At 38.7% G+C, this 576,716-nt stretch overlaps 10 protein-coding genes across 35 annotated transcripts; 4 read left to right on the top strand and 6 right to left on the bottom strand.

The window, feature by feature from the left end:
- The first annotated feature begins 120,873 nt into the window (after window positions 1-120,873).
- Window positions 120,874-226,549, top strand: AKAP9 (A-kinase anchoring protein 9). 8 transcript variants are annotated; one of them, XM_048305861.1, is made up of 52 exons: window positions 120,874-121,118; window positions 146,008-146,262; window positions 154,312-154,356; window positions 160,511-160,564; window positions 160,972-161,142; window positions 163,536-163,691; window positions 164,608-164,805; window positions 165,494-167,938; window positions 169,503-169,716; window positions 170,478-170,557; window positions 172,178-172,313; window positions 172,747-172,868; window positions 173,383-173,488; window positions 173,969-174,167; window positions 174,701-174,797; window positions 175,526-175,618; window positions 176,976-177,347; window positions 177,945-178,169; window positions 179,751-179,891; window positions 180,438-180,541; window positions 181,272-181,477; window positions 188,015-188,226; window positions 192,534-192,696; window positions 195,479-195,691; window positions 196,897-196,935; window positions 198,126-198,358; window positions 198,988-199,107; window positions 202,158-202,334; window positions 202,444-202,548; window positions 202,980-203,132; window positions 203,394-203,573; window positions 205,971-207,059; window positions 208,076-208,216; window positions 208,598-208,760; window positions 208,845-209,083; window positions 209,515-209,578; window positions 210,294-210,412; window positions 211,192-211,383; window positions 212,237-212,425; window positions 213,061-213,205; window positions 213,962-214,181; window positions 215,162-215,312; window positions 216,203-216,871; window positions 218,603-218,802; window positions 219,610-219,718; window positions 220,582-220,767; window positions 221,324-221,524; window positions 221,924-222,156; window positions 223,132-223,217; window positions 223,902-224,022; window positions 225,157-225,296; window positions 225,948-226,549. In XM_048305861.1, the coding sequence occupies exons 1-52, from the start codon at window positions 121,071-121,073 to the stop codon at window positions 225,989-225,991; spliced, it is 11,763 nt and encodes a 3,920-aa protein (XP_048161818.1). In that variant the 5' UTR covers window positions 120,874-121,070; the 3' UTR covers window positions 225,992-226,549. The 8 variants fall into 8 exon arrangements, with proteins under 8 accessions (XP_048161818.1, XP_048161802.1, XP_048161811.1 ...); XM_048305826.1 differs by having other exon boundaries at window positions 120,875-120,989; window positions 121,066-121,118; window positions 208,598-209,083; XM_048305845.1 differs by having other exon boundaries at window positions 208,598-209,083; window positions 223,902-223,977.
- A 392-nt stretch (window positions 226,550-226,941) lies between these two features.
- LOC125327031 (lanosterol 14-alpha demethylase) lies at window positions 226,942-238,654 on the bottom strand. The gene is made up of 10 exons (XM_048305902.1): window positions 238,418-238,654; window positions 237,400-237,498; window positions 236,218-236,394; window positions 232,647-232,773; window positions 231,404-231,578; window positions 231,105-231,224; window positions 230,445-230,640; window positions 229,756-229,851; window positions 228,690-228,858; window positions 226,942-228,021 (listed from the first exon to the last, which is right to left on the bottom strand). The coding sequence occupies exons 1-10, from the start codon at window positions 238,589-238,591 to the stop codon at window positions 227,843-227,845; spliced, it is 1,512 nt and encodes a 503-aa protein (XP_048161859.1). The 5' UTR covers window positions 238,592-238,654; the 3' UTR covers window positions 226,942-227,842.
- Window positions 238,655-241,035: 2,381 nt separating this feature from the next.
- On the bottom strand, window positions 241,036-263,892 carry KRIT1 (KRIT1 ankyrin repeat containing). 4 transcript variants are annotated; one of them, XM_048305766.1, is made up of 18 exons: window positions 263,610-263,892; window positions 263,180-263,252; window positions 262,134-262,255; window positions 261,694-261,853; window positions 260,536-260,628; window positions 259,468-259,597; window positions 257,157-257,400; window positions 256,755-256,870; window positions 256,180-256,323; window positions 254,956-255,112; window positions 254,563-254,670; window positions 252,762-252,918; window positions 250,505-250,656; window positions 249,733-249,899; window positions 246,468-246,555; window positions 243,659-243,865; window positions 243,236-243,352; window positions 241,036-242,782 (listed from the first exon to the last, which is right to left on the bottom strand). In XM_048305766.1, exons 3-18 carry the CDS (start codon window positions 262,233-262,235, stop codon window positions 242,714-242,716), a joined length of 2,211 nt encoding a protein of 736 aa, XP_048161723.1. In that variant the 5' UTR covers window positions 262,236-262,255; window positions 263,180-263,252; window positions 263,610-263,892; the 3' UTR covers window positions 241,036-242,713. The 4 variants fall into 4 exon arrangements, with proteins under 4 accessions (XP_048161723.1, XP_048161707.1, XP_048161699.1 ...); XM_048305750.1 differs by having other exon boundaries at window positions 263,006-263,892; XM_048305742.1 differs by having other exon boundaries at window positions 263,044-263,892.
- Window positions 263,893-264,825: 933 nt separating this feature from the next.
- On the top strand, window positions 264,826-356,415 carry ANKIB1 (ankyrin repeat and IBR domain containing 1). 6 transcript variants are annotated; one of them, XM_048305713.1, is made up of 20 exons: window positions 264,826-264,906; window positions 298,179-298,447; window positions 312,316-312,616; window positions 318,711-318,893; window positions 326,633-326,750; window positions 330,025-330,233; window positions 332,403-332,491; window positions 334,220-334,364; window positions 335,672-335,838; window positions 339,982-340,070; window positions 341,094-341,224; window positions 345,278-345,412; window positions 345,937-346,023; window positions 346,117-346,183; window positions 346,546-346,691; window positions 347,289-347,467; window positions 348,021-348,072; window positions 351,069-351,162; window positions 352,760-352,893; window positions 353,242-356,415. In XM_048305713.1, the coding sequence occupies exons 2-20, from the start codon at window positions 298,260-298,262 to the stop codon at window positions 353,992-353,994; spliced, it is 3,267 nt and encodes a 1,088-aa protein (XP_048161670.1). In that variant the 5' UTR covers window positions 264,826-264,906; window positions 298,179-298,259; the 3' UTR covers window positions 353,995-356,415. The 6 variants fall into 6 exon arrangements, with proteins under 6 accessions (XP_048161670.1, XP_048161678.1, XP_048161643.1 ...); XM_048305721.1 differs by having other exon boundaries at window positions 351,051-351,162; window positions 352,760-352,803; XM_048305686.1 differs by having other exon boundaries at window positions 351,051-351,162.
- Window positions 356,416-360,713: 4,298 nt separating this feature from the next.
- On the top strand, window positions 360,714-365,534 carry GATAD1 (GATA zinc finger domain containing 1). Its single transcript, XM_048305778.1, has 5 exons — window positions 360,714-360,994; window positions 361,179-361,304; window positions 361,618-361,677; window positions 362,779-362,962; window positions 363,700-365,534. The coding sequence occupies exons 1-5, from the start codon at window positions 360,794-360,796 to the stop codon at window positions 363,888-363,890; spliced, it is 762 nt and encodes a 253-aa protein (XP_048161735.1). The 5' UTR covers window positions 360,714-360,793; the 3' UTR covers window positions 363,891-365,534.
- An 11,560-nt stretch (window positions 365,535-377,094) lies between these two features.
- On the bottom strand, window positions 377,095-403,469 carry PEX1 (peroxisomal biogenesis factor 1). 3 transcript variants are annotated; one of them, XM_048305595.1, is made up of 24 exons: window positions 403,297-403,469; window positions 401,227-401,370; window positions 399,261-399,344; window positions 398,908-399,022; window positions 398,049-398,818; window positions 396,178-396,297; window positions 393,916-394,039; window positions 393,553-393,662; window positions 392,155-392,258; window positions 391,209-391,341; window positions 390,441-390,537; window positions 389,183-389,353; window positions 387,746-387,798; window positions 386,243-386,432; window positions 385,800-385,966; window positions 384,865-384,999; window positions 384,201-384,265; window positions 383,239-383,381; window positions 383,058-383,161; window positions 381,965-382,141; window positions 380,188-380,418; window positions 378,550-378,747; window positions 378,062-378,192; window positions 377,095-377,379 (listed from the first exon to the last, which is right to left on the bottom strand). In XM_048305595.1, exons 1-24 carry the CDS (start codon window positions 403,411-403,413, stop codon window positions 377,295-377,297), a joined length of 3,768 nt encoding a protein of 1,255 aa, XP_048161552.1. In that variant the 5' UTR covers window positions 403,414-403,469; the 3' UTR covers window positions 377,095-377,294. The 3 variants fall into 3 exon arrangements, with proteins under 3 accessions (XP_048161552.1, XP_048161532.1, XP_048161542.1); XM_048305575.1 differs by having other exon boundaries at window positions 387,746-387,900; window positions 403,297-403,468; XM_048305585.1 differs by lacking the exon at window positions 403,297-403,469 and adding an exon at window positions 402,925-403,235 and having other exon boundaries at window positions 387,746-387,900.
- Window positions 403,470-403,635: 166 nt separating this feature from the next.
- Window positions 403,636-409,624, top strand: RBM48 (RNA binding motif protein 48). Its single transcript, XM_048305610.1, has 5 exons — window positions 403,636-403,783; window positions 405,579-405,769; window positions 405,879-406,024; window positions 407,909-408,444; window positions 409,441-409,624. The coding sequence occupies exons 1-5, from the start codon at window positions 403,670-403,672 to the stop codon at window positions 409,525-409,527; spliced, it is 1,074 nt and encodes a 357-aa protein (XP_048161567.1). The 5' UTR covers window positions 403,636-403,669; the 3' UTR covers window positions 409,528-409,624.
- Window positions 409,625-409,763: 139 nt separating this feature from the next.
- CLXN (calaxin) lies at window positions 409,764-414,810 on the bottom strand. 2 transcript variants are annotated; one of them, XM_048305672.1, is made up of 6 exons: window positions 414,556-414,810; window positions 414,160-414,315; window positions 412,565-412,669; window positions 411,427-411,578; window positions 410,545-410,649; window positions 409,764-409,979 (listed from the first exon to the last, which is right to left on the bottom strand). In XM_048305672.1, the coding sequence occupies exons 1-6, from the start codon at window positions 414,611-414,613 to the stop codon at window positions 409,935-409,937; spliced, it is 621 nt and encodes a 206-aa protein (XP_048161629.1). In that variant the 5' UTR covers window positions 414,614-414,810; the 3' UTR covers window positions 409,764-409,934. The 2 variants fall into 2 exon arrangements, with proteins under 2 accessions (XP_048161629.1, XP_048161619.1); XM_048305662.1 differs by lacking the exon at window positions 409,764-409,979 and having other exon boundaries at window positions 410,545-410,615; window positions 414,556-414,681.
- A 436-nt stretch (window positions 414,811-415,246) lies between these two features.
- FAM133B (family with sequence similarity 133 member B) lies at window positions 415,247-433,424 on the bottom strand. 4 transcript variants are annotated; one of them, XM_048305623.1, is made up of 11 exons: window positions 433,207-433,424; window positions 426,690-426,787; window positions 425,896-425,974; window positions 423,613-423,687; window positions 423,407-423,439; window positions 422,936-423,004; window positions 422,125-422,232; window positions 420,908-420,955; window positions 419,171-419,266; window positions 418,850-418,894; window positions 415,247-417,320 (listed from the first exon to the last, which is right to left on the bottom strand). In XM_048305623.1, exons 1-11 carry the CDS (start codon window positions 433,258-433,260, stop codon window positions 417,234-417,236), a joined length of 792 nt encoding a protein of 263 aa, XP_048161580.1. In that variant the 5' UTR covers window positions 433,261-433,424; the 3' UTR covers window positions 415,247-417,233. The 4 variants fall into 4 exon arrangements, with proteins under 4 accessions (XP_048161580.1, XP_048161587.1, XP_048161596.1 ...); XM_048305630.1 differs by having other exon boundaries at window positions 422,137-422,232; window positions 433,207-433,419; XM_048305639.1 differs by lacking the exon at window positions 433,207-433,424 and adding an exon at window positions 430,405-430,562.
- A 1,284-nt stretch (window positions 433,425-434,708) lies between these two features.
- On the bottom strand, window positions 434,709-576,247 carry CDK6 (cyclin dependent kinase 6). 5 transcript variants are annotated; one of them, XM_048305533.1, is made up of 8 exons: window positions 575,969-576,206; window positions 573,392-573,879; window positions 544,390-544,525; window positions 518,250-518,417; window positions 477,718-477,827; window positions 453,925-453,975; window positions 449,879-450,014; window positions 434,709-448,233 (listed from the first exon to the last, which is right to left on the bottom strand). In XM_048305533.1, the coding sequence occupies exons 2-8, from the start codon at window positions 573,622-573,624 to the stop codon at window positions 448,087-448,089; spliced, it is 981 nt and encodes a 326-aa protein (XP_048161490.1). In that variant the 5' UTR covers window positions 573,625-573,879; window positions 575,969-576,206; the 3' UTR covers window positions 434,709-448,086. The 5 variants fall into 5 exon arrangements, with proteins under 5 accessions (XP_048161490.1, XP_048161502.1, XP_048161494.1 ...); XM_048305545.1 differs by lacking the exon at window positions 575,969-576,206 and adding an exon at window positions 575,852-575,910; XM_048305537.1 differs by lacking the exon at window positions 575,969-576,206 and adding an exon at window positions 575,384-575,462.
- Window positions 576,248-576,716: the final 469 nt, after the last annotated feature.

Here is a 576,716-nt window from a genome sequence, read left to right as displayed (position 1 = left end):
CGAGGGGTAAAACCCCCTTCTGCCAGCTCCCAGTGGCTGAAAACCCCTCCACTCAACTACTTATAAGCAGAGGAATCATTTCTATTTAGCACAGCTTCTCTTTCAAACCTCATATATTAGTAAAGTTGACATAGCTCACTCCGTACTGCTGTTTGCACAGCTGGATATGTCAGATAAAATAAGTTCATCTTTTCTAAGATGAGCTGAAGTCCACAGCCTACTAGTGTCTTTCTTATTTACAGCAACAACAGTATCACATTGTTCCCATAAAGAAGGTTAGTTTTAGTGAAGTCATGTTCTTAGTGCATCCCTACAGGTCCATAAATTTTGATAAATTGCCTCAGCACGCACTCAGATCTGAGCGTTCGCCTTAAAGCCACAGGATTTGTCTAAGTAAAAAGCCATTGACATTTGACTTATGATACCTACAGCTAATGACTCATTACTGGAACGTTATGCTCCTCTGGTCAAAAGGAATCCCCCTTTCCATTACAAAAGAAACTAGTTTACAAGGGTCATAGATGTGTGGAATTAGGAACATGGGCTTTGCTTACACGGAGAGACAAAGTCACCTCCAGAGACTTTCTAAAGGTTTGTTCTTTGCAACAAAAATTAAAATCTAGGAAAGTCACTTTCACTGTCATGAGGATGCCCACCCAATCATTCTCCGTAGGCCATGGTGAGATGGAATGGATGCTAAAGGAGAGAATGTTCGTTTGCTTTAATGGAGCACCATGCAGATACTAATGGTGGGACTTAGATCACAGCTTAGGACAAAAAATAGCAGGTGTGTGCTACGTGTCATCTAGAGTACAAGCTCTCACTGTGCTGGACGGAGATCTGGTCAGGACAGTCAACAGCCTCCCAGGAGTGGCTCAGCTGATGAGCCACTGCTGCAGGGATCTGTACCAAAACCTACGTGCCTGGTACCAAGTGGGATGCTCAGAGTTAGCCAGGACACCTGTGTGGGGATAGCAGACATTACACACCATATCATGCTGCTGCATCAGAGGCTGTGGCCCAGCCATCTTTACTTTGGAGGACCTTTTACAACACTAAACACCTCTAAGTAAGTGCCTTCCTCATAATTTGAGTGCTGTCTATTTTAAAATGGACTGAATCATTCTTTAGGCTGCACTGACTGTTTTGGGTTGATCTCTATCAGCTCTCATGAGAGTTTAGTGCACATATCAAATATCATCTACAGACGTCAAATGTCAATGCCATAGTCAGCAAGCTGAATCCTGTCCTAAGGCACTGTGTGCTGCAGACGTGACATAACCATGTACTTCTAACTTTCCATGACTCACGGGCAGATTGCCTGGTTCACAAAATTCACCTGCTTTACAGGTAAAGACATACCCAAGCAGCCTCCATTTGGAGAAAACTGTGGTCCATCAGAGCATATTATGTTGCTTTCAGCCCCATAGGAGGTGAGACTCTACTGCTCTAGAACCTGAGCTACCTGTTTGTTCGCTGCTGTACCCCAGGAAATAAAGACCCTACAGAATCCACAAAGATGGATAACATGGTTCAGAGCCAGCAAAGGTGGGTCTTATCTCACTTAGTCTGGTTGTTGGAGAGAAACAGGACCCTACATGTACCGCCATGGTCATGGTTGCACTGACTCATCACTCCATTAGCATTTAGTCATTATGCAATGATGTACCATTTAGACATTACGCAAGTCATTACGCCCTAAAAAGTCATTCAAAATCGGGATTCTCTTCCTAGCTCGTGCAAAAGGCCTGTTTACTTAGACTGGCTTGACCTTTAATTCTACAGCTTCCTCTGCTTTCTTCTGTGATCCTCACAGTAGTCCTCTCAGCTGTTCTACTACTATATGCATTTCTTTTCTGTTTTGATGACATTTTACTTAGGCCTTTTCTTTCTGAGGTCCCAAAATGGCCACACAAGCTTCCAAGAGGACTCTGTCTACACTGCATGACATTGTGCTGCATGATATCAGGTCATTAATGTTGATTCCTAGCACTATCTTGATAGAATTTTTTTACTTAAGTTGATTTGACATAGATTTTTACCTCAGTGATTGTCCATAAGTATTTCAAAATTAGTTTCCTGCAGGGAATATATTTTAATTAGCTAAGTCTTCCAATTTAAAAGTTAATCTTACAAAGCTGATCTTGAACACAAAAGTTCCCTAGGACAAAAGAAAAATAAGTGGTAGAAACATAGAATCATGGAATAATTTTGGTTGGATCCTTTCCGGCTCCATAGCCCTGTGTGTGTCTAAGTGGTGTAGCAAGTCTTTGACCATTTGCCCTTGGATTGTCAAGGGCTTCATTCTGCTTCTTGTCCCTCCAGCTCAGGGGACTGGGTGTTGGGGTTCCTCCCCCCTGCCATGTGGTCCTGGGAGAGGGGCCCTGGGGACAGACACGGGGTTTCCCTGTCCCTGGTCAGCCTCGTTCCCCACTGGTTGGTTTGTGTTCCCCTGTGTGGGCAAGGACCCTCGGGTCCCGTGATTGAGCAGTTCCTCGGCAGAGCCCCGGCCATGCGGCTGGAGAAATAAACATCTCTGAAACATCTATCAAGAGTTGGTCCTTATGTTTCTTTTCCACGAGCCTCGTTGTCTGATACACCTGTTGCAGTATGCCCACTGTAACATATGGTGGAGAAATGCTGGCAAGACACCGATCCCTAAGGACAGAAAATTTGTGAGTAAAAACCACTCTAGATCTCTCTCTTCTCGCCTTGGTTTGGATATTCTCTCTGGACTATGGAAGAATCGTGGGAAATGCGGCTCTCTGAACCGCAGAAAGAAATGTATCTAGAAGTTAAAGGAATCCTTGAACAACAAAACAGGAAAGTACTTGTTCCGGGAGATCTAGAACATTATTTTAGCTGGCTTTTCAAAAATTTCTTTTATATTTCTCGAGACTTACTTATTGATATTGATCCTCCTGGAACTAGTCACAGGTGTTTTTGGTACGAGATCAGGGATGAGATAAAGGATCAAACAGAGCATGCACTAGTGATGGAACCTCTCCGTGCATCCCTTGTAATCAGCGAAGCTCTTGAGGAGCATTTGTACGGTCCCATTACCTCTCTAGCAGAGGATGGCCGTAATCCCGTGGCCAAGACCATGCGGCCGCCATCCCAGGAGCGCGTGACTGCAGCCGTGCTGGTGGAGGTGCCTGCGCTGGATGCGCCTGGCCCCCTCAGGAGTGTGCGCCTTATCACGGACCCCATCCCTGTCTCGGGGTCCCCGGCTGCTCGGCCGCGAGTGAGGGAGCGATGCCGCAGGCGCTGTAGGTTCCATGGGCCACGTGCAGCAGAGAGGCGGCCCCCACGAGCAGTCAGGAACCGGGGGTCGGCGTGGAAGCCCGCTCTGAGCATATGGCTCGGAGAGCCCTGTAGAGTGAGAAGTGGCGGTTTCCACAGCGACACGAGACGCCGTGCACGGCAGCGCCGAGCCGAAACGAGGCCACTCTCAAAGCAGCGTGGAGTTTGCGGAGCGGAACCGCTCACAGGGCACGGAGCCAGCGGCGATGGCAACGCGGGGCCGCGCAGAGCCCGGACACGCGCCAGAGCAGCGCCACTGGGAGAGCGCGGAGCAGCCACAACGCGGGCGCCCGGCCGAGACGTCGGAGTCGGCGAGGCAGCGGCCACGCGGGACCAGCAGCCACGACAAACACGCAAGCATGTGATAGGAGTTGTAGCAACAAAAATCACAGGAGCTGTGAAATGGTACAATGTAAAAAACAACTATGGATTTATAACACGAGATGATACAGGGGAAGATTTATTCATCCATAGAACTCCCATTAAAAGGAATAACCCTAAAAATTACCTGCAAAGTGTAGGAGATGGGGAAGTTGTACAATTTGATATAGTGCAAGGAAAGCAGGGTTTACAAGCAGCGAATGTTACTGGGCCTGGAGGTATTCCAGTCAAAGGCAGCCGTTATGCACAAAATTATAAACAATATCCATCCCAGCAATTTCCCTACCCACAGCCCACTTCCCCCTTTTACCCTATACCCAATATGAACCCTTTCCTAAGTTTACCCCATCTCCAATTTATCCCTAATCTGTTTTTCACAGGAAGCCCCATGACTTCCCTATAAAATTCCCTTTCCCTACAACTCCTCTCCGATGCCAAGGTGGGGATGAAAAGGGGGAGGGAAGAAATTAACTATTTTTGTTTAGCGTTCCAACAGGTACAAATAGAAGAAAGCCTCTCCTGCCTCAGTTTCCCCACAAAGCATGCTCGGAGAGTCCTGTCTCCCTTCTGTCAGCCTTAAGATGTTCCAGAGAATCTGTTTGGACATTAAAGACTCAAGAGGGTGGCTTGTTCTGTTTTGAAACTGTCCTTGTTATCTTATGTTTATCCAGTTGTTTCAATGTTAAGTTTTAAATCTCTTTTTGTTAAAAACAAATGGGTGAAATGTTGGGGTCTCCCCCTGCCATGTGGTCCTGGGAGAGGGGCCCTGGGGACAGACACGGTGTTTCCCTGTCCCTGGTCAGCCTCGTTCCCCATTGGTTGTTTTGTGTTCCCCTGCGCGGGCAAGGACCCTCGGGTCCCGTGATTGAGCAGTTCCTCAGCAGAGCCCCGGCCATGCGGCTGGAGAAATAAACATCTCTGAAACATCTAGCAAGAATCAGTCCATAGATATTTCTTTTCCACAAGCCTCGTTGATTGATCTGCGTGTTGCAGTATGCCCACTGGAACAACTGGGTACCCAGGGAAGAACTGTTCTTACCATTAATGACTAAGGCAAAGAAGGCATTAAGTACCTCAGCCTCTTCCTCATCCTTTGTCACTATGTTTCCCCCCACATCCAGTAAAGGATGGGGATTCTCCTTGGCCCACCTTTTGTTCCTGTTATATTGGTAGAAACATTGTTACTGACTTTTATAGCAGTACCAAATATAATTTGCTAATATAGCAAAATATAATTTTTATAGCAAAAATGAAATCCTAGTTGGGCTTTGGTCCCTCAAATTTTCTCCCTACATAACCTCATGACATCCTTGTAGTCCCTCTGAGTTTTCTGCTCCTTCTTCTAGAGGCCACAGACTGTCCTCCTGATTTCCAGACAAAGCTCTCTGTTCAGTCAGGTTGGTCTTCTTTCCTGACAGCTTGTCTTTAGGCACATGAGGACAACCTGCTCCTGCACCTTAAGGATTTCCTTCTTGAAGAAAGTCCAGTCTTCCTGGACTCCTTTGCCCTTCAGGACTGACTCCCAAGAGACTCTGTCAACCAGTCTCTTACACAGGCCAAAGTCTGCCCTCCAGAAGTCGAAGGCAGCAGTTCTCTGGCCCTCTCCTTACTTCTCCAAGAATCAAAACCTCTATCATTTCATTATCATGCGCAAAATGGCCTCCAAACACCACATAACCCACCAGTCTTTTTCTGTTCCCAAAAAACAGGTCAAAAAGAGCAGAATTTGATGGCAGAGTTTAGTGGCAGTGTCTGTATGCCAAGGATGTATGAGGTTTTTCATAGTTAATTTAGAAACAGGCCTTCTTTTAACTTCAGTTTAAAGTATTTGCACAGCCAGGATGAATACAGCAGATAGGTGGATAAGTAGATATTTTTAGAGTGGAAGAAAGAAAATTTCTTGGAGTGACCTTTTGAAGCATTTCATGTTCAGATTTGATTCGTAATCAGGAATAATCATGAACTATTCTCATATTCTCATCATTTAAAGGGAAACATATCACATGCCAAGTAATTGCATCTGTGCCAAAAGGTAATTTTATATTCCTTGTTAAGTGAGAAAAATAATAATTTCTCTGTTCTTTCCAAATGAAATTTGATGATAGAGCATGAATCAATGACCAAATCAATATATGACCATCTTCACTAACAGTTTAAGAGGAACTTCTGGCAGTCCTTACACAAACAACAGTACACTCTACCTGGCAAAAAGTTAAAAAGCAAACTTACTGTGCTTGTGAACCATTGATTTGAAAAAGTCTCTGGGTGTCTCAAAGGAAACTTGAGCAAGTCTAATAGTGTATGATCAGCAGAGATGGGTAACTGAGAGGGGACAGAAAACGGAGCTTCCAGCACAATGGAAATAAAAATTGTTAGCCACCTACTGAGGCCTGTGAAGCTGGAAAGAGCTAGGAGAGATGAAAAACACGCAATGAAGCGAGGTGCTTCTGTGCTTGAATACATAAAGTGATGACTAATGAAATACCACTGTATGGTTTTAAGAAAAGAGAGAGGATAGGCAAAATGTATCAGATACTGAGTACTTGACTGTATTTTAGCATATTTCTCAGAGCCTTACCTAAAACATGAAATCAAATTGGTTAGTGAAGCAGGATTGGTGAGTGCAGGTGAAGTGTCTGAATGCTGAATAATGACTGCAAGTGACATTACAGCTCAGTACTTATTGGGGCAATGGCCCAAGAAGTGTAGTATCAATAAACACAGTCAGCAGTGAAGCAGGAGGATGAGGACAAAAAATAATACAGTTTCAGAGATTTAAACGAGGGCAGAAAATAATAAATTAATTCAACAGAAACCATTTACAAAAGAATGAGGGCCCTGAAAGGTCACTTTAACTGATAATCTCCCCAGTACAAGAGACCTCCTTTCCTTAGGTGGTTATTTCAAGAGGAGAAAAATGCAGTCTTAATCCTGAACTGAAGTTAACTGGGCAGTAAAAATACTATTAGTGACACCAACCTTGATTCAGGAGGAGAGATAAAGTTGAGGGATAATGAAAATGCCAGACTGCTCATGTCACGAGTAGTAAATCCATAAATGTGTGATCTGAATAGTGTTCATCTGAAGGAAGAAACTGGGGCAAACTTGGGCAAACATAATTAGGGAGTAATTAAACCCTACCTATAAGATAAATAGATAAAAATGTTGTCATAAAAAACCTCACTGCTTTACATTTCCTCTTTTAGAAGAAATATGACAATATATTTTATCAATTTTAATGCTTTTACTTCACTGGTTGTTAAAAAGTTCTCAAGCAGCCAGGTGAAAATTACCACCAGGTGAAAGACAGGGGAGCTGGCAGAGAGCTGCCCAAGCCCTGGGGCTCATTGCCGGGGGAGGCAGGAGGGAGCAGTGTGGAGGAGAGGTATCACCAGCCTCTTCTTTGCTGGGAGCCATTCAGGAGGGTGCAGGTTGGAGCAGGTCTTGCTTTCTGGCTTGCACACCTCAGGTCCTGCACATCGGGAATCTCAGTCAGGCAAGAGAGCATAAGTCAGGGGCTGAGTGCCAGGGCAGATTGCTCATGATAGAGCCATCTACTTAATGATTTTGGAATTATTTTAAAGACAGCTGGCAAGGGAATGCTCCTAAATCCTCATCGTGTTAATTGGCTTTTTCTAACAGGGCAATCCCCACTTATAAAATGTGGTTTCCCTAATAACCCACTGAGTAATCTGTGGAAAAAAAAGCACATCCCTCTCATGCTTGAGATTCATGCATCAAAGCAAAAGGTGAGGTTTGATGAAGTCAACCTGCACAGAATAATGAGTATAACACTGCATCAGCAAGGTTTCCTCCAGGAGATAACTATGGTCAGAAAATCATTATAGCAGTTGCTGTTAATAAGAGGGAGGAAGAATGATTCACAAACAAGTCCTGTAAGTTGCCTTCAGGAGCACCACAGGGAGGAGTCCTGTTACTCATTATGCTGTGTGTCAGCTCCAACGAGGCCAGAAATCCAGCAGAACAATGGTTGTGACATCTTGGGTGGCCAAAGGTTTCTTACGCCGTTTTCACATTCATTGTGCACTTGAAATTTTCTCAGAAAAAAAAGGGAAGCTTTTGGGCCTGCCTGTAAGAGGCTTATTCCCCATATAAATGATATGACTTGCACTTCAATTACAAATAAATGTATATATATATCTTCACCACCCCTTAGAACACAGGAGAAAGTATCCATTTTCAGCACTTTTCAAGCTAATCATTCAGGAGAGCAGTGGGAAGAATGCATAGGCTTATACCATGGTTGTCCCCTATTCTTTTTATTTGCATTTAATTTTGCAGGGACAAGGTTCATTTTGTAGACAGTTCCAAGAAGGAAAATTCTTTTATTCCATATTGTTATTATAAACGCATGTGGAGTATGTTGTATGGTTTTTCAGGCTGTATGGAATGAAGCAAAAAGGAGTTTCCAATCTTTTAATGCTCCATGCTTGGGAAAGAGGCATAAGAAAATGGTCCATGGAGAGCCTATATTATTATTTGAAAGATTTTTATTTTTCAGGCCTGGTCAGATTTTCTGACTGGCACGTTTCCGAGAATGCACCTCTCAAGCACTGAGGTTTATAATGATTTCTCCTTACACTATTTATCTCACTCTTCCAGTTGCAGTGCATTTATCCTCACACAGAGAGAAGCATGACAGGAGAGGAGAGGAGACATCAAAGAGATTCTGCCAAACATAGGAATATGGATTTCCCACTCCCCTCCCTGAAGGATATTTTCAAGAAGATGCAAGTTTTTGCGATGCACAAATATATTAGCAGTGCAAAGCAAACACGAAAGGCTGTAACATTTGCTGAGGTTCTACTGAACTAGCTTGGACTGTGTGTAGAGGGGGAGAAGGATCTGGGGCCTGGCAGTTTGCAGGTTACAGGGTGTCCTCTGTGCTTCCCCAGTAACTTTCTTCCTACTGCAGCCTACCTACTGCAACCCAGAAAATAATTTGCTCTCAATCCAAAAGGAAAAATGCAAAACAGCCAATTCCTATCTGATTTTTGCAGTATCTAGACTTGCTGGATGACTTGTTCCCTCCATTTCTTTTTAGCTATGTAGCACAGCAGTTAGTTTCAGCATCTCTCTGCTGAAGCACTGGCAGGGTAAATAATAGACATATTTCTCAGCAATCCCAACTCCTTTCTTGAAATACTTACACCACAGATTTTTCAACACAACATTTGGGGAGGTGACACTGTTATTTATATAAGAACGTATTCATTCTGTGATGGGATACGGGACTTAACGAAAGTTATTGCACAATGTGGTGGCAGTGAAAGACAGCTGAACACAGCCTACTAAACAGTAACATGTTGGAACTTACAAGGTTTTTTCCAAGTCAGAAAAAACCAGAAATTTTTAAACTTTAAATCCACCTTTAATAATCTTAAATGGGAAATAGAGAAGACAGTCTTTTATACCAAAAAAAGGATGAGAAAGTATTTTCAAATGGATTTTCAAAGGTACTAAAGGAGTTAGGTGCTCAAATCTCATGGGATGGCATAAGTAGATTCTGTAAGCTTCATTGCAAATCACAGCTGTAATGTCCATAAAAGAAGGCCTATTTTGCAGCCAAGGCACTTAACTAGGACTCGGTAGATGTGGGAGTCATGCCTGGCTGTGTCTAAATCTGCAAGCCATTTGCCCTCTCTCTGCCTCAGTTTCTCTTTCTGTATAGCAGCACTGAGGCTGCACAGGGAAGTTCTCAGGATGCAGTCGCTGTAATGTGGGGGAAACACATGCTTATTTAATTTATAGTAGTAATTTTTGACAACTAGAAGTAAGAAGTGGAATTGAACATAAGACATACTATATATGCATAGAAGAATAGTCATAATGCTAATTACTCAGAAGAACTAGAAATAAAGCAGTACTTGCTGCTTCCCTGGTAAAAATATGTCATAGAAGAGATTTCCTCAGAACTTTAAATAAGGCAAGTCTTTCCCCCTAAACAGGAAAATCTTAGTCATTACTGTGGTGAAATAGTTTCACTCTATGAAGTAATGTCTAACCTCATTTTAAAAAGTCAGGAACACAGAGAAAATGGGAATGTGCATGATGTCAAACATTATGACCACAGTGTGAGAGTGGTCACAGAAGCAATGCCCGGCTGCTTGGTATCACCGTCAGCAGGGCCGGGCAAGCTCGGCAGAACAATAAGGTAACTGAAATTGGAGTTGTACTCATCCGTAGAGTAAGCTGAACATGAACTGGGACTTCAGGTCTCTTAGTTTTGCTGTGATGTCAAGCTTTGGGCTTCGAAACCATAAAAGATGCAGATTTGCCTGATAGTGGGTGCGTCAGGTGGGAATGGGGATGACTCAGCCCAGCTGCTTCCTGGGTCTCCCAGTGAACACATGCTGAGGAACCAGCTTTTGGGCCCTCCAGACAAGACAGCACCATCACTCACCCTCCAACTTGCTAACCCAAATCTAATCACTGAGAGAAGGTCTTGTCTGTCCTCCTCCCTGCAGCCCTCCAGGGAGGCTAGCCCTGGTGTAGACATGCATTGAGGGACACTTTTGAAACCTAGGTGCTATTCATGAAGGAGAGGTAAAAGGTTTCCTTTCATCCTTGTTAGTCCTGGCTGCTGATGTACTTTGGTGCTCTGGTTTTATTGAGGCAGATCTCAGGCTCTGCCCTCAGGGCTGCTTGGCAGCAGGACTGAGAGAAGGCACTGCGGCAGTGCATCTGTGATTTGGGGGTCATCACTTGACACAATGCCACTGAGGATCCTGCTCTCTTGGTACCTTCAGTAGATCCATCCATGGATTCTTCAGAGGAAAATACGTAGAAATCTGTTCAAGAGAAATGCTAAAGAAAAGTAGCCCACAGGAGCAACCCCTTAACAAAGCCAAACCAAAACCAGTGCAGAAAGATTTTGCAACCATTCAAGATATGCTAGTTTCCCTGCTCCATTAGTCCCCTTTACTTGGGTCAGCTACATCCCAACACAATGATAATTTCTCCTTAAATTTCTCCTGATATATTCAACACACAGCTCATATATGCTTTTAATTTTTTTTACAGTGTTCTGGATTACATTAAAATAATTTTGTCCTCACTGGGGACATCTCTGATTACTCACTTCTAGTTTAGTTCCTCATTTGTGTTCAGAGAGGAAAGGGGTTCGAACTAGAAACCTGAGTCTTCAGGAAGAATGCAGATTTGGGACTTGAATTGCCTTCTTAAGTAAATGATCCTGCAACCTCAAACCTTCCTCCAGAGGAGACATGGGGATCACCACAGTCGTGGCTTACTGTCAGCTACCTGCCCTGGTGTTTTTCGTTGCCTCAACACCATGGTCCCGAACTTACAGCTTAGCTGAAACATAAGCAAAAGGGAAATCATGCCAGTTTTCTCTGTGTCCCTATTAACCAGGATTTTAAATACCTTTGTTTCTGCAAGGGATTTAAGCCATTTCTCCAGATCCCTCTTGAAGTGCAGTGTGTTAAATTTCAAAGGCACATTAGGTTTTCTTCCTGTCTCTGCTGTCCGAACAGGATGAATCTGCATAAAAGGATGTCCACAAATGAGAAAATAGGACCAGGTCCACTGATACCATTAGCTTATGCATGAGAGAGCTGAGCGGGCAGTTCATCTGCTGTTTCCTTGTATTTAGGCCAGCTCTAACTTTTGGCACTTGTCCCAGTACAGATGAAAACATTTTGGGTATTAACAAGGTATAGCTGGAGTTGAAAGCACAAGAACTGCAAGAGACACCCTATATTCCCTGGATGTTTTTCCATCTCAGTTGGAGAAAGCAGATCTAATTCTCACCCCTTTACTCCACTAAAGTGGTTCAAATTGGAATGGAGAAGGGGGGAAAAAAAGGCAAACCAAAACAAAATACTATAAAGCTGTAGCCTGTAGATAAACACTTATTAGGATTACCAAAACAAAGGATTTGAAGGTAGTGTGTAGCTTTGGAGGCAATCAGTTCCCTGGAAGATCCAGATGTTTCTTAGAACTTGCTTAGAAATAGGTACAAGTGGTCTTGAGTGTCCTGACAAACCAGTATAACCATTATGCATTTCGTCAAGTGGGCTGCACTTCTTTCATCTCTGCTGCCAGGACCAGAACCATTCGTTCATCCAGCCAGAGTTTTCAGATCTTCAGCAGGAGACACCTCTCTGTTGCTCCTGTGAACGTCTAGTTGCATACCCTCCTCATTTCTGAGCACACTTCTGACTGTGTGTGGACCTCTGCGGTGTTCAGAGCATGAAGCAGATGAACTCCAGCTGGTCATCCACACCTCCACCTCACACACACACATGGAGACAGGATTTTGTCTGACATATCGAATCATAACTCTGCCTTTGATACTCAGACCTCCATTTGGAAACCCTGTTCCCAAATAATTTATAAGTAACTGGCAGAAGTAGATTGATACAAAACATGAGAGCAAAATGAATTATAATGTCAAGTTAATAAAAATGCAGAGGTCCTCATGCCTGGCAGGAAAGCATCGAGGGGTGAGCCCAGAAGATGGGGGGTTACTTTGTGTGTACGTTTGGAGGTCTTAAGCACCTCAGGGCATCCTGGCAGACTCCATTGAGGAACTCCAGCAGTGAGAACACCTTTTTACCTCTCCTGCCCCCTTTATAAAAAGACACATTAATCTCCTCTGTGTATTTATGGCAGCCTTTACTAGCTGAATTGAAACAGTTCACCTTGAGATTTGGTTCAATCACAGCAAGTCCCCTGAGTTTTTTCCCCAGCTGTTAAGAAAGAAAAAAATTATGTGAACACTCACTTCAGGAAAGCTGCAGACAAAGGCATTACCTCTTCCCAGATGTGGATTCTGCCTGACTTTGAAGTGAATCTATTGAGCCATCCTTGAGACCGTTCATGTTCTGTCATTATGTTAAACTGTTAATTGTCCTACTTTCCAACATAATGTGCATTAGAGTCAATAAGATACACACCTGTGGCAAGTTTTTCTCTATAGTTATCCAGTCTACTTTAAAAAGACATGTATTATCTGAGTCTCTGAGGTCTTGAGTATTTTCACCTGTCCTGTGAAAACTTGCCATTTATTCTATTGGAGGCAGAAATCAGGCTCAAGATGTTCCCTGGCATGAAGACAGATTCACAGGTGAAAAGCCTAAAATAATAAAGGATACACAAATATTTTAGCGCCTTAAATTTTAAGGGAACATAGTCACTTTTCTGGGAAGTTGCAGGTGCACTTCAAAATGTTATAGTGTGCTTTAGCTGACCAACTCGTTACTGACAGGCTCATTGATGTTTGGAATAAACAGGAGCATTCTTTCAATGGTTAAAATCTGTAGATAAGTGTTGAGGTTAGTTTGTTTTCTCTGGAATAGTAGCACTTTTCCAAAATACTCTGTCTGTTCCAGTCCTGTCCATGCCCTCCCAGTTTTAATACAGCACAGTCCACTAACAGGGATACTGAATACCACTAATACAGATTTAAGGGATACTGAAATACATCTCCTGCACCTTCCTCAACTGAGATTAGAATCTAGCCCTAAATTTATAGTTCAACATTAGCTCAGTATTAAAATTTTGTTCTCATTTTTTAACTAGAAGGTCTGTTATGTCCCCACAATTCTCCTGGCTGATTCACAACTAGAGAAATACATAAGAGGTCAGAAAATTTATTTCACCGCTTCAACAAAAAATTAATATAATTGATTAGCCACAGTATCTCAAGGCTTAGATCCATGCTTTGCAGAAGAAATTCATAATATCCTGAAAGTTGAAATCCTGAAATATCATTTCACTGCTGTGAATAAGACCAAATCAGCTATTCACTGCACTCAGTAAAGATACAGTACAGTGAACAGAATGATAAGCCTGGCTCGCTGTTAGCACTGTAACGAAAGCACCAAACCATGACAAGGTTAATCCCTGCCATTAAGAGTGACTATAACACACCTTGTTGATATTAATAAGGTCTTTGAGTTTTATTTTATAAAAGGCTTAATAAGTCATAGTGGGAAGTTGACCCAAATACGCTGCTGATGCTTTTCTGTCATCGTATGATATGCCTACTTTGCAACTGGTAGAGTAGGATGCTCTGTAGATCCTGTTCCTTAATCAGAGATTAAAGCAGCTATCATGGTTGTAGATATGGAAAACTCTAAGAAATAGTGTGCGTCTTACAGAGTTTTATAGTGTCATTGAAGACCTATGCTGAGACCCACAGCACAGCCTCTGGAACTCACAATCAGGATCATAGCCTCTGCCCCCCTTCTTTCCTGCATTTCATTTCTCTGCTATAAAAATGAAATAGTGTCAGCATTACACTTTACTTAATCCATTCCTTTATTGCTAATAAGATGGCAGGCTCTTTAATGGCTACTCCATTGACATCTAACAAGACTAAAACCCCTAACAGAGCAAAGCATGTACTTGAGCAGTCACCCAAGAAGAACAAACTATCAAAGCTCTTACCAAACTGCAACTGAGGAGTGGTTTTATGTGCAGAATTTAAAAAAAATGCAAATGTTTCCTAAGAAATGGTATATTCAGTGCTCTTAGGGTTTGAGGTCTTGTTGATTTTTCCCTGAAGTCTTATTGGGTGTTCTCTCTTTTCAAAACTGTTCCACAAGCAATTCATGCAAGTAGTCCGTAGGCTGTTCACAAGCAATTTAAAGGATGTGTCAACAAACTGGCAGCTAAGAGCTGTTAACTGGTTTTAACTGAATGTATCAGACACATTATATTCTAATGGCTTTTTTCCCTTGTAGTTAAATTACTGGTATATATTCACATCAGTTTTAAGGTGCAAGAGCAAAGTTATTCCTGACTTGTGCACCAGCCATTTAAAAGAGAGCTTCCCATAAAGAACTGCGAAGCCAAGTTGCCATCATTAATCAAACTTCCCCAAAAAGTCATCACTTCAGTACTGTAAAGTAGTAAATTAAAACCCTGTTATGGGTAGGTACTAAGAAGAACAGCAGCAGCAAAGTGGTTATATGCTACCACAGCTCCTTGCTGCAGTCTTGTCCTAGCTCACTTGTATGTCATTCACTTTCCTTCTCTATTTAATTGTGAGAGCTCTACAGACACGTATCACATAATGCTTAATGCAACAGGGTGCAACTTGTGGCCATGAAAATATTAAATCTACTGCCCAGTGAAATACCTACCAACAATCATGAGTATTTTGCTCTGAAGATGAACAAAAAAATGAAGATTACTAGACCTGAGAAGAAATCTTGGGTTGTGGTTTTTTCTCTGTTTGTTTGGGTTTTTGTTTGTTTTTAGGCAAGCAACTTTCTTGGTAAGCTTAACCCAGCAGGTAGTTAAAGGCCAGACAGCCACTTGCTCACTTTCCCCTGTTCCCAGTGGGTTGGGGTAAAGAATTAGGGCAAAAAAAGTAAAATTTGTGTGTTGAGATAAAGACAGTTAAATGAGACAGAAAAGGATGGAATAATAACAATAATAGAATTAGAATGTAGAAAACAAGTGATTGCTCACCACCCACCAGCTGATACCCAGCAGTTCCTGAGCTGCAGCCTCTGACCACTTGCCCCCTAGTTTACATGTTTAGCGTGATGCCATATAACATGGAAAATCCCATTGGCCAGTTTGGATCAGCTGACCTGGTTGTGTCTCCTCACAGTTTCTTGTGCTCCCCAGTATATTAGCTGGTGTGATAGTGAGAGAAGCTGTCCATGACTAAGTGTAAAAATTAGCAACAGCTGAATCATCAATGTGTTATCAACATTATTCTTATACTAAATTTAAACCATAGCATTATACCAGCAACTAGGAAGAAAATTAACTTTATCCCAGACAAAACTAGGACAGTAGTTGAAAGTAGAAAAGCTTCAGCTTCTTGGTTGACAAAGCAGAAGTAAAGCTAGCACACAAAGGTGACTAGATGACCTTAGCCAAGGTAACATTTTCTCACATCCTATTCTTGAACACTTGCATGATCTTGCTCTTGGTGTGTTGTTCCTGATTTCTCCCCTCCCCAGCAGAAAGTCAAAAGCTCTTTTCTGATGTCTTTTTGGCTTCTCATCAATCCTGCTCAAAGGTACACAGTTCATAATTATGGCCGCCTTATGAGAGAAAGGCTTATGAAGTGTATTTTTAAGTGGTTTCTGAAGGCTGTGTGGTAGGTCTTTGTCTCCAGGGGATCCCATTTCAGCCCCATCTCACAGTGCCATTAACATAGAAGCCATAACAGCCCATTTCTTGGGATACTCCGAGAGCATAAAATCAAGGAATACATATACCAGATGGGGAATGGCAGCTGCAATGCCCTTTTCTTCGTTGGTTTGTTACTAGCAATCTTTGATTCTGAGTGTGTGAAAAATTGAGTGCAAAATGCCACAAATCATTGCTAAAATATTTATGAACACAAAGATGTAACAATAAGGTTTCTGATGCTGTTATCATGATGAGTAACACTATGTATGCGACCTCAGCACAGTTCGCTCAGTGCCACTGTAATTTTTGTTCAAAAATTATTCATCCCAGCAGAAGGTCATGCCATCTCAGTGGGTTGTCATGAATTTCCCAGGCAGTGTGTGAGCACATGTTTGGATTTAATGAAAAAAGCCCACTCCCAGAAGTTAATGATAGAGGTTTTTACAAGGTCTAAGCAAAGCAATTATTTTAAAATATAAGCCAACAAAACATTTTCTTTGTTTGTTTTTCTCAGAGTTATCCTTGACTTTCAGAGCTGGAAGACAGCTACAGGCAGGAGGGCAGCCAGACTAGTCAAGGAGGAGCTGCAATTAGTTTCCAAAGCCCCTCTGAGTAGTATAGGGAGTGCATGAACACCCCCCCTGAGGCTTTGGTGAGAAATAAGGTACCCCTCTATACATTTTAAACAGGATCTGCCCCCAAGTTCACCTGCTAAATCAAAGGCAAATCCTGGTGGGAAACAAGCAGGAAATGAGACAATGCCAAAGATAAGGTTATAAAGGAAACTTTGGGGGGAACAACATGAGCAGCCAATAACTGGAGACCACATCTGCCTGATGGAAATCCAGTGAGTAAGATTTATCTTTCCCAGACAGTGCTGAAGAACAAAGAAAAAACTGAAATTCTTAGAGATATGCAGGAACTGGGAACATGGGTTTTCAGCACGCACACAGAGGAACCTAGCAAAAAAGAGAAGGCTTTTTGCTGTACCCAGATGTGGGAGCAAGCAGGGGGAGAGAAATATGCAATTGTGTTATCCTTTTGCTGTGCACAGACGTAAAGTTTTGTTGAAAAAAATCCTTTTTTTTCAGAGATGCTTTATGCAGGTATCAAACATTGGGGCTATTGTGGGGCTAACCCAGACAACAGAAATGACCCCCAAATCGCATACTAAGAAGGTTCAAACTAAGTAGAGTCACTCTGGCTTAAATGCAGGCTGCTTCATCACCCTGATGGATTCATCATGCCTTGCTTCTGCTCCTGCTCCAGCCTTCACATCAGGTGAAATGGGTACAGAGGTGTCCAACAGCAGCTTGAGATCTCTGTGTCCTCCCCATGGGTTCTGATTGTTTCTCAAAGGAATCACTAGCTCAGCTAATGAAATGGATTCATTTGGTTGGTTGGTTCTCCTGCTGCTCCTGGTACTGCATTTCCTGACACTGCCAGCCCTGCAAGAGTGATGAGGCTGGTCCCCTGAGGCAGCTTCCACAGCTGTTGATGGCAGCCTTCCTCAGAAGTCCAGTGTCAGGCTTCCAAGGGTGAGAAGACAAGGTGGAAAAGAAAACTCAGGAAGAAAATTTAAAAAAAAAAAATTTTAAAAAGTGGGGAAAAAAAGAGTAAAGGGGAGAGCAGAGAGAGCTGTGTGAAAGGAGACTGAGAAAAAAAGATAGCATTCCATTTTACATTTTAGTCTTCTTCTTTATGTTTCACCTGTTTCTTTTTAAACATTGCAGAGTTTTTGTGACACAGAATAGCCATCATAATACCCTTGTGCCTTTGCACCTTCAGACCTGTATTTTTTTGTCATCTAAAACCAACTGAAAACAAGAACAGTATGACAAAAGAAGTAGGATAGGGTTTGTGTTTTAAGGCAATAGTCTTGGAGAACGCCTAAGGCTTCCAGACTGTCTTACAGAAACCTGGAGTGTCACATTTGCTCTTCAGTCATGTCTTACAAATTTTATACAATATGGCCTTTCTCTTGTCCAGAAAACTGGTTGTAATAACTCTTCCTTTTTTTTCCCCCAAAGTTTCTGTGTGGTGTGACATGGAAGGAATAAACTTATGCCTGCATTGGGGACACATGGGTACCATACCAGGTGAAGCATATGCATACATGCAGACTGCAATGCTGGTCCTGGATCACTCTGCCTGAACATCACCATCGAATGCTTCTTAGTGCCCCATTTCAATTTAGATTGACTAAGTAGTCAAAAGTCTGATTTTAGTTATTTTGATGTAAATCTGGCTAATTTTATTGTGGCACATATAGTTACTCCAAAAATGAGGGTAGAAGAATTTCCTCCAAATTTCACCCAGAAATATTTCCAGCTGAGAGGAACATAATATAGTTTAAAAAGTTGACTGTAATGTTAGGTTGTGATGCCCATAAAAATGACTTTTAATTACTTTCTTTGATCTTCAAAGTCAGTTTGTCATTGATGTATCTCAGGTTTTATGTTGTCTTCCCAGTATTGATTACATACTTAATTTCCAGTAGATTAAAAGGTTTATTCTTGTTAATCTATTTTCTACTGGTTTAATGGATTTGGGCATAACAAATTCAAAGATGGTCAGACCCCAAAATACATGCTTAAAAGTATATAAAACATTCTAATCACGCTGCTCCATAATTCCTAATTAAAAGTCTATTTTTCCTTGATGTAAAAAGGGAACAGTTAAATATCAGCATTCATATCAAATGAATCTTACTCCAGCGAATTTAGCACAGATTTAAGTAATGAGATATGTTACACTTCGGTGTAAAATGATCAGAAAACTGATGAAAATTGCAAAGCTGGGCAGTTTATTCTAATTTGGCAATACTGGTCACTCAAATCCCAGTCATTTGGCAAAGATGATGTCAGAGAAAAGCTCCTGATAGAAACTGCTGCTGTTCAAGCTGATACAAAGCAAACATTGTAAATACAGTGCCGTGTATTGCTTAAGCAAAGCAGGTCATATCTCAGAATTTTCTACACATCTCAGGTCATATCTCAGGAGATTTACTACAAACTTACTGAAAGGTTTGTAGCTGTAACCTGATAGGATGCGCAGCCTTCCATTCTCTAAGCATTGTATGCCTGAGGGAGGTTTTGTTTACTTGATTTTCTCCCAACTGGTACCAGCCTAAGTGAAAGAATCAAGCTCTGCATGTAGACATTCTGCTGGTTAACTAAAAACCTGAGGGAAAATTGGATGATGGCATTCATTATACTTTCTCCACCCCTAAGATATTTTAAGATATGATGAAATGCAGTGCAGGATGCTTAATCTTATTTGCATATTTTCCCATCATTTTATTCAAGACGCTGGAAAAAAAAGTTGCATGAAGCAAGTATCTCTTTTCATGGGTAACAAATGGAAACTATTTTAAGGTGTGTTCAAGGACAGTTCTGCTCATTTCAGACTTCCTTTGGTGGTTCAGGCTTTGCAGTTTTTTCAGCCTCAGCTGTTATGCAGGACATGGAAAGCTACTGAAAATTTCATAACATTTGTACTTGAGAGACATGTGAGTGTAATAGTACAAGTCTGATTACTTTGGTTTAAAATATATTAATGCTACAGATTATTTTTTTAAATGTAATTCATTTCTGGCTTATTTGTGATGACTTGCAGAGTGGTTAATTACTGCTTTGAGGCAAAAATTGTGGCACAGAGGTCTTTTTAAAAAAGAAATATTTAGGGAGTGCAAAAAAGAGGCAGGGTTGGGGGTTTTTTTAGATTTGGTTACTTTGTCCAGAAGGGGATACATTTTTATAGCATGCATAAAGCAGAAATATTTATCTTGAAGCACAACCACACTGTTTTCCTTTCCATTTTTAGAACCAGCTGTTTGATTGCTCTATAATAATGTTAGACAGATCTTTCATTGTTAGTATTTTCTATTTCAATACTTTCCCTGCCATTGAACTGGAAATTTTAAGGTTATTTGTCTTAATATTATAGGTAATTCTCAGCTCTCCCTCAAATTCTTTTGATGATACACGAAGAAAACTTCCTGAAGAAAATGTGGTGAAGCTATAAGAAAAATTGAAAAAAATCTAATTTTTTAAATGTTTTAATTGCATTAACTTCATATTCCCTCAAAATAGTCTTGAATTTGACACCTGCTATGTTAATCCAGCACATTTCCTCTCATCAGCATCATGCCCAAACTTGGCTGCCTCCTGTTTCCCAGGAAACCTGTAAGAAACTGGTTGAAACAAAAGCACCTTGCAAATTCTGATCCAACAGAGTCAGGTTTTTAGGTGAGCACCTCAGCCTAACAATTAGCCAAGCAAACAAATTTGCCATCTCAGAGACCTGATTAGAAATGGGATTTGCCACTGCCTGCCTGAAAGCTGGTAAAACACAGAGGCAGAGAACAGGACTCTTACATCAACTTTGTTAATGGAAACCAAGGGAAAACCATTTTCTCAAACATATGGGAGCCCAAACAGCTTATTTTTTAATGGGAGACATAAATACTCATGTTTCTTGGAGTAAAATAGAGGTGTTGAAGTTTGAGAATTTAACAAGAAAAAATGTGTGTTTCTGGTTTAGGTGCTCAGACTCCTACCCAGAAAAAAACCCCTTGTAGTAGATATTTATTGCTCCATCTGGATTGCATGCAATTAATAGTCTGCTTTTTTTTTTTTAATTTGCTTCACACAAAAAGGCATTTTTCTCCATCTTTTTCTATTTAATCCAAAGTTTAAATCAAGGTGTCTGACAACGGCAGAGAGCCCTGCCTTCATCCCAGAGCACCTGTTTGTTTCCCAGGTTCTATCCACCAAGAAGTCACTTTCCACCATGCCAAGCCATGGTCCATCCTCAGTAAACTGAAGCAAAAATTAAGCCATTGGAGATTTACCTGACTTCTTGATATCTCAGAGTAGTCACTTTTTATTAATTTGATTAACTTAAGGCTAAAGCCTTTATGAAAAACTGGGTTCTAACAGGCTCTGAAATAGATTTTGCTCTAATTAGGTGCTTGCCTCTCCCATGAGAACAGATATGCATTCACAGATACACACTTTCTACATTGCTAGGATCTTTCTCTCTGCTGGCACAGGCTCCTCAGTTACAGGATTGTTTTATGTGTGTGTGGGATGAGCTACATAGATTATGATTTCTTATTTTACTTTTTCCCCACATATTTTATGTGTACCTTACTATCATCCAGGAATAGCAATACCAGGTCATATCAAAAGCCCAATAGCTCATTCTCCTCTGTGATTGGAGCTAAAAATAGATGCTTAATATAAAATTTAAGATTTAAGGACAGCATGGAGCATTATGTCCCCATTATACACTCTCAGTTTCCAATTTTGTGTTACTCAGAGAGGTCAGCATGACTTAGAAAAAAGAGATAAATTCCAGTCATTAAATTTGTTTTAATCTCTGAATATTCCAGACTTGCATGACTTGCAAAGATAAGAAGAACAGCTCTCTGCTGCCACTATGGGAGAAAGGGGAAGAGCTATTTTGGGCATACTTTATTTATGTAAACTAAATTCAGACAAATATATGTATGCTTCCTGTTGTATTTTTCAAAGGGATATTAAATGGCACATGAAAATGTATTTCTTAAAGGGGGATTGAAATGCACCCTGTAACCACATAGCACCCCAAAGCTGCACTCCCATGCACCTAAGAAGTTGTAGGCAAGTGTGGAAGAAATACCACCAGTATGTTACATCAGATTTTCACTGTTAAAGTTTCTAATGCCTTGAAGTTGAAAAGATCAGGAAGAAAAACTTATTTCCACAATCACTATCACTAGGTTACTTGACAGATTAAAATTAATTTCCTTGAATTGAGTTATGTGGTCTGACCTGGTTCATAGGCTGACTGCATTATATTCTGATTTCTACCTGCAGAGCTCACCTTCCAAACATGTAATTTTAATAAAATTATTTTTCTCTTTTTACTGTCAATACCTCCCACTGAATGTCAGAACCGTTCCTTACCAATTATAGTTCATATTCTCAGAGGTGCATGAGTTGTCATGTTACATACACACAAGTCTTTATCCCCCTTTCCCATTTTTACACATACCTTTTATTTCCCTCCTCCTCTCTTTCTCTTCCATTCAGCTTTGAGAAGACAAATTCCATCATTAAGACCCCAGTGATGTTGCACATGGAGGGGACAGAGTGCCAGAGCACAAACCTAATGTGTGATGTATACACACGTGTGCAGCCTCAGGAAGCCCATGCTCAGCTGAGCAAATGGCTTCGCAGCAGGGCTGTCAGCCAGGAACTAAAGATTCATGTTTGGCCAGAAACAAAAAAAGGTAAAAGATATGGAACTATGCTTTCTGCATGTAATTCAGTATATTTGGATTAAGCCAAGAGCTTTAAACAGCTCTTAAGTCCAGATGGTGAGAACATTAATGTATGTGTTGATGTAGATTTTTGAACAACAAACCCAACAACAAACAACTGTTTCAGTTCAGGAGATGTGCTGGAATCCCTCAAGTTTTCATTTTCATCTTCTTGACTTGGCCCAGGAAGCACAGGACTTGAACTCAGAAGGCCAAGCTTATTTTGTTTCCTTGGCATGGAATTTACATCTATGTCCAAATGATAATTTTTGTAATCAAATATGGAAAGAACAGAGATGCTCTAAAGCAGAATATATATGCCTGTAAATTCTTCAGGGATTACACAGGGGGTCTGCCAGAAGCCTTTAAACTCTGTTATTATTAGAATAATTTCATAGGCCCATGTATCCAGCTGCCCACTCTCATGATTTTATCAAGAATCTCCCGGTAGCAGACACAACATTCTCTTCTGGCATCTGGAGATTACATGACAATTTCCACTTTCATTTATAATGAAAAAAGCTCCCAAGTTCACAGAGAAGATCTTGAAACCAGGAAAAAAATATAAGCAGCAAATAAAAAGACCTCATTTTTAAAAATGGATTTTGAAGTCTGTCTCACCAGAGTCTGAAGGCGTCCCTTATGATTTCAGGCTGGTGATTACCGCAAGCAGTTAAGGCTTAGCTCTGAGGCTGGCTCTGACCCCTGCAAAATTGTACAGAGCTGGGATTTAGGATCTTGGCTCTTGGTCTGACTAATCTAGGAAATAAAAGACATGTAATAAGGAAGAAAGTACAGCTAGGGAAACAAGTCATCTAGTACTCAGTGAGGGACAAAGCCAAAATGAGGGATGAGCCCTCAGCAGAGACAGAAATGGTAGCAGTATCTTGGTCACAGTACACCTGGTGGTCCTCACCAGCCATTAATCACTTAGGGATTCTTCAAGATAAAGAGACTTCCTTGAGTACCAGTTATCATTACTGAACCATGCAGATCTGTTTTCACAGCTGGATGCCCTGATGCCCACAGCTAGTGCTGCTTGAAGCAGTGCTCATTCAAGCCACCTGCCAATGCAACTCCACAGATCAGCTAAATGCCAGGATTGAAAGCATGTCTATGCCTTAAAATTAGTTTCTTTGCAATTTAAATTAGATACATCAACCTAATGCTTGATGTCCTTAGTGACAGTTTGAAGGACATCCCAAAAAAAGAAAAGCCTGTCCAGACAATGCTAGCACTTTGTAAGTTGACAATAAATCTCCCCATATCTTAATTTGCAGTATGAGGAAAAATAGCAAAACTTTAAGAAAGGTATTTAATTTCTACACTGATAAAAATCTCCTTTGTAAAACAGAAAAACATTTCACTCTTTTCAGACTAGAACCATTCTGAAAGAGCTTATCTCAAAACACCTTTCCCCATTTCATTAAGTGCCAAGATTTTATCAGGCTGAGTCAGGTGAAGACCAAGGGGCAGGAGAGCCCTTCACAGAGGAGGTAGGTAAAAATGCATACCTCCTATTACCCAGTTTGAAGTAAAAGGGAGTTGGCCTGCTATTAGCATTTTAGTTTTAGCATTTGCATGTCTAGGAGTGACCTCCTTCCTCCTTCACAGAGAGTGCTGACTGAAGGAGGTTGCTTTGGAGGATCAGGAAGGCGTTCTACCAGCTAGGCCTACAGACCCTCAGCTCATCCCATCTTCTTCCTAGCACCACAAAGGCACAGTTAGGGTGTTAAATTTCAAAGTGTAACACTCCCATTAAAGCACTTCACAGAGCCATTTGGCTCAACACACTTGCAGTTGCTGCCCAAACTGGAGTTCAGTGCACCACAGTAAGATCTGGAGATGGAGAGAGGCTGTGCGTGTAGGTCTGTTTATGATACCACCCTGGTGGGAACTCAGTGAACTCATGCTCTAGAGCAACTTGGAAAACAGCTGGTGCATCAGTTTAATAAACTTGCAGTTTATGTTGCCTTCAGTTGCATGTGTTTGAATCAATGTGTTACTGTTCAACCCATTTCTGTGTTACTGGAAACTGCACTTATATTTTACTTGGTTTGAAAACACAGCTATGCACTATATTTACTGCCACTCAGCACTTTTTCTCTGAATCCTCATCCATTTCCAGGCACTGCAATACCCTCTTTGCCCTTGTCGAGTTTGAAAGTTAACAGAGCTTTTCTTCAGTGAGTGGCAGGCTCATTGGCTGTCAGTCACCAAATGGATGTGATAAACTTTTTTTTAACAAAAAATTTCTGAAAAGATAAATTAAATTAATGCTTTATCTTAGCTTTGGATTGTTCACTGAAATTCAGCTAGGACTGAACCTGTAGGTGAATTTGTATACAGTGACACGGCACATTCAGAGGAGAATCCCATTTCCAGGGATTATGGTAGGAATGAGACACCATCTGTCCATGGTGTCTGGGCAATATGGGGGAAGCTGGTCCTGCTAGCACAAGGCTGATCCTGTCCGGCCAGGGCACACATGCCTCCAAGAAGGCATGTGCTTTTTTTACCATAGGCTGTCTGAGAAGAGGAGGTTACTTTCCAGGTCAGTCTCTACAGGTCTGCCTTCACTGTCTGACTTCTGTGGCCAGGTTAACTTTGTCGCGATCCATTACCTTTACATACTTAGGGAAAAAGTCTCCCTTATACTTCATGTTCCAGGGAATGAGTGTGTGCAACGGCAGAATCCTGCCCCTCCCCATCACAGAGCCTAACCAGAGATGGCAGGCACGGCACAAGTTCTGACCAAGAGCTGCTAATTATCTTGTAGTCATTCATAAGCAGCATTAAAGTCAAACTTAAGAACTTCTGCACCCACAGATTCTTTGCCCAGTCTTATAAAGGACTTGATTTCATTCCCAAAGGCTTCCAGGACTCAGCTTCTCAGCCTGCCTATCCCCTGCTATGCTGACAACTATTTTTCCCTCATCCATATATTCAAAGCAGAAGCTAAGAATGCAAAGGTTATTCACTTCCAAAAGCCTCTCTCCATGGACAGGTCTGTGATGTCTCTCATGATGAATAGCACCATGCTGGCATGCAAATTTGCTAAATGTAACCAAGGAAACAGAGTCCTAACTTAATGCCATATGCTTCTCAGAGCATTTGCTGGAGGCAGAATAGCATCTCTGGTATCCGTATGCTGTCACTCACCTCTGGGAATGCAATGTAAAAATGATTATATATGTATAATGAAGAGTAGGAAAGAAATGTGGTGTTGTATGTAAATACACCCAGACAGTCCTCTCAATGAATGGACTGATTTCATCAGGAAAGCTGATGGAGCAGAATAACAGTACTGATTTGGTTTTGATTCCCAGTGGAAAGCAGAGTAGATTCATAGGAAATATGCCACTGCTTAGGCCATCTAGGTAAAAATTTTTTGTTAACATGGGTCTGGCCACATGGAAAGGTTTAACACATTGGGAGGGGAGCAAGATTATGGCATGCATGGATGTCAGTGCTATTTTAAACGAACAAACAAACAACTTGAAGTTTTGAGACCTCATGAATAGTAGGGGTCTGATGAGAGGAATTATGAGTTAATGAATAAAAGCTTGATGCTGCCCTGATGTGGCACTCATCCATAATATACCCAGACTAGAGCCTGCAGAAAGGGATTATCTGGGACATGAACCAGGGAATATGAACTGTGAAGGAACTTGAAAAGGGGTGAAACTTATGCCTGGGTTTGGGTGATGCTCATGGTCTCTGTGGATGCAGCATACATTTCATAGGTTTTTGTTCCTCATGTTTTCTACCATGCCAGCACTAGGCCATGCTTAACAGTCCACTTCCAGCCTAACCACCTCTAGCAAAGCCATACCAGGACAGGACAACAAAAGGACTACACTCACCTGTGAGAAGAGCAAAGTTCATTCCGTTTGAGAAATCTGTGCTGTAGACATGATGTCAGTGTGGGTCAAGCTAACAATGAACCTTTGAGAGCAGTCAGAGTGGCACAGCGCAGAGACAGGAGGCCACTGGAGAGCTGCGAAGATACATGCAGTTCTACGTGCAGTCAACATGCAGTTCTAGGGTGGCAGTGGGACAGGGGAGGGGACCATGCTGGAGTCAGCAAACATAGAGGAAAGAGACAAGGGGTGATTGTGTGTTGCAAACTCTTTCCATGAATTAGGTCTTTCAGAATGAGCACATTTTTGACTATAAAAATTAATAAGTTAAAATAAAAAGCAGGTAGGCAGGATCCTCTTGTCTTCTCTCAATCCCTGACATTCGTCTCCTGCCTCTCTGGGTTCCTCATTAGGTTCTTTAGGTTTAGAGGTCAGGGCTCCATTCTGCTAATCCTAAACCCAAATGTTAAAAATCTTTTAGACAGAAGTAATAATCTACCCCTTACTCAATGGACTGTAATATAAAGCATCTCAATCTATATCTGTGAACAGGACAAGAATAAATGAAGAAACACACATAGTATCATTGATGATGAATGGAAAAGTTTTAGCTGTTTCAAGTGAATTCAGGTGAAGGTTCGACCATTCAATACATTTTGAAGGAGAACTGCAAAACCCGAATATCTTCCCAAAGCTTCTGGAAATTTATCTAAAGTGTTCCAGAATGCTGATGGTAGGAAGTGTCAGGCAAAAATGCCTTTCTGTGTTTTTCAGTATTTCCTGACTTCCTTTAATCCAGAAGTACCAAAAAAATACCTGTGGTGTTTCCATAATTCCACTTTTTCTCCAAAAAGTGCCAACATGTGAGAAAACATATAATTTAACCCTATTCCTAACCTCAAAAAATGTCATATCTGAAAAGGTCAAGTTAAATGTTACTTTCTGTTACATGTGTTGTTTGTGTCTCCTTATGGCTCATCCATGACTTTTGTGACAATCCCAATGCACTTTATACCAGCTGGACTTCCGGAATTTGTTTTTTGCACATTATGTTTTCTCAACTCATTCTCTAAAAATAGGATGTTACACAGAACAGAGATACCTTTCTTATGTGGGTGGTGACCTACTTTATGATGGCCTTCAGGTCCCAATCTATGTCTCAAGCCTGAACAATGGCACAGCTCTTTATGACTCAAAAGTCAAGCAATATATACTAATTTTGAATGTATCAGTACTCAGTATCACACTGAGTGAAATCCAGCAGAGCCCAAAACCTAATGTGTAAGTGCCAAAAACTTTTTGGGAGGTTTATGAAATCAAACTGAGCTCCAAGTTCTGCACGTTCGTGACAAAAGAGCCTCATGTGGCATTATGATGTCATTGAGTGCCACCAAGACTGGGTGCAGACTGACTGAATGTGGAGCAACCGGTAAACCTCTTCCATGAGATAGCATTGATGCCAGGATAAAATACAAGGAAGGTGGCATGTTAGCTAGAGAAAACATAATAGCTATTAGTGATCTATGGGCTTAGGTTATTCTGTGACAGTACAAAAAATACAGCAGGGAACGATTGGACATTGACAGAAGAAAATGCAATAATTTTATAAAAAATAGCAATCCCAGCATCATTGTCACTAAGAAAATCTTTGAAATACTAGACAGATAGACACTTCAGAAGATTAAAGAGACAAGGAGTATTTATTTAAGAAAAATAAGACAGACATATACAACATAATGAATAGTACCAGCAATGCCAAATGGGTTCTCTTATTTACTCTACTTCTTAATTTACCTTGTGCCACATTAGAACAGAAAAGTAATGAAGGAAATGTTAGAAGTTAAAACAATGAACACAGATTAAAGCAAATACTTTTTATAAAAATATTTGTGAAATAGCACTTTCCCTTGAATGATTTCAAACCATTTTAATAAAGTTAGGCCTCAGACTAACATTTGAGAGGACTACACAAGAAGGTGATTTGCAAAGACCATACAGAAAGTTTCTATGGTAGTTGAGAGAAGAACCTATTTTCTTTTTTTCTCACTGTCTCCAGACAATTTAGAATTGAACTGTAGAGTTGCTACAGGACATTGTTGAAAGAAGTGACATGGAACTTTTCTACGTCTATTAAGAACTTTATATAAATAGTAAATCAGAAGATAAGACTCTGTATATCTCCTTGTGCAAGCATGTACATGAGTTTAATCGCATGTATACCATAGAAAAAGAGGTAGGAAATCCCCTAAGGAAAGAAATTCAAAGGAACCAATCTTATGGGATTAAGTACTTTACAGTAGTGGCCATAAATAAAAGCTGTTTAATTCATTAAAAACAAAACAAAACAAAAACCAAAACAAACATGCAATAAGTATTTCTGCAACTATTGATAAATATGGCACGTACAGACTACAACACTGTGGAAGAGTGAGACGGAAAATGATCCACTGTGAATACTCTGAGTAAAAGCTAGAAGAACTCAGTTGCTTCCTCTTGCCCAAATGCTAACAATAATAGTAGGGGAAAAAAGAGATTGTTATCTTGTGCAAGCAAAAAAGCAATCGAGTGTGGAAATTATTTAAGCTTTGGTGATACACCATATGTTTCAACCCCAATTTAGAGCCAGTACTGTTCTTACTGGTAAAGAAGCTACTAAGGAAGAAATTAAAGTGTGTAATTAATGTTACAACATTATATTAACACATAAATAATTTCTCTGGCAGGTCATACAATTCACATGCATATTTTATTAAACTGTAAGAAATAATTTTCTGAGTGACCCTGATCTTCCTTCATGCTTTGAAGTTTGAAAGCCAGCAGTATAGCCTATAAGTTTAAAGAAATTTAGAAAGAATTGCGAAGTTAAAAGGTACTTTTGATGTTTGTTCTTTCGCTTCTATCACAAGGGCATTCAATACAGAAGGAGTAGAAAACGTTAATGCCTATGAAATTTCCATAGCAATCAAGCTCATTTAACTCTTTCTAATCACTTAATATAAAAGGCTGGGAAGTGCTATTCATTTAGAAGGAGTGTGAAGACGGTGCTAGGAATTTCCCGTCTTGTTGCCCGCAAATTCTTCTCTTACTGTCCTTGCACCCATTGATAGGAGTTACTGCTTGCAGTGAGAGTAAGCACATTCAGCTCTCAAAGTACACAGCAGTTCTTCATGTCTCTCGAGGTCAGATTCAGAGAACGCCCCTTTGTCCCAGAAGCATCTCCAGTATCTTTGGTCACACAAAAAAGGATCAGATTGCCAGATAACCTCCATTCCTTTGTCCAAACAGTCTTATCCTCACCACCCAGACAACCGCATCCACAAACATGCTGGGTTGCAATGGGACACATCTGTAGGGCGTAACTGTGGTATGCGGTGGTCAGTCAATTTTTAGTTTCTCTCTTTTAAAGAAAGTTGAAATCTGGCTGATAAATGGGGCCAGGCTGGCTGTGCTGTGAATACCTTCCCTTTGTCTCACCCACAATTCTTCAAGTCTAATAGGAGTTGAGCCCATATTCTGGCATGTAACTGAGGAGAAAGTGCAATTTGAGCAGTAAATGAACACCAGCACTGCTGAAGTTCATGTGAATTTCCCTAAGGACAGATACTCATTTTACAACTGATAAATCTGTATCCATTCAGAACATTTCTGACCAGTAGCACCAGCAGGTGGAAATGTACCATAGAGCAAATGCCTTGGTGGAAATATTTCATCTTTAGGTGTGGCAATGCCAAAGCTTTGTAGCAAACCATACACTTGACTTTTTGGAGGTTATTCTTGGAAGCATTCTAAGTTTTGAGCTGAGAAAGCAAATACAGCCAGTGAAAGAAAATATCTCACAGGGAGATTTCAGAGAGCAATAAGTTTGGAAAAGGAATCAAAAATGCCTCAGCAAAGGTTATAAACCCAGCTCTACCCTGTCTCCTGAGCACAATGTTTCAAGTAGTCCCACCCATCTTGTATACTTAAGTGCAATTTCCCATTAAAATTGAAGAGTCAGAGATTAAAGGGGTCGTGGGTTATTAATCTCCACACTGAACTCTATCTAGTACTTAAAGACAGCAAGGAACACACCCACAGGCGCTTGAAATAATCCCTACATGTATGTCATGTGAAATATCATGAGATTTTAAAAAGCACATTTAAATCAATTAATCATAATCATAATTTTATAAAGGAGATTTCTCAGAAGTATTGATTTAAATTCCTGCTAAACTGTTAAATAAAATTACCTGGCCACCAAAGATGAGGTTTTAAGTCTCTCAGTTGGTGTAACAGTCTCTGTTTGCCAGCTGTATTGTAATAACCGAAAAGTTAACATCTCTGACTTTATAATTATTTGAATTTTAATGAACAAGATGAATTAAATCTTTCAGCTTAGCTGCTTACGCTGTGAACTAGCCTGAGTTCCTGAAAGATAAGAAATATATTGTGCTTATTCAACAGCTTTTCTGCGTGGAGACAGAGGGAGGAAAAGAAGCCAGGTTTCTGTGGAATTTAAACTCATTATTAAAAAAACTTGATAAGAGTAATTATGAATATGAGAAGTAGAATTAATTATTGAGTCTGAGAAGAGCTCCAAAATGAGAACATGGTTCTTTTACCATGTCCAGTGACAGTGTGCTTTTTTAAAGGGGGGGTGTCTGGATGCCACAAATTACATATATATATATATATATCCATCACAGTATTATTTCCTTGTAGTCACAGCAGTCTAAAAATACAGCTGAAAGAGTATCAAAGCACACATAATTTCTGCCAGTTTTAATTCTTTTTTCCTTGTTGCTGAAGCTTTTATCACCCTCACTGGTATCTACATTTCACACAAAAAATATTGAACGTCTTTTAAGTTTTTCCATTTCCGTCAGAATGAAAGGGATGCTGGTACATTGGTGCAATTTGCCAATAACACGAGCAAACTAAATGGGAGATAAGTAGATGGTGAAGCTGGCTCATTTCCAGCCTGTAAATTCATTACTAGCATGGCAGATCTTGCAGCCAAAAGTATCAGCTCTTCTATGCACAGCAAAATAGAGAAGGCTATGACTATTAATATGAATCCATTTTCCTTTTTGAATTCTGCATTCTGCAAGTAAAACAGACACAGTTGTATCACATACATACATATATACATACATACATGCAGACACATGCAAAGACTGTCTCTCTTCAGCTACATGGATACTGTTCAGCATGGAAATTTACAGCTCTAAGTGGGGGATTAGCAACTGCTTAGGGATTTAACCTCATTTCTATGCAAAAATTCCAATCAGAGCTTGAATAAGGAGGTATTGATGAGCTACATATATCTGCAGGTGTTTCTAGCCAGTACTGCTTTTCTCTTCCTGCCTCGTGCTTTTCCATGTTAAACACTGGGAGCAATGTTTTAAACAATGGGAAATGTAAGTTTGTACAATCATGTGTCTTTAAACTGTACACACTGCAATTCTTTGAGTGAGGATTAGTATATTTTTATATTGGTATTTTTTTCCTATCATGTAATTTTTTTCCCTGTGAGATTTTTAACGTGCTAAACACTGGAAAATGCCTTCATTCCCCAGAATTATAAAATAGTCTTGGAAGAGTAAAAGAGCCTCTGTTGCATACCTTTAAGTTTGAATATTTTGATTTCCTGTGTAATTTCAATTTCGTTGTGAATCAGAACTATCTACAGTAAACAGAAAGCGGAATTGGAGCTTGCTGATATTATGGTCTGCCAGGAACAAGAGCTGTTATTGCAAGTCTGAAGAATTTTATACCTCTCTGATAGCTTGTATACCATCTGAATCTTATTAAACTGCTTGTGCCTGACCTGAAGGCTGGTTCCTTACTGAGGAATCTTAATGCTAATAACAAAATAGATTTTAATGAACCACAGCTTCAAAGAGAAATAACAGCAAATTTGAATCACTACTTGGAAAAGATTTTACTATCAGCAGTGATTAACAAAATAAATAATGTGCCAGGAAACCAACTGTGGACTGGTACATTTGTTTGTTTATGCCTCTGTTTTGACTGCCTGACTGGTCTTTGAGCTTCTTTATCCCAAAATGTGTGCCTCAGCCTGATGCCAAGAGTAACATCCTTGTTCCGTTCACAGTATGAAATACAGTAGGAGGTCAGCATTAGAGGTACTTGGCAGAACTGACATTGCATATATAGTAAAATTATCAAAAATGCAGCAGATCAATGTGCAAGAGAAAGCAGAGCTGTGAAACGTTACCCAGCAGAACTATAGATACAGAATTGTTCCTTCCCCCGCTGTAGAAAATGGTCAGCCACTCATTAGCTAAGGTGGCACTAAAACTGTTATTTGCACTCTGGTAAATGTAGTTGTAGTATTCTGATCTGGCCCAAAAGACACAGAATTGTACAAACACAAAAGAAAATACTCAGGAGATTTCCTAGTCCATACCTCTTTATCAAAACTGGATCTGCAATCCTTAACCTATTTCAGATAGAATGTTCTTCTAGTATTTAAATGACTTAATGCAAGAAGGAATGTATTTGTAAAGCTAAAGAAGACCAATCAAACAGCTTCTGACTGATCATTAAATTATCAACTTGATTTAAAGTCCTGACATAGGTTTGCCTCCTTTCATTCATGAAATTTTTGCTATTTATTCCCTGGAGGTTTCCAAAATTCATACTCCAGGTGTACTTAAAGATGACAGGTCACAATTTTACTGAGTCATTTCTAATGATGATAGAGAACACAGTTGTTCTGATTTTTTTAAGCTGCTTGGAGATCTAGACATTGAAATCAATAAAATCATAAACCAGGTTGGATGAGCTTTCAGTGAGATCAAGATAAATGGTCACTGAAGCTGTCAGAGGAAACGTGTGTGTGTGTGTGTGTACACTGTGCATGCAGGCAACACATACCTGACTTACTGAGGGCAGGAGCTGGACCGTAGGAGCATCATTTTGGGGCTATGCAGTTCCACACACCATGGTGCCCCAGTTTTCAGACACTGTGGGACCTGCCAGCAGCAGGAATGACTTCAGGCAGCATCTGTGTGATGTGCCATCATATCTTCAGATAGTCTCTGTTTGCCCTACGTATAGAAAGAGCAAGGAGAAAAGTCTAGCATAAAAGCCATCAGGGCTGAAATAATTTTGACCCTGGAGCAGCAGGTTCCTAGCATGGCATTGTTATATATGACCAGCTACAATGTTGTTAGACTTTCAAATGGGAAAAAAAATTATCTTTTTGGACTGAAAATTTTCATACCCTTGAGCACTTTATTTTTTTAATGACTGTAAGTGTTTGAAAATACTTCCAGTGTGTTCTCACCTATAGTTTGTGCATCTGCTATTATGATGTAGCATCAAAATAGTAACAGACTTGAATTTTAACCATTGCTCAGTTTTGCCTTTGTGTGAAATGCAGGTATAAATTATTTTGCAGCCTGACATTTTGTGGGGTTACAATATATCCCTTCCACACCTTCTAAATATAATCAGTTCCGTTTACAAGCCCAAATATTACTGTTATGGATTCCCCTGCTACAACGTCCCCCTTGCATCGAAGAGCAAGCTGTGGCTGTGCCTCCTGCCTGCCCAGCATCCACAGGAGCGGATTAAGGCACCTCCCGGGGCGCGGATCTGTGGTCAGCAGCAGCCGGGGCTGGGCACGGCGGTGGCACAGGCACAGGGAGGGGAGCAGCCGCCCTCCCGGGGGGCTCAGCTGCCTCCCCTGGCCCGGACATCAAGGGCTCAGGAGCAGAGGAAGGCGAGCTGGCATCCTGCTGCGAGAAGGAGGAAGGAGGGAGCCGCTGGGCAGACTGCGTGGGGAGAGGCTGCAAAGGAGCATTTTAGAACACCCGGTAATTTTGGTAAATCTGGGCATCATTTTGAGCCTTAATCCATTCCTGATCATAAACAGTGAAAGCACAGACGTGCCGATGACAGGGGTGAGAGGGAAACAAAACCCTAACACAGGCAAGTATTCCTTTTGGTATTAAACATCCCATAGTCACAACTGAATTGACAGCCAGACTGGCAACCCTGGAGAGTCAGAACTCAAATAGAGTGTTGCAACTTTGGAGCTCTTGCTTTGCTTTCCAGACCAAACCCATCTTTTTGTCAGTAAAACAGGGAGATTGGACTCAGATGTATAACAGCATTATATGATTGAGGCAGAGGTACAATTTTTACATTTTTTAGTTACTTGCAGCCACAGTTCATTTTCTCTATGCGTTGCTGCAACTTGATTATCTAAATGTCTCAAAAAACAACATATAAGCCATTGGATAATAAAAGTTTTAAATAAACAATGTTCCATTTTCAGTGTGAATTTTTAAGATAAAGGAATAAATTTTGTGTTGCAGAAAACGGGCAGCAGCGACTCAATGAATCCTGACAGGCAGATTCACTCACATTTTCAAAGTGGGTAATGGGAAACTTCTGAATATTCCTTTTCAGACTAATAATATATTACAAAAAATCATAAACCATTCTCTCCTATTAGTGGCTTTCATGACTTTCTAATTTTGCACTTCATTGAGGAAGTGAGTATTAAATATCCCCCCTGGTAAGAGCAGTATAATCCAGATTTATGTGCTATTTGTACTCTTTCATATTTATTTTTCCAAACATGATATTTTCTGAAATGTTATTTTGAGTGCCAGTTTTACCTCCTGGCAAAGTCAGGGTGCCCTGGAGTGTTTAGGTGAGGTGTGCCCCAGCACTGCACAGTGGTGCTGGGCTGACAGAACTGCCTGACACAACCTTCTGCCATTTGTGGGTGTTTGCTGAATTATGCGACCACCCACAGAATGGTGAGATGCTTTTGAACAAGAAAGAGCACCTCTCCCTGCTCTACAGCTTTACATTTGGATTTCCTGTGTAATTACAATTTAGCTGGGAATCAAAACCATCGTCAGAAAACAGAAAGGGATTTCTCATCTGTTATGTTGTGCCAGGAATGAGAGCTCTTCTTAGAAGTCTGAAGAGAGCTGTGCTCCTGCAACTTCAGAGATGAATCTTGCTAAATTGCTTGCGACCAAGTGGGGAACCAAAGCTGATTTCTGTGCAAAGCCTCCAGTATGATCCCTAAGAAAGTCTTCTGAGCGGCAAGCAGAGCGGCTCTCTTGTAGGACCCAGTGGTGAGGCTGTCACTAAGGCCCTCAAAATGCCTTCTTTACATTATGCAGTAACTAAACAGTTCCCGTGAAAGTTCACCTTAGCTACAGCTCAGCAGGGAAGCATTTATCTCAGGAGCCTTAGTTTTTTACAGTTAGCCAAAAAGTATGCAGTGACTCCCATCATTTAGTGTTTTATCACATTGTAGATGAGACACCCTGCTCTCGTTTCAGATCTCCATTGTTTGTTAAGCCAGGAGAGGAACAAAGCTCCCCCTGGCTTGCTTCCCTGCTTCCCACCTTAGCTGGGAGCAACTTACCTTCCTGCTCCTACTGCTCCACAAACATGGTTAAAACATCCCTTAGACCTTAGAGCTCAGATCTGATTCATTCCTGTAACAATTCCCCCTAGGGGAGCAAGCTATCTGCTATCTCTCCCTTTTGCAGAAGCATCGTGATCTCCCAGTGCCGCTGACCCCAACAATCTGTGTGAGAAAGGTAGGAAAATACATATACTTATTACTTTCTTCTTCTGCAATGCATGCTGCTTTTCAGATTCCTCTTTTCCTACAGAAGTACAATGCAGCTAGAACCCAGTTTCCTACAACACTCCCCAGTGCCAGGGGACTGATGCCAATTCACCAGTTCCTAGTAAATAATTTCCTCCTGAGAGTTTGCCAGACATGTTTCCCTCTAAAAACCTCCAGCCACCCAGATGTACCCAAATTATACGTGGGGAGATCTTGATGGGCTCAGAAGAAAAAGATAAAGATGAAAGGTTCCCTATTCTGCACGTATCTGGCCCTCTCATGAAAAGATGTGTCTGCAGGGAATCCAGCAGCAGACCTTACATCCAAAACATGTCATCACCTTTTCCCCATTCTATTCTGGGCAAGTCACTCCATATCTCTACCTTAAGAAGATTATTACCTTTTCTTACCCCAGCTTCACAGTAGTGTTGCATTACAGCTCTGATGCTGCAATATTGGAGCAGCCTTTCAGTGAATCTCCACCACATTAAAAGGCAAACAAGCATGAAAATATTAATCAGGGAATCTTTTACATAGAAATAATAAAAGACTTACTAAACAACATATTAAGCTGCATATATAGGTCTTTTTCTCTAATGTTCTGGAATGTATCTAAGATTTATATGAAATCCAGAGGAGTCAGTTTTTCTTCTTGCTTCAAGGTGGATGGATGTTGATGAAAAACTAACCTGGGCACCTTTGCAAAAACGTGTGCCAACAAATCATGATGAACGAAACAAAATTAATTATTTTTTTCTAAATCCATCTGGCCTCAATGAAGTACCATGAAGGAAATTAATAATAAAGAAATTTCTTTTTTTTAAAATTGTTTCTGAATTAATCTAAGTAGATTATAACATCTGAAAAACCGTTAGTAGCGTAACATGCATTCTCATAGCAACATCTCTTTGTTGTGTGTTACCCGGCTGAAAATGAATCACAAGAGCCTTATACAGATTAACAAAAGCAACTATTTCAACATCTTCACAGATGTTATAACACACAAGATGCACTTAGCACCACAGCAGAATGCCACCATATAAATGTTTTTCCCTTAAAAATGTATGTTGAGCCCTTTGTGTCTTTGGGGCATATCAAGGATGTCTCACTTCCCCCCAGTTTGATTAGAATCAGTAACACTGTATGACATCCAAGTAGGAAGGTGCAGAGACTGATGCTGCCCAGCACACAATCTCTGCAAGATGTGTTTGAGGAGTCCCTCTTGCTTTTCAAGAGAGATGGTTATATCCAACGTGTACAGGTAACATCTGTTCCTAATTAATGGACTGACACTTTGGTGAGAGTCACGACATATGTGAAATATAATTTAGGCAAACCAAAATGGTCTAGCTGTCCAATTATCACAGAATTATTAGCTTAAGAAGTTGTACTTTGTACAACTTTGATAAATGTACTACTTTGCACATTTGATAAAGACTATACACTTGGAAGCACACCCTAAATCTTTGCAATACCAGCAAAAGTATTATATAGAACAGTACAATTTGTAAGTTTTCTCTGCTGCTGAAAACTGTTTCACCTCTAGATCTGGGTGAACCTGTGATGATGAAAAAATAGAAACACTTTTTCTTTGGCATGAAGAAAAAAACATTATCCTCCAAACTGGATTAAAATGGAAAATTTGGCCTTGAAATGAAATACAAACTTGGGAATGGGTGTGGCTTTAGCCCAAGGCTTCTTTTCAGATACAGGTCACATCATTTCGATAACAGAAGTCTGTAAAGAAATGTAATGTCCAAAATTAATTTTCCCTACCAATGATTCACCTGAAATCCTGACAACTGTGTTTTATTAAATCATGTCCCTTAGTGTGGTGATTTTTATACAGAATTGCAAGGGTTTGAAACACTTTTAAACAATTTTTATTGTATTTATTTGTATATGTGCCTGTGTTTCAAAAAATACACATTTCTTGAAAAAAAAGATGTGTCATTATCGGTGTCCCACAAATGACATCCACCAGAATTGCTGCATATCAAGTGACACCTCTGCTTTTCTGCACTATATCATAATTCTCACTCCCAACAGCTCTTGCTGGAAAGGAAATACCACGTTTTACAAATGTTGCCTAGTAGTTCCTGTTAACTGATTAAACTACTGTTGTTAATTTTAGGGTTGCATATTAAATCATAATGAGTCTTGTAAAAGGTAATAGGTACCTCTTAAAACATGCAAGTTGTGTAGATGGTGGATTGCCTCTGATAAACTGTATTTTAACCTGCTCCAAAAGTGAAGTAAATTTCAAATGCTTTTATGTGCAAAAGGTTTCTACTTTTTATTTGATGTTTCATTTTTTTTGTTATTTGAAGAAATCTGTAGGGGATGGAGTCATAAAAATGCATTTAAAAAATGTGTGAGTCTAAACAGAATCTAGAGTGAGAGCTGACACCATGTGCTTAGATCAGCCTGTGGTGCCTTTGCACAGCAAAAGTCTCTCAGTAGAAAAATTCTGCAGCAATGCCATGACACAGAAGGAGAGTTACAAGTGACATTTCGGCTTTCTCCTTGAACTGACTTCTGTCATCATCAAAATCGAAAGGAAAAGGATCTGTTTGGTTAATTTGCCTATCCTCCCTCTGCAGTACCATCACCCAGTTCTTTTTTTTGCCCTTTACACTTGGGCAAGGTGATTCAAAGGATCCCAGTTTACAATTTCATAAACTGTGTTTTGCAGGTGCTGGAGACATTTGTGTCTGGTGTTTGTATAAACTCATCATTATCAGGCTTTATCCCACCTTGCGGAGATATTCCTAGCCTTAAATTAACACACCTCCATTTAGATGCTGTCTCAAGGGCCTAGCAGTCTCTGTGTCAGTTTCTACATCAGGTTTTCAATCTCCTCTCTTGGCAGCTGCAAAAGAGGAACATAAATGCTACTGGATCAGACCTAGACTTACCTAACCCACACTCACTATTTTGATTCTGTCAGGACCAAAAGCTTCAAATAAAGATTCAAAAGTGGGAGACTTACAAAGCAGCTTATCTCTCATTTAAAGTCCCGAGAAAACAGCTGCTCAAAATCTTTGAACACAGGACATATGACTTCCCAGGCTCAACTGAGTTCAATGGCTGATGAACACATCTAAATGCGACGTTCAAAAGATTCATAGTTTCTATCCTCTACACTTACCATTTTTCTTCTTATTCCTGTAAATATTTTCTTTTTTAGTGTTTTCCAGCAACACCCAGCAGAACATATTTCCATAGGTCATTTGCTTGTTAATGCAATGTATTTTCTTTAAAGCTTTTGTGTTTCCTATATTTGTCCTTTATCCAGCAGCTCTGCTCTTGTACTTTTAGCACTCAATACAAATTCTGCTTGCCAATTGTTTTAGACTATCCTTATACATAATTACTCTATTTGCTACACTTAGTTGAATTGGTTTTTACTGAATAATTTTCTTTTTTTTTTCATTAGTCATTTTTACAGGACTGCTATTTTTTGTTTCTGTGGGGCCTTCTGTCTTTTTAATAACCTTTTTTTCCCTACATATAAAACCCTTCCATCTTCAATCTACTTATGACTCTTTTGATTTTTTTTAAATCAGAAATTAATACAATTTACCACAGGAAGGCCTTTTTCAAAATACAAAAACTCTTAATGATGTCTTAGCACACACTCCAAATGCTCTTTTGAGATATGAAGCCACAATGAATTAGAGCCCAACCTTATGCACAAAATATAAAAAAAAGTCTTTTCAGTCTGTGCAATCTTGCTGTTGGCTTTATGGAACTGTCTGCCCGGATACTGCCAATTTAGTTATGTTGTGAGTTTTCCAGAGTCGTCCATAATCCTGCCAAATTAAGCAATTTTGTGCCATATGAAAATTGTCTCAGGTTTCCATTCTCCTTACCAAATGATTGTAAAAGGGTTTTAACCAACAGAATCTCATCAGAGGCAAAATGCTCAGGTCAATAACTGTACATATTGCTATCCACCTTCTAAGAACACACCTATTCTTCTCATTTTATGATTAATTTTATTTTCCTAGCAAGCTATGAGTGATCTCATCAAAAGGCTGTAAGAGTCCACAGAGAAGTTTTCTTTAATCCGACTCAAGGTGCCGTAGAACATAATTGCACACAGAAAACACAACTGACCTTGCCACACTTATGCTGAAAATTTATATATTTATGTATTTTCAGTGATTTATAACTATGTCCTTCTATTTTTTTTTTGCCATTGTATGAGCCTCTTGAAATAAATTTGATGAGTTCACAAACCAGTTTATGGTTGGTGAAACCAACACAAGTGAAAACTCCTGCATGCACCTGGAGAAGGACAATCCCATGTGCCAATACAGACTGGGGCTCTGGAGAACAGCTTTGCAGAAAAGGACTTAGATGCCCTGTTTAATTTTAATGAAGTTTTAATTTCAGTGCTATAGCAGCTATAATAGTTCCTTTTCTACTCATTCTGATTCACAAAATCAACATGTCAATGTGCCTAAGAAGATGGTGGTTCCCACTTTTTTTTGCTGATGAAGAAGGCAGCAAGAAGGATTTGTCTGCTTTGATAAAAGTTCACAGTCTTCCTGTCTTCCTGTCTTTGATAAAGAATTATTTCTTGTTGCTTTTTTTTCTCCTGACAAACTTGTTCCCATCTTTCTTGTTTTCCAGAATATAACATTGTTTCTCACCACTTAGGCCTCTTTCTGTGGACAGATGTTCCATTTTCTGAAGCTGAATAACCAGCACTGCAGTTTTATCATGGAAGAACTTAGGGGTTTATATATTGCTTTCTTTTTTGTTTAGGGATGTGTATGTTTTCTACTACTTTGACATATTTTGCTTAGAGCCCTTAAAGCCTGTTCTGGAAACTTCCATTCTCCAACTTTTCATTATAGAATATTTTTAATTTAATATTTTTAATGGTTTATTCTTTTTCCCTTATTCCCTCAGGCTACTTTTCAAAGTCAATCTAATGCAAGCGTAGCACATGTTTGTATTCCTTTAATTTGGTTTTGTATAGGAATATGCATATCCTACAGTGAGTCCCTATTCTCAGTACAATGCTGCAAAATGTCATAAAATTCCATTCTAATTCAGGTGGTTTTCTTTTTTTTTTTTTTTTTTTTTTTTTGCTTTGACATTAATGATCCTTCTATACCTGGGACTGAGCTTTTAAAAATATGTCCACTTCCCTTGAAAAACTGACCCTTAAATATTTTTCTTTCCTCTCTCTGTCTCTTGTACTGCATTGATTCTTCAGTGTGATCCACAACATTCATTCCTGCCAGTCATAATCATTTGCTATCCAAAGTCAGAGGTAAGTGTGTCACCTTGACCCCAGTGCAATCATTCCCCTCACCAGTCTAGCCCAAAATGGTTCCTCACATTGCACTTTTTTGCCACATCTCTGACTGCAAAGGGAAACAAAACCTTGTCCCAGGAAAGGGATGACTCTCTACCAATTGCCAAGGGAACACTGGAAAGATACAAGCAAGAGCACAAAGTTGCATCACCTCCTTGCATTAGATAATGTCTGTCATTCAATCACTTCTCCCTCCATATTTCTTCATTCTGGAAGTTGAATTGTTATCATGATCTTCTCAGAGTTCCCAGAAGATCAAGGCTGTGGAGTTTGCCAGGGTACGTGATGTTGGGGGTACGTGACGTGTGAGTTATTATACCATGTTCACTGTGGACTGAACCTTCAAATGACAGGAAGTCAATCTCCATGCAGCAGAAAGAGCTAGTGCTTTTGGTCTCAGGTAAGCTAGAGAACATTTATAGATAAATCCATTTATTCTTAAACGTCCTGTGAATATTGTGCTTTTATCATTTGCCTTTTACTTTCCTCTTATTATATGTAAATATAATCTGATCCATTTGAAGATTTCTTCTTTTTTCTTGTCTAAATAGCTGTATCATTTGGTCTAGTGAAAGACATTGGATCTCTCTATGAAACACAGGGATAACAACAGAGCTGTATTCATGTAGCTGGAAAACATAGCATTTATAAATAGCAGGAGACAGTCCAAGATTACAAAATTCACATCCAGAATGGAATTTGTCCTAAATTTGAGTGGTTTCAAACAGGATTGATGATCTGATGTGTTTAAGGGAAAGGGTTTCCATACAGAGGGCTTATCAAATTCAGTGGTTGCATCTGATTCTTTTTTCTCTTCAGAGTAATGTCTGTCAGCAAACAATCACAACAAATTTGTTTGGAAAAATTACCCTTTCATTTTCCTCCACAGACAGTTTATTTAGATTCTCCAGAGAAAATATGTTTGCTAACTGCAGCTATGCAACAACTAGGATTGCAACCATCTTAACAGAAGATCTAACTTAACATAAAAATGTGTCTAACTCTTCTTCAGGTAACTTTGTTTCACCCCAAACTAGTAGCATTCTGTTAATAGATTTCAATTATGAACCTCAAGTTGAATTCCAGAACCACTTTTTTTCCATTCTCTTTATATGTAATCCTTGGCTCCAAGAAAATTTGCATCACTTTAGAAACAAAGTCTTTTTAAAATATATTAAATGGTCAAAAATTAATGTTCACTTCATTCATGTAGTTTTACTGCTTAACAGAGGAGTTTTGCAACAAGACAAATAATTTCATTTCTTCTTTAGACTTCATCTCATATTTGGCATCACATCAGTGCTTTTTAAAAGAATGAATATTACTGTCAAAGTATCTTCTCACTGGAGAAAAATGTTGCCTCAGAAAAAACTCAGGATAAAGAAGGTAATTTACTGGGTGTAAATATCTATAAGAGGTTTTTTTTTCTTTTAGTTTGAATATTAATAGTAGTTTTTAGAAATGAAACATGCATTTTCTGTGAAACGTGCTTTGGTTCACTGAGTGCCGTGTAATGCTGGAACCCCATGTTAGTCCTGACTGACGATGTTTGAACAGAGGAAAAGACATCATCTGTCAAAGTTTAATCTATCATGCCTTTTACTATATTTTATATCTGGCTTGTGTTCAACAAATATTCCAAAACGTGCACAAAAAAAATGCTGGGAGCCAGCATCTTGAAATATGACCTATTTGCAAGAAATGTTTTAGAATATCATTTTCAGTTGTCTCATGCCAATTATTGATTGCTTGTTATTGCCTGTGTGACTAGTGATAAGCACGATGAGTTGACACAAAATTTCGCACTACTTACAGCTTGTATTGCTTGTTTTGTCACTCAGAAATAACACTGCTTATTGTCTCACTCACACAAGAATTTATTTGCAGCACATAATAGTAGAGTTAAAAGCAGACATTCCTGATAATTATTCTTTTTAGTGATAAGTCAAGGTTATTTTACTTGATCCAAAATAAAGAATTTCAGTGCTCTGAAATTATATAGATGTGACCTGACCTAGAGCATACCAAGCCAGACAGCTGAATGATGCAAAGCAGACAATGAAGCCTACACATGCTTTTGTAAAGAAAAAGCTACACTAAGACAGAAATAATGAAAGACAAAATTGTTTAAGATCTCGGTTCCCATTCCTTAATTTGGTGCACTGTTCTCCTCAATTAATGTGACAGAAAGTGTCCTTCACTGTGTTTTTCAAGGGAGCAAATGGCATAAAATGGACTTGACTCCAGAGCAGAGCTATCTATGTGGTTATTACATTCATATCTTACCTCAGGAGCCCTCATATTTAAGGCAATTGCTACTTAAATTCTGTTTAAGTATTAATAGAAGTGTCATATGCAAGGTCTAAGTGCTAATTATTTTAGCTGGAGCCGGTAAAATCACAGTTATGATATATAGGAACCTGTTGGGGCACTGCATTTTAGCCAAAAAATAAAAAAGACGGGAAGAAAAAAGAATAAGATACTTAAAAAGTATCATTTTTCTGGGATGATTAAAAGAATTTTGCCTTATTAGTCTAAGATATGGAGAACTGTGAGAGGCACGAAAACAGTCTTTCAAAAAGACAACTGCTCTTCAAGTACAGAAGGGGCAGGAACAGAACAAATCCATTTATTTTGCTGTAAAAAAGATAAAAGTCAGAGCCAATGAAAACTTTCTAAATGGCAAAAGCAGGCAATCATTGCAAAAGAAAAAAACAGGACGTGATGGTATCTGCTTTCTGGAGGCTCCTTAAGGGAAAATTTAAAAATCCACAAGTTATTCAGAAGTAAACCATCAGTATCTTGCCTGTGTGCAGCTGGCTGGAGTAGGCCACCTCAGTAAAGGCTGTTAAAGCTAACATTGTGTATGGCCAGTGAGGAGAGCAACAGCGAGAACACTGAGGCTGCCAGTGCACTCAGTGAAGGTGTCCAGAAGGAGCGTTGGTACCAGTTCAGGTAAACAAGGCAAGACTGGCTGTGTCTGGCCGGAGCTGAAGCCCACCCTCCACCATGTCCTATCTCCAGACCCAGCCAGAGACATGTAAGAGCTGGACAAACTCTTTCCTCAGGGCACCAGCAGGCCTGACTTACCCACTCCTGCACCCAGGGGCCCTCTCCTCCCCCAGCCCAGGACCCCATTTAACCCCCCCAGGACCACCAGTCACTGCCCCAGTGAAGCCACAGCAGGGCTGATCTTCAGCTCCCCACACCCTGCCCTGCCCAGCCACGAGCCCCCATCCATGGAAAGCCTTGGTCTACACATGCACGAGCATGCAATTGTGGCACTCCCCCAGACCACTTCTTCAGGCTTTTCCTGAGCAGTCAGAGTCATAGAGCTAGGAACAGAGAACAGAGGTTGTACTTGGAGAGGATGAGACCTTGGGGAGGCAGTGGCTACGTATTTGTAAGTTATGATTGATTACAGGGTAAACATCAGGAGTCTGTACAATGCGGCATCCAAAGGGCTGTTTGAGCCCTGGATAAAGAAAAAAGAAGAGCTGAGAGCAGAAAAACATTCCGCCTTTATGGGCAGTTCTGGCAAGATCAGTTCTGGACTATCAAGTTCATTTCTGGTATCTACATTAGAAAAAGGATGTTGAAATTTGGAGTTGTTACAAAGAGAAGCCATAAAAATAACTTCAGACTTTAAATTAATACCTCGTTGAGATTGTTTTAAAGAAGTTCATCTCTTTGGCTTGTCAAAAGAAAGATGCAGGAGTTACCCGACACTATCCTCTAAGTACTTACCAGATGTTAATAATGTGCTCCTTAGCCTACCAAAAAAAGTGGATCAAAGACCAATGCTTGAAACAGAACTAGGAAGAGGAAACATATCTTAAGAGCTATGGGTGATTACTCCTTAGAAAAACCTGCCAAGAAAAATGAAGGATTCTCCATTTCTTGGTGTCTGGAAATCAAAACAGAATGCCCTTCTATAAAATAAACCCAGGCAGACGAAGAAAAATACTGAAGTTCTAAATGAGTGAAATTCTGCATTTAAATTATATAGAACTTCAAAATATGATTTATTGGACCTTGATTTGTCCATTTCTCAATAGGCAAAAATCCACAAATAATATTTTCCAATTCTTTCATTTGCACTTCAACTGCAAAACAATCTGGATCAGATTTAAAGTCATGATAGAAAGAGCTAGTAAAGGAACAAAGCAATATGTTAAATCTACCTGTTAAACATGTTCCTATACCAGGACGGCAACTAGTTATCAAAAGAAAATTTTCTATATCTTTGACTCACATTAAATGACCGACTTTTTAGCTTAGGGAAAAAGCAATAAGTTGACCCATATACAATTTGTAAATCTGAACATCCTTAATTGACATCTGTATAGAAAAGAAATTTCTGCAGATATATCAGGCAGCCCTATCTCTGATAATCTCTTCCACTCTGGCTGTGTTTCCCCTAGTGCAGCTAAAACCAGTCCAGATGGAGGGCTGGAGGCTCTTCCCGTTTTTGATTGAGCAACCTTTCCCACTCTGATACAGCTTGTCATCTTGTGATGAATGTGATGGCAGCCTTCTCTGAAATAAGTCACTGGGAGACATCCAGGGTCAACAGAAAAAGCTCAGCCACACATTTTGCTCACTAGATATAAGAATTACACTATTTCTACAGGCGGCTGGGAAAACCTGTTAGTTTCTGAATTTAGTTTGCTTTCTAATGGTCTTTTGACTACCAAATGTACAGGATGGTGTAGGTTTTTAGCAAATTGAGTAGTGTAAGGATACTGGGCCCATATCGGACCCCACCACAGCATGAGCAGTGTTACCCTCCCTCAGATTTTGACCCAGAGAATGTGGGCAGACACTTCTGTGCCCTCACTGGAACTCTGTGCCGAAAAAGAGCTCCTTTATGTGGAGCAAGTTTTCCTCCTCTTCTCTGCCTGCTTTTTCCAAACATCCTGCACTCATCTCTGAGAGTGGCACCTTACTACCCACACCCGAGCCATAGGATTCCAAACTTTCCAAAATGTCCAATGGAACCAAGGTATGATAATAAACATTAGCGTCATTTGCAGGTAATTTTTTTCCTGAGAAGAAGAGAGGATACCCTTCAGAACCATAAAGGCTTTTTTGCTATCTTGAAAATACTGCAAACTGCAGTGCAAACTGTGTAACAATCTTTCTGCAGGCTCCTCATGAACTGGACATAAAATAACAGTGATCCCAAGCAGCAAAGGGTATCATTTAGTGCTCATGAAACTTTGTCATATGAGTGATAAGGCTGAGAAAATAATGCAGTGTTCTTATTAATTTATAAAATATTTATCTTATATTCACTTCTGAGGAAAATGTCAATGTTAATTTACATCAAAGTTGTTTCATTTTAATATAACCCCCTTTATGCAACAAGTTAATTCAATTTTTGGCTCTGCTATGTGTAGGTATGAAAGTATAAATACCTTATGCAGTAGAGAAGCAGCAATATATAAACTGTCTACATTTCCAAGATGTTTTTTTGATAAAGTCCACATACACACACTGCTAATCTCAAATGCTTTCCATTTCAGGAGAAATGGACTCATCAGTGAAGTATTTCCACAAACATTGCTGAAAACTTTATCAAGATAATTTATTGTCTTTTTTCCCCCATATTAATCTCATCCTGAATATTAATTGTTCATTGAATAAGAAACATTTTTAATGTAAAAGTTAATGTTTTAATTATGGCAGGCATTCATCCATAATTTTAAAATTTAGAAATACATGAGAACCTTGGGAAGTCTGGTGATGTTAGTACTCCTTCAAAAATGTTCAGAACAGTGGTGCAATCCTAAACAAAATGTGTGTGTTTGGTGTAGGAGTGAACTCCAACTCTGAGGATCCCAATATAGCTATTATATTCTGGGGTTTTTCCATCACTGTTTCAATCCTGAGGAGTCCCTCACAATCTTGCTCCTGTTATGTTTAAGCTTTAGTAAGTGCTCATCATGCAGTTATTTTTACTCCCTGTTGAGTTTATTCTTACCAGCATTTTTAGTAACATTTTGTAGTCCAACACGCCTTTTTTTCCTAAGGAGATTTCTGAAGAAGAGCATAAAGCAGCAGAACTGTAGCTTTGCACACCACAGATCACCTTTCAGCCACCCCCTCCCTCCCATCCACAAAGAGGAGTATACACAGATACTGGAATTACCCAAACAAACCTAGTGGATTCCTGGGTTATGACCATTCTTAAAAAGAGTGCTTGACCCTCTAGTGTGGGAAGCCCATGACCGTGCTTGAGACATGTGGGTCATCATGTCTTAAAATTAAAAGATCACCCATGAAGTGAATGGCAATGGGAATAAACAAAGCAGTCCTGATTTCTAGCCAAGGGTTAAATTCTTTACTGGTGTAACTCCGTGAGCTGTTCCTTCACAAAAATCAAGACAGCTAAATTAATTGCAGTAGAAATTATGTCCATTGTGAGCTGATATGTAAGTTACCGAACAAAATTTTAATTACCAAATTGTTTGCTGCAAACTTTGTTCTTGCAAAACAGCACAATACCCAGCCAGTACTTCACATGTGTATTAAAATCCTTAGCAATTTTAGAATTCGAAATGATTTATGTCAATTTTGTTTTGGGTGGCAGCAAATTATGACTTCACTCAGTGAGAAAACATTTCCTGCTGTTATCTCTTAAAGACTGCCTGCAGTGTTTAACTATCAACTGCTGCATCACACAGACTGGAAGGTGACCAATGGAATGTGCAAGAAGATTAGAATGAATTTTTGACGTGTGTTTTCATTTCATAAACTCTAGTCTCTGCAGCCGCAAGTTTGTCATTTGTTACGTGTTTCTTTTTCAACAACAGTTTTGTCTTATCTGATGTTGAAACTCTTCCATGAATCTTTGAATGCTGAGGCATAAGAAAGAGAAATCAGTTGGAAATTTGTTCATGTCTATCTCTGTGCTTGACATTTCTCCACTGATAAGGTACAGCTAAATATTGACTTTTTAGTTAAGTTCAGATTAGCTGTCTGGTCCATGGGCATTGATTGCAAACCATTATCTTTTCCTCATTTATGGGTGCCAGTGCTTTAACACAAAAAAAAAAAAAAAAAAAAAAGAAAGATATAAGACAAAATGGAATGGAAAAATGTGTAATTGGCTATAAAGGTGTCATTAAATTCTGCTAGGAAGAAATAAAAATGTTCTTGATGTTTACTTTTAAAAAGCTATCCTTTTTTCATTCTAGCAGTCACCCCGTTCAAGTAATTTTTGACCCATTTAAGGAAAATGTCAAACCAAGATTGCTACCAGGACACAAAACTGGGAAAGATATAAAAAATTATTTTATCATTAATTAACTAAATGCAAAACCTGGCATTAAATAAGTATTACTAAAGCTATTGCTTTATAGGGGCTCAGTGGTACTGCCAATTCCATTTTATTACCCCAGCTCCTTGTCCCAACACAGTAGACTACTTGGGATATGTTCAAATAAGAGCCAATAAGAGAGCAGGACCTTATAATTTTTTAAATTTTTTAATAGCCTTTGACCAAGTCCCTCCCAAGAGGCTCTAGAGGAAGTGAAGAGATCATGCAGTATGAGGCAAAGTATGCTTATAGATAAGAAATTGGCTAGGAGAAAAAAAACCAAATAGGATGAACAAGCAGAAAGTCTTCAGCTGGCAAAAGCTGATCAGTGTGCACCCTTGCGATTCTGCTCCAGAGAGGTGGCGCAGAGGGGACATGGCAAGAGAGCTCACTACTTCAGCTGCCATGGGGACAGATTAGGATTATGCACACATGGATTTATTCTGAAGCAACTATTGCACACTCACTTCACACCACTCAGTTAATCCCATCTCATTTCCAAGTGCAAACAAGTATTTAACTTCACTGGGATGAAGCTGGAACAACACAAGTACCCTGGCTGCCCTCAGCAGGTAGATGCCTGCTAGCCTCAGGTGTCAGAAGGAGGAGAGGGAAAGGGTAACAGAGAGAGGTCTGGATCAGGGAGCAAGCAGCATTAATGTTGGCAAAATTTGTGTCTTTTCCTCCAAATTATAAACAGACCTGACCTGACCTAAGAGTATCACCTAATTAGTGCATGCATACTGGCTTTTATAACTTGAACCCTGCTGGGTAACACAGATATAGAGTTATGTTTGAAATTTTTTGGCAGCACACTGTATCTCCATGTGACCCTGAATGAATAAAGGAGAGTCTCACAGTAGGGAGAAAGAAGCTGTCCTCAGTGGGGCAGCCATCGGCTGGATCAAATGTAAAGGGAAAAGAGCTCTTCTGACACTCAGCAGTCACCAAGGATTTAAAAGTACATTTAGAGATCCTTTCTGCTGTGAAATATACCAGCACTGCCTAGTCTTGAATCAGAAACTCCATGTGTTATCCTGTGCTCCCCTTCTTCACTGTTCCTGGGTACACAGTCCACATTTCAAATCCTATGTGTGAGTACATTGCAACGACAGCTTAGTTGTAGGAATTCAATTAAGTTAAATACTTTATGTGGTTTATTTGCAATTTCAAATGGAAGCTCCCGCTAAAAGAGGACTCATCTAGACACCTGATTTTCTCTTCTCAGTTTCAATTTGGAGCAGAAAAGGGAGGCAACCTCAGCATTACAGCATTATAGGCCTCATTGCATCATTTAGTAGAGCAGAGCATAGTGGAGCCCCTCATACTTCCACCTTAAGCATAAGGAAAATCTATCATGGGAGTATATACCCTGGATATGGTACAACAAGTGTTGTTATAAATACCTCATGTGGCATAACATGCAAGCATAATGAAAATACAAAAACCAGGCAAGTGCCTTTGCATTTTATTTAAGGACTCTCTTCTTTAGATTTTCTTGATTTCTAGCACACCACATCTTCCACAGAAAGAGCTTTTAGTGCTTCAGTTTTAATGACTGTCTTTTCTATTACTAAAACATTAATTTCAACAAAAATTCCCAAAACTTGAAAAATAACTGATTACCTGAAGACCTTTCTTCCCTTTAAAACCAAATGTTGCACCTATGCCAAGTTTCAGATTGACACATATTTAAAATCTAAATTATGACTCCTCAGAAATGTATTCACAACTGCAATGCTGAAACACTCCTAACTGGCACCTACAGTCCAAGAAATGAATGCTGTGACCTCATGACATACCACAGGTCCAGCTGGGTTTGGGCTAAGTCAGCCTGTGGGTGGGAAACCTCAGTGGAGTTTTAGGAAGTAGTATTAATAATTTAGAGTGCTTTTACCCTGCAAATTTTGCTAAGGTTGCAGTACAGTTCGTTACTTTCAGAAAGCAGGAATAGCATTTTAACATTGCTCGTAAAAAAGGACACAGAACTGTCAGCCTCTAACTACAATCATTCTGTGCACCTAGAAATATGCAGCATAATTAGAACAAGCTGGGGACCTTCTATGGCAATAAGACCCTATAAAAAGATGCGTTGATGCTGAGAAAATCTTTGTTTTTCTCTGAGTACCAACATTTTGCAAAGCCTTTTGTAAGCAGTTGGTCCTGACTGGTACTGTGTTCCAGATATGGCTGGGAATTCAGGGGCCATGGCAAGTGACTTAACTCTCCAGAAAGCCTCTACAGATCTCCCCAAATGATGAACTGTGGTGGAATTTGTCAGGTCTTCTGAGCATAAAAAGGAAGATTTGTGGTAAAGGATGGCAGAATTATTAGTATGCAAGTAAATTAGTCAGCATCCTTCTTGGAAGACAATGAACTAAATGAATGTGGCATCCTCTTATCACTGTTCCTGTCTGGGTCAATAATCCTGAAATTACAGCATCACCAAAGTCAGGTGAGCAAAAGCTGTGTGTAGATAAGATATAAATCAAAGTGGAGTTCAAATTAATTCCACAGTGAAGATCTGTGGAAGTCAAAAAGCAGATTCTTCTATGCATGAGAAGAAGTAAGTGTGAAGGGAACATACATGCACATAGACACACACAAAAAATCTGCAAAATTGACTTCCTCTTTAATAAAGTTGGTTTCTAATATTTTTACAGATCTAGTTAAAAAAAAAAAAAAAAAGAGGATTGTTTTCTCATTAGAATCTGAGAAACTGTGCATACCACAAGGTAATCCATAGTCCTTCTTGAATAACTGTTGAACTTTCTTTAGAGGGAAATTAATGAGTCTTTGTGTATCTCAGGTGGAAGTGCAGATGCCCATATTCAGCATGGGCTGGCATGTTCTTGACTGCTTGGCCATCTTCTTGATTGCTCTAGGTCTCTCCTTCCTTCCCTTATTTTCCTTTTTTCCTATAGAGAAAAGGTCAGAAAATGTGGCCTGAACATTGAATGAAACAAAATTATATTTTTTAATCTCATCTATATTTTAAATGGCTGTATTTTGCACAAATCTGAATGCAGTAAAATTTTAGCTGTATTTTTTTAAATCCATGAAAAAATAACCATTTTTCAAGCACCCTATTAGCTGACTGATTTTTTCAATTACCTTTCCTCTATGGCCACTGAAAGTTCAGTCAAGGGCTTGCTGATTCTAACAGACATCTTTCAAGTTGTCACAAAAATATTTCTCAATCAAACCCTAAAGGCACTATTTTTATCATTATTTGTCAAGTTCAGCTCAAAATAATAAAATTAAATTAGAGAAATCCAGGTCTTCAAGGCACTAACTTGAATAAAAACCAGAAAATTAAACCAAATTTAGTCATGTCTCCAGCAATTCCACTCAAGCCAGTGGCATTTCAAAGGTTTCAGATAACAAGGGAATTTGTCCCAGTCACTGTTTTGCAGTCAATTTACACTCCGAGTTCATTGACTTCAGTGGAAATTCCACCATGATAACCATGACAGAGCTGGGAATTATTATATGCAGTTAAGATATAAAGAGCTAATGAAGCATGCACAAATCAGTTCAGTATGTTGAATATTCTCTCAGGACTGCTAGCTAGATAATGACTTTAGTAGATTAAGAGTTATAAACAGGATTCTTCTTTGTCTTTATCTTCTAATTAAATGACTAACCTACACTAAAAGTAGTGATCTACAAAGTTATTCAAAAGACAATTTAAAGGGCAAATAAAATTCTAGAGATGCTTTCCCACCAAAAGTGCTTACCCTTTTGTCCTAAATGTTTCCAGTCTTAACTATAGCAATATTGTTCAGAAATGTGTGGAGCAGCCAACAATATATCCACTCTCACTTCTCATTTGTTGATGGTTAATATACTGATGTAGGCATTCCCTATTTGTCTGCAATTATTAGAGATAATTCACATTACACATATACACACAAAATTAGTACCGCATTGAGCAAACCTTTAATTTCTTTTCCATTTCTTTGAAGGTAAAAAAAAACCCCACTGTCTGATTTTTGGAGCATGAGAAACAGCATGGAAAATGCTGCAAGTGACTGTTACACAGTTTCCCAGCATTGGTTCCAGACAATTCTTTGGCAGCTAGGAAATTATTCTTAATTATGTCTTGGATGCTTTGTCCCTTCTGCCCTGTAATACCCTTGAAATAAGAACCTGGGCCATCATATATAACTGGATCACCATCAGTATAGAAATGGAAATGAGTCACCTCTGGTAGAGCTGCACTGGTGCAAACTGACATGGAATGTTACTCAGGGTTTAACACATTGTCTTCTACCTCCGAAAGGACAAGGTGCTAGGCAATGTTCAGGAGATGGATGGTAGATGTTTTTCTGTTTCCTGGCAGCTCTTTCATGCGCTAGTCCTGCAGGCAGACCTGACTCAGAATTTCCAGAGACTTGCTGTCACAGTGAGCTGTGGAATGATTATGCAGTTATCTAAATAGTGTGCCATCAAATCTAGGGACATTCAGAGAGTTGGAAAACAGACTCTGTAAGGTGCAAAACAAAATTATAGGAACAGAAAAAGCCACTGAATGCAGAAATAACTCAAATGTGATTATACATTATCTAAAAATATTGTGGCTGACAGTAATAAGTGCAGTCATACGAACTGGGATAACATTCAATCCTTCACAGGATTTAAAAAAATACAATCAGGAAGAAGCAATCATCATGACAGATAAGGAACAGAACAAACAGAACAAAGTACTGTTAATCCTTGTTAGGGTAAAAGAAGCCCAGCTTTTTGTGATCTCACTGCCAGACACTGCTTTCAAGGAAAATTACATGGTTCATACCTGACTTTTTCCATATTTTATATGACCAGCTCTAATGAACCTTCCAATCTCTGCCTTCTCCACTACCTGCCTTCTGTTTATGTGATGATTAAGGACAGTCTAAGGTGCAGAGATTTCCAGTGTGGCAGCCCCAGAGCAGAAACTGGAGGACTGTAACACAACTTGTCCAAAAAATAACATTGCTCTCACAATTACTCAGTATGCCACAGGCTATAGACAGCCCATGGCAGGACTGCATGCATAGCCTGTGTTGAGAAGAGAGTGTAAACTGGAATCAGAACTTATACTTACCTGGAAATTTTAACCAAGTTTCATACAGTCAAAAGAAATAGGAATCATGTATGGCATCACCAGCAAAACCTTCTGTGTTTGTGGCCCTTTACCATATGATCACCCTTACCCATTCCCACATCATTTCATGTAATTGTTCAAAACTGTGTTTATAATCACAAAGACTATATTTCACCCTTGCTTCAGGACAGATGGGCTTCTGACTACTGCAGCACTCCAGCAACTGCTGTAATCCAGAGACCTACATTGTGTTGGCAGACAAAAAATGAGCTGCAGGCAGAAAGCTCAGCATCACTGTGAGCCATTTGAAAAGCCATTTGAAGGACTACATAGATCTAGAGGGTTTACCTCTGCTGGTAGGCTCTGAAGGTGCCCTAATCTACTTTCAGCTCTAATGCTCCAAAGAATGGCAATGACAGATTGAATAACAAGAGAAGAGGCGGGCTGGTAGGGATGACTGAAATCTCTCATCCATAATGTTAGCTTTTATCAGATATAAAAAAGAGAAAAATTTTAAAGAAAGCAAGTTGCACTTTGCAACAATCCCATGAACTCTCAGAAAGCAATCAGCCAGTAAATTTCTTGCCAAGCCAGCCTGCTTTTGACAGGTAAAAGAAAAGATGCATGTTCATGAGAGTACCAGCTTTGTGAATACCTTGCTTTTGTACTTGCTTGACATTATCTTCTTCCTGTCTTTCCAAAGACTTTGCAATGTGTACAAAACCCAATTTGTGTATAAGCATTTGCTGTTTCAAAAATTTCTAGTTAAAATGAAAATAATTTTGTGTTACCAAGTAGGGACTTCTGGTTATTACTTCTCATTTTGTACCAATGGCTGCCTTGAAGAAAACCTGGCATGCTTCTGAGCTTAAAAATCCTTGGTTTTTTCCTGGAATGAAACCAAAATAAAGCTCTAATCCTTGTTACTTAAATGACAGATGACCACAGCTTTAACAAATACAAAAAAAACTCCTCTGAAAATCAGATATCTACATAGTTATGCAGGGTCCCTTGATCTTCAGTGCTTTGTGTCTGATAGCAGCTCCCCACCTTTCAAAACCAAGAACATGTCAGTCAAAACTTCCAAGGCTGAAAATTTTCCTTTCTTTTTTCACTTGCAATTAACAGGCTAAGTTGTTTTGTAATTGTAACATGAAAGTAAAGCAGTTGTAGTACAACCTTTTCATTACTAATTAAGATTTAAAATGTATTAATAAGTTTTTAGAAATAAATCTGATGGGAAACTTGTGAGACAATCATGGACATCTGCTGGTCTTTATCTGAGACAAATTCATTATCATATAAGTTCCCAGAACAGTCACAGTGGCACTGCACCCAGTGACACACATCATCCTTTAAGTTCAGTTACTTGTTCTTCATGTACTTCTTTAGAAGTTTGCCCTTTCAAATTAAAACAAACAAAAAGAACCACCAAAAAAAGAGAATTTTCATTGCAAAACTTTGTTGAAAGAATTAGTTAAACATTGGGCAACTGAGTATTAGCAATAAATGCTAACTAAAAGAACCATTTTTTTCCAGTTGTATGGTGCCATGGAACAGTTACAACAGGAAATTTGTGCCTTGGTCTCTCTTCCTCCCAAATGACTTCAGAGTTTATTTTTCCATGGCTATTCTTTTTCTATTCTTCAATATTATTTTTTAAGTATGGGTCTTACCCCTTTCTCTGTTTTATGAATGCATGAGGGAAAAATATGTCTTTTCCTTTAAAAAAGTTTGTCTGCTTTTTAATGAAAATTACAGCAAAAGGACCTTTATTAACACTCCATTATCTGAACTGAAAGAGGTCCAGGATACCACAGGTAATGGAAAAAGTAGGAAACATAAGTGCTAGTAGTCAGCCACAGATCCAGTATAAATGTAACTTGGCCAGTGCTGACACAGAGCTCATAAGCTTATGCTGAGCAAGTTGAGAGCTCATACAATCCATATCTAAAATGCCCCTGCATCGTGCGTGGCTGGGACCCGGTCCTTAAGGTACCTGTTGGTTTGGATGGAAAAATAGTTGTCAGAAAACATCAGCCCAATAGGAAAAGCGTGTGCTGAGAAGATAAAGCATGGAAATCTCCCAAGGACTGGAAGTCAGACTCCTGCTGAATGTGCAATGTAGTTCTTGCTCCAAAAGGGGCTGGGGAACACCACTTGATCTGTGCTGGCTCTGTGTCTTCACTGCACTTCCGGACTGCATAGGAAGCCACAATTCCCTCTCACGGTGGGGAGAGATGTAGAAGCAGGTCAGTAGTAGCCAGTATGAGGCTCAGAAGTTCTGACATTGAAGGGGAAAGCACCAAATGGATGTGTCTCTGCTCAGTGTTTCCAGATCTTTGACTGTTCACAGAGGTACCCCAGATCTACCAGGATAAAACGTCTCATCTGTGCTGGGTGCAGAAGCAACAGTACTGTCCCAGGACCTAATCTGGGCATGAGAGAGGCACATCCTCCTCTATGTAGCTCTGTGCCTGAGCTAAGTACGGAACAAGACACTTTTCAAAAGCCGAGGCTGTTGACAAAAGAAATGTGTTGTATAAACCAGTAGGCTTTTCAAGGATGTGTCAGTGGTAGATGCTTTGCTAAGTGCATCAAGATTTGCCATGCATTTTTATTAATTCTATATGGTGGATCTAGTTATATAAACAGGAAATGGCAACAGATTAGCTCCTGGAGAGTGTTTCATATGGGATTACATTTAATGCTGAAATTCCTGTCAAACTCTTAACTTTTAAAATACTGATAACACAGTACATACTGTGCACTTTTTTGAACACTTGAGCAATGCATTCCCCACAACACACTCAGAGACCTAATAATCAAGATTGCGTTTAGAGAAGCTTAATTTTCATTCTATTAATCTCTCCAGTGGTAAGAGTAATTATTCAGTGTTCACTAAGAAGCAATCCCATAACATGCACAGGGTGCCAGTATGTTAGCATGGTTTGAATGACCTCATAGTGAGAAGAAACATTTCTCTCTCACCATCAATTTATTATGGAGGTTCTTAAAAAGACTATTAATTGTATTTGCCAGATATAAAATTCCCTCTGCTACTCCAAATTACCTCCAAAGTGTCCTATCTTCTTTAGTATCATCTTTAAAGTCCCCTTTCCAAGACTACGTTTCATTTTATGACTCTTTTTTCTTTTTCCACCACACACCTTTGTCCATCCCTACATTCTGCTAAGGACTTCTACCATTATTCCTATTTCTTATTCCTCTTGTCTCATCTGAAGCCTTTTTAAACAACTCCTTCTGTGTATTGCGTAGCTTCTTCAGGTGAGTAAGGCAGAAAGGGAGTATTTGAACAAGGTAGGGATCACTGAACACTAACTAATGACTTGTCTTTGTGTTGAAGCCATTTCAGTTTTCAGAAAGGAAAAATACCATTTTTACTGTGACTTTTCTTTGAAGATGTATCTTCCAACCAATTAATACCTTCCATTGTAAAAGATGCAGAACAGGGAAAGACGAAAATGGTGTCTTAGATGATGTGTCCCATATCTGTAAGTAACTAAACCTACAACGTAAATGTTGTACATGTCTACGTTATTTGTCTCTCACTGTCTCTTGTGTTTATTTCCTTCTGCAGATTCCTGTCATATATTTTGACCATCCTGAAGACAAAACCTATCTGGTTTTAATGTACCTAACACATCCTGAGTCATGAATCAGGCTTGTGGAAATCTCTGTAATACATTTCATGAAATAATAATAAAATTAGTACAGGAAAATATTGCAACATGAGGACAGTCTACATTGTTTTTAAGACTTTGCCCTGTGCACCTGATAGGCAAACTCCTGGATATTCTGACTTGCATGTTTGTTCAGCCACTGTAAATTCAAGAATTCAGCTAGCATGTGAGGCTTAGAAATCGTAACTGTGGCCACCCAGCGCTAAGTGCCACAGAGAATCTTTCTCTCCTGCCATTTAACTTCAGTAGGCAGCCATGGTGCCTGTCCCTATCTGCAGAAACTATCTGATTGCTGTTCCTTTTTCACTTGCTTAATTCTTCTAAATCTTCTTATTTCTAATTATTATTCCATCATTTTTCTCAGTCTCTCATCATTTATTTCAGTCTAACCTCAGCTGGTGCACTTCAGCCCACATAAACCTTGACACCTCCTAATTCTTCTTCCCCATCTGCACTTTCAACTGCTTCCTCACCAGTTCCTTCAATTACAAGTTTATCAGAGATGTCAAGTCCTCCAGGTCAGGCAAACATATGTCCTCATCAAACAGGAATAAACTCCTGCGTGCAGTTTGTGCCTGGACTCTCTTCTTGATATTTTAAGGGGCAAAATGTAATGAATAAGCTTATTAATCACATTTGGAAGAAACCAAATTCCTGCTGTATAAGCATTCTTGAGGGCCTGAGGGTACTATAATATTTGCTTCAGGGTTTATGAAGATGGTGAGGAGCCAGATTTTGAGAGAGGAATAATTAATTGCAACAAGCCTGTCACCTCTAAGATGAATGTGAGTGCTCCTGTAGGAGTCTGCACCACACACACATCTTCTGGCTTCCTGGCATCTCCAAAGGGAGCCAGACGCAATGTCTCCCTTCCAGAACAATGCAGTCTAGGATAATCTAGCGTGAAAGGAAGGCTCATGGCATGCTCTGTGGAACCAAACCACCACAGCTGTGAATATTAGTTTTGAGTCATACAAGCACACATCGTACTCAGCGTAGGTGTGTTCTCTGGCTCTGAGGATGCACTGTCCTTGGAGAGTGCTCAGAGTTATGTTAATTCGTTCTTCTACTGCAACTATTACAAAGAAATATTTGTCTGTTTTAAGAGCTATTGTATGAACTGGAATTATTTATTTTGATCTCCAGGAAAGAAGATTGTTGCCATTGTTGAATCTTTGTGCTGAGAATTACTCTCCCATGCTGACGGGAAACACAATTCTCCTTGGGCGGAGACTGCCCAGGGCTATGTGCTGACCAGAGGGGCTGCCAGAGACTGACTGTTGTCAGTAGCTCTCTCCATGCTTCACACCAATTTACCCTATAAGGAGAGTGTCTCCTGGTAATCTGCATCTCAGTGAAGTTACAAAAACCCTCGACACAGTTTACATTTGCAGCAGACAACTGCCTCCTCTGTCCTTCAAGCTGGCTTGGCTACCATCCTGCTTCCTCCTGAATTTCCCTGAGGTTAACTCTTCCTTGTCCAGCACTCCATTATTTATCTCACTTCATCCCCCATCAGCCTGCCTCTCTCAGCTCTCTCCACATAAATTTTGACTCTTCCTTAGACCTCAGAATCATTTAGGCTTTTCCAGGGTGTATGCAGCTGTGTTCATGGTCAGATCCAAGGTCTGCCTGACAGCCAGTAAAGGCCAGGGTGAACGTTAATGTGTAAGCAATGAGGAAACCTTTGAGTGTGACCTTGAATCCTAAGCTAACATGACAGTATAAACACAGTCCCAGTTATAGCTAATATGCTCTCTGCCTGTCTGAACAATCTCTCTCTTTTTCTCTCAGGCTCCCCCATTCCACCTCACCAAACTTTCATTGCTTCCTCCACCATTCCTCACTCTCAATGTGAGATTGGAGACCTTTTAAGCAAGTTGAATAGAGGTATTCAAAAAGTACAGAAAGGCCACTAAAAATCACCTGGTCCTGAATGGCTTCACATAAGTCCATGCCATGATGAAGTTCAGAGTCTATATTTGGATACCCACAGGCCTCTGTAATTTTTAAATTAATCAGTCAGTGATTCCTCAAAATTGTTTCAGTACAGTCCTCAGAACTCACCTATGTAAGAGAATTGTGAATTCCTGTCCACAGTGTCATGATCTTACCCACTAGTCCTCCTATCTGATTAATCAGCACTGGTTCACAAAAATATTGACAAAAGTGGCCATCACATGTTCATCCATGGCAGAGACCGAGTTAGAACACAGAAGATACCTCAAATACTGCTTCATTTACTTATGGAGAGTAGAAGAAGGTACTGTTACACTAAATAATTTTTTATTAAATAGTAAGATTTTTGTATCTTGCTCTGCCTTCACAAAGGGTTACCAAAGTTCAGCATATTCCCTAGCCACTGCCATCACTCTTCATTCTGATAATTGTTTTACAGGCAGAAAATCCCATGATTTATCAAATTACTTTTTAATGAACATATAATAGCAACTAACAATAAATGAAACGAGAGAAGGCAAGAAGGACCCATAATCACAACCATCAACTCAGTCTAGAAGCGCCAATCCTGATGCTAATTTAATTTAAGATTTAAGAAGATTACAGAAACTATTATAATAATTTCAATTTCCACTGCCTCAGCAGTCAGCTAGCATTGGACAGATGGCATCATAACCAAAACATTTTTCTTGCCCCTTATAAATACTTCCTCCAGTTATTTCCTTTATCACAATATAGCACATCTGAAGAAAACAAAAGTTACAATGTCTGTTAGGATGTAGAAGACTGGTCTCAATTAGGGCTTATGTATAAATTTCTTTTCCTATGGTTTTTCAAAGAAATTATTTTTCAATATCTAGTTCTCCATGAAAACTTAAAGCTTTTCATCATTTTCCCCCAAAGATCCTCATAAGCTTGATTTTCATGATAGAATACACAATAGATCAGTAAGGCATGGCATATCATAGAACAAATAAACTGAGCAATAGAGAATGACAGACCAACAAGAAAACCAAATAGAAGTTGTAGCAAGTCCCTAACTGCATGTTTTGAGTTTTGATTTCTAGAAAATTTTTGTGCTTAAGGTAAAAATTTCTGGGTTCTCCCTTTATCTAAGTGTTGGTATTTTCCAGTCAGCCCTAGTTTCATCCTGATACTTGTTAGAAACACCTCATCTGGACTGCATGACTTCTTTCTATTTTCAATTTTCATTAATTATATAAGATTTTTGCTCTATGTTCTCTATGCTCCAGTGTTTCTAGACACTCAACCATTCTGTGACAGGCAGATGGGGATTATATTAGCTGTTCTTTTCACAGTTCAGAAATTTTAGTATGCATACAATTCTTTTTCTTCTCCTCTTACAAACCTGGCCACCTGTGACAGAGAGGAAGTGTAACAAGCCATTCAAAACATAGTAAGCTGTAGCATTTAGGTTAGGGCAATATGCTTCTCTGATTACAGAAAAAAAGCATGTTCTAGCTGTGCTGTGTTTAGTGGGTACACAAGGAAACAAAACAAGTCCTGGTTCTGGTGAAGAACACCATGGCCAACAATCTAATATCTTATTTGCCAAGGTAGGTGGCCTGCTGGAATTAAGTGATACAAGTGAATTCCTCATTGAAATGGAAACAGAGAGGCAAAAATCGTTAACAACATTCAGTAATGAATCTAGAAAAGGAGCAGGACACCTGGCATTTTAGAGGATGCAATGGCAGGAATACAAAGGAAGGTGGGAAAGTAGACTTGCATGTGGAGATAGGCAGGGATTTATAAAATGGGGGATCTATAAAGCTTATGTGAGAGAGTCTCAGGTTTCAGTTGCTAGAAAACCATGTCTGCAGCAAGCAGGCAACATCAAGCAGTTGGTATGGAAACTGAGATGCATAAAAATATAACTCCAGAACACCGCTGTCAGAGCAAAGACTCTGTCAGCACAGTATCCTGCATCTGACAGTGATTAATACCAGTTCCTTAGAGAACAAGCAGAAGAAAGACAACAGGTACCTTTGCCTACTATGTATTTTCAGCAGAGTTTCCTGAGAGGTAAACTTTCTTGAGACAGAGAAAGTTAGCAGTCATGAACAGAACTGCATCTGATTCCCTTGTTGAATATACTGTGTTTGGCTATCTATAAAACTATTTCGTCTTTTCATTCTGAATTGCAGAGAAATATATATGGCGATGAGATGTTTTTATTGTGTTTTTATAGGTTCTTCGTATATTCTTTGTACCCCAATGGTTCATCCCTACCTTCCCTACTTCCATTCCCAGTTGGTTTGTCCCAGATCCAAGCCACTCCCCTGGTGTTCCCTATATGGTTGTTCCCCTCCCCTTGTTCTAGTTGGTTCCCCATCAATCACCCAAACCCCTCCCGTTATTCCCGAAGGTTCAGTGTCTATCACCTAAGCCCTCCCTGTTTATCCTTATATGGTCCTTGTCAATCCCCTGGGATCCTGCCCCTTCTGATACCGCCCCTCTGGAAATCCTCTGAACCTCGATGCCCCATTGGGGCATGTGACCCCTCTCCCTCCACCCACCAAGACCATTGGACCAGATGTGAGTCCATCCCTCCAGCGTCCCTCCCTCCTAATCTGCTTATTGGTCCCTAGTTAGGTTACTCCCCTTGTTCAACCCCCCTTTATAAGGCATGGTCACATTGCAGTTGTTGCTTGTCCTGTGAGGATACCGTTCGGTACGGTGGGGTTTCCTCCCGTGGCAAGCCTCCTCGCTATGTTTTCTCTCTCCCTTCGTTGAGGGCTGCTGGCTGCTACAGTGTCTGGAGCCGGTGCTCCACAGGGTAGAGCTGAGGCCTCAGAGGAGCAGCTTTAAAGCTCCGTGCCTCCGGCTGCTCCCCACTCCTGCTGCACACCGCTGGAGCTAGCCTGGGCCGTGGGCAGCAGCGGTCACTGCGACAAATATACACCAGTTTAAATTTTCTAGCCTTACGTCTGAAAACATCAGAGGTGGGGGAGAGCCTCTTTGCTTCATGAGTATCCACTTTTTAGTTCATCTTACCATAGGGATCAGACATCCAAAAATCACAGCTCCAATGGAGACTTACAGAGCACTCCCACCCAAAGAGGGGTCCAGCCGTATTATGTCCTCCTCCTCTGGACTTATGTCTGGCTCACTTCTCCACCTAAGAGAGTTCAAAATCTTCTGTACCATAGTCACATTAGCCAATTCCCTCTGCTGTCCTTATGTGACAGATAAAATGGCCAAGTGACAGTATCTCGTGCTGAGCAATGAAAAGTCAAGTGCTGCATCAAGAAGGATATGAACACATAGTTTTATCTCTTTAACAAGTCACCTCTGCTATAGAAAGAGCTGAAGTGAGTCCAAATGGAAGCATGCAGAGAGATAACAACCTGTTATGATGATACATTTCCTGGGGAAACTGTCAATTTCACTAGTGAATCTATATATACACACACTACACTGCACATGGTATACCTGGAATAAGATCGTCCCAAACCCTTTGCTCTTCAGCACCACCATCACAAAGCACTTGGAGAGACATGGCACCTGGATGAGTTCAGCCTCCCTCCACTGCTGCCAGCAGTGTTACAGTCAGTACAACTCTGAAAAGAGTCAGCTTCAACTCTCAACCACTTCTCTGGGCAAAAAGCAAGTTGAAGAGTCACATAGAATGGAATCACGGTTTTCTGCTAAGTTGCCTCCACTGCTCATCTTTGCATATCAGCTGGCCATCCAAAGTCAGTGATGATAATATAAAAATAATGTAAATAATTCTCAACCAGTATCTTTTCTCCCAAATCAAATATTTTTTTTCTGTATTTTCAGCCAGTGATTTTAAAATGCCAGCAAGCTTGAGTCTATGTGAGCGAGCTTCATCATCTCCTTCAATCAGTACTTTTGAAACATCATAGCTCACCCCAGATTGTCTAGTGCAATTTCTAGATAAGCTGATTTCCAATAGCATCAAAAAGGCAGTCTGAGCAGCATGTTCCTCTCTTTACTTTTTTATGATTCCAGTGAAAAATTTGTCTTTTTTTTCCCTGCACTGAGCTTGAGGCTGTTAGACCACTGAGTGCTACACCAACCAGCATGACTTCCAACACCTCACAGTGAGTCATTTATGTCTGAGTGATTGTTTCAAAGCAAACAGTGCTGTACACTTCTGAGGCCCACAGCCTCTCCCGCTCCCCAGTCATGAGACTCAGCTCACAGCTGTAAACTGTGTGTTGTACACACTTTGCCTTAACTACAATAGGTAACTCCTCTGTCACCATCATGAGAATTGGGACTTACTGAAAGAAAAAAAAAAGTTATGGAGTCATAGAATGGTTTGGGTTGGAAGGGACTTCAGAGATCATCAAATTCCAAACCCCAGCCATAGGCAGGGACACCTCCCACTAGACCTTGTTGCTCCAAGTACCAGTCCAACCTGGCCTTGAACACTTCAAGGGCTGGAGCATTCACAGCTTCTCTGGGCAAACTGTTCCAGTGAGCTAGGGCATGCACAACATTTCTGGACAACCTGTTCTGGTGCCTCACCACCTTGTAAAGAATTTGTTCCTAATATCTAATCTAAACCTACTCTCTTTGAGCCTGAATCCATTCCCCCTTGTCCTGTCACTACAGTTCCTGAGGAAGGACCTATTTCTGGCTTCCCTGTAGGGCCCCTTCAGACACTGGAAAGTTGCCATGAGGTCTTCACTCAACGTTCTCTTCTCCAAGCTGAACAGCCCCAACTTTCTCAGCCTATCTTCATAGGGAGGTGTTCCAGTTCTCTTATCAACTCTGTGGCCTCCTCTGGACTTGCTCCAACAGCTCCATGTCCTTCTTACACTGGGGGCACCAGAACTGTGCAGAGTGTTCCAGGTGGGGTCTCACGAGAGCAGAAGAGAGGGGCAGAATCCCCTCCCTCGACCTGCTGGCCACACTTCTTTGGATGCAGCCCAGGATTCCTTTGGCTTTCTAGGCTGTGAGTGCACACTGCTGGCTCATGTTGAGTTTTTTCATCAACCATCACCCCCAAGTCTTTCTCTGCAGAGCTGCTCTCAGTCACTTCTCCACCTACGGTTCTAGTATGAGATCATGTTGTTGTAGAATTAGGTTTTTGAGTATGGGTGTATTCCCGTTTCACTGATATCCATCGTATTCCACCTAGCAGAAGGTCTGCAAATCTGAATGTTGTCTTCCTGTCATGAGCAAGGAATTCCATGGGATACACAAGTGATCAATACCAACAGCAGTCAGAGCAGACAGAGGTCTTACAGCTTGATCCTAAGCATCTGCAAGCCCCACAGACTGCAAGTCTCACTTCTCCTTCGAAGTTTGACTTCAACACATGTTGTCGATAATTGAACACTTCTGATTTCAAATACCACAGCATAATAATCATTAGTCCATGTTAGATTCCCTTTATAGTAACCACCCTCAGATTTGGACAGCATTCTGAAAAGTGGTAAGCTAAACATTTTCAGCTATCTTTACAAATATAGTGAGAGGAATAATAAAATTACATTTACAAGCAAGAGAGAATTTCCTTCTCAATAATTCCAGGAAAGGCTATTCTTATAGAAGGGATTATACTACAAATAAGAAATGGTATAGACTTATACATTTTCTTTACAGTCTTAAGACTGCAGTTTGTGGTTGTAATCTAATGTCATGCCTTTGCTATTAGTAGATTTTCTCCAGAGTCCAGACATGTTCAGAAAGACCTCAGGAATATCCTGTTTTTCTGGCACCAATTTAAAATATAATTCTCATTAGATTGCTGCCTCTTTTTTATTTGTGGAATTTTTTTTCTAGAATTAAATATATTTTGCCTTCAAAAGAAATCCTGTTGCTTTTGTTTTAAGTGACAGAGAAGTGCTCCTCAGATCCTATTGCCAGAACCAAGATTCTGTCATTTCTATCTCAGTTTATTTTGTGATATGTTGATCATCTAACTAGAAGTCTGATATTCAAATTCAGCAGAGAGTAAAGCAGTGTACCCTCATGCCTTCCCTGTTCTTCATATCCAAAGTCAGCAGCAAGAATCCCCATTTCAATGAGAAAAAGACTGAATTATCAGAACAGTTTTTGGGCACAGGGATCAAGTCTCCCCCTGTAGTAACAAAGGTGCCAAACACAAAGTCTGTGCCAAGTAAGCAAGAAATACTAGTAACAATGAGGAAACCACATACAAGCGTTGTGGGGTTTATCTGGTATATTTAATAAAACAATGTATTTCCACAGATTTAAGGTTGTCTCCAAAACAGCCCAAAACAGGGAGGCACAATGTCAGAGGGAGACTGGAAGGTTATCCTGTTTTATGAAAGCATGAAGAATCCTAGACAGCCCCCATATAGGAAGGAGTACACTGGCTTCTCCTGATCATTTCAGAGGGCAACCACTTTCCCTCCTGACCCATTCCCCTGCTGCATGGAACCAAAAGGATGTCCTCTTCTCTTCCCCTCTCCGCCCCCTCTCTTTGTCCTCACTGGGACAATGGAAAAGGAGCTAAACTGTAACAAAACCTTCACCTCATAGATACGCATCTCAACTTTCCCCAAACTCCCAAGCAGATTTTCAAATCAGGTAGGAGAGCAGTGTGTCTTTTCAGTGCCAGGCAGAATTCTGCTCCTTGCTGATGCATTTCTGGGTAGGATGTTTTGTTGGGTTTGGTTTTTTACTTTTCAAGCCAGTAGCAGATGGCTCACCAGTTCTCATTTCATCTGGCAATTCCCCTGCTCCTGTATTGCCTTCATGAGCCACTCCACAGCCACAGTATGGGGCAGTTTCAGAGCTTTTTGGTGCAAAATTGTCACATCTATTCAGAATGATAAAGTAAGATACTGACAACAGCAAGTTATTTTAAATTTTGGGCTTATTTCTATCCAAGGTTTCCTTCTACATTCAATTCCTTCCTAAGCTGTGAACCATTCAAACTACACTTTTCATATAGCTGAAAGCAGATTTGATTAATATGATTTCTTTGTGAAAACCTGAGAAGATTAAGAAGCAGTGATGTAGAGAACATATGCCCTTTCTCAACATGACGTTCTCTAACATTTTACGGGGGTCTGCAGATCCTTACAGTCATTATATTTTTCCCACTACTGGTATCTAAATAGAGAAAAACCTATCATCAGGGAAGAATTTCACTTTTTCTCATATTATAGTTTCAATCTCATGTGCAGGTCAACAAATCTGCAGCTGTGTATCGATTTCATTCTGTAACTAGGCAGGAAAGGCCACATTTCAAGGGAGCATTTGCAGATTGTTTTTTTCCTTTGTATTACAGGTCTTTTTGTGATGGTCCCTTAGAAAAAAATTAAGATTGGCCAGATGACTTCTATGCTCAGTGAAGCAAAATGCCGAATAAATATGTTTACAGGCACACCAGTTTACTGTTCTTTCTCTATGTATCCCAGAGTGTTACTAACCGTGGAAATACTTTCCAAAATCAGTGGGGGGAAAAAATCTGTCTGGTATTGATTGAATATGGTTTCTCATCTGTCTCATGACCTTTTCCATCATACATTATTAGAAATGGAAAGGTCTTAGCTGCATGCTTGCAGTACTCTCCTGAATACAGATAGAAGGTTTGGTTCAGTACGGAGATACAATGAAAGCATGCACTCCATAGACTCTAGGATTTGGCAATACCTGTAGTTATTCCTCAAAATAATAAGTACAGACCATGCCAGCATTTTCAAGCTGATGCAGTATAGTATCAGCAGGTGTCTTAACTGTATTAGTGTAATATCTGTGATTGCATTACAGATTGTAGAGAATAAATATAGTTTGCAACCATTTACAGCGCAGGAAAACATCAAACCTGTTGATTGTGTGATATGATCTTTGTTACTTGCTGCTGCAGAGATATTTCTGTGTCAAAGAGTCAACACGATTTGCCAGTCAGTGGTTAAGGAGATTATTATAATGGCTGTTTCTAAAAGCGTTTATGAGTCCCTTGTGTTAAGTTGCCATTTCTGAAAGTCAGAAATCTTAATCAGCCATATTGTCCACAGACTCTTTGCAAGGTTAGGGCAATAGCATTTCTTATTTTGACACCTACACTTTTCTTGCTTTTGCCTGGATTTGAAAGGTTTGTATGAATGCCATTATGTACTGCCCCTGACCTCATATGTACATAAGGAATTAAACCACAGAATCATATGCCTTTCCCAATGTGAAAAGCAGAGATGCTGATGATGGGACCAAAAAGTTAAATACATTTCACTTTCAGATACAGCTCTATTTCCATTTTTATATGAAAATATTCTAGCAAAGTACAAGACAAGTTGTTATTGAAAATCAGTACTTTGAGACAGATGCCTTCTTCCTGTATGGGGTAGGCCTGCAGCTCAGCAGAATGTGTTTGGTGGCCCACTATTTGCAAGTCCTGTAAAAAATTGATTAAAAGGCTGACTGATAATGGATAAACTAGCTCGTCAGCATGGAGGAGGCTGGATCAGTTCAGATGATAAGCAACTGTCACCCTCTTAAGATTGATTCCTGCGTGACTTCTAATGAACTGTTTCTCATATTGCACAGGACACAACTAAAATTATCACAGCCATTGCACATGATGGGTGGCTGAAGAGACTGAGCCAATTTTTGAGACTGTCATCCCCTTTAGAAATCTTTTCCCACAGTTTACATGAGTCCAGGGACTACATGGAGCATGACATCTGATTGACAGTAGCTGCCAATCCTGTGCTTTTTAAAAATCATACAAACACACAAACACATGTTTTAAAACAACTGACCTTCCTGCATGACTTCAGATACCTCTCAAACCTCTGAGGACTCTGATTAAGGAGTTTGTAAAATGTGAGTCTCTCCCACTCATTCAGACCATTTCAATGCCTGTTTTGGTTTCTGACTTTTACACAGGCACTGTATCTGTTAGATATAGTATCTGTTCTAGCAGAACAGATTCACTGAGCCACCATATAGAAGAGATTTGTACTTCAGTGGTATGCAATTGTCCTGGCTGTGAATTAACGCAATTTCTACTGACATCGCTATAAATTATTTCAAACATAGCTGTGAACTGAAACAACATTTCACAACAGAGTATATACAGGCTTTTTTCTGTATAAAGATAAAGTTCTTCAATTTGTTTTGACCAGAAATGTATCTGGATAATAAAGCAATAACATGAGTATCAGACTGTCAGCAAAGAACACATTTTCAGTGAGGATGAAACATGCATGAGTGACAATTCATCACATCTGTAAAAATAAATAAATCCCCCCAAAACAACAAAGGAGAAAAACATGAGTTAGTGTTGTTTCTGAAGTCCAAGTCTCATAAAGGAAAAATAAAACAAAGATGGTTTATTCGCAAAAGATGTAACACAATGCCACCTTCTGGTTAAAATGTGTAGAAAAATAGACGAGCTTCGTATTGAACACTTACCTATTTACACATGATCCAGTGACCAGTTTGTGCATGAATTCACTAGAGTCACACAGTCGATTGTTTGGATCAGCAGATCCCAGTATATCCACTATTGAATTTTCTGGAGTAGTCCAGCCCAGACTAAAGGCAGAATCTTGCTATTCAACAGTTAAAGTTCAGTGCAGGTTTGCATCTGTAGACAAGAATCTCTCTTTTTCATGTTCTAGCCTCCAATTTTAAAATACTTGTTTTTCATAGAGTATCGGATTTTTTAATAATGTTTCTTTGTTCAAAGATTTAGCAATTTTGGCAGGAAAAATGTTTTAAAATTAGGCTTTTGTGAATTTCCTCTTGAGAGCCTCATGTGTTATTAGAATCATATAGCTAAAAACTCTTAACTGTGCAACATGCAGAGACATTTTCATAACAGCTTGGAGATAAGAAGAATTTAAATATTTTCCAGTTTAACCAAAATAAGAATCATTTTCCACTAGGGAAGCCAGCAGCTCTTTTAAGATACATTCAATACCTCTCTCACCTCCTCTGGTCCTTTTGAACTGCCAAGCACTTTAAAATAGTGACAGGATCAAGGTAAAGATATACTACGACTTATTAAATTTAATAGCTGGAAGAGTTAATAGTGGACACACACATACATCAAATTTCTCCAATACCCTTCATCCAGGAGCAGGGTGTGGCCATTCCTTTTTCACTTTTGAAGAAACTCTAGGACTTACTTCAAGATACTGAAGTTTTCCCTAAAATCTTCACCTATTCCAGGATCATTTATAAGGAGGGCACACCCACTGTGTATTAGTTCAGTAACCCGTCCCTTCACTTCCAGGCTGCATGGTCCAACAGCACACTGTGGTCTACAGAAATCTGCTCTCTACAGAGGAGACAAGCAAAGGCAGAAATTCAAAGAAGACTTGAGTATGATGAATAAAATTGGTGGTGTTTCCCACTTCTGATTCATCACCCTATTTCAGAACCTCACTTTCCCTGTCCACATTCTCTGTATGCACCATGTGAAGGGGAAGGTGGGAAAGGTGTGCAGGGAGAGGCAGCAGCCACTGCTTCAGAGGAGTAGCACAGGGAAGCTCCATAAATGCACTGGTATGACCACAGTTATTGCAGCATATTTATACAGCTTTAGAGTTAGAAAGATCAGAATTGTCCCTGGTGGGTACTAAATTCCTGAACAAGAATTCGAGCTCTCTGTATGATATGAGAATAAAGCTGATCAATGCAGAGAATTATTGTATAGTAAAACTACAGCAATGAGGGCACCACGACAGTTACTGGATATTTATTCAACTGATTTTCCTTGAAGAATTTTAATGAGGATTTCACACTCCATAACCACATGCTTTAGATTCTGTCAGTAAAAACGTTAAATGCTTCTGTTAAAGTAATGTGACACTGCTTTTACTGCACTACTCTTTGTAGGGGGATGATGTTTTAGCAAGACGAGAGCATGTCTACTTTTTTTTCAGATGTACTGGGAATGTTTTCAATTATTTATGTTGTGGCTGAATCCCTCAGTATGCCACTGGACCCAGACAAAAATGACAATTCCAGCCCCATAGTAGAACAGTTGTGGAAATTCCTTCAGCTTTCCATGAGTAACTTTCCCTGTTCTCTCCATGTAGCTGGCAGCAACATTGTGCATAATGCACAAGAAATGCATATGGTGGGATTAGAAGTGGTAAAATCCATCAGTTTTTATACAGAAAGTTCCAAAGTTGAACTAATTTATTTGTAATTACGGCCATTCCATGCTATTGATTGCTATGAGTAGAGAAAAATTAGCTTTTGGTTCCCAATGCTTAGATTTAATCTCATTAATACGGCACTGGGATCTGAATAAAGAAAAGGATCAGTTAAGAGTTTGAAAACTCAGTTTATATTCTTGACTCAGACACTGATGTGCACCATGATATTCACAGGCTTCATTTTTTTGTGCTTCTCTTTCAGTCTTGTCTTGCAGACTGTAAAGGCCATTAAAGTATTTCCATGTAAAAGGCATGGTCTGCTGTTCCTGCTTGGATATTTAAGGTAAACAATGACAAAAAAGTACGTAGAGCTGTGTGACCTCCTCGTACACAACAACATACATTTGGTTTCAAGAAATTAGTGTTTCTACTGATGCTTATACCAGACAACTGTAATTTATAGTGCTTATACCAGACAACTGTAATTTATAGCGCTGTGAAGCAAAACTGAAATTTCAAGTTGGGGGTCTAAATTCCTTCTTGGTGTAATACTACAACATTTTATGAGATTACACCATAAACTAATGCAGCCCAGCAACAGAAAATTACTATCTGCCACTTTGGGGTTGGAGATGTGTTGTGAAAGGAAAATGTCTTTCTTGTTGTAGACTTTAATATCTTTCAGTGATGGTAACTAAAGACTTGATTGCACCGACATTTCATGTGAATGGCTCATTCAGTCATGTCAGTGATACCAACCAGCTATAGATATACAATAGATATGTTTAGGTAAAAACCACTCAAGGCAATAAAATCTGCAATATTTTTCCACACCAACAATAGGTTATACTTTTTTTTTAATTGTATCAGGAAATCATCACAAACTAAAATGTGTGCACATTTGGTTGAAGACAACCATCACCACTGAAAAAAAGAGGAAAAGAGAAGTGAAAATTCTGAACTTTGATAGGGGCTGAAAGGGAAATCCCAATGACCAACACTGTATTTGCAAATAAAAATGCAAAGACTATAGAGAGCAAAAAGTATTAAAGTAGATGAAGATTAAATATGACAATACATACATTGGAACAGTTATGAATGAGTCTAAAACTAAGAGTAAACTTTATGGTGTAAACTATAATGGTGATTCAGGAGCTTTACATGAGTCCATGCTCTGCAAATGTCTCTCTAGAAGCTGCCCTGACTTTAAAGAAACTCTCAGCACCCTGACAAAGGTTGATAAACTCTGAAGGTAAGTCTGGGTAAAGACCTAATGCAAGTACATACGCATCACAGAAGGTAGCATAGGATCAGGGCCTTTAAAATATAAATTGCTTAGGACAAACACAGACCATGTCTGGTTTCCTTTGGGACGTAGCTCTTAGCTGACACAATAAAATGGCGATTAGCAAGGGTGTCAGGTATTGGTCATCTGTGAAAATACCTCCAGCTTTTACAAAAGGAAGGTGCATTCTTGTACATCCCTATGCATGGCATAGCAGAGGCCGCAAGACCAGCTCTCCCTGGAGCTCTAATCACAATGACCACATCCATGAATGTAAAGGAACAGGCTATGGGATGAAGTACTGGCCTGCCCACAGAGAGGGTGCAGAACATTCTCCTAGGCTGGGCATCGTTCACAGGGTAAGGAACTGAAGACAGGATGGTAGGAGTGAAGCCACCCTGTTTTGAGCGGGAAGAGAACAGTTGCAATGAGTCCCATACCATTTGGTTGTGGGGTGAAAGGATGAGGTTTGGCCTATGTTATGTACTTGCCAAAGGGTTTTCTGTGAGAGAAAACCATCTCTCATTAGTGACATACCAGCAATAAACCAGTGCAATATCCTATAGCAGTGCCAGACATCTGCTGCTCCAAGGGAAGGTGGAAAAAGGGACTTGGCTCAGCCAGAAGTACCATGCACTGCATGGGGGAGAGAAAGTCTTTGCTAATAACATCTGTGGGGACCAACATGTTCTCTGGGCTTATGTCAACTCATGTCCTCACAGATATCTAGCTAGGAGAAGAGCAATAGCAGCTCTGGCTCATGGGGTTTCACAGTCTCACAGGGAAGCTTCCCTCACCCGCAGCTCTCCCTCAAATCAACTTGCAAATAAGCATGTGGGGAGCTCACTCCTCTGCATGGCCAAGAGAGATTAGAGACAGCATTTCATTTTTGCAGGCCTTTTGGCAAGCACTCACTGAAGTGAATGACTACACAAAAAGTCAGTTATTCTTCTGTTAAAATAAGCTCCCTTTTTTAAAAGGAATCAACAAAGCAAATTTTCCGTGAAGTCATTAAACAAATTTTAGTTTAAAAGAATTTATTAGCACTGAAGGATTCAAAGAAAGAGAAGAATTAGGGAAGCCATAGCCAGTTAAAAAAGAAGAAAAGAGAAGAGAGGAGGGAGAAAAGGGAAACTGATTTCTTCTGAATGCTTTCCTTAAGCTGAGGAAGTCAAAACAATCATGAAGAAGAAAGGGAAAATGTGGCATCTGCATTAATTGGCATTAAGTACTTAAAACAAGAAGCTTCAATAACTGTGCAAATTTAAATTTTTGAACTTCTTCTTTCTATCCTTTCTCACTGATATTCGTAGGGCCATAACCATTATTTGCAAACAAAGATAAAAAACAGTATTTACTCTTGCTGGAAAATGCAGCTGTAATTTATTTCGAATGCATTCAATTTAGTGTGAATCACTGTGTAAAAATTTCATAGTATAACCCAAAATGAGAGCTAGACAAATAATTATGGGTTTTTTGGTTCAGTCACTAAAGAAGAAGGAAAACAAAATATTATCAGTTGAGTTTGAGTCAAAACAGACATTTTATAGTTTTTCGAAAAATAGGGATTTTTTTTAGAATCAAGCTAATCTGACTTTTGCTTTCATTTTAAAACCTTTCTTTTTCAGTGAGCCATTATTAAATACAAAAAATAAGTTTATTTTACAAATGTCAAGAGTAAACATTCTGACATTTCTAAAATGAAAGGTTTTTTTGCTTCAGAAAATTGAGGAATTAAATCACTCTTTTTTAAAATATAATATCTGTTTTACTCTTTATTCATCTGAATTTAACTGCTGGTGATTCATATTTGCAAGCAATTTCAGTCCCCTGAAAAATTTTGGTTTATACTATTACTCCAAAATTCACACCATCTCAGTAAAAAACAGGAGCTACTTCCTATTTGTCTGGAGTTCAAGTCTGCACCTGAAGACTCAGGATATATTTTGAAAATGAGTGTTTATTTGCTTGGCTTGGCCTGACTTTTCTTGGTTGAATAAAACCAGGCCAAGTTCCAGTAGATCCTGGAGTGACTTACGTGTTTGACTGGAAACTCCTGAATGTCTTTCGGAAGGGTTTCATGCTGAGTGCTAAAATCTCTCAGCAAGTGAGAACGACTGTACCAGTCAGGTCTACTGGCTCTGAAAAGTCCCAAGCACAGGACAAGTTCACACAGAGCTTCTTGTAATACAGACAAAATGGAAAATTACCACCTCAAATATCAGGATTCAGAGCTGGGCTATACATACCAGAGGTGGCCTGATAAGAAGTCAGCCCTTAAGGCTGCTATTAGAGTGGGAAAAACAAGCAACAGCATGCTGCTGGGAATGTATATCCCCCCTCTGTCCCCAGCACCTGCAACTGCTCCAGCACCTCAGCAGAAGCAGAGTTTCCAGGCTATGGCAGACGGAAAGCAGGTATAGGCATATAACGGTGATGGTAGGTCCCACCCAAGAACTGTTTGGTTCCACATCCTACCTCTAGCCGTGGCCAAGAGAGGCTGGGGAAGCATGTAAATGAGGACAAGCATGCAGTAATGTCCCCCTGTCTTCGAGCACTCTATGAGCTGCAATATTTTCTGAGCCAACAACGGCATCTTTGCGTCCTACATCCCTCAGTGGATTCTTCTTCTGTGGATTTTTCTAATTCCTCTTGAAGCCATGTAAACTTCAGATGCTTGTGCTAGTGTCATCAACAATATAACCACGTGTTCTGTGAAAAAGCCCTTCTTTTTTTTGCCAAACCTGCTATTCCACGCTATTTGTGCTACCTCCCTCACACTACTCACCATTCATACATTTATATTCCCTCCTTCTTCAGGCAAATCTTTTCCTACTCAGTATATCAAGTTTATGTAGTCAGTCTTTATCTGGAAACTATTTCATGGCTTTGAGCATCCTACCAACCTTTTCTAGCTCTGTTCAACCCTTTTTGAGATGCAGGGGATGAGAACACATGCAGTCTTCAAGATATGTCTAACTCACAGACTTACAAAGTGCTTTCTGTCCTTCTCTTAATAATGCTAAGTGTCAATTCCAGAGTCAACCCCAGGTGCATCAGTTTACATCTTCCTACATGGAATTGTATCTGCTATTTTGTCATTCAGCCAGAACCTTGAGATCCCTTCAAAATTACCCTGAATTGCTAGTTCTGTTTAATAAGGCTGTGTCACCTAATTTTGTTGACTCCCTTAACCAGACCTGTATGTACTTGAAAGCACAGAGTTCAACAACGATCTCTGTGGGTTTCCACTGGTGTATCAATCAGGAAAGCTGACAAATTAACCTTTTGTTTTATTTTCTACCTGCAAACTTTCTATTTAAACCTGCTAGGACCCTACATTTTGTGCCACAGCACTTTATTTCTTTAGAAGAACTTGATGAGGACTTCCTCAAAATATTTCTGGAAAACCCAATAGAACATATCAACAGGATTTTCCTGTCCAATGTTGAGTGATTGTTGGCTGATTCCTTCAAAGAAATCTACAATTTTTAAGAATAATTCCCTATGTAAACACAAGGATTGTGTCCTCCTTAGTAAATCATATGTAAGTATGTTCACTGGTTCTGTTCTCTATGATAACAATCATATTTATATACGTTCATTGTTTCTATTTTTTATTATAACTATCACAAATTTGCTAAATGCACTTGTCAGATTTGCTAAGATTTATATATCCTCAACTCCTGCATCAAGTCTTTTTTTTTTCAAATTGCATCATTTTCTTTTCATAAGCAAGGGGGAAATTTTAGAAGACTGAATGCCAAAATAAATAGGTAACTCCTTTCCTAGGTAACTTCCTACATAATTCTTAAGTGAGCACCACATGATCTGGCTGATTTCTAGTTAAAAAAAAAAAGAACTTAAACTATTTCTAACTGTTGTTACCCATTTTCTTCAAAGACCTCTTTTTTGCCAACATTTAAGTTTATAAAAGATCTTCTGAGATGTCCCATTTAAAAATATTTTGGAGCAAGGATCCACCTAGACTCCCACAGTGCACATAGCTTTAAACAGTTCATTTATTTTTTTTCTGCTGTTATAGTTGGATCACAATGTTTGGAAAAGCATTTTAAACCCTTCAGCATGAAGTGCTGGGTCACTCCATTAACCAAGTCAGCCTGGCATTGTGTTACTGTCATAATCTGTATTACCCTCATGAGTTAACACAAAAAGGGGAAAAAAGGGATATATAAGTTACAGCTATATAGGTTATTCCTCAAAAATAATTATTTATTTCTTAATGTCTTATGATGAGTTGGATGATGGTAATACTGTTTTCACAGTATTTTTTTACATCACATCAGAGCTATTTACATACAGCCACCACAGAGAGCATGAGGACAGGCCAGCCTGCAGTGAAACATCCAGGGAGGATTTGTGGAGCACAGTGCACTCTGCTCAATAAACTTCCCCTCTTCCTTCTTTGGAGGGAGTACTGACAATGGCTTTTTGCTAGTCAAGCAAAACTGCTGTTTTATCTTCTTTACCTTCCCCAAAGCATTTGTGAACTCTGAACCACAATCTGGCCCCTTTCATTTCATTTGCATAATACGACAATTCAGTATAAACGTTCTCTGTTTCTAGTAAGCTCAGGTTAAGATGTAAAATGAGGTAAAAGTATAGATTAGATACTGCTGAACCTAACTTTGAAGTTGTCGTATTTAAGTTAAACATTAGTGAAATCAGAATCCTTTATTTGGAGCAGGAGTTGATAAGTAAAGAAGAAAGGAATAACAAAAAGTATGTTCAAATAAGTGATGTCTACACATATTTGCTTAGGCAAGTGTGCTTCCCACTCAGAGCCAAAGGCATTTCCCTCCTCATCAAGGTTGCCGCAGGAAAGAAACCTGGCAATGAGCTAGAATGATGCAGTGCCCAATCTGAACTTTTTGGGGAGTGATTCTAGGGTGGGGAGAGTCTACTTGTCATAGAGAGGCCAGACAGTGACATGTATTGGTGTTATGTCTGACAGCCACAGCTTCTGTGTAGCTTAGTCACAGAAATGACTCACCATAGCTTCCATCAAAAGCAGGATTTCCATACACTGCTGTAGGAAAAAGGTAATTGTCAGCACGTGGCACATGTGCCTGTGCAACTTACCTCCCACTCACACAGAAATGGACAGCTCTTCTGTAAGAGGACAACAGCTTGACAGTGGAGGAAGGTGTTTTCTATTGTGGGTCTAAGGCAATCCCAAATTCAGTCATTTATATTAAGGTCTGAGTTTTGGCTAAAAGTCAAGATCAGGTGAAAATGTTTTTAGCCTAAGACCTTTCAAGAGAAAATGCTGATCTATCTATAGAATAGAAAGTCTCATTAATTTTTCTTTTTAAAGAAAACCTTAGAAGAAGATTTTGAAACTGTCAAAACTCTTTTTTTTTTTCCCCAGAATTTTTTAAAATTCCTAATTTGGAGTTAATTTATACTTGAAGTACTAAAAACAAAAAAAATCTAAAACCTATAAGGTCAGAATTGGAAGCAAGCATGGTGAACGTATTGCAGTATTTCAGCCAGTGCACTCTGATTACCCATTGAGTTATTATTCCTGTTTATAAATGCATTTTGATTTTTCAAACTGTTTTCAGACAACAAGAATGTTTGAAATAGTGGAAATTCATATAGAGTGGGCAAATTGATTCTCCTCCCAATTCCAGCTAAAACCTAAGTTCAGAACTGTCCATCATCCTGTGCTATTTTTTGCCACAGATTAACAAGTCATTAGAGCAGAGGACAGTTTTGTACTTGGGGCATTTTGACAGGTAGAAAACACACAAACCCTTATGAAAGAATCCTGAAGCTAAACCTTGAAGTGACGCACACTGAAGAGTGTACTGTTGTGTGTTCACAGCACTCTGGTATGTAATTTATTAAAATTCAGGAGCCAAAATGTGACCTTGGTGAACTGGGTGGAAATTTTGCTGGAAGGTTTGGTGGGACCTGGACCTGGCCTCAAACTTCTGCATAGAAGTGGCATTGATTTGAGGGTTTGCGTCAGCAACACATGTTTTATCAAAGCATCCTATCTCACTTTCATCCCACTACTGCTGCCCCTGCTGTTACCATGCTGACCCCTTGTTCACACCACAATATTGGTTCCCTCTGAAATTGAGATTTGAGTTCAGGATTTTACCGATAACTTTCAAGGTTCTTCAAGCCTTGACCCCTCTGTTCTTGCATAACCTGGTCCACATTTCTGCTTCCTTTCGTAACCTACTTTCTGTTTCTCATTTATCTCTGCGCTCCCATCACTTCTTAAGTTGACTGTGTCAAAATACAGTGCTTTTGCACAGTTGACCCCAGTGTGGTGGAACTCCATTCCTCTTGATATCTACATATTTGGGAGATAAATTCCCTCCCTCTACCTCTCCAAGATTTCAACGACCTATCTTATAGGGTACAAAGTGTGGTCAGACCATATGATACAGCTTTCATTTCCCCCAGACCTCCTCCCTCTTCAATTTTTTAAAGTTAAGGTCAGGCTGTGTAAAAGAATCAGAGCTCACAGCAGAATAATTGGAGTCATCTGAGACTCACACAAAGGTCATGTAGGTTAGTGCTTTTGAGGAATCTGTGATAAGGCAGTGCCTGAGGGGGATTTGTTATCCAAGCCAATATTTCTGCTTTGTGTAATTTGTGGGAGAATTTTAAACAAATTGTAACAGGGACAAGCCCCCTTTTGCTGTGCTTCTTATAGTAAAACTTACAAGTGTTGTGTGCAACACTGGACCTGCAAAGTTCATGCCTGCTTGTTTTCCTGAAAACTATTAGTTGTAGTTGTTGTTACTCCCTAACTCTGCTATTGAAAGCTTTCTTTCCACATAAATAACTTGAAGACACTTCAAGTATCTTTAAGAATTCATTCCTCCTTGAACACATTAACATTCCTCCTTTAACTGCCTGTTAGAAGAGTATGCTTTGATTTTGAGAGACATATGAATTAACTGGGAAAATGAAAATTTCAGCAGTGTATTGATTTAGCTTAGAAAAATCCTTTGGCTTTTACTCATATAATTTTGTATTTCAGAAAACCCTGGAAACAGTGCACTACTCACAGGTTTCTTAAACTAAAAAAGGAAAAAATGTCCTTTCATATTTTTCCTATATAACAACAATTTTTTCATTACTGTTCCAGCTTAGTTTTGTCTTGGTTATGAATTTTATTATAAGAATTAATCACACCAGTCAAGCTTGTTTCTTTACGAAGGTGTTTCTTCCTGTCAAGCATTATTCACATCACAGTGGATTCTTGTACAAGGGCTCCAGTATGGTTAGCACTGAAGGGGGCTGAAGAAGATTCTTCACTGGGATTCTTTTGTAAATAGCTAAATTATTTATTTTTGTTAAGCAAGACTTAAAAATTCATAAGAACAAATTCTAAGACTATCTAGCGTGTTCTGCTGCTGCCCTTACCAAAATGTGCAGTTTTCTGTATTTTTGACCAAACTCCATAGAGAGATTTTAATATAGGTCAGGAATGAAGCATATACCTTGTGGGGCTAAATTTCTGTGGACAGGAAGTGGAGACCCTGGGGTGGATGAAGAATTTGACCAGATTAGCTTGCGGGTCTATAAAAACATACGAACAAAAAAAGAATATATTTGTGCTCTAACCTTCTCTTAGAAATAACAGTGTGTTTTTCTTTCTGTCAGGGAACACTTCTCACCCAATGCCAACTTGTCATCATATAAATCAACTTGAGACGACACACAGCAGACAGAAAAAACTTTATCTGTTGCATTTGGGCTTTTTGGAACTCTGACAGTAATGAAAAGCAACAAATAGTAATCTCTATTTTGCAAAAACAGAATTCAAACCTCTGTTTCAGCGTTTTTTAGAACTCAAGCAAAATAGCACTTCCAAGTGTATATTTGGAAAATTAGCACTCTTTCATCCTGTTTACAGTTCACCTTTCCAGCTGTGCAGTGCCCTGACTTGTGTGTGCCATTTCAGGGCAGAAAAATGTCCACAGTGATACAACAAAGCCCAAACTTGCATTGAACTTTATCAATTTGTGAAGTCTCTCAGGCTTAGGTGATTTGGACCTTTCGAAGAACCATTCAGTTAAGCCCTGCCTTGGCAAGAACAAATACTTGATAAATGTTTATCTCTTCATACCACACTTCTCTCCTAAACCGACCGCCCTGTTATCAAAAATTCATCAAAAATTCATCAAAAATTCCACCCAAAAATGGATGGAATTCAGAAAAGTGACTATATCAAAAACATGTGGTGTTTTGCTAAAGAGAATGATTCTTCACCAGTCCCTCACAGTAGGCCTTTATTTTACAAGCAGAACTAAGCACTGCTTCCAAAATCTGTTTTCTGTGTAGTTTACAGACCTTTCCAGTGATGCAGGATTGTTGGGTTTGCTAACCAGCAAATATATGAGTTGTAAACATTCCTCATGAGTGCAGTGTCCCACAGCATAAAAAAAAGGAATTCTTTTCCCTCACTCTTTTCCAGATCTTCTGAAGTGTAACAGATGGTTGTTATTATTTCTCCTTTTGGTTTCTATTCCTTTTATCTTTACCCAAAGTATTTCACCACTGCATACTTGTACTGTCAAATTGCACCATGGTGGAATTATGCACACTTCTGGAATGTGGGATGATATCTTCTGTTCTTCATGTCTTCTACCACTTTCCGATAAATCCTCACTTTTGCTGACATTCTGCTTCTGAGAATCATCTTACAAATTACATTCTTTCTCATTCACCCTAAATCACAATCTCTGCATTTTAGAGCAATTTTCATTACTTTTCATTTCAAAACATTTTAATATTAAAATATTTATAATACTCAGTGTCATTTACCAAAAATTTGGTCTCAATCTGGACAAAAGGCATGATCCCACAGTACTTCCAGTGCTGTGTCACCATCAGGTTTGTCATTGCTTTGGTACCTTGTTTTCTTCCTTCAGACATAATCCTGCAGAGCTGAATATTTTTCAGATGTATCATTCAGACTTTCATTTCCCTCTTTCCTTTTTCTCATGAGATCATGACTTTCTCCTAAGGGAAATATCTCATCCTTCATTTTCATATGGGCTCTTCAAACATTAAAAGATACCTTTCAGTTGTTATCATATTGTGTGATATATATTTTTTAATTAACATTACTATGGAAAAAAAATATAATTAAATCTGTGGTCTTTTCCTAACTCCTGTAGCAAAAACATCAGCTGGTACTAAATTAGTTAAAGAGTTGGTCTCCATTTATACTACTCTACTATAATGATGTACAATTTATTGTTGGACTCATTTGTTCAGTCTGTCTATGATTAATTTCACAAATTTCATCATTATTCAAACAGATCTTCCATTGTACACATGCTTAATATTGTACCCTTATCATACCTGTTAAATAAGCTAATGTTCTTCAGCACAAATATTCTCTATCATTTGTGTTTACACTACAAGACCATTAATTGTGAGTAATAAAGCAAGATACATTTTATTCACATCTTACACTCTTCTGAAGATAAACATGTTTATCAAAATTTTTGTTATGGTTTGTGTTTGTGGGATGGGGTTAAAGAAATTACAAATTCACTTTGGAAAAAATATTTCTTCTGAATGCTTTACCCTACTTGTGCTCCCAAGAGCTGTGCCTTCACTGTGCTTGAAAAGATTTCTATACGAGCAGCAGAAGCATGAGTTTTAATTTGAACAAAGCAGGTATTATAGGGGAAGCTGCATATGAAAGCAGCAAGAAGCCTTTGAGGTTCAAGAGGCCTTTATTATCTTCCTAAGGGGCCTGTTTAGCTCTGGCACGAAAAGTAATTTATATACATTTAGACTCCTTTATTTTCGTAGGAATAATTATTTCTTCCTGTTGCAGTTTTCCTTCTGTTGCTGCTTTCTCCCTAGTGCAGTTTAACCTCTTTGTAACATATAGTTACAAAACATTGCTTGCAACATTAATTTCAAAGAGGTATCTCAACCTCCTTTGAAAGTGGCTTTAGTTCAGTATATGCTGCATTTCTCTTACATTAAGGTTTTTTTTTCCCAAATTTAGTTAGCTATTTTTATCAAAGATGAGTGGGACTGCTGACAGTGCAGAAAGCAGAAAAGGCAGGGTCTCACAAATGTGAAAAGGAACAGATAAGCGATGATAACCTGAGTTGTGGGTTATTGTAAATTGTATACACTTCAGCTGGAAATTATCTCTCTATCTAATATGCATCAGGACATCCTTGCTACTCTGTCTTTACTTACACTGTTCAAATGTTAATCTGGCTAGCTCAATAAAGGGCCAAGGTGGCAGGTAAAAAAAGGCATCTAGGAATGGTCTCATATCAAGGAATTTATATGAAACTTACTTTTAAAAATTAGATAATCCAGAGATGGCTGGATTATTTGTGTGATTAATCTCTCAGCTGAAACTGGGAAGCTGAAAGTAGAATGTAGTGAGTGGCAATTCCTACATGGAATGACCTCCTAAGCAATTCATAGAGGACCATATAATTGTAGGGAAGGAAAATATTTTTTCCCAAAGTTGTCAGCCTTCTGTGCTCAGCTCAGGTTTGCAAAAAGAACCTAGGCATTTTCTCTTTCTTACACTTCCTTCAATAACACACAATGCTTCTCTAATTCAAAATTCCCTCTTGATTGAAGCAGAATATGATCTACTTTCCTTTTCCTCTAGAAAGCTGGTTTAGATCTGCTGCACAGAAAACAAACCATAAAAATGCGGTTTTGTCAGTTTTATGCAAGTAGACGGGACTGAAAGGCATATGGGGTTAAAGGTTGAAACACTTTCAATTCATCATCCAGTCCTAGTTCTCGAGTATTTGGCTGTTCAATTTTGCAAGCACAAGACAGCAATTATATGTGGAAATTGAGAAATTAGAGCTCTTATCAAGCTCAAGTATTTGTATAGAGGCACAATTTCAGGGGGAAAAAAAAAGTGTGTGTAAGGGCATATACAAGGATTGCAATGTGGTTTGAAAGTATACCTGAAAAAGATAGAATCTGTTAAATGTGTGCTGAGCAGAACCCCTATCTATACCTGTATGTGGGAGGCAGTGGTTCTAAAAAATGCCCTTGAAAGAGGTAAGCATTTCTCCATATCTTTATGGATAGTAAACTTTGGTATTTTGAATATGTGCTGTCTCTGAGTATTTCCAAGAATTATTACTATCCAGCTCCATAGGGCTTAGCAAGTGAAAAGCACTGAGTTGAACATTCCACAAACATATATAATGAGTATTTAAGCTCTGAAAATTGTGTTCACTACAAACAACTACTAGGTTTTGCTACATTTAAAATCATAACCTTGACATGGGACTTGATTTTCAGAACAGTCTCATTTTGTACTCATAAGAAACTGCTGCAATTTTCCAAGCAAAAAATTGCACAAGTGTGTTACTCCATGACTGATCCTCTGTCCAAAAATTAAAAGCAAAAGGGCTTACCTGTTGATAAAGAAATTGAAACTATTCTTTTTTATTTCCATTTCTTCTTCTTTCAGTGCCAGACTTGTGAAGTTTTCCCTCTACTCAGGTATGAGTGACCATCCCCACAAACAAATAATCTACAGGAAACAGCTCCTACAGATTGAAAGCCAGATTGTTAACCAGGGATTCTCTGCATCCCCAGTTCATCAAAGCCTCAATTCTGCTCAGAAAAAATGCAGTAAATTTCGGACAAGACCTTGCAAGTTCATTTAGCAACGATTGCTGAAAGCTGATGAGTTCTTTCCAAAGACAAAAAGACAGGTAGATATTTATAAGCTAATTGTTTCTCTACTAATCTTCAGAACACATCATGGCCATGTGGAACACAGGACTATGGCAATCCTTTCAATAGGAGCTGTAAAACCCCAAACCTTTTAATTCTTTACCCAACCTAAAAGACTTTGTTTTGGATCAGAGAATTTTCTGTGGGGTGGGAATTTTAAGAGCTGACTCTCACTTTCTGGAAAGTTAAATTATGCATGAAACTTGCAAGGTTTGCTTGTAGTGATTAGAAGCCAGTTCCATATTCTGTCCCATATACTGTCTGTGCAAACCAAGAACCTCAGTGTTGCTGCTGGATTTCTTTTTCGTTGTCAATATCACACTCTTGAAAAGGTAGGATGCTAAAAAAACCCTGTTGCTACAGTGATTTGGGGATAGATGGTGAATTAAGTAGAAATAGTTACAATTAGTCTATTTACAAAGTGACTGTGCACAACTGACTAGGAAGAGCTGTCACTGCCCTCAGAAAGAGCTGAAAGTCAGTTCCAAAAAGAAAACTTGAGAAAGCTTTGAGGTTTACCAAAAGCACATCATTTTAAAGTATGTTTATACATTAGAAACAATGTTCACTTAGGAGTAGGATGATGCCCTACTTTTGTATCAGCAGAAAGTCCCAACACAGAAGTAGTTCGACAATCAAAATCCCCTCTGCCAGTGTGTAGCGGGTTTGGTTTGTAACCGGGCAGAAACACCAATTTAGTGTAGTGGTTTGGTCCAAAATACTCATTACTGTTTACCTTCTGTGAGATATGAATTAGGAGAAACACAAAGCAGGCACCAAACTTGAAAGAATATAAAGAAATTTATTAACAGACCTAAAAGAGGGAAAAAGAAAAAAATAAGATCATACCACACCTTCAGAACACTTCTCCTCCCCCCCACCTTTCTCCCTTCTCCCACTGACAATGTAGAAAGACAACCCTTGAGATGTTCAGTCTGTTTACCACTTCTGTAATAGCCTTGTTCAGTTCATTTAGGAAGAGGAGTCTCTCTTGCCCATGCTATGAAAACATTATCACAACCAGACAGCCGCCCGGGTTGGTTCTCTGCTCGCATCATATGAGAGTCCCTTCCCCGACTTGCAGCTTTTCCCACAACTGCTTTCGAGGGTCCACTCTTGAATTACTGGGGTACAATTTTAAGGTTGAGCCGTTCAGAAATAAAAGTTCTCTTCACCCATCTCTGGGAGCATTTCATCTCTAGGAACAGAGGCCCTCCTCCTTCCCTGGGAGCAAAGGGTCCTCCTCATCTTCATCTCTAGGACTATCTCTGGGAGCATCTCTAGGAATTGAGGTCTTCTCCTTTTCCATTTGGAGCAAAAAGTCCTCATCGCTTCCATCTCTCCCTATTCAAACTTCTCATGAAATTACAGCTGATTCAGCATCTGCCTATCTCAGCACAGGTGCTTTTTCTCACAAGTACAAGTTGAACGCTCCACTCCCCCATGCCTTCCTGAAATTACAATGAGTACTCTGATACATCATAGCTTTACAACAGAATTTCAGCTTTAAGCATCTCCTCTTTCTCCTCCCTCAGGTTTTCAGCTCTTCACGGCACTAAAAGGGTTAATCTCACCTAGGCCTTGCAGCTGGCATTTCGCTTATCACTGTTGGTTACATGATCTCTGCTGGACAGCGGTGCAGCTTCAGCTGAATCTTGGCCGCACTGGAGGGGGGGGGGGGGAGCCGAGCCGCTCCGGCTGCCCACAGCAGGACCGTGGGGGGGTTCCGTGGGTGGAACAGGGCCCATCGGCTCCAGGATGGCTGTGTCCCAGCCCCCGTATGGGGCCCCGCAGCCACCTATCCCAGCACCAGAAATGAGACAGAGCTCTGCCCGGGGTTTGTCTATTCTTAAGTGTGGATCACAGAGATGGTCAGAATTTAAGTGGCTTAGAGAATTGTCCATATTCAAACTGGCCAGCTGATAGGTTCTGTCAGATCACAGAGGAAGCTGTAAGCACCCCTTTGCAAGAACATCACTTCCGGGACTATGCTTTGCTAACCCATGACACAGTGCTACTTCATTCAGGGCTCCTGTCTAAGGAAAACCATCAGGAGAAGCCATCTGGCAATATTAACTGTGTCTGCCTTATATGAATCATGCCAACAAAACCTTTTGCATTTCCTTGACTCCTGAAGAATGGCAGAAGAAGGATTCCTCTAGAAAGGAAAATGAGCCAAGTATTTGTCTAGCATCCAACCATGCTGCAATGAGGAGATGGACATTTTGTCTTCAGAGAAGGCACAGATCAGGCTGGTTTTAGTCTCTTATCAAAGTGTCTACTGACTGCTCTGCTGCAGAGCATGTCCCCAGCCACTTGTACCCCAAAATATAAATTCAGGGGCAGAAAAAGTATTTTACAAAAGGAAGCAAAGTTCCACTTCAATTTTGAATAATGTAAATTGAAGTAGCAACACTACTCAATTAGAATAGTAGTAACTGGAACATAAGTGAAAACTTAAGACCAGTTTGGATACTCATCCTCCTAGACTCTTTCAAAGTAACTTGCTGAGGTGGTAGCATGATGCTCTAAAGGTAATTATGCTAGTAAAAAAAGGTGAAAAAGTTTCAGCTGCTTGCCGTGTTTTTTCAGCTTCATATTTCATTTTGAATATCTGAGGTACAGTGAAAGCAAAGACAAAGAGAAGATGAAAAAACTTTCATTACTAAAAGAATATTTATTTTAGTCATCTTAATTTGCCTTAGTTATTATGTCAAACAATTTTTATTCTGTTTGTGGAATATAACACCTTTATAGGCCAGATGTTCAAAATGTGCCTCAACTCAGTGTCTAGTTATTTGAAGCAAAATCTCCTGCATGAACCCTTTTTCCTGTTAGCAGTTGAGAGCAGAAGTTATTGAAATGGCCTTTACATCAATCAGGCTATTAAAAAAAAAAACCCAAGAAGCAGACACAAATGGTGCACAGGAGTTCTGGGTTTAAAAGCTGTTATTTGTTAACACAAACAGTAGCTGACAGAAGAGCACATGCAAGTGACTTAGGCGTATATGAATAGAGATCACAATAAGTCTCTGAAAATTCGACTGCCACTAAATTTGCAATACTCCTTTCTTATGCTACCTGAACAGTGTTGTACTTGTTCCATAGTAACAAGCCAGATTTAATGTTAACTGTGCCTGGTAGCTTAGGTATTTTTATCTTTCAGAGCTCTAGATTTAGGACCAAGTCAATGCTGTGGATCCTTCAGCTGTACTGGAAACCTCCAGTGAATATTCTCCCCTCATTCAGTGAATATTCTCCCCTCATTACACGCAGTGAAATTCCATTAATATCAATACTGGTTTGGTGTGTAGAATGCACAATACAGATCTATACTGAAGTTCAAGAACCACAATTTTGCTTTCTGTATTAAACTTCAGCTCTTTTATTGATTCTTTTTGTGCCCACTCTCCTCAAGGATAAAACAAAATTGCTTGCAGACCTCATTATAAAATTATAAATTGAGGGCAAAAGAAAAAAAATCAATGATGAAACCTTTAGTGATTAATATGTCAAACAAACAAATATTCCCAATTTCCCCATGTTGTATTGCTCATTTTGTAAGAGACAAAGAAAAATAGCCTTAAAAATGTAAAAGTGAAATATTGTCTTCTTTCATAAGAAGAATAGAATAGAATAGAATAGAATCCACAAGTTTAAATCATTAAACTATAATTATACTCTGAACATTGGAAGGATTTACAGTCTAAATATCAAGTTAAGATTAAGTCAATAAAATTAATCACTCATAACCCTGAAGGAGTAAAAGGGTTGAAAAATGCTACAAAATTGAAAGCTACCATGAGCAAAGGGACTCAGGGAATTCATTTTAATTCACCACAGCCAAGTTCAAATACAAGCCGTTCTTTGTTATTCAACCTGAGGTATTATTTTTCATACAGACACTCACATCTGACCAAGCCATAATCACATACTGTAGAGCTTTCTTTATCTGATTGTAGAAGTTTCCTGTTTTAGCTATATATTAACAATGAACTGCATATGGATGGGGTGGTGTCACAGAGTGGTTTCTATTCTGCTCACCTAACCACATCTATCAGTGTATTAAGTGCCTTAAAGCTGGGACTTGAGCAATGGGTAGTAAAGTTGGCCTTCGGTCACTACTCTCTCTCTCTCTTTTACATGGGCCTAACAGACATTTTATATTGTGAATTCTTTGCTTTTCTAGCAGCACAGACAGCTCTCCTGCAGGGGTCTAAGAGAAGGTTATGTATTGCAATAACCTCTTCTCTTTCATCTGGGTTTAATGATTGACTGTGCTGTTAAAACAGTACCTCTCCACCCCAAAAGGTATGTTCTACCCATGAGAAACTGCAAACAGCAAATGTAGCCATCTCTTTCAAGGATCCACATGCTCTGATGATGAGCAGAGACTTCTTAGTAGAAATTATCTAAGAAATGAGCTGTGAATATAAAAGTTTGAGAAGGACATAGGAAAGGTTGTGTTAAGGACATGTGATCCATCCCCTAAGAAGTAATTTGTAATTCAAATAGAACATGCCTGTGCTTTTGGATCTGAGGTGACCTGGTACATCTACTCTGAAAATCACGATGTGTCTTGTCAACTGTGGGACTGTGCACTATGGTTGAATTTTAATTTGGCTGCAGAGATTTAGGTTCTTCCTCTAGCATCGAGAAAACTAAAACCAATAAATGAGATCTCTTTTGCTGCAGTGTAGCTATCTCGATTCGCTTTAGATATTAGCCATCAGATTTTATTGCTACAAAAGTGGGGACAGCTGTGTTTGGAGACTTGGAAGTAATGGAGAGAACTGCTAATACATGATGTAAAGTAACACTTCCAAGTGAAATCAACCAAAGTTCAAAGATTTTTTTTCAATGAGTGCTTTGAAAAACTACCAACTCAGGAACTATTTATGTTGCCAGAAATAGTGAATTAGGGGTTGCATGAAAAAGTATATATGCCTTTGCCCATTCATAAGCAAAATCAAACATCATAGCCAGTATTTGCAGTGAAACAGTTCCAGTGAGAATATAACCTATGATAGTGCAGCTCCACATGATCAGCCTGACATGGCTTTCTTTCCAGAATATGTGCAAGAATTCACTGAAACCCATATTTATTTACAAGATTTCCACCAAAGCTAGTTTAAATAGACTTTTTTTTTTTTTTAATAATATTTCTAGAAACATAGAGCAGCCATCTGCAGGCAAGTTTGTTTCTAAAAAGACATTTATGAATTTACATCCAACATAAATAAAGAGCTGTTAGGCAATTAAGCTGGAAAATGTGCATTTCTCAGACAGAAAATAAACATTTGTTTCCAGCCAGCTGATGTACAAGTACCACAATTTAAAATGTGAAAACATAACTTTCTGCACCCAATGTTGAGACTGAATTTCTACTTTAAAAACAGAATGTCTAAGGGTTCTTGATTATGTGGATTTTTTAAATTCTTCTCCATGTGGAAGATGCTAATCTTCCACATGATTTAAAAAGAAATCTTCACTCACAGCTTTATTCTTACCATATATGCAAGACCTTCTTAATGAGCTGTGCCCTGCCACACTTTTTCAGGCAAATGGCTGTTTCAAGTCGAAGGGAATTTTGCTAGACTGTCCTTGAAAAAGGACTCTAGGACTAGATGTAATTCCCAGAATTATTTACCTATCAGGTAGGGATATAGGTGAAAATTAAACTTTATTTTAGGCTGCAAATTCTTAGGTGGAAAGCACCAAAGAGTACTATAGTTTTGTGTCAGTCTCTCTACTGTAAAGTTAGTTTTTCTTGCAAGCCCCAGTTTTCATAACTTTCTTCAGCTAGTACCTTTGGCCTGAAACATTTTTCCCTTGTTTCTATCCCCACTGATGTTCCCTGTGTTTTATACTCTACATATTTGAAGAACATCCAGCTGTTCCTTCAGATATACAAGACTTAAAGTAATGTAACAATATTTATTAAGCCAAAGACCTGATAAGATACCTTTGGAATAGGTTAGGCAGAAACTATTTGGCTTTAAAATATCACACGTAGCATCTGTGCATGTGAGGAAACAGTCCTTGTGAGGAAACTGATACATTTTCGTGATAGAAGAGTTGTGAAAGGAAAGAATGAGATAGTTACTAGCCATACTATTTTCTAAGGTATATAGGGTCCTGGTCCAGCAGCAGATCAGAAGATGACTTTCCATATCTATGTGAAATCCCACTAGCATTATTAATAGGAAATTGGTGCATTTGATGCATTGATGCATTTCTTACAATTAGTCTTAGAGTTACACAGGCTTGGGTATTCTTCTGGGATTATAAAATGAGTGACTAATGAGGAATGTGACACAAGGTTGTTAATTCTTTCATTCACCTGAACTAAAACTGCATTTCTTATGCACAGGGAAAATGAGCTGGGACAGGTATGCTAGTCTTGCTAAAGAAAAAAAGATAACATAGGTCTTTGGAAAATTATTTTCTTGTAAATAATACCTACAGATTGCTGTTATGCTCTAAGCCATTAAAGCTGAAAAGAATAAAAACATTACCATTTTTTTAACAGTACAATTTAGGTGTGGTTCCCCAACCTGCTCATGGAATAAAAATGTGTTTGGAAGGAGTGAGCTAATGAATTCTGAGCTGTGCTGCACCACTCCCTAAAATCTTTAACAGCATTAGCAGCTCATCGACATTATTTAATCTCCATAGTATTAACTTTCATTCATACTAACATAATCTTTAGTATTTACCTAGTTTTACTTTACATTTTGTTTTAGAGAAAGGAATGGATTTTGACGGCAGGTCCATTCGTGTCTGTGGTACAGGATGATCTAGATGCATGCTCTGGCTACACAAGCTGCTGAGTGCCAAGAATAGTCAAAATTGTCCACCACCAGAAGGAGTCTGTGCTAGCTGGGTTTGGGCTTATGTGGCACATTTTTTTATTCTTAATGTTTGCATTTTCACAGGACTCATCACAGCCTCAGCTAAGGGTCAGGACCCCCTTTGCTACATACTGTACAAACACAGAACATTCCTGTCCAAAACAACTTAGTAAGGCAAAACGTGGAACAGATACACTTTGTCAGAGAGGAGCACAGAAACACCAAAACAAGTAAGAAGGTATCTGCTCACTACACAGAGAAAAAAACCAGCAAATCTATTTCAAGTGTTGTCTAACTTCTGCTCTCCATTCCCTCTACATACCAAGAGGGATGCAAAGTAACCCTGATGTTGCAAGTGATATGCACTGTAGACTGAATTTTTACCCCTTGCCTCTGGTGGACAAGAGACAGTTCTCTGCACCGTGGAAACCATAAGCTGTGTATGTTTGGAGAGAATGGCAATGATGCAGTAATAGGTGGAATCCAAGCCCCTGTTCTAAACTCCACACACTGCAACACAAAGGCTTCCTGTGACAGAAACACGTGTAGAGACAGCTGTGTGTTCAGGTAGTAAGACACGCAGCCCTACCACCTGAGAGATCTGCAAATAAAGAAGATGGAGGCATCACTCCAACCCAGAAACTGAGACCACTGTGTCCTACCTGTGAATTATGGCAGTACATCACAACCTTTGGTCTCCATTATCTTCAAAGAAGAGTTTACTCCATGTCTGTGCAAGCATTAAATTCACACATACACACACACGTAGCTTTTCTTTCCCTTTAAATTATGTTCTTTATGGCAGGCAAGGTGAATTGTAACCTGTATGGGGGCTCAGAAACACAACAATGTGCAGAAAAGTTGGTTCCTAGATGCACAACAACTATGTAAGATCTTGAATATCTAGCTCTCAAATATCTAAATCCTCACTGTAAACCATAGTAAAGTCAAGCTAAGAATAGTCTCCTGATGTTCCAATATTCCTCATGACTGATTTTCTATCTAGATTGCAGTAAGAGGTTTTCTATAGTCACCTAGTCCTAGAGTCCTCAGTAAAAAGGACTAGAGACTCCATGGATTACTTCCTTGTTAAATGAGATTTAAAGTACTACCGCCTCATGAATATATGCAAAGTGAGAAAAAACCTTCCATATTTTAAAGAGAGATTTTTTAAAAAATCTGGAATGTTGTCTGGGCACAAAGAAAAAAATAAAAGATACAAAAAAGAAAAACTAAAAGAAGAAGTAGCAAAAGTAGAAAAAAGTTTAAAAAGTGGAAGTAGTAGAAGAGAGGGAAAGGGAAGGGAAAAAAAAGAAAAAGGAAAGGAGAAAAAAAAGAAATAGAAAAAAGTAAACAAATGAACCCATATTTAAGCTTTACATTTTGCATTCCTTAAGAGTCCTGCTTATTTAAACCAGACTTTGGAAACCCTGCTGTAGTTTCAGACTAGAGCAACAATTTGCAATGCCAAAGGTATTTCCTTTTGGAGTACTAATCCAGAATCTCCCTTTTTTTCCTTGATTTAAGAATATTTTAATTGGAAAGATTATATTTTTTTTAGTTCACTTAAGCAAGCACTTTTCTTCTAAAATATCTAGATTTCTGTTAGCACTGTTAACGACTTCATCTTCCTTCCTATGCACATACACGTCATGTCTGGAGCAAAGCAAAATAAGAACCACATGTTTCATATAAACATTTAGATGCTTTGCATATAGATGGTGCTTAGCTGGAACAACTATAAAGGAATAACCCAAAAGGAAACAGTAGGTGAAAGACTCAGCGTTTTAGTAAGAGAGCAGGAACATAAGCAATTAATCATTAATATGGAAAAAAAGCGGAAGGCAACAGGAGGAGGAAAGTAGTTACTACAAGAGAGGAAAAGGTTTGGTTGAGCTTACATTTGAGGTAAGCCTCACCCAACCACAGTTTGAGTCTTGTCTAAAATACACATCCAGCGCTACACTCTGCCTTGACGGAACTGTTGTCAAATTCTAAACATTCATTTTCCATAGATATGAGTAAGAAGAGAATTTGTCCTTTCATCACTCCATAAATGTGCTGAATGTATTGTTTACATTTCAACTGTTCAGAATCAAAGACAACCAAATAACTCAGACAGGATTAATTGCATCTGGTAAAACGCAGAGTAACTCTACTAAAATAAACTCTGGTACTTAATTTTGTTGAGTAAACTTCAATAGAGTTACATAGATTTATCATTGTGTAACTCAGATCAAAAGCTGATTCAGTCAAAAGCAGTATCAGAGTGAGTAGTGCCAGACCTGTCAAGTCTCATACTTCACACGAGACATTCCTCTGGCTCCATCTTGCTCTCTTCAGTGTGGTGTTTCTGTCTCAGGCGACCACACAACAGCTCCTCAGCTTCCCTCCAGCTCTTGGATCCATCATCAGATACATGTGTTTAGATTGCTGACAAATCATGTTTGGCAGACGGGGTCCTGGGTGGGCAGGGAGGCATGTTGGAGCACACTTCACAGCCAGGAGTGGTTGTTCTTGAGGGAGATCCCACCCTCCAAGCCCTGCAGGTAGGCAGCAGTTCCCCAGCTGCAGCCTCACTCCACTGTCTCTTCCCCACGTGGCCCAAGCCCCACATTCCCTCAAAAAGCAGAGCATTCCCGTAAAAGCAAAACTGAGATGTTAACCTCAATGACAAAAGTACGTAAAGGAAATTACTTCAATGATTGTCATTGTAATGAAAAGTTTTCTAAACAGAATCATAGGCTGACAGGTAAGGTGCCACCACTGTAATAAATTTTGCATTTTCTTAACATTTTGTGGAACATGATCGTTCATAACTATTGCATTTTCCATGGTGATCGCCATAGTGATGCACTATAAATTCAGTGGATAGTCTGCGTGAAATATATTTTCCTCCTAAAAAGAAAAGAAAACTAAGTACTGTACACTGCTAACGAATACTAAGTGCATACTCTTTCTATTTTCTAGGCTTGAAGCCACATCCGGGCTGAAAAATGAGAGGCAAATGAGAACCAAAAAGTTCTGAGAAGGGCAATCCCAGTACATTACATGAACATATATAGCAACTTCTTCAGTTCTTATGATGATATAAAAAAAAAGATTGCAGCTTTCTGAAAATTTTTTTGCAATCTCTACCTGATTAGTGGGTATTCCATTGTTCATTAAATTACTAACCAAAATACTCCTTTATAGCTATACCAAATTTTCTAATAATAGTAGCCTAGGGTGACAGTCCTATTTTTGAATTTGATTTGCAGAGATAGTCCTGCTACTTTGAGATTATTTCCTACAAATGGGAAAAAAAAAAAAAAAAAAAGACAATGAGTTTCAGGATTTGACTTGCTCCTGGCTACAAAAAGGTTAAGAGCCAGATTCTGTCTCCATTTTGCCAGGCCTGGGAAGAATGGGGGCTGGGAGACAGGGTAGGGGGTCAAAACACAGTGAACTTCAGTGACTCTTTTATCTCCATCTTTCATCCATTATCTTCATCATCCAAGTGAAATTGTCTTTTAAGGATAATTAGGAAGCAGTTTAGTTTAGAACAGCCCTGTGGCTGTCCTAAAACAAATGGTTAGAAAAAGAATGATTGAAATAGCCTCATTTTTTTCTGATGTGGAAGCACATGGGACTTAATGAAAAATATACAGAACTAAAAGCAGTGAAAGCTGAAGATTTCCTGGCTCTTAGTCCTGTCAGAAATCCCTTATTTCTCATTCAGACACTGAGGTACTTCAGAGCTTCATTCAAACTAAAATCTCTAATGGGATTCTCTACCAGATAAGAGTATAGGTCCTTGGACTACAAATTAGGAGGTAAAAGTCACAGAAATTCAGCAATGATCAACTTTTCAGGTCACTGTCAATAATATAAAGTAGATTTTAAAAATTGTTTGAATCTCAGTCATAATGAGCCTTTCTTGAATCCTCCTAAAACAAACGAATGAAAAAACAAACATAACGTTTGAGGAAAAAATACTTTGTTCAACTTTTTTCATTTCAAGGTTCTTCCCACTCTTGAAAAAAAGAAAAAGGCTTCAAGATGATGAAAAGATACATGTCAGGCAGTCTGCATCTCACTGATGCTAACCTAATCTATCAACAGCCTGGGAAATATGTGGCTTGACAAAAGGAAGCAGATGTGCTCTTAATCCTCCTAAAGTGATCTATGGGATGGGTATCCTCAGTCATCCAGAATGGTTTTTCTGGTGCCCTTATGTCTCTTGGTAAAGGCTGAATAGTTATTTGTCATGGAATCAGACCTTCCCTTGGGATTTGTGTACTTTTTAGTCCTTTGATCACATGTCTCATATTTTACCTTAACTGAACCTTCATGGACTTTTGAAGATAATAATTGCTTTCCGTTTTTCATCAGAGAGAGCTACTGGCATGAGCAATCATCCCTCTCTGTAAGCACTTCTCTTAAAATTAAGAAGCCACTTGCCCAGCCTACTGACAGGCAAATAGGATACAGTAGGTGCCAGATTCAGGCTTTTTTTCAAAGAACAGTTGTTAAACCTTTGCTACTTGGTGTTGATTGGAAGCTTGATTAATCTTTCACTGATGAGATCCAAGAGAGGTGAGAAAACACCTTCAATGCCAAAATGGAAGTAGTATTTATTACACCTTGTTCGTGACCAAGATACCATGGCTTGTGTAACACAGTGTGCAGAGAGCAGTCACTGAGCTCTGTCTGGCACTCTCTCCAGCACCATGTATATGACAGGCTAAGGCAATAGCAGCCCATTTTTGAAACAGGAAAGCTGCCTCTACCAGTTTTCAGTGAAACTAGTTTCTTGCTTCATCAGCACATAAAGGAGAGAAAGAGCCATCCTTTGTTAATGAAGCCAGATGTCCAACTCAAAAGTCTGAAAACACCAAAACAGAATACACCCTGTATTTAAACACAGTATGCACAATGAGCTCAATTCCTTTGGCTTTTGTAGGAAAGAGTGGAGAGCAGGTCAATGCAGTCATCAGTGAACAGCATTATAGTGAAGAGAGTATGAGCTGGGGTCAAATCAACGGTCCTAACCTATCAGCAATTTTCTCTGAGACTGGAGTGCCGTTTGTCATTGTCTATTCCACAGATTCATCAGAACAAGAAGAGAAATACACAGGATATTCTTCACTGGAGCAAACCCAGACTGACTTTTAGCTACAGCTCTAAACACCACCAAAGCCAGGACAGAGTCATTCAGGATTTTGGAAGTCAGTAAACGGTTCATTTCCTCTGTACACATAGTGCCCTTGGCAAAACAGTATGTGCAGTGCAGTATAGCAACCCTCTTACCTTGGCTGAGAATGTAGGGCAGCCTTTGTTTGAACATAACCTCCTTTACAAGATACTTAAAAGTGTGGTGTATTGGATTGATCACAGGACAAGGTATTGTGCACCATCACACAAAAGACCGTAAGTCTTTTGCTTGTAGGAATAACAAAGCAAAGGGCAAGTGATTACTTATTAATATCACATAATGAGGCAGACAGAGCTCTGGCTGAAATACAGGTCTCTTGCCACCCAGATCCATGTGAAAATTGCTAGGCCACAGTTTCTACAATCACATTACTTAACCTTTTCATGTCTCATTCTCCCGCAAAGTAAAACAATATGCTATAATACTTTTTCATCTTCTATCTTTCATTGGCATAACTGGTGTGCCTAACATTCATAGCACACTTTGAAAATGTATGATACTCTGTTAGAAAGCGGAAAAAATGTTAATAGTTAACTGCTTGGTTATATACAAAAAGAACTAAAATGTAGAGTTAAACTGCTACAGGCATCTTCCACAGAGGCAGTACCACAGGAGTCTTCCAAAGCCCAGACTAGCTCAGGATAGACAACACAAATGAACTTGTTCTGTGGCACTTTGCAACTCTGGAACTGGACCCTAGTGAGCTAGTACATATGTTTACCGTGATTTGACAATCTTCTTCATGGAGCTAAATTGTTCATTGACAAAAGGCAGTGCTTTATTGTGCTAACTAGAGAAAATGCGTTGTTTTGTAAAAAATTGACCTATGATACAGGAGTTCTGGATTCAGCTACCATCTCTACCACATATTCCTGTAGGATCTTGAGCTAGTCAATTGCTCTTTCCATTCCTCAGCTCACCCTACATAGCAATTTCGCCAGCAAAGCTTCTGGGATTGACAAAGGAATTGCTGGAAGAAGTTCTACAGTAAGTACTGTAGATTTTATATTACTATCAGGACATAAGTGATACAAAATTGTGGCTCTGTATCTTCTAGACAGAAAGTGTATGCAAGTGTTCAATTTTGCAAAGTTAAAAATTTCATCTGGTTCTATTTAACATTTTCTTAAGCATCCAATTTTTTCTTTCCCTTAGCTGCCAATGTTTTGTGATTAGAAAACATTTTGTTCTCAAAGTCTCACCATGCTTTCATTGCCATGTTTTTATGAACTAAGAGACAGAGGAGATAAATGAAGGCTTAGCTGTCCATGGTTTTAAAAAAAAGAAAAAGGCAGTTAAAAACTTCTTAACAATGGGGTATGAAAAACAGCAAGACAGATGATTATCTAGTGGTTACTTCTATGAAGTGGTCTTGAAGGATAAACATTTAAGGAAAAATTTTAAAATATTATATTTTCCCTGAATTGTTTGATTTGTTTTATGAAATAAAAACACTCCCTTTTCCCTGTCACCTTTAAATTCCATATATTACCCTCTAAATCAATTACATAGGCACAGACAATGCCAAGGAATATAACCTGATACTGTAGGTATAAGCCATGATGAATATGAAGACTGCAGTGAAGGTTCAAAATCATTTAGTGGTCATAAAACCAAAGTCTAAGTTTCAGTACCTTGTTTACCGAATTGCCAGAAATCAAAACATAGCTTGATTTTAGCTAAACAAGATTTCTGTGTAGCCATATATTAAATATACTCTCAGACTTTCGAATCAGCTACTCACTGTATTTCACAATTCAGTGCTGGTGTTTGGACTGAATTTTAGTGTTGCACTCACCCCATCTAGCTGCAAGCTGCAGGAAGGCCAGCTAGACAAAGACAAAACTAGCCTTATGGGAAGGAGTGTAAATGTAATTTAACTAAAAGATAGAATGTTATTTTTTACAGAAAAAAACTCAAGACATTTTGAGTTGTGCTCTCTCAGTACTGGTTAATAACCCACTGAGAGTATATTCTATTGTGTGTTACTAACACAGTTGCAGCACTTCTGCACTTTAAAGAAAATCTATGTCACAAAAGCATTCTTAAAGGTGCTCAGTGGCACACTGAGGAGTTTAGAAATGCAGAAACTAAAATTCTTTAGGGAACTGAAGTCATTCCTTTAGTTTGCATGCATTATGTTTCAAACTTTTATCAGTTTGAAACACTACCTTCCCCTACAGAAAAACAAACCAAAACCAGATCAACAGCTTGATGATCTCAATTCTCATCTGCTTGCACAGCAGCACTCCCTGTCCTCTGTCTGTCTCAGTCTCCTCGAGAACCACATAGTCCTTGCCCCTGGGCACATGGAGCAAGGTTCCTCTGCCCATTTTACAGAATCACAGATCACAGAATATTCTGAGTTGGAAGGGACCCACTAGGACCATCAAAGTCCAACTCCCAGGTGAGTAAGTGTTAGTAAAACTTTTATTTCCAGACAATACTTCTTGCTAAGAAAGAATTCAACAGAGCTGCCCTTTCCTTTCCCTTTTCCCATTTGTTCTCACTGCCACACAAAGGGAATTAATTAATACAGAGCAGGGGAGAAGGGAACAGAGAGCACAGCAGAAGACTTGAGAATGAGCATGGTTAGAACATCTGCAGGAAGAGGACTTCACAGGTAAAAGGGGCTCAGGAGTAATGGGCACCCTGGCAGTAAGCCAGGGTACAAAACAACTGTGTTTGTACAAACTAGTTACAAAACAACTGTGTTTGTACAAACTAGTTATGTATTTACTTCTGCTGAGTAAAAGGCTGTAAGAGTTACCTGTGCTTTCGTAGCACATTATTGGTCATTTGTAGATGGCATAAAGAAGAAATCATTCGCAAAATACTGTGGGGGAGGGAGGAGGTAAGTGGAGAGGGATGGAATTTCAGTTAATAAACTGTAAATACATAGTTTCAAATAAAAATTTATTAAATAACAGTTGATACTAAAAGCATTCTTTTTTGTACCTAAAAGGTTCCCTTTGTGAAAGAAGAGGTAACTTAACGAGTTGCTGTGGTTAGAAATCACTGAAATTTCTTTGAAACTTTTTCTTGTAAATTAAAGAGAGGCCTAAATTTAAGATGGACCCCACAGTTAAACAGGTCCTATTTCCCACTGTGTTTTCAAGAAAACAACTGATAAAGAGGAAAGCTTAGTTTAGGGGATCCATTCATAAGCTCCATACCTGAAAAAGAGCTTGCTGACAGTGAGAAAAAGCAGAAACTAACTGTAGAAATCACATCTCCAGAAATTCCCTTAAATGTGATAATGGGTGTAGCCTGGTGGTCTGCACAAGTGAGAGAGAGCAGAGAAGCAGGAAATCAGGGACAAAGATAAGACTATAAACCAGCAAACTGCAGTGAGTTCCACATAGAGCCTAGAGAATAAGTAAAATGGCTATGGCTGTTCTCATACTTTTGGGAAATTTTCACCTATAAGGAGACTAAAGAACTGATAGTTTTATCACTCATTATGTTTTTTTCTAAAATCTGCTAGCAGTTTCTTTGTTATTAATGGTAGTTGCAATACTAGAGCCACATTGGCTTACTTACACATGCTGCACCATGAAAGTCAGCTGAGTCCCTCCAGCCTGTATCAGGAGTGAATTTGTACTGTTGTTAACGAGCCGGGGTCTGTAACTGCCTCATTTCCCCTCATGTATGAAGATCTCATAAGAGCCTACTCTCTCAACACTGGTGATTTCTGCTTCAAACCAGCCCTGAAAATTCCTTCTCCTACAAGCCCTGTGCTAAACAAATCAATAGGGCACTCTTTACTTTCTTGTTTAAATGTGGATTTCAGAAGCTTAGCAGAAAAATAGAACTCAACAAGAACTACATCTTTTATCATTAATAACTATATTAGTTCCTCATCCTATTCTCTCCCTATTTCTTGTTTCCATAATGTAAGGAATCATATAGAGTCAACTCTGATTGCAAATTCTTTAGTATTGTGTTCTCATTTCTGTTAAATAACTGCCCTGTTTTAGGAAGAGATATTAAAAATTAGAATCAGCAGGAGTCTATCTAACAAAGTACACATTCAATTCCCTTAGTCAAAGGTGCTGTCCTTCCCTGGAATGTCATGCAGATTCACACAAGTTGATCAAATTTGTCAGCAGTGTGCTCTGATAAGGTAAAATAATAGCTTGTAGTTTCTTGTACAGGTATAATAGAATTCCAGCTGGTGGCAATTCTCCTCCTGTTCCAGCTTTCCTCCAAGTGAAACAACATTTTTAAAACAAATAATTTTAAGGGAGCATATGGCATATAAAAAAAAAATGAATGTCTATGGCATCAAAAGCCCAAAGCAATTTCTATTTTGACTGCCAAAGAAAGTTTTAAAATTTCTTTTTGGCTTTGTGTACAAAGGAACCATTGTGAAGCCTTCAGCGGCACTTTTTCTGTCTCCCCTTCATCTTTAGAAAAGCAGCATTAATCATTAAAAGTCTTTTAAAAATACCATAAACATAGAATTTGTGTGCCAGTGTTTCAGCTCTATTAACACGAAACATTTGGAATTCCTTTTGCCCTCAGACTTTAAGCCATCTGTGACAGGAGCCACTGAACAGAGCCTTTTGCTTGTTTTGCCCTGGCTCCCAGTACCTCAGCTAATCTAGAACCTTTTTAACCCATTTTTTGGACAGAAAGTTGCAGGCAGGCTTATTAAGGGAAGTGAGATCTGGATTTCTGCTGCTGTTGCAACTGCTTTTTCAAGGGCCCATCTCATATAGGAAAGTTCTATCTTACCTTAAACTAGTCATTCTCTTCTAAGACTGATTTACAAGTAATAAATTTCCAGTTGCCATGCTATATTTGTGTCTCTTCTTATATTTTCTGATTTCAGACTGTGTCAGGGAGAAGCTGATTGTACATTTATTTGACTGGAAATTCAGGATACTGCTTTTTACCAAGATTCTACTCTCAACATCTTGCAGCAAAGGCTGTGTGCCATTCATGTGTATCATTCCCAACAATAGCAAATCTATTGTTTGGCAAAATTGAGACGTTATTTTTTCACAAACTGCCACACTGTTTTTTATTCATCTTATTATTACTTTTTCTAATGTGGAGAAAGGAAAGAAAAATAAAATTAAATTATCATTTCCCTCCTGAGGGAATATTTTAAGCACCACTTATGCCTCTCTCTACAGTAAATTGGCTGTTCCTGAATAGCTAAACTTATATCTAAGATCATCTGGTAGCAGAGAGGATTTGCACTCCTCTAGCTCATGTCTGCACATTTCCTATATGTGAATACATGACCTCCTGCTATGCAGCGTAATGAAGTCAAGCCACTGACATTGTCATAAGATAGACTGTGTTCTTAATTACCTCTGTTATGGGGCTCCCAGAGCATCAGGAATGTAAGAAGCTTAACAAACACTGAAACATCTACAAATAGGAGTAAGTCCCAAGATAAGTCGAGGTCAATGTCTAAAGTGTACTGAAAGCTAGGACACCTACTTAAGTGAAGCAGCAAAACTAAAACAAGTACCTCTGTCATCAGCAGCCTCCCACAAAATGCATAAAACTGGTGGGATATTGAGGTCAGCCTCACCTCTAAATTTATCACCATGTTTATAAATTCTCTATTCTACCACAGAGGACAGAGCAGTATTCTCATTTCTGTTGAGAAAAATTTCTTTGGAAGGAAACTTCTAAAAGTTCATACAAACTACAGATTCTAATGTAATTACCACTTTGGGAGCTCTGTGCTTACTCATCTTTCTCTCAATTCCAACTCCAAAAGTATTTTCAGTGAAAGACACAATGGTTGATCTAGACCAAATGGACCTTATACATTAGGTTGTTTCCCAGAAACTATGTGGTTCTTCATATTTGTTTCGGGGTTGAGTTAATTTTCTTCTTTGTTGCTGGTACAATGCTGTGTTTTGGATTTAGTCTGAGAATAATGTTGGTAACACACTAATATTTTTATTGTTGCTAAGTAGTGAAAACAGTGTGTCACCAACTTAACCCCTAAGTCAAGGACTTTTCAGTTTCCTGTGCCCTGTCAGACAGCAGCTGGACAAGAAGGTGGGAAGGGCATCCTACATCCAGGACAGCTGACCTGAACTGACTAAAGGTATGTTCCATACCATAGAACATCATGCCCAGCACATTAACTGCAGGGAGTCAGCAAGGAGCTGCAGGTGACTGCTCAGGGATGGGCTGAGCATCAGTAAGGAGGTGGTGAGCAATTGCATTGTGTATCACTTGTTTTTCCTGGGGTTTATTCCAGCTTTTCAAGCTGTTTTCTATGAGAAAGGAATTGTTTTTAAAAGTATATACTGCATAGATGAAACATAGCACTTTCTCACACACAGTACATGTGCAGGCTTTTGCTCTGAATTATCTCAGAGCACAGATGTTTTCTTCAAATCTCTTTACTTCAGAAACCACAATAGAAAATTATTTCCCTCCTGAAATTTATTCTCAGTGAAAAACCCTACCATTTACCAGCTCTGGCTGGCTGGTTTTGGCTTTCTTGGCTTGTAATATAGGTAAATTATTCTGCGATAAAAGAAGAGGATTTTTATTGGATTTTAATCCTTCTTCCTGATGCTGAGACAAAGCGGGTTTAACAATCTAGGCCTGTATAGACCTTCCTCATGATTTACATTGTGGCTTCTTTAACAGCCATACAATCCCTACTCTGCCATCATTTCTCCCCTAACACAGCATTTTTCCTCAGGTCTGCCAGTAACATATTGCCTTTTTTTGTTCCAGTCTTTAAAATAGCTATCATCCTCGTAATATTGAAGAGTCTATAGTCACACTGAGTAGAGAGGAGAGTAAGGAAAGATGTTTGCTTTTCAGAATAATTTTTATTCTTCAGAGGAGGTGGTTTTTTTCACTGAGAAAATTCTGCAATGATAAAATATATGAAGAGAAACCATCTGGGAGCTAGCAAGCACCATTTACAATCTCTGATAGGAGCTAAGAAAACTTTACTAGAAAGAAGAATGAAAAAGCATTAGCAGTAAGATTCCAATTTTTCAGATAAGTATTAGAATCAAGAATGGAAACACCGAACACATAATTCTGCTTTTCTGAAGATTGCAAGTTAATAACATATCCAGAAAGTATCTTTTTTTAAGGCTGCACAATGACAAAACAGCCAATCTTTCTTATGTAGTTTTCATATACAATTGCAAAGTTTTTTACATTCCCTATTAAGCTAACATCAATGATCACACTGACAAGAGACACATTTTTCTGTGTCTTACAAAGTTCAAGTAAAATACACTAGAGTCAAAGAATAATTTTTTGGAGGAATCTTTAGAAATCAACTTATTCTCTCTCCATCTTACAGCATACTACTTGTGAAATTAGATCAGGTCACACAGGCAACAGTCAGATACTGAAAATTTGCAAGGGTGATTATACCACAGATTTTCTGTGCACTCTGTTGCAGCACATGGCCATTCTCATTCCTCATATCTAATCAGAAATCCTCTTGTTGGCTTCTGTCCTTTCACTGTGTACCTCAGAGAAAGAGTCTGGCTCCATCTTTTCTGTGATTCTGTTTAGGGAGCAGAAGCCTGCTGCTTAGTTGAGTCCCCACTGTTTTGCCTTTCATTGTCCAGGCTGGACAAATGCAGTTCAGTTAGTATCTCCTCATTTGCCAGGTGCTCCAGCTCCCTGAATATGTCTCAGCAGTCCTACAATGAAGTCTCCAGTTTATCAAAGTCTCAGCTTCATTCAGAGATAGTCTCAAAGCACAGACCTATTATCAAGATAGCTTGAACAGCATTCAGAGGAAAAATCAGGCAGTATATATGAGCATCTACAGAGATGTGTATTCTGACTTTAAAAACAAAAGCATCAAATGGGTGATCTTTTCTTACAAAGAAAGGTTATGTCTGCTTTGAAACATAATGTGAACTTTATATCTCACATGTACAGTAATTAGTCGGAATATAATATCACATGAATTACTTCCCAAAGGATTCCATACTCTGATTTACTGCTGCCAAATGAGCCTTACCCTTTCTAGTAACCAATAGTCACTCATTTTTTCCATTTAAAAGCTACTATTGCTGTATTTTGCCTTTGTAAAATTTCTGCTTTCATATACACACTAATAAAAAAGAAGTTAGGATCTTTTGTTTCATCCTCTGCATTCCTTAAATAGAAAGAAAATACATATTCCTTAACAAAAACTTTGGGTCGGGGTAAATGATATACAAATTTGTCATTATTTGTAATTTATCATGCAGTTAAATTATAACTTCTAATGATGAAGTAATTTTTCAAATATATCTCCAATTATTGTACTAATGATTTATTATATTAATCCTCTTCCAGTAGTAACAAGGAAGCAATTGCTGCTCTAGTCTGGCATGTTTCATTCCAGTTTTTACTCCCTATAAATGTGTTACAGTTCTTCCGCTGGCAGTCACAGAAACTCTCTATAAAAGCAGCATTTACTGCAGTTTCTCTCAGAGCCAAGGAATACATATGAAGCTTGACATTCTGGAGTATCTGTTTTCAAGCATTGATCTACAGTAGTTATTAGATTTATTGCTCTTTCTATTTTACACTGTCTTAAAAGTGCAGCTTATGGCATTTTTTATGTGTTCACTATAAAGAAAAAAATGGCATTGCATAAAAATGAATGTTGAAATGGACAAAAAGTCTTTACACAGTCACTGTAAGTCTCTAGGGTCTCTACTTTTTTGGTTGCTGGTAAACAGCATTAAGAGAAATAAAACCAGCCTCAGAACTCCTGAAGGCCCTTCTCATCTTAATTATGCTCCAACTGCAGATAAAAAAACCTGATTTTTTAAAAACAAGTACTGCCATTAACTCCTGAGGGATGTGCATCGTTTTTCTCTTATATCACTTTTTCTTTAAACAGTAACATCTAGACAATAAAAAATCCTATTTTTGCACTGATTTTCTGCTGCAAAGAAGGACCAACCTTCTAATCACAACACTTTTTGAATCACAATTAAGACAAAAATAAAACTCAAGTTCTTACTAAAACACAAAAACAACTTGTCTCAACATTTCTCTTTTACAGGAGTCGGGATCAAGCCTTTGTGGCAGCCATGCCCTTCCCAGACAATCCTGACAAGTGGAAATTATAAAAAACACAACTGTGGAAGAAAACTAACAAAGAACAACAGCTTTCTTGTTAACTAAAAATTAAAAGTACATGTAGAAAAACTAAATATTCAGTAACAAAAGTAAATTGAAAAACCTGCATATGAATAAATTCCTGAATGAGATTTCTCCTTAATTTCTGACCAAAGATAAATGGCTTAAGACTATAGACAGTAGCCTAAAAAGGAGGAGGAAACAAAGCAACTGAAACTTGCTTTTCACAAGACTAAGCAAAAAGATCCGTTGTGTGATCAGAAGAAAAGTGCATGTATGTATGTATTTGGAGGTCTTGTAATTTACAACAGCAGGAAAAAATGCATCTGAAAAACAAAATCAGCCTTTTTTTATATTTTAGGGGCATTGTGTTATTTATTTTTTCAGGACAAGAACCCTCTGTAGCCTTTGGTGAAATTGCTCCCAAGACACTGTAGGTAACAGACCCACTTTTCTTACACCTCCTTCAGTCATTCATTACAGTCTGTGCCATCACTGATTCCATTGAAATCCTCAGCAGAAGCACAGCAACACATCTCTAGAGGTCAGCTACATTCACATTTGACAAGGTCAAGCATCAAAACTTTCTCACAGACATTGCGAGTATTCCAGTTCTAATATCAAAACATTTTCTTACAGCTGTTTATTTAGGGGAAAAATATTTTTAAACTTTTTCAAAACAATATAGTTTTTTTAAAATTACAAATCTGGCCAAGAAGAATTTTCACACAGTATGTTCTCTACTCATGAATAATAGCTGTATCAAATTAAGCTACAGGACATATTTTCATTTTAGCTTCAAGTCTCCTTTTAATTAGGACAAGATTGCCATTTCTATAAATTTCACTTATAATCAAGCTTTTCCAGTTCTTTGATCCAGCTGCTTAATGTACTTGTATAGAGAATAGAAGGGTTTATTGTTATATGTTTAGTGTGGATTTCTAGCACTATGAGATGAACTGTTTTATCACTGAAACTTCTGGATGAAGGAAAAAGAACTTGCAGCTAGTCAAGAACAAGTCTGTCCACAATCCTTTCAAGATAATCAATGGAAGGGAATGTTTCCTTGATACCTGTAAGATTTCTTTCTATGTGTTCATTAGGTAAGGTATTTCAGTTGTTCTCTTTGAAAAATGTCTAGAGAAATTCCATGCATTTACTTACTTTCTGCTCCATAGGACCAAAACATTTCTAGAAATGGTCTTTAAAAAGCCACTTGGTTTTCACCATGCAGCAAGTATGTCACCTACAAGTTCTAGTCTGCTCAAAAATATTTGTGGTGCTCTGTTCAATTCACAAAGGTTTTTAGATAACAACCCAAGAAAGTGAAAATCAGTATTGTTTTGCTCCACATCACTGTTACTACAAGAATAAAGAAAGTACTCTAGGCAATTTTCCAGAATATTTTTAATTTTCACATCACCCGTGGTAATGTTTTTCCCAATGTTTTTCAAGAAACTCATAGGATGACCCATGGCTAACGCTAGATGATGCTGCTAGCTTCTTCGCTCTTCAGGAATTGCTTCAGGCCCTGCCTCTGATCAATCTCCTAAGAACACACAATGGCTGTTATCTAACTATTTTGACATCTACTCTGGCACATATCAAATTGCTTTTCACGCAATTCTGCACCACTGCTACTCTATTATTTTTTTTCTGGAGCCAAAGTAGGCACCAGTCTGAATACAGCCCACACAGAAAATCTAACAGCTAGAAATCATTAGAGATCTAATAGCTAGAAATCACTTATGTTAGAGAAGCAAAGTGTTCTTCATGAGTATTGATCAGCTGACTGCTATGGGGATCAGAAATGGCATATACTCTCATATGACTCTTCTTGAATGGTTCTTCATGTGGAGGTAAGAAAAAGAAAAACCATACAATGCAACCAAGTTGAATGGAAAAGATATACTGAGGCTTACTTTTTTTCACATTGGCTGCACATTAAAAAAAGAAAAAGCTCTAACCAAAATAAGACAAGGCAAACAATTATTTTTTTAAACAGCTAAAAATTATCCTACAAGTTAGTGGTAGCCTCAACTGTTAAAAAGTTAATTTGTACTTCAAACTTGAAAGTGCAATACATGAATGTTTGATCTTATCATGGAGCCATACTAAGTTACATTAAAGTTTCAATGCATCATTTTTAAGAAATGTAAAACAAAATCTCCCACCCTCAGAGAAGGAATAGCTAATATGAATTGAATTTCCTGCCAAGCTTCCCTAGTTCTGCATGACCTCAGTCTCAGAATATTCAGCTTCATGCACTCCATCCTGAGAACCAGTGCAAATTATGGCCCCTAAAATGCCATCCAGAATTTTCCGTTAATGTTTTCCCCAAACACTCCCCAGTTATGCCTTTTAAATAAGTATCCTAAATAAGAGTTCAAGTAGAAGTCCTGTAAGGACAGTATCTAGGTTTTTTTCCACAGCTATACCATTTCAAAGGAGATTTTGTCAATAAAAATGAGATATCACAACAGCTGATTCTGGTTCACTTTGTTTCATGGTTACAAAGAAATCATGCATTTTATTTTGTAAAGATTAACTATTTTACAAAATCTTACTAGGGCAATAAGTTCAAAAATTCCATAATTGTGAAAAGCACTTTTCAGAGTTCCTTTTTACTGTTGTGAAGTAATTTTCAATGTATTTCAATTGAGTTTCACCATAATGTGTCATTTCTTGGGCTTTTAAATAAAGTTGGTTGTACAAAAAGCCCATGTTTTGTAGTTTTCCATCATGGTCACACAGCTCAGGAAATGACATCACTCTCCTAGTGCCAAAAATCAGATTGGAAGTCCTAAATCTCAGCACACTTTCTCAGCCAGTGACACAAGCAGCCTGCTGAAGTGAATGAAACCTTTGTCCTATTCAGTGAAACTTGGATTTTTTTCATGCCTTTTTTAAGAACTCTACAAAATCTAACTGTTGACTATGTCCACAAAGTAAGTTTCAAAAGGTAAAAATCTCAAAAGTGACAAAATAGGTTTCGGAATGGGATTCAGGCCTTTCAAGTTTAACTTCTGGCAATGTTGCTGAGTTTTAAATAGCAACTGATTTTTACTTTAAAAAAAACCGCCACTATTCAAAATATGATCCCTTACTTTGTAATAATTGCCAACACACATGCAGATTCAGAACAGAAAATAGGCACTGCAGTAACATCAAAAGGAACACTGAGAAACCACTTCTTCCCCATCAGATCAACAATTTAGGAAGCACCTTAGCTGAAGATCAACACACCCCATTTCAGTAATCTAAATGTAGCTATCTATATATAAATACAGTTAATGGAGATCAAAATTATGGTCCAATCCAGATGACTATCCAGTATGTGTTTACTTTAGGGTAAGCTGATTCACTCTCCAGTCTCTCTTCACTCTTTTGCAACTCATGCATCACATGAACAGAGGCCTTAAACTACGGTCCCACCAAAGCAATAACTGATACCGTCTGTTTCTTCCATTTCTTTCATTTCTTCCACAAGTCTTTTTCTTTTTTTTCTTTTTGCTTTTTTTCTTTTTTTCCCCAAAATGCCATGAAGCCAAGTTATAAATCATACTCATGACACTGAATTTTCCCACTGCTAAGCCAGGTCAGTGAATTCAGACTAAAAAGCATAAAAAGCCCAGTGATAACCCCTCAAGAGCATGGAAACAACCTTAATTTTCTTGAAGTAGCAGATGCATACATCCATTAATCCTTGTCTTTCCCCTACTGGGGGATAAAAAACTTAATTCACAACACCAGGAGCACATCAAATGGATCACTGATGAAAATCACCACCATTTTTTAATCAACTGTGAGTGCCGTGAGGTCTCCTCATGTTTGTAAATGCTCAGCATGTTTCAGCAATATAATGTCAGTCTTTACAGAGCTAAACTTGTGGCATTACAGGAATGTGAAGTACCATGCATCACTTACAGCTCCACAGCAGTTGAGGAGCTTGTGGAGAACCGCTTCAGACCTTAGATACTGCCATTTCTTGAAACATACAGTGAACATGAGGTCATGCAGTATTCTGGAACAGTATGATTGAGGCTTCTCCTTCAGCAAATAAAAATCAAGTTCTGGCACTGTTTTGCTCTCTCCCTGCAGCTCTAAAGTCCTGCACCAAAACTTACTAGTTAAGCAGTATTGCTCTACATCAGGAACGCTTTTTTTCTATCTTGGCATCAGAGGTGCAACCTGTGTTCATGACAACCCAGCTACAAAGCAGCCACACTTCTACAGGACTGCTGCAACTGAAACACCTCCAAAGGATGAGTAAAGTGAGTGGAAAATTATCCAAGGTCCTTTCACTGGGGCCAGTGAAAGAAGCAGTTTCCCAAATGACAAGCTGGTTTTTTCCTCCCCTAAAGCAAACCTCCCAGACTTTAACTTTACCTGTGAAAATGGTCCAGTAAGTGCTTAATTTTGTTTACACTGAGCTATAACCCCAACACAGGGATAAGCAATACAGGTTGACCCTGGATAATCATGGATCTGCCATTTCCAGTGCTGCTCAGACATATGGGGGTTGCAGCAGCTGTGTCACAATTCTCCTCACCTCTGCCATAAAAATACACAAGTGGCCCATGTCATCAAAGGTGAGAAGTTAGGACACAAAGTATAGAATTGCAAGGGTAAATATTTATTCACGAACATGAGGTGTACCAGCCAAAATGGGGCACCATGAATGTGGCTTTACACAGGTTCTTTCAGCCTTCATACATTCAGGTACAACACAATTTGACTAATCACAGACACCCACACTGATGATTAGCAATCATAATAAAACTTTGCAAAGCAGCTATATTTTTGCAGGATCCTTGCTGCTTGTCTACTGATCCAGATGACCCTGGAGCAAGTCTTGCCAGTTATCTGTGATATGAGATGACACTGAGAGGGTTTCAAAGACATGTCAGAGAGGCTGGGACGCTGGTGGTTATCTTGGTTGTCCAGGCACATCCTTTATTCTTCATAGACAGCTCTAAGCTTCCAAGAAACAAAGGCATTTACTTCTAGGGCCAGGTAGTGTTTTTGTTTGTTTTACTGAAGCATGAACAATACTACAGCATCCACTAAAATACCACTATTCTATTACATTACAGTATATAGTGTATACATGCACTAACATATATATTAACTAAATTTCACACTAGAAAGACTGACATACAATTGTTAGGGAAGGGAATTTTTGTTACAATTCCCCGATGTGCTGCAGCTGTAGGCAGGCAGTGGAAAGGCATTTGGGCTCGCCACTGTCCCTCTTGCAGAGGGATTCTCTGGTTCGTCTTCTTCCCTTGTGCCAGCACAGAAGACGGGCCCCGTGTGTCACCCCTTTGCCCGGTTAGGCTGTCCTGCGGAAGCAGCCCTCACCTTTCCACGAGCCCATCAAACCCCATCGAGGATCTGTTTTCATCTCACGGACTACGAGCCACGTGCACTGACCACAAATCGTGGGGCTCTTTAGGGCCTCTGAATTTAAAAGCAGCCGCGGGTGTCCGACAGTCGCGGTGCCGGGGGCGGCGGCAGAACAGGCCCTGTCCTTGCCCTCGGGCCGCCTCACGCGGGACCCGCCGAGAGGCGCAGCCGCCTTTGTTCCCGGCGCGGCCGCCTTTCCACAGCCCTTTTATTCACCGCTCCTTTTGTGCTGAGCCAGTTGCCAGAAGATGGCAGCAGATGATAAAATATCCCTCAATTTTGGTCCCAGCTATTGCCCACAAAGTCCCCTTGAAAGACTTTTACAGCAAGGCTTCGAGTCACTACAGCAAGCGGTGGGCTACAAACCGCTTGTGCTCAACTCTCGTAGTTTTTTAAATCGTCGGGTTTATAGCAGCAGGTGGAAAACAATTTTCTCTTTAAAGAATGCTCAAGTTTGGTGACAACAAAAGCTGGAGTCATGCCAAGGGAGCAAGAGCCAGGAACACAGGCTGGCCAGCACCAGGGCTTAGGGCTTTGAAATCACCAAATGGTTCGGGTTGGAAGAGACCTTTTAAATGTCATCCAGTTCCAACCCCTCCACCATGGGCAGGGACACCTTCCACTAGATCAAAGTCCCATCCATCCTGGCCTTGAACTTCTGCTGGCATGAGACCAGGCAGCAGTCAGCCCTGTCTTCACAAAAGGACTAACAAGAAAAGCAGTAAATCTCTCTCAACAGGTAAACGATTGGATCTGCTGTAAAGTCTTCACGGTTACATCTGCAGCACCCAACCAGACACTGATGCACAACATTTTGTGGGTAAAGCAGGAGGAGCATGTGGCTCCATAGGAAAGCGACCATAAAACATTCCCACCTGCTAATGCACACCCCGTGGGTTAGGTCTGGCTGAATTTGCAGTGTACACAGCATATTTTCACAGCAGTTCAGTAATCACAGAATCATAGAACCACAGAATCATACAATGACCTGAGTTGGAAGAGACCTCAGAGATCACCTAGTTCCGACCCCACTCCCATGGGCAGGGACACCTTTTACTAGACCAGGTTGTTCAGAGCCCCATCCAACCCAGCCTTCAACACTTCCAGAGATGGGGCATCCACAACTTCTGTGGGCAACCTGTTCCAGTGCCTCACCACCCTCACAGTAAAGAATTTTTTCCTAATATCTAATCTAACACTGCTGTCTTTCAGTTTGAAGGCATGCCTCCTTGTATTGTCACTATATGCTCTTGTAAAAAGTCCCTTTCCATCTCTCTTGTAGGCTCCCTTCAGGTACTACAAAGCTGCAATAAGGTCATCCCAAAGTCTTTTCTTCTCCAGGCTGAAATAAATCCTTTTGCCAGGGTGTTAGTGAGGTCTTTGGAAGTCCTCAGCACTTTCTCCCAGCTCTGCTGTGTCTGCAGAACTCTGTATTTGAGATGGCAGAAGATTTTCCTATGAATACTAAAGTTAAGTCTAGGAAATTCTTTGTTCTTACCAGCACTTATGGGATTACCTGACATGCCAGCTCTTTTTCTCTCCATAAATAATACTCAAAAAGGCATAAGTCCCAGTGTGGCACAACAACTTAGAAGTAATTTGTATTAAATTATTACATTTTTAATGTATTTTGAGACTTGCTGAAATATGAAAAAAACAAGTATTCTCCATTTTAGCACCAAAATATATTAAAATGGGTAAAGTTTTAGGAAGCTATAGCATCTTCAGATTTTGTAATTGTTGCCTGGAGCACTTCATCTCAGATATTGTCAGAAATTCTGTAATTCCTAAAAAAACACTGGGAATGCTGATCTGTCAGGTGAACAGTCTGGACAAATTTGAAGAGAAACTGGTATTCTCACTGGGAATTGGTACTGTGCTGAAATGTGGACATTCTATTAAATTATTAATTTCTTCCATATTCTATATGAAGTTTCATTAATAACCCTTGACTTATAAAATAGCAGAATAGTAGGAAAATAACTAGCTTTTTTACCTTCATATGCAATAGGCTGAAGAGATTCCTATTCAGAACCTTCATGTAAACTTGGACAGTTGTGACCAATTATAAAGAAATATGTGCTATAATAGTTCTACATATATCAGATACAAATAAATGATCTTCGCTAGAAATTAATCTTTGTTGGTACCTCAAATATCAAGTGCCAATTTGAAGCTTCTGGGTTGCTTAACTAATTAGCTGTATTAGTTGCAATCTTACTTAAATTACCTTCCTTGATATATTATGCCTGCAAAATAAATTATTCATCTCACAAAACTTAGCTAAAGAGTCTTGCCTCTTCCTAGCTGCAGTATTTTCATCAAAGCAACAAACACATACCAGGGTATTTGTCTTAATTTATTCCATTATAAGGAATAGGCTCAAACATGCCTCCAAAAAGATATGTGGAGCTTACAATTAGTCAAACTACAAGCTGTACTATTCCAGCATTCAGAAACCAAAGACACACGTCTCTAGAAGGTCTGTGTTACTGCAGTAGCACAAGAGGTCTGTGCTTTAACACATTTGTATGAGTTATTTTACTGTCTTTTCAGCAAGATGACAAATGTTTGATTTTGAAAACAAGAAAGCACTTTTGCCTGTTTGACTTGACTGTGTCTGACTGAAGCATGCTAGCAAACCCACAATTATTCATGTATTAAGTGAATACCTGGATCATATGCATGGAAGGCTTTAGTGTCTGATTTCTTCCGTCACCTCTTACAACAAAACTCAACAAAATTTACTTTCATTTAGAAAAAGATGCTTGCTGTACAGACATTTGGTGGGACACTGGTTGCAATGGTTAATACAGATTTACCTAACTTCACAGCTGCAGATAGGGGTTAAAAATTACATTTTCTTCTAATTGTTTCTTCTTACATGGGAACATTTCATTTTCATCCTCAGAGTCTGTTTTGTCATAGGCTTTGATACTTTCTTTCATTAAGAGAATAGATAATATTCTATATTCTATAAGAGAATAGAAATTTTAGCTGTTACATAGGAACTCAATTCTAAAATACTCATCAGTTGCCTCATTTAATAATTTTTCATACTGCTATGCTTCACCAGTGATTTCCAAAGGAAAACAGAAAAAAAAACCCAACAAAACCACCCATGCTTCTAAAAGCATGTTTTCCTTACATCTTGTCTTGGGGTGACCTTATGATGTGTATCCCATATCGCTGCCTATGCCCAGAAATTAATTATTGGCCTTTCTATGCCTCTGAACTGAGCCTGAGAGGGGGAAGAAAAACTGAGCAAAACTTTCTCAAAGCAGTTTGAAACTTGTTCAAGGTCACATAAAGATAGCAGGGGTTTTTTTCCAGCTGGGGCAGGGGGGAGCGAGGAAGCACCCGGCTGGCAGCTTTTCCAGTCAGTTTTTGGCCAGTTTTTTTCCAGTTCCTTGTTCTCTGGAGAGAGGCTGAGAGCTGAACTTTTCCTTCTCTGGAATTTCGGATTTTCTCCCTTTTCTACTGGACTGCCTGATTGCTGTAACATCAGAGCACATCGGGAGGACTTTCCACCGGGCACAGAGGGCCTGGCCCTGGGCCAAGCCCCAGCTCCGAGGAGACCAAAGGGAGGACTCGAACACTTTCCCAGGTTTTTCCTCTACAGCGAAAGATTTTACCATTTAACATTATTTTCCTTTCCCGTGTGCTTGTTAAATAAATAGTTTTATCTTCTTCACTTTCCTTCGAGGAAAATTTATTTTTTTTTTTCCCGAACCTGGTGGGGGGAGGGGTGGTTGTGCCTTCTCTCAGAATATATATATATTTCTAAATTTGGCCAAACCGGAACAAATTTAGTGGCGCCCAACGTGGGGCTCGAAGGAAAGTGAAAAAACTTGTGCTAATTACATTTTGGGTTGAATTTACTTATTCTGTGTTGGAGTAAAGTAGTCACCATGCTGGTTGAGTTCATAATGTCTCTCTGGCTCGATGTACTCATGTCTTTCTGGTCCTTAGGCTTCATTGAGGTACTAGTGCTTTTTTGGTCCCTAGGGTTGTTTGCCTATCCACAACTTGCTCCAATCTTGTCCCTGGTATGTAAATTTTACAGAGAAGGGAGACGAATCAGGATTTCTATTTTGCTGTGCTCAGTGATAATGATTTATAAGAAGTTGATAGAGGTACAGGCAGCTGTTCGAGGTGTGTATGATAAGTGGTTTCTCCGTCCTAACCCCAGTCCTAGCTTCAGTAGCCTGTTTTGGGAATTTATTAGTAATTGCACCCAGATTGTTAGAGGAGGAGGAGATGGGGTTTCCCTTGCCTTTAAATTTGACAGGTTATCTTTTGAGAATGTTCAGTATCCCCTGGATGTTAAAGAGACCACCCTCCTGGTATTTAATCTGGTAATCTTCCTCTATATGATTCACAGCTTGTCTAGAATAAGAGCTCAGATTTCCAGGGTGACTGCTGAGACACCTGACCCAGAGGTGGAAAATCCTGAGTGGTGTGGGGAATGGGAGGACATCGGCCAAACCCTAAAGAAATTCTCTGACCCGATAGTTTGGGATTTCCCATCTGAACAAATTCAGAAACCAGCTGAGGTGGGAAAATATCTGAAAGGGAGAAGTGGCCAAAGCTCTACCTCTACACTGATTCATGGATGGTAGCCAATGCTCTGTGGGGATGGTTAGAAAAGTGGGAAAAAGCTAATTGGCAGCGTAGGGGAAAACCAATCTGAGCTGCTGCAGAGTGGAAAAACATCGCTGCCCGAGTAAGAAAGCTGGCTGTGAGAGTCCGCCATGTGGATGCTCACGTCCCCAAGAGTAGGGCTAATGAGGAACACCAAAACAACAAGCAGGTAGATCAGGCTGCAAAGATAGAAGTGTCACAGGTAGACTTGGACTGGAAACACAAGGGAGAGTTGTTCCTAGCTCGATGGGCCCATGATGCCTCAGGCCATCAGGGCAGAGATGCCACCTATAAGTGGGCACGAGACCGAGGGGTGGATCTAACCATGGACAGTATCTCCCAGGTTATCCATGACTGTGAGACATGCGCTGCGATCAAGCAGGCCAAGCGGGTGAAGCCCCTGTGGTACGGTGGGCGATGGTCCAAATACAAGTATGGGGAAGCCTGGCAGATTGATTACATCACACTGCCTCAAACCCGCCAAGGCAAGCGCTATGTGCTCACAATGGTAGAAGCCACCACTGGATGGCTGGAGACCTACCCTGTGCCTCACGCTACTGCCCGAAACACCATCCTGGGCCTTGAAAAGCAAGTCCTTTGGAGGCATGGCACCCCTGAGAGAATCGAGTCTGACAATGGGACTCATTTTAAGAATAGCCTTATTAATACCTGGGCTAGAGAACATGGCATTGAGTGGGTGTACCACATCCCTTACCATGCACCAGCTGCAGGCAAAGTGGAACGGTGCAATGGATTGTTGAAAACCACTTTGAAGGCACTGGGTGGGGGAACTTTCAAAAATTGGGAACAGAATCTAGCAAAGGCCACCTGGTTAGTTAACACCCGAGGTTCCACCAATAGAGCTGGTCCAGCCCAATCTGAATCCCTGCATACAACAGATGGAGATAAGGTCCCAGTAGTGCATGTCAGAGGTCTGTTAGGAAAGACTGTGTGGATAAATTCTGCCTCGAGTACAGACAAACCCATCCGTGGGGTTGTCTTTGCTCAGGGACCTGGTTGCACATGGTGGGTAATGCAGAAAGATGGCACAACACGTTGTGTACCACAGGGAGATCTGATTGTTGTGTGAAAACCACCTGTAGTGTGAAATGCCAGTATACCCTTGCTTGCTGAGTGTCACTGTCACTGTTCGTACATAGCTGTGTATATATATAAGTTTATGTATTAATGTGTGTGTGGAGAATTAGAATATCTTAGTTTGGACATTGAGCCAACAATATGGGATAAGGGGTGGAATGTCTTGGGGTGACCTTATGATGTGTATCCCATATCGCTGCCTATGCCCAGAAATTAATTATTGGCCTTTCTATGCCTCTGAACTGAGCCTGAGAGGGGGAAGAAAAACTGAGCAAAACTTTCTCAAAGCAGTTTGAAACTTGTTCAAGGTCACATAAAGATAGCAGGGGTTTTTTTCCAGCTGGGGCAGGGGGGAGCGAGGAAGCACCCGGCTGGCAGCTTTTCCAGTCAGTTTTTGGCCAGTTTTTTTCCAGTTCCTTGTTCTCTGGAGAGAGGCTGAGAGCTGAACTTTTCCTTCTCTGGAATTTCGGATTTTCTCCCTTTTCTACTGGACTGCCTGATTGCTGTAACATCAGAGCACATCGGGAGGACTTTCCACCGGGCACAGAGGGCCTGGCCCTGGGCCAAGCCCCAGCTCCGAGGAGACCAAAGGGAGGACTCGAACACTTTCCCAGGTTTTTCCTCTACAGCGAAAGATTTTACCATTTAACATTATTTTCCTTTCCCGTGTGCTTGTTAAATAAATAGTTTTATCTTCTTCACTTTCCTTCGAGGAAAATTTATTTTTTTTTTTCCCGAACCTGGTGGGGGGAGGGGTGGTTGTGCCTTCTCTCAGAATATATATATATTTCTAAATTTGGCCAAACCGGAACACATCTCTAGCTCACCTACTTTTTAACCACCAAGCCTCACCGTTTGTGCTGTAATAGCATCTGTTGTGCTCTGCTTTGAAGGAGACAATGTTTGTCTCTTTCTAAAACACAAGCTGGTCCTAACATAAATAACACACCTAAGTATCCCTGCGGTGAAAGTTTTTATAACATGCAGTCAGACTACCTGAATACAATAGACCAAGTTCTACCTGAAATTTGAGTTGACTTCCACTTGCTAACAGCCAATTAACATAATTAGGTAATCCTCCCTCAGCAGTACCTACAATGGGTCTGTGAAATCGGGAACTTTACATATTTTACCTGAATCACCTGCCTGCTGTAAGCAAGCCAACCAAGCTGCACTCTGGGAAACTGCAGTGCCAAGGCTCAGTGCAGATGAAGAGCAGATGGTAGGGGATAGAGCTGACACAACAGACTGTGACAAAGGCACAACTAAGCTAGGCATTAAGTGAACTTCATATTCTTTGTGCAAGCTCACACTGAGGTGGAGGTAAATCTGTTTGGTTACCATGCACTATGACACGTATATACTGAGGCATTTCTGTACTGACAACACCATCTGCCACAGAACTCCCACTCAGTTCAGTGAAAGCAGGTGCATGTCCTGGTCAAATAAAACTTTCACTATGGTCATCTCTCAGATAGAGGTGTCTCTTATTTTCACACTTGATCCCTTTAATGTTCACTATAATAGAAACTGTTATCCTGCTAGGTAGGTTTTGTACAGCAGGTCATGAGCCACGGAAGAACTGTTGGACATACTGTGATGGTGATGAAAAATAGTCAGGTCTTAGTAAACACCCCCTCTCCCTTGCCATTGTCTCTGATGGGCAATATGATTTGTCTTAAGGTCAGAACACTAGGTGGGAATTGCAGGAGGAATGCTTTGAATGCTCACATAATGAATGTATTCCAGAGATGGGAGAGTTGTGGTGATTGCTATTGACTTTGGTAAACATCAGCCTGCAAAAGTCTATAAAATGCTGTTGAAGACTGGGCCAGCTGAGCAAACTGGTATCCCGAGGTTGCAGCTTCCTGGTGAATCCCCAGCTCCACAGGGAAACCTGCAGGGTATGTCCAGCCCTAAGATAGGGAACATTTGCTGTTGAGTGGGTGAGTAAAGGTGCTAAGATCTGGTAAAACACAAAGATAAAACCCTAAAGGTTTTAGGTGCTTTGTAATTCTGAATTCTGCAATGCTAAAGACTGCAAACCTGTTCATTTGTAGCAAAACCTGCTTATATTATCACCTTTTATACCTGCTTATAGTATATATTGCATTGACAACATTTAGATGCTGTGTTAGCAACCAATCTAATAATAATAATCCACATAATCAGTGTCGTATTTCTAATGCCTGACCAAGAGTCTTCTATCACCCTGCTACACATACATAACAGAAGGTACATATCCATTAACAGGAGGACTACTCCTTTACAAATTATGTTGACCAAATGCAGACATTTAAAACTAAAAAAAAACCCAAAACAACAACAAAAAACCCCCCAGAAAGTGGCATGGTCATTGTATTGGTGCTAGGAAAACATCTGACTGCTGTCAGATACTTTTTTCTTAGAAGATGGATCCGGGAATCTTATGTGATCCGTATGGGAGTCTTTCATTCTAATACATATTTTTGTTGAATAAAATAAACTAGAGTTGCATAGTATTGTTATTAAGAAGTATTACTGAAGGTATGACACCTGAGAATACACAACATCTGTGCTCCTTACCTGTTGGAAGAGGTTGTATCATCATCTTATGCCTGTGATAGTTTTTTAATTTTTGCATACTATTTGTGTATGTGATTTACCAGCAGCACGTTGTGATCTGACAGCCCTCCAATTCTGGCTTCAGTGGACTGTGACAGAATTTGAATTTCTTAACTAGAACTTTGTGATTATCATACATGGTCTTTAGGCTTCATCTTTTGGCTTCACAGTCCACTAAAGCACTACAATGACAGTCACCAGGCATACATTCTCTGAACCGTGAATAAAGGAAACAGAAGAGGTAGGAAGAATGTGGAATTTCAGTGTTAGAGAAAATGCTGTAGATGAAGAAGCCTTTGTCCTTGTCCACAGACAAACACAACTGAAAATTAGGTCTGATATTCGAAGCTGGTTCAGTGCCGTTTTGTATGAACATTTTCAATAATAAATTTAATTCTAAATAAAAGTAAGACTAGGCCAAAACACCAGTTCTTCCTGTCCTGGAGAATGTCCGATCTGTATTTTTTACTTTGTTCACTTTGCACATGTTGTCAAAAGCAGTTTACATGTTTGACTTATGTGAAATCAGTGCATGTTAAAGAGTTATTCAGCACTTTCTTACATTCTTGGGCCAGTGAATGTTATTAGTCAATTCTGAGAATTAAGCATACAAGATGAATGCCTTTCTGTAACTGAAAGTTTAATTGGCTAACCAACTTGTGAATTCCAGTCAGCTTGCCCTGCATGAATGATAAAACAGGAATTAAAATAGTTGAAGTAGGAAATTATACTGTATGGGTTTGGGTTTCTTCCCCTGTTCTTCAGAGAAGAGTCCTGTTCTTCCAATGTTGAGAGGATATGGAAATACTATTTCCTGGGATATTCTATCGAGTAGTAATTTCCACAGTATTCTATTATAGTTTGTCAGTATGGTTTTCAGGACTTCCATAGTCATTAATTAGATGTTAAGATAAAATCCACTAGAATTAGACAGATAAAAGTCTGTAAGTAAAAGGAAAATTAGGCCCATCAATTCTTAGCATTAACTCAAGAACCCATTTAATTATAGGATTTGGGAAGTTTGCAATTATCTTCTAAATTGGATATTTACTGATAAATTATTATCAAAGTGTCACGTGTGTGTGAAATTTTACTGACATCTGATAGCTAGTTCTACAACAGTGGCCTCTAACAGTCAAGAGGAATGTCACTGACACAGAAAATGCGATTTCTTTTTCCTTCAGGGGTCCTGGGCCTTTGTAGTTGATAGGAAAAACTTCTATTTGTACAGGCTTTGAGGAGGTACTTTATTTTACTGACTTAGGAACATGTTTTTAAGAAATGAACTCAAACTTTTATTCCTATAAAAATCTTTCCTCTTTAAATAATCCTTCTCATTTTCGTTTGCTGCTTTCCTCTAGAACATGATTTTCCCGTAGTGAAATGGCAAAGTCTGAGAACTTAAACATATGGCTTGCTTCAAATATGAAACAACAGATAATGCAGACATTTTTCATTCCCTATGGTGGATGGTGTTTTCTTTTGACATAAATGGTATGTATTCCTTTTTGACTAAAGGTTAAGAACATTGTTTTGTAAAGACAGGAATGCACATTACCTGTACCAATTAACAAACTGTTTCAGACTTTTCCATGAAGTGTAATGTGGAGGAGGAATGGAAAATCCTTTAAAATGTCAGACTGTACGTTTAGTTTACTTTGGTAGTAATATGGATGTGGCATTTTGTTGCTAGGACACCTCATTTTTTTTAAACTTGTTCCTCGTCAGTAATACTGTGCAAATAATGTTTTCTTTTGTATTTTTTTGTTTGTTTGGGTGTATCCAGTCTTTGCTGGAAAATTCAAGCAAGGAAAGAACGTATACTAAAGGAACCATGTTCAAAAGATCAGCAAAGCTGAGATCTAAGTTAATTCAGAAAGATTTTGAATTTTGCATTTAGTAAAGGAGCATGATTCCAAATGAAGAATAAGGAATCCGTTCACATTGCAGCTGGTACACGTTCCTGGGAAGCCTTTTTTCTTCCTTTGTGTGTAAGCCTGTGCCATCCATCGCACCATCATAAACGGAACCCACCTTAGAGGGAACTGAAAGAAAAAGCACAATAGGACCACGTGATACAAATTGCTATTAGCCTTTCAAGGCACACACTAAGTAGAATATTAAATTATCTCAGAATATTTCTTTGTATTTGCTGAGGTATAGAAATTGTATGAGCATTTAATTGCCACGTGCCATATTCCCCATTGTGCTTTTAACACACTTCTTCCAGCCTGTCTGGCACGACGAGTGCATGGTAAGTAATTTTAACAAGGGGGGCTACAGATCCTTTGTTGTCATCCTTACACAGTCTGCGGCACACGCTCGGGAAACTCGTTCTATTGTACAGCTTTAGATCGAGCTGTAGGATCCCTGCAACTGAGTGAGCCGCACGCAGGAGCAGGATACCACCTGGAAAATCGGAACTGCCAGAATTAGCCTTCTAGCCAGAGACACGGGATTGGTGGGGCAGCAGAGCTCGGGTGCTGGCCGTTCAGAGCCCCGTGTCGCAGCCCAGCGAGCGCCGGGAGCCTCGGCAGTGCTGCTCTTTTTTGGGCAGCGGGAGCCCCCCGCCTCTGCCCGCAGGGCACGGGGGTGTGGAGGGGGGTGTGCCCGCCGGCCCTGTCCGCGCCCGCTGCCCCCGGCGCCGCCGCTGCCCTGCAGGGACCAAACCCGCTCCTCCGGGGGCGGCTCCGGCGGGACTTGGCGGCAGCCAGGCGGGCGGGGGTCGCCGGCAGGCAGAGGCGCCGGGAGCGGCCGGGGCTCGGGGAGGAGGGGCTGGCGGCGGCGGGAGGAGGAGCGGGCGGCCAGACGTCACTTTCCCCGGCCGCGTGTTTACGTGGAGCTGAAGATGGCGGCGCCGGTGGCACCGCCACGGCAGCTGTCGTCGCTGTGAGGCGGGACGGGACCGGACCGGACCGGACCGGACCGGACCGGACAGCGAGCGTGTACGCTCCGGCTGAGGGGAGGGCACGGGGCAAGCCTTTCCTCCTGCTGCCGGTAACACCCTGCTCTCCCGCACAGACACCATGGAGGACGAGGAACGGCTGAAAAAGCTGGAGGCTGGGAAAGCCAAGGTAGGAGGAGGAGGCGGTGGCGTGGCCGGGAGACAGCGGGGTGAGGGCGGGGGAGGGTTGTCAGTGGGGCCAGGCCGAGCCGCGCGGTGCGGCGGCGAAGCGGGGCTGCGGCAGGGGCTTGGCGCGGGGCCCCGCCGCGAACAAAGCCGCGGGCGGAGGAGGCGCTTTGTGCCGCCCGCCCCGCGCTCCCCCGCCCGCCGCGGGGCCGGGCTGCGCTGCCGGCCGGGCGGTGGGTGCCAGTGCCCGGCGACACCGGCCCCGACAAATGGCACGCCACAGGTGCCCGTCACGGGGCCGGACGGTGACAACCCGGACAGCACCCGCTGCGGCGCCGGGCGGAGGAAGAGCCGAGGAGGAAGAGGAGAAGGAGCGTTAACCTCCTTACCCTTTGCAGCCGAGGCGCGAATCCCGTTCACCTCATAAGCCTGGGAAACCCCGTGAACCTTTAAGGAAGTTTATAAAACCGACAGCTGTTCCTCAGTGTGGAACTAATGCCGTGAGAGAGCCTTAGGAGGCAGCGGATTAGCGATGCCTCCAGTGGTGCGGGCTGGGAATGCCGTGAGTCACCCGCGGGACCCCGCCGTGTGCGCCGGCATCCCGGTGCCCGCAGAGCCGCGCTGAGCCGTCACCGCCTCGGGGCTGTCAGGCGGCTCAGACGCTGCTCTGCGGGCTTACCCAAGGGTTAATCGGGGAGCTTATCATTTTACCCTAAGCGTGGCTCAGTAACACACCGGCTGCACAGCATTTCGCCTTCTGGGCACCAGACCAGACTACACTTTAGGAGGACCTTTTTTTTACTTCAAAGAAAGCTTTGGTGTGGTCAGTGAGATAAGCTAATTAATGGCATTTTAGATAAAATTAGTGTTTTGGCCTTAGGTATAATCTATTTCCTTCCTGTAGTCATAGTTAAATGATAAGGCTTCAGAAGTTGGTCAGTCATTCATGCTAAAGATACGCATGTAACTTGGCAGAATCTAATAGTACAGGCAAAATGAAGACAAGCTAAAGATGAAACTATGAAATATCATTGTCTTATTTATGTGGACTATGGAAAAGATATAGTTCATCTGCGAAGTATTGAATAGGTATTTTGCTGTATTAGTAAAAAACTTCTTAACTTAATGTGTTTCTGTTTGGGTTCAAAATGTCCATTGGGAAGCTCTCCTAGATGGAGTTGTATGCTTATATAGGAAAACCTGTTCCTTAAATGCTTAGTGCAAGAGTGGTGTTTGCACCTCATTATGTAGTACTGGTAAAATACACTGGGACAAATTAGATCCTGGTGGCAGTACATTCTGTCACAGATTGGCTAAGTGTTTTGATAAATTAGAAAGTAGTTCACAAAGAAAATGTTTGGAGTAGACTTGCCAGTATTATAAATCACAATGAAGAGTTTATCAAGAGAATTTAGATTTTTCTGCCCTTATTGGCCTGGGATTAACACAGAAAATTAATGACAGTTACTGAAAATCGAACCAAAGAGCCAGGACTCTAGCAGGAGTTCAGTGGCTTCCTTCAAACTTTGAGAGAAGACATGTACACTTTACTAATTTATTTGTATTTTAAGAGTACTGTCATAACTTTCACTATTGTTCTAGTCTTTTCTGTCTAAAACCTAATGATCTTGTATTTGCCTGAAGACTTTAGTATTCTATGATTTCAAACGTCCCCTGTGATTTAAGTCTTTATCACTCTTTATACATGGTTTATGTGAAAAGGGACTATATAAGCAGTGAGTTTTTTCAGATTTTTTGTTGGTGTTCTGTGTAACATTTGCCCCTTTTTTACATGTGAATAATATAGTTAAATGTGCTGCACATTTAATTTAACATTTAATGAGATTAGGTCACAGTCTTTCAGTGACAAATGTCACTGATAAAAGCAGAAAAGAAGAAATTGTGTTAGCAGAGAATGGAAGCAGGGGTTGCTCCTGCAGCTGTTTTTCTCTTTTTCAGACGCATTCACGGTAGTGTAATCAGTGCATCTCCTAAAATTGCTTGGATCTAATGGATATTTTCTGCAAACCACAGCAACAAGTATCCAGAAAACTTTTGAGCTTTATCACTTGAGAGTCATTTAAATTCTGAGAAAATATGTTTAAGTATGTGTTGTTACCATGGCAAAAAGTGCAGGTATTGCTACACTGCAGATACCTTAAACCATCCACCTGAAATTACAAATTTTAAATAAGATGTTTCATAAGCTGCAAGATGAATGTAGGAATTTGGGAGTCTGGTAAAAGATGCCATGAAAGTGGCTGGTACATTGCTAACAGTGGACAGTATTCACAGTTGAGACCTGGATTCTTGCTTTGTTTGGGTTGGTTTTTTTCTTGTAAAGTAGGTACTGCTAAATCTCAGTGTGTGCATATTAAACCGTATGAACTTTCTTGTAAAGCAACCATTTGGTTGTTTTCTGAGCATAATATCAAGTAGGCAAATGTGGAGTTTGGTTTTGTGCGAATTTATCTGCAATGGAACTTTTTCTTGATGTCTTCTAAGACACTGTCCCCCCACGTACATCTCTTACAGAGAAGTGTATTAAAAGCGGATTTTCTGAAATGAATTTTCTTCTGAGTCCTCCTTTATTGTTACTGGAAATGAAGAGCTGCATTATGAATCTTACCTTGATTGAATGGTGCTAAGTGTACTCAAGCCTGGCAGAATGGGTCTCAGTGTGAGCACACAGCCTTTGTCAGTACATTATATGGAAAATGGAATAAAAAGGTCTTGATGGAGGCTCACCAATATTCATGTGTACCTGTTGATTTTCGGAAACTACACCAAGTCTGCATTATGAAGCAGTTTGCACCATATGTTGTTGTTCTGTCTGTTACAAGCCCGAAAAGGCAAGGGAGGCACAAAGTTAAACACAGTAAATTACATGCTCCTTTTTCCAGACCTGTAGTCATTCATTTTCTTTTGCCACAAGGTAAATCTGCTGAATATTATCCCAGCTTCTATAAATGTCTGTCTCCCTTCCATTGAAATGATCTCTCTGTTCCTCCATAGAACGCTCTTCTCCCACAAACAGACCGGTTCTCTTATCTCATGATGTCATTATTGTGGAGCAAGAAGAGTGTTAGAAAGGCCAGTTAAGGCAAACAGTGTTGACTGTGGGGGGAAGTGGAAGGGAGATGTGTGCCAGCAGCAGAAATACAGATGCATGCTATTAGGTTGATCAGTGCCCTAAAACACAGTGACATTAGAAATCCATCAGATATGTTTTGTGCCTTGCTGAGGAGATTCTAGAATAGTATTGATGGCCTGAGACAGTGAATATGTATCTGGTCTTAAAAAAGACTACAGGGGATGGTGTTTGAAGATCTTGATATGACATACTATATATGGATTCCTATGTGCATCAGTCTGCTTGGAAATCTCATCTAACATTAAAGGGGGTACTATTTATTGTAGTTGGGTTGGGTATTTTAATTTCATGTATTTATTTAGCAGCTTAGTAGCAGGCTTTTCTTACCAGAATATGGCACTATTTTGATCAACTTTCAAAAACTACAGAGAGTAGTTTGCTAGCTTCAGAATAAAAATGCCAGCAATTGGATTCCCTTGTCAGAAAGGGGCTTGAGGGTATTTTGGTGTAAAGCTTTTGAAATTTACAAAAATATTTTAATTTCTATGTGCACAGACATATGTGAAAGGCACAGCTATTATAACTGGCAAGATTGAGATGAAGATATCAATACCAAGTTTTATGGAATGATCCATTTTACAGTACTGAAATTTAGTTAGCAGAGTATTTAAATATGTGTTTAAATTTCTAGTGAGCAAAAGGCACTCCTTAGCTGTATGCTTGGGTTTTTTGCTGTGGGAGGGGTAAGCAAAGAGACAAATATATTTCTTAAATTCTCTTGGGTTGGTCTAGGATTTCAGGTCTAATGTTAGAAATACACAATTTACTGCCTTGTTTTTCAAAGCTTTTATGTATGTTTGCAGTGTTCTAAGAAACTATGTAGTTGTTGGAGAACCTGAAGAAATTAGTGAGTTCGTTTAGTTCAAACACTTGAGAGCAGAGAGAGAGAGGCTGTTACTGCTTTTGATCTACACCAGAAGATGACTGAGCAGATGGAACAGTGATGTCGGTTGGGGAGGCTCTAATGGCTCTCAGTGGACAAGTATTACAGGTTGTATAACTAATTTGGCAAGTTAATCTTCACAAATTGAATAGTCAAAAGAAATAATTACATATTTTGTCATCTGGTCATGCATGTAAATATTTCAGATGGCTGAAGATGAAAAGTATATGTATTATTAAAATAGCATTGTCTAAGAGTCTGGGAATGTTTGCTGTTTGCATTGTTATGTCTTTCTTACTCGTTTGAGGGGAGAAAAAGATTTTACTCACTTATCTCTGGCCTCTTTGGCCTGAGTTGTTCTGGCATTCTTAAGGAAAGGTTGATATGTTGAGGTTTTTTTATATAAAACACTCAAGCAAGCATGGAATAATTCTGTGACTCAGTGATTAAAGCTCTAATTTAAATCCCCCAGAAGAGCTCAAAGTATAGATTGTGTGTAAAACAAGTACTTTTAAACTCCCTGTAATTTACCTGAAGAGGAAAAAAAGCAGTATCTCAGTGGTTATTAAAGAGATTTTGTCACTAAAGTCACAGATCACAGAATATTTTGAGTTGAAAGGGGACTACAAGGATCATCAAGTTCACCTCTTAAGTGACTTAAGACATTTACATATGGGGATTGAACCCACAACCTTGGTGTTATCAGCACCATGCTCTAACCAACTGAGCTAATTTCAGGGTCAGTCAAATTAAATAGATTTAAAACTAACATGTCATTAAACAGCTAGGCTACTCACACATCATCTTTTGCTTTCAAGTGTAGACTTGTTCATTTTGTTTATCCTGTCTGCCTCAAGTAACTTGAGCAAAAATAAACAGAGTTATGGAAGGACGAATTTACTTTTCAGTCTGTGTTTTCCTACTCTGCTTTTCTCTTGAAAGAACTCATATTTTCCGTATCACAAAGTGCTGATTTCATCATAAAGCCCTAATCATCATGGTCACTGTTCATAAATTGTGGACAGAAGAAGCTTTTTGAGTTAAAAGTTCACGGAATGGCTGTAGTGCTTTGTCTATATCTGAAGATGCTGGTGTGCATTAATGGACAAGAGAGGAAGCAACTGGATCTCAAGAGTTTCCTGGAAAGGTGTGGGAAAGCTTTGGCTCGAGAGTACAGTGACTCTGTGAAAAAGTACTGTAATGAAGAACAGTTTATTTGAAGGAGCCCTTTTTCTTGCACATGAAGAGCCTCAGAAATTGTATCTAGTTCTTAGGCATTCCTTTATTGCATTGGTAAGCTATTTGTTTTTCTAGGTCCTTCTCAACTTGTGAGGTTTGTCTTCTTTTTGTTTACAGGCTTCAATCTGCTCACTCCTTTGCATCTCTGTCAATTTTAAATGCCAATAATAGGAGGTATGTGGAACTGCATGTGTATATTTTGGTTATTAACATGAGTAAGCTTAAAAGCTTACTTTGTCTTGCAGAGAAAATCACATACATAAGGACTGAACATTGCCCTGGAGAGAAAACACGTGGTTTTAAAACTTTTTGAGTAAAAGAAGATAGGACAGAAATTGAGTAGAGGTGAGAAAGGAGCAAAGTGTGAGGTGTTCAGCTTGTTGTGCATGCATTTATTTTTGTTCAAGACAGTGGAAATCTATATAATTGATTGCTAATAGGGTGGTACATAAGCTTGGATGAGATCAAATGGAAATCTTTGAGGCCATTTTCAAGACATATTGTATGAGTAATAGCAGAAAAATTGGTATGACTAGTTTAATTTTTCTTTTGAGGATAATAGGACTATCAGCTCGTTCCAGTTTACTTGGTGTTCTTTTTGCTTTGAAAAAATAAAAAGAAAGTTTAATTTTTTTTTCTCATGTGTTCAGATTTTTTGTGGATTCTATTGGGTTTTTGTTAAAAAAAGAAAAAAGGTACTTGCGTTGAAATCTGGGATTCCAACACTCTTTTAAATTGAAACTACTAGAAGTCTTCCTATTTTCAAGTGTGGGTTTTTTGAATCACTGATCTCCATTTCCCTCATTCCAGAGATCTGTTCTTGCTTTTGATACAGGGCTTGATTATTGGTTTTAGATGTTATTATCAATATACCCTTTTGTTCAAATCCTTAAAATAGCTCTCTACTTTCCAATAGTGTTGCAAGGTAGAATGAGCTTTAATTTATACTTGCTTTCTTCTGGGAATGCAGAGAAATACCACTTCAAAATAATCTTTGTTTTTTTGCCAGTTTAGAGAGAATTGTTCTTTAATTCAAAATGCTAGCAAATTTCGCAAAAATAGAGAAGTAAGTCAACACCGTATTGTTAGTAGCACTGTGCAAGCAAGAAATGGCGTTGTAAAAATGCGTTTTAAAATGTTTTCTCGTTCCTTGTGTAAGGAGAAGGAATTACAGAAAAGAAAGCACAAAGTTGCTCTTTGCCTACCTTCAGGACTTTCTTCATTTTAGCACTAGCCTCTCCCTCATTTCTGTGGTCTTCTTTCGAACTACTTATTTTCTTAGTATGCGTGTTGCAATAGCAAAACAGAGATGACTGCAAAATTTGTTTCCCTGTTATAACAGAATCTAGACAAGTCTGTTTGTTGGTACTTATTTGGAAATAAGCTTGATCACCACCACAGATTCATTTTAAAGAGCTTTCAGTAAATTGTGTTGATACTTCAAGGGAATTAGACTTTTTGGCATATGTAGGTGTTGCCAGAAAATCCTGTATTTTTTTCCTGATAGGAAATAACCAATCAACTAGGTGCTTTTAAATATTGAAAAAGGTGTTAACTGCAGAATAATACATGGTTACTCTAGCATCTTAGAGTTTGGAATAGTGAAAAATCTGATGAAAATAAGGACAAAAGAAAAAAGTGCTGCTTAAGTAGGTCCAACTTTGTTGAGCTACTTTATATTACAACGTAAGATTATATACTAGTAACCCAGTTGTTGGGAATCCTAATTTAGGGTCTGAAAGCTCTGTCTTAAATATCTGCCCCATAGGACAGATTTCAAGGTATTTCTATGTATTTGTTTCAAAATAATTTTGTTACTGATACAAGCTAACATGTTACTTTGAATTTGGAATGATAAATGTACCACAGTTCAACAAAACACAATTGATAATTACAGTCTTTTTACTGCTATGCTGAAACATAAATACATCTTGAAATTTATGTTGATGAGATGCTTGTCTGTTGACTGCAAAGAGTGGACACACCCTATTGTGTTGATGTTTCTGGTGTTCATGTTTGTGGAAGAAAACCTTAATCTTCATTTTCCCATGATTTCTTGAGAAGCCAACATTTTATAACTATCTTTCCTACAACCAGTGGAGAAAAGACTGAAGAATTAATACAAATGTTCAGATTTCTTAGAATTCTTACTTTCTTGGAAGTGTGGAATGAGTTCTCCTGCTTCCCTCCTCTTCTAAAAAGGAGCCCCAGTAAGCTTCCAGATGGAACAAATTCAACAGTTGTCAGCTGGGCAAAAGAATGGGGGACTCTAGATACCAAACAAAAAGTTTAGGGTAGTGAGGGAGTGATGAAATCCTGGTTGTAAGAACACTGAGTTGTAGCATCATGGCAAAACAAAGAAGAGGTGGTCTCTTGGACTATGCTTCTAAATCTCAAAATATGAAGAAATTTAAAAATTCTTCACAATGGGAGATAATAATGGTAAGGAGAATATATACCTTTTTTGTGATATTTTCAGAGGAAGGCTTAGATTTGATGAAAACTGTACTGCCATGGCAAAATTACAGCATATCTCTGGAACCTGGAACTGTGGTAGCAAGAAAGACCTGAGAAGCTTGGTGGAGTTGAGGAGATGGAGTAGATGGGATTCTGGGACTGAAAATGTTTCTGTGCAAATATTAATAAAATAGGTGTTCCAGAGAATAAGCAGAGTAAATTGCACAACAGTTTATTCAAATTTGACTTCAGTGTTAGGCTGTGATTTGCTAGAAGAGGTTATCCCTTGATCCAGGTTTTGTTTGCTGACTTTTTTACTTGTCATTAAACTCTTCTCTGTGAAGAAACCCCCAGTATCCAACCACAAAACAAGGGGAAAATATTTAAGTGTTCCTAAATCCATTTAGATTGTCTAAGGGAGGTAGGTGATTTAACATAAAACCATATGTTTGCATATACATATACTCAAATAAATATTGAGAATATGTATTTTCAGTTAAAAGGTATATAGGAGAAATGTCTTACTATACCAGGTAATGCTTCATAACAGTGATAAGAAAACGCTGTCGTGGTCTGTTCAGTTGTATGCTGTGCTAGCTAGCCTAGTTTGCTGTGTTAAAAGAAATAAGGGACATCCTGATACAAGACTTCTTAAAGATCGATGTGTTAGATTTTCTTCGTTATTTAGAATGTATGCCAGGAATTCAATTTAGCTTTCTTAAAAAGAAAAAATAAAAGAACAAAAATCCACAGACAAGTCTGCAGTTTTGTGAGCAATATCAGTGTCTTTGTGAGCTTGCTTTTCTCATGATTCAGCACCATGTAAAAAGTAATAAAAGCCTGTCAAAACAGTACAAGCCTGTCAAGCCTTGCACACTAAGCATGAAATTCATGCAGTTGGTTCTTCCCTTATGTCTGCTCTGCTCCTCACAGAACTGTTTCTCACAAGCTGCAGTTTGTGGGCTTTGTTCTCACTTTGTCCATTCAGTGCCAGACATGCCACATGGTGGGAATTAATGTAAAAGTGATATAAACAAGGTGGGAAAATGATGAAGCACAAGTGAGTTTGACTTGTTCTAAAGTATTTGCAATTTACTAAAAAAATAATCAAAATCATGAACATTTCTTAAAATGAAAATTTAAGTTTTACTCAGTTTCTATAGGGAGTTGAAGCACAGAGGTGGCCAGAATGTCTATGAATAATTGCTTAAAAATGTATCGAAATTCTCCAGACTGCTTTTGAAAACTCAACACAATGTTCCTGAAAAGATGGCATTGACAACTGGATGGAAGTCACCGCATCACTTGTGTTTATTAACAAGGAATGGCTATCAGTTCCTGCTTAGCTTGAACTGAATTTAAACTATTGATCTGTATCTGAAAAGCTGATTGTCTTTTTGCCAAAGATGTAGCATCTCAGATTCTGTGCCAGTTGGTGCTTGTCAACTTGAAAAGAACTATCATCTTGTCTTGGTTATTAATAAAGTATTATTTAGACATAGTCTGTTCATTCTAAAGGTGGCTCTTTCAGGCTTCTTGGTTAATGAGATATTAGATACAGACACAACTCTTGAGGTCTTGCTGTGCCTTTATATATTCTCTCTACCTGTTGGTTTTATTTTTTTCAATTTTTGATCTTTAAATATCTCTGTCATAACTACATTTTTACTAAAGAGGAAAACTGTAGATGTATTTTACGTAAATGCAACTAAATCGGTTTCCTCATAGGAGGAAAAAGTTAAATTTACATGAATCAGGTTAATGTAAACAGTACACAGAGACTTAAAGTAAATCAGTAGTTTATGCTTTTTCTAACATCCAAAAATACTTTCTTCAGCCCTTCTCAGCCAATATCTAATAAACTCTTCTTCTTTATTTAGTATAATGAGTAAATGTTACAATGCAGGAGGAAGGAAAAATATGCGTTGTTGGGCAGTGCAGGAGTTCTGCCGATCAGGAAAATCATGCAGTGGGCTGCAGCCCCCTTCTTGAAGCATCAACACAAATGACAAATGCTTTTGTGATTTAAGTTTTCTTGCATTAGCTACACAGAGAAATCTGGACAAAGCCTCTTCAGATACAGATTCTCTCCACGCAGTTCTTTATGTGTTGCAGTATTGTTGCATCTTTAAAGCCCTGTGCTCTAGAAATGGTAGTTTTTTTTAAAGTTAACTGATTAGGATTTGCAGTTGATTATTTGCAGTGTGTTGTGGAAGAATGAACTATGGGAGATGGAATGAAGTATTGATTAGGATCCCACAGGAAGCAGCAGTTGCCTGACTACAATTTTCTGTAGGAGTCTAATCAGTGTTCATGATTTTTGAGAAGCAGTTGATTATCCTCAACCTTGGCCCCCTGGAAGCTACATTGATGCTTGATAATACACTGTAACCAGGGCTGCAGTTATCCTGCAGTTGTCAGTAAGACTCTGCCTATACTCACTAGGGAGTCTCAAAAGACTGGCAAAGATTGCTCTTTAAATGAAACAGACTTCTCTGAATGAATTGTCAATATTAAGATCCTTGGGGATCTGCACAGCTGTTAATAGGAGACTTCGTTTAGGTAATAAAGCTGATCCAACAGAACTTGCTGAAAGTGTTAAAGATTTTTGACACTGTTTGACATCATCTTATAAGCAAACTAAAGACTTGTTGTGTACAATCATCATTTCATGGTTACAAATGAATAGAAAATTGGACTTAGCGTTATTTGTTCTAATGGCTGATTCTCAAAGTAGGTGATCATTCAGTCTTTCACAAAGCCTGTGTCACTCAGTATTTACATTATTAGCAGTGGAAAGAATCTGTGGTTATATGTACACAGTGCTAAACTGAAGTGAAGGCAAACATGGTGAAGAGGCTTAGAATTCAAAATAATGTGGTACAAAAGGACATGGAAGCAACACTCAAGGCTTTTTTTGCCTCTTTCTGGTAAGGACTGTCCTTGGGCTTCCCAGGTCCCCGAGTATAATGGCAGAATTGGAGCAGTGAAGTATTATCCACTGTACAAAAGGTCAAACTGGGGGCCACTTAAGCAATTCTGATGTATACACATTTATGGCACTGAGTAGGCTGTATCCCAACATCCTGCAGGAGCTGGGTGCTATTGTTACAAGGCTATTTCCTTGCTCATCTTTGAAAGGTCATTGCCATTAGAGATTTAAAGTGAAGCGGTGGAAAAAAAACAACCACCAGCTTCATCTTCAGGAAGGGTGAGAAGGAGTATCAGGATCTATAGGCAGGTCAGCCTGGCTGTGGACCCTAGGAAGATGATGGAGCAGGTCTTCCTGGAACCTGTGTTCAGGCACAGGAAGGCCAAGAGCGTGATCAGAATTTATCAAGGGCAAATCAATTGTCCTCTGTGATAAACGTAGTGTCTCAGTAGATGGGGAGAGAATGGTGGATGTTGTTTACCTTGACTTTAGGAAGGCATTTGATGTGATCTCTTACAAGCTATGTGTACGAACTGGAGATAGGTAGCTTGGATAGGTGGTCTGCAAGGTTGGCAGAAAATTAGCTGGACTGCTCTGCTCAGATTGCTGAAGCAAAGTCCAGCTGGTGGTAAGTAGTGTTCTTCAGGTGTACAGTTGAATGTTTTGTAAACAACCTGCAGAATTGGAGGGAGTGTGCCTTCTGCATGCTCATGGGTAATACTGCCTTAGGGAGAGGTTAATTAATTGAGGCATAGGGCTTCTTGTCAGAGACATTTTGACAGTCTGAAAGAACAGGCCGGCAGAAAACTCATGAAGTCATAGCAGCATGAAAGATGGTAGAAGAAAGTTCACACACTTGCCCATTGGCAGAAAGGAGGAATTTTAAATTCCCATTTCATTAGTGGGCTCTAAAAGAAGCCTACAGAATCTTCTGGTGCCTGAAAGAAAGAGGTGAGGAAGGGATCCTGCATTTCACAGTAGTGGCCAACACTGTTGTTTTCGTACTGTGAAACAGAGGAGGACTCCCAAAATTGATTTCTGCCTACAATCCCAATTATGGATTTTTTTTGTTCTCATGACTTCTTTAAGCCAAATATTGCTTTTCTAATGTGGTCAACTTGGGTAGGTAATATTCTTGGGTTTTACCTGAAACAAGGTAAGAATAACTTGAGAAACAGAATTATGTTATTTGGTAGAATCATAGCTGTTATCTTGGGTGATAATGGGTTGATGTGATCAAATACTGATTGAGAAATTAAGGGGAGATAGAAGCCAACGGAGCTCTCTCTTACCTCTCTCCTGCTCCTCCCCATGTAATTGTTTCATTGCAGTATATATTGTGGTGGTGAGAGAATGGAGGAAATAGTTAGATACAAGTTTATTCTTCCCAAGCAACTGCAGTAAGATTCTCCCTTTTTGTTGGGAGAGTCACATTCAAATACTTGATTTTACAGTGCCAGATTGGATACAATATAAACTTAATTTTAAAAAATACAAATAAATAGGCATATATTCAGTAGTTCAGTACTGTACTACATCCTAAGGAGCTGGGTTAATCCGTGCAACAAAAGGATTATATGAAAACTGCATTTTTGTGATGTAATGCAGCAAGATGACTAGCAATTAAAATAATTTATGATAGTGTTTCACTCTTCCCGTGCTCCCTAAAATAAGTGTGTATTTTTAGGTGTTGTCTTCATCTACTTAGTTTGGGGAAGAACACCTCTTTAATTTGGACCATTATGTCCATATAACTAGTTGTGTGGGGAAAATGGACTTCAAGTGTTTTACTAGGAACCCACTTGAAGTGGGTTCCATTGTACAGAATTCTATAAAACAGGTGAAAGTAAATTTATTCTGGGGATTTTTCTTCAGTTGAAAACACAGATTTTGCTTATAGTTATTTCTTACATAAATGCATGTAAGCAAAAACATAAATGAGTCTGGTAATACTCTGGTAAAATCAAATATATGTAAGTAATTTGTATTTAGGGTACCATTATTAGAAACATTAGAATAATTACTTTTTGAAGCTTTGTATTTTCTCATTTCATAGTTTAATGTTAATAGTTCAATCTTTATAAAAATGAAAAATGTCAACCTTAACGTTTAAACACATAAGACAATTAATAAGCAGAATTAAGTGTCTGTGTTACATATAAACTTGCAGGTTGCCAGTAACTTGATTGACAAGGACTGTGTGGAGTTACTGGCAGCTGTTGCTTCTGCATACTTTTGTATTTTTAGAGTTGGCTTCTAACTGGCAGGCACAGATGGCCATAGGTTATGATTTTTGTGTGTTTCTGAATTAAAGAAAACATTTATATGGTATGTTAAATTTTGTTGTCTAAATATCCTGTGTTAATTACTCCGTATGGGTTTTGATATTGATTGGTAAGTTAGAGTGTGGGATTTTTACAACCAACTATTTTTTGCTATTATGAAAGCAGTCTGTGCCAAGCTAATAAGAAGAACATTTGTTCTCATTAAGGAATCAATGTTATTTTGTGGTAGTAGTAGTTGTTTAAAGCTTTCTTGAAAAAAATTAATCAGATTTGACACCTTTACCTTGCTGATAATAAAGAATGTTCTGCCACAAAGTCACAATAGGTTGTTTCAGTGGTATTAAAGTCAAAAGGTCATAAAGTATTAAGGACTGCTCTTACCTAGAGTTTAAAGTGCTTTTAGAGAAACCCTGTGAACTTCTTTTTGAAATACCAGGCTTGTTCTGCCCGGTCTATGAAGTTCAGTGTGGTATGTAACTTTTTTCCCCTCTCAGATTCCTGTTAAAAGTGAGGACTAAAGTCTGTATTCTAGGATGTGATAAATTACAGTTATGGTTACGGTTTATGGTTAATACAAAGAAAGTGATAATTGAGGAGAAACATTACCACATAGGAGATATGACAATAATTTCTCTTTTACCAGAAGCAGACTTGGCTCTTTCCATCTATTATTACCAAAATTTAGATTGAGATTTAGCCTTGTTTTGGGCTCAAGGAAAAGATAGACTCACTTTTCACTGCCTTATGGTCTCAGGAATGTTTTCCTAAGGTTATTTTTTGGGGAAGAGGGGCAGCATGTGAAAAAAATTAAGGAACAAGGCAGAAATTTACTACACCACCTGCCTGGTTCTAGTATTTAATGACATAGTTGCATTGCTTTTTAGGCTGTACCTGTTCTGGAAGACATTTCTTTTGAGTTGAGTATTTTTTAAGACCTAAATATAGTGGAATTAACATGCTTAATGCTTAACCGTGTTACTGTATTGCAGTTGTTTTCTTAAAATAGTTACCCTGTAAGAACTCCAAGGGATTAATTAAAGGCGTCTCCAGCTGTTGATTTAACTATATTTAGTCAAACAGCTGATACAACTATGTACTTGTTAAAGAACAGGTGTTAAACCAGTTGCTTTAAGAAGAAATAAATCAAAGTTACTACGTAATCAATGCTCAGATTGTTAGTAAGTTTGTTTTGGTGATACAGAAGGCAACATACTGACATATGTCTGATGACACTGCTGCTTTCCAAAAATTGAAATTCTGAATAGATTAATGTTTTAATGCTTATACTTAACCTCTAAGTTGCTACTATGCTGTAAAATAAATGTTTGGGGTATATTTTTTTATAAGCCTGAGTGAAGCTTGCTATCTGTGAAAGTCCATTACTTCCTTCTGTATTTCTTGTGGTCTGTGGCATATTCATCTTTATGGTTTATTTAAATATTTAGTTGTGAACAGTTCATGAAGTGTGGTTCTGCAGATAAGAATGAGAAAAATTGATCCTTTTTGTAACTCACTTGACTTCACTGGGTCTGTAGAAATCAACAGCAGTAAATATAAAGCCTAGCCCTACAATTTTGTTGAATCAAACACAATATTGAAAGAAAAAGCAGATATAAAGTTGCAACCTAGTACATAGTTTTAATGCTTAAGTGCTTTTTGCCTTCTGTTCAGGAGGGCAGTATCTGCCTTTTACTTTCAGAAGATAACTTGTTTTATAAGGCTGAATTCATTGTGAAATGAGTGGGGGAAAAGTACTTAAAATCCTAACCATATTTGTAATTGTACAACCTTACAAAAAATGTCAGTGCAGAAACTTGCTAAAGAGTTCACCTTTATGAAATATTGTACTAATTATGGCTTCTGTCTAATGATTTTTTTGTCAAGTGTGTTTTGTAGCAATTATTTAATCTGTCCCAAAGACTTAAATATGTGATACCTTTTGCAAGTTCCAGGCATTTTTGATTGTTTGTTAGTTGTTTGCTTTTTTTTTTTTTACCTGTATCTTCATCTGATCTGATTTATTGAGTACAAGCTTTGTCTTGATTATTGTGTATGCCTTAGGTCAGTAGCGATACACAGCAATCTACCTTCCATTTGGTTGCTGTCGTGTATCTTGTGTACCCTACCTAATTTCATCTACTACATGCCACCTGTGGCTTAGTTTTATTAGTTATTCTTAATTTCTAACACAGTATCTGACAACTTTGAATTTTGGCAACTTTCATTAAGATGAAAGGGTATCAAGTTGTTATACATCAATACTGTGATAGGTAAGGTTGTGTCTCCTTTTGGAGCTCAAAAATTTTATTTATTATCCTGTCTGTCATAGCTTCTACCACTTACTGTTCAGCTGTTTAGTGTTACTAAGATATGATCATTTGATAGCTTGACTTAAATTACCAGAGATCAAATTGTCTGTTCACTTCCTAAAATCTATCTTTTGTTTGTGTCAGCAAAACATATCACATCCTGTGTTTTCATTTATGGGAAACTGATACTAAAATCATTGTGTAGACTCTTACACACACCTTTAAAACAGCAGCTGTTTCAGTTAATAGAACCTCATCTATATTTACGTCTTGTTTAGGATTTTGCACTTCTGTGAGCTTACTATTCTTAAATGGATGCCACAGCTGAAGTTGCCCACAGCCTTATGTGGACATCAAAACACCCCAGAAAAGTGCCAGAAGATAAATATTGATAGTCTAAAGGACAGTGGGATAACATGTTCATACAGTCCAATGAACAGTACTGTAACTGTATGAAAAGCAACTAATGCTTTCAGAGTATCTATATCTAATATTAAGATGAGTTTTTAAGAATGAATTAATGTACAAACCCATCTTCTGGCTGCAAATTTTCAAAATACTTTTATGAGATATGAAGAATGACACAGCAAAGCAGTGAAGTTTTCTAGTTCAAGAATTAGTGGAGAACATTATATGACTTACTAAAAGCTGGCAGTTTAGCAAAGTAAGTAGTAAAACCTTTCTTCCCTCATTCCTTTAGAAAGTTAAAATTAACTGAAACATCTGTATCTCCATTATTAAAATTTATTTGACAAAATTTTAGCTCTGGCCTGGAATTTACTTGCTTTGGCAAGTTGGATTATTTTAGAAAGGCTTAGGGAGTAGAGGAAGAAATATTTTTCTTAAGCAGATTTGTGAATCCATTTGTTAGCATTGTGATAAATCCTCCTCCTTTCCCACCTCTCCCCCAAAAATTGTTTCAAAAGGTTTTAGGACATTTAAGACTTGACTTTGTCTCTGCGCCATTTGGGGTTTTTTTCAGCCTAGCTGAAGAATATTTCAGGATCCAGTTTTTAATTAAAGTTGGCGTTACACATAAAACTGGTGGAACAGGAGTGCATTTCTGTCAGTGCCTAACTCTTGCCTTCCTGTTGTTACCGACCCTTTGAAACTGGGCAAAAGCGACGGATAGATGGTGCCTTTTGAGACAGCACCCGACTGGTGATCCTCATCACTTAATGCAGAGTAAAAGAGGCTTGGTTTTATGTCAGTGCCTTTAGCTTGGATGGCCAAAGACTTCCTAATGTTTTAGGCTTCAAGTATGGATGATCTGTGGTTTTTTAGAAAGCAGAATGAAACAAGCTTCTGTTGCCCTCTCATTTTTGTTGCTAATAGCTTGTCCCAATCCACTTATTTGCTCTTGCTTTGGGGGCATTCAGTACCAACGTGGGTCAGATGATTTTTTCACCTTCTGTATTAGCAGAGAGGCAGCATTCAATATGAGAAGAGTGAAATTAAAAAGTTGATAGGATCAGTATATAAATCATTTACATAGAAGCAGTTTAGTTAAAGACCAGTTGAGCAATTTTTTTAGAAGTTAGTTTGAGGCACTGCTTTTCTTGAAGCAGTCCAGCATTGAAATGTGCTCGGTATACTTGTGTCAGTCACTGTAACGTGACTTAGAGTGAATTTTCATACACTTAACTTCCATTCCTTGTCTAGAAAATAACCCAGCTGTAATGAACTTAGCTCTTCCTAGATCTGTTCCTATTTAAACTCTTGGGACGGGGAAGAGCAGACCAGATCAGAACCACACTAATTCTGAGGCTTTCCAGCTCACAGTGCCATCTGGAGGGGTTCATTCCAGTTCAGCGCCTTCGGTAATTAGCACTGCCAAAAGTACTCTTAACTTGATAAAGACTGCTAAAAAGAATTGCCTGAGGTGCTGTTGCTCTCATTATCCTGTGTTGTCCTTCATGATACCATAGCTATAATTGTAAATTGTGGTGACCCTATTGGTTTTCTTCAGAAGACTGCAAAGGAATGGCTGTCTCTGAAGCTGAAAGACTCTCAAGCTTTTATTTAGGAAGAGACTACAGGATTTCTTCTTTGGAAATTTTCATACTGTTATTGTCATCAACTAATACTCATGAGCCACTTAAGTTTCCATAAAGGGAGACATTGTCCAAGATATTTGGGAAAATCTGGCTGTGAGTGCAACATAAAAATCAGTAGATTGGAAATACCTCATTCCTGGGTGATGATTTCTTGTTCATTCAGCCCAGTGTTTCCCGTTTAGTAAATTCAGCATCTGTTGAATAGAACAAATAACGTAAAGCTCTGTTTGGCTCAACAGATAAGCAGATTGAAACGTGCAAAGAACATTAATTCTTTACTTACAGTTTGAATTTTCAGCTATGTGACATAATATGTTTAAAGTATTTGCAGGTTGCTTGCTCAGTTATCTTCTTTTTGTTGGTTTTTATCTCAGGATTTGAAAAGAGTTGTGGTACTCTCTTACTTTTTGATTAGCAGAATAGAATCAGTAGACTTCACTAAGAAGATGTCTGTTTATTCTCTGTATTTGATGATTTTTCATTCATCTTACTTTCAGTTATCCTTTCCTTATTATCGACATCAGGAACCTAGAAGAAGCAGGCACTATAAACTTGCCTACACTTCGGGAGTTAGTGCTTTGCCAAGACAACCCTCAGTGCTTAGACCTTCTGAGAATATGACAAAAGTGACAAAGTGGCACTTCCTTCTCTAATACCTGTTAACTGTTCAACATCTCTTTAGGGTACGGACTGTCAATCTTTTACAAAATGTGGTGGTCTAACAGCAAATGAGTTTTAAACAGCCCAGGTGAGATTTACAGCGTAAATCTCAGTGTTGCCATCTCCTAGACTCTCTTCCTTACCCTTTTGAGGGCCTTTTTTCTGCTGCTGTGAAACATAAAAATGTTCCTGTGTATTGGAACCATAAAACCAGGTCATGGGTGAGAAAGAGATTATGGCAGGTATTTTTTCAATTATCCAGGGTAAGGTGGGATGGATAAGGTTAAACCACAGCAAATGTCCAACTTCTGAATGACATCAAAATTTCAGATTCAGGTTGGCTTTTTTAATTTGTCACTATTGGCTTGCAGAACACCTTGTCAAAACTTCTTGGGATGTTTATGTGCTTAATAAACGATCAAAACAAATCCTACCTCAGGGCTCTGCTTTTTGTTCTTTTTGTGTTACTGAAAGCTTCTGTAGGAATAATTGCTTACCTATGCTTAAGGGGAGTAGGAACTTGACCTATCATTACTAGGGCAGGTGATTCTTAAATTAACCCTTCATCTTTTAAGAAAAGGTGGCTGTCTGTCTCAGTCTACATATTTTGGTTTCACTTTCACTCTCAGTAATCTTTCAGAATTTATACCTTATTATCTTTCAGTGATGGGGATTAGGAGCAATATAATTAGAAAAGCCTGAGCCTTTCTATCACAGGACTGTTTATGATCTACCGTGAGTTTCATTACATGTCCAAGTGTTATTACATTCTTGCAGCCAGAGTCTGTCTGGGTCTGGGATATATCACAGACATACCATATTGCCACTTACAAAATACAGTTTGCCACAAAGCATGTTATACATTCAGGTGCAGCTTAAAGCAGACTTTTTAGCATTCACTCTATATGCAGAATAAATATACCTTTCTAAGGCAAGTTTGTGCCTTTTGTTTGGTGAAAAGGTTCAAGCAACACCTGACAAAAAATTCTGTTTCACTTTTCCTTACCCTCAGTATGCTCAGCAGATACTGCTCCTGTGGAGACTTTCATTCTGCTAGATTGAAAGTTGAAAATATGCTTTCTACACTTAAATAAAACATTTGCATTGAAGCACTGAAGCCAGGGGTTTTTTATTAGGCTCGTTGGGCTTTTTCCACTGTATTGTAAGGCAGTCTCAAATAACAAATGGTATTATTGTTATCAAACTCTGTTCTACAAAACAGGATTGCATGGGGGCTTTTCAGTCATACCATAAGTATTTAATCACAAAATTAAATATTGAGAGTTATTTCGAAGTTTAATGGTTTCTCTTCATTGCTGCCAGGGCATGCTGCTCACTCTGGGGTAGCTTGCCAGGTTGCATCTCTGGTCCTCTTCAGCAGAGCTACACACCACCCCATTCAGTCCCAGCTGTTACTGCGATGTGGGGTAATTCTATCCCAGGTGCAGGATGTGATGTTTGGTTTTGTTAGTTCACATGCGGTTCTTGTTGGCTTAGTCTTCCAGGATATTGGGGTCTCTCTGTATGGTGGTTCTTCCTTGTGCTGTATCTGGCTTTCCTCCAGTTTGTTGTGATCCACGAACTTGCTTACAGTGTATTCAATTTTATCATCCAGGTTATCTATAACCAATATTATAGGGCTGTCAATTTGTCTTTCAGCCACTAACTACTGTTTTTAGCTAAAGACCAGAAGATTCAGAAGTCCTTGTTTTCTTACATTGGATGAGTGATCTAGATATGACCTGGTCCGGCACAGACCATTTCTCACTGGACACCAGACTGTTTGAGAACTTCTGACAAAGAATAAGTCCCTGTCTGTGAGAAAGACACATTAATCTGATGCTTAAGCAGTGTCTGGAACATCTTTTAAAGTTATAGTAGTTGAGAAATGCAAGATCATGATGTGGATCTCCATTCATGCTTTTTTTGTACTGTGTAAAAATAAAAAAGTGGAATTGCTTTTAGCAGCTTATCTGAGGTTCCTTTTTGTTGTCAGTCTGTAAGTTTGTGACTCGTCCTTTTATACTTTTTCCTTAAATTAGTATAAAAAAAGAAATAGGGGTTTTGTACTCAAGAAGAATTGTGAGAGATGAACAGACCCTGCTCTTTTCTGTAAGAAATGCCTGCGTAGCAATGAATTTGACATGTGTTTGGTTTTAGAAAGTTGAAGTTTGAATCTGATGATGTTTGTGTACAGGTACATGAGGTGTAGCTGTGCAGCTGTACTTGTACAGGATGTGTTATACCTATGAATTGTTTAACAAGTAGAAGTTGTTTTTTAAAATGGTAACTACAGCAAATATTTTTTATCTTATTTCCTAACATCCTTCTTTGGAAGCACTGAGAAATTTCAATTTCTGTTAACTGTAATACCTCTGAAAATGAGGCTGTCCAGATCTATTACATTATCTGAGAATGTTAAGGAATAACGCGTTCATGAAGCGGCATCCAGTTTTAAATGGCACTTAATGTGTTTCTGTTCTAAAAAGTCTTTTAAGCATGTGAACTACAAGTATAGCTATGGATGCTTTACAAATGTAGCTTCATTGATTTTCATGGATTTTTTCAGTGTTGTCTTCTACTGGTATATAGGCAGTGATTAAATGTTGCAGCTTTTGTTCAGACTTTTTTTAAAGTGCTTAAGAGATTAAGTTTTGCATTCTGTTGGAGCCAAATTTTGTTTTATGATGGACTTTTACTCTAGAGATAGTTCAGTCAGACTGTATTTGAAACTAATCAATGTACAGTGTAACCCAACAATCCAGATTGCTGTCACAAGTGCCAAAGGTCAGAATCTGCTGAAGGGAGCTGAATAAATACATAATGCTGCTGTTTTAATTATAGCAATACATTAACTATGATAATTGACACAGTTTACACAAGTAATCCCCTCCACTCTGCAAGTTAGTTCCCTTCTGTCTCAAGAGTATTTAGTTCCTAATAGCGATTGATTATTCTCTGCATTTCTCACTTTCTGCCAGTTGGAGGATACCGACATTTAAAAGTGAAGATAGTGTTGTACCAGGGGGTTGGTCATTTTAGTGCAGTCTGTGATGTGGAAATTGGAGCCAGTATGTTGTTTTGGGATTCATAAGTAGGAGGTCATAATTAGAACTAGATAAATGCATATATCATCTAAATACCTAAGTTCTTCTATTCAATTGTTCTTTACTGTGTGAAATGATATTGAAAAGTATACCCATTATCAGTTTGCATGCTGCTCTGTTGTAGTCTGGTGATTCTCAGTGAGTGTTTTTCTATTTATAAGAGACAACATGTCTTGTGACACGATTTGGTGCTAATATCCATTTCCCATTTTTCAAACTGATGGAAAGCTGAGTAGCTGTTGTAAATGGCACTTCTGAAAATCTGGAAATAAACAAGTAATTCTTCCTGCACAATTTTATTGTCTCTTTCTATGCATTAAAAGGAAAGAAACGTTTTCATTCTCATTTCATTGTACATTGGATATTTGATAGAAATATTTCAGACAATACATTATTTTTTCTAAATGCTATGAAGTGAACATGCCTGTTTCCAAGAGGATTGCTTTTTTGCCCAGAAGCAGGACTTGAAAAAACCTGTGAGCTGAGAATTGCAAGTTGTTAGTTAATTTAGTTGCAAAAGCTGAGAGTCAAGGAGCGAAATTGGTTGTTCTTCACTACTGAAAAACACAGATGAAATTTTTAACAGGATTCAGTACTGCTTGCAGGATCCAAGCAAGGTCTTATCAGTGTAATGGGAGAAGCTGAAGGCAACATCTTGACAGATAGGTGAATAGTGATAAAAAATATTCTGGATTGGTTTTTGTGTGTGCTAAAAACATGTTCTTAAGTTGAATCATGTCTGACTGTGTTCCCGATGCTTTCACAGGGTAAGGTGCTTGTTCTCTGCTGGTTCTCAGAGGTGTATCAATGCAGAGAGCCTGTTCTGAGTGTCCTTCAGTTTCTGTTTCTTTGCATCCTTCCTCCTTCATAAGTACCTTCTGTGTTTACATACTTGGCCCTTGCTTGCAATTTTTGTAACTCAGCAGAGACTTGAAATTGAATTGTTTCAAAACTGCAGATTCAGAACTGATGGAAGCAGCATTAAGTTCTCCACAGGCTTAGTTCTGGCATAATTAAGCAGGTGTGCCTGGAAGACAGGATAAGACATTGTATCAGTGTGTATTTGTTTCACGTTTTGTTCACACCAGAAAAATCTATTTTTCTAGAAATACAAAATCTGGAAGTACTTTTCTTTTTAATTGAGAGTTTTAATTCTAAAGAATATGTTTTTCTTAGCTCCCATGACTGCTGGTGGACTTTTCCCTGCTTGACGGTGGAACAAAGATAGATCCTGGACTCTAGTACATGAGAAGGAATTCGGTATCTGAGATTCCCCTGTTTTGATGTGAGCATCACAGAATATGTTTGGTCAGCAGTAGCTTTTTGCTGTGCTGCTTCTCTCATTTCTAGCTTTTAAAATTTGATTAAAAATAAGAATTTAAAGTTAAGTTGCATTAGTAGCTGGACAGTTCTGTGTGCACTTGAATGTGTGGGGTTAAAAGTGCTATGATTTGTGCATCTGTCACTGCTAGTGCAGTTGTTTCCAAAGCCCTAGATGCTCATACAGAATTTGTCAGTTGAGAACTTGTGTAACACAAAAACGTAACATTTTCATTTTCGCATTCATTTAGCTTTCATATGTGCTCATCTTCATCAGTGTTTGAACTGAAAAAAGAAAATTGGATCTGCTTATAACTGCCATGGTAGATTTTAATCTGTTAATTCTGAAGAAGTGAAAATTGGCAACCTAATTTTGAACGGAGAGAAATCTGGCATGCCCAGATGCTTCAGTTAAAATATGCAAAATACTTGTGGAGAGACAAGGAGTAATTCATTTGTCCTTGAGCTACATGTCTAATTTTGTAGACAAATAAAGGCTGTGAAGCTGCTTTAAAGAAGCCAACTTAACTTTCCATTACAGAAGGTTTCAATCAGGTTGGGGAAGAGAGTTCTTGACCAGTGGCACTGCATGTCATTTATTACTTAAAACACAAAGAAAGCAAAATCTCTCGGTAGTTACACTTGAAGTCAGGTTGTTTGTTTTCTGTCGTTGGGACATTAGAACAAATTTTTTTTTCTTTTGGATAAACTGAAAATATTTTATTGAGATAAACTTACAGTTTTAAGAGAATGTAGTAATATCCTAAGGGGACAACTGGAACCTTTACCCTTCCCATTTCTGAGAAACTAAATCTCTGTTTAGTTGGGTTTGGGGAGTTGGGTTGGTTGGTTGGTTGGTTGGCTGTTTGGGGGTTTTTTTCTCTTAAACTTTGAAGTAGAAGGAGACTATCCTTTCTTTTCATGTTTTGAATTTTTGGATTTAATAGATTTTTGGTGAAATAACAAAAGGTGCATATTTTAAAAATAGAAAAAAATCATGAAGTTGAAGTAATTAGAAAAGTAGTGGGGAGGAGGTAAGTATTAAGTACTTAGGTGAGCATATTTGGCTCAGCAAATCTTCAGGTCCTCCTCCCATAAACAGAGCAGGAGCCATATGCCAAGCTGTCCGTCGTTTTAAGAAAGGAGAGGAGACTGAAGAAACCCGCAAAGAAATACAAATAAAGGGACAAAAGTAAAACCAGCCACAAGTCAGAGCTGATCTCTCAGTGTTGCATTTATTTAGACTGGGGTTTCTCAGCTCTCTTGGGGCCAGATGAGAACTAGAAAGCACTTCAGGTGATACCTTGCACTGTAACCAAACGGTGACTCAGAAAGGGGATCTGTGTGTCCTGTTTGGTGTGGGTGTTCCTGAAGAAGTTGGATGGAAGCCTGGCTTTCTCGACTGGTGAATATCATGAGCAAATATGCTATCTTTTCTATATTTTTTTCTTAAAATTGCAGCATATTTATTTAAAAAAACATGATATTTGAGTATTAGTTGATGTTGAAAGTTTAAAGCTTTAGGGTCTTTATTTGTATGCTTTATGTTGGAGCTACGTTTATGAAAACTATTGTAGCACTTAGTGTTGGATGTTTCAATTGGAAAGTAATGATTCTTGTTTTCGGATTTTATTGATAGGATCTTTTTAGTTTTGAATTTTAATTGGTAAACCCTGATGTGCTTGTTTTTCTTATTTGAACAAAAATTCTGTTCATGTTAAGAAAAAAATATTTTAAATGGATTTTCTTGTGTAAACCACTGTAAAGTGATTAAAAGTGATAAGCTCTTCAAAAGGCAGTGTCTTACAGTATTTGAATAGCTTACATACTAATTGGTTTTTAAACTGTGTGCCTGGCTCACCTGTGACTTTTTGTTCATCAGCATGTTTTGCTACAAGGTAGTGTGTCTTGTAATCTGCTCACTTTTTGGTTTTGGACTATTCCCTTAATATATATTTTGCTACTTTGCTGTTTCTTTATGATGTTTTCAGTAATTTGATCAGCTTTTATGAGTTATAACAAACTTTTAAAAAAACTTCATATGATACTTGCTGGAAGAGAAGTTTGCTTTTATCTGTCTCTAAAATAAAAATTAAAAGAAATTTTTGTAAATTATTTTTAGGTTACTATAAAATTGAAAAATGAGATCAGGTTATTTCATTTCATTTGTCCTTTATAATAACATTTGTACCTTTGCCTTTGAATGTTTTGATTTCTAGGTATCAGTCTGTGGAACAGTAACTTGTGAATCTGAAACTGAAAAGGAATTAATCAAGTGTTGGTTTAGATTTAAGATTTTGTTAAAGCAAACTATGTAAATGGAAAAATAACCTGGGTCTGTCTCACATATGCAACATTACCTTCCAGCTTGTTTTCAGTAGTGATTGGTTTGAAGTTTTATGTAGAATAGTGGGTAAACCTTTATAGAGGATGTCATTAGTAATAAAGAGGAAAACTTTCACCTTTAACAAGATTTTGTCTTCTATACAGCTTGCCCAATTTAGGCAGCGGAAGGCACAAACTGATGGTCAAAATGGATCAAAGAAGCAGAAAAAGAAGAAGAAAACAGCAAACATCAAAGATGAAGAATCAATACAAGATGGGATTGAAACTGATCGATCTCGAAGTGATGAAATATCCACATGCAGCAGTCGAAGGGGAGCAGCTGCTACTGCTGACTTTGCGATTATCAGGACTTTGCATAGTGGAGAAATTATCAAACACACCCAGGCTTACACCATTGAGGTAAGTTTGTCTCAGGCTATAACAGTCACTTTTGGGGGTGAGTGAGCATAAAATAATCCATTCATTTTGAAAGTGGGAATAAAGGAATAGGATGAGATTTTGGACACTCTTTCCTTGCTGCTTCTGTCTGACTTAGTATGTCCAGAGAAGGTACTTTCTACCTGCCTGCTGGTGTCATGTTTTTTACTGTAGTCAGTCCCCTGTAGATTATGGAAAGTGTGTTTGTACTGATGTACTCTTTAAATGTGCATAAATTAATTTTGTTTTATTAGAAGTTGCAAATTGCAGTGGATTTTTGATCTCTGCACTTATGGCTACACCAAAATGCAAAACTAAACATCTTTCTTGTATTCATAATGTAATTTGAGTCGCTCTGGTTAATGAGGAGAAGGAATGAATTTAGGAGATCATTGCTGAGAAACTGGGTGGCTTAAGAGATTGATAAACAGTTACTCTACTTTCACAGCTTAATGAAATATAGTCCTGAGTGCTATTGGCTGAAAGTACCTGCTCTAGGAAGTTTGTAAGATGCTGTATGACATACACTGGCAGTCCAGTTCAGTTCTGAGTGAACATGAATTCATGTAATGTCATTACAGATAGAAGGGACAAGAGAGGCTGATACTATTTACAGAATAACTTACTCCATTCGTGAAACCAGTGCTTCTAAAATGATGAGTGGCATTCTGAACAAGTATCTCAATGCAGATTCCCAGCTCTGTGCAGATGAATGCAGTCGTTCCTGAGAGATGTGGTACAAATGAATGCTCTGCATTTTGGCTTATCTGTCCTGTGCTAGGATAGACCATTTGTAATCATTTTGGCTCCATTAGTGAATTTCCAGCAATTGAGAACTAACTTGAGAAATTACACTTTTTGAAATTTTTTTGAATTTTTGTTAAAAAAAACCCCAAACTTACTGTGGTGGAGGGGCAGACAGACTAAATCATACATGCAAATGAAAACTTGCAAAGTAATTGATCCATTTATTTTACAGTTTAAAGCCTACAATATAAGAATACACTAGATATTTTGAACCTTGTAAGTACATGCCTTTAATATGTAGCCTTTAATTCTTAGAAAGCTCATGTTAGGGCTTCAAAACTGTTCGTAGTAACTCAATAAAAGTGTCTGTTCAACTCAGATATTCCTGGAGCAGGTAAGAAATTTGATAACAGAATAAATATTTTCATAGATGAAGATATGACTTTTTTACCTCCTAGGAAAAGAGAAAGATGTACTTTATGAAATGCATCAGATTATCTACACTAACAAGAGAGGACTGCTAGGGAAGAGAGGTGTTTCGAGAGAGTCACTTAAACTCTTGTTTTAATAATGCAATTGTCTACATAAATATGACAACTGTATGAAGTAATTTCCTTGATCAAATGTATTTTGAAGTTGCAGATGGACTCTGCTGATGTATTTCCTTTGTTAGGGTAAATATCTCTACTACAGTTGGAGAAACAGGGTGAAGTACAGAGTCACAGAGTAACTTTGGTTAGAAGGGACCTTTGAGGTCACCTAGTCTGATCCTGGTCTCAAAGCGGGTCTAATTAGATCAGGTTGGTCCTAGTGGCCTGTGCTGGCCTCTAAATGCATACAGTACAAGACATAGATGATTTTAGAAATGGAAAAAATATCTGCACTGCAGTTGCTAAAGATTGCACGCATAGATGCATTCTTAAGATGGGGTATGATTTTTCTGAGGTCTGTCTTACTCCCAAAGCAACTTATCTTATGTTTAAATAAATAAATACGGAGATGCACTGGCATTTCTGGTTTGTTGAGGGGAAGGGGGTTTGTTTCATTCTTTCTTTTTTAAATTGTAGCTTTAGAAGAATAAGCATGGTAATCATGTAAATTTGTAATTTGACTCTGTTGAGTTATGTAGTGACTTTTAAATCAGTATTCACTTCCACAGAAAAAACCCCACTCCCAATTGGGAGAGCATTTTTCTTTGTTAAATGTGGTCTGTAGCCTCCTTACTCATACTACTTAAATAAATAATCAGCATTTTGTAGTTGGAAGGTGATTGCTAAAGTCTTTGCAGTATTAATAGAAGAGGGAAAACTCTGAAAGTGTTTCAGTGAATCTCATAATTTACTGGTTTTAGTCTTACAAGTGCAATGATTTGGACAGAGAGCCTGTATTACAGTAATTGGATTGGAGCTTGCTTAGTTGAAATGGCAGCCAATGTAATAGGCAGTTTCAGGCTAATCTCTGCAATGGAGAATTAAAGCTTTGAGCTGTTTGCTTTTTCACCCAACATTAAATCGTTGTAGGTTGCTGTGTCAGAAGAGTGAGACAGGATTACTGGAAGCATTATGCAGGATCATTTTCTAGCTAAACTTTGATTCAACTTACTTATTTCATCTTTTACTGGAAGTGGTATTTAGAATTGTTCTTTCTGTACCACAAAATACAGACTCAAAACATCTGACTATACTGCCTGTCTATCTAAAAATCTTTAATGGGCTATTCTGTGGTAGTTTTGTGGGTAGAAGTTTATCTCCCTGCAGTTCTTCTAGTATAATTTTTTTAGTCCCCAGTGGAATTAGCATGTCCAAATACAAAGTAAAAAAGGGTTCTCTTACTCAATATGCATATCAGAAAGTGAAATAGAGATACTCCTGTGGGAACTTATGTCCCTTGTGAAGGTTGAAGAGTTTCTTTTCAGAGAGGACAAAAGTGTTTAGAGTACAAAGGGATTTTTTGCAGTCATCCATTTCCCTTTTTTTTTCCCCTTTGTGTTCCTAAAGGTGGGTTCCTCTATCCCACTGTGTTCCCTCCAGCAGAAACTAATTGGAAGAACTCTGGAAGAACTACCAATGTTTAGCCATTACATTTTACCTTCCATCTGAGCATATTTGTAATCTCAAAGGTTTTCCATCCACTGTTGGAGGAACAGTTTATTTACAAGATTTCTTCCTGAAGTGACAGTTGGTATTTTTTAGTGAAAGTCTCTTGTTTCATATTGAATGCTTTTTGTCTTGTTCTCACAAAGAGAATATATTTTGTCTTTATTTGTTGCACCCTCATATCTTTAGGTATTGACATCCATAGTGTCCTTTTCCATATCGAAGTACGAATAACCTAGAACATACAATAAAATAAACTGGAATAAATGAAAATTTTGGGTTTCGGATTGCTTCTTTTTGTGACTTCTGCAATTTAAAATGGAAGAAAGCAAAACCACTTCTAGGGTAAATAATTGCTGAGATCACCTTTCCTGGGAGGTCTTGAAATGGTGCACTGGAGCACACTGCTTTGCAAGAATGTCCTAATGCCAGGAAAGCAAAAGAAATTAACCTGTGTCACAGTAAAATTGTCCTTGAGTCACCTGGGTAGTAAAAGCTATTATACAAAGCTTCTTAGAAAAGAAAAGTTCAAAGTTCTGTGATGAAGAATACCTCTAATTGACTGAGGTTGGATTAGTAACTCGTCTTTTGTTTTTCAAAGGACAAATCCTTTTGGTAATAGTTTTAGAATAGCTTTACTGTTAACTGAAGTAGGTGATAAAGTTTATAGCTCCATGTTCATTTTTTCATTTCTATAAGGTATTCCAGTTGTTAGTGTCTGAGATTTTGACAGAGGAGGATCAGCAAGTGATTAAGAAGGAAGCACTGGGTAGGATTCTTGAGAACTGATGAAGAAAAGTGAGAGAAATACGAAAGTATGTAAGCAGTATGGAGAAACAGAGAGGATGCCTCAGTGAGAAAGGGTGTAAGTGATGAATGTGGTAAGACATTCCTATGATGGAAGCATGAAAACAAAGAGCAACCAAATAAATGCTTTGACTAGAAAAGAGATATTGTGAGATGGACAATAAGATGGAGGATTTGAAAAAAAAAAAAGATAAGTAAAATGTAGTCAATATTGGCCCAGTCACTTCAGATAATATAGCATCCATTGAAACATGTTTTGTAATTAAGAATGAAGAAAAGCAAATGTTTGGAAATAGTCTGTTCAATAGTAAAGTCAGTGTCACAAGAGAAGGTAATAGATTCTCAGCAGCATATGGTTCTGATTGAAGCCAGTCATGTTTCCATTCACCATCTGGCCAGAAGATTGCCAGGATAACTTGCCAATTTTCTTTGATTCATAAGACAACCTCTGGTATTATGCCTTCCTTTATCTCTGTAAATACTGATATATAATAGATTTACTGACACTGAAGTTACCTGTGTTGGAGAATGGTCTTTTTGCAGAGTTACAGGGTTTTTCACTTTAGATTAAACATTTATAAGTCCAGGTTACCAAAGAATAGAAACCTAATTGAATGCTTAGGTTACCACTACTGATGGTGTTTTCTGATTCCATGAGAAGTTTACACACTGCAGATTCCAGTACCTTGCTGCAGGTTATATTCAGATTTGGCAGTGGTTTATCTCCACTAAAATGCACTCAATTTAAATTTGATCATAGTAAATTGGTTTGGGTCATAAATTACCTGGGAATTTGAATTGAATGGTTTTGATATTGGGAACTAAGGAAGACATGATAAGGCAATATAAAAAATAGCCCTTCATATTCAGAATGTTCTACAAGTATTAAAGGCCCATAAGGTTCAGGATGACCTAAAGAGAGGATTTTATGTCTGGGATGTTCTGGCTAAATTCTCTTTGCCTCACTTCTAGTCACAGTCACAGTCTCCTTAATTAGACTTACTTGTGATCCTCTGTGAATTGATAGAGGAAATGGCCAAGTCAAAATAACTTGGTCAAGAATTAATCCAGCCTTTTGTAGTTACATTTTCTGAGAGTTTTCACTGAGGTCATAAGAAAGTCAGTAATTTCCTTCAGGTAGAATTCTGTTCCATGAATACTCAGTCTATACCTTCATCCACTGCAATTGGAGTAGTTTAGTGCAGATGTCGGTTCTTGCAAAATGTTTTATTGTCTACTTATGGAAGTTTTCTAGAAATATGAAAATCACTTTTCAGTTCTTATAGCCAATTTTATATATGAGTTCTTTTGTGAATCCTGGGATATTTTTGGGCATCCAGTGTCCAAGAACATGACTTTTGAGCAGTGCTTCACTGCATACAGAAACAAGTTACTCTGAAATCGGCCTGCTGTATTCCACAAGCTGATACTCCTTTTTTTGGTATCAGCTTGCAGTAGTTCCTCTGAAGTACATACAGACAGAACTTTTAAAAAATTTTCTGAATACTGTTGTCATTAAAGGTACCATCTGAAGATTGGATGAAGATAGCTGCTTATAAAGAGTCTTTGAAATGTCTCTTCAATATATTTTAAAAATCAACTACATTGTCAGTGAAGAAAATACTAAATAAGGTGTTGAAGTATTTTGCCAGAAGAGAGAAACTGTTTGCAGCAAGAAAATGCTGTGGGACATAGTTAATAGAATACATGCAAAACAACTGTGAAGGTGTTACAAATACCTATTTCAAATTCCAGAAAGCATTGAGAGAGCTGATAAATAGCCTTCTTGGCATTATCCTGTCAAAAGATTTTGTGTTGCTAAGAGTGTGTAGTAAGAATTTTTTGAAATTATTTCCTTTCAAACTGGACCCTTGGGGCTCAAATGAGCTGTGTAAAACCTAGTTACTTCTGTTGACCAAAGAAGAATTGAAGCATTCAGATCAGGTGGCTTGATAATGGAAGAAGCTGGATTTTGAAATAAAGTTGGTCAGGTCTTAGGAAGTAACATAGCTGCTCGGAGGGCAAGATGACTGCCTGTAAAATGTTGACTACTTGTATGTTACAGATTCTGACAGCAAAAGAATAACATGAAGTCTTACAGTCTGGGGTCTAATGTGTGAGCTCATAGGATTTAATTCTCTTTAACTGGTTTTTAGCAGGGTTTGGATGATCCCCTTAGCACAGGAGACTGTGCATTTAACTGGAGTTCATTTGGCCATATTTCTGTCCTTAAAATCATAGAATCCCTTGGCAAAAATACTTGGTCTTAACAGGCAAAAAACTTATCTAGACCCAGGACTGAAGTTGACATTATGCTGCTAACAGATATTGTACACCTAAACTGATGGAGCACTTTGTGGTTTTGACAATTTTTAAAAAAATATTTTAGACTCTTTTTAATTTTTTTTTTTTTTGTAGATTGGTATTCAGAAAGCATCAGCAATAGATTAACTTCTTAAAAAATACCATATCTGGCCAAATTACCATAACAAAATTAGAGAATTATTTTCAATAATCAACTTCATTTGAGAATTCATATTTTCTCACTCCAGCCGAAGCTTCAACCTACAAATTCTTCGCCTTTTTCTATAATTATTTACTAGGTTTGTGTTTGTCTGAGGATGTATAAATTTATTTCATCATCCTTATAAACAAGAGATGTTTTATAATTGAAAAGCATTACAAGGAAGAGCTATTGAAGAAGTTGGACTACTTGTTCCTGTTTTTTGCACGTTGGAGAAGTGCCTATATTTCATGCTATGTATAAAGATTTGAAGAGTTCTTAGATCTAGCTATATATATACACCTTTATAGTAATACTTCTGAGCTTCTGTAGGAATGCTTCTAATCATTCTTTGTGAAGACTCCTGAATTGCAATAAACCATGAAAAATTGTAAGAAGATAGTGACCATTTATTTGTTATCTGTATTATGAAAAAAAATAGTGTGGTTTTCTCTGATTTTATTTCTTCCAGAGGATTTTGTCCTAGACCAAGGACATAGACTACAAACAAGATGTAATTTTTTGGTATACATTTATATATACACAAATATTAATATAAATATAAATAATATGAATAAAATATATTTGTGTGAAGATTAAATATTTTAAAATACTAAATTTGTATTCCATAGCAGAAACACTTTTGTCACCCTAGAGTTTTAAAATATAATTTTGATTTCTGTTTCAGTTAGTGTCTTATTTTTGGGGTGGACCTGTTTTTATTTTTTAAATTGTATGCATTATATGAATTTTAACTTCCAAATAAATATTTTAAGGTAATGTTGTGCACTCTGTACGTAAAACAGTGTAACCTTTGTAAAACCCTTTGTTTAGGTTATTTACATTCTGGAGCTGCATGTTGGATTCAAAATATGTAGTATCAACGTTGTTAGGATTGTAAAAACTGCAGAACTTCAGGAGGTCTGGGTGGTAGATTACTTTGAAAAAAACAAAACAGAACACAGTTAACATTCCAAATTTCACGTATGTCTACTGATGCAAAACGTACCATGTCCCTTTGAAAATAAGCCTCACAGAATTCTATATAAAATTGAGACTAATTTAACATGAGGCTGACTAACACATTAAGTGAATTTGGGACAAGCTCTATTATGTGTACATCATTTTTGCCAAAGTAGTTCTAACTCGGTTACACTTCTCAGGTTTTTCTTTCAAGTACACTTACTCCATGATAGTGCACCTTATATAGATAGTTTGTGGTTTTTTCCTATGAACATTTTGATTCTCAAACTTGATACAGCTTATGTAGTTCCTCAAGATACACTTTGTTTCATTCAGGTGTCTGCCATGGCACGTTTATGCTCAGTTTTTTAAGGCTTTGTTCCTTTAATTCCTCTACTTCATTAGATCACAAGATTTGAGTCTTTGTCTTTTTATCTTCCCTTGGTTTCCATGGAAGCTGAAGGATGAGTGTTTGTTTTAAAATTCTAGTCAACATCAAGTCTTGCAGGTATGAAAATGATGTTCTGCATAAGATTGTGTTCTTAAGCCAGCAAAGTTCCTAATTAGTTAAAACTCATATAGCAGAGACAAATCCTTTTCATGGTACTTAGTACTTTTTAAAAAAACAAAAATAAATCCCAGAAAATTAAGTTAAATTTCCAAAGTATTGTTTTGCACCTGTAGGTTGTTTGAAGATTTTGTCTTGTAATTATAGTGTTACTGTGATCATAGTTCAACAGCAAAATGACCTTACTAAAGCTGTTAATTCAAGCAAATGAAGGTGATTGTTACTGTACATATACTCTTATCAAATTCATGTACACCTCGGTGTTTTCAAATACTGTAAAATGGAAAATATCTTGTTTAGTATTTTTAGAGTGCCATCATTGTAAATATTTTAATATTTTATTTTAGCCGGAAAGTGAAATTTCCACCACAGTAGAAGATTACAGTTCTGAGGTAAGACTGAAGTAATGCTTTTCCTAGCTTTTCTTTCAACCTTTTCTGTTACATGTCTGCTGCAATGCTGTGCATAGTTTTTCAAAAGGAGAAGGAAGGAAAGAGCAGATGTGATATTATGGACAAAGCTGTTGCATGTTATTACTGGTATGATCAATGTACCATTAAAGCAAGCATTATGTCAACTCCATAATGGGATGGCTACTATAATAAATAATGCAATATATACATAAACTATTGTAGCAATGTCATCCTTAAGGTCGTATTAATGCTTTGTATTGCCATGGGAGTAGTGGCTGTGCATAATCTCAACTAATTTTCTGTGAGAGACTATTTAACAAGTCAATTACATTTTAATAAGTTTCAAAGCAGCCTCAGTGACTGGCTGAGTGTCAGTCTGCTGGTGGGAGATGGTGAGTGAGTGCCTGAGCATCGCTTGTTGTTTGGCTGGTTTGTTTTCTTTCACTTACTAAGCTGACTGTATCTTAGCCCATGAAGGTGAGTTACTTTTGCCCTTCCAATTCTCTCCTCCACCCTGCTGGTGGGGGAGTGAGTGACTGGAGCGGGGCCTTATCTGCTAGCCAGAGTCAGCCCACATTTTGGTGCCTACAGCTCATCTCTGTCACATTGAAGGGTAGTTGTGTGTATGGAACTTGGGTCCTGTCAGATAAAACAGTTATGTTTGTAAGGAGTAAACTACCTCATGCATAAATGTTGGTCAAGAACGAGCCAGCAAGAAATAGTCATGGAACATCTGAATACAGTAAGAATTGTTTTTAGTTTAAAAATCTAATTTTTCATGTCTCAATCACTTTGTGAAGAGACAGTCAGGGTTTTATTTTGCAGTTCTCTGTGCTAAACACTTTAGAACAAACACACCCAGAATCTTAAGCTGAGCAACAAGTAAGAGGGGATGAAGTAGTCAAATGAATCTCATTGCTGTTTGCCATTGAGAGTATAGCAGACATACTTTTGAAGAACTGCCACGACCACAGTGCACCTTTTTAGAATATGCATCACCATGGTATGTGATTACTTTTAAATGGAATTTGTGGTATGTGAAGAATGCACCCTTGAAAACAGTTGACAATGTCATTGATATCCATGTATTTTTACAAGTGAGACATATTATGTATATGATGAAATATGGCTGAAATTTTGATCACTTCTGAGGTGGTAGGAAGCAGTGCTGGAGACTGAATTGCAAATGCTGAAGGAAGCAGGGCACAGGGCAGCAGGATGCAAAAAACATCTGGTAAATGTCTCATGGTAACTGTGGATGTGTTCTGATTTTAATGTTTTGGGGCTTCAGTTTCAGTTAAATTTAAAGCTCTCATTTTAACATGAAGTTTCACATCTAAACACTTAATTTTTACCTCCTTCATTCTTGAAATATTTCCATAGATACCTGCAGAGGATATTAGGGAGCAATTTTTCAGATACTGAAGACAACAGAACTGCAGTCTTAATATCCCTTAAAAAAATTACAGATTTCCTAAAAAATGCAATGATAGATGCATTACTAGGCAGTTCTTATTCCTGCAGAAAGACTTTTTACCTTGCTGAGAGTTATTTTCTAAGACATAAGTAGACAACACAAAACTAGTGAATAGTAGCATGATATTGGCTCTGGTGAAGACCAAGCTCAAGTCGTCAGAATTGCCATCTTTCCTAATAAACTTTTTTTAATTCCTGTTCATTACAATTGGTTGGTATCTGAAATGAGGAGACATCACATTTAGGAATGCAGATATTTTAGGAGCTGATGTTTCAATATGTTTCATATCAGCTGTGATGTTACTTTTATTATTAAAAGCTCTGCTTCTGTTCATGGACGTACTGTAAATAAAATTACCTGAAACCTTTTCAGTTGAAGAAGATGAGAATAAATTAAATTTTCCTTGTATCAGCATTATTATGCAGATATGTAAAATATTGAGCTTAGGTTTTTTTCAAATACATTATTTCCTTTTCAGAACTCTAAGAAACCCCATATTTGAAGAGGCATAGGCCTGTTGATCCATCTTTTTCCTTATCGATTAGAACATCTGTATTATTTTTAGTGGTTTTGACAGAAATTAAGTTGAATTGTGGTTGTCATGCTTCAAATTCAAATAGGTCATAAATAATTTGTTTTGTTGCAGTTGATGAATTAAATCAGATGGTTTTAATTCTTCAGCCCTTTCTCTTGAGGAATTGGATAAAATTCAGTGATAAGTATTTCCCTCTTTAGGAGACTTACCATACACAAAATTATAAGGCAGTACAGTTGTCTAAGCAAAACTGAAGGTATGTTAGAATTTTTGTCTTGAAGGAAATTTATTAAAAATACAGTCTTTTGTTCGGTTTTGCTCAGCCACCTTTCTAATACCTATACTGTCAAGGTTGTAGCCAACTGAAGACTGATAAAGCCTTCATATGACAAGCTTGTCTTTTGGGACAAATTCCTGAATTTCAGCAACAATGACACTTACCTGCCTAGTCTTAAATTATAATGGTGGTTAGCTATTTAAGATTGTGGTTTGAACTCAGAACTGAGGCAAATTAGGCTTTTTCCAACAGTTAGAATTTTGGGGGATTTTGTAATTGTGTAAGGTAAAGTTGCCCCCATACATTTTCCATATGCCTCAATTTTATGGTATAACTGAAAAACTGTTTCACCTGATTTTTTTTTTGTCTCTTCTTGACTCTCCAATTTGCAAAGTATATCTCTGAAAAGAGGGTCAATATGAATTCTAGAAAGTTGTTTGTTTTTTTAAATTTTAATTAAATTCTATACCTCAACCTTAACTACTGCATAAAGAAACCTGTTGCTGTTCTTCTAATATATGGAAATATTTATTAAGCCATGGTATTTGAAAAAGTCATCAATTGTTCTCCTTTGGAAGTTACTAACCTTAGTTATATTACAGGATTGTAACTATTTTCATCACGAACTGAAAATGGCTTTTGTTCATGGCGTATAAACCCTCCCCCACCAAGCCCCCAAAATACACTGAAATGCATTTGCCCAAGTTGACCTAATTCCTAATTTTAGCTAAGTTTCATGTACTCAGTTGTGACATAACTAGAAAATTGAGGAGAGGCTAAGAACATTGAAAAGCAGTGTTCAAGGTCTAAATATTATTTTTTATGAAGGATTCAGATGTCCAAAATGTACAAGAAAGGGTGGAGAGGGAAAGAAAAGATGAGGTAAAATTGTTAATCTGTTCCAGATACTTCTATATGTTTCTACTACCAAATCAAACAAGTCTTTTAAGCAAAACAGTATGTATTGATTTATGCTGAGCATGAATTTATTATTTATAAGGGGAAATCTCTGTAGTAATGGTAATAATGTTGTAAGTAGTTACACATTATATATTACTACTGCTGTTTTTGAGATACAATTTCAGGTTTTCCAAGGTCTAAGGAACATTAAACAGAGTACAGTGATTTCATGAATGTAATCCTGACCTCTGGTGGCAATTGTCATGAATCACTGCCTTAATTCAGTGATGGAAGTTGGTTTTCCTTGTTTCTCAGAAAGAAGATTCCTTTCATTTGCCTTAAGCTATGTATTAACTGATGCACTATAAATGAAACCTTTATTTTTAGCCAATAGACTACAGATTATATTTTACTTTTTAATATTAAATATTTTTTCTGTGAATTATTTTCAAAATGCTAGACAGGAAGAACAATCAGACAGAATGTCCTTTGAGAGACTTCCTTAAGCTTCACTTGTTTCATATCTTTTGTTCACCAAAACTGTGGCTGCTGAGTAATGTATTGTAAAATTTAATCTGTTCTTATTTTGTGATTATTTGCTTATGCAATTTTATCCAGAGCTCTTGTTACTTCTTGGTTTCATTATGTTAAAATGATATGTGGTTTGATTCTTTCAATGTTTAATTGTTTCCTGAGGTATGTAACTAAGCGCATCATAGGTAATTAAGGCATAAGAATGTTTCAGTGTTAAAGGTGAACTGCAAAGCTTTTAAAGAAGAAATTATAAGAATCTACATTAAGAGTATTTATAGACTTGCAGAAGGTCTCTAAATGGGTAAATCACTGGGACCATAAGTCAAAACACAGGAATCCTGCAGGCCTTGTGTAGCCATCTACTAACACTCAAGTTGGCATCTGAACTACTGAATTCATATATTTCAATTTAAATAAAGGTATTTAAATTTAAATATTCAATTTAAAATAAAGGTATTTTGAAGCTAATAACTCATTATGGACTGTCTGTCTGCTCTTACACAGCAGAATTTGTCATGCCAGGGGTTGCCAGGCTGCTCCCAAGGTTTCCATCAACACAGCACCCTGCTGTGGCTGTCTGTCTCGGTTTTTTTTCACAGATTACAGTGCAATTTGTTGCCTTGTCATGTTTCCACTTGCACTTTGCCAGAAGATGTAAGGCATTTGAAAGAAGAAGGTATCAGATGAGAAACAGCATGGACTACCATGTTACCGTGTGCATCACTTGCGTGATGTCGAAGAGTTAGATTTCTGTGAAATGGAGCAACATTTCTGACGTTACAGACAGTTGTTTTGAATGTGTGTAGCAAAATCCCTTTTATAAGTTAAAGGTCTTTTGTAGAATTTTCCGCTGCTGAGGAGCCTGGAACAGCTAATGAGAAAAGACTTTTGTGCCTTTCCTATTAGCTCTTGTTATAAAGTGTCTTTGGTAGTTGCACATAGCCATGATTCATGGGAAGAGAAATGTATCCACTGTGGTAGATTACAATGATTGTACACTGTATCTTTATCAATTAAGCCTAAATAAAATATGAGTTACAAAGGGGGAAAGGAAGAATTTCATAATAGTTTCTATTAAACTGCTAGTGTTGTTAATCCGGGACATGCGCCAAAATCTGAATAAAGACATTGGTGCCAGGCACTGCGTAGACATTTGTGTGTCTGAACATAGAGCAAACATCTGGCAATACACAAATGATACACAGTGACTCTATGAGTTGCTGTTTGCTGCAATTTTCTTTATTCTTTCTAAACGAAGGTAGTAATCTCTGTGGTGTCTTGTTTTTACTGAGAAAGTCAGAAATTGAAAGGGCACTGTGTCAGCTGTGCAAATTCTCTAATGCAGATTTATTCATTTGCTTAATACAAATTCAATGACTGTATTGATCCCATTTATAACAGTGCACTTATTGATTTGCTCAGGCATGATAGTTATTTGTAAGTAAGCCCTGATCTAGGCTATGGCAGACATCTGAGCAGTACAGCTTCTTTTTTTGATTTAAACATAGTATTTGGGTCTGAAATACTATGTTGCCTTTCCATTTCTAGTACCTTTATTTTTGTTTCAGGCTCTGATGTAATAAACAGCTCCGAGGAGAAATGCAGTTGTTCTTGCTTTCTCATTTTTGAACATTGGTCTGCTGTTTTAAAAGCCTGCCTGTCTGTTTGATCATTACTCATGTATATGCAGCATGTTCTTTTCATTTGGATTTTTTTTTTTTACTTGTAACTGCTACTTTGGCTTGTGCTTGCCTTTTGGAGATTTGCCGGTTTTGGTTTGCGCTGTCAGTAGAACCAAAATTCTTGTAGAAGCTGAAAGGGCTTACAGTGTTAGGTGAGTGAAAGAGGATTTGTTTTCAAATGTCTTATGTCAAATGTATCATTTCTGCTCTTTTTCTATTTCACAAAATTCCTTCAAATTGAGAATGAAAGTCTGTGGTACAGCCTTTCATCCCCTATCAAGAGATAGGTGACTTTCAGAAAGACTAAATCTCATGGTGAATAAAAATCTTTCAGAAAGCATAAAACTATGTTTAGTAATATATAAAAATATTAAACCTATAATTTAAAATGCGATAGTATTGTATTTTAATGATTTAAAAGAGAAAGCTTTGCATTGACCTTTAAATCTGAACTCCTTTGTTTTCTCTAGATGTTGATTTGTAATAAGGTTTTTGGTTTTAGACAATAGTATTTATTTTTTGCAATTTTGGGCGTTTTATGTGTTTTCTATGCTTACTTTGATGCAATTTGCTATATAGAAAGCTATTTTATGTTTCAAATGAAGTAAATTTTTGTAGCATAACAATTCCCATGGGTCTGCAGAAATTGCCACATAAGATTCAAGTAAGTGGGAAATAGAAATCAAGCCTTATTTCAAATAATGTATTTAGAAATTGTCTTTATACAGGTAAATGGTTGCAGTTTTGTGACAAGAACAGCTATACCTGCAGACTTAATCAGGGTACAGTATTGCAAATTGAATCGTAATACTAATGGAGAATACTAAACACCTCAATTTGTTTTGAACAAAAACTGTGTTGCTGACTAATACTTTATTTTGCATGCTGTGCTCTGCATCTGCATTGTTTGCTATATTAATATAGTGTATCGTTAAACTTGAAATGCAAACCAATTTACTCCATCTATTAAGGCTAAGGTTATAGAGCACAACTCGCAGAAACATTTTGTGTCAGTGCTTTTGAGGTGTGAATTATACTAACAAAGGAGGTTACCATGGCAATAAGATCTTTGATGCTGTATTGTATGTTAGTGTTCTAAGGTGGCATTTGGTACAGAATTTGATATTTGACTTTACTTACTGTGATAATGCATAAAAATTGGCATGTAAAGAAGCTTGGATTGATTTAGGAAGAAGAATTTGGAGTTGGAGACATTCATTCAGAGCATGGAATGCAGCACTCACACACACAGCTAGAGGTGATGGAGAATCAATTGTCTGGGAAACAACAAGAGATTGAAGAACTAAGCAGAGAGATAGAAGAAATGAGGGCAGCCTATGGCACAGAAGGATTGCAACAGGTATAATTACCTTATGTTGCTTTCTACTTGCTATTTGGTTACATGCAAAAATGCAGAGCATCACCGGAAGGAGTTCACACTAATGGCAGCTGTTCAGAATGCACTCAGTGTGTGACATAGAATTAATTACACATAATTTCTTTCAATTATATACCATGTTCTATTACTTTGAATGGCATTTCCATTGTGTGTCCTTTTTCTCTGTATTTTGTGACTAAAATTCAAATTGTCTTTGCATTGAGTTTCTTCAAATTAGGAATGGAAGCACAATTTTCAAGAAAAGCCCTAATTCTTCTCCAGTTACGCAAAGACTTTTATGCAAAGACTTTAATATCTTCCTGTTCCTCCAAGATCAAAAAACCTCAGGTTTTACTCCCTAAGGAATAATATAACTGAACCAAAATGTATTTTTATGTCAGACTTCACAGTCTGAAATACAAAAACAACAGTGCAAGAATGTTTTAATTTAAAACACCTAATAATTTGGGTTTACTGGAAAGCATTTCTTATTTAGAAATACCATTGGAATATACACTTAAGTTTTAAAGTAAAGAATACCCTTCCAGTTTAAGCCTGCAGTGCAATGCACTCAAGTCAGTACTTTGTTGTGCTTCATGTCTAACTTGTCTCTCTCCTAATTTGGATTCAGGTCATGTCACTGTATTTTGCTATTTTTTTGCAAAGTACTATAGAATAAAAGAAAAGTTCTGATATTCAGTTATTTTCACCGTTATTATTGCACTATTGTTGCACTATTATTATTATTATTATTTGTATTTTATCTGTGATAATAGGTGTCATTTTATCTGCCATAGCACCAGTTAAGTGGTTGCCCCAAAAGAGGTGGTTTATTATTTCTTTGTCCAGCATTGAATTTTAATTACTATGTCTTGTATCTGTTGTGCTAAACATGATAGTCATAATTATAGCATAATAAAGAAAATAAGTGCTTCTAATGATTGTAACTGCTGTTAGTTTTTCCTGAAAAAGTCGGGGGTGAAACTGTTTGCATTTTTTAAATGGCTATAATTATAATTTTTAAAATAAAATAAAAATATATTTTAAAAAATTGAGTGTTTTCGGGTTTGGGGCTGTGGTACAATAATATTTTAATAGTTGCAGTATATTTTTGTGTAATAGTGGTACAGTGCATAGTATCTCAGTTAAAAAATGCATATGCTTTATTTTTCAGAAGAAACAAAAGAATTACAAAAGGGGAGTGGGGAAGATAGTTGTGTGCTTTAATTCTGCCTGTTTGTCAAGAACAGAGATTGAATTTAAAAAGCTGGAAATTATATAACATGGTGTGCTTTGGAACTGACATATTTACTTATTCAATTTCATTGAGCAGATGCAAATGCAAAGGTGTAGCACACTTATGTTCCTGATCTGTTCCTAATTTTCCCTACTATAACAAACATCTACTATTTCCATTAAGCCTGTGCTTTTAAAGTAGGAGTTGACTCCAGTGTTCTAAAAAGAACTTTATCAGGAAGCATTACCATGTTAACAGCCAAGAGATTCAGCACGTAACTCAGTGAAGGTTTTTTTGAGAACATTGTAAACAAAACAGTTACAGATGACTAATGGTTGAAGAAATTTGCAATGTGTAGAGACAAGGCTTCCACTAGCCTTAAATGAGTTCAAATTGAAAAAGGGACTTTATACCGAGAAACATGTTTATATAAATGTACACAAAAATATTGCCAATTAATATTGTAGAATTTCTAACTGCTTGAGTGTAATCCTACAAAAAAAAAAAACAGTTGCAGAGAATTTTTTTGTACTCATAATTTCTTCATCATTCCAAATGACAAGTGATTCATCTATTAAATATGCTATATCCATTTTGCAGATTGATCAGATTTTCTCATGTAGTTATGAATGGTTTCCCTGGGTTTACAGTGTAGGATACTGCATGGTATCTATTACATGCTTTAGTACAATGAATGCTATTTTTTGCACTTCAAGTGAGAGATGATATAACTTGCATTTATTGTGGGAAAAGTGTGTGAACATGAGTAGTTGTACAAAATTGCTTAAACACTATTAGTAGATATTCTGACTTCCTTTATGGTGGTTTGTTTATGTGGGCACACTTTTTATTTTAAAAGTAAGTTATATAGTAAACTAATCAACCTTCTTAAAAGTTAAGATTTTTTTATTTGATAACTGTATTCTATGGAGACATCATGTATTGTTCAATGAGGGGGAAAAACGCTGTTTCTGAAATTTTTACAAGTAGAGTTTGTGAAAATACAAAAGCTCTACTAGTGAGACACCTTTTAAACAGAGAGGTTAGGGATGACTTACTCCTACTTACCTAAAATTAGCTAGTATTTTTTGTCTGTGGTTTTCACATGCATTAATACTTTAAATTTTATCTTTTATAGCTGCAAGAATTTGAAGCTGCTATCAAGAAAAGAGATGACATTATCACTCAGCTCACTACTAACCTACAACAGGCCCGGAAAGAAAAGGATGAAACCATGAGGGAGTTCTTGGAGCTTACTGAGCAAAGTCAAAAACTGCAAATTCAGTTTCAGCATGTAAGTTAATACAGCTACCAAAATTTATTTGGGTTTGAAAATAGGTGTCACTTTGGAGGCTCCATAAATAGTTCCTGCAGAAAAATTTTTAATGCATTTTTTTAAAATCAGTCTCGCAGTATAGATCAGCAGTCATTTTCCTGGTCCTACAGTTGTTGTTATAGTACCTGTTTTACTGTAATAATTAACTATAAAATGGTAGATATTATTCTGTTTTCTTTCCTACTATGTGGTAATAGCTTCTGATAAATACTGAATTATGGCAGCTATCCAGGGAAAAACACTTGCATAATCTCAGAGCTTTGGGCAGAAATGTTCCCTTTGAAATCAAAACATCCAGCCATCAACTTCCATGGGCCGCAGCTTCACACTCCTTATATATTTTATTATATTTTGGATAAAAGCTGCCGTTGTGGTGTTATTAAAAGGTAATTTAAATAACAGTGAAACTTCAGAGAAACATTTCTTCTAAAAAGCATGGTGATTGAGGTGCTGTAGGCACGCAGACTATACCTTGCGGTGTTGCAGTTGAATACTGTAATATTTCGTGCTGTTTGAGTACATTATATAGCTTTTTTTGAGCTTCAAGTGGATTATATTCTGAAACCTGAGATTTTATTATGAAAAATCTGATTATGGGCTCCATAGCTGCAACTAGTTAGTTTTACTACTTAGTGATGTATCTGAGATGCTACTGTCCTATGTTAGCTCACCGTGAATATTTAATTAATATGAAATATCTTTTTATTGGGTGGCCATCCCAAATGAATAAGAATGTTTCAGCTCCTCCAAAAGAACTTAGAAATCTTTGGGCTTGTGACGTGGAAGAGGAAAGTAAAGATCACTAGTTCTGTACAGTGTAAGCTGTTTCTGAAAAACCTGATTTATTTTAGGTTTTGTTTCTTTAACATTCAAGTTGCAGGCAAGCGAAGCCCTAAGGAGCAGCAGCCACAGTTGCACAGCTGCTGATTTATTGCAAGCCAAGCAACAGATACTTTCACATCAGCAACAGCTAGAAGAACAAGAATGTCTGCTTAAGAATTATCAAAAAAAGAAGGAAGAGTTTGAAGAGCAGATTGTGCATCTTCAAGAGAAAATCATGACATATGAAATGGTATGTTCCTTACTATAAAGTTCTCTTTTCCTAAACACTTTCCAGGATTTTGTAATTCCTTTGCAATAAAAAAGCCAAAGCACAGGTAATGAGTATGCTGCATAGAATGTGTACAAAGATTTTAAGTTTTTGACACTGCTTCTGTTAACTAACACATAATATGTATATAATTTAAATTCAGAAATTTTATTTCAGTGTTATGAATTATGTTTTAAAAAGTTGTAGAAATATTTAGAGCAAATTATGAAACTATACTGTATGTTAAAAACACCTTCAATAAATGACATTCTTTTCAAAAAAACTCACTAAATTACCTGCTTGAACATTCTTCTCTGCATTAAGTAGAGAAGAATTAATTTTTTCCTTTGTGTACTTTTTTTTATTATCCTTCATGGAAAACATTTTAAAACCACCTAAAAAAATTAAATGTTAAAAGTGATAGAGACACAGGGGGTTGGAAAGCGTAGGGGAGGGGTATGATGACATGGGTGGGGTAGGGGTTCTCAGGTATTCCAAGGGTGCAGGAAACCTCCAAATGAGGTCAACAAATAATTTATATTTATGTTTTATAACTAACATAGCCTCTCTAGCCTTCTAAGAAAGACTAAATAGCTAAGTCTGGAAATACTCTTACATGTTCAGATAATTAGCTAAAAATAAGGACATGGTTTTCCTCATTTTTTTAAAGGATAAACAGAAAAAAGAGGGAGAAGATTTGAATAAATTACAAGAAAAAGAAGCATTAGTTGAAGAGCTGGAAGCAAAACTTGGAGAAGAGGAAAAAAATTCATTTGAGCTTAAGCAAAAATTATCAGATGTCAGTAAATTACTTGAAGAATTGAAAGAAGAGATTTCACTAAGGAACCAGCAGATAAGTAATATGAAAGTTGAACTTACCACCTACAAACAAAAAGAAAGGCAGTGTTCTGATGAAATAAAACAATTAATGGGAACTGTGGAGGAACTGCAGAAACGATGTTACAAAGACAGCCAGTCTGAAGCTGACATTGTGCAAAAAATGGAATTAGAAACACAAAGGAGACTGGCACAACTTCAGGCTGAATTAGATGAAATGCATGGCCAGCAGATTGTACAAATGAAGCAAGAATTAATTAAGCAACATACAGTGGAAATAGAACAGCGTCTTTTGCAACAAAAAGTAGAATTGGAGAAAACTTCAAGTTTGTGTTTTAATGAGAATGTTAATAAAGATCAAATTCATTTAATGAATATTAGAATTAATGAATTGAATGTGAAATTGCAAGATGCTGATAAAGAAAGGGAAAAAATAAAGCAAGAGTTGTCACAACAGATGGAAATTATCGCGACAGAGAAATCTCTTCAACAAACTAGAATTGAAGATCTTCTTCAAGAACTGAATTTTTCAAGAGAGCAGGTTCAAAGAGCCAAGCAAACTATAGTGGATATGGAATGTAGATTAAATGAAGCTGAAAAATACCAGTTTGTGATTGAAGATTTAAAAACTCAGCTGACTTCTGCCTCTGAGTTTAGGAAGGATTTGGAATTAAAACATGAGGCAGAAATCACGAATTACAAAATAAAACTTGAAATGCTAGAAAGGGAGAAGGATGCAGTTTTGGACAGGATGGCAGAATCGCAAGAAGCAGAATTAGAGAGATTGAGAACAAAACTTCTGTTTAGTCATGAAGAGGAACTTTCCAGGCTTAAAGAAGACTTAGAGAAAGAGCACATGGTGAACATGGAAAGCCTTAAACACAACTTGAATATGCACCATAAACAGCAGTTAGATGAAGTACAGAATGAAATGAGTCAAAAGATAGAAGCCATGCAATATGAAAAGGACAACTTAATCACAAAGCAAAATCAGTTGATACTAGAGATTACGAACCTGAAAGATATACAGCAGTCTATTGTAAATTCTAAATCTGAAGAAATGACACTTCAAATCCATGAACTGGAGAAGGAGATTGAAGTGCTTAGGCAAGAGGAAAAAGAGAAGGGTACCCTTGAACAGGAAATACAAGAGCTGCAGCTTAAAACTGAGTTGATGCAGGAACAAATGAGGGAGAGAGAAGATAGCCTTCAAAAAAAATGTTCAGAACTAGAAACACAAAATAATGTTCTTAAGGGGGAAAACAAAACTCTGGAAGAGAAATTAAAAAATATGTTGGTAAGCTCTGAAGGAAACATACTTTGTAACAGTAGTGTTACCTCTAAGACAGAAATTTTGGACTTGCAAAAAAGAATAGAAAAGCTGATTACTGAAAACGAGCAACTTAAAAACCAAAACAGTTTCCTCCAAGAGGATACTGAAAGGCAGAAGAGTACCTTTTCATTGACTGAGAAAAAACTTGAAGCTAGTTATAACGAACTGCAGAAAGAATGTGCAAGTCTTCTGAAGGCAAAAACTGAGTTAGAAGAGAGCAAGAAAAAGCAGGAAGCAGAATATAAAAGCAAACTCAAAGCTTTGAATGAAAAACTCTGCCACTTACAAAGCAATAGACCAGTTTTATTTAAAACTAAATCCTCTGATTTTGAAGGGAGTAAAGAAATAAAGGTGTCCAGGGAAGACATATTTGAGGCTGGAGAAGTTGTTGAGAAAGATGCCATGGAACTTATGGAAAAGCTTCAGGTTACTCAGCGTGAGAAAGTGGAATTATCCCTAAGACTTTCTGATCTCTCTGAACAATTAAGGTCAAAGGATAGTGAAATCTGTCATTTAAATGAAGAAGTCAAATCTTTAAAAGATGAGAAAGAGCAAATTCTAGTAAAATGTAAAGAACTAGAAGTCACAATTAGTCATGTTCAGAGAACAAATAGTAGTAGTAATGACTCTAAGACAAAATGCTCTAAAGGAAAATCTCTAAAGACTGCTACTCCAGCATCTGAAAGTAGGAATAAATCCCCTGGTTCGAGGAATAAAGATGATGAAAGAATAAATATAAGAGGTAATCTAAGTTCTAGGAAAGACTGCAGTCATGAGGTAACAAAAAGGAAGGCAGTCCAGCAAATGCTGAAACCAGAACAGCAGTTTCTTGTGGAACATTTGCATGGAACACCAGACAGGCTGCCGGAGGAAACATCGTTAATAGCCATTACACAGAGTGAAAATAACCTTCAGCAGCAAGTGGATGCCTTAAAATCAGAACAGGTATGTTACATAAAACAGTATGGAAAATACTCTAACTATGAAAATTTGCAGGAGCTCACATTTGGAAATTTGCATCATATTCTTTCCAGCTGGCTGCTTTGAAGTATAGGTGTGTGTCAGTGTGACCAGTGGTTGAAAGGGGTTTATAATCATAGTCAATGTGTATGAGGATGCTTTTTGAATGGAAAAAATACTCTTCCCTTACATTTAATTAAATCAACAGCAACAAAAAAAACCTAAGAGGACTACCAGAGCACTTCATATTTTGATGCAGCATTTCACTTACTTAAGGAGAAAATTTATTTTGGACATAATTTTTTGTTCTGTGATAAGTTTTTTCAGTTCTCTACTCATTCAACAATATAAAAAATAATGAAACGTCATCAGTCACATTTGACCAAACTTTTGAAATATCAAACTTGTGAAATACTAATATTACGTTATCAATTTTTTTGTGCTTGCGTGGTTATCACTTGATAAGAAATTTATCTGGATGTGATAATGGGAACACATATTGTGTGATTCTAACTATTCTCTTAAGTTTTGCTGGAGAAATTTTGCTTGTATTTCTTGGTATTGGAAATTAATTGTAGGTAATATGGAAAGGATTGTTATTTGTCCATATAAATAGCTAAGTACTGAGGTACTAGTATTTAATTAGGTGGTGGAATCATAAATCTGTATATAAATTTAAATTTATATACACTGGTGAAGTTCAATAACATGCTGCAAGATGTATGCAACTAAATATTCTGTAGAAATAGATGTTAAGCAGACTTCTACTTTATTAGATTTTTTTTTCCATGTTATAAAAGTCCACCTAACAGTGAACTAATACCACCAACTGCCTAATACTGTGGTTTAGTTCATTCATTTCCTAAGGAAAAAAATCACAAGCAAAGCCACATTGGAAACAGTTGTGAGGTTATAAAAAAGAGCTTTAGTTGTGTGAAGGTTTGCTTTAGGCTTTTTTGTTTGGTTGGTTGATCGGTTGGTTTGTTTTTTATAAGGCTGTGATAAGGCTCCTACAATTTCCTGCCATACAACTAAAAATCATTGTGATCCAGAGCTGTCTAAAAACCTTTTCAAACTTCAGCTCTAAGCAGCTCCCTGTTGGCATATCCCAAACATCTTTTTTCTTTAGCAATAACATCCCCAAAGTGCAAACTAGAACTACAAGCCTTGGAAATCAAGGTTTTTAAGGTCTGCTAATAATACAATCTTTTCTCTGTGTTTGGAGTACACTTTCTTAACTACTCCGTTAGTAGTGATACTGCTCTTGCTTCACTGGGTTAAAATTCATTGGGATTTTATTGCTGCAAAATAGAAATGGAAGCGTTTTGAGTTTTGTTGATTTTAATTTGATTTTTATTTTAAGTTGAAGAAGTGTCTTACTGTTTTGTTAAAACTGAATTTTCCAAACTATGTATATTTAAATTTACCTTATGCATACCATATATGCAGAATTCCATTCAACATATTATTAATCTCAGAAGTTTCCAAAGATGGGTCTTTCTATATTCTTGTTTCTCATTCTTTTTAACTTGCATCTTTTTATTCAAAGACTGACTTGCAACTACAAATGGAAGCACAGCGGATTTGCCTATCTCTGGTTTATTCAGCTCATGTAGACCAAGTTCGTGAGTCTTTGGAAGCAGAAAAAGAGAGTGCACTTTGCAGTCTTAAAGAGGAACTTGTTCATAGTCATCTACAAGAGATGAATGATCTTAAAAGAATGCATCAGGTGGAGCTCCAGACCCTGAAATTTCAACAAGCAGGTAACTTGACCAATATGATGAGAATGAAGCTCTATACAAAAAACAGTGTCTTAAAAAACCCCGACCAAATAAGCACAAGAGTTTATGCATCTAGCTGTCCAATAAATTGTTTTTAAATAACATTTTGAAATGGTTTTATAACAAACTGTTTAGCCATTACATGTAGTCTGTTACTGAGGTAACTTGAAAAAAAAGTATATTAAAAAATAAGGAATAAAAAGTATTACAACTCATTGATTCCTGTTAGTATTAGCTCAATTAATTGTAAATCTATATCATAGATTCACCTATAAGGTGAAATAGGCAAATGCATCAGCAAAGTATTTTTGGACTTGTTCTTTTTTCTTTGAATTGCTGCATTGACTCCCTGCATACTTTAGGTAAACTTTGGTACTACTTTTTGCCTCAGTGAGTTTTTATGTTATCATGATGGTTTTCTATCCCAGCTTTTTCTGTTATCCCGTGTTTTGCCCTTGTTTAACTTGTTTGCATAAGTTCTTCTCCCTCCAGTAGTTTCTGTACACTTTTATCCTTCTGGAGGTCACTAATACACAAAGCCATTTCTTATGTCTTGCTCCTCTAGAACATGCAGCTCAACTGTAATAATTGAAACTGTCCATGTGTTGGAACAATAAAGAGGGGAACAAAAAACCACGCCCTTCTTCAAGCTGAAGAGGCAGCTTCACTGAGGCAGGAAATTAGGCCTTTGAAAAGTTGTGTATCTAGAGTTTAAAAATAATGTGAATAATTTGTATTCATAGATGATGAAGGGAAATCTACACAAAGACTTATAGAAAAACTGAATGAAGCTGTAACTGAGGAATGTTCCAGGCTGGCTCAGGTAAGACTTAACAAAAAGCCTTTTTTAAAATGAGAATTTGGAAGACAAATGATGGTTACTGTGAGTCATCATGTTTTTCCACATTGTTTTTGCAGGTTTCCTTTGCAGCTTTTTTCTTTGCATTGATCTCAAAATAGAGACTGCTAAACCTAGGCTTCCAAAATAGCATTGCAAAAGATTTTGTATTTTTTTTCCTAAATTGGTTTGTGTCCTTGTCCAGACAAGTCTTTTGTCTAACCATAGTCTTAAGCTTCTAGCTAATGTTGATCTCATCTCTACTAGTTTGGAAGTACTTTTTTCCTTTCTCTTTGTCTTTGGATATATGTTTTTGATTCAAGAGTCTGATGTCGCACACATACCGAGGCGCAGGACATCACCTCTCATATCTGCAATAAGATAGTAATTTCTTTCTTAGCTGCAGCTTACCTTTTAAAGACTTAAGTGTCAAACAATCTAAAAAATTACTGTCTGTATTGTTTTTAGTAAATAAACATTATTGTCAAAAATTGAAGCTTATATTTAGTCTTTATTCTAATATCAGCCACCCCTAATAATAATTTGCCATATCTTTTTTTGTAGAATAGTAGTAATTGGTGGCTCTTACAGGTAATTTTTGACCATCAATTGAGTTACTTATTAGACTTATTTCTAGATAAATTAAGCTGCTTTTGTCACTATCAGCCATGGTTTTCAAGTCTAAAATACTTCTATTGAGGGCTTTGTGGTTTGTGGGGGTTTTTTTCCTTCTTAGCTGGACTTCTTTCAACACCTTTTTGGGAAAGTGAATAGCAGAACTTTTAAACTTGAGATCCAGCATAGGAGAGATTAAGCAGGACTCCATGATAGCTCACAGAAGGTAGCAGCTGAATGAGAGTCCTTGGCATGAGTTACTTCACAGTGTGAAAAATGCTGCCTATTTGTATGATTCTTTGTTGAGCCGTCAGAGAAATTATGGTTTTACTTTTATAAGTTGAATTTGGTTTTTGTTGAGTACAAACTCTTTAAATAAAGAATCCTACTGTGCTTTGAGCAAGCAGTTTCAAGTATCATTTATCTTTAGACATCACATGGATAAATCTTCTGTTTGCCTGCCCATTGTGAATATGGCAGTGTTCTGCTGGCCACATAGCACCAACAAACGTAGGGTATTCTGTTCATTACTTGCTTTTTTGTGCCATACCCTTTTATCTGATTTGTTCAGCACTTAAAGAACTAGATGAGATGTAATCCCTAAAAAGATACAAATTTTTGCTGGAGGGAATTCCTCTTCCACATAAAATTGCAGCTTATGAGAATGAGACATTTACAATGTAAATTTGCTTTCCACATTGATAAAGGAGGCCTTTCTCTGCAAGATTTTAATACTTGGCAGTTCCAAATTAAATAATGATTTGAAAACATATGCATTTATGCTTTAGCTGAGAAGTCTTTTCATACCTGTTTATCAGGAGTTTTAAAGATTGTCTAGGTTCTTATGATTCAACAGAACATTTATGCCATAATTTTCACAGAAGTTAATGCTCACAAAATACTACTTTCCTATTTTTCTTGTTTTCTCTGTGAATTGTGATTGATAATAAGAAATTGTTTACTTTTTGCTTTGTTTCATTTGTTATACAGGTTTTGTGTGGCAGTCAAAATGAACATTCTTCAGTTGCTGTAGAGGCTCCTGATAGGGAACAGGAAATTTTCTGTAAACCTGCTGGGAAAGAAAAACTGAGTGTAGAATTACCAGTATACAGAGGTCAAGCTCAAGGTAATGACTTTGTACTATCATGCTGGTTAAAAGTACTTATTTAAAGTATTTCAGACTGGCAGTTTTTCCATTACTTTTTCAGGTACTAATTCATGTGCTTAAATAGATGTTTTAGAGATTACCTCATTATTCTGAACCCCTTTACTTTTATAATGGATATTTTCTTTTATGCTCTTTTCATTTTAGTGCATATTGGTGGAAAAAAGTGTTTGGGGTTTTTCTGTTCCTCTTCCTCCTTTTGTAGAAGAAGCTAGCAGCTCTACCAAAAAAATGCATATGTATCAATACATGTAAAAATGCATTCAAAATCTGAAAGGGCATCACTTGTTTCAGTATTTTGTAATGTTTATTGGATAATTCTTCAGGGGAGAACTTGTGAACAAATCACTTGCATTAACATTTATGGTAAAATGTTTGTTTTCTTTTTTTAAAGTCCCTGGTTCTTTGTGTAATTTAACTGTGCAAGAACGTATGGATACACTTCTATGCAAGATAATGAAAGAATACAGCAGGCTGAAAGCACTTCAAGAGCAGCTGGCAGTGAAGTCTAAACAGGTAAACTTTCATAGCATAGAGTATAGGAGCATTTGAATTTTCTCTGTCACATGAATTCCTTCTGCATGAGTGAGGAAGTGTTTGAAAGTGTGTTTGTGTATCCTGGTTGAGTGGCAGAGCAAGGGAATGATTTTAAAAAATGGAGAAAGCTGCTGTCCATGTCACAGAATTGTGGACTGGTTGAGGTTAGGAGACACCTCTGCAGTTCATCTTGTCCAGCCCCTTGCCCAAAGCAGTGTCAGCTAGAAAAGGTTGCCAAGAACTGTGTCCGGCTGAATTTTGATACTTCACAAACCGGGTGGGCAACTTTGTCTTCTTCAGGTTATGCATGCCCAGCTCTTCCAACCTCTCCTTGTACAACAAATGCTCCAAGCCTCCCATCTCCTTTGTAACTCTCTGCTGAACTCATGCCAGTATGTCCATTTCTCTTTCATACTGGGAGTGCAGCACTGGATATATTTGTGCTACTACTAGACAAATCGTTGTTAATTGCATTTACTTTATTATTATTTAGGTCAAAGAACCATGGCTATCTTCTTCAGAAAGGAGGAAAGAAGAGGAACCTCTCCATCTGGAAATAGGAGAGGAAAGTCTGCAGACTCCTTCACAGAGTCTAATGGGTAAAAAAATGTATATGCTGTTTTTAATGTATGTATATTCAGAAAGAAAGACAAGACAATGACTTCTAATTTTAAGTGATTTATATCTTACTACTAATTGAACATAAGAGATTTTTTCAGATTTTGAAGTACAATACTATGATTTTCTTAATTCTGTAAAATATTTCAGAATTATATTCTGTGATATATTTTTGGTTTAGTATTTTTTAGTTTTCCACAATAAAAATTTGTTACTGATATCAGATATTATTTTGCAAAATGGAAGATTAGGTTATCATTCTTTGTTATGGAAAAGTAGTCGATAGGATGTCAGAATTGGTTTTTAACTACATTAATTATTCAGTCCATCACTGCTAAATATTTGTGAAGAAGTTAATGTAGTTTCTTTCTTTCTTTCTTTCTTTCTTTCTTTCTTTCGTTCTTTCGTTCTTTCATTCTTTCGTTCTTTCTCACCCCCTACTTCAAATAACCTATATATAGATCCTACAATCCAAGAATACTGTTTGAAGGAGATAGAGAACCTTAAAAAACAACTTGAGGAACAGCATGCTCAAGAACTGGAGCTCCTCCGGTCCTATTTTCAACAGCAGCTGAAAGAAAGTCAAGAGAAGCACACTGCAGAGATTGTCCATCTTCAGGATAAGCTTCAGATTGCTGGGGTATCCGCTGACCACACAAGGTATTAACCAGTTTTACAATGGTTATAACTTTGTGCTTGTTCAAGAGGTGTTTCAAATAACCATTCGTGTAAAGCTATGTGTTTTACTTCAGAATTCGAGAAATTCTTTATAACCATATTGCTCTTCTGTAGTTTTGTTCCTTCAGGAGTTGTTAGGAGTCTCATAAAGAAATGACATAAACATTGCAAATTAAGTAGTGCAGCATTTATAATTAATAGAGGAAGATTTGTTAAATGGAATAATGTATAAAAGTAATTTCACATGTATGAACTTTATAGCAGCAATTTCAAAACTTCAACTCAGTAGACCACATTTAATCCTCTCCAGGCACTATCCTTTACATCTAAAGGCATCTTGAGTGGCTGTAGTTGCCTGAAATCAATTATTTTCTGGAATGACAGATAGTAATAAAGCTTGTGGTGAAGTTTAGGTCCACTTAACACATTCTGCTTTTCACCAAGTCATGGGCAATGAAATGCTGATTTTTTTTTTTAATTATTATTTCCTCTCTCTGCTTTTTGTACCTTTTTAGTGTATCCACGGATTCAGAAAGAAAGTTAAAAGAAGTCTTCAGGAAAGTAAAGGGCACAGAAAGTCTTCATCAGAAAAGAACAGATAAAGCATTAGAGGTATGGTATTAACTCAGTTGATAGCTAATATATATAAGCGTGACATAATTTAGATGCTTTGGGTTCTAAGATGAAGTTGAGAAAACTACTGGGAATTATGATCAATAAAACTTGGTTTATTGATGCTGGGTTTAAATTTATTTTATTTATTTCATCTCTGAAATAAGACATTTCAGTTGACTGCCTCTTACTAAGGTGGAAGAGAATTAGTGTTCAAATTCTGGGATTTCTTCAGGAATCTTTAAAATATTGTGACTTTTATTTAAAACGAGTTATGAAAGGAGCAATTGAAGTGAAATCCCAGTACTTTTGTAGTACACGCTGAACAGTTTAGGAGAAATTTTGAAAAAGTAATCCCAAAGATTTTAAGAGACCAAGTGCAAATGGGAAAGACCCCACGCATTCCTCCCCTAGGGGTGCTGGAAACTTGGCTCAAAAATTCTGCGTTTTGCAAAATAATGATGTTGTTTAGTACGGTGATTCTGTGCTGACCTGGTTTCACTGCATTTGACATCTCAAATAGTGCTGGAAGAAGAGTTGTTGCAAACTCAACTTTTAAGATTCATTTTGAAGCAGAAACAAGACAAAGTCTTTTGCCCGGTTCTTCTGTGTTGTGGTACAAAATTATGTGATTTGTATGAGGAAAAAATCTCTTGCCAGATTGAAACTTGAAACTAATGAAATAAAATCACAAATACATGGTCTGAGATTTCATGTTTTTCTTACAGCTTGGTAGGGAGATTGAAATTCAGAATGATCTGGATGTTATTCAGTTACTACAAAAGCAGTATCAAGAAAGGTTAGAAGAAGAAGTAGCAAAGGTATTACTTTTATTTCGTTACTTTAAAATATGTTTAAAAAATCTGTCATTTTAATTTGCCCTTTTCAACCATTTAGACAGTTGTTGTACCATGTGCTAACTTTTGTATGATTTATTTACAAGGAATTGTTTCATCTGGCTTCTGAATGGGAAAGTCTTGAAAAATTCTGAAACATTTTGATGTTTTTTAGCAATCCATCCTATTCCTAACTCACAATTTCTATTCATGTGGATTGTAGTGATGGTGCTTAAAACTTCAAAGGAAGTAGACAACATGCTACCATATTCTGCTCTAGAATTTATTTTAAAAATCCACAGACTTAGACTGTATTTCTTGCTACCATAGGCTTAACAGGAGGTCAGTTGGAAAGATTTTGCAGATGACAGTTTAATACTATCTTCTGATCATATTTTATTGTGCATTTTAGTATGTTGTGTAAAATGTGTAGTTTTTCTTTGGATCTGGTAACTCCAAAACAGGAAAAGTAAAATTAAGATTTTATAGGTAGAGTATATTTATTTGTTTGTGGATTTATTTACTTTTTGATTTGCAAAAAAGTTTCCACTTCTTTGCAGAAAAAAAAAATTCTCTTATCTGCTGCCAAGAAAACCCTTCCTTATGAGGAAACAAATGTTGCATTTGGTTAACATCAATTTAAGTTCAAAAGACAAACTCATATTTTCTGGAAAGGAAGAGTTTGGTGTTTTCAAGTGTAACACTTCTGTATTTATTATACTATTTCACACTTTTTGTAGCTTATGCTGTAAATGACTGTATTCTAAATCTAGAATAGAGTTGCTCACATGATTGGAGAAGGGGTTTATTTGTATTAGAGATACTTAATAACACAAAAGTTATCAGCCTGTTGTAACTGCAACTGCAGCTAGTTAGTGCCAATAATTTCTTTCTGGTCAAGTAAAATTCCATGTGTATCAAGCACATAGCACTGCTTTCTTTATACAGCCCAAAATTCCATGTCAGTCGAACTTTTACATAGGATGCTTGGCTGAACAGAGAAAGCTTAGCACAGCTGCTCATAAGTCAGTGTGCCAGAGCTTTTTGAAATCATCGAATAGGATCTTTTTTAAAATGAACGTGATAATTCCATGCTAAATAATCTATTGTAACTGAAAACAGCATCGTAGCTTATTAAACTACCTTAAATACAGAATATCTGTATTTTAAGATGTGACCATTTTCAGGATTGACAAGATATCTTTGTTCTTTTATCTTCCTGTTTTTCTCTGGGAACTTTTGGTATTTACATTTATATTGTTGGTGGTCATCTATGAGATTTCTTCAGTAACAGGAGATGCTGTGAAGCATAAACTCATACGGATTTCTCTTATTTATTCAGGTTATTGTGTCAATGAGTGTAGCATTTGCCAAACAGACTGAATTGTCAGGAATTGCTAGACAGAAGGTAGAAGAAGCACCAACACAGATTGTACATCAAGAGGGAATACATTTTGAAATTAAGAAGCAACACAGTGAAGAAGAGGTTGACAGCCTTCTTAGAAAAGCAACAGGAAAAGGCAGTAAGCATGAAGAAGAATTGAAATCACTTTGCAAGGAACTCAGTGAAGAGACTGGAGAGATCAACTCACTTGGAGAACAGCTTCATTCTAACAGCAGCCCTGATTGTATATTAGGACAGACCACACATACATCAGTGATTTCTGAAGAACTTTTTTCCCATAGCAAAGATCTTACAGCAGAAGGAACACCGGTAAGTGTTAAAAAAACCAGCAAAGAAAAAATGAGGATGAAAATTCCATTTAAATATTTCCTTTTCCCTTTCAAAGGGTTGACATCTTCGGACCTAAATTATCTACCCTTCTTTCCTGTGTGCTATGCCTGTGGAGGGGCATATGACACCAACTGTATTGCAGACAATAAATTATTTAAAGTCTTTTTGTAAGCTAGGTTATATTTTAGAGTTTATACAAAGAACAGATTAAAAATAGTGCTTAAACAGTTTGAGTCTCTTGTGATAAAGGATATCAGCTGAACACAAAAATTATTAAAGTGATGTAGAGCATATGGTTAGCATTTCATAAACATGGGGTGGGGCCTAGCTGGAATAAATAAGGTAAAAGGGAGTCATAAAAAGCATAAAAGTCAATTCTGTTGAGAGTTATTAGAAAAAAATTGTCTTTTTAAATGAAAAATAATCCTAAGCCTGGACCTTCCAAAGAAGCAGGCAACACGATAATGCTTTCATGACAGATACTTTAATTTATGAAAGCATTTTTTAAAATGTATATAAGTATTTCCTAGGAACAGTTGTTGAACATAAAATGCTAAAATTGTTGCACTGTTTCAGCGCTCTGGTGAGATGGCGGCCGCAGACACAGAAATGTCCAGTCAGCTGCTGTTGTACGAGGAGCGTTTGGAGGACATGCGGCAGGAGCTCGTGCGCCAGTACCAGGAGCATCAACAGGCAACTGAGCTACTGAGACAGGGGCACATGCAGCAAATGGAGCGTCAGAAAGAAAATCAGGATCAGCTCTTAGCAGAGCTGGAGAGTCTTAAAGTGCAATTAGCTGAGGTAATACAGAATTCAACCAGTGAGTTAATACTGGTTAACAAAGGGACATCACCAGGCAGATTCATTTATTTATGCATTTATATCTATTTAGAGAGAGAGAGAGACATGCACATATTTACTCTGTGCATGCCTACACAGTTGTGCACACACACATATCTGTTTGTACATGCAAACACATATATGCATATATTTATGGAAGATATATTTCTTTAATCAAAGCTCAGACAGTGATGGATCGATTTGGACTTCTGTAAATGTGGAACAAATCTGCAGTGCTGCACAGCAGCCAGAAGAGAGTGAGTGTGCATGCACTGTTAATCGTGCCGCCTCACAGATACATGGCCCTATGCAGGATGCAGGCTAGCAGCCATTTACATCAATGAAGCCACCAGCCATGGCTAGAAATACTATAAAATTCTTTGTTTTTCACCATTCAGACTTGAACAGTATCAGTGGCTTCCTGCAACAATGTGGTTTGGCATTTTGGGGTTTTTTTCCCCATTTCCAGGAGATAAGTCCTTACCAACTTTCAGAATGAAACAAAATCTGTGGGGTTTGGTGGGAAACATCCATGTTTCTTTGCCTTTTCAAACTTAACTTGCTGTCACTCTGTATCTCTTCAAAGCCTGCAGTAGATGTGCTAATGAAACTCATTAGTGTATCTTAATGAATAATACTTCAAAAATAGTGTCATTTATAGACGTATCTTTCAAGGATTCTTTCCACTAAAAGACAAAGTAAACAGAATTCAGAAGACTATGTCTTGCTCTAATTTAATTTCAACCATGTAACATTATCGAAATGCGCATGAAGGTAGTAATCAGTGAATTCTAAAATTCTTTGCTTTCACTGTGGTGTGGAGCTTCAGACCTTTTCCAAACCTGGTTCTGCTCTGTTTAAGTTTGGGCTTGAGGAATTCTGGAATCTAGAAAGCCAGTCACTTGTACCTTAGGAATCCTTTGCAGCAACATCAGGTGACTCTCCTAGCAGCTTTAAAGGTGTAACAGAATCATTTATCCTGAAAATCTTTCCTTTTGATATATGCATACTTTCTCCTCTTACTTTTTTTTTTTTTCAGTTTGTAACTGCATCTTTGTCAGGGTTGCAAATTCCTGAAACTGATAAAAATCATTAAGTAGAACTTAGGCTGCTGGGATTTTTCCAGTTTTTAATGCCAAGTATGTATGTTCATAAGAACTGGGTAGGAATGTATGCGTTGTGTTTAAGCCATGAACACTTCTAGCTCTTCTAAAAGAGAATGTGTGTGGACTTTTTATAAAAATAAGTTATTTTCATCTTTTTTCTTGTGCAAAACATGTTATAGCATGTAATATTCAGAAATTCCCTCCAGCTTGCATTGTGACCATTGCGTTTGCTAAAGAGCATAAAAATGGTATGAAAATCTTAAGGGAGGTTTAAGTATTTTTTCGCTATAGTCCATTCTAGTAAATGTTTGTAATGATTTAAAGAGATGGACTGAAATTTCATTGTTCAAGGTCTGTAACAAATTAGAAGTGACAGGATTTCCTTTACTCAGAAGCTTAAAAAACTGTGTGAGCCTCTATAACACTTCTTTCTCAGCGTGTCTCAATGGAGAATGACAGCCTCGTTGCAGAGAGAGAGAGGATGCTTTTAGAAGAACTGGAATCATTGAAACAACATTCCGTACCCGGAAAAGAGAGGCTGTTTTGTGAGTTACAAAACAACAGCACACAGACAGAGGTAAATATGGACTTCGACTTTCTGGGCAACCATGGCATGTAAAACCAGCAGAAGTTTCCTTTTCACTGTTACTCTTTCTATGTAATATATTTTTCTAAGAGATGTTGGGTATTGCTGGAAGAGAGCAGCTTTAAGAGTCAAGAGGTGATAGTGGCAAACATAGCCTTTTTACTTAAGGTAAGCAGAAGCTGGTTGAACAGCTTGAAGGTGGGGATTATTGCTACAGCTATTTCCTTAGGTAAACTCACTTTTTGATATTGCTATGGCAACACAAACAGAAAATACAACAACTGCTTAATCAGTGTAACAAAGTTCTTTCTAATTGGCCCTGCCTTGGATTTCCTGGTTTGGTCTTGTTAATATTTTTTTCCACACAGTAGGAGTATTACTTGATTTGTAATTTGGTGCAGAAGTATTAAAAAGAAATGACAACTAATTTAGGTTTTAAATTTCATATTTTACTGTATATAAGAAGAATATGTTGATTCTGACATGACAGGATTCCTGTCCTTTTTGTTTTCTCTCCCTCTGCCAAAACTTACTCAGAATGAAAATGAAAACCAAAATGATGTGAGAGAGCAGATCTTTGAGCATGAAGATGGGGGAAGAAAGCCTGATGAAACACCTTCAGCTCTTCTTTCTAAAGAAAGGTGCTTAGAACTGTTAAGAAAATATTTTTCTTAAATTTTGATAATCATGTTCTTGCTGTTATAGTAGTAATATTTATAAGCTTTATTCTGACTGGTGATAATGTGCATCTTTTGTTCTAGAAAACCATATTTCTAAGTTTATGTACTTTAGGTTAAACTGTGTCTTATTTTTTATAAAGCCTAACCGTGTAATGGCATAGAGGATGAGACAAATCTTATCCTATCTTACTATATATTTTGTATTACACACATTGAATCATAAACATTATTTATACACATATATTTATATACATATTGTATGTACATATGTGAATTAGGTTTATATTGTTACTAATGTTTTATTTTATAATCCCATTTGACTATTCTGTAACTTTTTTGATCTGTGTAGAGGAACAATTTTCTTAACAGTCATTTTGAGAAAAGATTGATTTTGTAATGAATACAAGGCAAAAGCAGACCTCTACTTTAAAAGAATAACTAGATAAAATGCCAGGATAAAAGTAGAAATATTGATAAATACTTTGATTTTTTACATATTTTGTACAAAGAACTGACTTTTAACACAACTGTGTATTTAGTATTTATATGATGTGGGATTTAGCCTTAAAAAAGAAGTCTTAATTTTGTTATTTCGATTGCAAATCTTTTCTGGTTGCAAGGGTGTATAAGGGATAAAACCCACTTGGAAATCATGGAAAAATGAGAGGATTGATTAGTTTCTGTCCTGCAGGCAAGTTTTCCAGAAGGCTAATGAAAAACTCATGAAGATTCTTTTAGAAGTTGTGAAGACAACTGTAGCAATGGAGGAGACAATTGGTCAGCATGTTCTTGGATTACTGGATCGGTCTGGGAAAGTCCAGCCTTCCAAACAAAGTGGATGGGACACTGAGGCAGAGGAGTCAGTGAAACCCTGCATCCGTGTGGGGTATGAAAAAGGTACTGATTGTATGGTTTTATATTTCATAAGTATCATTTGCATACTTTAATGACATATTTAAATGCTCTTAGTTTTGACTTTAAATTAAACTTTTTTTTAGGAAAAAGCCCCCACAACCTATTTTTCATTTGAATGCATATGACATATCTGCTTAAGAGACAACATTTCAGGAGTTTTCTGGGTCATGCCCCACACCAGTTACAACTCACATCTAGAGTCCTGTTGCAAAGTCTGCAACACAATAGAAAAGTGATTGAGAAGTAGGGGGAAAAAAAAGTTTCTGTTGAAGGAGGCAAAGAGAATGAAACATAGCTCCATGGCATCTTGCAGCACTTACACCCTCCACTGTATGTATGGGGAATGGGAGCTAGTGTCAAGGGCTGTATCTCCAGCAGTGCACTGAAGGTACATAGGTATGTTGCTGGTCACTGAGGGCAGCTGGCGTGGGACAAGCCTATATATATGCTTGTGGACTTCATTAGCTTCCTAAAGAGGTGTTTGCGTGCAAATTACGTTTTGGACACAGTTCCAAGAACTTCTTAACTGCCAACACTTGCCCATCAGCTGTTTCCAGGAGTGCTAGTTGGCACAAGACTAAAGGAGCATTTTGATGTTGTAGTTAGTTGCATACCAGTGTCTAAGAACTCTACTGGGCTCTGTTTATTTTCTTGTGACTGCACTAGGATAGTGTTCATTTCTCTTTTGGGCAAGAGTAGGTGCTCAATTGTATTGCCATTTAAGTACCACTGAGGTTGTGCACATGCATCCTGGGTCTTGCGTGGAACTAATGAACAACAGATCAATTCAGCCTGAAACTCATTATACATCTGGATTTGGCTGGAATTTTAACTACTATGAATGAGAAAAAGAACTGGAAGTCAAATACTACATTTCAGTATTAAGAAAGTGTCTATTACATGATAGTAATACAACTGGTAAACAAAGGTGAACTTTGCCTCTTTCTTTCAAAATGTAGATTATTGCATATTGTTGATTCCCTCTGGCTTTAAATATAGGTCACGTTAAGCCTCGGGGCAGGTTAGGAAAGGCTGTATGAATTTGTAGCACAGAGACATCTTTTTCAGTTGATCACTCAAAAGGTTATGGGCAATGAAATATATAAGGCTGTAGTCGAAAAATTTTTGAATTTTTCAAGTTAACAGCACTTTTATTCTTGTACTGCTGTTTCATTAAAAAAAAGTAACTTTTGTTTTCTACACATCTCACTGTATTTAGTTGTGAGAAAAACTATCTTTTGAAACTTTTGAAGCCTTGCCTTTTTCCTTAAATAGCAGATTGGATAATTAAGCTTCTGGCCTTAGTTTTTGATGCATTCAGTTTTGCCTGCTCTTGCACATCAGTGTGTATTCTTGTATTTGTCACTAATTATTGTCATTAACAATTCTTAATATGGATTACTTGCACTACATATATTTAGCAAAACGCAGTTCCTGGCTTTCATAATGCTACTGTCTAAACACACAATATGCCCTGTAATTGGAATGATTTGCTAATTTCTTGCAAAGTCTTGTGATGGAAGAGTACTCTCTTCAGATAGAAGAAAGCTCTATTCCATTCTGCTAGTGACAAGGTTTGACTGTTTGAACTCTTGTGTTTGCTGTTTTAGCGTGTTTTGAAGAGGTATGTCAGGTTTCACTATTCTGTAACAAAGCAGTGTGTTTGTTCATGTAATGCCCCTCCTTGGTACAGAGCAGCATTCAAACTGTCCACCTACCAGTTTTTCATTCCAGTATCCTTTTTGCATGCTTCCTTACATTCAGAATAACAATGAAGGAAGGAGTAAACAAAGTAAAAAGTGAAAATTAAAGAAGGGCCAGCCTTACAGTAGCTATAATGGCTGAATGTATGGTTTGTAATGTATCTGGAGTTGTATTCACAGTTCTCCTTTTTTGCTCTCCAAATGGTACAGCAGCATCCTTTCTGCCACTGGGGTCATGGCGCCATAATAGTACTATTTCATCAGCTAAAGTATTTGATTTTTCTTCAAATGGAATTAGATGACAAATTCTGTGTTTTCAGCAGTAGAACTCTTTATTCATTGCCTATACTAACACTAAATGGCTTGAGAGGAAAAATTTTGAAATTTTTCCTCATTGTTTTATGGAAAAAATAGGTGGACACGGCTTTTTTTTTTAAAACTGTGCATGTTATTTTATTTTCTAATACCTAGCCAAACAGATCTTCTTTTTTAATTAGTTAGGAAATCAGTAGGAGTAAATTTATACCAATAAAAATCTAATAATAAAGTAGTAAAATCAGATGTTTATTGAAGTGAATTCTTTCTGACCATCTGAACATTTACTGACAAACAAAACTCAGCTTACTATTTTTGCTGAGTTTCAGCATTTTAAAAGCTGAATCATTAAGGTCATAACTGCACCTGATTTATAGAGCGCATCAGGGTTTAACTAGGTTATCTGAAAGCACAGGATTTTATTTCTAGAAGAGTGAGTAAAGTTCAAATTTCAGTCATAAAGCATATCATTGGTAGTGAATGGCATTTGTGCACAGTAATCTGCTGACTTTACTTGGGTAGAGGGACTGCAGTAATGCAGGTTGCTCTGGAAAAGCCTGGGAGATTATGGCATTCTTTGAATATTAAACCCTCTTGCCTACTTTCTGAGCTCCTTATTTCTGAGCAGTGTACCAGGAAAAAGGTAATAAATAGCTAAACACTGCACTGCCACAAAACTGATTTTTTGTTTTCAACTTGTAACCCCCCTCACCTTAATTCTTTAGTGGAATCCCAGGAGTAAACTGAGATACTGGCTCTACATGATGCAGAATATGTATTGCTTCATAAATGTCAGTTGGCAGTTCATAAAAAGCTTCTGTATCTGAAACTTCTGAGCAAGCACTGTATAATTAAGCACTTTTCTTAAGATTTAGTGGGCCATGACGTCTGACGTGCTGAACTGCATGCTCCATAGCACAGGAGGCAACACAAACATTTGTTTCTTTGGTTGATTCTTTTTTCATTACAAGGACAGAATTTACACAAAGAGATGATAGTTTTACGTAGGCCAGTTATATTCTATTTATTATTTTGTATTGACTGAAAAACAAAATTGCAGGACAGAGAAATTTTGTTTAGTTCTGTGGGGGTGGGAGATTGAACGACATTATAAGGATAAACAAGTGGGGATTAGAAATTCAGTTGCCAGGGGTGATTAATGAGACTGGACAATATTTCTTTTTCTTGCTTCCACCACTGAAATTCTTGTGGAAAGATGCTGTACCAAGATGCTATACTAAGACCATTTTGGGGGGAAGAAGATACAGAGACTTTCACTGTGCGGTTAGGAAGGCATTTAATGTGAATTTGTGTTCTTAAGTTCCACTTCGTAGAAATTATAGGATGGATGTCTACATTTATCATTTGGGTTACCAGCCCCATGGTGTAATCAGAATTATTACAAGTTCTTTGTGCATTTGATACTTACTGGTTTTCCTTTGTTATCTTTGAGACTAGTAAAGTTTCCATGTGCCAGATTATATTTTCAGGGACAGCTCACTTTTTCTTTCCTCATTTCTTATAATTATGTTTCAGATAAATTATGATGTTTTGTTCTGAGATATTTCATATAACAAAATGATATTTTAATGTTGATTTGTTTTGTATTTATCCAGAAGAAATGGAAGTGAATTACAAAAGAATTGTCATAAAATACCAGGAGTTTTAAGTCTTATGAGTTCCTGGAGGCCAATTGGTGCTGTACTGGTCACTAGCAAGAAGAAATAATAATATTCGAGATATTATTAATGTAAGAAACATATTCTGGACCTGGCTTTTAAAAATTACATTCTGAGCTGCGATCACTGTTTCTAAGTTTTTCTCCAGATGTTTCCAGACAGCCAGTTCAGATGATTTTGCAACCAACTGCACATTTCTGCAGTCATTTTGTATAATCTTTATTTTTGTATTTTACACACAATCATCACTGCACAATTCAGATGTACCTCTCGAGCAAATAATTTACTGAAATAGAAGGGTGACAGGACATGAATTATGGGTTAAATGTGAGAAGGAAAACAGGAACATTGCAGAGATAATTTGTACTCCATCAGGAAAGAATTAGATTGTGCAATAACTAATATGTCATTGTTTTATCTTGTTTATAGCTGTGCTACTGTACTGTGGGCTTTTATTTTGTGAGATCTCTGAAGCTAAGCAGGGTCTTACCTGGTCAGTTCTTAAGATGAGTGGCCTCCAAAGAGCATCAGGTGCTGCAGTAAGTGTGTCGGTGGCTCAGTAGGGAATACATTTTCCTTCAACTCACTCTTTAACCAATACTTTGGCACAGCATTTGGAAATACTTATGCTGCTCGATGTCCATCTCAAATGAAGGTCCTTTCTACTCTGAGGATATTAAAGCTTCTGCATCACCATTGATATTTTGAAACACCCAAACCCAGCCCAAATTTGGGTGGTAAGAAGTCAAAATGCTATTGAATAAAAAATGTAAATTATTAATTTTGCAGCCTTCCTTATACGGCAGAGGGATGGAATATTAGGGTGTTGTGGGGAAGTTTTTATGGTCTATAAACCTGCTGCAAATATTTAGTGTGCTGGCAGAAAATAACTGCTAGCCACTGCTAGGATTCTACTAGAGGATTTTATAACTTATGTTCCAAAGTGCAGTACTCAAAAGTGCTTTGAAATCCTGTGTAGATGAAAGGTGCCATGTGAATGTATATTCTATTCATCTGGTTATTCGTTCCATTCATGCATATAGTGTGCTTCTGTTTTTTCCCTTTGGAGTGTGAAAACAGTTTGTAACATTATATCCCACATATCTAAAAGGAGATATGAAACAGTAATAATACAACTAGAAGAAAAAAATTACTAAATGCATCTGCATTTGAAATCTTAGCAGTTTTAAGAGAAAAGTAAACGAAGTGAAACCTTCCTGAATTAAAATCACTGTAGATTAGTTTGTTGTGTATGGGTCATATATATGGCTGCAGATATTATTGTCAGAATACTTGCAGGTAGGAATGTATGTTAAGTACACCAGGTGGTTAATCATGTAGCAACTTGTTAAAAAAAAAGCTAAAGGCAAACCTCAAAACTAGAATTTGACTTGCTTGCTAGGTTCAAACAACATCAACAAGAGTGCTCATATTGTTATATGCCTGCCAGTATTATTTGCCTACCTGGTTAGGAGGCAAAACCAACAAGACCTAACTACATTTTTAAAGTCAGTTTGTGAGATTGACCTGTTACAATTTCGATTCGATTTCTGTAGCTAAACAAACTGTTCTAGTTCAACAGTCACAATATGTGGAGTAACCAGGAACTCGAATTCAAAGATAACCCAGTGTTGCAACTTCATTACTAAACAGGCATTGACTGTTCTTAATTCATTTAGTCATACTGCTGTTCCTGAAAAATAAGGTATTTTTGAGAAAATCCTAAGCAAAAACATCTAATTGTTGAAAAAAAGCACTATATAAAAAGATTTATTTTATTTTAAATATGTTCCAGAAATATACTTCATTTAAATAAACTGTCATTTAAAAAAAATCTCCATAGTAGCATTTATTTCTGACATTTCAAATCTATCAGTCTAAGGACATAACATTTCTTTATTTTAAAAGACTTTATCAACAATAGTTTCTACTGTCACGATGTACCCACTGTATTGTTTTTTCATACTGAAAGTGTGATTTTAAAACATCTCAAGACTTTCCTTTCACTTGCACTGCTTAAACACAGCCTTGAATTCTAAATATGGCAAATCTGCTGTTTTCTAGATGAATTGCTATCAGTCTAGGCAAAGCTTGGTTCAGAAAGAATGGATAATGTCCTTAAATGGAATCAGACCTCATGAAGATTGAGAAGCGGGCAAGTGCCAGCTGGCCCAGCAGCAGGGAGAGTTGCAGTGCTGCTGCACTGTATTTGATTTGTTCAGCTACCCATCTTAGTATATTTTCAGTTCACTAATAACCATGCCGAATATTGTTATTCTGTATTCTGGTCTGTTTGTCCTAAGAAGCCGTCTGAATTGCATGCATGCCTTTCCTTTTACTCACTTGAGTTTGATTCACTGACTTGAACAGTTTTGTGTTAATGCACAGTAACGTAATTGGGTGTTGGTGAAACAGGGACTGACAGTCTGTTTCTGGTTTTGTTTGGGGTTTTTTAACTGATTTGTATTTTAAAGACAATCTTGCAAGTATTACTGCAAGTTATTCTAAGTACTAAGGGTTACTGGTCATAAGAAAGTTTTGAAGATGAGTGTCAGAGCCCCTAAGCATACTGAAAGTATGTTTAAAATATTGTCTGTTAATATCTCCTTTTCTCTTGCACTTCTGCTTCTTTTTAATTAATACATTGTTTATCTTGTTTGTGTGAGTTTTAGTATGCAATATTTCCCTTTCTGTTTTTGTGACTATGATGAATATTTTAATCATTTTCTGATTTGTCTTTCTTACTGTAACTCAGTTGTACAGTTTTTCATGTTTGCAATTGCTAAGAGTCTGTGTGAAATGGTAACTATTTTTTTTCCCAGAGTCCTGTTCCTCATATCATGGTATTAGTATGGGAGATGATGATATTAACGTGTGGTCAGGAGCAGCAGGTGAAGGACTGCTGAGCCAACATCTTGCAGAAAGTGGAATGGAAATAGATCCTGAAAATGAAGAGCTCATTCTGAATATTAGTTCTCGACTGCAGGCAGCTGTTGAGAAGCTTCTGGAAGCTATCAATGAAACTTCAAATCAGGTGGGGTTATTTAATAGAGAAGCATTTTACATTTTGTGTCTCAGTTGGGCTTTATTTTTCTTGTGATTGTGTTTTCATAAGCCTAAAACCCATAGGGCTCATTTTGACAGGTGAGACAATACTTCAGGTGCCTCCCCCCCCAAAAAAGACTGCTCCAACATGACTTTACTGATGAATTTAGTTTCCTATTAGAAATCTACTTTCGTCTGTAGAGGAAGCCTGAATTTGGGCATTCTTATCAATCTAGGGCAGTCATGGCTCATACGGATCACCTGCATTCTGCTACAATCCAGAGATGAGACAGGAGGTGTCAGAGCACATAGAGCTGGCCCTTGTGAAGAGGGAGGAATAAGGGGAACTGTGCCTAGTTCTCTTGACAAACATTTTAGTCAATTGACTGGCCAAAAAGGTGGAGCTCTCCTGCTGTCTCTTCCAACTATGGTTTAAACCTAGCCAGCTAAGCACATATCCAACTTGCTATCAGAAAAGGAGTCTGTGCTCTAGCATTTATGTGAGGCATGGGATTCAGGAATAGTATCCAAAAAAGGGGCAGTTTGCTATCAGGGTATTTTGTGTTGGTGGGATGCTGGTTGCTGCCTGGAGTACTTCCTTGTTAACTGGAATGGGAACTATATACCTAGCTCAGTTCAAATCACACTGCGTTTATCATGTGCTTTACTTTTAGACTGTGTACATCTCAATTCAAAGGTATCAAAGTATTTTCCTTCATAGCTTTGTAGCTGAGACTTTGCCAATACCAGCAACAGAGTTATGTCTCAAATACATAGACACTTTTTTTTTCATTAATATCATTTATGCAAAGATGGATTTATCTCTGGTGATCATATATGTTTGGCTTTTTTTTTCTTAGGTTAATAAAAAATTCATCTGTTTACACATTTTCACACAGTGTATATATTGACATCTCTCTGGCTGTTCTGTAGAGAAACTTTGCAAGCATTCAGGCTTGTTTGCTTTGCAGTGTCTGGTGTGTGCTTACTGGATTATATACACTTCTTGTATATACCACGGATATATAGGTGACTTGAAAATAATTTTTAAATATTCAGAAACTGAATACTTTATTTTTTCCTAGTCTGCAAAATTTTATAATCTAAAACTGGTTACATACAGAAAAGATTTTAACCTTTCCTCTGATCAGTTGTGTTGTGCATAGAGGCATGTACCCATTTTTTCAAATAGACTTAAAAGAGTAAGAGAAACCTGGCAAAATCTTCAAAGTAACTGTATGAGACCTGTCTGAACACACACTTTCAGGCCCAAAGTGCAGTTTGAAACTTAAGGCAAGGCATACAGTGGGTGTATTAACTCAAATTCCACCTGCTGGTGTTATGTATAGGTAAATAAAAACTGGGCCACTCCCCTGAACTCTTTCAGTTGGGAGATACTAGAAGGAAGCCTTTAAGCTAGCAGAGTTTGAGAAAGCTCTTCCTGTTGAACTAACTCCAGAAACAAGGATGAATGCAAATAATGACATACCTGTATTTTTCTTTCATTTGCCGTAGTGGAGTTGGAAAATTTTTAGTTTCAGTTTTGTTAGCTTGCTTGTCTGCTGCAGCGATCCTGTGTGGGTAGAAGAAAATTGTGCTTCCTTGCCTTGGAAATTATTTGCCAGTTGCTGTTGGGAGATGTCTGTTGCTTTTTCACGTGAAACTTCTCTAAGAAGGATTTTTTAGGAGTGACCATACGAAGTTTTCCTGTACCTCTGTTTGGGATTAATCCACCCCTGAATTACTCAGCTTGAAAAGTGATCTGAGGCTTCCTACTGATTCGGAGTAGGTTTGTCACCGACTGTGCTGGTATGTGTTAAATGCACGTGTTCTGTTACAAATTCCTGTCAGAAATTTCTAAAGCCAGCCCAGCTAGTGCAAAATACCCACGGGACGGTTGAGAAGACAGCAAGAGCAATATTTTCTGGAATGGATTCTTACCGCACCTACTGGGCGTCTAATCTGTTCAGTGGTTTGTGGACTGAAGGCCAAGAAGAAGATACATATGAGGTTGAATCTCGTGTGCCTTTACCATATCCTTTTCCTTTCACCGAACATTTGGATGAGAATAATTCTGTAGTTGTAAATACTTCAATTTTTCACTTCAGCCACAAAAAAAACGGGCACATTTTAAAAGTTGTCTCTAAAATCTCCTTGCCTACACCTCCCTATTCAGTAAGTATACAAGTTTTTAAAAGAAATTAAGCTTAAATAGAAAAGAATGCAATGAAAAATGATATAAAATTGTCTCTACTGTTAAAATTATTATGTACTGCTGATAGGCCCTTTTCCTAGTCACTTTTCAGTGGGCACTGAAAAAGCCTCAGTTATACAATTGATCATTTCTAACACAAGAAATTTAACAATGACAGAAATATGTTAAATTCCAGATATTTGAGATCTCCTTTTAAAGCACTTCAGTGTTACTTACTCCATTTCATTTTTCTCACTGAGAATAATTCACACTGGGGGAGAGACTGCAGTCAAAGTTGCTCCTTTTTAGCTTTGGTGCACTAACTAGTAACAGTAACTAGCATGAGCTGGAGAATTGCTTCCAGTGATCCCGTGGAGAAACTGTTGATCTTAAAAAATCATGTTTGTGTTTGTACTTCTTTTTTGTTTTGCCCTGTGATATTTTTAACAATACTTCAAGTTGTTATTACTGAAAAAAGCTGGAGAGTAATTTTTATTCTGAGTTTTAACTGGAATATTTCATGCATTTCAGGAAGCCACTTTTACGGTTGTCTCTGTACAGTGAATCTATCATATGTTTCCCTTTTATCTGAGATAGGTCTTTCATTAAACACTTGAAAATACAAGGCTACAGTCAGGGTGCTCAGTGATTTTTAAAAATATCTCAAATCACTATAGATAGTTGCAGTATTTAGACCTTTCTTTAACCCCTGGCAGAATAAATAAATAACATGAACACGTTAATGATGTCTATCTAAAAAGGAATGCTGTAGAAAAGAAATTGAGTATTTAAATTCAGTCTATAAAAGAGAATGTATTGATTATTCAGACCTTCTTTTCAAAGTGTAAGTGGATAATTTTGTGTGCACTATTCTATTTAATGTTCCTTAACCCATTTTTCTGAGCTTTTAAAGCAAACTCCTCATATTCACGATCTTAGTGGGACTTCGTGTGAAAGCTTTTTTTTTTTTTTGAGAGATGGAATATTTTATAGAAACTGTAGATGTTGTTCTCTTTCAAATATCTGCCAATAACCAGAATATTAAAAAGTAAAAAAAAACCAACCAAGAAACCAAAGGAGCAGAAGATGTGTTATTTCATTTTCTGACATTGTTCTTATTCAAAATAAATTGTCTTATTTTGAATGCAAGCCACACAAAGAACTCATGCAGAGTTCAGCTCTAACAATTTGTGTTTGTGTCCCTCAGAGAGGTGGCTGTAGACTATAAATGTTAATAGTTGAGAGGTAAAGATTTTAGTAATTGATTTCAGTTTGATGTTATCTTAAATGGACATTTTGTGTAATCAAAACTTCTAAAAATGTTTTGTCTTTATGCACTATTTTACTTTTATAATTCTAATTTATTTAGTTTTGAATTTATCATTTTGGGTATGTCTAAACTGTAAATATGCAGTTCTATGTGACATGGTTTTCCAGTACTCCAGGATACTGGCACAGTGTTCTGCATCTGTATTAAACATTAACATGTTAAATATTAACCCACCAGAGAAGGGGAGAAGAATTTTAAAAATCCTTAGTAATTCTGGTAGGTTGACACTGTTGGAAGAAGCACTGCTTTACTCCCTTGTTGGTTAAAATGTGCAATACTATGAAAATTCACATTTTCCTGGTGTTCTCATCTATCTTTATGTTAAGGAGAAAAAGAGGAGAAGCACTACTTGAGTCAATTCATAATAAGGCTTCTGCCAGTTTTATACAATGTTTTTAAGCCATTGTAAGTGTATGGTGGGTGGTAACTTACCCGTATTTAGTGCAAAACGTTGTCTAAACAAAGGTGAATCTAGTGTAAGCTCATAAATCAGGAATTACCGGAACAAAGACACGGATTTAGCCAGGTGGCTCATGGAGTTCACTATGCTGACAAAGACTGTTTGCTTAGACTTTTGTAAGTCAGTCTTCATCTTGAACTCTGCAAATGAGTGTTCAATAAAGATTTTATCAAATGTTATCAAATATCAAATATCAAATGTCTAGTGAAGTTATGTGAGACTTCCCATCACTCTGTGAAGCAACTGTTAATTAAATAGGAATGATAGAATAGGTGTTTATCTAATTTCTGTAATTTTTTTTTCCTGTGATAGCTTGAACATGCTAAAATTACTCAGACAGAACTCATGCGAGAGTCCTTCAAGAAGCAACAAGAGGCCACAGAATTTATCAGGTATCAGGAAGAGCTACAAGAACGTCTTAATGAGGAAACCAAAGCCAGAGAGCAGTTGGCTTTGGAACTTAGTAAAGCTGAAGGTGAGTAGCTTTTTTTACAAGTTGTTGGACTTTGCATCTACTTACTTATTAATTGGTAAAGAAATTGTAAATTTTATCCATTTCTTTGCAAGTTTTAGAATGTTATCAGCCTTCTGGATAGTTATGGACATGATGACCTCTGGAGGTCCCTACCAACATCAACCACACTGTAATTCTGTTTTCCAGTTTTGACAATATTAAAAATAATGACAGTATTAAAAATAATGGGTTGTATGTGTGCTTGGATCCTCAAAATTAATTTATTCCATCATAACATGTTTGTTTGTGCAGACAAGCTTAAATGTTAACAACTTAAAATCATAAACAGTTGAGGCTGGAAGGCACCTCTGGAGATCAACTATTCCAGCCCCTTGCTCAAAGCAAGATCAGGTAGAGCAGCTTGCCTAAGGCTGTGTTCAGTCAAGTTTTGAATGTCCACCGTCTCTCTGAGTGGCCATTCCAGTGTTTGACCACTGGAGCACGTTCCAGTGTTCGACCAGTGTCAATGAGGGGAAAGGAAAAACACCCCAAACTTATTTTCACATGTTGAAGTGCAGTTTCCCATATTTCAGTTTGTGCCTGCTGCCTCATGACCTTGACACAGAGCCTTTACTCTGAATGTGATGATATGGTGGTGATATGTTTCAGTTTGTGCTGTTTGAAGTGATCTTTTAAAAAGTGTATTTTCAACTGCATTAAGGAAGCAATTAAAAATTGTAGGGTCTTACAAATCTAATAATCTATTCTGATATCAGGAAAATATGTTCAAATCTGACAGACACTGTTTGTTCTCTTGTTTTGGTAGCTCAATGTTTTGTAGCCACCCAACATGTCTATCATTATCTGTGATTAGCATCTGGAAAAGATGCAAAAAACACCTGCTCTGTAGGTAGGATCTCTGTAGTAGTAAGCAGAAAGGTATTTTTGATAGTCTTGAAGCTCAGCAGACTTCTCTGTTGCAAAGTGGGAGCATAGAGTGAAGTTTGATAGCCAAATGTTACTCCTGGAGGATGCTACCCTGCCAGGCTCCCACTTCTTTTTACACAGACAGATAATCCATCATGATTTCACATGCTATTAATAGCTGGGACACACATAAGCTGAAAAGCAGTGCAGGTTTCTAAGCCATGTGTCTAAAATGTGGTGTGAGGGACACTTGGTCGCCTGTCAGTTCATACAGCATAGATGTTGTGTGTCAGCAGCAGCAGTACTGGCTACAACATTTCAGTAGCTTTAGCAAAACCAGAAAGGATGAAAATTTATTTCAGAAGGAATAGATTCAAATCTAAAATAGGCATTACTACTTTTTTTTTTTCCCCAAGATTAAATTAAGAGTGAAAAAAATTGTTTGGAACACATCTAAACATGCAAAAATACGAAGAACTCTTCCACAAGATATAAATGACCTAAGAATTTATATTCTGACACGGATGGACTTAGAAAAACTTTTAGTATTGAAGAATTTCAGAATGTAGGCAGCTACTTTTTTTGGAGGATAGTATTTTGTCTTGATAGAAATTTTATTCACAAATCTTGAATAATACAGTAAAAATGCCTAATATATTAGGACGGAATGGCTGTATTGATTTGGCTCACGAACAGTTCTAGAATATAAGAGACAGAATTAGATGTTAGTTTTAGCCTTTGATAAATATATTGCACAGTTGTAAGTTAGGTGCATTTGAAATTAATGCACTTCTAAATGACTGGCACCTTTTTTTGTTGATGTTGGTATAATGAAACAAAGATGTCATAGAAGGCTTTTGATTTCATTTCTGCCCATTGAAGTGAGTTGTGAGCACACTCTGACAAAGAAATCTACATTCTTTTATTAAATTTCTTAGGTAGGTATGCAGAACAATGTCTTAGTTCATTATACATCTGATGGTACTCTGTCTTCTCTTGAGATAAAATTTGTCATTTGTGATCATTTCTTTCTTATCACAAAAACTGCTGTAGCTGAGACATTTTCAAACCTCTTGTGTTTTAGTGGTGTCAGATACAACTTATCTGATATGATAGAAAAGCTAATGCAAATTTGTTCACTGAACTCTGAAAATTTTCATTACATCTCAAAAAAAAGTTGGCAGAAGTAAATACCACGATGTGTGATTTTAACAGACTTCATTATTCATAACTTTTTTGTGGGAATGTGCATTCCATTTAACCTGGGAATGCCCTCTCAACTTCAAATCTGTTAAGTACTCATTGTGAACAGTATCTGATATGGTGGGAATAACCACTGGAGTTTGTACTGTCTCAAGGTTTTGAAATCTTATAAATGATGTTACTCGTTCAGTATTTTCTGTTTCAATATCCAGTCCTATATGTCTGTGTTCTCTGTGAATTCAAATATGGAAAAAAAGATGGGTCTACATTGTTAACAAATGGAAATATCTTTAGCTTTTCTACATTCTCAAGATAGGGTAAAATCCATTTTAATACTGATTCAGGACTAGATATGTAGTGATTTATACTGAATTTATTTAAATTTCTTATTTCTCCTGTGTTTATTACATATGTATTTTTCCTTGGCTTTGGAGTTCCTGTTTGCTCCAGAGGTTTTGTGCGGAGTAAAAATTAAGAGCTGTATTTGGTGTTCTGCTGTCTTTGCTATAATTTGTTTATCATGAAAGGATAGCAAGGACAGGAGTAAAAATTGTCAGGTGTTGAGCAAACAACATACATGTGCATGCATGTCAGAATACAGGTAGTGACTTCAACAAGAAAAAAATTGGTTTTGATTGTCTATTAAATCTGCCTCCAAACTGGTGTTTTACAGGCCTCATTGATGGTTATGCAGATGAGAAAACGTTTCTGGAAAAACAACTCCAGGAAAAAATAGATGTAATTGACCATCTTGAGCAAGAGCTGCTGTGTACAGGTAACAAATTGCAGGAGTTAGAGGCTGAACAGCAGCAGGTGCAGGAAGAAAAGGAATTACTCTCCAGACAGAAGGACGCCATGAGAGCAGAGGCGGGGCCAGTAGAGCAGCGTATGTATTCATCACGATCTTTCTATGAGATTTTCTTACACTTCCAAATAAAATAACAGCTAGTCTTGGCAAAGGCTTTTCCCCATTGCCTGTGTGATCATTAATAAAAATGTGATAGGGCCAAATGTGGTATTTTCACACCTGTTGCCTAATGTTGGCATGATAACTTTTCTTGATTTTTAAACAAGAAATGACTGAATTTTTACAAGTGTTGAGAAATTACGGTTGTTCTTTAAGCCAGAGAAAGCTTTATCTCCGAAGATCTTCTTTTATTTAGATTATCACTGGAGATGGAATAGCAACAATGGATATAAATTCTGTCTAAATACTTTCCAAACAGAAAGATGGACTAGGAAGCATACCCACCAGAACGTGATTGCACTACGTGTGATGGCTGTATTTATTGTAGGCAAGGAAGATAAACTTTTCTAATAAATTCCTCTTTCAGGGAAGCATAGCACAGAAGTTGCATGATAAAGAAAGGCTTTTACCTACCAGTAATGAAAGCTTTCAGTCCTGATGGTGAAAATTTCAGATATATACCGTGTCAATGTAATCTAACTAACTGCTTACTCAAAAAAAGCATTTACCCTCATGAAGTAAATATGTCTTTTAATTCTTCCTTAAACTAATAACTGAAATTAATGTTTCATGTTTGAGAGGGGAAGAAAATTAGAACACTAGTATTTTAAGAAGTACTGATCTTTCAAGGATTGCAGTGCTTACATTGTAAATAGCAGGATGAAGTTACCATTTTATTTAATTTCCAGAAGTTTATTCCAGTTTATAATGTTGCTATTTTTATGGATTGCACATCTTGTGTATTTGCCATTTCCTGCAGTTTTCTGTAACAACAAAATTGTAAGAACAACCTGCTGCTTCCTACTCTGTAGTAAAGAAGATCCTTGTCTGTGATTCCACTTTAGTTATTTTTGGTATGGTTTAGGCTTCTAAATATTTTTAAGTTATTTTCATGTATAAGAGCTGTAAGGATAAACAATTCTATAAGTATGTGTAGGCACTTATATCATGCATACCAGAATAACTTGTCACATTCCCTAAGTTATCTCAACAACTTTGTCATTAAATGCCACATCTATCTTTGGCTTCATTTTCTCTTACATTGTTGCACCACAAGAAAACTGTAGCTGGCATGTGAATTACTTTGCTTCTTTTTTTTGTTTTCTCTCTCTCTATTCTCCTAGGCCTAGTAGATGCTGCAATCGATGCAGCTTCCCAAGCAGGTGTGTTTGTATGTTGCATGGCCAATCTGTAACTGGGTGGAAGACTTACACGTACTGACATTGTTAATCAGGATTATTGGGCTTTTGGCTTACTGACGTTACTTGTATTTCTTACTGGCCTGCAGCTTTGATGTTGTATTTCATACTCAGTTCAACGTTTTGCTAACAACATTTCTTTTGATTTCTAAACATAAGCAAATTCATCAATAACCATCATCTTATTCACCTATGAATTGCAGTTACTTAGATGGTATTGGAGAGATATTTTTGTAGTCTTTTATCGCTTTTTATTTCCAAATACAGCTAAGTCATTCACTGTGATAATTAAAGTTTTTATTATATTGATACATAGTGGTTACCTAGAAATGAGAATTGGTTAAATACGATGTAAGATGATGGTGCCTGAAGGATCTTTCTTCTCTAGTGAAAGTAAATTTTATTGTTTCTGTTAAAATATCAATCCTGTTTTTAAGATTCTCCAAAAGTAAGTGCGCTTAGCTGTTTGGGTTTTACCTCAAGGGGTTCGTACGTTTAGTTAATAGGTACTTCAGTGGGCTGTGGCTTAAGAGTCTTGGAGTGGTTTGGGGCTTTCCTATATATGTGCTTGCTGGCTTTTTTGTGATGACTCAAAATTGGGCATTCATGCAGTCACTGATTTTGTAAGCTCCAGTTGCAGGTCAGTAATTTTCCTTTCTGTCTGCCCAGCAGTCTCTCAGTATTTCTCCTGAATTATTTGTATGTATCACATTAAATAATGAAATCTGGGAGTGGATTGATTTTACTTTACTGGCAATGGGGATGAGAAGAGGGTTGGGTTTTCTGTGCATCATTGTTAACTCCTGTGCTGACTCTAGCTGTGGTTTCACCCCATGCATTTCCTTTTCTTTTCAATTGTACAATGGCCTCTTAATTGATATGAAACTTAAACGGGGAAGTGATCTGATACAACTTCAGTAACAGTCCTTTGAAGACTAACTAAAGGATAGTAATTTTAATATGAATTTGCTTCAGTCATTATCCTGATAATTTCTCAGAAGAAAATATATTTTCAAAGAAAGAAAAATAGTAAAAACCCAAGCCAGTTCACATCCTTCTGTAGATTACAGCATGGATGCCTTGGGGAGTGATTTTGCTTTATAACATTGCTTACTATTCATACCTAAAAGTAGTGATGCTTTTATTATACTCAGAATTACTGGAGGAAACAGAAAAGCTAATGAAGGAAAAAATTGAAGTACAACGTCAAGCTGAAAAAGAGTATGATGACCTTCAGAAGCAAGTTAAAGTCTTGGAAATAGACTTGGAAGAGCAAGTCAATCGTTTCATAGAGCTAGAACAAGAGAAAAATGCAGAACTAATGGACTTAAGGCAGCAAAACCAGGCCTTGGAGAAACAACTTGAGAAAACAAGAAAATTTCTAGATGTAAGTATGGTAAAAGGCAGATTTTATGAAGGTGGGTTGGTAGCACTGGTGCTGAGGTTTGATTCAAGGGGAAATGCTAATTATTTGCAGATTTTGAGCAAACATAGGCAGGTGGTAGCAAATATAGGCAGTGCTGTAGGTTCCAGCCCAAGAATTTAATAACATTTTAAAAGTTGAAAATTAATTGGAGGTGCTTACTTAGGACAGCTCTGTATTTCAAGCAATTTATAATTATTTTTTTCTGATTGCTCTTCATCAGTATTAACACAGAGTTCATTTCTATTTTGAATTTCTGTTTATTCTATGTTTATCGAAGACAAACATTAGGAATGAAATCATTAAATATTTGCTTACTGTCATTTGTGTAGTATATCTGGAACAGAAGAAACAAACTTGTCATTTTTGTGAAATATTACTTGATGTGTCTCTGCTATGCTAATTTTTTTATTAAAAAATATGAGATTTATTGCCCCAAATGATAAAGATGTTAATGGTAGCTGCAATAGGTTCTGCTGCCTTAAAAATACTCACATACTGTTACCAGGCAATGCAAGTAAGAAGTAATAAGATACTTAACTTGGATTGGGTTTAAATAAAATGGTGTATCCACATAATTTCCTAACTTTCAGGAGCAAGCAATTGACCGAGAGCATGAGAGAGATGTATTCCAGCAAGAGATACAGAAGCTGGAGCAACAGCTTAAGGTTCCACAAAGGAGTCAGCCTGTCAATGAACATCAAACCAGAGAGGTAACACATTTTATTACTTATATTCAATGAACATAAATGGCAAGTTGACAGCTGTTAAGTTATTATAGTGAAGCTATTTTATGGTGTACCTACTCTGCATCCATTTGCAAACCAGGAAAGTAAATCCCCTGAGACTGAAGGTGTTGCAGGAAAGTGGTGAACTGTGTTTTGGGGATTTTTTTAGGCTGTTTAGTTTTAGTAGCAGACGTACAGAAACTTCTTAACTTTCAATAAGGCTCTCTCCTATAACTTAACTTAGAAAATCCGCTGTTCTCAAAAGTTTGTGGAAGCATTCAAGACTGTTTTAACAATTTTACATGTTCTTATGTAGTTTTTTGACATCCTGTTTATAGCACAGGTACACCACTGAGGGAATTGAGTTGCTGAGGTGTTAACACCTGAGATGTTGCAGCACTCTCTGTGTACACCTGAACCTCCCCAGTGAATGTCTGCTGGCACTGGAACAAATGTAGTGACTCTAGAACAGCAGCTCAGGGGACTCACAGAAAACTGTTAGACTCAGGAAAATCAAGAAGTGGCAACAGTGTAAATGCTTTTATAATGTAAATGCTATTATAATGCTTTTGCAGATTTTGTTTGATGAACTGTTAGTCAATTAAATAACATTTTATTTTTTGTGGGTTTTCTTGTGTGCTGCTTTTTGATCAAGGTTGATACTTTTGCATTATTTTCTTGCTTGATTTTCAGTATTAAAATGCCCTCTATTAGGTTAGACTGTCATTTTCAAATCAAAGGTCTTACTGGAGTAGTTCAGTTGCTGTTAATTCAGTTCTTAAATATTAGCAGTATTTAGTATTCTGTATTATATAAAACAGCGGAAGGTGTCCCTGCCTGTGGCAGGTGTGTTGGAACTAGGTGATCTTTAAGGTCCCTTCCAACCCAAAGCATTCTATGATTCTAGGATATAGTTTAGGACCACAGACAGTAATAGGATGTAACTGCTATATGCGAGATGTGGGTGTCAAAGTACTTATTTATTTAGAATTTCCAGGTTTAGAACTGTGTTTCATTGGGTTTCTAAATATATTTTAGTGCAAAGGTTTGTGAAAGATGACGTTCAGTTAGTACTATAGGATATGGTTGTCATCAGCCTCTGTGAACAATGAATTGTCTGGAATTAGCTGTGTACGTGTTAAACAAAACATATACAGAAATTCTGCATCTATCTCCTTCTGTTGCCAAGAGTGTGCACATTCCTCTCCTGCTTACGTATTACACAGATGGAGGTGGCTCCAGCACAATTAATTTTCCTGAATCCAGGATGTTCATTTTGGGTTCATTTTGTGACGTGTTTGTTTATTATTTGTGGCATGGATAGCATATGAATTCCCGATTAAAATTCTCACATTGAAAAAAAATTCTCCCAAGAAAAGTTCAAATTTGATAGCACAATAAAAATTGTCCTATTTGCTCAGAATCTATATGTAAAAATCACCCTGATTTATATGTACGTATACACATATGTGTATACTCTTAAATTGGCAGATATGCTACAATGGAAATTTAAAGCATGCTGTGAAATGAAAGACAGCTTTAACTGTGATTAAAATTTTGAGATTTATGTTTGATATTTTTACATTAGAATTTTTTAGTAAGTGGAAAGACAGCAAGATAATGTCTGCAAGCACCACAGATGTAGCAGCTGATTTACATATGGGTGATGTTAAATGTGATGTGCTAGAAGTTATAGACAGGATTTTCAATAATGTATTACATTTACATTGATCTTATCAAGTGTGGCACATATAGTATATTTTGATGTCACAGTGTTCCTTGAAATACTTTGTAAATATGCATATTTTCATTATTTATCATGCTTTTGAGAGCGCTGTTCTATTTTTTGTAGTTGCACATTTTTTAAAATCCTCTTCTGCTTTGAGGGAATGCCATAAGCATTTTCAGTTGATAATTTGTTTCTTACTGTTGTTTCAGCTTTGTCAACTTATTCCGGGGAGGGTCTTCGTAGAGTCTGCTCTAGACTTGATTTTTATTTTTCCATTTCTCTCTCAGGACTTTTCTGAGGTCACTTCAGACTGTGATGTTACTCATGGATGGATAACGTCAATAATACCATCCAGTCAGCTTTATGTTCTGGTCCTCTTCTCTCCTATCTCTTGAAATGCTTTGAGTCTTCTACCTTTTGGCTACATCGTAACTTCCTAATTGTAAATACTGAAATCAGTTTCTGGAGTGGGACAAATATTACTTTCCCTGTCTCTTGCTCAATTACTCAGGTCTTAACTCTGTACATCATACTATGGATTTGTTATGCGTCTTTCTTATCTTTAATTTCAATTAATAATTTCTGAAATGTAGCTAGAAATTGATAGATATTACTATGTCTGCTACTTCAGTTAATCTTTTAATATGTTATTGCTGAGATACATACATCTGACCTGCTGAGATTCAGAATGTTTTATTTGGATGTTTTGTCCCCCATAGAAAGTGAAATTACTACATCCGTGACATCTGTTTGGTCCCATTTAAGGAACACAGCAAGAAAACAAAGCTTCCTGTCTTTTGTCATTTAAGTATAGCTATTCTCTTCAATGTTAAAGACCCAGTGAGTTTTAGGATATTTCTGTATGTCACAAATCAACTCCTTCTTTTGAATAATTTTGTCACAGATTTTTAGAGCTATGATTTTCCTCAGAGGCAAATAGCATCTTGACCATAGGGTCAAGACATTCCATCCACAGACGTTAAAGGCATCATTTTAGTGTGCTGCATAGGGATGCTGTGCTGCTTGCTTTTGACTGACTACAGAGTATGAAGGCTTCAGAAGGACAAGATCAGTTCTAGAGAGCAGGCAATGCAGCACAGAACATACCACTTCTTAAATAATGCTGTTGGTATTTGTTGATGTCGTACCACAGTATCCTGACATTCTGCTTCACCTAAAGAGTAGGAGTTTTCTTATGGGAGAAAAAGAGGAATATTTTCTCCCCGTCAAAAATGCATGGTGTTGCCATTGCTAGTGAACCTTTGCAGCGTAATACAATATAATAATCTTGCCATATTGTCACCAGGTTGAACAGTTAACAAATCATCTCAAAGAGAAAACAGACAAATGCAGTGAGCTTTTGCTCTCCAAGGAGCAACTTCAGAGAGATGTACAAGAACGAAATGAAGAAATTGAGAAGCTAGAATGCAGGATAAGAGAACTGGAACAAGCCTTAATCATCAGTGCTGACCACTTGCAAAAGGTATTGCTTGGTCGAAATTTATCAAGGGTTTGCTCCTTTCTTATTTTCTTGAGACCAAAATAGTGTATTTTTTTAATCTGATAACTGTTAATATTATTCCTATGTAAAGGTGGAGGAAAGGAAACAGTTTGGCACCATCATAGTAAAGGGAGAGTTACCTCTTGAAGTACAACTGCAAGCTGAACGAGAAGCTGTGGACAGAAAAGAAAAGGAGGTAAAATTCCTGTGAAAAGTTCCATCTTTCCATTTACATGTTGTTTTGTCAGTTTTTGCTTTTTGTTGAGTTTAGTGAACTATACAGATGAAATTTTTTACAGTTAGAGAGACAGCAGTCTAAATCCCTTTGAAATTCTCCTGTGAGCCATGATAGCTGTTGTTCTGTGTTAATATTTATGACTTGAAAGAGTGTTTCTGAAATAAAAATTCAGCCCAATTAATAAAAACTTCGTGATGATTTCAACTGATTTTTTTAGTGGTGTTTAAAATTCCATTCAGTTTAAGGACTCAGAATGTCACCAAGTACACATTATTTTGTTTGTGCTTAGCAAACCAATTTACTGTGGACATTGTACTTGAAATTTATAACATTTAATTTTTGGTATGGCTGCCTACTCCTTTTCCTTCTCCTTTTGTTTGGAAACATAGGTCACGAACCTTGAGGAACAATTGGAGCAGTTTCGTGAGGAGCTAGAAAATAAAAATGAAGAAGTTCAGCAACTGCACATGCAGCTAGAAATTCAGCAAAAGGAGTCCACTACACACTTGCAGGAACTTGAACAAGAGAACAAATTATTTAAGGTAACTGTGTAACAGAGAAGCCTAAAGATTTATTCTCCTTCCTCTGCAGAAATAAGTTCTTTGAAAATGCCAAGACATCAAATTCTTTCTCTTTCTCAAGCATTCCACTGTTCAATTTGCCAGAATATTTAAAATTTCATATGATTACTTGTCATTCCATGAAACTTGTTTTTTTTAATTCCTACACTTGAAATACTCATACAAGAATATGCAGAAAATGTTATGTACAACTGTAACGTGTTTTTGGGGTTTTTTTGGCAGGATGAAATGGAAATACTAGGACTAGCTATCCAGAAATCTGAAGATGCCACCATAAAAGACCATCATTTAGTGGCTGGGAGGCTCGCTCACATCATGCAAGAAAAGGATCAGGAAATATATCATCTTCATGAACAAATAGCAAAACTGCAACAGCAACTTGAAGTCACAACTGACAACAAGGTACACACTTCTGAAATCCTTTTCAGAGTCCTACTTTGTGCTGCTAACTCTTTGAAGGAAAAAAACACTCTGTCCCCCACCAGTTGCATTATCTTCTATTGCTGCCTTGATTCAAAAATGCAGATGCTTCAGTTTCAAGGAATGCTTTAAACCTAATCTCTTTTTCTTTTTTAGTCTTGTTTATGACAGATGCTTTTTGCTTGCTTTTCTTTTTAATTATTTTGCCTTATTTCTGCTTGAGTTTTTGTTTTAAATTCTTCTTCATTCCTTATTTTTCTGATATGTCTGAATATTTAGTAGTATGTAGGTAGCTGAATTCAATCTCAACATTCATTTTAGCATCTTCCCTCACATGACTTCATTTAGTGTTACGCTCCAGTGACACCTGCTGGGTAATGTTGGATTTTAATGCATTTTTAGCAGTTGAACAGAGCTCCGTGAGCTTGTGTGAATGCTTTGTCCTCATACCAGTGTTGGAAACGTCTTTTATCCAGTTTCAAGCATGGAGGTGCAAAAAAAATGGTGTGTTTTATTAGCAATAGAGAGGAAGACAGAAAGAAGCAGATTTATCTTTTATTTACTGAGCCTTAGCACCTGTAGCTTTCTCTTATTTTTCAATTATGTGGTTTTTGATTATCAGCTTCATCTTCTTTTGGCTTACTCTGATTTTATACAGATAAAACACATTGATTTTTTCAGTGGCTGAATTTTGCATCTGACTATTTTAAATGTCATTTATTAGTCATAAGCTTTAACTCAAAAGCAAGTTAAGAACGGGATTTCTGTTATCCCTTGGTAGCTGACAGAACATTTAGGCTAACACTCTACTAGGACATATTGAATCCACTAAAATAGGGCTCTGACTGAGCTGGATAATTTCCCTGAGTCTTTATGTGCAAAACTCAGTTATAGTGAAACAATGACAAAACTTAGAATTGGATTTAGAAAACTGGATTTAGGAAATACTATACTTCAAGAATCCAGAACAGTTCTGCTCTATACAATGACCCCAGTAATAGAGTTACAGTTCTTGCCTTGAGAAAAACACCTAGGATTCAGTTAAAATTCGTTTTAATAATTGTTTCTTCTCTTGTTACATAAAGCTTAATTTTCTTAATTTCATCCTCTGACTTGGTTTTATTTTCCAGGACATTAAATAATTACTCTGCTTGATTATGAGAGCATTATTAAATATTAATAGATTATTCTTAGGTTAATCCCTTTTCTAAGTCCCCTAGACATCTTCATCCCACAAAGTGCTTTTCTTTTAATTACTGTATTTGCGTTCTGTGGGCCTTTATTCTAATTTGAAGAACAGAATTTGAAGAACAGAAACCTCTATGCTGAGTTGATACCGATCACCAGGACCACTGTGCTTTCTTCTGCCTGTGGCAGCAGGGTTGCAACTGTATGATCTTTAAGGTCCTTTCTAACCCAAGCCATTTTATGATGTTATGACTTGTTCAGATTTTATTTAGTGTTTTTGAGCTTCCTCTAGTTTTTGTGGATTTTTAAAATTAAGTTCTTGGTTGGCAAACCAGCCGTTCTAATTTATATGGCCACATTTATTTTTGTACATATGCTTAATACAAAGTCATCTTATTATTCTATTTAACTAACTAAGCATAGTGAAGTATTAAGTGATAAAGGAAAAACCATGGCTATTTGAGTAATGAATTTAGTCATCTTTCACCTTTTCTGCATGTTTTCTTCATATTCTAAAAGACTCTGTTAGAGTTCTTACCTATTTTAGATATCTTAACTGATTTTATTTTATGTATTTCCAAATATTTTTGACATATTTTCTTCTGCCTTCCACATTTCCACTGTAGAAGCACTGTTCACTTCAGATCTCCAAATATTCACTTAAAAAAAATCCATTTTGTTTCTTAGACTTACTACTTATTATCTGGTCTGTCTTTATTTTATTTTTGTAAAGGGAAATTTTTTTGTCATTCTTCTACACTCAAGTGAAATTTGCTCCCGCTGCAATTTAAAAAGGGTTTTAATGAATTTTTTTAAACTTATTCTATTGTAATCTGATAACTTCTTTTTATTCCTTTTGCTAAGAATTTTATTTATTAAACTTAGATTTTTTCAACACCAGTCATTCCATTTTTTGTTTCTACTCATTTATTAGAAGCCACCATGTTACAAATGCTTTCCACTTCATCTGATGCTTTAATACCTATTTTTCATTTCTTTAAGGTCACAGGCTACTTTGTCAGTCCTGTTTGAAGATGTCTCAATTCTCATAAAGCTTTAGAAGAGACATCACATTAAGAAATTCTCTGAGAACTTTCTTTTACAAGATCTTTCAGTGTTTAATTAAACTGTTTCTGGGAAGTCCAGACCAAAAATTATCTGGGTGTTTCTGTTTGGGTTTTTTTTCCCCAGATTATTGAAGAGCAAAACGAGCATATACGGGAGCTTGAAGCCCAGGTAGAATGTCTGAAAAGCGATCAAGAACGTGTGAAGAAAAAGAATGATGAGGAAGTAGAGCAGTTGAATGATGTAATTGATAAGCTTCAGCAGGAGCTGGCAATTATTGAACAAAAAGTACCAGCAGACATTGCTGGTTTTCAAGAAGATGCTGACAGTCTGAAACACATACTTGAAGCAGTTCTGGCAGAAAAGGAAGCTTTGGAAAAGCAAGTAGAAAACATAAATGCAGAGGCATCTCAAACAAAGAATGAGCTTGAGGAAACTAAGTTAAAAATGAGCCAGTTAAAGCAAGAAATAAGTATGTTAAAAAAAGAGCATGAAAGAATAACAGAGAAGTATAAGTGTGCAGTAGTCCAAGGTGATAAGTCAAAACCAGAAGACAGGAGCAATGGAAAAACTGAACAAATGGAAGGAGGCTTATGTCAGGAGATAGAGTTGCTAGATCAGTCCCAACTTAGGACTTCAGATGAGAGTGCAAGAGTCACCATTAGCAAGATGGAGATACAACTGCAGGAACTTCAGGCATGCATTAAAGAAAAAGATTCAGAACTGTGCCAGTCCTACAATGAAATAAAAGACATGAAAGAGCAAAGCAAAGCTGAAAGAGAAGCACTTAAAAAGAGGATATTAGAACTGGAGAAGACACTAATGGAGAAGGTTGCTGCTGCTCTTGTGAGTCAGGTTCAGCTAAATGCAGTTCAAGAGCAGAGAAAATTCATGCAGGAAATTCAGGAAGCTTCAAAATGTGTGGATGAAGCAAGCAAGAATACCCAAACAGAGGGTTTGAGTGATAGAACTGAAAATGAGACAGAATCAAAATTATCACTCTTAACACAGAGGCTTAGTGAGATGGAAGACCAACTGGCAATGGTAAATCGTAGCTTGGAGCTAGAAAAAGAAAATGTAAAAGTTGCACAAAAGGAAGCTACAGTGAAAGAAGAGAGGTTCTTAGAACTTCAGCAATTGCTAGAAGAGGTTCAAGAAAAACATAAAGGAGAGATTCAGAAATATATTAAACAAGAAGAAATGCAGACATACCAGGTAATTAGATGCCACTTCCTTTTGGCTTGTTTTTACTAAAACCTGTTATTTTATGTAAAGTATAATGAATGAAATGGTTCTTAATGAGAATAACTATAGGAATATTCTGCTGTGTGTAGCACTTCAGTTTCTATATTATCCTTACAGTCACAAAGAAGAGAAGGATGCTATTTTAGGGGAACCCCGCGATCAGTTTCCATTTTGCATTAAAAACGCCTTACCTTTTCACGCATGTAAGGTGGTTTTGAATTTTGGACATATAATTTCTTATTCTTAATTTGACTTGACATAGAATAGAATGAAGTACACTTCTACATGGTGTGGAGGCAGAGAGATAAAAATTAAAATCATGAAAGCTGTCTAAGAGAGTATTCAGAATGATAAGGGAAGCGATACCAATTTGTCTATACAGGTTTTTTTGGGATGGAGGTTGTTTATTTATATATGTTTTGATCTTGGTTTATGTTTTTTTTGTTTTCCCATCTCAGTTCCAAAGATATTTCACCTTAAGTAGTTTTTCCAGATTTGTCCAGATTTCCGTGCACTAGTGGTTTATTGCCTCTCAACTTAGAACCATCAGTCAAAATTTACTATATTTGATAGTCCAAAAATGGGCTTGATATCTCTCAATGTGAGAGTTTCAGCAATCATGGAACCCAGTACTGGGCAAGAAAAGGTTCTAAGATCCTTGATCCAAATACAAATTTAGTGAATGTCATAAATGTCTTGTAAGTTAGATAATATTATCAGACCTCATTTCCTACGCTCTGTTTACCTTCCTCCCTGTGGTTTCTGTGTGATGTACCCAATTTATGGTTGCAGTTCTCTCTACAGTAAACTGTAGGATAGTCTTTTCTCCCATGGTCTTAGTCTTATTTTTTTGAGGCTGTGTTAACCCAAATAGCATACATTTGTTTTTCCCTTTGCTCTTTTCACTTTGTAAGTTTCTGTGAAAGTGATCACTGCTGTTAAAACTTGATTCTTTACCATTTTCCATGTTTTGTGTTGCCATATAGGTAGAAGCAAAGATCATGGAAAGTCAAAAAGAAAATGTGCTTATTAATGAACTTGAACAAGTGAAAGAAGAGGCAGCTGCTGCTAAGGAAGAGCTGAGCAGTTACAGAGAAAAGGCAGAAAAACTTCAGCAAGAACTAGCAGTAAGAACCAGAGTGTTCCTTATTGTATTTAAATCAAATAATTATACAGGACTTACTGTTCAAATATGCATGCTATAGGTTGGGGGGTTTTAATCATTTACTGAGAATGCTACCAAGAAAAACAGCCACTCACTGCCTGCTGGGAGTGGAACAGAGCTGATGCTGTAGATCAAATATTCACTCATTGCCACAGTACTTAGTTTTACTGCAGTGCAGCACTGGATCTAGAGCTGTATTTCTTAGGAGATAATATTTGCCACCATGTGTCTTAACTGCTTTAAAATAGGACTAAATTGAGCTGTAATGGTTCAGAGGGTTGCTTGGATTTTAGGTGTTTTAAGTGTTTGGAAGGATTGCACTTGAGGTTCTCCATATTTACAGGTAAAAGAGGCAAGTCTGATACATCTTCAGGAAGACCTGTGCAAGGTCAAAGAGAACCTGGTTCAAGCAGAAGAGAGGCTTGCAAGTTACCTGAGAAAGGACAAAGAAATGGTGAAAACTGAAAGCAAGAGGGATGCAGAAATATCCTGTGATCTGTCAACCAGTGAGTCTACTCTAACTGGAAACAACTCCTCACTGCAAACAGACAATACTGTGGAAATCTCACCAGTCCTTGTTAAAAATGCAGGAATCCAAACTGATTTGCAAAATGGATGTTCTTCAGAAGAGATTGCAGAGATTGTAAGAGAATTTACTGAAAAAATCGACCAAATGCAGGAACTCCACGCGGCTGAAATCATGGACATGGAGACAAGGCATATCTCTGAGTCTGAAGCATTAAAGAGAGAGAAGTTTGTTGCAGTACAAGTATTGACTGAAGAATGTAATACTTTAAAGGAAGTCGTAGAAACTCTACAAGCCAAAGAAGTATGTATCTTATTTTTTAATTACTGAAATACTTTGGTTTAAACTTTTGCTCTTGGTACAGAAATTCCCATTTAAAATCTGTTAAGTGTGAACCACCACACGGTCAGTAAAAAACTTTTAAATGTTCTAGTGTTTCCATGGCCCTGGGAGAGATTGTGAACCTGTTTCTCAGCATTTAAGTTTGCAGGTTTGCTCAACTATCAAGTGCTTCCTTGTGCTTCTGCCTTGGACCTGTCCTGTTCTGTGAAATGGGGACAAGTGTAGGTCACCCTGTGGAATGCCATCTCTCTCATATTCAGTTTTATTACTTTGATTGCAGGGGAAATGGAACAAAGAGGTTCACATTGTTTCCTGCTCCTTCAAAGTCACTCCCTTATTGAGAGTGGTGAAGGGCTGTTTAAAGATTTGATTGTTTTCTTTTCTAAATACAGAGAATCCCAGTTTCTGGATTAGCACGTTCTCCACCATATCAAGCTAGAGATGGAGGTTCTAGTGGTAAGAAATTTGTTTTTACAGATTTCAAAGAGCATTACAAATTAAGCCTGCTTTTTTCAATATTAAGTTTACCATTAAAGAGTTTGTCTTCTAAGAAATCCAAACAGCAACTGCCCACATTGAAGCAGAAGCCTGTTGGCACTAACAAATGTTCTGGACATGACATGTCTATTAATTTGGTACAAAACGAAAATGTCTGGAGCAGAGATGGGTTTTAGTTGGGGCATCAGATGCTAATTTTTCTTCTTCCCATTGGAGTTTCTATATCCATCTTAGCTATTACATTATCTCTTCAGTGTAGCTTCATGATCTCCTGATAGTGTTTAAAGCTACAGCTCCCTAGCAGTGGGAGATGATGACAGGTATTGACTTATCCAAGTGCAATAAAAATTATTACAGTGATCCTTTTCATAGGCAAGGCGAAGCATGTTAAGAGTGGGTCATTTGGCAGAAATGTTTATGCAAATAGTTGTTTCTCTTGTAAAACTAGGATTTTTAAATTTGGTTGTGGTTTTATTTTTTAGTTTTGTTTTGCTGTTAACTTCTTTGAAACTGAAAAAGAAAAATATAAAACAGGTAGTCTCCAGCTTAGAATGAACCTTTAGTGACATGCAACTACCTGTTAAAACAACAGATAAAAAATACTTTTTTGATGCCTGTTCTTCAAAGCTTCACAGTAATCCAGCTTTCATGTTTTTTTCTCCTTTTATTTTAGACTCCAGTTCAGACTGGAGTTCAGGAATGTATCTTGCTCAGACCCAGGGGTCCGACACGATAGCTGAAGGAATAGATGAAGGTGAAACTTCAACAGATTTACTTCCAAAAAAAATTAAGGTAAAATAGACACAATCTTTTTTTTTATGGAACAAGAGTGATACTACTGAAAGTTGAGATTAGCTTCTTCTTGATCATTGATAACAGAGCCATTTAGATAAGTTCTAGTGTTGACTATTTTAATACATTTTAAAATACTTCTGAACAATGATGTGCATTTTTGCATTTTAAATTAGGCTAAATAGGAATTTTATATCTGTAGGCTTGTTCTCAGTTATGATTATGAGAAATAAAACTACTGTTACGATTTATTGCAATTTTGTTGTATTAACAATAATGTCATGATCATATATTACATAATTTTATAGATTCTATTTTTATACTATATTATGAAAGCAAATGTGTTTATTATAAACAGTAAGGGTATCATGCTTTAATTACATTAAAAAAAAGTATTTAGTGACAAAGCCCTAGCTTCATAGTAATTTCAAACAGTGAATGGTGAAGCTCACCTAGAAGCTTCCCAGGACTTTTGTTTTTAAAATGTCAGTTTCCATTAGTAGCTGTTTTAAGAATTAAAAATTGATTTGACCAATGTACACTGGAAAATTTTATTTGAAACTGAGAAAAAATACAGCTGTTTAATAAGTTTCTGTCTGATAGATATAAAGGACTGGGTGACACTTCTGTCCTTGATACAAGGAAGCGTAGTTTCCTTATGCTGATCAAATTAGAAGTACCAGTTTTCCAATACATATGAAATGAGATTGCAATTATTTTTGTTATTATTATATCTTGTTACTACTGGCATTAATGATTTCTTTTTGGTTTTATCGTAGGGTTTGCTGAGAGCAGTCCATCATGAAGGCATACAGGTGCTGTCTCTCACTGAATTTCCATATGGTGAAAGAGATCTGTCACCTCATGAGCAAGAGCCAGAATCTTGGTTAGAAGAAAGAAAAGCTTTCCTAAGCACCATCTCATCTTTGAAAGACCTAATTGCAAAAATGCAAGTTCACAGAGAAGCCGAGGTATAAATAATACCATAAGATTCTATCTGAATAAAAAATTATTTATTATAACCTTCAAAGACACATTCACTGTTCAGGTTTAAATGCCTAAATATTCTGTTACAAGGCAACATATTTTAAAAATGTGCCATAAAACTGCATATTGCACTTTATGGTAGTAGTCTATCTTAAATTACAGCTGGTATTTGTTCTTCTGTTCATTGATAACTTTTGACTGTATAGATCCACCTTTTAAGAAGAATTCTATTTTGAAAGCGTGTTCCAGTAGCAGTTGAAGTAGAATATTTAATGCTGTTGTTTATTGGCATATTAATCAGTAATCTGTTAAAACTTTTGCTTGTTAAATTATCCCCGTTAGACTCTTGGATATATGTAGGTAGTTTCTATTAGTTCAGCATTTCCTTTACCATGCAAAGTGGGCAGATGACCTTCATGTCATTTAAATTAAATCTTTTTCATATATAATATCACAGAATCACAGAATGAACTAGGTTGGAAAAAACCTTGGAGATCATTAAGTCCAACACAGCCCTGTGAGAGCCTAGGAAGAGATGCAATGTACTAAAAATTAAAAGAATAGTGTAATATAGTAACGTAAATAGTAACTACACAGGGCTAAGTTTTCAGTTACAAAAAGCTAAATTGCCTCCATCTAAAACAAAGCTAAAAGTTTAGCATTTGTGAATGCTGAAAAATTCATAATGTGTACAGTAAGTGCATCCATTTGGATGGATGAAATTTACACAATTATTCAGAAAAGCTAACTAGTCCACTGAAAGCACACACTTTACATTGAGTTATAACGATGTAATCTTTCCGTTTGGCACTTTAAATTATTGTTGTACCACTGCAGATTTATGCAAGTACTGAATCTCCTGAAGGTGTCTCAGACTGGCGAAGAGAACTTCTGCATGCCATTCAACAGCTTTTTGTGAGGGAACAAAATGTTCTTCTTGCTGCATTTCAAACTGAACTTGCAGAAACAGGCACAAGAGATGCAGTGATGTTGATGAATCAGTTAGAGCACAGACTACAGGAGCAGGTAATATAAACCATACTGTAGTCAAAGTATTTGTCTACATTAGATTTTAATTTAAAATGTATAAATCCATTAAAATATGTGTATTAATAGTAGTTTTGACAGTCTAAGGATGAAAAAGTCAGACTTGCAGAAAGAAGTGGTGTCTTTAAAAGAAAAGTGATATGGCATGGGAAAGAAACTTTTGGGTGCACAAGTTATAGAATGTATACAGCCTTCAGAGATCAATTTGAATTAAACACAGTTGTCCTGAGCGATTTCATTAAGTTAATTAGAATGATGTTACACTGTCTAAGAGAAAAGATAGCTTGTTTATATAAAATAAGTTGCAAGAAGAGAAAGTGATAAGGCTGCTATGGGACAGAGAGAAGGTCAGTTTTCTCCTCTGGAACATGGAAGGATTAGTGAGAAAAATTGCAATTTGCCAGAAAAGTGATAGCTCTTTTCAGTCTGTAATTTTGATGCCTAGTAGAGAAATAAAAAAATAACAAGTAGTTCTTTCAAATATAATACTGACTTAATTGAAAATGTTTTGAATATATATGCACTATGAATGTATAAATAAATATTATATCAACACCACAGATATTTTCATAGAATCTGGAGTTTTACTTTTAAAATATTTCTAATGCTAATAGGCTACTAACCAGAGAGCAGCAATGGACTGTCTTCAGAATGCAGACAGAAGAAGTTTGCTGATGGAGATTCAAGTATTACATGCTCAGATGAACAGTAAGAAAAGTAACCCAAACAGAGAACAAGAGATTGATTCAAAAAGCCAAGGTGATTTCTGTGGTAATATATGTCAGTTTCCAAATGCTTTCAAGGCAGTGCTCATAACGTTGTAAGTGACAAAAATGGTGACTTTTCTTGCTCTCCAATTTTGATATGCGTGTTCTGAACATGCATACTTTTTATCTTCTTCAATCTTCTTTGATTACTTTTGCAAAAATTAAGGTATAATCTGTGTTCTTGTGACTTGTATCAAACTGAAAGTGATACAAAGTTATGTCCAATTGCTATAAAAATCGAGCTTGAATTTTGAGGCTATTTTCCATGTATATGCTTCACTATTTAGGTTCAGCAGCTTTGACATTATCTAAGTTGGATAGTCAGTCAATGCAGAAACTAAGAAGCAATTAGAATGAAGAACAAAAAGTTCAGAGAACAGGTATACTTTAAAATTAAGTAAAGCTCACTGTCAGTGTGTAGTTACAAATATTAGGTCACAGGTATACATATGTAATTATCTAATTTCAGTTATGCTAATCATTATCCAAATGATGCATATTGATATAGTTGCACACGTCTTATAGCCTTTAAGAAAATCAGAAGTTGAAATGATTTCTTGAAAGTGTGAAAGGTCTTCAGGTATAAAAGGCATGGTTTTCCTTTTATTCCACTAATGAAAGAATATATTATTTTAAAATATCACTCTTAATAATAGCTTTGTGGTCACGCGCTAGCTAGGGGAAGCTTTACCCAAACACACAATGCTTTTTTATGAAGTAATTTCCGTATTAATGATGCTCTCATTAGAAATGCTGGAGTATAATATGCAGCAGAAGCAGTTGCAAATACTGGAGATGCAAGTGGAGCTCCGGAGTATGAAGGACAGAGCAGCTGAACTTCAGGAGCAGCTGAATTCAGAGAGAATGATGGGTGCAGAGCTGAAGAATGAACTTGCACAAGCCAAACTAGAGCTTGAAGCTACCCTTAAAGCCCAGCACAAGCACTTCAAGGACCTAGAAACCATCAGGTGTGGCTTTCAGTGCCAAGCTTTCTGTGTTGACTGTGAAGATCATCTTTCTTAATCTGAAATCATAATACCGATTTTATTAAGGGCATTGATTTCATGCAGTATAAGTGCTTCTCAGTATTTCTGTAAAACCTTCCTGACCAAAATAGACTTGTTACAGTTGACAAAAAATGTATTTCAATTCATAATTTGATTTAATGCTTTATTAATTATCAAGTTCCTTTTTAAACTTTGCTACATTAGACTACTCTATACAAGCTAATTAGTAGACCATATTTGTTGAAGGTTTTTTAAACTGAACATGGAGAAAAAAATTGCAAAGTTAAGATGACTTTGCAAGTACTTCCATATGAAATACTCTTAAATTTTCTTTGATACAGTTGATAGCAGAGGCCACAGATTTGGCACTTAGGAAAGCCATTATTATTTTTGCCTGAACCAGAGGGATGCACCCATGAACAGTATCTTAATGTTCAGCTCAGAGATAACAAATTAAGCTGGAGTTTAAATTGGGATTACTTTAGAGGTTACTTTATACCCTTTACAGACGATCAGGAGCAAGTTTCTTTTGCAAACAGATGCAAAATTGATTTGCACAGAGTGAAAATTCAGGTCATAGATTTTTCTTTTTCCCCCAATATATTTTTTTCCCTTGAGAAACATGGCAGCAAGATGCACTTCCATGGCATTCTTTAAGATTTTGGCCAGTGACTGGATTAGGTTGAACACTAACTGCCTCTGAGCCCCCACAAGTGGCAGCTACAAAGTTAGCAGGATGAACACAGTTTCTATCATTCTTGAGTTATGCAGATCCTTCGGTTTTGAGTTAGTCTTGCCTTTCTAAATAGGCTTTTCACTGTTACTCTACTAGACTAGCAGTGTTTTCAGTGCACAGGATGGAATAAAAAACCAAGTAACTGACCTTATCATAATAGGATTAGAGTCACTGCCTAATGTAAAAGTTGCCCGTTTCTTTTTAGGACTGAAGTTAAAGAAAAAGCAGCTGAGCTAGATATTCTCAAGGATACAATGGCCAACGAACAGAAAAAATCAAGAGAGCTACAGTGGGCTTTGGAAAAGGAAAAGGCTAAAATGGAACGCAGTGAAGAAAGAGGAAGAGAAGAGCTTGAGGTATTCCATAATCCCAAGTGGCCTGGAACATCAAGGAGCATGAAAATATTCTTTTGGTTAACATTTCATCTCAGCTTACATTTTTGCCCAATGCATGCTTCATGTTCTGTCTTCAACTGTAGTATTATATCATCTAGAGCTGAAGAAAGATGTATAGAAGCTGTGTGGCAAAGTAAGAAAAAGGCCTGATGCACATCCCGTTTAAATCAATAGGAATTTTACCGTGCTTTTCAGGCCCAAGATTAAAAGATTCTATAATGGCCCTCTATTATTCAAGGGGACAGAACACTGCTAATATGGCTACACCCAGCCCCCACCACAGCCTAACTTGTAAAATGTAGTATTTAAGGAGACATATTGTTTGTCACCATTTAAAAAGTCAGCAGTTTCACCTCATGAAAATCAAACTAGGGAGTTTAATTTAGGAGAAGATGCTTCATTAATATCTTCCTTGGTACCTCTGCAGTATTTGCTATAGTGAAGGGGAGAGCAGGTATCCTGGTACAAGACAAAAGGCAAAAAAGCGATAACTTCAATGGCATAGATTTATTCACATCTTGAAATCTGAAGTTGAAAAATCATTTTCACAGTTTTAGAAAGTAAAAGCAGCTGGCTGTCTTCAACGTCAGAACTACAGCTGCTTGTATCTCACTATAAAGTATGTGTTACAATGATTCTTCTATTAAATAATCTGATCTTAGAATAAAGACATCTGTAATGTATTTTAGTGTCAGATGTAACTGCAGCATTCAGAGTATTGTCACATTAATTGTGAATAGCAAAACCTGTTAAAAGCAGCATGTATAGAGGTAGCATATTTGCAATTTGCAGAAGATAATGGAAAGTATGCACAAATGGCTTTAATCAATCCTTCCGTTTTCTTTTGAAAGGACTTAAAATTTTCTCTTGAAGATCAAAAACAAAAGAACTTAGAGTTAACTAAACTTCTGGAGCAAGAGAAACAGCTGTCAACTGATCTGCAACAGAAAATTGAATCCCAAGAAGCACTCAGTGCTGCCCAGCTGTCACGTGAGCGAGGCCGTAATTCTGAGTTGCAGGTGCTTCTTGAATCAGAGAAGGTTCGAGCTCTCGAAATAAGCAGTGCCCTAGAAAGGGAAAAAGAGCTATGTGCTCAGCTTCAAAGTGCTGAAGATAAGGGGCAAGCTGGAACACCTAATCCATCTGAGGAATTGCTTAAAGAGCTACAGAAGCAAATGGATGAAAAGCATGACCGTATAGTGGAGTTAGTAAGTGAGATGGAGAAGTATAAACTGGAATCTGTGCAAGTGAGACAGCAAATGGAAAAAGAAAGGCAGATCCAGAGGCAAGCATTACAAGCAGAACAAGATGCTAACATAATAGTACAGAAGAAACTCCATGAACTGGAGTCCAAAGTAGAAGACCTTCAGTGGCAACTTGGAGAAAAGAAGCAAGAAGTTCATAAATTAGGGAATGAAACAAAGAAGTTGCAGGAAATAATCCAAGATCTACAGAAAAAAGAGCAGGAGAATGAAGGAAGAAAGGAAGCCGAAAGGACACCAAGCCACAACCCAAATGAGGTACAGTAGGACTGAAAGTAATGTGTAATATTGAAATATGCAATTTAGCTTTAATTCTTTTGCTCAATTGTGTGTCACTGTGCCTTGACTCAATCTATAAAATAGCCTGCAGATTACAGACCATGGGCACCAGAGGATGGGAAAGGGAAGGCAGAGAATGGAAAAGGCAAAGCATTCCAGTTTGCTGCCTAAAACTATTCACCTGCTTCCTCCTGAAAGCAAAGTTACAGAAGTGTATAAGGAGGAGCACAAGCAGGGGAAATGCATCTGGATGTATACACACACTCTGTCTCAGGAGAACATTCCTTGCAACCAGTTGCAGGAATGAGCTATTCCTACTCAGTAATGTCGCAGGTCACTGCCCTTAATCTTTAGTTCATAAACTGCAAGGGGTCTTTGAAACCTTATAAGTGGTCTTCCAACAGCTTCAGTAAATAAATGAGTAAGCAATCAAACAAACATATGCATGAATATGTATATGTTAGCAAACAAAACAGAAGAAAGAAATCAAGGTAAAAAATCAATTTAAGAATATCCTAATTTTTAGATGAATGAAAGTAGTAGCTGTTTCCTCTACGTTTTTCACTCTCATAAAAGGTCAGGAAAGTTTTAAAATTATTTTTAAATTACTTTTAGAACTTTTTTAGAAACTTGCCTGAAAAAGGTAAGCATTGCTAGGTGAGTGATTTGTGGATAGTTGCAGAGAGGATTGACATGAGACTTGCTTGCCTCTTTGCTGACCATGTTTTTGCCCATGCCGAGATCATTCTTTTTACCAGTTATCCACGTGTGGAGCCAGGAAGGAAATTTTTCTTTTCATCTAATTTGGCTACCTTTATCTTTTGAAGCATTGGAAACTACCCACAGCTAGAGGCAGGATGTTGAGGGTACTGGTAACTGTGGCAGCAGCAGCCTTCGTGCTACGCTCAGTTTGTGCACCTTGTTCTTCTGCACAGAGGGAACTGCCAGCACTGTGGTCAGCAAAGAGTCTTCCCTTGGGTCAGGTTAGCAGCAGCTGTTGGGTTTTTTTCCCCTCCTCATCAGCAGATAGTCTGATCTGCTTTCCAGGATTTGCCTGGAATTTCAAATAATGAATCTCCTGCTGTTTCCTGTGACATACGCAACACACAGACTTTTTTCTTTGGTACCACACTGTAGGGCAAACAGCCAAAGGCAGAGCCATGGGCTCAGGTTTCTTTGTGAGTGATGGCAGTTCTTCCATGGCAGTGTTGGGAGGTTGTTGCTGAGGAACACCTCTTCAGTGCATTGTGTTGCTTGTGGTAACATCTGTGGTGTGGTTGCCTGTGACTGTGGACTGACCTCCATCACCATGGTGGTCTCTTTCAGCCCCTGTTTTTCTGACTATGAATTGGTTACCAAAACACATAGGTCCAGTTGCTCAAATTCCATGCACAACTGGTAAAGGAGCTGCTGATGGAAGAAACAGAAAGGCTTGGTGACTTCCTGCTGACTAAGTTTTTTGACTGGATTCACACTGTAGGTCTATGTTTGCTAGATCTTAGTCAAGAAAGACACTAGACCTTTCATGAATGATAGTTTAGTGCTACACTACAGCGGTGCTGTAGTCACACTAAACTTCTGTCTCTGTCAGAATTACTTGTTCTTCAGTTTCTGAGGGTGTTTCAGAATTGTATGTTTTCATTTTACAGCATTGGATCACATACTTTATATATATATATCTATATCTATAAGATACATATTTTTTTCCAGACTACCTGGGATACACCCAATGACAGAACAAGAAATTGGGTTCTCCAGCAAAAAATGGAAGGTGCTGAGTCAAATCAGTTGACTTACCGCACACTGACAGGAGATCTCTCTGCTGCTACTGAAATTCTGGAAAAAGTCAGACAAAAGCTGCAAAATGCATCTCCAAAGCTGAAGCAGTTGGCTTGGAAAGCTGCTAGCAGGTTAGACCAGTCTTCAGCTATTTGGTTTTGTTAACAGCAACCAGCAAGCTAATGTATTGGGTTTGAATCATACAGACTGCAGGGCTTAATTGAGTTTGGGGTTGATCTGGTTTTATTACAGAGTATCAAGTGCTGTTGTAAATCCTGTTTGTTTTAACAGGGTTCATTTTAAGGCACAGCAAAATTGTCCTTTCTTTCTCTGAAAAGTGATAAGGTTTCTCTGGGTATGGTGTAGGTAGATGAATTTAAAACAGTAATTAAACAATTCATGATGTATAAGGGGATGAATATAGGGATTATTGTTCTGAATCATCCTCCTTGGGGAAAAAACTGATGGTCAAGTGAAACCGATCTTGATTCTTATTTTTGGGGGGTTATTATCTCAATAAGATAAAAAAATATCATGGGAGGTTTGAACCTGGTTTTATTTTTCTGTGACGGTCATTTAATATTAAACATTCCTTCGGACACGTTTGCACAAAGCAGGATGGGGTGTATCTGGGGTATACCCTAAGATTTTGATCACACGGATTCAACAGATTCATGGGAAGCAGAACCACTCTTTTAAATGTGGTTCATGTAGAACATCCCTGTCTACAAATGAGTGGAAACTGTTTTATACGCTTTTTTTTCTATATCAAGACAATTTTGTTTAGAGTCACTGAGCAGTCCTGAAAATGTTGCCCTGTCTCCAGTAGTGGTGCTGAAGTGACTTGCTATAGATCCAGTGCATAGGAATCTAGTCCTGTTAGTCTGGCTCAGGGTGTCAGAGTTGATCTGCTGTTGAAACTGTCCCTGTTGTTTCAGATTGCAGTTTGAAACAGCAGATGATCAAGACTTCATTGCAGTACAAAATGCTATTGAAGAAGTTATTTCAGAACTGAAAACACTGCCTGGATTCTCCAGTCTGGAAGAGGTGAGAGTCAATGCTGTAACTTTGATGGGAGAGTTTGGATGATGATATGTGGGCAGAAACCAGTAAGGAGTTTGTAAGCCTGTACTTATTCAGGTCTTTACTTTATAAAGGAAAATTCCAGTGAGTGTTCTGATTGAAGTTGGTAAAGTAAAGGGGTAAAAACATCCTTCCTTTTATTTTTTTTTATTTTTTTATACTTTAAGTGATTTTTCAACTTTCAAATTAAAACTTTTCCAGTTTCATTTTAAATTTCTGTCTCTCTTGGCTTTTTCTTTAAGAGAAGTTATTTACCTTTCAGCAGTAATCCTGTAACTGAGGAAACTTTTCTCAGTACTTCCTAATATTAAAATCAACACTTAGTATTTACTGTATTGTGTTGACACAACACGTTTACTTAAACTGCCCTGTGTTTACCAAAGGAAAGGCCACTGAAGACTGAGTAACATGCACCTGTGTAAAAAATGAAGTGAGGTAATCTGTTGCAAGGAATTTGGCAATATTTGATTTTTAAGTGAGCTTGATTTGATCCTTACCTGTATTTTAAGGAAGTGTTTTCAATGTAACTTGAAAAAAGCCTTGAGGCTTTTCTTTTCCTCTAAGATAGATAAACGTAGTAGAAAACTTTGCAAATTGTTATAGCTGATACAATTGAGCTTGTATGAAAGTACTCTGTTGTAATGTACAGGATAAGTATAGACAAGAAAGTCACATTAATCTGTAGTTTACATGTACACTGAAGTTTTTTATGTACAAGTTGATGCAAAGCTATTATCTACAAAAGTTTTTCACTGTAAGCCAGTTATTTTCAAATTGGCAACTTGGATCTAATAGAGGTTGAGTTTGGTTTTCTTTCTTCCTCACAGCTGAAGCTGGTGCTGCCACCAGGGACTCCGTCCAGCTCACTGACTGAGAGGCTGCTGAGGCAAAATGCTGAGCTGACGGGCTTTGTCAGCAGACTGAGTGAAGAGAAGAATAATTTGAGGAATGCTGTTATGAAACTGGAGGAAGAACTGAGAAGACACCAGCACAGACAACCTTCAGCAGACTGTGTATGTCTATGGTGGTGCTGATGTAATGAGTTATGTATAGACATAAAAGCGTAATTCGTTATCCTAGTCACCCAGTTGAAAGTGATCAAGCTGTCTTTCCTGGTTTCCCTCTACAGAGTAAATGGGTGTGAGTTATTCTTGTTCAGTGATCAGTATGTCTCAGCTCACTGTTAAGTGTAAAACTTAGTGATTTTACCCAGCTTCTTTTTGTTAACTACTCTTTTCTTTTAAATGCCTTGTGCCTTTCTTTTTTATCTGTATCTTGTCACCGTGGTAAGCAGCTAATAGATCCAGATAGCTTCAAGATCGTTAAGCTAATATGATCCACTTGAGGGCAGTATTTTTTGCAGAAGCTGTATCTTTCTGGGACATTGATCAGGCTCCTAAAGTCCCTGCTTTTGAGGTGTCAGAGCGCAAGGGTGGCCTCAGATCCAACCAATGGGTAGTTTTTCTCATTAATTTTATGAGCTCTCCACCAAACCAATGACTAGGATGACACAGCTTAAGCTTTTCCAAATCATCCAAGTCATTCAAATTCAGTTTCCTTTGTCTTCAGTCTTCTAGGCATTCATCAGATGTTGGAGTTAATATTGATACTCTTGTTGCCTCTGAGAAGGAAATGTGGAACAGAGAAAGGCTGTCGCTGCAGAAATCTTTGAAACAAGCTGATGCAGAACTCTCCAAGCTAAGAGCAGAGCTCAGGAGTGAGGCTTTCCTCAGAGAACTGGGATCAGATACTGAAAATGCTGTTTTAAGGGTAGGAAGATTTTTTTTCCCCACGTATTAACTACAGCTGCTTTTTAAATTTTGATATGGGCCTATTTTTCATTGTGTTCGCTCTGCTTTATTCTGCGTAAACAGATACTAAGTCAGTTTTAAAATTTTCATCCTCAGATACCTGACTATTATTTTTTCTATCCAAGAATGACATGTAAGCACCTATGTTGTCCTTTTATGTGTGCTCCATTTCTTGATGTTTAGGTGAACCTCAATATAAGAAGCTGCATTCAGCAAGAGAGAGCAGCAGCACAGTCTTCGCCATGATAGTGACAAATGAATAATCACAGAAATGCTATAGAAGTAACGATGTCAGAAGTCTTGGAACTGTAGTGATTCATGGAGCTTATGGGGCTTTTTTCATTTTCTCTTGTTGCAGAGAATTTATGGCAAATACCTGCGAGCAGAGAGCTTTCGGAAAGCTCTCATCTATCAGAAAAAATACTTGCTGCTGTTACTAGGAGGATTCCAGGAGTGTGAAGAAGCCACGCTGGCCCTCATAGCACGGATGGGGGGACAGCCTTCCTACACAGACCTTGAAATCATCACACATCATTCAAAAGGTTTTACACGATTTCGCTCTGCAGTCAGGGTGTCCATTGCAATTTCAAGGTAAACTGGAGAAAGTTACATTTCAAACAGAAATGACTATGCAGTTTAATATATACTTTTCTAGCTCTCTAGTGAAATCTAGAAATTGTCATATTCCATCCTGTTTAAATGGTGTATTTTTGGTAGTCATGAATACAGTAGAGTGACAAGATGAGCAGAGTGTAGATAAAATCTGTAATAGGAATAAGCAGCCTTATTGTAGTTGAAAAGGGCTCAGTGTTTGATAAGCACGGGTGGAGTGTGCTGTGTAAAGTCATATTATTAAAAAAAAATTATGAGCAATTCTAAGGATTGCACTTATTTACAAAGGTTTTTTTCTGCAGCTTAATTTCCTTTAAAGATTAAATTCATACATACAAGTATAATACAGATTTAGGAATTAGTTTTCTCCATCTAGGTAGTCCTTTGAATTTCACAAGACTAAGGATGAGCAGGAATTGGTGAGGAAAAAAAGTAAAGTTTATTACTGCTTTGTACTGCCATGTTGCTACAAACCTTCACAAAGGTTTGAACCCCCAAGCACTTCTGCTTGCTATTGTTCTGAGCCTTGTGTGTAGTATAAATTCAATGAACTATTCATGTACCTGTTGTGAGATTTTTACTCATAGTGCTCTGCAGTTGCAGTTTTGGGGCTGTGACAGGGTAAAGAAAGTATATTTAGTATGGTTTTAAAATGCTGGTGTGCTGTTGCTTGGGTGCTTGAGCCATTTACTGTCCACTTGGACTTATACAGCACCTCTGGAATTGCACAGGTGAAGCTGAAAGCAGGTTTGGACAAAAGATGGTCTTGCTTAGGGATGTGCAAAAGGATGTTTTGTATTTGATACTCAGGTTTTAGACGCCCATCTGTTAATTTTGCTTGCTGGTCAAGAAATTCTTATACATTCTAGAATAAAAGAAGCAGGTTACTTTTATGAGACTATTTCATTTATCCTGAAGCTGTTTGTTTTTTGGTTTTTTTAATTTGAAATGCAGAATGAAGTTCCTGGTTCGTCGATGGCACAGAGTTACAGGTTCTGGTATTCTGACTATCAATAGGGATGTCTTTAGCCAGAACACAGGTAAGTCACAGTCTAGTAATGACTGAAAAAATGGTATTAGCAAGTCACACCTTACTTGCAAGTCACTGCTTAATGGAGATGGGTTTTAATTTGTATTGTCCTCATGTGGAATGAATGGGGGCTGTTCCCTCTTTCTTTCACTGTAATTGTTTGGATTAGCTTATTTCTCAGTTTCCATTCTCAGCATAGACACTAAGCTATTTGCGTTCTCTTCAGTTTTGTTTTGCTCCATTGTGGGTGGTATTTAAAAAAATATGGAAGTTTTTTCGCTATGGAGTGCATTCATGAAAGCAATTTTAGCTGCGTCATTGAAGTTTTTGTAGGAGATCTGCACCGTGGTCTTTTTCTTAGAACAAAAGCTTGTCATTCTTTTATTACAGGTTTATGTCTGGGAAATGACAGTTTTCTGTTTGCTTTTTTGTAGGAGTCTAAGGAGAATCAGAAGCTTCTTTATTATTTACTGGCTATTTAGGTCTGCGCTAAAACCTTTGCTCAGTCTGTGAGAGTTTTCTCACTGACGTCAGTGAGGCCAGGATTTCACTTCTGCTTTTCCCTGAGGGTCTAAAAGTGGTCTACACTTGTTAAATGCCATTTTTGTGATATGCAAACAGAAAACTCATTTTTGAGATGCCCAGTGAAGTGCAAAAGCTTTTGGTTTCAAGACACTGCTTTTTATATTTCTAGGTAATGAATTACGGCCTGATTCATTCTCTGGTGGCATGGATCTTTATGGAGAACAGAGGCATTCCTATAGATCCAGGTCAGGCATGGAGTCTCCTAGATCTCCTGTAAACTTTCAACATAAGTACGTTTGGGGTTTTTTTTACTATTCTCTTTCAGGCACTGTTTAGCTAACTGAAAGCGTCAGTGTTGACTGCTAAGGTTTGTAACCTTTGATGCTGTAAGATTTGCCTTTTTGGTAAGAATAGGTAAAAAATGATGCCTCAGGCATTCAGTGTGTGATTACTCATCAGGTGCTTGAGCCCAAAGCTCGCACACCCCTCACACTGATTCCCGTCGTGCTCTCGGAACTGGCAGAGATCGCGGGATGGAGCTGTGCCTTCCTGCACCTGCAGAGCCTGGGCGTTGTGACTGAGTGACCCTGCCTGCCCTGCTGGCTGGGGCAGTGTGGTGTGGAGAGGGCTCTCAGCCAAGGGAAGGGAAAGCAGGGCTGCCCACTGTGGCCGAGGTTCACCCATTACTATGGGCTGGCAACAGTTGCGTGGTGTCATGGCCAGAGTGTGGGTGGAAGCTGCTTGGTAGCTCCGTTGCTTTTTCTTGTTTAAGCCCTTCTGGTTGGCGACCCTAAGCTGTGATACCAGATGCATCAGTGAGGCAGATGCCAGTGAAACCAGGTATTTTTCATCAAGGGCAACATTTTTATGAGTGCCATCAGCCTTTGATGAGCTAATACGAAGTTGTGAGCTCAGATCTTCACTGAATATCAAATTCTAGCCATTTTTGGGTTTCATTTTCATGTAAACCACCTCAATATTTGTATTATCTTAGTTTACATGGAAAAAACTTTTAATCTATTTTAGCCACTGTTACTTTTACTTAGAGAGTAATGAGGAGAGGCAGAATCCTATAAAGATAGCAGTGCTTGTTGACACAAGCTTCTTAATAGAAAACCAGACTTCAATCTACAGTGGCTTCTGCTGCAATCACACTAGGAATTTTCTGCTCAGTCTTCATCTCGAAAAAATGCAGCAACAAATCCTGTGCAGTAGAAAGAGAAGGCAAGTGGGAAGAGTGGTTTCTCTGGCTTGGACAGTAAGTGGCAGGGAGGTTAAATGGGTTTGATGTGCTGGCTACCACATGGGTAAGCTAAGGAACATGCAGGCCATGAGGTATCCCTACCTACAATATTTTGCTGTGTGGCTGATATTTTTACTTGTAGTTACCCTTTTTGAAATGGTGTGTGTTGTTCTGCCCCTAGGTTCCCCGGGATGCATGCTGATTTAAACCCAGTCTCCTTCGCCTGTCCTCAGCTGCAGAACTACGATCCCGAGAGGGCTCTGACAGATTACATCAATCGCCTGGAGGCACTGCAGAAGCGGCTGGGCAGCGTGCAGTCAGGTAGGGGCTCAGGCACCCTCCCCAGCATCCCTGGGGAGCACAGGGCCCACTGCCAAGTGGGTGCTGGTTCTCTGAGATACATAACAAACAACTTCAATTTTATCAATTTTCAGCCTTAAACAAGAGGCATTTCTGAGCTGTAGCAAAAAAACTCAATTAAAAGAAGACTGTAAAATGCTTTCAAAAGAGAGACAAGCATGCTTTAATTACAGATTTTGAGATTATTGGTAACACTTTACTTCCCTGATCTCTAATAAATGCGCAGCAAGCATTCAGTTGGCATCTTGCTAAGAGTTTAAGTTACATGGAAAAAATTGTACCCAGAAGATTGGGACGTGGAAGAGGAATTTCTTCTCCTACCACTTCGATTACAGAAGTTACAGTCAATTTGTCCCATAGATAATGGCAATTCCTGTAAGAGGAATACCTCAAGAAAATTGTCAGAACAATGGGATGAAATTTGTCAAACTTGAGTTTTGAAGCTTTGTGTTGAAGTCTTCCTCATCATTTGAGGAAGTTTTATTCTTAAAAGATTTGATCTTTAGAAGTCCCTGTTCTATGATTTCCCATGCGAAATCTTTCATGCTTATTCAGCTGAATGTACCTACTTGTTCTAAGTAATCCTGATGAGAATTTTTCTCCATCTTACAGGTTCGACTTCATACACTCAGTTGCACATGGGTATAAGAAGATAATAATACCCTTCAACATCTCCATCACTGGCAGTGATGCTAACAGATTGCCTTCTGTAAATCTGTGCTCTTTCTGTGCTTTTGTATAATGTGTATATTGTGGGACCAATATGAACACAGCTATACGATTGTATACAGTTCCATCCTGGCACACCCACACAGACTGGGATTTATGTATGTAGGCACTTTGTGTTTATGAAAAAAAAAAAAAACCTGAACAAAAAAAATCCCCCCAAACCCAAAACAAAAACCCCCACAGTTAAATTACATGTATATTTGTGGAATGCTAATTTAAATGATTAACTTATGAGGTGTGTATTTATCAAAAGGGTGCAAAGATGAAACTTGTGTATTAATTAAATTGAGCTACATTCAGCAAAGTTTACTTGCACTTTTTCTGGCAAGGCTACTGAAGTTACATTGACTCTCGTAATATTTGCTACTGGCAGTGCAGACAGACAGAATATCACTTGTAGAGACCTATTTTTGTAATGGTAGAAGTTTTGAATTTTATGGGTATTTTGTCAAAGTACTGAAATAAACATGACTTCATGCTTCTAACTGTGTTCAAGAACTGCTCCCTTATTCACACAGAACAGGTTGCTCCTGCCTGGGAGCTCCTGCCTTCCTCCTGTTTGTAGTGACTGCAGCTTTACTTTTTACAGATTCCAAAGCACTGCTATCAGAGAGAGGGACAGGGACAAGCCTGGCTTCTGCAGACCCTGGTCACATCTGACAGAGCTGGGAGGGAAGATCCCAGCCACCTGCCCTGATACAAACACAAGGTTTTACAACAGTTACACTGAATTTAGACCAGGAAAGACTGGAGGAAGCCCTTGTTACACTGAGCACTGCTGAAGGGGGCATGACCCACTCCAAGAGTTACAAATTTACTGGTGAAACGTTTTCAAAAAGAAGTGACAGGGTTGAGCACAGGAAACTTCCCCAAGAGGTTTGTTTATAAATTTAATTCAAAATTCCTGTGAGCCAGAGCTCATTACCATTTATCATCAGCACTCTTGAACCAAACACTATTTAACAATCCTGCATGAGTCAGTACAAACCCAGACAACATTCAGCTATTTCACTTAATTTGTGACCTTTTTACACACAAACATATTATTTACAAAATTCATGTTGTTGGTATGTTCATATTGTTACTTTCACACTTTACATCAAGCTTCCAGACATCACCATTTTCAAAATTTTTTAGAGAATTACTCATTGCTTTCTGAACATAAGCATTTCACAACTACTTCAAATTAGACAGTTAAATGGCTCATTCTTGAAAAGAATTACCTGTGAACATTTTGAACTCTGCCTACACTTAGCTGTACAGTAACATTTTCTTAAATCAGCCGAGACCATCGCGCACGTGCTTGGAACAGAATCATAAATGCCAAAGGAAAGGCACCACCACGTGCAGTCCCCTGTGGTGCCTGTTCCCTGATGGGTTTGCTGTAATTGGGTACAGAGGCAAGGTAGGCAGCCTTGCCCCTTGGTTATCTGGGAAAAGTAATCTTCAATTATTTTTCATAAGCAAGGAGTTCCACTTGTAGAAATGACTTTTTTCTTCATTAAAGATCTGGCATGCACCTTAAAAGTGTTACATCAATAGAAAAGACACTTTTCCTTTAAAAATGGAATGAGAAAATTGTAGAACAAGCAGTTATACACAGCAGCAGTAAATAGTGTGGGCAAACAAAATAGATGCATAACTTTTGCATTCGGTAGACTACTGTTGCTTTCCTAACAGTAGATGCATCAGCTTCCATTGCCACTCATTCTGTCACAATTTTATTCAAAAGTCTGTTAGTTCATACACTTAAATAAGTAAGGTTTTAGCACCAGAGTTTACAGAGACCGCCTCTTGTATCTGATAACAGGGTTATTAGGTGTGTGTATCATTGTTGTATAATTTATAGTTGGAAAATAGTCATTGACAAGATCAAATTCATACAAACGAAGCAAAGTAGACCAAATAGTCTTAATTTGAACATAAGCAAAGTTTTCTCCAATGCAGCGATGACGGCCTAGAAGGAAAGTCATAAAACACAGTTAGAATATTTTATTGGATTGCCTTTGACAATCAGCTAACTTTAGAAATTTCATGTGGACAGTAGCTGCCCCTTTCTCATCAATCTGAGACTCTGGTGTTGCACATACCCCATTCTATAACTCCATCCAAGTCTTATTTTTCTAAGTTGTCACTGCATAAAACGGATGAGTAAGTGGAATGAGATTGTGCTGTTCTGTCCCCACTAGAAAGCATTAATTTATGTATCAGCAAAGAAGCATTTGCAACACTGAGAAATGAGATCAACTCTAACTCCATCAGCAATATTTGCAAACTGTTCTGGAAGTTGGGACTCTGCAGACTTTTGCTCTGCCTTCAGCTGAACTTTTATTACCAAGTTTATCCTTGACTTGAAAAGATGTGAGTCAAACATCACTCACACTAACCTAAAGATGTTTTGATTCCTGTTGTGAGAGATATATACAGCTATGAGTAATGCAGAACTATTAACTTAATTATTTTCACAGCACTTTCACAGTAAGAAACCTTTCAGGCAGAAATGTAAAAAAAAAAAAAAAAATCTGTCCTCAGATGCTGCAGCGTGGAGAGGTGCTGTAGGAGATGGCTGGTGTGAGCCACCTCAGCACAACCTCACTCAGGAAGGTGCTGCATTCTCTTACTCACCAGCACCAAAGGGAATGTATGCAAACTTCTCTCCAGCTGCTGGGTTATCTTGGAGATACCGGTCAGGTTTGAAGTCTAGAGCGTCATTCCAGGAGTCTCTGAGTCTGTGGTTAACAGTGGGAGATACACAAACTTGATGGCCAGGGGGAATATTGTATCCAGCAACAGTCTACAAGAGAAGACACAAGACCCCACACATGACAAAATGGCTCCATTCTTCTTTTTAAAGTGTTACCTGAAGTGTTACATCACAAGGCTTACATTTCAGGAGATTTTGGCCAAGTGCATTTAAAATTAATAACCTAGCATTTTCTTCTCTCTTACTTATACAGGACACAGTGCTCAAGCAGTTGCAGGAACCTTCCAGCTGCTTTAATAAAGCTGGCAATTCTACAGAAGGAGGTTTAATAAAAAAAAAAAAAGAACTTAAAATTTATTGAAAGCCTTTGTCATTCAAGGGACATAGTTAAAAAAAAATTTTCATTTTTTGACACGGTACTGTATTTGTACAAAGAGCGAGTTTTCTTTTGGATTTACCTAGCTTGTATTAAATGTGTGCCAAATTTTTCCATGACAGCAATTAAAAATACCTGGCAAACAAAAAGGCTTTAAATGCTGGCACCAAACTAAGCTCAAATAAGACTGGTAGCTACAAGAAGGGTCAGTTTTGCTGAAGAAAACTGCACATGGCTGTTCCTAGGTCCCAGAGCCTGCTCTTCTCCAGACTGAACCGTCCCTGTTCCCTCAGCCTCTCACCACAAAGGCTGCAGTGCCCTCCCATCCGGGTGGCCCTCAGCTTGTTGCACTTCCATCAGTCTCTTGCTTGCAGGGGGCTGCAGGGGTCCAAAATTGGACACAATTCTAGATGGAGGTAACAAATACCAAGTTCAAGGTATTAATTGCTTTCCTCAACGCTGGCTACACTACCACTGACAGAACCCCAGACTGCCATCAGCTTTCCTCCCTGCCAGCAAACACTGCTCACTTGTGTTTCCTTCTGCCAGCCGAGATACCTCTGACCTGGCCTGTGCTGCTGCAGTGAAATTAGCTTCAAAAAGTTCCTCACCTGGGGAGTCCTGGCCATTCTCATCATGGTCATTATAGGAGGTCTAAGCCTTAAAGTTTCTTTTAGACAGCGATCCAGCAAACTTAGATCCTTGAGCTGAAAATATAGAGAAAATGATATATCAAAATATAGCTGCGTTTATTCAATACAAACAAAATGCTATTTTATACTGTTTAAAAACGAATGTTTTTAAAAAATCAAAGAGTAAGCAGGACATATTTACATGTACTTTTATTAAACTACACTGATAATTTCTTTTTTTCCATTTGATTTGATTAAGAAGGAAAAAAATCACTGACCAGTGCAATTGAATACAACTAGTGTCTTAGTGATCTGTCTCATGAGTATTTACTGTTGCCTAATTAAAGAACAAGGTCACACTGCATTGCTTTCCTCAGTGGGAATATGAGGATCTTTCTCTTCTACAGAACTATAATTTATTAAATAAACATAGGAACTGCACTTTCCCTAATGAACACTGATTAAAAAAACAGTATCAAGGTGAAAATTTACTTGGACAGGAAGAGAAGAGGAAATGTACTGGCAAACAGCATTACCACAGAATGACTGTGCTAATGATTAACACAAAGCATGTGACTGTGACTGCATTTCATGTCTGATGATCTTTTTTTTTAAATAAGCATCTAAAGTATAAAAATACCCCCTGAGGACTAACGTAAGATACAAACCTGGTCGTAAGTTAAGGGTGGCAAGTCATCCCCACACACTGCTTTCTGTTCTGCATAGCACTGTTCCTGGATGGATTTGTCTCTGGCGAGGAAGAAGCCAAGCCAGGCGCTGGTGGTGGAGGACGTGTGCTGCCCTGCCAGCAGCAGCCCGATCAGCATTCCCGCAATCTCATCGTCCGTCAGCGCGCGGCCGTCCCTGCGGCAAAGGGAGCCAAGGCAGAGCTTCGTTTGGTCACATTTCCAGTTATTGAGCATTGCTATTTATACAGCAGCATTTACCATTTCTTCTAATGTACTCACTCCTTCTCTCACTGCCTACTGTAAACAGAGAGGCAAAAGATCTAAGGGTAGGGAGAAGGGAGAATAGAGGGAGAGAGACTCTTTAGGAGCCTTAAAGAAAATCATTCCCCAACAGCCAGCAAACAGAAAGGAAGCAACCTCAGCCACCTCACGACCACCGATGAAAATCTCAGAAATCGGAATAACCATTGACAAGTGAAGTTTTAAACCTGTTTTTAAGAATACAGCTAGGACAAACTGCATGCAACAAAACCAATTCAGAACGTGAAGGAGTGTTTCTTGGGTTCTGGTAGATAGTTTTGACTAAAGAGCTCAAAGCTAAAGTAAATCTTCAAACAAGTCTTCAAACTCTTGGCTTACTTGTATGAAGCATCAAGTAGAGTTTGGAGCATGTCATCCTCCTTTTCCTCAGACTTCCGACGTTTCTGGATAACCTTGTAGAAAATATTCTTTATTTCTCTGTGCGCTCGATCTCGACGCCTGTGATTCAAAACACTTCCATTAGCAACTTTATACAAAGTAACACAGAATGCTTATGAGGATTTATTGGGATGTCTAGAATAGCTTACGAACAAGAAATGGTGGGGATGGGGGGCAATCCAAACAACAGTGAAGTTTAGATAAAATGCTTGAGTTGCTTCCTCTGTTACTGCTAGTACCTGAAGCTCGGCAGAGGCAGCCAGCCTGGCAGGAGCCAGGCAGCGTGAGTGAAACCCCCATCCAGGTCGGCGTACAGCTGAGCCACCTTCTCATTCAGCAAGCCTCGGATTTCCTTCCCGTGTAAGCAATGACTTGCTGTCAAAATGATCAGTTCTGAAAGGGCTTCAAACAGGTCTGAGGAAAGATTTGAAAAACATTACTGAAGATGCATCTCAGGTGACATGTTATGTTTTACAGGTTATAATTTTTATTTTGTGTAAGTAAAAAATAAGTAACTGGACACAGATTAATAATTTAAAATAGAGTTTTGGATAGTTTTACTAGGAGAATAAAGAATCCAATTTACAATTTCTGTGTGTCTCATCAGATGTCTCTTCAAACACCTTTTTAATTAGATCACTGATACCTTTTTTCTAAGGTATTTCTTTCTAGAAATTTTGGTAGCAGAGTTAGTAATTCTTCCAAAGCAAGCAATGCATCACAAGCTCAATCCTTAATAAATATAAGCCATACAAAGATTTAACCCTGAATTCCAAATCCGTGGGAAACCAGTTTTCCTGCTCACTGAATTATTTTTATATAGCAGTACTTAGACACTTAAACATCAATTTATATATTACCATATTATTAACTATATTACATATAAATCAAATAAATTCAAAAGAATATATTAAAATGTGATATGTATTATAGAAATTGTATGCATTTAAATATAAATATGTATTTTAAAATAATATTTAGCACTGCTATGCAACTGTGAGCTTGTAACGATGATGGGCAAGCTGGGAATGAGGGAAAATAACTATTTCACTTTGGTCACTAACGTAACCATATCAGCTTCAAAGATGCAGTTTTTCACTGTAGAAACTCTCAGAGCCAAGATCTTCAGCACAGGCTCTCTAGGGTGTCAGAGCAGCAGCTTTTCCCAGGGACTTGGAAGTGGTTACACTGAGCTGACACATCCAAAATGTGCACAACAGGTGCACTATGAGCCCATTAAGAAACCAAAACTAAGATAGTCCTTCATTCCTTTCAGTGATTTTCTGAGCAGCTTTGTTCTCCAATAGCCTTACGTTTGATTTTAAAAAAATCTGTATTTTCTTTCTTCTGATGTTCAGTACACTTTTACCTATGTAATTTTAGTTTCTTTAATATTCCAGTACATGTTTTAAAAAAATGTACTGCATTGGTCTTAATTACTTCCCAGAAAATTGGAGGAAAAATGCATTTGATCTTGCTTACTTTTCTCTCCACTCTCTCCCCATGCTTTGAAATACTCCTTTGTTTCTTCTTCAATCACAGATACATGCTGTCTAAACTGGGCAACGTTTAGCCCAGTTTTGAGCATCTTCTTCTGTTCCAAAAATATCTAAAAGAACCAAGACAGAAAAAGCAATCAGTACAAGGATCATCATATTAATGTAATTAAAGCTTATTAGAATTTGTACTATAAGACCATCCAGAAGTAAATAGGGATTATGATTAGGACTGCAGGGTACAGCAGATACTCAGTTCTAACTAATTGTTAATACTCTGTTTTTCACCTTCTTTGTCTTTCAAGCAATAGTTCAGAAACATCCAAGTAAAATAATAGCTCAAAGGAGCTGCAGTTCTCCCTTTTGCAGTACCAAACAAAAAGACTATTTTAGTATCTTCATTAAGCTTTATCCCTGAAGATACAAGATGCACGCAAAGTTGAATGATGGAATGCCCTTTAGATATATAATCACAAACTTAACCAGCCCCATCTTTGCAAAGTCTGGATTTAGCCTGTGTTCCCTGCTATGCAGCCTCCTTGCTTTCTCTCCCTCTCCTCTGTTCTCTCAGTTGCAAGGACCACTGGACTAGAGATGACCCTTTCTTTTACAGAGCCCTCTGATCTCACTGCCCAGGAGGTCAGACACAGAAGCAGGAGGCAAACTGTGTCCTAGGAAAGTAGAGAGTTTCACAGCCTTCTCACCTCTTCCTCTTTTTCTCTGTATAGATCCATAGCTAATAAACCTACTGGTGAAAAGCCCTTCATTAGATGAGAAGCATTCACTGCATTGACAGAACATTGACTCAGAAAATTACTCATTTGATTTTTAAGCCCTAATTATGAATGAGACATCTGTCCTACAGCTCTGCACTGTACCATGAGTGTGATACATCAAAAACTCTTCCCACAAGGGCTCTGCATGTAAGATACAGAATAAAAGGCTACTTCCTAGAAGCTTCTGTTTTGAGAATGCAGTGAGGACCCCAGAAGTCTGTCAGAGGACACACATGCCATAGAGCAAAGAGACAAGCACATTTCCCCTTGCAACATACTAGCCAGGCTCCAGCTTGATGGAGACAAGAATGGCGCATGGGAGTGAACACACCCTCTGCAACTTCAGGTCCTCTCAACAAAGAACTATCTGCAAGAGGCTTGGGGGAAGGAGACAGAGAGTGAGTATGAGTTGATATATTGACTATGGATATTAACAAACAATTACCTGAATCACTGGTAAATAAGCAAGTTACTCATTTTGAAGAATAAGGAGTGGTTCTTCTAAACATGTGACTGAAAGTCATGGTCAAAATGAAGAGACACTTAGCAGCCTAAGCAGAGAGAAGGGGGTCTCAAAAGAAACTTCAGGATGACCCATCAATTGTAGAATGCCAATGAAATTTTCCATGGCTCTCTAAATGCCTTCTCATTAGATGTCTGAAATGAAATTGTGGTGATGACACTATGCAAAAAAACCACCTCACCTCTAGCAGAACATGTTCTGGCCACAACTGGACGTGCTAGCTTCATAGAGGGAAACTAGAGATAACCAGTGTCAGAGATAATTTAAATGTCAGTGGCAAACTCCCTGCATCTCCTTGCTGTGGAAAAAGAGTAATTTTGGGGAAAAAAAAGGAATTTTCTGAGGAGCCTGAATCTGCAGAGATAATAAGAAAGAAGTCCTTCTGGTATCACAGGTATGAATTAAGTAGACATATCCACAGACATCCAAAGCTTACTGAGTAATATGAGAAGATTAATCTCTTGACTAAAGCAGAGCTCAAGCGCACTCCAGGGAAAAAGAAAGCCTAGGGTAACTCTAGAAAAATACCTCATTTCAGAAAAAAGCAAAAAAAAAGCTGTATATGATGGGCCAATAAGGTAGGCTTTAATCATCCCTATGTGCCTGAAGTATATGGTTGTAAGAAATGCCCATTTCCAAGGAGCTTACAGAAAGTTCTATAAAACTGATGGATGAGATTAGATCCCATCAAAGAACTAGTTCTTGCATGAAGACAGACATTCAAATCCATCCACAAACTGAAGAGCATGCAAGCAGAAGTTGAAGCAGCTGTAATAACTGGGCAAACTTTCACAGAATTAAGAACAAATCGTGACCTTTAAGTTTCAAGCAGACATCCCATGACAGTCAGAATCCACAGAAGAAGCACAACACAGTGAAAATCTGGCCAATTTAGCAGTCTGTGATTCACAGACTTTTCTGAAGTTAGTATATACCAGAGAAGAACATGAGATGTATTGCAGAGAATCATGCACCCTCCGCACTCCAGCAGCTGCAAAAGTGATTGACAACTCCATCCCTGACATTTTGAGGAAGGCCTCTGACTATCTGAACTAGTAGAAACAGGTCTGTTAGAATGGCCCCACTTATGGAAGAGATCTCCTAGGACACAAGAAACGATCTCCTACTTGTTGTCCAGGCTGCAGTCCTGCTGGTTTCATTCTCATAGGGATGAGAGGAGCCATGCAAATCCATGAAGTGGAAAAGAATCTACCCCCCAAACTGCCTATCCACAATTTAGTACTTCCTGACAAAGGAGGAGACAACCAAGTTCTCCTTTACCTATTTAGAAAGTAGCAAGTTGTAGGTAGTTAGCTGTGTATGAGAATTTCAAAAGAACAGGGTAAGAACAACATGCATATTCTGTGGATCATGGCAAAATGCCAGCGTGGAGGCAAAGAGAGTAGTGATTACTGTCCCTAACCCACATCATTAATAGGCAACAACCACAGCACGTAGGCTGGCATGAATGAAGAGGCATGCTAAGGAGGCAAAGAAATTGATGGGTCACAGACACTAGTCAAATGTCGGACATTTATACAAACAAAATGAGGCCAAAACTGAAAATCCAAAAATAAAGTATACCACAGTGCTGTTTCTTCCACCCAACTACTCTGCCCTAACATGCACTGAACACAGAGTGCCAGTGGAGCAAGTGGGGCCACAGAAAAGCTGGCTTCTGCAGTTTGAGGGTCTGACATGACAGGCCACCCTCCCAAACAAGAAAGCAGCCAATGCTTAGCTTGGATACAACGCCACATGACAGAGCCCCTCTGCTGCCATGCAGACTATTCTGCAAACACATACAGAATGATTTCTGTCTGAGCAAGACAAACCTTGTGGTTCAAACTGTTAAATGATTACTCCCATGTTTAGATTTGGCATGGCAAAAATAAAGTTATCACTCCTGAGGCTTTCTCAGAAGAAAGGCCTGAAGTTGTCTGGAAGGGAAGAATGAGCTGCAGTCAGCGGCATGGTGCAAGGGAAGAAAAAAGTGACTCACTAGTTTTTCCTCTATGATGAGATTAGATGGTTTCAAGAACAAAGGATAACATCCAGAGTGACAAATGGCCAGGTGGTAAAGAAAGCAACCTGAACATGCTCAGTCTTGATTAGCCAGATCAGACTATTTCCCTACTGCAATATGCCACAGTTGCATATGAACACAACCCCATCAGACAGAGCCAAGAGCTCAGGGCTGCCTACTCAGCATTCAAACTGCGCTGCTTTTCTACTCATCTGGTATTTAAAATACAAACCGCATTAGGGACGTCATAGGCAACTCCCCTGCCAAAAACTGGCGTAGTTAACCGAGAGTACACATCCTCCGCATTCAAATCTTCGTTTTTACTGTTGAAGAGTAGAGCAGCAGCATCACTACCCAGTAAGTATGTGAATGTCTTGCCAACCATAGTGAAACTGAACACAGGTCCGTACTAAGAGAGAGAATAAAAAAAAACCCCAGAATTTCCTTTAAATAAGAACACAAATCATTAAATCCCTATCTCTATATACAGTCTTTCATAAATTACATTTTCTCCTAAGTATCCAGAGATTTAATAAAGACAAAAATATTTAAAACCATATTTAAATTCTGTTCTCAATGTACATACCAGTGATATCTAATGTTGTAATGAACACATGTGAATGTGCACATTTTAAAACCAATTATTTTAGAAAACATAAATAAAAGATCAGTCACACTAAAAAAAATTAGCAGTGAGATTGCAGCATATATTGACTCCAGTAATCTACAAACACTGTCTCGAAAAATTCTGGATTTGGAGTTATGCATAGGTAATTAGGGGCAAATAAGACTTGGAAGTTTAAAAGTAGTCTCCAGCAGACCTTCATGCACCGGACCTGGCTTTCTCTAAGCTAATCAAGCTAAGATTTAAGCTTATAACTCTAGATGGTTTTAGACAATGTGAAGCAGCTTGATAAACCTAACTTAATTGGAACTAAGGCTCTACTGATTTAGTTAATTTCTTCTGGGCTGTTACAGTATAAAAACTACTGAGGTTTTATCCACCAGCTCTTTTAACATCAGAGAGGCCTTAAAATTCATCAAGTTGCCTATGGAGGTGGTCAGCTACATTCCAGCCTGGTCACAGACTGGTAAAGGATGTGATTAAAAGTTACCAATTACAGCAAGAAATAATGTCATGAAAATGGCTTTTTAATTAATTTGTGATGCAGCTATGAGCATTACCCAAATGCACAAGCATATTTTTGACATGTGAATCACAAGAGAGGGCTCAGAAAACACTACTGGTACATGAAGAGACCTGAAGATCACAGAGCCTACTGTGCACACTCCATTCCATATTTGAGGTGGTAAATGAGAATGAACTGATTTTAAACAGGCTCCAGAAAGAGAACTTAACAGATACACAAAAGTATTTTTATATATGCTCATCCAGTCATGTGGGAAAACATACCTTGTCATAAGCATTTTCCAAAAATTCAATGGGACTTTTTCCAAATGCGATTGCATGACCAAGGAAAGGGATGCCTGACGAAATAAAAGGTGGGTAGTTCTGTAGAAGAAAGAGAAAAATAATTACTGAATTTTCTTCAGAGATTATCATGGAATCATGGACTAATAGAATATCCTGAGCTGGAAGGGACCCACAAGGATCGAAGTCCAACTCCTGGCCCTGCACAGGACCATCTCCAAGGGTCACACCATGTGCCTGAGAGAGTTGTCCAAATGCTGCTTGAACTCTGCCAGGCTTGGTGCTGTGACCACTTCCCTGGTATGTGCCAGTGACAAAAAGTAATAAAATCGTGTCTATTTACATGAAAACTAACCACAAAGGAAGTTTTATATATGTTTGTTTAAACTCTTTTGTGAAAAGGCCAACCTTTAAAAAATATTCAGTTGTTCAGATAGAACTACATTTAAAAGCAGCAAGGGTTAAAAAAAAGTGAATATGAGTAAGATTCTTTCCTATGCTGCCTCTGAATGTAAAGCACAAAGATACGGCAACTGAAAAGAAGGCAGTCAGAAATGAAACAGTGGTGGAAGATTTGTTAAACAGCCCCCCAAAAGCGACTTCAGGTTAGCACTGGGTTTCATACATAAGCAGGCGCCTTCTTTGAAGCGCCATCCATGAAAGTACCGGGAACGCCTTTCGGCCCCGCAAGCCCTGCGCGCCTCTCCTTCCCGCGGTACCAACCGGCCGGCCGAGGGCGAAGCCGGCGCAGCTCTCTCAAGAAGCCGCGCTCAGAGCGGCTGCTGGAAACGCCGCTCGCCCGCCGGGGCCCGCTCCCACACGCCTGGGGTGCAGCGCCGCTCCCCCTGCGCTCCCGGGGGCTGTCCCGAGGCTGCTCCCGGCCCGCCCGCGCCCTGCAGCGAGAGCGCCCGGCCCCGCCGGCCCGCGGGCACCGTCCCTCAGCGGGACAGCGGCGGAGCCCGCCGGGCCTCCGCCCGGCCCCGCCGCCCCCGGCGCTCACCTTCTGGTCGGAGCCGAGGTGTCGCCGGTACCCCAGCTGGAACAGGTAGCCGAGGCTGAGCGCGAAGGCGGAGGCGGCCAGCACCAGGGAGAGCGGGTTGCCGACAGCCACCCGCTCCAGCAGGGACCCGCCGACATCCATGAGGTTCAGCATCTTCTCGGCGCCCGCCGCCATCCGCCGTGGCTCCGCGGGGCAGGGCGGTGCGATGGGCCGGGCTGATCCGAGCCCATGTGACGGTTCCCGGCGCTGGGCTGATCTCTGCCCATGTGACGATTCCCGCTGCCGGAGCCAACCCGCGGCCGCGCTGCGCGGGGTGACGGCATCGGCCGGGCTGCGGCCCACGCCATTGGGCGGGCGGCGGGCGGGGGCCGGGCCCGGCCGCCCGAGGGCTCGGCCTGACCGCCGGCGGCGCCGCGGCGCTCGGCGACGGGGTGTTTGCAATGCTGCGTGTCCTCGAACAGCCGGAGAACGTGGGTCTCCGGGAAATGAGGCCGATGACGGTGAGCCGTGCCTCGGGCATCACTGCCGGCGCCCCCGCTGACAGCCCAGGGCGCTGGTTTGTGAGGCTGCACAGCACGCGGAGAACGAGGACGGCTTGTTTGTGTTTAATTCCAGATGCTCTAAATGTTTAATGTGAGAAAATCCGGCTGTTGTTTCTGAAGTGAGTTTCCACTAAGACCTAAGGGTTTAAGATCAAATAGTGCACAGAGCTGCATTTGGAAACTAAGAAAGCTCATCACAGCCAAAGTCAGCTTGTTATCCATATAGTTTTTTAATTCAACAGGAATGTATCAATGCATTTCCGGAGATTTCTGGTTTGGGTAGGTCTTTTAAATGCAGTGTTTGTTCAGTCAGTTTCTACGTAAAGAAAAGTTTAAATGTGTGAGTCCAGGGAGTACTAGCAGGAAGCCAGGTTGGTCATTACATACAATGAGACATTTCAACAGGGTACACTTGCAAAGATTATCTGTAATGCTTTTAAATAAATTTTTGCAAAGTTCAGAAACCTAAATTCTCTGAAATTCCCTACTTCATCTGAAATTTGACTTATTTGTTGACAACATCTATTGTTGTCATCAGTTCCGAGTACTTTTGTCAACTAGAAAAGGTACACAGGCAAAAACATAAGCTTGTTACTGTTTGAACATTCTTGTTGTTTCTTAAAGTGTGTAATATCCTCTGGTAAACCTTGTATCAAGGTCTCACGTGTGCTGAGTGTTACTAGATGAGGGGAGGTAGCAGACAATGCTTGTGAATGCTGAGATGTGCATGGAATCACTGTTGAGTACCTTCAAACTCTTCATGCCAGCTATGGGCTCTAGGAAAGTTTTTAATTTGTTGCCTGCAAGCTCTAAGTTTCAACACTTTTCAATGCCAAAGGACATTAATCAGTGCAGTGATTGACAAAGAGTTACTTCATATTTACAAGCTCTGACAACTCTTTCGAAAGACATGAGAGATAGCGGGTTATGATTGACATTCTGTACTGTCAATTTACAAAGTAAATACATTTTTGGTGGCAATAGTGTCAGTCCTTTTCTTCCAAGAGACAGGATTTCTAGATTAATTACCTATATATGAAAAGTTTCATTTCATTTTTATGTAATTATTAATTATATTTAAATTTATACAGAATAGTAATAATTTTTTAATCTTTACCCTATATTAATAACAATTCTTTAAGGTAAAGCACAGCTTTTGCAGACCATGTATGTTGTTTCTGTTGAACCTGTATCTCTTTTTTCACTCACAGCCCAGCTTTAAGCTGCATCCAGCTGTAAGCTGACAGTGCACCCTGGAGCAATTGCTGCCTGCACTAAGCAGCAGCAGCAGCAGCAGCAGCAGCAGCAGCAGCAGGCCATCCCCTCAGGACCAAGGCTTCCCTCTTGCACAAGCTGCTCACTGGGGTAGGGGGGTCAGTTATGCCACTTGGTAAAATCGTGCCTGTTTTTCACAGTTTTAAGTTCTCGGTTACTCTTTTGCCTTACAGGGCCTGGCTCAGTGTTCTACTCTTAAATCTTTGCTTTTGTCAGCTGTACAGGTTCTTGCTTTTTAAGAAAGTGCTTGTTAGATGGACTGTAGGTGGTGAGCTGGGCATCTCATGCTTACAAAGGCACAAGCGTCAGCTTTGCCCATATTGCAGCTAGTTCCCACTTTTTTGGTTTGGTAGTGGTATGAGGCTTGTTACTAATGGTCTGTCTCAGCAGTGTTGGATTTCTCTCTGTTCCTGTTTTTCATTTCCCCACTTCCAGATGAAAGGAGTGCACACACCTGCCTTGCCACAGCAGGGTGGCACAAGCTCCTACATACCCAGGTGCCAGAAGCCTCTGGGACTGCAGAGCTGGGCTCTTGCTACTCAGTGGCTATACTGATACGCAATATCTGCAAACCTCTGCTTTCCCATGATGAACAGTTTCAAGTTTACCTGGTGAATTCCTGAGCAGTTTCTGAGGTGCACCACCTTAATTTAGAGGCACCATGGCACTCTCCCTCTGGTCCTCTCTGATGCTCTTCTAACATACCTTACAAAGACAAGCCTGCTCTCTGGTGATAACACCTGCTTGGTGTAACATTTGATGGCACTTTCATGCTGGCTACAAAAATAGAAACACCAAATGTGACTTGTTGCAAACCATTTATTAGGTAGTAATAAATAAGAATTTAGCAGAAAGGACTATACAGCAATAAGGCATATTGATAGTATAGTTAAATAGGCAACTGACACACCTTCTTAACATTTTCCTCTAGTTTTCTAAGAAAGTGCTATGTAGAGAAATATATTTCTGATACCAGAGCCAAGTGATAGCAGGGATGCACAATGAAGGACCTGACTGTTGCATTATTTACCTTAAATAAAGTATAACAATCCATGAAAATTTACTGTTATTTAGACCTGTGAAGTAGAAAAGTACAGCTTGCTAACAAGAATACAAAATACAAGTCTCCTGTTCACGTTTTTAACAGCTTACTACTTTAATTTCTTAAACTGCACTTACTAGTAAGGTATGAGTAAAATTACTATACAACAGCGCAGTTCTTCACATTCATTTTAGCTTTTCTTTGAAAACTTAGAGGCAAGTGCTAATTTTTATTTTTTTAAAAAAGCTTTTTTTTACAAAATATTGCACACTGTTTTAGCATGCAGTTTACACGGAAGAAATAGTCAAGTGCACTTAAAACCCTGAAATACAACCACAAACTTCAAAGATTTGTGTTACAGATACTATTTTAATGTACAAGATATGTTTCAGACTGCATAGGATCCCACCTTACACTTGGCACCCAACTTGTTGAGCCCCAATCCTGACTCTACAAAGAGCAGGCAGAATGCTTACAAACTGTATCTGACTTCCTTGCCATCGTTATTCCTGCATCCTGCACTGCTTTTAGCCTGAAGAAACTGAAGTAAGTAATCGGTAGGAAAATTAATTTAAGAGAAATAACTTAGTACCTCCTGTATGAGTTTTTGTTACTGCATACATGTTGCAATCCAGGGTAGAATTTATTAAACTTTCTGAAGTCCTCTGAGTAAAGTTCATCTGTAAATCCGTATCTCCCTCTCCTCCGTACACACATTTTATATTGCACAGCAAAAGTAAAAATCCATTTTAAAAAACAAGCATGCTAAACATTCAATATGGCTTCTGAATGATTTAAAGTATTTCCCTTTTGGCATCCTCATGCAATATTTTAGAATAAATATGAATACAAAGAAGGAGAAAGTTAAGAGTAAAAATAAAGTGAGCTAAAATGTTTGTCAGAAACCAAATAAAAAACAAGAGTTTATCAAAAGTAGTTGCTCAAAGGTCTAACTGATCTAACTGGTCTTTTAAGCATATGTATCAATAGTATCTTAAAAATACAGGGTGTCTACAAAATACTGCAACATATACCATCTCCTTGATGTTCCACGCAAGGACATGAAAGGTAAATAGGTTAACTGAGACTTGCTTAATGGCACTGGTAGTCCCCTATTTCTCTGGGAACAAAAGCTTTACTGGATTCATGCTCATCAACCTCGGTAAACCATTTACATTTCGTTAGCTTTATTGGTTAACCTCAAGCCCTACAATAGTTAATATATGAAACACAAAAATACTTATAAAAATAATAGATATGTAGTATAGTTTTTTTAAAAAAATAAACCATGCAGCTTCTGTACAAAGTTAAAAAAACTGTACAAATTGACTTTTCTGTTGTGTAAAATTCATGTACATGGAAGTCCTGTTACGAGGAGGGACAAGTTCTTTTTTGCTCAGCCATCAGGTGCCATCTCATAACTATTGTTCATTTCCATCACTCGTTTCTTTCACTTGGCATTAGCTGGCCATTTAATTTCATCAGGAGTTTTACAACGAGTCCTGCCTGGGTAAAGGGATGCAATTAAATTCCATCAGCATTTCAGAACTATGACAATCAAGTACATGATAAAAGCAATTCTCAGCTTTATCCAATCTCAAACTCCATTACTTTCGATCACAAAGTTACTGGCTCCAGCTCTGTGATTCTCATTATATTTGGAATTAATCTTAGAGAATGAGGGATTGGGCATATGCAAGAAACGGTTTCAATTAAACAAAAGGTTTATCCTAATGATTATAGATGCATTTTATGTATTTTGAATTATGAAGGCTTCACATGCTAAGAAAACATTCTGAAATATTAATAATAAAGTTTTAAAATAATTTTTGTGTGGGCTTGGCTTGGGCTTCTTTTATACTGTGCAAGGGGCGTCAGCCCCAAGGGAAAAGAGGCTTGCCTATGTAATTTAGGAAAAAAAATAATTGAACATAAAGGATGAAAAATGATAGTGCTTACCTGTTTGGTATGCACAATAAAGCTCATTTTGTTTTCCAGACTGTGGATTTGAAAACACGTATCTCCATCTCCCAACTGCCACATAAAGCAACCGTACTTTAGGCTGAGGAGTAAAGCCTGTGATCAAATGTAGGAAACGGTCACTCAGAAAATATCCTCCATACTTGCAAACTGAACTTCGCTTCATTCACAAAGACAGGATTCAGACTTAAACCACTACGTTCCACAATGCAGTTGTAGTTCATAAAGTAGTAAAGTGAAAAAATGCAAGACTTTGTTAGTGACTTACGAAGGTCTTAAAATCTTGGAAATTTTCAGTCAAGTTTAACTAAACGGTTGGATGTGAAATTACTTCTAGTACAAAGATTTTAAGAGAAGAGAATTAAGTTTTACAGTTATCACTGGCAGTTCACTTAAGCTGACCTTTGTTTCCATGTTGAGAAGGTGCAACCCTTTTACATTTACTCCTACATACACTTTGATGACTTTATGGCTACTTGAACTTGCTTTGGTGAATATCTGTCCTGTGAAAAAAGCTGCTCCATAAGTAGGAATTTCCCAGCAGTTCTGCAAGAACATGCGCTGAAGGTGATGCATCTCCTTGCTGACACCTTCACTGGTGCTGAGATTCTATAAATAAAGAAATAATCGCAATCAACAAGTCCTTCCAAACAGTTGTGATTGTTTGAAGAAAAATCCACTGTTCAGTGCAATCCCTACTAAAAGCATATTTCCAAAGTGCTTTCCCATCAGTCATCTTCCTACAGCTGAATTAAACCTTAGAGCCATGGAAAGGCTCAAGTGCTGGAAGAGACTGAGGCAAAACCCAGACACCTGTATGAGCCTCAGATCTGAGCAGAGACACAAAACCTCTGAAGTGCCCCACAGCTTTGCCTCTCTCAGAACTAACTGGGACTTGGGATCAGCAGCTATGCACCCATATGATACTAAATGCAGCACAATCCTTAAAACTAAGTATTCTTCCTCCTTTAAGGGGTCCAATCCAGTGAAACATGGTAAGATGAGCAAGTACCTCCTTTCAAAAACAGATTGTTTTTTCCTTTCTAAGCAAAAGAGAGGTGCAGATCTCTTTTCATTAGTAGAGCCTTCATTCAGAATGAGACAGGTTTCTGTTCCTTCCTCTTCAGTAGAGTGCAGCAGTCAGAACAAACTATTGCTGGAGTGCTCCTCAAACCAGACTGATACCAACCACTCTAACAACTAAAAAATTGGTTGGGCCGTGGACAAGACCAGAAGGCACAGACACGAGGGAGAACACAAATCTTCAACAGTTATGAGGCCATGACTGTGGGTATGCTAGACAGGATCAGCCTCTCCAGATCCACACCCTGCATTAAAGCTTACCTCAATTCTACACAGCCATTTCTAACATGTAAAATCTTCAGAACAAAAGATTGCAACTGCTTTCCCCTTCCCCCATGCCCCACACCGCAAAATAATGTCCCAAAAGCAGAAGTCAAGAAAGCTATACTCATTCTTACATATAATTTGATGACAGAGTAGAGACAACTTTGCTACACCATAGTCTTAGACCACCATCACCTCCTCCTCCATCTCTATTAGAAAGAATAGGAACGACCTGCTAATTTCTGACAAAAAAGGTGTGGGCATCAAAAGAAGTTTATGATTGAGTAATCTTATCTCAAAAAGAGGGGCAAGGCTTGAAAACATTCCCTGGGTACCTCTGCAGCGTTTCCTGGCAGCTACCTTTAGTGATGCACATCAGCTGATGCTGTTCTCCTTCTGACACACTTCACTTTTTCCTCAGTTACTTGTGAAGATCACAAATTTAATCTGACCTCATTTGGGACCCACAGCCCTCAGTTAGATGCATTTTTACACAAGCAGCCCAAGTCCACATTTAAAAATTTTGCTCAGTTAACTGCTCTAATCAAAAGAGTTTGTGTGGGTGTGTGTGCACATGCTGTTGGGGTGTTAGGAGTTCTCCTGGTTTTATTTTTTCTGTTAAAGGAATTTTCCCCATATGTGTCGCCAGGGGGAGAAATTACTGTGCTCTTAAGGAAAACAAAAGAGCTGGCTACGGGCGTGGGGGCATCTGGCTACTCTTTCGTTTTACCTGGGTGTGTGGGCAGTTGGTCCCCGTTTGGAGGGAGAGGGAGGCTGTTTCATCGGCTGCTTTTCTTTCTGCCAGAGAAACCCCAGGATCCCAAGCCCACCTTCCCTGCCCCGCTGGGAGCCGGGCCATGGCCGCCCGGCCCCCGCCGTTGCTTCGAGCCTCCGCTGCGTTGTAGCCGTGCTCGCCCTGCCTGCCCAGACCTCCGAGGGGCTCCCACCGCAGCTCCGCAGTTTGGATACATCTCATCTGCCACCCGCAATTTGTGCTCGGCCCTGCAGCTCCAGCCTGCTGTTCCCGAGGGTCCGGCCGGACACCGGGGCCAGCTGCCCAGGGGTTTGTGAAGCCTTTGTTCCATCCCTTCCCGGGATCCCAGGGCACCAGAGCCGCGGGTTTCCCGAGCTCGCTCCGGAGCGCCCCCTGCAGCCGCGGGGGAACCATCGCACCTGCCCTGCTCACCGGGAGCCGCCAGCGCCCCTGCCGGCTGCGAGCGGAACTGCACCCGAGGGGAAAGGGCCCGACAGCCGGGAAGGCTGGGACTGGGTTTGTGATTGTTTGCTGTTACTGCCATGGTTATTGCTGCTTGTTTGACTGGTTATACACATATAGATATATAATAGTAAAGAACTGTTATTCCTATTTCCCACATCTTTGCCTAAAAGCCCCTTGATTTCAAAATTATAATAACTCGGAGGGAAGGGGGGGTCGCATCTGCCATTCCAAGGGAGGCTCCTGCCTTCCTTAGCAGACACCTGTCTTTCAAACCAAGACACATGCACATCAGCAGCACTACCAGATCCCTAAGATACAAGTTACACTGACAAAAAGGACTTGGTGGATCTATTCCTACGAGCAGACAAGAAAATTTAAATCAGTAGATTTTTTCACATCTATGCCTGAATTGGAAGTGTGCCCAATACACAGCTAACACTGAAGGTAAATAAACAGATAACAAATATATTTACTTCTAACAAAGAGATCATCTGTAACTGTACAAGAAATACACTCCAACAACCCATCCCAAAAATTCAGAACATACACATTTTTAGCTTTTTATACCAGTATTTCTGTTCATTAATTGACAACCAAACAGTCAAAAGTGCTTAAGAACACGATTTACCTGCTTATTTATCTCACCTTGTATTCATGAAGTATCCTGTTTGTCCAATGAGGAGCTTTACTTTTTAGTTTAGTTATTGGTACAATAGATTTAAGGTTTTCTTCACTAAGAGAAAAACAAAGAAGAACAAAGGTTTTCTTCACTAAACAAAGTAAGAAAAAAGAACAACGTCTGCCACAGTGTACCTTCAAGTCACATATTGAGCTAGACAGTCAGCTCCTACTCTATCTTGCCTCATCAGATGAGATGGTTTCCTAACATACAGTGCAATTCTCAGTTAATGAAGATCCAGCTTTACATTACATGCTCTGTGTCACACATCATGAGCATGGCATGGAGAAGAAATGCCAGCAGAACACACGACTCGTACTTGGTTAGAGAGCAGTTTGGTGAATTCCAGTTTGGAAGCCAAAATTATATACAAAATGCCATTTACATCAGCATATCACACACTTAGAAAATATAACAGACTGTAGATACTCTTCCCTCCACTCCTGTAGTCAGCACTACCAAGGACTCAGCCCAATTAATTTCCACATTAAAGTTACATATTACAGGACATGAAAGAGAAGCTACTTACATCAACTACCTTTTTTAAAAAACCCAAAATGTGGAAACAAAAAACTCTAAAAGGAAGAATGCAAACCTTTACTAGTTTGCTTTTATGTACAATAAGACACTCTCAAGACCTAACGATGTAATCTATTTAAACTGTTGTCATGGGTTAGCAAGCATAGTCCTGGAAGTGATGTTCTTGCAAAGGGGTGCTTACAGCTTCCTCTGTGATCTGACAGAACCTATCAGTGGCCAGTTTGAATATGGACAATTCTTTAAGCCACTTAAAACTGTGACTGCCTCTGTGATCCACACTTAAGAATAGACAAACCCCCCCCACAGCTCTGTCTCATTCCCAGTGTTGGGACAGGTGGCTGCGGGCCATCCTGGAGCTGATGGGCCCTGTTCCACCTGCGGACCCCCCCCCCCCCCCCCCCCCCAAGCCCTGCTGTGGGCAGCCGGAGGAGCGGCTCGGCTCCCCCCCTCCAGTGCGGCCAAGATTCAGCTGAAGCTGCACCGCTGTCCAGCAGAGATCATGTGACCGACAGCAATAAACGAAATGCCAGCTGCAAGACCTAGGTGAAATTAACCCTTTTAGTGCTGTGAAGAGCTGAAAACCTGAGGGAGAAGAAAGAGGAGATGCTTAAAGCTGAAATTCTGTTGTAAAGCTATGATGTATCAGAGTACCCGTTGTAATTTCATGAAGGCATGGGGGGTGGAGCGTTCAACTTGCACTTGTGAGCAAAAGCACCTGCGCTGAGATAGGCAGATGCTGAAGCAGCTGTAATTTCATGAGAAGTTTGAACAGGGAGAGATGGAAGCGATGAGGACTTTTGTTCCAAATGGAAAAGGAGAAAACCTCAGTTCCTAGAGATGCTCCCAGAGATAGTCCTAAAGATGAAGATGAGGAGGACCCTTTGCTCCCAGCGAAGGAGAAGGGCCTCTGTTCCTAGAGATTAAATGCTCCCAGAGATGGGTGAAGAGAACTTTTGTTTCTTAATGGCTCAACCTTAAAATTGTACCCCAAAAACTTCAAGAGTGGACCCTCGAAAGCAGTTGTGGGAAAAGCTGCAAGCTGGGGGAAGGGACTCACATGCGAGCAGAGAACCAACCCGGGCGGCTGGCTCGTTGTGATAATGTTTTCATAGCATGGGCAAGAGAGACTCCTCTTCCTAAATGGACTGAACAAGGTTATTATGGAAGTGGTAAACAGACTGAACATCTCAAGGGTTGTCTTTCTACATTGTCAGTGGGAGAAGGGAGAAAGGTGGGGGGAGGAGAAGTGTTCTGAAGGTGTGGTATGATTTTTTTTCCCTCTTTTAGGTCTGTTAATAAATTTCTTTATATTCTTTCAAGTTTGGTGCCTGCTTTGCGTTTCTCCTAATTCTTAGCTCACAGAAGGTAAACAGTAATGAGTATTTTAGACCAAACCACTACACTAAATTGGTGTTTCCGCCCAGGACAAACCAAACCCGCTACAACTGTATTTGGCAGTAACAGCATATATGATCTACAAGCAAAAGCCCTGCACAGGACCGTGCATCAGATCTTTAAGGTCAAGGATACTCTCATACGAACAACAGCCTGGATATATTTTTGGCATTACCAGTCTTCCAATAAACATTTATGTCAACTACAAAAAAAAAAAGTATCAAAAACTCTTCATCTATATGAAGAACAATGTGAATATGGATGGAGAGCATGCCCAAATGGCTTTTTATCTAGCCCAAACTATCTTTGCAGGTAGTCCTGTCTGTAGAGCCAAACACTTCCATGGAGCAGGATGAACTTTGAACCACAGTACTGATATGCCTCAGTGTGGAGAGGAACATCACCCTGCAGCTGCTGGGAGTCAGCAGGGAGTAGTTTCATACAAAACTCAGCTGCACTGAACTGCACACTCGTGTGGGTGGGCAGTCCCACTTAAACCCTGTTCTCCTTATGCTCCATCTACCGGCTGTGTAACTGCAGGACAATACACAAAAAAACCGCCAAGCCAAGACAGCTCACTTGACACTGTGAGTAAGAGAAGCTGAAAAGCATAGCAGCATTCCAGAATAGCACAGCTGCTGTTCCATGAATGAAGTGAGGTGGAGATGGCAGGAGGCGAAGGTGCACACAGTAGAGAACTGGAATCTTCATGGGCTCAGATACTTCTGTAGAAGCGTACGTGGGAAGAACAAGCCATCCCAAAATAGCTAAGCTACTGTTGTGCTGGCATGCAGAGAGAAGGGGAGAGAAAAATACCATCTGGCTGAGCCCTACTAGTGCTATGCTTTTGACCAATTTAGTACAGCAGTTCTCCTACAAATGACAGAAACTATATTGCTACATGGTCTGTCCAAAGAAGGAAAGTCAATCCCAGACACTGGTCTAACCGCCACAGTAAGATGTTTCTTCAGCATTGCTCAAAGCCTCAGTCCCTGTCAGAATCCTTCAAGTGAATACTGTTGTTCATTGTGGTATTACTGTATCTCAGGTCCGATTTTACACACTCCAGAACCTCCATCCCTCTAAGACTGTAATAATTAAGATTAATACATTTTCACACACGATGTCTGACTTCTATTAATGCTGCAAGGGCTACATGATTACCCTGAACTACAGCTCAGTGATGGAGAAAACCAACAAATGTATCATACTTAAAGACTGAGAATTCCATAGTAAGTGCTATCTAAAAATACTTAATCTAACCCAGGATTTTAAGTTTTAAACACAAATACTTACTTTAGAAAGCCCTGTTTATGTTTCTTGCTCTCATAATTTCCATAGACTATTTGCAGAAGCAGACTTGCCAGTGTAATCAGCTTTGCATCAGGTGATGTATAAAAACCTTTCAGTAAATTATATCTGGCCTCATCAAAAAGTATAAGAATAGCCAACGGATCCTCAATCTGTTAAAAAGATGTAAATAATATTATTTCTTTGTAAAAAGGAAAATGAGCTTAGAAACTATAAATACAATTTCTCACTGATTCAGAGACAGAAGACAAAGGTCTGATCCTGACTGAACTGTACATTTTAGTGGTACTTTGTAATAGAAAAAATGACATATTTTCATTAACAACACTTACTTCAACACTTCACTGATCTAATACACAAATGAAAGGCAACTAGCACACCATGCCCAATCAAAAAGTTCCCAGAAATACTGATATCTGTGGATTTTTCCCCCATGAATTCATTTTGAATAATATGTTTGAATAATCCCATTGAAATCGACCAATTGAATAACTGAAAAACAACAGCACAAGGAAGAAAATCAGGCAGGTTGTTTTTTGCTGTATGACAGACAGAGACTGACACACAGAGACATTGGATAAACCCAACTGAGAGGGTGAGAAAGAGAGAGAGAACAAAGAGATGGCAGGAAGGCACAGAAAAGGAGATGTCAGGTTTAAATAAGTTTGGAAATTACTACAGTTACTATACACACTGAGCGTTGACCGTCAAAGTGTTCTGAGTCTGACCATGATTTCATCCACTTCCAAGTGCTGACCTTTTTTTCTATTTCCAGTGGAAGTCTCACATCCCTTCTCAGGAAAAGCTGTGAAGTTTCCCTTTGAGGATCCAAGTTTGTCAATTCAGTGAATATTTCAGGCCAGTCTCGAATATGCTGCAAAGGCTTGTGATATGGCTTCAGCTGGAGACCTGAAAAATAACAGGGTTTGTTTCTAAATACACAAACGGAATAACCCCATATACACACACACATACACATAAATGATTAAATGCTGCACCAAACCTAGAGTATCTGAAATTGAGGACTCATTACCAGACATTTTCCCTATGTTTTCTAAACTGCTATATAGAAAAGGTTTTGAAAATATGGATTTATTGACAAAACTCTTAGCATCAATTCACTAAATGTAATAGTGTTGAAACTTCATTATTTTCAGTTTCTCAGGAGTGAAGCGGTATTTAAAAATTTATTGGAGTACCAAGACTGACCTTAAAAACACAATAATAAAGCATGAGAGACTGTTGTCTCTATTATTACAGCAGAAATACAAAGTCCAATGATCTTATTTCTGACACAAAAATACAAATACAACTTATCTTATAAATGTATTTCAGTTTTTTGTACATACATAAAAACCATAAACTTTTCAGAACATTCTTCTTTTTAATCTGTAAATGTCTTGATTCTAAACAGGCTAAAGTCAATCATCGTTTCATGTTCTCTTGTGTATATGAGAGCTGAGAAATTAATACAGAGCTTTCAACTACAGTCCTACTACATACTAGAGTCTGTACCTTTGGCTCACTCACTCACTCTGCCTGTCCTTGGATAATTGCTTAGCTTTTTCTAGAAGTGAGGTTCTAGGAGGCTGTATCTGCTTCATCCTCACTGCTCTGGCTTTCACACTGTGGCATTTCACATTACATGAAAACCTTAAATAGATATGTTCACTGAGAACAATCTGTTCATTTAACTTATCCATTTCACATTCTAACACAGAAAAGCATCATGTGTCCTACAAGCAGGAATCTCACAGTCCTTACAGCTGTACACAAACTGCAACATACTTCATAATGAAACTTGTCCACCAGTTGTTTGAAGCCATAAATCAGGATCTCATTTTCAAATCTAGGCTATATACCTGGAGAATTACTCGCTTTTACACAACCAATGTATCAGTGAGCTCTTCCCCTCAAATGCAAGGGTAATACCTCAATGATTCTACGAAAACATCACATACGTATTTAGAAAAGGCGAACACAGCAAGACTTTAACCCTCAAACACTTCCTTTTCTTCACATTAACATCTATGTTTAGTTGAGGGTTACAGCAGTCATGTGGCATACAGCAAAGTAAAAAGGCAAATGGCATGACTCCAGAAGAAAAAGATTAAAGAAGAATGAACAAAACATTTCCTGCAACATTTAGAGCTATTTTTTTAAAAAAAAAGTAACAATGCCACTGGAGTGGAGCATTGGCAACAGTAAATAAAGTTTTAAATGCAAGACTTCTGTGTTAATGACACAGTCAACACAGTATCCTACCAGACCTCAATTGAGCTTTGTAATCCACAATGTGTCCCATAGCTATCATCTTGCAGCAGTACTGCTGACCACACTATCTGAAAAAACCCAACTGCTCTCGTTGACTCTTTTGGGCTTCTATTTATCTTTTGCTATATATCTCAAATAAAAATTATAATATCTTTTTTATTTAGACCAGAAATACAAAAAAATACCGCAAATATAAACATGACATTTTACATCAGAATTTTCTCCCATCAAATATATCTGAAAACTTGTTTATCAAAAATTATTTTGGTGTAAAACACAGGAAAAATCATATTAATAAAGGACCTAATGAAAAAACATTAATCATCTTACTTTAATTAGTAGTTTTAAAAAGACTAAACATGGTAAAAACAACTACATGCATCCAAATTCAGATATTCTGGGAAGAAAAATACATATAAAACCAGGATAAGCTACTAGTAAGGCCTATGATAGCCAAGGTGCCCTGTAACAGAAAGGCAACCTGGAACAGCCTCATCTTCCTGGATGAAATACATGATAGGTACCAGAGTGATACAGTCAGACCTACTGAGGGTATCCAAAGTAAAAGTTACAACAGAGAAGCTCTCCACGGCTCTGAAAGCAGTTTGGAGACATCAGGCTGTAAAGCCTGTCAGAGAGCATGTTTCCTACTCTCCTAAGACAGTATTACTTTTTCCTAAAGGCAAGCAGAAATAAACTATTATAAACCCTCAACTACAACCATTGTCCTTTTTACTTACTGAGGTTCTCAGAACAGATCCAGATAGTGAAGTACTGCTGAGTTTCTTGAGACAAGCGCATGCCCTCCATTATTTGCTGGACAGTTGTGTTGTTTCCGTGTTTCAGCTCGACAGAGCGATACGACCCATCCATACGATAAATCCGTGCCTTTTCATACTACAGAAAAATGGGAACATATTAAACAAACAATTTGTTAAAATCCTTTCTGTTGGTGCTTCTAGAGAGGAAAGCAGTTTTACCATAATTCAACAACATCTATAATGTTGGGAAAAAGAACACTGCACAACTCCTGCATTTTTATTATTTACCAAATCTGCTTGTTTTGCGTCCTGTGCAAGTTCTTATACTGTGCAGTTTACAACAGTAACTCCAAGAAAGATCTTGCTGGTATTTTGAGGACTTCTGTTGAACTCAAAGGCAAGTAGGTATTTAAAACCTCTCCAAGGGATCTGGGCTCAGCTGCCTATGCATATCCCAAAATGTTCACCTTGCTATTACTGGCAGGTTATGAATTTTTCCCCTCTGTACTAAAAAGACTTGTTTTTAGAGGGAAGCACCACTCTTTACTCAGAACCCACTACAAAAAGAATATAATCTCACTAAATCTTACAGTGCTCCTGTACTACAATCTAAATAAATCTATTAAATAATAAATCATTTCCCCCTTCAGAACCCCCATAGCTTTCACTGAATTGCATGTGAGCCCACAGTATGCCTTCTGAAAGAAATACATAAACATAAATCAGGTGCTTAGAGCACATATACACAAGTCATAAATCAATAAAATGTTCTGTTTTCATTTCTGTAACAGGTTAGATGTTTCAGCTGCTTGAATAAAAACATTTCAGGAATTTGTTATTTCCCTTCCTCAAATCTACTAAGTCATCAAGAATGAAGTTCCTAAAAACTTTTGGAAAAAAAAGATGGATGCCTTGGACAACTGACTAAAAATGTGGTCTATTTTTGTTGCAGTAGTTACTATCATTCCTACTGTAGTAATCTATAAGGGGAGTTTATTTATTGTATTGATTAAATAGTAATAAATAACAACATAGTATCATGCACTACACTCTGAAATCTACTTAAAACGTGTGCATTAGTCTTTAGAGCCATTAGACACACACACCTTCATGTGATCTACTGCATAATAGGATCCCTAAAATCAAGGTCAGTTCCTTTCTTAATTATTTTGGAAGATTATTCATGCAGACTGAAATGAAGAAAATTTAAAACATCTTGAAAAACTGACAGGTTTAGTACCACCTACTTACAGAAATACAGGTTGCATCTGAAGTCAAAGAAAAAAAACAAGTGGGTTTATATCATTTGTCTAATTTTAAATCTACTTCAGGATGAGAGGAATTGCATTGTAAATTTTGTTTCCTATCTTGGCTAAGTCTCCTCTGGCTGCCAAGGAAGCATACACTGACTAACTGATGAAAAGCCTATTTCATAGAAGCCTACATTTAAGCAGCTGAATGCTCCTGTTTATCAACATATAAGATGACAATGCATAAAGAAAGCTGATGGTCGCATGATAAAAAATGGACATAAAATCAGTAGCTGATGTGATGCTCCTACAAATAAATTGGAGTATCATGTTTACATGTCTTACATGTACTTCTGAGCCATGGAACAGAACAAAAACATTTAAAGAGACAAAATGTCAGTTTGCCAATATTTACACTAATTTCAATGTGCTGCAATTTCCAGTAACAGCTAAAAGCGACCCTAGCTCTTCTACAAGACTAAGTGCAAATTAAATATAAACTTTACACAATTTAGAAAAGAAACTCATACAGGTTTATTTATGGCTTCCTTCAGTAGTTTTGCAGCTTCTTCCCATTCATTTTGTTTGTTCTCTTCACAGACATTCAGTGGAGATCTTCCTTGTTGATCAGTAATGTGCTACAAACATAAAGAGAAACACTGATTCTACATTGATTTTGCTGCAGACAGGTAAACATTTAACACATTTTTGAGATAATTAAATTCCTTGGTACCAGAGTTCAAACATTTAATTGGTACACAATGGGAAAAGTAGAGGTAAGGAAAAATATTTAACAATTTTTTAGTAATCTCTTAACAAGATAGTTGTGTTTATACATTGTGATCCGGACACAAAAATACTTCTCATGCACAAGCTAGAAACTGTTGCTAGAACTGCTATTTCTATATACAAACAGAACTTACTCTGTCAATTTCAGGATGATTTAGTAGAATTTGTACTATTTCAGCATGCCCACCTCCAGCGGCAAAATGAAGAGGAGAGCTAAGTTGACCATTCAAAAGATTTGGATTGCATTTCCCTTTCTCCAACAGCATTCGAGTGGCTTCAACTTTTCCATACCTGCAGATGTGTTTAAGTCAGAACAGACACAGCAAATATAAAATAATTTTTTGCAGCTAGCTCTAATTATGAAAAAGTGGTTTTTTCCACACCAAAGAATTTTTAGCTTTCACATTACACCAGATACAATGGAACATAACTAAGCTTGTAGAAATTAATATCAGTTCTACACTTCTTTGGTAATCACTGGTCTAGTAACCATTGATTGGATTCCTTATAGACAAACTGAACCTTGCTTTAAACTAGCTAAGTTTGGGTAGTTGTAGCAATTCAGTCTTGGCAGAATAGAATCCAACTTTGTCCGGAAAAAATAATCAGTGTGAGAATCAGAGTTCAGCTTCTGATTGTCATGCAGATGGATCCTGAGATTCTTAATGCCCACGCTTATAACTGGTAACTCTTGTGTATACTTGTGTTATAAAGTATTTACAAACTTTCTGACAAACACTAAAAAGCAAGTAAGATCGTGGGTTTTTTATAACCTAGCTTGATTTCCATGTTATTCATATCATCAGACATACTGACCATTATATATACAAAAAACTAACTTCCATAAAGATAAAACAAAAGCATTTTTATGACTGAGGAAAGCTTTCAAGCAGTTACAGATTAAGTCAGAGTTATAGTCAGACACGCTGACCTCTATAAATCACCCAGTCCAGCTTCCCACTCAGAGCTTGACCAGCACCAAAACATGCTCAGCTCAGCTACTGCTGTGCTGTAAAACTGCTCACAGGCTTTAGCCAATGGAGACTCTGAAAGTTACCAGGCTAAAGTAGACCCAGTGCCTCCCATAGGAATTAGAATAAATATCAGAAGCGATACAAGAGGCAATAGGTAAGTGATGACATGATCCCCACAACTGGTCTCCCCCAAAACCATTCAAATTAAAATTATCTCAAAACCTTCAGAAGATTAACACTAACATATATTATAATCAAAGCATAAAAAATCTAGAGGGGCTTTTTTATTTCTTCTTTTTGAGGCTGATAAATTACATAAATGATAGTGGTAAAGAATCATGACAGCTAGAATGCACTTGATTGGCAAAACTATCCTTGACTCACCAGCATGCATAATGGATTGGTGCCCAGTGGTCACTATCCAACTGATTAACAGAAAACTTTTTATCCAGAAGGTGGCTTAGTAAATCAGAGTCACCTTCACAAGCACTGCGGTGAAGAGGGAAATCATCTACCCACTGGTGTTCCCTATGAATTAAAAGGGGAAACAGGAAAAACACCATTCAGAAATATTACAATTGTTGAGAACATCAACTTTTTAAAAATTACTAACATAGCACTAACCATAGATCTACATGAAGACTAAAAGAGAAGTTCATGCAGCTAAAATGTGCCAGTACTCATACAAATAGTTTTTTTGTCATGCAGTAATCAAGCCACAGCTGTATTTACTACAATAAGAAATGCTTCTCTAATTTTTATAATTTACACCTTTCTTGATTCATCCTTTAACTGTTGTGTTTCAATACTTAAGAGGCTTCAAATAGAATTTCATTTAAAATATGTATTTATACAGAGAAGCCTAAAGTAATAGGAATCTCATTCTAAGTCTACCAAGCGCTACTGTAATAAAACAAAACAAAATTATCCGATAATTAAAAAGGAATGTAACATAATACTTGTCCTCTGTGACACTGCTCATGCTACGTTGCCACTTTTCTCTTTTAGGAACCTGAATCTTTGAATAGTCTGGGGCTCCAAGGCCAAAGTATGGATTTATTACCACCTTGTCAACCTGTGAAGACATAATTTAAACACAACTGAAAAAATATCTTACTGAGATTTGGCTACACAATCCCCTGTCCAGGTTGGGTATTCTCTTGAAACCAAAGTTAGGATTGGTAACATTTTATAAGGAAAGAGAGTTATGATCAAATATGAGGATTTGAAAAACTAGTGCACACTTACTGCTAAATAAACAACTCTGATGTGAGCACACACTCATATCAAATAAATGAGTGAACTTTAAAATGAAAATGTATTCATGTTTCACAAATATAAAATGAAAATATAGTTCTTACCCTATTGGTGTACTGAAGGTCAGATCCAAACAAAGGATTATAGATACACATATCTGCTTTCTCCAATGCCAGCATTTTACTCTTTATTTCCAGGGCAGTATAACCCATGTGTAACGAGCTCTCTGTTTGACCAGGTTCTATAGCATAGGCAGGGTTTATCACATTTGTTTTAATTCTCTCAAGAGGAGATGGTCTGAATAAAGCTGGGATGGAGTGAGACTGGGTGTGCCGTTCATCCAACCACCTGCAGGAGAGAATGGGCAAGTAACTAATTTTCAGGTAGAAAAGGATTACTTTGGTCATGCCATTTTTTTCTTTGATTAAGGATTGCATATATGATAATCCCACATTTGAAATAAAAAAAAGAATTATAAGGTGGACAGCTAATTTTATAAGACTAAATTCCTCCCTGAATGTGAAATTTGTTAACCACACTCAGTTAAACAGTCGTATTTGCTCAATTTCCTGTCTCAAACTCTCAAAGAAAAGGAAATCATACACTAAGAGTAACACTGGTTATAACCAAAAAACCACACCAACATGTCACCATTTCATGTATTTTATTAATATTACTACTCTGAACAAATTTTGGAACTTAAAGCAGTTTTTTTAAGGGTGAGTTTCAATATCTGTACTGACTTAAGCCTTCCAACTCACATGTTTCATTAGGGAAAGACAGGAGAAGGCAAAAAACCAGAAGGTCCAGTTTCCAAACTGCTAAGTCTCTTTCACATAGGCTACCACCTGCCTTTTTAGAAAGCTGTGCTGACATTTATTCTCTTCTCAGTGCACTGCTACTGACAGTATTGAAGAGCTTTAGAGCTCTCTTATTCTGTGCTACTGAGGGAAGTCAGTACTGTACACCTGCTGCATTTTTTCCTCAGGACAAGTTGTTCATCTCAAGTTTTGAACAAATACATTTTTACCAAATTGTTAAATTGTTTAAGTGTTAAATTAAGTGGTGCATTAAAGTTCTGAAGCCAGGATTGTATTTAGGTTTCTGCACATGCTTTCTCACAACCTTGAGGTAAAAATGTGCTTTGCTGAAATACAATAAATTCTGTTTAGTGATTGAGCCTGGACATATAGAAGAAAGAGAAGTACATCCTTTGGACATCCACTGACAGACCACTTGAATCTTGTCTGTCCCAGAAACATACGTATGGATGGCAGAAGGTAACCTGCAGTTCAGTGCATATGCTTAGGCCTATTTTTAAGCCCTAGGTCCAAGCTGTAATGTCCTGCAAAAGCGGCATTCCCTTCACTTACTCATGGTCCTGGCAGAAAGAACAGTAAAATCATAGTCATTGTGCTATAAACACCTTCTAAGGTATTTTCAGGCATTTTCTCTAAAGATTTGGTAGATAAATTAGTTATGGCAGTTTGAATCTTTGAGAAGTATTGTTTCAGATTATGTACATAGAGAACAAAAAATATAAACTATTTTCTATTATACCTCCAAGGCTTCCTGTGAGGCTTGAAACACTTCTAAGCAGAACTTAGAGCCTGAAGGCATTCAGTAAGCAGCAAATAAATGTAACTGCTATGATGGTATATATGGAAATACTACAACTCTATTAATAAACTGTAAAAATTCTACACACAGAACCTTTTAGGTAATAGCCTGTAACATGATTTTTTACATTAGCTAGAAGTTTCAGCTAACTTTATTACTGCAAGTAAGTTCATACATAAGTGTGTCTGGTATTTCTAGGTTAAGGGTACTTTAAAAAAAAAAAAAAAAAGAAAAAAAACCACCAAAACAATAAAAACCCTGAAAACCCTGTTCATGTACTCAAATTTCAAAATTCTATAAATCTGGCTTAAACAACTAATCACCTTTCTGAAAGTTAACTCCCTACTGCAAATAAATTTGTGTGTCGGGGTAAGATGCACTCCCCTTCTACAGGGAGATTTAATTTAAATGCAAATCTTAATGGTATACAATTACAGGATATTTTTACTACACTCTGGCAAATGCTCTTACAGATGACAATTATGTCATTTACAGAAGATTAAATATTATGATTTTACAAAACATTCACTGTGAGCATGAACTTCCAAAATGCTACTTGATTTAGATAAACACACCACTCTTGAGTTTGCAAAAAAGACTTTTAGAAATATGTTGTCAAGGTTTCAATTTCTGATAAACGTGAAGAAAATACCATGACGATTTCCTTCTTAACCACAAGAATGCTATAAAAATATGCACTACATTGACAAATTATCTTTTTTATATACATTTATATTTTGATATAAAATATCAAACTTTTCATTTTAATGTATTTTTACTGATGGTGTCTCTTACTTATCCAAGGCAATTAACATTTTTGCAGTAAGCGTAGCAAAATGTGTGCTGGATTCACTGCAGACTCTCATGATGTCTTGTAAACAGTAGAACACAGGGCATCCAGGACTGTATGTATATTTTGTATTATCTAAAAAGGAAACATACTCTGAAGACACATCAGTGAGAAGAATCTTACTTTCCCTTCTACATCTTTTGTAGTTATGCATCCCTAATTAAGACTATCCTCTAACTTTAGACTAGAGTGACTTAATTTTCTCCAAATAATAATTGATAGCCATTGCATACAATCCTTACATAGCAATTCACAATCCAACAGGTTAGCCTTAAAACCCCTAAGTATTCTGTCACTATTCCTCAAATGAGGAAATGAGGAATAAATGTTAAATGCATACTGTTACCAGAAAAAAAGGAAGATGACCCAGGACTAGGAGGGGTATGTATTGTTACTGTTAACTCCACAATGGTATCTATTTGATAGTTTTTAGCAAGTCCTATAACTAAGGCAAAAATGAAGAAGTTTCCCCAACAACACACAGACACTTTACTTCAATATTTTTAAAAATACTTTCCTGACAAGTAATTTACTTTGCTTTCTAAAGACTTTATTTACTGTTTAGAGACTTACTAAGCATTCTGAATAGAGAACATTAACCAGAGTAGCATGTCTTACAGTTGCATTCAGCAAATTCTACACAAGTTAAGGCCTGTGTTTTGAAATATAACCAAGGGCACAAATACTGCTTAAACCAGAAGTGTGTTATTGTTATAAAAACAAAGGCAATACATTAAACCAAAGGTCTCTTCCTTGATTTTAAGTAACTTCTTCAAAGTTTAAAATATGCAGTGAGTTTTGCCCCTGACTGCAACTTTTAATGTTGAAATACAGAAAAATCCATATATATTAAAATATATTGTATAAATGTATCATATACCTATAATTATACATACATTCATATATCAACGAGACAGCTATATACAACTTAAACACATCATATAAAAAAATAAACCCTCAAGTGAACCTCTGTTAAAATGGGTGCAGCTTTCGCAAATCATGCTCAATGTTACCTTTCACAACAGTTGGAACAATGTAAAGAGATGCCTCTTGGCCTGCCTTCTCTCCATCTAGAGGAAACTTCTTCATTAACACTACACGCTTTCCTAGCACAGTATTTAAAAACAAAAAACAAACCACAAAACAATTAATTAGTCATTGAAACAAAGAAAACAATCCAGAGTTGGCCATGTGAAAGCTTACCAGACTCAATCTTCCTAATTTCTAGGAAAAAAATATAATCTAAAACAAGCGAAGAAAATATAAATACATATGAAAAACTAAAGAACATAAATATGTATATACCCATTAACATGAAAAAATGACATGACTGTAGTCCTTTTTAACTTTTGTGACCTCAGCTGCATATTTTAGCAGTGTACAAACTGAGCTGGGCATGTTAATGCTTGGGCCATCTGAGTGAGTCAAATTAAAACTCTCCAAACTATGTAAGGAACAGAGTTTTTGCTTTTACAAAGTATTCCTCCATGTGTATTAATTCTGTTATTCTCTGCATAACAAGCTTTGTTAAGTCCACTCAGCTGCAGTTATTGCCACCTGCAACACTTTACCCCGTAAACAACAGAGATGAAGTACACAGCAAAGACCAGAAGTCCTTCAGTCATTATACTTTATACCAATCTGGAAATGTAATAGGGAGGCTAAAACAAATTTGTCAGCACAAGTGTGAGGTTCTTTGCTAGATCAGCTATGTAACAAGGCAAAAAAAAAAGGTACTCATCAAATTCCATCTCTAAGTGATACAGTTATGCCAGAAATACTTTCATACAGATACTGTCTTCTGAACAACTGACTTTAGAATCTATCAGTTCTCTAGCCCAAGTCAAGTTTTAGCTGAAGTTATGGATACAAAAGCCACTTTGATCTGGTTTACTGGAATTTTAGGTATAAATCTAAACTTGAGGGGAAGAAGCAGCACAAAGATTCATTTATTAAAAATCTTTTAGTAAGCATTTTATACTGGATGGTAAAGAGAAACAAAGGTAAATTAAAGGTTTTAGCTGCATAGTTGGCTCAGGTTTTTTTGATGAACCTCAAAACATATCTTTTTTTTTAATACTAATTTCATGCTTGTGCACAACCTTGCCATGCCAATTAAAAAACCATTTTTATGGTGCTATCAACAGTATATTAGATTAAAATGTTTTTACCTTTAATACCCTGATTGGCTGGTGAAATTGGTTTGGTGGCTTCTAGTACATAATCCAGGATGCTCTGGGTTATCTCAGTGCCTCCTTGAAGTTTAGTTTCCAGCAAAACTTTCTTTCTTTTTTTCTTTTGGCCTTCAATGGGAACTTCAAGCAGCAAAATCTTTCAAACAATAATGAGACCAAAGGAGTTTAAGTACAGCCGAAAACAGCACAGAACTTTAAAAAAATACTATTATTATTATTTATTATGCTACTGTAAAAGTAGTAACAAAATTCAAGTACTAAATGTTGAAGAGCAGGATGGTGAAGTCAGAATGACCTCTGTAGCAGGTTAAAGAGTAAAAAACAAGGCTACATTCTCTTCTGTTATATTATTACATATTTACTATATTATTTAAAAAGCCAAACAACTAAGACATAAAGAAAAGAAATAGTTTTACTTCATAGGATTTAGCTCGATATTCCCGAGAATTGAGGCTAGCAGTATTTTTTGGACGAATCACAGCAACATATGCATCTCCAATGTTTTCCGGGTTTCCCATCTCTCCTTCTTACTTTATCACTGGAAATAATGAATAAACAGGAAGAAGAGGTTCAGGTGAAAAAAACATCCAACAGCACAGTAAACTTCAGGATGCAGTGCTCATATCCACTGATGCTTTGCATTATTCATTTATTGTTCTTTAGCTGGAGAAATGCCAACGGCTGATATAATTCTGCTTCCTTTTCATGAAAGGGGAAAATAGCACATCATATAGATTTGATACAAATAAGCTTGTTCTCTAACCCAACTTAAAATAAAAGCAATGTATTTTTTTTCCACTTTGTAACTGTCTTCCCCATTTTGCAAGCCAGACAAAAGGCCAAAGAAATTTAAAACTCTGGAAAAGATATGAAATTGAAAAAGAAAGCCATTTCAAAGTGACAAGCACTGTAATTTATAAAACATGCTGTAACAGGTACTGCACTTCTATGAATTCCACATGGATTTCAAGAAAATACCCGATTTTCATCTCCCCCCTGCAAAGTAGAACACAGTCTTGCCTACAGCCAAGTAACAAAGCTGATAAAAATAAACTATAATATGGATTAATTTACTTAGTTTTATTTCAGTGGGGCTGCAAACTGATGCACAATTCATTCAAACAGAGCTTCTGAAAGGAATATATCTTTAGTTTCTGAAAAAAGTGGATAGAGGCTTTTAGATTTAAGAAAAAGCTTTGCTCGCCCTTCTGTTTAAACCAAGGTGACAATTCCTGTAATCACAAAATTGTATGGAAATTATATGGAAAACTTCCTAAAGCTAAATTACTTCATATATCAGCTTCCAGAAAGAAGGTTATGTCTGACCATTTCCACCTTCCAGCTGATCATTTTCTTCATCTGCAAATGAACACTCTTTCATTCCATAGCATCAGTAAGCACATGATTTTTGAAGATTAATTCCTCCACAGATTTTAAATGTTAGTGTTTCTAGCTTCTCCACCTCTTCTAGAAGAAACAGAGGTCTTCAGATTCCTATGCCCTTAGTCCAGTATTTTTCCTGGGATCAAGACTACCTGAAAAGATATTGAAAAAAACCTCAACATAAATAACAGCATGGACATTTTCACCATCAGTTAAGATAAATACAGTTAGAGGATTTAATGATGGTATGTGAACAGCAAAATATCTGAAGAGAAACAGCTAATGATTTACATTACGGTAGCATCTAGAAACATTAAATAGGCAACATGCTGACTTAGGAGAACTCATACTTTAGGACATTAAGAATTTTAAGAGGAAAAAGGAACAACCATCCCTTATGCATAGCTGGGAAAGGCCTGCTCCCTGCGTTTCCCTACACGTGTTTGGATACACAGGGTTTGGATCAGAGCCTTGTGTGGAGGGAATCTGCACTGGTAAGGCCGGGTCACCTGGATGACAGTTGGCGGGACAGGTGAATAAGCAGCGGGTCAACTCCCTCTGTCACTGCTCTGCACTAAATCCAGTGCAGAATGACCATGTCTGTGAAACCGACAGCGCTGAGACTTGCAATGTGACTCCAGAAAACAAAAACTGAGGGCGAAGAAGGGTGGGGCTGTAAGGACGTGACAATAAACACCATCAGCTTCAGAAGACACCACCACGAACTGATTCTGACCAAACCCAGGTGCTAACACCGCGGCCCCATTCCAAAGGCTGCCGGTCTAAGGCACACGCCTCACCCAGGCTTCTCCCAACGCCGCCGACCCTTCCCGCCTCCCGCAGGACTCGCCGGAACGAGGCAGAGGGCGGCTCCCGCCGGGACTCCCAGCCGCGCCACCCCCGCCAGGGAGGAAGGGAGGCCAGGGGCCTCGGAAGCCCCCGCAGCGCTGCCTCGCCTCGGCGTGGCCGGAGGACGACGGGCAGGAGGCGGCCCCGCGCCCCAGCATCTCCCACCCCGCACTGCCCAGCCGGGAAACGCCCCCGAACTTCCCCAGCCGCACCCAGGAGCCGGCAGGCACCGGCCCCCGAAGGGGCGCTCCCGCTAAATCCCCGCGGGACGGGAACGGCTCCCCCGCTCTGAGGACCGCCCCAGGGCCGGGGTGAGGGAGAGCGCTCCGTCCCCACTCGCTCCCTGCCTGCCTTGCCTTCCTCGGTGGCGCCTGCCGCCGCCTGCCCGCCGCATCCTCCCGGCGCGCCCGCCGCCCAGGCCCCGCGTCCCGGCCCGCTCCGCCCCGTCCCCGCCCCGCTCCCTCCCCCGGCGCGGTGGATCCGCTTCCCGTCGGAGCCCCGCGGGCCTTGGCCGCCGATGAGTTTCCGGGTCGGCGGCCTGAACTTGTGCTGCTGCCGCCGCCGGTTGTTGACCGCGGTCGGAGAAAGAAGGAGCGAGCCGGGGCTGCGGGCCGGGCCGGGAGCAGGAGGCGCGGCTGGCGGGTGGGGAGGCCCCGAGGCGGAGCGGCCGTCCGGGCCCGCGGAGCGCCGCCGGCAGCAGCTGTCAGCGCTGCCGCCGCCGGCGAACAAAGGGGTAGCGAGCCGGCGGCAGCCGCAGCGCCGTGCCCACGCCGGCGGCCCCGGCGGGCTGAGTGACAGCCCCGGCTGCCCGCGGGGCTCCCACTGGAGCGGGCACTCCAGAGGGCGCCGTACCCGGAGTGGAGCGGGAGAGAGGAGCGGCCGCTGGGCACATGGAAGATCTGAGTGGCGGGCGCGGAGGCGCCGGGGAGGGCCGGGGAGAGCCCCTGTGAGGAGCCGGTGAGTGCCCGCGGCGCTGGGCGAGGTTCGGGCGGGGGCTGCGGGAGGGCACGACGAGGGGAACCCGGCCGCGGGCGAAGCCTGGAGGCTCCGCACATCGGGGCGTCGGCAGCGCCGCGCAACGCGGGGGGGCCGGGCCGGGAGGCGGCTCCGAGGGCGCCTCGGTGCCGCCGGCAGGCGAGGGGAGCGGAGAGGGGGAGGTGGGAGCAGCCGGAGTGCGGAGGTGAGCAAGCGGCAGGTTACTGAGGTTAGTACGGCAGGGGGCTGCGGGGAAAGGGGATGCCGGGAGCCGCGGGCCGCCGGGCCGGGGGATAAGGGGGGAGAGAGGCCGCTTCTGGCCGGCGGAGGGCGGGGGGGCTCGGCCGGGAACTGGCCGTGGGGGGGCGATCGGTGGTAGCTGCCTGGGGCGGCCGGGACCGTCGCAAAGTTTGGAGCTGCCCGATGGCCTGGCTTCAGCCAGGTCCCGCCGCTGGGCTCATGCCCGCCTTGTTCGTAGTCGGGAAATGCTGCCTGGAAGGCAGAACGGGAAAAGTGTGAGTGGCCGGAGTGGGAGTGTGTGCTGCGGGGCGAGCTGTGACAGAGTGACCTGGCTTCGTGGTTCGGTAACGCCGTCAGAACAGCCCTTGAATGAAATTAAACGCTCGCGATCTCGGGGGTGTGGGTTTTGGTTTTTTTTTTCCCCCTCAGTGGAAAAAATTTAGTCTTGATACCGTAGCAGTTTTATGTAAGTAGTAGTATTCCTCTCCCAGACACGTCTAAGCACATACTGGAAATTGGGCAACTTTTAAAAATGAATCTTAATAATTCATGACTAGTTAGTCTACCTCTTATTTACAGTTCAAATAGTATGTAGAGGATATACAGAGTCACGAAAACCTGCTCGGCAGAGTAAAGCACTAATACTGCAGCTTAAATTGTTTGCATGGATCCCTCCATTATGACTAACCGTCCTTGATTGCACCTTCTTTGAGTGCGTTTCTGTGCTTACCAGTTCCAGAAATGGAATTTTAGTTGAAGACATAACATCAATAATGTGCTGTAATTTAAGTACACTCAGTAAAGCGAGAGACGGTTTTTGAGAGGATTTTGGCTGTAGAGGTTACCAGTGAGAAGAGACTGTGTCTTCTTTACTCATATGGCTGTTTTATCCTTACTTTCATCAGTATGAAGTGTGGTGGATTAATTTCTCTTTAATCTCTCTTGCGTACAGAGGAAAATTACTCTTCTTCCTTGGGGGGAAAAAGGCTTTAGTCATAAGGAAATCAACAGCGTTTTTCAACTATTTAGAACACGTGACTTCTTTCATTAAGATGTCTACATAGAAGTGAATTGATAGAATTTATAGCAACTTTTTTCTTATCTTTTTTGTGGACATGGAAAGAGTAGGTGGTTGTCTTTACAAGTCACAGAAGAGGCTTCTGCAAACTTTAATTCCAAGTCTTTCTGTGGCCCAATACTCAGTCAATTCCTTCTTCAACGAATTTTACTTCAGTCCTTATTCAAAAGAATAAAATATTTTAATAATGCCGTCTATTATTCCTGAATTACAATATTACTATAAATCTACTAAAAGGCTAAACAATGTTGGTGGTGCTCTATAGTCATATATATGTATATGCATCAGCAGAGTATTATGAATTAAAATCAATTTAAAAAGAAAGAAAAAAAATTATGACAGTGGCACTATAATAATATCAATAGTCAACACCCAAAAGTTAGGCAAGTAAGTTTTGTGCAGTCTCTTTAATTTTCACTTGTGCCATACACATCTAGATAAGACTAGGTATGTACGTATGTAAGTACATGATGAGGCTTATTGGACAAAACATGGAATTTCCTGGACATAGTTACATATTGCATGTGAGTTTACATGTGTTTGTTATATGTTCCTATCTGGCCTACACACTTCAGAAAATTAAAGAAAACTAGGCATGTAAATATGAAAAGGAATGCCTTCTAAAGCTGTCAGCTTTTATTCAATGGAACAACTACAAATATGGTTTTAGAAAATGTCGTTATGTCTTTGTTCACTGTATAAAACCTTGTTAATGCTATAGTTGATTTATTCTGTCCTGAGCAGTTTATCACTCCTGGTCTGTGACATCTCTGCTGTGATTGCTTATCACTATGTTTCTTTTTGTTCCAGTAGTAGAGCTTTGTTTATTAATCATTAACTAGTTTGGCTAGCAGGTTTTGTGATGTTTTGGATTTTTTGTTTGATTTTTTTTAAAATTGTTTGTTTGGTTTTTGGGGGTTTTTTTGTGTGTGTGTTGGAGGGATTTTTTTGTTTTTGTTTGTTTGGGGTTTTTGTTTTTGAGAGTTTTTGGTTTTTTGATTTATTTTTTCTGTTCAGATATCATGTAGTTACCGTTACCTGAGTAGTTCATTAACTTCACCTTGGAATCTGATAACTAGACATTGCTGTCTGCAGTTGTCACTGTTGAAGTTTTGTCAGCTTTGCTAAGGTGACTCATGCCAGTAAAAAAGAAAATTGTGAAGCTGGAGTTAACCAATATGTGTGCTGAAGCAGTTATGTTTCTAATCACATTACTGTGTTTGCATAATTGGTAATGATACGTAGCAAAGAGAGATCTGTTTTGCTTAAAGAGCAGCCCTGTGGAAATCCTGAAATGTTCAAAATGACATGGGAAATTCTGTTTTCGACATCATTATCATCATTATCATCAGGCAAGGCTTTTACTTCTTTCGCTTCCTCCTTCCAAAATACATACCACATACTTTTCCATGAAGCATTATAGAAATCACACTTATGTGTAAATTTTAGGGGGAAAGGTTATTTCATTCAAGATTATATTACATTTTACATTAAAAGTTCAAGCCGGAGAAGTCTACTTAATGTTTAACAACTACTGTTTTTCTTCATAACTGCTAAGTGTCTTCCAGAGTTATTGGAACCAGACAAATTAGTCTTTGCTTGTGACAGTGGAAGGCCAAGTGCAAGGTCCTCACCTGGGTCAGAGTAGCTCCTGGTATTGATACGGGCTGGGGGTGAAGGGATTAAGAGCAGCCCTGCCGAGAAGGGCTTGAGGGTACTTGTGGATGGAAAACTGGACATAAGCTCGCAATCTGCACTTGCAGCCCAGAAAGTCAGTTGTATCCTGGGCTGCATCAAAAGCAGCATGGCCAGCAGGGTGAGGGAGGGGATTCTGTCCCTCCACTCTGCTCTGGTGAGAGAGACCCCACCTGGAATGCTGCATCCAGCTCTGGGGCCCCTCAGTACAACACAGACATGAACCTGTTGGAGCGGGTCTGGAGGAGGGACACAAACACAGCACAGCTCTCCTGTGAAGAAAGGTCGAGAGAGTTGGGGTTGTTCACCCTGGAGAAGAAGGTTCCAAGGAGATGCTGTTGCAACCTTTCAGTATATAAAGGGAGCCCACAAGAAAGACTTTTTACTGGGGTCTGTTTTGACAGGATAAGAAACAAGAGTTTTTAACTATTTTAGATAAGGCAAGCACTTACTTTGACCTAAAGCTTATTTGTAGTATTGCTAATATCCTCGAATTTTCTTTAAGGGGTTTTGTTGCAGTTGCTCAAGAGAGATTTTCATTTGGTGGTTTTCCTTAGTTTTGTATTTTAAACTAGGTAAATTCTGAACTCGGCTTGTTGGAGGATAATTGCAGCAAAAATATTGTAAAAGTTTGTAACTGGATTACTGGAGGGAAATAGGAGGGTCTCTCGGCTGAGTGCTTGGGATCCTTCCTAGCTCAGGTGGCTTTATGGAGCAGCTGTGTGACAGTGTTGCAAAGAAAAGTTACTCTTGTAACTTTCCTTCTGCAATTGTGTACTGACAAGGGGACAAAATGAATCCTCTAAAAGCAAGTTTTGTATTTGTGCGTAAACTTAAACCTAGAAATCAATGTTTGCACACAACCTTCAGTATAGTAACATTATTCTTTGACAATCACTTAGTGTAGTTTATATATTACATCGTGACAACTGAGGCACTATATTAGTAACCCTGTATAAAATAGGTCTTATGTGCAGGCTTCTATGTTGGAGAAAATTTTATTAAATTTCTTGGGGATTTTCCCTATTTAAAGGAGTTTCCCAGTGGCTTGTGATTACCATTTTGACACATCTGAAGAACATGCAGTACACATGATATGGAAGGTTCCTTATGCTCTCTCTGCCCTGCTGAGTGCAGTGACTTAAGGGATAAGGGGCGATGGTGACAAGTTCCTGCCCAGTGCAGCAGAGGTGTGTCTCCTCTGTGAGTGCCTTACCTTCCCAAATGCCCTCACATAATACTTAGGAGCCACTGCATGTGAAACCAAAAAGTAGCAAGGATGATGGTTCATCTAGCTTGGTGCTAAGTTTACCTATACCCTGCATCGAATCTGCTCCCACAAAGCAAAAAAGATGAATCCTTGTTGTAGGAGATTCCCGTCTGAAGGGAACAGAAGGCTCAAAGAGAAGGACCCACTTCCTGGGGAAGTCTCCTGCTTCCTTGAGGCCTGGCTTAAAGATGTGGAGAGAAAGTTTCCTAGCCTAGTATCCTAGTATGGCCCTCAGATTAATATCCATTATTGATTTTTTTTTTTTTTTCCAAGTAGGCAGCAATGAAGTTGTAACAAGTATGAGGGCAAGGAAGAGAAACTTCAAAGCCTTTGTTAAGGAATCAGGAGCACAAGTAGTGTGCTTCTCTATCCTTCCAGTTGCAGGGAATGATGAGGGAAAGAACAGGAAGAGCCAGCTGATGAATTCCTGGCTCCAAGCCTAGTGTCACTGGCAGAATTTTGGGGAGTTTAATCATGGGTTGGTTTACACCAGGCCTGCTGGCGACAAGACAGTGTACACCTATCAAAGGGAGAAAAGAATCTTTGCACAGGGGTTAGAACGGCTCATTAGAAAAGCTTTAAACTAGATTTGAAGGGGGAACCTGATAAAACCAGGCTCACTAGAGATAAGCCTGGGAGAAGCACACCCATGTTTGAGGGACAGTGTGCTAGTGATGTTCTTTGATCTTCCATTTCAGTGAAGACAGAAGATGGAGATCCATGTGGCAGCAAAGACCAGTGGTTATCCATGTGTTAGAAACCACAGAAGCATCTGAGGTTGGTCATACAGGAATTAGGACTTCTTCCCCAAAAAAAGGTGGGGGTATAAGTAGCCTGACTGAAGTGCTTCTGCTCCGGTACACGCAGGACAGGCAAGAAACAGGAGGAGCTGGAAGCCATTGTGCAGCAGGAAAACTATGATATAATTGTCATTACGGAAACGTGGTCATTGTGTGATGACTCACAACTGGAGGGCTGCAGTGGATGACTGTAAACTCTTCAGCAGGGATAGGCAAGGAAGGAGAGGTGGTGGAATAGCCCTGTGTTTAAGGGAGCGTTTGGATTGTCTAGAGCTTAATTATGGTGCCAGTAGGGTTGTTCATGAATAAGAATCAGGGGTAGGACCAACAGTGCAGATATCCTGGTTGGATACATACTCTTACATCTAGCCAGGTTGCAGAAGCAGACAAAATATTCTCTGAGCAGCTGTGAGAAGTTTTACCATCATTAGCTCTTGTTCTCCTGGAGAACTTCAACTCACCAGATGTCTGCTGGAAATACAATGCAGTGGAGAGGAAACAGTCTAGAGGAAACAGTTCCCGGAGTGTCTGGAAGAGAACTTCCTGACACCATTGGCTAGTAAGCCAGCTAGGGAAGGTGCCCTGCTGGACTTACTGTTCACAAACAGAGAAGCACTTGTGGGTGTTGCGATGATTGGGGGCTGTCTTGGGCACAGTGACTGTGAAATAAGAGTTTTCAATTCTTTCACAAGTAAGGAGGGACAGCAGAGTTGTTACCTTGGGCTTCTGGAGAGCAGACCGGCATATTGAGGAGACTGGTTGGCAAACTTTTAGGAGGCATTCGTGAAAGGGAGAGAAGTCCAGGAAGGATAGACATTTTTGAAGAAGGAAATCCTAGAAGTGCAGAAGTGGGCTGTCCCCATGTGCCTAAAGAAGAGCTGTCAGGAAAGAAGACCAGCCTGACTGAACAGTGTTCTGGTTTGAAATCAGGAAAAATAGGAGAGCCTGTGGCCCCTCGAAGAAGGGGCCAGCAACTCAGGAGGACTACAAGGATATTGTGAGGTTATGCAGGGAGAAAATTAGAAGGGCCAATTAGAACTTAATCTGGCTACTGCTGTAAAAGTTGATAAAAAGTGTTTCTGTTAATACACCAGTAACAAAAGGAAGGCCTAGGAGAATCCCCATCCTTTATTGGATGAGAGGGCAAACAAGGCGACGAAAGATGAGGAAAGAAGCTGAGGTACTTAATGCCTTGTTTTCCTAAGTTTTTAATAGCATGACCAACTGTTCTCTGGGTACTGAGGCCCCTGAGCTGAAATAAAGAGATGAGGAGCAGAATGAAGGCCCTGTAATCCAAAGGGAAAGGGTCAGAGACCTTCTACGCCACTGACACACTCACAAGTGTATGAGGCTGGGTGGCATCCACCCAAGGGTACTGATGGCGCTGGCAGAAGTGCTCACTGAGCCACTTTCCATCATTTACCAGCAATCCTGGTTAATGGTGGAGGTCCCAGGTGACTAGAGGTTAGCAAATGTGGCACTCTTCTAGAAGAAGGGTTGGAAGGAGGATCTGGGGAACTGCAGGCCTGTCAGTCTGACCTCAGGGCCAGGGAATGTCATGGAGCAGGTCGTCTTAAGAGCCATCACATGGCTCATAAAGGGCAGCCAGGGGATCAGGCCCAGCCAGCATGGGTTTGTGAAAACCAGGTCCTGCTTGATCAAGCTGATCTTCTATGACAGAGTGACCTGCCTAGTGGATGAGCAAAAGGCTGCAGAAGTTGTTGACCTAGACGTCAGTAAAGCCTTTGACACCATTTCCCACAGCATTCTCCTGGAGAAACTGTTTGTGTTGGCATACTCTTCTCTGAGCAAAAAACAACCATCTGGATGTCCGGGCTCAGAGAGTGATGGTGAATAGAGTTACATCCGGCTGATGGCTGGTCACTAGTTATGTTCCCCAAGGCTCAGTATTGGGGCCAGTCCTATTGAATATCTTTGTTGATGATCTGGAAGAGGGGATCCAGTGCACCCTTAGCTTACAGGCATGCCAAGTTGGGCAGAAGTATTGGTTTGCTGGAGGGTAGCAAGGCTCTGCAGCGGGATCTGGACAGGCTGGATTGATGGGCTGAGGCCAATGGTATGAGATTCAACAAGGCCGAGTGCTGGATCCTGCCATTGGGTCACAACAACCCTATGGAACACTACAGGCTTGGGATGAGTGGCTGGAAAGCTGCCTGCCAGAAAAGAACCTGGGGGTTTTGGTTGACATGATGTCAACTAGGGGTAGTCTGTGATATAACTTAATGGAAAAGTGGTAAAAATGATTGTGGCTAATTGTGCAAATTCTTACACAGTTTAATTCTGTGGTAATTGTCTTAATTAAAGTACCAACTTCTGTAAAATGTCTTACAGGGGTGTTAGTAATCGCTCACTTTCCCCCCCTCCCATCCCTACCTTCTTTGAGGAAAGATACAGTTCTGGAGGTTTCAAAGCTTTTTTGGAGAAAATACACTTAAAGTTAGTATGTATAATGCTAATTATATATGCACTAATGGCGTATTTCTTGGCTGGTTTATATAATCTCTGATCAATTGTGATAAAATGTACAGAAGTTAGAAACTGATTCTCTGCCCCGAGTACTTCACTTGCTGATCACTTTTTTCTTGGAATTTATCATACAAAATAATTAGATTTTTCTAGTTTATAAGTGTAATTCTGCTTTTTAAACAATCCCTGCTTGCTCTTACCACAAGAGGTGGTCCTTTAAGAGATGGTAGGAACATTGTGTGCAACTGGTTTTGGCCCTGGTTGTAAATTGCTACAAATGAAATAAGTTGAGGAGAAAATTGTATTTGATATATTTATTAGTTTGAGTTTACTTAAGTTTTTTGCTTCAGGGAAGTTCCATAGATGTTAGTTGGGGTAAGTAATGCCCCCCTGCCCTATTATTTCAAATTGATTTCTAATAGGAATTTTGAAGGCAAAGTTACAAATGGTTTATTTCTATCAAAACAGTTGTGTAGAAACTCAAAACTGACTGTATTAAAAAAACAATAGTATGTGTTTTTAGGATGCTCAGATGAAGTACTGATGATGATAATTGAAATATTTCCTGTTATGAACCAGCCTTTGGAGAAATAGCTGAAAAATGGTGAGAAAAGGTCATGATACATACTTGTCAATGTTTTTGCAAATAAAATACATCAAATACTGGTTCTATTAAAATTTATTGTGGACTTAAGAATAGGAATTTCAGGACAGTTGTAGTTTATTAATGAACTCTTCTCTGTACTAAGGGTTTGATTGTTACTGTACTGCTGTGATAAGCAGTTGTGTGTTTTCCTTTGTATTACTATTAGGTACTATGTGTGTAAGATATCTGCAAGGCTGGATGCACACATCAGGACTAATTTTGGACAGTAGCAACCTGTAAATGCTGTTGCAATAGAATTTTCCCCTGAAGTATTCTTCCTCTTATTAAGAAAAAAATTATTTCTTATTTCTTGCCTGTGTAAATTACTTGCAGAATTGTCATTTTTTTAGCATTTTTTGTTTTTTAACCCAGGTGGCTCTGTTGTGTTTTAGATCTCTAAGAAGCTGAGGGACAAGTGAATATATTCATCTCTGGTTGTCTCTACTATGTTGAAAGACTACAGACGGACATGTAGAAATGTTCTGGCAGAGTAGAGCCCAGAAAATTTCTTCTTAATCACTGAATGAAAAATTGTGAATTTAATCCAGGTCGTGAAGAAACTGCAGGAATGTGTACCTACTAAGCTATGAAGACCAAAGTTCCAGCTGTATTAATAATGTTTTTAACATTTTAAGAACTTCCTTGACTGATGCGGGTTAATTCATGTTTGCTAAATAGTTGAAATTATCTATATATCCATAAGTTGAGGATTTTGATATTTTAAAGCTCAAATCTTGAGACCCAGCTGTATAGCAGACTTCATGATAGCAAAACACAATTCTTCAGCAATGTTCTGGCACACTTATTCTGCAGAAACAGGTCTACTGCAAAATTGTATTAGCAAATAATCTAGGTCTATGAAGCATTGTGAGTTAAATATCCTAAGAAAAAGTATTTGTTCTTTGTGAAAGAATTCCTGTTACTTGCGTTCTCTGCAAGTTTGTATATGGAAGTATGCAGCCTGCAGTACTGAGACATTACTAATGGCTCTGTAGCTTATTGCAGTATAAATATACAATGGCTCTTAATTTAGGCCCTTTTCCCAGACATCTTGAGAGTCACTGACACAGATACTTTGTATATTCTCCATATTTAGAAGGATGTGTTGGAGACTAATCTTTCATTTGATCTATTTCAGTGAGTCACCAAGTGCAAACTGCCCATTAAAAAAAAATACTGAAGAGGCTTTATTTGGTGACTTACTTGTGTGTTGAAGTACAAGTTCTTTGTAACATCCCATTTAGCACCCTGTTAATTAGTTAAAATTAAACTGCATGGAAGTCCTTTTTTCAGGACGTGATAATTAGTATTCAGTAAAATTAAATAGTGCAGCTTTGCATTTATAATCTTAATTAACTACCTGGATGAGGTGATGGAATGCACCGTCAGCAAGCTTGTTGATGACACCAGCTTGTGTGGGCTGGAGGGCAGGGCTGCTCCTCTGAGAGACCTTGGCAGACTGGAGAAATGGGCTAACACGAACCTCATGGTGTTCAGCAGAATCTGAACATAGAAACAGAATAACTCTGCACAGTAGTACAGGCTGGGAACCAACGGCTAGAGAGCAACATTGCAGCAAATGACATCGCTTTGCTGGTGGACACCAAGTGGAATGTGAGTCAGCAAGGTACCTTTGAGCAAGAATGAAGCCAGTAGCTGAGAGAAGTGAGTATTTCTGTCAGCTTGACATTTGTGTGATGGCATCAAAAACAATGTCTAGTTTTGTGTTCCTTGGTGTAGGAGAGATGCTGACTTTCTGAAGCAGGCCTAGAGGAAGACTGCCAGGATAATTACGGTACAGAAGCACATAATGTAAAAAGAGAAGCTGGAGGAGCTGGGTGTCCTCAGTGTTCAAAGAAGACTAGGGCGGTGGATCTTGTTTCCGGTTAAGGGGAGGGTACAGAAAAGACAGAACCAGATTCTTGTTGGAGGAGCTGGGTGACAGGACTAGAGACAACAGAAAGTTCCAGCAAGGGATGTTTCAGCTAGACATTAGGAAAGATTTGCATTATTGGGGGGATCAGATGTTGGGATAAGTAGTCTGAAGAGGCTGCGGTATCTCCATACCTGGAGATACTCTGAACTTAATTGAGAACAGTGTTGAGCAGCCTTTGAAGCTCTGAACACTGCTTTGAGTAAAGGGTAGAAGCTGCTGAGCTCCAGAGGTTCCTTTGTAAATAAGTGCTTGTTCCATATCTCGTCATACGGTTGCACAACTGTTTTCTCCCTCCTCTACATACAACTGGTTCTGACCCAGCTGATGTGTTTGGCTCAGAGAGCTGTGGAGTTCTGTAGAACAATACTGTTGTCTTAAATAAATTGTACTATATGGCTCAAACCCTGCTTTTTAACCTGACTTCTACATTGTCAAAGATCTTAAGTGATCAGTTTAATGCTTTGAATTATCGCATGTCTGTCATGAAATAGACTAATCCTTAATGAGGTCTTTTTTCCAGAGTGTGGTACATTAAGTGTTTTTTTCTGTAATATGGCTTACTGTGCAGAAGTAGTCCAGTTACTTGTGCATTCTTTCAGGCCATGAAATAAATTAATAATTGTAATTGGAATGCAGGCTTATTCTGTTTTTTATTTGTCTGTTGAAGTTGGGTATTTTTTGGGTGGTTGGTTTATTTGGGATTTTTTCCCCCAAAACTCATAAATTCAGACTTTCTCATAAGCAAGCTGCCTGAGGTTTATAATTATTTACTTGATAAACGAATAGAAAGTTAAATTCACTTGTCTGGAATACGAGTTAGACAGGCACCATGTTCTAATATAAAATACTTTGTTTTAATATTTAATTTAAAAGAGTTAATTTGAAGGGTTTAATCTTTGTTACTCTGGATGTATTTGCAATGTAAAGTGTGCAAACCTGAATAAAGCAGTCACATAATTTTACTGTAAATGCAATGTAATTTGCCTCTTGATTTGGTCTTTATTTCATGGAAATACCTATAAGTTCATTCAGAAATCCTCTTGATTTTTTGCTGCATGTATACATGAGTAAGGAATCAGTATGGAGAACCAGAGTTTTTAAGTAAGTCCTTAAGAAGATGGTTGGTTAACTTTTTTATCCCTCCTCCCCTTCTTTTGGCCATTTGTATAGTTTTCTACGAAGATAATGAATCAAGTTTCTCTTTAATTAGTCAAAAACCTGAAAAGTATACTGAATTAATTTCAGTTTTGTTAGGTTGTGGAATTAGGGTAGCCATGAAGAGTTACTGATAATTATCTCCTTCATTATTTTGGAAATACACAATGGTTCTTGATTTTAGAATCTACTCATGAGCGCAAGGGAAGAAATCCTAAACCCCAAAATCATTTGGTTTTTTAGGGAATAACTTCTGTCTGAATAATACAATTTCTAGCAAAACCAAAGAGTATTTTCTGTGAGTCTTCAGCATGTTTTAGCTTCTTCAAAGGAATGATGACATTCAGATCAAAGCAGACTGGGTTAGTGCTAAATGGAGGTGTTCAAAAAAGTTTCTTTTTGAAGCATAAAACCTCAGTATGAACTTTGAACAGAAATATTCTTGAAACCATCTACCCGTGGCTTACTGTGAAACTAAATCCTTTCACATTCCTAAAAGCCAGACAGACTACCCTAATCATGCCTTGCTTTAGCTATTGTATACTCCCTCTATTTTCCCCAGTACTGCCTGAGCCTGCTTACTGTAACTCTATTTGATGATTCCTGTTCTCTTTCTAAACTGCCCACCCAGCTGCTGCATCCAAACAGCTGAGGGCACACAAGAAATGTTCTGATGCAATAATTGTATGTTGTGGCCCCAGTTCCCTACAGCTGAGAGATAACAAATAGTTTTTATTGAATGTGCTACATTCTGTGAAATGAAAAGTGGCTTTAAAATCTATCCACATCGAGTTGAAGATATGAGAGCAGTATTCTGTTTTCAGAATGGATTCAATGAGATATGAGGCTGCAAAATGTGGAGGTTTGGGCTTTTTCATATACAGTTTGTCATTCTAATTGATTAAGGAAATAAGATTTCCATGTCATGCAGACGCTTGATTACATCCTGAAAAAATGAGCAAGCTGTTGCATAGATGGTATATGCCTTTTAGAGTAGGTGGTTCCATCATCCCTGTTTCCTGGAACATTCCAGCCTCATGCCTTTCTGTTGCAACACAATAGATTTTCACACAAACCATGATTTGAAAAGGGAGTCTCTTATATTTATTTCCTCTCTTTACAGAGGTTTATTTTGATTACTATATGTTGTTAGTCATGACTGGTTTTTAGACTGTCAGATGCTTGCTTCAGAGATACTTCTTACTTTACATTATAAGAAATAGTGTTCCATTTCTCTCATTTCTTGTCTATTGCTTTTTTCCCCCTTTTGTATTTTCTAGAGACCAGTTCAGTGCAATTAGAATATCCTTCTTGCTGTGCAGGATGTTGTATGAGTACATAGGGTGATACCAGAGTAGATTTTTAAAGCTGTTTGTGCCTGTTAAAATTTTCAGAAAACCTTAAAACTTAAATTCTCTAATGAAGGTCTATGGATTGTTCCCCAGCAAGTTTTAAGTCTATTAATGAAATAATGGTGCAACAGGATTAGTGATATAGGGGGAAGGAAGGGATTGTTAAACATCTCTTTCCCCAAGTGCAATTGGAGAGGGACTACATTAGATGTGTTTTTCACCACTCCACCCTTCAAGGCTGTGTTTTTTCAAAACGCTTTGTGCCAGTTTTAGTAGAGTTTGTTCTCACTGGAGTCCTGCTGGGCCCCTGCAGCTACACTAAACCTTTTTCACCAATACCTGCTTTTTGACTGCCAGAGTAGCAGAGCTTGGATTTTCCCCTCCAGTAGATGCAAGCTCACCTTTGTCCTTTCACTGCCCATTGGACAGGGATTTTAGTTGTCTTTCCACATAGGTCTTGTTGCTTAGTGTCAGACACCTGAATAGCATCAGCTGCTGCTATTAACAATCACGTGGGGTTTTGCTTAGTGAAATAAAACTGCACTCAGACAGGGGTACCGGTTTTGCTGACATTTCTGTAAAGGGCTGAGGTAAAGTTGCTGTATCAGTTATTTGTTGTGAGTTTGCATCCTGATACAATTTGTTACTCCTTTGTACACTGCCCAGCATGGGTTATTGCAAGCTTAGGTGCAGTTTGCAGCGGCCAGTGCTTCCTTTGGTACTGCTCTGTATCGGCAGTCTCCCACTCCACCCAGCAACATCTTCTAGTCCATGCTTCATCCACTATCCCTTTCAAGTGTATGGCCACTGTCAGAGTAATAGCTGATAAAATAATGCTGGACCACAAAAGAAATTTCGTTAAAACTGTTTTGATTTTAGCTAATGTAGTGGTACTGCCTTGCCTCTACCACCCCAACAACTGTGGGCTTTGCACAGTTTGCACATTGGTGACGTTTCTGCCTCTGTTTGCACTTCAGTATGAATGAACACTGTTTTGAAAGTATTTCCACTCCATACAGTGTGAACTGGTACAAACAGTCCTGCCTCCCTAGTGCTGCTGCCATGCTCTGGCTGTTTGGACCATCAGCATCCAGGAAGAAAACCCAGAAGAGGGAATTGATTTGAGTTAGATCTATTCTGCTTCTCTGTGCAGTCACAAAAAAAAAACCAACAAGGGAAATTGTGGAAATATGGATGAACAGAAGGGGTGGATCAGAAACAAAAAGGGCAGTATCAGCTCTGGTGTCAATTAAAACCACTTTAGAAACTACAGTGTAAGTTTCTCAAACAACATTAGTGTCATAAAAAGATACTGAGGGCAGATTTCCAGCTTGCTAAGTGCATGCTTCATCGTAACCGTAAAAATTACTTCATAATTTCTGAAGCTTTCAGGGAAGTCTGATAGAGGTTTCACCCTGATCCTGGGCAGGGAAGTGGGCCCTGGGGAGGAGAGCAACGCAAGAAAAGAATGAGAAGTGTAGGGGGAAAAGAAATGCACTTTTTTGTGGCTTTTTTCTGACAGAGAGTGGGGGTAGGGAATATTCTCTTGTGGTGCCTTTTATTTTACAAGCAGGAAGAACTATTCTTAAATAAGTGCCTGCATGTTACATTGGCACTGGAGCAGGTTTTTCATAAGGCAGTCACCAAGGGATTCCTGAGCATCACAACTCTGTGAGGTGCTGAGACTGATACAGCTGGTTCCCCCAGCTTAAGTCTTGTCTACCACTGCTTGTCTTTGCTTCCACAAATATCTGCAACTGGCAGTGGGATTTTTCTTTTAACAAACTGTATTCTTGGACCTTACCCCAGTGGATTTCTGTCTCATTTTCAGACAGCCAAATATAAGTTTGCCAGTACCTAGTAAATGCTGGATTGATGATTGTACTATTCCTAGGCATAGGTCAGGCTGTGTAAGTACTTCTTTATGAGTCATGGTAGAGGAAGCTGAATGGGCTTATCAAGCTGAAAGAGAGACACAGTGACTTAACAGACAGCAGTAAACCCACTCTTTTACATCAGCAGGCTGAATTCCATAGTCTCAAGTGGCCATGCACCATCTTGTGCTGGATATCTGCTGTCATTGTTTTGCAGACAGGTTTGGTAGACATTAAAGTCTTCCCTCATATGAGGAGGCATGCCTAGCTATGGAGGCAGCAAGAAGTGAACGCATGTCCCAGTCCCAGCAGCACCACAGCAGGGCAAGTCCATGTGCAGATGTCCTCTGTGACTTTGTGAGCGGCATTCGGAAATAGCACTGGCTGAGAACCTCCTGTGCAGTGTCACTGACACCTCCCGTGTCAGGCGGGTGACCTGGATCTTTCTGTTCTGCAGGACCTCCCTGTCTAATGTAGCAGCAAATAAGGGGCACAGAGGTCCGAAAAGTCAACTTACCTAACCAGAAGTACTGGATCCATGGGTGAGGTAGCTGTGCTTCGGCACTCTCAGTCATTCTTTTCTTATGACTACGGGAACTCTATGAAGCAGATGTGGAAGGAACAGAGGCAGTGATGAACATAAACTCTGTGAACTCCACATTTTGTATTTTGATAGTAAATGGTGTTGCGAGCAAGCAGTATTAAAAACAAAGGGAATGTAAGTCTAGTGAATGCTGCTTTTCAGAACACTTGCTGGCATAGTAACCGTCTGTAAAAAAAGGTAAGGCCGCAGTTTTCCATAGACACCATCCCTTTATCAAGTATCATTTACCAAAGTACTTCGTGATGAGAGCTGGGGTCTGATTTTGTAGGTCTAATCTCAGAACTGACAATCTATGTCAAATCTTGTGGAGAAGTTGTGGAACTTGTGTTTCAGGTTATTTTTTCACTGCAAATATGATTTTCCTTAGAACTCTTTGTTAATTAAAACTGTGCAAGCCCCGTGCATTTTGTCATATTTAACCTCTCTCTTAAGAACTAACTGTGTGACAGATTACTGGAGGTGGGTTAACATGATGCAATTTTTAAAATATTCCAGGACAGGCCTGTTGAACAGCAGATGCCATAAGCAAGATGCCTGCTCCTGGTATATTAGTAGAAATGATGTAATAATTAGCAGACATGTAAATAAATGTGATGTCCTGAGGATCAGTCAAGGTAGTACCATAAGGGAAAGTCTGATCTCACAAACTTACTGAAGTTATTTGAAGAAGTTGGCAAAATACATTTGTTATAATCTGGTTGAATTTTCAAGTGGCATATCCCATGATCCCTTACTTAGAAGTCTTAAAGAATCCAAACAGCTTTGGGAAAGAGCATAGGTCGACTGCTGTTGGGGTCCCTCCCCTGCCGTGTAGCCCTGGGAGAGGGGCCCTGAGGGCACAGACATGGGGCTTCCCTGTCCCTGCTCAGCCTCGTTCCCATTGGTTGGTTTGTGTTCCCTGCGCGGGCAGAAGGACCCTTGGTCCTGTGACTGGAACAGTTCCTCAGCAGAGCTCCGGCCATGCGGCTGGAGAAATAAACATCTCTGAAACAGCTATCAAGAATCTGTCTGTCCATATATATTTTTCCTTTCCACGGGACTCCTGGTTTGATATATGCGTGTTGCAGGATCCCCACTGCAACAAATGGTGGAGATTTGTGAGCAGAACGATCCCCGATCCCTAAGCGACTGATTTGTGTGAGTAAACCCTGGAAACTTTGGATTCCTCTTCTTGGTTTTGCTTTGCTATTCCATATCTAAACTATGGAGGAACCGTGGGAAGACTCTTGGCTCTCAGAGCCGCATATGGACATTTATCTTAAACTTAAAATGATTCTTGAACAACGATTTGTAAATTTTAGCTTGATTCAAGCTCAAAAAGAACTGAAACACTTCCTGGCATGGTTGTTTAAGAACTTTTTCTATGTTTCTTGGGATTTAATTCTTACCAAGGGCTTTTGGAAAACCGTTTGGACACAGTTAATACTGGAGTCAAGATATATGCCGATGGAAGAATATTTTCGTGAATATTATTTAGTTACCGAGACTGTTGAGCAGTGTCAGCTGTGTCCTGGTGAAGGGAAGCGTGGCGCAGGGACCGTGCGGCCCAGGCCACGTGCACCGAGCGCTCTGCGAGCAGCAGCGAGGCAGTTCCCGCGCGCGGGCGGAGCCACGCGAGCCGCAGTGTCAGTGGCGGAGCGGGGAGCGGCGGGACCCGGCGGTGCCTGCCCGGTCCTGTGCAGCGCGTGGTGGAGCGAGCCCCGTGAACGCCCGGCCGAGAGGGGCGGCACGCGGGCGGCGGCTGGCGGCGATGGCGGTGGAACGGAGCCGCGCCCAGCCGAGACGCGCGCTGGAGCGGAGCGCGGGGGAGTCATCGCTCGGGGGCCCGGCCGAGACGTGGGTGCAGCGCCCGGCAGCGGCAGCGAAGCTGCGACCAGAGGAGGCGACGCACGGAGAACTGAGCGGCGGGGCCCGGCCCGGCCCGCACAGCCCCGAACGCGACCCCGGGAAGAGCGCGCAGGCACCAGCAGCCCCGACAATTCCAACACGGGAGCGACCGAAAGAGACAGCAAAGACGCAGCGAGACAGAAAACAGCAGCCACTCGAAAAAAGGAAAAGATCATAGCAACTAAGACCTTAGGGATAGTAAAATGGTATAATGTTAAGCAAAATTATGGTTTTATAACAAGGTGTGACAACCAGCAAGACATATTCGTGCATAGAACTGCTATTAAAAAGAATAACCCTGAAAAATGCATCCCAAGCTTGGGAGATGGAGAGGTGGTGGAATTTAATATTGTACTAGGGAGAAAAGGGTTACAAGCATCGCAGGTCACTGGGCCTGATGGTGTTCCTGTAAAAGGCAGTATATATGCAAAAAATCGTAGTCATGTTAGACAGTATCTCCATTGTAAGCCCCCCCTACAGTTTCCCTTTCCTAATCCCACCTTTCCCTTTTACCCTATGTCCTATTACCCCCAGTGTATTCCCAATCCGTTTTTTCATCCATGGTTTCCCTCACAAAACCATGCTTTTGCCAATTGTTTCCCCAAAAATCCCTTTCCAATGCCGAGTGGGGGATGAAAAGGGGGAGGGAAGAAGTTAAACCCTCTCCTGCCTCAGTTTCCCCACAAAGCATGCTCAGAGAATTCTGTCTCCCTTCTGTCAGCCCTAAGATGTTCCAGAGAATCTGTTTGGACATTTAAAGACTCAGGAGGGTGGCTTGTTTTGTTTTGAAACTGTTCTTGTTATGTTTATCCAGTTGTTTTCATTCTCCTTTTATTAAAATAAAACGGGTGAGGTGTTGGGGTCCCTCCCCTGCCGTGTAGCCCTGGGAGAGGGGCCCTGAGGGCACAGACACGGGGCTTCCCTGTCCCTGCTCAGCCTCGTTCCCATTGGTTGGTTTGTGTTCCCTGCGCGGGCAGAAGGACCCTTGGTCCTGTGACTGGAACAGTTCCTCAGCAGAGCTCCGGCCATGCGGCTGGAGAAATAAACATCTCTGAAACAGCTATCAAGAATCTGTCTGTCCATATATATTTCCTTTCCACGGGACTCCTGGTTTGGTATATGCGTGTTGCAGGATCCCCACTGCAACAGACTGCATGCAGGAGTCACTGGTTTAAAGATGATATGGTTATGGACAGAAATAAAGAGACAATTTTCACAGTGGTTACTGATAGAGTCCCAGATAGATCAGTGCTAGGACCTCTGCTGTTGAATGTGAGGATAATAATATGGAAAAGATGGTAATTAGTGAGATGATGGTCTCTAGACAATACTACAAACAGTGCCCACTGCAAAAGGATTTTATGAGACACAGTGGTGGATATAAAACTCAATATAGCTAGAGGTGAAAGATTCACATGGTTGGGGGAAAAATGGGTCCTAAATTTATATAGAATAATATTCTCTTAATTAATACAGTTAATTAATATAGAGGTTATATTAAAAACTCTGAAGAAAATGCTTAGACCTTAGTACCAGTCCAAAAAGTAAATGAAGTGTCAAAATAGAGGCTGTGCTGCCATGATGTGAATCTGTGCACTTTGCATGTCCTAAATTAAAAAGGTGTTAGTGGTATTGGAAATAGATCAGAAACAGCAGAAAATATCCTAAAAATAGCACATAATCCACTTCTTCAGAATTAGGGCTAATCAATCTGTAAAAAAGCAAAAGATTGGTATGACAAGGGTGGTCACCTGTAAAAGGTGATATGATGGAAATCTCTAAAATCACAAGTGGAATGGAGAGAGCAAATATGAAAAGGTTCTTTGCTGTCTACCCCTCAGTTCTTGTAGACAGTTAAAGTTAGATTTAACAAATTGGTGGTTAAAACCAGATATTTCATCACAATGAATAATTAAGCTTTGAAATTTCAGGATGCTTTGGCTGTTAAAATTTTCCATGGATTTGGGGAGGTTTTGAACAACGTAGTGGAAGAAAAATGCATCACATACTACGTTATTCATATAAACCTAGCATATCTACCTCAAAAATTCATCAAGTGGTAAATTGCTGGAGACTGGGAGAGTGTTGTGTAAAAGTATCCATCTGTTCTTGCCCAGTTTTTGTACTTTTCATTGTACACTCTGCTGTTAACTCTCTGGACAAGGAATTAGATGGGAAGTATCTGACCCAGTATTAATGACCCAGCCATTATTATGTTTACAATACTTGAAAACAAAATGGGAAACAAAAATGCATATATTGGTAACAATGAACTTTTAAAAGAGCTGAAGTTATATATTCTCTGTTTGATTTTATATTTGTGAAGTCTAAAATATAGAATTTTGGCTGCAGAGCAGATATGAAGCTATTTCATGACAGCACATAATAAATTGTATTAATCATTAAAATGTTGATATAGAAATAGTAATAGAAGTGGTAAATTCGATAATTCAATTATCTAGTTACCATTAATAATGTTTGAGTATGTATATAATGAAAATCATCTTCAGCTTGCCTTAGCTAATGTCTTGAAACAGAATTGCTGTTAGGGATCAAATTCTTTCAAAGTAGGAATAAACTAGTTTTTTCCCCATTTAGAATTTTAGATATTTATTTCTAAGCAAAATTCAGATTTAATTTTGAGGATTGACACTTTTTTTTTACAAGTCAGTCTGAAATAACTTCAAAAACAGCAAAGGATTCTTACCAGTCTTTGTCAGATCTAATTTTTAATTTTTGCTACAACCCTACCAAATCTATAGAGCTGAAAAAAAAACCTGTAGGTTTTGCTTTTTTTAGTTTTGTAAAGGCTTGTTTCATATTTTTGCAATTCCTCTTTTTTAAGTTGTGTAATGGAGCTAGAAAAGGTTAAAGGTTTTACTTTCATAGGCTGTTGTAGAAGCCAGATGATTTTTCAGATTTCCAAAATGAAAATCAATTGAACTTGGAATCTCAAGAACACATTGGCTCCAAGAATCTGTTACAACTTTGTAAGTATTGGACACTGTGGATGCAAACAGTAATAAGACTCATGAGTAAATATGAGTGTTGAATGAAGAATTCTGGTTTCAGGACAAGGTCAATCACTAAGTTGCTGGAATAAAGAAATTTCTTCCCTTAGCAGATTATTCGTTGTCTAATCAAGCTTTTTACAGCTCTTTCTATAATAAACAGGACTGACTGCTTTTGGGAAATATAATGGATTCTATCAATTTCTAAGTTTGCAGTCAAGGAAAACTCTTTGTCTGTAGCATGCAGAAGCAGCTAAATAAAGCAGGAATGTAACTCCTGCAAGTCTTTAACATATTCTAAACTCATTTTGGTATTTCCACAGAATTCCTCTGGATAGGATATCTGAGATTCTGCCAGAAGTTCAGCACCATCCTGATCCCTTCTAATTAATTAAATCTCAATTTTTTTAAGCACAGGGGTAGGCATCCTTACTGCCATCAAGGATTCTTTACTTCTCAATATCTAAAAACTTGCTCTCTTTCTTCTCTGGAAAATCATGGACTGTTTCACAAATGTGGGCACTAGTTTTTATCTAGGATCTGCTGGTCTACATCTTTATCTTTTGCTGTATCAAGTAACCATTTACCTAGGTCAGACATTGCTTTGACATAATAGCTTCGGATCATCAAGTTTGGCTGAGATTGTATCTTGTCTCAGATACATTTGAACAGCCTTCTTGTCTGCCTGCCTTTAGATTTTAGCATAACCACAGGATGATGTCCAAAGAGATGTCTGGATCTTGTGTAATCCACTCTCATGAAAATTGCTGTTAAAGTTGAAAACAGTTAAAATACTTTGAAGGATGAATAATTTTATTATATAGGCTGATTATGTGAAGTGTGATGTAGTTTGTGTGCTAAACCAGTAAAACAAAACCATTCCTAGCTTTCTACAACTGTATTGCAATAATTTAAGATGAAAATTTACTGCAAACTGGTTAGCCTTAGTGAGTACAAATGCCACTGGATTTGTTGGAGCACAGATGCTCTTTTATTGTTATGACACATTTCTGCATGAACAGAGAGTTTTTTGTTTTCGGGCATAATGAGAAATTGAAACAGTGGATGCAACAGCGAAATGTTCCAGCAGACACAAGATGTAAGAATCTGGTGACCTGGATGTTGTGGTTCAGCATATAAAGAATGGGGTTTATATCAAAGTTTTACTATTTAAGAAAGACTGTAAGAGACAAATGTAACAAGACTTCTAAAAGAATGATTAAAAAAAGCATTTATGTCTATGTTCACCAATATTCTTTGGACATGTGAGATGAAGTTTATGCCAGTCAGGAGTGAGCAGAAAACTCCTCACCTGATGCTCCCAAACTTCTCAGCAATATTAGCTGTGAAAAGAACAGAAAAAAGTAATATTTTAAATTCTTTTATTTCTGTCATAGAACATCTGGTTTCTTTGCTTATGGCTTAGGTTTTTAATATAAATACTATAATATAAATACTAATTTAATATAAATACTAATTTTAAAGCACATTATAACATTTGTTTTTTAAGCTTGGATATCAGGAAGGGTAGTGATATTAATTGTTTGTTTTTATTCCCTTTCTGAAGGAAACTTCATTGTCCTGACTGGAGGGAGCATTGTATTGACAAGTAGCATAGGTACATACTAATTTAGAAAGATGCAGCAGAAAAAAAATAATCATAAGAGACTTATGCGGCCTCAAGCATTTCCTTGAAATAGAAAAATGCCAGAATAAGAAATGTTTGGTCAGGACAATCACAATTCACCTACTTGTGTAGGCCCATTATTAATATGTCCTTTAGTTAAAATAAACACCTACTAGTTTTGCCTTATTTATCTTGTATGGATGATGAAATTTTTGTAGAGTCCTTTCTCCTTTCTGTTTTCAACCTACTGCAAACTGTTTTCCCTTGTCTCCTGCATTTTTCTTGCTTCTGGCAATCCATCCAGGGTTGTTACTTCTGCTGCTCTTTTTCCACCATCTTATCAGATTGCCAACAGGACTAGTGAGAGCGCAGGAGAAGTGGTGTAACTGCTGTTACTGTCTTCTCTGTCTGGCTTCAGCATGACCCCTGGAAGTGATCACAGGGAAAGTTCTAAACATCAGGCACTGTGTCTGTACAGTTACTTATGATCCCAGTGTCTGTACAGTTACTTCTGGTGGAAGCTTCATGGAAATAGTTGAAGAAATTCTCAATTAAAGTAATAAAGAGTTTACTACTTGGGTAAAACAGAATATTTTTTTCAGACTGGTTCTTGAAATCTTTTTAACATTAAGCCTGTATAATGTTCTGTTTCATGTAATTCTGATGCCAAATGGGTCAGATTTTGCAAAGTAAGTGACTCTGGTACCTTGCATTTCTTCTTCCTTTCCTTGCCTTACATGGGAAAGATCAGTACTGGTCAGTTCTACAGCTCTACAAAGAACAGAATACAATCATTTGTATTGTAATAGTGTCTGCATCAGTGCCTAGGTATGTTGATTACGTTAGTAGGAGAACTGATAGAGGACCGAATAGAACTGCACGGCCAGCAGGTCAAGGGAGGTTACCTTGGCTCAACTCTGCTCTTGTGAGGTGCCACTTGGAGCGCTGTGTCCAGCTCCGGGGTCCCCAGTACAAGAATGAACCTGTTGGAGTGAGTCCAGAGGACTGTCACAAAAATACTTAGAGGCCTGAAATTCCTCTGCTATGAAGAAATGCTAGAAGGGTTGGGATTGTTCAGCCCAGAGTAGAGAAGGCTCTGGGGAGACCTTGTTGCAGCATTTCAGTAATTAAAGGGGGTTCTGTAAAAAAGATGCAGACTTTTTACCAAGGCCAGTTTTGGCAAGGCAAGAGGCATTGATTTGAAACAGAAAGAAGTAGAGGGGGATTGGACATAAGGAAAAAATATTTTATGGTGAGGCACTGAAACAGGTTCTCCAAAGTTGTGGATGCCCTTTGATTGGAGGTGTTCAAGGTCAGGTTGGACAGGACTTTGAGCAGCCTGGTCTACTGAAAGATGTCCCTGCCCATGACAGAAGGGTTGGACGTTTTGATCTTTAAAGATTCTTTCCAGTACAAACCCTTCTGTGATTCAAGCTCAGGTAATATTGGATTTCTTTAAAATCTTTATTCTCTCTCTGGTTTTTTTGGCTTGACACCCATCTTGAAGCCAAAAATCATTATCATACAACAAGGTTGTGTTTCATTGTAATTACACTGGTGTCAAGAATCATCTTCCTAAATACAGACTTCATATGACATACTATAATTAAACTTTGTTATCCATGGCCTGTATGTAAATTGTTAAACTGCTTGTATGCAGTAGAAAAACTAGCCCAACAACCTCAGCAGAGGTGTTCTGGCAAAAGTTAAAAATACTTCTTTAAGTTATGTGTTTGTTTAAATTAATTTTAGATTAGATCCAATATATCTTTTGCCATTTCCCTGCCAAAGTCAGAATTTTGCTGGGGGGTATATTAAACATTTTATCAGAAGTTCAGCAGTTGCAGTTCTCCTAATTTTCTGGTGTATATAAGATGCAAGTGATGATCCTTCTCACTGCAGTTACCTGAATGGCTTGTTCCTAGTTAGCAATGATGACTCTTGAGATTGTGGGAAGTCAGCACCATGATAAGCAGGGTGCATACTTCTTGGACTAAAAAGAATTAAATAGTTCCTGAAGTTGTCTCTCAGCAATGTTGTAAAATGCTTCTGAAATACTGTGTGGAAAACATACTTTGTTACAGGAATCCATCTCATTTTAGACACACAATGATCTCCCAGATTCTGTGTTTAGACCTTAAATGAATGTGTTGCTTTGAAGGAGTGCTGACTAGTTAAATTACCTCTTTGTTAAAAGGAAATTGATTTGTTCATTCATCTGAAAAAAATCAAGATCTCTTTGAAAGATCAGTGGGGTCACATTGTCTTTTAGCTTTACACGGAACAAAACCAGCACGTAAGAATGCTTCCAGGAAACAATAAAAGTATGTGCGTGTTTCTTTCTGGTCCGGTACGTTTGTGAACAATGCTTATCATCTGTCTCAGACAGTTGAATGTGCTTTCTTCACCTCCCACTTGAAAATGTGGAAACAGATACTCCTGTCGTGTAATCAGAGTATATTTTACAAAATTTCATCCTTAGATATTTATGCAATTAATATACTGTGCCAAGTAGAGATTTAGTCTAGTCTTCAAAGTGTAGTTTGCTTAAGTGAAAGTAGAGAATTCTGAAAAAATTGCATATTCCTTGAAATGGTGTGCAGTGGTCTTTTCAGTGCTTTAAGTTATTTGGATAATAATAGAGAAATTACAGTAAGTGCTGGTTATTTTATTCAGAACATGCAACCTGTGGAGCTATCACCAGTCTACACACAGAGCACTGGTCCTCTCAGTAGTCTTGTTATGAGCCAAGGATCAGTGGTAGTATACTATGATTGTTGCTTTCCTCTGACAATCTCAAATACAGCAAATTTTGTGAGATTGGACATTGATTTGTTTGTTTCCTCACCTTTTTACTTTATTTGAAATACATTGCTGATTATAAAACCTGTAGTTTTTATGCTGAAATGCACTGATTTTAGATATTCATTATTTCCAAATGAGACTGTATGCTTTTAGAAAGGAGCGATGCTTGTTGTGTACTGTCTTAGTGCAGGTGCCTGACCTTGTGTAGCTATCCTTACATTTGAAGATTTACCCTGTAGGCCTCTTTCATATTTACAAGATCCAGTAAGAGTATGACCCTACCAACTCTTGCATATGAAAAAGCTTCCTCAAACGGAGAGACTTCTGCTTCAGGAAGATGCTAAGGTTTCTAAATGTATAAGGGATTTTCAGATTTTTGCTGTGGAGTGTCCTCATGAGCATCCCTGTGTTGCCATCCTATTTATTTTTGCTTTCTGTGGATGTGCCTTGGCAGACAGTAAGTTTTGTTTTCAATTCTATCAGTTTAACACCAGTGAAAATGAAGTTGGCATTAAAGATTTTGGCTGGCCACATTCTACCAGAGGTTCTCCAGAAGGCTGGCTTTGGGCCCTCATGCAGTTTCAAACTTGTTTACTTGTGCTAAGCTGAGCAAACATACTTGAAAAATACATCCTGGCCAGGGTCAAGGCACATTGCACCTTATATAGATTGGTCAGTCAAGTTCCCCATGAGGTCTTCTATAGCTCTTTATGTCGCCATCTTCATTCTCCCTGTCGTGTTCTAGCAGTGCTCTGTACCAGTACTGGTTGTCTTTACTCTCACTTTTTCTAGGCAGATAAATCTGACAGAAATACACAAATTTCTTCAGACATTCTGCCCCATACAGCATCAGTCTGTGAGTCCCATCAGTCCACTACTCTCTGAACTTGTAACTCTTGGTGGTGGTTTCTCTGTAGTTTTTTGTCTATTGAATCTGAGACAGAGAGGACACACATTTGTCTTAAGCAAAAACCCAGTTCAGTTCAGTTAATCTCTCAGCTAAACGAAGTGTGTTTGGATGTTTTTTGCAGAGAGGCTCCCGTCCCACTGGGTCTGTGAGAGTAGGGAGAAACCAGAGAAGCAACATGGTGACTGAAGTGTGTTCACATGCTGCCAGCATGGGAGATGTTGCACTGCTTAAGAACGTTCCCAGTCTCTGGTTCATATTCTTTAGCTTATCACTGATGCTAAGTGTCCTGTGAGTCATCAGCTGCTGGTACTTCTTTATACAGGTGCTGGGTGACACTTGTTCACTTCTGCTTGATGAAAAGGTGTGACTCTTGAGGTTGTCCTGTGCAGGGCTGGGAGTTGGACTTCAGTGATCATTGTGGGTCCCTTCCAACACAAGATGTTCTATGATTCTGTGATTTCTCTTATATCACTGACTAAAGTACAGCAAATTAAATTATTAAGATTATTAAGGCCTCGACAGACAGTTGCATTGGGAACAACTCCAAAGTTTTATCTGGATTTCACAGAACTTAAAGAACTTCTTATTTAAAAAATAATTTTCTACAGACACAAGGCCCTGGAATGTATTTTGAAATGAATCTGCAATTACAGTTGAGACTAATGGATATTCCAGAGCATAATTATAGAATGATAACTCTTTTGTTCCATCCTACTGAATTGCTGTTCCCCAAAGGGGGGGAAAAAAAGGATACACCACAACAGATTGCTCCTTTTAACTTGTGCTGGTGGATTTTTTCCCCCTGACTACCTGCAGGAATGCAGTCTTTGTCCCGCTATCACAGTGTGCCTTTCATTTGGCTGCACAGTATCTTGTCTCTCCTGCCATGTGTGAATGTACCTACCTCACAGTGGATTTACCACATTTCATTTAAGTGATGAATGCAAATATTGTAGACAACACAATTAAAATTAATGTAGCAATTACTTTAGCTACATTTAAGCAAACTGTTTCTAGTCTATGCTGCAGCTGCCCCGGTTGCAGCCCTTTAAATGTATCAGTGCAAAGAAAACCAAAGCCATTCTTAAAATCCCTTTTTTTCCACAAACTACAGTTGTGAAAAAAGTGTGTTTGAAAGAAAATACTCCACCTGGATGAAAGTCTTTATGGCTGAATCAGTAAGCCAAAGTCTCAAATTACTAAATTGAGCAATAACTTCAACCTTCAACTTGTGGGTACATATGCCAGCATAAGGAGATTGTAACCTAAGTTGCTAGACTCTCTATCCCACAAGCATATAAATGAGGAAATAATTAATTCTCTCAGTAGCCCACACTATGTTTTATTCAAGTCAACTCTCAACATTACTGCCACTTTTCAACCTTGGTATTTACAGCACAGAGAATGTCATATTGGTGATCATTGTACAAAGGGTGAGATGTTGGCATAGCAATTTTTTTGTTGTTCTGTATTTTGATGTGTAAAATGTAATGAGTTTGATAATGTTGAGCCCCATTCACAGAGGTTTCAAGTGGCAGAGACGCTTTCATTATTTCCTGTTGATGACTTAGAACTTTTGGCACAAACCTTGGCATATTTCAGTGTGTAAAAAAACCCCCAAACACCACTACTACTTTCCTATAACCAATTCTCAAGCTTTACGAGTGTATTTGTTACTTCAGACTTTGCAGAAAAGTTCTCCCAGATACAGGTATCCAGAGAGAACAATTTTTAATTAATTAAAATTTGACAAATCTCAAATCTTAATTATAAGCATGTAAAAATAAGATTTAGCCTAACTTTTTCTGCTGCATCTTAATTACAGGCATCTGTGCCATCCATACGTAAAATAGGCATGCACATTTGAATGCGCCATTCTTAATTTTGTCCTCTTGGTAAAGTGAGCTTTTCTTTTTTTTTTTTACTTTGTGTAGAGGGGAGAGGGAAAGGGAGGAAGAGGAGCACTAACTAACTAACTAACTAACAGCTTTTTCTGCTGTTTCTGGGAGACAGCCTGAGAGTTCTTGAACATAACTTTTGACTTGCTTCATTTGTGTTAGTCCTTCCCAGAAGTGAGGATTAAAATTACCAACATCACAATGTGACATTCATCCTAAGCATACACGTTATGAGGCTTTCTCTTAAACCATGAAGTTGTTTGTGGTTCCCTTCTGCAGTAAATTATGATTTATAATGTAGGACAGACTCTGCAGTAAACATTTTAGAAACTCAGCTTTTAAAAATGAGCTGTTTAACTGTAGTATCCAAAGCAAATAAAATAGCTACCTTTTGAGCTAACTGTGCTTGAAACAGAAGATGCTTTTAGAATGCATTTTCAAAATATTCCATACTTTCAGCAAAAGCCAGGTGCTTTTGAAAAACAAGTATTTTTTATATCTTTTTATCCTTTTTGTGTAACCAATTTGTTATCACTTGTCTTTTTAAGGGTTTAGAAGCTGTGTAATGTACACTAGTTTTAGTTAATGTGTTTTATTTTAATAATATTAAGATTTAAATATGAGGAGCTACGTAGTCTTACTTCTTTGTGCTTGGCTCACTTAGCTTTTCCACAAGAATGTTCTTATAGTTTACATGAAAAAATACTTAAGAAGTAGTTTTAAAGTTTTTTAAGCTGCAAATTGTACTTAAACTTTTAAGTTTAAACTGTGGAATTACAAAGTGTTACATTGTAAATAAAAAAAAGGTTGCAAATGATTATTAGCTGCAATCCTGATCTTTGCTCATTTTATAGACAATAGGTTTTTTTGGTGCAAGAAATATATAGCATGTTCTTCTCATAGTTAAACCTGAGTATTTTTTTACTGGTTTTGATAGATTTTCTAAGCAGTGTGATGTAGTGCAGTCTGTCTCCCTTTTTTCATTCCCCAAGGTTTAGAACAGCTGCTGTATCAACATGTGCTAGTCCTACATTCAGTTAGAAATTCTGCTTCAGTATTAAAGCAACTAAAATGTGAATTGAGAAAGGTATGCTATCTCATGAAAGACTTCTGTGTTTAATATATAGTTCTTATGAGTGTTAGATGTATGATGTTTTAAAAATACCTACCTGATCCCCAATATTTTACCATTGTTACCAATTTCTAGCAAGCACTGTGTAAGTATTTCAAAGGAGGAACTCCTTCTAAAATCCTATGAAGTCATTGCAGTTGTCCCTCTTCACACTCACTTCTATGGTGATGCCCATGGAAAAATCAATAGTAATTGGGCAGCTGGTGCAACTGCTCTCAGAATCTCATTGCTTCCTTGCTCTACCCATGTCTTTCTTTATCCACTCTTTTTTCATCTTGTACTCAATCTTCAACCTCCTATTAGAGTGGCTGTCTCTGTTAAATTTTTATAGAGCTGTGATATCAAAGTGTTGCTTTTAGCAGTGTTGCTAATAAGCCATAGAAATTACTGTTTGTTGCTAAAGCAGAGAAGTGTGATGGCCCTGATGGAGTTTATAACAATCTTTCCTTAAACTTTAGGGTGGGTTGTGTAACCAGCTTTTGGGTTTTGTTAGGCTGGAACTTCTGTTTGACAATAGAGTAATAAATATACTTTCAAATTTTGAATTAGGTGGTTGATGTTTGGAATTCAGAAATAATATGGGATATATTTTTCAAACATTACATTCAGTTTTTCCTGTGTTCTTTGGTGTAAGATGATAGTTGTGGGTTTGATAAATGTTATAGGGTTTTGCCAAAGGCTATGATACAGTCTTTCTGTTAGCACAGAGCTTGAAGATTTAGTGAATAGATCTGCCTACCAAAAAAAAAAATCTTGTCTTTGTTCTGTAAAATTCTATTCAAGTCTCATTTTATTTAGATAAAATACTTTAAAATTGTCATGTTTGTGTGGTCACTTTTTTCCCACTGTGATGTGGACATTAAAAAATAGACTAAGGATTTTAAATTATGGGTTTATACAAAGAGCGAAGCAAGAGCAGTGATGCTGACACTGCACACTACCTGTGTGAGCCCAGGAGCTGCTGAAACTGCTTTAGCAACACCTGTGTTCAGCCCACAGGAGCTCTCCAGGTCTCTGAGGCTGACTGGCTGATAACCTTCCAGACCACTTCCCTGCCACCTGTGTCAGAGGAAATACGTGTATTATGGGCCCTTCACCTTTAAAAATATGAAATGACAGGCTGAAGAAGTGAACCAAGTTTCCTTTCCCTGAATGCCTGGTTTCAGCATTCCTCCTTAACTTTCTGTTCTCTGAGAATGTAATAGGTTGGAAGCTCTTCATGGGAAGATAACTACACTAAAAAGCATCAGACTGGGCCCCTTTCAGCCTTTCTCAGATCCAGAATTTTGTTGCACCAGCTGATGTTTTGTCCTCGTTCTCCTTTCAGCTGAAGTAGAGGCTTCTTTGGTGGCAGATGAAGTGGGGCTGTTTGCTGAAAGATGAACTGATGACTGCAAATGGGCAGATCTTGAATATTTTACAGAGGGGCACTCATCAAGTACAGCAGCTTGAGAGAGGTAGCAGCTGTCACATCTTTGTTTCTTCTGGACTTCCAAACATGCTGGGAGCCAACTGTTAGAACCAGAGTACAGAGACAGCTTCTCCCTTGTCTTCCTGTGTTTCTGCTGATATGTTTAATTGCAATTCAGAAAACAAAAAATACTACAGTGTGGCCCACCAAATATGCAAAGCATAAAAGGCTAATGCCTGTTGTAGTGTTAAAGATGAAAGACCTTGTGGATACTGTATGAAGGTGACAGACATTGATATAGTTTATCGTATCATGTGTTTTAAGTAGAGGATTGTTTTCTGGGTTAATTTTGACTCTGTCACTTCTCTCCTTGCATTCTTCCAGAGATCAGTTTCTTGCTATCACATCAAATATAAGCTGTTTGCCATCACCTGAAGGGCCTTCATTGACTATCCCCATTCTATCATCTTTCATTTTATTTTGATAATGTGATGATTATATTTACATTAGCCTTTGCTAAATTTTCAATACCTCTGCATTCATTCTTGGGTTTGTGTGAAGTTCATTTGGGTCTTTTCAAAGCCATATCATAGCTCTGTCTCATAATCCTTCTTAAAATTCTTCCTTTCCTTTGACTGATGTTCGTTTCCTTTGGAGTCTGGTCCTTTTACACAAACAATTTTTTACTCTTTTTATTTCACTCACCTTTCTATATCATTTCTATGTCATATATAGCCCTTTATTGGACACACAGGCTGTAAGCTTTTTTAAAGAAAGCAGATGTCACTGCTCTTTTCAGTGACTTACACAGTACAGTCTGCATATTCCTAAAATTTCCAGATGATACGATAACGTGCATAATAGTCCAAGCAATGTGCCTAGATCTTTTGTATTATTAGTCACCAATGACAGTACAACATTCTAATATGTCCATACTGCATCAAAAGTAAAGAAAGTTTATTCGGTGCACAGAAGAATTAATGATTTTTGCCTTTTCTGCACAAAAATGATTTGAGATTTTTAGTTCACCCCACAGAGACCCTCACTTCTCCCATGCATTTCCATACTCCTGCCTAAATCCATCCAGGTCTCATCTTCAACATCTCAAGAGAACCACCCTGTCCCAGATTTCTCTCAGATGCCTGGGGGCACCATCTTATCTCGTTCCACTCTCAGTGTTCTCATTCATCCCTACCCAGGTTTGTTAAATGCTCCAGTTTGGGCAAGAAGCAGCATGTTCTGCAGCTGATGCAAGCTATCTGTGTGCTAATTTCCAGAAATAAATGCATGGAAATTGGTGCTGTTATGTTCTAATTTCAAATGGTTTGTGCTTTTCTCAGTGTTATAGGCATTAGTGGGATCTTCATTATTGATTTCCATGATGATTCTGATATCTTTTAGGCATTTGTTCTCATCTAATTTAGTTTATAGTCTTGAGAGCTATTGGTGGTAGATAGGGATTGACAGATAATATAACCACAAACTAACCTTGTTAAACTTAAGTGAACATCATTCTTTCAAGTTATTTTTGAGATCCTGTCTGTTGAATGTAATATGAACTGCTGGTTCATATTATGTTCAACAGAGTGTAGAACTTTTCTTGGCTTTGTAGACTAAAGCCTGAAACTATCCAGCATTTAGAGTAATGCAACTAGTTTTGCATCTGAAAACACATTAATTTACAGCACTGAGAGTTGTGATGTAGAAATGTGAATATGCAGTGACTTTCTTGAAGAATATAAATATTATATCTGCATAGTATCTGCATGTTTATATTTTAAATATATTGATGACAAGAAGATACAAATGCTGCAGAATCTGTAGTGTGACTGAAGAATCTGGGCTTTGGTTTGTGTATATAACTAGACATATGAAGGATATCCATTTGCTTTTGGATGAGTGCCTATTTGGTGCTTCTTTGGGTCTCAGACAACATGGTTAGTACGTGGAGTCAGCTGATACAGCAGTGTCATTGTTACCTCACAACAGCTCAAAATAAGGGTTGTCTTACCAAAATTTTGTAGGAAAAAGGGTGAACATGGAGGCCACCAAGGCCACCTCTCTCCTTGAACAGACCTGACCACACTGATCAGATTTCCTGGTAAGACAACTGGTGACAACAGCTCTAGGGAAACAAAAGTATGTAATTTCAGCTGTTCCCCAGGTTTCCTCAAATCCTTTTAGTGCAAATTTTATCCACATCCGATTATCTTGGATTCTCTGCAGCTCTAGACTCCTTGGATTCCCCTGTTTCATTGGTCTACAAGGCTGGAAGGGCACCTGTAACTGTGTTAGAAAGCCAGTGTAGAAACACTAGCTTTGAGATAGTCCCAACAAGCTGAATATAAGATACAGGGCAGCTCCTCCCCTGTTTGATTTTATGTGCACAACATAATTAGTCTCAATCCCCTAACCTGCTGTGCCTGGCATATTTGGATCCCAGTGTGTGTTTTGTGGGGTGAAAGGTCTGGCATGGAGCAGTCTGGATGGGATGACTCATGCACAAAAGGGACCTCCTAGAAGGTTCATTGTGCTACCAGCCACAGCCTGGTGCTGACTCCCCTGTCTGTCCCCTGACATAAACCCACATGTGCTCTTTCCAGCTGCACAACCAGATAAGCTCCTGCTGTCCCGTGTCACGAGCAGAGATGCTGTGTCTGCCCTGTCTTTATGCAGCTCAATCTGCTGGTTGCCTCCATCAGGTAAAGGTGAGAGGCTGGGGAGCACAGCAGCTGGAAAGTACCTTGAAGTACTGTAAGGTGCAGTTGATTTGTGCCAGTACAAATGCCAGGCATTTTATGGACCCATTCATTGTAGGCCTAAATGTAAGGGGTTAGGTGTTTTTTTAAAGAGTCTGCTTAGCAGAACTGTAAAGATGGGGCCATGGTAATTCCTGTGTTCATGGGCATTTATCTTGCTGGCACAGAAGGGTGCTGTGTACAGCCACCTACACAAGCACAGGTGCTTCAAGCATATTTTAGCATGATTTTCTTTAACTAAAAGTTAAACTGATGTCTGCTTTAGGGCATGTTTTTGAAGAATGTTTCTTCCTTGGGTAAGAATTTTGCTTTAGATCTACTCTGTTTTTGAAGTAATGTCTAATTTTTAATTCATTCCTCATTCATGGAAATTCAGTGTTCATGCCAGTCTTCTAATACAGGTCGATATTAGCCATTTCTTTTCCATATGTTTAAAGAGTATAGGTAGTGAAGATATTTGCAGACGGAGGGAAATGGCACAATTTATCAGGGAAATAATCTGTGAAGAATTGGGAGTTTGCGTGTTTTTACCTAGAAAGACTTCGGCAATTCATGAGGAGAGTTTACAGGCCCTATGTACTTCTTCACCTGCCTATTTACAGTGCTGTAGCTCTGCATTAATTCGTCTAGGAAAAAGTGTTTTATGGAATAACTGGAATATTGCTTGTCTTTTTTAGGCTGAGAAGCATGTTACAGAACCGTACAACAAGTGGATGAAGGGGAAAGGAAGAAGTGCCATTGATAGCTAGGACAGCAACATGGGAAATACAACCACCAAATTCCGCAAAGCTCTTATAAATGGAGATGAAAACTTGGCCTGCCAAATCTATGAGAGCAACCCTCAACTAAAAGAAACTCTTGACCCAAATACTTCTTATGGAGAAACGTACCAGCACAATACTCCGCTCCATTATGCTGCTAGGCATGGAATGAATCGTATCCTGGGGTAAGCAGCGTTTGAAGTTTGGCTTGGGTGTGAAAAACTAACCTAGCAAATGCAAGAGTGTCAGCCAGGTTTTAAACACCTGATGTGTGTGTGCATAGGTGTACACATACATGCTGCACACACAGAATTTGTAACAAGTTCAAGGAGTAATAGAAAACATGCAAATTAGTCTATAATCACAGGCTGATATAACAGTCTTTAATTTTATTTCAGTATCTGTTCCTTTCTTGTAACATTAGTCTTAGGCAGTTTTAGCTTTCTTCCCGAAGACTCCTATACTGTGGTTCTTTGAAAATAGTGACTGTTCTACCATTCTTGATATGTTTTCCTGTCTTAAAATAATCTGTTTGCAAAGCTGTATGGATACTACACTAATTGTAACTACTTCTAGATGGTACAATATATATTTATTCTTGTGTTATTCAGGCAGCTTTTTTTTTTGTGTTGGATAATAACAGTGAACATTAATATCTTGATAAGTAAGTTTATTATTGCTGCAGTCAATATGGACAGCAATCCCTAATGTTAGCTATTTCCATTCTTCTGTATTTTCATCAGTGCTCTAAGATCAACTAGAGATTAACATCTTACCCATGTCCAGACATTGCAGACCCAAGCTGTTCTCATCTGGTATTTTGTGAAGGTAGTACCAGGCAGACATTGCTAAATCTCTTCTTCAGTAAGCACTATTAGAATTTCATAAATATCCTCTTCTTTATATTAGGAGACAGGACAGAAATAAATACTAAACTGTGTTATTGGTAATATTCTTTTCATCTCTGTGTTTATGTCTAAATGAGCCTGTAGTATTCATAAGGTTGGTTTTTTACCTCATATGCTGTAACTTTACTAGCTATCTGGCCTCTCACCATACATTTTTCCTCAGTGTTTTAGATTCATCTAACTGCTTTTTTACTTTATAATTTCTCATTTACCTCAGTTTTTGCTAAATATTTTTCTCTTCTTCCCCATGTATTCTGTAGTTCTATTTTTAATTTGTTTTCATCACTGAATCTTTTTGTTTATTTTTCCCCCATTTCTGATTCTTGAATTTTAGAAAAGAGTTAACTAAACTGAATTTAAAATAGTGTTCAGTTTTTACTTACACTTTCCATATCATTTTTTTTTCCTCTGAGATTTTCAGGTTATTTCTCTCAAGAAAATATCTCTTCAGAAATTATAGCCTCATTGAAACAACAAGGACACACGAAATTGCACATATGAAAAGAAATAGTCATAATTGCTGACTTCTGAGCAGTGCATTAGTTAATTCATACTGTAGCATTATGATGGGATCTCAAATAACTGCTTTATATTTGTTTAAAAAGTAATTTAGAAATGCCATTTTGCTACTAGCTACATGGGACCTTTAACATCTAAGTCTCATAGGACAACTCTTTTTTTTTTTTTTCACACTTTGCAAACAAATGATCAAAAGAATCATTCATTTTCCTTGTTTGAGTCTAGGGTTTTTAATACATTTTTTTGTCCCTAAACATAGGGAAGGTGTCTTTATCTGCTGGAGTCTGGTTCTGAAAACCCAGACTGTTAGAACTGCAGCAGTTGTGAGGAGTAATTTACTGAAGTTTTTTTACTATTAACTTTTCTGATGTCTTTCTAAGGGCTTCTCTCTAAGATGTACTGCCTTTTTATCTAAACAAAGTGGTAAAAGTGAATAAATACAAACCTTACAGTGTGTATATTTGCTAAGTTAATAGCAGAAAGGGCACAAGTGCTTTGAAGTTAAGCCTCTTCTTTTTGACACAGTCCTGGGTATGGCAGGCGTTAAATAAGTTGATTATTAAAAGGATGCTTTGATTTACTGATAAGGTTCAGTACCTAAAAATAAATTAATTTTAATATCTTTGTATTTTGAGAGAAATTTACAATTATGAGATGTCCATAGTAGTATAATATTTTATATTTATCTCTTCATAAAACATTTTAAATATTGGGGAATCTGTAGCAACACTAACTACAAGCTCTAGCATTTACTTGCATGCATACCATATAATTCAATTTTTCTTTATAGGCTGAAATTGTATTATAGTAGGTGGATATGAACTGACATGTTTACAGTTCACTGTGTGAGATTTTCTCAAAATAGAGTAGTGTGATGCAGTTGTTGGTACACCTTTTGCATTACAGAATACATTGAGAGAGATATTCTGGGATGTTTAGAAATGCCCTATCTGGCAATGCTGAGGCAAAGGGACAAATTCCCTGTTTGCATATGTATGGCTGGTGTGACTGTCCAAAGACACCGTGAAAGCACAGGCACCAAGTTGCAGTGAAAGGGAGTTGGGGACATCCTGCTGCAGTGATCTTAGAAGGGAAGAAATAAGAAACTGGAGAAGAGGTGAAAGGATCACAAAGCAAAACTCCCAACCTGGACAAACTTGGTTTAATCCAGCATGAAGTCTACTGGCAGAAACTTAAGCCAACAAAAATTTCTCAATGATTTTGAGCTGCACAGTTATTATGCAGCAAGTGTCTGAGTCATCTCGCTGCTGCACTTTTCATCCAGCATTTACAGCCCAGAAACTGTATCAAGATCTAAAAATTTGAAAATTTGCTGTTAATTTCTTTTCGCAAGATTCAGCAAGAATGTGTTATAATGCTAGGATTGTTTCTTGATCATTTTAATGAGTATCATAGAAAACTTCAGTATACTAGGAATGTTGAAATAAAAAACAGAACATAGTCGACATTCCGTTAATGTATAACTTGGTCTGCAGCCCTAAATAATGTTTACCTGACATACCAGTTTGTTTTAACAGAGCATTTAATGTTTAAAAACCAAAAATTGCTGACCACAGCTAAGAGCACAAACAAGATTTTCAAAGACTTGATCTCAGGCCAGTAAGCTCATCAAGACAGAGGTGCCCCTGCTCCAAGGCTGTCACAGGATAACCCTCAACCCCCAGCTGTGACACCTTCAGGAGAAGTTAACAGAAGGGCATTGTACTGGCAGGTTCATGGGGCAAGGTTTTGGTAGCAGGGACCTGTGGGGGTGGCATCTGTGAGAAGAAATCAGGAGCTGCACCACACCAGACACAACTGGCTTCTGCCAGCTCCAAACCAGCCCCACCACTGGCCAAAGCTGAGACTATCAGCGATGCTGGTGGTACCTCTATGATTACATACTTAGGAAAGGATGAAGAATGCTGCACAGCATCTGTGAGAGAGGAGTGAAAAAAATGTATGAGGGAAACAGCCCTGCAGAGACACCAGGCCAGAGAAGAAGGGAGGAGGAAGTGCTTCAGGCACTGGAGCAGAGATTCCCCTGCAGACTGTGGTGAGGCAGGATGTCCTCCCACAGCCCCTGGACATCCACGTAGAGCAGAGATCCACCCACAGCCCCTGGAGGACCTCACACTGGAGCAGGTGGATGTGTGCTGAAGGACCCTGCAGCCCATGGAGAGCCCGTGCTGGATCAGGCTCCTGGCAGGAGCTGCACAACCTGTGGAGCGGAGCCCACACAGAAGCATGATTTCTGGCAGGACCTGTGACCCTGTGGGGGGACCCACACTGCAGCTGTGTGTTTCTGAAGGACTGTAGCCTGTGGAAGAACGCACACTGGAGCAGTTCATGAAGCGCCCACACATGGATTTTGAGAGCTTTATATAACATGTGCATTGGTCTCATTCCGCTACAAACATTTATCATGTTTCCTTATGGATTAAGGTCTTGACAGAAGATTCATATTCAAGAAGATGAATAATTTCACTCCCTAAATGTATATAAAAATACTGCAGACAAAGCACACTGTAAACATGTTTTCTTCAGAAAATGCAGTCTTCAGATGATCAAGCATATCCGATGTCCTCAGGCTTTTTTTTCTTGCCTAAGCTACATTTTAGACCATCTGACTGTTTAGTTTGAAAGAACTGCTATCAATGTGGAAAGTTACTCACTAGGGTCTGGCTGTTGGTGAACCACTCCTGAGCTATGACAAGAGAACAGACTTTCCAGAGGCTGGTAGAGATGGAGTGACTGGAAATCACAAGGACTTGCTTGACATTGAAAGGGAAAAAAACCCCTTAGATAAACTGTCATTTTGCAATATATGTGGTGTGACTTTCAGTTTTGCAGCTTTGCTGGGAAGCTTTTTGGATCAGTGACAGATTTTCCTCATTGTGTGTTTCATACTGCTACATCTGAGAACTTTGTGAGTATTCAAGCCAAAAGTGGATTGTTGTAGCAGTTGCTGCTGGTCCTGGCCTGAAGAGGAGGGAGGAGGAGGTGACAGAAACATGGAACTGTGGGGAGACAGGACAGGTTTGTGAAGCTGATTTTTGTCTAGAATGAGAAAAGCAAGACTTTCCTGTTACAGAGATTCTGGAAGTTGAGGTGATTGCTGAAACTAAAGAAAAAAAATCAAATCCAAACCCACTTCTTTTAGCATTCTTGATGTCTGCCATTCAGTAATAGTGGTAAAGCAACTCTGGCAATGAAGGCATAGCTAAGCTAGTCAAAGAGAAACATTGGTAAATGTGTCTGGGATTTTTTTATAGGAAGTATCTCTTGTTTCATTGCTACAATTTGGAAAGTATTTTTCACTTCAGAAGAGTGACAGAACATCAAAATAGTGGTGGTTTCCTCTAGGGTGAAATAAATACACATCTCTTGGAGTTTCAGCTACAGTCCACTTCTCTTCTGGCTGTTTAAGAGGTTTCAATAAGGACTGGTCTAGGCAATTGTAATGCAATCAGAATACTGGTATTGATATTACCAGTATGTTATGGAGGGTGAATTTGCCAGAAAACTTGACCTCAGAGGGAATATTGCATTTGTCACAGCACATTCAGGAATGTCTCTTCCTGTGCCAGGTTTTGTTGGCTTTTAATCCATTTGCAGTCATGTTGAAAACTGGTTTTGGATGATTTTGAGGGACATGTGTGTAGATTGTTTTTCAGAACAAGATTTCTCTGAAGCTGAGAGGGTATTAGAGGACTTTTATGCTGCAAAAATATATGTTAAGGAAAAGTATTGAAGAAAACCCTGTCAACTTCTTTGCAGATCATCTGGCTTTAGAGAAGTGCTGTAGTTGCTTGTTTTCTGACAAGGTTGAAGCTGCTCTGAATTTTAGATATTGTTTTTTCTGGAGAGGGAAATCAAAAAAAGGCTACTTCACTGTTTTGACAGACAGAAGTTCTGTAAATATTTAAACTTTGGGATCCAAATAGACCTAAATCATTCATGCTGAAATCTTCAGAAAGGTGCTACAAACTATATTTTTTTTTATCAAATTTCTGAACATTTATTCAATGCTTTGACAGTAAGTCTGGTGTTCCTTTTTAAATTGCTTTCCTAACAGTGCTTCTGATATAAATGTGAGCAAAAGAAAAATAATAAGGTTAATAGCAGCTCTTTGTCTAATAAGGGCAAATGGGGAAAATGTGGGGTTATTAAGCAAAACTACAGGATCCCGGTGTAAGGAAATTCGTATTGAATGCAGGGATGTCTTCAAGTAGGCGGTTCAGAAAACTCCTGGAGCAGTCTCTTTTTTTTCCTCTTTTTTTTTTGTTCTTCATGGTAATTCTTTGAATTATTACATTCGCTTGGTGGTTTTTAGTCAATTTTGAAGCTCATTTGAAAAAAAATTATGAAGGCATACTGGTTGCCTAAGCTTCTTTCCTAAAAGTAGTTTTTTAAAGTTTTGGGTTCTTGTTTGAATATAAAAGATTACCACGTAATTATATTCCCTTTCTTCCACCTAACAAAATAATTCTGTTCTGGTTTAATAACTTAAAATATATGATACATTACTTCATCTGAATAATTTATTAGAATGTCATTGTCTAGATCATTCACTTTGAACAACAAAAAGCAGCTTGGTTTTAATTATCAAAAATTATACAGATACATATTTCAAATATACTTCTATTTAAGATTAATTTTATTAACAAAAATAAGTATGTCTGCACTGGAATTATTCATACTAGGTCTCCTTTATAGTCAATATAGACATAGATAATAAATCTAGTCAGAATAATTAGTGAAGCCAACAGCACAATTCATGTATTGCAAAGGTGACCATAAAGTATTTAAAATTAAATATGTGCCAGAAGTGCCTGTTTCTTCCCATTGATTTTAAAGGGAATTTAAGAGAACCAGATCAGCTGTAGTTGTCTGCACTGTAGGTCACCAGAGCTGAGAAGATGAATCTCATCCTACATTATACTAAATATGTAAAATTGAATAGTAAGCACCTGCAAAGTTGTAAATAGAACACTTTGATGGTTTTACAATATAAGACATGAATGCTACTTGTGGGAGATACTGCTTGTGGTATAGTGTTAAATGTTTTCCTTTCATGGTGTGTGGTGAATGATCTGTGCAGTGTTTGGATCTGTCCAAGTGGGAGCATTGGTGTTTATGCAGTTGCTTTGTTGCCATTGGACTCAGCTGCTGAATTGGCTTTGCAAGGTCCTTTTTAGATTAGTTATTTTGCGTGGTTGTGAGTCTTGGTCACCTTTCAAATTCCTTGGAATATGAAATACTGAAGGGGCCTCTTGATTAGATGTAGGTGAATAATATATGAAGAATATGATCTGACAGGGCTTTGTGGGCATGTTTGTGAAGAAGCAAGAGGACTAAGTGAATTGAAGTGCCCCTGATTTCAGTAGTAGAGCATCTGACTGGATGGTAGAAAATAGTAATTTGTAAGGTCATTTTCATCATAGTCAGTCTAAAAAGCAGTCAAGATGATGGACAAACAGTAAAAATAGGAAGCCTTTAGAAGTGATCAAGTTCTTACTGTGACTAAATCCTGGAGAAAACTGCCAAAGACAGAAAACAGACGGGACACTTAGAGGAGCAACTACAGATGTTGAGTAGCAGCAGTAGCATTTGCTGTGTTCCTCAAAGGCTACCACTCAGTTGGGCACTGTCTTCTAAAGTACAATAGGTAGGCTGAAAAACTCAGACCCTTATCTGACTGACTTCCTTGTTTTCCTTTCCCTAAAGCTCAAAATCTCAGTTAAAAGGAGTTTTCACTGAATAGATGTGTGTGGCCTCCCAAGGTATCTTCCCTGGTGCTCCTCATAAGTGCCTCACAAAATGCGAAACAGGGGTAGACTTTATCTTAATCATAGTCTGACCTACAAGCAAAGATCAAAAGCCAGTCAGCTGCTGTGTTTTTAGCTCTTAAATGTGACTTTTTTCTATTTGACTTCTGATTATTTTAATCTTAGTATATTAAAGATACGTGATGCTCATGAGTTTGTTACTCACAGCCTTTACTCTCCAGTTACAGCTGCCATTCTTGAATGTGTTATTGCTTCTTCTTGATAGGTTTTTTTGCACCCAGAGGAAATTGTTCTGATTTTACTTTGCTTGGTGGAAATCAGACATTGCAGAGTAAGAGTGCTTTGTTAGTGATTGGTGAGATGAGATCTATTAATGCAGTGCACTATTAAAGGTTTCTTATTCTGTGTTGTCTGTTCTCCTTCGTAGAGCTGTCGGGAACATTTTATCACAGGCAAAGTAAAATTCTCTTTGGGTTATAGAGGAGTACAGCTTTGGTCCTTGCCAACCAGAATGACTACGTCTTTATTTCAACTGATTTTGTTGCCAGGTGGAGTTTGTGACTCCATTGAGTTGATTGGTAAATACTGAATCATTGTGTCAAATGGCTTCACTTCACCCTGGGGTTGGAAGCACAGGTGGCTTCCTTACCAGAGAGATCTGTTGGCTCAGTACTGGAATAATGATTGAGAGACTTGCAGTTTCTGATAAACAGAAGTAAATTTTTCAGAAATAACTCATTAATTTTTATACCTAAATGCAAATTCAAGCAAAATATTCAGTGACATTGTATATAGACCCAGTTTTCCTTTTGGCCAAGATACAGATTGTGAAAGATTTGATTTTTTTAAATTCACTTTTTCTTTTCAATTTAATGTAATAAAGTTACATCATTGTGACATTTAAGGAAAATAAAAATTAGCGTCATTAAAGATAAAGCAACATATAAACTGAAGACATTTTTACGGAGGGAGAGAGAAAGATGAGACAACTTCTGTAATACAGTTTTTAAGAAATAGAAATGATGCAAAGCTTGATAGTATTCACTTTGTAATTTCTTCATTATTGCTATATAAATAATATCAACACTAGATACCATACACTGCCAGGTAATTTACAAACTGTCCTGTGCAGAAATACAAATCTGTGTGTTTAAAAGGTGACAATGAACACACTTATTGGTAGTTTCATGTTTATTATTTCATCTCACATTTGTTTGAGACCAATCTAAAAATAATAGTCAGCAGTTACATGAGAAGAGAATTCAGCATGGATGGTCTCAGAAAAAAAATTGTGTTCAAAGAAAGGATTTGGAGACAAGGGTGGAAGGATGACACAGATGCATGAGAATTGGTTCTAGCTGTCAAGAGATGTATGTAAGAAAGGGCCAGAGACAGAGATGCAAATCACACAGATTTTGCTTTACAGAGAACTGTCACAAAAGCTGCTGGTAAGCAGCCAGCTTCAGTGGAAGCCACTTCTGATTTGGCACTCAGCTCTATTTCTTTTGAAATCTTACTCAGAATATTGAAATAAAAGCCAGAAGAGGCATGGGATCTTGGAAACAGTATTCCTGACTGTCCAAGGGAAGGCCAAACTTAACTCATAAATAAAAACAATAGTGTTCTGGTTACTAGAAACTTACAGATGTAATTGATACATTTTTGCACCAGGAATTGTTTAATCTCTGTTTTGGTGCTGCTGTTCCTCCTAACAGGCATAGGAACCATAAATAAAGCATAATTTTTCTTTAGCCCATGGTATAACAAATGTAAGGATTAACCAAGTTTTGTGTTCCTCACTTTTAGAGTGCACTGTCTTTGTATCTGTGCTCCAGAATTCAGTTGTATCCCCTTGCCGCTCGTGCACATTCTCCCTCTTTGTGTGTTGTACCAAGCCAAATATCGCTATCTGTGTACAGAAGGTCATACTTAATTATATTTGCTGACACAAAAATCACTAAACCAGAGAAACTTTTCAACCTATTTGCATCTTTTTAGTAAAGAGAATAGAAAATTCTTTAGTGATGCATATTTGTAGAAGACCTTTCTGAGGTGCCTACTAGGGCTGATGTTAACATGAATCAGTCCAGACCTGGAACTCAGACCCAGGTGCAGACCTACTTTTAATCACTTTAACAGTCTTTTGGAAACCAGCTGTTTGGAGAAATCATAGGTGAAATGATAGCAACACAGTGAAGAAAACATGGTAAGGCTTTTTAGAGCCAGTTTAGGAGAGAATGAATACAGTGCTTGCATTCTAGGTAATATTTTTGTACAGAATATTACATCAAATCCATAAGGGAAATAGGCCCAGCAGAACACGTTTAAAGAGTCAAAGATTTCCATTTGAACCTTAGATTGCTCTAAGTAAAAGATTATTCATATGTGCCATAGTCTGGATGTGCTTCTCAAATTGGTGGTTTTCTCTGAAACTCTGCAGAAATTGTTTGAGTACTCAGGAAATTATTTGATGCCTTTTGCCAGATGTACCATACTTGGTAGGAGTCATAGGAGTGGGAATAAATGGAGGCAGAAACAGAAAAATTCTGTTTAGGAAAAATACAGGATTGAAGGCCAGAGTGGAGTACTCAGTGTAAGGGACCTTGAAATGTCTGTGAAGATTTCAAATTTCAGAAGAAAGATTTAACTTTTACAGACTTCCATCAGCAGTGGAGACAGTAGCACTGACAGCCTCTCAGATGCTTCTTTTGCTCTTAAACCAAATTATCACTGGTGTAACCTCACTCCTTACTACAGCAGGATATTTCTAGTGTTTATGGGAATTCTGGTAGTGTTAGTAACAGTTGTTAGGCAAGGGGTCAATTGAATTAAGACTTACAAAAAATCAGTATAATAGCCTGTGGTTTTTCTTTCATAAATGGTTAGTGACCTGTCAGTTTATTCTTTGGTTTAGAATAGGAATAGTCATTCTCTCCTGTCCAGGGTTTTACTGCATGCAGGAGATTCCTGGGCTGTAAGAAACGCTTAAGAATCTTAGTGAAACAGAGAAGAAACTTTTAAGTACTAAAAAATAACTTTCTAGTGCTGTATAAAGAATAAAAATACCAATAATTATATTTACTAGATGTGGCTTTCAACATCAGGTAAAACACAATACTCTTCACAAAATTATTTCAAACAGTAATGTTTGTTAAAAAAATTTCTTCAAGTGCTTACTAGTACACTAGTTGTTTTCTTATAGTGTATTTGGGAGAACAGTACTTTCTGGTTAGTGAAATAATCATAGTTATTCAAGGTTTTATGCCTCAGTATTAGCCTACTGTGTTAAAAGATGAATGATTCAGTAATTGTATGAATTAATTCATTGCAAATGAGTTTTAAATTACTGGGTAGCATGGCTTGGCTTTTCTGTATTTTGTTGTAACTCATGGCTTACCCATACTTCTCTTAATGCTCTTAAAATACTTCTGTTAATGTTCATACTTCTCTTAAAGCTATGGGCTTTAGGTTTATGCCTGCACTGGAGTTTGCAGTATAACTTTCTTTAGCAAGCTGTACTTACAAGGGCTGTCTAACCCAAGGAGTAGATGGGATGTTGTGAAAGGGAATCCTGTGCAGTTCACCCTGTTGTTGAAGCTCATCTTTTTCTAGTGCCTTACTTGCCTTGCTTAAAGCAACAGTACAATTTTCTGTGTACTTTATCCAGTATACATAAGTGCTTTGCTTTCAAAAATTGTTACTTTCACTGTCTTTGAGCATATTCAGACATGTTTTAGCCTCCAGCTGTCAGAACTACTTTTATCATTTCATTTTACACCCATTTTTTATTTTGGTTTTATTTTTCCACACATAGGTACATTTTTGTATGGTTTTTTATGCTTACATATGTAGCATAGAATCACAGAATGGTATGGGTTGGAAAAGACCTTAAAGATCATCTAGTTCCAACAATGTGTATCTATATATAGCTAAAATATATATAGCATTTGTTTAGAGAGAGTAAAAAACTGTAAATATGGTGGTTTTCATGCCCCAAACATTAACGATTTTATTAAAACCTGAAGAAATAGTTGTGTTGTTAGTTTCCCAAAGTGAGGATGTGTCCCAGTTGTTTATTATTCAAGTTCCCAGCCTTGTGATCTTGACTTTCTTGCTGCTTTTCTGCAAATACAGATAGTAGTAGGTGTGAATGTTACAGCCCTTTCCTTTTTGTCACTTCTTCAACACTTTTATGATGCTTTTGTCACCTCAAGTTTGGATTCTGCAAAGTGCTACAGATTGAAGCAAAATCTGGAAACTGCAACTAGAGTAAAGTCTGTCTGCCTTGTGGTTAAGTGATACTTCCCATAGGCAATGCATATTTTCACTCTATCAGTACATTTCCAAGCAAAATTTAGCTTCTTATACCTCTGAAGTTGTGAGCCAAATTGCAGGGATCTACAGCACGCTCTGTGGAAGTCTTATGCACCAAATACCACTGTTAAAAATGAAACCCTGTTGAGTAATGAATTTGTGGATGTAAAATGTATTAATTTGCCCTTTTTTGGATGCTAGTCGTCTCTAAGTCATGGGTTCAGTTGGGGTTTCCAGGATTGGCTTGACTTCCCCTTATGGTGAAGAGCTGATCACATCCAAGTGCCTCTATAGAATCTGTGTTGTTGTCCCCATCTTTTTCTCTCTCTCTTTCCCATTTCCCTCTGTCTCGACTTTCCCACCTTCCTTCCTCTCCTTTCTTTCTGTCTCAAGTTTCATACTACATAAAGCTAATTCAAACAAGCAAATTCACTTTGGATAGTGTTTGGTACTGGTTAGTCTTACCGTTTCATGTGATTGGCTCTGAAGCACTTTGCCTGTGTAGCTAAATCCCTTCCCTCTGAGAACAAACAAAAAACTTGAAGCAAACAAAATATGCTGTCACTTTTTTTTGACAAGATCTTTAATCTCAAGTTTGGCAAATTCATATTGCCTAACAAATGCATCTATCATGTTAGCTATCATGGAATGAAAGAGAGATTTCTCTAAGGAACATTTTTGCTGCCAAAACAGGGCAACATAGAGGAGACTGTTTTATGTTTTGCTCTGAATACTTTGTTGCTACCTATTTAAAAGAATGGTGTTTTAATAATAAGCTTTATTTTAAATTCAAACCACTCCAATTTTCAGGAGGAAGAAGGGACAGGAATCCGACTGACCAAACAGCTGTCAAGACATTCTTCCATTGCATGACCAGATCATCTGTGCCTAGTTTTTTCTACTGAAATACTTGTCTAGACTATTTTCAATAATATCCGAAAGGGAAATTCCCATTCACCCGGTACAGCCTCTTCCTTTATTAAAAAAATAGTTTCAGGATTATTCATTGTCCTGAACAAAGCATGGGTGAACTCAGAGAAAGGTGGGATGTATTCAGGTACAACTGAAAGAGGAGATGGCATTTAGATTTTTAACTATAGCATAAGGCAATAACTGAGGTAAATAACTTTTTTTTTGTCAAATTGGGTAAGTTTGTCAGGTTCTTCTCACCCCTGTTCACCAAGAGCACTATTACCTGATTTTGTATGCAGGCAGCACCTGCTTTCAGGTGGCTAAACTGCCTGAAAATGATTGAAACTGGTTTTCATTAGTCTTATGGGTGTGGTCAGGGAGGGTAGAACCTAGGCCCCTGCACTAACTTAGTGGGGATTCCAGAATAGCTGGTTTTTTTCATATTTGCAAACTGGAGTCAGGGAACAGCCTGGAGAGGAGATATACTTGTGTAGCCTTTATATGTGAGGGGGTTTATTGGAACAGAGCAGTCATTTTTGCAGTGACTTTTTGAATGTATGTGCCATGCTTCAGATTTAGCCTGGTATTACCTTTCTGGGAACCTGAGGGAACAATACCTGTTCTTCCTCCCTTCACACAGAGTTCTTTCAGCATTGCTGTCTCTCTGACTGCAGTCCTTCAAAGAGGTGATCTTTCCTCTCTGCCATTGCCTATCATTTACTCTCCCTTAAGAAAAATTTATTTTAGTATACCTCAAAAGGCTAAAGCAAGTTTAAATTCACAGAGCTTGGATGATTTTTCTTCCATTTCAGATCTGGATTGTAACTTCTATAAATCCTTGCTGGAAAGAAGCAGCAGGGAGCTGTATTGTCTCAGGTGCTGTTAGGATTCAGAGCTGTGATTCTAAGAAAAGCCTGTTGTTTCCCTTTCATTCCTAAGGTGATCCTTTTTGTGGGTAATAGTTTATTTTTTACTTTGAACTGCCTCTAAAGCATTCAAGAGAACACTTAAATTCTTGCCTGCTTCTGTCACCTGTATAGGGGAGAGTTTGCATTATGTTGCACTTCCATATATTCTAGAGTGAAAAAGTCAATAGTCGTTCCTCAATGTGTGCAGTGCTGGCAAGAAAAGTATTTATAGTATTTTAAGAAGGAGTAAGTGCTACATCATCATCTGACTAAAGATACAGAAAAGGAGAATTAATTTTTAAGAAATTGCTCTGTCATTATCTATTTGCAAACTACCAAATGCTATGTGTTATTCAGGACAGAGCAGAAGAAATAAAGTACCTATTTTATCCATCTTGTGACTTAATAACATTTATCATAATGCAACACAGAATTGTAGAATAAACTTTCTCATACACTGACAAAGTAATGGTACTTAGTGATATTTCAATAATTCATCCAGATCTTGGCTCTCAGCTTCTAAGAGGAATGGAGGAGAGCTGTCCAATCATAATTCTCTGTTGAAGAACATTTGTCACTAACACAGCTAATCAAAGTCTTTGCAAAAAGGAGAGCTGTCATAATACACACTTCCCACTTCAAGGAAATGAATGGAATTGTGTGCTAATTATTTTTCTTCTATTTTTTTCCCCCACTGCAGAACTTTCCTTTTCGTTAGAGATGGTAACCCAAATAAACGGAATGTGCACAATGAGACATCTATGCACTTGCTGTGTATGGGACCTCAGATCATGATCTCAGAAGGAGCTCTTCATCCTCGCCTGACACGACCCTCAGAAGACGACTGCAGAAGAGCAGATTGTCTGCAAATGATCCTGAAGTGGAAGGGAGCAAAGCTGGATGAAGGACAATATGAACGAGCAGCCATTGATGCTGTCGATAACAAAAAAAATACGCCTTTGCACTATGCTGCTGCCTCAGGGATGAAAACCTGTGTCGAGGTAAAAGTTCATATATAAGTTTATGTATATTGTTATGAGTAACTGACATGCACAGTGTTTCACAAGGCTATTTTTCGTGGGGAAGGGAATCTGGTATGGTATATTGAATTAACTTTTTATTTTTCATTAATTGGAAAAATTGTAAAGATAAACAGCCCAAAACACACTGTAGAGAAAAATGAAAGAAATGGATTACATGTACATTAACTCCATGACAATAACTCCTCAACATGAAGAAGACTCATGTAGACATATAAAAATTGGAATTAATTACAAGACTGTAACAATGGAGAAAAAGCTTTAAAGGTAGGCATAGGCCTCCTGTATGTGTAAAGTGAAGTGAAATAACTACCTGAGAGAAAATTAGAGCTCTTTTTATTTTGCTCTGCAGCTGAGACTTGAAATGCTGTCCATGTTTCAAGAACAGATTTGATGTCTTTAATTTACAGTGTCCAGCTTTTTTAATGTTCGTGAAAGTAGTGGTTAATAATGAGTAATTTGGAATGACTTTTGAAGGTCTTACATAAGATTTATTTTTAAACTATATCAAGTAATGAGAACGAGTATTTAATTGTGCTGGTAATTTAATATAAAGAACACAAGAACAGACATCTAGCATTTTTGAAAACAGCTAACATCTTCATAAGTCTGTCTATTTTAACATCAAGATTTGTATTTGCAATTGTAACAATTAATTCAGAGTTCAGCATTTATATGTGAAATTTACATTCTTTTTCTTCTGTTTATAATTTCATGTTTATTCAGACTACGCTCAGTAACTTAGTATCATCAGCAAAGTTTATCACCTCTTTATTCACCTTCTCTTCTAGATAACAACTTCATATCTTAAACAGGTCCCAGAACCTCTGGGATTTCACTGGTGACCTCTCTCTGCAGTAAAAACTGATAATCTTTTCTGATGTTCTCTGGAGCTGTTTTTAGTATTGGTATTACTTTTACTATCTTCTAATTTTGTACTGTGACAGATTTAATCAGTAAGCTGCATATTATAATAAATAGTTCAGAAGTTTCATATTTGAGTTTCATTAGGACTCATGAATATAAGTACCATCTGATGCTGGGTATTTATATTAGTATTTGGTCTACTGATTTTTCTAGAACCTCTTGTGCTGAGACTTCAATTTGAAAGACTTTCTTTTGTGTCCTTCATAAAGTATGCATAATACATCCACAGAGAATCTGGGCTCCAACAGTTCATAGCATTTTTCTGCTATATGTTATATGAGATTGCTTTTACAGTTTGTCCAGCAACCAACTTCACAAAAACATTGAACAATTTACTGTGTGATGTTTCTAAATTATTTGAGTTGTTATGCACTTGATATACTGCTCAAAAAACTGTCAGTCTTCTTTATTGTGATTTTGCGTTTACCTTTCCCAGACTTTGTTCTTTACATATTCTTCCTCTGTAGACAGCTTCAGCTTCTTATTTTCCATAAGATTCTGTCCTGTTTGTCTCTCTTCACAGATGATTTTTTCCCACACTTACTTAGTACCACTTTTTGAAAGTAGAAAGTGGATTTCTTGTCTTTTTCTTCTGCAAGTTTAATGAATCTTTGGGAATTGTTAATGAGCGGCTCTTTGATGGTAACATTTTGAATTAGGTCTTGCAGACTACTCTGGACAGTCAGGAGCTGCTCCTCCTCTGATGTGTTTGCTGACTGTTTTGTCTATTATCCAGTCACCTATGTAGTCTGAAATTTTAATTTAGGAGTAATTTATTAGCTTACATATTTTCTAAATATACTTGGGAGATGCAGGGACAGGAGTTCCCTTTGTTTTTGTGATTTCTTTCTTGCAGCATTTCTATTCTTAGTAGCCATGTTACCTTTATTGTTACAGTTTTAGTCAGGTCATCACCAAAGCTTTTTGTTTGTTTGTTTGTTTAATTCCAGAATTGTATTTCACTAGTATTAGGTGATAGAGTTAGTTTGTTTATTTATTTATCAGGTTTTTTGGGGTTTATTAGAAAATGTGCGTAGCATCACCTTTCCAATACTGTGAACTTCTCTATGATTCTCGCATTATGTTTGCTGGTTGTATTCTGTGGAGTTTTCAGATATTGTCTGAGAATTCTCATTTAGTTTGTCAATTCCCCAGCCTCAGCGGTGCACCCCCTTGAACTGAATATTCTTCTTTACCTTCGGTTTTTTCATTAGTTCTTTCTGTAGAAGTTCAGATAGTGTCTTTTTATTTCCAGTATCCAACACTTCTTTCATTCTGTTAGTATACAGATCATCCTTAGTTTTTTGAGCTTCTAACAAATGAAAACTCATCTTCCTGATGCCATTTTCTATGCTATTATTTAAGCCTCTGCCTCTCTGGTTCCCTGCTCAGTACTGAAAGGAGTTAAGAGGATGCTGCTGTTAGGTGCTGATCTTTACCCTCCAGTAACACAGCCTGAATCTTGCCCCAATACCTTCTCTTTTCTCTGCCCCATATTGTTACAGCTCCTCAAGCTCCACACCAGCAGTTTGTCTTCAACACGTCCTTAGAAATTATTTACATACTTCCTGATTTTCACCAGGGAGGCAAGTCACCATGCAGTCTTCGCTAGCTGAAGTACACTCAGACCCTGCTAACTATATACATGTAACTGAATGACATATAGGTGTTGTCTGGCTCATTGTTTCATCCAAAATAAAGCACGGTTATAAGATTGATTTAGAGCCTCTTGTGATGTGATTTGTTTGTAAACAAATATCAGGCTATCTCCTAGGTCTGTGTTACTACTGCTTTTATTTTGATTGTCAAGTTTTTATTCTTTCAGATTTAGTAAAGAAACTAATTGCAAAGGACTAGCTCTTGTTCTCTTGTTTTAGTGCCACTTATCTGGTCCAGCTTCCTGATAAGTTCTGACTATAGGCATTTCACTCACAGGTGTTTTATCTATCCTTCTTCAAGATGATAGATACATTTGCTGTTAAACATATTTTTATTTACATTATTATACAACAGAGGACAAATGTGCATGCCATATGAGAAAATAGGAGATATCAGCAATTAGCATTTAATGACCTCTGAACAAAGTTGGTGAAAAGCACTCACATAAAATGATTTGACATAAGAAAGGTTGTTTCTGGTAGTGAAATGTTAAACAGAAGAAAACTTTAGTAACGAGTTTCCAATATATTTCAGTATCTGGTATTTAGAAACTTAGCCTTCAGATTTACAAGGGATTTGAGCAAGGAGTCTTTTGCATGTTTCTGCCTTCATGTCCCTAAATGGGGCTATTCAGTGGTATTAGAGATAGACACAACAGTTCAGAAGTTTCAATTTCAAGAGCATTAGGCAAATGGGCTCACGCAGTAAGATCCAGGCAGACCGTAATGTCAGAAAGAATCACAGCTGCTGCAGAGTGAATTGTGGTTCTGGGCTGCAGCTTTTAACTGCAGACTGTAAAATCAATTCCTTTTAAACTCATCATTAAAGTTCATGGTTTGTGCTTCTTTACAAATTATCATTCTATTTCTCAGTGTCTGTAATGTGATTCATTAGATAAATCCAGTTACTAGACTGCTAGCTCCCCATTTAATTATATAAACTGGGTTATGCTATCTTGACAATAGGCACTGTAATTGAGTAAACCATTTCTGATTCTAATTTGCTTTCAGTTTGTCTTTGAAGAAGAATTTACAGTCTGATCCACGTGGATTGCTATTTGCCAGAGTTATGAAGTCTTAACTAGTCATGGTTTCTGCATTAAAAACATAATGTACACCCCCAAGTTTAAACTTCTTTATGTGCCCTACCTTGAGGGTAGAGGACCTTGGATCTGAGATATACTAAGTCCTCCAGTCTGTGGTCTGTAGTCCTTCTAACTCCTTCAACAGGAACAGGTTTATGAACAGGAGCACTACATGCCTTCACCAAGCCTGAAACAGAGATCAGTGAAGGAATTTAACAATTATCTCTTTGTTCCTGGAAGTATTTGAGGATTAAAATTCTTAACAAAACAAAAAGAGATAAAAAACTGAATTGCCTAATCCTCAAGTTGTCTTCCCTCTCTCCAGTAAACCGAAGGTCACTTAGAACCCCAGGAGTGCCTTTTGCCCATTTTTGCGGTGGTTACTCTCACTTCAGAGCAGCATTCCTCTTTCATTGTCTCAGCACTTTTCAGGAAAACCCCAGTTCTGTATCTTTGCCTATCCCTGCCCCACCCAAATAAGAGAAGGAAACCCCAAATATAGATCCTTGTGGGTGAAGCACCTACTAGCTGACTAGTTCGGAGCTGGCAGTCAAATATGCAGTCTTGATACTGCTCCATTCACATGTGTTAGATTTCTCTGAGCAAAACAGCTGTGTGGAACCCATTGCTAAAGATAGTTTGGGCAAAATTAATGTTCTTATCTCAAACTATTGAATAGACAATAATAACTTACATGCTGAATAGATTTGATTTCATCCAGATACATTCCACAGTATCACAGTATATTTGGCGTATTAAATGGTATTTTTGCAATTGTTTAAATTGCTAATATGATTGTTTAGATTATTAATCTCAATTAATCAAGCAACATAAGACTTTTTAACAGTGCTTCTAGAGAAATATGGCATCATTATTAAAAACTTTTTGCTTTGCATATTCCTCATCTTGCAGATTACATTTTGAGCTGCATAAGTCTATGGAATGTTCTTTCAAATATATATATATATATTTTTTTTTTTTTCCCCCCTCAGAAGAGGTCTTAGTGGCCTCAGTAAAATTTCTGTTAGAGGTTAAAATGAACAGACAGAATATGATACTCAAGTTAACAAAGTTTTGGCAATGTTAAGTTTAGATAGAACAAAGGTTAACTGTTGGCTGTGTATCTTGGTAGTTGTCCCAATATTATCTGTATTTCTGCCTGATACTCTGCTATGAAGATCAAATATTCAATGACACTAATATCTTCTCAACTAAATCTTGTCGTTGCACTGGTTTGCAGTATTTTTGGGTTTGCATTTCTTTTTATTTTGGAGAATGTGGGAAAGGTTTCCCAATCTACAAGAATGAATCCGGGTTTGTAAAAAACATTCTGTATTCTGCAGTGACAGGTGAAGGAAATTTTCTCTTCTATTGAAGAAAAAATTAAGGAGTGTCTGATCATGATCTAAAAGGCTTATGTGAAGAACAGATAACATTGGAGAAATTTGGGGTTTTTTAGAAGTATAAAAATTAGAACCTGAGTTTTAAAATCCCCTGGATAGTGTCGTTACAGACATCATGATCTTAACTTGAAGGCGAGATAATGTTTATAGATTTTATTTAGAAACGCGATGAATCATTTTAGTAATGATATAAAGGTGTCATCATAAATCAACAGAATGGTCCATTTGGGCCTTTAAAATCTGTGGCATATGCTGTCCTTGCTTATATCAGGTCAGTTTATAGCAGAAGAACAAGTTAGCAAGTTAAGCAGAGCAGCACAAGGGTTTAATAGTTAGAGACTGCATTTGGGGGGGGAGGTTACTGGCAAGAGAAGGGGTTGGTGAAATGGCACCATACTAGACTGTATGAGAATTACTAGAATTAGCATTATTTCATTTCACTTTTTTCATGTCCTCAAAAACAAAGTAGAGCTGCCAGTAGTATTTTGTGCTCCCTGTGAATTGGTATCCTCTCATCTCTCCTACTCAAGGAATCTCCTATTTTCTGTCAGCACAAGAATACAAACGGTGGAGTTGTACCCATGTAGAAGGAATATTTAAAGGTGTTTCTAGCTCCATCTTGACACATGCTTGAGGGCCTCAGGCCCCTCATTTTCTGTGGGGCACTGACCATATCAGTAAAGCAGAATTTTAATCTTTAAAACCTAACTAACATTGTGCAGCATTGCCTTGTAACATATTTCTTAGATTTTGTGGTTCTTTGGAATTACTGTGGCTATAGCTATAATTATGCATGAAAGTAAGCAGTAATTTAATTAATAACAATAGAGAATCTTTGTTTTTTAGAGATTATTATTATTACTGTATTTTTCTCCGTTTTTCTTGTTCATAATTTTTTGTTCTCTTCTTAACTACTGTGCCTTTTCTTTATGGATTAGAGTTGCTAATTAATAACTGCTTACTTTGCTGTTTTACTTTTCAGCTTCTAGTAAAACATGGTGGAGATCTGTTTGCAGAAAATGAAAATAAAGATACCCCATGTGACTGTGCAGAGAAACAGCACCACAAAGAGCTGGCTCTTAACCTGGAATCTCGAATGGTATTTTCACGTGATCCTGAAGCTGAAAGCATTGAAGCTGAGTATGCTGCTTTAGACAAAAAAGAGGTCAGAGGATACTTTAAATCTGAAGTATTTTATACATTATTTGTTGCAGTTACATTGTGACAAAAGTCTGCAAAGTATTTCAGTAGGTACTCTTACTTTGTATTTGTAAAAAAATTCAAGCACAGCTCTTTATAATTTTCAAGTTAAGCTCTGAGAACATAACAAATACATTGTCAAAATTAAACAGAAATTTTATCCATATCTTAATTACCTGGACTGTCTTGCAGGCTGTGAGGCTGGAGGAGATACAGTGAGGCCAGTAAGCTGGGAAACAGTTTCTCTAAATCAAACTTTAATTTTAAAATACTCAATGACACTAATATCTTTATTTAATTTAAACCAAATTTTTTTTTTTTTTTTAATTTTGATGCCTTTTTGTCTCAAAAATTAAGACAAAAGAAATTCTGAAATGGAGCAAATCTGTGGAATAGAGTAGGGAAACTGTTTCAGTGGATCTTCCTGGACTGAGACTGGGTTGAATGTTACAAAAAACACTAAAACTGACTAGTGCAAGACTTTAAAATAGTGCATTTACTTTCTTGTTTTATAACATGATGCCTGAAGCTACTGCATACCAGAGTTTGTGTGAAAAACAGGTAATAACAAGTGGTGTTATTTCCAAGTAAATTTTGGAAACAGAGAGACAATTCACTGACAAAAAATTTGCTTGAATTCTGTTATGCCTTACAGACAACTGTGATTCCATAAGGATAATTTGACCAAAAAGATTCTGAGTACAAGTTCCTTCCCTATCCATAATCAGATTTTAGTTAAGTAAAATTCTAAATAAGAATACTGTAGTGGTTTGGTCCAAAATACTCATTACTATTTACCTTCTGTGAGATAAGAATTAGGAGAAACGCAAAGCAGGCACCAAACTTGAAATAATATAAAGAAGTTTATTAACAGACTTAAAAGAAGGAAAAAAAAATCATACCACACCTTCAGAACACTTCTCCTCCTCCCTCCCCCCCACCTCTCTCCCTTCTCCCACTGACAATGTAGAAAGACAACCCTTAAGATGTTCAGTCTGTTTACCACTTCCATAATAACCTTGTTCAGTTCATTTAGGAAGAGGAGTCTCTCTTGCCCATGCTATGAAAACATTATCACAACGAGCCAGCCGCCCGGGTTGGTTCTCTGCTCGCATGTGAGTCCCTTCCCCCAGCTTGCAGCTTTTCCCACAACTGCTTTCGAGGGTCCACTCTTGAATTACTGGGCTATAAATTTAAGGTTGAGCCATTCAGAAACAAAAGTTCTCTTCTCTGGGAGCATTTCATCTCTAAGAACAGAGGCCCTCCTCCTTCCCTAGGAGCAAAGGGTCCTCCTCATCTTCATCTCTAGGACTATCTCTGGGAGCATCTCTAGGAATTGAGGTCTTCTCCTTTTCCATTTGGAGCAAAAGTCCTCATCGCTTCCATCTCTCCGTGTTCAAACTTCTCATGAAATTACAGCTGCTTCAGCATCTGCCTATCTCAGCACAGGTGCTTTTTCTCACAAGTACAAGTTGAACGCTCCACCCCCCCATGCCTTCATGAAATTACAATGGGTAATTTCAGCTTTAAGCATCTCCTCTTTCTCTTCCCTCAGGTTTTCAGCTCTTCACAGCACTAAAAGGGTTAATCTCACCTAGGTCTTGCAGCTGGAATTTCGCTTATCACTGTTGCTCACATGATCTCTGCCGGACAGCGGTGCAGCTTCAGCTGAATCTTGGCCGCACTGGAGAGGGGGGCGGTTCCGAGCCACTCCGGCTGCCCACAGCAGGGCTGTGGGGGGGTTCCGCGGATGGAACAGGGCCCATCGGCTCCAGGATGGCCGTGGCCCCGCCCGGCCTGGCCCGAGCAGGGCCTGGGCCTGGCCCACTGGCCCCCACACGGGGCCCGCAGCCACCTGTCCCAACACTGGAAACGAGACAGAGTCTGCCTCTGGGTTTTCTATTCTTAAGTGTGGATCACAGAGGCAGTCACAATTTTAAGTGGCTTAAAGAATTGTCCATATTCAAACTGGCCACTGATAGGTGCTGTCAGGTCACAGAGGAAGCTGTAAGCACCCCTTTGCAAGAACATCACTTCCGGGACTATGCTTTGCTAACCCATGACAAATACATAGATAAATTATATGATTCAGTGAATAGTACAAATTAATTCTGTTTAAATTAAAGAACAGTAGATTTCTCTATGGTTACTCCCTTCAGAAATAGCATGGCTTGGCCTTTTACTAGCTTAGCCCACTTATGCCCTAAGGATGTTTAAAAGAAAATACATGAGTAGGCTTAGATCACATGAACTGTTTCCCTGAAAAATGCCACTCATGGTCACTTTTATTTGTGAGTAAGAAAGTCTTTTCTGTAGTGTTTTTGTACTTTTTGTAGTGTTCAATTAATTTTTTGACCATTTTTCTTGGATCAATTAAAATATAAACAGGCTTAATTAGATTATTTATCCCTAGATGAGAGATTTAGACATGAGGTTTAATATACTTTGTACGTTGAAATAGCAAATGTACTTAATTTAGTTTCTCCGAATATTCCCATGTAGGGGCACGCAAACTGTAAGAAGATAGTTTGAAATTATATTTTCCTCTCTTGGCAGAAACACTTTGAAAGGCTGCAGCCGTTTCTTGCCATCATTGCAGTTTACCACTCCTTCAGTTATGCAAGTAAAACTATTAGGAAGGTTATGTTTTCAGCTGGATCATGGCAATATTTTAGCTTAAAAGAAGAAAAAGTTTTTAAAAAGTGGTAATATGTAACTTTTTCATGTAAGTTGAATAGTTGTTATCATCATATTTATACCAAGGGTTTGCTGGCATATATACCAGCACCGTTAAGAAGACGGGGAGCTTACAGATATGCATGGGAAAAATCAAGGGCCGCTTGAACAGGTTTTTCTGCAAGAGAAGATATTGTCTCATGTCTCTTTAAGGTAGATGCTGAGCAAAACCAGCTTAAAAACTTGATAGTTACAAGGGACTGTACAGTTGTCCATCTCACATACATCTCACATGTGTTCTAAATGTTCACAAGCCAAAACATATCAGCCTGGAATTTGGTACACCAATTGATGACCTTGGCGATTTACATAGAGCAATTCTGTCTTCATGTGCTCCCTGCTGGTTTTTCCCCGCTTTCTTTATGACTTCCAGTGGGATAATTTGTCTAACTTCGTATTTATCTCTAAGAGCACAAGTGCTGGCACAAGGGAGGAGCCAAGAGCCAGGAGAAGTTAATTTTTCAATCTTAGCCCTCAGAGTGGCCAAAACCAGTTGAAAAAACAGCCTTAGAAAGATTTACACTGAGCTGCAATCCAAATGACTGCATGTCCTCGTCCTCCAGGTCTGTACACAAATGTCTGGGACGGCAGTGAAAGCTGCCCTTACCACTGGCTATGGTGATGCCTCCGTCAAAAGCCCCAGAGCACTGATGCTTCACCAAAATTGCCTCTCAAGGATGATCCTCTACTTTTTTTCTCTATTTCTTTTTTATGTATTAAAAACTAAGGGATGGAGTGTACAAAATGCTTTTTTAGCTTAGTATTCAGCTTGTAATTGTTGCCATTCAACATCCTTCCAAAACAGAAAATATTCATTAATGAATAATTTAAAAACTTTGAACTGTAAGAAATGCATTTTCAAAGGAAATGCTTCTTTTGAATGAAGGTTACAGGAAAAGATAAAACATTTGAAAACCATGAATAGGATTTCTTCCCAGGCAAAACAGCCAAATGGGCTTAACTCCAGTGTTTATGATCTGCACAGTAGTATCTGGAATGATAGTACCCAATACCTCCCCTTCCAAATATGCCATGTTTACAGGAGAACACAATCTTTTTTTTCTTGATTCTTTGCTTTTACTTTGTTGAATAATCTGAAAAAAAATCTTTGTCATATAAAATCTAAATTTATATTTTAAATCTAATTGAAGATACACTAAATAATATGACAGTAAGTGATTGTTCTTAAGCTGCTTTTATAGATTTTGGTTGTTCTTTTGCACAGTCTCTTACATTGCTGTTTACTGTAGCATGAGAGCATATTTGTCTTGGTGATGTACTCCTGGGAGATAACAGGGTCCTTTCTTTCAATCAAATAATGTAATGTTTTAAACTTACATAAGAAACATCTGGGAATGAGCAGTACCTGAGAGCAGATCATCAAGAACAGTTTTGGCTCTCAGTCAGACACAGTGAAATACCTTGTGCACTAGCAAAATATATCATTTCTTCATCATTTTACATATGTGCCACTGAATACTGTAAAAATCACTGCTAGTGAGTGTATCACAGATTTACTGAGTGTATAATAATTGGAATGGTTTTCAGTTCCTGAATTGATGTCATATAAATATATAAGTAATGCAAATACCATAAGTACAAAGAATTTTCTTAAATTATTAAAATTTATTTTCTCTACAGATAGAGAATGGTTTATTAAGTGAAAGGAGAGAAGGGGAGTACAGTTAGTTAAGATACATGTACTCTTATGTACATGTAATTTTACTTGAATGAGTTAAATGGAGTATAAATAATTTTTTAATATATTACTCCATTAACTATAGAACTCCATCCACCCATAAAGAAGGATGTTTGCATGGAGTGTTTTGACACCATTTAATTATATAGTCATCACTGTAGCAAAGAGGTACTTTGCCCCTGTCTATTTTAATGGTGCTTTAAAAGAGAAGAAAGTAATAATAGTTTGAAATGAGCTGTTAAAATAATCAGCTTACATATTGAAAGTACTTTCAGGAGAAAAAAAATGTATAATTTGGGATATCTAAATGTTAGTAGTAAAAATTTGAGAAGAAAATTTCAAAGAAGAGCTCTTGAGAATACAGAAATGTTGGAATCTGTAGTGAGAAGCTCAGCAATGCATTAAAGTAGCAACTAACAGTATATTTCAAAATCATTATCTAGTTAAATTATGCCAGTATTGATCAATGTCTTTTTCACAGCAAATATCAATAAAGAGCTCCTCCATAAATGACCATTAAAGGAGGTCTCTGAGCATCATAAGCTGCAATCAAAATCCTTTACAGCACATGGCATTGCAGAGATAAGTCATCAGTGTTTGAAGTAGTTAAAAACAAAACTCTGTGATATTATATAAAGGATGTACACCCTCATAACTAAAGACTGTATCTTCACAAATCTCTACAAGACTGTCTTGTACACATTAACATTTTTAAGGTTCCCATTGTATAAAATCTTCACTCTGGAATTTCCAGATTAAGTGACTTGATAGTGCCAGCCTAAAATTTCTTTTCTTTCAGCTTCTTCTGTGGGCTTATACATTATTTTATGAAACAAATGTCTGACGTTTCAAACACATTCTTAATAAAGATTTTCCTTATTACTTAAAAAGATAAAATAAGGATTCTTAAAAACTGCAGATCCAAAACTCCCTTGCTGTGTTGTGTGGAATGCTCCAGCTGAGATAATATAGTAGGTCTGTTACTCAGAGGAGATACTTGCCAGTGTTTGACCTAGAACCAATCAATTAAATATAATTCTGAACATATCTGCATTTCAGGATAAAATACCAGGTCATAAAACATGCTTATATTTTGCAAGTTTAACAGAAAAGACATTTTTTCTTATGATGTATATGGTCTTCAAGAATTGAGTACTGTTGTGCTGACACAGCTGATTGTTTTACAATTGCAATTCAAAACGGAGTTCAGATTCAGTCATGACCATTTTGCTTCTGGTTTTTTGCTGTACATACAGCACAATTATAATCATTCTGGCACACAGTATCCCTGTTTCTCTGAAATGTTTTTTTTAAATTATCTCTTTTGTAATAAGTTAAGAAGGTCAGTCAAATTCCAGCATGCTATTAATCCAAGTGGCCCAGATTTATTTCAGTGCAAGCCATTAACGTTCAGATTGTCCTTTACTGAGTCATGCATGATCAGCAATGGAAGGACATACAGAAACTGCCTGAACTTGAGCAATCAAGATACAGGTCAGGACACTCATAGGTCATTTCTCTTCTGCTTTGCTTGCTTTCTCAGAAAGAACAAAGACCCAATTCATATCTGTGGAGCATTACTCTTGCTGATGACAAAGTTTCTAATATCGAGAAGCACCTGTTTATTTCACTGATTATCTAACAGGAGATGATGTCCTTGTGGGAGTCAGTTATGGTTTTAGATGCATTATGGAGTTTATGATGATGTCTGGAGTACAGGAAGTAAATTACATTTTTAGTGTAGGTGTCTCAAAAGAACAAAAGCATTTAGAAACCCAAGGAATCCATTCTCCCCATCACTTTTGCCTTCTGCTTGTTATCCTCAAAGGGGACAGTAGACTTTTACTTAGATTGTAACCTTTCTAGGACAGAACCAGTCTTTTGCTTTTGGGCTATGTATGTATGCATACATGTGTGTCCTTATAATCTAGCACTGGAGATAGTAAATAATGATGCATAGTCTTAACTGTGATTATCTGTCACCACTGTTGCTGTGTACTTCTGTCTCCAAATTGCTGAAGACAATTGCCATTTGGTGGCCAGGTTCCTAATTAGTTCTGAGCATGTAACATTTTATGTCAAATGCTTTAAATATTTTGTTAGCTATCCTTTATATAAATAAAACCAGTGCATGTAAGAATAGTGGTTTTTACATACCCTTTCTGTATCCATTCTCTATGCAGACCCTCCCACTTGTTTTTTCCTCTTCCTTCCTAGGGGGCATTTTCTGTGTGCAACACTAACAAATACATTATTTGCTCTCATAGTCTTCCTTTCTTTGTTTTAAAAAGGAGTCTGCAAACATATGTGTATCTCTGCTCTTTTGGTTGGAGCTAATTCTGAATCCTAAAATTACTTCTTTTTGTCTTTCTGATTTGGGCATTTTAATTGTAATAAGGGAATGGAGCTCCAGACCAGGAAGGTAGCTGGATAATCTGCTCTCTGTAGGGCTATGAGAGTTGGCCATTGTTTCTCAAAGAGTTTTGACATCTTCTTGTACAGTATATCCCTAGCCTTGGAGATATCCAGAAGCCATCTGGACATGGTCCTGGGCAGCTGGCTCTAAGTGACCCTGATTGAGGAGGAAGGTTGGGAAAAAGTGACATTTGCAGGTCCCTTCCAACCTCAACTCTTCTGTGTTTCTGTGCACATCTAATTGCATGTCTCATGTGTCCTATTCAGGACTGACTTCGCTTCTGAAAGGGTGCCTCAGAGGACCTGTACTGGATTCTACTCACAAACTTCTTACTGTCTAATGTCTCAATGTATCCTCCTCCAGATCAAGTCAGAGTTAGCAGGTCTCAATTAATGTATAAAGTTAGTGTCAGGGAATCTATATGCAATGTATGTTAACCTGTCCTTTCTCTGGCTCTTCTCTAAATCCTTAGTTCAAATCTAGTCATGCACTGTCATAGCTATTCCACAATATCTGAGGCCTAATCACTGAATCAAAGTTCATCTGGATTCTGTGAATATCTAGCTTTTTTTGGGAGAGAGAGAGTGGGTGTTAGGCTATCTTATAATTTGAAGATGGCTTTTAGATTTTGAAGTTTACAAAAATCATACTATAAATATTACAAAATGACAGTGTTTCCATATAGCTTTGCATGGTCATTGGTGTGCACAGTGATTAAATTTTGTCCCATACTGCCTCACAACTGAGATCGTGAACAGTAACAGTGCTTTGAATGCTTTCTTTTTAACATTGCATTAGAGATTAACTTGAAAATAGTAGACATGAATTATCATTCTTCTTCTTCTTCTTAAAGCCATATGAGGGTCTAAGACTTCAAGACCTGCGAAGGCTTAAGGATATGCTGATCGTGGAATCTGCTGACATGCTTCAAGCCCCGCTCTTTACTGCAGAAGCTCTACTTCGGGCACATGGTAATCCCAAACCTTAAAGTCTAAAGAAACTGCTTTCAGCAAATTCAAAACCACAGTTTTATGTTTGCATTTTATTTCCAAGTGAAAGGGAAGTAGTGGTTAATCAAATAGCAGGAAACAGACCACACAGTACTTCATAAAGAAGTACAGCTGCAGTATGTCAAAAAGCATTGAGGCAGACAGGGAAGCTGATAGGAAAGTGATTCAAACTAGGAATTATAATGGAAGACAGTTTAATTTAAGCAGTGTGGAAAAACAGAACTGCCCTATTTTGGTGAGAGACACAGGAGTAAAACTTCCATGGTTTTATATGTCAAAAAAGTCAAATTCATCAAACCTATTTTTGTCAGATGATTGGTTTTCTGCCACTACATATTTGTGTATAAAACCAGATCAAAATTTTTTTTTTTTTTTTTTTAATAAAAGCAGTCTGACCATTGTAATAAGTGGTTGGAAATTGCCTTGGAATTTAAATTAAATGAGTATATGTCCTTTGAAGGATTTTTTATAGTTACACTTTTAATACAGAGTATGCTTTTCCATTGGGATATCTGTAACTACTTTATTTTCAATTACATAAATCTGTACTCTTGTTCAAGTTAGACTGGGGTTGTCAGAAAGGGGATATACTGAATTCAGTGTGTTTGCTCCAGACAAAAGTATCTCTGAAATTCAGTGTAAGCTTTAGGCTTTGATTCAATGATTAAAAACTTATGCTTACTGAAGCATCTGCATTGTTACTTTATGCCAAAGGAACTACTCAGGCAGTTAATGGTTTGCGTGCTCATCACTGTGTTGCTGGATTAAGCTTTCATACCCTATTATTTTTGTGGGCTCCTTGTGAAAATCAGTGAGACAGGGAAAAGTGAAATCGACATTATTTTAAACCCACAGCTTTTGGTACACTTTCATGAGGAGTTGTGGTACCTGAAACTCATCTCCTTTACATTATTTTGCATAGCTGATATTTGTGTTGCTTTTAACATTAAATTAAGTAAACATGAGCTTGTGCCAGTTTGATTATATTTAAGGCACAGTCCTTGCTTTTTTTTTTTTTTTTAATGTTGATGCTTTGCTTAATTCTTATATTGTATTTATAATATGTGCAATATTTGAATGCTGTTGTATTCCCAGAATAGTCTCATTAAGGCTAAAAACTATAAATACTTGACTGAGTAGGATCCATAACCTGTGCAGATATTTTGAAGAGGAAAATTATGGGAATAGTGTTCAAACTCTCAGCTCAGTCTGCAATTAGTTGAAAATCAGTGAGGTTGATGTAAACTATGGAGAAATGTCTGCCAGCATCTAGCAAGCAGGAATTGAAAGTTGAGAAGAAATCAGTCTGTGTTGGAAAGGTCATTCTACTGATGTTGCCTTAGTGATGTTCTTGGTAACTTAATGCAATTGGCCAGGGCACAGATAGAGGCACAGACAATTAGCAAGTCATGAGAAAGCCAACTATTATGCCTGTAGCTGTATTGGTTCAGCTTAGCAAAGGGAATAACTCAGGTATTTACAGACGTTTAGACAATTGACATCAAATGACAAATTGTAATGTTTTTGCATTAAATCTTGAAATTCACAGAAGAATAATGTGAAATCTTGACTTAATTCACACAAGGTATGAAAAGCATGTTTTAAATTCTTGGAAAGATCATTCTTATATATTCAGTTTAATAGTTTACAGGCATATAATATTTAATCCAGCAGATTTTGCTTTCTTTTGTTGTACAAATATATCAATTTATTGACACAGGTTTTAAGAGTTAGGAGTGTATTTTTCTTTTTTTCTTTTAATTGAGAGACAGAAGTATGTAGAATTAGAGGCAAGATTAAAAAAAATGCTACGTCATGAAAACAGATAACTTTACCGTTTTTCTACAAGTGTTTTTTCAACATTGTTTCTCTTTTAGTTCATTATACAGCAGTAGATTTCAGGATAAAAAAGAAGCAATTCAACAAATATAACTACCTTGTGTTTTACTAAAATTCTTAAGTTAGTAAAGAGAACACAGTGGATCCATTTAGTAACATGTTAATTATGAAGAGAAGTAAAACATTTACTAACACTTAATTATAGAATAAAATGTAGTGAGAATATATGAAATTTTCTTTCCACTTAGGTGGGATTTTTTTTCCCCCCCGGAAACACATCACTTATATGCATATATATATATATAAAGATGCATTAGGTCTCAAATCTTTTTGTAATCCAGTTGGATCTTACTTAGTCTTCTTCCTTCATTTCCTGGCTTCATTTAAAAAAAACCCCACAACAGATAAAATTAAATTCATATTAAACAGTTACTTTTTTCATAGAAAGGAAAATAATGAAAATTCCGTGGTATGGGCTGGTATATTTTCATCTGTCTGTGAAAGTCGGTACAGTTCTGGTTTTCAGTTGAGTCTTCTAGCTACTACAATTGCTGTAAATAAATAACAGAAATAATTTTAAGATATTGAAGGGAAAGGAGATGCTTATGATGCAATTATTTACAAAAATGCATTGCATTATGTATTATCTTGGAATGCGTTCTTGAAAATGTAATGTCTAAGGTTCCATTCAATCACACTTTATTATACTTAGTCATTTTTAAATTTTTTTGTCTAGTGTTTATATATGGGTGGAGTGTTGCAGTGGTTGAATCCACTGCAGGAATGACCAAGAAGCCACAGAGCCCCAAAACAGTGGAGGTCCGCTGGTGGGCAGTGGGCAGGCTCAGAGGTCTAAGACCATCCCCTTTTACCCTTTTTAAGTTCTCCTTTCCTTGATACCCCACTGGTTCCCGGGTCCCTTGTTCCACCCCTCGCCTTCCCCACTGCTCACTGTCCTGTCACCCCACGCCCTCTCCATCCCCTGGTCCCCAAAGGATAGGCTCTGATGTTCTGCCCTCCCCCGGTGCCGATCCGGATAAAACCCCGCACCCCTCAGTGTTCTTTGTTCCTGGATCCCTTCGGGCGGGGACCTCAATGAGCCCCTCGGAGCTCCATATAAAGGGCCCCTCCCGCCTCTGTGTCCCCAGTGACGCTGCAGGAGCTGTCCGGCTCTGTGTGTGTTTGTGAGTATCCACGCACTCCGGTGTGTCAGGGGGTGTCCGAGCGCGTTCGCGCAGCACCCCCGGAGCGGCTCCGGCGGGACGCGATCGGGATGGACGCGACGCTCTTTCCACTCCCCCCCTCCCCCATCCCCCCCAGCGCGTCAGTGGAGTTACAAAATACATTTTAAACATTGTCAGGTACATAATTTCCTGTACCTCTATATTTCTTTAAGACTGGGACAGGGAGAAGTTACTTGAAGCCTGGATGTGTAACCCAGAGAATTGCTGCCAGCGTTCAGGGGTTCAGATGCCAACGCCCCCTCCAAGCGGATACAATGCGTGGGACACGCTCCCTTCTCCACGCACTCCACGCACTACTCGCTCTTCTGTCACTTCCCCCGATGAAATCAGCCCCTCACCAGGAGACATGGAGACAGCTGTGGTAAATTTATAAATAGATCTTCAACCAGCAAGGCAAAAGAGCTGATTTCTAAACACAGTGCACCTGTGTAGACAGGGGAGCTGCCAAAAATACCTTTGTAAAAGTATAAAGTGTTTCTCTTTCCAAAAGTGGTGAACAGAGAATTTGGCACCTTAAACATTCTGTATGATAAAACAGTTGAGCATCTGGCAAATAGAAACCATTCTGTTTTTACTTCGGCTGTCACTCACAAACTCTCATTTTAGACAGCTACAGTCACATCAGTGTATTTGGCTCTTTTGAACTTCTCATCTCATCCTTATCAAGATGTTCACTTTCATTGTATCCATTTCCCCAAATGTACTCAGTTCTGTGAACCCTGCCTTTTGAAAATTTTTTCTTTAGAAAACAAAATGGTCTTTGTCTGCATTTTGAAATGTCAACCCACTAGTGTACTGTAAGCTTATAATTACTTTTACTATGTGTGGGCTGCTTCAAGCGGTTTACAAAGCTGTTGCAAATTTGAAATATGAAAGCGCCTTTCATTAAAATCAGTGTTGGCTCTTTTGGAAGACAGAGTTCTCTTTTTAATAATCCACAGCTGCAGCATTATAAAACTTTTGCTCTGTGATCTAAGCATTTTTTTAGAATATTACATGCAGTCCTGCAAATGGATCATCCCTAAATCTCATATTGAAATTAAGATTTTGCATTCTTGCATAGAAACATTTTATTTCTTTAATTGTAAAATGCTGTAAAAGAAGCTATATAGAAGGTATATTATTACTGTACATTTATTTACATTAGCAGAACATTGTCCATGAGTAATTGTCCTAATTAAAATGTTGAACAGAAGATTATATGTCTTCAGTTTTACATTGTGTGTTTTGTTTCTCATTGATTTTCCATAAGCAAGGAGTGCAGCTTTGGATAATGATTGCCATTAGAGATCTAGTGTGTCTAAATCCAAATCCAGAGTTACACATTTAGTATTCCTGTTTCTTTAAGAATCTTACCTGAACGATCAAATCTCATTTTGCCAGGAAAATAAAAACTAAAAGGAATAGATAAAATAAAACCGCAAGGTATAAAGCTCCTTTACATGTTTCACATTTGCATCCTATTTTATAAACAGTTCTAGTAAATGTTTTTACCTGATGTTTTGAACTCAGGGCTTCATTAAATTCCTTACTTTAAAGATACACTTTAAACAAAATTTACAGCTCTTATTATTTTTAACGAATTGCCAACTTTTAAAATATTTAATTTTGGCAAGACAATAAAGTTAAATTACTGAAGCAACAATACATATCTTCACTGAGTTTTACACCTTAAAGGCCATTTTTTCGTTTGATTTTGGTTTTGCTGTAATATAAGTGCTTTTAAAGTGGCATAGCACAGGCTAACTTTCTGAAAATATCCTATGCGTGTATAATACCCAATGCATTGAAAGTTGAAATACATTTTCACAGTGTCTTTGTTTCAATGAAAAGAAAAGTCTTTCTGTATTTCTTGAAGAATATTAATATTTATTTCCACAGATAACCATAAGCAGTGAGTATTTTCTCTTTAACTATTTCAGAGTAAGGGTCTCAGTATTTAGTGTTCTTTTTTCTTTAGTACTTACTTCTGAAAAATTCAACAATTATATCTTCTGTTGGAGTATTTGTAGTGTAACTTACTCTTCATTTTGATCAAAAACCTCAAAGTCTTTTCAAAAAATAATACATATGTAGGTTATTGAAATATTTCCTGGTGCTGCACACTTAAACTGTTCCACCTTGATTTAGACCTGACTGTGTGAGATGCTAAACATTTCCTGTAGCCTCTATCATTTCCAAACTCATTTCTGGCTGTCAGTGAATCTGATGAAAAATGCAGCTCCCTTTTGTACCTAGAACTCTAACTCTGAGATTCCAGCACTCTGCAGGGTGAAGCACTTCCTGAGCTCAAGGACACTACAAAAAGCAGCCCAAAATACGCTCTTTGGATAGGGAGCTATAGAAACAGAGATACCCAATCTTTCCCCTTCCTATAGCTTAAATAACTTTTTTTTCTGGATACAGTTAGATTTTTTCCCTTACTGAGTGCTTTAAATTTTTGCTGAGATTTTCCAATATAACTCATTTTGCTAACAATACAAAAAGCTTTAGGGTATTTCTTAACCAGAAGCATTTTTTTCATCTACAGTGTGACATTTGCATGTGTAATATTTCTGTGTTTGAAGACCCGGTGGATATGCCTTGTGGACATGACTTCTGCAGAGCATGCTGGGAGGCGTGAGTATATGTACTTTTCTATCATTTTAGAAACTTTCATACTTGCCATTTTGAAGAGGAAAGGACAGAGACCATAAACAGCTAATGTTAAAGTAGTGTTTGGGTTTCAAAGAGCTGCTGGTTTGCATCTATCAAATATTCTAGTTGTTACTCAAATAACTGTTACCAACTGGTTTAGGTTTATGTAATGTTTGTTTTGGTTCTGACTCAGCAAAACTCCTAAGCAAATGTTTTAAGCTTGTGTGTAAGTAGATAAGCCTACTCTTGATTTGTTCTCTGTGTATGTGGTGTTGGCAGCATTGGGGTTTACACTTTCTAAATTAAGCACATGCTTAATTCCATCTCTGAGTTCAGCACACTAAACTTAGGCATTGTGAATCCACTTCCAATCAGAAAAGCAATTAAAATGCTTTCGTTATGTTGAGGGTTAATAACTGAGGGGTAGATTTCACTTAGAAGTCTTATTAGTCTAATACACTTGTTACTGCATAGGTCAGAGTAGTCACACTAGTGAAAATCTCAGACGTGGATAATTATGGTAGTATAAATATTGATCATATTTCCCAGGAATAATTATATCTGTATGCAGTGCTTTGTATTCATCTGTGTCCCCATTCAGGAGATTGTACTACTTGAGCTGTACCCCTGTAGTGTCTTGTTAACAGCATCATTTCAGCACAGTTATTCCTACTGCAGATCAGCCCCATTTGTATGAACTCATTGACCAGGTGCTAAGGAAGAGCTTTTTTTCCATATGAGCTTTCCAAAGGCAGTTCTTTTCAGCAGCAAGAAAATTGTTAGGTGTGCTTCTCTTGCCTTGCAAATCCCTGGGCAGGATGTAGGGGTTACCAAGAGATCGCTGGTTTGACATGGTGCTTCTTTGGCTGCTGGACTGTGTGTCCTTTGTGCAGGACACAGGGTCCAGCTCAGAGCCACAGGCTCAGAGCCAGAGTTCAGTGGCAAGCATTTGTGGTGGCACATCTAGGGTGGAATTCATCTTTCTGAGCCAGTCATTTCTAAGTCACTTGGGAGCATAGCCAGGACTGAGTTATCTAACTCTAAGATACAAATCTAAGATGGGATGAATTGACAAGTATCTCTACCTTAACTGTTAAAGGATCTCAGGTGACTACCTTGGAATAACTGCCTGTCCTTTAAATGATTAAAGTTAGAATGGAATCTTCCTTGACATTCCATTAATAAGTCTGTTACAGCTTTGAAACTAAACAACTGTCAAAGTCCAGCTTTCAGCAGATTTTTGAGCTTGTTCTGTCTTGCATTCTGGTGGTCAGCGACTAAAAAGGTCACCATTTAGACATTTGTGTCTAAGAGCAGACCTGGTTTTATTAGCACAGTTGTAGAAATTAATTGCATATTAAATTAATTATTTCCTGGATTAATTACACTTCCATGTTCTGTTTCTGATTTAAGGTAGAAGTAATGCTCAGTTTAATTAAACACTGCAGAGCTGTCTGATAAATGGCAAGGATGGAAGCCACAAACATAGGGCTAAATATTGCTGATGATGCTCACATTTGAACCATGACAGTGTTCTTTTTTTTTAGTTATGCTGTTCATCAAATTTGTAGCTCTTTTGAGCAGAAAGTGATAGTTCTTATTCTCTGTTTAAAAAGTGATCATTGTGAGTATCTGTGAACATAGTGTAAAGTACTCAACAGCCTTTTAACTTCTCCTTTTTATTCACAAATACTGACAAAATTCTGGCAGATTTTTGAATCTGAAAATTCAGGAGGGTGAAGCTCACAACATTTTTTGCCCAGCATATGATTGTTTCCAGCTTGTGCCTGTAGACATCATAGAAAGTGTGGTTTCCAAGGAGATGGACAAGAGATACCTTCAATTTGACATTAAGGTAAATTATCAAACTGTTCTTGTACTCTTGAACTCCCATTTCATTTTATAAAAAGTAACTAAAAGCTTCTGTATGAAATGCTGTAATATATCTGTAACTTTCCAAGTAGAAATTCATAAACAAATGCATACAAATATTGGCTCTTATATAGCATAATATAAATGTTTGCTATACCACAGAGAAAAAAAGAAAGAACATTTTATGTATTCCTTAAGCAGAAATGCGGTATTTCCATAGTATGTTAATACTAACGCAGTATTAATAGAATCATTTGGTCAAACTTATTTTTGTAACAGGTGATATGAAGGTTTTAATCAGTCAGAGTTGTTTGTGTTTGCCATCTGAAATATTAAAAATTTTCAGATTATTTTTACTGCATTCAGAAATAGTACCTGGGTCATTTTAAAAAATAACTAGTACAATGCCTGACATGATTGCTATATAGGGGAAGAGGAGTAGGAAAAGCTTGATTTGGTTTTCCTGGGTTTTTTAATGTATTTGTTTTCATCATTGCAATTTGTTTTTAAGAGCAATCTTTTAATTCAGCTTTCTTCTTTTATACTAGTGTAGTAATGAACTAGTCTTTGAGAAATGTGCTACATTATCAGTGGTGGTAGGGCAGAAGTAGAGACATATTTTTTCATTTACAGTACAATGCTTTCTCTGCAACAAGTCTCTTTAATACACAGTAAGATGCAAATTAAATTACCAGATCTGACTCATCTTTAGCATCTTTTATTTCAAGTGACTGGTGATCAGCATAGGTTTGAAGCAAAGTAGTTGAGGTTCCTTTTTTATCCTCATTTATTAGATACAGTTTTTACAAAAGAAGGCCTGTTAAATTAACCAAAAAAGATGGGAAATAAATTACTGAGTTAGTCTAGTTCTGATTTCTGGTTTATTGTGGGGTTTTTGTTTAATCAGTAAGGTTTTCATTCTTTCTGACTGAAAGAATCAGTTCTCTTAAGAAGTTTATTGCCAGTGCGTATATAATAAAGTTTATTGTAAGCCACATCACAAAGGAATTAACTTGCAGAGATTGAACATTTTGTTTGGAATGTAAGTAATTTCATTCTTAGTGTAAGTCTGAAGTACTGTTGTTACTAAAAAAAAAAAGCAGACATTAAATTATTCCCTTTCCATAACTATATTTAAAAGTCTGTCCTTGTAGCTGCAAGACTGTTTTTATAGTTTTTGGCTTTGTTCCTTCAAAGGAAGATTATGAATACAGATTGTTTTATATCAAGGATGAAATCTGATCATATGGGGTAAAATATTTTCCTTTATTTCTTTTTTTTTCCCCACAGGCCTTTGTTGAAAATAATCCTGCTATTAAATGGTGTCCTATACCTGGCTGTGAAAGAGCAGTAAGGCTAACAAGACAAGGGTCAAATTCAACAGGATCAGATACACTTAGCTTCCCTATGCTGAAAGCCCCTGCAGTAGACTGTGGAAAAGGACATCTTTTTTGCTGGTTAGTACTGGAAATTTAACTGCATCTACATAAACTCACAGTCACTGCTATTCCAGGGACTAATTAAGAAGTCCCACTTGGCACCAAGAGTGCAACAGAAATTAGTATGGAATGGTATATGACCGTACTATCCTCTATCCACGCACTAAATAACCTCATGTGCATGAATATTGTAGTATTTTGGGGCACTGCAAAGATTTATAATACACTGGTCGGTTTTGGCTCTGTTAGGTGCAAAACAACAGCATGGAATGTTGTGATGTTCTGTTCTGAGGGTGGAAGAAGTGGGATATTGGAACAGGGATTTTTGTGTCTGGATAGCTGTAATAATCGAAACATGGCACATTCTCAGTTGCAGTGCAGAAAATGAACAATATTTAGCTCTTTCTGAATTTTCCTAGAATCACATCAAAGAAGCTGGAGTTTAAATGGAACCATGAAGGACCATTTCCTTCACACATAGCTATTCTGTTTGCAGGATCACTCCAATCTTTGTTTCACTTTAGGTTCAGCACTTTTTCTTTCTGTTACCTTCTACTGAGTTTTAAGATGAATACAAGCTCAAGAAGGAGTAAAAAGACAGATATTTTTTAAAACATCCCTCAGATTGCTGATCTTCAGCACTTCCTAGAAAAAGACATAACAGCATCAACAAAAGTAACAAAGATCTGGCATATTTTTCCTTGATATTATCAGACTGATAATTTATGGCTATTGTAGTGGGACATCTTTATGTTCTTGGAAAATGAAAAAGGGTCAACCAAAGTATAGGCATTCAGACAAGCTCAGCAATTCTTCTTTTCATTTTTCAATTGAAACCATGATACAAGAACATTGTAAATCATCTGCTTGATTCCAAATATCATAATTCTTAATGAAAGATGCCTCTGATTTTAGTTCTTTCCCCATATGAATGAAAGGAAGAAGGGAGAAAAAACCAAAACAGACCTAATGAAACAACCACAAAAGCCACGAGGTTTGGGATGAGGTTATTTACGATGGATGGAGAACTCAGAAATAAACAAGTCCCATGGAAACAAACCAGAAAATGTTTTCTACCAGTGAACATACAACAAAACTTGGTAGTATTCCACAAAAAGGTACCATCCTTTCATCCTTGCTTCTGATGACAGAGAATCAATTTTTCCATTAGCCTGAAGGAACCCGAGACCACTTCAGTGTCATATTGACATAAACCTTCAGACAACGGCAGCTTCTGCTTCCTTTACATGGACTGAATGCATTAGCTCCCCAGAATGTTCACCAAGGGTGAAAATGTCCTCTGAGTGACTAATTTTTAGGAGAAATGGGGTTTTTATGTTTCCCAATAATATTTCCATATATTCTTTTTACATTAATGCTTTGAAACACTGCACAAGCAAATACAGTTAAGGTCTCGAAAAATACCTCATGTTAGCAACAAAATGCCCAAGAAGGCCTTTCCAAAGCCTCTTTTGTCATCCTCACAAAAGCAAATGGAGAGTTTCAGCAATGGCAAGAAAGTTCTGCTAGCAACCAAAGCATCCTGTGGTACCTCAAATCAGAACCATTTGCTAGGGACACTATACTGGTCTTACAGTACAAAAACTCTGTGCATGAGTGAGTTCCTCTGGAGAAAAAGCGTATTCTCAGTTCAGAGGGTTTTCATCGTGTGTGTTTAAAGGGGGCTGGCTTTGTCTCTTTAAATTTCAATCAGCACATCCCACAGTCCCGTATTTCTGTCAGTTCTGCAAGTTTTACCCTGGTAATCTACAGCTTAGACATTGTAATAGCAATTGATACTGCATTTAGTAAGAGATTCTTTAGAATTTATGTATTAGAAAACCAACCCCTAGATAGTCATTTACTTTTTTTCAGATCTACGGCCATCCTGCTCATAAAAGCAAGAAAATTCTTTGAGTCTGTTGAGCAATTTTTTTTTCTTTTTAATGTAGGAGTAGGAATGTTCCTCTTCAACACAGAGTTCCCTAGAATTTACTCAGTTTTCATTACCCACCACTCACAGCATCTTCAACAAAATGTAATCTATTGTGGCAAATACAAAATTCTAGTCCCTTTCAGAAAAAACACTCTGAATTATTTAAATGTGCTATACATTAAAACTGTGCACAAATCCTACATCAGTTTATTATCAGACCCATTCAACATATTAGAACCCCCTTCATGCAGTTTCAGAAGCACAAAGAAATGTAGCAAGCAGACATTCCTGGAAAATAGTCTTAGCAGGCAGTGCACACTTAGTTTTGTACCATCAGTCCTCACTCCTTTCATCCTAGATATGGACAAGGAGCAGAGTCTTATTCTGCAGGAGCGACAACTCTTCAGGTGCACTTGGGAAGCCAGTTACAAGTTGCAACAGTGTTTTGCTGTTTTGATTCCGAATATATTAGCATGAGAGGGAAAACATCCAGAACTACATTCTTCTTTGGTGCTGTTTTTAGCCCTTCCATGAATTTTTAGCCCTTCCATGAATTTGTTGAAACTTGCCACAATTTTAATAAGTGTGTACTGCGCCTTCAAATAAATCATCCTGCTGAGTATTGAGCAAGGCGTCTGGGGAGGCTCATACTGTTAATTGGCACAGCTGCTCAGTGTTAGTTCCTTTCACTCACTGCTGTCAGGAAGTCTATCCAAACTACAACTTCCATAAAAACTTTCATGAACAGTAGGCTCAATGCTCTTCCTCTAGTAAAATGACATCCCAGCATAAAAATCCTTGTGTTGGGGTGGGCTGAGGAAAGAGCTTCTTCCATGAGAAGTTTTTCTTGAACAACTGTTGTGACTATCATATCTAGATAGCTATAGAGATAAAGATTGAGATATAGATATGACTGCACTTCATTAAAAATCCACAAATTTACAAATTTGAAAATATCAAAGACACAAGTCCCTCCTCCCCACTCCCCATAGAAATCAACTTTTAACTTAAAATTGAGCATGTCAATGTTAAATCTTTGGTATCTGCAGTCCTTTCTAGCAACAAATACTACATACTGTGAGAGGGTCTTGGCACTCTTGAAGTCAATGATTTAAGTGTCCTGCTGTCCAACAGATGTGAAAGGTGTTAGCTTTCAACCAAGGCTGAAATTACCTTATTAAGGACCAGTTATTCATTCCAGTACAATCTTTCCCAGCTAAGATCTTAAGTCCAAACTAGAGATGCAAGTTTAAGCTTTTTTGTTAGCAGACTAGCTAAGGGAAAAAAGTTGAAAACTGTTTCCATAACCTTTTCTTTGTTCCTGAATTCCTGCTTAAAATGTGGACAAGAGCAATCAGAAAAGTATTGATGTAGCTTCTGAACCTGCACTGCAAGAGAGCTGTTCACCATTGGATCCGTAGCAAACTTGTGTATGCTCTGATGCAGCTGGTGCCCATCTGAAATAATTTTCTTTGATATGGCAGATGTCTGAGGCCATTTGCTGCCATTCCAGTAGAAAAAAAGGAGTTATTACAAATCCGGAGTGCATATTGACACATCTACACTGAAGCACCATCTGGAAGCCATGTATCTGCTGCCACTGTGTAGTAGTGATTGCCATCCTTAATCCTAGTAGGAACTTCAGGAGAAGCTCAAGAGACTCATTACTCCACTGTGTCCATGTAAATAAGTTCAAGGCCCCATTTAAGAGACTCTGGTGAAAAGAGTAAACATCCATAAATACTTAATGCTGGTGTTGGAGGGCTTCACATTGTTCTAGATTAAAAGCTTGACTCTTTAACTGAATCTAGTTAAAGGTTGATTACTGCAACTGAACAGATGCAACCAATTCTACATAAAATACCTTTCTGCTATAGCAAACTACCTACTTTTGGATAAACTCTGTAGTCTGGTTTACTTTTATCACAGAAACTATACTAGCACCTTCATGGCACTAAAATAGTACCCAGGTATAAGAACAAACTGCAAGCTATCTGATTTATTTCAGATTGTAATTTTAAGAAACTTCTCTCCTGATCATTAATAATGGTCATCTATGCTTGTGAGAAGCAGTCTAAGTGTATTTTAAAACAATGTTATTTAGCTGGCTTTTGTTTTCTTGACTTTATTAAATTTTGAGCATCTTTTTTTTTAGTTTGAGCCAATTTTAACTTTTTTCTAAATCTCTTAGTTGTAAGTAATTGTGTATACACCATCTTTTTCAGGGAATGTCTTGGTGAAGCACATGAACCCTGTGACTGCCAGACCTGGAAGGACTGGCTACAGAAAATATCTGAAATGAAACCAGAAGAACGTAAGAGTCATGCAGAGCCGACAGGGAGGGCGTGGGTGTTTTGTTGCCATTTTGATCTTTCGGTTTTAGACAGATTTTCTTTTAGCTGCATTAAGTAAAAACTAGTTTCAACATTGGTTGAAATATAGGGTAAAAGGGGAAGAAAATGATATCCCTGAATGAGGGGCTGCTTCACATTTTTAATGCAGCACTACGGTAGACTGTTCTTTGTAAAACATTCCTCCCCATAAATACATGTGGTTCACTCAGGGTATGCAAAACTCCTTCCCTTCCTTTTAAAGCTTTATTTCCTTAATTAGTCCATTTGTTCCTGCATATACCTTCATTTTACCCTGTCCAGTTTTGATTTTTAGCCCAGTCTGCTCCCGTGATTGAGTAGTGTTCCATGAAGATTTTTATGTGCTTTAAAACTAATTCAAGCCAACAGGGGATAATAGTAGTAAGGTTGAGGGTGAACTGCAAGGGAGTTGTAGGAAATGGCTTAATGATTTTTAACATTTACTAAAAAAAATTAATAAAGGGGTTTACACAGGACAGACATTTTCTTAATCAAAGTTAACAAAGTAAAGATGACAGCAATTTGAATACATTACTAATTTATTTTGGTTACCACAGTTCAGAGCCTTCCTGTAGTATGTTATAAATATTTTTGAAAGCGCAGAAAATTTTACAAAGAGGCAAAATACACCCTACTTTGTCAAACTCTGCCTGTGTTGTTATGTATGTATTTGCCCCTTTATATGTTGTAATTGTCATATATATGGTATATAAATTTGTATAAAAAGAGATGTGTGGAAGTAGATAGAAATAATAAGTGTATTAATAATACATATATATGTATAAATTAGAAAATGTAATAATAAAATATATGTGAGAAATACATATTGTGAAAATTTTAAATATTTTGTCAAGAAACAGGGAAACACGCATCATTCCTAATCTGACTGTCACAAAAGATTACAAAGTACAATTTCAACCTCTCTGTTTTTGCATGCGCCGTATCCTCCTGTCACCCTCAAAAAGTTGTGGGAGTGAGTGAGGCCTACGAGGACGCTGCCAACTGCCTGTGGTTACTGACCAACTCCAAACCTTGCGCCAACTGCAAGTCTCCAATCCAGAAGAATGAGGGCTGCAACCACATGCAGTGTGCAAAGGTAAGAAGGACCCATCATGGGATTTCTTGTGGAATCATAATTCGGGTTTGTATGTCCTGTATATATTTTAGGATCACAGAGGTCCAAAACCTCTGAAGTGTCATGCCTGATAGCTCATGCAACCTGTTGCAAGAATTAGATAATGAACAAATGGCAGGTTACATGTATTTAGAAAATGTTTAATATTTACTGAAATCTGTTTGGCTGACAAGTGTACATTGTAATGATTGAAATTCCATAAACACCTAAGAATAATTGCCAATACAGTAGGAAACTCAAGGAAACAGAAATAATTGATGGTTTAATCGTCATTAACAATGTAGAAGAGAAAGAAAAGAACAGTTTTAATTTGCAGATGTAAGATTTTAAGGAAGGCTTAGCTCTAGTAAAGGTTTTGCCTTACTATATTTTTCTTTTGCATTATTTCTCTAACACAGCAACAAAGCAAGATAAGTTTAGGTGGAAAACTGTAAGCAGGAATTCATCAGTAGGAATGAAAAGACAGCAAAGAGTGATTCCAAAGGAAATTTATTGATGACAGCAGCCAGAAAATTAGTCACAAGTTTGCACTGTGCTACCAAAATAGAAAAAATATTTTTGCCATAAGTTCAGTATCATTTGAAAATGCTTTTTCTCTCAAGTTAGTTAAAAGCAGCATATTTAGAAAACTGTTTCTTTATGTCAGAAATATCTTATGTAACTACAACTATTACCTCTTTGAGGAGCATCATTAAAAATAAGAAAGTAGCAAACACTTGACATAGTTGGCCTACAATAAAAGGCTAACAGATTTAGAAAGTAATTCTTTCTTTTTCTGAAAATGTGCAGGTCTCTCTCTATTGCTATGCAGATCCCATTTTCTTTATATTGTCACAACTTCTCTCTCTTTCTGTGATACAAATTGAAGATTGGGGCTTTTTTTGGTATCATTGGCAGAAGAGAACATTCTCCTACACTTCGATTTATGCCAGGTTTGCTGGTTTGGGGATTTTTGGGGTTTTTGTATTAAATTATTTTTAAAAGAGCTCATAAATTCTGTACTTCTAAAAGCTGTATAAGGTATGTTTGTTGCAGCTGTTGCCACTGAGCTCAGCTGAACAAAGTGGCTTCAGGCTGGAGAAGACTTTGGCCATTAAACACAGATGAATGTAGATAATTTACCATTCTGAGGCACTGGCTGACAACCAGAGTCCTCTTGTCTTTTTTGATGCTTACAGGCAGCTTGAAGTGTCCTTAAAACAGTCAGATTCTTTTTGTTGTGGAGAAATCTCTGCAGGCAGCAGCTGCCTCCCTTCAGCCTGGTGAGGAAGGGTGTCCTCAAGATCACTGCAGGGCTTGGACATGAGAAATCGTGGTCACCTCGCTTGTCGCTTCCTCTGCTGCAGTAACAATCCCTGATGGAGCTTCTGCCTTTTTTTGGCAGGCAGATCTGTTCAAGCCCACTACGTGATGGGCTGTGGCTGCTTCTTAGCATCTAGCATGTGCCTTGGTGTAGAGGAGGATACTCCTTACTCATAAAACCCTGTTTTCTGTACTTAAGCAGGCATTTTCTTATTGTTTTATGAACACAGCTTCTAGCAAGGAAAGGCTTACGCAGTCCTGCTCTCTCATTCCACTATCTATAGTCATTTTTTAACCTTATGGGTACTTTGATTTCAAGGAACAGAAGGGGGTTCATAGAAAATAAATTGCTGCAAGTTTCATGAAACTTGTTAGCTGTATGATGCAGAGACTTAATTTGTTCTGCCACCAAGAGAGAGGCTGAAATACCTACCCAGCTGTTACCTGCTCAGCAATTACCTGCTCTGCTTGGCTCAAACAGTGGCCAGGCAGCAGATGGGATTTGTTAAGCCCAGGTGGTGATGCTACAAGGCTCAGTTATCATAAAGACACATAAAACAGAGCTCAGGAGTTGATCATGAAATAGATGGAATCATGGAATATGCTGAGTTGGAAGGGATCCACCAGGATCATCAAGTCCAACCCCTGGCCCTGTGCAGGACACCCCAAGAGTCACACCATGCGCCTGAGAGAGTTGTCCAAACACTACTTGAACTCTGCCAGGCTTGGTGCTGTGAACACTTCCCTGGGGAGCCTGTTCCAGGACCCAACCACCCTGTGGGTGAAGAACCTTTTCCTGCCTTCGAGGAGTCAACAGCTCCTCCCTGTTTAGTGTCATCAGCAAACTCAGTATTCTTTCAAGTCCTGTGTCCAAGGGAAGCCGTTGCGTAACATGGTTATCCAGCTGTGTGCTGGAAATTCTGTCCAGAAGGAGGCTGTCAGAGAGTATCAAAAGCTTTGCTGAAGTCCAAAAAGATTACATCACCTGGCTTCCCTTGACCAGCTGGGTGGGTTACCCTCTCATAGAAGGGAATCAGGTTCGACCAGCAGGACGTCCCCTCATGAAGCTGTGCTGGCTGTGACCAATGACTGCATTGTCCTCCAGGTGTTTTTCAGTACTTCCCAGAGTAATCTTTTCCATGATTTTACCGTGCACTGAAGTGACAGGCTGTAGTTTCCAGGGTTGTCCTTCCTGCCCTTTAGAAAATGAATTTGGGTTTGGGAGATGGGTAGAAACAGCTGATGTGGTTTTGAATGTGTAATGAGACTGCAATACTGGAAGGAGGGTCTGGGAACACTGTGTGAATCTTGGGTTGGAGGAGGCTTTTGGAGATATGAGATATTTAAAGATAAGTATAATGGAGTGGTTGGAATGGAGATAATTTGGGAGAGCTGAGATTATTGCAATAGGAGCATATACACTTAAATTAATAGGAAGTCAAGCTTTATTAGTTCAGTTGCTTGTGAAACAGCTTGTTTCATATGATCTTTTGAATATTTCGTAATGATTTTTTCTTATAATGAATATGAACAGGTTTGAATGATAGGCAAATGATGCAGTGCATACACACTTAACACTTATACACAGTTGTTCTCATACTTCATTCTCAGCACTTCCTATCATTTTTTATAAGCCAGCAGCTTTAAAAAATGTTTGAAAACAAGAACAAACAGCACAATAACAAGAGGAAATATTCTAGTCTGCATTGCTTTTTAGAAGAAAATCAGCACTACTGATTTTTGAGACAAAATTAGCAAAAGTACAATACAAGAATTAGATTTCATTCCTTCCTGTAATATATCTAAGTGATTGTATAAAATAACTACAGACAAACACATCTGGTATGGAGTAGATATTCCTGGAAAGGTTAAACTTATCAAAGAGAGAAGAAATGCAATTTAATTTATCAAATGCCACTAATAATACTCAAGGCTTAATATTAATTAATGTAAATTTTGTTTCCTCATCTATAAGACAGATAAAATAACATGATTCACCAAATTGTGACGTCTTTTGCTTATCCGTCCAAAAATAGCTTCCAGTTATTTTGAAATTAACTGGCTGAGAACTCAATGCTGAATTGAGGATGATCAAACAGAGTTTGATCTTCTCTGATGCAGAGAAGCCTGCATAAGTCACACCTCCTTGTAAGGTGTTACCTATTTTGAAAGCACTTCAGTCAGTCAGCTCAGAAAAGGCTCACTGGAAGTAATCACTCATCAGAGTCTATGTTCAGACCTCTTCTCTCTTGGATTTAGTAGTTGTTATCAATATTTTGTATCAAGAACACCACATGACAAAAAACACCAGTAATTATGTTCTTTTAAGTAATATTAGGAAAAAAAAATCACTCTTTCTCATTAATAGTTTCTGTGTTATTTAAAGAAATTGGACTGTTTTTTTAACAATAATTAAAAAAAACAGGCCTGAGGAGGTGTATTTACCATTTCATTTATTTTATCCACTTAAAACTTAACATTTAGATCCAACACAGTCTTATGATCAAAGGAACAAAAATGATGACTGACATGGTTTGATATGATTTGAAAAACAGATCTCCTTAGTAAGTAAAATAGGAAGGAGGCTCCTCAAAAATGTTTTACACTCAGAATTCTGCTAATTAAGTTGTCCATAGAGGAGTAATGATGCCTAACTGCAAATCTAAGACATTTCAACTTTTTTTTTTCCCTTTTTCCTGTTTTTTTCTGAAGTGCAAATATGACTTTTGCTGGATATGCTTAGAAGAATGGAAGAAGCACAGCTCTTCCACTGGAGGCTACTACAGATGCACTCGCTATGAAGTTATTCAGCATGTAGAGGAACAGTCCAAGGAGATGACAGTAGAGGTAACAAATGAATGTGTGCATTTGAAAAATAGCACTAAAGTTGCAATTCTCCATTTAGGGTAAGTTTAATCAAAATTCTTCCAAACCAGAGTTCCAAATGGAAAAATACACCCTTAAGCATATCAAAGAGAAAGAAAGAAAGCACTACTTATTTGTGGATACATAAGATTTTTGCTTTTGTCTGTGCTAACAACCACTGGTGACTTTACTCGAATCATTTTACTTCTCTGTGACATGGTTTCCTTTTGTGAAATGAGCAAGCTGGTCCTGTAATTAGCTGCTGTGCACTACAGAAGACATGCCTTAATTCTGGCTTTTGGAAAGTTGCTTTAAATAGCAGGCACTGACAGTGTATCAATTCTTTGGCCTTGTGAATGTCTCTTACATGGCACTCAGCATTGTGTACAATACTTTATATATAGCCTGAATAGAAACAGTTCATTATTTAATTATATCTAATGGTGATTGTTGTATTAAATGATAATATTTATTTTGATTTCTTTTGTTTCCCCATTATTTTCCAGGCTGAAAAGAAGCATAGAAGATTTCAAGAGCTTGATAGGTTTATGCACTATTATACAAGATTTAAGAACCATGAACTTAGCTACCAGGTATGGGTCAGCCCATTTTTACTGATGTTTGTTTCTGTTTTATTAATCGAAAAATAATTATCTAATTGTATTTTGTTTATTTTCTTTTTCCAGTTAGAACAGCGCCTTCTAAAAACAGCCAAAGAAAAGATGGAGCAGTTGAGTAGAGCTCTAAGTGGAAGTAAGTGCTGTGATCTATGTCTTTGATTTGAAATCACATCAACACTGATATGGCTAAACTGTTCTTTTTTGGATAGAGCTCACATCAGTCTGCTGTGTGATGTCATCCCTCCAGGACTAGAATTTGTAAACATTGGATGAAAGTTAAAAGTACAGTAAATCTTGCCTATTCCAAAGCCTCAAGAAGGAAGTAGCATTAGTAAGGTTGAAGCTAATGTTCTGTGCTTATTTCTTTTAGTAAGAACACTGTGCAGTCATTGAGAATTTGCTGCTATTTACTTGCAAAATATTTAACTGATATGCACAAAAGTAATGCTGACATCAGCAGGAAAATACTTTCCCAATGCTTGTTTCATATTGCAGCTGAGGGAGGCTGTCCTGATACCACATTCATTGAAGATGCAGTGCAAGAGCTTCTAAAAACTCGCCGCATTCTTAAGTGTTCTTATCCATATGGATTCTTTTTGGAGCCTAAAAGCACAAAGAAAGAAATATTTGAACTTATGCAGGTAATACATGGATATATTTTACTTTCCTAATGGGACTTTATTTTTTTAATATTAATTATTAGTGTCTTTCTGCCGTTTTTGTAGTAAAAAACTGACATACCTGTTTTGTATTTATAACCAAGTTTGGAAAAGTAGCATATTTTTTATATCACTTTGCAAAGGAAAAGGATAAGGACAGATGGAAGGGGAAAATTAGAAAATTTCCTGTTAATCTGCTTTCTGAGGGTAACATTTTAGCTTCAGCCTTCATCTCCTTCTCTAGCTTCTCTTTTCTTTCTTTCCCTTCTGACGTGCCTGACATCTGAGAGGAGGCAAAATTGGGGGAGTACTTGGGACTGCTGCCTCCTTTCCTGTCCCTTAGGTCTCTTGAGGATGCTCAATATTTCAGAGTGCAGGGAAATCCTGCTCCAAGCTGGAGGACAGAATGTAGGTCAGTAAAAGAGTAGGCTCTGGGGCAGATATTTTGGCGTATTTTGGTATTTCATAAGGTATTTTCAGGAAAATGGATATCATTCTGCTCAGTATTTATGGAGAACAGTTCTTCCTGATTTGCATTTCCCTGTAAAACTGTTTTTTCTGTATTGTTAACTATTGCAGACAGACCTAGAAATGGTCACTGAAGACCTTGCACAGAAAGTGAACAGGCCTTACCTTCGGACGCCTCGCCATAAAATTATCCGAGCAGCTTGTCTTGTGCAGCAAAAGCGACAGGAGTTCCTGGCCTCTGTGGCCCGTGGTGTTGCTCCTGCAGACTCTCCAGAAGCACCCAGGCGCAGGTAATCCACCCAAAACACTGCACAAATCAGAAAAAGTTCATTTGATAGCTACCAAAGTGGGTGAATCCACTGCTGTTCTCTGACTATGAGGTAGATGCTGAGCGTGGTGGTTGTAAATCACTGTGATAGTGATATTTTCTTGGACGTTTGATCCTTGTGGAATTACAGCCTTTGGGGAAAAATGTATTTTTCTTTTTCAGGATCACTGCTCTGTGTGTTGCAACCTAAATTGCTTCCCCATTTGTGATATATTAACAATTAAATGTCATGATTTCCATTTCACTTTCTTCCATAAAGATTGTCACTAAATCCCTGGTACACTTCAAAAATCTCTTAAATATTTGCTAAACAGATCAGGCAGTTCTGGAATAGTCAACCATTTAACTGTAGGGTTTCAAAATTAATTTTGAGTCAAGAATTAAAAGGGAAGACTTGTTAAGTTTAGAGAGCTACAATCGCACTAGTTTTCAGATTTCAATAGGTTTTGAAGCTCTGGATGTTGTTCAAATTCATTCTACTTCTAAATTTGATGGTATGTCTTTCCATTTTACAGCTTTGCTGGTGGAACATGGGATTGGGAGTATTTAGGATTTGCATCCCCCGAGGTAAACTATTTCTTTTTAATTTTTTAAAATTTAGTTCTGCATATGCTAGAAACACAGGTATGATCACAATCTGCATGACAAGCTTCCTTATCTTGAGTCAAAGCATTTCAAGTTGGTTAAGCTTTCCATTTCATTTATTTCACAATAGAAGGAAATATATTCGTAGCTAATTGTGCAATGACTCTAAACAATGCCTCTAATATGGATGTAGTTATCTAAGGTGGCATTAGACACACTTACTTTGCATTCATCATTTTCTAAGTACATAACCAGTTGTCTGTGCACTGGAGAACCTTAAAGTAATAAATGTATGAAATTGTGTAGGTTATTTTTGAATGTCAAATGACATTAATTTCTGCTACTTTTTTAAAAAATTAATATTCTACGATCTTTATACGGGAAAGAGTAAGTAGTTTTTGAGACTTTGCTCTAAAAAAATGAGAAGCTTCCTGTAAAGCTTTCCCTTATCATCTTAATTTTTATTTAATGTTTTGAGAACATTAGATTAAAGCATTCAGTCAGAAAGGAAACTTCATTTCAACATTTCCTTGTTTGCTGTTTTCTTTCTAGCTAGTCATTTTTAAACATCCTAGAAAACTCCATGTACTTTTTCTATATATTTCCTTTGCTATTGTTGGTGAGCATCACGCTGGTGAGAACACGGCTCGCTTCTCTACAAAAAATCAGCTGCTTCTCCTGTCCAGTTCCTTTAGTTCTTTTGAAATAATCCCACATCTGATAACATCAAACTCATTGTGATCTTACTGTATCATCAATGGAACTGGTTATGAGAAGAAGCTGGTAAGAAATGTGTTAAAAAGCTGTTTAGCAGTAGGTTCAATTGCAGCTGTGCTTAGATGATCTGCTTGAGTTTTTATGATTTGCCTAAATGTGGCACTGTGTGATGCAAGTTGGTTTCTTTGCTATGTAACTATCACGAATACTTGCAACCACCTATGGTAAAGGAATTTTGTAAAATTAATAATGGTCATCTGTTTATTTTAGTGAATTTCACTGCAAAGTATTTTATGTAGAGCTGTACTTTTACTGATAAGTACTAGAATGACTATGCATAACAGATTATTATTGAAAATGAAATCTTAACTGGTTTTAGCAAGGAATGCTGGTTGTTGTAGAACACTGTGTGAAATCAAGATGTTCCTACCCAACAAAATTAAAACCTCTTTTGCTCAACGTAGAAAATTGTTCTATATAATAAGAAATAAGGTTTCATAAGTGATCATTAAGATCTCTTTCTAAAGGTTAATAAGCAACCAAAAATTAAATGGCTATTGGTAAAATATATTATTTTATTGCAAACAAATGATTGCTAAGATCTGGTATGATGAATAAATCTTTGTGTTCAGTGATCACTTCCCATGATTCCTTTTCTGGTTCAAAATGATATATATTTTTTAAATCATTCAGTTATACTGTTCTATATCAAGGTTTGATTTTCTGTTGTTTGAGGCACCACCTTGCATTTAGAAAACCCCTGAGATCCCTAAAAGCTGGAAGAATATTTTAGAGAAGAGTCACTTCATGTTTGCCTTGTTTCTTTATGGTGTTCCATAGACTAACAAGCATATACCACTAACTGCTGTCGAAGACAGAATGTTGGGCTAAATGGACCTGTTGTCTGGTCCGATAAAGCTACTTTTTGATGTTCTTACAATTTTCATGGATAAAAATCTGCCCACACTCACGATTTTGTGACTATTCTTTTTGTCTTGCATATGTCTTTGGTCTGAGAAAGTTCATGGAAAAAAACATACTCTCGTGATACCATCTACATTAATAAGGTCATTGTGTAAGAGAAATAACACTTCTGGATTTAAGTTTTAGGTACTTTAGATGTTGATGATGAAGAGTTAATATAGGAAAGGAAAACTAATGGTACTGTTACCTTTCCCAATTCATTTTGCCGAATGAATCCTTTGGATTACAGATTTCCCTACTTGGACCTCACAGAAATAAAGAACAGTATTCTTTTCTAAAGAGAAGAGCAAGTACCTGTGAGCATAGTTTTACTGCCTTGTGTGAATGAATAACTGAAATTAACACAAGGTGCTACCTACACAGTCAGGTTCAGTGTCAGTTGGACATACCAGAAAAGATACCTGGAAATTTCCTTTCAAGCATAAAATTAGTTCCTTCATATTAGGAAAGCTAGGCAAATTGTATCTAAGTATTAAGATAATTAACCCTTGGGATGTTAGCTTGATGTGGTCAAGAGTCTTTTCCATAAATGCTATATGAACTAAGTACGCACAGTATGAGAAAATACAGGCTGCAGGAGTTCAAATCTGTATGGTATGGCTCATTAGTAGCTTGAGTTAAGCAAAACCAGAGGAGACTTGTAATTCATGGAATAAAAATCCATCACAGACTGTCCAGTAGAAGAGTGTCAGATGTGGCTTAAGAAGTTCTGGAGCCATAGTGTCCTGGAGGCTGGGAAAAGTGTATCAAGTCCCAGTGTATGTCTGCCAGCTTTCTGTAGTCTTTATTTTCTACTGACAGTTGCTGGCGGCAGAGATTCTGAGATAATCTATTGGTCTAATTTACATTAATTGTTTTTATGTTCTAAAATCACTGGGTATGCATTTATTAAAAAGCGTGTCAATATGTGCATATATAAAGTTTGGCATCAAAGATTTTAAACAAGAAATGTGTTCTTGGAATTGTTAAAAAAGGAGATTGCAAGTATTAAAATATTGGTAGTACATCTAGTTGTTGGTTGGTTTTGTTTTTTTTTTTTTTTTGCTAATTCATTGTTTTATAGATTTAGGATTACCTTGAATTTTTTTGTTATTTATGTTAAGCGTTGCATGATCCAACTTGCAATTCATTTTTCTGAAAGTGGGTGATTTTATAATGAACATATAAAATCACATATTTTTTATAAAAATGTGGTGCTTGTTACTCAGCAAAATAGTACTGCATGCTGCCCTGTGTTTTGTAACCTTTGGTTTATGCAGGAATATGCTGAATTTCAGTATCGGAGGAGGCACAGACAGCGTCGACGTGGAGACATGCACAGTCTGCTGAGTAATACTCCAGACCCTGATGACCCCAGTGAGAGTACATTAGGTACGGACCTGTCTGGAGCTGCCTTTTTTCTCCTCCTGCTTCAGGAATTGCTGGTAGTGACCACAGTGTTTGTTCTTCTGTGGATACACTTTAAAGAAGTTTCAACTACATTGCTGTATTTTCCAGGATACAACATAAAGGCTTGTCTCTGCAGTTTTTTTATGTGATCTTAGAAGTGTTGTTGGTTTCACTGTGGCTGCTGCTGTTCATAAAGAGAAATGCATTGATCTTCCCACTAACAACTCCTCAGCTGTCCAGCACAGGTTTGCTTTTCTGAAGAAATTCTGAAGGTCACTCGTACATACACCAGCTCTTACACGCTAATGAAAAGAACCAGTTGTGCACAGCGTGTAGAGTCTACAGGTCTGTGGAGGAGAGTCACAAGGCTGTATTCCAAAACTGCTGTATTCCAAAAGGCAGCCAGGAAAGAAATTGGCCTGAGCTGTGACTTCCAGAGTGCTGCTCTTCCGAGCAGAGCTATGGCTGGTAGCGCAGTCCCGTAAGGTCTCTCTGTGACTTGTCTGTCTGGGCTGGCTCAGTTCTGCCAGAACCTTAGCAAAGGTACAAAAATAGCTTGAATCCAAATCTTACTGTGACACTGTTTCTGCAGAGCTGCCAGTTTGTGTGCTCAGTCTCTTAGCCATGCTGCACAAACTCTCACTGCTGTGTCTCAGGAACTTAACACATAGCTTGTTCTTTAAAACCAAAAGGAGAAATCCTTTATTGAGGAAAAGGATCACATGCATCATTTATTTTAGAAAAAGTAATCAAAATTTTTGTGAACTTTGGTTCTTCCCTATTACAAATAAAATGCAAAACCATCTTGTTAGTTCAAGGACTAGATTTTGACTGAAAACTTGGATATAGTAGTGATGGCCAGTGCACACTGTTAAAGCATACAAGAGAATATTATTCTATCTCAGTCTATCACATTTTGAGTTTTGGAGTGGAAAAATCCGTTTTCCAAAGTCAAAAGATCTACATTTATTTTTATTACAGAGCAGTTTTTTCTGGAAGCAGCATCTTACTTCTATTTTTTGTTGGTTGTTTTAAGAAAACAGCGATGTCAGTAATTGCTGAAGTATTCATTAATGACTATACTCTTAATTGTGCTGTACTGTTACAGTAAAAGTTATTACACTGTAATGTTAACATTACAGTTGAGGTTTTGTCTTTCAAAGAACAGAGAAATGGGCAAACATGGTTTGTAATCCACCTGTAAATGCATTCTGTATTTGTGTCCACATGCAGTAATTTTCAGAGCTTTCCATATATCATGTATGTGCCTTAGAAGCACTTTGCCCCTTCTGCCCATGCTCCCAGTGGCATAGCCCATCCTTTCACAGAGAAGGGTATTGAGGGCAGAAAGGCACAAATGAGCCAGGCAGTCACTCCTAAAACAGTGGGATTGGCGTTTCACCACCGTATAAGAGCTGCTGTGGCAGGAGTGGTTTGGATTATTTCATTCAGAGTGAATAAAGGAGTAAAATTACACAACTAGAATCCAAAAGGAAGGAAGAGATTATGTCAGTAAATAATAGTGGAGGGGGCTTCCTCGCTGGTTCTTCAACCGCTTTTGTTTTGATTACCCAAACAGACACTCAGGAGGGTGGCAGCAGTAGAAGACATGGCACCTCCATGGTGAGTTCAGCTTCTATGGGTATTCTGCACAGCTCTTCGCTTCATGACTATACCCCTGTCAGTCGCTCTGAAAACCAGGATTCTCTTCAGGTATCTCCCCTAATCTCTTCTCCATTCTCTCTGCTTTGCTTGCTCTCCTCTGCTCTGCCTTTCTGTATCATTTTGTCTCTGCAAATTTTCTTAATTCTTCAATGAGAAAGGGAGAATCTAGGACAATAAATTACACATTCACACTGGTAAGAACTGCTAAACAGTCACTGACATAACAATAGTCACCTTTTAAATTGTGTTGTCAGCTCTGTTGGTAAAAATTGATTCTGATAAAGGACATGTAGGAATAATGAATGAATTTCAGATTTGAGCCAAAATTACTTTTCATCCAAAATATATAACAAGATGCAAGTTTTATGCTGAGAACAACCTTATGTATTTCCACAGGCTCTGAGTTCTCTGGATGAAGATGACCCAAACATCCTGCTAGCTATTCAGCTGTCATTACAAGAATCTGGCTTGGCCATAGATGAAGAAACTAGAGACTTTCTAAATAATGAGGCATCTTTAGGAGCAATAGGTACCTCTTTGCCTACAAGACTGGACTCAGCTCCCATAAGTATAGACAACCCAAGGGGTGCTTTGAGCAGCTCTGAGCTGCTGGAACTCGGTGACAGTCTGATGAGACTGGGTGCAGGCAATGATCCCTTCTCAGCCAATCGTCTTCATTCACACCCCTGCAGCGAGACAAGAAGCGGATTATACTCAACATCAAGTGATGCTGAATCCAGCAGTCAAGATCCCAATACCAATGAAAATCTACTTGGAAATATTATGGCCTGGTTTCATGACATGAACCCACAGAGTATTGCTCTGATCCCCTCAACAAGTACGGAAACAGATGAGGAGTTACAGCAACCCAGTACTGAAGATGGGTCAGCAGGGCAACCAAATCTTACAGACACAGGGCTGGAGCCTCAGGAAGAGCATGCACTGTTTGAGGATGCACTCAAAAACGAAGGCAGAGGAACCCAAACAGAGGAAAGCACTTCTGAAGAAAACATTATTCCAAGTGAAACAGTATCACAAATTGGCGATAATAACAGGGAGGTAACAAGCACCCTAGATGCTTCAGGGGAGAGTTCAAGTCAGACTCCTCAAACCTCAAAGGAATGGACTGAACATGTGCATCTGGTATGAATAAAAACTAAATCTGGAGTAAAAGAATGGCGGTGACAGATGGTACAGTATGTGGAGTAAGCATTATGGAGGCTTTGATCCACATAATTGCAGCTCAGTTGTAACCACTGACGTAACAACGGATATTTAGGAGTTCTCTTGAATTGTAGTTCTTCATAATAATGTGAACCTTTCAAGGAATATCCTTTGCATTTAATTAGGTAGTATTTGCCTTTTTGCTCTCAAGAGAAAGGAATAAGTAGGTTGTATTCCACATTCCTAATACAATGCAGCATCTGTTTAGCCTTAGGTTGATGATCCTTGACTTGAAACTACGGATTAAAGGCTTACACTGATTATTTTGGTTGGTTTTCCTAAGAAATAGTTTATTCCATTTTTTAGAAGTCATTATTTCACCACAATAACATCTAGCAGTTCATTTGCATTTTGGTTTTGTTTTCCATAATTTTTCCTTACTCATTTTTCATTTTTGTTAGCAGTGTGAACGGAGGTATTTAATGCTTCTCTGTAGTACTGCTCCAGGAACAAGTTTTAGGGATATTCTTTCCCTTTAAAATCAAAGATTTTTTCATGTCTATTTACAGTCCAAATGTGCCAAACTGTGAAAAGTTAACTGGCAGTAGCCTAATGAAACAGTGCAGTGTTACTCTATCCAACTAATCCCACAATTCATAGCAGTGAAAGAAACCACTGGGTAGCATTGCTTCTCTAAATTTAACTGGCATATGTTGCCATGGTGACTGCATTTAATTAAATGTAGCCTGTATCTTAAGTTAATAAAACCTAATGCTGCTGTTAAACAGTTATTTTAAATATTAAAATACAGTGAGTTAGCAATAGCTATGCTGTATTTTAAGAGACACTTTAATGGAAGTGCAATCATAGTTCTTTGTTTTCATAATTCTACAAAGCATTTTATGCACTAATAGTGCAATTACTTTTAATGATAACATTTTATAAAAATGTAGGAATACAGAATTTTCATATATTAGCCAGTCCCACAATTAAAAGTTCAGATAACACATCCTGCTCAACATGTTACGGTGCCTTTGCCTAACCCAACTGGATAGTTGCCACAGTTAAACAAGTAATTCAAATTCAGTGTTTGTTCTGGAGTAACTATGCTATTAATTGCAAAGACCTCCATAAAACCACCCATGGCCTTGCCTTTACAGTAAATAACTAAACGTTCAGTCAGTGTTTTTGCATATACAAAACACTACTAGGTATTTGTTCAATTGCACAATATTCATTTGCTGTGTGATTACTGTTTAGTGTAAGAAAAAAAATTGAAAAAAAAAAAACAAACCACAAAAAAACCTTTTCCTAGTTGTTGTACCGTGAAAAACAAAAATACTGGTTTTAGATTTGCTTAAAAGCATCAATCTACAGTTAGTGAGATACAATGGTACAGTATGTAATTACAACTAGAATAAGTTGTTCAAATGGCTGTTTTAATTACATATAATCAAAACTTTTCATAACATGAGCAAATTACATACACTCCATTTTAAGTTTTGCTTAACTGTTACCAGAGATTTGTTGATATGATATAAAAGTTTATTACTACTGAGTGTGTATAGGCAAGTCATGATAGCAAAGTTTATGTATTGATTACTGTGAGTTCAAGTGAGTGTTTTGGTAACTAATTCATGCAAATCCAGCTTTGGAACCTTGCAGTTATGAGGTTCATATTAGTGAAAAATGAAATAAGAATATTTTACCCTTACCCCATAAAAACCTTGTCCATTTTTCAACCATCTTTAGAGAAAATGAATTAGAATAGTCTAAATAATCTTCCAACCTTTCCCCTAGCCACCCTAGTCCTGACATATTATTGAGCCTTTGAAAAATACCTCTAGGTATAAAGTCCTTCAACTAAAATGGTCCTTCATGAACTGTCATCATGAATTGGTCTTAAAGTTGTTTAACTCACATAGCTTCCTTGAATGGTAATTTCTGAATAGAAAGATTCTCACAAAAAGATTGTGTATTGCATTGAGATGTCTTTGCAGTAAGATATGTAAGAGTGCTCTCTGTGAAGATAGTGAAGTTTGTGGGTTCTGGTTTTTTGTAACTTGGTTAGGTTGTGCAGTATATCCATTGTTTCCGTGTTACTCTTATGAGCATGAGATTAGCCTATTAAATTTGTATTTTCTTGGTACTTATTTTAACACCATAGTCATTGACTTTACAATTCAAAAATAAAAGTTTGGCAAGACTATTTTGTAAACCTGTTAATTTTATAATGTAAAAAAATTACTCTAACCTTGAATTGTTACTTGCACTTTCATAGTCTATACTTGATACATTCCCACTTTATATACAAGTAGGATACTACAACCATGTAGATGTTTGGCCAAATGAATGCTGTTAATAATATGTAAAATTCTTTGATTAAACATTTATTACTTAAACTAATTCCGTTCTGTCGTATTACATCTTAGACTTACTGTAGCAGATCCTTGAGACTGCTGACAAACATTTTTAGGATATATTCAGTCCTGTGCCAGATTAGTTGGACACCACGTAGTAAGTTGAATGTTTTGATTTGTAAATATAAGGTACCATCATTAAGCTTTGAAAAAAAATCTAAAATAGAATTTGTCTTAATTGCTACAGCCATATTGTGCACTTGTTCTTTGTAGAGCAATGCCTTGTCACTACAAGTAGTGGTGCTAAAGAGGGGGGGACTAATTTTTGTGAAAGATTCTGTTAATTAGTGTTACTTAAGTGCCACTTAATATCCACTCTCCATTGTTACCAGGAAATTCCAGAGTGCCTCTGTTACATTAACAGCACTAAACTACTTTGTTCATTGTTACAGTCATGTCATCAGCTTCCTCCACCAAGCATGCCAAGATCGTGGAATCACAGACTGGTTTGGGTTGGGAGGGACCTTAAAGCATGTTGTTCCAATCCCCCTGCCTTTCACTAGACCAAGCTGCTCAGACCTCCATCCAGCCTGGCCTTGAACACTTCCAGTGATGGAGCATTCCCAACTTTCTTGGGAAACCTGTTCCAGTGCCTCAGCACCCTAACAGAAGGCCACTGTAACACTCAGGGAGGCTGGTGAGAACAGAAGTTAAAACGTGGACACAATGATAGGTGGTTTCTTTACAAGCAATTGTCTGGCTCAAGAGACAGCTTTAACATACTTTGAAAGAACCAAGTAGTCATGGTCATTTTATGTCATCTCTGCCACTGCTTTACCTACCAATGTCCTTCATGAGGGCCAAAAGCCAAAGACCTCACAAAATCCGGGGTTAATTCTTGACTCTTCCACAAGCTTGAATGAGTAATTAAGACCCAGAAGCTGTAAAGACAGATGCATGTTACTTATGCAAGTAATAACTGATGCTATCTCAAGAATAGCATCAGTTGTGGCTCTGGGAATTAAGGGAATAGAAGCTGCTTTTCTCACAGGAGAGCTGTTAAGTACAGAACCTTAGAACAGATCCACGTGGAAATGCAGAGTGCACCAGTCCATCAGACTCTTATGAAATTTCATGCATTTACAACACAAGTACTTCTGAAGAAGCACTCCAGGTGCATCCTCTGCAGCTGACTGTGGAACAGTGACACACATAATAAGAATAAAGGATTCCTCAGCTGTGAACCAGCTGACTGTAGGATAGCAGTAAGAAGCTAGGAGGAAGCAATGCAATTAAATCCACTGCAGAACAATTCAAGTGCTGAAGCAGGAAATGAGCAGTGTGTGTGGATGTGCATCACTTCCAATAAAAACCACTCTCACCAAGAGCTCCCAAGATGAAACAGTTCTGCACTGACAGCCAGTGTGTCTAACACAGTCCCCCTCCACAGGTGGAGCCAACATTTTATTTTCTCCAATTCTTTGTGGAGTCTACATTGGAAGTTTCACAGAGCAGGGATGGGCTCTGATGACTCCAAAGGGCAGCCCTTTCTCTTATTGGGGTAAAAATAAAATAAAGTGAAAAAACACATTAATTGGAAGAAAACGTTTACTCTGCAACTTTAGCTGAGCTTACACTATGCAAAATGCCTCAGCTGCATCAGGCACTTCCAACCAGGCCACAGGCTGAGTCAACCCACTTCAGCTCCAAAGAGAGGCTAGCTCTGTTACGGAGAATCAGGAAACTGAAGAGGATGCTCAGGATTTAGGATCGACATTGTAAGGCTTGGGAGCCTCTAGAGAGAGGGGTACTTTAAGAAGTCCTGAGCCCCATCTCTTCTACCCCTAACTACCAGGTATTCAGCAACTCTCAAATCAGAACATTTCAGCTATTGCCTACCTGAGATAAAAGACATGCTAGGTTTAATTTTTGACAAAACATCCTAACCACTGTCCCTTGTGTCACCTTCCAGGTGAGGTAGGGGGTGATCAGGCAGCACTGACAGCAATCCCTGCCTCTCTCTGGTCTTACACAAGGCCAACAGAATAATCATACCAAGAACACTGTAATCTCAAGGTGTTGTTTTACTGTGGTTCCATTGAAATGACAGTCAGAACCACACTTGTAAAGAAATACTGACCTAAAACTCCTTCTGACAACATAAAAATGATTGTCTAAACCATTTTTGAATTATCTTAAAGTATCACCTCAGATTAGGTTTCTTAAAGCTTGAGTTCATTGATTTTATTATTCAAGATATTTTTTAATCATTTTTTTTTATATTCAAGTTTTTTATTCAAGTTATTATTTAAAAACAGAAATAATAATCACAGTGGGTAAATTATCAACAATATACAGTAGCATATTTAATTAAGAGTATACACATATATGTAAACCACACACATTCTACATTTGTGACAGAAAATACCCTGCACATGGTTTCAGAAAGACCAAGGGATTAGAAGCCCAGGAGTCGGGAAGATGGTAGAACTGGAGTTGAAAAAAAACAACTATTACTAATTTTATTTGCAAAATAAAAACCTTCACAAAGTGTTAGATGCTTATCTGTACAGAAATGGACATTGTCACTCATTTCTACGCAGACTAGTGATGCTATGCCAATGTGATGGCAGTGAGAGGGCCCCAGCAGTGGAGGACTGCTGAGGTGGGCAGTTGGGAACAAAAGCAGGCAGAAGCTGCAAAAAAAAGTGGTGGGAAGAGCTTAAGGGCTCTGAGAGATCACTGATCTGCAAGATGCAACTATAGAGAGATGCATTAAAGAAGCAGAAACAATTGCGCCTGTATAATGAGCTTGAAAAGATATGAAGGTAAACCAGGATTTAAATCAAAATTGAGGAATAAATTTGGCACCTGAGACAACAAGGTCAAAGCTGGTGTGAAAGAGGCATGCAAAAGGTTAAACATAGCTGTCCATGAGCCAGTACCAACCCAGGCACACCCTGCATCCACTGCACACTGCATGAGGGGAGCATCTGTTAATAGGTCCCTGCAAACTATGGTTATATGTGTCCACTGAGAACAAGACAAAAATCAATTTCATTTGCACCAAGGAACGTTTAAATAAACCCTAAGGATGGCAACTGAGTATGGGAACTAAGAGACTGCAAATCCTCAAGCATGAGTGGGCATTTCTTTCGTAACACGAGACTTGAGAAACATCTACATGGGATGGCCCAGGGCCATGTGAGTAGCACTAGGTGAGGAACCGCTGTTAGATCCATGACTCCTACATTTGGCTCTCAAAGCTTCACAAAAGCACATGTTCATTTCCTGGCCTTTTAAACTATTTGATACATGACTGAGGTGCCATGCAAGAGGGGCAGTTCATAGAATCATAGAGTGGTTTGTTTTTGAAGGTCATCTTGAAGATCATCCAGTTCCAACTACCCATGTCATGGGCAGGATCGCATTCCCTTAGTCCAGGTTGTTCAGAGCCCCACCCGACCTGACCTTGAACAGTTCCAGGGACGGGGCATCCACAACTTCTCTGGGCAGCCCGTTCCAGTGCCTCACCACCTTCAAAGTAGAGGATTTTTTCCAAATATCTGATCTAAATGAAGGCCAAAACTGGCATATGTTGAGGGTAAGATCCACCAACACTTTCTCCTGAATCAGGACAATCATTGCAGTCCATCTCCTGTCCTCTGATTTTCTGTTGAGTATGAAGAGTGACAGCTGTAAATCCTTGGATGACAGCACCTGGCATTCCCTGCAAACAGGAATGGAACCAGAGGCAGCTTCTGCTGCATCGAGTAACAGAACGTTAAGGGTTGGAAGCTACCTTAAAGATCATCTAGTCCCAACCCCCATACCATTAGCAGGGACACCTCCCATCAGACCAGGTAGCTCAAGGCCTTATCCAGCACGGTTTTGAACACTGCCAGGGATGGGGCATCCACGGCCTCCCTGGGCAATGTTTCAGTATCTCGCCATATTCACAGCAGAGAACTTCTTCCTAATATCTAATTTAAATTTTCCACCTTTCATTTTGTACCCATTCCCCCCTGTCCTGTCACTGCTCTTCCTGACGAAGAGTCCCTCTCTGGCTTCCCTGTAAGGCCCCTTCAGATACTGGAAGGTGCTGCGAGGTCTCCACTCACCCTTCTCTTCTCCGGGCTGAACAGCCCCACCTGCACCCATCGGGCCTCCCCGCTGACTAACAGGACACGGCTCTCTGTGCCCCGGCTCCGAGGCGAGAGCAGCGCCCTGCGAGGGCCGGGACCGATTTGTCTCCGGGGCCGGGGACCGGCCGCCGCCAGCAGAGGGCAGGGCCGGCCCCGCTGCTCCCGGCCCCGCCGCAGCCACATCCGCCGCCACCGGGAAGGGGCCGGCGCCGGGGCCGCTGTGGGCGCCGCGCTCCCGCCGCTCGCTGTCGGGCCCGCGGGCCCCGCGCCGGGCTCAGGATGCCGCTGGGGCTGAAGCCCACCTGCAGCGTGTGCCGCAGCACGTCCTCCTCCATGTGGAAGAAGGGCGGGCAGGGCGAGATCCTGTGCAACAACTGCACGGCCCGCTCGGCGCCGCCCCCCCCCGCCGCCTTCGCCACCACCTCGGCCGCCGCCCAGCACAGCAACGGCGGCGGCGGCAGCGGCGGCGGCGGGAAGCAGGTGAGGAGGCCGAGGGTGAGGAGGCCGAGGGTGAGGAGGCCGAGGGTGAGGAGGCCGAGGGTGAGGAGGCCGAGGGTGAGGAGGCCGAGGGTGAGGCTGAGGGAGCCGCCGGGGCCGGGCGGGGCTGGGCGGCGCCGGGGTGCTCGGGCCGTCCCCCGTGTGTTCATCCCGCCGTTCCCCACAGAGCAAGCAGGAGATCCACCGCCGCTCCGCGCGGCTCAGGAACACCAAGTACAAGTCTGCGCCCGCCGCGGAGAAGAAGGTTTCCACGAAGGGCAAGGGCAGGCGGCACATCTTCAAGCTAAAAAACGTAAGGCGGCGCGTGGCAGAGCGCGGGGCCGCGGGTGGGCCGGGAGCCTGTGCCGGGCTGGGGCGGACACGGGGCCCGCGGGAGGAGTGGGAAGAGAAACCGGTCATGGGAGTTCAGCACTCGCTTCTCCACATAAAATCCTGGGGATGAAGACGTTAGCTGTGTTGTTTTGAACTTTAAACTAGAAACGTGTGCTAGTTTTCTTAGAAGATAGTGTATCTGCACGTTGTCTAAAAGGGAAAACAATTTCTGGAACTTCATGGTTGATTTGCTTTAATGCTCTTGATTTTTTATTTCTGTGTTCTCTTCTTAGCCCATCAAGGCTCCTGAGTCCGTATCCACTATAATTACAGCAGAATCAATCTTTTATAAGGTATGGTTTATGCAAATCTATTTGCAAAAATTATTATCCTGTTTCTGTTTCCAGTTTCAAGAACTATCATGTACAGTGAAAGCACTAGGGATATAGTCACAGAAACTGTTCTTCCTTGCCTAATGGTTGTGTAGGACTTTGGTTTGCCGTAATTATTGCCGTTAAGTCTTGCAAGGTAGTTTACCTAAGTAGTTTAAATAGTTATCAGTATCCCAGTTGTTCTCTTCCAAGAGAAAATGCATCCTTTTTTTTTTTTTTAATTATTGCAGTCAGCATTTTTAAACTTAACCTGCACCGTGCAGAGGTCAAGCAAAAGTGACTGGAGATGAGTATTTCGATTTGTGTGCTGTTTCCTGCCTTAGGCGCAGAACATATTGCCCGTAGAGGGGGTGGGTTGCAGTGCCTCAACGTCTCCGCTGGCTCCCGTTTCAGAACTGGTGCGAGCAGGCTCAGACACCGTGGGAACAAGATCTGTTGGTATTTGCAGTGAAGCAGGAGGGAACCTTCTCACATTCATGCTTGAGAGCAGCTCTACCAGCATGCTAAGGTGTTAGTGTTTTAAAGTTCTGAAATTCGCTTTGTTTCCCAGCAGTATAAGCAAACAAAATGGTTTTTTCCCCCTCTTCCCCCCAAAAAAATGTCAGGATAGGTAGGGGGAGACTGCGCAGCCAGTGGTAGGCTGAGATTCCGTATACTCTCCAGGGACCTGATGCTTTGTGTCTGACATCCTAGATGAATCTCTTGTTTGCTGTTGACCAGTTCAGAAAGGAATTACTGTCTTGTGTGTATGTTTTTTATCAAAAATTCCTAAGAATTATGTCAAAACTTCTGTTTAACCTCCTTATGCAAAATGCTGCTACTTTGATACTTTGCAGTGTTGTTGTGAACAGGATTGTTCGGGGCTTTTTGTGTTCTTTTTCTCTTTTTTAAAAACAAACACCTTTCTTTTTTACGCCACCATTCTTTTGCATGTGGCTGAATTGCAGCTGCCTTTCAAGACTGGTATAATTTAGGGTACTGATACTTAAGACACGAATCAATGTGAAGTGAAGCTGACAAAATCAGGTTCTTTGATTTCAGTGTCATTTGTATGTCCTCTAGGGTGTATACTATCAAATTGGAGATGTTGTTTCGGTGGTTGATGAGCAGGATGGAAGAACATACTACGCTCAGATCCGTGGGTTTATTCAGGACCAATACTGTGAAAAGAGTGCTGCGCTAACCTGGCTCATTCCTACACAAGCCAGCCCCAAAGACTGTTTTGACCCAGCATCCTATATCATAGGTAATCTGTAGGCCTTCACTTTGTACAACTACTTATATGTGCCTACACTAATGCAGAGTTGTATTTTTTAAATGAACATTTTAGCTTGTCAAGGTGTTTTATGCAAGTTCCACATTTTAGACCCTAATTCTGTAAACATCTCATTTACTGTAATAACACTTTTTATTTATCTTATGTATATAATATGATTACTACTATTGCAGTGTGTGATTATCTTGTACTGTGATTATCTGAGTGTTTGTGGGGACAATTACAGATGTGTGGCTTTAAAGATCAAATTACTGCTCTATAGATAGGTTTAAACCATAGTAACTTTGATTCTGATATACTAGTCCAAGTTATTTCTTTTAAAGTGACCTGAATTACCTGATCTTTGTCCTGGGTATTCAAAATACATGGCATGCAAGCACTGGCATAGAGACTGTTCTGCTACTGATGATAAAATTAGTAAGTCCTTCTGACAGGCAAGACACAAATAGGATATATTTAAAATATATTAACTACAGTACTTCACTCAAATACCAGAGTGCTTCAAATGGGGTGGGGGGAAAGATCAGCCCAGCAAAATTGAAGGTAGAGGTTTCTTGCCTGATACATGATGCTACCTTCCTAGGAAAGCCATTGATTGCAAAGATAAATTCTCTAAGGGAATGTTGGCTGTTGTGGCAAATTTTTAGGCAATTTACTTAATTTTGTGCCTTTAAGTTTTGTCTTTGAAGATTTATTTTTTTTCCTAGGACCAGAAGAAGATCTCCCAAGGAAGATGGAGTATTTAGAATTTGTTTGTCATGCACCTTCGGAATATTTCAAATCTCGATCATCTCCCTTCCCAACCGTTCCTACAAGGCCAGAGAAGGGCTATATATGGACTCATGTGGGACCTACTCCTGCAATCTCCATTAAAGAAACTGTAGCCAATAATTTATAATTTTTTTAAGGAATACTTTGGACTAGTTATTTTGGGTGTATCCTCCAGTTTGTAAACCCCATACAAGAAGTTTTAAAAATTATAAAATGTGCCGGTTTACTTTACAGATTGTGGTATTTATTTATTTTAGATACATCAGATCTTTGAAGTGGAAGTTTTCATTCCAGTTGATGCATCATTTCAGTGCTCTGTTCTTCTGACATTATTGTTCATCTTGGGACAAAATCATAAGTTTCATGTCATCTTTGACTTCTGAAAGTTGCCTTTAGTGTTCATTCTTAGTTTTTAAGTTATTTTCCAGAAGAGGAGCTTAAAAGACATAATCATTCAGCACTTTATATAACTGTTTAATTTAGTTAACTGGGACTGCCATTTTTATTTCCTTGTTAAATAATTTAAGACTAACTTTACCTAAACAGTAAAATGACCAGTGGTGTAATTAACAGTTTTCTGTTACTTGGAGAGGAGTGATCTACCTGGATTTCTCCAGACTAAAACCTCATCCGCAAGGAGGGACTCTTAACAGTCACCTTTTAAGGGAATTTTGTTCATCTGAATCTGAAATGTGGGCCTATGTGTGTAGCTTTATGTTAAACTTTAGTTATATAAGGGCATAAATTTCCTGGACAATTGGATGCAAATTTAAAAATTAATGTTATTTATCATCCTGACATCCTCATGCAGAAATGTATCTGCATTCCCTGAGCAAGCCAACACTGACACATGATTTGAGTTTCACATTGTTAATGTGTGTTAGCTTGGTCTCTTAAAATTGATTTAAAATTGTTTTTTCAGTCTTCGCAATTAATGATGGTAAGAAAAAAAATGGTCAAGCAATTCATATGAAAAAAAGTTTGGTAAGGGAAATAAAAACTAATTTTATGTATTAACATAACAAGGAAAATGTTTAAATAGCAGAACAGGAGAAATGCTACGTACTAAAATACCAGTAAAGTTTCCTGCCCTAAACCTTTTACAAGCCAGTCAGCTCCAAACACTATGAGATGTGCTTGTATGGCCTGAATTCCAAGGGCTTAGGGATTCCTGCTGCCTGTGAAGGATAAGAGCTGTAAGCAGCCTTAAATTTAAATGGATCTTTTCCAGTTTTTTTTTTCTTTATGTGAACATACGTGACCATAGCACCCAGAAGCCCCAAATCACCTTTAAGGTACCATATGAAAGCATAAAAAAGTTGCACTAGGCTTATGTTCTAACTTTATGAAAGGTTTTGATTTAAGGTGTAACATATTTGAAAGTCTCAGGTATTGACAACTTTCAATACAGTGGGACCTGTGAGGGCAGGAACCAGATCTATTTGTTTCGGCCTGCAGCCTCTGTTCTGCCCTCTTCAAATACAAGGAAGAACAATCAGCCTTAAGGGAGTAGATGCTAAAGTTAAGGGATACTGTCAATAATTCAAAATGCTCAGAAATTAGCAGTAGATTGCTAATACAGAGTTAAATCTTAATCCTCAGTTGCTTACAAAGATGAGATGTGTGCCCATGTTGTGTGTTGCAGTAATTAATCCCAAGGTGACCTCACTTCTCTTCATTCTCTCCTTTCAATTCCTCTGGATTTTTTTTTCTGATTTCTTTATTAACCATTACAAGAAAATAAAAATAACAAGTCTTATGTTTACAGTAACCAGCGTGACTCCCTTGACTCAAGTGTTTTCCTTCCTTTCTCTGCAGTCCACATGTTTTTCACTGGGGATCACAGTAGAGTCCCTGTGCTGCCTCGGCATAATCCATGGACCTCTCCTTTTCTGTGGGCTGTTTCACCTTATCTGAATTATCAAGGTTGGAAAAGACCTTTATGGTCATTGAGTCCAATGAAGCTTAGCTGCTTTCCTTGTCAAATCCTCATAGGAATAAGAAAGAAAACAATGCTTACACTGTTTTGCTTTTTTGAGTTCCTACAAGTTACACCAAATGAAAAGTACTTGCCTTATTTGTCAATAAATTGCCTTATTTGCCTTATTTGTCAATAAATTGTAATATAAAAGGGACAATTAATTTTTCATCAGAGTACACCTTTTTAACATTTTGTGATGCTGGTGATTCAAGTATTATACTTCCAGCTACAGTCTAAACAGACAAAAAATACCTTTTTCAGGGAGCTATCGAACAACTTCCCTTAGTAAACACTTAAGTATTTTTATTTTAGTTTTTATTATACTGGGAAATACTAAAAATAATTCAAATGAGCAAGAATTCTGGTTGTAAGGTCTCAAAAGAGAGTGGATCTGCAGGCAATGACTGCTACTAAAGTGTTACATCTTTATTTATAGGTATTTGAATGGTTGCACTGTCCTGTTTTTCTTGCGTTCAGAACATTGCCCAGTAACACAGGGAAAATGACTGACTCTCCAGACAGCTTCTTATGGATGGACATAGCTGAAGAATGGGACCTCTGAGAACAATGTCTCTGAAAATTCCTCATCTCTCTTATATAAGGAAAATGGACAAAAGGAGGACCTGCAACATGGACTCAACAGCAGAAGAGATACCAGCGGATCCCGTGGGGACAGGCTTTGATGCCCTGCAGCTGAGGGAGCTGAGCCAACCCATTTCTATCTTCTACCTTGGTAATCCCCCATGCCAAAATGTAGGTAGGTTTCATACTTGCATCACTGGATTGTGAGTGGATACACTACTACTGAATTTATGGCCTTGTGTTAAGCTTCAGAGTTTTGTGGCCATCCAACAGTCATTTTTATTAAGGCATTTGAGTTCTAAAGATGGAGCACGTAGCCAAGAGCTAAAAGGCACAGAGCATATATGAAATACTGAGTAACACATAGACACGTGGCCTATGCCCTGAGGCACACATTGCAGGACATTTGTGGAGAAGTAGCCCTTAACTTTCACCTGAACTTTACTGTACCAAAACAGTACGTACTGGAGAAGGGTTTACACTGGGGCAAGGCTTTGTCGGGAGAAGAATACTTTCTGGGAAAATGTGATGTGAACACAATGGATAAATAAGTGTGTGGCTCCTTGGCCTCCTTCTAAAATGGGGCTGGGGTTCCTCTCTTGCTGCTGTGCTGTGCTAGATGACAATTATCTGAGTCATCCTGGCAGTCTGGATTCACACAAGCCGCAGGATTAGGCCCTTACAGTGTGGTATCCAAGCCAATCCAATAGCTTTGCTTTCATGTAATGCAGCCTTCAACTTTAATATTATACAAAAAGCAAAGAGTGCATTTATTGTAGTTGGTGTTACATTATATATTATGATTCATAAAGGCCTTAAAAGGTCTTACAGAACTGAGAACAAAAATATTAATAGGTGTAGTATTGAAGTTTCAACTGCTTGTTACAGTTACTGAATTAAAAAGACAAAAAAATTATAATTTTATTCTATTTTCACACAGAATTGGTACATCTGTTAGGAGACTATATACCTCCAAAATTATGGAAGATGAGCATTATGTTCCCAAGCAGAAATACTTTTACAATAGTTAATAGTTGTTAATAGTTCTTCTTGTGTGCTCCCCACTACAGAATCTTGTGGTCGTTGACAACAGAATTTTGTATTTGGCAGTTGTTCCACCCACATGGTCACGCTTACCTTCAGGAAGATTGCATTATTTTTTCTTACTCAGCCCTTCTGGTTGGTGATTTGTTATTCTTGAATTTGGCTTACAGCTTCAGTGAGGTTATTTTTTTTTTTCTAGTTTGGTAGCTTCAATCACAAGAACAACTTCATGGACAGCATCTCCAGGTGGTTCATGCATCTTTATGAAATGCTTAAGTGCTTCAACATCTGTTTAATGAAACAGAAGTAATATTGGAATCTAGGTTTGATAGGAAGGTTGTTTTAACCTGAAAATATCAGGATTATTCTGTGCAGGGCATTTTGAACAGCAAACCCAGGCATCTGCTTACATATGGCAATTTGGGCTCCTGCAAAATCTTCTGAACTCCTTCATTTAGGGAGAACAGAGCAGGAGTGTTGCTCTTTTCTGATGAAGCAGTCTAGGGGCAAAGTTGCTTTCAGTAGTTCCATCAGTGTCCACGGCCATTGTGTCCACGGCCGTTGCATCCACTTCTTTGCTGAAAATCATCACACCTCTCTGCCTTTGTCAGTGTAGAGCACCCTGTTGTAAACTGGCTCTGTCAACTGATCCAGGTTCAGAACACACACATGATATTTTTTCTGTTAACACAAATCTTCCTCTAGGGGACTTCAGTAGGAATGTTTAATTTTGTCTTCAGATGGTCAAGCCCTTGATAATCCTTTTCCATGTACGTAGTATCTTACACGATTGATGCTCCTTTTCATTCCTATTAGGTTACTTTTGTATAAAATTACATTGTGAGGCTGCATGTGGCAGTGAATCTGAATTATGTAAGCAGAATTTGGGAACCTCTTCTCTCCCAAGCCAAGATTTCAGTAGGCCATTAAGAATTAAAGCAAAGAGTAACCTGTCCTTTCAATCTGTGTGCCCTTCTCAAGTGTCTGTTTCCCAAATTGTGGGAATCTACATACAGAGTTTTCCAGTTACCTCTCCTCAAGGAGTTTCTCAGAGCATTCGTGGGGCTCTTTTTCTTAACTGTGTCATAACAGACCACTGCTAGGCAAGGTAAAAGATTTGTCTCTTATTCATGAGAAGTTGATTGGAAACTGTGGAGGAAACTGAAGTAGCTTCAGCAATTATTGTTGGCCAAAACAAAACCAAAAGCAACCACTTCATGCCTGCAGAGTTTGCAGAGCCTGACTATGGCTCAATGGCTCCCTTGGTAAGTGGAAATGGTATGTTGAAACTTAGCATATCCATATAAGGCCATACAGAGAAACAAATACTGTGTTTCAATGACATGTGGCAATGACAGGGACACATTGCAATGTACTTCCTTGGTAGGCTTTCTAGTCAAGCTTAACTCAGCAGCTCCGGAATAAATTGAAACCATCAGAAAAGAAACATCCACCTCGGCTTTTAGTGACCAACAATATTTTTGACACAAAGGTCAAAGGCAGAAAAAAGTAAAAATGTCTCTTCCAGAAAACTACTGGAAAAGTCAGTGCAAGGTCTGGGAAAAATCTGTTTAAAAAATCTCTTAACAATTTGGTTTTACCCATTCAGATTCCTGCCATAAAGGAGTGGCACGTGTGATAGGCTGTTTGTTTCTGACTTCCCCTGCCATGTGAAATATCTTTGAGTGTTAATGGGTACTCTGAGTAAGACCTTCACAAGCAGGGAACTTTCAGTGTATTGCCTTTGATTCCGGCTACAGGAAGAAAATACCTGAAAAAAGATAGCATTAAAAAAAGATGACATCACAAACAGCTATTCCACAGCCCTCCTTGCACAAGAGTATGTTTAGTGTATGTGACCTCTGACATATCCTAAGCTGAAAATGGGGGCTGAGGCATTGTTTTTCACAGAATCAGCTGCTGTGGGATGGCAGTTTCTCAATTGCATTTCTAGCCTGGTTCCTCCAGCTATTTATGATATTACGTGTACCCAAAGAACCAGTCTATAATATTATTAATGGGAACATTTTCAGCTCTAGAAAGCTGAAAAACACATGGAGATCTCTAAAGAGTTAATTTGGTCTGTGATCCATCCTGACAGCCACAGGGGCAGCTGTGGGATTCAGGCTGCGTCCCTCTGCTAGGCTCAGATGGGGAGGGTCTGAATGCGCACGCTCCCACGGTCTGACAAAGGCACAGATGCTGTCTAAACACAGGCACCACCAGCAATTGGATAATTAGGACAACTTCAATACAGCTAAGAAAAAATGTTATGCACATATCTGTGTGTATCCAAAATATCTGCTTTTTTATGTCACTTTGAAACTGAGCTTTGTAAGTGGACCTTCCTTGTAACAATACACTCTATCCATTGTTAAACCTTGTTTTCCATCTTGGAAGAGGACTCAAGAAGTCTATCTTGCTTCATGCTTTGAAACATCACTACCATCCATCATCACCACATCTTTGGTAAAATGTTTTACTGTTTTGCCTGTGCTGCCACTATTGAATCTTTCACAAACAGCTGTGAGTGTGTTTATAATTTTTCATCAAGTGTGCAGATCATGAATACTGAGACAATAAAATCAGGAAATATTTTAGCCTGAAATACTAGCCAGCACTATTTTGTGGACATTCACAAAACCAAACATTTCCACAGGGAAGAAAAGCAGTTTAAAGTACAGAGAAAAATGTGGAAAAAAATTGGATACGACAAGCAATAATGTCCTTGGTTATGCAGTCCCAATCAGAATAGAATCACTGATCATGCTACGTGTTTTGAACTAATGAAGTTTGCTAAACTCTGGAAAAATTACATTTTGAAATTTTTTGTTTGTTGACATTTTCTTGTTAGTTGCAACTAAGAAGAACCCTCATTAAAATCACATTACGCATGTTTCTTTAATTATCTAAGTAGGTTGTTACAGTAGCATATTCTCTCTTCTCAGGGTCAGAACAATATCTTGTTTACAAAACTTTGAATTCCATTACAATCTACAGAGAAAAAAAATTGGTCTTGAAAAACAAGTTCTTCATAAAAAAACTGAAAAACTGTTCTTCATAAAATACAGTCAGGGAGTTTCTCTGCATTTTGTTACAGTGCCCAAAATATAAAATCAACTCTTATTGCCGTAGTTGGACCCACCTGGGTCACAAGACTGAAAATCTGCAGAGATGAAACTGTAAAAGTGCTTCAATGCTGAGAACATATGCTGCTTACAAAATAATAAGGAAAGCATGAAAATCTGAGATCAGTGTTATTGATACCTGCTTTTTAGTTTCTGTAATGCAGCTTTTAATTTTTCAGCTGTTAACTGGAAAGGGTGACTTTCTTTATCAGTCACCTACAGGAAAAGGAATATCAGCAAGAATAAAAAGATTGAATTTTCAAAGAGGGAACTAATGTTACACAACTTACGTGGCAGATACATCTTGCAGTGCTTGAGGGGAAACATTTGCAAACCAAATTTACTTGTAGTATGACAGACTTAGAGCTGACAAATGTCAGTGCAGAACCATGTCTGCACAAAACGAGTGCAATCCTACACATCTGATGACACCCCCCTCCTGCCACTCTGCAGTCTGAGGAAATGATGGGCTGTCTCAAAAAGCACTACACAGGCCCCATCTCCTCCCTTGGCCTCAGTCTGCAATTTCAGGTTTTTTTGATTGTTCTCTGTAAATGTCTGTTAATGTATGTGAATGGCTCAAGTTCCATCTCACCAAAGAAGGGCCTGTGAAGAGGCTGCATTCCACCCTATAGCCTCTTTCGGAATTCTTATCATCATAGTAGGGAGCTGGAATAAGATACCCACTTAAACCCACTAAGAAATGAAATTAACATTTCTCATAAGCATTTCTCCCTCCGCCTGTTTGCCTGCGCCAGCTGCTCAGGGAATGAGGAACAATCTGGGAAGGCTCTGCAGTGGCTCCCAACCATGGCCCCTTAGGGCAGACTGACTCTTCTTTGTGCTCCATGATCCAGGGGCCCCGCATCCCTTACGGACAGAGAGGAGCAACCCCTGTGTCCCATGCCACCCCAGCACTCTGCCTGCTATCAGCACTCTGGCTCCTATCACCCCACTGCAAGAGCTCTGCTTGAGACCCACTGTCTTCACCAAGGTAGGACTCAGTCAGCAGGACCTGTGGTGCTGGACAGCTGCTGGGGAAGGACAAGAATATCCAATCACTGAAACATGGGAAGAAAGACAGGGGTCAGTGTAGAGCCAGATGCTGCTGTGAGGGAAGCCGAGACCTTTTTCTCCCCAGGATCTGTAGGAAAACCAAGTTTCAATATGCTGCCTTCAAGTGGGTTTTCTCCTACATCTGTGTTTTAAGCCTGTCCCTAATGGAGGACATTTTGATCTTTTAAAAATACAAAAATGTCTTTTAGGCATTTAGAAAATGAGCAGGTTTTTAACTATTGAAAAACAGCCATTAGAAAATTGGCTAAGAGTTAATTCTTGGCAAACACTAAAACAGTAAACCACCAAATAGTTCCTGTTGTAGCCTTAAAGTATCTAAACAAGGTCACGATACTGTAGTTGTAACATTACTTCAGCAGTGCTTTGGCAATATACAAGCATTATATTAAACTAATACATACTACTAAGAAACAATTTTATTACTATTTCCTGAAACTTGGCAATAATTAAGGAAGTGAAGATTAGCACTGAATCTATAACTAGTTCCTCTGAAGGATCCAGTTACTTTCCCAACAGAAAAACAGCATAAAACATGTGGATGGTTTTAATCCTCCTGGTGCTAATACTGGAATTATACAAATTGGCATTGACGGCATTTTGTGGGTGGTTCCAAAGATTCTTGTTTTTATTCTTTGCTTTTTATTCTACAAAGCTGCTGACCTCTGGAAATAAGGAAAATTGCCCAACACCTGCATGACCATAATAATTTTTGATGTACAAAAATCCAGTGTCAATGTCCACTTATCCACTGGGTCTCCACAAGATCCGTACTGTGCTATAGCTGTGCCTGTATGGGGTACTAATCATTACTGCAGAATCCTAAAAGCTGGTTTTGTGTAAACAATGAAGAAAAAGGTCATATTTTTGTGGAGTCCCAGACTGACTTTGTCCCTGACACATCAGTCTTCACTAAATCATTTCAACTAATTCAAACTATTAAAGACTTTTGGAGGCTGGTGTGGGACAGCACTGCTGAGAGATGCAAAACCTGCCCTGGTTACCTAATAGCAGCTGACATGACTCTGCTCCTGTAGGTCATTAGAGGAAGGCCACATACATGGAAGTCTTACAAAAATCCTGCCAGCTGCTAGAGGATAGAGAGGATTGATATTTCCCTCTTCTTTTCTGCTAATCTGACTTAGACTTGCAACCTGAACACTAGCAAACTGATTTAGCATTTCTTTACCAAGAACTGCCTGAGCATCTGCAAGTATTTAATCCTAGATCTCTTTGCTGCATCACTGCAACTGCAGGCTAAACCTTAGTCAACAGATTTCCATTTCACTGTGCCTATGACAGATTTGTACTGTTTGGGCTGTTTTAGAAACAGGAAAGCTAAAGCAATTGAACCTTAAAGCCAAAATTTTCAAGTGGTGGCTGTAAATGGATTATTCCCAAGTGATGCCTATGAGAAGTGAATCCTTACCTGTCAACTGATATTGAAAAATTGTAATCCAGTCTCCCAGCTTCATTCCACAGGATTAACTCTGCAAGTATCTGCTGAACTCACACAAGAAACTCTGTTCTGCTTCTGGTCTCTTCAAAGTTCCTCCACTGCTTATGGGTTTATGACTGGTATCTTAACTTCTTGGAAAGTAGGTTTCACTCCCACCCTACTGCATGAGTTTAGGAGCTATTAAATAATAAACAAAGACTCAGATCCTCATGCAATGATACAGCATGCATGGATTTTACTGTTTTTACAGCAACTAGGAGTTATTACATAAATTAGGCAAGAAGTCAAATTATAAATTATATTAGTAAGATTAAAAAGTCAATTATATATTTTAATAATTTTATATATATATATATATATATATGTATCCACACACATCCCCAGTTAACTTGAGTAAAATAGCCTGTGAGAAAATCAAGTTTATAAAGTGCTTTTGTTTGGAAATAGTATTTTAAAATATTTGTTTGCTTTTAGGCTGGAGAAATTGACTATATTTCCTTAATGCCACAAGAGAGGGATGGAGAAACTCCTGTATGACATTAAATGCAGACATTGGTCCACACAAAATTTAGACTTTTTTGGTGAACTAAAAGCCAAAGTACATTTCAAACCTAATATAAATTTAAAAATTCATGTGTTTTAACCAGGCTGTTAACTGTCATTCTTAAAATATTGTCAAGCAGAGTTTTAGCTGGTGACATCATTTATGAAACATAAGGCTAAGTAATTTAAGCCTCAGCAGATGTTGCTTATCTTTTAAATTAATTTCAAATGGGTTGGGAAATCTTTTCCATTTTTTTTCTCTTTGAAAATGGAACAAAGTTTGATTCCTTAAGAAGTTAGACAATCAATCACCTTGTGAATTTTTTACTATACACCAGTGTCTTGGGGTGACCTTATGATGTGTATCCCATATCACTGCCTATGCCCAGAAATTAATTTTTATGCCTTTTCATGCCTCTAAACTGAGCCTGAGAGGGGGAAGGAAAAAAACTGAGCGAAACTTTCTCAAAGCAGTTTGCAGCTTTTTCAAGGTCACACAGAGACAGCAGGTTTTTTTTCCCCAGCTGGGGCAGGGAAGCGAGGAAGCACCCGGCTTGCTGCTTTCCAGTCAGCTTTTGGCCAGTTTTTCCAGTTTCTTGTTCTCCGGAGAGAGGCTGAGAGTTGAAGTTTTCCTTCTCTGGAATTTCAGATTTTCTCCCTTTTCTACTGGACTGCCTGATTGCTGTAACATCAGAGCACATCGGGAGGACTTTCCACCGGGCACAGAGGGCCTGGCCCTGGGCCAAGTCCCAGCTCCGAGGAGACCAAAGGGAGGACTCGAACACTTTCCCAGGTTTTTCCTCCACAGCGTAGGATTTTACCATCTAACATTATTTTCCTTTCCCGTGTGTTTGGTAAATAAATAGTTTTATCTTCTTCACTTTCCTTCGAGGAAAATTTATTTTTTCCTGAACCTGGTGGGGGACGGGTGGTTGTGCCTTCTCTCAGAGGATATATTTCTAAATTTGGCCAAACCAGAACAACCAGAAATACTGTTTCCCAGAGAATAAATGTGATTTATGGCAGAATGCCATTAACAGTAAAAGGACCCAACACATTGGATGGGATTTAATGTGCCCCAATGTCCCCAGTTCTTGGAAAAGCAAGTCTGTAAGATTTTCATAATTAGGAATTAACATTCAGACATATAAGCCTCTCAAGTAGAGTTAATTGCACCAGTTAAACCAGGATTTAACAGAATTGACCTGCTAGGTCACTTTTTTCCCCCTAAGAAACTGTTTCCAGGCAATACTCAGTCCAGAATAGCAGATCACTTTGAAACAGGTACATTTTTCCAAAGGATTGTTTGAAAAAAATACCAGCTAACCAGCTGAAAGAAGATAGCTTCAAACATAAAATCAGTTTTAAGAAAAATTATTGGCTAGTAGTGGAAACCAGGTTCCTATTAACAAATTGAAATAAGCCCTTGCACATTGGAAACAGGATTACCGTTTACACCATTTATAGTTAACACCTGTTTTTTCAGAAGTTCCTCAACTATGGAGAAAGACTGGTAGGCAGTTGAGGAAAGATCAGTGACAACTGACAATGTTGGTGACAAAAAAGCTACCTCGGGTTATCAAACCTTTTTAAGGGCTGTAGTATATACCCAGAAAAACTGACATCATTATCCCTTAAGTGAGGTAGGAGTGACAGGAGAACTAGTAGGGAGACACAGGATTTGTTCATCTTTAGGCTGCTGGTTCACAGAGCTTGTTTGGTTCTTGGTGGAGGGGACTAGAAAACAGGTTCAAACATGACATACATTGTTTGTCTGCCTGTGGTATCATCATGAGCCACTGCAGCTAAATCCTACTGCCCCACAGAATGTGAAACAAATGTCATCAACCCCTCTTCTCTCTCTTGGAGCGCTTCTCCCTACCAGGCCTTGTGCAAGAGTCTCCACAGACCACCTGATGCTCATTGCTCAACACGAACAAAAGGGATTATCCTCCTCTGAGCTGCAGGCTTAATGCTCCTTGTGTATCAGATTTAGGTCTATAGCAGAGTTTAGCTAGGCTTCATTTACATTCTCTCCTACCTTTCAAGGTGAGATATCAATATAATTCAGAATGTAACCAAAAAATCACCTAACAGCAGGTAGTTATTCAGTGACCTCCTTGGATCACATGAACCTGCCCTCAGCATCATCCAGGTTACTTATACAGGGGAATGTCTGAACTAACACACTGATGGAATTCCTTGCATGGAGGAAGGAGGAACACCAGAGATTTGGAACCTAGGCTTCCCGGGTTTTAAGAACATTTTCCATGACAGTGTAGTACATCATTTTGGTTGACGACTGATAAGACCTTGGCACACAGCAAACCTTTCTTTTTAACTTTGCAATATAATACTTGGCACTGTATTCTAATTAAATGACTCCCAGTGTGAGGACAGTACAATAATCTATGGAATGGTCTTTGCTACCATCATGATTAGCCTGCGACTGGTCCTTTCAGATTTAAGTATCAGTGCATTATGAGATTATCAGTACTAGGAAGGTTAAATAATTTCCATTTTTAATGAATTTTGTACAACCATTATCTAGACCTTACTTGAAGAACAGATGCTCCTGCTAATTTTGGCTAATCTGGATGCTTTTGTAATAGCTGGAACTTCCTTTACCAAGCAAAAAAGATGTAATAAACCACAATGTTCTTTAAATAATTTTGACAAGGACAGAGCTAGAAGACCTCCTTCTTATAGAGGTGCTGGGTGTAGAAAAGAACCTTTGCCTGAAAAATTATTAAGCCAGTAGGCGAAAGAGTAAGTGCAAAGCTCCTATTGGTATCTTAGAAACTGCAGGAACTAATCAATGAAATTAACTGGGCTGAAGTTTCAAACAGAAGTATTTGAACTGAAGATAGTATTTCCTTGGGTTAGAGATGAAGACTATTTTGAAGTGAAAGCAAAATGCTGTCAAAGGGTTGAACAGACTCATGGGAAACATCTCTAGTTTTCTTTCCTGCCTCCTCCTTCTTTCCCCCTCCTTGGTTATCTGTGTCTCAGTTAAGGACCCCAACTCTTTAACAATCTCCATGGAAGACAATGGTTGTGCATAATTTCAGGATGCAACATTAGAAAGCTTCCAAGCATCCAAAATGTTTTTAACGGTCTCCAGGAAGAAAAGGTATGGATGAGAAGGTGCAGTTGCGAAATGGAACTTTGTATTCTTCTGATTAACAAACAGTGGCAGAAAACAAGATGCAATTATCTTGGTCTGGTTTTTCTTGCTATAGCTGGAAAAATGTATTCTGAAAGTATTAGTCTAGTTGCCTACCAATATACATATGAAGCACCACCCTGCTCTAAGCCCTCCAAAGGCCATTAGAGAATGACTTTATAGAATATTTAAAAAGCATATCCCCCATTAATATTACAATCTATTTGAACAGATTCTATTTGTTGGGAGGGAGTCAACAGGCAGAGGAAATCATTGTTAGATTTTGGTAACTAAATTGATAAAAACCAAAATTTTAAAGTTTATATGATAAACAACTGAACAGAACAAAACCAATGTTCTCTCAAAAAATTTAATATCAATCTAAAGGAAGATAATATTCTTCAAAATAAAATGTGACATAATTTTACAGCGAGTTTAGAAGAAACTTATCTTCAACTGCTACATTAATAAATCCATATGAATATAAATAATCTGATTTAATCACATTTGTCATTTCCAGTTACAGTTTAGCAATTACAAGCAAGTGCAAGTTCCTAAGCTAGAGTCATTTTTTGTCCTGGTCTGAATGTTGCACCAATCTGTACTTTCCTCTTCTTGGGATTCTGAAAATTATCATACCTGGAAACAAAACAAAACAAAAAAAGACATTAGCAAATTCTTATGAAATGTGTTTTTTGTGTCTGCCTCTTCAGATGCATATTAATGCACCACAGAACTCCAGATGTTTAAGTATATGTTTATGGAAATGAAGAGTGCCTGTCTCCTCAAACCTGGGGACCTGGAGGAGTTTTTACCCCCAAACCTAACTCAAGAGCTCTCTGTCCTGCTTCCTTTTTTTTTTTTTTCCCAGCTTTTTGATCTCCAAGTCCAAGGAGACACATTCTCCTTTTCAGTATGTTTATACTTCTAAGGATTATTGCCTTTCCCAAACATACCAGCTACAAAGACCACTACAGAGGGTCAAACTCCAGCAATCTGAAAATACAAGGAGCTACTACTAAGTGGAAGCAGGAAGGACCTAGCTCTAAAACTTAAAGAGCCTCTTAACATAATACAAGGGGATTCTGGTCTGTTATTTCTAGGTCCTACATGAATAAGAAGACAATTCACTGGTAAAATCATTTCCCTTTCCCACTATGTAACTTGCTATTTCTTAAAAAACTGCTGTCAGAAGCTATCAGCTATCTGCTGCCAGTCCCCACATTTATTTAAAATCATCGTGTTTCTGATGTATAAGGAATGTGATAAGACCAAATCTCCACTGAATTCAAAATTACAAAAAAAACCAACCCAAACTTACAGTTCAGTAAAATGCTTCCAGTCATCCTGACTAATGGATGGTCTCATACTCTGAAGAGCAGTCATCAGATGAGACTGGGTAATAGTTAAGGTGGTCTTGGGAAGCGCTGACTGATTAAGGGTGCTGTCCTCCTTGAAAAGTGAGCCATGAACAGACAATGAAAAATTTTTACAGAAACGTAGTGCCATTGGTATCATTAGCTACAGAACCTCCTCTGTATGTCTGTACATTACATGTACAGACAAATTTATTAGAAATACAGTCACAACTTTCCCCCCTCCATGTTTATAAATAACAGAAATAGCTGTTTAATTATATGCATGCTAACATCTGACTTCTTTTCATCAAACTAAGTATCACTTATCTTTGTTATTTTTGTTACCTAATATTTAATATTATTGCAGAAATTATTAATTGAAATACCAAGAAGTGTGGGAAAACAACAGAGAATTGTTAAGACTAAATACTAATTTTAAAAAGTGCCATACTCCATTCTTGCTTCTGTAATTGGCCTTGATAGCATTGATTTCTGTCCTCAGGTGCTCTGCTTGCTGCTCCTGGTTCTCCAGGGAGCCTTCTTGAGAAGCTGCTCTAAGCATTGCAGGTTGGGAGGATGCAACATCTCTCTGAGTGACGCTGGTAAAGTCGTAAGTTATGGAGTTTGGACCGGACAAACACAAAGAGCTCTAAATTCATCACAAGAAGAAATATATTAACTCATTATGGATCCAAAAGAGCAACTCCATCACTGGGAATTAGCCAACAATTCAATATAAGCTTGCCTACACTGGCAAAAAGAGTTCTTTCTCTTTAAAATATATTTCATACGTATTTTTTTTAACAGAAAGATTTAGGTTAATATGCCAAGGTGTTTGGGCAAAAGCCAAATTTGAAATGAAGAATTTCATGTCTGGAAAATATGTAAGCATTTTTGCAATGGCCCATCTCAGAATGAATAAAGGTCTGCTAAGTCCATTGTTTTATTTACTTATGAAAATCCATGATTCTAAAATCTGGGCAAGTTTATGTAGTTAGATTTGGAATTTAAATATTCATCATGTCCAAATTCTCTGGGCACTTGATGAAATACACACCTTTCAAATTCAACAACTTTAAGAGATCAAAGTCTGTATAGAATCCTTGCTGAAAAATTTTCACAGTCAGAGGAAAACTAAGTCTTTAAAGTTACATTAATCAAACACTATCACCCATAATGCAAGATAAAATATACCAAAGCACATTAGCAGTGAGTAATTACTTCTCCAATGTCAAGGTAAGTTATTTTTGGCTTTAAGAATCAATGCAAGACAGTTTTGAAAACAGAGTCTAAGAATTTGGATTACTACTTGTAGTAACAGTTCTACAATAGATTTTGAAAATGAATTTCCCACAGATTCACATGAACTGTGAAATCATCTGTTCACTGTAAGGAGCTCCGAGGCAGCATACCCTGTTCTGCTGACCTGTCAGCCAAGAAAGGTGAGCTGATCCCTGTGCAGGTGCTGGGCAGCCAACGTGTGCATCCCTACCTGCAAACTGGCCAGAGAACATGCTGCTTGCTGCGTACCATGATACTACTAGATCAGGAATTCTGATTCTTAAAGACAGTGATGGAAATTAAGATTTCGTTTTCTTCTTTACACAATTCCATGGTCTGACTATTCTATTAATACACATTTTTTTGGAAACTAAAGAAGGTTCATTGATTCTTGAGAATGTAACTTAATTCTTGAAAGCTGGATGGTCATTCTTTAGTAATAAAACTAAGTTAAAGAAAAAACAACAAACAAACCAACCACCAAAATTCAAAAATTTTGGAAGGAAACAAGCTATTTGACCAGCGAGTAAAATCTAATATGAATGCAATTTGCTTAATTATAAGGTATTAAGCATTGGGATTTTGATTTTAAACTCCAGCAAGATTGCAGAGAAGTCCATATTGTATTTTCTCAGCTCACGTCCTTCCATCCCCATCCTCACTGTGGACTACTAAGTATTACCTGAAGACAGTCTGCAGGTCAAAGCAGACATAATTGTATTTATAAACTTAACCAGGCAAATGGTATGGGGTTTTTTTGCTTCTCAACTATATTTAGAAAATTCAAGACATAAAGTGAGTAATTTACCAGTTCTGAAGGAGTTCCATTTCCCAGCTCTGACTCATAAGAGCTTCCGAAATAAAGACGATACATGTTGGACCTTGGATCTTCAGGAAGCAAGTCAGACATGTCTAAAGAAATAAGAGATTGCTCTAGCCCTGCTTCTCCATCTATTGCTGAATCATCTGAGCCACTGCTGTGGTTTAGAAAAACCATGGAAGAGAGACTGAAGTCACTATCAGAACTAGATCCAAAATCCTGTAACAAAGAACAGAGCATTACAAGAGTTAACTCGTGACAAACTACAATTGGAAATACACGAGAAGATTTAATACACAGTGCAAATGAGAATATCAATTTACATTTGACTCTAATAGTAATCTGTCTTTCTCTAGGAGTATGTTTCCAAATATTTTGCTAAGAAAATCCAATGCCTTTAAGAAGAACTTTCTGTCTTCATGCTAGAAAAGTAATTTCAGGAGGTAATTCTGAGGTTTTATTGTTTCCACTGTCTCACACTCTCAGTAACAGCAAGTGTTGAGAAACTTCATGTATGTCTTGTGTTGTAGAACTGTACAACTTCTGTTGCAACCTTACCCTCCAAGCAAATTAGTGTCTTGTGTAAAATGCTCTAGGAGACTGAAGTGAGTCTACTTTTATAGTGCCTAACTGCTGTACTCCCTTTTAGTCATAGCCAACACATTTTAAATGCTGATGTGGAAATCAAAATTGTTGCTTTAGACTGGTGTCTGCAAACCACTTTGATTGTACACCTCTATCAGTCAAAAATTTCAGAGCACACTCTACCAAGAATATGGATACTATTCGCAAATTATATACATGTACCATTGAAGTTCTATTATTTTCTTCCTGCACATCAATGGACTGCCTTGTGCTCTCTCTGGGGTGTATGCACACCACTCTGCAGACCACTGCTTCAGACAACAATCTCCTCCTATGATGGATAATCATGAGGTAGCAACTACTTACTGATGCTACAGGTGAAGGGAATGTTAGGGAAGACATGCTGGAGATCCCTCTCAATACTAAGAGTTGCATCCTCAGAGCCCAATTCCTTGGTAACAGCTGGTGCAAAAAGAATTCAAAAGGATCTCCTTCATTTTGCACCCCTGTCCCAACCTTTCCCTTTGGCCACCAAGTAGCAGAAGCCATGCCTGCCCCTGTCCAGCTAGAACCAGAGGACAGGCATTAAAAATGTGAAGAGAGGTGGCTGAACAGAGGCTAAAAGAGGAAGGATCTGTCAGTCACGTGTGGGGCACAAACCTAGGGTGGGATCCTATACTTTGGAAGTTCAAGTACCAGCTGGTGCCTGGAAGATGAGCCAGAGCTGGCCATTTCAGGTATTGCCATCCTCTTGCCACTTCTCTCCTGACCTCAATCAAACTTAATCTGTTGGAATGAATCCCTAAAACCCACCAATTTCTCATTTCCTCCATCATCCAAAATGTGCCATCTCAAAACTGATTTTGCTATCTGCTCCTAAGAAACTCTGTGTGGGATCCCTCCTATCAATTTGTTAGTTGTTCATCACAACTGTGATAAACACATTTGGGCTTAAATAAATACATTTTACAATAAACACCAATCATGAAATGAGAAAAACCTTGTGTTTAAGAAGTATTTAAACCAATTCATTACAATATTCTTGTATTTTTCTGCAAACATATTAAAATGTTAATCCTCTGTATAAAAAAAGTAATTTTGCATGGATACAATTAACTCTTTCAAACATATCAACATAAAAATAAAGAGGAGAGACTTCTTTTATATCAGTTTTATTTACCTGTGTTAAACCTAAATTTAAATTAGTATGGATTGCCTCTAATTGGGCATTGTATAATAAAGCTTTTAGGTCAGCCCCTGTGAACTGTTCTGTTTTTGCTGCCAAATCCTGAAAGTCCACATCATTGGCCAAGGACAGGGAATAACTGAGAGCTTTTAAGATTTCATAGCGTGAATTCTGGGGAAAAAAAAAAAAAAAAAAGTCAGTAAAGCAACCTGTTATCTTCCTTGTCCTGACTGCTAGATGGTGCTTTGGACCTGTCACCAGCCACTTCCTCTCTGAGGGAGGACGGATCTTTTTTCAACAAGATACTGTCCTAGTACTAGAAAGATATTATCCTAACCAAATGTAGTATACAGAGAATAAATTCCTCTAATATATCTAGTCAATATCTGGGATTTTCATATATGAAATACATAAAAATATGAAAGTGAGTTCTGCTCCTCATATGTCATTTTGTAAAGAGAAGTATGATGAAAGTGCAAAACTTTTGTTTACCTGAATGATCTCACCCTCAGCCAGAAGTTTAAAATGGGGGGGGGGGGGGGGGCGGGGAAGAGAGTATACCTATGCTCTTATGGCACAGGCTCATCGTATGTGTTTCAGAATGAAATGATGTGGTATTTGTTAAATGTGTGAACTAATCTGAAAATGAACTGTGCTAATTTTTTCTCATTAAATGGGGAATCAAGGACACACATTGTACAGCCTCGAAAGACTGACTATGGTTTAAGCAAATGGCATATTCACTGGAATCATTGTTCAAAGAAAGATGGAGAACATTATACACACTACACTGCATCCAATTTCTTTCTGCAGATTAGTTTCCTGTTTTTCACATTTTTTTTTAATCAGCTAGACTCACAGAATATTACTTAATCCAGAAGACTGTGCTAAACAGCCTATTCTTTCCCCAGTTTTATGTGAACACATTGACATTAAAATCAGCGAATTTATCCTGTTGTATAATTGGAGCTGGGCAATCAAGTCCACTTTTTCCAGGTTTGAAGTGGCACTATGTATAAAGAAAAGGCAAATAAAATCCATTAGTTTGATTTTTTCCCTTGCCTCTTGTGTGAAATTGTTTCCTCACCTGATCAGGAGGTGGACAGTACAGGCATTTATCCAGTCGACCTGGCCTTAACAAAGCAGGGTCAATCAAATCCGGGCGACTGGTAGCAGCTAGCACATAAACCCCTTAGGAGAGTTCAGAAAAACGCCATTAACACCTGCTAAACTTCTGCATGAAAAGGAGCACACAGGTGAATTGGTACCTTGCAAGCCTTCCACACCATCTAACTGAGTCAACAGCTGGTTAACCACTCGGTCGGTGACTCCTGTGTTGTCGTGACCTCGGCGAGGAGCAATAGAATCAAACTCATCAAAGAAAACAATGCAAGGCTTAGCTGCCTGAGCCCTAAAATGGAGAAAAAAAAAAAAAAAGGAATACTTATTTTTCTGTTTAAGTTTCATTCACAGGTAGAATTGCTTAAAAGTATTGAAGGTAATTGCTTTTTGGCTTCAGAGAACAGTTGTATTTAATGACAGAACAGAAAATCTGTTTTTGTAGAATTTAAGAGCTTCTGAAGAACTGGATTGCAATACAGTCACTGTTCATTTTTATAACATACTTTTCACTCACTTTATCATTTCTAAGTGCTCAACTGTCATATTATTATACGTGAAAGTTCTAAAATCCAATCACGGCAGATGAGTTCTTGGCTTACAGATGTCTAACAAAAAGACTGCCTACATGATAACGTGAGAAGCCAAGGCTGTGTAGGATGTGTTGGCATTAGTGAGCACTGAGGGCCAGTAAGAGCAGATTTGTAAAAAAGAACTACTGGCATTGAGGACCTCAGTACCAAGTTTAATATGACCCTATGTACTGAGTGTGCATTACTACTTGGAGTAACTGTCTTCTGGAATCATCTGAAAGGAATTCAGGACATGTTTTCCAAGACAGTTCTGTGATGTGAACCAATGCATTGTAGCTGGAGACAACTGGGAGTTCAGCTTCAAAAGCACATTCCTGACTGGAGCCAAAACGTGCAGTTCTTGAACAATGAAGGCCAGGATGAACCTACCAAGATACACACATCTGGATCAGCACAACTGATTATTTCAGATGCTTTTATGATCTGATGCCGTATCTCCCCTCAGATAACAAAATTATTTCTTTGTGGTTCAGCCAATGAAATTAACTGATAACATCACAAATCTTTACAAAACAAACCTGTTGAAGATATCTCTAACTGCTTGTTCACTTGCTCCAATGTATTTGCTGAGCAGCTCTGGTCCCTAAAAATATATAATCAGAAAAAACCACTCACAACATGTTTCTTAGTTTTAATGTGTAACTCAACATCAGCATATATTTTGTTTACTAGACTGAATTTTCTTGCAACCAAGACAGTGGCATCTTTGAACAGAAGAGACAAGGGGTCTAGATAAACCAGAAGAATTTTTCAAGCATTCTAACTTATTTAAAAATAATCATTTCCATTTTTGTACCATAACAGAACATATGTTACAGAATCACAAGGCAAAGGTTTACACTGTAGTTTAAAAAGGTTTAAAATATATTGCTCAATTTCATTGTACAGTGGAATCAAAATTTGGGGTCTTTTTACAAAAAATGAGAAACTAAGAACACCTAATTAAATTTTATAATTCCACCTGAGGAAAATAGGTATACAAAAAAAAAAAAAATCTCAGTAATAAAACTGTTAAGTTCCAGAAATCAGATATACAGAGGGCTATCCAGAGACAAGCAAAATTTTAAATGTGAGTTTCTTACTTTAGTTTTTTTGCCCTCACAAGCACACAGTTTCAGGTATTATGTAAAGTTATTTCATTCAGTTAATATAATGAATCAATTAATCTTAAACTCTTGCTACCTTGATGCTGATGAAATTCATTCCACTCTCTCTAGCAACCACTCCCGCCAACAGTGTTTTTCCTGTTCCAGGCGCTCCATACAGCAAAACTCCTGATCTCTGTCGTATGGGCAGGTTTGCAAATAATTCTGGATACTGGAAAAGAGGTTCAATGTGATACCTTCTAAAATAAGTAAGTATTCTGTAATGTACTGTAACATCACTGACTAGTGATGACTTTTGTCTAAACAGAATGCATCTAGTTTATTATATCCCCAATATTATCCCAACAGCTCATCTGGACTATTTTTAGTTTACCTGGGGCTGAACTAAGTTCCTAGGTTTACTAGGTACCTAAAATACAAACAAGTGGGATTTTCTACCAAGAGGAAACAGGACAGAATAGGGATGGACTAGAGCTTTATATTGTCCATACTGGTAGTTCTAAATTCCTATTTTAATCACTGAATGATAATGATCAAATATACTCCTCAGTCATTTCTCTGAAGAGTCAATGCTCAATGGCTTATCTCAGTGTTCAACTTTTAAGCAAGGCAGAAAGGCCAAAGTGAAGTAGAGAGAGGTTGATGGATTGGCATTCATCCAAAAGGAAATACTCCTCTAGCAAAAGCACTGCACAAAACAGCTGGAAATGTTGTCTTTACAGAACCTAATTACAAACCCTGCAACCGAGTGTGGCAATACTCCAATATTGTAGAGTAACACTTGATTTGTAGTAAAGCTCAGCTATTGCCTTTTGTATTTGGAAGAGAGAAGGGGAAGAATAAAGTGTTTTCTAGTAGCTGAAGACAGCTGAAGATTGGAAAGCTACAAAAGTAGCCCTAAATCATGCCTGTCATCTTTCTACCAAACACTGTGCCACACCTCAAAATATAATTCTTCCCTACTGACTTTATGTACAAAATTCAAGTAACTAATTTAAAGGAACTTAGTACCTTTGCAGGTAACATGATGGTATCCCTCAGCACTTGCTTCACATCTTTTAGGCCACCAATCCTGTCCCAGCCAAGGTCTTTAGGTTTATGAAGGTTGACATTTCTCAGAGCTAATGGAGTAAAATCTTTTAGAGCTTTCTGAAAATCCACAGTTGACAGGTTCAAATCTGCTTAAAAAAAAAAAAATCCTGAACAAAACCCAAACGCAAAAACTGTCAGTAACAATTTCCTTACAATATGTAACAATTAAATAAATTTTAATAATAAAATAGAAGATATGATTATAAAGTATCATAAAACACAAAAATATATTCTATTATATGTAATAGAATATATATATGTATATAACAAAATATAAAAACTGGGGTTGTTTCTGTATTATTCCACCAGTTCTGGATAACAGAAGCAAGACTATGAAATAAGAGATTTTTTTGTCAACATACCACCATTATCTGATGCATTCTGGTTAGAAGCACAGGTATGAATGGCACGATCAATCAGCATAGTAAAATCTCTAGCAACAAAACCTTCTGTTTCCTTTGCAATACATTGCAGGTCAAGATCAGGAAAGTCCTTCGGATGAGAATTCAGTTTCTTCTTTATTATGGAATACAGCATTTCACATCTTTGCTTCTGAAAAACAGAATTGTGCAGCAAGTGCATATTGAGTTTACTATTTATATGGAGTTCAAGAATTCAAAAAGTAAATAGATATGACTCAGGAAAATTTCCTTAAATATTTGTGTAATGCCAAACCCTTATATAACAAAACCATAGCAATATAAACAAATGCTAGTTCTTCAAGTGCACTTCAATAAATTCACCAGTTTTATAACTTTAAATATTCACCTCACCAGAGCTACTTTAAATTCAACAGCAATAATGAAACATCCCTCCCTCTCCAGATTCTACTGGTTTACACCCATTTTTTCTGTTTCACAGGAAACAGAACACAATGCATTTTGTCAGTATGAGCAGAGAATATGTCTGAGATGAAATATATCGTGCCAGATAAAAACACTTCAGATAATTTGGTATCTTTTGAGATCTTGACTTTTACAGTGATGTGTCATCCTTATTTGAGTATTAGTATTAAAAACAATAAAATCTTGTTTTTTTAAAAAAATTTAAATATTTATAAAAAATAATATCTAGAAGACTTTTAAAAAATAAAATCTAAAAGACTTGCAGGAAGTGGGAGAAAGTCAAACTGCATCTAACACAGTATCCCCTGCTCAGTGGCTTTTAACTGCTGGGCTGTGACCAAAGACATGCAGACAGGAACAACTCATGTTAAATAAAAATGAGTCCTTAGGGAATGAGGGTTTCAAAGTCTCTGCTTTCTCCTGCACAAAAGTTAATACTGTGCATTTTTATTTCTATCCATTTTTCTTTTCAAACTGGACTGTGTTCAAAAGTAGACTGATGGTATTACTATGGAAACAAACCTAAAACTGTCCCATAAATCTAACATTTAGTTTTATTAATGTTTTTAAAATACACGTTCTAGGGACATACTTATTTCACTGAGCTGGGAAAAAACACACTTGTGTTTAATTTCATTTCTCTAACTTGATGACTTACATGTTTTACAAAGCTGCTCCTTTAGCATCCCCTTAGAGGGAACAAGGAGACATGCATATCTCACCTGTGCTAGACAACCAGACTTGTTTTACATTGAACTGAAATGCCCTCTGAATACACCCTTCTCTTACTACTGAGGAGTGGGGCCAACTGGGAGCTTTCATTGGATTTTTTTTTTTTTTAAACTTTATAACGACAGATATAAGTTCTGAGGTATTTAAGTATCATGAAAGAACTTCTAAGATTTCCAGATTTTTTTCTCATCTTCAGGTGTAACCTATTATTTTTGCAGCTGTTCCACCATCATATTTGAGACTGCTGGCAAGGCAAACAACATTTTAACCATTTTTATTTGAATTTACCTGATCTGGAGATCGGATACATTTGAAGCACTGAAATACATGAGTTCCTTGTGCTGAAACCAGGGAAGGATGAAGGGAATGTTCAGACTGACTTGTGGCAATTAGTGCAATCAAACTCCCCATGGAAATAACTTCTTTCATCAGATCTTTTAAAACTAAACACAGAAGATGTTGCTGTATGAAGTGCAAAATAACAAAAATAACCCTAACCCTGGAGAGTAGCATTAGTGCACACAAAATGTAACAGCTTTGTAATACATTATTTTTATTCCCGTGTTTACAGTTGTTTTTTTTAACTAGGGGAAAAAAAAGGTATAGTGAGTCTCTCTAGGACAGCATATTCCATTAAGAAAATGCCATCAGAAGTGCTTTTTAAAAGCTGATTTTGTAACATCACTGATGACGTCTACTTTTGTGTGGTATTACTGCCTCCATGCAAACAACAAAGGAAAAGTTATAAAAACAGATCTTAAGCCTAGAAAATAAGCACTCTAGGAAAAAAGTAATACATAAAAGTAAAAAAAATTAAGGATTCAAGGTAGACCTTCAAGAAACAATCTTTAAAACTCTAAAGCTCTGTTGTATGCACTACACCTTTAAATAAAAGTATTAAGAAAACCAAACAATTCTGCATGTAAGTTAAGAGCACATTTTTAAGGAAGAAATTATAGTAAGATTTTCTGAACTTCAGAAGTATTTCAGTAAAAATTATGCTAACTCCCTCAAACTGAGCTAAGAAATGGAAGGTGTTTTTTGCTATGGCTTTATTAATCTTGATCATTTAGATTAAGTTTTAATTTGCAATTTAGCATTGTGTAGACTTCCAGGAATAAAAGGGAACATTATACAGGAAGTCAAACTACAACTGATCATCTTATTTTTAACATTTGTGGATTGTTACATTGTAAAACAACAGAAATTCTATAATGTATAACAAGTAGGATGATAAAGAAGTTGGTACTCATCTAAAAGAAGTTGGTTCTAACCATCAGTAAGTATCAAACTGATGTATCAATGTAATTATAAATGACAATAATTACAGAAAACAAAAGATCAATTTATCAGTAATTATCAGTTAAAGATTCATCTGCAGTTTGTAATCAATTGCAACATATTTGAGTGTATGAACAATATAAAAAAGGAACGGAGAAGTCTCAAGCACTGGCAGCGGTACTGACAACAGCACCACCACAGCAGCACCAGTGGTGAAAGTGCATTGGCAACGACTGCTCCAAGATCAAGAGTGGATTATTTTGAACCAGCCAGGGGTCCACAAATGCCTACCTACCATAATTTCTGAGTCTCTGCCTGAATATCACATGGTCCAGAGGCAATAATGATACAGACAGAATTGTTCAGGTAGGACAGTACAACTCAGGTGCAAGAAATTCTAAGTTGCATTATATTTCTATTCAGACACAGGTAGCACAGTATTACCATAAGCAAGTCTATTGCTTTGAATAGTTTCAGGGCTGTTCTCATGCTCTGGTGTAGAAGGTACTCCAACAATGTGATCAAGATCATCCATCAAAAGAATGGATGGTTGTCTCCATGCTGCCTCTAAAAAAGCTTCTTCCACATTTTTCCTTATGTTTACTAATCTTTTTCCTAAAACAAAATACTATTAGAATGACACAAAATATCAGGAAAAAAATCAGTCTGACTACATCTTGCTCACAATATTTTATTTTGTCTATCTTACTTTTACGTCTATAAATCCAGATACCAAGATTAAACCAAAGTCAACAATTACTAAAAAAAAGAGTCCACTTCTTCAATTAAAAAAGTACTAGAAGGTTCCACAAGTTCTAAAATGAGATCAATCATCTTTCACTAACCACTATAGAAGTCCACAAGTCTAATTGCCAGACAGTTAAAACCAGAGAAGAATCAGCAGCACTCTAATACAGCTACTAAAGAATCCAGCAATCAGAAGAATTTTCCAGAGCAAAGGACCTAGCTCATTAATCTTTCCCCTTTTCTCTGGTGCAAGGAACTCCAGCTTAAGTAGTGAATTAAGCAAAAACAATATAGCGGGGCCATATAAGGGCTCTGTAAGAAAACAGTTGAGTGTTTTCTGCCCTTGTGACAGCAAGACTATTTAGAAAAGCCAGTGAAATGCAAAAGCAGAAAAAAGCCTATTTTGTGCTCTTCCATCTTTGCGCAAAATACTTATTTTAAACTCCCAAAAGGAGTCATCTCATCATCTATAATCACCAGTGTTAGATGACTATTGCCAAATACACTAGGTTAGTAAATATGCCATCCTAAACTAGGTTTCATTTGGTTGTTCGATCTGTCTTTGGTGCCTGTGTTATCCTTTCACTGAGTACAGGTATCCTCTAACACCTACAGTTTGTTAACATAGCATTTGTTTCAGCTAGCATAGCAAAAAAACCACACAGTTCAATTTTTGCAACTTCTTCCTATTCTGTAACAATTAGAAATGAGCACAGCAAGCACGGTTTGAATTTAGTGGTGGTATGTGGGACAAAAACTGACAGAAATGTGAAATAAACTTACAGCAGCTGTATTTCCATCAGACTGTTGAAGATACTAATTGTGGGGCATCAAACATCCTTGCAAAAACAGCAAAAATACTAGAAAAATTATTCAGACCAAATGTACTAACTTCATAACTGTGCCTCTTTATTGTACAGCAAGCATTTGAGATTAAAAAAAACTATTATCATACCTCTTAAAGCTTTACAATCAATTACTTCTACATGAGCATCCAGTCTTGCGAAAGCTTCTTTGCAGATGGCCTTTGCTAATGTTGACTTTCCACTTCCCTACAAAAATAAATGTGAGCTAAAGTAAATTGACAGAGCTAATTCCTTGTGTTTCTATGTTTTTGTCACAATATGCACCAGCCAACAAGCTGGGGAAGCTGTACACACACTGGGTTTATTCCTCAGTAAATGTATATATGTATTTTGCCTCTGTATCACTTGGTAGGGACCAAAGCCCTGGAGTGAAACAAAGCTAAATTCAGAGTAGATACATCCAGTACGGTGTTCTGATTCCACTGAGTTCAGTGTTAAGACATCTGCTACGTTCAGTGACATATGGTAGTAAATGGATCACTGTAAGAGGCAACAGGAAAATAACAGTATCAATTCCACTGCCATTTTATGTTAGAACACAAGAGGAAATATATGCTTATTTTCATTCAAATACTTCAAAGGCAACAGGTGATTATCATAATATAAAGACAAAGTAGATTAATCCCCTACTGAAATTGCATTGGTAGCAATCTTTAAAATGCACATATATATATATATGTGTGTGTGTGTGTGTATGTGTGAGTGATGTTTTACTGAATTACCTCTGTTCAGTTTTTTTTCAGCTTGTTCTTTATTCTTTGGAACGTGCAGAGTATCAAAGAAAACTAACACAAACCGTTTTGTAACTATGGAAAACAAGGTGCAAGGGTTTGCAAGGTGAAAGCAGAAGTGTGTACCTTTCCTCCTGTGAGAAGCACCCCTCCACTTCGTAGTCCCACAGCAATAGCAGCCAGCTTTTGAGATAAAGGACGCCCCAGAAGGCTGTGGCTTACGTGTTCAAATAAAGATGCTCCTAATTTGTCCACTCCTCTGTTGGGTAAAGGAAACGTTAAATGGCCTTGGGCAGCATCAGAGCGCGCTACGTAGGCAGCAGAAGCTTGCACTACAAGAAATTAGAATGCTGACAGACTGTATTCTCAGTTGCCTTTCCAGCACTGACAGCACATATCACAACACTCCAAGCCTCCCCTGTCTCCTCTGCCCCATCCCTTCATGTTTGCTAAACAGTACCACTGTTTTCCCTTGTACTAATGACCACAGGACTCTGCATTTCTCTCCTCAGCTGATGATTGGGATAAAACTTTTAGGAACTACAGTTCTTTGAGATCCTTACTATTAAACGTAGTTGAACAAATAGGTTGAAGTTACTGGGAGATAAGGATTGGCAGACTGCAACTTACCAAAAATTTTGTTTCATTTGAATACCCCAGCTAAAACCACCCCACTATACTTTGTTGCTGCGTAGAAGTCTGTTCATACTACTTAGAACAAGAACTGCTGAACTATCAGTATTTCTTCTAAAGCTCAGTTCTGAATTTCCATGCTAAGGCAGTCTCAGTTCTGAGACTTCCCATCCTACTGACAGACATGCAGAAATTTTCAGTATGTGAGTACCTTTAGACACATGAGGTTTTCCATTCACAGCAGTTAAGACTGTTCAAGGACAAAATTAACCATCTGCATAAACTAGGATGAAGTCTGAACCTGACATAAGCCAAAAGATGCAGAGTTTTGCTTAGATCTGGCATAGTTTCCGAAAAAGTCTGCATTTCCACCAATGTTATTTTTTTCTAATTCTCCTTCCCATTCCCTCCCATGTTTTTGTCTATGAAAATGTCTCACCCTAAATCGCTTAGTTTGTGATATGGAAAGTTCTTGTCTCTATCAGGCATAGCCGGCTGGTTGTCATCATCATCAGCTTTTCTACTTAGAGGATGTAAAAGAACCTACAACAAAAGAGAGTTAGGACTTTAGATGAAATATAACTGCAGAAGAAGGGCATGAAGTGACTAGACATTTCTGGAATTGTGCAAAGAAAATGCTGCATGTATGCTTTGCTGATGCTTACTGTGCTTGAAAGAAAGGTGCACTGGAGAAATGGAAGACATATAACTACTTCCAAAATACAATCTAGTGTTGACAGCAATTTAATAATGTAAGATTAGATTTTGAGCCAAGTGCTGTTTATAACAGACTGTGCAGCCCACTATCTCTTTCCCTACCTGCAACTTGTTCCTTCTCCTGTGCCATACCCTGTTCTGCTGGAGAGCTCATGAGGCAGAATAGTGAAACAGATCAGGTGTCTGACTAGGTGAAAAGTAACTTGACAAAACACCTGGCATGAATTTTTCCATTTTATTCACTAGTATGGAAAGCTGGGCAGGCAAACAGGGGTTACAGAGGTTCACAGGTAAGAACAAGCTAGTAGGAGAAGTTGACACTGCTATTAAGAAATGCATTTTGCTCTTTAATCTTAGTACCAGTCATTTGAACAATTTCTAGAAGCCTTCTTGTACCTACTTCCAGTAAAAGAAAGCTCATTTTATTATTTTTTAACAGAAATTCTGAATCTTCAATCTAGTTCTATTCTAAACAGCCAAAAGACACCTTAATTCTCCACTAAAATGTCACTGTATGTTTAAAAATGAAAAAAAAAAAAAAACATTATCCCACCTATAACCATAACCCCGAAGTAATGGGCAGTGGTTCAACCAGAATTACTAATGGAAGCAGTAATTCTAATAGAAATATTTATTCTCCTGAGAAATAAAATATGGAAGAAACAGAAGGCACAGAAACTGTATCAGAGAAAAGGCAGGGTGAGTGTGGTAGGTTTGAATGGGGAATACGTCTCATCTTTGCCAGAACAAGCTACTGTTCCTGCCAGAAACACTGAGCAGTGGTGTAGTTCCCAAGGGAAAGAACTAAGACGGTACATATACAAGTAAGTATAAGGATGTTCAGACTTGTACAGTACCGACTCTCCTCTCTTCTAACTGATTTTTCTGAGAATTTGATGTGGAAACTCTATGAAACTCAGTAACAAGCATGGCACACCTGGAATCTCAGCAGGCCCTCAAGCTACAAAGTAACATAAAGGATGCAGATATAATTTAATGAATAGACTAACATTATTTACTTGAAAAGAGAAACTGAAATACATTACATACAAAATACAATATATTTTAAACAAGTATAACAATTTAAATTACTTGATACCTGATATTATGTGATATTTACTTGTATATTTGTCTTTTGCAGCAACCTGGGACTTAGTATAAAAATATTCTCAGACTTATTTTCTTCAATGTGCACGGGATGCGCTGCATTAAGGACAAACTCCTCCATTCCTGTAAAACACAATGAACAACTACTAAAACTCCAAATAAACTCAGTTTTCATTCCTCACAAGACAAAACAGATTAGAATACTACTACAATATAATCCAAAATGAAAGAATAAAAAGGGTTAATCATTATTAAAGAACACAAGCTTATACTTTCCATGAAAAGAGGTATCAGTTATATTAAAAGGCGTGCACAGGAATTGAATGGTATACTGGCTAAGTAAATCCCATAGTAAACAGGACAGTATTATCCTTGCCTTCTTTAACAGACAGGTGTATACAGTCTGTGCTTGTCATTAGCCATGGGTGATCACCATCAGTGGAATCCTGCAGCCAAGAACTGAATGCACATTTAACATCATCTTCATGTATATCTTTAGGCTAAATAGGAAAAAGGAAAGAGGTAAATAAAACAAACCCGGGTATTAATAAGTAAAAATGTTTTCTTCCTATGCATGGGGCATTTATTTCTCTTATGGCAACACAGGGATGGAAGAAGATGTAAGACTTTTATTCATTTAGAAAACAGCATTTTGCCAACAACCACCATTTCTATCAGCTGCTCTAGGGAAAGCATCTGTGCAGCCCCTGCTACAACCACAGCTGAGCATTAGCCCACCTCTAAAGACTTTTCCTCAAAACACTGACATGAGGGCAAGGAAAAGCTTTTATTTTTGTTTTACTTTTCTGTCTTGCCAGATCCAAGGGCACTGCTCAGACCTGACCCTGGGTTTGAAGATATGCATCAATATTAACCTGAGACTTATTTCAGGTGCTCACTACACCCCTCTCTTCCCTGTATACCCTTTTCCTATAAAACGAACCCTGGGCTCATCCAGTTCAGGGGCATCACCAACAAACTTCAACAGGCAGGCAGAGACCAAGGAACTTACCCCAGAACAACTAGGTAAATGGAATAGGAAAAGAAATTGAGTCTACATCCCAGATCTCTTGGCTAAGTTCCTAATGTAGAATTCCTAAATGAGAATTCTACATAATTCCCATGTAGAAAAGGTGGAAGCAACAAAGATCCTGGAAGCAGTGTTCAGAAAGAACAATGAAAGTTACTGTAACAATTCTTTCTGCATTTTTCTGTTTTTTTTCCAAGAACTAAAGAAACCTTTAACTGAATTAGAAAGAAAAAGGAGAAATCTGTATTGAAAATGTACAAAAGCACACATAACTATTTTTACAATTTTAGCATTACTGCCAGAATATCACAGAATTTTCTGAGTTAGAAGGGACCCACAAGGATCATCAATTCCAACTAATAATCCTTTTATCTCCAATATTAAAAAAATATGCAGTTCTTCTGTAGGTAAGAAACCAAGTTAGAATATTGGGGATGAAGAACAAACCCACCTAAGCCTTGCTATGATGGCAAGTGCTGTATTTAAAGCTTTGAGGAGGAGTTAACACAGGAAATAATCAGGCCAGTGCCACAGTATGAAGAAAGTGTCCCACAAGTTACGATGAAATACAGAATTCCAGAGATATATTTGATGGACTGTGAGAACTGGCACTAAGTATATTCTTACTGTCACAGATGCTCACTCAGAATATGTCTCACTTATAGGAAAACAAAGGGATTCAATAATGTAACTTAAAAATTTAAATATTTAGCATAAGGAAAAGGAAAAAGGAAGTAATAAACTAAACAGCACATACAAATTACGGTAATTTCACTACAATTGTCTGGGCATTGCAGTGTTGGAAAAATTTAAACATGTCTTCTCCCAGGAGACTTAAACTGGATATTCACTCCTTAACTCTATGACTCTTTTTCTGTTTGGTGTTTGTTTTTATAGGCTTATAGACACACACTTAATATTTGCTAGATTTGAACCCATATTAATGCACAACAAATGAAGGTCTGATGCAAAATTATTATCAATTATTGTTGCTATTTTGACAGTGATTCTTTACAATTGAGACCTAATTTAACAAAAATAGTACATTTTCCCTACCAATGTCATTTTATTAAGAAATACATCAGAAATTCTCCAAATCTGAGAATAATGAAAAACCCTATCATTTTAAATGTGCTATGATTTAAAGGTGCTATATCCTTTAACAGCTTCAGGAAAATGAGTCAAAATTCAGAAGTTAAATTTTTTCCATCCTCTGTGACATCTACCAGTCCCTTTAAATAGAAAATTATTACAATTAGCATTGTAACTATTTGGAGTTATCTACCAAGAGTGACCCAAAATTTAATGACTTGATGTTTACAGTACATTGATCAAAATACAAATACTAGATAAGCTCTGTTTAAGTAGATCATAGCAACTTATTAACTTAAATTTACATAGTAAAAAGAAAAAACAAGAAATTATACACAAAAAAAGAATTCCTTAGTAATTATTTCCATAGTCAACAACAGACAACTTCCAGATCTTCACCTAACAAATTAAAACAAACAAACATAATGCCCCCCACCCCCCACTGCAATTTGACCAGAGCAACATTATCAGTTTCCCAATACATGAACAAGTACATGACCAATAATATAAACTCACTAAGTTCTGTTTGGGCTGCAGTGTAAGAGATACAGGAATTTTAGGAATAGATTCAACTGACTTAATTCGGACTGTTGAATGTATTTCGATACGTAGTTTTTTCCTCAGACCATCTGGAATCTGAAATATTTAAAATAAAAGCAAAAAAAAAGAAATATTAAAAAGTAAACTAGTTATAACATTGCATATATAATACCACATCAATTTCTTCATCACTAATGGAACCTCAAGAGAATTACGAAGGAACTTATAACATTGACAGCGATATCCAAGTCTTACTCTTACATGCACACTTCTAGTTACCTTTTATCCTATTTGTGAAAGTGCTCACTACAGCTGACCTCCTAACTTCTTTAAATAAAATCCAAAAGCTAAAAAAATAAGTAGTAGGAAGAATTCTTAGAACACTGCAAGAATGCTCTTAGTATAGGAGAAAAACAACAATTTCATTTGCTGATTAAAATTAATTTTACATAGGCAGGTAAATATACACAGACCATTACAGAGACCAGAACTAAGCACACCTGCAGCAGAGAGAGAGAAAATCCAGTCTCCCTAAATCACACTAGTCAGTTTGCCCCTTAAAGGAAACTCCTTTCCAATTAACCTGTGTTAGTTTAAACCAATTTGAAAATATCTCATAAATACTTATTAACTGTGAGAAACTTTATGATTGCTGGTGTGGGGCAAGAGAACAAAGAATGCTAAGTAATAAGAGAACAAAGACCACTTGGTTAAGAACAAGGATTATTCAGTCGAGGCAGGAGAGATGTAACAAAGTTTCTAAAATGTAGCAGGTAGCAGAAGCACAGCAGTTTGCAGAAAAAAATTGTCATACAAGCACTTGTTTTAGGGAAAAAAAGCTGATGTGAATATTAGGAATGTGATCACTTATATTATTGGTTAGCAGACACGTGAACAGCTATGCTACTGGCTATCCAGGCTCGTGTTATTCTAACCTGAGAGGGAAAATATTATAAAAGCTATATACACTTTTAAGAAATGTTTCCGGTTATACCATGACTGAGGACCATAAAGAATTCATGCATCACATGCTGGCATTCAGAAAATTGTTATACCTGTCAGAAGATTTCATGGCAAAGACCACTGCAAGCTCTTGTTCTCATTCTTAACAGCAATAAATGAATGGTGAGAAATGTATTATGTCAAAATAGTCAAGTGGTGATTTGGAGCACATTTTTTTTTGTTTTTGTTGATCCCACATGTGCTTCCAGGAAAGAAAGAACATAATCAGGCAGTAGTTCTATCAGAACAAGCTGAAGTGTAAGTATCGCCTCACCTGGACTTGTGCCACCTTGCAAAATGGCATATAAAATCTAGAACAATTTAAATTATACAAGATGGTTATTTGATATAAAACTTTAAGATGTATTTTAAAGAGTGTATAAAAGGACTCACAAACATCATGTAGCACTAGGATATGTGATCCCATTACTTTAGAGTTTGATGACCCCTAGGGTGCAAGGCACATTTCAAAGAGTTAACTGATGAAGAGTCTTATTATGCAGTATGGAATCTATGCAAATAGATACCTTCACTTTCTCATTAATACAACGGCTACCACAGATTGTGAAGAAAGCACATATTCCTTCCAGAAACGCTGAAGCATGTTCCTCATTTGGTGTAAAAATGCTAAGTGTGCAGAAACCCAGAGCACACTGTACATCTTGGAGAATGATGGTAAGTAATGTAGTCCAGAATGAGTGCAAAGCAAACAGTATTTGATTCTAGTAAACTCGAGAGATTAACACACTACAGCCCAAACCCACATGTTAAGTAGCCAGTTCACAACTATCCAATAGAAAATATTATAAAATAAAAAGCCCAAAATATAGTGTGCTCAAACTGACCCAAACTCTTCCAGCATGCAAGGCTTCCCCATTGTAGCCATACTCTATGACACTCTTTAGGTCTTCAAATCCATTCCAAACGATTTGAACAACAGACCCCTCACTGGATGCTCGACTGCTATTAGAATTAGAAGGATTTTTGTCTTGTGTACTAGTCAAATGATTTTGCTTTTCAAGTGGCAGATTTTGTTTTGCTTCTTGATGACGCTGTCTTGGGGAAAGCAGCTCATTGATTTTCCCGTAAGATACTACAGGATTTGGATCCAAATCAATATATTCTAAATTCCATGGAAAAACATGAATAGCATTGCATTTCAGAAATTCATGAGTGGTGGATACACTCTGTACACTGGGAGGCTGGGACTGACATACTCTAAAAATGGAATCCATGCGAATTAAGTTCAGCAGCTTGTCTTTGAAGGTGCTCATTTCATCGTTATCACACAAAGTCTTTTGTTTCTGCTCAGATGTATTAGAGAAAATGCTTCCAATGAAATTCCATATATTAGGGAGAACACTTGAGCCAAACGTCATGTTTGCATCAGCCTCACTCTGATCAAGGACTCCAGGCTTTAAGTAAGGTTGTTTGGCAAAAGGATCCTTTAATGTTTCCTCTTGCTCCATGTTATTTTTCACAAAATTTTTGAGCAAGATGTCACTTTCTGAGGAAGGTGTGCTGGTGATATTCTCAGGTCCGTGTGTTTTGGGACATATCAGAAGCTCCGTGCGTGGCTCTAATCTCCCATATGGGGCTGCTGGCACAAGTGTACCTAAGTATGAACAAAAGATGCCAATGAATGCATCCACTCCTGCAAAACAGCTTACTGGAGGTGCCCTGAGAGCCTCCAGTGCTGCTTACCAATCCTGATGTAAACCTGGGTGTGCTGCTCAACCCAGACAGGAAAGATGGCTCTTGGAAACACCACTCGAATCTGGTCAAGAAGATGCCTTTCAAGAGAGGAAGCGTGCAGTTCCTGGGGAAATGTGATACCATTATAAATTAAATACCACATACATTTTTAACATTCGTTTGAAGAAAAAAAACTATGTCTTTCTCTAATACACCATTTGAAATATAAAAAACAACTAAACACCACATTTAGTATTTTCTTAAGAGGCTGAAAAGAACGGGGCATTGTGCAAAAAACTGCTTGAGTCAGAATCTCTGTCATCTGTAAGAAAAGAACATAACAGTGGAAGAGGTTTTATTACCAGGATTTCCCAATCATCTGCGGTGAGTGGTTCCACTTCTACTTGCTGACAGGACGACACATGGGAACAGGGCTCAAGAAATACCTGGCAAAAGTAACACCAAAATATTTAACTCCTTATTTTTAAGTATATAAAAGCTCCACCTTTATTTCAATGAGAAAATTGACATCTCCTTTATTATATGTTTTTGCTACTTGGAACACACACCATCTTAATGACACTAGGTAATTCATAAGCAGATGAATGCTCAATGGATGGGAAATGGATCCTATTAGGCTTGGGGACGTCAATCAACAGTGAGCATGAAAAGCATCAGGAGCTGTATCAGGTGATAAAAAGCAATCCATTTTTAATATATCTTGATCACATAACCATCTTTCCATTTTTTAATCTTTATTTTTAAATCCCCAGGATTTTAGACAGTTGAAAAATTCATTGACTTGTGCACAAATTTAGACAAGGCAAAACCAGCTAAAAAATAAGGAAAAAGTACAATAGAAAAAGCAAGCCCAGCTCCTTAATGAATAGTTTCATAGGAAGCAGCTCTACCTCCACAGAACAGTTTTAATGTCGTGTGTATCAGGAGGAATGGTAAAAGCTATTGTGGCTTAGGTCTTTCAGAATGCATTAAATACATACTTCAAAAGTCAGTTTTTGCCAAAGGTTACATTAAAAAAAAAAATCAATTTTCAAACAACATACTGCAATTAATTTTTACAGAAGTGTCATTAATTTTTTCCTGAGATAAAACTAGTTACCTGTCCTCCAAGAGAATTACGCTAGGTCACCTTTTACAAAAGCGACAATCAGTTTTGAATTTCTCTATGTCCTTAGTTTGAAGTAATAATTGAGACGAGTATCTTTTCCTCAGCACAGTAAATAGAAGATCATACTATTATGAAACGCAGCAAACATGTAACTCCTGAATCCAAAACAATGGTGAAACAACCTAATTATTCATGCATTTATTCAATTGTACAGATATTATTCTCAGGCAACAGCTGGGTGAGGTTTTCTTGGGTTTCCTTTGTCAATTGTTTTCCTGTTGAAGGCTATTAATTTCTGGAACTAAAAAGGGTAGATGCCTGGCTGCTCAACTACTAAACTGGAAACTGCTGCAAACAGACACATAATTTCTAGAGAAAATATGTTAAAAGAGTAAACAAGGTAAGATACACTGCTCTGAGTCACATTCTTTGATGTATTCTATTATGTTGAACAAAATTTTGCATATAAGAGAATAGGCATATATGAATATACTACATGATAACACTGTGTAAAGCAGTAATTTTCTCTTCTTGTTTGTTTAAATCTCTACCTATTAACAGAAAAAAAATGCTTCAATTTTGAGATTTTGGTGGTCTCATTTCAGAAAACTCTGTCTGCCTCTTGGGCATCTCTTAACTTCTGCCCAGTGAAAGAATTGTTTACAAGAAGTTGAACAGTGCGCTCGAGTGTAAGAGGTGAATATACAAGAAGTGTGTGGGTGTATATACATAAGAGGTGAATATAAATAGAGAGGACACACGGGGAAATACGGTGAAGGGGTGAAAAAAGGGATGAAAATTTAAACTCCAAGTAAATGAAACAAGAATATGCAGAAGGTCAACAGTTACTTTAAAACAACAGGAACTCCAAGCAAAATATTCCCATTCCCAATTTTTCAATTTCTTAAAAGTGTATTTTCTTAAAGTTAATGTCACTGAAGATAGTTGTTCCAGCCCTGCAAAGACCTACCCACAAGCCTCTCCTACCACTGTTTAGGCAATTGTTAATGATTTAATGAGAAAATCTTTTCATGTTCGAGACATTTCATGACAGTTAACTTTTCTCATGAGCAGATGTAAATGAAGAAACTGTCTAAATACACACAACAAGGTCATAGCTAACTCATGAAGTATTACCTTTTCACTTATCTTCCAATATACTCTTTGTTTAAATAGAAAACAAAGATAGCATTTCAAACCTGTTCTCCATCTCTGATGCCAAGTTTCTCTGCCAAATGTCTATTAATCTCTGCAATATTTTCACCCGGGTGACCTTGATGCCTTGTTTCTATCCAGCTCAAAAATATCGGCTGATGACCACAGGAAACTTTCACAGCTTGACCCTATGAGTTTCAAATAAAGAAAATAAATTAATATAAAACAAGTTAAATAAGATGACTATTAGACGACCTAAACTGTATTTGCTTAGAGAGATCAAAGGAATAAAGATATTATCTGGATTTTACACCTTGTTTGCACAACTGTCAACACAGGAGTGCATGTCAGTTTCAATTCTCAAACAGCTTTTTATTTTTATGGACTATTTTTAAGTAAAAAAATTAATTGCTTTTCCTTTCTTCTGTATTACGGGGTATCAAAAAATATTTTACAGAAATGTATAACTGCACATTTGTATTTCCCAAATGAGGAAAAGAAATAAACATATACTTTGATTTCACAAAAATTATAACATTTACATGGTCTCAAAAAGTGCTTCCATGACATATTTAAAATAAGTCAAAAATCACATTAACTCAGACGAAAAAAATTTTATCAGTCCGTTTCAGAACTTCTCACGTATTTTGATTTCAAACAGAAGAATTTCAATATATTCAGTCAGTTTCCATAAAGAGACTATATCTTACATTATATCATTCAACTGGTAATTTCTGTAGTTTTCAAAAATTACTGGTTTTATGAAAATCAAGTGACCAAGACAATGTACACTGTGGATATACCACAGATTTAGTTGTTAACATGGTGATGTTCTGTTCTTTCTCAACGGTACTCTAATAATTTCAAGTATCATTTGACCTTTTCTTGGTAAACTCTGAGAACATTTTCAGAGAATATCTACAGTGGTTCTAAGATCCTTTTATCAAATGTAATATTTAATTCCCTGTATTCCCACAGATAAAGCATCACTCTGAGTGTCTAATCTTCACACAACATTGAGTTCTGTACAACATTTTGTCATTCACTTATCTAGTATCTTCTCCAATTAGATTCAGCTTTTGATTCCCTTTTTAATATTTTTATTCACAAGATGTATTTAATACACTATTTCTATAAAGTTTTCAGAGATCCTATCTTTTCATTTTGCAACTCAGGTTAAGCAAAAGCAGGAGTCCACCATAACAAACGATGTACAGAATGGCACTACAGAATGACTTCAAAGCAACTGCACTCCCTTCTCCTCTCTCTCTCGCCAGCAGATCTGTAAAATACTCAGAAACTGCAGCTGAAATGAAGCTCACATTTAATCCTGCATTTCTTCCAATTCCACCAACCTCCTTCTACTACCCCAAAGATGAAAGAGCAGGTTTTCACACGCCTACATTGTTTTCCTGTTGTGAAATGTCCTCTTTGGCCTTGGGAAATCAGAAGGTTACCCACGCCGACGGAGGCCTGCCGGGCCAGAGAGGCTGTGCCACGACTCCTGAGCTTTGCTCGCATCTTTCTCGGCTCATTCCTGCCATTTTCCACTCTTAGTTCTGTGTTCACGGCACAAGAGGCACACGGTGTCTCTTCCCCCGTTTCCACGTGTGAAATGTTATTTATAATGCAAGGTGCACTCCCCGCATCCTCAGCGGGACTTTGTATGACGGTAGTCCCTTTCTACAGTGTCACATTTTATTTATGTACACCAAGAATGAGGATTCTGCATGGTCTCCTACCTGAGTTACATATTTACACATTAATCGCTTAATGCTGGCGAGTTACTGTGAAAACTGGTATGAAATAGGGAGTGCTGAGAGAGACACAGATGCCCACAGTGCCAGACCACGTCGGGGAAGAAAAATTCCAATCTTTCCCGCTTTTTATTAGGAATGGGTGACGACACTGGGCCACGCAGGATGCGAGGGAAGGAGGGGTTCTCCGATGTCTCCCTGTGAGGGGTCCCGGCTGCAGTGAGGGCTGACTCGTGAGGGAGGAGAGAAAGGCTCTGTATCGCCAGGGCAACGCGATGCGGGGGTGCGCTCACGTAATCCTCCCTGCCTGCCTGAGGCGTCCCTCCGCCCGGGCCCCGAGCGGCGCCGCCGCGGTACCTGCTGCAGGCGGAGGAGCGAGGCCAGCGCGGGCGGCAGGTGCAGGAAGCAGTCGCGGGTTCCGCTCAGGACGACGGTGGCGGCGGCGGCTCCGCCGGGATCGCCACAGCCCCACATAGCCACGGCCGCCGGACTCCGCGCGCCCGCTCCGCCCGGACACAGACCTACCCACCCGCGGCGGGCGCGGGGGGGTAATTCTGCCTGCCACCCCCCGGACAGTGGTACAGCCCACTGCCGGCCAATGCGGGCGCGGCATTTCCCCGCTGCCCGCCTCTGATTGGCTCTTTCGCTGCGGACAGCTGCTCCTTCTCCCTGCCTCACGGAGGGAGCCAATAGGGGCTGTGCGGCGCGGGGCGCGGTGGGCGATGGGAAGATGGCGGCCGGCAGCAGCGGCGGTCCGGGCGCTCCGTGCCGGCACCACGCGCAGCTCGGAGCCTGCGAGTCGCGCGCCAAGTACCGCGAGGGGTGGCGGCCGCGCGCCGTGAAGGTGGGGGGGGCGGGGGGGGCCGGGCCTGCGCTGGAGTCCCGCGGCTCCCGGGGACGGGAGGGAGGGAGGGAGGGAGGCTGTGGGCCTCGCCTGCTGCGCGGCAGGAGCTTCTCGTTACTGCAGCAGAACTGCGAGATTTGGGTATCTGTGTGTGCGCTCGGTGTACAACGAGCTGTAGCGGCACCTTCTAGGGCTAGCGTGAGAAAGGATCATAGAATCGCTAAGGTCGGAAAAGACCTTTAAGGTCATGAAGTCCGACCCACGTCTATCTCCAGCTTCTTGTCAGGGAGTTGTAGAGAGCGTCTGTAGTAGCGTCTGTAGAGTATAAGGTCTCCCCTGAGCCACCTTTTTTCCCAGGCTGAGCCCGCTCAGCTGCTCCTCATCAGACCGGTGATCCAGACCCTTCACCAGCTCCGTTGCCCTTCTCTGGACACGCTCCGGCACCTCAGTGTCTTGGGGAGAGGGGTCCTGACCTGAGCCCCGGATAGGAGGTGTGGTCTCACCAGTGCCGGAACAGTGGTCACTCTTGCACACATACAGAAGGCACATCTCTTTCGCTATCACCACCCTCCTGTAAAATTTCAAACCCTCCGTGCTTCATGAAGTCTCAAAGCTATTAAGTTCTTTTACTCTTCCAAGTGTACACGGTGGGGCAGAGGACAGAGAGCCTTTTGTGCATCCACAGAGGGACAATGGCCACCACAGGCATCCAGCCATCACTGGGCACTGGAGAATACACGCAGGAGAAATAGTATGGATGTCCCAAGTGTGAAAAAAACCTCATTCAAATCTCTTTTTCCTGGACAAGAAAGAGGTAGAAGGACAAACCTGCCAAAAAAAAAAAAAAAATCACAGTGAAAGCATCAGGATCCTTCAGTCTCTTGTTCCAAAAAGAATGCAGGTGGGAGTATGCAGCTGCCACAAGAACAACTTATGTGACATGTCGGTGGAGAGTGTTTTTTATAGTGGAAGTTTGAGAGCTGATTTCCCGAGCAGTTCCCACTTTGTCCAGAATATTCTTTTTTTTTTTTTTGAGGTGTGTACCTTACGCAGTCTAAATGTTTGTGTTTTGGGTTGGGTTTTTTTTAACAAACTCAGAATAAATTTCCTCTGATTTCAGGGAAGAGCTGCCTAGGTGCCTATTGTGCATAGTGAGCCATTGAAAAGCTTTGCTTAGAGTCTGTTATGTGACCATCACTACACAAAGCAGAAGAAAATGGTTGGTTTGGTTTTTAACCTGCTGGGAGAAGACCTTGTTTCTCTCAGCATCCAGATTTTGTGTGTGTGTCTTTAAAACATGTGCTGTTGGATCACCATGGCAAGGAGACAGCTCTGCCACACACAGGATCTGCCCCAGGGAATTGTGGGAATTGTTTTTTAACTCCCTGTGTGGGAAAAAGCACTTTGCTTCATCTGCACGACTTGTCTGCCTAACCCAGTGTTTTTTTCTGTATTTTGGCAGTTCCTCCTATGAACTGGTTACTAGCATGTCTTGCATGGAAGTTGGCCAGTGACTTAAGAGATTTTACTCAGCAACTGGCAGTAGTACTCTGACCTTGTGCAGAAAAGCCAAGTCTCATGTTTTACTGTTCTTGAGAAGCTTGAGCTCTTGCTCAGGGATGAAGAGGTCCCAAATAACCATGTGCTTACTGCCCTGCAAATCAGAGTACATAGGGGTTTTCAGCATCATGAGAGGATTTGGAGAACAACAGAAAACATGGAGAAATGCCTGCCTTTTGCAATAAAGCAAGAATGGGAACATTTTTGAATACTCTTTGTTTTTATTTTTTTTCAGGTTTACACTATCAACTTGGAATCTCGCTATTTACTGATACAAGGAGTTCCTGCATTAGGTGTTATGAAGGAATTAGTTGAACAATTTGCATTGTATGGTGCCATTGATGAGTATCATGCTCTAGATGAATATCCAGCAGAGCAATTTACTGAAGTGTATCTCATAAAATTCAAAAAACTGCAGTGTGCAAGGTATTGGACAGGGCAATATCTTTACAACTTCTGTACTTGAAATGTGTTAAGTTTCTAGAGAGTTGGAGTAAAACCCTCAGTTTTCCCAATACAATTTAATTCCCTTCAGGGTGGCCAAGAAAAAAATGGATGAACGAAGTTTCTTTGGTAGTTTGCTGCATGTGTGCTATGCTCCAGAATTTGAAACAGTCCAAGAAACTAGAGAGAAGTTGCAGGATAGAAGAAAGTACATAGCAAAAGCAACAAATCAAAGAGGTTTGTGATTACATTTCCTATAAAATCTTAACATTCTTCAGAGGTGGGTGGGGTTTTGGCTAAAGTGCCTGTTAAAGAAAATGGTTTTTACCTACCTCTTTGAAAGATGCTGTAGTGGGTTGGTGCTCGCCAGGTGCCAGGCACCCACCAAAGCCGCTCACTCACCACCCCCCACAAACTGGACAGAGGAGAGAAAATTTAATGAAGGGTTCATGGGTTGAGATAAGGACCAGGAGAGGGATCACTCATCAAATACCATCGAGGGCAAAACAGGCTCTAATTAGAGATACAAAGTGAATTTATTGCTAACAAAATCAGAGCAGGATAATGAGAAGTAAAATAAGCCCTTATAAACACCTTTCCCCCAGCCCTGCCTTCTTCCAGCTCTACCTCCTACCCCAGCAGCACAAGGAGACAGGGAATGAGGGTTATGGTCAGTTCATCACCCGTGGCTTCTCCCACTGCTCAGGGAGAGGAGTCCTTCCCCTGCTGCACCGTGGGGTCCCTCCCACGGGAGACAGTTCTTCCCAAACTTCTCCAATGTGACTTCATCTCACAAACAACAGTTCCCTGTGACCTGCTGCGACACGAGTCCATCCCATGGGCAACAGTCCTCCCCAAACGGCTGCAGCATGGGTCACTCTTCCATGGGGTGCAGTCCTCCAAGGACAGGCTGCTCCAGCCTGGGAGCCCCATGCTGCAGCGTGGGGCTCCTCCACGGGCTGTGGGTGGGTCCCTGCATCCCCACGGCCCTCCATGGGCTGCAGGGGCACAGCTGCTTCACCATGGTCATCAGCATGGGCTGCAGGGGAACCTCAACTCTGGTGCCTGCAGCACCTCCTCCCCCTCCTTCTTCCCTGACCTTCGCACCTGCAGGGCTGTTTCTGTCATGTTCTTGCTCTGCTCTTCTCTGGCTGCAGTTACAACTCTGCAACCAGTTTTTGTTTATCTTCATAAATCTGTTCCCACAGAGGCATTACCACCATTTCTAATTGGCCCAGCCTTGGTCAGCAGCACATCCATCTTTGGAGCCACCACGGATTTGCTCTGCCAGATGCTGAGGAAGCTTCTAGCAGCTTCTCACAGAAGCCACCCCTGTAGCCCCCATGCTACAAAAAACCAGGCCATCCAAACCCAATACAGATGCATTTTAAGTATGTTTACAGGGAGACATCTCTCAGTATTTAGAAAAGTATATCCTTTTCAAAGTAATTTTTTGGCTTTGATTAAGACTAAAATAATGAAATGCTTAAGCTTTAATAATGAAGTATTTCCTTCACTTCTTGTTTTCTTTCAAACTGTTACCAGAAGTTTAAAGCCCTGGCAGGAAATTTGGGATCACATTTTCACCCTTGTTCCAGCCTCCTCAGGCATGCCAAAGGGACAGTTTTGGAAGGAAGATGACTATATCAGAACCTTAAAAAAAATTTTCTCCAGCCCACATATTTGCACTGGGGGAATGTTAAGAATGGACTGTGTTTACAAAGGCTCCTGTACTGTAGAGTTCCCAGGCAACACTGAAGGCTGGGCAAGCTGAGGAATAAGCAAATTGCTGAGCACAAGCTTCTCCTTTCTTGTGCTTACATACTTGGGTATCATTACTCATTGCATAGGGATATTTAAAGCAAGTAAAGCCACTGATTTTTAACATCTAAACATCTGGGTTTTTTCAATGCTACAAACCAGCAAAGGCACTAGACTGGAAAACTGGTTTGAAACTTGAATTTGTTAAATTTCAAGCTTAAAAAAAAATCACAGAAAGGTAGCTGGGAATCAAATATCACTGATACTGTTTCTGCATTTATATTAAAGTTTTGTTCTTGGGTGTTAGAACTAATAATGACATGAAGTAGTGAGGGTGCTTTTTTTGTTGTTGTTTTAAAGATTGCTTTGTGTTGAAGAAAGTAGAGGGCCCTAAGAAGACAGCCTCAAAGAACTCTGAGCATGACTGTCCATGGAGTACATCAGAATTACATGTAGCCAGTAACTGGGATCCATCCTGCTTTACAAGTTCTCCTGGGGTATCCCACAACATGGCGTATCCATCTGGGAATCAGAATCAGAGCCTGTCAACATCCCCGCACTATGATAACAATTGTGCTGACATTTCTGCGTACTTTGGTCAAAACACATCTTTAACTCCAAATGTACGTCCAGGAGGACACACTCCACCAGCTTCCTTAATGCAGCAAAGAATGGTTCCCACTTACAATGGAATTGACAGGTTTATGCCTCGTACAACTCACCTGCAAGAACGTAAGAGGAAGAGAGAAGAAGGTAACAAGTTTTCCCTCATTGGAACAAGTGAGGACAATACTGAAGTTGTTATTGGTCCACAACTACCAGAAATACCTAAAGTGGATATGGATGATGAGTCTTTGAATACTTCAGCTACATTAATTCGAAATAAACTGAAAGAGGTATGGTTTCTTGAAGTTCTGATAGTTCAAACATAGGTGCTTGTTATCCACAAAAGTAGTGACTTTCAGCTTTATTCAGCATTTACTCATTATTATCAGTTTATCTGCCACTTAAAGCTCTTACTATTTGACTCTTTCACAATCTCAAATATAGCAGGGAATTCTATTCCAGACCTCTTACACTATACTTGAGAAAGTAAAAATGTCAGAGCATGATCTTAAATGATTTTTAGTAAACCACTTTTTTTTCCCCCACATGTGGAGTCATGATAACTTTGCAGGTAGTCCTGCTGACTCTGGTGTGCTACTTGTATCTGGTTTCTGAAAGGAGAATAATGGAAGTCAGAGTTCAGTGTCATTATGCTTCAACATCTTATGCCACTAAAAGCTGTACAGAATCATTAATTCCATGCTGAGAAGCACGTGTTAAGATATATAGCCTTTTATGGAGGATATTAAATCAATTAGAAGGTCAAACATTCCTGATAGAACATCTCTAAAATTTAAATTAAGATATGAAAAAACTCCCTTGACTATGACTAATTAGATTGATTTGAAAGTGCTTATTTTATAAGTAAGCACCACTTACATTAAATACATTTCTAAAATACATGTCAAAGTGCGCATTTCTGCTTTCCTTATCTTTCCTGAAATACCTGAGTTTAAAAAACACATTAAACCTTGCTTGAAAACACCTCTGGTAGGAAGAAGGGAAATGACATATGTAATGCTCTATCACTGAGCATATCTGAAATCAATTTATGTAGTTAAATACAAAAAAGGTAGTGCTAAGTCTTCTAAGTTTCACCTCTCTTGTGTTTAATCATGCCTTTGGTGTTACTTGTTTCCTCTAGTCAGCAGGAAAATTCAATACAAGTGTGATGACAGTAATAAATCCCTCCCAATACTCAAATCTTGGAGATGTGGCCTTACTCTAAAATGAGCATAAAAAAAGTAATGGTTACAGGTTACTAAATTTTTTCCCCTCCAATTTAGGTAGCAGATTCTGTTTCAACATCATCTGTGGAAAAGCCAGAGAGCAGCTCACCCAAACCACCTGTAAAGCAGAGAAGAAGAATATAGATACTGCTGGCAGCATCTTCCATCAGTCCTTTTGTAAAGAATATAGTTTAAAATACTTATTTTTTTATGTAAAAAATAAAACTTCCTTTATACCATATTTCCCAGTGATTCACTGTTAAAAATTGTATCAATTTGTTACTTGGAATGAAGAAACCAATGTACTGTATTGTTGTTGCAGTGTTGTCCTGTGTACCTCATATTGTTAAATATTTCGTAACTCACAGAAGGACTCTAGGTAGAGTTACAGAAGTAAATTCTATTTATTCAATAGCTTTTACAGCAAAGGAATACTGAAACACAGGAGCAACTTGAAGCTATTACTGTTTTTACTAGATCACGAAGAATGGTGAAGACGAAGACCCCTATTAACAGTATTCAACAATGGAGTTACAACTTGGAGTTACTATTTAGGAGTTTGCCCGGAAAATTTTCTGCTCAAATGACATACTGCTCTGTTAAAAAAAAAAGAGGAAAAAAGTTAATTTTCAATTAACTAAAGGATTTCTATTTAGTCAGAAAAGGTACTGAACTGAAAGGTACTGAACTGAAATCTGTATGCAATGAAGACAATCTCTTGCTTTTTAGCTTAGAAAAGGTAAATCTGTAGCATTAATGGTGTCATCACTGGCAGACCAGTCAGAACATTCTAAGTTACAGCTGAAGGGGAAATTAAAATTTTAACTGCTCAGCAGTAGGAATTATGACCAAGGAATGATCTGGCATGGAGGGCAAGAAGGCCCAGCTGCAGCATGAGATAAAGTGGATGGAATGCTAGAGACTGGGATGACAATGTAAAGGACTGAAATTTCCCTTGGTGATGAGATTAGTATCTGCAGCATTGTGTTGCAATAAACCTGGAGTGGGAGTGCTCAGGGGCCACCTTTGGGCAGCAGAACTGGCACTGAGAGGATGAACCCAACACTGGCCTAAGATGCCCCATGCTGACATTCACAGGATTGGTGCAAGTGTCTAAGGAACTGGCTTGTGTAGTTTTTTTTGAACTCCAGGTTAACGTACCTTTATGTCTGGCAAACACGGTCCAAAGGCTTCTAAGAGAAGGTTTTCATCTCTGACTGCTTTTTCAAAGTCTGTAAAAGAAAGCTTGCCATCGTGATCATGGTCCTACAAAAGGAAGGGAACACTTCAGCAAAGGGTTATTACTTGTAGTTTTGTTTAACAGGTCTTTAAAGAACATGGATTCTATTTTTAGTTTGATTTGCAAATTGGGGATCATCAGTTTCTGCTCAGAAAAGATTTGTATGACTTGCCTCTACCTAAGGCAAAAGGGTGGGGTTGAAAAGTTGAAAAGATAGGCTTAAATAAAAGTTGGGATGCAAGATCTGGTTTTAAGTGAACATTTTTGACCACCACAAAAGAAAGGGAGAGTATATATCTTGATTTGATTAAGACATTGACAGACAGTCCCTGGCTCATCTGATATTCTAGATTAAGCACTGTAAAACAAGCTTCACAATAACCTTGAGTTTACTATTCTTATCAAATACATAAACTGGATAAAGACGTTTCATGATCAATTGATAAAACACAAAGATATTTAAAGATTAAGCTACTGCAGATGCCCGTACTGATGGAATAAATGAAGTTTACACTTTTGAATTTTCCACTTCTGACTGGGTTTTTGCTTTGACTGGGCATGCACATATACACATGCTAGTTTATACATAAAGTTTATAGCACATTCATGTACTAAATTAATAGTTTCATATGAGAATACTGGAGAGGGACTCATTGGATTGGGATTATATTTCTGGCGCTCCTCAGGAGACTTGCAGAATCCCACTGTAAAACAGACACCATATTTTGTTACCTCACAGAAACGTTTTAAGTATCGGTTAATGAATGTTTGAAAGACACTCAAGTATCACAATAAGTACTTGCCATTTTCTTCAGTGCTATCTCTACCAAGTCCTTAATTCCCTCATCAGGCTCTTCATCTGCTGATTGTATGAGAAGGCTGTTTTTCAGCATTTGAAACATTTCCTCTCTCGAAATGTATCCATCACCATTCAGGTCATAAACTTGAAAACAGTCTTTTGAAATACAAATAAATTTCAAGTTGATTACAAACTATAATCACATACCATTAAAGCTGTTACCTATATATAGAAATATGAATTGTATGTTGTACAGCATTATCAACTGAGCCAAATTTATCATACATGTGCTGAAACACTCCTGGCAAATATTTCTGACAAGACAACACGGTGCATCACTACCCACCAGTATCTTTTATAGTGCTTACAGCAGGAATGCCTATTTTACTGTTTGTAGTTGTACTGACACACTGAATTACACCGTGGGCACACAACCTAATGCTGCAACATCCCTGACCACTTCCAGATGAATTGATATAGTGTAGTAGGGATGGCTAAAGCTGCAACCTGGGAACTATGGAAAAAACATGCTGTCATTCTCCTTTTTCTATTGTGATTTTTTTTACCCCACATGCCTTCTTTTTTTCCCTGCTGCTTAAGATTCTAGACTTCTTGCTATTTTTTCTCCTCCATCTTTCTCTATTATTATTGTGGAGGTTCTCATTACCATCTTACAGTTTTTCTATCTATGCTTTAAAGCTGAAGAACTGCTGGAGTTAATGGAACTGCTGCTGTGTCCCCACTAGGCCAGTAAATGAATGTTTGCACTAGTCTTGATTGGCCTGAGACTGCTAATTAGCCAAAACCATGCTAGAAATACATCTGCTTCTTTCTAATTTTGTGTGTGACTACAAAAACATGTATTTTGGCAAAACTGTACGCTGTAGAATAAACTTCAGTTCAAATGCAAGACTTTGGAAGCAACAAAATAAGGTGGTGGCTGTGGTAACAGCAGTTTACACAGAAAAAAACTGTCTCAGAGAAGCCATTTCAGAACTCAGTTGCATTAAACTATACAGAAGAAAACTTTTCAATTACCAAGTACTTTATAAGAGTAACTACTAAATTCTAACAAAAGCAATGTGTTATTTGTCGTGAATTCAATCATTACTACTAAATATCAGCACACAGATCAATCTTACATTTTATCTTCTCATCCAGTGTCCCCCGAAGTAACACCTCTAAGCCTTCCACCCATTCCACCACAGTGATGCAGCCATCGTTGTCTCTATCAAAAATGCTGAACACTAGGAAGTGTATCAGATAAATTTATTTAATAGGGAAACACAAAAAAAGGATGTTTTCTTTAATCAAATAAAATTATAAATTATCTTTTTTCTTATGATGTTTGTCTGCTTTCACCAAGGTATGATTACCCTTTTTGACTCTAAGATGTAACAATAAAAGGGATTCTGCCTCTCAGTTTATTGATCTTCCACTCCAGAATCCTGCATGCTAAGACATTTTGTTTGATCCGTTGCCTTCCTGACTTAAACAACTACAGGAAGTATGCGTCCATCCAGATGTAAAGCAAACAAACCAATATCCCTTAAAATAAGGGATAATTCTGCATACAGATTAATTAATTTAAATTACTAGCTTTTGTCTCAGAAAGTCTTGGAGAAAGTAATCTTAGAAACAATATATATTAAATATACAAAGAAAAATAACCCCCTATCTGTCATATAACAAAATATTTTTCTTTTCCCTTCCCTAAGCAACTTTCAATCTCACAGCTTCACTATTCATACAGCCTGTAATACAGTATTTCAAATTCCAGATGGAACTCAAACCATTGACTAGCACCTATAATAATTTGTATTTTAGAATATTAATTAGTAAGTTGGCTGAAGGAACACCTCTTCATGCAGAGCCAAGCATTTTTTACTTAGAAGACAATAGGTTTGCTTTTGCAAACTGAAATCAACCCCTTTGCATGTAAACATTAAAATAATTTTTAAGAATGTATAAGGTAATGTAAGGTATCTTCCAAGATACACTTGACTTGCTCCATAAAATTTCAACAAGTTTTTCTTTTATGGCATGTAAATAGCTCTCCTGCTAGAGAGATGGAGAAAGCTGAACCAAGGGGTGGCTCTTGGCAGCCCAAGACTTAAACAGCAGACTCATGCCTGCTCTGCATACTCCTCTGGACACCTCTACATCAGAGATCATTCCTTCAACTGTCCCAGTGACCGCAAACGTGTCCCTCGTTACCAATCTGTGAAATCACTATATTTTCAACGGGTTATTTGGCTCCTTACTCTCACCTCCTTGTACTATCTGCCCAGCCCCTTCAATGCTGTTCACAGAGCCTCTATTCCCAAAGTCACCGGCTGTAACAGAATGCCTTACTGGGACTTCCAAGCCTGAGCTAGAGCTGTCCCCCATCAGCGACCGCAGCTCCCGGTGGAACCACCGGAGAAAAGAGGAAAGTGCCACAACGCTGCCCTCTTCTGTCACGACACTACAGCGACTGCGATAGAAACAGCCACAGGGCAGCACAACTGCCTCTGGCTGGTCTGCCTCGAAATAGAGCGTGAACTCTCCTGAACTAAGGAAAAACTATTCCGCATAAAGAAAGAAAAGATGTCATTTTCTCAACAGCTCCTGAGCGTAACTCCTCCTTTGCTGTCCTGGCCGGGATGAGACGGCGCTGTTTGGTACGGACACACTTATCAGGTCGGCAGCGTAATCCCAACCCCTTCCGTGGCGTTCAGAGCTGTGTCCGCCTCACCTCGGTCCAACGCCACGTCATCCGTCATGCCAAAGGCGCTGTGCAGGGTGTCTCGGAACACGACGCGGTTAAAGCCGACCCCAGCAAAGTCGCTTCTGGCCTTGGCCACCAGCGTGTCGAAGAGATTGACCAGACATTCCACTTCGCTTTTGTTAACTGCCCGGCCCAAACACAAGGAAACACAGGTTGTAAGTCATACTGGTGAAACACGAGGCAAGCACAGGCATACACCAGGGCCGTGACAGCGATCCCCCCCGCCCCACCCGCTGTTCCCACGGGGGCGCCGGTAAAGTGCCTCCCGTCGGAGGCGAACAGGGCCACAGGCGATGAGAATGGCCACAACGGGGGGCGGCCGGGCGGCGGCGGCGCGGCTCCTGCGGTCCGGGGGAGACTCACAGTGCTTGGAGGATCGGGTCAGCGAGTCCACCAGCAGCTTCACCCCCTTCCTGCTCATGGCGGCCGGGAGCCGGTCCCGCCGCCGCTGCCCTGGCAACGCGGGGGGGCGGCCGCGGCCTCGCGGTGCCGCTGTGCCGCACGGGCGGGTCGTACGTAAACACACGCAGGCAAAACAAAGATCAAGTCTTAACACGCATTTTAAAAAACTGCAGTTGTAAAAACTAAAATAACTGCATTTCACTAAAAATACTTCTGGGGGGAAAAAAAGAGCTAAAAGTTAAATACAACATACAATAAATAGTGCTTGTTCATCGGCTGTCAGAAGGCAAAAATAAATCACTCTTACTCCGACACTGCTCGTTTTCTACTTTGTCCCTCTGCTGAAACTTGGAATGTGGGTGTAGGTACCACGCAAGACCCGACATCGGCGTGGGCACATCGGGAAAGCTGAGACCAGCCCCCCACCTTTCCTTCAGGAAAAAGGCGATGTAAGAGGAGACTCAACGTATTTGTTAAGCTATTGCAAACTGAACCACTTCCCTTTCAGTACCAAAGCAGCTTTGTAGTGAACTGACAAAGCCCGTAAGCCCTCAAGCAGTTACACCCCTTCCCAAGCATGACAGCAGCACTTGAAGGCTACAGCTGAGCAGAACAGATAGTTACAGTCACACAATTAAAATTATATACTGGCTTAAGTATTTGGAAGACTGGGTCTCATTTCCATTTTTATTTCTTTCTGTGGCAGGTGGTTGTGTAAAAGTCAAATAAGGTATCACACAGGACAGAGCATTTATGCTATGGTTCATTACAAGTTCTTTTACCAAAACTGCAACACCACAACTTAAAAGGAAAACAACCCCAACAAAACTAAACACAAACCCTAAATCAAACCCCCCTGTTCACTGTATCTTGCCTTTATTTCAACCTCACCGACAAAAGTGTTTAGAATTGGTAACATCAAGCCCAAGAGTATAAAATAGTCAATGAAAATATTACTATTGTTTAGATGCACATTGCTGCAACTGAATGGCTGTATTTTCCCAAGAACTTGAAGACAATTTCTCCGTACAATGGCAGAATGAAATCATCTTTCTCCCACAGATTTTAGTTAGGGTTTTCAGACTAATAATGTCTTAAAAGTCTTGAAATTCTTGGCAACAAAACACTTGAAACATCTGTATGCAATAGAGGTAAGTTCTAAGTTAGCACCTGTGCAATGGAAAGAAGGGGTGGATCAAAAATCTGTATTTGACTACCTGGGATGGATGGGCATTTGTTAAAGACTAACAGAAGGCCCAGCAACCAGTATTTCAATGGAAGATAGAGTGAGAATTTCATGTAAACTAAAATCAAATGGTTGCTTGTGTTTTCTTGTGTGCACATGTAATTTAAAAAAGCTTTTTTTCAGTTATCTAAAGCAACTAAACTAAAGTAAAACAGCTTTATGACTTAGATCAACATTCTGTAGCCCTCAAGTACAAAAATATAAATACAAACTGTTTAAACAGTATCTTTAATGAGATTCTGGCAGTAGTTTTTTTATCTAACAAGACACGTCACATAACAGATCTGCCACTGAACTTGCTTAGAGTAAAATCAGCTTCAATATGAAGCTGTTAAAGTATCAAAACCCTGCTTTTTACATGCTAAATAACTTCAGCAAGTGTGCACTTAAACACAGCAATGAACTTAACTATAACTAAATACATACATGAAACTCTGCATGTAAAATGTAATTCAAAGAACTGGTTACAACAAATGATTACCTGCATTTTGTTAATTTAAAAATGGTACAAATCATGCAAAACAATTCTAAAGATAATGCAAAGAAAGCTACCAGTGTTTGCAAGAAGTTTTCAATTAAACCAAAATTACATTAAATGAAATATGCATATTTACTAGCAAAGGTCTATCGCCATTTCAAAGAAGCAGAGGTAAAATCTTCAGGTTTTGACTGTCAGTTATACTGCAAAATGTCATTGCTCTTGCTTAATGCAGAAGCACATGCTCGGAAGCTCAAAACTGCTTATTCAGAAAAGGCTGCTGACAATAGCTCTAGCTTCCCAGGAATGCAGAGATGCACGGATTAAAAACAGCAGAGATTTGCAAGAATCAAAGGGAAAGGCACCCAGTTCAGGTAGCCAAAATGGTAGCATTCCCTTTCACATATGCATGGAGACGGTAATGGGGCAGATGATACACATTTCTACAAAGGCAGCCTTTTAAATGTTATTGTTAATTTTCCATTAGCAGACACCAGCTTGTAGTAGTTTATGCATAATATTAACCTGCAGGATGAACTTGGGATTTAATTTGTCCTGATTTACAAATAAAGACTATTACTAATGCTTTAAAAGACTATTTTAACTATCTAAAAAGTTTATCTCTCTTATTTTCCAATATTTTATACTTCAGCTGGCCTACCATCTCATCTTGTCTCAAACATCTAACACTGCTTACTGGAATTTTATAGAAGTTGTACCTCATGTATTAAGCAGCAGGCAATAACAATGGTCTTTCCCAGCACAGCTGCATATCTGGATGGCTACTGAAAGATTAGGAATATTTCTAAAACACAAGAAAACTCATGCAGTTTGGTAAAGTTTGCTGTCATTTCACAGTTTAAGTTTCCTTTAGTCATTGCACTTCTGTTGATAGTCTCACGTTGCTTTAAAATATTATTCTGAATCCGAATTTGAACCAGCAGACTTCTTTTTCTTCTTTTTACCATGTTTCTTGTGCTTCTTTCTCTTTTTTGTTTTATCCTAAAAAAAAAAAAAAAGGAAGTTATCGTATAATGCAATTACTATTACATTCTGCTAATGCAAAATGAGAGCACAGAAAGGGTATCTTTTGAAAGATGCTTCAAAAGAGATTTCTACAGAAGCCTATTGAGAAATCACAAAAGAAATACTTTACCCAGCAATTTTCACTATTATGAGCAGCCTTCAATTTAAATTTATCTCCACTACAGTATGGCTATTTCACACCTCTCATCACCATCACTTTTACATTTCCTAATATTTTAAATGATTTTCAGAGCATTATAGATTACTGAGAAAGTAATAAGGAAGTGCTGTGACCAGTAGTGACATCTTACGTATTTGGGAATAACTAGGATGTTTACAGATTTTAAAGTAAGCGCCTAAATTCACTGTGTACCATTAAATAGCTCAACTGCACTTGGCTAGGCTATCACTTGTACTTTGTTTAAAATAAAACAATTATGATCTCAACTGTAAATATAAATACACTCAAATTAACCCTACTGGACTCAGTCCTGAAGGTAGTATGCTGATCACTGTAATACAGAAGCTAAGAGATGCAATCTTGTCTTTTTGCAAGCAGAATTTCAACTGAAATTCTCAAATAGGTGTGGCATTACAAAAATGAAACAATCGGTATTAAAGCTTTGTTTTATACATAATCCTTACATGTACAAGTCTAGTATGAAAAAGACCATATGCAATCACTAGAAATGTCATGGCAAACGGTTCATATGAGTCTGAAAATACAAACAAGTTCCACGGAAAAATGTGTACCACTGATATTCCTATGCTTGTATTTTTAGGTGACTAATGTAGACCTCCCCTTTGCCCTACCTCATCTCGACAACTGAGATGCCTAATAAGGAACACTGCTGCTGACAGGGGAGACAGATACCCAGACATCTCAAGCGGGCATTTAGGATCCCAAATCCACTATACTCCTAACTGAGGAACCTCAGGTACATGTGGTAAATCTGGATTCTATATAAATCACTACTGAACCTTCCTCTCACTTTTACCAACAGATACAAATAAAAAAAATTGAAAAAAGAAAAGTTGCTGGTAGCTCTTTATTTGGTCGGGGGAAGAGTTATTATGGCATAGATGTTGCAGCAATTATGTCCTAAGGCCCCTTCCATGGTGGCAAAGAAGGCTTACCAAGGAATTACACACAATGTTAACGAAGGAACAGCACTGATATATATGTCTGTGTGGCAAACTGCTCCCCTACTTGGTACCACACAGGTATTAGTCGTTCTAGGAGGTTGATACAGAATAAAATATATTCTACAGTAAGTGTTAAAGTTGTATAAATCTCAAATCACATATAGGTAAAAGAGTGACAAATTCTTCTTCAACAATTGAAAAAGTGACTTCAGCAAGTAAACAGAGAAACTGTTAATTTAAATGCAACAGCAGACTATTGCTATAAACATTTATATTAGTGAAAAATGTGAAACTGGAAATTAACCGAGTACAGAGTATTTATATCCTAAAACTACAGTATGAGTAAGAGGGATACTTGCTGTTTTCTCCTTTTCCTCATTGCTTTTCTTCTTTTTCGCTTGCACCTAAAGAAAATTCAACCAAATGTAGCATCCATAAAAAGTTGATTCTCAAGAAAATTAATTCAAAATTACTTGTAGGTGATAGAAGCTAAACAACCCTTGAAAGTTTATTTTAAAAGGAAAACTACGAAAAACTTTGAGTGCACTGCACACTTCAATTCACCTGTACAGAGCAGAACCTTTCTACAATGTATTAAATCTAAGCTAGTTCATCATTCACTGATATAAATCAGTAAGCTACAAGCACTGTAACATCGGAAACTGAGGATTCACACTGACCTCCTCTGTCTGATCCGATTCAGACACAGATTCTGATGATAAAGGTCCATCACCACGATCTGCTTTCTTCCTTTTCCTGTGATGATTTTTACCTTCCTACACAAAATAACGTATTTGTGAATGAAGACGGACCTTTCAAATTTTATGAAACTTCTGCTTAAAATTTAAGATTGAAATATCACTTCTAAGTTGTGAAATATTTTAAAGTATTATTGACATTAAACTAGTTACCCATCATCATCAAACTACCCTACCAAACTGTTAAAATGCTTTTGGTGAAAATAATAATTTTCTGTATATTCCTTTTCCTTGTTACTAAGATACAGCAACTTTCTAAAAGTGAGAGGAAAAATAGTCTCTTATTTTAAGTAATAACACATGAAGAAGTAAGCATTTGAAAATAAAATGTTTCATCACTTTTAAATAATGAGTAACAGAAGATGTCTCAATGTATACATACAAACACTGTAGCTTCAGACTCTTGCTTTGTTCATGAAAGAAAAAGCTCCCTCTGTGTATGTGTTGAACCACAAGCTGTCCCTGCCAGCTGTACTTGTAACACATCATATTTAATTCCAGTGCATTTAAAGGATAGTTTCTAAAACATTTTGATGCTGTGTGAGATTGTTCTGATGAGTTACTTTTCTGCTCCCTGTACTTCTGTTGCTCTGGAGAAGGCAACGTGTTCCTAAGACTGAAGGTACTTTCTCTCACTCAATTTCTAAGACCAGAAACTTCCCAAAAGAACTCATGGAAAGTGCACAGGATGCAGCCCATCTGACATATGGGGGATCTGCAGGTAGGGGAAGAAAGACCTCTAGTCCCCAAATACCCTTTGCTTTCAGATGTGTGAAAGTAGTGCTACAATAAGGGACTATGGTAGATACTTGGTCTTCAAAGAGAAGCCATTCAAAAGGATGAGATGGGAAATGGACACTGTAAAATAGAAGCAGGAGCAGGGCGGGGGGAAAATCAAAACATCTGCCTTGTGCAATGGAGAATTTGTACATTGAAGTCAATACTATTGACCGGAGCAGTAGAGGCCAACATGATAAGAAAGGTAACTGGAGAGAAAGACTAGGATGGACTCTGAAAGCATTTTTAGTTTACCCATACTGTATGAATAACTAAAATTGAAGTCAGTTAGATTGTTTACGTTAAAGATAATGGATGAGTGTACAAAATGGTGTGGCGGTGGGAAGGAGAGAAGATTTTCATGCTTAGAGAAATGACAGAATAAGGTAGTTTTTCTTATGCGAATACATTTTTCTCTGCAATTCTCCAAAGCTGTTGTAAGTATAGTATCTATAATTATGACTACATTTAAATAAAGAGATCCTCTGCTTTTATTTCTTAATTTACAGCAACAAGCCAATAGCCTACCAGGTATGCCACTGAAAATACCATCACACATATTTTTAGCTCAATGTGACAGCTAAAGGTAAACCCCAAAACACTAGAATGCAGCTGATGTCCTCTAGCAGATTAGATACAGTTTTGATTTACCTTTGTAACAAGAACAGATCCAGTGGTTTCCACTAAGAACATATACTAAAACAGGAGCTGAATCCAACTAAAAGTCTACTTCAAATTGGGTGCACTGGATACCTTCTGACTGGGTGGGTTTGGACAGAAAATTTCCATAGATGTAAAGTGAGGCATTCAATATTAAAAACAAAAGCTCCATTATGTATGCAACATGCAGTTCTGATCGAAGGATTTCAAGAATAAAAATACCTTCTCTTTTTCACAGTCTTCCTTTGACCTCTTCTTTTTTGTGCTATCCTAAATAGAAAGGAAAACAAACCACAACAAAATCATTTCATGAAAAAGGAAGAAATCCCCAAAGCAGTCTGACCAATAGCTTTTTTATGTCTATTGAAGGTAATTCTTCAAGATTGTCCTTTCTACCTTGCACTTGACAAGAATAATATAAAAAGCTGTAATTGCGATGCAGCTGCTGATTTCCTGATCCAGCAGCATGAGAAGGTCTGTATGGAATCAAGTAACAGCATCCTTGCGGGAAACTTAGAGAGCCTGTAGGAAGGATATCAGCTATCACTTCTGTAACTACATATAACATGTAACAGTTGGGAGTCTTTATCTATGTCCATCTCTGCTGATCAGATGAAGTTAAGCAGGTATTGCCCCAGAGTTTTCTGCAGTAAGGGTATTTCTGGGTCCCTTTATGTAGCAAAAGTTTTTAACCTTCCATTAGCACAAATTCATAGGTGTCTGCAAACAGTCATTCATTACAATTTATATCCCACTGAATCAGGAATTCCAGTGAAAGCCTGTGATAAAGTCTACACAGAGAATCTTAAAAACTCATTGTATTATTAATATTTAAGCAAGAAGTACAGTAACTATATAGTGTAAGACAAAAAAATGCTAACATAACAGAACAAATTGCCTCATGTATCTTCTTCACTTTTTTGTTCATTCAGTAATCCCATGTATCTATATTGCTATACTTCAGAAAAGGAAAAAACAACTTCAATTTAATATATTTGGGAAAGGCTCAGTTCTTCAACAGGAAACTACTCAGATATTTAGAAAGGTAATGTTCTGGCCACAGGTATCCTGCAATACCTGCATTTTCAGAGATAGTGCTCAATTAAATTGCATATTCAGAAGAACATTTTAAGTGTTAATGTAGTATAAAACTAAACATCTGAGCAGCACAAAAGCTGTGTACGTCTGAAATCAGAAAAATGACTACAAATTGCTGGAATAAACCATGTTCATTTTCTAAAGATCAAATTATTTCCACCAGGAATTGTGGCCAGTGGAGGCAGATTCCACACTGCATGTGGAAGATACAAGTGCAGCTCAGGCTCAATGAGAATACACGGCTTTAAGTGTGCAAGATGAAAATCCACATTAAAATGCTGAAGTCAAAATTATTTATGTTTTTTTAACACCAACCAGGAAAACTTGCCAAGAGAACACACCTGCATATTTACCTTGCTGTCTGACTCAGATTCTGAAGTTGTGCTTGCTGAAGATTTCCGTGAGGAGCGATACTTCTTTTTCCTTCTTTTCTTCCCTTGCTTTTTATCCTATCCACAAATATTGTAGAAAAAGAAGGAAAAACACAAACTTGAATTTGTTCTCATTAAAGATTTATGTTAAATGTAAAGAAAAGGAAACATCAAATTCCTACATGTTATAATGTTCTCCTGAGGAATAAAGTACGCTACAATTGATTCTTTTAGTGGAAGACCTTCATAACTCTCCTGCATTGAAAAAATGCAAACTGGTGAAAAATCCAGGTGCTCTAGATTCTGTTTATTATTTAGGTGTGTAATGTAGAATCTGATTATCTGTAACGAAGACTTTTGCTAGAAAGTAAAAATGGTATTTTTGCATTTTTATGATTAGATAGGGGATTCTATTAAAAGAGCAATTCAGTGTTAAAATGGATCCATTTTACAAGCCAGGACACCAAAATCTGTAGTGCTCATATAGAAACTATTAAATAGTTATATATTATATACTAATTTAATTAATATATTATTAACTATTAATACATTAATCATTAATATTAATAATAATAGAATCAATACATCATATTTAGACACATATATTAAATATATAATATGTCTAAAATTCACAACTTTATCATAAGTACCAAATGCATAAAAACTAAATGGTCTTATCCAAACCAGGCCCTCTAAGAATATTCTAAAACATGTTACCAAAATCTGTCTTAAATAAACTTCATGAACAAAACATGATAGATTCCAATAAGTTAGATCTTACCTCATCTTCTGAATCAGATGAACTGCTGGAAGAATCAGAGCTTGATGAAGAAGAGGAAGATGAAGACAACTTGACCAAACACAACAAAAAGTGAAGCTTGTGAGATGCAGCATTTTGTCTGGCAAATACTCAAAAGCCCATCCGAACACTCCCTTTAAAAGTTCTTCATTTTCAAAGTGTAACCAATTAAATTTTACTTCTGAGAAGCTGGTCTTACATAGATTTTTCTTAAATAAACTTCTAAACCACTTCTAACATTTTTCATTTAATAATATCTATTTAATGCTCTTTTCCTCCCTTTAATTTTCCTTGTACTGAATGTACAAGAAAACCCTTTCTAAATAAAAGTAAGTTAATTTAACATCTAAAATCAAAATTACAGCTATGCTTTCTCTTTCCAAGAGAACTTAAATGACAAACAGGAACAACCCCAAAGCAAAAAAAGATCAGAAAACTGAAAATTTTGCTCACCCTATTAGATTTCTTCTTTTCCTTTTTCTTTTTCTTAAAAATAGAATAGAACAAATGTTACTTTGGCATCATTTTCTTTTGTCATGCATTTAGGTATATAAATTTTGATGCTGGCTTTTAAAATGTATTTTTGAAATTCTGTGTTGGCAGCATTGATGATAAATCCAATTCCAAACACAGAATATATGCAACTGAAAGCAACTTACCTCTTTTTTTTTGGAGGAACTCTCATTTCCACCCAGTAATTTCTCCCTGTGTTTTTCCAGTTCTTTCCTCCAATTCTGAAAATAAAACCGAACACAACAGTGACAGGAGGGTCATTTCTGAACAGCTTTTTTTTAACCTCTCCTCTACCTGACATTATAGTTTTAACAAAACCCGCAGAAAGTAAACAATACGTAACGTTAACCAAAGTTGTAATACACTTGATTTTACAGAAGATTAATATTCATCAAAATACAGTGTTAGTTCATACCTCAATGTTGAAGTTACTTGGTTTTAAGAGATTGCCGTTTATCTTGAAGGTCATCAATTATGGTATTTGTGCTTTTGTATCACAGTGTTCCTGCTAGAGCATTTTAGAAAAGCAGGGTACCCCTACCAGAAAAACTGTGATTTTGTTTTAGTTCTAAAAATCACCTGAAACAAAACTTCAAGACAACTTCTCTTGGCCCTTCATCAACGTATGGGTGTCTCTAGTATCTGTTCTGGGCCTTGTTGGTGTCAGCAATAATTATATCAAATTACTATATACATCTTCATAGAAATGCTCTTACTTTGTTGGGCCAAGCACACTGAATGAATGAATGAATGAATGAATGAATAAAAGTCTCCTCTCCTTCCTCCTTTTCAATTCTCCATCTGGTCTCTAGGGTTACCTGAAATGTCCCCTTCATGAGCTCTGAAACATCCAACCTGCCCCCATCAAACTGAAAGGCTGCTAGGTTCAATCTGCACTGTCAGACACATCATGTGCTCTCTTCTTTATTACTCTGATCCTCACAATGAAGCTGTATTGGTACTGTATTGGTAAAACAATGATGATCCACCTACCGTGCTGAGGGGACAGAAATATCAGGAATCAAGTAACCTGTGCAATGCAGGGTGATACTCAGATCCCCTTGTCAGCAAACTGTGAGTGAGCTGAACAGTGCTGCTGACGGACATGGCAGATTAGGCAGGATGCAGTGCTGTGTGAACTGTGCTTCCATGGACCAAGGCAGCACCTGTGGGTTGTGTACTTTGATATACCAGGTACCCAGAGCCACTTGAGGCATCTCTCACAACAGCCTGTGCTTCATTAAAGACTGTGCTAGTGTTATGTTTTAAACACACATGTCCAACAACTGTCAGCAAAATAGGGGAGACAGCACCTCATTCAGAGACTTGTGATCTTTCCAGGCATTCAGAGATTTGTTCTTAGGAGCTTTAGGAATAACTCATGACCATTTCATGATTCCCTGCATCCCTTCCTACCCTTCTACCACACTGAAAGGTTGTTAGCTTCTATGCATGCCAATTTCACTTATTTTGCATTAGCCAAAGGTAAAATCAGGAAAGGAATATGATAGAATGCTAAACCAAACTCACCAAGCTAAAACCAAGAGCACAGAACAACTGATCCTCTCAGAAGAGCACCCCATGGCCCTCCAAATCCTGGTACAACTTCTTAGGCAAAAAGGTATAGCAGGAGTACTATGGGTACTATGCCCTTCCAGTAAGGGAAGAGGAGCATAATCTACTTCAACCAGAAACTTACCCACAACGATGAAGATTACTGCCTGAAGCTTATCTCAAAACACCAGGACCCAAGAAGGAACAGAAACAGTTAAATTCACTGTATACTAATTTCTCCCTTGTATACAACAGGAATTACATGTGAAGCTTTCTAATACTGTGCTGATCTTCAGGTAGGTAGGTCCAGAACACAAACATCAGAACAGCTGCATTTATATCAGGAAACCAGCACGTGTTGTAATCAGCTTAGGACAAGAGAAAAACAAGTAGTTCCTAGTCCTATCTGACTGAAATCCATTCTTTGTGCCCTCTCCCATAATAATACTACATGTATATTCCTTGCCAAAGACATCTGTTTCCAGTAATGCACTTTTTTCTCACTCTATTTGGATTCTGTGACCTTAGACAAGTGAATATTAGCACAGCAGACTTTGGTTTATCATGCCTGAAAATGCACTGTTTAATTTATTAATATAAGCACATGCATTTGCATAAATGTATTTACATTTATAACAAGGTCAAGTTTTATTCACCAGCAATTTAAAAAACGTTTTATATAGTTTTTTCTCTGAACTGAATGTAGCTCTTCACTGGTTAAGTTGTAAACTCAACTTCCAATATAAATGAAACAAAATAGTTATTAAAAGCTGGAGCGAAGTGAAATACTATGGCTACTTGATACTGTAAATGATAACAGAAGCAGCATGTTAGATAAAAAGAATCATGTATTAACAGCTAATAACATTACCAACCTCATTCATCTTTTCTTCAAACTCAGCCAAAGCCCTGGATCCTTTCTTTTTCTTTTCTAGTTGCTCTTTCACTTCTTCCCTGTATGAAAAGGATGATAAGATCACAATTTTTACAATTAAAAATACCTTCTTCAATGTCTAACTTTTTTGTAGAGTTTTTTTGAAGTTTACCCTTGGTTGAACTTTCACGAGAAGAACGAAAGCATCTTAGATGTTACACATATGGTAACCTAACCCTAATAACTTACGTACGGTAGTTAAATCCCTCCAAAAGATCTAAAGCTAACTTTGCAATTAGGCAAATTGTCCTCTAATGTCTCATGAAGGCAGGCAAAGGGATTGAATATAAAGAAAGTTGTTGATAATATCTCAAAGTGATGGTTTTGTTGGGTAGGGTAAACTGGATTCTGAGAATACACCAGCAAAATGGTTCTTTTAGAGATTAATTAATTTTAATTAATCTTTTAGACATTAATTACAAATTAAATATATCTACAAGGTTTAGGTATTAGAATTTGTGAAAGAGGTAAGATGACATTCTCCTCTTCTGAGAAACTGTTGCCAAAAAAATACAGACAAATGAGAAATACACATTTCAAAATGAAATATTATTGTTTTTAGAAGAGGAGATTGAATACATGTTTAGAAAAGAATACCTTGGCCAGAGACAAGGAATCTTTCAAAATCTGTTACTGGATATTCTAGGGAGGAGGTAGGTACCAGTGACATTTTAGTAAGAGAGAACAAATCTTTTACTTAAAAGATCAAAAGGGTAGACAGGCACTGCTGCTTACCATGTTGGTCTTGGCCTGTTCAAGTAGTCTTGTATTGTTGGTCCTGAATTTGGGGCAGGACCTCGTGCTCTGGCCATAGCTATGGGATTCATATAAGCCTTGAGTATGAAACAACAAAAAGAAATACAAAATTCATCAGTTACACTATGATACCAAAATATCTTGCTTGTTCTTCACAGAAACTTTTTATCACTCCCTGAAAAAGAATTCTGACTTGTTTCCAAGAATGTAAAATATTTAGCTAAACTGAGTTGATTCAGGCTGGCAGAAAGTTAAGTGCTTTCAGCTGGAGTTATACTGTTGCAGAAAGAATTGATCCACAAAAAGACCATTACAATAATTCCCTTCCTTAAGCAATGATTTTGTAAACTAAGAATAGTATGATTTCTGAAATATTCTTCCTTGGGACATAGAAAATGTAATTAAATTTCAGCGCTCACTCTCTGGGACAACTGATGCTCTGCCTTAAAGTTCTGTTCAAAATTGTTGACCGGAGAGTCACTAAATTCTGCATGCAATTTCTTGCACCAAAACAAGCAAGCAGTGGTACTTTGCTACAATTATGCATGTATCAAAATTCTGTGACTTAGGGCTATTTTAAGGAGGAAAAAACCCACAAAACCCAAACATACATAACCCCAATGTTATGATGTATTCCATCTTTCAAACCCATGCATACTCTTTGCGCTATAAAAGATGAAATTAAAATTTAGAATTCATAATCCACCTCAGCAGTTAATGGAAAAACTCTTCCATAATTTCTTTATGTCAACAGTATTTTTGTTCATGTGAAAAGGAGGTACATACACCCCCTTATCTCATTGGCTTTTATCACTACGCCATCCCAACACTTCACTTTTGCAGAACATAACACACTGTTCTTACTATTCAGTTTGGAGATGAGAAAAAGATCAAATTAGCCAAAAAAATGACTTGCTTTGGTTGCCCAATCTCAGACAATTTTTTAAAGAGTACAACATTTTGTAGATTCAAAGCAAAGATTTGACCATCTGTGTAGATCTCATATGTCCAACACTTCTTTTTACCATGCATTCAGAAACCACCATGCACAGTAAGCGAGCATTTGTGAAAGCTGTCAGAAGCAGCAGCTGCTGCCTCCCCTCCTGTTGCTCCCACTGCAGAAGCAGTGACCACAGCAGTGCTGAGTTTCTGGACTGGACTGCAAGCAGGCAGGTGGCTTCAGCTCTTGGGGATACATTTAGTCCTGGAAGAGACACTCCAGGCTCTGCCTGGGATGGGGCATTTGGCTGGAAGGAAGCACTGCCCACTCAAGTCTGGCTCAGATCCATCAGCTGGACCACTCTGAAGCAATCCAAGGACTCTTTACTCTTTCAAGTGGAACATTTTTTTACTCAAGTTGACTTTGCAACTCTAAGGGTGACATTTGCTGCCATTTCTTGGGGCTTTGCTTTGTTGCTTTATTTCACACAAAAAGGGTAACATGGACAAATAAACAGTGAGGTATGCCAAGTGAAACAAGTAGCAGATGGATGTATGCCCTCAAGTAGTTACAACACTTAGAAAGGCTTTCACATTAAAAATCTAAAAATGAATAAAACTTCTGTAATTGAATTCAGCTTCGAGTGGAAAAGGAGCTCTTTTTGGAATGCAGGACAGCACTATTTGAACACTGTTTTCACTAAACAAAGGTAATTTCAATGTATTAGACCCATTAGATACTTGGTTTACTCCAGTGAGCACACTGACTTTTGGTTACCATTCAGAACTTTGTATCTGAAAGCTCTTATACAATTACTTTCCAAAAAATGGGGTCTCTTCCTGCTCTTAAATAAAAATCAGCTACTTTGCTGCCAGAGCTTACAAGTAATGAACACCTCACCACCTCCCAACAAAACTCTCTACCTGCAGAAGAGGCTACAGCTGTCAAATATTGATTTTGTACTTGCTCAAACTGCCCCTGGATAACTGTCTAGGAAGCTTCCTTCAGTGGCTTTCTTTAACTTTACCACAGCAAGTACATAATGACTGTGTACTGCTCTATATTCCACGATTAGGAAATCTGCCTTAAAACATGTTCTTATAATTTCAACCAGGTTTATTTATGAAGAATTACTTCACCAATAAACATTTCTGAAAAGTATTTACACGACTTTGCCAAATTGCATGTCACTAGCTAGAAGGAGCATGGAAATGCACCCTCAGTAAAGGAAGTAATTGCACATTCATTTTCTTCTTTCAGCAGTTTGCTCAAGCAGATATTAACAAAGGTATTTGCTGCATAGCTTCCTTGCTCATGAAAAGTGTAAGGCACCTTCTGTCAGGCAGGGTTCTCTAGGCAAGCAATACTATTACTGCCTTGCAAGTACCCTGTAGATGTGAAAAAAGCATGGTTATTTTCCATCTCCGAATAGTCAAAAACGATGGTGGGTGTATTTAAGAAGGGACGTAACAGTAGAAAGAAAAGAAGGTAACAGTAGAACAGAAGAGAAATAACAGTAGAAATCTCTATGGTCATACATGAGGAGCAAAGGGTCCTATATTATAACTTCTGTGTACTAAAAGCATGAGGGCATAATGAACCTTATATAGGAACATAAAGACTTGCTGGCATTGGTAGGTATATCCCAGCTGTCCCATTAAAAGAAAATTAAGAGTAAATAAATACACACCTGAAAACCTTACAGTCCATTTCAACCATAGATCCAGTCTTGGAGCCTAATACACTGTCAACTCTTTCTTAGTAGACTCCATTTTTTTGATATGTCAATAAAGCAATCAAAGGGACTTTGCCATCTATTTTTATGTCTATTACTGTACTATTCCATCAAGGTATGCAAAGATGTGAATGGATCTGAGTACAAACTCATAGCATATATGAGAAAGAAACAGAGAAAGGGAAAAAAATAAAAGTATTATGATCACAATTTGTGTTTAGTCATAAAATTCAGCAGCAAACCTACAATGTCTAAATGATTACGAGTAGAAGGCGAAAGGCTAACTGGTACAAAAATATTTAAAGAAAAACAGGAGGAAGGATGATTGTTCAGCTATGTATGAACTCAGGCTCTGCAGTCAGGTGTGCAGAAGTGCATTTTTTGCCTGCTGAGCGCTGGCTCCCGAGGCAGCAGAGTGCTGCGTAAAGCTCAATTTCAGATCTCTCAGGTACAGCCGAACGCCAAGTTTAAGGAAATGCGGCTTAACAAGGATCAGAGCTACTTCAGCGAGTGCTGCAACTCCCATTGGGAGCATTTTATTTTTGTACGGACCAGGCCAGCATCTTATAATCACCTTCCCTCGACAGATCACAACGCAGCCGTCAGTCACGATGCTGCCGGATTTGACAAGGCAATCAGAGGTTCTGCCAGGGAGCCTCGAGCACGTGCCGAGGGAGGGACAACCCACCCACACGGGCTCCGGCAGATCCCGGGGCGCCCCCGGGCCGGGTTGGGCGAGGTGCGGGGCACGGCCCGCCTTTGTCCCCCGCCGGCGGGGCCCCAAGCGCGGCCGGACCCGAGTCCCGGCGCCCCGTACCCAGCCGGCCCTCGGCAGCCTCTGGCCCGCCGCGGGCAGCCCCGCCGGCACCGGGCCGCTCTTGTCCCCCGCGGAGGTCCGTTCTGCCCCTCCCGGCGGTCGGAGCGCGGCGGCGGCCGGACGGGCCTGCCCGGGCCGAGGCAACGCCCGGCTCCCCACGGCCTCCGCGCCGGGGCCCGGCCGAGCCGCCCACGTTACTCACCACACGGTTATCCCGCTTCCCCATGGCGCCGCCGTGACCCCGCTCCGCCGCCCGCCGCCGTCTCGGCCCGGCCCAGGGTCCTTCCCCGCGCCCGGGAAGCCGCGGCCCCTCTCGGCCCCTCTCGGCCCCTCTCGGCCGCGGCGCTGCGGGAGCGGCGATGGCGGCAGCCACACAGCGCCGCCTGCCGGGGCCGCGCGCCTCCGCGCCGGGCCGGCCCCTCGCCGCCAGCGCCCGCCCCCTGCGCCCAGAGCCGCCCCGGCGGGGCCCAGGGGCCGCGGCCGCAGCGCCGGGACCGGGCGGGAGGAAGGGGAGGGCAGGGTAATTTTACTGCACGGCGTCGGGTGGGGCGGTGGCAGCGGCGGGGACACACAGTCAGACACAGAATCACAGAATGGGACAGGTTGGAGGGGGCCACAGTGGGTCGTCTGGTCCACCTTCTCTAATTAAGCAGGGTCGTCTTAGAGCACATGATAGAGGATTGTGTTCAGACGGTTCTTGAATATCTCCAGCGAGTGAGGGAGACTCCACACCCTCTCTGGACAATCTGTTCCGGTGCACGGTCACCTGCACAGTAAAGAAGCTCACCCTCATATTCAGGAGGAACTTCCTGTGCATCAGTTTCTGCCCTCTGTGCTGTGTCCTATTGCCTGACACCAGAGAAGAGCCTGGTCCATCCTCTTGGCACCCCCGTTTTAGATATTTATACACATTAATGACGTCCCCTCTCAGTCTATTCTTTATGCTGAGCAGGTCCACCTCCCTCAGCCTTTCCTTCTAAGAGAGATGCTCCTGTCCCTTCCCCATCTTTGTAGCCCTTCGTTGGACCCGTTCCAGGAGCTCCATGTCTCCCTTGTACTGAGGAGCCGCCGGCGGGGCAAGCGCCGGGACAGCCTTTGTGAGGGGGAGCGGGGAGCAGCTCTAAGGGAAGCGCTGGTGAAATGTAAATGTGCACTTGTACCCTGGGGAGCCCGACTAGAATCCGCCTCCCAGGAGAGGGCAGGTTTCTTGGTGAGAGGTTTCTCTCCTCTTGATCCATCTAGTGGTCAGTTACAGAGGGAACCGCAGTGTTCCCTTTTCTTTTTTGCCGTCGATAGATGCATAGACCAAGGTATGATGAAATAGCAGCCTGTGTGACGTAGAATTCAATGAAATTGGGCCCCATTTCGGCGGGAGGGAGGGAAGAAAAAGAGGAAAAAAAAGTGTGTACTCATCCCTCGTTAGCCATCTGCGCTACAAAATAAAGCATTATATCGGCAGGGTTAATATTACATTAGGTTAATGGAAGTGCTAAGACAAGCCCAGAGTTATCGGGATCTACTCAGAGTTTGAAATGTTCTTTTCTCAAAGCATTACCATTAAAAATTACTGCATGTTAGTCACAGCTTTGTAAAAATGGAGAAAAGTAATCACATGTTAATATGTTAATCATACCAAGCACAAATGAGTTTTGTTACTGAAATAGCTTTACTGTCTTCATACTTGGGAAGAGCTGGAAAAATTGGCGAGCCCATGGGAATTTGTGATACCAAATTGCTTAGTAAAACCAAGAGCAGCCTGTGAGGAACTAGAAGGAAACTAAGAAACTGACTATACTAGATTTGCAAGTAAAATTTGTTCAGTTGCAAATTAAATTTAGTGTTCAAAATTGCAAGATAGTGCATAAGAGAACTTTTATTCCTCAGAAAACAGCTGCTATGCTCTAAAACAAGGATGGCTACTTTGGAAACACACCAGGCAGAAGTTCTCCCTGAGCTGCCTGCAACACTGGCGAAGTACATTGAAAGCAAAATAAATAAATTCCATTAAAATACATACAAAATGAGATTAGGAGTGTGAAACATGGTGAAGTCCTTGCCATAAAATGCATGTTCAGATTTGGACGATTCTGGAGTTACCCCAAGCAATCCAGTTTCAGGTGGCTCCCCCATGGCACTGCACATGTGTAGGCTGTCCCCAGTGCTGTGGCAGCCCTGGGAGGCTCAAGGGTGGCCACAAGTTTGGGGCACAGCTGTGTGTGTCCCCGTGCTGGCACAGCAGTCGGGCTGCAGGGCTCTGGGGGCTTTGGCTCAGCTGCAGCAGCAGAGGTAATGCCCAGGCTGCGTCAAGTCTGCCAGGACAAAATGACTCTTCAGAAATGTTTTGACCAAAGTTGAGCTAAGAGAGTTTATTCATCCCACGCTTTGTGCTGTGAGGCTTTGGGCCTGGGGCCTGGAAATAGGAAGACTTGCCATGGCAGGAAGGCAGGGGTGCGGGGTCCCTCCCTATGCAGGCACTGGGGAGGAGGGAGTCCTGTGCTAGGCACTCCACAGTACTTTAATTAGACCCCAATTAGCTTTTCTTCCCCGGGCTACAAAGGCTTGAAAGTCCAGCCAGACAAATAAGATTTCTAAAAATGGTTGAAAATACTTAGGGAAAGGACTTCTGTGTGCTAGGAGACTAAAAGATGACCTTGTTTATCAAAGGGATGGGAGGTGGAGGAGCAACACAACTGATGAGTTCAAAATGAGAACTCATACAAATACTGAAAAAATCTTACTTTCCGTTTTTCAGCAAATGGCAGGCAAATGATAGACAATGCATTTTAAATTATTTTTAAATGAACATTTGTTTCTATGGTGCTAACAGATGTGACACCTAGTGTCATTAGATAATTTTGAGGCAAAGAGTATATGAACTTTTATGTGGGTAAGGGGAAGAGTAACATTTGTGCTTTTTCCTACAAAGTTCTTAGTATTTGGCTTACTGGATTTTTTTTTTTTTTAATATAATTTTCTTTTCCATAATTGGGTCTTAAGAACTCACCTTCTCACAGATGAGGGCTAGGAAGAAAATTCCCATGTGAAGAATTTGTTCCATAATTGTCAAGACTGTTGGATTTTCTTCTGTGATGTCTTGCTCTGAGCACGATCAGAGATAAAGCACCAGACAGTATTCAGATCCCTATGGTAGCTTTTATGTAATGTTACATGTTTCCATGATTTTTCCCTTTTTCATGCATTTTTTCATGCATTAGCTATGGCTAATATGGGTATTTGTGACTCTGGCCTCACTGCAGTTCACTTTGTGTCTGTCCCTGGCCAGACTGCTGTTCATAATCTTATAATGTGCTTAAAGACCAATTTGGAATGTCACATAATGTAAAGGCAGCTTTTTATTTAAGTCTGTGTCGCACCTGCAGTTTATGTTACTATGCTTGTAAAAGACTTTCATAGTTCCCTCAGGGTTCTAAGGGCAGCACAAAGTTTTGATTCTAAGTTATAATCCTTTGAGGCTTTAGGGTCTGGTTAGCTCTGCAGTCATTTCTGTCCCTCTGTCAGCTTTCATCCAGAAGCTGACATCTCTTTGAATGCTTGAGCTGCTAGTTTTCAGATTCCTCTATCGGCTGGCTCCTTGGAGGCCGCATTAGTAGAAGCTACTTGTATCCTGCTCTAAAGAGAGCTTAATGAAATTTACAATCAGCCAAAGCTGTATTTGAGGTGTTTTGATGAGGACTTTTTGGTTGAAGTAAAACCAGAAAAAATGCAGCTCGTTCTAAGAGTCTGATGTGTCATTTTGTGTTTGACTCAAAACATACACTTTTATTGTTTCTATATACCCAGAATTGTTACTAGTCATATTTATAGCCAACCAAGAAAAAACAGTCAATCAATAAAGTGTGCTCAGCTCCTTAAAAGATGAAAACAGCAGAATTTTTAGGAATACAAAAATACCATGCACGTTTAGCACAACAGCTGGATCAAGTAACGTTTGGGAAAAATAGTGGAGTTCATGACAACTGAGAGCCATTATAGCTGAATTAAAGCACAGTCTGCCTAAATCAAAACAAAGATTCAGTAAAAACAGACCAGTGCTGAATCATACAGCATCCCCAGCAATTGCAGCAATGTTTGGCCTTTGAAAGAAAAAGTAAACTCTCAGATTTTAATTTTTTTAAATGGAATTCATCCTAGGTAAGCAAAATACCTAGGAATGAGTAATTGGAATAAATGAGGGTAGATTTTTATAAAGCTGGTATATAGTAAGGTGCTGGAAAAGGTGTGCATGTGCTTATGTTTGTGTGTCTGGTTGTGTGTGTTTGTTGATTTTCTAGAATACACAGGGTGTTGAGAAAAACATTTGGAAACATAAAAACTAGAAACCAATGTTGCTAATTTTCTGTATTTAATATAGAATACTTACTGCATTTGTATTAATTTTACATTTTTAGATAAAAGAAAAATATAGCTAGAAGGGTGAAGCACTTTTAAATACAAAACTAATTTTTTGCCTTTTTACTTTTCAATAATTTGGGAACTAAAGAGAACTAGACACTGAAAATTTTTATTATATTGATTTTCATACTGAACCCTCAGCACCCAACAATAAATACACAACTTTGCTTTTCTTGCACTGCCAGCAGCAAAACGTTCAGTTCCAAATGACTGTAATTCTGATATAATACATTATTGATAACCTTTCTGTGTGCCTTAATTTAATTCTGCTGTATTGACACATTAGTTTTGCAGTCAACCATCTTTACAAACTTGTAAAAGCTATGGAATATGTTAATACGGGAAGGTGCATGCTCCGATGAACTTCAATGCAGTCAACGTAAAGTAGCCCCAGCTGAGGGTGTTCTTAAAGCAGAAAGCCCCACAGGGTGAAATTTGGGACACAGAGCAGGCATGCAGTTAGATCAAAGGGCTTTGTTCAAAAGCTTGCAAAGGGAGCTCTAGAGTTTCCAAGTGTCTGTGTTACTTCCCAGCCATTCTGTACAGCAGAAACATACTTTTCCCCAATGTGTATATGGTAATCAGCAGCTGTGCAAGAAGAGGAGAGACTCTGAAAGATTTCCTGTACAGCAATGGTGCAAGACTTTTATATACCACAGTTCACATGCTGTAGCCCCTTGATATCATATTGATGACTAAAAGGTCAACCAGTATATTTCAGTAACAATTCAAGAAATCACTGTTACATTTTTCTGTACCTCTGCAGGTGATACTGTATTTCACACATAAGTGATTTTAATGCTGAATGTAAAGAATGTAAAGAACACTGACTAGTAACTATTAAGCACACAGAATAAAAAACAAAATGATGCACCTTTAAAAGAAACAGTAACACATGCACCTTTTCATGTTTGTACCCTGATTAAAAGAACATCATGAATTTCAAGTATGAAATGATACAGTGAAATCATGTCCTGTGAATAGGTATCAGTGGTAGTCTAGGTAGTACAGTTTGCACTGTAGGTAACTTTCCATCTTGCAAAACAGAATCCTACTGCATATGTAGGTAAAGTGACTTGAAATGCTAAAACCTGACATGCCAACTGTTGCACTGGTTTACACTGATACAATGCTGTAGAATTCAACAGGACTATGGTGATTTTCACCAGCTGAGTATATGCCCCAAAGTGAATGAAGAAATGTATTCCAAACTGCTTTGCATGCTCTCCTTGAATTATCAAATCCTAGACAACTCCAGAGCAAATGGTATTTTATGACAAAAAAGGGGAAAAAAGAGAAAAAAATTAAGCCAAACAGCATTAGCAGCTGTTTTAATTTTCTGATTTTTTTTTTTTTTTTTTTTTTAAATTGTACTGAGAAATGAAGGTACTGAGAGAGATTTTGATTTGCTAATGGACGTTGGTCTGGTGTAATATCAATTAATAAAGTTACTCTGGATGTGTCTCAGAAGCTGTCATCACTGTTCATAGTATTCTGTAAACATGAAACCACAAGTTTTAATAATGCCTTTTGAGAACATAACTTATCTTGCAGATTCTGAAACCAGTATTTCATCAGTTACAAACAGGCTTAACTTTAAATGACTTCTGTCAACTTCAGTGGGATTTGTAATGTGTAAGGTAGGCACACATGGAGCAGTAAGAACTGAATCTTATTTCTGATACATTTCTGTACCAGCATCCTGCTTTTCTCCACATCTCTCAATGCCACTAAGAAGTGCAATTCTGACCTTTTGTATAAAAAAAGCAATGAATAGAATTTTTTTGAGAAATAATGGAACTAGAGTTAAGATTTTTATCACACATTACAATTTATATAGTATTCTTGCTGATTTACTAAGCTTAAGTATCTTTATATAGACCTGAGCTGCCTGACACTGAAATCCGTAGACTTACAAGGCCAAATTCTTGGTTTAATTTAACTGTAGTCAGTGGAATTACAACAAGAGTAAATCACACTGAATGATTTTAAATACTCTGAATCTCCAATCCTATTTCATGCAATTGTCCATCCAGAAAAAAAACCCCAAAACAAACCAGCACCTAAATTTGCTGCCTTTATGCTTTTGTTTAGGCATCAATCTTACTTCAAGCCCAGATGGGCAACTTTACCACTGCAAGAAAACTTTCTTCAGTTTCAAGATGCTGCACAAACTTGGCCCCTGGCTTAAGCATCTGGAATCAACAGATACTTGCTGGGCCTTCTAGAAACAAACTAAAGCCAAAGGCAGCCTATGTAATGTTTTCTAATTTTAGTTTTTCAGACAACATTCCCCCACTATGTGTAAAATTAGCTCTACAATAGCATTTCAAAGTAATCTGGTTATTCCTTTACATATTAAAACAAACAAAAATGCTCTAACGCATAAAAAATACTAAATCTGAACACATATACTACTCTAGTTGCAAAACTCAATGCACAAGTATGAAGCTTATTTATGATTTTTTTCAGACTGATCTATCTTCCAGCCTCTCTAAGAAGCTAGCTTCACTTCAACAACCAAAATATATACTAAATGCAAATAAACAATAAAGCAGCAAGACTCAACACTTTTTTTTTTGCAACTACCCTTTCACAGGACTAATGTGTTTTCATAAGAAATGATATACTAAATCATAATAGCAATAATTTAGATTAATGTCAAATAACTTGAAGATAAATGTGTCCACATCTTCAATAAACACAGACTCCATTTCCTGGCGTCTTGGTGCTGTTATTAACCATGTGTCCTCACAACTACAGTCAGTTACTAAAGGAAAGCCTTTTTCTGCAAGTACTTTTTGTGAGCAACTATACTCAGCCGACTAAGCCCTCTCTGCTCTCTGGGACTGCTCAGCTGAGGTACAGTATTTGTGTCTTTGCAGACTTAGGCCTTCAGACTGAAGAGTATCAAGCTAGTGAGGAAGTACAAATACACACTGTAACACAGAAAGCAGAAGACAAGACATACAGAAGAAAGCACCCTGTGATGCCTTTGGGAGTTATAATACAAACATCACTTCCAAAGTATACAGTTCCAACTTGTAACACAGCATTTTGAGGGTGTAACTTTTCTTTACCTAGAGCATTCGAAGACATTATACTTTTAAAGCTGTTCAAAGTAATGCAGCAAAATATTACATTATCAATAAAATTCATATGAGATTCAAGGGCAGATATAGACCACTTAAATGAATTGGAATGAAATGGACCATAAATACATTAATCTGAAGGCTTGTGAGGAATTTACAAGGAAATCAAAGACTGCAAGGAACAAATGAATGTTCATCTGTGGGCTTGGTTTCAGAGCCAAAATTATACAGCTTTGTTAAGAAAACAGATGCTATTGGAAAAATAAACGGCACCTTTATATTTTCCCTATCTCAAGTATTTTAAAATGTGTTTCTTGCCCTAGCACAAGGGACTGCCTTGCCTGTGAATGGTGCCTGGCTAAGACTCCTTGAGACTTTCAGTCCATGTTTCACTTGGAACTGGCTCTCACTCCTTACCGAAAAGCACTGTCATAATGTAAACTTCATTTGCTCACAGTTCTGTGACTCCAAATGGGTTGTAGGAAGGGAGTTCAATCTCCTGGCAAAGAGATTTTGAACACTGTGAAGAATGACAGTGAGGTTTTTAACAGTGCTTAATAAAAGGCAGATGGGTGTTGAATTCCATTTGTTGGAAAGAAACAGAGATAACTTCACTCTCATGACCAGTGACAAGACTAGAAGCTGAGTCAGGGGAGGTTTAAGTTGGATATCAGAAAAAGATCCTTCACCTAGGGGATGACTGGGCACCGGAACAGGCTCCCCAGGGAAGGAGTCATAGCACCAAGCCTGGTTCAGAGAGAGTTCAAGAGGTGTTCAGACAGCACTCTTAGGCACATGGTGTGATTCTTGGAGTTGGACTCAATGATCCTGACAGGTCCATTCCAACTCAGCATATTCTATGATTCCCTTAATATTGACTATTACAAAGTGATCAAAATTTTCAGACAGTGCTGGCCTTCTCTCTTTGTGACATGGTATACTATAGGGTAATGCTTTTCTTTTCAACTTACTATGCAAAATAGAAAGGAGAATGTGTGTGGTGGAGGTGAAATAAAACAAATCAAAATACAACAAAGCTGGAACACCACAGGGTTGCTAGACATCTAAGGAGAAAAAGCCTCTGATCTCATGATGCTGCAGTCCTTCTATCATGTTATGATAGGTAACTTCAGTTCAAAATGTGCATGGCAACCAATACTTTCACACAAACACATCCCCCCTGAGCTTACCTAAGCCACCTTGTACAGCCTCACATCCACAAACTTCTTGCCAGCATCCAATTTCTGATGTACCTTTTGTCGTAGCTGCAACTCATGGTTACGGCCACCTTTCTTAAAAGGGACTCCAAGATAAAGTCCCTGCAAGAAATCATGGAGGGTTTTGGTCTTGTTAGAAAAACACTGCTCATTTTACTAGTATGCTGCAGACTCAGGCTGTATTTTAAACCCAGTTCAGTGGATTTTCTATCACAGATGAAGGATGATTGATCGAGATACACACCATCTACCCCAAATATAGCATTTTGTCTTTTCCCACAGAATGTCCAGAATTCAGTGTCATCCCTATTGTGTAGTGGGAGAGTTTTCTTAGGGGAGTTCTTATATCGGTGCTGTTTAAAACACAAAAAATAAAAGTCAACTGTCACAGAAACAGTAAACATACTGTCCCCTTTAGATCATGGGAAGGCCTTTCCTCAGGAGAATATTTTGGCAGTTAAGGTTTGCTTGTGCCTAGTACTTGTGGCAGGGTCTGTACTTTAAACTGCCATAGCCAAAAGGGAATGAGCTTGATTAGCTACATGAATGCAACCTGTCTTGAGAGTTGGGGACTGTTTCACAGTTGCTCCACCCCATGCTGGGAGGAATTCTCTCCCTGGGAATAGTGATCTTGGGGAAGGCGAGGGGAAGCAGGGTAAGCAGTAGGAGGCTGGCATTGCTAGTCTTGTTTGTATCCATAGAAAACTTCTGTGTAACAGGAGCATCATTGTGTGCTCTTGTAAAAATGTGCATCACAGACAGTTTCTCAGGGATCTTCTGTATTTAGTACATGAGCTTCTGAATCAAAAGCTTTTCTGGCTGACCAATTGAACATTATGTTCAATCTAATCTATTCTAGCTCATTGCTTTGCTTGAACCAAAAAGTGTGAAAGTAGCACACACTCTGCCATATTCTACTGTACTACTTCCCTGTTCCTAATGAGAAGCAAGGAAAAACTAGAGTACAAATCACTGGCTGGCCAAGACTGGAAGCTGCAGAGTCACAAGGCAGTAATTTAGCTCACAGCTACTTCAGTGGTAGTGGGAGTACCAGCAGGGTGAGATGCAAATGATAGGTAATTGTTGCTGTAGTGAGAGGAAGCAGGAAAGTTGGAAAACTGCTGAGGTAGACTCCTCAGGGCTTCCTTCACAGTGTCACAGAAGGATGATCTGGGATAAGGAGAGGACTGCTTGAGTGGCTGAGTGATCTATCACTACATGTATTTAACAAGTGCCAGAGAACTACTGTGTAGAATTAGAGGTTTCCCATCCCTGGAACTGTGAAATTTGTCTCTGTGCCAAGCCTAGTTGCTCATGCTTAATGGAAGGACCAAAATCGGCCACTCTGTGCCAACACTTACCCTGCCACCCACACATATAGTCTGAACACAACAAAATGCCATGCAGCCCTCCTATTCTGCATTTTTGCAGGTGGCATAACAATAGTTAACAGTAGCTCTCATGTCGGCAGAGCAGCTCAGAAAGCTCATTCCTACTCCACAGCCTACAAAAAGTATTTTCTTTTCCCATAGCAGATGATCTGCATTATTATTTACACTGGGTGTCAGACAGACTTGCTAAGCTCTCATACGTGCTCCTGTAAGATGGTGAACCACCTGGACTCATCCAGCAAAACCTCCATGTGGATAACCTTATCAAAATCCAAGTGTGCAAAACCATACTATTTTGGATGACCAAAGGATTTTCACTTTGGAGCAGGAGTCAACGTCTAATGCACAACACTGCACACTAATAGACAGTGTCAGTGCCTCTCCTGTAGCAGAGCTGTGCATTCTCCAGTGTCTGCAGCTGAACTACAGCCACTGTCTCTGTGGACAGCTTAATCTGCTCTCAAGCTGTCACATAAGACCTTTTTTTATATCTACCCAGAAAAAGCTCTAGCTTATGCAAAATCTAAAAAATAGAGCTGTTGCTATGTTGAAGAACTGCACTGGAACTCATGACTTGAGTTGGCATAAGTATCTGGAACTAAAATCCTGTTCATGAGTCTTGCTTTATCATCTTATGCTTATGAAAGTGAATGACAGGAGAAAACAAAACAACTGGAAAAAAGTCTTCCCCCTATGTTTCTATGTAATTTTTCCACATAGTCAAACTCACTTGCGAACTCTCCTACTCTCTGCCCATTTTTTCTATCTTTCCATCACATCACAATTTTCCTCCTGCATCTAGCTACTCAAAATTGATCCTAACATTAAAGAACTGGAGCTTAATTTTTTTTAAAAAAGGCTGAGAATTAGCATAACATGATGTATGTGTGAAACATGGAATAAAATGAAGGGCTCCATATTGTTGAACATTCATTTCAAACCCTTTAGGAATAATTGTACAAAGGAATCTGTCAGTCTGTGAAAATTCATTTTTCATTCAGTGGCAGAGACTGTTCTCTGTCTGGATTTAACATGAGCATGACAGTGGGAGCAAGTATCCATGTAAACACCAGAAAATGGGTTTTTTTCAGGCATGTGGATGGGTTTAACGTGCAGAAAGCTAAGAGTGTGAATGAGAATTTGGCTTGCTCAAAAATGGACAGTGAGCTTGAGAGCTTTACAACACATCCTTGTAGACACCAAAGTAAATCACGAGTTTAACGTGATGTGTTTTCCCATCTCCTTTCAAACAGTACTGGTTGCTTTAGTGCAAATGAACATTTAAGTGGTAGTTTGAATAAATTCATAGTTGGATGCTTTTCTTCCATAAAACCCTATCAGTTTCAATGCTTATTTAATACACATTGTTTGCATTTACATTTTTCACATTAAAAGTATGCTCCTTTTCACTCATCCTGACAGTATTTTCTGAATAGTTCCTTAAAATCTCCAAATCTCCTTTTTAATCTTTACCAAGTGTCAGTTATTTGTGGGCGCTTTTTTTCCCCCCCTTTTTTTTTTTTCTTTTCTCTTTTTCAAAGAAGGCCATATATTTTGTCTGATCCTTTCTCGAAACAAAAAATCTGCTCTATCACAATCACCAACAATCAAAATACTATAGCAGAACTTCTTACTTTCTCTAGCCTTGCAGAAGTCTCATTAACATTGGGCTGGATAAAACCCACCAATATATTCTAACAGATAAAATACGCAATGTGAAGGGAAAAAGACCACATGGTTAAGGACTTTTGATTTATCTTTGCTGTTTTGCATGGTCCTTCAATGAAGGCTGGAAATCCAAATATTACAGAAGTTTTCACAGGACTTTTAAGTCAAAGCAAATTTTCCACTAACTTTACTCACAGCAACCTTGGGTTTTTCTGCCCAGAAAGCAAAAAGCTCATCTAAGAATGGTGCTGGTTAATTTTTGTTTCTGATGAATACATGAAGAACTGATGGTATCTACTTGGCCTGGAAGAATCACTTTTGAGAACAAGTTTCCACTTGATTCAGTTTTGTTTGGGTGCCTATCACTGAATTAAAAACATAACACATAATTTTTTCCAGAATACTTTTTAATGGGAAAATATATGAGTTTCAAAATTTTGAGTGTTACAGCTAAAGTAATGATTTTCAGCTGGTTTCTCGGAGAGTCTAATGAGCCATTTTTCATCTTATTTGTGCACACTACTCTTAAGTGGTCTTTATGGTTCTTAAAATGTATATATTGCACATCAGTATGCAATACTTGCTAAGCTTCAAACTAAAGGGAAGAAATAATATAGCAATAGTATATTTGTCAGTTTATATGTCCACATCTTTCTTCTTTTAATGGCCTAGTTAATGAAAATCAATGAGAAAGCTTCTTTCTGTTTTACATAAATTATTGAGACTTGATGGTTACAGAGTCTAGTCCAGAAACTAGAATTGTATTACAGCCATTATCTAATAATTTGCAAGACACAGATAAGAAAACAAACAGCTCACAAATAAAACTCCAATTTGAGTCCTACAGACTGTTGGACTGTTAAAATTGTAGTCATGTTTTTGTACATCTGAACTGTACTTGCACAAAAAAATAGATATGAAAATAAAATTGGAAGCTTAACCATATAAAATCCCATTTACTCTTCTAGAGACTGTTTCTGAATTTTTTCTTCATTCAAAGTAACCTGTATACTCAAGGCTTAGTAATCAAAAGGAAGTAAAAGTGATAGCTTATTGATAGTCAGTTATTGAAGATTTCACCTCTCTGTGAAAGTAAAAATATATTTCTTAAATTTTCCTCTACTACTGCAGTTTGGAAAAATGCTTTTTCTAACATACTAATTTCAAGAAAATAATTTACACATTAAAAAAAGTGTGAAATCCTGTTAACATAAAAAAAGATCTTGATATTTAGCAGTTTTGAAGCAATAAAATAAATATGTTAGGTTCCTAAGCTTGCAATCAATTCAAGCTTCAAGCACAAAACAACAAAATCACTCAAATAGCCTAGTATCTTCTAATTCACATTGTATATAAAAGTCTATTCCTGAACCTACTGTATATGAAAAATACTAGCCAAGTGGTTCTTTCTATAAAACAGAGTTCTTAGAATAAACTTCCTCATTATTCAAATGTGTCTTATATATGGAACATAATTAATTTAGGTGGCCTTTTGAACCAAACTGTATGGTTTCTCATTCATATACATATTTGACAACTGAGGTGTTTTCAGTTGTGAGTCAGGTAAGTGCTCTGAGTTTGCTGGCTAAAAGGCCAAAACAGCATGTTTTCTCTTTATTTTCCACATTAAAGTTGGTCTAATACCTAACAGCAGAAAGAATTATATGTATAATAAAACATGCTTTTCAAAGACAGTGAGTAAACCTGTGAAAAGCAGCAAGGCACAATATTTTCTTCTTATTCACCAAAACAACCACTAAGTATAAAAACCAAGTAAGAGTTATCATGCTAGAAACCCTCCCCTATGCAGAAGATGTTCAAATGCTGCAATTTAGTGATTCCTTTCATTAAAAAGGCTCTGTACACATAGTACTAAATTTCTTTTTTTTTGCAAACATGACACCCTCATTTTTTGGTGTGTTTTAAAACAGAAACAGCAGGAAAACATGCTCAATTATTGATCATTGTACACTAATAGGCTGAAAACAACCTGGAGTGTGGGCATAGCCTACACAGAAATATGCACAAATCCTATTTTTAGAATTTTACTAACCACACAGAAGACAACACAGGGGTACACGAAACTAAGCCTAAGCAAGGAGGTGCACAAAGCTCTTGTCTCATCATTGACTTAAGCTGTGGGACTAAAAGAAGCAACATTTGGTAACAGGAATGTAGGGGACATTGACACTGTGTAGCTATGGAAAATTTGGAAGAATCTTGCTGGAAATAGCACCTGTGAGCATCACTGAAACCTGTTTATGTAAGGGAGCTGAAGGAGAAGAACAGGAAGGCTGGTGTGAGCGTGGACAGGGAGAAGAGAGAAGGGCTGCACCTGATGGATTGCTACAGTTCAGCAATCAGCACTTCACTAGCTGGCTTTGGTGATTCTGTCCTTGGCTATTGAGTGTGGCTTTTTCTGAAGAATTATGTAGTAGCGATTAAAAGGAAAAAAAAGGTTGGTGGGAGATAGAAACTTCTCCTTTCATTACTTAGAACACCCTGTTCTCCGCTAAGAAGAGCACAGTGCCTGGTTGTGGGTGTTCTAGGAGCTATACTTAATACATCTTTTGTTATTCAGCACTTTTCAGCTGCTGTTGAACCACTCCTGTTGAACAGAAGACATACAGGCTTAGTTATCACTAAGAAGAATTGCACTCTGAAGTCTTATTTAAAGGTGTACAAAGAGTTTTCATCACAGCACTTTCTTTTTCACATACACAATTCCTACATCCTACACATATGGCAGTAATGAGTAAAGGTACTAAAATACTAGAGCTATACCAGTAAAATAAGAAGAGCAAGGGCATGGATTTGAGCACAGTCCCCCAGTTGTCTGTGCTGTCTAACTATAAACATGATTCCTGGCATGGTATTAGCCAATGACAGTGCTTTGCCCAGCCAGAGAACAGGCTTTCTCAGTTTACTAGTGTAAGTGAAGCTCCACATGGTTTGGCAAGGAAGACTGGAATAAGATTAAGCCTATGGCATGTCAAATGGAATTTCTTCCTAAAGAGATCCGGAAAAAGAGGTAATTTGAAAAATTGTTGGTCCTTTGCAACCAGGCCCTTGCTACCACAAGGACCCCATTAGAGAAATATTTTCCCTAACCCTGCCAAGACAGAACTTAGATTTCTTGGTTTTGTTCCTGCCATTCCCAGTGGAAAGATGTTCCAAAATGTGACCATTAATGCAGCCCTTTGCAAACTGTTCTCCTGAATAGTCTCATTTATAACCTGATCCTACTATATTAGACAACATACAGCACCATGTTGCAGCAGCTCTGCTTCTGATTCCGTAAGTCAGCCCCTGTTTTTCTCTGCTGCTTTCTTAGCTCTTTGATACTACGATTGGGAAACACTGCTCCAGTAGCTAAATTCCTTGTGATTTCCACATTCTCATTCGTTTTTGGGCCAACACTAACCTTTGGCTTAAAGTGTTCTCTCCCCTCCTTTCTGTTTTTACCCTAATAATGTGTCTACAATCAGCAACCACTTTCTTTATTCTTTAGCTTTGCTAAGCTTAATAGAACAGATTCTTACATGGAACAGATGCACGTTTCTCTCTGAAAGTTTTAAGCCCAATTTGGAAAATATCATCTCCTCTACATTTTCACCCTATATTAGTTGGTGGAGAGCTCTGGGAGAGTTCCCTGAGCAGTTGCTGGGAAGGCACAGCAGCTGAATGACCTGATAAGGTATGTACGTACTATAGATAGCTCAGCGCTAGGTAAAATGTGGAATGTTTTCAAAAGTGCTAAACTCCGTAGAAAACTTTTCTAATTGCTACTGTTGCAAGAGTCCCCTGACTTTTGGCTCGGTTTGTTGTTCTAAATTAGTGTCTAAAAATTATTAGCAAAAATTTCACTCTGGCCCATCTTTCCCTGTGAACATTAAAAATTATTCACGCTCAGGTCCACTGACCCATACAGGGATACTGTTGGATATCAGTGCAGTGGGTCTGCAGCTCCCCTAGGGTGTAGGAACAGAGAGAATGACAAAGGCAAGGCCAAGATTAGAAGGTTTGCTGCTGTGACAGCTCCCTGGCCTTCAGCTTGCTGCTCACAGAGCTTCCAAAATTCTGATGTTATGCATCTGTGATATCTCTGTGTGCAGATGCCTCGTGTATGCTCTTGCCAGGCCTAATTTGCAACTTGCCTGTTCATGCTGGTTACGTTTTCCATAGCCTCATTCTGGGCATAAAGAAAAGCACAGCCCACTGCATGCAAGCATCCAAGTGGTCCTTTTAAAATCTGGCTTGTTTAAAGTAGACCTAATTTAACCATGTAAAACACACTTCAGTGTCTAACAGTAACAAAAAGCTTTATCCAGGAGACAGATAAGATCCACTTACTATCCTAGCAGTGGACCATGACCCAGACAGTGCAGATACCTGAAATGGAGTTAACAGTGAAGTTTGCCACAGGAGAGACCTGCCAGTGAGATGGCTACAAATACCCCTGTCACAACTGGAAAAGTTACATTGCCCAGCTCACTGCTAAGGACCTGCTTCTGCCAAGCATGCCATGGATGAGGATGTAATGCTGGCTTACCACCTAGAGAAGATGAAATAGAGATGAGGAAGAGAGAAGCCTAAGGGACTGTCACAGGAGTAAGCAAAGCTGGCTGCCTCACTTAGCATCAGTTGTATTCATTGGACCAATATTCCCCCTCAGGTCATGTCCAGGTAAATGCACTGAAGTCATGCTAGGGAACACCTTTTATGGATTTAAAATACTTCTTTTTCCCCAGTACAGTATTAAAAAAATAAAAGTTTCTTTTCAAAATACTGAAAATATATTTTAGTTAAGGTAAAAATACTAAATATAAAAATTTCAGGTAATATTTAAAATAACTGTGCTATAAAGACAAGTGAATTGCTTAGTCATTTTGACATTCAATAATAGCACATTAACCTTAGTGGAGAGGCATGTGCCAGTGTCCTCACATGGTGGTTTAGGAGAGAAGGTCATGCAATTCTGCGTAGAAAACAAGCCTGCTTAGTAAGTGACATGTGAGGGATTTTGAAACACCAATGTTCATGCACTTGTGATGCACCGGGGGGTGTTGCAGGTAAGGCAGCACAGTATACAGCGTACAATGCAGCACAAATACTTCTCTGTGCTTGTTACAGGTATAGGATTCTCTGCTTCTGAACCAGAAATATTTTTTCTATTTTCCTTCTTGGCTGACAATGAAAACAGGTTGAAGGCAAAAATCTGTACTGATTTTCATTGGCTCTGCTCATGTCTTTGAGCTGGACATCAGAAAATTATTTGGAATGAGATGAAGAAAATATGCTTGCAGCTGTTTCCAAGGGGGAATGATGGGTCAGATGATGGACCAGAATGTGTCTACATTTCAACACAAACTGACCATTTGGAAACTGAAACAGTAAGAACAGGACAGTTTTTTGAAATGTGCACACAAACATAGCTAAATAATAACCTGTTTGTGTATGAAAAAACCTAAAAGCTGAGACATTTATTATGATCATCATCACTGTTACTTTTATAGAGCAATGAAATGATAAATTAATTCATCCAAGTTTTCAAGTGGGGAAGCACCTGCACATATGCTATGAATGAACAGTAGCTGGATGTATTAACGCATGTATCACTTAACTGCAGGTTGCAGAGATCTGATATTTCAATGCCATTCTTTAAATATCACGTAACAATAATAATAAAGAAGTACCAAATCATGCTTCAGCAGCTAGAGAGAGAGAAATTGCATCATGTTTTGGCAGTGACTCAATCATCAAACACTGGCAACATTCAATATTAGAAGGATAAAATGGCAGCAAAACTGGTCAGCAGCTTCTCTTCGTCTGGAGTTTTCCCAGGTAGATAAACAAAACAAAACAAAACCAAAACAAACATAAAGCTGCAAAAGGAGCAGGTCAAAGCCCCGGCCCTTGCACTGCTGATAAAAGTAAACTAGATTGATTTCCATGGATAAGCACATCACAATCCCAAAATAAAAGGCAAGTGCATAAAACCTCCAAATAATGATCTTCGCTAGGACAGCTATGTGGCTTGTATGGGACAGTGGCCTTGTCAGCTACATGTTGTGTTCATTTATGGTTCCTCTTCAGTCAGCATTTATGACGCATTCACCTCACTGGAGTTTTGGCTGGATGACATGTGACAGTCCATATTCTCCTTGAATTTCTCCAGATCATGGAAATATGGGTGAGAGAGGGCAACATATGCAGATATTCGCTTGGCTGGGTTGAATGCTAAGCATTTCTGAAAGTATGAAAAGAAGTTGGTTTTAGCTCAAATGTACAGGTAACAGTGCTAGCTATCATTGCATACATACGTTAATGCATACCACCTTCAGTTCATGGTCAGTATGAGACACAACAGGGTCTCAGAAGGTGGTGCACAATGATCATCCATATTAAAACAAGCAGTGGGGTCAGAGAATAAGAGTATGGTCACCTCAAAAATTACATGCCAGAAAATTCAAGTATTCACAGTTTATGAAATTCCAGAATACAGTTTTTCTTGAATTCACATGCACAGGACAGCCTTCACCTGGTTATGTTCTGTGTTCAGTTTTCCCTCTTCTTCCTCACTGCACTTCGATGGCCCTCCTTCCACATCTGTATCCCAGCCTTTGTCCAGCTGGCACTGAAATCTCTGCCCCAACCTTGTGTTTATATCTTGCTCTTTGTTTCATCCACCTCCATGTATTATTCTTCCTACCATCCTTGTGTAGCCACTTCCTAGTCCTCCTTTCTTTTCTTGTGTCAGAACTTCTATCATTTAACTTCAGAAATTTAATTCAGTGACTTTCAGTCCTACTCTCCCCTTTCATTTGTGGCTCCCAGTTATCATCTCTTTGCCTACCAGGAACAGATTTCTTTCCTACCTCACCTTCTAGGCATAGATATTTATTTTCTTCTTCCCTCCCTCCCATCATGCCTCCGCACTCACTGAGCTCTCTGCCATGTATTATTCCTTGTTGTTCCCAGAATCTAATTCTTATCCCATGTCTAGCTTCCACTTCCAAGCTGTCTGCAAGCACAACAGATGTGTTTCTCCTTTGTCATTTCAAGTGTCCAGATGTAGTCTGCAGCTGGGGGCTGCAGTCATGAGGACACTGGAGGATCATCTGCTGTTGAGATAACCTTGGCCAGAGACAGCGGTTCCTGAAGAGATGCATCAAGTATTTCAAGAATTGCACTAAGCCCACTCTACCTAGCTCATATGAATCAAGACCTTTAAAAGACTTCCAGAGAACATATTAACTAGATTTCAAAAAGCACAGAAAGAAGCAAACTGATGTGAGGTCCTTCCCTACATTCCATGTCAAGATTGAACTTCAGGACTGGGGTTTCTAATATATATATAATAATAATGGAAATAGCTGTACCAGCCCATTTTTTTTGCTTCTGTTCAGCCTTGCCATTTGCAAGAGGCAGGAATCGGTGATTTCCAAGTGTCAAGTTTTCAGCGTTCAGTAGAAGGCATGCAGATGTCATCTGCCACTACAGCCTATTTCCTGCTTTATACTGGGTCCACTATACCACAAAAATTGGTAGATCCATTTTTGTACTCACATCAGGCCAATACCATAAGAATGGCTGAATCAGTGGCACTACAGTGGTCAGTAATGAGGATCTAATCATAAGGTCTAATGACAGGTCAAACAGATAGGTCCCTGACCCAGTTTCCTAATCTTGAACTACTCTCAGCTCTGACACCTCTTGAGCCAAAGGCAGTGTCTTTGTGCTGTTGTTTCACAGATTAACATGAATTGTCTTATCTATTTTTGACCTTTTTTCTAGTAACTCCATTAAATGGAAACTTCATTGTTTCTTGGCAAGTTGCAAGCACAGTGGGAATATCAGGCACATGAATTAGGGAACAACAAACTGCAACTCACAAGGAGCAAGTCTTTGCCTACTTCATCAATATCTGGTACAAATTTTTCAATAGGTTGTGCGGGTCTGGAAGTAAAAGCATTTCTTGGAAGGGCAACATCCTTAGGCCAGTCCTCTTCTTCCGGGAGCCCAATTACACTGTGAAATGAAAAACACAATGTTAGGTCTGAACATTTATGCAGTTTCCCCTTTATATTGATTACAATGAGTGACAGTTTGTAAGTATTTTTGTTTAAATGAGCTTAACTATTTAATTAATTTAATTGCAGTAGTGCAATGATCTCTGTGAACAGAAGCTGATCAACACAGGTCCTCAATGTGTTTGGTAGAAATCATTTTGCGGGCAGCACAATTTTCTGGCCTAAGTCTCAATTTTTTTGAGTCTTTTTGTTGAAAAAAGGCAGAGTGCTTTAGAAAAAAGTTGCTTAGCTCTTGACTGGATGGCGCAACATATGTCACTCCAGGATGATTAAACGCAGTAGGTTTCAAAGGGGAATTGCGTGCAAGGATCTTTTTTTCACAAGAATAGGGACTGAGAGAAGAGTGTGGGTCAAGATGAGGGTAAGGCAATAAAAGGGATGTTTCATAATGCTTCAAAGCTATGTGCAGTAATTGTTGCCCAAATTTAAACAATTTATTTGCTTCACAATACAGGTTTTAAAGTCTCAATTTAGAAGTGGAAAGGCACTTGAGTGTCTTTGTGGTTTTGCTTTCAATTGTGTTTTAGTTTTTCTTCACTCTTTTATAGAATATTTTAATTTCTTTTAATATTTTTTGTCTTTATTCTTTAAATTATACAAGATATTTATACTTATTAAATAATCATGCTGAGGTCTAAAACCCAAATAAATTAAATAATAGGTAAACCACCAATGATGCATTATGTCTCATACCTTTCACATTTTAGTCTAATGCTAGTATTTGTAGGGTTGAAAACCAGTTTCTGATGGAAATTCTGGAAAAGACCATACATTTCTTGCCTGGTTTCAGGGAAAAGAAATTGTTATAACCTGTAAAATCGAGATTTTCAATGGAAATGCTGACAGGCTAAGACAAGAAAAGACATAATGTCACTGAATATTTGGGCCTGGACAAAGCCCACTGCCACTAGGGAGCAGCATTGACCTTTTTTCTCACCGAGTTTGTTGCAACATCGGGGGAGGCCATGGGCCAACCACACCGAGGTAAATCATACGTTACCTCAGCGAACTTAATGGAATTACCCTACCTTCCACCTACATGGATTTTAGATTGTAATTTGACTCACCTAAAATACCTCTAAAAATTAATATGCCCTCAAAATAACAGCATGGCTGGAAGGGCAAAGCAATTACAGTCGCAGGACAATGAAATCCTACTACACCTGGACATACCACAACTCTTGGGAAACGCTAAGTTGAATCCGTATGAAAAACCACACTTGGCGTTCTTCACCAGGTACAATGTGGGTATGGGGCAGCCCCCTTGGCCAGGGCAGTTAAAGCCTTTGGATTAGATATTTCAGGATCTGGTCCCATATTAAATATAATACAAATAGCATCACAGATGGGAGAGATAGGTATTTTAAATAACAATGACATTTAACCTGTCATTCAAATGTGTTTGGTTAGTCCCACTTCTTTTAACAAATGTGTGGCAGAGAACGAACAGGGCAGAATAAGCACAGGCAAAGCTAATGACGAGAAAGCAGGAGGCAGCCTGCCAGACGGGGTAGGCTGGATGAGACTGAGAGTGGAAAGGAGAGACATACTTAGCTAGACACACAGAGTACTCAAACCCCCTTAATAACGAATGTCTGGGTAGCTGTTCTCACTCTAATGGTCTGGTGGCACCACCACTTCAGTGACTAAGTTTGGGAGTGTATTAGTAAGTTTCACCTCCTGCCAAAGGTTCAGGCCTGGTCTTGAGAAATGCTGAGTACTTTCCACTCCCATTGATCACAATGGGAAACAAATCTGCTCAAACCACAGCAGTTTAGCAAAATCTATGAGGATATGCCACATGCTGGTAGTGTCCTGGAAAAGCAGGAGAATGTTTTGGGACATTTACAAGGGATTTACGTTTACCCTCACACCCAGTGGAATTTTACTGACAAATCACAATGCACATGCAAAGCAAAGGCAGACCGCAGCCGCATTATCTGAAAGAATGCATCAGCCCAGATTGCATGCAAATCCTGAAACTTCCTTCTGTCCAAATTGATCTCCAGAATGAGTCACTACTGTAGAAAGAAACAACCCTCCTACAAGAAGAGCTATGCCTAACTGTAGGGGGTTCTCCAGCTGTGAAAACACAAAATAAACACTACTTGGCATAACCCCTCAGAACCCAAGACAGAAACTTTTCAACTATTTAAGAACAGTACAAAAGAAGAAAACCCAAACCTTCTCTGTAAGTAGATGTGCAACAAGGAATTTCCTCTAAATTTAGCACAGCATTTTCTTTTCTTAGTGAATTCTTTTCTGCACAGGTAATCTCAGCCCCTAGGGATGGAAAGATCCCCGTTGGAGGCTGCCACTAGCAGCTAGGCATTTAATCCTAGCCCAGTTCATTTTCATTTTCCCCTTAAATGTCACAAATGAAAGAAATCACAGCTATGTCTTTTTAAATTGCAAAATACGTTGTATGTATCAAAGCTGTCTTCATTTAATAAAGCAGAATATTGTAGGGCTAAAGTAGTAGTTTTGGCAGAAGAAGAAAAAGGAAACTTTAAGGACTGATTTTTCTGGATTGGGCAGGAAGAGCTATTTAGCGCATGACAAATTAACCACACAAGTGAGTCACATACTCATGGTATGGTATGCAGGAAAGGGAAGTCAACTGTGTGAAATCAAGACCTGCAATTTAGGAACCCCACATTAAATAATGAAAAAGCTTAGAAACAGATCCGTTATGATTTGAGAACTGGAAAAATGGTTAAACTGAGAAATTCATTATTTGTTCAGTTTAAGCTTTCTTAGAAATTTTACTATTTTCTCTTTGGAATATCTTCAAGAAAATAACATTTTGGAATAATACTTCTCTCTCTCTCTCTCTGTGCTATCTACTTCTTATTTCATCCAGATCCCTGGATCCCTGCAGTCTCTCCATACAGAAAGGGAAGTCAGAGGTGCAGAGGCAAACAGACATTCAGTCTCTGGATTGGTACCAGCTCTGTGCGGCTTTGATTTCCTAACTACATGATATGGACATCAGATCTTAAATTTACTTAAAGTATGCCTCTTAAAAATATGCCTCTTAAAATGCCTCTTAAAAATACAGTAATGGCCCTTACTCTGAACAGCTTTTACAAGAAAACAGTAATATAATCCTACTTAATTATCATATTGGTAGTATCAATAACTTAATTTTGGACAAGAAATATTTTAGCTCAGTGAGTTTAGAGTCTATCCACCTCCTTAACCTATCTGATACATCTGAAAAACACAAACTCATATAATTGTAAAATGGTTTTAAAATAAAGTCAATTTATCTCTGAGAAAGCAAGTTAAAATATTTCCTCTGTTCTCATAGTTACCTTCCTGACCAAAATAAGGACTGTTAACAGGCTACACAATGCAGTGTAAAAGCTAATGTATTTTCAGATGTTCAGAAGTCTTTTCTGCAAAGATGCTGTTGGTAATAATCTTAGAGATTTCAGCTTTTAATGTATTCTAATGTTGTTTTCTGCAATGCACGAAGAAATCACCAAAAAATAAAACCTCTGTGTTTGTTTACATGAAGAGAATCTCTTGGACTTAACTGTTTATGAATATGTATGAATGGCACATGCACAGTATGTTTAAGAGACTTAAAAAGCCCAAACCCAGAGACCTCATAACTTCCTGATGATGGCCGTCAGTTTTGCAGAACTATATTCCATGTTGCTTCCTCCTCCCACTCTGACACAGAATACACGGAAATATCATGTTGCATATGGCAGAAATAGGAAATATGTTCTAGGAATACTTTGTTCTAGTCACACGATTACATAAAAACATGGCAGAGCAATCTCATAGGGTTTCAATGTTAAACAGATACTGACATAAGGCAACTAGTTACTACTTACTCAAAGATTTTTCCTAGTTGATCAACATCTGAATTTCCACGGAAGAGTGGTCTGAAAAAATAAAAAAAAGTTTTTAGGATGTGACTTGCTTTAATGAATGTAAATTTGTATTTGTCATTGACAGTTGCCAATGCAGGGTGAAAACGTGGGGGTTTTTTGAGACTTCAGATCTTCTGCTTCCATGCTTTATCCAGTCTGTGAGTGAACCTTTCAAGTTTCTACTAAAACTGGTAAGAAAAGGGGACAGATGACACATATTTTTGAATACACTACTTTTGAAAATTTAATTGTGCCCTTTTGCATGAATGAGATAATTTTCCCTCAACTAATACTGTCCTATGAATTATATCATGAACAAAATAGTTTTCACTACAAAGAACACTAAAACAACCGTTAAGAGAGACAAAAACAGAGTGAATGTCATGCAATTCGTGAAAACATAATAAAATTAGAGATTAATTATTAATATAAATTCAAAATTTAATTTCTTGCCTACTGTATACTGGAAATGTGCTCCTAGGTCTAAGGGGTCAAATAAATGACAATGGATTCATGAAGGTCTGTAAACAATGGGGTGTGAAACGGTACAGAATTTACCTTGAAGTAGAGGAATACTTCTGCTGCATAAATAAAGATATGTTCAGGAAAGAAACAAATTGTTAGGCTGAATGTCCAAAGGCTTTTAGAAAAAAACAGTGACTAAAAATACTTTCAGACACACTTCTTCTTTTCCAGTAAAATTTAAAATATTTTCACTCATCATGTATAAAATACTATCACCCCATAGTGCCAATGTAAAATATGAAATTCTGATTTGTATGGCAGTATGGCTGTATTGCCAGCTTTGTGTTGAATTCGGTAAGGTGTGAACAACAGTGCAATTTTATGTTCAAACTCCCAAGATATTCCAACATTTTACTGACAGATGAGTAAGGATCCGGCCAAGAATGAGGGATCTGTGAAGATGAGGCCACAGATGTTATGTACATTTTGGTTCAACAAATGGTAGATTACTCCAAGAAACACGAGTCACACACACTGCAAACTGAGATAGCAACTTGGGTCAACTGATAGTCAGGCTGCCCCTCTACTCTGGATCACGGCTCCCTAAGTACAGTGCATGTTGTAAACTCATGGTTACAGTTTCTAAAACTGTTCAGCTGAGACACAGCGACTGATGAACAATGCATAATCCCATGCCTTCACTGGCAGTCTTTGGTTACAGAGAAATACCCACTCTCCTGCCTCTCTCTGCATACTCCTCTTCTGTCTGATACAAGTCTCTGACACCAGTGACAGCCAAAGGCATAATTTCACTGCTGCTTTTCATAGGAGGAGATCTCTCCCATCTACAGTGGACAACAAGGAGTAGTCAGCTATGGTCCTTCCCCTCTCATTGCCCATATGTAGGAGCAGGTGTAGGATCTGGATCTCCTGTTGCTAACCATGAGTTAATGATGAAAAATGACACTTTCCATCTTGACACTCTCACAAAGGCAGCGGAGCTCCATGTCACTGCCTGTCTTGTGGGTCCATTCCAAATACAGTAAGTAGACACAGAGCACTGTGACATTTCTTAGTTAGACATAACAATCTCTGCAGAAATCTGGGCCATCATGAAAAAGCAGCAAACTGGCAGACATGCAGTTCTTTGATGAACTAAACATGCACTTTGCCTCCTTCTTTTGTGCTGCCATCCAGGTCATGTCATATCAACTTATACTCCAAACTGCTTTGTGCAAGGACATTGAGAGAACAATTTAATCGTCTGATTTGAAACCATCTGACATGAGATTTGATCAGATGGAGTAAAATGTGGTAGCCTGTTTTTGTCCATAAAGGGCTTTATTTATTTTGATTCTGAATAAATAATAAACCATGGGATGTTTTCTTCCCAGATACACATGATATTTACTAACTATAGCTACTTTGACAAAACCATTGCAACTCATATTTCGGGATTTCTGTATTTTTTTTAAGCTTTAAGGTATATAGCAATACTGGCTTCTAGGAAAACCCAAAGCTTAACCCACTCAGACAGGAGCATCTACTTCCACCCTAGGTTTTGAGCCTGATTTTCAAAACATTCAATAGCTACAATCCTAGCATTGTTTGTGGCAGCACACACACTCTTAGACTCTTGACTCCAAAGTCAAGCAATATGACCTCAGACATTTTTTTGAAATACTGCTTGAAATTACTAACATACAGTTACTTTGAAATTTAATTTCGGCTCCAGCATTAGAATATTGGGGCCCTTTAAACTAACACAATCTACACATTCAAATAATCATATCTATGCAAATGTAAAGTGTATTTAATGTTTTAAAATGTATGCTGAACCCTGCATTAATGTGAAAGCTTGGCAAAGGCAGCCTTGTTTGCAAATCACCTTAGGCAGTGTCATGCCAAAACAAGTACAATTCTTGGGATTTTTAAGGAAGGTTTTTCCCATCATTGCTGCTGTCTCAAATTTACTAAGGGCTAAAGCAAGAATTTAAATTCTTTTGAAAGTATAATTATATAACACAAGGTGACCTTCCAACATACTTTGATATTTCATCATAATGAAGTGTTATTAGTTCATCTTTCAGCTTCCTATCCATCCCACCATCATGACTACAACAGGATGCCAACTCCAGGTTAGGCACCACTAATATAATGAAATTTGCCTCATGAATTTTGGCTAGAGGTTCAATTGGAATATTGGATGGATGATTGGGGAAATAGATTCCCCTAATCAGCAGCTGTATGAAGTTCTCATTTCACATTTTGGCACTAGTTAACTCTTTTGTAATGACTTGACTGCTCTGCAAGTCCACTACACATAAAACTTTCACCTCAAGACAATTTTTTAAAGATTCTTAAAGGTGAACATCAGCTCTCCCACCACCTTTGAATTGAAAGCATACTCAGCAGTCACAGAAAAGTAAAATTTCACCTTTGTTCTTGGTATCTTTCACTTGACTCATACACCCACTCACTCCCTGAGGTTTATTTATGCAAGCTTGATCCAGAAGTCCTTTCTTGAGCATATTTTCTCCTCTCTGTGATCATAATCTGTATAAGAATGGTTAAACTCTGGAGCCTGATTTTGTAGAATTCTTTCTTTTTTTTCTTCAGGAAAGGCATGGAGATGAGTTTGTGTCCTATGGCAAGGGATGTGAGTCTGTCCTCTGGCTTCAAAAAACACCTAAAATCTGTGAGGACATGTATCTCAGGAAAGAGGGGTATTCCAATGGATGAAAGAGCTATCCATGGGAATTTATTTGCCTTTTGTGTGGGTTCCTCAATCCTCTTAAACAACCCTGACTTTGCTTGCTACAAAATCCATACTCTGAAGGCTCCAACACCATTATTGTTACTAAACACACACCAAGTAGGGAAGAAGATGGGACAAAAAGATTTGGAGTGCACCTATGACATTTAATTTCCCTGTTTGCTCATAAAGTCTCAGATGCTTCCCATTTTTGTTCGTTGTTGCTTCTTTGATTTTCCAGGGAGACTGAACAAGGAAAATGTTGCAGGGAATATGCAGGTGTCCGTGTTGTTTGACTACTCCTTCTCCTGGTCTTGGAGCTAGGCCATTATCCACTGCCTCTGGAATGACACCCACTGTATGGAGGAAAAGCCTTTTTGTGTCTACTGTAGGACCAGAATGCCCTTAGCATACAGATATGAAGATATGATGGAAGCATTGCATTACTACCCAGTGCTGCTAAAATAAACTCCTCCTGAGCCAGTAAATACCTTAGTTCCTGAGGTTCAAAATGTGCAGCTGCACAATTAAATGGTATTACCTGTGAGTCTGCATTGTGACTATTTCCACAGGATAAATCTATCTACTGTTTTGTATGTCAGTCCAACACAAAGATGCACATAACTCCTGGGCCACATGAGGAACACCAGTGCCAGCAGGTTGAGGGAGGTGATCCTTCCCTTCTGGCTCAGCACTGGTGAAGCCACACCTGGAGTGCTGAGTCCTGTTCTGAGTTCCCCAGTACAACACAGACATGGATGTACTGGAGAGAGGCCAGCAAAGGGCCATGAGGATGGTTAAGGAACTGGATTATCTGACATATGAGGAACAGCTGAGAGAGCTGAAACTGTTTAGCCTAGAGAAGACAATCTCAGTGGGGATTATATATATAAATACCAAAAGGAGGGTGCAAAAAAGATGGAGTCAAGCTGTTTTCAGTGGTGCCCAGTGACAGCACCAGAGGCAGTGGGCATGAACAGAAGCACAGGAACACCCTGTGAACATAAGGAAACAATTTTTTACTGTGGGGCTGACCGAGCACTGGCGTAGTTACTCGAAGAGGTTGTGGAGGCTCCCACCTTGGAGACATTCAAAAGCCATCTGGAGACGGTCCTGGACAACCAGTTCTAGGTGATCCTACCTGAGCTAGGGGCCTTGGACCAGAAGATACCCAGAGGTCTTTCCAATCTCAACCATTCTGTGATTCTGTGATAGTACAGAAATAAAAATATGGATCACAACATAAAGTTGCAAAGGAAAACCTCACAAATCCTGAAAAAGTTACCATTTGCTTAAAGTTTAAAAGGGCTTGCACCACTAGCTTTCTGGCCAAAAGGCTCTCATGCTTATACATAGCTGAACAAACTAGATTGAACCATTTACCAGCTTTAGGCTCTTTTTCTCTTGTCCATGACCTGGCTCATGCTTTTGTTCACGCTCATGCTGAGTTCCACCTTCACTGAATATTCTATCTGAACTGCATATTAGTGTCTGAAAATTTGAGTACTTTATTTTATACACATTTTGTTTCATGTCTGTGCTACTCAGTAAAAACTGAGATATAAACATTTCCTAAGCAAGTCTCCCTGAAAATATTTTCCCTGGTGCAACTCTATGGACATGCCAAAGCAGTTCTTAAAGTATTGTATACAATGAAAATGCAATGACATCCAAGAGATAAATGAGTTTTAACTGTAAACTGGCCACAGTATTTCTAGCTTTTAGTTTCAGTCTTTGGTCTACAAAGAAAAGACAATCTAAATCTTTTCATAAGGAAAGTTAGAATTTTCATGAAGATAGGAATTAAAGATATGCACTGTTCTAGTCAAACTACAATGCAGACACAAGGAAAAAATCTAATAAAACCACATGCACAGGAAAAGATTTCTGCAGGTTTCTTGACAGTGACTGACATTTTGAACTAATTAGTGACATTCTGATTGGAAACTATCTTTTAATTTTGACACTGGTAAAATGGACACATGGAAGAAAGGTCACGTGAAGAAAAACTGTACTGAAGAGTGAAAACAAAGTAAGAAATTCACTTTCTGACCAAAATATATTACTGAGCTCTCATGACAGTTCTGGAGTTGCCAATACAAGTGCTTCCAAAGCTAGACATAGAAAATAACTTCCAAAATAACTACCTGGATTCTTTCTGCTAGTTCATTTGCTCACTGTGGTGACAACAGCAGTTAGGAATTCCATCCCCTTCCTTGCTATCACAGAAAAACGGTAAGGATAATCTCCTAATTACTAACTTGAATATATACAATATTCTTAGTGAAAAGCCTGTATACTGGTGATCCATGTGTACTCAGGCAAGTCCTACAAGAACTCCCTAAAATGAGAAGAACATAATGGGCGGGAAAGGTACAACTTGATTTTTGGGCAAGTGGGGCTTAGACACTCTGGTTGAGAAGATGCCAAGAAGTCGTTTTGGGAAGAAGAGCAATGAATTCAGAACAGGTAGCTGCAGCTTTGAAGGCATTATACAAAATGAGGGAGGTGTTGAAAATCCATGACTATTTGACATAGTGAAGAAAAAAATGTAAAGAGAAATGCTATAGCAACAGTTTATGGAAGACGTACATGAAATTTTAGAATCTGATTGTGTTGTAGCAGTTAAGTTTAGGAGTTTGTATGTCTATGTGTATAACAGCAACAAAGTGATGGTGAAGAAATTAAAAAAGCTAAAGCCAAGTAACATTTGCCAAGGAATCCTGCATCATGCCATGGGAAACCTGCCAAACTACATAGTCAGAGATATATTAAAAGGATGGGCTGGGTTTTTTTCTTTTCATATTACAAAATGTGAATATCTGGTAAATAATCTGTCAGATTCTTAGTTACTTGTTATGAAGAAAATATTTTCATTTTAAGAATTAAAACCAAACATGACCTAAAACTGAAATTATGAGATGACTAGAAATAACATGATCTGGACTGTCCTGTGGAAACCTTTATTCAGAGGGATTATTTCTGAGTTGACTCCTAGCCACTCTTGTTCCTACCACTGCTTCTCTTTGACAAATTGCCTGGACAAGTCCGTACTACAGTATGAAAAGAGAAAGTAAAGAAAGAAAAAAAAAATGTATCACCTTTTAAAGATGAAGATCATTGGCCTTTCTGGTATGTAAGATGAATAAGGTACAATATAAAACTTTGATCTGAAAACAGGCCATGCTGACAACATTTCATGCTCTGGACAGTTACCCACTTCCAGTCACAAGTGACTTGCCTCAGCTGTTGTGTAATTCAGAGTTCTCATTTTAAACCTAACATTTCCTTGTACTTCTCTCTCTCCCTCTAATAATATCTTTGTGTGGGTGGGTGCCAGACACTGCATAGGAAGAAGTTACTTCATGTAGAGGTTATTATACTTGATCATAAATTTCTCGAAACTTTTATGAAACTTATCTTCTCTCCTCCAATATGTAAGAAGAAAGATGACATAGACAAAACATTACAACTGAGGAAATACTCTTCAGCTAAAATCTGACAGAAACCAGATCAGCCATCTTGAGTTTCTCATTTTAGTCTTTAAAAGCTTAATTTCTTTCATTCAAAAATCTATCATTCTTCAAGTATGATAGTATCACAATCATGAATAAGAGCTCTTAGATGGGGCTATCTCAGTACTGAACTATTATGAGAACCACAGTTAATGCATTAAAACCTGCAACAATTATTATTTTCCCTGGAGTTTCTCATGCCACCCAGTAGACAGAAACAGATACAAAAAGAGGTAGTTTTGTGAACTTCCAGTTATGTAGTGTGTTGAATTTGCTCACCATTGCTATTTAAAATTAAGTAAATTAGTTCTAGAAATAAAGATAATATTCTGGCCCCCAAGTGCACATATAGTCTAGCTCGTAAGAAACATACAGGATTTCTTTCTTGGACTGAGAAAACCAAGAGCTTTCAGAGCTGGGTGCAGACAGAAGTGAACAAGGAAGGACCCAATTTCAGATGGACACGCATGTTCCCTTTGTAGGGGCAACTGAAAGGGAAATGTTAGTAAAAGGGAAACCAAACAGAGGCACCCTGTACAGCTTTATGATCAAAGCAGGGCAATCCTACTGTGTAGAGTGAAGTTGATCCAATATACATAATGATCTCCATAAGTAAGGGAAAACATAACCATCTTCAAAGCTTCCTTAAGAACTGGCAAAGGAAGATCTTTTTCTGGGTGCTTAAAATTTGCTTGAAACCTTTCATGTAAGCATAGTCCCAGGTGGCCTTGGAGCACAATCATGGGCCTTGTCCCCCACCACTGACATAAAAGGGAGCTTTATCACAGACATCAATGACCCCAGGTTCAAGCCAATTGAGATCTGGTTTCAAACCTCTTCTAAGAAAAAAATCATGCTTCAACAGAAGGATACATACATTATGTATGTCTATACATATATATATACCCACACATATAAGTTCCCAAAAGTCAGATAAGTGTAGATATTATCTTTGACCAGAATATGCTGTAGCATAGGCAGATCTCATCTGTTCCTGGGCAGAACTGCTTGAGAATTCATCACTGAACATTGTTTTTTGAAATAGAAGAGCCTTGATAGGTTGAGCGTCCTTCACTTACTCTTTCAGCACGCACGTCACAGTTGTCTTATCTGTGGACATTTGTTTCCCCACAAGATTTGTAGGTTTATTTCACTAGGGCTTTAAGGGTTATTATCTCAGCTCAGGAAGCATGATATAATAGCGGCACCTTGAAAACTGTCCCAACGTTTGAAGCAAATTCTGTAAATACATACACAACTGACCTTGGAAAAATGGAAGTGTGGTCTCTGCTCAGTGTGGAAAAAGAAGCATTTCTTTTGTTTGTACTGACAGTTCTACCAGCAATATGATTGAACTATCTGTGTATTAAACACCCATCTCATCACTGTGCACAGTTAAATTACATCTACTTGTCCATCATCAGTTTGAAATTTAATGACATAACTAAACTGCAGGCTTCTGCCTTTTGAAAGCAGCATCAGAAAGAAATACTGATATGACACATACGATATGGTCACAGTCTTCCCACAATCACTAATTTAGTTTGAAGCATTCTCTTCTCTTTCATGAATTTATTTCATATCCCCTTTTTAAACATGCACTCTTTAAAAACTGTTACACAGCTTTGGCCTTCTTGTGCAACTCAGTTGTGGGGTTTGAAGGCAATAATTGAGGTATGGATTATATAAAGGCTGTCCTATGTGGAAGGATAGGAGCCAAGAGGGCTCCTCACTCTCCTGTTCCATCAAACAAGCAATGGTGCCAATCAGTGTGCAGGACACTGTGTGCAGGCAGTGTGTGTGTGCCCGTGCAGAACTCCTCATGCCTGTGAACAAATTTGCCCATAGTTTCCTTGAACAGATCTATATCCTCCCTCCAGAGCACTGTTTTTCACCATTTCTTTCATTTCACTCATAACTTACTCCTCACTTAAAGATCTAGCAGACAGCACTCCAAAATGACACATTTTAGCCAGAATATGAAGATGCTCTTTAATGCTGTATTTCAAAGAAATGGTTTTAGAACATCTCTGTCACAGCAAAAGACCAACCTTCAAGGCAAGCAAGAGGAGTTTCAGTCTGTTCCTAGTCTTTATCAATTACGTAAATGAAATGAAAGCAGTCTTCTACATGAAGTGTCTACTCCTTTATCCTCTATGAAATTTCACTGAAAATCTATTCAAATCAGTTTTCAGAGATACAGAATTAATTTTTTTGTAGTTCCACAAGTTTACTTGCAATTCCAAGATTACTTTGAGAAAGCTCATCAGTTGACATTTACCATATTTACTGATGTAAAAACCCCTTTTAAAATGGGCTTTGCTCGAGAGTGCCTCTAATGCTGGCCAAGTTTTAATCAAGGTCATGGATATAGAACAGGTTTTAAAGTCTGAGGCTGTCTAACTAAAATTCAGTAATGTTCTACACACTGGATATGTTCAATCAGATTGCTTTCACAGTAAAGCTTTAGGCTAAGATGTTTTGTGCCATTAGGTTGACTTCTCTTGGAATACATTCTTTTAAACCAAATGTCTAACCTTGTTATCATTCTTGTATCAGGTGAAAGACTATGCACACATAATTATTGCCCAAAGGAAACTAACTCTTACCTACCTCTGATTCTTCCTTATCAAAGGGAGAAGAAAGTTACGGAACACATGTACCATACATACTGGTTCTTTCAATCTGCCCAAAGATACTGAGTGAATTACCATCCACACATGCATTCCCAGGGCTTTATCTCTATCTTAGTAATGCTAAGCAAGGATCTTCACAGACTAAAATATACTGTATAGATAAAAGAACTTATACTCTAAATACTTAATACACAATAATGGGAAAGGATGTCATAAATGATGTTTTATTTTCACCATTATGAGTTACACAGAAAATGGTACATCTATTTGACTAAATTACTAGTCTAACTTTAAAAAAACCCCACCAATAGACTCTAGAACTGGGAAGAGTAAGGCAAAAAAGCAAGTATCTGACTACAAAAGCATCAGAGAAATTCTGAAAGTCAATCTTTTCTATCAGCTGCAGTAGTATAGTGACAACGTGACAATGAGGTAATGGAGGCTGCACATGGGCACTCTGTGAGACTTCAGAGAAGGGAGCTTCAAGAGGTGTCAAATTCCCATGTTTGAAGGGAAACATAGAATTCAAAGATGTTCTCAATCTAGAACATAAAATTCTCAATACAGAATGAAATCTAAGAAAAAGAGCTTTTTTTTTCCCTTCTGAGAAAACATTAAAGGCTAAGAGAATCCTTGGGTTTTCTCTCCATGTGGCCTTCAGCTACTCCTGTGTTGCATCAAGTACATGTTTTGATTTGTGACCACTTTATTTGCCTCCATATTAGGTGTTAATGGCACCTGTGGCTCTAAGCCTCTCTAAATTTTCAGATAAACCTGAAACATCCGAACTGTGCCCACCCACAACTAATATGTGTCATCACCTTCATCTGTAATAAAACCCTCTTGGCCAGAAAAAAACTCTGCAAGTGGATTACAACCCTTCAGACAAAAAAGGCAGGGAAAACATTTCAGTACTAAATGGCAAACTGTTATGTGAGCAGAGTTTAAATTTCAATATCAACCTTTTTCCCCAGCTGCTGAGTCTGAGTGTCAAAAGAGATGAAAGTGGATTAGAAGGATGGTGTGAAGAAAATACTTAATTTTTAGCAGCTGTGCTGGCTTACAGTGAATTAATAAACACCTGCAGAAAAGCTTGAGATAAGCATTTAAGGTAGGAAGTTATGTACAGCAACCATGCAAGGAAAACTGATACAGTTTTAAAAGGCCAGTTAAACTAGACACAACTTTGCCCTAAGCAATACTTCATCCCATGCAATACACTGTACTCAAGCTGAGAAGCTGTGAAATTTACATTCACTGGCCCATAACAGTGCATAGAAATCTGAGTTCACCTATTAGGAGCTCGCTGGTTATTTATCCTATTCAGCTTTTAGTGATTTCACATAAAATCTTTTTTCCCCACTTGAATCCTGACCAAAGGAAAGAGTAAGTTAATTTTTATATTAAAGAGGTTTAAAACCCAAAACCTAACTTCCAGGTGGTGACACTGCTCAGATGCCACCCTCCTCTATGCAGCAGCAGCACATTTTGTGCTCCAGATTTGTGTGTTGCAAGGCTCCCCAAATTATTTTTGCAACGATTTTGATGCTGTTGTCTCTCCTTTGCCATTACTGAACCAGAAGCCTTGCTTTTGTGTTGTCTGTGGCACAACTCTATTGGCTTTTGACATCATATTAATTGGAAGAGCACACAACTCTGTATTTACAGAATGAACACTTCCTCAGTCCTTGAAGTACTGAGCACATGTAGCTCCTTGAATCACCCCGTATCCTGAACTTTTCTGTCCCCACATTACCACAGTGTTCAACACCTTCATGCGCACTACAAGGAGTAGTGCTCAAGATCCAGATGGAGATGGCTGCCATTACAGAAAAAAAACCCCTAATTTGTTCAGAATTAAAGAAAAAACCCAGAATCCTCTTCTGGAGTAAGTGAATAATCAAGTAAAAGCCTCTTCCCATGGTAAGCCATTTTACGCCTTGCTTTTCATACATTTGTGGCTGGCAGGTTTGCCAAAAATAAAGAGTTTGCTAAAAAGTCTGGGCCCTCTCTGAAATCCACTCGCACTTTCCAGCAAAATTCCCTTAAAATCAAACTCTTAGAAGATCTAGGAGATGAGCAACACCTACCTCTCCTTTTGCAATTACTCCTCAGGAATGGAAAAATGATTCCAAGGCAAGAGAGAAGCAAGCAAGACTGTTTCTATGCTTGAGTGGGTAGGACACCCACCTAGAATACGGTTCTGACTCTGTACCTGTACTCTTTCATTGCTAATGGTCTGATGAGATCTAGGTTTAACTGAGCATCTTCATTCTTACAGCAGTACAGTATGATTCAGCACTGCCAAACAGGCTTAATTTAACAGCTACAGATAGAAACATTACAGAAAAATCTCCTGCTATGTATACTTCTTTAGATGCTGAAAGCTTGCTCTCAAATTATTTGGATATAAAGAGCACTTAAAAAATTATTCGATTGTATAGAACAGTGTGTATGCTGTACTGACATAATCATAAAACCTGTTTCGTGGACATAATCTAATAAAAAATATCTGATAATTCACTGTAGTTGGTGAAATTCTGGATGATATAGCTCATTGAGTCATGTACCTTTAGGTAACTGATTCAGACTCAGTGAAAAAAATCAATAGTAACTGAATCTTCATGCCAATTTACTCCAGCTCAGTAGAATAAATGAGTGGAAATGAAGTAATCCCTTGGATGAAATTCTTATTTGACAAATGTCTATATTCCAAAAGCACTTACTACTGGCAAACTTAGATATGTTACGAGAGAAGCTATGAATATGGAGAATATTTAAGTAAAAGAAGAAATACTCAGAGTTTTTCTTAGAGGTGCATCTGGACAGAATGCATTCAGTGCATCTATAAAAGGAAAGCAGAGCAAATTATGTATGCATTTCTGGAAGAAGTCACATGGTTTGACCATGCCAGACAGATGGTTCCTAAAACACTGCAAAACGAAGCATGCCATAAGCATAGGAAAGCAGCCAGGCAGGTCACATGCTGACACCAAGAGCTCTCTACTTGTCAAATCCTGGCTCTGTCTCTAGCAGTCAGCATACCATGGTGGCTGTGTCTCACCTGGACTCATTTATACAGGGCCAGCAGGTCAGGCAGAGCAAGCAAGCAAATGTAATGGCAGTGCCACAGGCCTTGTGCAAACAAAAGTTAGAAGCAATGCAACAACACGTGCTTTCATAGCACAAGGCGAACTCTGGCTTCAATTGAAGGAAGAAGGGACAGGAACTACTGTGACTTAGTGTGAGCTGTATCCTGCCAACACCAGCCCCCTGATGGCAAAGGTGGGCTCCAGCTACACGTGGGTAACACGTGCTGCTCTGTGGCAGGTGGCACATGCACGCAGGAGAGGCTGTGGCCACCTCCCTTTCCTCACCAAGTTAGGACTCTATATCTAGGTCTTTGACATCTGCAACTACAGACAACGCACAGACTCCTAGACCACCTGGCAAGTTCTCTGCAGTGGTCTGAACCCTGCAGCGTAGGTAAGCTTTTCCACAGAGGCAGTGGGGAGCTGCCTTTGAGCACCATGACTCCCTTGGAGAAATTGTTTTCCAGAAATCTAAATACCAAACTTCTTCCTTTCTCATTGACATTTTGAGGTCTCCTCTCACAGCCAATTATTTACTTGGTACAAAGTAGTACAACATCTCAGAAAGCTGTTACATTTTGCTCTGCTATCCTTAGCTGTTTTAAAACTCCAGAGATTGAATGTTCCGTTAGGTCTGTCTGCTTTCCACTTCTCTCATGCACATTTATGGAGTTTTCTTAGGCGGAAAGAACATCTAACAGCCTTGGTGACCAATTACATATGGAGAAGTGCTAGTCTGAAGCTGTTGAAAAAGACGAGACAGATTTGTCCTATATACTTCTCCACTAGTACATACTGTCTTTATGACTGACCAATGGTAGTCAATTATTAGATTCCTTTTCTGGACAATCAAACACAGAAAACTCACTAAAGGCTGCCCAGATCAAAATGTCTGACTAGACACTTAATTTGGAAAAAAATCTTCCACACTTGGGAACTCAGCAACATGAATCACGGTTAAAGTCTAGTCTTTTTATCCCCTCTCCAGAGTGCACCAGTGTCCAGGAAAGAATCCCAGGAATTTAAATACCTTTTTGTAGCCATTTTCCTATGAAAGAGAAAAGTAAATAAAAACCATGTTTAGTTGTATTACGAGTCAAACAAAAGTACACAGAGCTTCCCTCGGCCAAACTCTAGGCAAAAAGCAAAGTCTCTCTCAGCCAAGTTCCTGCAGAGGGAAGCTGTGTGAAAGAGCCAGGAGACCCTTTCAAATGGAAAGTCTTTGGGCAGTGTACAGCTGGCTATCCCTCTTCAGGCTAGAGAGCAAGGGGCACGGATGACACTGCTCTGCTTCTCTCCTGTTCCCTGGCTGGTGGAGTGACTGCTAGAAACAATCTGCAGCTGGGGGTCTCACCAAGGCAGCCCTCAGGCTGCTCTGGCTTATCACAGGCATGAACTTGTCTTTGAGATGCTCCAGAAGACACAAAGGTGGTGCACCTTCACAGCAACTGGCCAGCAGCTGTGCCTAGCACAGCTCAGATCCAGATGTTTCTGCTGCCAGCTGCATTTCCAAATATTCGTTACAAATGCTATAATGTTAATACCAAGGATTTACAAATACCTACATCATGACTGACATGTTGTGGTCTTTCTCTTAACCACGAGGTCATTTCCTCTGACCTCTGGCCAGACTAATTCAGATTGTCACAGACTGGAACGTTGCACCTCTGAGGAACATATATATTTTTAAGGACTATGTGTTCAGGGGGATTTCAGACTAGTGTTGCGCCACTTACAATGAAGAAGCTATGGGAGGCTTTCCAGGAGGAGACCTCTCTTGTCAGGTCCCATCTGGGCTTGAGCTGTGTGCGGCCACTGGCTGCCAGCCCAGAGCCACCGGGTCCCGGTCCCTTGGCCACTGCCTGGCCTGACACGCCCCCCCACCTGAACCTAACAGTCAAACTAAACTTGGTCAGCTAACACCATTTCTGTGGGACTTTGTACCACTGCTTCGGGGTTCCCTTCTGGTTTTCTGTCATGGGTAGTGGCAGTTTTTGGTTTCTATGGTTTATCAACAGTTTCCCTTACCAACAGATCTATTCCTCTGACTGAAAGTCTGGCACAGTTGGAAGCTAGAAGGAAAACCACAAGTGAATGGCCTGGCACTTACCACTCATCTCCAACCACAAACCGATACAGTTACTGGATTTGACTAACGGCTATCAATCACCCCAACTGCAGACGAACAGATATGAACTAGAAAAGGCTTGAGGGAAAATATGAACTAAAAAACAACATGGTATTTTAGTTTTAATGAGGTGATGCTGTCTTGGAAACGCATTTATTTCATACTCGATAATTACAGAATTATTCTGTTTGCCCTTCTCTCCATTAAGGTGTGTTTGTCCTTTGCCTAAAGCCAATGGAAATTATGCCTTGGAGATCAGGTTAAACAGAAAACAATCCTCATTGTCCAACACACTGGAATAACAGAAACAAGTGCAGTCCTTTTATGTTAAGTTTCTTTAAGTGTGAAGCAGAGTGTTATTGTTGTTCCATCAGATCACTAAGGTCACTAAGCTAAGCCGTGGCTTGTGTCCATTCACCTTTAAAAATACTTGAAAAAAATTTTTGTAATAGGCTGGCCACTTATCTGGGGAGGAAGAAAAAATCTCATTTTATTACGTCTAGTTTGGAAAAACAATCAGCCTCCCACACACCCCTATGCACATGAATGGCAGAAGAATAAAGGATGAAAAGTGCAAAGCACAGAATTTTGAATGCTGACAAGATCTTTCTAAGGAACAAACCTTCTTCCAGTACAGTTGGTCTGGACTTTGGTGAACTTTTATGGCACTTGCAACTTAAATCATTCTTGTAACAAAACAAGATAATTTCCAAAAATGGCAAAAGAGACTCAGGCCAGAACTGTACAGTACTTTGGTTCAAAGGTTGCAAATAAAGCTGTGTAGCTTCTACAGTTCTAAGCTGCAACATCCACCATTGCTTCTTAAAACTAAAGACAAAACAGAAAAAATAAGTTGTTATTTTAGTTCTTTGTGCTACCAGGATCTAACTGTAAGCAAGCACACAAGTGAATGATTACACTTTGGAGCTCTTGGTCCACTAGATATCCTGGTTTCAGGTTCACTGGAAAACACCAGATAATGTGATTGCAAAGTCTGTGTTTAAATTGCTGCATGATAAAGAGAACAGTTCTCTCTTAAACCATACTTAAAATGTTTGGCAGTTTATATGGAAAACGTAACTTATAAGCAGCATTCATAGCTGTACCTACTCAGTTGCATTTTGCCATGTCTCTACTGTGTTTGTTTTGTTATACCTTCCCTCCCAACATCCAGTTATACATCCTATTTTTTCTTTTGTTAACAGATTCCTGTGCTGCTGTCTCTAGTTCTCTCTTCTTTCCAACCTAAAGAAGACTGAGAATATATTACAGATCTTTTCTCTGCTTTTGAAAGACATTTCAGAAATGTGCTGAAAATAAGAGACCACAGCATGAGAAGGAAAAGTTAAGCTAAGAACTGAAAAGAAGTAGAAATTTTCGATATGGAGGAATACAGGATCTAGTAGGCAAAGCCAAATATTCCTACTGCTGCATAGCTACCATGCCCACTTAAAACAGCAAGAACTAAATGATCAGATACGCTGAAGCACAGGAAAATAACTGACAAGGAATGAAAATGAATCTGAAATGAGACTGTGTCATAGAAATATGCCTCACAGTTTTTTGCATGGCAGTATTCATATTTTAGATGCTCCTTATTATCTTCAGAGCCTCTTTTCAGACTGTGCTCATGGTACTGTTCTTGTATGTGCAGAAAGGTAAAGTAAAACTGAAGTCTTCACTACTATCAATCAGAGTTGTCTTTCTTTCTCATGTTCAGTATGTCCAGGATTTCATCTGCAATATCCATACACACAGCAAGAAGTTAAAAACCGAGTCTGTTGACAATTCACAATGGTGTGCAAATAAAGCAAATTTTAAAAAGACAAGGAATATAATCCTTCACTATAGAAATCAGACTAAGTTTATCCATTTCAGTTTCAGTTTCAGACAGTTCTGTTTATGGTGGTTTACATGAATATGTAGTCTTTCTGTTCTGCTCCCATCCAAACCCAAGTATCTGCAGCCACATCACTGATGCACTTGGGCTGTGGAAGGAATATGTCCTATACTTAGAAAAATAAGCTCTATATTCAACTGCAAAGTATTTGCTGATAATGTTTCAGTATATGATACTTTACTGTTGAGTACAGGCTTTAAACAAATGTTTCTGTGCTTCCAATGGCTTGGCTAATTGAATAGTATTAATGGAAATAAAAATTTAAGTAATGACATACTGTTACTTAATTTGTAGTGAGGGTCATTTAGCACACATAAACAAAGCCCCCTGTCAGATATGCATTTGCAAAGTTACGTATTGATTATTCTTCAAGACCATTCAACAGCAAAGCAACTCATCATAAGGAATAACTAACCCAGGATATATCAGGAGAAGAGGACATAGTACTTCTAAATTTCCAAGCAGTTCTCTGCAATAGCAGCATTTCTGTGAACAATTTCCCCCAAAGCCCACTGTCCTATTCAATCTCCAGATGAAGAACACACTCAGGCCATTGAGAACCCATGGCTCTCTGTTGAACACACATTGCCAGATGTATACCTACTTTTTTTTTAAAAGTGCAACCTTAAAAGCCTGTATCTGTGAGAGATTAGCACCTACAGGAGGAGCTAATTCAGACCAAATGAGCACATGATGAAACTGATGCTAGTTAGGACAGACTCAAGGAAGAACTGGACTGCAGATCTCTTCGGAGAGAAAAGCCTGTCCTGTTCAAAGCACCACGGAACCTACAGGCTCTGTTACAAGTTATCACTTTGTTGCCTCTGGTAACAAATGGGAGTTGCACCTCCTTCTCTGGGTAAGGACAAGCATACAGTAGCTCACATACTCATGGCCTGACTTCCTTTGAAGCTACCTTGTTATGTGTGTATGTGTTTGTGTGTGTGGTATTTTAACAGACTGATGACAATAATCATACTTCCAGAGTAGCTTAAATTCATGCAAATTTAACTTACACACACTCTTTTGCCGGTGCTATGCAGCCTCATGGATCCCAGAAGAGAGACACTGTGAATTCCACCCTCAGCCTCAGCTCTCAGCTGACAGTTCGTAATAGCTCCCACATACATTGCAACCCTTATTTTAAACGAAAGTCTCACAGTCCTGGGTTTATGTCACAGATGAGACAACTGAAAGCTTGTACAGCATCACTGAAAGACGTGCAAAGCATGGAAGCTGGGACACCACTATGCAACACCCTCTCCTTTCTTGCTGGTTTGCAGCACTGTCTTTTACAGCGATCGCTGCAAGTGCTGTACTGTACACATTAACAGAAAATAGCTTTGCCACTCTTTGTGCCACCCTGTCACACTGACTTGTTTCTGAAGAGGTTACAACTCCTTTGAACTCAGGGTTAATTTCAGCAATGATTTCAGTGAAGCCAAGACTTTACCACATGATCCAGCTAAAGAGAGTTACTCTTTTTACTCAGTGGCAGAAGCTCAAACTTCCCTATCCAGCTTCAGGTTTTGGAGACAGCTTAAAAAAAGGTGTTCCTGTTACACTTGGCTATTTCTGTCTGCAATCACTTGAGCATCTTCATCCCACAAAGCATTAACTGAAATTTCAGCTGCAGAGCTGACTGCTCTTCCTCTGCTCACGAGTCAGGTAGAGGTAGAAGTGAAGGGCACATTCTGAGTGGGTTTCCCCTCTCAGAATCACAGGAACATCAGGGTTGGAGAAGACCTTAAAGATCATCAAATCCAACCATCAATTCAGCACCACCACAATCGCTCCTATGCCATAGCCTCAAGTGCCACATCTGTCTCGAACACTTCCAGAGACAGTAACTCCACAATCTCCCTGGACAACTTATTCCAATGCCTGATCACTCCTACATTGAAATTTTTTTTTCTAATAGCTAATCTGAACCTTCCCTGGCTCAGCCTAAGGCCATTTCCTCTTGTCCTTTCAACTTGAGACATGGCAGAAGAGACTGACCCCCACCTCACTACAACCTCCTTTCAGGCAGTTGAAGAGAGCAATGAGGTCTCCCTGAGTCTCCTTTTCTCCAGACTAAACAATCCCAGTTCCCTCAGCTGCTTCTTATGGGACATGTTTTCTAGACTCTTCACCAGCTCCATTTCCCTTCTCTGGACACCCTCCAGCACCTCAATGTCCTTTTTGAAGTGAGGGAACTAGAACTAACCACAGCACTCAAGGTGCGACCTCACCAGTGCTGAGTACAGAGGGACAATCACTTCCCCAGTGCTGCTGGCCGCACTATTCTCATGGTCTCCTTCCACAGACCCATTCTACCACCTGGTTTTTATAGTTGACACAAGAAAGAACATGCAATGGACCTGATGATGGCACTTCAAACTGTACTAATAACCTATGGCTTGTTTGGAAAGGGGAATAAAGATTTACTATATTTTAGTGCTTTAGGTGATCCACAATTACTCAATACCCTAAGACACTGTAGCTAAGAATGAGTATGTGTACTGCTAGTTTTTTTAAACCTGATGTTTTATGATTCTAGGCAGCCCGTAGGTCCCAAATCCAGTGTTCACGTCACCAGACAAGGCTCTAAGTTTTGATTTTATCACATCTGTGTACATTATCTAGAACAACGAAGTCCCAGGCTCGCATTTTTTCTACACACAAGAATGTAACTTCTCTAATCGGACACATTTATACCACTGACAGATGACTTATAATGCCAATAGCTTGTTTCCCTGTGTCTGCTGTTTGTGTCCACCAGGGAACTTGGCCCACCACAGGTATTTTAGTAGAGTCACACATCTCTTATCTGCTGTTATAATTTTCAAGCACAGTTGGTAATGCAATAACTGTCTCACATGTATTAGGAGTTGACAGAGTAGGCTGAAAAATGAGACAACTGCTAAAAACATGATTTAATACTTAAAATGAATAAATAATAACCTCATACTATTCGTGCCAATTTTGCGGCTTATGAATTTCTGGGACTGATGATTTTACCAACAGCAGGCTGATTAGAACACCATGGTGCTGGTGCATGAACAGTCTCAGTAAGAAACCCATGTGATCGGAATTAATCTCCCTCCTGGATAGATGAAGCTTGTTGCTCTGAGATAATACTGTTTTACTTTTGCTTTGAAGAGGTGGAAAAGGGTTTTGGGAGAGGAGTGTCTTTCCAGTTTTGGGTTTGAATTGGTGCCTGTAAACATGCAGGCATAACACTGGCCACCCTCTAGCGTATGACTTCTTCAGCTTGACCAGGCTGTAAATAGAACAGAGGCTACAAAAATTCATAGTCTCTTCTGATGATTTTTAGCTCTGTATTTACTCCAAAGGGAGACAAACTCAGTTGCTTGTTTAATATTATAGTTAAATGTGCCTAGCTGGAATTGTTACATAGATAGCCTGAGTCCCACATGCACACCTACCAACCTCCTAGTCTGTGCAGGATTGAAATCATACAGGAGCGGGGCTTTGAAAACCGGGCATGTATAGATGCACTAGCCACGAAGCACCAAAACATTCTGACATTTCTCAAGACTAACTACTCAGAAGAGAAACCAAGATTGGTGATCCGAGTTCTCTTTTATAGAGCATTTCACCCAGCTCTGTATCTGGGATTCCAGTCTTTTTCCCCTTTCATCCTCATTCACCTGGATTAAGTATTACCTAACTGAAGCAAGAAGACAGACAGCCTTTTCTTCCCTAAAACACAGGTCATGGCTTCCTGCTTAGCAGCCAACTACACTCCCTGAGCCAGCTGGAAGAGTTTTATGTATCCAGACAGAAGTGGATGCTACTTCCACTTTAGCCTTTCTCTTTAATGAGGTGTTCACTGAGTAGAAGGTACAAAGCCCTTTCCTACTGGTCTGGAAAATGCTCAGCCTCAAAGCATAACCTTTTTAAAAGCAATTAAAATCTTTATCTAAACACTTAAAAAAAGCCAAAGGATGTCCCCATGCCCTCAGGCCCCTGTCAATCCTGCCAGCTGTATCTCTGAAGGACTCTCTGATATGGTAGCAAGCCATAGCATACATTACAATTTTCCCCACTGGTCTTTACTATCCATGCACCAGAGTTTTTAAATCACAGAGAAAACAGGCACTATGACAAATATGTTTACACTTTCATTAGATAACGACACTCCATCCAAATGTCTAGAAGTCACTGCAAACTGTTTAATTAGACAGGAAATTTAAAAACTGGAGCTGTCATACAAGGAATTTTTCAAGTAATGCTTTATTTTGGGGGTGCTGTCATCAGCAGTGCACATGGACAGAGAAGACACACAGAGCAGAATAGTTTCTGTGTACATAACATATACCTGACTATTGAGCAGTTTATTGCTGATCTGTAAATAGAACAGGATCCTTGGGAATCCAACTGAGGGATTTTAGGATACAAACTCTATGCATTCATCTCTGCAGAAGCCTATAAATCCATACCAAATTAAAATGTGCGGTTTTAGAATAGCTGTGACTTTATACAAACCTCAGGTTGCGGGAGGAACAGAGATGAAAAGTGTCATTTTTTAGCTGAATCAGCCAAGATGAGAGAAATGTTCAAATTTACTCTAGGTGTATCTAGACAGAGATGTATTTATTTAATTTTTTGTGTCTAAGTCCTTTATACACTTCTGTATACACTTTCAGATCTACTTCTTAAACAAATACGTGGTTTGCGTTTGTCTTAAGCTGTTTTAGGTTAAGGGTGATTTAAACTGAGGTGCCATCCACTTAAAAGACAGTGACCTGTAGCATATAGACTGGACCATTCATACAGAGCTCACTTTTCTCCTACGCTTATCGAGACTTAAAGCACCCTCACTATGTTTGTGACAGCCTACAAAACTATTCAAGCAAACTCAAACTGTCCAGTGTCTCCTTGACATGAACAGGATTGTGGTATGTTTTGTGATGCTGTGTAGTGTTTTATTTTGAAACCCATTCCAGTGAAGTCCCTGGGATATGAAAATGCCCAGAGGAGTCTCAGTATGTTTCTTAAAAATGACAGACCTTTCAGTTCTTTAAAAGAGAAAGCAAAAGAGAGTAGGAAAAGAAGGCAGAAAAGAACCCAGTAGGACAGCAAAATGAAAAGGTTGTTTTAATATCAAACCCATGTCTACCACACAAGTTTTAGCTGCATTCTCACACTCTTATCCTATCAACACCAGTGGAAATACAAATTGGTGATTACCCAAGGGCACTACCATTTCCCAGCAAAATTGCGATTGCATTTATTCAGTCTTTGGGATATAATCCACGGAGTTTGCAAAATTTTACATTTTATTGCTACCAAGGTCACAGTAACATGGGCTTTCTTTTGCAATCCACCAGAAGAATCTGAAAGACAACACAGATCATGCAGAGAGTATTGCAATGTTAACCCACGGAGACACCATCCAGTGCTGTTTGCTGTAGCTTTATGGAAAAGAGCCTTGCGAACAGTCTTCCAAATCATGCTTGTACACTGAAGCATGCAGTAGTCATATTGTTTGCAACGAAAGAACACAGTACATACAGACTTGGCAGATTCCTGACCTCTACAGTTTTTGACAGTCTCCCAAATATAAGACTGAGAATGTCAGACTGACCTACATTTGGCAAGAAAAATAGAAGTCCTGGTTTTATTGAACTCTGGGTCAAATCAGATCTCATTTCTGTAAGAAAAAAATACTGATTTTCTAATATTAATGTAACATTCGCATTTGTATATAAGTAGAAAATTTAATTTACTGTGTGGATTTGGAGATTCAGCAAAACTCATACACCATTACAAGAAAAAATTAAATTAAATTGGTGGAGTTTGTATATGGCAGCATTTCTTATCTGTCAAAATGCTTCCAATTAAATGGGAAGAAAAAAAAAGGTTTGAGCATGTAATAAAGTTCTGCATTTTTTGGCCTGTATCACTCTTACTGAAAATGAAAAAATGAAGTTGTTGACTCTGCTATTTGAATCAGAAAAACAAGCAGCAGCTTAATGCTATTGTGAATATGGGCTAAGGCTGAATCTTTAAAAGTTTGCAATGGAGAGTTTAAATGATATTCCTAAAATCCTCATTCTTTTTTTTCCTCTCATTTTCTGACTTCATTTCTGAGTCAGAGACAGAGAGGGTGGAGGATAGCTCTACCCAGGCCATTTGCCCAGGCAAGAAGCCCAAGAAAAATGATTTTTCCATATAACATTAATAAGTAGTAAAACCCCAAAGTTATTTTGCAAGACTTCAATTAGTATTTGAACTTACTGTATAAATTACACAGTTGTTTCTCAAGGCCCTTACAGTATTGCGTCTCCTTGTAAATTGTACTGATTTGGGGTTTTAGGCACCCCAGAATATACTTTTCTTTCACATTTTCTTTCTGTATATCCTTTGGCTTCACCATGGGTGTTACAAAAAGCTATACAGTTTTTACATGCAGATCACCCAGGTGATGACAACACCCACTTTTTGCCTTTAGCTCAACCAAAATGCATGTGATTGGATTCGTATCAAGACAGATTTACCCTGTTAAAATTCTTGCAGGTTTGCTCCTCTCCACACCCTACACAGTACAACCTCCACATCAGTGTCTTTCCACAGGCAAAGACCAGTACTCAAGAGGAACTCTTGCATTCACAGCTCACCTGCATCCAGCTGTAATATTTTGTAGTTAGATAGTTCTGATTTCACAGAATCAGCTAAAAAAAGCCATTTATCTGGGGGGCGGGGAGGGAGGGGGGACTTGACTACATTTAACATCTCTGTTACCCTAACCTCAGGCTACATAACTTATTCTTTAAGAATCCTACCTCTGTTTCCTACCTCTAGAAAACAACTTTACAGTGACTTCTTAGATCTCAAATATCCCAAGAGCAAACTGCAGGCAAACACCTGATGCTTCAATGCACAAACTGCAGAGCAAGAAGACTCTGCTGACCACAGTGCCCTGTCTTCCTCAGGCTAAATCCTTTCCAGAATCCAGCTTTACTCAAATTGATCAACAGCCTCTGTCACCCCGTTTTATCTGCATTTGGATTCAGATTCAACCAGAATACAATAATGCTCATGCAAGCTTTACCAAGAGCTGAGGCAGACTCCCATCAAAAGAGACTCCAAGAGCAACAAGTATGAATTTGCAATGGGCATTTATATTTTGCGCTGCAAATAAAATATCATACCAGGCCTTTCCAATATAAACTGATTCAGTGTATTATAACAGGCATTATTGCACATTTTTTTAAATGAAAAGTGTGAAGAAAATAAAACTGCATTTCTTACTTTCGACGGAACATTTCTGCAAATATGCAGCCAACGCTCCAAAGATCAACTGCTGTTGCGTAACTGGACTGAAGCAAGACTTCAGGAGCTCTATACCACAAAGTAACAACCTGCAAAACAAAAAGGAACAGGAAAGAGAGTGCTTAGCAGAAGAATTACAACCTCCTAAGTGTTGTATGTACAGCTTCCACTTAGTTTAATCTATATTGTAAAAACTCACACATTAGGGCCAAGTGGTTTAGCCAGCACACAGAAAAGGATTCTGTATGGAAAATCTCGGTATCCATAGCTGCAGTGATGACGACTCAGAAAGTGAGACCATTTCTTGTCAAGAACATTGCAATTCAGGGTACAACAAATCTATAGTTTCAGAGCACAGCATTGGTGTGACAGTCATAGTACCACACCACACTACCACCAACTCTTTGAAGCTTTTGCAGCTTACAGATCCCAAACACTTTCCAGTGGAGATTTGGACACTCCATAGGGCAAGTCAATTGAACAAGGCCTTGTTTTCTTAACTTTTGTGGATATAGATGTAGTCACCAGAGCCAAAGGGGAAACAAACAAGCCAGGGAATGCTGTGGGTTTATCCATAGGACAAATCAGAACCTGTAGCATGTCTGTCCTCACCTCTTCATGGTTTTATGTACTGTTTTCTATAAAAGAAATGAAGCTAATTCCAGTGCATGGGCCAATTAGGGTAAACATGTCTGACCTGTGTCAAAAGTCCTCTCTGAAGAAACTGAAGAAATTAGAACTTTTTAAAAACAGTTGGATACAGACAAAGTCAAACCCTTCTCAAAGCTGCTCCTTACCAAAGGTATCATTGCTGTCTACTGTGGTTTCCTTGCACACAAAGGAACCCTAAACTGTCAGGTTTTAACTAAGCAACACAGCACAAGTATTCCTGGTGGATTCCTGACTTTTACAGTTGTGTGACTGTCTCTGCCCATGTGCTGCTGGTTAGACCAGCAGTAACTTCTCTCACCCTGTATATTCAAATGACACACTCTTTCCCATGGACATATGCCATGGAAAGCTCCTGTTTTCAGGCTGTTCTTATCCTGGTGGTTATGTCACAACACGTTGTAGAGACCCAGTGGGAATTTTACTGGCACTACTCCATCGGTTTTGATAAGTCCTGCTCACTGGACCCACAGACATGGGACAGTTTATATTTATCCTTTTGTATCCCACAAGTAGACCAAACACAGATGAGGCTGGCTGTATCTTCAGGATATTTGCAGAAGAACACAATGAGCTTCTGCAGAGTCCTGTGTGAGCTACTATCTTTATAGAATATAATCTCAGAGCCACAGGAGTATTCTCCTCCTGAATACAGTTATAATCCAGTCATAACAACACATGACCATCAGCTAAGTGCCAGTATTTTCTTACTCTGTGCTATAATTTAAACCTCTGACAATTAATATGGGGCCTGGGAGGGTCTCTACAATTATTGTTTTTTTCTTCAACAAACATGAAGGTGGGAAATGTAACATGCAGGAGGAGCATGAACCAAATCAAAATTCTGAAACAAAAATGATAGAAACAAAGAAAATTTTAAGAATGAAAATAACTTTTTAAATTATGTTAACTAGGATAGTGAGTTCAGAATTTCAAGACCAACACAAAGAAATGTGTAATAATAGTGGGGTTTTTTATGATAACAATGTAATTGTCTTCTAAAGAAAAATAACAATGGAAGTAATCAGCCGAATTTGCTGGTCAAAGTCAGATGAAACAAAAGTAAATACAACATTTATTACTATCATTACATGCCCTGACAGCCTTCAGAACCACTGAATGGCTATTGATAGGAGGTTCATGGATATTTGCAAGAGTGGTTGTATTTGCTAACAGTTCTTTTAAATACTGATGTTTATATAGAAAATTTGCCTATGAAACAGTTCAATAACACAGTACAAAGTACTGCACCGGCAAGTTACACTTCCAGATACCCATTCACAGAAATAGATTCCACTTTTGTGGAGGTTGGGCATTACTTAGCTCCGTTTGTCTTGTTTCTGATTTGCTACCATACGAGTGATGCTTTTATGAAACACTTCTCTCTATAAAAACCAGAGAAGTTTCTTCAGAGATTCACTCCAAGGAAAGAAGACAAATATAACCAGAGGTCAGGGATCCTCTCTGGAGCTGCCCTGTCTTGAATCAGATAGAATTCCCCCTAAAACATGTTATTTTTCCTAATGCAGATATATCTCTCAAACTGAACTACGCTTTTATTATCGCAGTACATTTGTGGAAAAGCTTACTGAAGTAATATTGCTCTGAGAAATTAGATACAACAATTTCAACCCATTACTGTTTGTGAATGGCTGGGTGTAGTATCAGGAGAAGAGCTGTGTAATCTCTGATCTGTGGGAATACCACCAAACCTCATGATTCCTGGTTTGAGATCCACATGGCTGTTCTCATACAGAGCATAAGGATGATTTATTTTCCCCAATCCCACAAACCCTGCAACATTAGGGCTCTGCGCTCTCAAAGGCAAAGAACTGGGGGATGCATGGTTGTGGACCATATGCCCCAAACTGAAGTCCTTCCCAGATAAGTGTGGCACAGGACAGCTGCTCCTTTCCCAAGAGATGCACCACGGCTCATGCCCGTGTCCGTGCTTGCTCAGGGGAACAGTGCTGTTTTTAGACAGCTGCGGAAGCGTGCAGCACGGTGGCTGCTTCTCCCATGTGACCCCTTACTGGCACAGTTCCCCAACCATTTGCACCCAGCTATGCTCCATGCATGCATACACAGGGGACTGGGAGATATTACTTGAGTAATTTGCAAAGCTAAACCTGTAAAATAGAAGATTTCCAAAAGACTAACAGTTAAATTTCAGCTAATGCCTAATTGCCTTATAGTCAGAGAGGACAGAATCTGTATTGAGCTGTTTTGATATGCTCTGTCATTAATGTGTCATTATAAAAGTGATGAAGTAACCTTTATGGTTTGTAATATACAAGTCTGTGTTTCAAAATGTGAACCTGAAAGGGATCAAACTGTACTAAATGTCAGTTCGCACACAAGTAATGCTACAGATGACTCCTTTTGTGGTCAGGGTCTTCTCCTGAAAAGCACAGGATGATGTATATGACACAGTGGTTTTGACAGTTTCACACTCTCTCTTACCATAGAAACCAAGAAAATATTTGTGGACATTGCATTAACATTTGTAGAGAAGTAGAAATGAAAATTATTCTGAACACAGGATATGGTGAGGCTGAACAAGCAGGTCATCACTTCCTCTTTAGCACAGTTCTGAGTGAAAAAAGGCTTTGCTTAGGTAAGCCACACCAGCAGGGAAACAAGGTCTCCCTGAGTGACAGTGCGCTCAACAGAGCTGCTTGATGAAGTCCCATTTTTAGGATGAAAAAAGCAAGCAGCTGCATCAGTACATCTCACTTAAATCTCTCCTGAAAATCTGACATACATGAAATGCATGATTGCTCTGTAGGAAAAGGGTCCATGTTCATGTGCTGATGGAGATCTTAAATTGTGCAAGACTCCAAAATACTTTGGAGGTTGTAGACTTTAGTGACCATGTTGCATTTTAGTCCTCTCACCTAAGCAACTTCTCTCCACTGCCTCCTCCTTGCTTCTCCTCACCCTGGCTGGTCTCTTCAGCTCCTCTCTTACATCCACCAGGTTTCTCCCAGATGTCCCATGACCTCCTGGCTTCTTTCCCCTGCCTACCTCCGCTTTCCTGCCATGCACACACCGGTGGTCCCCTGACAGCATCACCAAACATGCCTAATTCCCTGCTGCTCCTGTGCACACCTGGGTGGACACAGCCTGCTGCCCCGCTACATCCCATGTGTTCTGCTGTCCCTCACATTCCCCTTCAGCTTCTTTGTACCTCCAAGTTCCCTCAAATTTCACACCCTGTCCTCTCTTCTTCCAACTGCCTCCAAATGCTCCTGCGCAAAATGAGCTCCTTTCCCCCCCGCTTTAGCTTCTTACCCCACTCTGCCTGTCCTGAAGATACCCCGTAACATTTGTATTTAATAGATCAAGCCACATGTGAAAAGATTGAGAATATTCATACACTGGAAGCAGTAGATACCTAAGGAAGTAACTAAGTTCCTTTTCCAGTGCACATTCTATGTTTCTACTATCCAGATAAGACTGGATGGTATCAGGTAAGAAGGGTACCAGTAGCTGCAGATCACTACTTCTAACTATTTAAAAGTTAATAGATTTAGGCAGCACTTCAGGATGAAAAGAAATTACATGTATATGAGAGGCAGTATAAAGGAAAAGAACATCTGCAAAAGTCTACTGAGGCTGTGTCTGATCCTCTAAAGAAGGAAATGTGCTCAGGGAGAAGCAGGAGGAGAGCTGCATTTAGAGTCAGATAAAGAAAGAGAACTTCATTTTGAAATAAAGCTTTCTGCCTTACTACACCTGACAGATGTGGCTATCCAGCACCCTCTAGCCCAAGGAGTTTCAATCCTTCACTTCATGGTACCAGTTTGTGATGAAAAATCAAATTAGTGGGAAATGTCTACTCACTGGCAACGTGAACAGAAGATCTAGGCATTGTGTCAGTCTCATATAATTTCCATTTACTCTACAGAACATATTTTCATTTTTGTATAACTGTTTTAATTTAAACGGATCTTCACAATATACAGCCCTTTCCAAATACAGTTGCTGTCTGAATAGCATTCAGTTTGAAAAAGACAAACAGTGGTTTAGGGATGGGGTTGAGTAACACAGACACAAAACACTACATTTCCGTTTGCCACAGACTTTAAGTACAGACCAATGCCCAGTTGCACGGCTGCACGAACAAAGCAGGGATCAGACTGTAACACAGCAGCTATGTCTGTGCTAGGAAATTAAATGGGACAGGAAATGTTCCTTTGGCACTGAGACCAAAAAGTACAGAGTGGCTTATGTCCATATTATTAAATTCTCAGCCTCCCAAAAAAGGTGACCGCATGCAAACTGCTTATTGGGAATGGTCTTTGGTCCATGCTTAACTGCCAGTGCCTAGGAACTGTCTGGGGAAGGGCTGGTTGGAATAATTCCTGCCAGGAACCATTCTAATAATTTAACAGTATAGACAATTGAGCTCCAGTACCCACGAATGTTTTCTGGCACTGTTTAATCTACCAGCCAGTGAGTCACACTGTGGCCCCAGGTCTTCCTTTCACTCCAGAAAGAAGGCATTTTGCTATGCTTCCCTCATCTCCCCTGATTCAGAGGTGGCTCCACAAGAGTGAAGGCGTGGGGGAGGCATGGCCTACTGCTCATCTCACCCAGCAACTGGTCTTACTTTGTCCTAAACATGTTGCACAGGTCAGATGAACACACACTTTATTTGATTACTATCAATGGGGAGCATCTGACTGGCCTATATGTAGACATCTTCCTTTTAGATATCCAAAGCTGGATGAGACAAATTCTATTCTAATTAGTTCTGAAGTGGCTTGGAGGAGGCCCGTAAAACCTTTTAAAACACTAACTTTAATAGAAATCATGCCACAAAAGAAATTAGCAGGATGCTTAAATTCATATGAAGCATCCTTGAATCCAAGTAAAATTCTTCTTGTAAATATTTTGCTTTTGTGCCTGTGGTTTCTTCTGTGCTATTTTTGTACTGATTTTGTTAATTGTATTGACCATTAGATGCTGGACTGTTTTGTTACTTAAAGCATTTAAATCTCATGAAAGATTATTTGTAGATTTTTTTTTTAATGTTCCTTACAGTGGTTCTTAAACTCGATTTTTTTGTTCAGTTTTCTCTAACAAGGCTTTCACATGATCTTCAGGACATCTTTTTGACTGTTTTTCATTTATTTTTGTCCTTTCTTTTTGAGTAAAATGAAGGAATATAGCTACAGAATGTATGGTACAGTATGTAGAGTCAAGCTCTTCAGTGTCACTTCATGGTCTTCCAGTTTCACAGAACATCTCTTGTTTCAAACTGTTCACAAGGATTCAAAGTGGAATCTTGCCAGCTTCACTAAGAACCTGCTACTTCATGGCTTGTTCTTCAGGTGTGGGACTCTAAAACAACCTAAAAAATTTTCTTGAAGTTTTGTAAAAAACTTCTTCTCAGCTGTATGACTAAGCTTGACATATTTGCCACAGATTAGTTGGAAAGGACAGAATTACAGACAGCATATTGATTGAAGCCTGGCTTCAATCCCCACTGCAGAGAGAGGCTCTCTCTGACTAATCCACCTCCCTCTCACTTGGTAGAAACACAGCTGAAAAGACTCCACAGAGACTGAAAAGAAGAAATGTAGTTTCTGAACTGAATTTGCTAAAACGGCTTGCTGGTCTGACAGTGTAATGTTGCTTAAAATGAAGTCAGTGTAATATTAAAAACTGCTTAGGAAAAGAAAGAATTTGTTTAATAAAGTTTCATCACCTTCAGTTTGGAGTATGGACCAATAACCAGGACTGAACAGGGAAGAAGTGGCAAGCCAGAGGGCTGGTGACACTAGGTTGTGACATGTTGGCATTTCTGCAAGATCATAGGCCCTACACTTGTCCTGTGTGCTGCTCTGAGTCCTCCTGACAGCCTAAGGTGGCCCCATTTCCCAGCCCTCTTGTGTAACAGATCCACTACCATGCCTTGCTCTGCTCCAGCAATGATGATATTCCCCACCTCCCCTTCAACTTCTGTGACCCCCAGGAGCACTCCAAAGACCTTTGGAAGTGGGTCACATCTATGCTGCTTAGGGAAACGATTTTTGTGTGTGTTTTTGTGTGTGTCTGAGTCCCAGGAAATAAGGGAGGGGGTAGTCTGGGGTGTGCTGGAGGCAGGAGCAAGGAGAAAAGAGGTGAGGAAGAGAGGAGAGATGATGCCTCTGAAGGACCATGCATAACAATTCCAGCACAGGCAGAAAACATGTTCAAAACCCACCTGTCCCACAGGTGTAATGAGGCCAAGATAGGGGATTTTAGCATGTGCTAAATTTTAGCTTTTGTACAATGATGTGTTTTTCATCTCTGGTTTGGAAAAGGGGTGTGTCTGCATTACTTGCTGGCAACTGTCTTACTGTGTTTTCCTACCACTATCCTTAGAGCATTCACTGAGCATTCTGCACTTATAAAGCAAACCTAGGAGTCTCTTTAATCTGTCTCTGAAGACCTATTATTATTCCTAACTGTGATAGAGAAGGTAATAAACACTACATTATATTATGTGCTTTAGTTTCCAGGGATAATATCTGTCTGAACAATTAGATTTGTTTAATCTCTCTTTTAAGTAGTAGTTCTTCCACTATTATGTAACTGTTTTCAGTTCCATCACAGAGACAGGTATGGCTGGAGAGAATGTTTCTCTCTAAGAGAATGATGATTATAGTTTGTCTGTTTATAGAAACATTAAAATAGTTTCCCTTTTAAAGTAAGTGTGTATCAAACTACTCTGGTGGCTTTTAAAAAGCACTTTACTTCTTGACGAAGGATTTAGCATACAAAACATGAAATCCTTTCCAGTGCTATGGGTCTCATGAAGTGCACATGGTAATACCAATTTTATCTCTTTATTCATATTTGTCTCTATTTTGGGCACAAGCCTGATGAATTGCTTTATGAAAAGTGGAATGAATGTTGTTATCATACCATGAGTTAAATCATCAAGCAAAAGATTATTTATTTATAGAAGACACAAATCCTGATCACATGTACCACCCACTATCAAGTTGCTGTTTTAGAATGGGATCTCCTGTTTTTGATGCTAAAACATTTGTGCTTTGAAGGAAATATGGTTTAGCATCTACTGTGAGCTAACATGACAAATAAAGAAGCAATTCATTTCTTAGACACAAAATTAACGAGAATTTTCCTTCTTTTATTTCTAGGAAGAATCACATCACCCAGTGTGACAGTGCTGCTGAAGAGCATTTCTAGGTACATCCGTTGTCAGGAAGTGTGAATGTGTATGTTTGCACATCATGTGTGTAGCTGAAGATACTTTACCTACATTCAGTGGGTTTTACCTTAAAAGTCTCTGTGCACTAAAGAACTGTAGGGGACAGCTACTAGAAAGGAAAACTGGCTCTTAACATGAGGTAGTATTTCAACCACTAGTGATTCAGACCTCACCTCAAAACTCATACAAGGAAATATATTTCTACTAAGCAGAGTATTTCATAGAATTCTCTACAGACACGATAAAGAGAACATTTCTGAAAGACTATCTGAGACTTCAGGTGAAAAGTGTTTTATCTTTATACAAAAAGAAAGGGGAAAAAATAGTGTCAGCTGTTGCAGTGGGGATCCTGCAACACGCATATATCAAACCAGGAGTCCCGTGGAAAGGAAATATATATGGACAGACAGATTCTTGATAGCTGTTTCAGAGATGTTTATTTCTCCAGCCGCATGGCCGGAGCTCTGCCCAGGAACTGTTCCAGTCACAGGACCAAGGGTCCTTCTGCCCGCGCAGGGAACACAAACCAACCAATGGGAACGAGGCTGAGCAGGGGCAGGGAAGCCCCGTGTCTGTGCCCTCAGGGCCCCTCTCCCAGGGCTACACGGCGGGGGAGGAGACCCCAACACCTCACCCGTTTTATTTTAATAAAAGGAGAATGAAAACAACTGGATAAACATAACAAGAACAGTTTCAAAACAAAACAAGCCACCCTCCTGAGTCTTTAAATGTCCAAACAGATTCTCTGGAACATCTTAGGGCTGACAGAAGGGAGACAGAACTCTGAGCATGCTTTGTGGGGAAACTGAGGCAGGAGAGGGTTTAACTTCTTCCCTCCCCCTTTTCATCCCCCACTCGGCATTGGAAAGGGATTTTTGGGGAAACAATTGGCAAAAGCATGGTTTTGTGAGGGAAACCATGGATGAAAAAACGGATTGGGAATACACTGGGGGTAATAGGACATAGGGTAAAAGGGAAAGGTGGGATTAGGAAAGGGAAACTGTAGGGGGGACTTACAATGGAGATACTGTCTAACATGACTACGATTTTTTGCATATATACTGCCTTTTACAGGAACACCATCAGGCCCAGTGACCTGCGATGCTTGTAACCCTTTTCTCCCTAGTACAATATTAAATTCCACCACCTCTCCATCTCCCAAGCTTGGGATCCATTTTTCAGGGTTATTCTTTTTAATAGCAGTTCTATGCACGAATATGTCTTGCTGGTTGTCACACCTTGTTATAAAACCATAATTTTGCTTAACATTATACCATTTTACTATCCCTAAGGTCTTAGTTACTATGATCTTTTCCTTTTTCCGAGTGGCTGCTGTTTTCTGTCTCGCTGCGTCTTTGCTCTCTCCTTCGGTCGCTCCCGTGTTGGAATTGTCGGGGCTGCTGGTGCCTGCGCGCTCTTCCCGGGGTCGCGTTCGGGGCTGCGCGGGCCGGGCCAGGCCGCGCCGCTCAGTTCTCCGTGCGTCGCCTCCTCTGGTCGCAGCTTCGCTGCCGCTGTCGGGCGCTGCACCCACGTCTCGGCCGGGCCCCCGAGCGATGACTCCCCCGCGCCCTGCTCCAGCGCGCGTCTCGGCTGGGCGCGGCTCCGTTCCACCGCCATCGCCGCCAGCCGCCGCCCGCGCGCCGCCCCTCTCGGTCGGGCGTTCCCGGGGCTCGCTCCACCACGCGCTGCACGGGGCCATTCGGGCACCGCCGGGTCCCGCCGCTCCCCGCTCCGCCACCGACACTGCGGCTCGCGTGGCTCCGCCCGCGCGCGGGAACTGCCTCGCTGCTGCTCGCAGAGCGCTCGGTGCACGTGGCCTGGGCCGCACGGTCCCTGCGCCAGGATTCCCTTCGCCAGGACACAGCTGACATTGCTCAACAGTCTCAGTAACTAAATAATATTCACGAAAATATTCTTCCATCGGCATATATTTTGACTCCAGTATTAACTGTGTCCAAACGGTTTTCCAAAAGCCCTTGGTAAGAATTAAATCCCAAGAAACATAGAAAAAGTTCTTAAACAACCATGCCAGGAAGTGTTTCAGTTCTTTTTGAGCTTGAATCAAGCTAAAATTTACAAATCGTTGTTCAAGAATCATTTTAAGTTTAAGATAAATGTCCATATGCGGCTCTGAGAGCCAAGAGTCTTCTCACGGTTCCTCCATAGTTTAGATACGGAATAGCAAAGCAAAACCAAGAAGAGGAATCCAAAGTTTCCAGGGTTTACTCACACAAATCAGTCGCTTAGGGATCGGGGATCGTTCTGCTCACAAATCTCCACCATTTGTTGCAGTGGAGATACTGCAACACGCATATATCAAACCAGGAGTCCCGTGGAAAGGAAATACATATGGACAGACAGATTCTTGCTAGCTGTTTCAGAGAGATGTTTATTTCTCCAGCCGCATGGCCGGAGCTCTGCCCAGGAACTGTCCCAGTCACGGGACCAAGGGTCCTTCTGCCCGCGCAGGGAACACAAACCAACCAATGGGAACGAGGCTGAGCAGGGGCAGGGAAGCCCCCGTGTCTGTGCCCTCAGGGCCCCTCTCCCAGGGCTACACGGCGGGGGAGGGACCCCAACAGTCAGCAACACTACCCTACCTGATCCAGACCCCACAAAATTCAGACTTGCCAGGTCGTCTTGTGCATTTTAAACCATTGAAACCATGATGCTCTGAGCTGCAGTGCAGCCTTCTACGGAACATGGGACAGCTCAATTCTTTACAGAAATGGTCAGCTTTGCATGCAATGAGGCTTGTGCTCATATTGCAATGTATTTACAGATAGAGATACTTAGCAACACTGAGAGTGACAGACTTTAAACAGGTAGCCATTCTTCAATCATGCTTCAAGACTCAGTAATCAAATCTGTAGACCGAAACAGCAAATTCTAATATCTATCTAAGAACTAAAAAACCCACAGGCAGAAAGAAATAAACATCACTGTCTTCTTATGCAGATCAAGTCAAACACCTACTGTAAGGAAGAAGACAATTCCTTCCACAATTCCAAATGAAACTAGAGCTAAAAAACCCTAAAAAAACCTAAAAGGTGGTAGCCTGAGACTGTGTCTTGCAATACAGATCTTGTTCTGGCTGCAGCAGCTTGGCTTGTTTCCACTTGCTCAGTCACCTGTTGGCATCAGCCAGCTGAGGAAACAGTCCTAACTTCTAGTACCAGATCTTGGGCTTTGTTTCAGGTGCTTTTCTCTGCTCTACATTTTCAGGCCACAAAACCAACTCATCTAGCACCCTGCATATTCCCACCTTTTTTAGAGTCTCTCACATCACTTTTGCCCTGTGCCTGGGAGCAGAAGAACATGTAGCTCTAACCTGTGCCAAGGACCAAACTGTGGTCATCTCCATGCCAAGATCCCCCAAAGCTGCCCTTGTGACTGCCTGGTCTTTTCTTGGCTTCATCAGACTAGAGAATCTGAGCCCTACCACTTACAGTTTGACTTGATAATGAAGAGCAGCTTTCCACTGCTACCAGAAAACCAGAGTCTGGTCAATAGAAAGAAGTGTTCCCACTTCCTGGGGTGCTGTGTTGGACTCCAGTCCTGAACATAAAAAGCCTAAATGAAGCAAAACCATGAAGGCCACCACAGACCTCTCTCCCATGGAACTTGGGCCCACTTCTGTCAAACCATCTTTAACAAAAGGAGGAAATGCACAGAGAAACCATAAAGAATGGATTAAACTGGGCCAGTTCTCTAGGTGAGAGGCTTTACTGCGGACAGCTTGGGAGTCCAGACAGCAGAAACTTGATGCAAACAAATTCTACAAGATACTGTTTTCATTCAGTTGAGAATGAAACTTAGAAACTAATGTTGTGCCTGGAGGCAAAGTACCAATTTCACTGAGAGCATGGTACAGTAGATAAAAGCGACATCTGTCAGTGATGGTCATGTGAAGCAATAGCTTAGAGTAAAAGCTCCTATATTACAGCAGAACTCAAAGAGAACCCAGGGTTGCAAACAAGTCAGCTTCTTTGCACTAGAAGCTTCACTTGGGATGTACCTGCCCTCACTATTTCACAAGGTGCAGACTTCAACTGGCTTATCATCACGATGACCATCACGGAGCTGGGCCTTCCTACACCTATGGCATAAAGAATTTGAGCAACTCACTGCTAATCTGTTCTACATTTGAAACTGAATGCAGTAGATTTTACTATGGCCTTACATCAATCTATGGCTTTAAACTGAACTAAGCAAAATTGTAAATGATTTCACCATAGAGGTGAAACTCCCATTAAATACCTTTCAAGAACTCCTTGAAATTACATTTGGGAAACAAAACCCTCATGAAACATCTTTTTTTCAATAACAAATGTGAAAACAGAGTTGTAAAGCCACACAAAGAAAATAGGAAAATATGAACTTTCCGTATACAGATGCAATATATGCATAGGTGTATGCATTCATACATACCTAAACATACCACAAATCATTAGAAATTAGTTCAGTCTTGAAGTAAACATCACCAGGACAAAGACCTGCTGTAATTTCCAGCCAAAAGCAAGGACTGGAGAGAAAGGACAAAAACAGTAAGAGGGGTCTTCAGACTGTCTGAATCTCACATTTAAGTAGCTTTGTGAGCTTAAGACCAATAAAATGCTAGGCACAATCCACTGATTTTCTAAAGCTCTTTGTAGACATCTTTAGTTATCAAATTCTTCCTCCTTACTCTGAACGTGTCTGTGGGTGTTACGTGTAGATGGTCACACACATTAGAAAGACCTGTACTGCAGAAACAAGCAGCTGCATTTGAGCTAAAGCACTACTGTGAGTGATGCATTTTTGGTAGACAGATACCCTGGGTAAATGGATGTTTTCAACAAAGGTTCATATGGAGTCCTACCTGGTGAAGCCTGTAACCAACAGTGGTGGTAGAAGCACTATGTGTTTGCATCTACATGAACATCTTGTGCAAATGCTATTAGGTGAATCTCAAAGTGCAAACTCAGCCTAAGGGGATTTCAATGGCACCTCCTACAGCCAAGCACATTCTGTGACCACAAGGCTAGGGGTTTTCTGGGTGACAGCTCTTTCCTTACCTTTGCTGAAGCCAAGTCACTATTCTGCCAGGAGTATATGAGTCATGGGGCAAGACTGTGTCTGAAAGCAGCTGAGAGCTTAAGAACCATTAGCTGGAAGGGGCAAGGAGCCGAGTTTCTGGATACTGCTCTGGAATGTGTATGCATTTTACATTAGACCATCACTGGATAAAAATAAAAGCAGGCATTAATTACATTAACCAGGCTGGATTCTACTTTGTATCTAGACAGACTGTATTCCATATTTCTGCTTCTAATGGATGGGACTCACAAAAATTCTAGAAGACAGCACTCTGCTTTATTCTGTGGAGAAAGAAGCAACATCTCCTCCATTGCTACTTGATACACTACTCAGTAGCCCAAACTAGGGTTCACAGCACAAAGTGAAGTCCAAGATTTTGCAAGAAGCCAAAAAACTTCGTCCACTTATAAATGTTACAACTATATGACAATTTAGCAGAAAACCAGAATGTTACAGTTGGTCCAATACTAGACCTTGGTAGACTTTATCTCCCAACTTTAAAGCTTGTGTGATTAATTTATGTTATTTTCAAGAAGCCACATTCCAAGGAAAATTAATTACAGATAACACATTGTATTAGTCAGATAAAGAAGACATGAATTAGTCTAGATTACTGAAGACTCTACTCCAGAGTGGTCACAGACTTATAAAAATATAAAATGTTTAATTTGTGAAAATAATGCTGTAGATCAGACTTCTACAGATAACACTCTCAAAACTGATACAAAGCATCAATTATTTCAGCTAAAGAGATAATAGCTTAAGACAATACAAACAGGAATGTTCAAGGTAATGAGTGCTTTCATGTTACAAGTTCTCAAGTCTGAGGGCACTGCATCAGGCTAAAGGACAATGAGATAAGAACAATATTGCTAGTTACTAACAAATGGCAGATAAAAGACCTCTTCTGGATTCTGATTAAGTGACAGCATTCTACACATTCCTGTGAGTTGAGAAAGTTTGCCTGAGAACAGCAGCTATGTTACATGTGAAGCACCACTAAACAAGCGTATCTCTATGTTTTCAAATTCCAGCATGAGTAATGGCTCTTTCTCCCATCTCTTTAACTTGAACAGAAGCCCCCTCTCTCCTTCTGGACACGCAGGAATAACTTGCCATGCTTCAGTTTCCATTAAGACATATAAATGTATATGCTGAAAGTAAAGAGAAGTTCTGTAGGACTCCATGGCTGCGAGCCAATGTTTACAATCCCCTGGGTGGGAAATGACGGGTGAAAGGCTCTCCATGGCAGGCTGTAGGAGTCTTTGCTGTTGCCGACAATGACCTTCTGCCTCTATTTTCAAAGTAGCTCCCTTGTTAACTCCTTGAACACTGTGTGCAGAGAGGCCTTAGAGAGGAAACGCTTTTTCTGAGAGTACAAATCCACTTTGAGGCATCTGTTTGACAGACTCCAATTCAGCAGTGGTTAAGGCAGTGTGGACTAATATGTGTACTCTGCATCTGCTTTTGGAGTGGGACACTAAGATGCAATTCTAATAGTCCAGAACTAGGCTTAACTGTGTTCTGCATGATACAAAGTGAACGTTCTCAGCTTCAGGGAAGGCACATCAATTTACAGGCACAGGGGTTTGTCAAACACTGAGCATAATGAGTCCCCAGGACAGAAGGAAAAATCCAATTTATAGAGGTATGTTTTAATTCTATCTGGCCAGTCAGCAGCAACGTTGTTTGCTGGTAGCGGTAATACCTTCTCTTGGGGTCTCCTTGGAAGAGCAATGATACTAAAAACTGAAGACATACTGAACTGCCATTGGTGCAGTGAAGATACACGACACAGCACCCAGTGTGGAAAGGAGATGTACTGCTTTAAAAGGTTTTGCCCCTCTCCTGCCTGACCATGTAAAATACAATATTTAGGAGATCTCTTCATGTGTCACATCCCTTTTGCTACTCTGTAAATCACTCATGGGTCCTAACAGTTCAGGAAGAGTCCTTATAAAAAAAGATAAAAATGGACTTACAAAAAAGGCCTTTTAAAATGCTTATTGCAATACATACTCATCTTTGAAAATACGTAATAAATCCAATGGAAACTAATATTCAAGCACTAGTGCAGGTGCTTTAATGGTCTCAGAGAGGGAGTCAAGTGCTCTTGTGAAAACAACCACCTTACTACCAGGTAACCTTGGAATATATTTTCCCATCATCTTTGAAACTTGTCTAAGCCTTTTCCCCGCAAAGATCTGTTCTCAGAAACAATAATTGCATGCAAAAAACTCTCTACATATTCCCTGAAAGGGAACAAGAGTGCTTGCCACCTCCAGAAAACGTTCACAGCATTAACAGCCACATAGAGACACCAACATCTATCCCCTCCTTGAACTTTTAGAGGAAATCCTGTAAATAACATCCTCATGTGATCAGGAAATACTTCTGTGTGTGGCTCCATGGATGCTGAAGAGGAGAGAAGAGGGAAGCAGCACCAGAAGCCAGAGCTGCTGCAGAGACACCAAGCCCAAGTATCAGCAGCTCTGAGACTGACACAGACCAACAGCCTCTAAAGCTGTTGCATTGTCTAAGGTTCTAAACTTAAAGAGGAACAGGACAAGCTGGTAGGACCTCAGCTGTTTTTCTGAGGCAAAAAATTTTTTGCATGAAAAGGCTAATGTTATTAGGCTGTGTCAAAAAACACAACTAGACATCTCAAAAACGCTCCAACCTAACTCCAAATACGCACGTAATTCCTAGCGATTTCAGTGGAAGCTCTGAGCGGTTAGAGGAAGACATCTGCAGACACTGAAATCACTGATATTTACATCTGTGCTTGGCTTTCATTGTTAGTACTTTAAAAAGCAGTTTTAGAAACAAAAAATTAGAAATGGTCTGTGTGTTCTGAAGAGTATACAATTGCAGCTAATAAATACTATTTTTTTCGAGGAAAATGGCAGCCTGGAAGAAAACGAATTTTTGATGATAGCAAACAAAGAACATATTTAGTTTGGAATATTTTTTTTTTCTGTTAATATGAGGTTTTGTTACTGCTGTTTAAAATCATTAATGATCCTGGGATCAGAAACTAAGTGTTTGCAAGACCTAACAGTATTATTGTTTTTAGAAGGATACACTCAGGCTGAATTTAGAGCAAGTTAGTTTTTGTAATATAAAGCTTTTACAAAATATGGGTCTAAATGACCCATCTTTAAGCTTTTTATTTACAAAGCATCTTTAAACACCAGACAAACTTTGTTTTGTTTTGGGCTACTGCATGAAAATCTGAAAATGAAACTTCTTTGAAAAGAAATAGGAACAAGAGTAAAATAGCCCATGGGCACAATCCAGAAGACAAACAGAACTGAACAGCACAACTAACAAAAAAAAAAAAAGAATGGATTTTCAGTTACAGCAAAGGTGTTACCAGAATCAATAAAAGAGGCTTCTAAGCGCTTCTGAAGAATTGAAGTGTTAGTCTAGCAACATGCCTTGAAATCACTTATGTAGAGACTTACAGTATTTCTTAATACAAGTCTGGGGTGTAATCTTCAGGCTGAAAAATAATGTAGAGTGCTGGAGATGACCTCTCTTAACCATCTTGCTGTTCCTGTCTGTAGGACCTGGGATGAACAACATTTGACTGGGAAATGCTGTATACAAGAATGCTATCTATGTGTTGTATCTCATCTGTCAGGCACAAGTGTAATTTTAATCAGTTACATCTCAGGCAAGTACATAGTAGATTACATACCACTCCCATAATAAGTGATCTATAAATCAGCTTATTTTTCAAAGTTTAAAAGACTTTCGTTGTCCTTGTCTGCAGAAGGAACCAGTGTACTTATGAGAAATGAAGCCTATTCTAATTAATCTGACTTCCTGTGAGGTTTTAAGTATTTTGCAATGAGTAGCAGCTCACTACATGCAAATATATGATTTTTGATTTTTATGAGGAAAAAAAGGCAAATCTGTTATTTGGAACATAATTTTGGTATCGGTACATTTATGTTTTTAAGCATGGGCCTCTCTTGAACTTTGCTGACTTGGACTTAAAGAGAGTCTCATGCCTGCCAGCGATCCAGGAGCAAGCTGCACTTACCTCTCCCATAGATCTGACCCTTTTCTTCATCTACTGCTTTTACACCACTTTGACAGCTTTTTTCCAACTGACATCCCTAATTGTGAATAAATTACATTTACAGATGCCACTAGGGACACCTATAATGTGTGACGGGTCTTTAAAGAGAGTAAGAATCTGTTTCTACATGTGGATAGGATACACAATGGTTGGTTATAAGGGTATGAAGAAGGCATCCATGCACATGAAACAGCACAAGTATTAGTAAAAAATGAGTAATTTTGTACCAAGGGCCACCGGAAGATGGTCCAAGTACATCTAAAAATGCTGTATAAATATAGGACAACTTAAGCTCATAACAATAACTTATTTCTCATCAATTGAACCTGCTGTAGCTGCAAACCCCGTCACTGCCTACTGCAGCTGGTTCTCCTCTCTATACATACCAACAGCCTTCACACTAACTTGCATCTTCTTTGGAGAGGTGGCCTAATACCTGCAATCTGTTCTTGTTTCTTTTCTCTGCTAAGTACCAGTAGAGCAAAATGTCTTGCGACAGTGTATATAGTAAACCAGGAGTATAAAACTTCCTTAAAAAGAAGCCAACACCTTAACTGTTTACGAAGACAAAGAAAACAGAAAAATGGTATCAAACTAGCATGCTTACACAGCCTTCTGTTTTTATCCGAGTGTTCATGCTATACTGTGGGCTTTTCCCTAAACCAGATAACTGTAAGGTCTGATTTCATTGATGAGTTTAAAAAGGCAGCATTCACTGCTACTGAGGGTCTCCTTCTTGCAGCTGTTGCTGTGATGGGTTGTATTTAATGAAATTTTCTCCCACTTCCCTTTGAAAACTTATCACCTATGATTTAACATTCAAAACCCAGCTTCTGTTCAAACACCTCACAACAATAAGAATGCATATGCATTGATGTAGTTTATTTCTTGTAACAAAATCATTAGATTCATGAAGCAACAACTGAGCTGCTCCATACACAGTATATAGTTAAAACTGCAGAACTGAAGCCAAAATATGCACAGCTAAAAGGAATGTTACAGGGGGGCCTCTCTTAGTGAACAAAGCAGGCTCAGTTTGGCTCTTTTTCCCTAGCGCTACCACATCCGCACATCGTTAGTTGGAAAATTCCAGATATATGCTGTAATTTTTTGTGCTTTTTTTTCCCAGTACACTTGAGGCTTTAGTGTCCAGATGCCATTTTCCCCCCCTTATCTGTCCCTGCTAGTTTGGGTCTTTGCCAGTTGTGGTCAACAATTAATACAGCAAAAGAAAAATACAGTACACTCCCTGGCAACTGGCAGAGGCTCACAGGAAATACCAAATAAAAACTTTATTATGTATTGTTTAACTATTTTGTTTGCCTGTGGGCCACCCTGTTGTTGGTGTAATTTAGAAAAGCATGCTCCATCTGGATGATCTGTGCGCAGGCTCATTGTTCCCAGAATCTGTCACGCACAATCACTGCTTCAGCCTGTGGCCCTCTGCAGAAAGAAGCAAAGGCATGGCAGCCCTCCAGCCTGCATTCCTTTTCATTAGACAACTTGTGACCAAATGTTAGAATAGAAGAGTAACCTTTTAATATTCATGTAATTAATTTACTTTCCCCTTTAATTATAAACCTTCACGTGAAAAGAAGAAAATAAAAAGACTTCCCTTCATGATTCTCCTCCCTCCCCCATCCTTTCTATCTGCTTTCTGGGACGTGGAAGGTGCTGGTTTCATTACACATAGGTACCAGTACCTCTGTCTATTGCGAAATTCACACAGCCTGAGCATGCTGGCAGGCTTTTAATTTATGTATTAATTGGTCTGGTACATGGAATAGATTCTGAATTATAATAAAATGGGAGAAGTTAAATTCTTTCCTCTATACACCCTTGCAGCATCTGCTTCCTTGTCTTAATCAGTGGGGTAATCCATTGAACACAAAGCCATTCTTCTGTATTTGAAAACACAATAGACATCTAATTGAAGCTCCCTTTCACAGTAAGGTCAGCATATGACTCAAAATACTGTGTCAGCTGGGATTTTGGCTGTGCAGGGTTAGGTGTATAGGCAGTGCTTTGTCAATTCTGCTCTCCTGGAAGATGGTGGTGTTTTTTCTCTTAGGTTAAAAGACCAGCGTTGAACTGGCTAACATGATGCAAAATTTTGCTCCCTACAACTCAAAAAGTGCATTTGATTGCAAGAGAAAACATCTGATGCTTTAAGGTCCCACCATGTGAGTTAATTTCCGCACACTGAACTGGGGCCCTAAATTCCATGTGGGTAGCTCACCTTTTAGTTGCTACAGCCCATTGAGAGGAATCAAATTATAGTAGGTTATAATTCCAGTAAATGAAGCTAAGGTAGAAACTGCCTGTCTTCAGGACAGCATTTAAGTTCTTATTGCCTGATTTTGACTGCAGTTTCAACAGGTGATGAGGACATTAAGGATTCACAGCCACTTGCCATATCAAAGGATGGGGGCCCAAACACAGTCAAGTATCCTGCATAAGTTGCAATGGTTTCTATGGCAACTGAGGAACTGTTACTGAACTTCACTCATTTTTCTTTTATTAAATAGGTATACTGCCATGTTAGGTCTGCAAGTGATCAACATTTTTGTTAGTGGTTTGATTAGTTCATGCATCAACCTATCACAGGAATAGAAAGCAGCACAAGGGATTTTCTGTTGTGGTCACTTAAGCAAAAAGATAGTGTAACAAGTCAGAATGTTTTACATGAGGGCAAGACTTAAAAAGTAAAAGTCTTTGACCTAGTAATAAAATAGCACTTAATCGAGTTGGAACAATTCTGCGTGTTAAGTACCTTTAGCAGGGAATACAACAAAAAAGATGACATTTTTCATATTAATTGCATATTCAGGATATAATATTTCAGATATTCACTATGAAAGAATTCCAGTTGTGTGTCAAATTAAACTGCTTGCATATAAAAAAGTAGCATCTTCTGTCCAGAAGGCAAAGCAGCGACTGGAAATAAAAGTGAACACAAACACTCCTTGGCCTAAAGCAATAAGAAATTAAAAAAACTCAACCAAGTATAATGCAACAAAAAAAATCCTTGTCATTGTACTTAGTATGGCCTAATTTTTCCTGTCAATGGATTGACTGTCCTGGTCTTTTTATGCTTCCTCAATATCTTTTTGCTCTCTTTTCTCCTAATTTCCTCAATGTACTCTACAGACTTCTATGGATGTGCTATAAAATAAACAATTTTTGTGGGAAAGAAAGATGTTAGGAACTGTGCTAAGCTGAATTCAAAGAAAGAGGTAGGATGGACTGTACTACAATCAGAACTCTACAGTTAAATAAAAATATTGCAGTATACTTATGACAAGTCATTTAAGATGTAACAGAGGTCAAGCTTCTCCCAAGATTTCCAGATTCTTCCCCAATGAGCAAATAAGCTTAAATAGTAATGTAAAAACTGAGTAATTAAATCTACATAAATTTTAATGACATTACTCAGAGGATAAAACCACGAGAATGAAAAGCAATATGCATAACTACACACATGAATGCTTACAAATATCAAAGGAAAGTAATACACTCCCATAAAGAAATCTTCTTTCCTCTGACGAATAGGAGATAATGTTAAAATCCTTGATTAAAATAATTATGTTGACTAATTGAAAAAATTAGTCTGTTAACTAGGAATTTATCATAATGGAAAAATTTAATGCTTGGCCATAAATACATAATACGGTAAAATGTCTTCAACAAAGAAAACAGCTCTTGATTCAAACAGAAAACCAGATCTTGATTCAAATTTGTACAGCGTGTAACACAATGATGTTCTGTTCCATGTCGATGGAGTCTCAAAGGAATCAACTCTGCTGAGGGGATTATGATGCAAAAGCTTAACTGCAGACGAGTTCTTTCCTGATGTCAGAACAGAAAGCCATAGCTTCTCCAAATGACCACAGCCTGATAGGACGGTGCTGTAACTTCCCATTCTACTGACCAAATCTGAAATCCTTTTTTACAGTGTAAGAACAATAAAACTGAAAACATACCTCTTCCACCTGAAAACTGTAGTGGAAGCATGCAGGAACAGTTCTGATGAGCTTTTCACCTGGACAAGGTGCTAATACAGACCCACTAATTCTTGGAAATGCCCAAAGCAGTGTTCAGAGCAGGATATTTCAGTCCTGAAATGAACATTCAATCAGGATTAAAGGGCTTCTCCATTTTAGCATGTGCCTCACCAGGAATTATTGAGAGATTTATGTTCACACCTCTGAATGGGTCTGGAGCTTAAGGGACACATACGGAATCCTCAGAAGAAAATGTTAGATCCAACAGGTACGATTGTCTATTCAATACTTGTGCTGTTTTTTCAGACTTCTGGGCTTAATTGCAGCTGTTGTCTGTGGAGCTATTAATGTTTATCACAGAAGCATAGAATACGCTCAGTTGGAAGGGACTCATCAGGATCACTGAATGCAACTCCTGCCCCTGCACAGGACGCCCCAAGAATCACACCATGTGCCTGAGAGCATAGTCCAAACCCTGCTTGTACTCTGTCAAGCTTGGTGCTGTGACCACCTCCCTGGGGATCCTGTTCCAGTGCTCAACCACCCTGAGGGAGAAAAGCCTTTTTCTGATATCCAACCTAAATCTCTCCTGACTCAGGTTCATGCCATTTCCTTGAGTTCTGTCACTGGTCTCAAGAGTGAGATCTATACCTGTACCTGCTCCTCTGTTTCCCCTTGTGAGGATGTTGAAGACCACAATGAGGTCTCCCCTTAGTCTCCTCTCCTGCAGGATGAACAGACCAAATGACCTCAGCCACTTCTCATAAAACTTCACCTCCAGACTTTGCATCATCCTTGAGGCCCTCCTTCAGACACTCTTTAATAGCTTAATGTCTTTTTTATATCGTGCTGTCCAAAACTGCACACAGCACTCCAAGTGAGGTTGCACCAGTGCAGATCAGAGCATCAAAAGAAAATCTGATGTGGACATCTTCTCAAGGGGCAAGGTGAAAGATTCTCTGTCGTGATGATTTGACTAGCAACACAGAAGAAGAAAAATAAGACCTGAATATCAACTGTATCAAAATCTTGAGTTACTTCACAGAAAGCAGCAAGTGATCAGAGAGCCTATTTCAATGCATATGAAATACAAAATATATGATTCCATCCCTTCACCTTTAGCTGTTCTTCAAGATAAAGTATAAAACGCCTTCCATTTTTTAAATTCTAGTTATCTGTGTACTGTAGCTTACTACCACTGCTTATGAAGCTACTGAAGGCATAGAGGAAAATAAAAAACTCTCTGATTTTTAATGCGACTTAGCCTCAGGCATTTTGTGTATTTTTGACAGCCTATGATATGGTAAGATATTAATAGTCCTCTTATTAAAAACCTTTTTCCATCCCTTGGCATAAAAAATAATAAAAAATTACTAGTCGAGTACCCAGCATGAAGGGTAACAGTACACAAAGTGATATAGGTACTCACTATAAAGAAGAACTAGCATTCACTTATCATGAACGTTTTTATTCCTAGTCAGTCTAATAGCTTCCTCAGCTCAGTATGAATCTAAGAGTTTTGGAAGGATTTATGCATTTTACTTGCTAATAGTGTGAGGGTCAGATTACACTTGCAGTGTATCAGCTGCAGGAAAAGTAAGTTCTACATAAGCATAGCAGTTCCCCTCTCAGACAACCTGGTCTTTGCACACTATGCTGCACACTAATGACGTCGACACGGGTAAACAATAGCTCCTTAATCCTTTCCTGGTCAATCCATTCTTAAGAAACAAATTTCATTTAAAAGGTGAGGGCTGGAGCTATTGGACAGATCTGGATGACAAACAGCACTGAGAACAGAAGGGAAACAAGAACATGTACACATAAAGTAAAAAAAAAATCAGAGTTGGGAGATGACAGTATCTATCACTCCTTGTAAATTCTAAGAACAGCTGTAGTTTTTGTCCTTGCTTTTCTGTGAGTTAATGTCCAAAACTACAGAACAGGATAATCTGTGCATACATTCACCTGTGTATGACTTCCATTTTCAGAACTCTATGGTTCGATACTGACGCAGTGCACAGGGCGATGTCACATGTGACTATACACACAAAATGCACAGAGCCTCCTCACAGCAGGGTGGGAACTCCACCCCCCTCGAGGGCCTCAAAAATCTCTGCAGGGTAAATATATAGCTGATGTTGTAAACACAAAGTAGAGCGAGACAGAATTCAGGAAACTCACACTAACTTCAGAAGATATTTACATTGACTATAAAAACTGAAAACGGTGTTTACATTGAGACAGGCTTTCTTCTTTTCTGGTTTAATACAGGTTCTTTATTCAAACTTGTCAAAACCTAAAGTATCATTTTTTAATCTGAATTTACCTGATGCAAATATATTTCTTTTCTTAAATTAATTTGTTTTATGTAACCTGCTTTTTAACAGTTGCATCTATTACTCCTCGCATCAAACTTCCTTTCACAGCATGGAAATGTTACTATTTCAGTATTTTTGCTGATAACTGTAGTTATGGATACATTTTCATTTTCACACAGCAATAATTCTCAACTGGCTACTACAGTTTTAAATTATGCACTCAGAAGTATTATTCAACAATGTCTTTCAATGTTAATTCACATACTTGAGCCATCATAAGATTTTTCATTCTCTCTTGCATTAAAAAATGGATCACTGGCAAGGATCCATTGAGAGTTTTAATTATGTTAACTTGTCACTGTCACGTCAAAAAGAAAAAGAGGGTTGTGTTCTACAAAGTACCAGTGAAAATTCTGTGGCCAAAACCATGAACTGGATAGGCACTCATATCAACACCATTTCCCAAAGTCCTTGTTGTTCTTTGTATACTCCACTCTTCCAAAGCAGCTTGAATATTTGTTCACAGAATGTGTTGTATTTTTCAAACAGAATATGAAAACCTGGAATGAGATTCTGGCCACAGTGAAGTCGAAAGGATGTTTTCCATCGACTGCACGGAAGCTAGGATTTTAGAGCATGGAGATTCAATATTATTGTGCCAGTTTAGTATGCCAGTTTCCCATCAGCAAAACTCAAAGCTAAAACCAAAGTGGCATAATTTTCTTCTTCATTTGTATCAAAAGGTCCTTGCCAGTCAAATTACTACATCTGTAAATACCAAGCTTCGTGTTTAAGACCTAGTTCATAGTATAAACACAGTTTTCCTACAAACTCAAGGTTTTTAAATTCTCAGATATTGATAGTAATACAAATGGCCTTGATTTCTGTTGAAAATTATTCACTTATCCCATAAATGACTTGAATTCATTTGGCTACATTGTATGACACTTTACAATGTAAAGTGCTTGTAATGTCCCCTGAAATTACAGTTCAAACCAAGTTTAAAATTCAAAGCCAACTTCCCACAAACCAGTAAGTCCATACTGGAAAACCAGGGGGGTTTCCCCCACTCTGTTCAATCAACGTAATTTTTTCTCTACAAAATCTAGTTGCATTTTTCATAAACTTATTTTTTTTTTACACAGACTGGTGAAAACTAGTCTTCTAAAACTAGGTTATGCACTGACTTTGGTCCATTTAACAAGGTCAGACTGTTTATTCTTGACCAAATTCTTTCCCACTGTAAAAAGGTACTTTTAAATGCCACATTCCAAAACAGTGCCAGTAAGTCAATGAAGCATATTTTCCCACAAGAACTGATACCATGCACAGGGCCCTCCATATTTCCTTCTTCTAATGAATAAATTACATAAGGTGCATGATGTCTTCAGTGTCCCAGATAATTTAAATCTATCAGGCTACAGTGCCAGCTGTGCCTTTATTAACTTGAATAGTTTTATTAATTTCAAAACAATACTGTCTGAGCAGCATCAGACAGTAACAGAAACTAAAAGACATTTAAGTAAAAATCTTAAATATAAAAAAAATAAACCAAATGCAAAATTCACTGTTGATGTAAAAACAGGCCTTCTTATTTGCCTTATAAATTGGCTTAGTTCATTGAAGCCTTGCTGATTTCTATCAGCTGAAGTATGTGGCTATTATGACCTACTGCAGTAGCCATAAGAAAATGTAAACCAGTAAAGCATTTTCAACTTTTAAGCTATGCTTCCAAGCTGGTTTTCATTTTATGGAGCAAGAATATAAATATGTAAACAAAACTAAGGAAAACACCATTACATTAAGAAGATATGTATCTACCTGTGATCCTCTCTTTTTTTGATGTTATAGTGAGCATGTTTTGAGATGTGTTTTTTCTTAATGTAACATGGCACCCAGATCAACCCAGTATACTAAACTTCACATCAATATTTTCAAATTTTCCAGTAATTTTCTTTTGCATTTTAAGAATGATTTGATAACTTCTGTCCTTGCAAATGCAATACGAAGCAGAACTTTGAAGAATCATGTGGAAAGATGTGCATACAAATAAAACAGGGTTAAAAAGCATCAGCTACATCTTTTTTTCTGAGATGTACTGTCAATGAAATTACAGCACCAGTGGTGGAAGCACACTCCTTGAAGTGATCAATAATGTATTTGCAAGATAGTCAACACTGCTCTGCCTCAAACGGACATAAGAAGTAGATATTATTCTTAAGGAATATAATTTCTTAAGAAATGAACTCAAATATTCACACTGAAGGTGTTTAAAAATACAGTACAGGAAAGTGTGTTTGATTATAACTTGATTCCAACAGAGCACCTTAGATATACACACCCCTCCTCCCCCCAGCCTATGAAAAAAAATTCAAAATCTCTCCTATATGTTTTTTCACAGGAATTTTAAAACCTTCAACATGACTCTATGCATTCTAACAAGAAATCCATGCCATGCTCCTGTCTTGCACTTCAAGAACTCAGTCACGCTGTTCAACAGAAAGCATTTAAACAACCACAGAAACAACGGTGTTTCCATGAATGTTCTTAACATCTTGTGAAAAATCCCCCAAACACAGTAGTATTCCATACTTTGTAGACTACCCTGTAAAAGAGTTAAAATTGTCAAATGTTAAAAACTGTCACTTAAGAAGGATGAGGCTTTACCCCAGAGTGAATCAAATGGTGAGTTTGACTGTTTCATGAAGCCAGTCAGTAGAAGTACAAAAACAAACTGGCCCTTAGTTTCTATCTACCTCAATGTTATTTTCCAAGTAGATTAAAAATTATTATGTAATTATTCTCAGAAAACAATTGCCATGAGTGGTATTACAAGACATTTATACCGCTCTAGAAATCCTCAACTGACTTACGGTACTCCCAAAGATATTATACATTGCCAGACCCTGACAGCTTTGCCAGAACCTCATACCTTTCTTTCTTTAAGGGATAGTAAGATTTTCACAGACTTAGACCTTTCATTTTCTCATGCCCAAGATGTTTCTCGTATGTATATAACCATGTGTACATACACAAAATTTCCCGTTTTTCAAAGACACAAAATCCTCAGGCTGTGTTAATTTATAGTATCTTTTGCCTGAATATTTAATCAAAATAGGGAACTCACTAATTTTTACAGGATAGGTGAGGAGGGGCAAGATGATGTGATATGATGATGGAAGTCATGCATTTGTTTTATTTCATAAAAAAGGTGTAGAAAGTCCTGTTTTCCTGAAAAAAATCCAACAGAAGGATATAGTTCTCCTCTAGGATTTATTCCAAGTACTCCACCCAGAAGCTCTCGGCTTTCTCAGCATTTTGCTGTATATGTTCCTGTTGATATCAGTGATTTTGTGTCTGAGTTTGTGCGCTGCTTCCCATTGCTCCTCTCACTCTAAAAGACAGCTTCTCAACCATCACTGGCTCTTTTGCAATTCCATTCAGATTTCAGTCAAACCTGTTCACCCACATAGCTTAGATTCCTAACTGGTCCTGCATTTGTCATGTATTTTGGCTAATAGTTCATATTACTTCAGCTATATATTGCACAAAAGTGCTTAATTGCTTTTATAAATTTATCCAAAACATAACACTGCTTTTCTGCTTCAATTAGACTTCAGGGAAAGCTGTTTCAGCTCTGCTCATATCTTGATGGAATCCTTGAAAATTCTTGAAAATGATGTTCTTTATGATGTACCAAAAGCCCAAATGGTAATAGTATCAGGATTGACTTGGGCTGGATTCTTCTCAGCTGACTTCAGACCTGAGTACCATGTAGATGCTCACATGTGAACCTTTGATAACCAGTGGAAGGAAGTACGTACTTTTGGAGTCTGATCTATGTTAACTGTCTTGCTTAAACTAACTCATTCTAATGATTACACTGATTAGGAGACTATTTTTCATTACTACTAGGGAACTTACTCAGTGAAGTAACTTAAGAGATATCCACATATTGTCAGATAAACCCCACTTACAGTATTTCTGTGTCAGGAGATATTCATACGGCCTTCCAAGTCACCTTACAGTTTTTCTTCCTTTCTCCATTTCCTTTCAAATATTTCTCAGCTATGTCAAAGAAATGGCTTTTGGTTTTAACAATAACATAATAATGTGTGGGACACACCTTCATAGTTTTATCCTAACTGGGAATATATGACTGCAACAGTTTTTTCAACTTTCTTTTGGCAGTGTGCATGTATCTGATAGGTGCTCAATGAGGACTGGATGGACAACTGGCTGAGTTTGCTATGGGATCTATCCCTTGACTTCCTATTCACCACTCCATTTAATCAGGTCAGTGTTGGGCAGTAGTACACTCTGAGTTTCTTCAGTATCAATTCTTACCCCCTAATTTCTCCCAGCCCTCTGGGACACTATCAACTCCCCATTTTTAAAAACTTTTGCATGTTATAAGCCATTGAGCACTTTTACCTTACAAGACATTATCACCAATTTTTCCTCAGAAAGGGGAAAGCTCATCATCTGATTCCTGTAAGGGGAATCATGGTCCCTGCAGATCCATGCAGTGTACATGATGTAAACGTAGATTATTAGCTCATACCTAGACAGAAGGAATGCTGAGGCACACTATAGGTTCAATGATTTCTACATGCTATCAGAATGAATGTTAGGTGCTGATTCCAGTCCCTTTTGTGCTGGTCTACGAAGGTACACAGCTGAACTCCTGTTTTGTGCAAAAAGCTTCAAAACTGCAGATTCCTGACATTAAGTTTTCCCTTATGCTTGTGTGCAACTCACCTGGGGTTCCACAAATAGAGAAGAATTAACTCATTACAATGTCTGATACTGTCAGGCCTCTTGGTGCCTTGCTTTGTGTACCTTCAGCCATCTCCAAAAATTGCCTATCGCTACCATCCAGCATTGCCTGATGGGCTTCTCCGCTCTGAGGTCCAAACACATCAGTAGCCATGTGCTTCACTGTGGCTCTCAGTGATACAGTAGCAAGTTGGATCTGTTTTTTGAGAAGCTACTTCATGGCTGTCCAACCATGGTATACATATCCTGCACTTGTTTTCCATTTTCTCTGTGCCCTCCACTGAATAAAATTCTTCCTCTAGGTTAAGAAGGGATTTCCTAGTCCAAAACTGTGGAACAGTTTAACAAGCACAGCTGAATCTTTCTCTATCTGACACCTGTAGTTATCACCTGATGTTTCTCCACACTCCTTGTAGGTTCTGCATCTCATCTTTAACTTCCAGAGTAATACCATCTGCTATCACCACTATGTTATCCAAAGACAATTTTCAATTCCACATGGCAAAAACTTTTCATCTCACATATCATAATGCTCTTATCTGGAAGGTTCTCATTGAGCAGAGAATCATTCCAGCTGCCCCGAGGAATTAGACACAAACATCCATCCTTCCATAGATTACATGAAAAACAACATAAAAATATTTTGAAGCTGTATTTTTTTTGCCAATATATTTTTCATGGTTCCATTTAATGTTGCACTTGAAATTAGAACTTCACCAAGGTGCTCAATCTGTCCTATCCTCAAACTTTCTCTCATACAAATGACAGGGAAGATACTGTAGCGATTTATGCAACTCTGAATGTCTGGATTTTGCTGAGTGGCATAAGACACGATCATCATCCAAACTTGTGGCATTTCTGCGTCAATACTGTCATGGAACTGTAAGCTCTAGGATTTGTACCCAGTATGACAAAAACAGTTCTGAAAGTGTTTTGAAAAGTGATAGGTGAAGAGAGAAGAACTCATAAGAACTATCTGCAATACTGAAAATTAAACAGTCTGGCTCTTGCTAACTTATGCAGCTTTTCGGCTCAGATCGTTTTGCAGTGTTGAAATGCATAAATAAATGTTCTCTAATGTCCTGTACTGGTGAGTGCCTGTGGAGCTGGCAGTTCTGTAGAGCTGCAAGTTTCTTGTCTTCAGTGGAAACTCCCCCATTCACAGATTGTGTGTGCAAGGTAAAACGCCCCTTTTGGAAGCATTTTACCATCCACTAGGCTTCTTCTTCCTCCTGTTCCGCAGAACAGAATATATGCTTTTTCAGATCCTCTGTGCCAGGAATAACACTGTTAAAAATGTTTCTTCCAAACGCAGGTCATTCATCCTAAGTATAGCAGAAGAACCTGTGCAGTACAGCAGAAAGAAATACTGTGGGATTGTCTTTTCCACTAGCTACTCAACTGCTCCTGTCCCAGCCAAAGAATTCTTGCTCTGAATTGCCCCCTAAGTTTTTTTGATAGTGTACTTCTTTACCCATCCGTTGGACTTGCTTGACACTATATACTTATAACAGTTAAGGTGAAAAGCAAGTAGTACAGCATTAAGGGTACTATTTATTCACTGTAATAAATAACGCTTTTAAGATAAAGGTATTAATTTTGGATGATAATAGCCATAAAAAATATGGTGCACTCATTTCTGAATCACAACTCAGGGTAAAACCCAAGAACTATCTGAAAGCACAGCTCTTTTTCAACATATTTCTTCTAAACTTATTTCTTCTTTTCTGACGGTGAACAATGAACTAGCTGTTTACATGGCAGGTTTCCATGGTTACAATCTTGCATGGGGCCCACATGGTACAACCTATATCATTGTTAAATCAAAAAAATATCTCTTGCTTCCTAAGCAGAAAGTCCCTACTCTCATTATTCCTCATTTAAATCCACAACGTGACCTTAGAACTGAATCAGCATGAAATCGCAGGTGGTTGTTTTCCCTCCTTCTTTTTGCATCAGTTTTCTCCTGTTTCTGTACTTAGTAGATTAATTGCTCATGTTTCTTAATGCTAGTTTGTTTTTTCTTTTTATCATCTGTTCTTTGTCACGCGGGCCCAGTAAATGATGAAAACTCTGATCCTGTTTCAAATCACTCTGAACTTCAAAAGCAAAAATGTACTGAGTCTTCAAATAGTATGCAGTCATGCAATTTTTTAAATAATTTTTTTCTTCTTTACTGGAAAGCTACTACAAGATGCCGATGTCATTATGATAGTTGCCCTGGAGAGCAGAACAACTTGCTGACTGCAAACGAATTACCCACAAATCAGCTGTTCCATGCCGATCACAAGTTCAAAGGGTATTTTCATGGACTGTATCTGTAGAACAAGTTTGCCTTGCATTCATTACACAAATAGCAAAATCCAATGCAAAGGTTAATTGATCTGCTCCTTTAGCTGTTCTGATTCACAGATGAATACAAACTTTTGCAGTAGACAACTTTGTGCATTTTAGAACAATTGTAAGTTTTATTTTCAAATCTCCTGCTTAATTTTTTTAGCATGTCTCATTCAGTAACTAATCTATGACCATTTTGCATATTTCACAGAACCAGTTATACATTTTATTAGACCAGTTTTAACTCCTGCTACTCCTCTGACAGACTTAAACAAAAACTCAATCCCTTGCTTGTACCTCAAAGGTCTGACTTTCAGTCAGGCGCAATTTACTGAACTGTATTGGGAGTTTTTGATATACACTAATATGCCCTGGCTGGTTTTGTACTTTTGAAAAGCATTCTGCAGTCATCTTTGATAACACTTATATTAAACTGAATTATTTCCATTTCCATGGCTAATTTTACAGATCCCCAGAGTGCTTCTGGCTTCTTTGCTTTACCTTGATTACAAAACCCCATCATTGCCAGCCTCTGTGGTATCTGTGTGTTGTAAGAATGCAAGTGTCCTTGGGTGTCTCTCTCTTCTTCCTCTCTGGAGCTTTCAGTGTCCAAGCCTGCTTGGGTTGATGGCTGTCCTTGACATATATATTGTGGCCTCATAGCAGACCTGACCAGCTGAGGCCAAGTATAAATTCTACAGTGCTGTCAGAGCTGGGCTACCTAGAAAGGTTACCAGAAGTCTCCTTTCTGCTCCTTTTCCTCACGACATATATATAGCGTACGATGCGGAAATAAACTTCCCGGGGATTTTCAGTAGGCATTTCTATTACTTGAGCTGGGAAAATGTAAGTCTAAAGAATGTACAAAAGGTAAAAAAATTATAAACAGTCTCCTGATGGGTTAATTTTTATGTCCAGGTGTTTACTTCACTTGCACAGTAGTCTATGTTCCTGCTTACTTGGATGTGCTGATTTTTCTGCTCAAGTCCTTTTTGAAGGTTATTTTTGTTAGCTACTTCCAATTTAATCCAAGCTTTTCTGGCATCCCCTGTTTCATGGAAGGTCTGACCAGGTTTTCAGCAGTCAGGATGGTTGTCATTCACTGATGTGACTTGCCAGGTTCATCCCATTTCCAGATGGGGAACATTGCAACCAGACTTTCCACTCCATGTGGACTTTTTCAACTTGCTGTCCCAACAAGGACTTAATTCTTGCTTTCAGATCATCTTTCATCTCTACTTGTGAAACTTTCAGGTTGTATTTTTGCTTCTTTGGTGAAGGGTCTTTCTTTTACATCTCATTTTAATTTTTTGTTCTTCCATGGCCCTTATTTAAACTGTAGCCCTCTTTGGTTTTGAAGACCACCTCCATTATCTGCTCTGTCTCACCTTAATAAAGTTCCATGATTTCTTCCATTGGAAAATGAATTTTGCTTCAGTAAGGTGCTTCAGAATCTCACTACTTGTTTTCTAACTTCCTGACAGAAGTTATTTAAGTTATTTAAAGTTATGTAAGTTAGTTTAAACTAACTAGTTCTCATGCCATCACTGGTTTTTTAATGGGTTCTCCCCATTTGGGTCCTTGATGATATTTTTAAGTATCAATTGTATGTACTGTTACAATTCATTTTCTTAAAGTAATTCAGATTCTTCTTGCCTCACAGAATTCTGATTGTTACACAGAAATCTGTGCTTCCCTGTGACTGTTCCTGTCCAAAAACATCTCTCAATCCGAGAGAAACTGAGCAACTTACAGCATTCTAGATATGGTCTGATCAACTAATTTGTGTTGTGGCATCAGTATTTCATGATTTCTATTAAATTATCCTACATGTAACAGTCTATACTTTCCTATGCTCTTTTCATGCATCTAAATGATAACTCATAGCCCTTACGTGATCTCTGCAGCTTGCTACCAAGCTAGTTGTAAGATCCCAAAACTGAGGAATTTAATCTTGTACCTCAGTAATTCTTTTAGTGTAAGATATCTTCCTCTGGATTTATCCACTGAAATGCTGAAACTGGGAAACCTAGAGAAATCTAGTTGAATTCTTTGGTGCCCTATAATCTACTGAAATCTGGAAATCTAAGGCTAATATACTTCCACTATTTATCAAATGATTTATCTTACCATATTTTGCAAGGATGAATGTATTACAGCTAGAGGTAACTCACCTCTTTAATGCAACTACAAGGCATTGGTCACCATTTAGCATATAATAACAAAGAATATAATGGAGTTAAATTAAGAATGGGACACTGAAGGCTGGACATCAAGGAAACTTTCTGAAAATGATTATATAGAGGTTTTGGAACAGGGTCTCATGGGAAGTGGCGGAAACCCTATTTCTTGGCACATTAAAGTTATGGGCAAAGCATTAGAAATGCAACAGAGAACAATCTTACTTGTTTCACTGGACTGGATGATTTCTCAGCTCTTCTCCTTTTCAGCTCAAGAATTCCACACCAGCAATGCTGAACAAGTACTAAATATTGTTAGGCTAAGAGGAATTTCCTGGGCTGTATCTGTACAAGGGAATTCTCAATTAGAAATGCCTTCTACAGCAGGACTTTGGCCAGTGTGAAGAGAACATTTACAGTTACTTCCCTGCCACTGCAAAAAAGTGTCAACTACTCATTTTTATTACACATTAAGCCCTAGGAGCATTTCTGTCAGCACTGTACAGACACCTGCCTTCACTCTGGAGTAGCAGGAGCTCCAAGGAGAGTGTGCTATTTGGTCTGCTCCTCGTTCTGTGGATGTCTCACATTCAAGTACCTAACAAGCCCATGCCTGCTTATTCAATGTGCTCTGATAAGAGCATAACCTGAGGCTGTATTTTAGTGTTTCAGGATGGTCTGAAATTATGTGGGAACAGTTTTGCAAATACACAGGGAGAGACCTTGTCAAACAATCAAATTGTTTTTACAATCCAACCCACTCAATTATCTCTGGGAGTAGATGTAAAAACAGACCCACTTAAATCAACAGAAAAATAGTGAAAGAAGATGTAAATCACTGGGCAGGGGAAATGCACCACATACTTTTACATCTGCAAACAGGAGACAGAAGTATGGTCACACAAAAGCAGGATGCTCTTTTATAATATAGAGAAAACATGCAGTAGTAATTTTCTCCCCTCCTTTCTCCCTTTTAAAACCTCTACCCCAATTTTTTAGCAGATTAAGCGCAGCCTGTTCCTTACAAAGTCAGTTCTACAACCTACAGTCTGTTCACCAGGTATTTCTTTGGAAACTCTAATGCTGTACTGTACCATGACTAACATCTACTGTATCTTATTAAGTGAAAGAGAAAGGACAAGAGAGAAGAGAAAGAAGGGGAGGGGAGGGGAGGGGAGGGGAGGGGAGGGGAGGGGAGGAGAGGAGAGGAGAGGAGAGGACATGCCATTTTATCTTCACATCAACATGTGAAGGCCTATTTCCACTGAGCACATTTTTCTTCCACCAACAGAACTGTGCTGTTGCAAAATGACACCAATTTCACCCTGAGGTGAAAAGGCAATGCCTCACAAAAGCAGAATTATGAGGAACCTAAGTAATATTATCAGATGTCAGATTTAAAACAAAATAAAAAGCTTTTCTCACAGTGCTGAAGTTAACTATAGCCCAAAGTAGAAATGGCTCAAAAAGCAAGCAGATTAGTTTATGGAAGTTGGGTACTTCAGCAATTTTTATAGGCAATGGTCTAGATACAAGCTCCAGCATTGGAAATTGCTACCTTTCTGATTGCTGAAAAATGTTTCTTCTCTCCCTCCTAAGCATCCTCTCTTGAACATTATCCTTTGATAGAGCACATAGTCAACCAGCAGAAACTTCCTTTGTTCTGATATGAACTGTGCTCAAAGTCGCACCTCTTTTCCTTTTTTCCACCAGCACGAGGTAAATTTACTCTGCAGGGTTGCACTGGTGCAGCTGCAGGGCTGCAAAAGATGCTCAGCTCAGTCTAGACAAAGTCTGTCCTCACATATCATATATTCTAATGTTTGCAGCTCTGGGAAGGAGTTTTCTGGCACAGAAAATGTTCTCATGTGAAGCAGATTTGCTTGTTTACTGTGAAATAATTTACTTTCTTTGAAAGATTAAAAGATAGGCTTTTTATGGTTCATGAAAAACCTGGGTCTCAATCAGAGCAGAGGGCTGCATTCTCTGCATTCCTGACAGGTCTCAAGGGTGAGTCCTGGCATCAGCTGCAGAGAAAACAGCACAGAGTGCTGAACACAGGTCTTGGCATCATGGGGTAAGAAATATTTCAAACACTGATACAGATGCCCTTAGAAGCTTTGTTACAGTCAGATACAGTAACAGCCTTAAATGAACCAGCTGACTGGTTCATCTTCAGAACAGCATATATCAAATGAGCTGTGAGGTTTTGAAAAACATTTCTGCCTTTGAGTTACTTTAGTTATTCAAGGCCTCAGCTGAACACTCAGATGCGGTTTCACAACTGCCTCCAACAAATCTAAGACAGTGGTGTCTAGGGAGTGGATGACCCCATTTTTCTGCTCACCCTCCCCTGTGTGTCAGTGCTTTCAGTCATGTGGCCATGCAGTGATTTGCATCTACTAAGCCACCTGAAAATTTTTAACTACAGGGTTCATTTTCAGTCAGACTGCAAGGGAGCGACCACTAATGCCAAAGAAAGGGAAGTGATGGAAGTGCGCACTCAAAAGCAGGGCCATTCTTTCACCAGCAGTAGAAATGTTACATCTGCTTATGCTGACTGTGAAACAGCACCTGTAGATTATTTCTAGAACATGTCTCTAGAAATAACAACCTTGTCATAAACCCTCTGTCTCTACGAGAGCAGCTGGTATGACTCTTCCAGACAAGCCTTAAAAATGTAAAGATTTTTATGATGGGCAACAAAAATAAAGTTGGCTTTGAAAATTATCTTACATTATTATAATGTAGATGAATAAGAAACTTCTAATTTCCTAATTCTGTTGATGTGTATTTCCATACTGCCCTTTGATTAATATTGTGACACTGAATAATCTCTTCTGTCATTGTTATTTTCATATAAATCTGCATCTTCTTAGTAAACATCTGATCTGAGTCAAGTCATCATAAATATATCTTAAAATGTTTTTAGTCATCTGCAGACCTTACCGTCAATGTGCTGATAATGATTTTTGTTCTTAAGATGACTCCAGAGATAAATGACTCATTTTATGTGATGGAAATAACCTTCCTAGAGGGTGTTGGGAGGACACAATAAAGACCCCTCCCGATGTTAAAACATCAGAAAAATTCACTAATTTTTTCACAAAGCCAGACACATGGACTTTTTATGCAGATCTGTGTATTAGGAGGGAAGACAACAAATTTGATCTTACTGCACTTCTAAATAGCCACAAACTCTCAGCAGCAACAGCACTGGCAAGCTCAAACCCACATATTTTGATCCACTGGGTGCCTGTCTGTGACTCATTTTCCTTTTCAGGGACATTTGGGTAGACTAGACAAATGCACCATAATGAAAGAACTGGAGATGAGGGCCCAGATCTCAGGTGATGTGCTTCCTCACAACAGTGAAGTGCATACCAAAACAGTGCCACTTCCACCTGTCAGAGGAGGGAAGAGTTATGATCTTATTAAATCATGCATGAGATAAAATCAAGTGTCACTGTACTGATTTCTACTGATTTCATTAGGACATTCTTTAACACTTAGTTTAACCAGTGGCAGGTGGTTGCTTAATTTCATAGGTATCCTCTGATGTCTGATGGTAACTTTAAATAGATTGCTCAGTCAGGTCCACTTAGGGATCCTCAATGTATCTCAGGTTAAAGCTGCACTGCAAGAGACTCAGAAGAGGTGGCCATAAAAAAAGAGGAAAAAAAAAGATAAAAAACAAGGCAAAGCAAAAAAAAAAAAATCTTTGCATGGGATCTCATCAGTCATACTGGCTCAGACAAGAGTCTACATTTTAACTATTTACTAATGGGGGGCATTTACTGGAAAATTACAATGCAACAGTGGGCAGAGAAGTACAGAGAAGTACTCATTCCTCTTTGGAAGAGAGTTTTTCTGTCATTTTTGGTGTTGTTTTTGCTGCTGTAACTAACTTACATATTTGTTTTTACAAAGTAAGCCCCGTTAGTGAAAATTATTTTATGCTCCCTTGCTACTATACCAACAAAATGAAATCCAAGTTCTTGCATGATGTGACATGTAAACCATTTGCACTGAAGTGACTGCCAGAATTGGATGGCAAGTTTTTATCCCGAAGAATACTTAAATAAAATGCTAGCATAATCTAAAATTATTTACTGAAAGTAACTGTGGAATATTTTGTGCCCTCTCTTTTTTTTTTTTTTTTTTAGAGCATCAGCAGAGAAAGTGATGTATTTTCCCTTCTGTGTTGGATAAATCTGAAAACAAGTGGGTTTTTCTTAAAAAAGACGACATAAACCAATTTTGTTGGCATTTCACGGGGAAAAAAACCCTTCAGTAGTGCTGACATCTAAGGTAAAGCACACGTTTTCAAAGAAAGTATTGTAAGTGTTTTACAAACACTAACATTTTGCCAGTTTCACTCAAGACCCTGATGCGGGCAAGTTTTTAAGACCTGGACAGCCTTGGCTACACCTAGATGCTCTGATCACAACTGCATACCCTTATCTCACTTAACATTCTTGTATGCCAAGATTCAGCTTCATTTCCTTTCTTTAATGCAGTCAAAAGTTAACAGAAATAGATAAATTGATTATTCCATTTTGATAATACAACTTCAGATTTTCCAGACACCAAATTCCTCCTTTGCTCAGAGAAAGTTAGAACTGAGTGCCCATTCTTCTACACCAGGAAAAACGTGACAGTTCATTAGCTTTTGCTATCCAACTCTAAAATTACAGTCACATCAATCTACCTCCTCTGTCCTATGGAGCTTCTCTGTTATCACAAAGCCTATTCAAAATTTCCCCAAGGGCCAAGACCAACACTTGAGAAAGAGTCTCACTTTGCACAAAACCAAAAGCATGCCCTATTACCCAGCATCTGAGACATCCCTGCCCAACCTCATTCTTTCTAGTGCTGTTATTTCAGACCCGTATCAGGTCTCAGTCTGAACACAGCTGGGAGCAGTGATCTCCACCCTGCCCCTCTGAGCCCGTGTAACACTAGTTTGAATCTTTTATTCATTCACTGACAGAAATGTCAAGAGATTTCTTTAAATGACAGCAATATGCCTGGACTACCGGTCTGCCAGAAAGATTCTTCAGCATTGTGTAAATAACTGGCTGTTAAAGAGAGACTACTTTGAAGTTACCATTTGCAGCACCCAGAGCACTTGGGTTGGATAAGTTTTTACTGGGCTACTTTCATGGCAAGCTGTTTTTGTCCCAACTGAAGAGTTTCTTTGTGAGCAACAAATGAGGATGCATCTTAGGAATGGTCTGATACTTCAAAAGATGATTCTTGTAGTTTATCTTGCAGTAAGCTTCTCCTCTGAAGGAAACACTGCAGAGCCTTTGTACTGATCACAATGATAGTCTTTTATCACTGGGGTCTCTGCACTATCACTATCCAAAGCAAACCTTTGCAAGCTATGAGTTTTATTAATTGATGTATGTATAGATATATACATGTCTTTTATAATTCAACACTTTTTTACTGCAAACACTTCAAAACAAGCTAGTCTTGCTGAAGTCCATGAAGGTTTACTCACTGCCTGGTGAATAACTGCAATTTAGACTATTTTTGGAATGGTAAAGTCAAGAATGTCTTTATGTTTAAAAACCAGAAGTTTGGGGGTTTGGAGTTATTTTGTTTAGCTGTGTTTCCCGTACTAAGTTTCAATGGAGGTTAAAAAAAGAAGCATTTGCACACCTAAGCAGCTAGCCAAAGGTAGAAGTTATGATCAGAAAAGGAAAATGGATAGCTAAAACACATTTAGTAAAAGTTTCTAACCAGCAATCAGTGAAGATTGACATTTAAAACCATACCACATTTATCACATTCCAAGCAACACACCCCTGCAGTTTTCTATGTATCCAGACAAAAGTTTATTTTAAAGATGTCGAACACTAAATGTTTTAAAACATTTATTAACTTTTAATTTAACTTTTAAACTATTAATTTTTAACTTAAAAAGCCCACGGTCATGGTTATGCTTTTTTTTTAAATAAGAAAACAATGACACACTAAGTTCTAGGTGTGAAAGCCATTACTTACGTCTATGCCCATATACTTGATTTATCCTTGATCACAGAATAATTTAACTATTTTAATACTCTGTCTTAGCTGCAATGACACTTGGATGCTTATCTGAACACAGTAAAAACTTGCATGTGGATAATCCCTCAGCCTGAACAACTCTTGTTCGCAGCAGCACCAAGAGTACCAGCTGATGGGTTTTAACACATGATTTCTAGCATGCAAGTATCAGATACTTGAGCAAATGTACATGCTTTACAAAGCAATCCTGGCAATGTTCTCTTACAAGCAGGTCTTTTGCTGTGTAGATTTCTGCGTCTTTTGAACTTCCTTCCTAAGAAGGCTACCTGATCATGGAAAAACTCCTGCTCAGTTCTGTATATATTTTTTCCTCATTTCATGCAGAACTTAACAGAAATGTCCTGCTGGAAACCTTGTAACATTCTGCAGTTTTAGCTTAAATAATTTTATGCATCAATAGAAACACTCATTGAAGCTGCTACTGACTGATAATTGGGAAACAAAATAAGAGCAACTCAGAAGAACCCGTCTCTCCTTTTGGTCTGTTTTGAGTTACATGACCAATCTTCCCTGATCTCAACAGCCACATTCTTTCAGCTTTGGATTAGACTACATCCTACAGACAACGAAAAAGACTAGCCCTAACACACTGGTTTACGTATGTTTTATGTGACAAGGAAACTTTCCTGTGTTTACCAAGATGATGTAATTTTCTGTTGTTGCTTCCTGCCTTCATTCACTCTGAAGCCGGATGTTCATAGTTACATCACAAAACAATGGGAAGACCTTTGCACAAACTAATAATAAGAATGAACTGCTTTTTTCAACATGAGCCAGGCTAATTTCTACAATATGGCGTAAAATGCAAAGTGAATTCTTTCAGTTTCCTTTTTCAGCAGTTCTCCTTTTTCTGTCTTTATCGTAAGAGTTACTGTCATAGCAGTTCTGATACTCAGAACAGAAAAAGGAAACAAAAAAATCATGAGCAGGCAACAAACCCCAGAGATACCCAACATGTACACAGCATGGCAGCTCCTCAATATGCTCCAGAGATGCTGTGCCAAGCTACAGCAGCTGATTCTGGGGGCAGGGCCAGCAAGCGTGGAAATGGGGTCATAAAGTGAGGAGCTGGCAGGGTTTCTCCAGCATTAATGGAGGACAGGGCTAAATCTTCTGCAAGTGAGCTCATGTCTGAGCCAAAGACAACCAGGAGAGCTGGGAGAGGGGCAACAGTGGCAGGAGGCCTGGTCATACGGGGTACTCTTTAACAGCTGGCTTGGGAAACAGCTGTGATTTTGGCTGCCAGGTCCTCTTGAGCTTCCTCCAGCACAACCCTATTTGGAATCATTCAGTAACATATGGAAGGAAGCACTGAATCCATATTCACAGAGGTGGAAAATTAGAGCATGATGGTGTGGCATTTTCACAATTATCTGTGGGGGTTTTTCAGGAAAAATATCTGGGATTGAGCAAGAGCTTTATCTTAAAATGGACACCTCAGAAACTTTAACTGTAGCTGTCTGACTAAATGTACAAAGGAAGTCAGTATCACTACAGAAGCTTGACTGATGAGAGTTTCAGAAAACTGGCACATATTTATCCCGCTGTAATCAGTCATTATTTAATTTAGAGCCAGCAGTCAGTAACTGACTACTTGTACCGCAAGTAACTAATTACTTGTTCAACAGTAATCACAACAACTTCAGTCCTGGCTGGAAAGCAGTTATTTTCAGAGACACAACTTCAATTGTAAACATGGTTCACATTGCTATATTAAAAGGAATATAAAAACCTGCGGAAACTTACCACTGAGGTAAGAGCCATCTGAAAACTGTAGATTCGTGCAAGGCCAAAGTCAGCTAGCTTTATCTGCCCGTTGCTGGTTACGAGGATATTTTGGGGTTTCAGATCCCGATGCACCACACGATGCGAATGCAGAAAATCCAGTCCCCGAAACAGCTGAAGCATCATATCCTACATATAAAGAAGAAATCAATATGCAGTTATCAAGACAAGGTGGCAGGCAAACAAGTAAACCCCTGGCCATAATCTGCAAAACTAATTTAATAAATTTCACTTAAATATGTGCACAGGAGATAAAACCAACTATTAATATAAAATAGACAAGATGCTGCTAGAACAAATGGAATTGAACCAATGTCCTTATCAAGTTAAGGTATGGTTTCTCGTTGAATTATCTGAGGTTGACTAACAGTAGTATAAAGATTAATCAATATACTTAAAAAAAATAGCAAAAGTATGTCTCTGTATCTCCATACAACTTCAAAAGAATGATGTCCAAGTAAGAGAAATACATAGCAGTTTTTTGCTCTTAACTTTAAACCACACGCCACTTTGCATTCTCACTAGATTATGCTTTGTCCTGCCATGGTGAAGTGAAATTTTACCATTCATTTTAACAGACACAAGGACCTGTTTCAAACAGAAAAACTGTTTAAATGACAAATTTAATTTTATTTAATGTTATAGAGGGAAAAGGTTCACTTGGCAAAACCTGTTGTATAGAACTTACTGAATAGGACAGAAACTACCTTTAGATTAAAGTTTAGCACTAAAACAGTGGAATAAACATAAGCAGCATTTCTGATTTTTCTTTCTGTTTTCTTATAATGATACAATCTTCTATGACATTTCCACAGCTGAAGGAACTATTTTATCTGTACTCATGTTTTGACATTGATCTTAGTAATGTGAAAAGAATGAACCAGCAGACTCAAAACCAAATACTAGAAATCCCCTGCATTCCAGATTAAAAGAATACTGTCAACTTGAAAATTATATTTGCAGAACAGGCAAGAAGATGCTGTAACAAGAAAGAAAAAATATTGATAAATAAGTTTATTTTCTGCATGCACTTGACTGTAGCTCATGAAACTGCATTTCTGCATATGCTGGTGGCATACACCCTTTCCATAATCCATGCAGCAGGGTGTCCTCCAATTCTGTTGTTAGCAACCACAATGATCTTGGAGAAGGGCATGGCATGAAATATGAGAAAAGGGATGAAGGCTAAATTGAAGTTGGTTGCTTTTATTCTTCTCTATGGACTTGGGCATGTTGCAAGTAAATATTCAAGGCACACTACTGAAAGGAATTATATCTGAACATGGGTGTAAAAATAGCTCAAAAATTCAGCTTGATAATATTGGTTTAGTTGGATACATTTTTAAGGTATGCTTTACAGACATTGCTAAATAATTAATACAAAACTATTGTTTTCTTGTAATGTTTCTTGATCATCTCTACAGAAAATACTATAAAATATATAGATATTAAATTTGGAAGCTCCCACCTGACCTCTGATAAAACATGGCTATTTCTGTATACAGCTGGTTCATAAAGCATTCAGCTTTTATTTGAAGATCTCAGTGATGGAGATTTTACCATGAAATTATGGATGCTGTGACAGTATTAAATTATTACCACCTCTGAAGGAAGGTGGTAAACTCGGAACCCCATTTTCTGCTAGGTGATGCCTTTTATTTCCTTTGCTTCCCCAGGAAAAATCGGGAACTGGTAATTTTGACAACTGGTATAATACAGTTTGGACCCTTAAAAGAAATATACAGAGTGTATTGAATCCTCTTGTACTTACATCGTTTTTCTTTGCAGGTCAGAAATTTGTAAGAATTTGGGCTACAGCTCTGGAGGTTTCAGTCATCAGTAGAATTAATACGTGTCATTATCTGCTCACTCTGTGCCATTTTAACTTTCATCAAATCCTAGAAGTCTTTGGATCAGTCTTGCAGATGTGAAGAACATGCCAAGAACATTTAGGTGTATGGTTATTTTAAGTATGAACTTAGTTGTTTCACTGAATTTGGGCCAACTTTTTTCTTTTTTATTCCAGGTTGACATAGTATCAAACAAAAAAATATTTGAAGAACTGAAAGATTAGTCAGTAGACCATGGTAAGTCCCTTTTGGGTGACATTCATGTATCCTATTCATTTGTCAACTCTGTAAACTCATTCAGGCAGTTACCAAACATATCAAGAACATTTTTCCAACAACTGATGCTGGTTTTGTTTCAACTTTCTTCCTCAAGCCCAGCATAACACAATTCTGCTCTGCTCATTTCAAGCTGCAAGCAATGTCCTCAGGCTCTAAATTCAGAGTCTTCTTCCAGTCACAGGTAAAAAAAGAAAGTATTTGACAATGGAAGCTGGCGTATCTTCCTTTCTACCCATCGGACTCAAAAGATGAATATAATTTACAGAAGTTCTCTTTACCCACAAAAAAAATGAGATGTGTTGCAGAAAAGTGTACTGCAAAAGCGTAAATTTAAAAGGTGTTAGAAAGAAGAAGAGCAACATGAGGGAAAAAAGTGCTGTATCTCCTCTTCCAGGAAATTCAGAGTGAGTCCTTATAAGCTATTTTCTAGTATTCAGGTAGGACTGTTGATTACACTTATTACTTACTACTATGGGTATTAAGAGATTTCAGTTCAAAATTATCTTGGAAGAACAGCCCAAAGTTTCATGTGTGTAAAGAAGGGCACTTGAATGTAAAATGACTGTCTGCTATTTGTGATTCATTACTGTCCTGTTTCTAAATTCTCAGCAAGTTAGAAAAAGAGCAGAAGCCAAAATCACAACATAGCCTTGTTATTATGAACTTTAAATACAGAATAACAAATGCTGCAGCTTAAAATTTCGTGCTGCACACAAGCCTAGTAAAAACCATTAGGCCTTGCATTTGGAAAATGATTTCATTCACTTGGTCAGCCACTTGCAAGAAACATCAGACAGGGTCTGGGCTGTGTGCTCTCTTTGACACTGTAACTAACATCAGAAGATACTAACCTTTGCTAGAAAATTGGATTAAGGCTGTAAACATGCACGAGCCAGATCACTACCTAATTAAATCAGGATAATTTCACTCATCTAACGGAAATGCATCCATTTTTATTAGTGACGAGTACCCAGTATTATCTCAATTACCAAGTTCTAGAAATAACTGCAAGAGTGTCCTCATGTGCCTCAAGGATTAGTTTTTTCCATGTCTGCTTTTCCCTGAGAAATTTTCTGTGGTAGACAGGCATACCACACTTTGGCATTACAGAGAAAATCGTACTTCAAAAGTTAATTGAAAAATGATCAATTCTATTCAACAAACCTTCGTGCTTTAGGAGATTGAAGGAACAAGCTCTAATGAGTCATGACCAAACCTCTACTGATGTCTATCAGTGTTCTTTGGATATTGTATGTTTGCAAACAAAGACACAGAATGTGCCTGTCATTTCAGATTAGAGATTTCTGCCATGCTCTAGTATCACAAAACTGATGCTAATTGGCTGTTGCTCAAGTTGGAGACACATACATACATTATCCCACTGCAATTCCTTTCAGACAATCACAGCTTTACAATCTTTTTCTTATTCAAGCTACATGTTCAATGTGCAAATATAAAATATTTACCTGTAACTCAATTGAAAACTGAGCTATTTTGGGACGCAATGAACAAGTACACTTCCTTTAGAGGAAAATACATAGCTTTAATTTTTTAAAAGTCTCATAATGGAAACAGGAGCAAAATTTGTTATGGAAATGCTGCATCTTTGCTTGTTCCACCATGTAAGGTATTGATGATGATTGCTCAGTCCAACATTTACTGAATTTATCAGCTCTGAATGTCAGGCCAAATTATGATGAACTTTTCAACCAATACCATATTATGTCATGAGTCTCAATAGTACACAGAAATATATCCTGCATATTCTTCCTCTCTCATCAGCAAGGATGGGGCTGGGCTTGGGATAGGCTGAGCAGCTGCTTCTGCCTCTGCCAAAGGCAATATTCATGGCTCACATTTCCCGACTCAGGCAGCAGGAACAGAAAGCCTTGATTTCCTACACACTTTCGTCTCCACCTTGTCCTATCCCCTCTATGCTTCACTGACCCCTCTTAACCCTCTTCCAGGATCCATAAATCCCTTCCAAGCCACTGGCTTTCAAATACCACTCCGATCCTTTTAAGAGTCACCCACCATCTTGACTTCCACAAAAATACCTGTCAATTATCTGCAGCAACTTACTGCTTGTTTAAGACCTGCCAGATTCTCTGGAGGATTCTGCCTGCCTAATCCAAAAGACGATGGCATGGCTGTCAACCAAAACATTCAAGTACCTACTCAAAGACAAAAGAAGCTATGGAGCTGGTTTTGGTGTCAGTGCCTAGGCACCAGCAGCCAGAACTGCAGGGGCCTCAGTCGGGGGAGACCAGGGGCTGTGCCCTGCCAGACACCCTCGGCTCCAGCCAGCTCCGACGGACCCACCGCAGTGCATGGCTGGGCCAGTCAGACAGGACGGTGGTGCCTCCATGAAGATATATTTAAGGGCAGAAAAGGCTGCAGGGAAAGAGGAGAAGAGAACAAAAGGAGTGAGAAACTGCACAGGGGACACCAAGGAGAGAGAGAAGTAAGAGAAGTAAGAGGAGAAAGTACTCCATGGTGGAGCAGATATCCACACTGCAGCTTATGGAGCAGGCAAGTATTCCTGAGGGAACTGCAGCTTCTGGAGATGATCTAGGGTAGAGTAGGCACAGTGTGAGGAGGAAGGAGCAGAAGAGGGGAGCTGCTCCTGTGCTGCTAGGGCTGGGGAGAGTCAGAAGTGATGTGTAGCCTGGAAAAAGGCAGGGGAAGGTGTTATTTGAACATCCGCCCTTTTTTTGCCCACCACCTGATTTAGCAAGTATCAACCTTGACTGGCATGAGACTAAGTCGATTTTCCCCAGGATAAGCCTGCTTTGCCCATGATGGTACTTGGAAAGCAATGTTCCTCTCTTATCTCAGCCCATGAGCTTTTTGCTCCTTGTTGCTCTCTACCTTCTGTAGCTGAGGTGCAGGAAGTCAGTGAGCGCCTGGATGGGAGTCTGACTGCTGGACTAGGCTAACCCACCACCATGGTAAAGTAAAGATGCTGGGTTTTGTCTTGGTAAAGGGGATCACAGCAAGATGCAACCTGAAGAGAAACACCAGAGTAATATTTCTTCAGAGAACACTGGCACCCTGAGGTAACATACACTTATGACTGGCTGCTCGTCATGTGAAGCTCACGCTTTTCCCCCACTGCCTACGATGTGAAGGAAGAAAAACATTTAAGCAGATTGCCCTTCGTTACAGTGATAGGAGTTCCTAATACCAAAAAGAGTAATTCAGTGGAAGCCCACAAATATACTCAGTTGTAACACCAAATAAAAGCAACACAGTACAGAGCCTTGGAAACTACAACAGACACTAAATTTGTACTAACACACAGGCTTTACATGGCTTTTCTTTTTTTTTAACTGCCTATTTTCCTCTTCTTGCTCTATTTCTATGCTAACGTTTTGTAAAGCACAATAATCTTTTGGCATCTCCTAACGTTCCTCCTACTCTTCTGTGGAGTATCTCATGCACCTTCACAACTTACATCCTTGCACAGTTTGTGTCTATCTGTAACTCATTTTTCTTTTTGCTGAGCAGAATGGAATGTCCCTATTTTACATGACAGGTGTTGGAATACTCATCCTGAACATTTCCTGTAGGAGTGTTTGCGTAAAAGGCAACCACAAGTGTAAACAAAGGGGATGAGTTTTAGACAGCAATGGGTGATGAATCAGTCAAGGTAGTTTCATGAAAAGGCTCACTACCTCTAACTGAAACGGGACCTTCTCAGAGCAGAAGGGGAGCAGGATGAGGCTTCTTTCATATCCTACTCAGTTATATAGAATCCCCAACCACTGAATGGCTTTCAGTTTAAAGGGTGATTTTACACATGCCGGAATGAAAGTTTAAAGAGCAGTCCCATTCTCTGGGGCCTATTTTTGAAGCAGAATAATTACAGCCCTTCTATGGTTATACTTTGTAACAAACAGTCAACATTAATTAATGCCAAAAAAACAATGGCATTCCTGAGGAATTACACAGTACAGATACATGAATAGCGAAAGACATGATTAATGTTGTTACACTGAATCCTGAAGGCACTAGCAGTAATGTAGTGATTCCCTGTTAAATGCAGTGATTTTCTTTTTCAATTTTTGTCCTCACCCTGGGCTGGGAACCCATCACACCAGCCTATCTAGAATTCCATGATTGTGATGGTGGGGGCAGATGCAATTTGCTACAGTCTATGGAGCTGCAGGATACTCTTCTCCATGCAGCTGGCTGGATGCAGTGGCTGGGACACAGTAAGAGGCAGACAGATCCCTGCCCTTGTGCCCTGTTCCTTTTCTCAGAAGAAAGCTATTCTGATCAGTCTCCCTGCAGGGCATTCAGAAAGGGGATGAGGAGGCTGCCTTTGCCTTCTCCAGCCACACCACAGCTTCTCAGGACTCATCCATGATCCAACCAAATATATACAGGATACAGAGCTCTTAATTTTCTTTACATTGGTAACAATTTGTCTCAGACTAATCCTATTGCTTTCTATAAAAGTATTCACAGGGTAAGGCTCATTCCTCAGAAGGGAAGGCTGCTGTGATATTCCTGTCAATTAACTAGGAAGTACCACAAGAATGTGAACTTCACAGCATGTTCAATTTAAATTATGTTTACTGTTTTGATAAGAGAACAATAAATTCAAATGATCCATTCACTTAGCCATATTAATCAACCTTACTATACAAGATAACATGTTCATTTTCTGTTCATAGAGTAAAATACTGGGCAGAGAAAGATACAGCAATTCATTTAGTGTATTATTAATATCTGATAAGCACATGCAAGGAGTTGGTCTAATAATTGCTGGTGTTTTGTATGCTGATACCCTAAAGGTAAATAATTTGTTGAAAAATAATTGTTACATATATTTTTAAGTATGAAGCAAAATACTTGTGTAATTATCTTTGAATTGTAAAACTATTTTAATCATGTAAAATGTACTTTAATATACTTAGAGTAGATTAAAAGATTTGTTAAAATATATTCTGATGAACAGTCTCTAATCTATTTTAAATTACTTTTGTACGAAAGAAAGCACAGCTCATATAAGAGATTTTGGATTATCCAATTGTTAGGATGAAGAACCCCGCAGACATGCACACTCATGAAAGTATGCATGTATGTGTACATGCATTTTAATGTTTTGAATAATCCCATAGAAGACAATGCTATCTATAGTAGTCCACTGCAATAAACAGTGAAATAAATAGTTGTGTTGCTTGGTTTTGTGCGTTTTCTGGTTTTTTGTGTTTTGTATTTTTTTAATGGCTATAATTACTTGTGTAGCAATTTAAAAGATACAATATCTCAAGGGGTGGAGTCTATAGAACACTGTTTCGAAGACTGTTTTGGTTGCTATTGGAAGTAGCAAGGTAATCAAGATTAGAAAGTCCTAAATAAATTATTTTGAAATACAATAATTGGTCAATTAGTTCAGAGCCAGTCTAGTAAAAATGGCAAATGTCACTATTATGCACAGACCTGCCTCTGTGTTATGAACATTGTATGTCAGTCCCAATCAAAAGTACTGCAACTGTGCACAAGATTCAGGAAAAATGCAAAATTTTAACTGAATTACAAAGGTCCATGGTAGTCTTTGAAAAACTTTGAGGCTCATCAATGCTATTGCACTGCTGTAAACTTATGACTGAATTTTATGTATGTGTATCATAGCTTTCAGTATACTGAGGCACTGTTTTCCTATGCTGTGCACCTGTAGGTAGACAGAATTAAACTCATAGCCACTACAGCAGGTTTAACACATTCTAGTCCCTTTGCTTAAACTGGCCAACTTTTTCTTCTGAGTTAGAAAGGAACTGCTGAATTTGTACTGCCACAGGAGAACCTGACCAAACATACTCTCGAGTGCTCCAAACATTCCTCAAACACCAGAGTTCACCAGCAGCAAAGACAACATAAGAAGGACTAGACTAAGACAATAGATCTTAGTCAACAACAAGGACAACACTGACTGTGTCCAAAAAACTGCTCTGAGTAACTTTCTGTCTACCCTCCTTAAAATAGGGATCTGAATTAACATTTTAGGGATTGGTAAGAGTTGCAATCTAAGTACACCTGTTTTACCAGCATCTTAACGCTGACAGATTCCCACGCTGATCTCAGTAGCTGTGAATCAAAGACCAAATTCAGTATACGTAACATGTCTACTTAACATCTCTGGGGGACATAATGTACATACACATGCTTGGGCACACACGTGGATGCATTTTATTCAAGTATATCTAAGTCTTTCCACATCAATTTCTAATTTTATAGCTCAACACCTGTCAAGTCAGTTTGCAGTCTAGATCATTCAAGTTTTACTTTTTCATCTGCTATTTTTCACATTTGATGAGAAGAATATGCATGACTGAAAGGAAACCTATATAATTACTGTTCTACTTATGTTCCATCATTCAGTGTACCAAAAATTCCTATCAAAGTGGAATTACCAGACATGCAAATGAAACACACAGTATTTCTCATCTGGCTGCTGGTATTTGTCAGATAAAACACATGAGAATGAACAGAGGGAAAGTTTATTTTAACATTCTGACAGTAATTGGCAAATGTGGCACTGTTAGCAAGATTTGTCCCGCATGGAAAAATTTTACAGCAGGTAAATGTAACTTTGTGATTAACAGTCTCTTTCAGTGCTCAAACCCTTCTACTCTTTGTGCCCTGTACACAAGGCACAGCTCTTAAAATAATCTATGGATCTGAGCCTAGATAAGCAAAACACCCATACTTCTTTCTTGTATCTCTGGATGATGATATCACAATTTTGTACATCCCCAAATACCTTCTGGGAAACTTCCTTTCTTTTATTACAAGCTTTTTATAACTGTACTTGAAACAGCAGTTTCTCACAGAGCTTCCTGGTTTGACAAGCTGTTACTGCTCTGTTCTTTTATTCCTCATACCATCTGAAAAAGAGATGAGGACTAAAATGTACCATGAAATTCCCCCAAACACTTTACTGCCTCACCCAGTTTGTAAAGTTCCATACAAATGACTTGAAATAGCACCTGTGATTTGTATGCATTGGCTGTGAAGACCCTTCTAGCACATGTCTAGGGACTGACACCAGTCTAAATTTGGTATCTAAGCATCACAGCAGGTCATATTGGATAGCTGGTGCAAAACTGCAGTTTGAATTCTGGAGCACACTTTTCATATAATCACAGCTTCTTTAATTATGTTTCTTGACAGGACAAGTCACATTTTTCCTTCAGCTGATGCTGCAAGCCTCTTTCTTCTGAAGTAAAATCCAGACTTTAGCTTGACTAACTCAATCTGTTCTGGAACACTGTGTAGACTCCCCTACCTCTATCACCTCTCAGTAGAGCTTAATGCTTTCAGTTTTTTAAAAAAGATTTTTGATTGCTCCTAATAGTATGTTATTTCCTTCTCTCATTGTGGGACATCACTGCCACTTCTTCTTCCGAGTCTTTGTTTCTGCATTACTACCCATCTGTATTTTGGGACATCATCCCTTGCAATCCTTGTGGAAGCTCTCCTGATGTAATCACAGAAATCAGTCCACCCAGAAAATCCACAAAGCTGGATATGACTCCCTTAAACCACTTTGGTATGCTTTGGGGAGGAGTTCACAGAAATCACTGTCTCACTCCCTGCCAGAATCTACAAACTACAGTAAATTATCAATCACTGATGAGTTGATTGTCCTCCTGTGCCTCTCACACCAGTCCTTACGAGGAATGGTATCAACAAACCAACCCTCTTCTCCAGGAAGAATGCTGCTCCAGCAGTACTACATACAGCTCTTTACCAGCATCTTCCTGATGACACTGGTCATAACAGCTCTTTCAAATTTCCTCGAACTCCATGAAGGGTTAAAATATGGCGTATGTTGACAGGCGACACTCCTCGGTGACAGGAAAGACACGCTGCTGTGGCGCCCAGATCTCGGCTTCTCCTTCCCTGCAGCTGTCTGTGGACAGCAGCTAATTGTATCCACTTGTTTAACCTCAGGGATAACGTCTGGAGGGGACCAAGTGCCACAAGCATACTTTTTTTTTTAACGGTCATTTCCTCTCTGGTGTAACTTGCATGACAGCATGTGACAAGCAGAAATTAATGGGGACACTGCTGTGCCAATACCTCTTGAATTGCTTTGACACTGGCTGCAGGCTGCCTGCTTGGCCACCCAGCCAAGACCTCACATGAAATGTGGCAAGGGGCCCACAGCTCTATTCACTAACAAGCCAGCTGGTCAGTGATTAGAAAGCTGAAACAACGCTGTGCACATACATAAAGAAAAATGCTTTACAAACAGCTTCGGACTTAGGTGGTAAAGTATCTTAGAAGAGTAAATCTGGAAGTTTATCTTAGGGACTGTTAACTTCAGCTTCAACATTAGAGATAATGCAGAAGGCCCTGGAAGATGACTGGTTGACACTGCCACCTAAGCAAGCTCAAGAAGGGCTAACCTCAGAACAAAGATGAACATCTTGATGTGCTCAAAATCATGTGCAAACAGCTCAGACCACATGGATTCTGGTCTGGAGCAACATTCAAATTATGTAAATATATAGACTTATGACAGACTACTCTTCCTAATGGTCTATCAACACCTTGGCAAGATTACTGAGATTTCTACAGAAGTTCTCATTGGATCTGTCTGCAGTGTTTATACTGATTTGTTTATATGCTGATACGTAACAACAAAGGATGAACCTTTAGAAGCATCCCAAGGGATTTGGCTGATCAGATCTCATACATCCAAGGCAGATTTGCACCTTTCAGCCCAGACTTTTTTGAAAACTGTCAAATCCTTGGCTAGACAGAAAAGGCTCAAGATTGTTCCTTGAATTTCTCTCCTCAGTTGCTTTTTTAAATAGTAGCAACTGAAAGTGCACAGACTCTTGATGAAACACCTGACGGCAACAAGAAAACAAGTTATGCTTTTTTAAAACTGAGAAAAAAACAGTCAATAGGATCCTAGAGATCGGGAACACAACCACCATTTAAAATCAGTAAGACTTGGGCACCTAATTCCTAGGGCTCCTTCACAGTTATAAACTCATTCCAGCAATTTTTGTTTAATGAAAAACTTGTTTAAACTTATTATAACACAGGCCTGATCAAACTCCTGATATATAAGGAAATATATTTGTGGCTTATACAGATACATGAGAGCTCAAGACACTGGAAAAGGAGGTGGCTGGACAGCAGAGTCACTTTCTCAGATTAGAAATTGGGGTTACTGAAGAGTTTGGACCTAATTTTGAGTGCTTCCATCACAGAAACTTTGAGGAATTCAGCATAGTCATAAATGGCACTTGCATGCTGAGGAAGAAAATGGCCTCATATTAGGCACAATGAAGTCCAGGGAAGTTACCGGGACTCTACCCATCAATTTTCAAAGACCTGAGCTGGTCCCACTGCTTTTCAGTATTTCCATTTTCCTCCCACACTCACTGGAACCAACAGCACCTTCAGAGAGATGTAACCAACCTTCACTGAGACAAAAATGTCAGCATGACACCAGGCATCAAAATACTAGTATCCTCTGAAGTTAGACACTCTTCTAATAAATAGTTAACAGTTTTTATTAAAGATGTGAACACAGAGGAAAGTAAGAAGACAATCCCCTCCTAATCTCCCCAGGGAATACGTAATAAATAAAGCTTTTAAAAGTCACTTCGATTTTTTTTTTTTTTTTTTTTGCTTGTAGCGTACTTGGCATAGCAGAAGAACTGTGATGCGAGTCAGTGCTGTACAATGGCTCAACATTGGGGTCTATTACTACCCCAGCTCTAGTCACAGGAGTACATTTAAGTTTGTTGCCTCTCTCTCCATACTATAAATTCAGGGATAATGGTTAACTAATTCACAAGTCTTGCAAAGATTAACTAGTTAATGTTTGTTAAATACTCCAAAGAACAAGAATCTGCTTTCAGTTATAAGGGCTTAACAACCTTCAAGAAAATCAAAGATATACAGAAGAGGAAAGATTTATTTTGTATCATTCATGGGCAGAAATGGGCTTCAAGAAAAAACTGAGAGGGGACAGTGGCCTACTGGAATCAGCTTGCCCAGGATATCCCATCTAAGAACTTTACATATAGTTTTGCAATGCTGTTAAAGCATTGTTTAAGCTCTGAAAATATCAGAATGAGCATCTTATTGATGCCTTACTACACCTAAATTAAAAGTAGGAAACAAGATACTGTTTTCTTGGAAGCACAATTGTTTCTCGGAAGCACTCAGCAGATTGAGTTATTCTCCATGTTTACAGCAGCAATTAATTTGCAATTCTGTTAACTTGAATTAAAAAACCAAGGGCTCCTGAACCAACAGCTTTAAAAAGGGAACAGACAAGCACCTCATCCTACAGACAAGGTGAAGAGAAGACATTTTGCAAGAGGAATTGAGCATATATATACAAAGTCTTTTGTTGGCACTGAGAGAATGAGAGGTTTGCTGGTAGCACCAGACTATGGGAATGGCTACCCGTTCCATTCCACTTAAATGGTCTATCACTTTCTCCTTTCTCTTATCTCTTACCTTTCCCTTTACATGTCTCTTTCCTCCCTTCATGAGCCCTGTTGCCCCTTCCTTCCCCATTCCCAGTTCTGACCCTTCTTGTCATGCCTGCACTGCACCCTATTCCACTCTACACTCACTCTCAGGGCCTGTGGTCCTACTCCATCTCTTTGGGTTGCTGCCTCCCACAGCCCAGGTGATAACCAAGCAAAGTAGGTCACTGGAAGATGCCAGCTACTAGATTCCTCAGCAGCCCATTCTGCATTTCAGATACAACAAACTGCAGCAGGCAGTGATGTGACTGTGATGTTTGCTGTGGCTGCAGTGGTGGGACATGGTCCCACACATCTGCTGAGCCTCCCCAAAGTGACATGTGCCACAGCCCCTCCAGTTCTGAGTGAAATAACACTGATTTACATTAGCACACATTAGTGTAAACCTTGCCTTGTTTTCTTTTGAACACTTGGCTGATTCTAAAGAAAAGTAGGTATCTTCAACTTACAGTGACACAAAGAGTGATGAGCCTACTTATTTCCTAATCTTAACATAATAGACAAAAACCAGCTCTACTTTGGGGGTGAGAAGAAAGGTGCAACATGAGAACTGACAATCTTCTTGGGAGGGGAGAGGATGGCCTCCAACATTTCACAGGCAGAGGGTATTTCGTCCCTTCACCTCCCCAAATATTAAACAAAACAAACTTTAAGACATTTTTAAGACACAGGTATGTTAGAAGTTAGTGTGCAAAAAGAGCCAATCGTGAGAAATGCAGCTTATGGCAAATGCAATATTGCTTCTCCAAAGTGTAACCTGTGACAAGCAGAAAAGTATGCTATTGATTATGCAATTTGGAAAAGAAAACTACATGTATTCTTGTGTATCTTTACTGTAATCATTCATGGAGAACCTATGAGAAAAAAAGTAGCTATGACCCAGACAACCTGGACCACATATGTCTATACTTTGCTGAATCAGGTCCCAGAAACCTAAGTCTTTTGTTTTCCCTATCAATAACAACAAAATAATTACAAATCATACAATACAGTATCAAACTCTATATGTTATTCCAAAACTACAGTCAATTAAGTAGAAACAAACTGTATCATCAGAAGGGCAAATGAGAGAGGCTAGGGATCACTATCAAAGGACTTCTGTTTTCTTTTGTTTATTAAATAGCAACTGTATTATTTACTGCAGCTTTGCAAGCTAGTGAGCAGCTGGGTGTGACACATTTCCATGCTCTGTAACCCCTCCTTATGCTTCGTTAGACTCCTTATCAGGACCAGAAGAAAAGAAATCTCTCTGTTATGCTTTTCCTGTGGCAAAGGAAAAGACAAGATGATGACTTTCCAGCTCATTTCACTTGTACAACGTTCTCATCAATCACCATGGGGTAGGGTCTTTGTTATTTTCACTGAAGGACTGTTCTTAGTTTTCTGTCACAATAAAGCGTGACTTCACTAATTAGCAAATCAAGGTTACCTCTACCACATTTGCGCAAAAGAACAAAATGCAAACCTAAGGCTAAAGCTACTTCGGTAATATTTTCCAAGGCCCCAGCTTCACAGAGATAGGCTAAGTCAAGCTAGGTCTAAATTTGTTTAATTGAAAAAGAGGTTAGTCTGAAATACTCAAGAGTAGATGATGTAAGGAAGCTAAACTAACCATTCCATCAAGAACCAGAAGTTTTCTGCTTGTTTTGTGACTTTCTGCTCCAGAAACCAAGCAAAGAAACTGTGGTTCGTTTTCATATTAAACTCTCTGCAAAGCATGCATCTCTCTTGCAGTTTTGGTTCACTATAGCCCAAGCAGCTTGGCCTCTATTCTCCTGTTCCTGTGTCTTCAATAAGCACTTTAGACATCAGCACGAATTACATGAGCAAACAAAAAGCAAGAAAAAGCGGTATCTTCTAATCAAGGCAAAAACATAATACAAAATGCTTTGTAACATGGTCTCTCCTCTAACTTAATGTTTTTATATGTATTTTCCCTTTTGATCTGTGTTGTTTCTCACTGAATGACAGCTATACAGAACATACTACTGTAATAACAAGCATATGGCTCAGAGATCACTGTTGACATTTTCAGAATTCAATTTAGGCATTTTTACTTACATACATGAAAGACAACTGTATACTCTTTCATTAACTGCATTTTACATTTGTAATATTCTGTGTATTCTTTTGTAACCATTTGCATTAAAATGCCAACTCTGGGTTTGGATAGCAAGTATTTCCTTTGTAACACTAAGGGAGGAGTATGTTACTGTCAAAATTTCTCTCTAAAAAGTCCTTGCTAAAATATTTACTCTGCTTGTCAGAACAGGAATATCTGATGTTAACTGCAAATGAAAGAATATTTTAGAATGAATCATAAACTAAATGTTAAAAAAAGGTAACATGCTGCCATTCCAATGCTCCTTCCCTGTTGTAAAACTAAATTAAAAACAACCCTGCATTTCCATCCACAGAATCTTGTAACATTTTGGAGTGTTCCGAAAGTCCCTAACTGTAGTTATGCAACAGAACTATCACATTCTAAAACAAAGGACAAATATCCAGCAGCTGAGTTTATTGGCTTGGAAATTAAACACTCCTAAGAGATGGTTAATGTGTCTTCTTGCTTATTTTTGGTATTTTAAAGTTACAGTGCAATGCTTCCTATTGCATAGACAAAAAAAAGTGGGACATCTTAGAATAATTAGAATTTTTATGGCGTTGTTTGTAAAGTAACATATTTAGCAACAGTGAAAACTGTTGAGCAGTAACTCCATTCGCAATTAAGCCACTAATTTCAAAGGGCCCTTTAAGGTATAAGACACTGTTCAGCATTAATAAAGACAGAATGCAAGTGGCATTTATTGAGTTGGTCACAATGGCAAAATACAGCTTCTTCTTGGAAATGGGTATTCTCAAGGGTCATTATTTTCAAAGAAAGCAAATAGGATATTCTGTGGCCACAACAGCTATGATATTAATGAAAAACAGATATAAACAAAATAGTCCACCAAACCCTGTGATCACTGGAGCCCTTTGCCATTACTGAGTCAATTTACCATGCTGACCAGCTACGACAAGTTTTTGTGAATAGTCAGGAGTCTGGCTGCAAATGCACAGACACTGCTTACACATAAGTTTTGAGGGAGGACTACTTCTTCTCTCTGACAAAGCATTTAAACACAAGCAAAACACATGTTTTATGACTAATCTGAGACTAAGGAAACAATTGTTTCAATTCTTCTTTGTTCTAAAGTTAGAATTCATCAGGTTAGTATCACAGGGTAACAACTGATTCTCCTCTGTTAGCTCCTCTAATTCAGTCTTTCAACCTCATTTTTAATACTGGAGCAATCTGCTGACATAAAATTAAGCAGAAGCTTAAAAGTTTTGCTGAAGCAGAGCCTCTGCTCCCTTTGGGGTTTTTCCTTTGGAATTGAAGTTGAACCAGAAGGTGCAACTATATATTCCAGCATGAGTTTAAATGTTTTATATGTACAGATGTAAGTGGTGTACTGTATAGCTGTAATGGTAACAGAGAAGCAAAAAGAATCTACAATAGTGATGTTTATGAGTCTTTGGATAGGGTTTCCAATCCAAAAACGAAGGACAGATTTGATCCAGGAGCTTGAACCTTTGTAATTTGCTCTTTCTTAATGGCAAACGATTCCATCTTTGCAGTAAAACAAATGAAAGACTGCTTGCCTGCTGCTGCTAACAGCATTGTCCCACACTCACTCCTAGAGGAACCCTAAGAATCCCACAGTTGCACCACAGAAGGATTTGACCCATAGTTGTGCTCTGGAGTAGCAACATTGGCAAGTGCTCCAAAACCATGTCTGATTTATTAAAACTACAAATAAATCAATCATTTAAATTTCTAAACATTTTCCCTTGCTGTTGCACCAAGAACAAACAACAAAGAGTATTTCTGTTATTTCACTCGTGTTTCCATTCTAAATTTTCTGTCATTTCACTCGTGTTTCCATTCTAAATTTTCTGTCTTCTGGCAGCTGTTTGCGAATTTACTAATAATGTGTGTCTGTGTTTGGACTTCTCAAAAGGATATTCTCAAAATGGAAGTAAGCTCATTTTATTTCAGTTTGAAACCTGAGAAACCTGTAACATGAACCATACGCTGATTACAGAGCACTGATACATAAAAGAAGCAGTTGTGTAAATGCGTGAAGTCGCTGTGGTGGGGAAACAGCAATGCAATGGAAGAGCACTGCTTCACACCAATACTGCTGTTGTAGGATCTGATTATGATGACTCATGTGTAACAAGGTATTGTGTAAAGGCCAGTCAAAAAGGAGGACCTATTATGGTGGGCACCAAAGTCAAGGCTTTTCACAGAGCCTCTTCCATTAAAAGCTCACCAAAAAAATGGGCAAGACAGACCCCAGGTGGAGAAACAGTGTGACAGTTCCATGATGCTACACTTTTATGGGAGTAGAGTAAGGACAGCATAGGTGAAATGGAAAGAACAGTGATGGAGAGAAAAGTTCTAGAGGAAGGGAAAGAACAGAAGAATACTTTACTGTGTAAATACAAAGTGAAAGTGAGGGGAAAAAAGGTGAAAGAGAAAGATGGAAAGAGGAAAGGGAAAATAGGAATAGAACAGGCAGAGAACATGGAGTTGAAATCACTGAAAGCAGCTCTGAGTATCAAGAGGTTTTGGCTTCAGTTGCTCTAGCAGCTGAGTGTAGCTGGCTGATGCCCCTGGCTGGTGCTTCTCTGCAGTTTCCTGCCTGATGGCCTGAGGACAGGAAGCAGGGAGGAACCGTGTGTGCTCTGGTATCCACAGGGGCGGGTGGGACAGGGGCTCTCCATGCGTGTCTCATCTGACACACTGAGTAGGAGGGAGAGGCACAGCTTCAGCTGGGTCTCGTTTTATTCCTTCCCTATGAATGCAACAGCTCAGCTGTCTTGGGTGATGAGCTATAGGATGGACTCAGGGAATCAGCACATACATGTCTGTATATATACACACACACACATATATATTCATACATACACACCCACATGCCCACATGTGTATGTGTGTGTACATGTATGTACAATGTGCCTTCATGTGTAGACACGTAAAGGCAATATACACCAGACCACTCTAGGCACAGCAGGAGAGCTGGTGCTACCCCCTATGTATCTGTGTACTTTTTACTCTAAGCATCTGCATTGCCAGTTCTGGCCTTTTCTGGGCCACACCTATTTTGAGAAAATGAACTCTGGAGACAGAAGAGTGATGATAATAGTTTCCCTTTCTCTCACTCAAATAGCCGTATTTTTTTTTCTGCAAATGTGTTAGAGGACTTTTACAATATACATTTATACATGTATGTGTGTTTATGTGCCTATGTATTCATAAATAATAGAAAAATTCTTAAAGCTGACTTTACGTTCTACATATGAAAACATGTAATACAAAAAAATTCCATCTCTGCCCATTTGTATGGAATTTTGCTTTCTGGCGTAAGCTAAATACATCTGCTATGGAGGAAAAGAAACAAACAAAACATATCTTGATTAAATCAGTATGCTACTAAAGTAACACGCTTCAAATGAGTTTTTACTGTGGGATACAATAACCTGCCTATTCACTGGCATAAAAACAGTGTACACAGCTAGTCCAAAATTATTAAATTTCTCTTGGGGTGGAATAGAGAAAACAGTTTTAAGGAAAATTTAATTTGGAAATTTTAAGGAAAATTACTTATTTGATTACTGTATTATCTTTTATTAGCTATGAGTTGTCTGTGGCCAGCTTTTGAATTATTTTACACTATGGCTCTATAAGTGCTGTGAGTAAATATAGACACTTTGTAAACATTCTAGTTTAGAGAATCCAAGCAGCAGTAACTTGGGTTGACAGAGATGATAAATGTGTTCTGCCACAATGCTTCTTGTCCCAGATCAGCTGAGTTTGACCCTTAGAATCTGGAGTTCAATAAGAACAAGTATGTTGCTCAGATTTCCCAAGTATCTACCTTGTCACAATCTGTGCTATTGTCTACTTTTCCCATCTCTGTGTGCTTCTTTTGGTATGAAGTACAACTTTGTGGGTGTACTGCATAGGGGACTGATTTCCTTCCAGTGCAGAAACTACTATTAAAAAAGTGATTCTTATCTGTCCCCGCAAAAAGTCAAGAATGGCTCTTTGAACATCTCCTCTTTATCTCACATCTGCTGCAGACCAACCTTCAAATTATTTTTCTAAAGTAGCATATGGCTTTTAAGCAAATTTAGAACATGGGTAAATCCGAAGATTTCAGTCTGTTGTTCTGCGACTGCTTTATGTGCACCGTAAGTTGCACCAGCTTTCTCTTAATTGCTTTAAATGTGGCATCTTGTGTTTGATGAAGAGAAAGACTCTGGAAACATGAGTGACACTTCTGCTGATCACTGAGGCAGGATGTGCTTGCAGAGCAAGTCGCAACTGTGCACCACCACCATGAGACAAAGGAAAGCATCTCAAAAATACTTCCCACTTGGAGGAACTGCCACTGGTTGGATGCAGAACAGTACGGCACTGTCTCTGACACGCTGCCTGGCAGCTTAGCCCCACTTCTATACTTGCTTGAGCATTATTCCTACCACGTGCTCCCTTTCTTTCAGCGTCATCAAAGCATTCACATAGCAATTGGTACCACACCGATGTTCCAGTAGCAAAAAATCAGGGTCATTAACAATCTGAGAATCTCAAGGGAATGCAGAGCAGTAGGATCCATAAGGTTTTTTATGCATCACATCCATGCCCAGCTCTGCTGAACTAACAGAAATGAAACGAGCTGATAGCAACACTTCAGTTCTAGTGTTTGTAATACTGCAATTTTGCAATGACTTGATCATAAATCCGTTCTACCAAAGGCTCAATCTCCTTCCCTGCCCACAATTCAAAATCCCTTCAGTTTCTTAATTCCCTTTGACTTTCTGAATAAAGATGATTTCTGGCCCTCCATCTATTGAAAACAATAGCTTCCTTCTGACTTCAAAAAGGATGTGTCCCTTAGGGCCCTACTGGACTGCACTGCTGCCTTCAGAGTTTGGACTACAAAAGAAAAGTAGGTTGACATGTCTATTTACAGAGCCTTTGACAGACATCATTTCACAGTGACATTTCTAATTCAGTATCATTGTTTTGAAAGACTAAAATTATTATTTCAGGCAGGTTGCTTTCATGCATTATGCTACAGTGTTGCTCGACTGCTTTCCAAACTGGAACAACTGAAAAAATGTGAAGCGCTCCACTGATTTTAAATCACTCTAGTCAGGACAGAGTGATTTAAAATTATTGGAGTGCCTCACATTTTTATGAGCTCTCAGTTTGCAAGCAATGGAGGTCTGAGGAATCCCAGGCTACAGCATTGCAAAAAACAACTATACATTATCATCAGATTGAAAAGGTTTGCATTTGAATTTGGAAACGGTAGAAATTTCGAGAATTTTACGCCACCATAATTAAAATCAGTGGCTGTACACTAACAGTAAAAAGGTCCAAGCTAAAGCAGTAACTGTGTGGGTATGTGGATATCAGACTATATTGCATAACATCCTTTACATCCTTTGAGCTGCAGTCAGTCCCTTTATTCACATAGTAACTCCTCCTAACCCCTTGGTCAGCTTGTACATTGCTACGTGCTACCAGCCAGAGGAGATGTGGTTGTGTCTCTCCACGCAGCATGGTATGGGGAGAAATTACTCCACCTACAACAGAGGGAACCACCACTCCGGATAACATCCATTTTTTAATGTTTAGTTCTTTCAGAGCTTGTACAGGACACTTGCTCTCTCTTCTGCTACCCTTTAATGCAGAAGTCCAACCCCTAACAGCAGGATAACAGAAAAAGAAAAAAAAAAAGATTTATCCCACATTGATATATCAATTCAGTCCTTTTGTTTTTCACTTATTTTGAGTGGCAACTCTAATTTATAACACAGATTCAGAAAAATATTTGTTGCAAAATAATCCACAAAAACTAAATCCTTAGCAGCTGTAAATAGGCACTATTTCACTGAATGGATTTACACTTTTTAGTATTAGTTGGGGATCTGATCCATTATTTGTACACTCCAAATTCCTCACTAAGTTTTGTTTCTTTCTTTACCATAAAAGTACTGACAGGAAAACGATAATAACAGCTCTTCTGTTAGTATCTGTCTTATTAATTCGAGCAGGTTCTTTTTTTTAACTTTTAACTTTGATGTTGTTAAATACAGCCACACTCTCAAGACTCTCAGTACTGGTGAAACTGTTTTCCTGGAACATCTTGATTTATTTTCAGAACTGCATGATTGTGTGACATCTGCTTCACATCTCATACGTGATCAACTGAGTAGGTACAACCATGGCATATGGCTGATGAGTCACCTCACAACAGTGAACACTGGTCTGCTTTCTGAGAAACAGCATCTTCACATTAATTTTTCTAAGAGTCTTGCAAAGATGTGACCAGTCTGCCTGGTTTGATAGCAGGTAATGTAAGTTAAGGACATGCACAGGGATGCAACAATAACATGTATTCTATGACTGGGACTAATATTTAAAAATTCAATTTATGGGCTACTATCTGATAAGCCCACAAAAGGGAATTAGGTTCACTGCTGCACTTTCTAAATTTCAGGCATCTAAATACCAAAATCTGCATACCTGAATCAGATGGGTATATAAGCTTTCTGTGCAAAGAAGTAAATATCCAAAAAATACCCATTCACAGAAGCATTCACTTGGGTGAGGAATCAGGACTCAACAGAGAAAAGCATATACACTGAACCCTGCTCACTCTGTGATTCCACTGCCCTGTTCCAGGCTGGAGGGAATACCATGAAGATTCAGTATCACAGACCTGGGTAGAAGGACATTCCTGGATTTTGCAACATATTATGACAGATAACATATGCACCTGCTATACTGGAGACCTTTGTTCTGTTCCCTCCTGTTCTGACTGCCAGACTGAAACAGGCACAGCACACTTAGCACATGTAGCCTAAATTTTAAATTTCTGTAAGAAAACTACTGCAAGAAGCCACAAGTCTACTTATAATGACATTACCTCGCAAAGTTAACTTTGTTCATTACTAAAATTAAAGAACCTCAGTAACAGTTTGTTGTTCCCTCTCACTGTTACAGACTCTTTGGTCCAGCAGAACAAGATGACCAGAAGGAACTCCAAAAAACCATTTCATAACAACTTAATGTACAGCTTTATATACTAAGCCATCACACACAGAGATCAATTTAAAGCTAAATATTATTAAATACACTGCATTATCTTAAATCAATAAACATATCTTGGTTGCATATGCAAGATTTACACATTAAAAATGTACTTAGTGTTATAACAACCATATCCATATCAAAATTACTTGGGAGCAAAAAAACCCCATGCCAGTCTCACAAGCATCAGAACAAAATGTGACCACGCAGGTTAAACACGCTCCAGACACAAAGGCTAGAACATCAAAATGCTTTAGTGGTCTGTTACCTATTTAAAAAAACCCTCATCTTTCTGTGGCAGACGTGTCATTCCCACTTCCACTGCCCTTATGTCAACTAACAAAAGTTCCTAATGAGCCAAGTCTCTTGGAGACTCAACTGCTAAGACCATTAATGTTACCAAAGACCTCTGCATGACTAACAGCTGTGTCCAAAGGAAACTGAACTCATACCTTCCATTTCCACATAAACTGCACTGAAGTTAAAGAGTATCCCATGAAGAAAAGAAGGGAGGAGACGATGGGGAGAGAGGAAAGAAGGAAGATGTTGTCATCGCTGATTCTGATTCATGCCATATGGAACATATATTAATCAGGTCTGACAGAGGAAGCCAGCAAGTGTGAGCGTGACTACAGTCCAGCAGCTACAAAGGCTTATTAAGTAGATTAAAGGCTGAATATAGCTCTCTTTCAAAAGTGAACACTATGTCTACAAGTACTTGGAGTAGTGTTCACCATCTCTAGCTCAAAGTAGACTCCATTAAATAATAGTGGAAGGGCTTCAGCAGGAAAAGATATAAAATTCCTCTGTCCAGAATAACCTAGAATCCAGAAGCCAGAGCCACAGAAATGGATGAGAGCATTCACACTCTTGGTGACAGAAAGGGGAAGACAGCACGTCTGTTCTACATCCTGGGTGAGTATTCCCACTACCAGGCAACATCACATAGGGAAACTACCTCTCTTCTACCATGTCATGGACACCTGTCTACATCTTTCTAAAACACCCTCTGGGGTGACTCCTACTGCAGCACATTACGCATTAGAAAGGCATTGGTGAGCAACATTAAGACAAAAGCTCTAGTTGTGTTTAAATGATCAATATGGTTAATTTCTCTGAACTGCTACAGTCTGATGATTGCCTGCAAAACATATAGAAGTTCTTAAAATGGTACTGGTGTCACTTATATTTCTTGACAACTGGTAACCAAAAACCCCAGCATGCCCCAAACCAGCAAAAGCTGAGCCTCCCTTTCCTAAATGTTATGTAATGATGGTAGTCAATTCACACAGAAAGGATCTTTTGGGGCTGATACTTCTCTCATAGTAATTTTATGTCATTGAAGTTCCACTAACAACTGTTGATTTTACACCATAGTGCCAAAGAGGTATATTAGATCCTTCAAGCTATCCAGCGCTTACTTGGCTCATTTGGCACTTCTGTGTTGCTGACACATGCAGAACTTTAACAGATGGTCTTACAATACTGGCAGTTGTTTTGTACTGTGCTGGCAGTGAGGGGAAATACTCTACACAAATTGTCTGCAATTCTGGAAAATAAATGAAGTACAAATCCATATTAACCTCAAAAGCCAAACTATAAAAAGTCAGATTAGTCATTTAACGATGTATGTGCTCTGGGTTAAATGCTCAGCTGCTACAAAATTGTAGTATTTCCCTGCAGCCAGGAGAAGTATGTTTTTTCTCAATTTCTACCAGGAATATCCATAAAGCTTGTATCATTAGAAAGGTATTGAAATATACTAAAAATAAGCCTTGAGACCCTTCCTCATGTGATCAGCCCTGACTATCAGCAAAAGTACCTCCAAAAACTGGGCGTTTTGACACAAACATGAAGCAACAGGGTGCAACTTAGGTTAACCGAATCTCTCTCTTTTCCTGTGCCAAACAGGATTCAAGAAAAAACACATCAGCTACTGTGAAAATGTTGAAATCAACAGTGATGACCAAGTAAACAGCAATTTTACATTTTTCCTCACCCATTTAAAAAGAGATTATGTACCACAAGCTGAATTTTACAGTTACTAATTTCACTAGTTGCAGTGGAACTTGCACTGTACATAAAAGACCAAAATTGCTTCTCTTTGTTTCTGTGTGGCTTTTCTATTTTATTGTGCCAAACTGTCAGATATAGCAACTGGGTTAACTAGTAAACCATGTATGCAGAATAGGGCTTTTTGAAAGTAAGCAGCACAACTATTTTCTTCATCAGTATATAATCTCCATGAAATGTATATTCAAACATGTATATGACAGTCTAATAGTGCAAATTTAGAACAGGATTTTTGGAAATCACAAATACTTTAGTACAGTGCTCATGTCTTGTATTTCCTTTAAATGAAACATACATCAAAAGATACTTCAAACTGAGATTTCAGAGGCTTGCTCTTTCAGCTCCCATCAATTTCAATATATTTAGTTAGATAATATGCCAGTCACCTTGCATCTTATTTTCCCAAGGTTAGTTAAGCTGAAATACAGTTCACGTAAGTAGCTTCAAAGTCCTAGGAGGAAAACAGAACCTTAATAGCATTACCATAAAATAGTTCTACAATGTAACAGGTACAGTCCAGTCTTCTTCTGACTGCATCAAAGCTGTATCCATTTTCCAAAAATTTTATTTTATCCACTAAGGTTGGTTAAAAACATGGTTGCTGGAACTGTCTGATATTATACATATGTGACTTTGACAACAGTGAATAGATTTTTATCTGCTTTAGTTCTAATTTTATACTGAAAGATCAAACACCTCCTAAGTTTTAAGTTGTTTAAAAAACTATTAAAACAATTAAATTTCCAGTAGTTTTCACGTTTTCTTTTCCTCCCTGGAGACTTTTGCCAGACAAAGATGATACAACATACTTCCAGAAAGTACTTATACAAGTGAAAGATGATGCATCTCTGAAAGCATAAATGATTTCTCCTCATGGAAATAGAAAAATCAAAAGAAATGTTAAACAGACACAGTCAAAATGTAACAACACCAATCCCTCTGCTTCTCTTCCCAGGTATAAACGTTTCTGTCAAACACTTCAACCTATAATCCTCAACATGGCACTTTGCTGTGAAATTCCCAGAAAAGCAGAGGAGTTGGTATATGCATTTTATTAACAATAATGCAAGCACATCCTATCCTAGGTAGAGGTCCTCCCTTAAAGATGCAGAATATGAGATAACATGACAATAAAACTTCATGATTGTCCTCCCAGTTACTGAGAGCCTTCCCAGCTTCTAAAACAACTGGTCATGACTACCCCCACCCTTCAGCCCATCCTCTGCAGAGCACACCACAGGTACACAATGAACATTTCTTGCTCTTAAGACTGTACAGAAACTCTGCTGGCAAGAAGGACATAAAACAAAAGCAGTCTCTTGGGGAAATGAAAGGCAAAGGAAAAGGGATAAGGAGCACAGGATTTATTTTATTCATTCTAACAATATCCAGCACTTCACCTTTAAGGGAAGGTTCAAGTAGTCTCCACCTAAACAATAACAGAATCATCTGCCTGCAGCTGGAAGCAAAGGTCATTCTTAACCATTTCACAGAATCACGGAATCATAGAACGGCATTATTGGAAGAGACCTTAAAAATCCTGCTGCCATGCACAGGGACACCTTTCACTAGACCAGGTGGCTCAGAGCTCCATCCGACCTGTCCTTGAACATTTCCAGGGGTGGGGCAGCCATGACTTCTCTGGGCAACCTGTTCCAGTGTCTCACCACCCTCACAGTAAAGAATTCTTTCCTAATATCTAATCTAAACATACTCTTTCAGTTTTAAACCACTCCCCCTTTTCCTGTCACTACATGCTCCTGCAAATAGTCTCTCTCCATTTTCTTGCAGGCTCCCTTCAGGTACTGGAAGGCTGCAATTAGGTCACCTCTAAGCCTTCTCTTTTCCAGGCTGAACAATCTCAATTCTCTAAGCCTTTCCTCATAAGATAAGTGCTCCATCCCTCTAAACAACTTAGTGACCCTGCTCTGGACTTGCTCCAACTGGTTCATGTCCTTCCTGTGCTTGAATGCTACATTTGGTGTAACAGTAGAGATTCAGTCAATTTAGAACTCTGGAAGAGGAATAAAACCACATGTGCAGCATTTCCAGAAAGAAATTATATCTGTTACTTTGTGCTGCAGTTCATGTCCCAAGCTGGGCACTACTCAATTTTGATGTAACAAAATACTATGGAATCAAAATGCAGTCTGTCTCTCTTATTTATCTCCAAAATATTATCTTCTAAAATCTTTCTCCTTAAATACCTTTATAGTTTCAGTAGGCACTCCAGGCTCTGGAACTTTATCCAAGTAAGTAGTCAAGTCTTGATCCACATGTTCAAACACTAACGTTAACTTGGTCTCTCTGTCTGTTCGTGACACGGTGCACACATCAAACAATCTGAGAGGAGGAAAAGAAGAGAAGAGGTAAGTATACAGCAACCAGTACAGACATACCTTTCATCTCAAGCATGTCTATTTAAATTTCTTCCAGTATATAGAATGGAAAAGAGCCTTCCAAAGGTAGACCAATCTTTGAGCTCTTGATTCATCAGATAACAGTTGATATACCAAAATTACCATCTCAGTCTTCCACTTGTGAATTCTGAAATAGGATTAATTATTAAGAACTCATCAGCTGTTGAATGTAGAATAATTACACAAAAAGAATGTATTTTTTTGACACAGCAACTAGAGTTAATACAGAAAATTCCTTGATATTTATCCACATTCTAGGCTCCAGTACCTACAGTCATTAAAAAAAAAAAAGCAGGAAATATTTTTGAGAAAAAATACAGAGTGTTTGCATGCACCTTCAGTTTCTTTCCACGTAATTCCCACGTATACCATTATACAGCTTTATAATTAAATCTCCTTCAGCATGAACAGAATTTTTTTGCTGATCCCTCTTGCAAATTCCTCAATGCAAGGAATACATTCAGAGTCAGTATACAGTTTGGAAAAAAGCTTTGTGCACAAGATGTCATTACTTCTTTCACCACTTTTGGTCATTCTTTTACTGAAGCTTCTTTATCATTTCACCTTGTTGCACAATATCAAAATAATTTACAAAGCTCTTCATAACACCACATTCCTATCTGATTACTCTATTTTCCATTGTTTTCTCTTTTTAATTAGGATTTCTCTCATCTTCTCCATCTACCATGCCAGCTTTAACCACTGTTTTATCTTTTTCAAAAACATCTGCCCATCATTCTATGCTTCACACCTATATTCATACCAGTGACTTTCACTATCCTTCCTCAAGTCCCACTTCTACAAAATCCTAAGAGGAAACCATCTAAACAGCCGGAAGGACATTTCTTCCCTGCTCACACACTTTAAACTCATGTGCTTATTCATTTAATTTTATATTCTAAGATCAGATTGCATTTCTCTCTGAGGCAAGGCAGTAAAATGAATCACTACTTCTACTAGGTGACAGCAGATTTAAAAAATGAATGGACTTACTGAGAAAAAGGTCTAGACAATTAAACTGAAGAGTCTCTCATTGGTAACAGACCAAACTAGAGTTGATACTACGGCTTATTTTTTCCAACATCGTACCAGTGATGCTGTCACATTACTTTTATCTTTCACCCTGTTCCTTAGAATTACTTTATTAGAATTAAGAAGTGCAGGATTTCTGGTAATGTTATCAAGTAATATTTTTGTTGTTTGTTGAAGGACTAAAGGCTTTATATGCAGGATCTGAACACAACTGATCACACACAAAGCCTTGGGGGTCCCTGCTTTTCCCAGAGGACATCTGACAAAACAGACAATCTGGCAACGTGTACTTGAGATCTTGTACCGCGATTTTGCTTCTTACCTTAAATCTCAATATATTTCACAAGACAAGGAAACACTAAAATAGGCATAACCACCTGGGAAGAATGTAATTCGGGCTCAAGAGAGCAGTATTTTTAACTTGACATTACCATGGTAGGGCTGTGCTCCCACTTTGACAGCATTTCCTAAATAATCTTTGGTCAGAAACTGAAAAATTGCTTATTATCCACCATCTTTTGAAAATGTATGCATGCACATTCATTTTAGGTTAAGGAAGCTTTTCAGCAAGTAATAAATTGGGAACCAGAGTTCCAGAACATGGAGAGACTGTCACCCTACCTCTACTAGAAGACTAATCTGTACTTAATCTGTAATCATAATACGAACAAACAAACATTAATTATTATGGTAACATAGTGACTGTAAGAGAAAATATGTTGGCATATTTCTCATCATGATGGATACTGTTCTTTGAGACTCCCTCAATGGGGTGTACACGTCCTGTACACAGTACATAAGCTTTGTGAAAAGTCACATACTTTCCTGAAAAGTGAAATTTGCTGGTATTTGGCTGGAGGTTAATAATCTGCAATATATTTATATAAATCAACATGGAATGTAGCCGGACTGCCTATAACCCCAACACATGCAAATAGAGAGGAGCCAGACAGGTCTGAACATCTGAACATAAACACTGGAAAATATTTCCAACTGTATGATTCCTTTGTGTTGACCTACATTTACCTAAAAATGTTCTAGAACACCCCTTTAGCCAGGTATTTAACACACTGGCAAAAATATTTTTTCAACTATAGCAGAGTTATAATTCAAGGAAAAAAGGAAAAAAGATTTCATTGTATTAAACACAGAAGCAACATATAACTTCCAACTCATCATGGAGGAAAATGTTGATTCTCTGTTAATTCTCCTGTATGTGGGTTATTTTGATTCTGTCATTTTCTGGCACAGCAAAATAAGGAACTCAGAGAAGCACAATTCTGGTTACCTTTTACTGAGTAGTAATATTATCACTGAGTAACACCATTATCTTTCCTTTATATATACTCTTTGTGTGAAACTCTAAATGCTTTACTGTTAATCATAAAAGCTCCAGATTCTGCACTGAGCTGGGTAGAAGCACTTTGTGTTTACTCACACAAAATAGACCTGCTACCTTAAAAAGATAACAATTTAAATATAGGTTATATGAATCCATGACATTACAGAATGACAACATCTGGCATCGCTCCTGCTAATCATTCCTGAAATAGACTGAGACAGACACAGCCTCTTTATTTAGTAGTTTCCATAGGGATAAAACTACTTTTTATAAATTATACTCTTTTACATTCACTTTGAGAATATCACCCATAAAGCTGTCTTCTTTAATTAGGAACATCTCTGCTGCCTACATTGCACATCTCTGAAGCCATTTCCTCATGATTTTCTGTATGTGACAGGTTGACATTGCATGTGATTGCCTCTCTGGAATAGGCAACAGCAAAAGGCCTTTTATTTAAAGAGTTACTATGTGGACACTGTCCTAAGTGAAGTAAACGTACCTCAATTAATACAGGATTTCCATACTGAATACTTTGTAAACACAAGCCCTGCCCTTCCATTGTACTTCCAAAAGAAATGTTTGAATTATTTAATTAAATAAGATCCGCTATGGGAAATCCTGCAAGTATCTAATAAGATGTTTGGCTGGGAGTCATACACCGCCCAACGTGTCGATCTGAACTGGAACACTGTTGAAGAGACACTAACAGAGAACCTGTGTTTTAATGCAGACATTTTTTGAAGTTAATTGTTCTGAAGTAGACGCTCATCAGCTACAAATCTGTGTCTCTGTTTTATGTGTTCAGTGCCTAGTGGATCTTTCTATAATCTAAAAGAATACCTGCCTTCCTACAAAAATACTTTTGGCATTTTTTGCATGCAGAAAACCAGATGATGCACCTTGAAGTCTCCATAGCTTCTTACAGCATCAAATCTGACAAATGCAACCTCAGTTCACCTTCATTTTCCAATACGAATACCTAATGCTTTTATAAGAAAGACAGTTATTACTTTGAAAACTATTGCATCTACTGACTGGTAGGTGGTAACTGATCCCAGAAAGTCCCTAAATATTACTACGCTTGCTTTTGAGATGCTCTGAGAATTGCTATGAAGCTTCCCGTTCTCAAGTGGCATACACATTTTTTTCCTGAGCAAACTGAGGTAACAGTGACGGAGATCAGGTCCGTCATACCAAAAGACAGACCTGACTGTAAGACCGGAAAAAACTGTAGGACATAATTTCTCTTGGCCATCGTCAAACAATGAGTAGACTGTTTGATATGAGTAGGTACTTACGGAAAATTAACTGGATCATAGCCAAAAGGAAGACCAAAATTAAATATTTGCTGCTGACACTTACTGTTATTTTTGCTGCAGTAGGACTAATCCAACATGAACACGTATGTATCCTTGTACGGTCACTCACAGGAGTGAAAAAAAACAGTCCTTGGCCCCTAAAGATTTCTAGTAACATAGATTTACTTTAATTTTCTTTAGAACAGTGTCTTCCTAGAAAGAGTTACTTCCTAGCTTATGTGTAACGGAGGAAGAGAATTGAGAGCCTTTGATTTATGTGTAGAAGAAATGCTTTAGAAGACTGTGGTTAGGTAAACAGTGGCAAAATAATATGCTCCAGTTTTAAGATTTTACAAATCTGAGCAAAAATACAGATGAAAAGAGTTTGGTGGCCTCAGCCTAACTCTGAAAGGTATTTATCTGCATGACAGAAAACCAGCACAGAACTTGTGTACTGACAGTGTTTATGTTAACACCACAAGATTGGGATACCAAGATTATCACAGGCCATGACTGAGGTTTATTGACAAATATGGGGAGGAGGACCAGAACAACTTTTGCGTTTACTGCCTTTGGCTCAGGTTAATCTTGGAAGTTCGTAAGTTTTAAGGGCACAGAAAATTTCTGCCTCTCATACCTAGAAGTATTGAAGAACGACAGTCGGTCGTCCTCTTAGTCCAAATTTCAGCAGCAGCCTCAGACTCTTGTGTTCTCAGGAAGTCACTCAGCAGCAAGCCCTTTGTTCATCCCAACTTTATAAATTACGTACTCTTTGAAAGAAACCAGTTTTACCCTTACTTCTAATATTAGCTACCTTTTCCTTTCTTACTTTTGATGCAAAAAAAGACTGCTGACAGAAATCAGTCTCTACTTGGAATCACAAATACCCAATGGATTGTAACAAAGTGGTCATCTTTCAGATGAAGAAGACAACAGCTGGGCAACTGGAGTGGAACATGTGCATAAGGAGAACCAAGTCCCACAGAGCAAAACAGGAAATAGAGCTTCCCACTCTGAAACACATGACAGAGGTCTTTCCCTTTGTTCAGGACATACTGCTTTGTCTCATTTTAATCAGCAATCACCTACTTCTGCCTCTGAAAGCTGGTATTTCAGATGTAGAGTTTTCTTGCTCAAAGGAGCTTTAGTAGAACACTTTCAGATGGAAAAAAAGCACACATGCAGATGAACAGGCCACTAAATTCTAAGTATCTCATATTCAAATTGCATTTTTCCTGGTATAACATTTGTAAAGCCACACAGTAATGCAAGACCTAAGTTCCATTTTCAGAAGCAAATGGGGTCTTTAAGAGCTTCCCAACATGCTTGTCACTCCAGCTGCAGCCTCCCCAATGAGTATCAGTGCTTAAGATATGCCTCCACAGCAGGCTGCAACATAAGACAGACTTTGACTGTTGCCAATAGAACCACCTCAGCACAGGAAACATACAGTGTGAGGGCACAGCACTGCCTCCAGCACCAGTCAGCTCCATCCAGCAATAGTCAGGTGCCCAGAGCCAAACTCGATTAAATAAAATAGGCTTGAGTATGTCTACAGTGTTCATGGCAACTTTAAGTCTTAAATCCTTATTCTCTACTTTCTATTGGGTTCTTGGAGTTAGTGAACATTTCTCCTGCTTTGCCACCCTTCCAGGAAAGAGTAGCAGGTTCACCTTTTGTCTCCAGGAGAAATCTGAAATCTCTTTCAGGCAAACAGCAGTAAAGGGAGAACTTAACATCAGATAAAATCAACCAATTTATCTTGGACAGGGAGATGTTATGTAGATAGATGTTTTCAACTCTGAAGTCACTCAGTCATTATCTCCTGTGTGCAGAGCAGAATTAGCTACCGCAGAGAAGCAACTGTATAATGAAAGCAAGGCAGCAGAAAGTCCTGTTCTGGAGACCTACTCCAGCAGAGCCCAGCCAATACTGCTGCTTATAGCCCACTCACCAGTGAGGTTTAAGGAAGGAAGGGGGACATTAGGATGACAAGGCAATCGTTCATCTGCAAGCTGAGCTTTGTGCTGTAATTTTTTCCAGTCTCTCTCCCTTTCTGACTTGGAAAAATTATTTAAAATGCTGAGCTGTATAAAAGAGGTTTTTGTTCTTTAAGTGTGCGTGAGGAAGACAGACAGACAAAGTGACAGAGAGAAACAGATGCTCTTGAAAGCGAAGTAAATAGCACTGGCTAAAGTCCTATAGAGTGGGCTGACTGGGCAAGCGTTCAACGCTCAGTCCCGACTGCAGCCCTGACCTGCGACACCCCTGCTCTCCTGCGCTGGGCCCCACTCAAGCAATGACGAGCTCTGGTGCCAGACTGAATGGTTTTGTGATGCAGACAAATGTCTGCTCCAATGAAACCACCAAAACTAGTTTTCATTTTCAACAGAAACCAAGATTTGTGCCCAAAAGATGAAAAGGCCAAGTAAGTTTGCTCAGTGTGCCACTCAAGCCACTAAAAGATTAAGTTGTTAAAAGAGTTTTACTTCAAGGAAAAATAGGCCTGACAAGATATTCTCTGCACCTTTCTTTGTTTAAAGCAGCATGCTGTCTACTTTAGCTCTCACATTGCCATTTCTCTTTCACCTTCTTTGCAAAGGGAGATTATCTTTAACAGACAAGGACCAGAAAAGGATCTAGTAAGACTCCGTAATTCAAACTATATCCTGCCTTGCAGAACTTCACTTCAGGACTTATCCTATAGTTCACCAGTGTTTAAAATGCTTAACTCCTCACCAGTCCATGAATAATTGCACTGCAGTTGATTTTATCCAAACTGGCCACATACTGAGCCCTTGACATTACTGAGGGAAAATACCAGCTGGGTGGTGCCTAAACACACGCCTGTGTGCAGCTGTACCAAGGAGTCTGTCCGAGGACAGGCGAGGGACAGGCCAAGTTACTCCTGAATCAGAAAAATAACATGGCCTGTTATGAAGACAGTCGTTGACAGATTGTTTAGGATCAGCAATAGCTGTCTGACCTATTCATAGTGCTCTCATGTGATCCTTCAACAAGCAAATCTACACTGCCTTTCAAAGTCATGTACACTGCCGCTATACAGTGCTGTGAACTTCCAGTAAGCTTCTGTAAGCTTCCAGTTCAGAGAACAAATTAGAGATGCTCCCATTCATTGGCACTGTGTTTGCATCTGTTGTTAAGTTTTTTAGATTTTCTTCGTAATACCTTCCTCAGGGAACACCTGCATTCCTTTTTAGATTCCCTAATTTCCTCAACATGTAACTAAAACTTATGCCTGAATATTGATTTTGTTTAATTCAAATGAAAGGAGCCCAGAAGTTATTCTGGACTCACAGCTGTACACGATGCAAGATGAGATGCAACAAAATCCAGTCTTTACTGTAGCTCACAGACAAACTGCTTGTTACAGACTCCCCATTTCAGTTTACATTTGGAATTCATGCTTGTGCCAGACCTACGGGACCTAAATCTAAGCTGATCATCTCTCTTCTAGTTTTAAATAAAAACAACTCATCTTCAGAAGATTTTACAATAGTGTAAGTTATCATTCATTCTTCAGTGGCTTAATAATGTAATCTATCTACACATGAGATTTAATTGTGATGCCAACACATCAAAAATAACAAAGGAAATAATAACCCTTCACTCCACATAAAAAGTATTCACTGCAAAAAATCCAACGTGCTGTTTGATACTCTGTACAATCTCATATAGTTTTTTAAACCTTTGCAGTATCACAGCAGTTCCTGAGGTGTTTAATTCAGCTTTTTTAAGGTTATCAGTAATTCCAATGCAGATTAGAGTACAAACTCTTGCTTTTTATAGATTCATGGGGGAACCGAAGAATAAAGAAGCAGCTACTGCAGAAGGTGACAGAAGAGGTCCTCTGTTTTGATGCTTATCATCAATCCAGGGGCTGCTGTTTCTGAAAGACCTCCAGGTTACTCTACAGCCACAATTATTCTGGACGATGGTGGCTGCACTGAAAACTCATGTGCTGTTTGGGTGCTAATTAACCACCCAGCATAGGCTAAGACCTCGGGAATACAAGTAACCTGAACAGAAGCAGCCTGACAGAGTCCTTCTGAAACAGTTGTCAGACAATGAAAAAGCAAAGTAAGGGGCCTTGCTAAAGGTTGCAAATACACCTGAGTGCTGACGATGTTGCTACCACTTCCCAGGACAGACCAGTACTGGCAGCACTTGAAAGGAGTCCAAAGCTGTGATGCTGATGGTGTAGAGGAAGGGAGAGAGAGCAATAAATGCAAAATATTTTGCTGTGGTTCTGTTACTGGCACTAAGTATTGTAATGATTTGTGAGACACTGACACATTAAAGCCTAGTAAGAAAATACATTTCTATGTTTCATAGGTAGATTTGGGACCAAACAGTTTGTCTTTCTCAAAGAAGGATCAAGAGATGACTTTTAGAAGGGGAAAACTTCCACAGTTTAACAATACCATGAATTCCATTGCTAAAGCAAAAGAGCACAAATCAGAAGAAAAAAAAGCCTAAAGAAAAACAAAAGGCTAAATTGGCTAAAGTTGACAATACTAAACATGCACAAAGTGAATAAGCAGTGTATATGTTAGTAAAAAGAGATGTTAATAAGAAAATAAAATTCATTATTTTTAATTCTTTGACTTGTGTTGTTCTAATGTATTCAGGGAATGCTATTACTAAGGGAATCTACAGACCTTTTAATGTAACATGTTGTATATCCATGTATTAAACAGAAAGCAATTAGCAGACAAAGGAGTAAACCACAGTAAAACATTGCATGGTTCACTATCATGCCCATTTGTTTACATTGGGGTTTATTATTATGTACCATTTCTTACATAAAAAGTTCTTGTCTCTCTAAATGACACTATAAAAAGGAAATCCTTGGTTAAGAGAATGAAACCAACACCACTGGGAAATAGGGTGCAAACTCCTACCAGTCTGTTTATTGCTAAGACAGCATGGTCAGTTGACTTGACAACACAAGCTTTGAGTAGTACTGCATGAAATTTTTTTAGACCTGTCAGTAGAAGAAAGCAGTTCTGAAGTCAGAGTACTAGTGTGCAGAGTAAACCCGTCATAGATCTTGACCTTGCATGAGCCACCAGCCCTGAATTACCTGAGAACTTATGCTGCACTTAACTTGGAGCATGTAAAGCACCTGAGTGATTTTTAAGTGTTTACATCACCTAAAGCTTCATCCGCCTTATCTGTCTGGTATCTTTCCTCTTTCTTATACTCAGCCAGTCATCACCTGGATAGAGGAATGCAAACCCCTGTCTGTCATTTCAACCCCTATCTGGTTTTTAGCCATGCAGTGAGAACGCTACAACATGGGGCCCAACATGCATGATCCCCTTTTGCACTTAAGCATCCTTATCTGTACCACAATCTCTCCTTCCTAACTTTTTAGTTACCCTTAGTACTCAATTCCTGAATATGGGCTTCCATCTCTGAAAACTATGGTCATGATGTATTCTAAGGCATTCATCACAGCATTTGTCTGTCCTTAAATTCTGAAATGAACAAAACTGTGAACTGTTGCCTTCCCAGTCTTAACCTGGGGGACTAGAAAACAGCAATAGATATAAATAGTTCCTGTTATCTTAAAAATGGAAACAGCAATTTAACATCAGATATTTAAACTGCATGAAAACACCTTCTAAAAAATGTCTAGATCTGTTGAAAAAATCTGTTTATGGATTCACTAGAACTGGAAGTTCACACAAAATGAATTCACTCAAAATTTCCTGAAAATGGATCAGATGTATCTGCCCACTTTCAACTCAAATGGTTAGGTGGTGAATGCAGTTGCCATATTCAGAAATAAGTAAAGTGAAAATCCAAGCAGTGTCTTACACTTTGTGCGTTGATTTCCACAAATTTGTCCCGCATGAGATTATAAGACATAAAAATAGAAATGCAGTTCACAGTGCTTTTTGTATACACGTGGTAAGGGAAGTGACTTTGATCAGGCTTTGATGCCAGATGTATTCCCAATAATACTCCTGCATGCCATGATGCCAGTGGAACCATGAACTTCAGACAAAGGAAATTCCTCCATTCACTTCAGCAAAACCTGGAAAGGAGCACAGTGAACTCAAGCAACCTTCCAGTGGCACTGTACTGTGTCCTGTCACCACTACTCCACATGCTACGAATGACATCCCATCTGCCCCAAAGTAAACAGCACTCAGCTGATTTCCAAAAATCGAAAGACAAAGGCAATTGCTCACATAGGTAAAAAAACCAAACAAGATCTGGCCAGGTTTTGTGAGGCAGCCAGATCTATGAACGTAAACATTGCTCTCTTCTTTGTAAGTTGCATTGTTAAAGAAAAAGTGAGTGGCAGAGTAATAGATAACTTTAAGAGAAAAAGAAAAGCATGAGGGGATATTTACTCTAAAACCAAAGTATCAAAACCATGGGACTACAAAGTACTTAAATTCAGCAGAAGGCAGATTTAAGGCTTGCAAGAAAACTATCAACTTCATTGAACATAGCAGTCTTTGGCTACCCATCAACAGACAGGTCAAACACCATCCATCTATATCACAGCCCTGCACAGCTTGTGAAGCAAGTAGTTCTCCTCGCAGCTCTCATGGAATTCCTCCTGTAATGGAGCTACTCAGAGATTGGTGGTTAGTTTAAATGGATCATGTAGGTCTTCATTTATTCAGGGGAAAGAAGTAAGCTGATTGAATCACTCTGGGGAAGGTACTGTCTCTCCCTGCTTGCTATGGAAGATGTCTAGATGACTAACTTAGACAAGATACTTAAATTTAACTGAATTTAGAAGAGATGACTCTTTCCCAGAAAGACTGTAACTGAGCAATTTTATTTGGTGGGATTACAGGTTCTGTTCAGTTCATTTCTGCAGCTATTTTAAAATATTTCTTCCATGTAGAAGTTAAAATGAGAGGGAGGTCAAAAGAAAAAAAATATACTAAAAACATTTCTGCCCTATTCACTCAACCCTCAAAGACCAGGATCAATCCTAAACAGCTCAGCATACAAGAGCCTTTACCTAGGGCTCATGAAGTCAGTATATGTATTTAACTGACTTTGGCTCAGATCCAGAATTTCCTTTAATTTGAAAGGGAATTTCACCTGTGACAAACTTGCAGGATAGAGTTCAATATTCGTGTTCTGAAGAACAGAAACAAATGGGACTAATAAATCTTCAATAGAAATTTACAAGATTCTTCTGGCTTAATAAATTTAGCTGGGGGCAATTGCTCTTAAACACTCAATACATAAAAAGGGATCCTTTTTTCCATTAGCATGCAAATTCCTTACATGTTTCATCAGAACTACATCTTGCAAGTGTTTTAAGAGGTGAACATCATAGTGCTCTTTTCCCCATTCATGGCCATTCACATGTGGCCATGCAAGCTCCTTGCCTGTCTTGTCATTTCCTCTATCAAGCTTTTTTTTTTTAAATTAATTCACGGCACATGCAAACTAAACCAAAAATATCTATTTTTGTAAGATTCTCAGGTGTTTTCATCCTCCAGTTCTTAAGGTAGATGCCTGATACACATTTCCTCCTTTTCCAGCCAGTTTACATGGCACAGTGAGCCAACCATTTAAAGATTAATGCACATGGAGTGAAGTATTCTACAGGCTATACAGCTCTTTAAGTATTTCCTTTAAACTCTTGCACACATATGTAAAAGAAAACAAAATAAAGATTATTTGCAGAGTTTGGCAACGAAAATGAGGTGTTAGCAGCATTTTGAGCTGGCAATAAATTTTATTCGACTGTTTTATTACTACAGGGCAAAGGCAACTGTTTCTTTTGGGGTGTCTTTCAGCAGCATGAGATGAGGGTTTACATTTTAATGTATGGATAGTTTTGATAGAAATTCAGCATTTTGTAAATTACAGTTTATGCCAGATGTAAACACACGGCAAAACTGCATTTTGATTGTTTTGCATACATCATCATTCACATTTCTGAAAGAAATGAGCAAACTCTAATAAATCTCGCAAAACAAGGTCTGGTTCCTGGAGCACTAAAACATTTTTACATGTAGGCAAATGAAAACAAGGTCCATCTACCCAGGTGGTGCCAGCAGAGCAGGGTGTGCTCTGTGATGCCCAGGCAGACCGCATGGGCCCAGGCTGAGCTGAAGGAGGCCTGGGCACAGTGGAGCCCCATGGCTGAGGCTCCCGGAGCTAACATGGCTATATGGCCACCAGCCAGCTCATGGCATCAGCAAGTCAGGAGTCATCTGCCTGGGAGTGAGGCAGGGCTGGCTCCCATCTGCTTGCAGATGATGCACAGACTTACAAGGCAGAGGACACGGATTCCTTATGATCACAGAGACGTCAGTGAGAGCCTTAATTAGCCAGGAATTATCGCTTCATGTGTGTCCCGCTCTTACACTATTCCCTACGCCAGGATCTACCTTTCTCACTTCAGTGAAATACTGGGTGAGACTGAAATTGTTCTAACCCTTTCTAAGCCACGTAGGAACTGTTCCATTAATGCAATTATTTTCATTTCAAGAATGAGTCAAGAGACAATGAGGGCTGAAGGAGTTGCTCCCCATTACTTTCTCTATTCCATCCTTAAACTCTACAACCGCCCTATTAATCTCTGTTGGGAGAAAGAGCACAAAAATACCACAGCTGATGGTCTTGAGCCTTCGTAGAGTTGACTAAACAGGCAATGGCACACTCAATACAGGGCCCACAGAACCACCACAGTCTACAAAAGCCTTTTCTGTGGTCAGCTTGCCTACTCCAGCGACACACTGCTTTTTTCCCCCTATTTTTCACCTTTTTCCCATCTAACAGAAACAATTACTCCTTTTACTTCTGCTTTAGTGCTTCTGTTTATCTTCAATTTTAAAAAGCAGTCAAGGAAAAGACAAATTGTCACAAATACGAAAAGTATGTAATCATGCTGGACATCACTAGAAATGTACAATTTTTTAAATGAATCTTCAGGCTCACTGCAGCACAGGTATTTAATTAAGATGTCACTGAACTACCAATTATATCAATTGCTCTACCATGTAACTTCTGAACTTCTTTATGAGTGAACAGTTACCAGTGATACTGGCCTACAAAGATAATTTTTTTTCACTGACATGTCCAACACACAATGGAATAGAAGGAGACAGGAGATAAAATAAGATTCCAAATTCAAGGACTAATAAAATTGAATAAATACAGGGAACACCTTAAGAAAGTGTACAATCTTAGATAGTAAAGATATGGCTCTATTAATTGCATGGAGAAAAAAAGACATCATAAAACTGTCAAGATTTAGGATTTAGGAACAAATGTCACAAATTACAAAATAATCTTGGTATTTAAGGTAATCAGTACATTTGGGAATCACTTGTTGTCCAAAGTCTCGATGATTCTCAATGACTTCTCAGTGCTTTTCAATTAGTATCCCAAAGCCTAAATCACAACATAGGAGTGGAGTGGAAGAAAAAACTGAGATTAGTTGCCTGCATTAATAAGCACTCACACAACAGACATTTACATTGAGGATGTGTAGATACCGCAGGCCACAAGATGCTTCCCACTCTTCCACAGCAAATGCAGAGCTAGGAAACCTCCAGCCCTGAAACTTTTCCTTATGGTGAACTTTAGTTTGAGAGCCTTACCATCACCCCAGGTCCCTGAAGCAGTAGGATACTCGTGAAATAAAACTCCTAAGTTATTCCAGGAAGCTGACCTCTACCATTTTACACAGGATATTAAATAGACCCCAGCTGTCTCCACTTACAAGTGACTTAGTTCACATGTTTTATAAAGGTCCATTCAGCTGCTTCATGAGCTATCGCAGAATTGAAGTGACTTTCTGTGAAGAAAGAAAACTATCCAGTGATTTCCCTCACCTACTTTTCATGCAGGCATATCTCGGTTCTCAAACATCGCAACTGGCATCTATATGTTGTAATATAAAAATCTGTGTCTCGATTATGAAAATATTTGACTGACAAACAGCTGTCTCAAGTCCATTGGAAAAAACATACACAGTAGAGCTTTATTTTTTGCTAAATCCAGGAAGATACAGTAGTCTTCATTTCCATGGATGCTTCCATATGCAAGCACTCATGGTAGACAACTACTCATCTAAACACAGTACAGTTCACACAATTTCACCCCAGAAGGCAGAGAAGTGACATGGATTTAGATCTTCCAAAGCACAAGAACACTTTTTCAGGCTTCCGAAAATAACCGTGATCAATATATTAGAAAAGCCATGATTATCCATGTCCGTTCAGAAAACTGTAGTTGAATTACTTCAAGAACTCAACAGGGTTTTCAAAAAAAGCCCCCATTTAAAAAGCTGACAAGTGATATTGCAATATTTTTGTACAAAGGATGTGCTCTGGGATGACTGAGTTCTTGAACTGAGTGACTAATGCTGATAAGGGATGGCAATTTCATGATTGAAAGAAGAAAGATTAAAGTGATCTTGAATTTTGCAAGATTTGAAAACTTTAAAAAGTCAGTATTAAAAGGAGGTACACAATCCCATCATCTAAATATTCTCTAAAGCCTGTAAAAATATGTATTTGTACTGCAAACAAGTGGAGAAAAAAGCCATCTATTAAAAAAATTACTTCTCCTGGTTTTAAACATTGACACTCCCTGTTCCATTGCCTGCTGCCCTGGTGAGGTTAAGGCAATAGATGCCAAAAGATGCCTGGGCTCTTTGCCACTGACATTAGGATTTATAATTTTTATTTACTCTTTCCAGAACACATTTAATAAAATGTACTATTTTATTATACTTAAGAGTGAGATGGCATTTCAGTTCCATGTTCCAATTTTCAATGTCATGCAACTTTTTAAAAACCATTAGCTCTTGGGATGGCTTTTTTCCTGACTTGCCCTCATCGCCTTTCCATTTTTTTTAAACCTAAAAAAAGAAAACAGTTCACACATTTTTAAAGCACAGGCAATAAACTAACTGCAGTCCTCTATGTCTAACAATCCTAATCCATGTTACAAAATAATAATTCTCAATTTAAATGTCAAATCTTGACATTTTCATCATTTTCCTTTCCCACATATACCCACATACATATGTAATACGCATATCCAAACAGCTTAATAGAGCATCTTATTTACTTTACTACTACTGTACTGTCTTAGTAGGTCCACAATAAGCAAAACTGTTTTCAAGACTGTTATGTCAAGTTATAAAACAAACAACATAAAAAATCACGGAGCAGAATCTTTTAGCAATATTGATTGACTGATTTTCATTTTGAAAGCTATTACTGAACAGTGTGGGCTGACATGTTTTGAGATTATGGAAAAATAAAAATTCCCCCAAAATTATTCCAAGAAATAAAGGTATAGCACCCCTGCTTTCCAAAAACTCAGGTCTTGGATAATTCAGACTGGAATGTAAGTTAGACAGCAGAGTTTTCCAACTATTTGCAATTGTACAATCATGCAATTAGCTCAAAATGAAATTGAGGTAATGAAACTATGTGCAGCATCAGAATTTTTTCAATAATGACATAATAAACCCACTTAGTGGCAAATCCTGTATGAGATCAGTATGGCAGCGTGAGGAGTAATGACAAAAAGAGAAACTACAACTGAGAAAGACTTGAAAGGTGTCTTAAACTACTTGTAGACCACATGAGCGGCCATCTCCAACACACATCATCAGCTACTTTTCCTCTTGTAAAACATTAACAATTTTTGACCAAAATGGCTTCTGCTGGAGCGTAAAACTGGGTGCAGGGTAAGCAGGCAATGCCAATCCATCCCAGCTGCAACCAGTTCCCTTTAGCACTTCAATACCAAACACAAACTAGAAGCAGACTGTCTGAAGTCAGTAAATTTCACAGAAACCCAAACTCTCCTATTACAGAAAGTGCATAATTTTTGCCAAGTGATAAAAACAAGTGCCTTGTACAAGCTCTTACCAACAATCCACATACGAGAGACTTTGGTTAAAAAAAATTTCCCCCATAACACTCATTTCATCTTCCATCTAAATTCTCATAGTCCAAGTACTCTTTGATTTCAATACTAACTTTTTCTTCTCCCACACCCAAAATAATTTCCTATTTGATTTTGTGACATCCCTTATTTACTGTACGAACTCTCTACTAGCACTTCCACTTTCCATCTTCAAACTTTACTGACTGGCATTAATCTCCTTGAGACCGAGCAAGTTACAGTTGGGTGGCCACTCTGCATTAGAATCACAGAATGGTCTGGGATGGAAGGGATCTTAAAGGTCAGCTACTTCCAATCCCCCTGCCATGCACCCTTCACTAGACCAGGTTGCTCAGCTCCATGGCCTTGAACACTTCCATGGATGGGGCACCCACAACTTTTCTGGGCAACCTTTCTGTTCCAGTGACTCACCCACCCTCACAGTAAGGAATTCTTTCCTAATACCTAATTTAAACCTACCCTCTTTCAGCCATTCCCCCTTGTTCTGTCACCCTAAGCCCTTGTAAAAAGTCCCTCTCCGTGTTTCTTGTAGGCTCCCTTCAAGGTACTAGAAGGCCACAAGTAGGTCATCCCAAAGCTTTTCCAGGCTGAACAAACACAAATCTCTCAGCTTCTCTCACAGGAGAGGTGATACATCTCTCTAACCATCTTAGTGGCCCTGGTCTGCCCCTTCTCTGACAGGTCCATGTCCTTCCTGTGCTGGGCACTCCAGAGCTGGATTCAGTGTTCCAGGTGAGGTCTCACCAGAGTAGGGCAGAGGGACAGAATTCCCTCCCTTGCCCTGCTATCCACACTGCTTTGGATGCAGCCCAGGACACGTTTGGCTTTCTGGGCTATGAGTGCCATGGCCAGGTCATGCCCAGCCTCTCATCCACCAGCACCTTCAAGTCCTCCTCTGCCAGGCTGCTCTCAATCCCTTCACCCTCCAACCTGTGTTGGTATTAGGGGTTGCCCTGACCCAAGTGCAGCACCAGCACTTGGTCTTGTTAAACCTCACCAGACTTCCATGAGCCACTTCTCAAACTTGTCCACCTGGGCTCCCTCTACAGTCAAAATGAGCATTTCCAGAGAGCAATTCATTGTACTCCAGGGTGGGCACTGAGTGTGAGTAGGATGAACTATTCTCATAAAGCACATGCTCACTCTGCACTCACTATGGGGAGACCCTAAATGATTAGGATGGAGTACACTTTTAATATTCAGATGATTAAAGTTAAGTGTCTACTCACAATTATCTCACATCCCTGTTGTACTTTGTTATGCATGGCTATGTGTACCTTTTGTGAATCCATCATGATATACCAGAGCACAGCCATAAAAAGAAAGTCTGTTGTAACCCTTTGACATCTCCCACTCCTTCAGAGAGTTTAAGAAACCAATACTCTTAAACTGTCCTGCTGTATCTAGTGCCCAGGAAGAGGATATAGATAAAAACAGCAGCCAGGATTTCAGTGACTGGAGAGAGCATGATGTCAGGGAGTGGTGTATGACCCAAATGACAAAAACCATGTTGCTACAAGTCTCTATTTAAGTACCCACAATTTTAAATCTAAGCCTTTTCATATCATTCCTCTTGACTGCTGAATTTTTGATTACTTCTTGTTTCTTAATCTCTCTTTTCTAAAGCCTATTGTTACTACGTCAAGTTTGGGAACCATCCCTTTCCCAAAAATGTCAGACTAAAAGACTGTGTGCCTTGACTATAAGAATTTCTTAAACCAGCTATTGCAAGTTATTTCAGTCTATGCAGAGAGTGATCTCACTTTTTTGTACTCCAGGAAAAGCTACTTCATTGATTGTATCTCTAAGTTTTGTCTTCAAACCTTGTCTTCTTGTCTTTAAACTTTGTCTACTATGAACAGTGGTTAAATTGTCCTTTATCACTATTTTAGTGAACTTAGTTGACTTTACAGCTTCTTCCAGAATTGTAGGCTCAATATCCCTTCGCTGATGTAAAGGACAGCAAAAGATTATTTGCTTTTCATGACTTAAGCTTTGCTTCTGCAAAATAGTCTTGTTCACTCTCAACTTTGGGTTACTGGAAACCAAGCAGTCTTTGAACTGTATTTTATTACAGACATCACAATATCCTATTGATCTGGGATATTCCAATATACTTTAAATGTCTTCTAAGAAAACTGCCTCATCAGTGTCATTCACCTGTCTGCCATTTATCTGTATCCACAAGTACCTTTAATTTCTAGACAAATGGATTACCTGACTCTTCTGTGCAAATTCTAACTATTCTTGTTCTTGTACTGCCATGATCCTCAGTTCCAGTCTCATTTGTTTGTATTTTTTCACTTCTGCATAAATATTTGCTTCTGAAATAACTGACATCTCTAAAAGATGTTCTAATCTGACCAAATAGAATTTGAAAGTAATAAAACCTTCTTGAGTTCTTAAGAATAGAGACAACATGAATAATAAGCAACAGAGAATTAAGAAACTCCAGGTAACACTTTTTTGTTTTAAATGATGCTACAAACATAAAGGCAGTATGATGAATGGGATTCTATGCAATGAAGAGATACAGACGCTCAGTTCTGCAGAAGTATTAACTTGTCTGGGCCCTTCCTTAAGTTTAATGAAACATATCATTCTAATTTTCAGACTATAGTCATTGATTCCAACCTGTCTGGATATGGGTATTACTGCTTTGATCAAAACTTGTTGCTCAGCATTTTATAAAAAGCAGAGATAAACAGTGAGGCAACAAACTGATTAGAGATGTCTGCGAGGAAACCACAAAGATCAGTGGGTAGGCCTATCTCCATTAACAATCTAGAAGGTTATCTAAGGATAAACAACACACTAATTAAAGTGCAGATGTTGCTTAATCTCTATGTCATAAAGTTCACAAAGTATGCTGACAGATAAAGTCGGCAAAACGAGATTTGCTTTATAATCTACTTCCTAGCAGAGAAAAGTAATACAGGTCATTGACATTCACTGTCCCAAAGGAACCTGGCAACCAGTAATAACGGTTCCAGTGCTGTGTTAGTAACATTAGACATAAACTTCAATACTGTACAGCAATCAGAAAGTCTCTAACTGCAGCTCTGGAAGCATTTGCACTAGAAGCATTTGCACTTGAAGAAAGGAGATGTACTCCGCACCGAAATGACTGTATCTGTGACACAACCTGGAGTTCCAGAGACAACACAGCATTGTACAAAATGCCTAGGTGACAACACAGAAGCAGACATCGAGTATTTCAGAAGATATATACTGAGTTAGAGAGGAATTATTTGTGATGCTAAAAGGGAGTCTAGTTAGGAGTGAGACAGGTCAACAGAAATGCTAAATCAATGAATAAACTATTTTTATACCCTATATATATATATAGGGTATAAAAAGCCCTATATTATTTTATACCCTATATATAGAGTATAAAATAAAATATAAATATACTATTTTTATATAAACTAGTTTTATAATAGTTGCAGCATCTGAACTCTAAATGGTGAAGTCTCAAACATGCATGCTTGATGGGACACCTCTGCACAGTCTGCCTGTGCTAATGCATTTTTGTTCATCTTAACATCAGGACCTTATGATTTGAACAACCAAAGCTTTTTGAATCAGTGTAGCTCTTTCAATTCACCAGCGGAAACTTAAGCCCTAAATTTCCAACTGGATTCTTGGATTAGCTGGAAGATATGTATGCAATTCTGCCGTTAGCAGCAAGTGCTAGGCTGCTGACACAGATGAACAGTTAACTATGCATATTTGCTTTTCAGAACATAATGCAAGAAGAAGCAGAAACTCTTCCTTCAGCTGTAATCCCCTGGTTAAAATACTGTATAAATGATGATGCACTACCTCAAAGTCAGGGCACCTGAAGATCAGAACTGTATTTTCTAGTGAACACCAGCTGACTAGAATTCATTGAAGGTCTGTCATTTATGATGAGACATATTTATATTCTAGACAGACAGAGTTTTTCTGGGAAAATTATGTGATCATCAGTGAGGGAAACTGAAAAGCAAAAGTCATACAGAATACATAGTACTGTGAATCTTAAGTATCTAATTTGATCTTTAATATGCAATGTAAAAAAACATCCCAATGTATTTGTAAGATGAGGAAAGAGGTAGAAAATCGAAACTTCATGCAAGAAAGTGGGAATCTTACTGAGACTTACTAAAAAGGATGCAATTTTAAGTTGGATATAATGTATCTATGAGAATCCTGCCATATTTCTATTTATATGTTGGATTTTATTATAACTTTATTCAAAATACTGTTGCTAGGTATGTTTTAAATCTGTTGGAAATATAAGATTTTCATATCCTATATATGTTTTTAGTATCATGGTGGTTTTAAAAAATGTACGATTCTGTATTTCTATGCGTTAAACATTTCCAATTTTTTTTGTAGAAAAGGAATGCAATTCCTTGTCACAATGAGGGAAAGTTAAATGTGACATTCAATGGCTTCACAGCCCTCCCTTTTTATTGGAAAAGAGCAGAGTACGCAAGGTCCTCTAAGGTTGTTTCACTTCGGCGGTAGCTGTGTACCCAAATGAGTCCTCCCCCAAACGTCTAAGCACAGTCAGTACATTCCCAGCTCCTACAGCCAAGTTAAACTGAAAACGGTCCTAGTTCAGTAATGATTGAGGTGGTTTGCTCTAATCAAATTAAACCAGCCAAATGTTCTTTTCAAAGGTAACTGTCTACTCTGCAGCTGTATGCAAAATACCACATCAAATGTGGAAAAAAAAGTGATAGAATTCTATCCTTACAGTAGAGCCCTGGCTCCACAGACGAAGAGAAACAAAAGCACCAGTGCAGCTAGGAATTACGATCACAGAAAGCTCCTAGAAATATGCTAACTTAAGAAACAGTGAACAAAGTACTGAAATTTCCAGTTTATAATTAATTGATTTCAGGGAGAAGGGAGCTCTCTGGCACTGTTAAACAGCAATTTATCACACTGACCACACTTCAAATAGATAATAAAAGACTAGCCAAAGTTTCACATAAAAGAGAGAAACAAATCACCCAGGCTTTTTCCATTCTATTTCTCACTTCATTTCTCTGTTTCTATCAAAATATGTAACATTCTGCACTGACTAATGTTTCAAAAGTCCAGACTCAACAGGTTTCACTTAAACTCTGTATGATTCATCTACACTAGAACTGAGTTTTCAATCATTAAATATGGGAAATTCCTGTAAAGATGAATTCATGTCTGAGTTAGTTTTTTATTTTCTTTTATTAAGAGAAGATCAGTCACCTGTTAATGATAATCCAGAGTAATAAGCAGTCAGTACTGGTATGAACCCTTTTAAAACAGTACAGAACTTTTTGCTAAGTTTGTAACTGTTTGCTAGGAATGTAATGGGAAACCCACCCTAGCACAACTCTACCAATACAAGCAAATTTGCCCTGTATTTAGGTATGTGAAATGTTCACCTTGTCCTAAAATTATGCAAGATACTTCAGAGAACAGAAACCCATCTTCTTCTAAAACCCTAAAAAATATCTAAAGCACCATATGAAAGAGTTTCTTACTACTCATATAAAACATTTTTATACTGCCTAAAGAAAACACAACTGTGTTGTTAGAAATTTAAAGCCTGATTTTAAAGCGATTATTTAGCAGACTACTTCCTTTTTTTTCTACAGATGGGACAATTTTTTAAAGATGAAGGGTAAATAAATAGAAAAATCAAAACAATAATTTGGATGCAATGAGGTATTTTGAAAAGAGTTTGGAAATTAACAGTCACACTTCCACTCTTTGATGATCATCTCATCAAAAGCTTCCCAAATGGAAAATGTCAAAGCACATGTTGGAGAAAACCACCCCTTGGAAAATTCTGAAGTGGTTTATTTATTAAATACAAATGCTCTAGAGTTTAAAGGCATACCGGTTAAATAATCATGCATGCATAATTAGAAGTATTTTTCAGAATATAAGAAGATATGAAGAACAGGTATAAGTGGAGAAATCTCCTCTCTTTTAAAAAAACCCCACAGCTTAGTTATTTATGTATGTGGGCACACTTATCTTTTGATAATTTGTTAGATCATTAAGAATCAACTTGTTCAGCAATACTGGAAAACAACTAGACTTCATGCCAAGAAAACTAAATCCTCTGTATACAGCAAAGTTTTGGAATGAACTGCAACTTCTATTGTATTTACTGTTACAAAACTTCGTAAAATAATTTTAGAACTTCAGAACTAAATTCTACCACCTAAGAATTATTACAATGACAAATAATCACTCTTGATGTCAAATTCATGTTACTGTTCTGTCAGGATAGTTGTATTACTAATTCTGGATGATTCATTTTAACTTTTAATAGAAATATTCTCTAGAAATAAGGCTTTAAACTATGAATAAGAATCAGCACCTGTGATTCATGCTGTAATGTATATTCTCCCCGATCTCTACCCAGAAAGATGTTTTAAAATTCAGTGCATTCTTAGTATCATAGCTATTTCTATTTGATAATGCACTTAGACCTGTGCTAAGCTTCAAACAATGGCTTAAATCCCACCAAGCACACCTGAGTGACTTAGTGCTTTGCTAAGTCACGAACTCCAGGTCCAGCCTGCTCTCTTTTAAACCCTGGGAAAACAAGCACTTTTCCTCTCCCTGCTCTGTTCCACACTTCAGCTGGAAGTGAGTATCATGAAGTAAACTGCAAAGTCCCAATCAACCCACCCTGGCCTGTCTGTAAGTGTGCACTATCCGCTCTCCTGGCATCTAAACCTTTTCAAGGCTCAGTTTTGAATCCCGTACCCCACTCCATTCCCTTGCCTGGAAGTCACAGCCTACCATCAGCAGTGGTTGTGGTGAAACAACTTGGTTTTCCATTCCGGGCAGGACCCAGCAAGACTAAATATCTCCAAGAACAGCACAGACATAACCATCCACAGATTTAAAGAAGGAAGGGCACACTGGACATAATCTAAAATGACTAACATTTACTCAATACAAAAACTGGAAACATGTTTTTTGTAAAAAACTTAGATTTAGAATGAGATAAAATACTTTTTAAAAATGCTCTTGTACTCACTCCAGAAACTGAATTTTTGAAGGCTCAGAAGTCCGTTCCATACTCAACCCTTCCTTCCTGAGATGCTCTTATCTTGTCCTGTTTCTGCCAGATCATGTATTAAAACAAAATCATCACATCCATAACTAACAAACAATTCATATGATTGGCAAGAATATCCTTGTTTTCCCTGTACATGCTCATTCTGTGTACTGTAAGGTTGCAAGCAGATGATGACAGGTCAACATTCATGTCCACTCTCTGCCCAATGTCCTCTGTCAACTAATTTCTCCAAGTCCTATGTACCCTGTTCAGTGGCAGCCACATCATTCCCCTTTGCCCTCCAGCCATCACAGAAGCCATCTTTCCAGGTAGGCTGTCCCTTCCTCCCCAAGACCTTTGCAGTGTCCCTTGCAGTGGCCAGACAGTGCAGGGACAATCTCCCTTCCCCTCTGACCAAAACTGCTCTCCAGCCTGGAAATGCCTTTCTCCTGCCAAGGCACTTCCTGTCTTCACATCTGCCTTGAAGACCATCCTGTTTGTGTGAGACTAAAACTGACTCTGAAGCTCATTCAGTTTTTCCTTCCCATTACTCATCCACCATTTCTACCTCAGCTGAGATTCATCTGCCACACAAATACTTGGCAAGTTTCAAGTTCAGTTTCTTCTGCTCACTCCATCCCGGTATCTTATTTTACTCTTTCTGTGTGCAAGACAATCTCTCTAACTAGCAATGCAAAGATCACCATTTCTTTGTCTCTAGGGGCTTGCCAGATGCCACAATGAGTGATGCTACACAAAAATAAATTGTATCGCACAATACAGCACACCGGTGATGTGGAAGAATGACCTCACAGACTAGAAGTTTTAACATTAGCTTGGCAGAAAAAAGAAGGAAGGAAGCAGAATTCACTAGAGACAAACACCCCCTAAAATAGAAATGTTTCACTTGACGGGATGGAACATCTCAATGATTTTGAGAAGATCATCCTTTCAACTTATTAACAGTACAGTAATAAAGCCAGAAGCCAACATCAGCATCACCCAAAACCAGAAAGAGAAATAAAATCAGCTACTGCCTTTCGAAATTTTTTCCCTCTTTTTAGTTCCTCATCATTTTAGTTTAACAAGCAGAAAAAAGCAAAACAAATACACGTCCAAACTGTTTTGCAAAAGGTTAGCTAGGTATTGATGATATGCTACTGATATGTTCTGAATGCCCTATCAGGCTAGACAGGGAACTTATAAAGACACTTATAAAAAGACCTTCTAAGTATAAGGAAATTTTAAGCCCCAAGCCATTTATACACTTCTGGGAGCTCTGAGCAAGGTCAAGCAAGTTCTGGTCTTTATGTCAGCATATGCAGGGATGGGGGAGTGACGTGTGTGCCAGCCTCTCTCCCCCACACTCAGGTGGTCTTGGCAAGGCCATCAGTTGATGGGCTCCATCAACCACTCAAGTGCAAACCAAGAGATAACAGCATGGACCACTGGACTGCAAAAGCAGGGAAAAGGCAGCAAGAGATGACTGCTGTACTGCAGAGAGCAGTTTACAGAGCCATTTATAGTTCAATGGTATAAAGTAACACAGAAACTTGGACATGGCGTAACTGTGCAAATAATCATAATTACTGTGCTGTCCCCCCACCGATTCGTATACAAAAAAGAATGAGGAATAGAGTTAGACTTCCAGCTAGGTGGATCATTCTGTTGAACCTAAGTCAATTAGCTGGGGCACATATTCTGCAAAGTAACAGGAAAGAGAGAATTAAGATTTTTAATTCTTACATGGTTATGATCACTTTGAATGGCAAGATCTCTAACACTTACCTTTGAAATAACAACCCAGACTAGATTATACTTTAATAGGTCATATTCAATGTAATTTTGGATATTTTAAAATTGAATAGTTACTAAACCATGAAAATACTAAAGAAGTTGTATTCATAAAACAAAATTTATGAGATAGGAAGCAAAAATACACAGCTTTGCATGTTTGTTCAATTTGCTTAAGGTTTAATGCTACTAAAACTGTTAAATATAAATACGATAGAAAACAAGCATGGCAAGAATTACAGTAGTCTGTCTTGCATATCACCTTCCCAGAGTGCAAATTCACAGTTTGATGATGATTAAGATATGGGGAAAATTATTCATCTGATTACCAGCAGGAGAGAGATAAAACGAATGCAAAATACAGCTGAATTTAGCATTATAATCACAAGAAGAATTTTTACAGCTATCTTGCAGCAGGGTTTTACACACAGGAATTTCCTGAATCTGTCATTTATTCCTGGCAAAGTCTGTTCTTTATCTACATATATTTCATTTTTCCCAACTAGAACAGCACTAAGCTATATAAGCGCTGGACCAACTTTTGCCAGATTTACCTACTGTATATATTAAAGTTTTACTAAAGCATGACATCTTATTATCTGAAAGATGAGCTAGAGGAGCACCTTGATCATCCTACCAGGTACAAGGGACTTTTCCAAGCCTATGACATACCTAATTTTAGAGGGATTTACAGTAAGCTTTACTCTTGAAGATCCTATTTTTAACTTTATTTTGTAAAAATAAATAGAATAGAGTAAGGTGTCCTGGCAGAGAGGAGCTCTATACAAAGGGCAAATGTGAACAGGAAAGAATTTTAAGCACATAACAATTATCTTAACTGCCTTTTCCCCATGCCTTTCTATACATCATTCTTAACAATCTTACAAAATTTTAGATCAGTCCTCCAGACCTTAATTCCATTACAGTACAGAGATTTTCATTACTATCACTGTTCTGATGAAGATTATATTTCCCTTTGATTCTTTTCTTGCACCCTGTGTTGCCTTATTCTGTAGTGAAGCCTTATCTAACTTCACTATCCATCTTTGTAAAAGCAACTCTGCTGTGAAAAATGCATCTCTTCATTGTACAAATATGGAAATTATGGACTTGGAACAAAGGAACACAAAACAAAGCTCTCATAATTAGCAAGCTGTAGCATGGAAAAATATGATAAATACTATGTTTAAAATTATTCTGTGCTATTTAGACATCTCTCCCTTATGGATAAAATTCTCTTCCAACCCTAGTGCCAAGCACTGGAAACCAGTTTTGGCTCTAAATATGTCTCAGAGGAATTGAATCTACAACTGTTAAGACAAACCTGGGCTGGAGTAGCAATGCTGGTCCTGAATCCTGGTTCTATGACCAGCAAAGCCATGGAGCTCTACCTGTGCCTAGAAAATACTGGGTCTTTCCTTACCAAACTGTTCTTCACATTTAGCACCACTTCATGGCAACAGAGAAGCCCTGAGCTGCTGAGCTCCTTACTGTACTCCCTGGAGAAGCCCAGAGCTACCATTTGAATTGAAAATGACACAGCCTAAGTTCATGTGGCCTGTGATCTCTGCTGTCAGCTGATGCCAGAGTACCACAGCGGAGCACAGAGCCTGTGCAGCTCATCTGTACAAAGTGTGTCTAAATTCTGACTCACAGAATGGCTGCTGGCTTGCATTGAGCAGCTCATGGATCACACATGCCACTACTTAAAGGTAACAGACACAACATCGAATTTGCAATTCCAACGTAGTTCTCTCATGCTAGTTGCTTGTAATATTCAGAAAAGAACTAGATGTCCCCTCAAAATCAAAAATATTTGGTTTTAAATATTTGTGCTGTTATCCCAGTGCTGTGAAAACAATGTACATTTTAATCCAGTATGTAGACAATGCATCTGGCATTGTTTTAGTTATTAGCCTGGCCATGACAGCAGTTTCCAGAATGCAGGCCCAAACAATTAAAATTTTTTGAGCATAATATGTTCAATAAAGTACAGTTAGATCAGCTGCTTAAGACTGCAGCACTTCTTTTATAGTACTTCCTTTTCTGAGTATATTTACATAATACAAAAATAGATGTTTTATTTCAATAAATTGCAAACTCTTCTACCATATTTTCTAACAGAACTGGGCCATTTAAATGTTTTCAAATAATTTTTCAATTTGAAGCACATGATTCTGGTTACTCCAGAGGGCTCCTTATCTGCTCTACAGATTAAAAATATGGACAAAAGACATGAGTATTTGAACAGCATTCCTCACATTTTAGAAGAGATGTTTGAAATTGCTTATCTTCTGCCTTTTTGTGGAAGAAGGTGTGCAACCAATGCCCCAGGCACCCTACCAAACAGCCCCTTGTGTCTGAAAGGCTGCTTATGGCAAAAGGTACAGGCTTCACAACACCACTAAGAAGACCCGGAACACACAAAGATTTTTATATTGAAATTACATTCTCATATTGCTGGTTGAAATACTCACTGCTTTGCTGAGAATTAGTTTTCATTCAAGCTTGTAAAAATATTTGAAGCGTCAGTGTATTTATACAATGCTCTCTTGAGATTCAACTGCACTTAAATCATGCAAAAGAAGCCTGCAGTTGCATAGTCAGTTCATCAAATAGCTCTTTGGAAAACAAGAACTCTACTTTCATGATTTAGCTGCATTCAAGATTAGAAAGCTCTTAAAAAGATCATTTACATCATAGGGAAAGATGTCAATGGTAGAAAAATTCTTAAGTATTATGTTCAATTATTCCCAAACAAGTTTTAGCTTTCAAATACATAAATGCCAAAACTTGGACAACTAAATCCTCATTTTCTTTCATAAATTAATGGGCTGAATTTCAAAGATTTTGACAACTTCCAATTATCCCTCTATTGCCAAAGAAGAACTTTGTATGTGCTCCTCTAAACCAAGCCACTTGATTGTGATCAAACATACGATCTCCAAGCAAAGACATCCACACTGTTGAAGGATACTGAGTAAGCCTCTGGCATTACCAGGTGCCAGCCAATTGTGGATTTGCTTGATGAGCAATGGAAGTGTGAGCTGCAGCCTGTATATGTCCCACTGCTCACTGAAGTGAGACCAATGACCTGCACTCCATGATCAGCATTTCAGAATACATACACTTTGCCTATTCAGCTTTGACATAAAGGAGACTGTTACATTACGCTGCCTTGAAATGAACAAAAATTAATTCATCTCTAGCTATTGACTTTTGTAATTTAAGTATTATTCTCTGTCTCATCTTTGCTCCTGCACTTAATAATCTCACCCCCTCATCTCAGACCTTCCAAAAAAAGGATGATTACATGTGCAAGGCATTTTGAAATTCACCTGTAAGTTCAGAGTATCTATTTCTCTAGGACTGAGAGAGTCTTGGTGTTAAGTGAAATACAAAATGTTTTCCTTTCGCTGTATAATATGTGCATAAGTAACGCAAAGAATGGGAAATACTCCTGCTAATACAGCACCACCAGCAAGATGCTGACCAGTTTCAATATGGGTATCTGCAAAGTGAAAAGTCCGTAATTTTAATAAAAGACACTCACAGGCTGCTGAAGGTTTCTAGCTACAGAAAAATGTAAGAGGTTACAGTAGGGCTAATCTTATCATTGAGAGCACAGGCCATTTATCAGAGATTTATGCTATTGACACAACAGAAAGGACATCCTGGGGCCACTGCCACCATTTTGTGAGCAAGGTCTGACACCTGTACTTTTGCCCTTTTGATAGCACAATCAGCAGCTCATGGTGAAAATTAGTACCAAACAGTACTCAACCATAAGGCTGCCTGAAAAGCTTGAAGTCTTAAGCTGTTACTTCTCTTTAACATGATGATCTATAGCTCTCTATAAGAACATCTAAAAAGCTAGAATGCACATTCCACTACTGCTCTCATTCCTGCCATTTCTATAATGAACAGAGCTGCTAAAAATCAGCTGCAGCTGGCAGTACTAATAGTTCAGACAAAACCAGGCAGAGGTTGGGGTTTTCTTCATTTTCTCTCATGCCGGAGGAAACAATATTATATGGCTCCTTGCCCATCCATTCCAACACTTAAATCACACACCTATGCCTCTGGAGATGGGTGTTTGTGTGTGTGGGAGGCAATGCACAGGGATGAGGTGAGGTCTGGCAGGCAGCTCCATGGCCTGTTGAAACCTCAAACCACACTTCATGTACACAGTTTAGTGCTCACTTCAGCCACAAACCCAAACTAGTGTCCATTCCATTTATGCCCCCAAACCCTTGCTCACCCAATTCACATACTAAACCCAGGACCCCACTGATCAGGACCCTGGCCCCACTTCCTCACCTGACCACGTTGGGGTGTTCGAATGTCTCCAGGTGCCTCAAAACCGCCACCTCTCGGATGGTGGACAGCGGCATCCCCTCCTCGCTGGTCTGCACCCGTACCCGCTTCAGTGCAACAAAGCGTCCTCCATTCTTCAAGTCTCGGGCTTTGAACACCTTCCCGTAGGCTCCTTCCCCAATCTCAGCCACACATTCATACTGCTGGTCAGCCAGGTTTGTGCTGTCCTTATCCATGCTGGCACCAGTCCTCTTCCTCCTCTCCAAGTGCCTCGAGATGGCTCTCAGTCTCACTTACTTTCTGAAAACCAGTACTTTGCTTGGGTGCAGACAGGCCACTCAACTTGGTACCTCTGGCAGAGAGGCAGTAGGAAGCTCCTGCCCTCCTGTTCTTGTTCCTTTTCTATACTGGCCACAATGTGCCTCCTCTTTCGGCCACCAGGAATTATCATACAGTCTTTGGGAGCATTGCCTGTGTAAAGCCAAACAAATCTGGAGGACAAACCAAGCAAGAAAAGTAAGTTTACTTTAGTTTACTTCATTACTTTGCGTTGTTCAAAACCTGCTAAAATTAAGCTAATACAGTAGATAGCTACATGCAAAGCAAAATCGTGGTGGAAAGGAAGATGTGAACCACAAGGGTGACATATGTATCAATGTCCCCGAGTGGCTGATACACTACAAAGTTATCACAGTCTGTGCAAAAGGCCAGGCACACGGCTACAGAGCAACAGCATGCTGAGGGGTTTTACTGAGGAACGAGCTAAAGATGATGACCCCATGAGATGGCAGAGCTAACTACTCATGTGTGAGACAAAGTGTACATCCAAGAACTTATGTCAGGATTTTGGGACTCAAAAGTTTTGAGTCATTGAACATGGTGGAGTCTTGGATATATTTTATGCTGTATTACTGTCACTTGCTTGTAAATAATAGCATTTGGAGGTTGCTGCCTTGGTCTGCTCTCTCCTGTGCTAAGCCCTTCATGAACACATTATGAGCACATCGCAAGAAACAAAGCACCTGTGGAGGGGTGAAATACATACATATTTAGATGACAATAATATGTTATGAAGCATTGTGTGCTGAAATAGATTCAGAAATATGCACTTCAGAAAATTTATTAACAAGCAAGGGTTTTGGCTGTGGATATTGCAATGTGTGTCACTGGCAGCTCCCTGCAAAGCACCATGGTAAAAGATGTCTTCAGGAACAGCATGCTCTGCTGCTGAGTGCATGAGGCTGAAAAGCAGAAGCACTTCCTTCTGCATCCAGTTTCATCCACTTTCTGCAGGACTGGGCAAATCCTCTCTGCTCACAAAGCTCCACATCAATTCCTCCCTTCCCCCTGACCCTTTTTAATACAGCGATACTGTGACCTCCAGGACTCTAGCCCTCTCCTACACCGCATTTTTACCGTCCCAGGATGAAAGAGCCCCACATAGCTCAGTCGGGGATCCCTGAAGTGGAATTCACGCACGAAGCGCCAGGGCTATTCCGCACACTTACACTTATCTTACACCTTAGCTGCAGATGAAAACAGCAATCTGAAGGAAGCCTGTGCCCACTGCTCATCCCTCCTCCCCGGCTGCACCCAGAGACGGCTCCCTGCCTGGCCGGCTTCAGTTCCCAGCACAGCTGCCACCGCACCGCACCGCCCCAGCCAGCGGTGGGCAGCATCACCGGGCGACACCAGGCGCGGGCCGCCGCGGGGGGACCCCTGCCCGCCCCGAGCCGCTGTGCGGGGATCCCCTGCCCGAGCCCGGCGGTGCAGGGGGGGTCCCCTGCCCGAGCCCGGCGGTGCGGGGGGGGTCCCCTGCCCGAGCCCGGCGGTGCTGGGGTCCCCTGCCCGCCCCGAGCCCCCGGCGCGGCCCCCGCGCCCCCTCCCGCCCCGCGCCGCGGGCAGGGCGCCCCCGAGCGGCGGGCAGCGGCGCCGCGCGTGCGTGGCGGCGGGGCCGGCGGGCCTCTGCCCCGGCGCGGCCGCGTGGAAACTTACCCGTGCTCGCCCTCCCCGGGCACGGCGGGGCACCGGGGCTGCCCCCGGCCGCCGCTGCCCCCGCCGCGCCGCCGAGCTCCCCTCCGCGGGTGCCCCTCAGGCGGCGGGGGGTGGCGGCGGGGGACACGCGGGGAGCCGCGTCCCCGCGCTTCCTCTCAGCGGACGGGGCGGGGTGGGGGGGCCGGCTCCGCTGCTCGGCAGGACGCCGAGGGGACCCCCCCGGCGGCTCCCCCTGAGGGCACCCCTTCCCCCGCGGGCCCCTCCGCGCCCCTGCACCGACCCCGAGGGGGTTGTGGCGGCACCGCGGGGCGCGCTGCCCTAGCTCGGCCGCCGAAGGGACGCGTCCGCGGTGCCGCCCGCGGGGAGGAGGGGTGCGCGGTGTGGGCTCCCGGGCCGGGCGGGGAGGGGGCGGCGTGTGGGCCACGCCGCGGGGCCGGGTGCGCGGAGCACATGGGCGCCCCGCGTTACCTGGTGTACGCCACGGCCGCCTGCACCGCCACCAGTTCCCCAAATAATCCTCAGCCCCGGGGGGTGGAGGGGGGGGGGGGGGGGGGAGGGAGGGGGTGAGTCCTCTCTAACACGAACCTCCCATTGAGCGAGGCGGGGTGGAGAACCGGCCCGGGGTCTGCCCCTTCACATGGCGATGTCTCCGGCAGGTCCCGGCAGCGGCCGCCCGGGCCACACAGGTAGCTGGTCCGTGGCTCGGCCGCCCTCGGCTCGCATCCTCCTGCCGCCGCTGCCGCCGGGCTGCACCTTGGCGCAGAAGGAGCTCGTACTCGTCCCCCAGCCCGCTCCTCCCGCCCCCACCTTGCCCGGGGAAAAGGAAAACGCGAAATAAAAATCGCGGCCGGCGGCCCCCGGGGAGCTGCAGCGCCACGACCGCAGCCCCGCCGGCCGCAGCCTGCGGTGCGGGGCTCCGGCACCGGCCCTCGGCGCCGCCGCCGCTCCGCCGCTGCCCCGGCGCTGCGCTGCCGCTCCTCGCTCGCTCCCTCGGCCTCTGTTCTGCCTGGGAGCAGCAGCAGCTTGCTGCCTTTTTTTTTTTTTTTCCCCCCCTCTCCTCAACTTTTTTTTTCCCTTGCTTTCCCACGCTGGCTGAATGTGACTTGACCCCGTTTCAAAAAAGTTTGACATAGTGCTTCAACATTTCCGCATTCCTCCCCGACTACAAAGGCTGCAGCCGCCTCCTTCTGCTTTCTGTCTCTGCTCTCTGTCTTCACACTCAATGAAATCCTTCATGTGCCCCTGCCAAAGGCAGCCGCATACCGCAAGGGTCGCCGCGAGCGCCGCGGCCAGGCATGGCCCGGGGCGAGCGCCCCGGGGGGTCCCGGCAGGG

This window comes from Corvus hawaiiensis, chromosome 1 (genome assembly GCF_020740725.1).
Source record: "Corvus hawaiiensis isolate bCorHaw1 chromosome 1, bCorHaw1.pri.cur, whole genome shotgun sequence".
Taxonomy (NCBI): Eukaryota; Metazoa; Chordata; class Aves; order Passeriformes; family Corvidae; genus Corvus; species Corvus hawaiiensis.
Note: the sequence above shows the minus strand (reverse complement) of the source record. Positions and strands in the feature narration are given on the sequence as shown.

What these genes read in the sequence shown, in the direction of transcription:
- LOC125327031 (XM_048305902.1), bottom strand. Translation starts at nt 238,591, where the DNA reads ATGGCGGCGGGCGCCGAGAAGATGCTGAACCTCATGGATGTCGGCGGG. An exon ending in CACCCTTAACTTACGACCAG is followed by an intron (nt 229,852 to 230,444) that starts GTTTGTATCTTA and finishes CTATATTTTCAG; the next exon opens with CTCAAGGATCTAAGTTTGCT. An exon ending in ATACATTCCCTTTGGTGCTG is followed by an intron (nt 228,022 to 228,689) that starts GTGAGTAAGAGA and finishes CTTTCCTTCTAG; the next exon opens with GCCGTCATCGCTGCATTGGA.
- PEX1 (XM_048305575.1), bottom strand. Translation starts at nt 403,413, where the DNA reads ATGTGGGGCTGTGGCGATCCCGGCGGAGCCGCCGCCGCCACCGTCGTC. An exon ending in TGAATTTCATCAGCATCAAG is followed by an intron (nt 384,266 to 384,864) that starts GTAGCAAGAGTT and finishes ATATATTTTTAG; the next exon opens with GGACCAGAGCTGCTCAGCAA. An exon ending in TGGAAGCATTTTACTGAACT is followed by an intron (nt 377,380 to 378,061) that starts GTAAGTTTGGGT and finishes TTTTGTTTCCAG; the next exon opens with GTATGATAATTTTCAGAATC.
- CLXN (XM_048305672.1), bottom strand. Translation starts at nt 414,613, where the DNA reads ATGAGCAGGAAGGGGGTGAAGCTGCTGGTGGACTCGCTGACCCGATCC. An exon ending in AGATAGCACTGAAGAAAATG is followed by an intron (nt 410,650 to 411,426) that starts GCAAGTACTTAT and finishes TTCCTTTTGTAG; the next exon opens with GACCATGATCACGATGGCAA. An exon ending in CGTGTTTGCCAGACATAAAG is followed by an intron (nt 409,980 to 410,544) that starts GTACGTTAACCT and finishes TTTTTTTAACAG; the next exon opens with AGCAGTATGTCATTTGAGCA.
- KRIT1 (XM_048305750.1), bottom strand. Translation starts at nt 262,235, where the DNA reads ATGGGAAACCCGGAAAACATTGGAGATGCATATGTTGCTGTGATTCGT. An exon ending in AGGAAGCCATAAATAAACCT is followed by an intron (nt 252,919 to 254,562) that starts GTATGAGTTTCT and finishes ATTTTTCTGTAG; the next exon opens with TATGAAAAGGCACGGATTTA. An exon ending in CACTGGAAATAGAAAAAAAG is followed by an intron (nt 249,900 to 250,504) that starts GTCAGCACTTGG and finishes TCTTTTTAACAG; the next exon opens with ATTGAGGATCCGTTGGCTAT.
- ANKIB1 (XM_048305686.1), top strand. Translation starts at nt 298,260, where the DNA reads ATGGGAAATACAACCACCAAATTCCGCAAAGCTCTTATAAATGGAGAT. An exon ending in CTGCTTTAGACAAAAAAGAG is followed by an intron (nt 318,894 to 326,632) that starts GTCAGAGGATAC and finishes TTCTTCTTAAAG; the next exon opens with CCATATGAGGGTCTAAGACT. An exon ending in GAGACATGGAGACAGCTGTG is followed by an intron (nt 330,234 to 332,402) that starts GTAAATTTATAA and finishes TTTCATCTACAG; the next exon opens with TGTGACATTTGCATGTGTAA.
- GATAD1 (XM_048305778.1), top strand. Translation starts at nt 360,794, where the DNA reads ATGCCGCTGGGGCTGAAGCCCACCTGCAGCGTGTGCCGCAGCACGTCC. An exon ending in GCGGCGGCGGCGGGAAGCAG is followed by an intron (nt 360,995 to 361,178) that starts GTGAGGAGGCCG and finishes CGTTCCCCACAG; the next exon opens with AGCAAGCAGGAGATCCACCG. An exon ending in ACATCTTCAAGCTAAAAAAC is followed by an intron (nt 361,305 to 361,617) that starts GTAAGGCGGCGC and finishes TTCTCTTCTTAG; the next exon opens with CCCATCAAGGCTCCTGAGTC.
- FAM133B (XM_048305623.1), bottom strand. Translation starts at nt 433,260, where the DNA reads ATGGAACAAATTCTTCACATGGGAATTTTCTTCCTAGCCCTCATCTGT. An exon ending in ACAGCAAGGTAAATATGCAG is followed by an intron (nt 420,956 to 422,124) that starts GTGTGTTCTCTT and finishes CTTTCTATTTAG; the next exon opens with GATAGCACAAAAAAGAAGAG. An exon ending in AAGACTGTGAAAAAGAGAAG is followed by an intron (nt 419,267 to 420,907) that starts GTATTTTTATTC and finishes TATTTTGTGTAG; the next exon opens with GAAGGTAAAAATCATCACAG.
- RBM48 (XM_048305610.1), top strand. Translation starts at nt 403,670, where the DNA reads ATGGCGGCCGGCAGCAGCGGCGGTCCGGGCGCTCCGTGCCGGCACCAC. An exon ending in GGCGGCCGCGCGCCGTGAAG is followed by an intron (nt 403,784 to 405,578) that starts GTGGGGGGGGCG and finishes ATTTTTTTTCAG; the next exon opens with GTTTACACTATCAACTTGGA. An exon ending in TTCGAAATAAACTGAAAGAG is followed by an intron (nt 408,445 to 409,440) that starts GTATGGTTTCTT and finishes CCTCCAATTTAG; the next exon opens with GTAGCAGATTCTGTTTCAAC.
- AKAP9 (XM_048305826.1), top strand. Translation starts at nt 121,071, where the DNA reads ATGGAGGACGAGGAACGGCTGAAAAAGCTGGAGGCTGGGAAAGCCAAG. An exon ending in TACCTGCAGACTTAATCAGG is followed by an intron (nt 160,565 to 160,971) that starts GTACAGTATTGC and finishes GGATTGATTTAG; the next exon opens with GAAGAAGAATTTGGAGTTGG. An exon ending in ATGCCTTAAAATCAGAACAG is followed by an intron (nt 167,939 to 169,502) that starts GTATGTTACATA and finishes TTTTATTCAAAG; the next exon opens with ACTGACTTGCAACTACAAAT.
- CDK6 (XM_048305533.1), bottom strand. Translation starts at nt 573,624, where the DNA reads ATGGATAAGGACAGCACAAACCTGGCTGACCAGCAGTATGAATGTGTG. An exon ending in GAACACCCCAACGTGGTCAG is followed by an intron (nt 544,526 to 573,391) that starts GTGAGGAAGTGG and finishes TCCTCCTCTCAG; the next exon opens with ATTGTTTGATGTGTGCACCG. An exon ending in TGCCTACTGAAACTATAAAG is followed by an intron (nt 518,418 to 544,389) that starts GTATTTAAGGAG and finishes CTTTATATGTAG; the next exon opens with GATATGATGCTTCAGCTGTT.